The sequence below is a fragment of the Ciconia boyciana genome, chromosome 2 (genome assembly GCF_034638445.1).
Source record: "Ciconia boyciana chromosome 2, ASM3463844v1, whole genome shotgun sequence".
Lineage (NCBI taxonomy): Eukaryota > Metazoa > Chordata > Aves > Ciconiiformes > Ciconiidae > Ciconia > Ciconia boyciana.
Window position 1 is genome coordinate 99,278,112 of NC_132935.1, and position 576,716 is coordinate 99,854,827.

General features: G+C 42.1%; 2 protein-coding genes, 1 long non-coding RNA gene and 1 other non-coding gene across 12 annotated transcripts; 2 read left to right on the forward strand and 2 right to left on the reverse strand.

Annotated features, from left to right (window-relative positions):
• Positions 1–33,994: 33,994 nt before the first annotated feature.
• On the reverse strand, positions 33,995–100,007 carry LOC140648014 (uncharacterized). The gene is made up of 6 exons (XR_012041054.1): positions 99,900–100,007; positions 94,229–94,335; positions 91,671–91,785; positions 69,936–70,174; positions 61,355–61,650; positions 33,995–34,074 (listed from the first exon to the last, which is right to left on the reverse strand). It is a non-coding gene; the product is annotated as an uncharacterized lncRNA (long non-coding RNA).
• Positions 100,008–100,025: 18 nt separating this feature from the next.
• Positions 100,026–172,722, forward strand: DTNBP1 (dystrobrevin binding protein 1). Of its 3 annotated transcripts, none has more exons than XM_072853334.1 (10): positions 100,026–100,139; positions 103,716–103,766; positions 106,854–106,904; positions 107,752–107,812; positions 111,645–111,777; positions 119,705–119,837; positions 132,993–133,015; positions 165,710–165,865; positions 167,826–167,969; positions 171,498–172,722. In XM_072853334.1, exons 1-10 carry the CDS (start codon positions 100,084–100,086, stop codon positions 171,743–171,745), a joined length of 1,056 nt encoding a protein of 351 aa, XP_072709435.1. In that variant the 5' UTR covers positions 100,026–100,083; the 3' UTR covers positions 171,746–172,722. The 3 variants fall into 3 exon arrangements, with proteins under 3 accessions (XP_072709435.1, XP_072709436.1, XP_072709434.1); XM_072853335.1 differs by lacking the exon at positions 100,026–100,139 and adding an exon at positions 100,366–100,520; XM_072853333.1 differs by lacking the exon at positions 100,026–100,139 and adding an exon at positions 100,912–100,930.
• Positions 172,723–174,175: 1,453 nt separating this feature from the next.
• On the reverse strand, positions 174,176–400,919 carry JARID2 (jumonji and AT-rich interaction domain containing 2). 7 transcript variants are annotated; one of them, XM_072853326.1, is made up of 20 exons: positions 400,865–400,919; positions 399,656–400,275; positions 303,921–304,056; positions 287,653–287,724; positions 274,114–274,255; positions 239,028–239,197; positions 224,508–224,684; positions 213,569–213,798; positions 204,807–205,824; positions 200,102–200,601; positions 194,763–194,855; positions 194,204–194,322; positions 193,983–194,053; positions 193,022–193,136; positions 188,618–188,723; positions 187,568–187,750; positions 181,091–181,221; positions 178,852–179,035; positions 177,186–177,293; positions 174,176–175,031 (listed from the first exon to the last, which is right to left on the reverse strand). In XM_072853326.1, exons 2-20 carry the CDS (start codon positions 399,698–399,700, stop codon positions 174,855–174,857), a joined length of 3,777 nt encoding a protein of 1,258 aa, XP_072709427.1. In that variant the 5' UTR covers positions 399,701–400,275; positions 400,865–400,919; the 3' UTR covers positions 174,176–174,854. The 7 variants fall into 7 exon arrangements, with proteins under 7 accessions (XP_072709427.1, XP_072709428.1, XP_072709432.1 ...); XM_072853327.1 differs by having other exon boundaries at positions 399,656–399,859; positions 400,865–400,882; XM_072853331.1 differs by lacking the exon at positions 399,656–400,275 and having other exon boundaries at positions 400,865–400,916.
• Positions 400,920–451,183: 50,264 nt separating this feature from the next.
• TRNAY-GUA (transfer RNA tyrosine (anticodon GUA)) lies at positions 451,184–451,273 on the forward strand. Its single transcript is given in 2 exon segments — positions 451,184–451,220; positions 451,238–451,273. It is a non-coding gene; the product is annotated as a tRNA-Tyr (tRNA).
• Positions 451,274–576,716: the final 125,443 nt, after the last annotated feature.

Consider the following 576,716-nt stretch of genomic DNA (forward strand, 5'->3'; position numbering starts at 1 on the left):
ATTGCAGACCAAAACAAACACTCAAAATGAATATTAATGTCTCCCTATATAAATGACTCTTAGAGAAAGCAACTTTTCTCATGCCACATATTTGAGATGCTCAGGTAAATCTTAGAAATATGCCTCAGAACACTGAAAGTAATGCACAACATGCACAAAGTTGTACTGTTTTCCCTGGCATCAGCTGCATTTGAGATTTTGGGAACAGCTTGTATTACCTCATTCATCAATCTCTTGTCCTGTTCTGTTCCCACATTATGCTAACTTGAAGTATAAAAACCACTCCTGTTTTATTTAATCGTTTATATGCAACAGATATCAGACCACAGGGAGGGCAAATGGAGTGAAAGAGCTAAAGCAGTGCCTATTAGGTATGTGCGAGTCTATGAAATAGCTCACCTGGAGGTACACCAAAATATTGGATACGAAAAGCTTTTGTTTTCGTAGTTCTTCAAGAAATATTTAGACTTCAGAAACTAAATGTGTTAGACATTTCATAAAGAGCTCTCTCTGTGCTCAGACTACTGAACTGACAGGCTAAGATGAAAAGGAGAATTAAAATTAGAATTAGTCTTAGTAGGAATAGGGGAACTGGTCAACTACTGGAAACTGATCAAATTCTTGCAGGAGAAAGGAAGAGGCTGTTTCATTACCTAAAAAAAAGGAAGAGCAAACATTTTTTGATCTTGAAATCAACTGATCCAAAGCAATTTGCACGTGATCAGCTGAGGAGTATTTATTCAACAGCCTGCAATGTAATGTAGAAACACCTAAGCTAACTGGAGTCAAGCTGGGTAAAAGAAAACAGTGTACATTAGCTGGAAGAGAGCTCTGTTCTGACATGATTAGACCGCTTTCAGTACTTAAGATATACATTTTAAGCTATCTATCTCAAACCTTTTCACACTGCACTAGCACAGACTTCTTGTTTCTGCTGCTTTGCTGCAGAAAGCTGTACTGTGGTTGAACAGAAAAGGTGGAAAATAACTGAATTTTAAGTTGATCTGAAAAGTCTTTTTTCTTTTTCCATTCCCCTAAAGAGTGTTTCGTGTTTCAAACCCTTGTATTTGACTTATAATTGTATGTTTTCTATAGATTTGGAGCTTTTTCTTACCATTTTACATGTCTAAGTAAAACATTCTTTTGAAATAGAAAAGGATGCTTTTAAAAATTTAATTTTAACGAGGGGAGGGGCTTGCTAAAACAATTTGAGTTTGGTGGTAATTTGTGCATACTTTTGATCAATCTAATTTTTTGGTAATCAATGGTTTAGTTAAAAATTATTTTCTCTGTGCGCATCAGCATTTTCAGTGTGTTTAACTAAAAAACCCTTAGTTATCCATGTGCATCTGCTTACCTGTGTCATAATGCAGTCTTAACATCAAAAGTGGAATTTGACCATCATGTGGTCCTGGCAGCAGACTTCCGACCGACAAGCATGAGAAAATTACACATTCCTGCCTTGCTCGTTTCCCACTGTGGTGTGCTCAGGGAATGTCATGAGTGACTGCAGACTGTAAGACGTGCATCCACTTAAAAGATTTCCATTCTAAACAGACATACAACAAAATGTAATCTCCATCTGCACTACCAAGGATGTCTTTCGTGTCCTACATTATCTAAGAAACACCCAGTTCATCCATTCTCTTTTGGGGGGGGGGCGGACACAAAAGAAAAAAAGAATTCAAGACCTTGGAAAGTCTTATGACTGCTAGATAGAGGAGCAAATTTGGATAACAGGGCCCATGTGACACAAGCTGACAGTACACGTTCTACCTAAAGAAGAAGAAACAACTATGGGAATCAGGAAAGGTGAACATTGGTGCCTTAGAGCAGTGTCTTCAAAGCAGCAGCCACTGAAAAGGCTATAACCAAACACCTGAAATGTCCTTTCTGGGGTAAAACGACTTATATACTACTAAATCCTCTCCCAAACAGTGCTTTCCAATGTGAAGGTTTAGAAAGCAGAATAGTTTGTTTAATTAATTAGAAAATAGATATTATACCTAGGTGTTATTGTATTTTCATCCCCCTCTTAAAACTATTTTGCTTTCCCCATGTTTAAAGGACAATTTAATCTAATCAAGATAGCTTTTTATGTCTCAAGATACATATTGGGTCTGAGTGTCATTTAATGTGCTCCAAAGAGCTGAGATACCTCTCTGAAGCTGTCTATCGGGCAAAAGTGTATGTTGCCACATGTCTATAGAGGAAAAGAGTTTCAGAAGTGTAGGCAGGGATTTTCAGAGGTAATTAAAGGGAAAGAGCTCAATAGCAAGCACTTCTGGTCATATCACAATTACCCTGGGGACATTTATAGTGCCTTGAAAAACAGCAGAGAGGAACACAAGAAAACCCAACACAGCTCAAGGAGAATGAAGTCATCAGTCTTTCAAAAACAACTCAAACTGCTTTCAGGAACAGTGCAAGGATAAAAGGAGCGCACCAAGTTTGGTTAACAGAATACCCAGGTATTCTGTGCAGATAATTCATGCTTACTGTAATAAACTGCCCCTTCCTTCTCATATTAGCTAGGTTTCAAATGATTGTGAGAAATGAGCCAAGGGAATATGGCTGAAACAAATCAATGAGCACTACCTGTCACCAAGCGAGGCAGACAGTGCCATGTGAGGGCACAGGCTGCATGAAAGTATTTGACAGCTTTTTAGACAGGCAGTTATCACCTCAGTCTTTTGTAGGCCTCTGATGTATAATGTCATATTTGCACAAAAACACATTCTCTCTCACTTCTGCATTTGCCATTTTAACCGCATTTCTCTAATTGAGCTCTTTGGATGGGGATTAGCAAGCTACTTTAACGTGGCAGCTATGGCAGTTCACCTGGAAGAGACGAGGGTCAGTGGGGTCAGAGAAGCAGCCAGACAAGTTAATCATCCTCTGAATATGAACATGACAGAGGAGGGAAGCAGCCTATTCTGTGCAAATAAAGACCTTTCGCAAGAGTAGCCAACTGAGTTCCGTACAGCTTGTTCACCACAGAAAGTGAACAGTAAACGGATTTTGGGGGGCCAAAGGCACATGCTGTACTGCTGACAGCAGTCGGAACTGGATAATTATGTCTTACCAGAAATAAGTACCCCAAAGAGAAAGAAACTTGTTTACATATGGATATCCCTGGAAGAGAACACTCAATGTCTTTTTTCCTTTAACACGCCTAGTAGGCTCTGGAGGAAGCTTTCAAGACTCCATTTCTAGCAAGTGAGGAACCTCTTTTTCCCACCCCCAGGCTCACTTATTTGCATCACAACTTCAATGGCCACAGATGAGCTCAGCAACACCGTCACCGAAGTCACCACAAGTGTTTCATGTGTATGGCTTAAATGGAGAGTGAAGAGAAAGGACTGCCAAATCGGAGCTCAGACTTCTTCAGCCTGTTACAGCTGGGCCTTCTGGAGGCCCAGGTGTAACGGGCTGCAGCTTAACACAGACCCAGTGGATTTTTTCTTAATAATATAGTGTTATCTTAGCCATTGCAATGGAGACTGGACAGCTTTAACCAGCTAGTGAGAAAAGGAAACACAGAGAGTTATGCTCTGGTTTGTAAACACAGCTGATTCCACCTCTGGTGTGTCGCTTGATCTCCAACCAGTCTTCCAGTGGAAGGCAAAACACCTCTAACAAAAGTGCATTTTATCTGGAAGACTGAAAGGCTTCCCATGAAAGATAAAATTGTATGTCTTTGATCCTATCATTTATGTTATTGTTCCAAAAAGCACAAAAGACAGATATGTTTAGACATTAGATTGACAGTCTCTGGAGTAGGGCTGTATTTTCCAAGTATGTATATAGTGCCTAGTGTAATGAATACCTCTGCAAGCTAAATAAGTAGTAACTACTGAGATACTTCTAACATCTACTGAGATGCCCCACAATATGTGAACAAACACTGAATAAAGCATTTTTTAATATCTAAAATGTCACTATCAGGAAGAATTATTTGTTTCTCCACCAGTAACTCCAAGAGTGGATATATAAATTGAAAATCTAGTTATATGTAACTGCTGCCTCATGTTTAAAGATTAAAAACCAGATAAAATCTCACGTGGCTTTCCATCGCTGTAGTCTGCATACACCCGCTATACTTGTGGCCACAGAAAATCAAAACTGTTCTCCTAAGACAGAGCAATTCCCTACCTGAACAGTACTCATCTGCCTGTGTTCATGTTGAAAAATCTCTGAAAATCTCTCTGACACATATCTTCCCGCAGGCACTGAAACATCCAAGTCACTCTGAAGTTAGTAGGTGTTAGGAACCTAAACGACTTTGGAGATCTGAGTCTTCATGTCAGGTGAATTCCTTCTACCTTCTTTAGCACCAAGAGGTCCTTTATGCAGAAGGCTGAATACCGGTTGCAATTACTCTGTGATGACTGCTGAGAATATGGGACCTTTGAAAGGTGGCCTAAAATGAAGCCATGCTGCGCAATACTAATATACCAAATACATTACTCATCACTGCTTCCAGGCTGTTTAATTATGTGGCTGAAGGAGGCTATTGCATGAGTCCTTCATGCAGATCTGCCAGTATCCTTTAAGGATGAAGCTCAACTGTACATGATAGGGTGGATAATACATCTTTTGTTGCTATGTGCGTAAGCACAATAATCAAAACTATTTAGAGGATAATTGGTGTGCTCTATTTTAAAAGGAAATAATCTGGTTTCCAAGGGGACTAACTATGAGGCCTAAAGCCTGTAGTTTTTCTCAGTGTAGGAATGGGATTGTTACGGAGGAAAACAGAGCACCCATCCAATTCAATTACCCCAATTGTATTACAAATGTGAAAGAGGAAATTGTATGTATCCCAAAAAGGAAAGTTTCCCACTCTTCCCCTTCCACCCCACTTGGAACCTACCCTGGAAGCACTTGGTCTCCTGCAGACTACAACAGGGCTTTTGTGCTCAGCAAACTTGTAAGGTTTGTTTCTTGCAGATTACCCAGCTACCTCTTAAACCCTTCTTTGTCCTACATGATCAGCAAGCTGGAGCTTGTCAGGCTGTATTCATCCACCCAGTAAATTGCTGCATCTACAACTCCTTGCTGGTATTTTTGCAATCAACAAAAATGTAATTGAAAAAAACACTGCTTGGAAGGGGCAAAACATTTGCCAAGTATAAGTCAACTATTATAAAATTTGGTCTCTTTTTGGGAAAAACGTTACTTGGAACTTCCAACTAAAAAAATGTTAGGAGTGGGCAGAAGGGAGGAACCATGTTACCCACTCCAGAAGCTTGTATTTGATATGTGGATATTGCTGTGTTGCTCTCTTCTTCCGACTGCACCAACATCCCCAGATGATGAGGAGGTTATGTGATCTGAACAGCTGATCAGCATGTAGATACTGAAAATACTGCAGTGGGAAATGAACTGCTGAGGTTCTGCTCATGAGGGAGCTGGTGCCAGGCTGGGATATTCTGCCTGACCAACAGAGCTACCTGCCCTGCTGCTGGGCTGGTGTTCAATTAACCACTGCAACCATCAGCTCTGTTACACTGGTTTCTAGCATTTTATGGGCCAGGTTGTCTGCTAGTAGAATTCATTGTAAAGTTGTATCTTTCTCCTTAGCAATATTTTTACCTTCTCCCTCCTTGTTAACAGGTTTCCTTTCCTCTTCTTCAGTAATCTGGAGTCTTCAGTAACTTGGATCCCATTTTGGTTCTGTGTGCTGACTGCATATGCCTGTGACCAGATCAAATTAATCAGATGCCATTAAAAATGAATGCATCTGATCCTGTTTTGCTATTCTGTTTCAAATACAATCATATATCCAGGCCCAGCATGCTGGATTATTGAACTTTGATCAGTACGCTCTGGAAATACTTTGGCAGTCCTGTTGTGGCACCCAGAAAGCATGCTCAGAGGGCAGCGCCAGTGCATTTTAGGATAATTTATTGCATGTAGAGAATAGCATGAAGTGTCAGACATCCATCACATTTGTACTGACCTAATTGAGGAAACCAACTTACTTTTTACAGAGGGTTGTGAAGGTCTGACCATAAGAAGAGAAAAAAATATATTCCAGGCTGTTTACTACAATATTTGGTTCTCAGTTATTCAGAGCTTCTAAGTAGTGGCCTAGTAGCACAGGTTTGACATTTAGCTTTTTTTCTTCTGAAAACTTTTGAGTTTGGTGCTGCCTTAATAATCTGTGCCTGCTCACTGGAAAGGAACAGATGGACCAATTCGTCAGAGTAAGTCCATAAGTCAGTACAGTAGCTAGAAAAGCTCTCTGCAAATCCTGTACATTGCTGCAGATGGGACTGATATCCTGATGATCTACTGCCAGTGGCCTTGGTAGGTGATCAAAACGAGCATTCATCAAGAGGGCCCATCTAATTCTGCATACGCTTCCACTGCAGCTCTGGTCCCATACCACCGAGGCTGGACAGCTGTTGCTGTCTGAGCCAGCCAAGGGAACACTACCTTGCACTACAGTCACAGCAGCGACTTCAGTTTTCAGTCTGAAAATAGCTGGAAAAAACAAGAATCCCCTGACCCTCCTGTTTCACAACCCTTTGCAGGTGCAGAATATTGTGAAATAGATATTATAAAGATTATTTTTTTACTTTTTGTGGCTTGCAGTCTGAAAAACATGGATTGGGAGCTGATGAACAAGCACTGCTAGAGCAGCCCCCCCCCGCCAAGCTGTTTCCTCTTCATGCTCTGCCAGTTGGGCCCAGCTCTGTAGGAACATTTAGATCCTCATCCATTATAGATTTTAGCAGGAATTAGGAATTGTGCAGCTGGGCCTCACTATACGTTTGTCTGGTGCAGAGTTCTTTCATAACACAGAGTTTGTTTTAGGAGCATTGTTTTGCTTCCAGGAGACCCTGCAAGCCATCAGAACCAGTTCTTCAAAATGCAGATAACAGCCATTCAACAAACCACCATGCACCATTAGGTGAAAACCGCCTTCGTTTCTCTATACTTTCCATAGAGACTTATGATGTGTGACTGAAAGAGAGCAAGCCCATCACAATACCTGTCTAATACAATGCTTGTTTTTAGTCAGTGCTGTCAGCATCTCACTTCCAGGGGAAATAAGCTCAAATACGAATTAGATTCCCTGGAAAAGAGTTTGCTATTATAAAGGCTTCCAATGCAGTTGTAACAGACCTCAATGAATAGCAGGATTCTTTTATTGCAGGTGAAGCATTGCTTCTTAAGAAAACAGAATTCTTAAACCGTATAGTTCTTGACAGCACCACTTAGAATAGGAAATATCACAATGCAGCCCAACAACAGTTCGGTAAAAGTTGCCTTTTAAATGGCAACTAGTAAATGCCAGGGGCAAGGTTACAAAGCAGCTCGTTAGCAGCTCAAGTGTACTCTAGCCACTTCTTTCTGTCTTTCTCTCTCACAACAGGAGGCAATTTTAGACTGCACAGCACAGATGTGTCTGGCAGATACATCCTTCTTCCTGCATCTTAAATAAGTGTCTCAGAGATTGCGAGCCATTAATCTTATAAAAAACAGGTACTCAAATAGGATTAGAAAAAATGTAACAACGAAAATCACCTAAGAATTGTCACTAGCTGTAAGAACCACATGGACACCTCCTGCAGTGAAAAGAACACCGTCTGCTATTGCTGTTATTACTCAGACTCCTAGAACAAAGGCTGGAGGAATCCATTTATCTATGTATTTCTAACTCGCCCATCCTTTTGGGACCAAATGCCAATGCCAGGTGCATTGCCTTAAATATTTTATTTAACCACTCCACAATGCGTGTTTTGGTACGCTGTCATGGTAGTGACTATTTTGCACACATTGTGGTGGTAATTTTGCACTTTTGTGATTATTTTTGATTGGTGAGTGAAGTGAGCACAGCTTCTTCTCCCTCAGCTCCCCATGCTCAGGCTGGTATCCCACAGCCAGGTCCTTCCTGTCTGCCAAGGCAAAAGCAGGGAAGTATTTCACCCAGGAGGGAGCGAACTGAACCTCATGGCTTCAAAGGCAGGGATTTTACTCCCATCTCTACAGGTCACTTAAAACGAAGTCCAGCAGAAGCAATATGAAAATGTTAATTTTCTCTAAATATCCCAATAAACAATCACTTCAAATGTCATGGAGCCTCTGAGACTGAGAAAAATTATTAACTCGACTGATGTTCTCAGAGACTGGAGCATGGGTTGGTTGTAATGAGACATTTGCACAAGGCTGCACATGAAGGCACTGCCAGGGTGGAAGCTTTCAAGTCCTCTATCTAGGACTCGGAGTTCATTATAAATTACCCTCTGTCTATACTTTTTGTGCATCATACATAGGAGGTAGGCACCAGATAAACTTAAGAGAAACAAACAGTGTTTTCCAATATGACTCCTGAAAAATTAGATTAGCCTTTGAACTGAACCTCTGCACAATGGTTAAAACAAGAGCTTGAAAATGATGAAACCCAGGCTTTATTCCTGACTCTGCCACCGACTGACTGTACAATCCTGAAAAAGTTGTTCATTTGCCCTATGCCTTTCGTTTCCCCATCTGGGAAAGCTGATACTTTATCCTAGGTACATAGGTAGAGCTCAGTTGCTTGCTGTTTATAGTGCACTTTGACATATGCATACAAAAAGAATTTTGAAAGTGGAAGTTATAAGTGCTGACTGTAACATTTTCAATGTTTTCAATTTCAGGTGAGTTTCCTCTCAAGACTAAAATAAAACAAGACTTTTAAAGGATATTTTCCTTGCCTAGCTAGAAAATGATATGTGTCAAGCAGTAAAAATGTTGTAGAAAAGCTTTGGTTACATTGTTTGGAAAAAAAAAATAATTGCATTTTTCAACTACCCTACAATTTATCACTGTTATCAGAGCTAGGGAAAAGGTTTTCTCTGCACTCTGTTCCTGAGAACACATTGAGTCTTTGCCAATCAGGAAAAGCCATATTTTCTTGAGCAGAAATTTATTCTTCCATCTTCCTGCCAAAACAACTTGTGTCCTGGTTTATGACACACAGCAGTCAAATCACATTCTAGACACAGACGTGGATCCATCCACAACGTGAAATGTAGCATTCATACAGCAAAACCAGGTTAACCTCTTGTGCACACTTGCTCAACACAATTCTGAATCACTTTGCTTTCTGAAAACCACCTCTTTGAGAAAAAAAAAGTTATGCTACCAAAATCTATGTTAATTCACTAACTTCTATGCAGAACTTCTCACACAGATCTTTTATCAAAACAGCCCTAGCTGGCTTTAATGCTTTACTTATGCTGCATCAAAGCTCATATGGTATTATTTGATATAGTTTACTTACTGCTTTCAGTGTAAGCTTCTTTCCAACTTGTTTCTTTTAAATGAACTGTTGCTTTAATGCTGTAAATATTCAGCAAACATCAATATTATGGCCAGCACAATGTGGTTCAGTGTACCAGTGCCAGGTTTTCATTGATTGCTGCTTGTATGTGCCAGTTTTAAGACAGGCTTTTAATAAGCTCAAAATATGTTCATGGGATTGGTCTCAAAATGTCTCTAGTGGAATAATCAAGCTTGTAAGAGGCTGCAAAGAAAACCAACAATTTTATTCAAAGAATTCCAGCTCAGACACTCAGTCAAAACAATTCCTGGCTTAGCCTCATTAAGCAGGTCTCAAGCTGAACGTCCAGATGACAAAGGCAGCTCTGAAGGGCTGCTTAGGGCTTCCCCCAGCCCTGGCACCAGGGCCTTTGCAGATATTGCATTGCCACCCCATGGGGAGACTTCAGGCTGCTCCCAAGTCCCGGTCCCCAAGGCCATCAGCGTGTTTGTTGCTCCCTGGGACTCCACTGCAACCAGGGATCCCAGTCTACCTCCATGAACTCTCATCAGCCACATTTCACAGGCTGAGTGCAGTCCACCCTGCCCACCAGCTCCCGATACTATCCCACATGTTAACTACAGATGGTATCTTCATCTTAGGCTTTGGCTGTCCAAAAACCTGAGCTACCCCCAAAACCCTGGGCAACTACCCCCCACTGATGCAGAGCTGAAAAGCACTGGGGCAGGGGAAGGTCACCAGGCACTGAGGTCTGGGGGACACCAGCCTTCAGCCTGAAGGACCCGCGCAGCAGCAGAAGGCCACTGCCTGAGGGAATCATGAAGAGAGAAGGTGACACAGGTAAGGGCAGTATGATCAACAGCAGGATAAGACACCCAATTTTGATGGAAAGTCCTAGAGCAGAATAATGTAGCACTTCAAAGGAGAAGCAGTTTGGGAAGTGGAATGCAAAGGTGAACATGGGTGAGGGCTTTCCCCTGTCTCTTGATGTCAAACATAAAGAGATCCTCTGTACTACCAACCCATTATTTTTGTTACCATATTTCAGCAATTCTAGCAGTTCTGCAAATGAGAATTGAATCAAGCCTGGAGCTTTCTGGGAAGAAAAAAGGGACAGAAATAGAACAAAGAAAGGCACAAGAACAAATGGAGGATACTCTTTTCAACTGGGAGCTGTGATTGTTACAGTTTACTAGGACCTTGCAGATAGTGAGTGAATCTTTAAAGCCAGTTAATTTGACCACATTAATGGTGCATATACTAAAGAGAAGAATCTGAGAAAAACATATTTTGCCAAAATGGAAAGGAAATAACAAGACGGTGGTTGTCATTTCATAGACTTACAAGTTGATTTTAAAGACTTTAGACTAAAACTAAATCTTTAAAGGTTATCTTTCCAGACCTTAAGTCAAGAAAACAGATCAGAATTAAGACCTGAACTCACCTAGGGAGATAAGCTACATTTTCCTTTACAACATTTTGCACACAGACCAGAATAAATACAACAACATGTTCTGGAAACTCCTCTTGCAAAATGTGAGCCCTTGTCTGAAGTTCAAATGCAAGCTATTTCCCTGCCTCATCTTCACCATCCAGCACATTTCAAGAGCAATGATTCTCACTCTCGAATCGGTGCTCTGTCTCCTGTTAGTGACTCGGGCGTGTTCCCAGGGGAACATTAATTTGACCTGTGGCAAAGAGACTTTCCGCAGTGCAGTTCAAGCTGGGATCACTCAAATGTAAATGAATAGAACAAACTTCAGTCTTTCTTTTTTTAATAGAAAGGATACAAACCCAGGAAAAAAACTGCTGTTTATGCAGCCTTTCTATGACATGGTTAGGTTAATTTTAGATTCTGGAGGTGGTGCTGTTTTTGCTCTTCTGTATTTTTAAAGCCCTGTCACCACACAAACATTGCCTTTATCACATATCATACCGTTATGTTACTTCCCCATTGCAAAGTTAAGAATGTGAGTTTGAGAGGGATGTGTACAAGCCCACATAGGCTACAGCAGGCCCTGGAAATGAATCCAGGTCTCCTGAGTCTCAATCAGATACTTTGTCATAAGATTACCTTTCATCTAGGTTAGATTTCTTGCTTTACTTGTGCAGAGACACCAGCACCAGACTTGCACAGAAATAAGACAGAGTTTGAGGGACTGAAACAAGTGTCAGACCATTTTCCACAGTAGTCATTGTCCTTCTTGTCATAGGACAATTAATGTGTAAGCTTGAAGTTCTGGAAGAAGACCTAGTCTGTTCCACTTTCTTCCTCTCCCACCCTTTAAAAAACAAACCGTGTCCTTTAGCCTTGAATGCTCAAGGCTAAACTCCCACTTCAAGCACATACACAGGAACAAGCTCTTGCTTCTGCTTACATCAAAATCCTGAAGCTCCTGCTAAAAATGAGATAACCACTTTAGAGAATGAATCAATCAATTGAATGACCTTCTTTGGGGCTCAAAATATGTAGTTAGAAATTGTTTGTTCAGGTGTTTATTTTTCTCACGTACTTCTGGCTTTGCCTGAGACTAAAACGCACAGTATCAAATATAGATCAGAGACAGTCTTTTTCTGTCTAAAGAGAGCTTGAATTTTTGAATGATTGACAGGCTTTACAAAACTGATCGTGATTTCTCCACAACACTGACTGCTCAGTGAGCTGTCAGATATTATGCAGCTGTAGAACGAAAAAATAAGTGTGTTACTTGCTGGAATCGAAATATCAATTAGATCTTGTGATAAGTTAATTCATATCTTTAATGAAGAGTGATATTTTCCTTTGATGTACAGGAAAGAAAGTGCCCTGAGTATCAAAAATGTTTGCTAAGTTTGCTGCAGAAGGCAATTGCTCTTTCTCTCCTCTTTTTGAAGTATTTTGCTTAAAGGGGGGTGAAGCTTTTGAACTGAAAAATGTTCACTGAGCTTAATGCCTCCTGTCAGACTATATGCATCTGCCTTCCTGAATAACGTAAAATAGAAGTCAAACTGGAAAATACAAAAGTTCTTGCATGGTCTTTGTTTTATTTATTAATCTCAGAGGAAAAGAATGGGCCAAGAAAAAGGATATTAGGTCACTTCTCACTCTTAAATGGATTTCATTTTAAAAACAAGTCTGGGTTGAGGCTTAATTCCTTCTTCCACTTTCCCTGGCAACTTTCAGTGCACCTGTAGCCACTGCAACTGCTTGGGTCTCAGAGCCCAAGGATGGCAGGCTATGGTTGAAACACACAGAGGCAGTGAATAAGTTGAAATATTTCATGATTAGAAAGGACATTGTTTGGCTTAAATGCTGGCCACGCCTGACAAATAACTATGAACAAATAGTTATAACAAATAACTATGAAGGGCTTAAAGTCAAGGTGCAGCTCTGGAATGTGCTCTGGTCTTCTGCTGATAGGTGTCAAAGGAACTAGATATAACATCAGGTATATTAGATTAAGTAGGATTTTGATGGCTATATTTGCCTCATGATCAACTCAGGGTCCTCAGCTGTGGATGAAAACCAAAGCCTAGAGTTAGTTTAACTGGACTGATGAAGACAAATTCCCAACTCCGGATTCTGGAGATCCTCAAGCTCTGATTTAAATTCACATATCTTGATTTAGATGCATGTCAAGAACAGAGCAGGATCAGTTCACAAGGTCTGTGGAGTAGGTCTTCAGCAAGACTAATCAGTGCCTGTGCCAGCAGAGAGCTTAACAAATGACCATTCCCACAACAAGAGGCCATTTGCAGTTCTTTCCAGCTGGCCTTCCAGCTTCTCTCCATTGTCTACTTCTCCAAGTCTGATTAGGCAGAAAAGAAAGGATGGAGCAGCAGTCAGGAGAATAACCTAGAACTCTTCAGACCTGTGTTCAGTTTGTTATTTTACTGCTCCATGAATTCAGGTTAAAAAATGGAAGAAGAAACCTACTAGGATGATTGAATTTAGTCCCAAGCAACTCGGCAATCACATGTGCAATGTTAAGGGCAAATACCACCTCCTTCAAAACATAGCTTAAAACACCTTACAGCAAATGTAAGGTTACTCGTAGAAAAAATGACCCAAAATAGACTGTGCTTCAGGAAGAAGGATCAGGTCTACCCTGGTATGTATCACAGAGATTAAAATGTACTTATTTCACAGAGGTGCATCCAGAAGAAGTAACGAGACGTGACAGTGAAGTCTCAGCAAAAAGAGGTAGCTGAATTAGAGAATGGTGTTTACTCACCAAAAAGTTCTAGCTAAATGATCCCAGCTCTGCACTTAATGCAAATGGTATGTCACTGAAGTAATGAAACCATTCTAGGGATGATTTTGCTTTTAAAATTTAGCTTGTGTTTGGCTAAAAGAATTGAGGCACAAAACTGTTTTGGTTCTTGGCTGTTATTTAATACAATGATCTATGTTTTTTAAGAATTCTTAGTATTAGATTTACAACATGGGCTTAAAACTGGAAGGATCAAGCCAAGATACTTTTTCTGGGACCCTAAAAATCCCTACTCATTTTTTTGGAAGGGTAAGCCATTAACACAGAGCTGCTAACAGTGATTAGTAAACCATCCTTGTACAGAAATAAAAGTATCAATTGTATCAGCTGCTTTCCAGTTCTATTGTAGCACATAAAAAAATAATTTTTAAAATGCTGAAAAATACAGGCCATGCCTAGAGCTGTTTAAATGATTCAAAACAAATGTGTCATAATTTGGCTTCCATAATCTTTTTCTTTGCCTTTTTCTCATGCACAAAAGGCTAAAGCCATTTCCTTCTGTTTGAAGAATTTTGTCCTCTGAAATGCATTTTCCTGCAATGCAGTAGGCCTTTAATGAAGCAAATAGGATTAGGCCACTGGAGGAATAGTTTCTCCTGATTTTTGAAAATCTAAATCCAATATTGTTTGAACGATGCTGGCCCTTCTTTCATTAATCCTAGTCCAAAAGATGTTCTGAACTTTCTGTCAAAGTACATTGTATAACAACAGGACAGTGATATGGGTTAGTAGAATATCTCTGCTCCTTATAACAGAACATTTAATCAGGCCAACACTGTCATTCTGTCCATTGCCACAATATAAATACATACATTAGAGAAACAATATTTTTGACTGTCCCTCTCCAGGAAACTCCCGTCAGGCTAAAACGGCTTCTGTATCCAGACTTAAGAGCCATGGGCAAGTCTGGGTAGGCAGCCTGCAGCACAGCCACAGCATAGAATCAGGGCATTAGAAGCCTCACAAAACAAACCAGGTCATCCAGGAAACTGCATGGTTCTGCCAAGAAAACTGTTTCTGAACTGGAGGCTGCTCCCAGCTCGGTTATGCTGGTCAAGGTCGCATCTCATCTTTTCCCTACTTATGTAAGCAGACAAAACCTGCCAGAATAGCTCTGCTGGCCTGAGCCAGAGTGATTTGATGTGGGAGCCCGTCAGAACTGCCACTGAAGGGATGAACAAAGATGTAATTTCTGTGGCAGTGAGCACGGAAATCTGCCTTTGCTATAGCCAAATTCAGTGTTGCCAATTCTTCTTCTCAACTATGCTAGTTCTGCCTTTGGAACTACTAAAAGATTAAGCCAAAAATTTCCCTGTGTATCCTGTAAACAATACAGTGAAGAAACACTCACGTAACAACTTCCTTCCTGGTTTCTTCTGACCTGAATCGTGCGGTAAATGAGGCTTTTGAACACACTGTGCCCTTCAGTTGATGCCAGGTCCATGGCATAGTCATCTCTCCTGATCTGCACAGGGCAGATTCTGTGCTGCAGTTTAGCGGTTGTCATGAATGTTTGTACTGCTCCCTCAGATGTTCCCGAGCTGCCACATGCAATCCTGGCTGTACTTCTCCCTTCTGCCTCCCAAAGGGGCAGTGTTTGAATAGCCAAAGGATCTGCTCTACCTTTGGCAAAAACTTCAGTTCTTCAACAGTCTTTTTATGGCTTTCTCTATGGAGAAAAAAAGAATCACTGCAATATAGCATGGAGAAGAGATAATGCAGGACTACAGCAATTGTCTCCAGCCTTTCACAGCATCCAGCCTCCCTGCTGTGCCCTATATCTCACATGGCATGCATTTTCCCTTTCTAAGGGTGAGGCATTTAACTCGATGTGTGCAGGTGGGAAACTGCACAACTGTGATACTCTCCCTCAGGGAATCATTGGGTTTAGTGGGTTAAATCCAGCTCTATTACAGCTAAATTCGGATCCAGTTCTGAGCAGGTGTTGCAAGGTGTTGCAAGCAAGGTGCACTCACTTTTGAGAGGTCTTTATACCCTAGTGGACATGAGGTGCACTCAGTGGCCTGTTTGAGGGCAGAGGGTGCAGGATGCAGTGTGGAGGGTGGATTTCTCACTCCTCCCATTAGCTATGGCCGTAGGGATGCTAGCACATTGCATTTCCCTCCCACCCCATGAACTCTACTCATCCCAAGCCAACCCACCCCAAGTGAGCAGTGCCAACCAGCTTGCATAGCTTTCACCATGCCAGGCATTTACTGCACTGGTTGAATATACTCCAAACACTTTTGTCTTTATCCTGCCTCTCTTTTTTGCCCATGCCTTTTGAAGATATTGTATGCTAAGTCAGATTTTCTGCTTAACCAGCTGCATACTATACATGTGTATTACAGTCCACCACCCCTATAACCCAGCTTCCTGTTTTCTTCCAAGCTCACAGTCTTCATGACTTCACTTCCCAGAGACACATAGCTCTGCCTAATCTCACTGTTCTTTCTGTCCTACTCAGTCCTCACCCTTGCCTCTCTTGCTTCGCAGCACTTTGTCTCCACCTAGCAATCCTCTGCCTTTTCTTATGCCATTTTTATGGCCCTGATCAGCATTTGCTTCTTTACCTGAGCTTTGTTTCTCATCTGATTCAGTGCTGCCCTTTCCCATGTTTGCACCTTACAGTTAATCATTGGATTGTGCCTGTCTCACTCTCACCACAAGACTCTCAGGTCACAGAGCTCATCTTCCTACAATACTCGTAGCACCTATGGTGTTATATAAATAATCCAAACGGGCACTGTATCATGTAAGCTATGTCATACAGCCTGGACCATGGCCAGAGCACAGATGGAGATTTCTATTCATGGCATCAGTCCTCTGTCTGTTCCCCTGTTCTTAGCATATTCTTTTTCTGCAGATTCTGAGAATAACCAGTGTTCTTCTAGAGCCCAATTCCTGCATATTTTCCACTGTGACTCAAAAGACAGAGGCATTTTCCTTTTCTTCCCATTTCCTCAATCTTTTGTGCATCAACAAAAAGACTGTAAGGAATACATTGCAATTAGCACTTCCTCAGATGCACTCATCTGTTAAGAGCACTCAGCGCTGAGCCAGTCTTCTGCAGGTGGGTAACTTAATGCCTCCTCTTACCACTTTTATTTATCTCAAGTTAATTGCCAGAAGTGGTAAGCTCTCAGCGCTCTGCATTGAATTAATGATCATACAAATACTTAAGATGATGGATTGTGTGGCTGTGACAGCTACCAGTAAACCAGAGATGGAACAGGGATTCTCAGAGCCAAAAACAAGAGCACTTGAAAAAGCTGGTGCAGACAGGATGTAGAAAAAGACCTGAAGTTGATACACATTCAGCAGCTGGTGACAGAAGATCCTGTTTAGACTTCTCAGATCCATCTTTATGCAATAAGGTCTTTGTTTGTGGATGCAGACATTTCTCCCTGCTCTCATTTTTACACCTAGTAGGAACAATGGCTTACATGTAAAGTGAAGTACACACCACTGCCACTAGCACATCTTCAGCACTGTAGTCACTGGGACCTGAGACCAGGACTGTGAGGTGTCCACATGACAGAGCAGAGTACGACAGCTTTGTATGCCAATTGTTTTCCAACCTGTCTCTAGAGCAGTACAGGGACGGAAACTTTTGCCTTCTCCCAACAGAAGGTCTAATAATTACCGTAATGGCTCTACGAACTACAATGATAGGTGAGTTCATCTTGTGCAACGCACTGTGAAAAGCAATTCCACTTCCAAACAGCCAAGAGTCTGAAGCCTTCGTCCAACAGTCACATTGCCCTTGAAACCAAATGGTTGACTCTGCCTTGCATAAAGGTATATACTGTTGTATATTAGCAGGATGGAGCCCAGAAAAACAGGTGGTTATTTCTGATTAGCGCTCATCACTAATCTGCTAATTCCTTACAGATACTGGGGGACACGTGTGTTGTGAGGAAAGACACAAGTGCTAGAGCAGTGCTGCTGTGACGCACCAACCCATTGGGCTTTGTGCAAGAGGAGCTTTACAGGAGGTGTTGCATCTATGCATGTACTGCGTTGACTTTCTCAGCGAGCTCTTCCTAACAATGTTTCTGGTGCATATACTGTTGTGAGAAGCCAGCTGGCTGCCATCTGAGAGCAGATGCCAAGTGGCTGTCAGATTGTCATCTTGAGTTTTAGTATTCAACTCGTCTTTCTGTGAATTGGCTTTTGGCCTTTTTTTCCCTGGGAAGAGTTGTGCCTGAGCCAAACAACCTCAGATTTATCTCCTGTAAAAGAAATGAAAGTATGAGTCACTATTGCTTCTGGTGAAACAATTTATAAATCAGAATTTCAGTGCTTTAAGTGGTTTTCCCACTTTTTTTTTTTTTTTTTTAGTTACATAACTTTTCTCTTGCAGTTCCTAAAAGAAATCTCAGAAAAACACACACAGCCACTTCAGACAGTTTACTCATTCAATCTGTCCATTATGTAATTAATTAGAAAAGCTGAGAGAAATATAGTTTTTCAGTTTCTGAGTTCCTGATGCTCATATTTTAAGTTTTAATGAAAAGGCTGGTTGCATATGGTTTTCAATATAGTACTGGTCAGTCCTGGAGAAATGTCACCAGTTTATCCAAATATGCAAGACAAAAATAAAGGAAAACTAACTGAAAAATTCTCAACGTTGTACAGCAAAAATCCCTGGAACAATTTTTCCATAAGTAGTGATCCAAAAGATGCAACTTCAAGTATCCTTAAAGGATTGCTACTTTTAAGAGAAGGGCTTCACACGCAGTCTTTGGGAATTGAATAATTTTCAGATGTGTCATGGTAGGCAATTTAACTCACTGGTCTTGTGGGAAAATAATACCCTTAAGAGTTCTGGAGACCAGAATAGAAAGAAGTCGTTATTGCCATTGAAGCAAGAAAGTATCTATCTGCTCGAAAGATACTTACATAAGTAGAAAAAGCATGTTTTCCATAAAAACTACTTGCTAGAAAATATGAAAGGGCCCAGCAAAGAGATAGTTCCAAGTAACTTGTGCCATCATGCAGGATTTCCATTCTGCGTTATTATTTGACCACCTGAAACCAGTCACACTTGTGTTAAATCCCATTAATGCAGAAGTACTATACAGGGTGCATATTTGTTACATTATTTCTATTTCTGCTAAAAAAGTAAAATAGTTGTTTCTTTTTATACTTCAGGCATTCACATTTGACTTCTGACAATAAAATATTATTGAAATTTATCTAATGACACAAACGTAAGCATCTGCTTGTTCACTACCGGACTGAAAGGGCACTAGGATTCTGACTGAAACCAAAGGGCTCTCAAACAGCTACCCCAAAGGATGGGGATCAAATAGTGCATATTCTTACTGCCCCCACTAATGCATGAGCTAGAGCACTAACCAAATGGTAAAGAGCACAATCAATCAGATGCATACTTGCCTGTACATTTTTGTTTAAGAGTTACCTAGGATTAGTTTCACAGGTACACTTGAGTTCTCATGAGTGTAACTGTCAGAATGAGAGTGAGATATTATTTCACATTTCCTGGCTTAGAAATAGATGAGAACCTGTCTGCACCACTCCAGTCTACAGAAGCTCTCAGTTGATACTGCTACAATAAATTGGAACAGTCTCCTTTATTTTTTTCCCAGTGGAAAGAGGATAAGGCCAAGGAAACTGAAAGGAGGAAAGATGCTTCATATACACTCAGAGTTTACAGAAACAGGTTTTAAGCACAAGAATCAGAGCAAAGCGAAATGTACCTTGCAACACCTGACGAAAAGATCACAAAAATGTTAAAGGACTTGAAAGGTCTCATACAGAAAGATCCATTGGTCTGCGCTGCCAGCTCCCATAGAACTAAGCTGGTGATGAGGAAATTAATTTATTTTTAGGTCTTTTCAAGAAGGAGAGGGCTGATGTCCTGACACAGCAAAAAACCTTGGGACACTGCCAGCACTTGGCACAGTAATACTTTCTGTATAGCTCACGTGGTGAGAAATGCTGGCTTGGGTGAAGAACTCTTGATGTCATTTTGGTAACAGCAATGGGAAATTAAAATGTTAAAGTAGAGACAGCAAAGGAGAACAAAACACAACATCCAGTGCAGCAGCATGCTATTTCCTGGGTTGGCCTCCAACCCAGGGCCGGCAAAGGTTGGAGGCTCCTAAAATAGACGTTCAGTATTTGTTGCATATTCTGAAGTGCCACATCAGAATTTTCTTGAGGGGTCTAAGTAAAAATGTTCTCTCATTTGAAAGAGATAAACTGCAGCAAAATCAGGCACCTTTTCCTTTACCACCAAGCTTCTAATAAGTTTGCACTTCCAGGAATTTGTAATAGCACCAAGAAAGAAACCAAAGCTTTTTAAACCACAGTTGGGATTAGAGGTTTTGCTGCAGTGACACCAGAAAGCAGGTGTCTAAATTACTGTGCTCGAGGGCATGAAAAGCCAGGCAGGAGGAAGTGCAAGCACTAGGGGTGTGCCCCTTCCAGTACCCAGCCAAACGGGGTTTTAGGAGAAAGTAGAAGATGAGACCAAAGAAGACATCAATCACTGCAATGGAAAGAAGATACGTGGGAGAGGCAAGGTAGCCCCAAGCACACATCTCACTGGCTCTCGACAGCTCTTCATCTTAATTTTGCATCTTATTACACACCTTTGGCAGGTTAATAAAATGAAAACAAGGTAATTATCAGGGCGCAGAAAGGGCCAGCAATTCCAGGAGTGGCAGCAGCTCCCCATGGAGCTCAGCAGGGCCCATGCCACATCCCAGCCAGGGAGCTGGGCAGGCCAGGGGGCATCAGGGACAGCCCCAGCCCCAGGCATGGAGCACCTTGCCGGGGGCAGGAATGGGCCAAAGCCAGGCTGGGACGTGGCCCATGGCCAGGCAGAGCAGGGCTATGTGGAGCTGGAGACGGGCACTGCTGCAGCATTGCTGGGGCAGGGACTGAGGGCCCTGGGGTGCTGAAATGGGGTCCTCGGCTGTGGCAGGGTAAACTGGGCATGGGGAAACTAGGCAGCGACGTTGGGGCTGATGGTGCCCTTGGGTCTCTCACAGTTAAGGATGTACTTCCAGAGACATCCAGGAAAAACACAAGGTCTTGTTCAGGACAGCATCTACCGGTGTCATGGTAAAATATGATTTCAGTCAGATGTACCAGAAACTCTGAAAAGAGGACAAAAACATATTTGTCATGTGTTCATTTCAAAAAGGGACTAAAACCAAGTATGGATTTCTTAAAAATTAAAAATTGACTGGTTTGAGAAAAATATAATTTTGTGTTTTTCTAATTTATTGTTTCTAATCTTCATGTGTTGCTTTTCTCCAAGTTTCTCTGGCTCGCCTTAAAATCACTGGACTTGATGGGAAGCTTCTGTCATCTGACCCGGCTTGTTGAAATGAACATTTCTCATGAAAATTTTATTTTTGTGAAAATGAGAAATGGAAAAGGGTTTTCAAAAGCAGGCATATTTAAAAAAATAACACAGGAAAAAATCTATTTTAAACAGCAATCTTTGAAATATCATCAATTTTTTAAAATTCTGTTTGGTCTGCAAGGAGGTGCATGGGACAGTTGAAGAGAAAAATTTCCCCATGGTTGATCTCCAGGAGTTACAGCAGTATTCCCATTAAACACTGAAGGAGTACCCAAAAGACGTGAAGCACCGTAAGACTGCCTTAGTCCTGGTCTGGCCAGATCTCTGAAGGTCTTGCAAAGAGGGACAGGGAAAGGGACAGCCCTTTCCCACCGGGATGCTGAGCTGCGAAGGGAAGAAGGACGCTTCTGCCAGCACTGACCAAGTGGTCCTTCATGCAATGGAGGATGCCCCTGGGGCTGTGTCCAGGCTCTTCACCTCACCAATGGCTCTGGCACACAGTTGGGGCCAGCTCAGGGACCTCTGCCAGGCACTCCCTTGCTTGGGTCACTTTGTCTTTGACAGCTTCCCTTGCGTCACTGCCAACCCTGGCTGCCGTGGCCACCAACCCATTTGCTTTCCCACACCATGACACTTGGTCCTCTGCTCCTGCTGTGCTGCCAAAGGCACACACCAACACTGCTTCACTTTGAGGAATACTGCAGCCACATGTGAGTGTTATGACTGTGCTGGCCTAGGAACTGGTAAGAAGAGACCTGGATCTCCCTGGATCCCCCCCAGCTAGAGGCTCTCTGCCCCAGGAGGGCTGGGGCACTACTCTGGCCTCTTCTGCCCCAGGGGTGTGTGTCCATGCTGCTGACCTTCCTGCCTCTCTTTACAGCCCCCAGCATGTGGTTGGAGCCGGCCAGCCCCAGCATCACCAGCCAGGCAGCATCATGCCACAGCTCCTTGGCTCCTGAGAGCAGCGGCTGGTCAGGCCAGGCTGGGACAGGAACTCCCCAGCAGGTCTCTGCACTGGAGAGACACCAGACCAATGCCAGGGCCAACTGGAGACTAGGTCACTGGCTGAAATTCTGGACACTGGCACAACCAAGCGTTTGACTACTTGTCACAAGAGCTCCACAGATGGGTATTTCAAACAATCCTGAAGATTGCCCATAGCATCTCCTGCTTTGCCTAGACTGATCCATAGGCACAATCTCTGTGCATTGCCGTGTTGATTAGCACCCTGGGTGGGGGATTTGGCCATTCAGAAACTCCTTCAGGTGGTTCCTTCTGCAAAACTGACCAAACTGTGCATAGATCAGATGTCTGAAAATAGTCAGTATAAACTGTTCCTGCATATGCAGAAATGATCACATAGGGTAGTCTTCTCTATGTTGTTAAGATAGTTAGGAGATGTTTTGTACATAGTACAAGGAGTGATGGATGCTGCCTGTGCTGGAGTGGACATGTAGGGGCACTGGCCAGCTGGATATGGGAATTCACATCACAAGTAACACAATGGTGAACACTATACTGCTTTACCAGCTTGTTTAAAGGCTGGTTTAAAATTATTTTCCCTGATCAGTCTGTAATTTCTGAGGCATGCACCCCCTCCTAAAAATTGCTTTAAAGTCCCTGGTTATTTCAGAACCCCTTTTGCCTTTTAGACCAACGGCTCAGGCTGGCTTGGATAATATGTCTATCAGTGTTAAGATGTACTTTACACCATCATAGCATTTGGAAAATCGTTGCATATCCAGGAAGCTTGCCATTGTATATCCACCTCTGCTACAATCACTTTGTTCCTTTTGAAATGCTTTCTTGGCACCTTGTGTAAGCTGTAGGCCTCCTGGTTTGCAAGCCAGGTTGCCACTTGGTTTGTGTTCAAACTAGCAATTTGCCTTTTAGCAGCTTCAAAAAGGAGATTTGTATCCAAAAACCTTCTCAAGTCCCTAGGAGCATAATAAAGTCTTTTAACAGAAGCAGTGGTGTAGACATGCCTACTGTCACAGTGCTACTACACACATGTGAGAAGCAAAACTTTGGGCAAATCAGTGTTTCTTTTTGTTGAAAGCCATCTTCTGTGCCCATCCTCCTTTCCTGGGCTGCTGTGGGCCCAGGCAGACCAGGGCACCCTTCTGTCTCCTGCCTCCTCAGTTAGTCACCAGAGCTTTTTGAAACTTTCTATAAGGTCATTGACCCACAGATGAGGAAATACATACAGCACCAGCCACACCCCATGATGGCCCTTACAGGTAGCTGTGATCCCCCCACAGCCTCAGGTAAAGGCAGCAAATGGCCATCCCCGTGTATGCCGCAGCCAGGGCTTCCTGCTCTGACATGCTTCCAAGAAATAAAAAGGCTTTCAATGTATGGAAATACAAAGGTTTGTGTCCAACAAGGCATTTGGGATCCCATCTCCTAATGTAGACTTTTAGCTCCTTCATAGATTCCCAGCTTCACACCGATGCCAGCAGTATCTCATTGAAAACTAATGACCTAAAAGCTTTACTGGATTTGGCCTAGCATTCCTGTTGGTTTCTTATCCTATAGCTATATTTTCCAATTGGTTCTAATTTAAATGAGTTTTTATTATCTTCATGGTAATCACAAGCTGACAATTAAATGCAGCATGTAGTTTGCAAGAAGGAAGAACAAAATATTTCCCAGTAATGGCTACTTGGGGACTATGAGAACAGCCTAAAAATATTCAGAGCATGTAAAAACACAAAGCTGTAAAAGATTTTTTTTTTTTTTAAGTAAAATTAATGGGATGAAGCTGAGCAAAGAAAAAATATAAGTCAGATGCTATCAGGAGGCATGTCCTGGCACTCCATTAAACTGCAAAATAATCTCCTAGTGGAAGCAGTTGGAAGCATCATTAGCCCCAGTTATTTAAAGCAAGACAAGGCAAAGCAATGAATGGAGCAATGATCTTTGTGGCCACAAGAGCACCACACTAAGCAGTTAATGAAATACCCTTGTATTGGTATTTCAGCTGAACTTTTGGAACTGGTGTAGTGGTCTATACTTCACCCATACCACATATGTCCATTATATGCTCACTTGGAAACGGGGAAGCTGGGTTACCTGGAGCAAGAGCAGGAGGACCTGCAAATGCAGGTCTTGAATCATGGAGAACCACAGAGCAGCCACGAGGGGCACTTCTGAGGCTTTTGGCAGACATGAAGTATTTCCTTGTCACTTAGTAGTTTCAAGGGCCAGGGGCCTCTTTCAGGTGTCACAAAGTTCACTTTCCTCAGATGTGGCTGTCAAGCTTGCTGGAAAAGACAGATTCAGAGGATATCAAGCAGAGACACCAGCTGTTAGATAAGATAATGCTTCTGAATTGTCAATGGAAAATCATTTCCTACAACATTGCTCAAGAGCCCTGTCTAGTCACTTCAGGTAGCTGAAGCAATGAGGTTTCCACTGTTTCTCCAGTGAAATTTTTCTACTCAATACATCCCTTGTAAAGAATTGGTCCTAATACTGATCCCAAGTCCTCCTTTGCTCAGATTTATTACTCAACCCCCAATGAAATTTCTTTATGTGACACAGTTGTCTGATTATCACTGTTATGTAATTGGAGTAACCGAAACAACTGATGCAAAGTGGATAAGGACATCATGTTATCCCATTTATGATAGTCATCTCCTGATGCGTCGCAGTGTTGTCAGGCCCCTCCCAGAATGACCGTAGGCAAGAACTACCAGTAAGATTTTATGAGAACGTCTCTCTGGCTGCCACCTCAGCAGCATCTAAGATGCAGATGCATCTCAACATCTGCTCTATGCTATCAGGTGACAAAGACATATGAGATAGATAGCAGGCAATTAAAATTCAAACAGTTTATGAGTGTGAATACTGGTTCAGCTACATAGATCACTTTAGAAAGAAAGTTATTTTTCAAGGGAACAGCAACATCACTGTATAGTTAAGCAAACCATAAACTCTAGGGTTACCTTGAGAAGATGGATTGCTGAAATCAGTGTTTTTCAACATTAACCTTTTCCTTCTGGAAAGGTCAGTTCATGCCTCTATTTCACTGAACATGGAAGCTTAAGTGGTAGAATTAATGCATCTTAGGAGCAACCACCCCAAGAGAGGGCCTGTCAAAGCTGTAACAGCATAAAACAAGGGGATTTGTGTGTTTTTTCAGTCTGCCACATGCAGCTTTTATAGTCACTAGTATAATGCCCTTTTCAAAATCCCTTTGTGATAGCTCACTTCATTTGTTCTACATTTAGGTTACCACTTCTCAACAACTAATATAGGGGCAAAGGGGCTTTGTTTTTTTAGCTACAGAAGTAAGCAGAGGTATTACGGTACTGCAGAGCAGCTCACACGGCACCTCCCCACCTTATTCTTACAGCAGCGTCCTAGATTTCTGGAGATAAACAAAATGATGGCAGATTGGAGGCTTTTATTCCAACATTTTTTCTGAAGTTTTGAAACATATTTTAAACTTTCAATAAGCATTTCCTTATACATATGGCCTACTGGGCAGATAACCTCTTGTTTCCTCATCTAGTGATGGTCTTATTTATGTCACTAGCTTATTGCTCCTATTAACAGCATCAAAATTCAGCAAACATCCCCCAGGTTTTCCAGCAATGATGCAGTCACAAACTGTGCTCTACAGCCATTATGGTTTTGCAGACGTAAGAGGCTATACTTTTAAAATGTACCCTTAGATGGTGATGCTTGAAAACTACTTACCCTAGTATAAAACATTCCATCTGATGATGCAGAGAGACTTTCAGAGAAATGTTCCCCCTATAAAGTGTAAGTTAATCTTACAGGCATAGCGGTCACTGAAATCACTGGTTATGAGTTTCCAAGCTTTCAATTATCCCACCCCCATTGGACTTTTATGGCTTTCTAAGCCAAGCCCTCACTCAGAGACCCTAGGCAGCACAAGAAGTTAAAACAGTATGGGATGTGCAGGTTCAGGAGCACACTGATATCGTCACTGTGCCATTCTCCCCTCTGCTGAGGCAAGTGCTTTCACTCTGTTCTTTTCCATATCCCAGATGGGTGCCTGAGATTTCTTGACACAGAATATATTTTTTTGATTCATCTAAAAGGTTAAATCTTTTGACTTAAAAGAAAAAAATAAACAAAATACCCTTTGAGCTAGCACATATTACCTTTGCTACTTATGGGCTAGGTTACCCTTTCAAAAGTGTGCTTAAGAAACAGGTGTACTTCTAATCAATAGGTATACTTCTAATATGTCACTCATCTCCTAGATTCTGTAAGGGTCCATGTAAATCTCAGCTCTTTCTACAAGTGTCAGAAGCTAGTAGGTGCTGAAGAGAAAAGGACATTCCTAACAACAGGAAGCCTACATGCCAAAGTTCCCATTATCTGCAGATAAAATCCTGGGCTTATTAGAGCTAAAAGTTTGAGGTAAAAGTGACAAAGAGGCTGCTCATCAGGAAGAGCAAGCAATCTGAATACCTTGGGATTTCTCTCCCAAGGAAGACATGGAAAGCAGTCTGCACTCCACCCATGATGCCCTGCAGACAGACGGAAGAATCTCAGCACGCAACAGGAAGCTGCCCTTTGAATTGTGACTGCTTCTCATGAGTGGTGACAACAAGAACAAGAGCTGGATCTTCACCACTATTTGAAATTACAGCAGTGTCTCTCTTTTGATATGACTTGTTTAAGAAAATGCCTTCTCACCAGAGGAAAGCTTAGATGGAGGTACATGAAAGCCTCAGACATTGCAGAACAAGTTAAGTTTTTACTTCTTCTGAGAAGTAAAAAAAATAAGTTACTAAGAGGGAAATTATATTCTCCTTTCTTGAATCTAGCTTGTATTACCACACAGACAAATTCTTAAGATATTTTAAGGTCAGAACAAGCACTAAGATACGATCAAGGCTCTGTCTGAAACTTGGAGGCAAAGTTAGAACAGAGTTATTTGGGGGAAACAGGAGAAAAATTTATAAAAAGAAGAACTCAAAATGAGTCAGAGAGCAGAAAGATGAGTGACCATGTGCGTTTAAAAATATGCCAACTGCACACAAGGAAAAATTTGATGTGAAAAAAAATTGTACATGCAGTAGCTGGCAAAAGTTTAATAATTCTGAGTTCTCACTGGACAAGTGAACTAAATAATTCAAGGCACTTTCACAGCTACTGAACTGAATTTATGAGCCTAGATTGCTGATCTCGCATATGGTTCAGGGAAATCTGCACCAGTCCATATCATTATCACCTTCATTTCTAACTCTCTTGCAGTTACAGCAGTTTGGGAATGTTCACTGTGAAAATTAAGCTCCTTACAAAAGCAGAGCTGGTGAGATTCTGGCTTTACACTTGATTCTTCACTTTTCAGTCATTGCTGCCTTTATTTCTAATTATCTCACACTACAGAACCAGCAAAGGAATCCAGAGGCAACTGGAAATCCACCGTGCTGAGCACTGTACAGACAGCTAGATACAGTCCCTGCCGCAAGCAGCAGGAGAAACAGCAGCAAGCTTCTGAAAGGTAAGAAAATAGCCACTGTTTAAGAATGTTTTTCAGGGCTGGAGTGTTGATAGAGTATGTATTATATCTAATGGGGCTGCATCATCTTCAATTAACAAGGTTACAGTAAAATGAGTCCTAGTACCACCCCTTTTGGGACAATGCAGAGCAAAATCATGGGGGGGGGGAAAGGCAGCAATGCAGTGGCTAACAAACAGCATGTAAGTATTGGAAGATAAGCACAAAATATGAGGGATAATTATCAAAGGTCTATAAATATAACCTAGAGAAAAGAAAACTCAGGAGGCCATAGCTTCAATCTATAAATACCTTCAAAATATAAATATAAATGAAGGAAGGGAATTACTCAATCTCAGCAGATGCTGAGACACAGAAGCAAGCTAACAACGAAAGAGTTGAGACTAAGCACAGAGTGTATTACTGAATGCCAAAACCAGTTGGAGTCTGAAAGAGACTAACTATCAAAGAAGGTATCATGCTGGTAATACTCACAGATGTATTAGGTGAGGCATTAGTGGGAAGAAATGGAGGCAGGGTGCGATCTTGCAAAGAGTAGAAAGACAAGCTGGCTGACGTAGCTCCCACATCTGTTTGGTGTCAGGCATGGCCTGAGTGGGTTCTCGACCCTTGGGACAGGCGTTTACAACTACTTGGGCTCCTGCAATGCAACAGTAATGTAGTAGCTGGAGAGCAAAGAAATACAGTGGTATCAAAATAGACATGAAGCAAGACCCTTTTGAAATCAAAAGACAAACAAAATCCAAATTAACTTGGGGAGTTTATGAGAGTTTTTAGGTCAACTTCACCCCAGAGCATTAAAGCTTTTGTCTTTCCTTTTGTTGAGGGGAAGCTTGTCAAGTACTGATGCGGCCCATAGCTATTCTCATGTGGAGATGCTGTCCTTGAAAAATCTTGGCTCCAAGGATGCACAAATCAAAATGCAACATTGCATGTGGGGCTGGAAGTCTCCTGAGCCTGCCTGCAGGTTATGTCTGAAGGTAGCTTATTTTGTGCACATTACTCAGGGATAGGGGACTCTGGGGGTGCCAATGTAGGATTTGGTGGGGGGAAGAGTGTAAGTATCCTTTGGGTTTCTGTAAACCTTCCCTAGTAATGACAATTGCAGTATGGTCAGAAGGAAGTTCAGGCTTTGGCCTTGTATGGATAAAACTTCATGCAAGAGTGTTGTTAATGCAATATCCCACGTTAGGAAATGACACAGTTGTGGTGCTCTGTAGTATTTCGGCCTCATTCATTGTAATTTTAATTTCTTGTTTAAATGCAAGGCTAAAAATGCCTGTTATTATATATGCAAAAATGGGCACATTAATATTACTATAGGACCACTAATTTGTTCAATTTCTTGGGTTTTTTAACATCTATATTAGCAACTGCAACATTGCAGGAAGAATTGTCACATTTAACACATTTTATTGTCTTGGCTACCGAATCCTGACTAGTGACATTATTTTAGATGTGTTACTGATAAATAATTTTCTTGCAGTGCAAAATGTCAGGCTTGATAGAGAGCAATACAGCAGTTGCTCTCAGTCCTGCCAATTGCCAAGCACTTCAACTTCTAGCATCTTCAATGATTTCCTGAAGACCAAGTCTCTTTTAAAGACTTTGGATCCTTTAAAGCCCAACTAACTATAAACAGCATAAAAGAAGGAATAATTCTCTCAGTTAAGCCTCCCACAGAGACTCTTCTCTGTGCCAGCGTACAGATGAATAGGCTTTGAATGCTAATTGTAACACTGTGTGTACTCTTCCTGAGCTAATCAGCTCACACGGTACAGACAAGCAACTTCTATTATCAATTCCATTCCACCACACAAACCATTCTGAAATGCTTTTCCAATAGCTAATTTAGAGACCTCCCGTTGGCTTAGTTCAGGCTGGGGAAGGTTTGTAAACAAGCTGTGTTATTCAAGAGGAATTTGCTCTCCCTCAGTGTCTCTCTCACTTTCTCTCTCTTGCCTAAAGTATTGGGATCTAATGGAAATAGTTGCCCAAGAGTGGGAAGCAAAGCATGTTAATACCTACTGGCAAAAGCACATGTTCAATGTCTCAAGAGGTTTCACGTGCAGCAGACTAGAAAACTCACTTGCAGACCTAAGTAACAGTGTATTTGCTTTACAAAGTAAAAAATCATTGCAAAAAAAAAAATTTCTCCTTTTGATAGTGGAGTAGTTTTTACCATTAAAAGTAATATACAAATTTGGTTTTGTCCCTCACTTTGGAATGAGATATTGTATATATGATAAAAGCTAGCAGTGGTAACCTTCAGATATAAAACCTCTGCTGGGAACTCTGCCAACATGAACTGCTGACAGCATCAATAAGCTGAATCCTAAGAGCTTTCCCACACCTTGTATGGCTGTTTAGATCTGTATCGAATGGGTAAAGAAGTGCTGCTAAAAATGAGTATTTTCCATTGGTGCAAGTGACCACAACAGCAATGTGGTGAAGACACTTTTGGACTAGGTATTCTCTGCTTTTATATCCCCAGTAAATGTACTCCTAATCTGTTCAGAAGTCTGTTTTGTTAAAAAAAGAGTGCATCTTCACAGGAAGAAGCCTTCTAATGTTTCTGGCACTGCTCTGTTTTAAATCTTTAGGAAAAAAGAATTCAGACTGACTGTGGAGAAACAGGCTTTCTTTATAAGCTAAAATGTGTGAATAGTTGGTAGCAGTCCTCAGGAAAAAAAAAACAACCAACCACCCCCCTCCTGAAAAAAAACCAAACAACCCAAGAGATAACTCCTTATTTGAGATAAAGGTAGTTTTGCAATTTAATAGTATTCTTACTAAAGAACAGAGATTTTAGTGTAGCACAAATGGACTTTCAGAGACCCTTTGTAATTGTTCCCTCCTTGCTGAAAGTTCATTTGATCCTATTGTGTCCATATTCCACTGTAACAGGTTGTATACTATTCTGAACTGCACCAGGGAGCTGCTGCTGTTATATACTACAATCTGGTGTGGGAAGCTATTTGTAAGCCATTAAAAATCCACATTGAGTTGAAGAGCGGGCATACATTTTCCTGCCATGGGATTAAGATGCAAAACAAGGACCTTGTATTCAGATAAGCCATTCACCAAATCCCCAGTTTATGCTGAAAGCTTAAAGAGGAAAACCACTGAATGATCTGGTCTCTCTTACAGCTGAAAACACATTCATGAAAGTGACTTAATTCTTCAGCCACTCTCTGTAACCTATTTTGTTCAGCACTGGAGCCACATTTTTCAAAGAGCTTAATATATTTCTTGACCGACTTTTGAAATGGGAAGTGCAGACCAAACTCGCCTTCTGCTGAAGCTGGTAGCAGAATCCCACTTCTTCAGCCAGCAAGTGAATAACTGTGGTTCCCACTGGCAGTCTCAGTACCTCAGGAAATGGTATTCATGTCCCACATAAGTGACCCCTTTGTTTCTCATCCACACTGACTGTGTATGCCACAGCAGCTTCTTATACAATACAAGCAAAGAGTCTAAAGAGTGTTTTAGAACTGCATGAAAATGGCATCTTGTCTTCACTTCAGACAAGGATCTCTTACATACGTTTCCTTTGGCTTTTTCTCCTTAGCGAGGAGATGAAAATCTCAAGCATCTCATAGCTCATTATTAATACATAGTCATTCTCCGCTGCTCACAAGGGAGATGGAGAGACTGACAGCAGGCCCCTGAGACAGCAGCCTGATTATACAACCCCTACAACACAGACAATTCCTAGTGACTGCACAGAAGAAAGGACCGGTTACAGTTATTACCAATATTTGTTAGGCACCAGTAGTGTTTGTGGTGCTCTACAAGGCAAACGCTGTCCTACTTTATCCTGAAGAACAATGGATGTCAAAAGATGCTTTTGAAGATGCAGAGATAGTGACAACTTACAATGTTCCCGTCCATTTCCTTTTTGCTTTCTACTTTTTCTCCTATCATTAAAGGGCCTGTAAATACTAATAGAATGGTGAGGGCAGGCTAGTAACAACGGCTCTGATGAAACACGCTTTGAGGAAGAATTTGAATGAGAAAAATGAGATACTCACAGGCTGGGAGATAACGTAGCAGCAAGCAAACATGAGGGAGAGCAAGTGAAACTGGCGCTGGCAGTGATGACTATACAAAAGGAACCAAAGTCGGAGATTTGGCTTGGTGAAGTGTTGGGATGAAGCGTTTGATCATGGAAGACAGAGCGGGAAGATTGAGACAAAAACATGACTTGATTGTCAGGCAGGAGAAGGTGGTTGTAGAAACTGTATTTCTGACAGACCAGTAGGGAACAATGAGGATATGTAGAAGGTGGGGGAAGGTTAGAGGTTATCATCTAACGATACTCAAGATGAAAGACAGTAGGATTATTATGGTATTACTCTTATGTATTTAAGGACATGGAACACTAAAATGCATTTAGGACATGAATAGAAGGAGCCACCAGACAAATGAAGGAGAGAAAGAAAGTAGTTCAGTCATGCTGGCACACATCACTGGGGAAGGAAACAGATCAGGAAAAGACCAGGAACAAAAGCTATTAGGAGAAAAGAAGGTAAGTTGATGGAAAAATCTTGTGACAGAGCCTTTCCATCTTCTTCTTGAAGTCAGTAACACTTGTGACATTTGGAGAAATAATGGCAACAAGAAGGCTTAGGGAAGGAAATGAAAGTCTCAAAGAGGGACTTGATGGGAGCAGTGGGATTTCTGCTTAAGAAAGATTTGAAAAGACTCTTGGAAATAATTCAGTAGAGACAGTCTCTCTGGCTCCTGAAATGCCCTTTCAAGACATTCAGTGGTGGAAGAAGCAGAAGCAAGATGTGACCTGTGGTTGAGTGTACTTCACTCAAGCACAAAGAGAGAATTACAAAGTAGAACCTAAAGAATTAACTTGAGCACCTGTGAAAGCAAAAGAAGGAGCAGGTGGTAAGGAGACCTGGAGCTGCAGGGACACTATAGACATGTCAGTAATTTAGAGGGTATAGCAGAACAGACAAGGAAAGGGGAAAGGCACAAGGAGCACTAAAAAAGCAAAGGCTGGTGACCACTAAAAATTTTGACACTGAACAGTCGGAGAAGGGACAACTAGGCATCTATGTGCAGTTCAGTTTCTCAGTACGGAGGACATCTCTGATGTTCAAACATGCTCAGGGTTCTTGGTAGGGAAGAAGATGACACATTGATGTAACTCTGAATTTAAAAAAAAGGAAAGGTAGTGAAAATGAAGGCAGTCTACAAATCTGTATTTTCCCAGAGATAAGGATAAATATAGTGTATTCTGGCATCCTAGCTGAGAGGCTGCATGATTAATCTATTCCTTTCCTTTTTGCAGACTTTGACAAGAGTCAGCGCTTGCTCGAAGTAACGAAGCATCAGTATTAGATGCAATCAAAAGACAAGTTCATGCAGTTGTTTAGATTCATTCTTTATTTGAGCATGCAAAATGCTTCCTTGAAGTAATCTACAGGACAGTACTTAGCGGATGCCACCTTGGCTAAATCAGCAAGTGTGGGATCCACTAATTATAGTATCTCAGCTACTTCAACCTGCGGTTTCTGGACCCCTGAGGAGAGATAGATTACTTCTAAGGAGTCTCCCAAAGCAAGTCTAGAATCAGTAGGTTCAGATCTGCTGTACAGGATCTGTATCTCCACTGAGAAATTTTAAGGAATCTGTAAATTAAAAAGGACTGTCCAACTACATAGTAATTTTCAGTTCCTTCTCTCCCCAGATCTTGTCATTGACCTAGAGAAATATTACAGAAAGGTAATCAAGCATGCAATAACTTCCTCTCTTCTTGAGTTTTATGAAGATTTTCCTTCTTTCCCTTCCACCTCCCAGGGCATTCCATGCTGTTTAGAAAGTGTTTGTTCGAAGATAGATTAATATGTATATAAGATCCTAAGGATGAGATGTATATCTGAGGTCTCTCCATTCTAGAAATAGACCACATGCTGTACTTACACGTAGTCAAGTGACTCAATTTTTAATGAGACTATCACAGTGGAGGATAAAGAAAGGATTTACACTTTACTGCCCAAAGTAATGGGTAATTACTCCTTTTTCTTTCAAAAAGTGCTAGTTTTATCAGCATTTATCCTAGTCCTTTATAGAATTCTCTCACTTCAGTAACTCCAAGGTTGGTTTTGACACGGAATGAACTGAAACAGGACACCGGGATTTGCTTTCAGAAAAGAGGAAGGTTACCTTAACCATACTAATTAGTGTTTTAGTACCTCCTTTATTTTCAAACTATTAGTTTGCCTAATAAGAACAGCAGAGCGAGAAGGTTTGCAGATATATTGTTTCACATCAAAGGATACATTTCAGACCAACTCTACAAGTTACTTTTCTCCACTTACAGTGGCCTTCCCTGTTGGTTCCCTGTTCCCTATGGTAACACTCTGCTGAAGATACTCATTACTTGCTGCAGTCTTTCATTCATACCTGCTATCTTCAGAGACTTGAGTTGGCTATCTGACTCAAAGGATGGGTTTTTAATGTGGGCTGTGAACATCCTTGCAGATGCAGGACTGGACATACCACTGGACATATGTAGGTCCTACCATTTATGTAAATACAGCAGTATATATTTGCTGTCTAATGCAAGAGTGCAATGGAATTTCACCTATATATGACGAACTCCTCCCTTGTTTGGCTTTTCACTCTTGTTCTTCAATGGCAGTGTGGGCAACCAACCTGCAGTACACAATTTCTGCAAAAGGAACAAAAAAAAGTATATTAGTAGTCTGAGAACCATAATAAAACCTGGGGTTTCATTTGACTGTTAATTTCTACCTCGTATTCTGCAAGCAAGCAGGAGCTCACTCTTCTTGCTCTGAGCCAAGTAGAAACTATTAGTTTCGCAGCAGGACATACCCTGAGCTCAGTGTCACACTATTAAATCTATACAACTTCTAGGGACCTTGCAGTTTGAGCAAAGTGAGCTTGCACCTGCCTTCAAAATGCAAGAGGAATACACTCTTTCTGTCCATGGGCAGAACTACTGTATCCTTGTTTCTCTGATTATCAGAAAAGGATATATACTACTTTTCCTCAGAGCCATAAGAGAAGGAAAAAAATATACTGGTAAGTTGCTTAAAAAAATTAATATGTATTTCAAGATTAAGAGTTAGATCTTTTTATTTTGCCATGCAATTTTCCTTTTTATTTCCACAGATAGCATTCTCACTTTATAATCCAAACTTATGTCAGTCTTTGAACATAAACTTATTGCTTTTTCTTCTTAAAATACACTGCAATAGGGGACAGCAAATACAGGTGTATAACCTTTGCTGAGGAACATGCAATTTGCTGTACACTCTTAACAAACAAGAGGGATTTCCCCAAATGTCTAACAAACAACACTGGATTGTACAAAACAATTTTATATCCTCTAATCATGGAGGGCTCTCTGAATCTGCACTTTTGACCTGAAGGCTATTAAGGCACATTTAAAAGAAATATGAAAATGTAGGAGCCAAGATCAAGCAGATGGATCGACATTAAAGGGAAGAAGGGGGTCATATTTAATGTAGTTCACATAAGTTGCTCCAAGTATAACTTCAAACAGTATCACCTTTTTTTATCATCTACGCACTTAGAAGTAAAAATAAAATCCTTCTTTTGATTTTGTATGAAAGACAATACATCTATCATATCTTTGTCATGCAGTACAAACCAGCTTCCCAGTGACACTCTGCAGTAACTTATTTCTGCTTTTTCCATTCAAAGAGAATTAAAATGTCGCATTTAACTTCTTGTAGGTAAAGGTGCATGAGCTATTGGAAAATCAGGGAAGTCTGTTGGTGACTGTAGAAAGTTCTAAAAGTCTTTGCCTATGTTTAAGGGATCCACCATCTTCTACAGATAATGCTAAGACCTTGTAAGAGGACTCTCTACTGTCCTTGTGTTCAAGGATTACTCAGAGCTTTTTCTTCTCCACAGAGGGCACTGCAAGCAATAGCAAAGCATGGCATCTTTGAAAAAGGATGCTCCTCAGAGTCAGATGCAGAGAATGTTCTGTCTGCATGACAATCATACTGCCATTTTCAAAGTCAGAAAAACCTCATATACTTCCTCCAAGCCTTCAATTTCTGCCCTTGGAATCTAACCTGCATACTCTATAATAGGGATGACTATTGGCAGCATGGGGGCTGCATCTGTGTCCTGGGATTAAGGTGGTCAGTAAGGCATCCAAATAGAGGAGACTGCTGTGTACGGCTGGTTACAGATCTAGTTTATGTCTGGCAGGATTTTCTAGGACACAGCTGTACTGATCTGACTGCTAAATGTCTACCCAACTACAGCAAAGTTGCATCAGAGCTCTATAACACAGAAAAATCTTTTCAAAAACAAAGAAAGAAAAAAATCAATTTGAGTAAATCTGAATGCTTCAGACACTTGCCTGTAAGTTGACTGCAAGCAACAAACCAGTTAGATGCAGTCTCCCAACAGAATAAGTCTGTGGAACCAAAGGAAACCAGTACAGCACGGGCCAACCAAAGGTGACACACAGCTGGATCTGCTAGTCACTAACAAGGAAGAACTAGCTGGAGATATGGTAATTAATAGTAGCTTTGGCAGCAGTGGCCATGGAATAGTGAAGTTCAAGATCCTGACTGGTGTGAGGAAGGACAGTAGCAGAGTACTCAGGTGGACCTCAGGTGAGCAGACTTCAGTTTATTCAGGGACTGTAAGTGGCTTCCCACGGGAAACAGCTCTGAAGGGCCAAGGATCTCTGGGAAGCTGGCAGGTCTTCAAGGACAGCATCTTCCAAGTGCAAGAATGATCCACCCTGATATTCAGGAAGACAAGGAGATGCTTCATGAGACTGTCTTGGCTAAGCAGGGAACTTGAGATGAAGCTTCAGTGTGAAAAGGCAGTATACAGGAGGTGGAAGCAGGGACAGGCTGTAAAGAGTGAATATAGAAGTATTCTCTGGGCATGCAGGGACAACACTTGGAAAGTGATTGGAACAGGGACAACACTTGGAAAGACCAATCTGATTGGTAAGTAATGTCTAACAAATCTGATTGCCTTCTGTGCTGCAATGACTGGATCTGTGGACTGGACAAACAGAAGAGGAATGGCTGCCATTTACCTCAACTTTAGCAAGGCTTTTGACACCATCTCCTACAGTATTCTTGCATCCAAGTTAGGATATTATGGTCTGGATGGGTGAACAAGATGGATAAATAACTGGTTGGATGATTAGGGTCAGAGGATAGTGATTAATGGGACGTACACTACCCAGAGGCTGGTGGCTAGTGCAGTACTGTGGGTGTCAGTCCTGGGACCTATTCTGTTTGACATCTTTATGAACGACCTAGAGGAGGTGATGGAGGGCACACTGGCAACTTGGCGGGGGAGGGAAGGAAGACAGTCCTCCCTTAAGCAGGAGAGCCCCGCTTGAGCTGCCATTCATGGGGGCCTACACAGAGTGGAGGATTGAATGGGCTGACAACAACCTTATGAAATTCAAGAGGTACAAATCCAAAGTCCTTCCCTTGGGAAGGAAGAGACCCTGCATCAAGACAAAGCAGGAACTGACTGGCTGGGAAGCAGCTCTGCTGAGAAGAACCTGGGGGCTGTGATGAACAGTGAGCTGAACATGACCCAGCTGTGTGCTTGGCAGCAAGGAAGGCCAACAGCATCCTGGCCTGTACGAAAAGCAGCACATCCAGTCAATTGACATGCTCAGTAGATTGACGTGCCCACTACTCAGTACTCATTAGATCACATCTAGATACTGTGTCCAATTTTAGACCCCTCAATACAGGAAAGACATTGATAACCTGGAGCAAGTTCAGCAGAGAGCCACCAAGATGGCTGGGGGCTGGAACTCTTGCCCTGTGAGGAAAGGCTGAGAGATCAGGTCTTGTTCAGCCTGGAGAAGGTATGACTTCAGGGGGAACCTAACAGCAGCCTGCCAGTACCTACAAGGGGGTTATCAAGAAGATGAAGCCACGCTCTTCACAGTGGTGCACGGTGGGAGGACAAGAGGCAATGGGCATAAATTGAAACAAGAGAGGTTCAGATCGGCTATAAGCAAAAGCTTTTTCCTTCATAAGGACAGTCAAGCAGGGGAACACATTGCTCACAAAGGCTGTGCCATCTCCAGCCTTGGAGATTTCCAACACTCAACTAGTTAAAACCCTGAGCAACCTGGTCTGATCCCATAGCTGGCCCTGCTTTGAGCAGGAGGTTGGACTAGAGACCTCCTGTATTATCATATAATTGTCTGAACATGACAACCAGTCTAGCCTCTGCAGCATCATGAATCCTGAAGAGTGCTGTGACTTCTTTCTTTCCATTGTCTTTTTAGATAATGAGAACACTTTGATAGGACTTGCATGAAACTTAAAAGAAGCCAGATCTCAGTAAGTATCTGATGCCATCCTATGCCCTTTAGAGCCATACAGCCAACTAGTGCCCCAGACACCCAGCTTGCTACATGTGAAAGGAAATGTGAAGTTAAGCATTCCCAACAAAACAACAAATAGATGATGTATCTACAACAAGGAAGGCAAAACAAATAATCTGCAGTTTTTTATTGCAGTGGTTTTAATACTTTTATTTCCACTTGCAAGAAAGTTGCTAATATCAGCAAAATTTATTCTAGATTATAAGACTATGCAAATATGTATATAAATCAAGTGCAGCACTTGGATTCCTGGCAGTTGGCCAGTACAGCCCCCTGTGTAAACAAGTTTGGCTATTTCTATAGTAACCACTCATGGTTATGCCTCTCTTCTGGACTATCAAGCTAGAAGATTAACCTTCACTGTATGTTTCTCTGTGTGGGACAAAGTCTAGCAATGCATTTACAGGCAACAGAACATGTAAATGATATGCACTGCAATTAAATAAATGTCCGTTCTTCTGAGCGAGGTCCATTTAGGAATGCCCTGCTGGCTTTAGAAAAGGATTGTAGTTCATAGGTTCCTGACTGAAACAATAAACAAACCATGTGAGTGGTAAAGTTAGCTGGAGGAACAAACACAGAAGATTTGTTCAGTGACATAAATTAGGACTTAGAATTACCTCAACAGTTTACATAACATTTGCTGTGCATGAATCCATTGCCTGTGGTATTTAATATTGCATGTATGATTTGGCAGATCCAGTGCAATTTTACAGTGAAGCAAGGACACAACAGATGACAACTCTCCATGAAGCAAACAAAGTGATAGCTGTATTCACATACTGCAGCTGTAGTGAAATGGATCTGGGTTTTAGTAATTATTTATTTATCTGCATGTGGGATTGTTTTGTCTGTTTTACAGATTTTGGTTTGGGGTTTTTATCTTGTTTTGTTTTTGCACATAGGTCACTATTGCCTAAGTAAGAACCTAATATTTTTAATGTACTGAGTGCATCACTTCATGTTTTGGAGTACAGTTCCAGTTGCTTCTTGTAACAGTGATAGTAACAAGGAGCAACTTGAGACACTGATACTGTTCAAATCAAAATAGGAAAGATGATAACCTTGCAGATAAAAGAGCAGGCAAAAATGTGTGTGCTCCATCCATGTAATTTTAACTCTCTGCATTCATTATGACAGATTTTAAATACCTGAACTGAGGAACCTAAACATGCCCAATCACTCTACATAGAAACCTGTGGTTAGAAAAGAGCCTTGCCAGGGAGCATTTCATACCACCCTGCTACACTTTTGCCAAGAGGACTCAAGGAAGCACTTCAGCAAGCGAAAGACTTGCAAAGGGTGCCCTTTGAAGATAGGCACATTATAGATACAATTCTTGCTCCATGCAGTCATCAAAAAACATTTCAAGCACTGAGATCTATAGTTCTGCTTTCTGCTACTTTTAGTGCCATCAGCAAAACCCACCCAAAAAAATTAGAAAACAAAACTCCAAACTAAACAACTCCCGCCAGAGGATCTGGGTCAAGAACTTTCTTGTTGCCAAGTAGCAACTTTGTCCTGACTGCAGGGTAGCAGGGGGAAAAAAAGCTCTATATGCAATCTATTCGTCTAATACATAGATGGAAATATGACTTCTGGAAGTCCCAGAAGGTGCAGATATGGCATACGGGCATGTACTGGCCCCTGTGAGCATTGCTTGCCATCAGTGATAACAGGGTTAGTTAAACACGCTCTGCTGAAGAAATAAACAGCATTTTCTATTCAAGTGCCTGGGCAGCAAGCAGCCAGTCATATTAGTGCCGAAGGAAGGAGTCTAAGGTTTAATTTCCAGGAAGATTGTCTGTATACAGCAGCTATGTCAAGGAGCAATATCTAGTTTACACCACAAAATACCCTTGCACTACTATGCTGAAGGCAAAGACTGCAAATCAAAATTAATTACAAGTGTGCCTTGGCTGCATAGAGACAGAAATGCCGCAGCCCAGCAGAGAAGCAAAAAAAGCCAACCAGGGCACTGGTGAACACTTAATAGTTTATACTTTGAAATGCATGGAGTACCTCACTGGGAGGGACAGCATCTAGCAGCTTTCCCCTCAATTTGTGGTACTTTTGTTACTGAGACCAAAATAAATGTTTCACTTCTGTATTTTTTTGAACACAAAACTCTAGGGCATTTTCATAGGTTAGGATGACAACTACCTTTTGGCTTTACCCATCTTATTCCAGGCTACAAATACCTTGTCATTGCGAATACCCTTTGCCCTCCTCCCACCCCCAACTGTTTATTCAACCATGACAACATTTTGGGATAGCATTATCAAATGGCTGGGATAAATTTCACCGTGATTTAACTTACACAGCCTTTTAAGTGAAAGCATTTGCTATTACAGAACCTGATAATGGCACCCCTAGGTACAATACCCTATTGCAGAAGATCTGTGTTAAACATTATGAATTCCAAAATAGTTACCTCCTCTGGAACAAAATCATTAAGCTGAGTAGCCTGAATTAATTAGACTTAAATGTCATCAGTGATTCACTCTGTTTTAATAAACTCATCTGTTTTCATTACTTCTGTAATTTATGCCATAAAAAGCCAGTCATGTTGTTCCAATGCCTCAGGAGCACGGTTAGAAACTACCTGAAAACCTTTCAGGGTTACCTTCTCAAAAGTTTCATGCCACTGTAACAGATGCAAACAGTGTCTGTGAAGGTAAAGCCTTTTCAGGGAAAGGCATCACAAAGAGCTTTGTGGCTACTAGAAAATTTAGAGCAACAACGTAAAAAAAGAGCACAGTGCACTGAAGGAGAAGCTCTGTTGAGAGCTCTGCTACACTATAGAGCTCTGAGAGTGAGTAGAGTAAGAAGCAGAAAACATAAGGAAATGGGTGTTTATGGGAAAACTATTTCAAAATGGTAAGTCTCAAAATTTGCATGGTAGCTTAGCAGTCTTCCCTAATTCTTTTGGAAAGAAGTGCCAGAGGTGTGGGTCACAGCCAAGGGACAGGCTTTCTTCAACACATACACTCTATTCACTGTGACCTTCCATTACACATAGACGTTAAAGTTGCCTCAGGAAATCTGTGTAAAGATATTACATGCATTCAGTCCCCTGGCAATTTAAAAGTCAATATACGCCTTACCAATATACTCTAAGTACACTTTTACCTGTGGGAAGGCAGGAAAGGAGCTGTGGTAAGGATCTCACTTCTGTGCATTGAACTGAGCAGGGCACGGATAACCATCCTAAAGGGAATTTAAGCACTCTGCAGTGGAACTGCATGTGATAACCTCCGACGCACAGCCGCTAGCAACATGCTCTTGAGCTCTCCCCACATTTAGACTAAAATGAGAAAGCATCGGTTTTATGAGAATAGAGTATGAAAAAAAAGAGAAAAAGTATTCTCTAAAGATATTCCCCTTTGATGATGGACAGGGGCCAGAACATATACAAACAACTATAGGTTACCTAAATATCATAAGGTTGGTACTTACTACTATGATGGATCCAGTCTAGGAACAGTTTGCCGGACAGGAAGCCTGCCCCAATCTACTTCAAAGCACAGTTGGGAGTAAACAGGTATGCTGATGAAGAAATTACATATGCTACTCATTTACCAGCTCCCAGAGGAGCCTTAATAGCAGAAGCTGATTACACATGCAACAGCAAGAAGGTCCTATACCTGATTAAACACATTTGTGGGTACAGCACTCCTTTCTGTGCTAGAAGCAAACAGGACAGGCAATATACAGCCAAAATTAATTGTAATGCATCTCCTGGTCAGACGAACAGGGACAAATGCTCACCCTGGTTGGTGGTATTTCTAATTAGAGACTGAAAGACACTACTTGATATCATCTGTGATGAAAGAAAAAAAAACCCAATTAAATGAGTGTACAAATACCCTAGGTACATTTTGTTTGTTCTTTTTCCTCTACAAATAGTGAACAGATTTGTGTGTATGACTTAGTGATGATCAGATATTGCTGAAACTGTGTTTGCTTTCCATTTTGTTTGAAGAAGCTCCACTGGAACCAGGTTTGTTTATTTACCTGGTGTTTGACAAATAGTCTCCGACACTCGGTTATCAGGGATTCATGCTCAAAACTCTTATTGGAAACTCCATTCTCCTAATTGTTGCTGTAAGCAGGACAACACAAGAGGTGGTTTTGCCTCAAGGCTATTTCAGCTGGGTCTGGTATCAGCCATGTTTTATTACAACATGTAAGACTGGGATCTCTTTGATTGTCCTTCCTAAGACTTACGGTTTCTTTTGCTTTTTGCTTTTTTTTCCACTTTCACATACACTCACACACAGAGGGTACATTTAAAGGAATATGTTGATCTTAATGACCTCTCAAAATTTATCCTGGGGCTAATCAGACGCTTGCTGTGTTGTGCTGGCTATATCTATCATGGTATTGAATAATTCACAGCCTGCCTTAAAGGCTCCAGACTAGGTGATTTACCCCATATTAATGTGATGCTTTTGCATTTTAATAGGCTTATGTTAATGTTTTACAAAATGATAAAGCATGCTTCTGAACTCTCCAGTGACAAGGGATGATGGTATGAACCACATAATTCTAGCAAAGGACAGCCAATAACATCAGATTTATGAGTGTCACTACAGCATCTGTTGTAAGCTTGGGCCAGACCAAACCATTCTGTTGAGTCTTACCCCTATTGTGATTGCACAAGTGGCTTTTCCCAACCTGACACTTTAATGAAAGTAGTCAGGCATAAGAGAAAACGTAGGGCGTTCTGAAAGCAGAACTAAGCTTTCCAAAACTGTTTTAGTGCAGAGGTTTTATATCAGTTTCTGAAAATACCCAGAAAAGAACAAAAGGGATTTCATCGCTCCAAGGCTGGAATTTCAGAGAGAAGTGCTCGTGAGTGTGGTCATATTTTTCCATTTGAAAGGGAGACAGCCTGTCAGCAGAGCTCAATGTGTTAGGCGTATGTTGGGTGTTGAGGATGATAAAATGCAGGCCAGGTGATGTGAACACTCACACCCCTTCCCTCCAGCTGTACCTCACCTTTCTATCTCAGCTGCTCAACAGGTCACACATGTGCTTTTACTAGCCTCTCAAGAGAACAAATTAATGGCATTTATATCTTAAAATCTGCTTATGTGCTTGCTGTGAGAAGGGAGTTGGGGGGGGGAAGCTACAATGTCTCTTCAATATCTGCTTTGTGTACTTCACTGGTAATGGTGTCCCTGTACCTACACAGGATGGAAACAAAAGGGCAAATACTTCAGCCCCGGACCTTCTGGCAGATGGCAAGATGGCAAATGAACTTCAGTTCTGCTAAATGCAGCCTAATACACATGGGAGGGAGGGGGAAGCTGAACTGCTTAACCATCTGACATTGGTCAACTCAAGCTTTTGAGAATGGGGCTTGCTGACAGTTTGCATAGAAGATGGTGGTTCTCCATCTTCATACAAGGAAAGGCTAGAGAAAAGAAAAAAAAGACAAAGAAATGGGAATAGGGAATGGACAACAGTACAGAAACATAACATAAAACAGAGTGTGAGGCATTATCTGGATTGCAGTCTGAAGTACCATTTCCTATCACTGACAGGCAAAACAATTGCATTTACTGATTTCAAAAATAAATGTTTGTTCCAAAAGGCAAAAAACCACCCCCACTTTTATTTTCCTCACATGATTTTGTGTTTCATAATTCTGCTGACAGGAAGAAGAGGGCAGCATTTAACAGACTAAGCCATCTAGAAATGCTAAGATCTTGAATGCTCAGGTGTTCACCTAGCAAACAGAAAATTCATTTTTAGCTTGCGTTTCCTGGCTTGCAGCAGAGACTCAAGCCTTCATTTCACATACTCCAACCCAGTTCCTCAAATGCCAAGCTACAGAAGCCATCTCTAGCGTAATGAATATGCAATGCACTATAGAACATCTGCTGTTGGTTTTTAAATGGACTGTGAGCAATTATGGAACTCACCTGGGATATGAGACCCAGGTTTTCATTCAGTGTTAATTTAGATAACCATGGTAGCCTCTGGCTTACTGGCTGTTCTGGAGTGGGGCTGCTTGTTTCCAGAAAATTCATTCTGCACCTGAGAGATTTTCATGACAGCTGGGATGTTTTGCTAAGACATGTCAACATTAACAGCAGCAGCAAAAATGTCCACCAGTTCTTCTGGACACTTCTAAAAAGATATTACAGAATGATTTTTCACACCACATGCAATTTAACTGCAGAGACCATGGCTACAGTTCAAAAACAATGATATAAAAAGTGACCGAACATTTAAAAGGATAACAATACCATCTGGAATTTAAATGATTGCTATTAATACACAAGCTGGAAGAAACACTAAACCGCATGCTTGACAGTTTAAGCCAATCTTTGCTACCATGTATTAGAAGATCTATTGCAGATTATCCTATCACTGCCTGATTTAGGGTTTCATGAACCTGCGTTGGAGCATCTGGTGCAGTCAGACAGGAAACTGGAGTATGAGGGCATGTTGGTATTTATGTTCTATATCTATAGCATGTGCAAAACTTAAAAACAAGCTGTGCACCTTCAGAACTTTAGAGAATTAAGTCATGCATGTGGGTGATTGAGAATGTTGTTACATACATGCCTGAGATTAAATATCTACATTTGAAAATGTTGGCCATAATATGCATCTATCACTGTAATCAAGTGTCCATTGGACCTTTCAGGTTCAATGCTATGCTGAATCATAGAAAAGAACCAAAACCAGCCTCAACAGAGGTGCTATTCCATCTCCCAAGCTCTGAGAAGGATCTGTGTATGACATTCCTGATGGATGTAGTCTAACCAGCTCTTTAAAACTTCCAAAACAAGCAACTCCATAACAATGTTAGGCAGTCCATTTGCAGTGCTTCATAACTTCAGTGCTGGAAAGTTTTACCCAATGCCTAGTTTACATCTCTCTGACTGTAATTCAAGCCTATCAGTTATATTCACAAAAATTATGGAGAGCAGATGATATCCTTCCTCTCTGCAGCAGCCTTTATGTCTCCTCTCCTCTCCTCTCCTCTCCTCTCCTCTCCTCTCCTCTCCTCTCCTCTCCTCTCCTCTCCTCTCCTCTCCTCTCCTCTCCTCTCCTCTCCTCTCCTCTCCTCTCCTCTCCTCTCCTCTCCTCTCCTCTCCTCTCCTCTCCTCTCCTCTCTCCTCTCCTCTCTCCTCTCCTCTCCTCTCCTCTCCTCTCCTCTCTCCTCCCCTCCCCCCTCCCCTCCCCTCTCCCCTCCTCTCCCTCTCCTCCCCTCCCCTCCCCTCTCCTCTCCTCTCCTCTCCTCTCCTCTCCTCTCCTCTCCTCTCCTCTCCTCTCCTCTCCTCTCCTCTCCTCTCCTCTTGTGCTAAAATTTGACACAGTACTCCAGCTTGGATCCAATTAATGTTGAGTAGATCAGAAAGAGAGGCTGATGTGCCTCCCAAGACAGGCTCCTGTCTTACACTGTACTAGAGCATCTTCCTTTTTTGCAACTGTTGCCTTGTGTTCAGCATGTGATCTACTAGATTTGCCAGGTCCTTTCTGCTGAGCTGTTACTAACAATGACATCTATTCTGTGCTTATGTAGCTGATTCTTCTTCTGTCAGAATAGAACCTTTCCTCGTCCTTACTCAGCTGCATCCCACTTTTTCAAGTCTCTCTGCAGTTTGTCAAGATCTTTCCAAATTCTCATCTTTTCTCCAATTTCTTGGTAGTCCCTCTTAGTGCTGCATTATCTTGCAAATGGAATAAATACAGTTTCTATCCTGTTGTGCAGGCCCACAACAAAATCCTCTGTATCAATATGGACACCTTATAAATGCTAGGACAAAATAAAAATCTTCAGAGTTGAGTCAGCACTTTCTTAGAAACTGCAGTCAAACAAGCACAAAATTGAAATCTAGAAACACAGATTTTTTCATTCTTTTGCTCATTAAGTAGTTGTTTGTTACAGTTAACAATCTAAAAAAATCAAGCATTCCTCTCATTCTAAAATCAAACTGAGTTAATATCAGGAGTAGATGACATGTATTTCTGTTTTAGCAGTAGTCAATTTAAACATCAGTCATACAAGAACAGATTTACGGCTGAAATGAGTTGCCTTCTCAGAATAAATGAAGCAGGAAGCCTGTTATTTCCTCACTCAATCTTTTGCATATAGTATATGTATTGTAAATATAACCTATGTATTTCAAGGTCTGCAGAATTTAAATGCATCCATATCTTGCAAAAGGAGTCTTAAAACTTACTCTCAAGACACTGATTATTCTGGAGCATGAGTCATTTGGGAAGGTAATTGATAATAACAACCTGCAGTGGGGAGTAATATTTGGGGAAGAAATTTTATTCCATAGTCCAAAGTCTTTTTTATCTTTTCTAATATCAAACTTTATGGAACTAGCTCTCCTCCTCATGATAAATACAGTTTTATGGTGTTACCTAACAAATCTCTTTGACTTTGGAAAAAATGTCATCTATTTCCCTACACTTAGATAGGAAATTACAGCAGAACCAGTTATTTCCCTGAAAGATTAAACATTTCTGAAGTGCAGCCGTTCCACATCATTGCTATAATTTGGTCACTCACAAATCCTCTCCACCAAGTTGCATAGAAAGAGTGTTATACGTTTCAGATAAAGTTTCATACATTAGTAGAACAGCAACCATCTTTGTGAAAGAAAAATCAGAACAATGGGAGTTCAAGAATATAAGCGAAAATGTTCTTACTGGATCTTGTGCTCCTCATTGATCAGAACATGAGTAAGAACTTCTGTGTGTCTTTACAAGTTCTCTTCAAGGCTAAAAGTATATTTGGTGTCTCCATATTATGGGAGATTCTTAATACTCATCTGCCTTGCAGGACTTCTCAAGTATTTTTTTTCAGCACTTCAAGACTTAAATGAGAGATGCTGTATAAGTGGAAAGCAAGATGATGACAATTTTTTTTAATATCTCAACAATGATGACATTACTACTCTTCACTCAATTTCTTAGCCAAAGCACTTGATAGTCTCATTCAATCATCTATATAGTAAAATTCCTTATTTACAAAAATAAAAGACTTATCCTGATTAAATTGTCTCCCTTTAAAGAAAGATGAACAATTTTCACTGTGGGTCTTCAACACCTAGCTGAAATATAACCGAACAGATGTCAAGAATGGGTAAGAAGCATCTTAAGAAGCTACTTAAATTATGAGTGGCTTTGTGTAGTTTTAAAATTTGCATCTTTTCCATTCTGAGTGGCAACAGAGTGGAGACTTATTCTTTTTGCACGGATATGTTGTAACCAATCTATTTTTCACAGTGCTGTCCAAAGGAAAAATTACAAATTAATTAATTAAAAGCTTTATAGAAGACAATGCCTAAAGTAGGATCACCAATTATTGCAACTACATTGCTCCACATCATGAGCAATGGTTGCTTAAGAACCTGAACAGACCTTGTTCTATACCATTACAGAGCAGAAGGCCTTTTACCTGTAATACCCTTGGATAGTTGTGGTGGTCAGGTATGTATACTCTGTCTTACACAGAGGAGTTGAAGCCATGCCTGGCATTTTTAAGTGCTACCACAAAGCAAAAAATCAATGATAATGGTTTTTAATACTGTCTGAGTTGTCACTTCAGGGCAGGGATTGTTCTTGTGCTTATAGGACACCTAATAAAACAGGGCCATAATTTAATTAAAAAGTCAAAGAGCTTTTAAAATTGAAATAACAAAAAATAGCTGCTATAGTAATGTATCTCACAGAACCAGCCTGCAAACCCTGAAGAACCTGGTTAGAATGGCTGAGACAGTACAGAGCAGGTGATAATTAACTTATGTATGCCAATGTCACATTAGGACTTAGAGCAAATCTTCTTGCTGCGGTTTTAGCTCAGTATTTCTTTACCTGTTCACCATGGACAGAGAGAATGGATCATTCTTTTTGTTTCTGAAGCAGCCTTTTATGTACTTGAGGACTGTTAATTCAACTCTGTTCAGTCTTCTGTTTTTTACTCTCAGTAATACCAATTCATTCAGTCTTTCTTTGAAGGTCATGTGTTGTAGACTTCTGCTCATTCTCATTGCTATCCCCCAATATACATCTAAAGTGTTCATTTTTTCCTCCAAGTGCAATGCTATCTTCTTGACCTAGCAGGAATATTGCAGCATACTGTTAAATATAGAAGGTTTCCAGAAAGCTGATAAAATACATCCTGTTAAAAAGTTGAGCGACAAATAAAAAGCTAAAGGAATGATAGGCCATAGCAATGCCTAGAGCACTGTTTGCTAATGCTAACATAATAATAAGTGCATGCTTGTGTGAGAACTGGCAGGTAAACATACTGTCTGCTATGAACAATTTCAAACCTCCTGGGGGCAGTGGAGATAAGAAACCAACACTCCTATCCCCAAAGCAGACTCTAGACAATTCAGTTTAATAGGTAGATCTCATCTCTCCAGTGCTGCATCAGTTCAGTACCCAGTATAATGAAATGAGTCATCCTGTCACCTCTTCCTACTCCTAATGCTGTCAGAAAATTGCAACAGCTTAAGTAGCTCAGGAAGAAGTCTCCTTCAGCTGTTTTCTAAACTTAACCCACTTAGAATTCATGTGTTACAGAACAAGAGTACAAACTGAAGGCTTCCTAGCAATATTTCAGTTAATAACAGAGAGAATGACTGTTATTTCCCAGAGAAGAAAATGTGAAACAAGTTTAATGAGATAAAATGAGCCTGGAGAGGGTTAATAAAAGCCGTTCCAGAGAGATTGCAAGTAATTTTATACAGAACATTGTTGATTGCATGCCTACTGGACAAGTTAATACAGTGAAAGATATCTGAGGAGAGGAAATGAACTGAAGATTGAGACTGGTTTGTACACATTTGAAAAAAACTGTGTCAGTGAAAAAACAGCATGCCAGTCTGCTTTCAAATATGTAATCAGCACATTTTGGTTTGTTGATGATAGGGAGGTAAGTGAATAGCCATGTTCAGGTTAGCACAAGTGACTGTGAAGTGATTAATACTTAAGATGATACATGAGGCAGAGTAACTAGAAGTGCAAGATGTAATTAAGAAAATAAAGAACATGAATAGCAATGCTCTTCGCACCTGGTGAGAAAGAGCGCATTGTTGACATGGCGTGATAGCTACAGATGGTAACTGAAGTGGGAAAAGCGTGAGAGGTAGTGACAAAATACAAGGATTTGTAGGACTCTTCTGAAGAAGACCTGATTTTCAAAGGTGCTTTCAAGTCAGGAGTATACAACCCTATAAGTCAATTGGAGAAGGTGGGGGATGAAATTTTGTTTGTTAATTGCAAATATGTTAATAGTAGCAAATGGGAACTCGCTAGTTATTTAATCAGAGTGTCATTGCTCTACTATAAGGGTTTACTTTAAGACTATGTTAGGTAGTTCTCTTATCTTAAAAACTCATTAGCAGTAAACTTTAACTTCTCTCATACTTCACAATTTAGGCAGATGTTTATTGAAATACAGGTAAATAAATTGAAATAATGAGCACATTTAATTAGAAACTTAAATTGTCTGAGAAATTATATCCTAAGCTGCATAGAACATGAGCCAAAGACAACGAAACCGTTCATGTGTAACAGTTATCAATGCATGCAATGATGCAATGTATATATCACCATCAAGTAACATTTGAGGTTCCATATTCACCATGTCTCTACGATTCCACTTCAGTTTTGCTTGCCTTGCAGTTAACAAGTTAATATTAAATAACAAACTCAATAATAAAAAATACATAAATGCCTGCTCAGATGTTTATGTTAGAAGAAAAGGCTGTGATCTTTTTGCCATTTATAAAGGATTAAGCAACAACCCCGATAAAGCAGTAGCCACTGCTTTCATGTCTGAGATCCGTGGCATTCAGTAAGGTTGCCAGACAGCAAACAATGCTAAAAAAGAATTGCTGGTATAATGCAGTCACCTTCAGCAGTGCTTCCACCACCATCTCCATTAGCCACCATCTCAATTATCTCCCTCATGTATTCTAGTGTCTGACAAGCAAGCAGCCCTGAAGCACATACCACATACCTCTTTCATTTTCCAAATAACATTTAGATTCAGGTATGACAGAATAGGATGTTGTGGATGTTCTCTTCTCAGGGAAGGGGTTACATGCTCAAAGGAGCAAAAATATCCATGAGAAATCATGAAACTTGAATCAATTTTTTCCTGAAAAGTGAGTATTTTGGTATTTTCATGGACTACCTGCTTCTTCACACAGGATTCTTAATACAGCTTTGACCGTACAGCAAATCATGCTCCTGTTTGCTCCTGGCTGCAGAGCACATATCAGCTCAGGGGCAAGAAACATGTACTTCTTGGAAAAACATCCTTTGGGCATGCAATGGGTGCTCTACTCCCACAGCACTTCTAAGCACCTATGAGAAATGAAGGTCCTGTGTTTGTACCTAGGGGAAGATCTTATCTATACCACATGCTCTACTGTGGAGGCAGAAATTAACCTGTAGGGTCTAACCCTCTTCTCAGTAAATCAAAATGGCAACATTCAGCTCTATTCCTTTTACAACTCAGAATGAAATAAGTTATGCTGCAGCAAAACCAAGAAAAGATGTTGGAGTAAGGAAATTGCATATTACTTTTTGATCTCAAGAGCTGCTATACTATGTGACTGGGGAAAGAGGAGTGGAATTTCAGGAAACAAAGGCTAAGTAAAAAGAAATCACATAGCAAGTGAATGTCAGTATTTTTTGTTTTCTTTCAGTATGGGAATTTAAACTGGTGACTTCCTGGGCTGCAGATTAAAAGGTTACAGAGGATGCAGATAATCTTTCATGCAGAGCATGTTGGAGGCTTGGAATTCACTCTCCAGTATTTGACACAGCAGTTTTAATCCTCATGTTAGCTCCTGGGAACTATCTGACCAAAGGTAAACAGCCAGCTTGTCTCTTAATGAGCATCTGGATAAAAATTTACAGTAACCTTAGGTTTGTGTGGAAGGGATGCTGCTTCAAGTATGTGTGCTATTTACTGGATGGGACACTGGAGCAGATTTAAATAAGTTTTACTGAATGAAATTCAACAAATGTTTTTAGCAAACTATAAAATTAGTTAAACAAGTTCAGCATAATCAGATAACTTTCCTAATCAATCATACACTAGAAATTATTTTTCTGCTTAGCCAAATCTGCATTTATATGTTCCAGGTACCAACCTCAGCAGTAAATAGGTACTATATTCCTATAGTACATAAATGACCATTTTCATTTTGCACATATCAAAATATTTTTTCCAATATTTTTAGAATACCCTAGTGCCAATTTTTCTTAACAGATACTTATTTCATACAAGAAATACTTTTACATGTGAATGTAGCTTACCTTATAACTGCTGTAAACTAGTATGAACATCCTAAAAATATGTAGTCCCCACTTCTTCAAAATCAGCTCTTAAAAATGACACTTTTCATAAGGACCTTCAACATTGGATTTGGGGCTCTATTCACATTCAATAAATAAATTAAAACCTTATTCTCAATCTACCACCATTGCTAGTAATGAAGCATAAACTGCATGGTAAATGAGTGAAGCATATTGGTGTCTTTTCTATAGGAAATACAAAATATATCTTTATTTTGATAAATAAATCACTGTTAGTTACAGTATGGCTGTAGTTGTGTGGCTTGCACTACTAGAGAAATAAAAACTCTAGGCCTTGCCTAACAAGGTGATTTATCCAACAATTGTACATGGGTTAGAAAGGAGAGACCTTGGTTTTCTCCCTTTCCTTGTGGATATATAGATCCTTCCCCTGACACTGCCTGGTTGGTATGCATTGGATTCTAGTGGTCTCCACTCATTTTACCTGGACAGCAGTGGCCCCAAGAACTCACATGCTCATAAACCCTCAGTTATAAGTATATTATACCACTAGATTTTTAAGCAGGACTTGAAACCGTTTTGTAATAAAAAAATGAAGGTACAGAGTAACCACTATTTAGCTGAAACTGGAAGGGCTTTTCACCAAGCAACATTCATAGCAGAATCCCCACTCACTTCAGGAAAATGAAATTCAGCAAGGACATTGTAAGAGTTATCAGAAATCTGTATTTACAGCCAAAACCACTGAAATTACATTCTTGCTGCCTTCATAGTAGGAATCAAGTAACCAAAGGTAGAAACTCTGTGGATAAAAATATTCCTATGAATCCAAAAGTCAGTGACTATGATTCATAATTACTAATCACTTCTTTAACATATGCCTGTATTCTTTTTAAGGACTAAGGTTAACAATAGTTTCTAGCATTTATTGCTTCCTATTCTTTCACCAGATTAGCAACAGCAAGACATCTCTCTCGTTTTAACTGGCCAAAAAGGAAATCATGAACATTGATCACCAAATACTTTTTCCAGACTTTAAGATAAGTAGGGTTAAGAAACAGAAGGAAAATTAAATAAGAGGAGGGGGAATATGAAGCAATGTTTAATGCCTTTGGCATTATTTCTTTTAGCAGTGAATGCTAAGGGATGCTTCAAACTGAGATCACAGTTGAGCAGACAGAAAAGGAAAATATCATTTTGTCTGTGAAGTTCTCAGAAAGACGAACCTGTCAAGAGGTAGAGAAATAGGTCACATGAAAGTTAATGGAAAGTAATAAATGGAATACATTGTGCCACAATGCTTCATCTCAATTAAAAGTTCACATGCTGAATGCCATTTAAATTGACAGATACCCAGCTTTTATCAGCCTGCTTATTTATAGTCTTTGCATTTATAAAGGCTGTTGTTTATTCCACTGGGTAGCCTCTGGAATCCTCCTGTTGCATTTCTTAGTTAAGAATAATTGAAATGTAAAGTAGTGAAATGCCAGGATTTATTGGAAAATGTTTCATGGGAGAATGTTTCTCTATTACAGATGTTCAGGTGCTTCAGAATAAACTGATGTTAGAGAAAGACTGGACTTTTCCTTCTAGCAGTGTCTGGCACTAGACTGACATGAACTAACCATTGCTCTTTGACCATAGCAATGTCATCACTTCAACAGGCAGCTCCAACATCCCTTTTTAGCAGTTCAAGACAAAAAAGAGTGGTTTGGAAAGCAATATAGGGAACATGTCACACCTGCATGACATGCCACACTGCTGCACCCCAGCTTCCCTCACAAAGGTGTGATGAGAATAATGAACTCGCTGAAAGGGCTATAATATGCTAACTGGTGGGTTACAGCTTTATCCTTGCATTACTCTGTTGCAAGAGGTGGATAATAGTTTATAGAGATTACTTGAGCCACTGGTAGATGAGACAAAGCTTTGTAGCTTTTATATGGGAGGGATGACTTAAAGCTGAAGGTGAGACAGAAAGATACCACAGGTGCTACTAAAATTGGGAACATGACTGCAGCATGCTGAGGAGAAAAAAGTTAGGCATCAGAAGGGTGCACTTTTTGAGTTGTATGTGAAATCTCATTCTCTCCAGGTCAGGTGTCTGACTTAGAGCTCCATGCTTAAGTACTTCATCCTTCTTCTTAGGTTAAGTGCTTCACAGAACTCACTTGTCTCAGGGTGATAGTGGGAGACATTGTCTACATAATTGCTTGCTAGTCCTTGAACTTGCTGAGGAAATGAGAGCTCTGGTGTGTAGCCCTCCTTCAGTGCCAGCATCTCAACCATATTTCCTCCACCTCCACAGTAAATGCCTGCATTGTATAAGAGTTGGGGAGCACCTTTCACTTCCCATGTTATAGCTGTGCCACTGAGCTGCCTAGACTGCCGAAGGCAGCTAGCAAGAGGGAGCCTGACATTGCAGGAATGGTCCACCACTACAAGGTAGGAGGGATGAGTATGGATATCTGTTTTGTGATGAACGGATGGATGGCAGAGTGCCACAAGCACACCAAATACAACGAAACACACAGGGTGTTTGGTAGTTTTACTGACTGAGAGCAGAGCTGAGACAGATATTAATCACTTCCTTGCTCAGACTGGGAGACTAGTGTGCATGCACAGAAGTCTAAATGTGAGCACCGAACACTTCCACTGCAAAAGTGTTAATGGGATGCTTCATTTTAGGCAAAGATGTTTCTCAGTTAAACTGATTATGTTTTAGCTCCTTCTACCAGGCCTTTTCTTTTCTTTTTTTTTTTTTTTTTTCCGAATCACAGCCCTAACAGAGTAGTGCTTTTGGAGCAAAGACTGCATCAAATCTACAAGTGCACAGGTGTTCCAGGCATGGTGGGGAGGCTGGACTACATGGGAGACATTCAGTGTAGCCTTATCTGGGGGGACACAGTGCATCTCAGTGGCTAAGAGCAAAACAAAACCCAAGAGATTCATCAGTGAAAGACAAACAACCTCATAGCCCTGTGGCTGCAGTTTACAACAGATCCAAGATCTGTGCTGCTGTGACAGTCAGGCTGGCAAATATCAAAGCCAGGAACAGGGGAAAAAACCTCTTACAACTTGTACAATTGCACAAGTATGCAGACATCTTTTCAGAGAGGTTATAAATGAAAAGGAGAAGAACTGTTCATCCTTAGCTTACAAACACGTGAATGTGCACTGCTACCATGCAAATCAAAATATCTGTGTTTGTGATTGAAAAACATCATACCTGTGTCTGAAGGTCTGATCCTGAATTAGCTGCTTACATTTAATTCTCCCCAGCTGTATGTGTTCTGAGGACCTGAGCACTAAGGATTTTGCACTGAATTCTTGCTGATTCTTACTTGTTCAGCATAGTTGAGAAATTGAGCACTTTGGGTAGCTGTATCCTCTCCTAACCCAAAGCCTTAGGCTTATTCTGCTGTCAAAAGCCTGAAAAAGAATGCATCAAGGATTATTTTTTAAGTGCTTCTAAGTGGAATCTGTACTCAGTTAATATTTAAGTACTGCCTACAATGCACAAAATAAAATGGGAGCATGCTTTGGAAAGCCCTGATTGAATGTCCTTGTCAGCTGGTGCTCTGCTAGCCTGATGCAATTTGATTTTGATATAATGTAATGGAGCACAGTGATGAAAAACAGCAATCCTAATAAGGCTCTTCTTTTCACAGCTTATTTATTTTTGGCCAGTGAAGCAGGTGCCTCTCTATCCCTTTCTCTTTCAGAGCATGTAATCTCAAAATAATTAGCTAAAATGACTTTTCTTTGTGTCATAATTAAATGAAATCCAAGTAATAAACTATTACTTTTATACTGCAAAACCATAGGGGCAAATTTTCAACTAGTATATACTGGCAGCACAGATGTTAGCTGAACAAAGAAAAAACCTACAGCAGCAACAACTTTACTCATTGGAAAGCAATGGACTAACAGGACCCGACTGCCCTGTAGGTGCTCAGAAGAGAGCTGGTTATGTTCCACACTGTTTCAGTCGCCTGCTCTTTAGCATCTAGGCAGATCAGACTGTGCTGTGACTTGTATAAGGTGGATTAATGTTCAACAGAGAATTGTATGAAGCTACCAAATTCATTTCTGTTTGATTCTGGTTTTGAAAGCAGGTTTCCAGGGTGAAAGGCTAATGCATTAACTCATTGCATCAAGCACATCTCATTATGCAGAAGTTAATGTTAATACACTCCATTTCCTACATTTTTAAGGATCTGATGCTTTCAGGGACTTTTTTCCTCCTCATGCTAATTGTACTATCTGCATCTTTTATCTAATTTAACATGTAGTTTGTGTCAAAAAAATCCTTTGAACAAAACAACAATCAGGCTTTCATGAAATCACAGATCATCTAGGAAAGGAAAGTAAGCTGTGGCAGAACAGAAGAGGATGCTATTCTCAGTCCCAGTGGGCAGCAAAGCTAAGCAAATGAGAGTTACCCGCTGAATTGAGTACATTCACTCTTGGAGGAAAAATGCTTTTTCACTTTAGAAGTGTATGCAATTATCCTCTTTCTCTCCCAGCCACATGCATACACATCTGGCACTAATTCTGGCCTTTACAGGATGCTTTTTATGTCACTGTGGGGAAAAAAAAAAGCTAAAAAAAAAAGCTGTAAATATCCCGAACAAGTACTCCTGGCATAAAAGTGCTAAGCCACCAGATAGAGAACAGTGTGTGACACGCCAGCCTCAAAGATTTTAAAGGATGTATCCAAGGCCATGTCTGGAGTATGTTGTACTGAACCAACTGAGAGAGTTGGCAGCAATAACTTCTTTTCCCATCCTGCACAGGCATGTAGGATGAAGTGTAGGGAACCTTGATGAAGTCTGTTGCTGACATTTAAATAAATTAATGATGTACTCTGTATACAAACAAGAGAAGCTGATGTTTCAGCAGTGATGGGCCTGATTAGTTTTTAATGATGATGAAGCCAGCACTTTAATGGTTTGCTTTGAGCTTTTGAAGCCAAATTTTCAGTGAGCCTGTTCATGTGGAAACATAATGCTTTTATTGGTATATTCAGCTATGTAGACACTGGCTAAATCTAAATTGTGCATCAAACACATGCTCCTGATTGTCCCAACAGCAGACTTCATTCGGAGAGCAAATGTGACTCCCTTTAACCCTACACACCTGTTTCCTTCCCAGATAAACCACAAATCTGAAGGTGGAGAGGAAATGGCATGTATGTGAGTCTCTCCCGGACACGTCACAAAATGTCTAGCAGCTTTATACATAGGAGCTGAGAAGTGCCTCCGGCTCAGTTAATTTAGACATAGCCACTGCCATTTTCCTGTCTGCTGCACTTCCAATGAAGGGGAGTTTCTGTCCTTCTGTGATGGTAGCTATGAGGCAGCTTCTATTTTAGGAGAGCAATTGATGCAACATATTAAGAGAGCAATTTTAAGATGGATACATTACTGTTATTCTTTCTTGATTTGTTGCTTTTCTAGATCTTGATATTGTCAGTCTGAAAAAGAGTGGATACTTTTGTGTATAGAAAAAAATTGTATTTCCATATAGTAAAGGGAAAGTGGGAATGTTCAACTCTGCCTGGTAGCTTCAAAAAATTCATTGAAATTCATATTATTTTATGATGCTGTGAAGATGTGGTATTAGGAAAGCATTAGTCTTGACCAAGACTACAGCGAATCGATTCACGTGTCATTCTTAAAGCTTAAGTGACTATTAAAATGCAGATAATTTGTGTGAGTTAGTGAAGTAATCTCAGGTCCTTGAAGGGGAGATGTTAAGCCAGTTAAGGGGACAGGTGTAAGTTGCTCAAAAGCCAACAAAAAGATAAGGTTGTTCCCTTACTTCCTTTGCCACTCAAGTGTTGCTTGCAGCCCCTCAAAACCAGCACAGACGGAAAAAAATTAGATGGTCTGTCATTAATATACTATTTGTGCTTATTTTTATTAAACGGCAGGTAATAATGTGGGATTTTATGGTTTTATTTCTTTATTACATGAATAAGAAAATTGCCAATTTATTTTCTTGTCTGGAGGTAGGTGAGAAATATTTTTTCTTTCCTACTTGAATACAAAAATCTCAAAATTGTTCCCATACCCCAAAAAAGACATCTAAAAACTCACATTAAGACATTGTGACAGGGCAGAGACATGTTACAAGTCCACTGTGATCCACTTTAACTAGGAAGATATTCAGGCTTTCAACATACAGGTTTTCTTAAGCATAACATCCACGAATACTGGCATAAGTTAAGGATATTCAGTGTCGTACTTGGAGACCACTCCCATTGAAGATTTTGGTTAGAAGCTGAGACAAAGTGTATTTTGTAGGTAGTTAAATGTCCCCCTATTTTAAAGGCTGTGATGAAACATTACACCTTTGGAATCAGGAACTTGCGTTTTGTTCAGCTTAGGTGAGGATAGTTGTATTTTGCAAAATCCTAAAGAAACAAGAGCAATGAAACCTGATTTCCTAAGGATGTCTCTTGTGGCTAGATTTGCTGGCACCTCATCAGTGTCAGTTCCAGCTAATGCTCTTTGCATTTGGAGTGCTTGTAACATATAGAGTCTCCCATATAGACTTCCCTGTGCCTCGTAAGGGTAGAGCTCATGCTACAGTGGACACTCCCTCTACAAGGCTGCTGAAGCTGCCTCTTCTCTGCCCCCTGGAAATTGTGTAGAACATAATACCTTTAAGACAGCTACCTCTTTCAAATTTTGAATCATTCAGACAACTTCTGCTAAAGTCATCAGGCACAGATCAGACAGATACAGAGAAGGACACTGTGTAAGTCTTGTTTCCTTCTGAAACTAGTAAAAAGGAGCAGCCATGCTTGCCCCAGTAGGACTGTGACAGGACAGACCCAGCTCCATATCCCTCTGATCAGCTGCAGCATACTTCTCACCGGTTCCTGACAGACGCTAGAGCGGTGCCACAAAACAGTTAATTACAGAGGATGCAAGGCAAAAAAAGAAGGAAAATAAGTACCCTTAGATCTGTTCAGTACTTTTCCCATTTTTCGTCTCCCTAGCAGTAGAAGTGTACATGACTTGGTCTTGCTCTTAAACTCTGCAGGAGAAAACACTGATGTTTTGAACAGTGTTAGCTCATTCTGTTCTTTCCCAGCATATCATGTTACCTTTACAACTGAAAGAAGGATCCTTTTACTTTTCACATTGAGGTACTAGGATATACATAGCATTTAACATTCATGTAATATTAATTTGCATTGGTTGCAGATTGCAGTCTATTTAGTACATGGAGAGAATAGTACCTGTGCGAGTAAATGACAAATGATGTGACAGATATTTTTAAAGAGTACCATGTAACAGTGTGTCAAAGTTTTCTTCTTCTTTTACAGTGCATTAAAAGAAATCTCACCCTTGAACTGCTGAGAAAATAATTTATCCTGATTTTTTTTAAAGCCTGATTCAGTCCTCTTAACATAATTTCCTGAGCTTTGAACTCATTGAGTCTTCTAATAATGTCCTTAAATGAGGGAAGGAGGTAATTTTCTCTCTCACTGCCTTTAGGGGATCATCAATCATGCATCACTCATAAGTGTTAGCATTGCACCATGGCTGCCTTTTTTTTTTTTTTTTTAAGAAGTCTAATCATGCATGGAGAAAGTGCTGTAGAGTAAAAGTTTCCATTTATAAATTGCACAGTCTTTGTGCAGAATTGCTGTACCTCCTGCGAGGCAATTTTAGTATAAAGCCCTACAGTGATTTAGATCCCTAGCTACAATAATTTTTTTGTAACCTTTCCTCCACCCGCTGCCACAACACATTTCTATAACAAGAAAATTCCATGGATGTTATAAGGAAAGATTTATAAATTAGTTGTACTGTGATAGTGTCACAGAAGATGTGCTTATTAAGCCAAGGGATGATGCAAGTATTCAGCTATCTGAAAAGCCAGGCTACTTTTATTTAAATCCCAAGAAATAGGCACCAAGATATTAAGAACTGGTTTGACTGAGCACTTATTCTCAAACATTTGCATATTCAGTTAATTTCAGTATTAAAACACTGTCAAATTAATATACTAGTCTTTTCCACTTGAAAAGTGGATTAGATCACACAAAATGTGATGGTCTTCATCTGAGCCCTCAACTGACTTTTCCCACATTAGAAAAATCAATTTTTCTAATTTGCTTTTCCAAAAAGAATTGCAATTTGCTTTTCCAAAAAGAATTGCAATTGGCAGTAGGAGATTATGAGATTAGGAGAAATGAAGTCTGAATACTAACTGTACCCAATGGCAGTAAATGTACAGGAGGAAAGTACAAAATAATTTCTGAATCTCGCTGTTTGTTGAAAATAAAAAGCATTTCCATATTAGAGATTACTTCTTTCAGGAAAATAAATCAGAGATGGAACAAAATATCCCTGGTGCCTTCCTGCTTATTTACAAAGTTCTGTTTCCTGAATACACCAGTGCACAGCAAGAGATGTCTCTGCTCACCACTCTAAGGCCCCAGAGCACTATGTGCTTGTTTAGGATCACACTCCCAAGGACTGTTCTCTGCTTCTTTCACCCACTCCTTCCACTTTCTTCTTCCGTTACTTTCACATACCTTTCCATTCAAACAACACTCTCTGAACTTAATTCACTCCTGTAATACACATTTCTAAATGGCCTTACATGAACCTTTGCTGTGAGCAGTTGCATGCCCATGTTTTGGCACGGGAGACACTATTGTTTCATAAAGATGCTTATTTGTTTCTAAATGCTTGTGGAAAATGAACACATCTTTTCCCACTATGGTTTCATTACACTTTAAACCAGTCTTTCATGAGGTATATATAGTAGCAGCAGCAGGGAGCAGCCTACACTTGAGGCTAGCAGCCTCACAGAAATACTGTGCAAATATGACTTACCACTTTCTCCTCTTTCATGCAAGACTTGAATAACTAGCACTTCCTCATGTCTGTCAAAAGACTGCTCTGTAAATCCATTCTGAGCAAAAAGGAAAATAAGTAAAATGCACATGTTCACCAAGTCTGTTTTTTCACCTTTTGAACTCTAGAACAGCTTTTTAAAGCAATCAGCTATAAGTGCAAACAATACCCTGCTGCCACTTAGCCTCCTTTCCCAAGAAACCCATTTGCAAAGTATTATTTGTTTATTTCTCTCAGGACAGAAATAAGCATTAAACATGGGAAAGTTAATACACTTCATAATGATAAACCAGGGGTTTAAATGAGCATGAAAACTTGCTGAGGCAAAGCCTTTTAAATTATTTTAAAGCTCTAATAGGATCCCTTGCATGTATTTGAAACATATATGCACACAAAGCACTGACCCAGGACATTGTCACTGCTGTTTCTATTATCATTATGACTTTGCAAGCTCTGTCTTATTAATGAGCATTCAGTGCAGTGCTTTACCTGTTGTGGGAACCACTGTATCTTTGACATGTCCCCCCTTTTTCTGAGAACCATCCCCTAATTAATATGAAACTGCTGTGAAATAAGTAACAGAAGCACATAAGTAACAGAAGCACATAAGAAGAACATAAGTAACTGTGAAACACGTAACAGAAGCCCAGAGTAGAAGATTTGCATATTGACAAGACAGTCCGGCATAACGCAGAGATACCTGTGCTACCTGAATGACCAGCAGCAATCCAGCATGGGCCAAGTGTGGTACCTTCCCATACAAAGAAGGGAGACATTGAATTACCCCTGCCAGCATTACGTAAGAAGACTCACCTCAGTGAGACAGAAAACAAGAGAAATGAAGAATCATTGTTTTTAAGCATGCAAATATTTGGTGTCCTTTTCCTTTGGCAGCCAGCCACCCAATCATGCACATGGAGAGCACACACAAAATTTTTCCTCCTGCCAGAAGAGAATGGAGAAGATACACAGGTCAGTGCACCAGGCTGGCGCTAGAGAAGAACTTAGCCTGTCCGAGAGAGGAAGGGAAAGGAGAGTCAGCAAACAGAGTCTGCTTCTGTAAACAGATGCCACAAAACTGCACATAAACAGAGAAAACCTCATTTAAAGGTTAGATGAAGAAGTACTGCAGCAGGTTTTGCCTCCTACTTAATTCCTGCTGATTCAACTTAATTCCTAGGGTCCCCAAGGACAGTGCAGCTCCCATGGATGTCTTTTCTCATCCCAAAGGCATATATGATGCAAAGCTGTATGCATGAACAGTCTGGGCTGGACTGTGCTTTCAGAGGCACAGGCCTTTGTATCTCCTGCAGCACACTCAGTCTCCCACAGGATGGCAAATGCCACTGGCACTATTAATGCAGTACCTTGCCTGAATATATGCCGCTTCCATGTGAAAGTACAAGTTGGAGAGGTTTCCTGGAAGTCCTAGTGTATCTGTACAGAGACTCACATGCCTGGTCCCATGGAGGGAAGCAATCTATTGCAGTATGCAGACATGACTGGCTCCTTATCATGTACACCTTCTCAGATCCGGATCCTTTTTTCATGTAACTTTCTCAACTCTTCAAATCAAGACTTTGTAATTGACCCTGGCAGCCAGAATTGCAATACTTCAGGTTTCTTTCATGTACCTTCAGGTTTTGTTTGGCTCCAAATTAATCTGTCAGGCAAACAAGGACAAAAAGAAAAATAATGTGAGCTGCTTAGCAGGAAACTTGATCCATTTAAAGTAAATCTTCAAATAGTTATTAAAATGCAAGCTTAGCTTTTCTTCTGCGGCACAGAAGCAGCCTCAGTGAGACAGTCACTATTGACTATTTACAGAGCAGATTTTTCCCATTCTAATGTTTGTTTTAATGGCTGTTTCAAGTGCAGCATATAACCAGTGAGCAGTTAAATTTTGTGCCTGTGAGAGAGCTGTTACGTGTTGAAATCCCACAGCATGTTCACTGCTAAGCAACATTCAGTTTCTAGCCTCTGCTCGAACTCTGATATTCTTTGATTTCCACATCCACATTCTGGTCTCCATCACACATAACTCTTTCAAGTGGTCTACACATATAAATGCTAATTGACTACTGCCTAATCCAAAACTCATTCATTATTTCAGTGCAAAGGCTTCCACTGACCTCATGGATCAGAATGTTGATGAACAAAAAAGCCTCATAACAGTAGACTCACCTGAAGAAAAACTCTTTCTGTTTAAGTTAAGTGAATTTCTTTTTTCCTAAAGCAATTATCTCTAAGTTCAACAAAAAGAATGTTAGACATTTAAAAAACATTTATAAAAAATTAAAGACTCATTCTTTTAAGAGTATTTTCCCTACATCAGAAAACATCTTTAAAGTATAACAATGCTGTTTGGAAGTATCAAATGAAACTTTTTTCTCCTAAGAAAATGGCAATTTTTAAAAATAAATTGAGCCTTTTGAAGGTGGTCGATATTGTTGCAATATCTTCCTATGAATATGATAATCACTGAGCCATCAGGCTAGCCGATTTCACTGAAAAGCTCAAAATGTGCAGGATGATAGCTTTACAGATCTATTTGTTAGCCAGTAGCTTAACAAGGTGTCAGGCTGATAGAGGCCACAACTACTCACTTGCCAATCTAAAAACCATTTCTCCTAAGAAAAGGAAATAAATGAAAAAGACTGATTGCATAGCTAACCAGGTTTTGCAGATACAGAAACCCATAAAAGCATGAATATTTACTAAGGGAACCTGAACAATGGAGTGCTTTTACCATCCAGTAATGCGACAGTACTTGGGAGAACTGTTCTTGCTCCATTTACTAGTTTATAGGCAGACAGAGACTGCTGGCTGTAAAAGGAACTATCAAACAAGACTTGTTTTGCTGTTTTTTTGCTTCTAGGAGTTGTGAAAAGTTTGCAAAAAGAAGTTGGTTTTCTACCTCCATTGTTGCCATGAGTACCTAATGTAGAAGCAGTTCCCAGAAACAATAAATCGTGCATTTTGATTCTTCTGATTGTTACAGGTGAATCTTCTTTTATAGGAATCAGCAAGACCACCACTGACTGAAAAACATTCTAATTGGTCTCTGTTACATTGGCCCTTCTCATTTTTATAAGTTCACTTCACTTTAGGAAAAAAATACTCAGAAATTCAGTAATAAACATTTTCTGAATTAAAATTTAAATAATTATTGAAAAAACGTTGAAAAAAGTGCCACAAATGAGATCTTTAGGAAAAAAGCTAAACTGGGATCAAACTAGGAGTTGTGCTCATGTAGAGCCTCATTCCATAATGAATTAAGAGTTTTTGACCTCCAGAGAGGACATGGCATAAATGACCTCTTATATGTCTACTTTTGTTTATTGGCAAGTGACTGACTGGTTCTGCTTGACCTCCCTTATTCCATTAAAATTTTAGCTACCTATTATTTCAGCTCATTTGTTTTTTGCCAGCTCCGTCTTTCTGGAAATGTGCGTAAGTAGCATACCCATACTGTATTTCAACATCTTATTCAAAGACACAGTACTGACATCCACAAATAACGCACTTCTACAGAAATCTGTTCCACTCCATGTGGCTACACTAGCAGGAGTTTTCTGTTTGCATTTTTTTAAACACAGATCAAGTCATTCTTCTTAAAAGGAATCATAGCCTTCTGTGCTAAATTTTCATAAATACAAAGCCAGGTACAAACAGAACATTTTCAGACAACATTAATTCCTCTACTGCCCTGCAGGAATCAACCTTTGTAAATATATTAATTACCTAGAAATATAGTGAATCTCTGCCTTGCTGAAAGGCAGTGTATTCTGGCATGACTTGGTGTGGTATGCAACTACCATCCTAACCTGTTGGAGAGAGCTTATACTCCCTTGGTGAACAAGCCTGAATCTTGCAATCTACCACTTCCTCTTCCAGGTATCCCACCTCTTAACTCTAGTCCTTTCCCGGGTGAGGTTTTAATAGATAAAAAAGACATTATCTCACCCATCCAGATGCTCATTGAGTCACTTCACTGCACCAGTGGAGGAGGAGTGTTCCACCGCAGACTACGGGTACAGCATGAAATGTGAGGAGGGAACAGCGTGACAGGAGAGCAGGGCTCTGCCTACAGCACGGCTGCAAGCTAGCTACAGCCTGGTTATTACTGACAGACAATTTCACCTTAGATTCGCAATGAATAAGTTCTATGCTGGTCAATCTCCTGAGCCCAGGATGTTTTCTGGGCAATAAGAAAATACTCTCTTCTGTTTCCTACACGGTTGAAACGATATTTGAGAGGATAGGCTGTTGCAGCCTTTTGCTGTTGTGCAATAGCAAAGCACGAGGCAGGATTCAATCTCCAGTGCACAATCTGTGTATCATTACCCTGCAAATACACCTTTGAATGCCATCTCTTTCGCAATAGCCCTTTTACAGTCTTATCACCATCTTCTGTTCTTTTCTTCACAGCTACTTTGATTCTTAAAGTCTTGCTCAGCTCAGCTTTCCACGCAGTACATGATCTAGCTGGAAGCCTTCTCTTGTTCTTGCTTTCCAAACCCATGGATTTTCCCTAGCTCAACACACTTTCTCTTCCTCTTATGTTTCTCCTTTTGCAGTCTAGAGGCAGGCTTCTTTCTGTTCCTTCACATTTACTACTCTTGCTGTAAACACCTTCTCATCTGTAACCTGCCATCTGAAACAGATTGCCTCTTTCTCTCTGCCTCATCAATTCATTCCCTCTTTTCAAATCACAATCAAAAGCATGGATTTTCTCCCCGTCCTGTGTCTTCTAATTTTTTTCTTTGTGTTATCGGCTTTATGCCTGACTGCCTTAATTAACTCACTGTAGAATGTCTTTACACAACTACTTTCTGTAATTTATAGTCTTCTGTATCTGAGGGGCATTTCAGAGTATATTATTTATGACATTTTCTGTAAAACAGAGCACAACTGTATTCCTGTGGTCTGCCAATAAATCAGTCTTACCTATAATGAGGTTACATCCTGAAAAGGAAGATTGTATATCATGCCCGTACAATAGAATTAATTAATTAACTGCTTTAGAGTATACCAAGTTGGCTTGTCTTTTAAAATTTTCAAATAATATTTGGATCATCTGAAGGGTAGAACTCATTTCAGGTAAAAGCAAGGTATTTTGACCAAGTTAAATGAGTAAAACTTGGTCAAGTTATGACCAAGGCTCTCTGCTTACTTTTATGAACTATGGATATGCACTGGAAACTGTATGCATCTACCCCAGTATTTTAAATTTATTGCAGGTGCGACTCCAATTCCTGCTGAACACCTGACAACCTCACAGGTGGTCTCTCTGCAGACACAATCAAAGGACAGAAAGCAAATTACAATCCAAAGCTAATGATGCAAGACATCAGATGTGTCTGACCCTGTCCCTCAAGGAGCCGCTGGTCCTTGCTGCACCCTGACAATTTCATGGTCAATGTCATTATGTCAGTAAGTTGCACAGATTGTAAAAGTATCGTCCCAGGAAAAGTATTGTCCACAGATGGGGGACACAGAGATGTTCACACTGCTCTTGCCCACGCTCAAATTGACATGGGGATAGAATTTTACTCACCAGTTTCTGCATTAATTAATTCAAGTTAATTTTTTCATAGAAAGCTTAAGAATTACAAAAATTTTGGAAAACTGCATTTATATTTTACTGGATTTAAGTATGCCTGTAGCCTAGTAACTGATAAACTAAGTCCTATTCTAGGTCATACTCCCTGGCAGTAATCTTTCAAGAATACATTCTCAGGGAGGGAAGCAGGAGACAGAAGATAAGGAAATCAGTTCAGGAGAAACCAGGCCACAGCATACTTAATTGAGACAATAAGGTCAGATGGCTGGGCAAAAAATTGCATGGGAAAGAAGAAGTAGACATTAATGTATGTGCAATGTGGAGAAAGGATACACAGAAGAAGAAAATCTAATCAAGTCCTGAAGACTGCTGTTAATGTTTCTCAAATGGGAAAAAAAAATCCCTACTTATCTTGCTTTAGACAAATGAGATAGATATGCTTTAGATAATGCTTTTAGATAAGCTTTTTTAGATAAAAGAGATAAATGTATTTATTTGTCTTCTAGTCTTAATTTACCACATCACCCATTGCTGTGGTTAACACATGGATGACATGGGTCTGTGATGGGAAATATACTCTCTATTAACATGTGGTTGATAACCTGAAAATGTGAGAGGCCCTACTTTATGAATACATTCCTACACACCTCTTTTCTGTCTTTCAGAAGACAATGCTGTCTTTCTTAGAATGAAAAGATTTTAAAAGAAGTAAAAAAGTGGTCTAGTTCCCAGTCTGCTGCACTGTTAACTGTAAAGCAGTTTAACACCACCCTGGGAATGGCATGCCCTACCATTCAGGAGAACAGATGTAACCAGTGAAAAGGACAAAGCCGGTTTTGCAGAGCTCTATAAACATACCAATGAGAACCAAAACAGATGCAGAGAGGTTTTCTGGGACAGTGCTTTTACAGCCTATGTGCCTTATGGACATACCTGCACTGACTTTGTCACTGGGGCAGGGACTGGCGGGTCTGGGCTGAAGTGGGACTCCTGGGCCATGGGCAGGGGTTTCCCTCAGGGCCTTCACAGGAATAACACAGTCAACGTAAAGAAGTAACTATACATCAAACTCTCCATTAAAATTTTCTCAGGTAACATAGAAACATACATTGCTTGAGTTTCCATCAAATATATATCACACATCACCAGCATAAAAATTCTGTCATATGTTGTTTTCAGGTAGAAAATATCTAAGCATTTAGTGATGTTTTGTACTATGTAACTCAAAGCACACACAGGGATGATTACAGCAAAAGCACTTGCAGCTGTGGGCTGACAGAAAGCATGCCTATGATTGTGAGAAAAACCTATTTGGCAACTGAAAGGAGCTTGTCTTAACTTGTTTTGCTCATTTTATTTTAAAGACAATGTTTATTGTCATAGAAATGCAGAAGAATTATGTTTCTACAACCTGCGAACGAACAAGCCTCAGGGAAAGAGGGAAAGGAGTCCAGCTTGCACGCATGAGAAGGCAGCTCCCTGTCTTCAGGAGCTCACTGAAGAGCAAGGCAAGTTTGATGGCTCCCAAAGAACAGAAGCTGTTCCAGTCAGTGTCTTGCAAGGCAACCATCCTTAGGAACCACAGCCCTGTCCTTCTCTCTAGCTTTGAGAACAGTTTTTTTCTAAAGACTACTCTGTTCATTAGAAAAAGGAAAATACCGAGCAGCAAGCAATAAATAAATAAATAAATAAATAAATGAAAAAAAAAGGGAAACTCTGTGCTGCAAAAAGTGAAACTCCCTGTCTCTTCATTGTCTTCCTGAGCAGCCATTCCTCAGGATCCAACCCCATCTCCAAAACGCCTTTTCATTCATAAATTTCCTGTCCTTAAATCAGGTAGCATCCCTGACCCCTCCTCGCAGCTTCCATGATGATTCTTGGTCACCAACCTACCTAAAATATGGACTTAAAAACCTGTTTTGCCTGTAGCAATAGTCTGTATTTTGTCTATTCTCATTTGAATAATTAATCGTCAAGGCTTAACAAACTTTCACTGATGGCAAGGCATAAAAATCTCTCTTGGCATTCCCAGCCTACTTCAGTAAAGGTGAAGGTGTAATATACTCACTTAATGCTCAGAATACAAAAGAGAGCTTGCAATTTAATACAGATACATAGAATTCAAAATAGCAAAGAGAATTCACGTTTGTAGATCGAGGTTTCTGGAGCTGCCATAGAAATTCTCACACAGCTTTGCAACAAAGTCCGTATCAGAAACATATTTAGAACCTAAATCCTGTGATTTCAGTTTCATTTTTTATTTTTATAGGAATTATGTGTATTCTCTGAGAGTATCTTTACCCTGAAGTCTTTTCTTTTATGGAAGAAGACTAAGACACTGATAAGGGCCATTAGAATTATCAGAGTTTAACAAGGATCTGTGCATGTTTGCATAAATAATTAGGTTCAGAACAAGTCTTCTAGATGAGGACTCTAAATTAGCACTTGCAAAATACTCACACCATAGTGCTTGTGTTTGGTTCTAATGTAAAGTTGTTTTAATTCCGTGGCACCAATTACCATCTCCAGTGACTTAATTTTTCATTCATGTGTTCAAAATAATTTTTGCTTGTCATTTCAGTTCTGTGCCCCCATCTGCCCACCCTCTCCCCCCTCCAGAGAAGCATGATTCAGCATCACTGATGGGAGAGGTGTGGCTCACAGAGAGTATCTGTGGACATTATGGACGCTGACAAACATGGACGGTTCAGCAGCTGGAAGAGCTCAACAGAGACAGACATACCACTATGCAGGTTCATCTCTATGAAGACCCAGCAGGGGTCATTATCATTCACACCATCATGTGTTTTTCCCTCTGCTTGCCATTTTATCATGTAATAACACAATACATCATATGCCAGCAGGCATTTCAGGGTAGTTTGGTTTATTTGGATGAAATACGTGTTTATGAAGAGAGCTGGAACTCTTTAGGAAGGAACTTGTTTTTCATGGCTTTGTTTCCAGAATGCAAAACAATTACGTGATTCTTGAATTTTCTGCAGGCAACCAGTTATGTATTGCTGACTTTCCCGGCTTTTGGGACCTATAAAAATCCAATGGCTAGAGAGGTTGGAAAATGATGAGACACTTTTCTCTCACTTTTCTCTCCACCCTTCAGAATCGTTCCAAATATATTTTAGATTAGGGAAAGTTGTTGGTCATGGACTACTTTTTGCAAGCACTCTCTTCATCTTGCCTAATGACCTTCTTTCTAATATCCATGTTGTGAATGGCAAGTGAGATGTAAGCTTTCTCTCCATCTCCTTATGGCAGGAACTAGAATTGAGTATAAGAATAGGAAAGCAAGCATATGGACAAAGATGGTAGGGATTTCCACACAGGAAAACAAAACTGATATGGGAGGACATCAGCCCATGGTCCTCCAAATAACCACTCATTGACACAAGGAGGAAGTCAAAAACAGGGAATGCAAACAATCTTCTAATATTTAGACCAGAAGGTACTTGTGAAATGTCATTGCACTTCCTCAGATTTTTTATTGGCTGAGAATTTTCTACTTCACTATTTCTAGCCATTCGTACTTGGGTCATAGGAATAAATGAGTGAATGCAGAGCAGGCAGAGAATGTCCCTGTCCTCAAGATGGATGCATTAAACCACACTCCTAACAGAATGGGGGAAGAAAGCTATGAAACAACAGTAAAAGACAAATAAGAACAACGTGGCCCTAGTCCTGTAGCAATGGGTCATACCAAGTGCATGTATCTATGCATTTTATACGACCACAAGTTCCTAGTCACTGGAAAAAAAACCTAGAGATTCTCAAATACTCTTTCAGAATGGTACAGTATTCCTTTCCTGTATTTTTAGATGGACCTCCAGACTATCCATCTCAGCATGACAATTTCTCAGAAAAAGAGGGAGGAGGGGTGGAAACAGTCTGCAGCACAAAAATGAAATTCTGGAAGTACTACTATTACTGAGATAAAGGGACAGCAATATAATGTAAACAAACAATTTGTAAGAGTTTTGAAAGCAAGCTCCCATCTGTTCTGGATACACAAAAATGCTACAGAAGGGACTATAATTTACAGCATAAATGGTAGTACTGTTAACCTCAATTTAATAGGAGAAGGAAAACTGCTATACATGTCAAACACCATAGTATTATATAAATGATCCACAAAGAGCAGAAAATCAAGACACATAAATAAACTGGTATGAGTTATTCCACAAGGAAGCTGGGGCCAGAAGCCCATGTATACAGGTATGCCCGATATGCTTTGTCAAACCAGTGCTGAAACATACTCTGTGGTAAATAAAATACAATAATTCCCCAAATTCTTCACATCTTCTGGAAAAAAAAAAACCAACTTTAAAATATCTAATATAGTAATGATTCTGACAATAATCCATACTCACTCTATAGCAGCTGCTGTGAATCACCGCGTTTCTCACTCACAAACCCAGAATGGCAAATAAGGCTGTTCAGGAACACAGGTCCTCTCCAGCAGGGCTGTGTGAGTAGTGTGGCATTTGTAACAGCACTTAGATGATTTGGGAGCACAAGTCCCCCTCAAAGTCACGCCACAGACAAAAGAATTTAATCCACCATCACAGATGCAGGATTCTTTTTCTAAATGAATTGGTGATGAGAGCAGCTGGAATTACAGACATCAGAAAGAGTTATTTTGTTCTGCTAGTTGAGCATTTTCCAGTTCTTCCGCAGAAATACACTTGCTGAAGTCATTAGGATGAAAGAGGTTTTACCCTTAGGAAACTAGACTGACTACAGGGATGTGCATTTGGCCTGTTTCATAGAGGTGGCTATTTTCCTTGCAATTACCCAGGAAGGGGAAAAAGAGGCTTTGATGCACTAGGTAGAACCACAAATATCATGTACTGATTTACTGAATGAAGGTTCATATTATACATGAAAAAAATATTTAAAAAAAAAATTATTAAACAATTAGTTTCCTCTTAATGCAACTGTTGCAATTTTTCTGTTGATTTGTGTTACTACAGGGTAACTGTTGTTGAATTTAACAGGTTTGCCCAAAGGATATTCCTTGGGAGGCTATACAAAAACCTTCAAAGGGCACAAAGGGCATTTGTACATGGGGGAAAAATTTGAAACACATTGCTGCTAGAATACAAAGGCTATACTTGCCCATAAATGGCAAGCAGAGGTTTTGTGGCAATATGGCTCATCTGGTAGGACAGAGGTTTAATTGGGTGCCATCTCCACATTGCCAAAAGTTACAAGTCAAAGCTACAAAACTCATGACTTTAAAAAGAGAAATTTTCTCCTGTGTTTCAAGAAAGCATTTGGAACTGTGTCCACAGAGCTGATTTTTTTGTAAGTATTTAAAAGGGTTTTTTAAATGAGACATCCCGATCCCAGAGGCTGGTGATCAGTGGCACAAAGTCCAGTTGCAGGCCAGTAATTAGTGGTGTACCCCAGGGGTCATACAGGGTCCAGTCCTGTTTAATATCTTCATTAATAATTTGGATGATGAGGCAGAGTGTACCCTCAGCAAGCTTGCTGATGGCACCGAAGTGGGAGGAGTGGCTGATACACCAGAGGGTCATGCTGCCATCAGGCGCGACCTTGACAGGCTGGAGAAATGGGCTGACATCAACCTCATGAAGTTCGACAAGCGGAAGTGCCAAGTCCTGCACCGGGGGAGGAACAACCCCATGCACCAGGATATGCTGGGGGCCCACCCAGCTTGGCAGAAAAGGACCTGAAGGGTCCTGGTGGACACCAAGTTGAATGTGAGCCAGCGATGTGCCCTTGTGGCAAAGGCAGCTGATGGTATCGTGGGCTGCATTAGGCAAAGTATTGAAATATTGCCAGCAAATCAAGGGAGGTGATCCTTCCCCTCTGCTCAGCACTGGTGAGTACTGGAGTACTGTGTCCAGTTCTGGGCTCCCCAGTACAAGAGAGATATGGACATACAGGAGAGAGTCCAGTGAAGGGCCACAAAGATGATGGACTGGAGGATCTCTCCTATGAAGAAAGGCTGAGAGAGCTGGGACTGTTTCACGTAGGGAAGAGAAGGTTCATGGGAGATCTTGTCAATGTGTATAAATACCTGAGGGGAGGGTGTAAAGAAGACAGAGCCAGGCTCTTTTCAGTGGTGGCCCGGTGACAGGACCAGAGGCAATGGGCACAAACTGAAACACAGGAGGTTCTCTCTGAACATCAGGAAACACTTTTTCATTGCGCAAGTGACCGAGCACTGGCACAGGTTGCCCAGAGAGGTTGTGGTGTCTCCTTCCTTGGAGATATTCAAAAGCCGTGTGGGCATGGTCCTGGGCAACCAGCTCTGGGCAGTCCTGCTTGAGCAGGGGGTTGGACCAGATGACCTCCAGATGTCCCTGCCAACTTCAATGTTTCTGTATTTATTGCTTGCCAGGCAAGGTTGGTACTATCCTTGTCTCCATAGGTGATTTCCACTCACACCAGAAGACTCTTATCTTTATTATGACAGTGCCATATACAAGACTTCCAATGCCTAAATTACTTCAGTTTCCACGTTTACTGTCAGTACAGAATTTGAATCATTGGCTTTATCAGCAAATTGGCAATACACTTTCAGGACCTTACATATTGAAACACATTGCTTCTAATCCTAATGTGCAAGAATTTGTTGAAAAACAAACACTGCTGCAGTTTCATTAGGTTACTATATTTCATCTTAAATTATGTTTCTTTAGGGAGACACCTCGCATCCCAATGAACAATAACAGATGTGACTGTTTTGGCTCAGTACCAGTCACCAGATACATACAAATTCCTGGAGGATGCTTTCACCATAACAAGTTTTTTGTTGTTTAACAGTAGCTGACAGTAACTGCTGCTGATAACTGCCCATTAAATCTTTTAACATACAGGATACATCCATAGGTGCTGAGTGCTGAATAACTTCATGTGTGGCATCTAATACCTGGAAGTCATAGAAGGAGCATGTTTCTGCCACAACATATACACACACCTGCTGTGTTGAGCATAAGGAGATGCTTGAGATAACTCATAACACGAGACCAAACTTCAACTCGGACTTAAAAAGTTGCTTGTGAAAGCTTACTGGATGTTTTACTTCATGGTTAGAAGGGTCATAGAAGAAAGGTGGGGAAACTGGCTTATAAAGGGTGATGCATAGGGAATGACCAAGGCGTGGTGGTGCTGGGGAAGCCAGGTGACCCCTGCTCCGAGCAGGGAGGGGGGGGAAAGATGCTTGGGGTAGCCTTCATTTACAGGACAGATACAGGACGCTGGAAAGAGGAGGTACAAGAGAACATAGCTTCATGCTCTGACAGAGATGTCAGCAGAGCTGCTAAAAGCTGCCAAAGGTACCACTGGCAACTTTACAAATGGAAACTGGTATATTCACAAGATGCAAGCACATGATTCTTAAAGACCATCGCATATTACTGAGAAATGTAAGAGTTTCTGAAAGACATATTCCCATGCTGTAATAGCTATATCAAGAAATTCACACTAGATACTCCTTTCAATACAAGATGCCATTTCTCCCAGACATCTTGACAGTGAGAAATAATCACCTGACTGTGAAATGGCTAGTGCAGTCCTAGTGCTTTCTTATCAGCATTAAAAGTTCAGGTGCTATGAAGAAAACTGATTCTGAGAAACAGTGATATAAAAGAACCAAAGCAGCAGTTAGATAAAAGACCACTGAAAATTAGGTGCAGATATTTCTCTAGTGTTCCTTTCTTTTAGTGACAAAACAATACAAATTTTTTAGCAGAAGACACATAAGGCTTTATTTTAATAGGCAATGGTGATGACATCAACAAGTGTATTAGGACAGATAATTTATGTGTATAATGGTCACTACACCTGCAGAGACCAGAATTTGCATACTCTAATTTGCTTAAATTATACTAAGACCCTTAACATTGTCAGAGTGGTGTAAGTTGGTGTCTACATAAATAAAGGCTAAGCCCACTGCTACCTAATTTGCTCGTGCAAAGGAGATGTGCTCTCAGCTATTGTCTATGCAATTAAGAAGAGCAATACACATTTTGGTCAAGAAAGACATTTTTTAGATCATATTAACTGAAAATGCAGCAATTGTTTTATCACAAACAAAAAGCAGACATAAAACAAAAAACACATGGAAAGAATATACACCACACTTATTCTGCATTGCAGTTCTATCCTGAAACCTTAGCACTTTGGTGCAGTATTTACTATATATCTTTTATGTTTAATGCAACATAAAGCCATCGTATTTAGAATCAGTCCCTAGCTTCAAGACCTGATTCTCTGCTCTGTGAAATTAGGAATACCTCAACTGAAAGAAAAATCAGTCACATAAAACCTGAATCCAAATTTTCTTGAAACCTTGGAGCTATGCTCTTGGCTCCCCTAAAGTGAACATAAAAATGCATGCTCAGATTTCTGAAAGCACATCAGGAACATTATTTAGGTTACATGGCAAACAAATTACACTGAAGAAAAGACCCACAAGATCCTGGAAATTTTATTGCTGCAGAGCTCAGTCTTGGGGGAAAAAAGAGAGAATTCTACAGACACATGCTGAAAAAAAATAAACACAGTGTTTTATGCAGGGTGTGTGGAAAACGAAGGGAGTAAAGCTCAAGGTGGGAAAAACAAGCGCAATATCGCATAACAAGGGACTTTGTTATTATTACAGCCATGCATAGGCTATTATGTGTGGACATTTAGGATACAAGCAAGCACAGCATTAGAGGGAGCCCATATTGCACGATTATTGTGATATTACCCTAAAAGAACTTCACAACAAAATCTGTAACCATATATAATAAAAGGGTTCAGTGAGCTGCTTGATCACAGGAAATAATAGAACAATTTGCATTTGGACAAAATAATCCATGCCATAATTCACAAAAACAGCAGCTAAGAATAAATGGAGCAAACTAAAAAAAAAAATGCAGTCCAGTTTTTGCATTCACTTCAGTCAGTTGATGTTTCTCTGACACAGTTCCACTGGCAATGTAATACTGGGAAGCCATTATTACAACTCCCGTCCTACAGCACTATGCATGACTGCAGGTTTTCTCTCAGACTGCTGTCCACAAGCCTCTTTCTTCCTAAAGCTGGTACTAAGTGGCTAGTACCCTGCACATTAGCTAGTACATTAGCAAATAGCAAGGCGCAATAGGAGCAGATCTAAACAGCCAAATGGTGGGTGCTGAGACCTGATACCCTGCAGTATCTGGAGTTTACTACTGTGTTTTATCTCTAACCTGGTTCCAAGGACCAATGCTCATTAGTGTCTGGAAGGTGCTAGGTGCATTCCTAGAGTGCATCCTTGGGCTTCCTTACTTACCATTTACTTCTGGAGTATCCGCACATAACTGAATTCCTGAACTCCCTAGAAAGATGTTATTTTTCATAACAATTAGGGTATCTTCATAAAGTGCAATTTTCTGCCATGCATACTCAAGCTATTTCTGAATTAACTAGCTCAGGTACCAGATACTTAGGCCCTTGCTTGGATATACAACAAGTAAACGTGAAAGTGTCTTTCATTCTCTGATTAATTCTTGCACAGACTCCAAGGGAAATCTCTGTCTTAGAGCTCTGGGAGGTGAACCACCAAAGCTGTTTACGTTCTTGAATGGGAGAGAGAACAGGGGAGTGGAAAGGTAAGATTAAGAAAAGTTTGGGAGTCAGAAGACTTAGGCTCCAATGCAAAGCTGTCTCCAGTTCTGTTTGACATTACTATAACTGTGGGGAATTATTTCCTGCATTATTTTGTTGTAAAGTAGTTTGTTGGAGCTATTTTTGACACTGGATAAGTATATTTCACTGTTCATTTGGAAATCTCAAGGAAGCGTGACTCAGAAATGGATCTGTTTGATGCTTTTGGGCAGCTTTCATGTCCCCATGATGAGAATGGTTGGGTCTGGGCAGAGTCTTCAGTAATTTGAATATGATGCTTTATTTGCCTGATTATGTAGGCTCTTCAGAAAAAGCTGCAGTTGTTCAACTTAGTTCCATTCAGTTCCATTCCATTAAAAATCTAATAAATAGATTTTGAAGATAAATAATCCCATGACTATGAGATCAGTCAGCTAGCACAATCTACATCATTCAACAGTATAAGAACTGTGGGCATTCTGAGAACCTGTGATGCAAGCACATAATAGTGCATAATAAAGTTGAAAGAGAAATCTGTGATGCTCTACTACCACATAACCTACACCTCCCTATCCACCTACAAATAACTTGCAAACTTTATGTACAACCTCGAATTTGACCCAGAAAGCAAAGACAGGATTCGGGCTTCCTCTCCATTAATCGCAGCCGATGCAGAAATGTTTTGTAGTTCTGCTCCTTTGTTGATAAGGTCAGAAAATGATCAGACCAACTGGAGTGTGCAAACTGGCACTGAGAAATAATGAAGCAGTTCTTGTGCAATGTGGTATACCTTTGTTCCCAGAGTTTTTCCAAGCTTTTTTCTTCATGGAAACAGACATAAACAACTGTTGCATAATAACATCTCAATAAAGCAGTCCACTTTAATGCCATTATTCTCTCTGGAATGAGGAGTGATATTGTCTTGTGCTACTTAGTTTAGAAAAAACTATACTTGATATTCTTCAAGAAGACATACAACCATGTGACATCTGATCACAGTAACATGTGATACTTTGTGATGCTACAAAGATTATTAGTTATGCATTTATGAGTTCTCTCTATTCCTGTCAGCAAGCAGATACCAGATACCTGACTTAAAGTTCATTTTCTGATTGGTGAACATGTGTTTCCACTATGCCTCATGTTGGCCTAATTATCCTTAATTTTTGCTTAGTTATGTTGTTGAAGAGAGTGGGTATTTGCAGAAACTTTACTTTGTGCTGATTTTAAGGAGAGAGGACAAAAACATTAGGAAGACTTTAAAATAATTTTTCCAGCATAGCTAACTTATGGCTGGTTACTCTGGCAGTTCAGCTAACTGCATTTTAACATTTAACATTTGACATTTGACTAAGTAACAAAGATCTTGTTCAGTCTTTAGGCAAAACTCTACTTTAGTCATTGACACCTAACGAGAACTTCAGAGTTGGGTCATTAATATAATTCTACAGTTGTGGGGAAAACACATACATATCTCCCTGTGCAGCACAAAGCCAAACTTAGAAAAAGCTGCCCTAGCAGGCACTTTGGTAAAGGCCTGCATGTGACACTTTGATTTTGCTTCATTTTTTTTGTGACTCAGATGGACTGCCTCAGACAGACAGACATATAGTGTCTGAAGATGATTATATGCCAGGTGGGAAGCATTGTCTAGAACCCAAAGCAAAAGTCAGCTTATTGATTTAAATATATAATTGTTGGATTGTTGAGATTTATTTGTGGTTTCCAATTATGATGGGCAGAATAGAGAATAATTCTATCTATAAAATATTAATGGCACTTAAGTTCTTCAGGCAAGAACACGGTAATAACTGGCATTTTCTTTTTTGTAGATTGTTATATTTCTAATGCCCTCCAGTTATTTTGCTCTAAGTTGGGACCACCCCCCTGTTATTAACTCACAGCCGGCATTCAAATTGTCATTTGCATAAACTTTGCCTGCCTCTGGCAAGAAGACAGGAGAAATGCCTTTTCTGAAATCATCAAACAAGTACTTTTCCAAAAATAAATTGAGGATTGCAGCCATTTTTTAGTTTCTGAAATAAATGAAGCTTTCAGCCAATGTATCGAATTAGTATACATAGGGAAAACCTCAAAGAGACCAAACTGTCTTATAAATACAGTAAGTGTTGTTAAAGGGCATTTGAATTGGCATGTTAAACTGAATTAAAATGCAACAGCATCCGGACATAGGACTAATTCTTGTAAAGGTATTCTCTAAGGACTGATGTAGGAAGTAAGCTACCAGAATGAACTTGCTGATCGTGATACTGTTTTTAATTCTATCTCCATTTTTTGCTTAATGTTAAATATGCATTCTTGCCAGATGGATCTCTCACTCTAAAAATTATGGATTTCAATGAGGGAAAAGGAAGGTAGAAATACATTAAAACATTGCTTCAGTGTACATGTACTGATAAAACAACTTTGAAAAAGAAATCTATAGTTGTGTTTTTCCCCATACCTTCCTTCCCACACTACTCCTGTATAATACCTTGTACAGTATTTTAAACCTCTAAAAAGCCAATGATGTTTTTCTCCATTCCTCTTCTTGTTTTCCTTTTACTTCATAACAATAATAAGTGCCTTTCACACATTAATAATAGTAATAATAGTAAAAGCTTTTACATGTTCTGGATTAAAATAAAACATTACATGGCCTCTAGATTATGGACCATTTTCATAGGCCAGAGTCTAAACTGAAAAACATTCTCTGGATTTACACTGACATAATTGAGATGGGAATCAGATACTGTTCTATAACTAAAAGCCCAATTATGTCAATCAAATATATCTTCAGGAAGCTAGAAAGCTACATAAAACTTGATCATCCTGCTAATATTAATATATAATTAGTTAATAAGCCCCTACAGAGGGGAAGTAATTTAAAAAATTGTAGTGCTAGCTGTATTGCATTTTAAAGACTAATGTAACTTACAAAAAGGTGCACCTAACAGGGATTTTTTGAATTGACATTGCACTACCACTTTACTTTGCAGCAAGCTTAGTAATTCATTTAGGAGCTGCAAAAAGACAAGTTCAGAGAGAGAAATCACAAGTCCATTATATATATAAAGTCATTTGTCATCATGGATATTTTATGGGAATTTTATGAAGCTGTAACAGATGGTGAAACTTTTACTTGGGCTAAAAAGAATTTATGTTTCAAAAAGTAGCTCTATTTGATTTCATCAAATACATTTTCCACACATGAAGAGATTACAAAACATCTTAGTCTCCTGACTCTTGAAAGTTCTTTGACATGTAATATTTTGTCAGAAAATTCTGACACAGAGTCAAAGCTAGCTGAGTAGAATCAGATTATGCAGAAAATGATGCATGGAATCTTAATCTATAACAAAATCTGGACGATTTTGTAAAATGTAATAAAATAAAAGATGGAATAAAACCATGAAAATCAGGATTTGTATCTTATTATAAAAGAAATGTATTTTTCTTGTAAAAAGGAGAATAATCAGTTCTCAGTAAACACTTTCAGTCTTTGGATGTAGTACTCTATCCCTAGTGATATGGATATTAACAAAACATGATTTAGCTCAATTAACGTAGCTGTTATTCAGCAGCATATTCCATAAAGATGGCTGTGTGCATTCACGAGCTTCCACCAACAGAAATTCTCTTGTCTAAAGAATCCTCTTAAGAGATTTGAGCCATTTTTTTCCTGTGATGCTGTGTTCATTTCAAAACTTTTCCCATGCTTTCCCCAGCTCTAATAGTTAGTAGAATGGCTGGTGAAAGGGAGATTAAATGGGAGACTTAGAAGTGCCAAAATATTCCAACATCACTTCCCCAACTGGTTCTACCATGGGCAGACTTCCTCATATCTACTCCTCTCTAAAAGATGTGCTATGATTTCCCTCATCCTTGTATGTCAAACATCTTGCAGTTTTGAAGACACACAGAATCTTTTGTGCTAAAGGCTTTAATATCATGTTTAACAACAGCCTCTAGTGATGAAACCTGGATAAACGAATGCACCCTCTAGAAAGAAATGTATTAAAACCAGGTCACAATAATTGAAGAAAAAACTAGATGGAGGCAGGGAGGAAGAGGTAGTTAAAAGGAAGGAATCCCTAACATACTGGCAATAGCAAACCCGTCTCCTTTGATGTATTCACGGATAGCTATAATACTGGTTTGTGGCACAAATAGCCCACTGGTATGAAGCCACTCAAAGGTCATTTCTTTGGTGCGCAACCCACAGAAAAGCAAAAACCTGACCTAACTCAAAATACTGTTAAATATACAAAGCAATCCTGAAACTTCTGAACTTTGCAAAGGGGAGGATAACTTTGTATCTGTGACTATTCACTTCTAGAGACTTCAGTGTGCATGTTTTCACTAGAATGAGAAAATGATAATTCTTTTTTTTTCCCTAAAACAAGATTTGTCCTCACTATTTTGGCTTTTCTTAACCCAACTCAGCAGTTAAATTGAAACACAAACATTGACTTCGCAAACACTCGAAGTAAAATCAAGCTGATCGCACACGTTCTTACTACTTCCCCCAAGAGAAATTGCAGTACAGAAAAACTACTCTCCTTAGGATTTGTGTACACACAACATAATGTCATGGCAGAGAAGGATAACCCACTGAGAGGTGAAAGTAGCCACAGTAAAGCCTTCTGAACGCCCAGCTCCACTTGGACCAATGCACACTAGGAATATTCCTGTATTGCTGTTCTCTGCCTGTACTCTGAGGGAACACAGCAGCTGCTCAGAGCCAGGTCAGGTACCTCTGCCTCATGCTGTGCTGTGCAGGATAGGTGTTTCACTATTTTAGCGTTTTGTTTAAAGCTCTTCTTCCTGATGGTTACTGTCACAGCCTCTTTGTAACAGAATTCAGCAGGACATCATATTTCTAATCTCTTTGTAACAGAGTTCAGTAGGACATCATATTTCTAGTCCTTCTGCTTCACAGGGCTGAAAGATCCAAGGAATTATTTTCAGCTCAGCTCAGTTCTCTCATTGCCGTGCAAACCTACACAGCTTGGAATTTTGCATTGCAGCTCACACATCAGTGAAACGCCACAAGCACTGAAGTATTTCCATGAACATGACTCCCTGTTCTTTTTTCAAAACAAATCTGTACAAGATGATAAAATCTTGCAAGAGAAAGAGACCTGAATCCCACCCTGGCAGGTTAAAATATATCCAGCTGTAATTTTAAAACTTTAAAAATCACACTCATTTCAGATCTTTTATTTTTTTTTTCTTTTTTCTATTGATATTAAAAGTAGTGTCCAGTTTACAATAGGCTTTTAAATTTTTTTGTTTTACAAATGGTGTAGTGTAGAGCAAAACATTACTAGCCTAGATTAAATGAGTGGATGGTATCCATGTCTCCACAAACACTTGAAGTACCTCAGGTTAATGGGAAAATTGACTGAAAAAATGAGTTAGAATAAACTCTATATTAGAAGGCTAGTAAAGAAAAAAAAAAATGCATCATTCCCTTGCCTATTCTTGCAAAAACAGACTCTCTGAACTTTCTAAAAGAGAACATTAACATGGGTAAAATTATTCACACTTGAAAGTGTACAGAGCTTCTAGGACATTTTATTTTATGAAATTTGGAGTGCTAAGGGTAAGGCTGTGTTTTCTGTTTTCCCTTGGTAGTCACTTTGCTCTCTTTCTGCAACTCCAACAAAGCAGGGAGAGAAAAATACATGATACAGAATCACAGAATCACAGAATCATATAGGTTGGAAAAGACCTTTAAGATCATGGAGTCCAACCGTAAACCTAACATTACCACGACCACCACTACACCATGTCCCTAAGCACCTCATCCAAACATCTTTTAAATACTTCCACGGATGGTGACTCAAGCACTTCCCTGGGCAGCCTGTTCCAATGCTTGATAACCCTTTCAGTGAAGTAAAATTTCCTAATATCCAGTCTAAACCTCCCCTGGCGCAACTTGAGGCCATTTCCTCTCGTCCTATCGTTTGTTACTTGGGAGAAGAGACCGACCCCCACCTCTCTACAACCTCCTTTCAGGTAGTTGTAGAGAGCAATAAGGTCTCCCCTCAGCCTCCGCTTCTCCAGGCTAAACAACCCCAGTTCCCTCAGCCGCTCCTCACAGGACTTGTGCTCCAGACCCTTCACCAGCTTCGTTGCCCTTCTCTGGACACGCTCCAGCACCTCAATGTCTCTCTTGTAGTGAGGGGCCCAAAACTGAACACAGTATTCGAGGTGCAGCCTCACCAGTGCCGAGTACAGGGGCACGATCACTATGGAACATATCAGTCTAAAGGTCACTATTCACAGTGAGATTTGAAGAAAAGTGTAGTCACCAAACATGCACATGTTCTTGCAGTGCCTAAATTTCAAGTTGGCAAACTCCCTATGAAGGTTACTCTCTAAATACATTGGCCAAGATTTTGAAACGCTGCTATACCTGCCTTTAAATCATGCTTATTCATGGGTTCAGGAAGGATGTCTCATACAAAGAAAAAGTAAGCATCTCTTTAGAAGCTCTTCCAATCCCTACATGAAGTCCTTTTTCAGCTCTTCTCCTAGTTTATCTGTGTTTATTTTGTCTGCGCCTAGTTTTTACTCTACCTCTGTGGATTTTCAAGTGGGTAATCAGAGATGCAATCATATTGCAGCCTTTGCCTCCACATGGGACTAACAGAAAACCACTATAATAACCTTGTTAACTCCTTATGCCTCTGTTAATCTTATACAAAACAGGAAGTACTTTTTAAATTATTTTCCGTCTTATTCCTCTAATTGCTTATGGGACTGAGCTTGTCCTTTTGTTTTGTTTTATGAATGTATTTATAATTCTGGATTATGGTCATGTTCTCTTTTCTGATCCTATCCTCTCTCAAACGTAGCTGTACAAGCTCCTGCTCAGTTGGCAGATGCAAATAGGAAACACCCTCAGGAGATGCTGCAGTAGGGAATTCTGAAAGTCATGTTCTTCACTAGAGTTTCTGCTCTGGATATTGTTACTCCTGTATATTGAATGGTTGAACAAAATCCTTTCTTTGTAATATCCTTACTTCACACACTTCATCTTTTTTCCCCCAACTCCTAATCCTGTTCTCTCTCTTCACTCTCTCATCTTCCTTTTTACAATCATCGTAGGATAATTTAACCTGAAATATTAATTGAAAAATTCCCTCTGTATTGTAAAAATTTCATGTCATCTGCAGCCACATCTTGGCCTATAATAAACTGTACTACTTCCTTCTCATCCTTTATTTTTGTTTCCTGTTTAGAGCGTGAGATCATCAGCTAAAAAGTCTACTATACCACCTTTGCACAATGTCTGGCACAGTGTGGCCCTGCTCTGAACTGTCCCACAAGTCCCACACTAATTGATCCTTTGGTATCTACCTGCTAAGCCCACAGGAATCAATGTCCTATTGATAACACACTTGGGAGAGGAAAGCACTTTACCCTGTGCCTTTAGAACAGAGAGAAGCAATGTCCCAGGTATTTCATTACCACCAATTCCTGAGTTTGCTTGCTTTGAGGCTGCTTTCTTGAAGCTACCTGAGCAGTTGCCTTTAACTTTAGCAGGTAGTGACAGATAAAACATGGAAAGTACATTATATTCCTGTTTTCTTTCATCTGTTACCCTGAGACACAACCTTACCTACTGGGGTTTGATAACACTAACCTCTCCCCAACCTCTCAAAATTCTGCTTATTTAGAAGTCCATTGATTGTGGAGTTTCACATGCTGTGTACTTGGCATCTTCCACTAAGCAAGTACAGCCATCTGTTTTAGTTCGTCATCATACCAGTCAGCCCTTCAAAACGCCATAGACAACTTTTTTAACATTGAATTGCAAAGACGTCCACATAGCAATAAGAAGGAAGAGAGAATAAATTAGGCAATGCTTCAAATAGGAAAGACAGCAACCCTCAGATAAGCTACAGACACATTTTTATTTGAATGTTAGCATGTTGCTAAGGAGATGGGCAGGAAGAGAATTTGGAAGGGGGTATCTACCTTAAGGAGCAGGGTGAGAGAAGCAGGTTGCCAGCTTCCCATCAGCTAGACTTCAGTTCAGAACTGAGGACAATATCCAAAATACAAGATGTTGCTGTTTATCCCAGTCCTCAACTCGAAGCATCTGGGACACATTCTGGGAATCCTAAGTAAGAGAGACTGAAGCTCTGTAACATAATCTCAATTTTACACATAGAGAAATTAAGATAGAGAGAACTGAAAAATTTGCCTCAGGTCACCCACCAGATCAGGAGATGTAGCAATGCCCCTCCTATCCAAATAAACAACCATGTTGAAACAAATCTAAATAGCTGCATTATTAAATTCTTGCAGAATTGGGTCCACAGACTGCAGCCATAGAAGCAGAGTTGTTCCACAGATATTCCACAGTCTCTGTTACTAGATTGTAATACTTCTGCTAGAGGCAGAAATTAATACCAAGAGGAAAACAAACAGCAGCTACAATAAAAGCTGCTGAGCATTCCAAACTAATAATTTAAGCTCCCGCAAACACAATTCCTTCAAAATAAAGATGTTTAGAAATAGCAGTCTAGCAGTCCTAAGCATGCTAGCGCCATCACCAGAGAGCTTCATCCTCCAGGGAATTAGAAGTACTCATCTATGCTCCCTGCATTATAATCAGCAAATCTTGTTATGCCTTCCTGCTTCATAATTATAGATCTTATTAGCAGAGATGAATTTGATAAAAAAAATAGGCATTACAAATTGCACAGTTTTCAAAAGAAGAGGGAATTATTTAGTTTTGGATGCCAGTGAGAATGTTTCTTCATTTACCCCAATCACCAACAACTCCATTATTGTTAATATCATTATATTAGATGATTTAATGAGAATGACATTAGTGCAGACCATTTTTGAGAATTTCCAATGCAGAAAAACTCCAGCTAGCTAGAAATAATCACTGAGATCTTAATCTTTTCTAGACAATGCTGACTTACAGTAGAGCTGTAAAAGTTCATACTGGTTGAGTGTCAGGCACAATCTAATATCCAACAACTTTTGGATAAATTGGAGCCTTTTCTATAAAGTTTTCCATTCTGAAAATGGCTAGTAATAGCAGGCTGCAGCTTTCAGTATTCATTATCTCATAGTTAATCTACTTTAAACAATTGTCATTTACATTGAAAGCTAAAGCTAGTGTGTTTCATTTGTTCAGTATATTTACGATAATCCCAGCATCATATAACATCTGAAAACTATTTCCCTGTAGTGTTTGTAGTTACTACATCACTGGCAGTTCTGATTTTGGCTTATTTTGAAAGTGCCTTAAAAGAAACAGAGGGACAATAGTCACAATTTCCAAACTCTTCATTGAAAGTTCTTTATTTAGTTAGAAAGTTTAGGTTTAGTTAATCACCAGCTACCTAGCCTCAAGTTCCTCTTCAACTGTTCTGTTTGTGTTAAGCAAGACAAGCAGGATGTTAATTGTGACAGAGGTACGCCTGGGTGGCCAGAGCATGTGGCCTGTTAGGTGCTACCACTGCAATGGTACATCAAACAGCCCATCTGTGCCCAGAAAGGCAACAGCATTTGCCTGCAATCTGTAGTGAGCTGGTGTCGTGGTTTAGCCCCAGCCAGCAACTAAGCACCACGCAGCCGCTCGCTCACTCCCCCCTGGTGGGATGGGGGAGAGAATCGGAAGAGCAAAAGTAAGAAAACTCGAGGGTTGAGATAAAGACAGTTTAATAGGGAAAGCAAAAGCCGCGCACGCAAGCAAAGCAAAGCAAGGAATTCCTTCACTACTTCCCATGGGCAGGCAGGTGTTCAGCCATCTCCAGGAAAGCAGGGCTCCATCATGCGTAATGGTTACTTGGGAAGACAAACGCCATCACTCCAAATGTCCCCCCCTTCCTTCTTCTTCCCCAGCTTTATATACTGAGCATGACGTCATGTGGTATGGAATAGCCCTTTGGGCAGTTTGGATCAACTATCCTGGCTGTGTCCCCTCCCAGCTTCTCCCGCACCCGGCAGAGCATGGGAAGCTGAAAAGTCCTTGGCTAGTGCAGCAACAACTAAAACATCTCTGTATTATCAACACTGTTTTCAGCACAAATCCAAAACATAGCCCCACACCAGCCACTCTAAAGAAAATTAACTCAATCTCAGCTGAAACCAGGACAGCTGGGAAGTTTAGAAGTACATAAGCTCCCAGTACATGTACAAAACCAGGATTTGATTAGTGTCCAACAGCAAGGTGGGTTGGAACAGTTTATCAGGTCTATGAAAAGCAGGCCTTGTTCTGCTGGTTTTTTGCAATCATAGCTCCCCTTGAAGATAGTGAGAGCTATGACTGCATCTGTGACAGTATAATCTCCCTGAACTCCTCACAGAATTCCACATTTGAGTCTGTGGGATGAAAAGGGATCATTTACATAGTGACAAACCAGTTGGTTTTAAACCTGCTAAGGAAATGAACTGGTAGAGCTGGGAACTGACCACAACCTGTGGTTGGGTCCCACTTTTGAAAAGGAGTATCATACAAAGTCTTCATCCACAGAGAAAGGGAGAACAGGAACTGGGAAGTCTCTTAATATCAGTTCTGAGTGACTACCTTTATTGTTACAAAGAGTCCTGGCCATGCCATGCATAATATTGAGATTATTATGATATACAATTATTCTTATATACAGTTATGATTACAGGTATTTTAGTATTAAAGGAAGGAAAAGAAGAAGAAACCATATTTGGTGTAAATGCAAGGCTTTGGTAGCAGTGGGAGTTGCAGGGGTGGTCTCTGTGGGAAGAACTGAGAAGCTCTCCTGTGCTAGATGCAGCCTTTTCCAGCTGGCTCAGCAATAAATTCACAACAGGTCAAAGCTGCACCCATCAGCAAAGTTGCTTGTGGTGCCTCAGTGAAAACATAGCTAAAAAAGCACAAAAAATGCTGGAGAGGTACAGGAAGATGGAACAGAACCAGTGATAAACAGCAGAGGGGACACCACAGTCAGAGAAGAAGGAGGATGAGGTGTCCCACAGTGCTGGAGCAGATATTCCTAGCACCCTGTGGAAAAGCCCATGCCGGAGAAGATTTTACTGACAGGAACTGCAGCCTGTGGAGAATTCATGCCAGATCAGAGGAAAAGGGGGAGAAAGAAGGAACGGCAAAGAGAAAATCACTGTATACTGACTGTAACACACATCCCCATCCTCCCCTGCGCCCCTCTGGGACAGGGCAGAGGAGTTGGGTGTAAAGGAGTGAAGTTGAGCATGGGAAAAGGGGGAGGAAAGGTGCTGTAACATTTATCTGTCTTTGTTTCTCACTACCCAAATCTATTTTAATTGGCAATAAATTAAATTAATTTTCACCAAGTTGAGTCTGTTTTGCCCACAACAGTAACTGGTAAGCAACCCCCCTGCCTTTATCTTGACCCATGAGCTTTCTTGTGCCTGTTGTTCTTCCTATTTTCTCCCCTGTCCTGCTGAGGAGGCGGGAGTAAGCGAGTGGCTGGGTAGGAGTTTGGTCCTTAGCTACAGCTAACGCACCTCAGAAACACACGATTAAAACTCTTCAATCCCAGAAATCAGCAGGCACCTGTTACTTCAGCTCCAATCATTTCTGCATGTGTCTCTGAAAAGCTGTCATAATAGTTATTGTACCTTAAACTCAAGATTGCTTTGATGAAAGCAGACTTCTTCAGGTAAGAGTCATAATTTTCCCACTATCAACGAGGAGTCCTGCTTCAGTATACCACAGATAACTGCTACAATTCATAGATGGTAAAGTAGTTTTGTTCAAGTGTTTATGAATCCTGTTTCTTATATCAAATAACTTGAACAGTTGATAAGTGGAATGAACTCAACCAAGCTCTATGCTGTATGAAAAGAAGAAAATGTAACATTCATTTCTCAAAAGAAGGCACCACAAGAACTAAGCAAATTAATGAATTACAAGAGCTGGCTAGAAAATTTCTTGAAAAAAAGGTTTCAAATGATAAATGCCAATTTGACAGAATATAAATGATGGAAGAATGCATCTATTCACTGAAACTGCTCAGTGGGAACCTTGTTCAACTGTCAGACTCTGCAGGCTGATGAATTTCTGCTAGATGGCTCCCCTGCTCCAGGGAAGATGAGGAGGACTTCCGTGTCTGAAGCCTGTGAGCTTTGGACTTCAGGTCACTGAGGCAGAGAGAATTCCTTCTGCAATGTCTGGAATGTAGCACCTTGAAATCAACACAGATACTGTACTGGAAAAATATTAACACCTTATGTATGCAAAGGCACTCTATATGCAAGCTGGCCTTAGACAAAAATGTGTACTGCTTTGACATTTCAGGTCTAAAGGGGTTCCTTAATGAGAAGAGTTTTGTTAAGAAAAATGGGAGAACCTGCCTTGTGCCTGTATATCAGTGGATCTGACCATACACCACCTATGTTTTTAACCTCATGCAACTTCAAAAATCCTTGGAGAGATACAACTGTTATTTTATAATTTGAGTATTTTGCTTTGCTGCATCAGGACTCATCTTTCACTTGCTCTGGAAAAGACAGTATAATAGTATTTTAAAACTATATTTCATTAAGTTACACTTATGTAACCTCACTAACTTCAGTAGGCATCTAAACTTTGCAAATGGTTCTCCCTCTAATGACAGTACAAAATTAAAAGTCATTCTGTTGCCCTTAGTAATTTTAGTTAGAACTAATAGTTCTCATAATTTTATTAACTTTGATGGACTTTCAGATTCTTTTTTTCTGAGATGCAAGTATAATATGACAGTAACTTTGAATCTGATTTCCCAAGGAAGCGAGACTTATGTAACTGTACTGTGAGGCTTCCCCTTCTTCAACCTGTGAGTCCATTGAGCATTTCAGACTTCAGAGAGATATACAGTTCTCAAAATTCCTATATATTTTGTGAAAACTGATTGCTAGAGATGGATCAAAATTAGTGCTACCACTAAGGAAAAGCCAGTTGCAGTTCAGCCAGTTGGCCAGTCACCATGGATATAGTGAACAGGCAATCAGCACACGATTATTTCAGCAACAGCATATGTTGCCACATTCTCAGCCAAACTGGCAAAAGACATGGGAAGGAGCTGGAAGAAGTACTTGAGCACTGAGGATGGGAAGGACTGAGGAATGTGGGAGAAACAAATAATTTTAAAAACTTAATTAGTTCCCCTGTTCACAGAACAACTTACTTTGGTATCTTAAAACCATAGATTTTGCCTTGGATAAAGGAATGTATGAATCTCTTATGCAGAAGATGTTTATGTACTTTAACATAAGTGATTCCCGCCTTTTAGCCTGTACTTCTTTAAGTGATGATTTATTTATAATAAGATGCATTTTACTGGACAGAAAAGAGCCTATGTTTCATTTGTGAATGGAATGAAAAGCAAGTTGTTCTGCTTTATAGTACAGTCAAGGAAATTTAAAGTGAGAGCTGTTGAAAAGGATTTTCAAACAGGAGAATGAATGGAAGTAGGTGATGCGTTCTTATTCTGGCAATGACAGAATGGACTAATGGCATCATCAATATGTGTATGTAAACTCAATTCATATGAATTCAATAGAAACACTAAATTTCAGTAAATAAAGCTGGACTGTTTTTCATCTCCCAATGTCTGTTCTTCAGCCTATCTGACAATTCGAAGACACTGAATGGTCTATTTAAAATCAAATACCTTTTGTGAAAAATAAAATTAAGTGTCTGGTATAAATTAGATAGCTAAAATTTTCCTCTGCTACTGCAAAAATGAAAGTATTACAGTTATGACATTAATTTATACATGCACACACATGTATACCTACATACATAAAATATGATGTATACAACATTATTCTTTTTTTCTTAGTCTTATTTAGGCTCTTCATAGAAAAAAAAGCATGGAATGTCATGCTGAAACAAATCTTTGGACTAACATGAATATTTAAGGCTGAGAACCTTGACAAGACCTGATTTCTAGTTATGCAACAATTCCATCAGTAATTGCTGAATATTTAAAATCTTGTATGTTCGTATGTATTTGAGTCTTCATTTACTGATATTCAGAAAGCATTTTCAGAACCCTCAGTATCAAATGAGCTAATTTGAAATTACTGAATTACTCCTAGAGACGGATGATTTACTGGAAGCAAAAAAACATAGCACTGCCTGATTAAAGCAACATAGTAAAGGTATTACTGTAAGAATGCTATTACAGTAAGAATCAAAGAATCACCATTTTAGCTCAGTCTTCCAGATAAAGTCTGGGGCAACCTCTACTTTCAAAGACCTGTGTCTTCAGTGTACAGGCTACTTCCAAAAGTTATACATATGAGTAAAAAGGAAGTATAAATGAAATTATGGTCATAAAGCTGAAAACTTAATATGGTATTCAAAGCAAATAAGATTATACAGACATCACCAAATCACAGAATGGTTGAGGTTGGCAGGGACATCTGGAGTTATCTGGTCCAGCCCCCCTGCTCAAGCAGGGCCACCTAGAGCCAGTTGCCCTGGACCATGTCCATGTGGCTTTTGAATGTCTCCAAGGAGGGAGACTCCACAACTTCCCTGGCAACCTGTGCCAGCGCTCAGTCACCCTCACAGTAAAGAAGTGTTTCCTGATGTTCAGAGGGAACCTCTAGTATTCCAGTTTGTGCCCATTGCCTCTGGTCCTGTCACCGAGCATCACTGAAAAGAGCCTGGGTCTGTCTTCTTTACACCCTCCCCTCAGGTATTTACACACATTGATAATCTCCTGTGAACCTTCTCTTCCCTAGGTGAAACAGTTCCAGCTCTCTCAGCCTTTCCTCATAGGAGAGATGCTCCAGTCCCTTCATCATCTTTGTGGCCCTTCACTGGACTCTCTCCAGTACATCCATACCTCCCTTGTACTGGAGAGCCCAGAACTGGACACAGCACTCCAGGTGGGGCCTCACCAGTGCTGAGCAGAGGGGAAGGATCACCTCCTTCAACCTGCTGGCAACACTCCTTTAGTGCAGCCCAGGACACCAGCAGCCTCCTTTGCTACAAGGGCACATTGCTGGCTCACATTCAACTTGATGTCCACCAGGACCCATCATATGAAATTATATTAATAAAATATATTTTCTTCCTGTTCAACATATTGTTTAAATACACAGGGTGACTTTGCAACATCAAGGCAGATGTGAGCAAAGTCTTTAATATTACTGCCATGTACAGACAGTGCTAATACAAACAGCAGTGTTTAAGTCTGTTTATTGCTTAGTAAAAAATAATTTCCTAGTTGAAGCTGCTGGTTGAGGATATACCTAAGCAAACAAATAAATAAAAACTTGATAATTTATGAAGCTAACAGAGATTCAGAGATGGAAGAGCAAAGGACTCTAAGCTAGACTTTTAAAGCCAGACCTTGAATACATATCTTTGGACCGAAACAAGTTTCTAGTTTAAAACCTGAGAGCAGTTCATAGTCCTTGTATCTCCCTATCATACTGCTGGAGTCCAGAATGAATCTAAACAATAAAACCATGCTGAAACTCTTAGTTAATCACACAATTGTTGGAGGCATGCTGTGAAAATGGCATGGAACTGCTCTATGATATAAACAAATGGGCATTTGGCTACTAGACATGGATATTATTGCTATGTAAACATACATGTAAGATTGGGGGGTTAAAAGTTGAATGCATGAATAATGGAAGCTATGTTTGAAATACTGCGCTGAAAGAACTTAATTAATTTCTGAAAGAAATAAAATTCCTTGTTGTAAGGGAATGCTGGAAACACTCTGTCTAGGTTTATTTTTGTTGTCCTTTCCCAGGAGAAAGGATGTATGATATTCTTAAAGCATTTGAAAGCCTGGGACTATCTTAGAAAAGTATACATACTAGGAAAGTTTTCTGGTTATGAATAACATTTACAACTCTTCTGAGAGCAAAAATAGTATTTTCAAGCCTTACCTAGTTCTGTTACTCTGCCACAAATGTTTATCTCTGCTACTGGGAAAAGGCAAGGTTTCAGATGCATCTCTAAAGGCAATGTATTTTCTTTTTCTCAGTTTAATACAGACATTTTGCTGAAGGCTCTTTAAGCCTCCCATGCATTCCATGTCAGTTTTGGTCTGAATAACATTACCCTCACTCTCTCTCATTCCTGGAGTCCAGACCATGAAGAGTTCCTACAGAAGCCAATACTGTATCTCGCAGCAGCACATCATCAACAATCAGGTCCGATCCAGTTTTTTCATTTTGTGTACTGGGATATACAGGCCAGAATGAGCAAACATAGTGCCTTAAATTTGGCACTGAAGTGCTCTTATTTTCAGATGTGGCAGAATGGGCACATACCACTTTTAATGACCTCAAAAGCCAGTTCCATAACTGCAGGCACTTAAATATGAGCATTTGGCCTCTCTGTCTCAGTGTTTTTCATATGAACAATATTTGTCTATGCAATGCACCTTGATATCCAGCAATGACAGCTACTTTCCAAATGAAAAGTATTAAAAAAAAAAAAAAAGGAAAATTGAGAGAGAGAGAGAGCGCAGACAACACTTTAATTCAAAACTCACCTATGCAATTCTCAAGTCCACCCTGAAGCTATGTAATTTGAGATATGGAGTACTTCCCAGGAGGATGAGGTACTTTTGCTGTAGCTAGTAAAGCAACTCTGGGTTGTCACAACAACTGTAAATAGACAGATAAAATAAATCAAACTGACAAAATGCACTGTGATAAGAAAGTTCTGCAACAGTACAAGAACCATTACGACTATTTCATTTCATTCAAACTGAATTATGCTCAATAAATAAAACATAACGTGATGATAAAAAAAAAGCTCTGTCTGCAAGCTACTTACAGCATAACTGGATTAGATTCTATGCATAATGGACTAGTAAACAGCAGAACCATATAAATTGAGGAAAGAGAATTCCATTTCAAACACTGAAACAGTATGAAGTTGACAATTGCACAGAATTATTAGCCAAATGCTAGGCAGTCAGCCAGAAGGCTTCAACAAAAACTGCCTTAAGCAAGAGCAGCAAACAAGGGGAGGAGCTAACGGTAAAAAAAAGGCAATTAAATTCACTCATGGGATGATATTTGTCACCAGAAAGGCCAGAATAACAGATGATTAAGATATTGTTAATGGAAAAAAATCCAGAAAACAAAAGCTGATTTAATGTAAGAGGAAGTCAATGAAATTAGCAGTTTAGTACCAAATACAAATCTAGAAAACTCCTCCATTAACAGCAAAGGAACAGCCATTTTATTCTGTTAGTCTGTTGTAATTCCCTTTAGAGTTCACTTGGATAATGAGCGATTAATGTCTGTGTGTATCAAACTAAAACTGTGTCCTAATTGGGTTTGGCTGAGCTAATTGCCTCTGATCAATAAAACTGACACATGGTATGCTTGTCCTTCAAGAATCTCACTCTGGGCCTCATTCCACTTCCCTCAAACCATGCTTCTGACATCCAGGGGAGCAGAAATTGGTCACGTTAATAGAAAACTGAAAGTAATACAGAACTTAAATAGAGCAGTAAGCACTGGGGAAATGTGTATTTTATTCGACTAAAACCCCCTTGTGCTTCATGATACATCCCATCCACTTGCAGCAGTTTTCTAGCATTTTTGCAGTCCCTTCTCTGCAAACAGCATTTCTGCTGCTTCACTTACACCAGCACAGAGACACCAGTAGAGCCTCCTAGTGCTGACACAGCATACAGCAATAGAAGGGGAGTCCCTCCGGGAACACCTCCAAAAGACATAGGCTTTGCTAAAGTTCTCTCCCCCACACACACGCCCTGTAAGTATAGCTACAGTCACACCAGCATTTTTTGGCACTGCAATGACAAAGAAAACACACAATTTTTCAGCAAACAAACCAATTATGCTTTATAGCCTAGGGGAACATCTAATCATATGATACAATGCCTACTCTAGTAAAATTACACACAAGAACAACAAAAAATAGCAGATGCAGACACAACAGAACTACTTAGTACTACTCCAAATATTATTGTACAACATTCATTCATACTTAATACATCTTTTTAATTTCCTTGATAACAGGGTCAAGATTAGATATACAAGCTATGCAGTCTACACAAGTATGTCTTCTAATTAACAGGCTAAACCTGCTTGATATAGGCAGCTGCTGTCTGTAAGACCATGGGATCCTCCTCTCAAAGGCACAGCAGCATGGCTTCTTTTGAAATCAATTGTTACGAGTGCATCCCCTCAGATCATTTCAACAGAAGTGACAATGTAAGAGTCGGAAACAGCATAACCTAGTATTCTGCTAGGATGCAGGGACGTGAGGCTCTTGTCTCTGCTTTTTTTTCCGATGATCACCTGCATTGTCCATAAGAATACAAGCGAAACAGTGTAACACAGATCTCCTCATCCTGCTTAACCAGGAGAAAGGAGCTTATGAAATCAACGCTGTGACTGTCAAATACCAGGTGGCCACTACACACTAAGCTTGATGCCATTCAGACCAGCAGCGGTTTTTAATGTGTCCTTCTGAGACGAAATAAGCCATGAATTGTACTTAATACATTACCAGTAATATTTGGTCCTTTAAGATACATGCACTTCCAGAGAAATGAATACTAGCATATCCCTATTTTGTTTTTCTATACACAGCTGTGCCCTCTAGTGGAACTGGCTAACTCACTACATGTTTTGTCCTTTTCTCAAAATTGGCACACTCTGAACTACATTCAGTAGCTGGAGTTATGATCCTCACTTTCTTTTAGGAAGCTGTTGTATTATCTTTGAAGAATTTAATTGTACAGAAGTTTCAAGATACTGAGAGAATCCAAATTATAAGGTTTTAAGTAATGTCCTCATTTTTGAAGTATCCTTCCTATTAGTTGTTATTTTGATAGAAGAAAATCCTGTTTTGTGGTCTTTTAGATAAGGTCAATTCAACTAATTTGGGAAGAGACAAAAAGAGCTGAAGTAGTCTGGAGCCACTGCTGATCTACTCCAATAATACTTCCTTAGCAAAAGCACATAAAAAAAGACAGAAAACTTCACTAAGTGTAGAAAATACAGTTTCAGTCCCAACTTTCATTTGCAAGCTCACTGGTGGAGAAACAGCCAGAGCACGCGATCTTACCATGCAGTACCACACCTGACAGGCTTCAAGCAGCAGCAGGTTTAACATTTTGTCTTTGCTTGTCTCACTGACAACAGCAGCACTGAGGAAGGGATGGTCTTGACTGACTATTTAAAAAAAAGCAAAAATATAAAAGACTAGGAATAAAGAAAAGGCAGAAAAGAGGATGCAGGAAAAGGAAAGATAGCAGCCCATGTCCTGCATTCTAAGTAGTTTTCAAGCTCTGCCACCTTCAGTGGTGACAGCAAAATTATTGTTCCCATCTCCATGACTGAACACAGCCATGACGGAAGATTAAGAAAATACAAAGTCGTCCCACTGAATCTGGGTAGGTTTCAGGAAAGGAGCAGAACAGCAGCCATGCTGAGATGGTCACTCCTTTCAGGATGTGTTTTCCCACTACATCCAGTCAGGTATAACTACAGGCTGCCCCTGGAAATGTCTGTCCCGAGGTATGTGCTCCCATCCCTTCCCCAATATCAGATTCAGCAATTAAGATCCTGCAGAAGGGATCTGTTTAGCTTTGTAACTCTGCTAAGCCACCAATTCCCCCCACCCCCATTTTTTCCCTACATATCAGAAAGGCAGCAATTCATCATGCGTTCAATCACGAGATACGATGTAAGGAGTGGGAGATGAGGACCACAGAATTTCACCATTACTTATCTCTATCACTATGATGTGCAACCCTCCAAAGTCTCTTTCATAGAAACAGAGAAACTGAAGTAACATATGCTTTGATTATTTTGTACTCCAGTTAAGTCTCACTTACAACACACCTATCTGGGCTCATCAATTCCAACTCCATTCTATTTTTTTAACCATTATCTTAGTGCAGGGTACTATACATACAAACTTTTAGTTTGGACTAAGCCAATCTTCAAATTTTCCATAGAAAAATATTAAATATAGAACTATAAATACCTTTCTTTCATGCTGTCAGAAATGTGGTCCATTAAAAAGTTAACATCTAAAACAGGGCTTTGAATCTATACTAACCTGGAGATTAAGTCCCATACCTGTTCTTGTGTGAACTGAATTAAGAATATTTTTACTTGTGGGACAGAAAGTATTCTTCCAGTTCTCACTAGGATTGGCAGTGATTACTGTTCATATCTTCTTGTGCTAGTTTCCAGGAAAAGCAAAAAAAAAAAAACCAACCCAAAACCAACTTGCTTTATTGAGATAAAAAGACATTCTCTATTCACATAACATAAAAGCTTTGTGTCAGCTGCAGAGACTTTATTACATCACTAAAGCCCCAAGAGTTAGTACAGGTAAGAGCAGAAATTAACTCTTATTAGGAAGCTATAAAGGTTAATTTGAAAAAGGGAGCTCTTAGAACCTGCTAGAAACAGTAATGAGGCCTCAGGATACGTGACACTATGACAGACAGTTCTTATGATGTAATACTCAAATTTAGTTTCCAGTTATGTCATGTGACCCTGCTGAAGCTTTGGGCACATAAAACTCTTCAACAGATACCAACCTTTCTTTTCAGCATGCAGTGGAATTCCTGCAAGAAATGCTGAACCAGACCTTAATACACACTTTCATGTTAGCCTTTATCAATTAAAACAGTAGCAGTAAAGTTTTAGAATTAAAGTTATCTCAGGTATTTCTAACATTTAAGCTCTATATCAGTACAGAACTAGCTAGAAAAATAAACTATGTATAGAGTCCAAGAGCTATAATGTCCACTAGTCAACTTTCAATCATATTCTACAGATCTTTAATAATAAAAAACTATGAAATTTGCACCCCAAACCAAAAAATAGAGATTGTTAAACTATGCTTACAGTTTAACCATAAGCCATCCCTCCCACATTTTTAATTCTCCCCACCTATCCCACTGCATGTGTGATACTGATGTCACAAGATTAAAGCAAGTACTATATCATTTGACACAAGTTGTTTCTAGGGAGCCCCACTGATGAACAAACACTTCTGTGAACTTCCCTTGCCTTGTGTCAGAGCCCTGAGGGCACTTAATGGCCCTCACTAACCTCACCTATGGCTTCCATCCACATCCTCTGACTACGGGCCCAGGAACCCCTCCTAAGCTTAGACCTGGGCCTTCAGTCTCCGCTTGAGCTTTTTCACATTGGTGCTGGTCTCCAGCAGTGCCCTCGCCTGACACCTTAAACCATTTACAATTGCATGCAAAACATTGTTACAAATTTTTGATGTAGGAAGTGGAACTTGGATTCAAATTCATGAGGTGTATTTCTGAAAAAGAAGCTGAGGAGCTGGTACGTGGTTCCAACACAGAAAATCTGAGCTTTGTTCCCTGCTTTAACTGAATGGATGTTGTGTGTTATTTTGCACCACTTGCGTTATTTTGAAAGAAATTGAAAACTGGACCAAGAATGAGGGTAAAAATGTTTAATGAGAGCAGAATTCAGTTCCACTGGACTTTGGAATATTTTCTAAGTTAAAGGAGGCCTGATATAGCACTTCCACTTCAAGCATTCAAAAATTATATGAAGGCCAAAACAGTTTCTATCAGCAAGACTGAGGAAAAGAGGACAAAACTACTTCCACAAACCTGAGAAATTTTGAAGGGCTGCGAGTTTTGTTTACTATTTCTAGTCAGTTTGGAAATGTCATATAGGAGGCTATCAAGCTAACTGCACTCAAAAGCAGAGAACAAGACACAGACCAGATAGCTAAACAAACTACATTTCACATCAGATCAGCAGAATGGGGAAGTATTTAAACCTATCTTTCATTGCAGAGCTGAATGGGGATGAGCTTAGTCTCTCTGCAGTATCACTCCCTCAGAGCAGTCTTAATGTAAAGTCAATCTAAATCGGGGTCACTAAAGCCTACGGAAAGGTAGAATTGTGCCAAGGCAGGACTGGGGATGACTTTGGTCTGCTTAAGCTGTTACAGAAATGTAGCCTAGCTTATGCCTCTAAGGGCTGCTGATCGAGACAAGTAAATAAATATTCATTTGCCACTACGGTTATCCAGTCAGATACATTCCTGTGCTTTTTCCTTTACATATTTATTGCTACCGACTTATACCACTGTTCTTTACAGATGTGCAAAGCATAGAAAGCTTATGCTTTTGCTGTAGAGACCAACATAGCCACTTACAGAATACTTGCAAAAGATTTTACCTGTGCTAGTATCAAAAAAGCAGAAGAATAAACTAGGAAGTCCTGGCTCAAATTCAGGTCATAATTAATATCAAATAACCAGCTGTGAACTAGTTCATTACTCAATGAGCAGAACAGGTCATTGATATTAAAAAGTTATTTAGCATTAATTTTATCTCTAGAAAACCTGATCCAAAGCCCCTGGCAGAATTTTAGGTGCCACTGTGTTGAATTAACACCCGAAGGATTTGTTCCTGTCTCAGACTGGAACAGGATTTATTCCTCCTCTCCTGTCCTCCTTGCCTTGCTGTCCAAAGACGTAATAACCTATGTTGGATCAAGCAGATGAACAGTTGTCATGCTACATAAACGCTGTTAAATTAATTGCTATTGTACATTAATATTAATTAGCATAATTATGTAACTTATGTAGGGCTCAGAATGAAGCTACGTAATTCAGCTTCAGTGATGGAAATGCTATAGCTCTGCACCTTCTGGACAAACTGGGGAATGTCCAGATCAGACCAACAAGAATAAGAAGTTTGGAAAGTGACTACAAGGAAAAAAAAAGGAACTGGGCTTACTCACCCTAGAAACAAAAAAGAAGATCAAGCTAAACATGTGAGCTGATAACTTAAGGAGCTTGCAGAATCTCCTCCATTTTAAGTTCCTAAGAACCAATTAAACAAAACTCTACATAATGTATTTATAATTCACCACGGCCCTTGAGCATAGCATGTGCTTTTAGAAGCCTCTTCCACTCCTGTATTTCTAGGATTACCGTGACTGTTAACACTATCTCAACACATTTCCCAAATTCTACACAGAGATGGCAATGAAATTGTACAAGACAGCAGTCTTTGCATAGTTTCTTTTTAACTGCAAAAGAAGCAAGGGAGTCTAAAAGTGTTTACTCACTGTGAATTATTAGAGCCATCGCTGACAAAAACATTCACAAGAGAATTGAAAATATGTAACACAGAAGAAATTCATGTCTTCGCAAAGGAAAGGTAAAAATTAAAGGTTACAACCCCTGCCTTGTTTTCTGAAAACTTTAATTCCCATAACATATATGTTACTTAAGGCCAGATTGCACAGCTTTTGTCAGCATTTGTAATGCATGTCTGTGAATACATCAGAAAAAACTTGTTGATTCAAGTCCTTCCCCTCCTAGTCTGGAGAGCTAACTATCCAGGGAAGTTGAAAGTCTCTACTTTCAGATACTGTTGTTAGGCCAAGCAAGAGAAAAATACTGTGTAAATGTCATATGCTCTTTTACAGAACTTCATATGCATTCTGCCATATGAAGAAGAAAGGCCTTTCTTACATCAAGATGAGGCAAGCTACAGCAATTTCAATGCTTGGAATGATCAACCCAATCATTTTTCTTTTAGCAGGCATTTAGCTTTTAACTTGTATTAAGGCCACAGAGTAATACTGGTTTTCAACAGGCCACATCAGAAACAACCTACCGATCCCATATTCTTTTAAAAGCACAGAAGCAGAGAGTGAATGGGATTATTCTGTCAATTTTCCAGTTGATTGAATGTACCTCGAACCACTCCGACTATACTTCTGCAGTATCGAATGACACACCCAACAGTCTCCCTCTGCATACATTCTCCTTGTAACAAATTATTTCAGTGCTCTCCACTTAATTTTTTGGGAACTTTTAACCGAAACGGAATTAGTTAACAAATCAAATGTTTTGACTCTGAAATCTCAGCTGCTTTATGTAAAAATTGAAGTCTCAATTAAACGGAAATTTAAGATTTCCCACATTCCTCTAAATCCTTGGGCCATGTTCCTCAAATATTAACTGGAAATGCACAGGGTGGGAGACTGCCTTCCTGTTGCTGTGACTGTAAATATAGTCATCCAGAAAGACCAGCCAACTGTTCTGAAAAGGTCTGATTCCACTTACACTGTCTTAAGATTAGCTGAATGGCTCATAACAGTTATTATTTGAACAGATAGTACCTAGAAGCTCAATTAAAACTTTTCACTGCATTATTTGCTATAACTAACAGGCCCCCCCTTTTTTTTCTGTTTGTCACTCTTTTTAAGAATCACTAATATCTATACAAGCCTGGCAGTCTCCAAAGAAAACAGCAGTGGGCCACACAGACAAACTTACAGTTCAACTGCCTGCTTTGCAAGGACTTTGAAACGTTATCCTCTATCCCTTACTCCAAGAACCCAGCAATCCCAGGGAGACCCAGTGGTTTTGCTTTCCATACTTCTAAGATTTTGCTGCAAAGCCCGATTCCCTGAGTTCACTCCTATGCTACTATTGTTGATCCCAAGATCATTGAGGTGATGGTCCCAACCTGCCAAGGAGCCTACTGTGGTCTTTCAAAAGCCTCTAGCTGCAAGTTCAGGGATCCACATGGTTCTCAAAATCTATCCCTGAAACGGCCCGGGCTTCAAACGCAGTTCTACCCGGCGTTACTCGCACACCGGGAACGCAAAACAAGGGACCTAGCTCTCCTCAGCAGCCACGCGGTGCCCCTAACTTTCTGAGGCGACTTGTGCCGTTACACACCCCCCCCACGCGAGGCCCTCACCGGAAGGGAGAAGGCGGGCCTTCCGCCGGGCGCGAGGGCGGCGATTAACCGTCTGAGGCTCGCGCCGCGCCTGGCACCGCCCGCGGGCTGAGGGGGAGGAGAGAGCTGGGCTCCGCCCCGCCCCGCCCCGCGCCCCGCCCCTCCCGCCCGGCGCTGGCCTCCGCAGCCGGAGAAGGCCGGGACGATGCTGGAGACGCTGCGGGAGCGGCTGCTGAGCGTCCAGCAGGACCTCACCGCCGGGTGGGTAGCACTCCCGGCCCAGCCCCGCGGGGCTGGCGGGGGCGGAGGGAACGGGAGAGGGACCCGCGCCCCACAGCCGGCTGGGGCGGGGGAAGCAAGTGACCGGGGGCCGGAGGGGGGGGGCGGGGACTGGCCCGGCGGGAGGGAGGGAGGAAGAGGAGGAGATTGCGGAGGCGGGACCCCCGAGTGGGGCCCTTCCCTCTCACGGCGGGTGCCCGGCGGTGCCCTCCTCGGTGCCAGAAACGCGGCCCCTGGGTCTGATCCGGTTCTCCGCCTCTCCCTCCCCCCCTTCCCGCCTCGGTTGAGCGGCTCATGGCGGGCTAGCGAGCCCTGGCAGCTGCGTGGTAGCCGGCAGCTGCATTCGGGAGTCGAGAGGAAGAGGTGCCTTGGTGTTTGGCAGCTGCGGTCAGGGGAATGAAAGAGAGACTGCTGTTTTGAGAGAACGGGGAAGATGTGAATGGGGTCAATTAACGCGCTTGAATTTTTTATGAAGTAATTGACCTTCAAGGTTTTATAGATCCATGTAATTGCTTAAAGAGCATCGCTGTACTCTGTTCGGCATATGAACGGCTTTTCTCTCCTTGGAAGATGAGTTACTGTCACTTGGGGAAAAGAAGCACAGGATAAGCGGAAGGAGCAGCCCCTTAGCTTACGTTAAAAAGTAGAAAGACATTCTTCCTACGTTGCCTCACAAGGGTTTTTGGGATGGGCCCTGTGTCAGTGCTATTTTTAGTCCAAGCAGGTGGTCCGAATGAGCATTGCTGGAAGTCAGTGGATGGCCGGAGAACAAGGTCATGCCTTTGCTGCAAAACTGTTGGTTTGTAATGAGCCACAGGAGAGTATCGCGTTGTGATCAATTACTTTTAAAAACTGCATGGTCTTTGGCCGTGATGAGGCTGCCTTGTAATAGCCCTATGGTAAATACTTATATATAGCGATGGATGTCTATGTACTCCAGAAACTTAAGTAGTTTATAATGACTTATTTGCACCAGTCTATGGTGGTCCAGATAAATTGATAGAATAAGCTACCAATCAAGCAGATAATTTGCTTATATGTTATCTGTCTCATCTTAACAAACAGTAAATGAATATTAACATGTCTTAAGAATACAGACTAAGGCATTGCTTTATGGCTGGCTGTCTTTCTGTTTTGCTGTTATTTTTAGAACTTCTCACAGAGTTTGATGCCTCAGTACAGTGTAAGGTTCTTTTGAAAAAGGTGTTTTTCACATGATGAAAGAGGACACAGAAAGGTTATAACATGCTGGATCCAATGGTTCTTTAACTCTGTATCTTCATGCATTGCTGCAGTGGAGTCAATATGTTTCCATATAGTCTCTAATTTGCCTTCTTCCTTGTATTGCAATGTGTTCTGTTTTGAGAACAGTCTCTGATTTCATCATTTCCATCTTTGTGTTTTAGCAGCTCTATTAATGTGCCGGCCTTGGAGTGTCCCTTCTTTAAGTTTTTTTTAATCTGGAATGTATTCTTTGTTGCCATTGGGAACCTGCATCTTGGAGCCATAGTAGCAGAGGCTGTGGAAAGCATCAGGTTTTTTCCTGTAGTGTCCCCATGGATTCAGGCCAGAACACGACTTGTCCTGTTTTGCCCTTTTTCCCTTCCTAGGCAGTGCAACCGTAATGCCATAGTGTTTTGGATTACCCCATTCCCTACCCCACCAAAGTGGTGATAGAAGTCATTTTATGCTGTTAAGACTTGAGCTCAAAATGGTCAAAACCCAGAGAAAGTGTTTCTGGTGTCAAGAATGCTGGGCCAGTTGTGGCCAACTTTTAACTACACATGAATGCTTGCAAAGTGGAACAGTTGGATTTCTTGAAACGTTGAGAGGGAGAAGATTTTCCAGGGCTTCTAAGGAAAGAATATCCCTTCCAAAGGAGTAAGGGAATGCTTATGTGCAGCTGAAAAAGATTAAATCTGGGGTTGTGTGATCTACAGAAATAGCAGTTTAGGGTTCTTAGCCATTTCTGTGTGCAAAGAAATGAGCTCCCCTTTCCCCTGCTCAGCTGTGTCTCCTGTCTACTTCTGTGTATCCTGTGAGGTATCTAGATTTTGACCCATTTACCTGCAAGCAGCCTTTTGCAGGAAGAGGGAAAAAAAACCCCAACAGTGAGCTGTATTGTGCTCAGACAGTAATTTGTGTGCTTCTGCCAACTTGAGTGATGTGGCTTACACTACCTCTACTTTGTACAGAGAACACTGCTGAAAGGAAGCCAATATTGTGTAGTTAATGATAAATCCTTTAACTTCTGACTGCTTGGCAGATATTCTAGTAAGAGAACTGGTAGTTGTGACCCAGCATTGCCTTCTATCCCTGTATGCAGAGGAGTGCTGCTGTTACAGGCTGGGGTGCGTACTGGGGAACGTGACAGAGAAGGGCAAATTGCAGAGCTTTCTGCAACCGTGTTCTTCCTCAGTGGGCTGTGGTTGTTGCTACTTGGCTTGACTATTATGGAGAGCTCTGACAGGGAGTGGAGACCTGCCTTAGCAAGTCTTTTCTCAAACTGTCAACCACCTATTTTGCTGTAGAGCTTTGAGGTTTCTTCTTTGAGTTCCTGGAAATTGGTGGTGGTCAAGACTAGGGGAGTGATTGGCTCACCCTAGAAGCAGCCTGAATATCTATATATTAGGGTGTTTCTCAGTCACTGGTTCACTCAGGATTACATATCTCTCTGCCACGTCTGGAGGATATCATTGGAGCTCATAGCTCATTTCCATCTTGCTCATGTCTGTGTGTCCTTTATTTCTTCCTAACCCTTGCTGTCCTGGACAGCTGGGACTCCAAAGGGCATAGAGGCTGAGGACATCCATCATCTTGGTGGTCAGGGAACAGCAGGAGGTTTTGGTTCTCACTCTGCCATGCCAACTTGACTAGCATATACGGGTTGACTGCAAAAGAGTAAAGTGTGGAAGAGTTGTGTGGTGTGGGGGGAGTCATTTGTTGTTGGTTGGAGTTTGGGAGTTTTTGGTTTGTTTGTTTTGTTTTTTGGGAGCAAGATACCAGTCAGTTTGAAATCGCCATAGATGAAACAAGCCTCAAATATGCTCAGTAGCAGCGCAGTGTGGTGATGCTGCTGGAGGTTCTGATAGTTGGCAGAAGAAAAGTTGTGCTTGTGCTAGTTTTGTGTTGGCAGACTTATGGTAAGTGGGTACAAATGTTTCTATGTGACTGTCGTGCTTTTCCTTGGCACATATGCCTTCTTGTAAAGAGTGTTCTTCAGGATTGGATTGATTATTTCTATGCAGATCTTTAATACCTGTCTGCTAAGGAAACAGTATCAAGAGCTGGATGACTTGGATATATAGCTCCCATTAAACTTTTCGTACCCAATTGCTTGATGCACTTGTAGAAAAATGTCATAATTTAGATGCAGTGTAGGTGGAAATAATTTCATATGACAGTCTTCACAAACTAAGTGAAATTTGATTTATTTATGAAATAAGCTGACACAAAATTAACTATAATAGACTGGAATGAACACATTATGTGTTCAAACAAGTTGTTATCTGTTTTTGGTGTTGGAAATGTCTGATGGTTTTGTGTTTTGATTTATAGGTTGAAGACTTTGGGCGACAAATCAAGAGAAGCAAAAAAAAGCAGGCAGAGGTACTTCTGAACATCTTAATGTATAGCATTGATCTAGAATGTTCTTGTTTAAAGAAAAATTTGAAAGTGGTTCATATATATAAGCCAGTTACAAAAACATTTTCCTGTAATTTTACAGAATATTCTTTTGGTAACAGAAAAGCTTAACTGTAATACTGAGGAAATACTTTGCTTAATAGAACCTTGATTGATAGGCCTAAATAATTTCTGGTGGCCATCAATCAATTTATAAATGACTATTTAAATTATGTGAATTTTCAATGTTATTGTACTACTTTATAAAAGATTCAGGTTGCAGTACACTGAAATGTAATTGTTTACAATTTCAGTGAATCTCATGTACTGAAACTGTAATTCAGTTTTTTTAGTGCAAGAACAGAAATATGAGCCTTTTTATTGTGGAATATGTATAATGGAGTACTTCCATTATCTGTTTTCATCTCTATTGCAAGAAGATTTAAGAATTGTGGTGGGGTTTTTATCCTCTGCATTTTAGTATATTGTTCATTCCTTCAACCTGTGTAAACTATAGGGAAAGACTGCTTAACATCTGTAAATGTTGCTTCTGCAAATAAGCTCAGATGTGCTTAGTGTAAAGCACGTCCTTACTAAAACACAGTATGTAGACACAAATTAGTTTTAAAACAAGCCCTGAACAAAAAATAAGGCATCTGAAATAAACTGTATTAAGTTCTGAAGCTTGACGTTTGGGATGTAAAGGTTTTTTAACAGAAGACTGGTTGTATTGACAAGACACAGAAACTAAACTAAGAATGGGTGAAGTTTTGAATAAAACTATTTTACGCAACTGCTTTCTTTGTATGTTTCCAGTCCATAATATTTTGGTTCATCTGGTGTGCTGTAAATACCCATCACTTTTGAGAAAAGCACTGGGTAAACCAATTGGATCATCACAAATAGGGGAATGCCAGGGTGACTTCTGCTTTGCTGATGAAGTTCTGGGACAAATATAGCTTAGCTTGGTTGTCAGGGTGGCTGAGAGCTTGTCGGTCAGGATCAGAGGAGAGGCCAGTAAGGGTGATGTTGCGATGGGAGTTTATTACTGACCATCTGATCAGGGAGTGAATGATGTCTTCTCTAAAAAACTTGAGGAATTCTCTGTATCATTAAACCCCCATTCTTGTGGGGCCCTTTAACTTCCTTGACATCTGCTGAAAGGACAGCACAGCAGGATGCAGTCAAGAAGAGTTCTGGAGGGTGTCAGAGATAACTTCTTGATACACTCTTCATAACTTCTTTGGCATGCAAGAATAGCCTTAGGGAAGCCAGAGCTCACCTAGAACTGACACTTACAAGAAGACAGCAAGGACAAGAAGAGCTTCTAGCCCTGCATTGGTAATAAAAGGCTGAACAAAGAAAATGCGGGGTTGTTGATGAACGGGGTGGATGATTTAGTGACAGCAAATATAAATGTTGTTGAGGTACTCAATACCTTTGTTGCTTCAGCCCTCACAAACAAGGTCTCCCAGTCCCCTGTGCTTAGTGAAAAGGAAGAGACTGACCAGTAGTGGATGAAGACCAGTTTGGGGAACTCAACCCATAAAAGCTCATAGGACCATATGGGCCAAGAGGTACTTCATGAAGTTCAAGAGGTACAAATCCAAAGTGTTTTCCTGGGAAGAAAGTATCCCCTGCAACAATACAGACTGGGGCTGACTGACTAGTTGGGAAGCAGCTTTGCTGAAAAGACCCTGGGGGTCTCGGGAGAGAGCAAGCTGAATGTGAGCCAGCAACATGCAGCAAGGAAAGCCAACAGCTTCCTGGGCTATATGAACAGGACCAGAGGCAGTGGGATTGAGGGAGGTGATTATCTTCTGCGCTCAGCACTCCTTAGACCACATCTAGCTACTGTTTTGGGGCCCTGATGTAAGAAAGATATTGATAACCTGGAGCAAGTTTAGTGGAGGGCCACCAAGATGGCTGAGGTTGGAACTCTCTGTATATGAGGAAAGGCTGAGACCGGGGCTTGTTCAGCCTGGAGAATAGATGGCTTTGGGGAGACCTAACAGCAGCCCATCATTACCTATGAGGAGGTTATCAAGGAGTTGGAGCAAGGCTCTTGACACTGGTACATGGTGGGAACATGAAAGGCGATACGCATAAGTTGAAACGAGATTTTCAGACAGGAAAAGGCTATAAGTAAAAGCTTTTTCCTCATGAGGACAATCAAACAGTGGAACAGGTTGCTCACAGTTGCACACAAGTTTCTGTTCTCCGAGGTTTTCATGTTGCAACTGGACAGAGCCTTGAGCAAGCTGGTCTGATCCCATAGCTGGTCCTGCTTTGAACAGGAGGTTGCACTAGAGACCGCGTGAGGTCCCTTCCCACTTTGCTGGTTCTATCACTTTTCCCTTGGTTTAAGGGAAAAAAGGTTTTATTTATGGTATTTGGGTTTTTTCCATTCAAATTGTTTGGATGACAGTGCAAAACCGTCTATTCCGGTAATCTTCCAAGAGACGAATCTTGAATGACATCAAGATCTTCACATAATACACCCTTAAAAGTGCTGCATTGTTAATTTTCTTTAACTTATGATAAGTTGCCTTTATATTTCAAGCTGTTATTAATGAAAATGTATGCATCCAATAGGAGATCATTAGAGCCTTAAACTGGCAAAGGTTCTTTAGCTTAGTATTTATTTTTAATGTAGAATACATTAAGTGTGATATCTTTATTGAGGGACATAAAGAACTTGTGTAGTAGTCTTATTTTCAGAATGTTTCTGTCCACTATTTTAAGTTAAAACAATGTTGATCCTGTGTGTTCGTTAACTGTACTAAGAAATTATCTCATAAAAGTTGTTTTTAATGGACATAGTCAAAAAGAGGTAAGAATGGGCTACCATAAAATAACAAGGGGAAAAAAAGTAACGCTAGCTTTAGAATATTCTTGTAAGACACACTGTGTAATGCATTTTAAACCAGAATTAACAAAATGTTCTTGAAAGTGAACAGTAGGGAATGTTTCTGTACTCAGCATATCTGTCAAATGCGGATGTGTGTGCACACATATTTTATATCAGCCTTCTATTCATTAACATTTGTATATTTGCAATTTGTTTTATAGAACTGTTCAGTGTTTGCCAGAGTTTTCTGCTGGACTGGAATTACTGAGCAGGTATGACCTTCCATTTCTTTGTTTGTGTCTGCTTCCTGTAATTTCAGAAATAACTTTATTAGATTAAGAAAATGAGAAGAAAATGAAGGTGTTGCTAATAGTTTTTTTGGATGTTCTGCAGTGAGTGGAGTGGGGGTGGTTACCAAATGATAAATATGTTTAAAGCTTGCCCAATCCTTAAGTGCTGGCATGTTAACGAAACAGAAATTCTGAAGGAAAAGGAACATTTGAAAGATGACTTTAATTCAGGGTCTAATGCACAGGGATGAAGGAGACCAGCACTGAAGCCCAGCATGTGGTTTTAATTTGACTTTTTATAACTTTTACATATTTGATATGGTTTCATTCTGTCATAATAGAGACAGTATGCCTGTCGTTGCCATGAAAAGAAAGTGTATTCAATGTGCATTTAATAACATTTTTTCTGAGTAACAGAAGCTATCTGCATTATAAATTTCCTTTGTATTTTTATCTTTTTTTAAATCTATTTTCTTTTGGGGGGTGGGGTGTGATTACAATCTTGTTAATTTTTTTCATTTTCTTAATGAAGTTGGGTTCCAAGTAGTGCTTAAGGCTTTTATATGTAGTCTTATAAATATTGCTGGGTCCATTTAGCTCTTAATGTAAGCTAGCAGTTTAAAAAACATGAATCACTTTCTTTGAACAAAATTATTTCTTACTGTGTATTTCTTTCTGGTATTTACTGTTCTACCAAGACAACTGCACAGCTTTTTACACTGTTATTTCTGGTAGTCCCTGTAAATATAAGCACAGTGGCATCCATGAAATCCTCTTCCTTTGTAAGGGGAACACAGTAAAAATAGTCATTTATCTTTCTTCTCTTCAGATATGAAGATGCTTGGGCTGCCCTTCACAAAGGAGCCAAAGATTGTGCAAAAGCTGGAGAGGTAAGAAAAAATAACAATGCCACACTTGAAATATTTTAAAATGTGTAACTAATTTTAAACTAAATTTTTAGTACCAGTGTATCGGGTTGACCCTGGGCACTAGGTAAGCACCCACACAGCCTTATTCACTCCTCCACCAGTGGGACATAGGAGAGAACAGGAAGAACAAAAATGAGAAAACTCATGGTTCAAAATAAAGACAGTTTAATAATTGAAGGACAGAGGACAAACAAGTGGTGCAAAAGCAGTCACAACCTCCCACAAGCATACCAATGCCCAGCCAGTCTCAGAGCAATGGTTACCTTGGAAGACCAAACCCTTAGTTTTTATTGTTGAGCATGATGTTATGTGGTATAAAATATCCCTTTGGCCAATGGTCAACTGTTCTGGCTGTGTCCCCTCCCAACTTCTTGCCCACCCCCAGCCTACTTGCTGTAGGGGAAGCAGGGGCAAGTGCGGAAGAGAGAAAGCCTTGACACTGTACAAGCATTGTTCAGCAATATCCAAAACATTGGTGTATTATCAATACTGTTTTGGTCAGAAATCCAAGACAGCACCATATGGGCTGCCCTGAAGAAAGTTAACTCTATCCCAGCTGGATCCAGTCCAACCAGTATAATGAAAAAGTAATGCTCTGTATTGCTACTTGGGAAAAATGCCAAGTTGCATTGTTTTTTACTGTGGTTTTAAGATGGTGTTTGACAGACAGCTGATGGAATGAATCAGAATGTCCAGTTCCTCTTGTTTCTCACAGCTCTTCCAGATTTGATGGTACTCAGCCTACAATTAATATTCTTAAAGTATTAAATATAGATATTGTAAAAATTGAAATTCTCTGTGGTCATGTTTCTTACAAGGTATCATCTAACAAGAATTATCTGAAGTTCATTCTCCTGTTTACTTTCTGATATTTCAATTACTGTAACAAACATCGAGTGTGAGAATTTCCTAGTGCTTTTAAAGTACTTTTCAACTGATACATCGATACCCAGAATTTCTTGTCCTCTGTCCTTTGTTCAGATCACTACTTGCACTTAAGCAAAAAATATTAATTATATCAGCTTACTGTTTTTCTCTGGGATATGTTAGGTTAGAGAAGGATATTGAGAAGTACGACTTCATCAGAGTGTGACAAGAAGGTGATGGTAAAAATAAGACATATCCAGAAGTTCAGGTGGTCAGTTTTTGCACTCTTCCGCCATTATTTGAAAGATTTTAAGTTAGCTGGGAATATTATTTTGACACTGCTTAAGACATCTTAACATTGCCAATAAATAATAATGCAAACAATAATGTAATGTAAACATTAAATAATATGATGCAATGTAAACAATTTCAAAAATGATGTTGCATGTTACTGCTGTAGCTCTTTGGAAGCACTGGGGGGGGGGCTGGGAAAGCATAGAATATATTTGGGGTTGAGGCATATTGGTGGTTAGTATCAGGGTAGGGCTGTTGCCTGACATTGTTTGCTTCCCTCTCCTAGTGGACACCAAATGGCAAGATTCGACTTGTCTGGCTGAAAAGATTGAGGAAGTGTCTGTGCTTTCTCTTAATTTTGTTCAGTTTTCCTGTCCTGGAAATAAAGTGGCAAGTTGTATGGTTTATTGCTGGAATGAAGGGAAAGAAAACTTCCAGTAAGCACTACCAATGCATTGCTCTGCTGTTTTGGAGGTCCACACCAGATTTTCCATTTCAAACCCTGTTTAAGGGGCAGACAGTGTAAGCTGCTGGCCACGATGCAGAGCAGGACTGAACTGTGGGGTTCTCTGTTCTGGCTGAAACCTTTACTTTGGCCAGCTGCATCCTCCCTGACTCTCCTGGTTTCCTTAGGAGTCTTCTCTGTATCTTTTTCCAATGGATAAAAAACTCACTGCTTAATGTATTTTGAAGAGGTGTATTTAGGGTAAGAAAGATACTATGTTCTTCTTTCTCTTGCCTAATAGTATGGCCCACCTTTTCCACATGTTCCAGTGAAAACCTTCAGTTATTAGAGATGAAGTTCTTCCTGCCAGCTTTGTGTGTTTTATTGCTCATGATGATTTTTTTTAGAAGATCTCTTAAATGACTTGCTTACAACTTCGTAATACTTGCAATAGTTTGCTTTAAAAGTTGTAGTTCTGAAAACAATGCGAAGTTTCATATATATAAAACCAATGTAACCTTAATCTCACATATTATGGCTGCTTGGGAAAATTAGAATGGAAAGCTTCCAAAAAGACTTTGAAATTTTCCATGAAATTCAGATGTTTACTTTTGGGAGAATCCAAAATATGTATCACTTGTGGTTTTTTTGTTTGTTTCTTTTTTATAAAAGTAGAAAATACAGGATTCAATAAAATAAGAATTGTTTCAGCACAGAAGATTGACTGTACTATATCAGACCTAAAGGTCTACTTTCCCAGTATCCTATTTCTGGTGCCAGCCAGTAGTGGGTAAATAAGACAGCACGAGTACTTTATAAATGTTGAATAGAAAAAGGAACGTGAAAACGTCAGGCTTTAATTGCTGTCTACAGTCTTGCCATGTTAAATTACAGATGCTAACTACCAGTTCCATCTGTAAAATTGTCCTAAAAATACTGCTTTTAGATTATCGTAATTTTAGCTGCATTTAGTTCTCTCTGAGCTGATGTTTTTCTGGTGTTTGCCCCCATCACATGGGTTTGTTTTGTTTTGGTGTTTTTCTTTACTGTTTAATGGATATAAATCCTGTATCTCATTCTCAAAAATAGACTTGGCTTTAAATAAGGATGTTGGTCTTCTGAAATGTTTCATTACTCACTGGGCTTTGGAATAAGTTTTCAAACCTTATCTGGTAAAACAGGATGGCTTTTTGGCAGTTAGTTGGAGGAATTTGGCAATGGGAGAAGTTGTTGTTCTTCTAAAAGAATCTGTCTGAAGTGGGTAGAATCTACTAAGATTCTGCAGGATCTCTGAGAACTTCCTTTGCCCATTGCTCAGACTTTTTCAGTTTCTGCAGCTAAATTCTACAAAAACTGAGGAGTTCAGAATGCAGATGCAGCCATGGGCTGCAGTTGTGTGCAAGAAGAAGAATGGGAATGGAACTAAGAGCAGGGAAACTATAACTGAATCATCTCAAGAATCATATATAAGGGAAACATTTATTACCCAGGATCTCTTGATCTTGCTGTTTTTCATAGAATCTGACCTATATAAATAAAACTTTTAAGCAGTGTATCCTCTTCTCATTATACTATTGTATAATAAAAGTTAGGAAGAATCAAAGAGCAAAAATTGAACTAATGTAGAAGTGTGTTCATAAACACTTGCAACTACTGCAGTTAAGTTTAGCAAAAGGGCAGAAGAGCAGGACTGTTATAAAGGCAACTTTTTTTAAAACATCATTCCTTTTATTTCATTTTCTAGAGTATTTCGAATGGGCAGAATTTTCAATTTTGTTGTTAAGATTAAATTGGTATGATTAGCAACATTAAACTGTTATTGATCTAAATAAGCCTTACATTACAGCACTGCAATGTTGTTGTTGTGTACCAGTACAATGGTGTAAAATTCCAGATGCATGTTATTTACAGTTAATAAACTCCATAAAATATTTCCTGCATTGATGAGTATATTGAGAAATAACTTTTTATCTTGTTTTGATCAATGCATTTTGATATAAATATTTCATACTACAGGGGCTTTCTTAAGTATGTTATATATTTACTTGAGAAGTACACAAGTGGCAGTGCTATAGGGTTGCTGTGCTGACCTTATGCTTGCAGATGCATGAATTCTAAAAATTAGTCAAGATGCTCATAAATAGGTACATAAATTTGCAAGTGAACTAAAGAACCTGTGTGTTTCAGGTGGTGGATAGTGAAGTTGTGATGCTTTCTGCACATTGGGAGAAGAAAAGGAACAGTCTGGTGGAACTACAGGATCAGCTGCAACAAATACCTGGGTTTTTAGCAGATCTGGAATGCCTCACGGCAAGCCTCGGTAAGGTTTTATAGACCTAACAAGCATTCAAGTCAGTAAAGAGGATTAGACTGAAGTTCAGCTGTTGTGAACTTTGCAATTATAAAATTTAATTTTGCTTCCCAAACACAACCTTTCTATTATAAAACAGTAGTTCTTAAACAAACTGGTTTTGTAAAAGAGCAAAGTTAGTAGTTGTTGCTCTCCCAGCAGTTAAAATATTGTATGTGTCATTATTTGGGAAAAAAAATTGTGTGACCCCTGTGTATCTTGGTGTGAACAGTTGAAAATTATTATTCTTGAAGTCTTTTTAAATTGTTAAAGGTTTGTAAGTAGTGTGAACACTCATATGTAGTTGCTTCTCATTGATTGAGTCTATATAATTTTATATAATAATTTGTTTTAAATCATCATTTGGTTGAGGGGGCAAGAAATTTACCTGGCATGGGACACTTTCAAGGCGGAAACTTTTTGTTGAGAGTAGTTGTTGGTTCCAAAGCTAGCTTCCATAGTTTAAGTTAGTGTACAAGGTTAAGCTATTCTGAAGTGATACCCAGCTGGGTGAAACTAGCAATGCTACGTATTAAGGTTACCAAATACCTCATGTTTGTTAGGTGGGTGCCAATTTTTATAACTTTACCAAATGTTAACCTGTTGATTTAATTTCAAAGATGAAAAGATGAATGCTTTAGTGGACTACTTCTGGAAACCTCTCATACAAAACAGTTGATCCACTGTTGAAAATGAAATTAGGAAAAAATGATCTGGCCTCTTAGTCCCTGAAAAGCTCTAGTGTTACTGAGCCTTGAAATGGGGACACAGCGTTTGACAAGTAGCAAGCCGTTCTGTCAACAGTAGGCCTCTTGCTGCCTCCATGAAAATCTGTTCAAGTTGCTTCAAATTAAAGTTTTGAAAAACTGCTGTCTGTGCATGGATTTTAGTAGCTAAGTTCCCCAGGGACTCTGCCTGCATTATTCTTACACCAGCTGGGAAGCATGCAGAAATTCTTCATGTAATTGCAGCTCTTGTTTTTTGTGTAGTGGGCTGGATTTGTGTGCTGGCATCTGATGTGAAGAGAAGGAGGGTTCTTTTCTGTGTTCAAAGGCTAATTTCTCATTCTTCTATGGTCAGTGGATATGCACAAATCTGCTTTTGTTCCTGGGTAGGCTGGTAATAACTTTGCTATTTCTTTCTGGACCAAGGAATATATTTCACTTTTTATTACCATTTTCTTATACCACTTTATTTAGTAAGTCTTTATCATGTGTGGTAACCTTTTAATGTTGGCTCTTTGAAAAGCTCAATTATTTTCTAAGGAAATACCAATTCAAATAATGATTTATTTAAATACTGATTTTAATATCATCATGCACAAAATGATGCAGTCCACTGGTAGACCAAAGATAAACAATACATAAAAACTTAATGGAATTGTCTTTATAATTCATAACTGCAAATGCTATAAATCCTGATTAATTGGGGTTACCTTCCCATTTCTAATGTTATAGTTTTATGAACTAGAATTAATCTCACCCTGATTGTAGAATTACTTGGAGAAGGCTCAGTGTCTCTAGAATATTTTTGATACTGCAACAAGCGGGATTTAAGGAAGCATTAACCAGTCTGTTTGGGGAAGCGAATTAATTTTTAAGTCTACTGCTAAGGTTGTGAGACTTGAACTAAATCTTCTAGTGTCACCTCGTGTGTCAGATTTCAAGTAATTTACCTAGAGGTTTTTATTAGTTCCTCCTAACCACTGTGAGTTTTTTGGAATTGTTTTTTTCTAATAAGTTTTATAGACTCTATTTGAAGAGAAAGGTATAACTTATATCAAATTCAATATCTACACTTTTGGAAGTGATTTACCAGAAATTTGCTGTGATATTCTGCTCACTGTTTTTAGTTTTTATAACTCTGAACTATCAGCTTTTTATACATGTAAACTATAGCCACTTTTCCAAGAGATGACTAATGCTGTGGCTGTGAATTTTAAACACAAGTGAAACATTCTGTAAAAAATATGTGAATATAGAATTCTGTAAACTGCTGTGTCCTGGGTTTTGCATCCAAGATGTAATGTGGCTAATCTTCCTCATTTCAGAAAAGTAATAGTTCTGTGGTGTGACCTGATACGCTTCTAATAAATCTATTAATGGTTTAATTTTGAAAGTAGATAGGGAACCCTGGCTGCTTTTGATAAAAGAAATTTCAGATAATGGAAATGAGCCTTTTTAGTGACCTACTTAAAATTGGTATGAGTCATGTACAGATTCTTCAGCTTTTGCTGTGTATTACAAGACACGTTTTAATTAGCACTTTTATAAATAAAGCACTTTTATAATAAAGTACCTAAGTCCTTTAACTTAGGTACTCACATGATCAGTCATCCCTCACTTCAAGTAAAAAGTCTGTCTTCATTTGATAAATTTATTGTATTATGCAACCTCTTGTAGCTGCTGTTGAAAACTTTGAAGAAAAAATTACTCTCATGTAAAATGGAAAAGGACAGTTATTACCCTTTCGAAGTCCAGAATTTGAATAATCACTTAAGTTAATTTTTATTTGAGATGTTGTAGAAAATATCTGCTTGCTGATATCTGACATACTTGTCTTAATATGAAATATGCTTCATGTTTGAGCAGGGGCATTTTGCTCTATGCTCAAATATCTGTTTTGATTTCAGCAAATCAATGCATACAAACCTTGAACCAAATCCAATTTTCCCTTTTTTTTTTTTCTCCAAACATCAAATGTTAAGTATCAACTTGATATTGGTTTCAGAAAGGCTGGTCATGAACATAGGTGACAGACCCAATGTAGGGTGAAAATTTAGACTGGTAAGACTGGGAGGAAAATAAGGCTGGGTTTATATTCACAGAGATAAAAGGCATTGCTTCCTACTCTTTAATAAATATTGTTTTCCAAAGTATGGGTTGGATGGGTGTGAGAAACCATTAGGGAAACAGAAACTTTTCGCACTGCTTAGGGGAGGTATCCTTGTTTATATCTTCAGCAGAAGGTCATGCTTTATTTTGAAATTGTGTATCAAGGATGGAAAGCTACCATTTTCTAGCTTTGCAAAATTCAATCCAATTTGTTCAGAATTTGCATTTAAAAAAAAAAAGGCTATGTTCCCTTTGTTTAAGAAGTGGGATTAAAGACTTCTTAATGGCTTCTTCAGAAATTAAGGAAATGTACTAAAACTTGTGAAATATAAGGTCATAGTGATTGTAATATCTTTTTCATTAAATACAGGCTTTTTATTTTGGTAACATTTGAACTACTTTAAGAACTTAATACCCCATATTTTGGCTACTTGTTTTGCAGCAAAAAAGTGTGTTTTAATAAAATATACTTATTTTTTAATTTCTTGATAAAAATGCCAAAGATTTTTCCAGTTTGAATAATACAGTATACTTCCAGCAACATCTTGTATTCTGAGATTATAGAATTTAATTTTTGTTCATTTCATCAGTTTGTAGACAGCCTCTGAAGCAGTACTTTTAGGAGGAAAAAGTGTAGTGAGTAATAGTCCATAGACTTGTCTCTTTGGGGAAGACATGAGTATCTTCGGGGAAGAGAAGTAATTAGTTTACTATTATCTATTTATTAGTTGTGGCTTATGTCAGGATTTAGGTATTAGCAGGTATTGGTCAAGTAAAAGTGAATTTAAGACCTGACAATATATTAATCAAGATTTTTCATAGAGCTGGCATTTTAACTTGGACTTCTGAATTGTGTTTGGTTACTTAAATAACAGTTTCTTTTTTGTTAGCATCTAGCTGTTGATAGCTCTTGAAAAAGAGCTGGATAAATGTTTTGTGATGCAGAAATCTAGAACATGCATTCCATTAGAAGACTCTAGTTTTTAGTGGTTTCTTTTTGATTTTAAAATTATTTTTAAAGTTAGGAGAGCTGTAAAAACTTTTACTGTAAATGAGTAATGATTTGCAGTTGGGAAAATGTTTAAAGAAAATAATATTTTATTATTAATTAAAACAATTTTTCTAACTGGTTGATGGTTGTTTAAAAACTGCTGTTACTTCTCTTGCTTTCATGAGTTTCATTGTCTGAGATGGAAAGGCATTTATCTTTTACTGAGAAAATCAGAGAAAACACTGGGGAGATGTATGTAAAACAAGGGAATTTGAATAATATAGTGTAATGATACCTATGTTCAACAGGAAGTTTTTCTTTCGTAGGCTCCAGGGCAGAATGCTTCAGTGGAGAGGGTTGTTGTATAAGGTGGAGATATATATGTATAAATGGCATATAGTTTGGTGTTGTAAACTTGGAAATGTCTGTGGCTTGAATACAGAAGGAAAAATATCCTAGTATACTTGCTATGTAGTTTCAGCAAAGAAGCTGTTTTAGCTTCATGTAAATGGTATGATACTAGCTGGGTTTAAGATCTTTTCTTTAAAAACAAAGCGAAATTGCGCGCTAGTAGAACCATAATTATGTAAAGAATTTTTTTCTTCCTGTATATATATGTCTTTTACTGCTCATTTTAAGCTTTTGGTAATGTGTCCCTGTCTGACCTAGAGGTAGAGAGCATTTCTTTGATATGATTGTTTCCATCCTTTCTGTTTTCTGCCTTTTCGCCTTTTAATCAGAAAATGAATGAACTTTGTAAAAATGTCTTTAATACTCCTTGATGGTTTCTGTTGTTTTGGTGGCTGGGACAGTGCAGGAAAGCTACACTGAAAGTTATTGTAGGAAAAATTGGAAACTGTAATATTTTCTGATATACAGCTGTGATTTAGCTTTTCTAACAATTTTTGTACTACTGCAGAACTACAGGTAACATAGGTTTCAGTTTAAAAAAAAAATTGTGGTAAATTTAAATTAGCTAAACTTTAGAAAGAAACATTTTCAGGTACAGGTACAGAATTGGTTTTTGTGGTTGTTGAGTTCTAGATAAATACTTTAATACCTGAGTAGCTGGTAAACTAAGAAAAACAGCGTACACTGATGGAAGAAAATTCAACATAATGTCATCTGATCAAACTTTAACATACTTTAAAAAAATTAAAACTAAGAACTAAGAACTTGTAATAGTGTTGTTATACCTGTGATAGTGTAAGAAAGACAGACCAAACTAATATAATCGGAATGATGTGACCTAAAGAACAAGTTTTTTTGTCAGCTATCTAATAAAAAATATTATTTCTACCAAGTGTGGCATATTACTATACAGGAAAATTCTTAATCTAACGGTACAATGAATTTTTTTCCAGCTTCCTTAAAAAGATTAAAAGGAGAGGGTGTTTTTCTCCTTCATAGCAATGCTGTTTCAGAGTGAGATGGTGATTGTTGCCTGACCACTTGGTTGTGGGATTTCTTGAAGAGCTGGAAAAGAAGTAATGTTCTTGCAGGTATTCTTTAGAACATTAGCTGGCTTTCTGGGGCAGATTCATTCTAGCTGCCACTGTGAACCATAAACTGGAAGTGAAGAATTTCTAGATTTCTTATTTTTGCTAAATAACTTTTTTAAAAGTATGAACTTATTTATATGTGGATATAGATGAGAGCTGATCAAAGCATTATGGCTTAAGTTTTGAATTGTTTAGATATGTAGCTTTGTTTGGAACTTTCCTTTGATGCACAGTGCATACGTTCTCATTTGGGTAGGAGAGACGTTAATTCACAACCGTAGCTGGTGCTATGCCTTTGTGATGGAGTTAGTCTTCAACTTTTTTTGTGAAAAGCAACTAAGTTTTCTTTCACTTCAGAAAAGAAAAATTCTGAAACCTATGTTGCAGTAAAGCAGGGTTGTTGTCTTCTGGAGAGATCTTAAATGTTTATTGCTGTTCTTCAGGAGGACAGTGTTTTCTGCAGTTCCCACTAGAGGCTGCTCAAATGCTAGTGCTAGGAATCAGTTGCCCTTTAGAATTCACTTTTCTTCATCCTCTTTATTTTCCTGTTCTTTGTTGTTGTCTTTTAATATTATTTAAATAGGAAGTACAGCAAAGTAGGTGGTCGGTTTTTTAAGTGGAAAAAACAGTGGTTGATGAGTACCTTACTAAATTATCTTGAGCCCTGCTGGGTTTGTGAATTTTGCAAATTAATAAGTGAGCAATCATTCTGAAAAGCAAGTTAGCATAATAGAGACATTTGGATTTTAATGTGCTCAGAAAAGTCCATTTCTTAAGCAAAAAGGGACCACCAGTCATAATTCTTGTCATGGTATTGCCCTTTGAATATGTCTGGATTTTGTGAGAGGAAGTTGAGTATGTGGTAAACAATGCATTTTCCACATCACAATCTTCAGAACTGAAAACTTTTTTTTTTCCCCTCAAACATGTTTCCACATTGTCAACTGCTTCCCCTCCTCGCCCCCTGCCCCCCCCCCCCCCCCAAGTGATCTGTATACAGGTAAATAATTTAAGGAAATCTTTGCTGATTATATGATTCATGTTTCCCTTTCTGACTGTTGTGGAGCAGTACCTTGCTTGTTAGGGACTAAAAAATCTTATGAAGTAATTAGAGCTGAACATGCATGCTAGGAAGTTTGTTTACGAGGTCTTAATTTTTGCTGCTCTAGGGGGACCACTAGGATAGCAATTTCTAATTGAGTAGTGGCTAAGAAAGTTGAAATTTTGCATGCTCCAAGTAGAATGGCCAAACCAGAACTGAAGGTTTGACTGATGCCTTCAGCTTGCCGTTTCCTTCTTTTGAGCATCCAAAACACATTAACTTTAAATCACTTTTTTCTACCTTGAACTGAATAGTTATCATCTTGCTTTATGAAGATTGCTTCTGTCTGTTACAGGCAAAGGTGAAACACAGCCATTTGCCAAAACTCTATCATCTGTGTAGTTCTTCACATCAACAATCAAGTTCATACACTGCAACAGATTAGTGTATCTGTCTCTGAACTGCAAACTCCTTTCTATTCTTTGGCTGCTGTTTTGTGTGTAAAAATGTGATTTAGCCTTCCTCCTGCAATTTACCTTCCCTTTGGTATAGGAGAAGTCCTGGCAAAAGGGTGAATAGTAGTCCTGTATTCACACAGCTCCATCCCAGAGTGACTAGCTGGTTAGAGTTTGGGAAAATAGTTTTTCCACTTTGGGATCCTGAGGAGGGACATGGATTCCATCATTAATCACCTGCAGGGAGAGTGATCCTTTGATACAACATTCACATGGGATAATTCAGGTCAGAAGGGACCTCAGGAGTTCTCTAGTCCAAATTTCTGCTCAAAACAGAGTGAGCTATGAGATCAGATCAGGTTTCTCAGGGCTTTTCACAGGCATGATCTCTTTTAACTTGAGACTCTGAACAATTATGATTAAAGAAGAAATCAGGAAATTTTGCATGTTTTTAGGTGCATGGGTATGTAAAATAGCTAATGGTATGTTTTTTACGTATAAAAAGTTGATTTGACAAATTAACATGTGAAGCTTAAAAGGGCTATATAATAGATTTGCCTATCAGTAAAGGGTCTGTCAACTTTCAAAGTCTGTATTCTTTTATATTATCATGAGGTCATGTAAAAATTAAAACTCTCCCAGTATGCTTTACTTTTGCTTCATTTGAATAATTTAAGATTAGTACTCGTTTTGGTCAGCACAGCTTTATTTCTTAGATGTGTACCAGGCAGGAAGGAGTAAACTGACACTATGTCCAAGAAGCAAAATTAAATTATGAGTTCTGGATGCTTTTTTTCCTGAAGTATAGACCACGAGCCTGTGAGACCAAGATGCTAGGGCAAATATAGTTCTTCAGCATCTTACTGCAAAGGGAACTTCAGATGTCCCTTAACGTGGCTCTGCTGTCTCTCTTTACTATGTGATATGGACTGACATTTGTTTCTCTTTCTGAGCCATTTATATATGTGTAATTATACCATGTTAATTATGTACCTTTATGAATTCCTGTTTCTGTTCAGGTGAGTTGTCCATCTATTAATACAATTTGATATTCATATAAGTATTTCTTATAGCCCAGCTAGAGGCAAACTTTGAGGAAATGGAGAATCATCTATTGTGTCTTGAGGACCTATGTGAACAGTGTGAGTTGGAAAGATACAAATGTATGCAGACATTACAGCTGGAAAACTACAAGAAAACAAAAAGGTAAATAAAACAATTGCTATAAATATAAATTAGCATAAAATATAAACGTTTAGTGATTATTTCTTTTTCTCATATACAATATAATCCCTTTTATTTTCATCTTGTAAAGAAACAGTAATCTTTGACAGGAAGTTGCAAATTTGTAATAAATTCATTGAATGTCAGTTTAACTCTTGGTGAGGAACAAAGAGTGTGTGTGTTTGGAAAATTATCACTACATTGTTGTTAAGATGGAGTCGTGCTTATTATTCTCTACAAACAGTTGGAGTAAGGTCTATTGTTAATAAACACTGATAAATTGTTGTTTCTTTTAATCCCTTGCCCTGTTTTTTTAATTTCTTTTTTTTCCATGTATTGTACCTGTAAAGTTAGGAACTGTATTTTCCTCTTTCTTCCTTTCAGTTCTATCCTGTCCTGTTCTCTGAGTACTTTTTGCTCTGTATGAAAGGTATTAATCTCCTGCCATTCTCTTACTTGCAAAAAGAGGGCATTACTACTTGGAATTGAAGTCCAACATGTAGCAGTATGTGTGAAAAGTCAGAACCTCCAACTCTTGAGCTTCATGTTTACCTGAAAGATATAGTAGCAAGAGATAAACGTTAAGAGCTTAAATAACTTAAACTGTTTAATTTCTTGGTTTTCTTACTGACAGTGCCAAAAATGGCCTTACTGAAGGAGATAAGAAGAGCAGTATTAAGTCCATTATATAAATGAGGAAACGAGGAGTTAAATTGAAGCTGTTTGTCAAAGACAGTCTCTGACAGACCTCTGTTAGGGAGTGGTGGGTAGATGCGGATGCCGAGAGACCTGGAGCCAGCACTGACATGGGGTAACCAGGTTACTTCATCTGTCCAACCATGTGCCCTCTTGTTAGCGAGGGGAAGCACCCTGGCACCCTCCCTGCTTCTCTTGATTGCGGAAGCAAGTTTGATTCGTGTGGTATGGTCAGAACAACTGGTTTTGTTTACGGTCCTAACTAGGATGTGATGATCAAGGGCAGGGCTGCGCCAGACACCACGGGTCACATTTTGTGTAGCTCATCCATTTTCCTATTTCTTGACCCTCCTTTTGCCATCCTTGTACCTCTTTTTTTTTTTTTTTTTTTTTCTGTAATCCCAGTCTCCTCCCAAATAAACAATCCACCCCTAATTATTTTTTCCCTATTGGTCCTGGTTTTGCTAGTCAAACTTGGTATTTCTACCATTATCTAGGGAATCTTGGCCTTTTGTAGTCTTACAGGTATGGTTACCAAAGTACTGCTGGCATTGCAAGTTCTGCCTCCCAGAAGGTCCCCAATACCTTAAAGGTCCCCCTTCAATTTTCTGTGAAGTTTGGCTGTTACTAACTTAACTCCCCTTTAATAATCTGTGAAATCCAGCCATCCCTCATGGTGCTATCTGTAGCTTTTGTCAGCTTCTTCCTATGTTATCTGTCACATCCAGCAATTTCTCATGTCATGTCCTTCAGTTTTTCACATCATGTTCAGTTAGCTTAACCTCAGGCCAGGGCCCCAGCAGTAGTCTTGTCATTTTCCTGCAACCTGGATTTTCTCTTTCCCAAGCCAGGGCGACACCGTTTTCTCTCTCTCCAGGAAGAGTCAACAGTAGTCAGTATGGCTGAATATTCACTTGTTCGGACCTATTTAAGTGATTAAATATTTAATAGTAATAATGTCAAAATTCTAAATATGTTCTATTTAACCAAATAACACACAAATTTAAAATGTGCATAAAGCAACAGATTTGTACCCCCTAAAATACAGTAGTCTTTCTGAAGTTTTCTGAGTTTTGTTTGTTCTCTCTGCCGTCCTCGCTCCCTCTCTCCCTCACCTAGCCTCTGCTTTCAACATCAAAATAAAGTGTTAAACTGTTGCCTGCTCTGCTTAGCAGCATCTAATCAGTTCTATAAATAGAATGCTAAGCAAACTACTTAACGTAATTATAAGCAGATTACATTTGGTCAGATCTAGACAAAACAGGAAAAATGCAGGTAATTTCTGGTTGATCATTACCACTGTATTTATTTAGGTAAGAAATTAACTGCTAGCTCATTAGTAGAAGAATGCTTGCCAATGTAGATACTGGAAGAATGAACAGCCAGTTAATTTAACGTGAGTGTGATTTGTTATGTATGTTTGGAACTCATGATTCTGTCTTCCTCTCTTTAGTGTTTGGGGTTTTTACTGTGATACCAGCTACTGAAAGAATCAAATGGGGGTTCAGGAGTCTATGCTCTCTCTTTAACACAAAAATTATTTTGAGGGAGTGAGTGGTTTTGTGTAAAAAAAAAAAAAAAAAAAAGTATTTCCTGTGTTTTGACAATATAGGGATGAAAACTGAGATGAACGCAAACTCTAGAAACTGTGGTTATTTTCAGCATGTAACAAAAAGTACTTTTATTATAAAGTCACTGTAGAGCTTAGGCTAGAAGCTCATGTATTTCAAGCCTTTTGAAAAATCTTCCTATATGAAAGATTTAGAAGAAAGTGCTTTAGGTCAATATTAAACTTTTGAAATGCAGCTTATGATAAGTATGGGAACTGATTTTCAGAAATAGGTCTCCCTATTAAATAGAACAACTTTATTTCAGTTCAAACAGATCAATTTTTTCCCTTTTGTCGTTGTGTTGAGCACTAGTTTCCAAGTAGATTCATCAATCCAACGTGTTTTCCAAAAGCCTGATGTTTGGAGGGATTGAATGTTTTTCTGTGTGCTTATCTCTGGATTTTTAATATTGTCCTTTTTTGTTGTTTACAGGGTACCAGTATAGTTGTATGAAGTCTAGATTCCACCCTTCTTTTCTCTAGTTAGTCTTGCTGCAATTATTTGCATGTATGTTAGCATTAAACCATGCCGTTTTGTTTCCTGTCCTTTTCTCAATCAAGCACAATTCTTCTTCCCTTCCCTTTACCCTCCTACTGAGGATGTACTGTTTCTGATTGCAGAAAACTTCTTGTATCCCTCCAGTCTCCTATGGCAATCCTTGCATTCCCAAGACAGTGCACTGTCCCCTTTAGGAAGCTCTGTCAGAAGCTCACTTTTGTGCCAAATTTTATGTGCACTGAATTGCAGGCTTATGGCGTAAGATAAAATGGTTCTGTCCTGAAGCTGTATTTCCTATGAAGCTCTTAGAAGCATTTGTACCCATTTCAGACAGATCACCGTTCTTTGAAAAACAGCGACTCCTCGTTATTTTATCAATTAAAAGGAGCTGCCCAACCTCAACATTTTGTAGGAATACATTGGAGATAGCAAAGAGTACTTGTCACTGGACATGAGTGAATACATTTTACTGTGTGTCATTTGACTTTAAACATAAATGTCTGAATTTTATTTTTTTTAGGATTTATTGTTTAAGAATCCTTTCTGTTTTTCAGTACTTGTCTGCTTTGAGAACAGACTTAGAAGAAAAATGAATGAAGAAATCTAAAATCCTGAGTCTGAAGTATACCCAGATGCTAGGGTATACTTCAACAGGTGAATGTTCAGTAATATTACAAACCTTAGTGGGACTACTTTTTTTTTCCTTTGTGGTGAGATTTAAAGAAATGCTTTACCTAAAGAGAAAATACATTCTTAAAATGGACATTTATTCCTGATTTTAAAGGTTTATTTGTTATCAAATAATGTGTAAGCCCATGCATTGGTAATTAGTGCAGTAGTTGAGAAGTTGGACAGATTGTCATAATTCTTCTTAGGTGCATTGCCATGCCATGATGATGGTTTTATGCTTCTGGAGGAGAAAAATGTTTGATTCACTTTCTCATTCACAAGGGTATAAAATTTACAGCAATTGCATTGCGTAGTTTAGAGATGTGTATGTGAGAAATTGTTAAAAAAATTGTTACCATTGTTAAGTTTGTTTATTTTATGGACTTCTGTTGGTTTTGTCTCTCTAATTGATTTGGGAACAGAAGGGATGGTGAGGATTGTTGCAGTTAGATACAGTGACTTATGTTAGGCCTGACCAACATAAACATTCAAAAAGTAAATACAAAAAAGTTCTTTAGACAATTCAGACTAGTCTGCTTTTTGGAAAAGTTCCTTCTAACTTGGCCAGTTAATGATTATTTACTAACATACAAAAATATTTTGTATTATTATTTTTCTGCTGCATGTGGCTTCCAAGTATTATCTTTACCTCCTGCAGTACCACTGTAAAAAGCTGCCATTTGTTTTGTGATCTTGTTTAACCTAAATTATTTTGTTTACCAAGGTCAGGAGAGAGAAGATGGAATGGGTAATACACTGCCATACCTGTTGCCTAAAAGAAGACTTCTGTGTCTGTAGATCTTGTTTAGATCCCATAGCATTCCCCAAGTGATAAGCTAGAACAGTACTCTGTACAGTACATAATTTTCAGTGATGAATACCTCCCATCTGGCATTGATAAATTTAAATTGTGCCTTCATAACCCTTTTAAGCTTTACATGTTAATTTGTCAAATTAACTTTTTATGCATAAAAAATACACCCTTGTTGCAAATGTTTCAAACAAGTATATTTTTGCCTTCCAAAATTAAATGTACTGCGAATTATTTCTAAGACTCTAGCCACATGTTTCGTAGTTCTCATCAAAATTTTCATTAAAGTCAGATTTCAAGCCATATTCTTCTTGATCAGTCTTCTGGAGGTACAGATTTTCAGCTGCTACACCTCCTGGTACCTCGGTACATAAATAATGATTTTGCAAGGGTGAATGCAGAACTTTTATTATCTTCAGGACAGCTTTCATGGTAGATGTGCAGTAGATGACTGGCTTTGAGTTTTCATTAGGCATTAATTGTATGGCTATAAGTTTCTGTGCTCAAAGCAGAGTTCACATTGCAAACATCTTTTCCATCCTGCTGTTCATGAGTTTGCATACAGCACAATCAGTAGCAAGTGTTTTCATGGTGATAACTGGCTGGAATTAATTTTATGGCCGTCAGTTATTGCACTTCTGTCGTGGTTATAAGAAAGGATAAAGAAAGAAATTTTCTTTTTACTGTAATTTTCTTTTTACTGTAATTTTCTTTTTACTGTAATTTTCTTTTTACTATAAAGAAAATTAACTCTGTCTCAGCTGAAACCAGGACAACTTCTTTGGACAGACACATGGAATGAGAAGTCCTACTGATCCTGAAAAACTGGGCTTGCACAAGCTTTGGAAAAGTTCCCTTGATAGTTGTGCTTCCTTTTGTGTAATTTTAGGGCTCTGAACTTTTTTTTGTTTGCAAAAACACTTGCAGTACAGTATTTTGCACACATCAAACCCAAAGGAGCAGGCTGCTTCATTATTAGTGAATTTTGCTCCCGTCAGTGCTCCAAATATTTGAAAACATTGGGCAAGACTGAATAGATAGCAGATCAAAAGATTGTAGGGTTTTTGGCAGTTTATATTATTTGCAAAGTGTGAATGTGCAGTATAATTTCTGTCACTTAAGTTGATTTAATTTTGCCCTTCTTTTGTGGTGGTCTTTGCTTGATGCAGAGAGACAATTACATTTTTATAAAGAGATTTGTTGCGTACCTTCTTCTTATAGTTTTGTTTTCTTTTGAATAGGCATATAAAAGATTTTTTCTTTGTTGGCTTTTGTGACCTGTGATTAAAGATGGAATGTTTGTGTTGGATCCTCTGCATTTTATAGCACCTTTTACTAATGTTTTCTAGAAAATGTTAAACATTATGTCAATCCTGCATAACTTTTCTCTACCTTCATGTAGTGATGGTTACTGGGCATAATCTGCAAATCCTGTCAATCTGTTAGTACTAGGCATTCTTTGTCCAGACTTACTGTACCAATAATAGAAACAGATGGTTTAGGACTGCCTTAATCATTGTTTTGTACTCTCCCTCACCTCAAAACTGCATTATTTATCAAATTCATTCATTCATTGTGGCTAGTGACAGGAGAACAGGGCTTAGGTGTTTGTCATTACCACACTAAAATCCATTCTCTGCTATTGAGCAAGGTGCTGTGCCTCCTGATAAATTCTGTCTGTCTTCACTATGAATTATTTTTCTGAGATCTTTAATAATTCCTTTTCACTTACATCCAAAACCAATTTGTTTAAAAATTGCTCAAAAAAATAGTGTTAACTGCATTTATCGATGACACCTCTGTGAGGGAGATTTTACATTCCTGTGTCAAAGGGATGTGTTGAATATGCCTGAAGTGGTACAAGTTGTAACTTATAACTGCCACAATTGCATTCATGCTGTGTGGAACCACAGCCTGAAAGGTAAAGAATGCATGTGGGGTTACAGGCTTTTTTTACTACTTTGTTTTTGTGGACTTGTGGCATATTGTACGCCACATATATTATATTCACTTAGTGAATAAAGTTTGTCCAGTTTTTGAATACTGTAATTTTTTTTTCTTCTAATGCTTATGGGGAAATTGATGGCCACATTAAAGGAAGGTCTGGATTTTGTTGTGTGGCTGTTTACCAAAAACAGGTTTGCAGGAACCCTTTTTCTTTCTAGGAAAGATTAAAGATGGTGGAGTCGATGGTGGAGGTGGCCTTTGATGGTGGAGTTGTTTGTACCTTCTCTTAAACTTCAGCTTCTCTTAAATTTCTTTGCAGCTTCTCAGATTTCTTTGTAGCTTGTAGTTGTTTGTAGCTTCTCTTAAATTTCTTCTCTCAAATTTCAGCTTTAAACTTTGTTTCCTAAACTTTTGGTTGTATGATAAAAATAAACAAACTGTGCTGATACATGTATCTTTTAGTGATACAACGACATTGCATACTAAAAGTTAAAAATAATGAAATTTAAAAACTGTCCCCTTTTTTTGGATAGCAACAGGATGAAAGCAAAAATGTAAAAACTGGGTCCTGTGCAAAACCTTACATCTGAAGGCATAAGCTTTTAGAGGGAGCAAAGAATTTATTCCACATTTCAGATTCCAGTTTGGAATGGTTCCAATGCTAAATGGCCTGTATCAGTCTCTTAGCAAAGGACAAAACACTTGGTTGCTTTTAATGATTTAATTTCTACCATTTTCTTCTGCTTTTAATGCCATCTGCCTAATTTTTACCATTCTTTTGAATGATAGCACCTGAAAGGTGACCCCCAGTGTTCTTCATCAAGATAAATATTTGGGGGTTTTTTGAAACATCCAAAGAGAAATGCTTTCACTGTACTCTGAAACTGCTGAGTATATTAGGGTAGTTTTAGTTGTATTTATTAGCTTGATTACCAGTTAATGTTTGCAATTTCTGTTATGAAATTTTGCTTTGATCCATTGCATCTTCTGGAATTAAGTTGATGTAGAAGTTTTGCTGGAAGACACAGAAAGACTTCAGCTACTTTTGTAGCTGCATTTTTGAGTATAGATGCAAAAAAATCTCAATTGCAACATTATTTAAATTCCTTAGTTCTTTGCTCTTCTCTTTTACTAGATAAGATTTCACATTTGACGGTGAAGAATCCTTGACCTGTCTTCAGTGTTTCTTCAGATAAATAGAAAACCTTGCCTGCTGCTTAATTCCAATAATATTTTAGTAGTAGTTTTAGTTTTTATTGGTTTTTTGTTACTTAAAGGCTTTTCATTACTTCAGTCTCAAAGGTATTTCAAAGTAGTTGTTGGCCTGAGTGATCTGAAAAGGGTGCTCAAGCAATCTGGGGGAGGGAAAACATTTTTGTGTCATTGTCAAAAGTGCTACTCCTAAGTACACAAAAAAAGTACTTAAACTATTTCTGTGCACCGTGCAAGAGATATAAATTTTGAGTTGTCAGGTTTTTGGCTTTTACTTCTGATGACATCCAGAGGAAAGTCCCTCTCGCAGCTTTTTAGCTTACTAAAGTTTGAATCAGGCTATGGAAGGAAATTTTTTTGTATAATTTTGAAAACTTAACTGTACCAGACATGACAGGTGTAATGCAGTATTTCTCAGGTTTTGGTTTGGATCTTGTTAGGTTCCAGAACTATTTTTAAATTAAATTGCAGATAAGCAGCTATACCTTCTTTAAATGTTAATTTTTGTTTGTAAATAGTATTTACAACTCAACATCTATAAACACATTTTGTTGTAAAATCTTTCAAATTTAGTACTCAATTTTTAACATCCATATGCTGTCTTGAGATTGTCTTTTGTTTATGCATGGGTCTAGTAGTTTGAATTTGTTGGCTGTTACTTTCAGAGCTAGTGTTATAAAATAATTCCTGACATTCATTTATGACTTTGTTACTTTCTTATCTGCCTACTCCTTCCTTGAAGATAAAATATGGAACTGTCAATTCTGGCTGCAGGCATCATTGTAAAGAACTTGGTGTTTCTGTGGTCTCTAGGTATTTAACTGAATTCCCTGGTGTTTTGTTACATTCGGAAAACTGATCTTAGTGTTACAGTCCTTTGCAAGATACAGTAGAACCTGAGAACTTTGTCTTACTTTTGTTGAGCAAACTAAATTCCCATTGATTTCAGTAACTTAAAGCAGGATGGTTTTGACTCCTCCTCGTCCCATATTCCCCTTTCTGGATTTATTTTTGTTTATCACTGATATCCAGTAGAATCTTCTTCCTAGTGTCCATCTCTTCTGCCCAGTGACTAAAGCAGGGTTAATCAACAGTGCAATGAAAAGCCTAAGGGGAATGGGAAGGTAATGGGGAATTTGTATTTGCCTTCTAACTGTTCATGTAAGTTCTGGTTGTGTCAGTTACTCTGTGGGACTAGTTATATATCGTAGACAGTTTGTTTCACTTGTGGTTTCCGAAATTGTATTTTCTCACCACAAATCCTGAAGCTCAACTTTTCTGTAAATGAAGTTGAGACCACTGACAACGTGATCGTCAGAACATTCTAAGTAACTTAAAAATAATAATTCAAAAGACACATCCTGTCTCAGCAGAGCTTCAAGGCACTACAATTTTAGTGAAGTTTTAATTTGCTTCAGAATTCATTGTACTTCTTACAAATAAAAATTTCTATAAAGGGTATACTTCAGACTAAAATGGGGTATTGTATTTTTTCAATGTCTATATATATCCTTTTCCTCTATACCTGTGGCTCAGGTCTTTTTTGGTGAGATGTTTCAGAGAAGTTCTCAGTGGCACCTCTTGTGTTAACAGTGCTTTGATTTAATTTCTTTAGGTTATTTTGAACCATGAGACATTATCAGCTGTGCCTTTTTAGGCATGGTGCATAGAGGGGCTTATAGTCAGATTTACCTATGTCCATCATGCTCAGAAGGGGCCGAGAATCTGATTAGTGTGTCTCCTATGCCGGCATTAAAATATACCTGAATATCGTCTTTGCCCTGACCTAAGTATTATCTTGAAGAAGTAGGCAACCAGGCTTATGCAAATGGGGTTTTGCTGACAATTGTTGCCTGTTACTTGCTGCTAGCCTGTTGGTCATTTTCAACTGAATTTGAGGGGTGTAGAATTTCACAGAGTAATTAAGCTCCCTATCTGTTTTATGAAAACAAGCAACTGGAAAGGAAGAGATGAAAATTACTGCCTATATGTGCGGCCAAATGATTTTCATGGGCATAACTCCAGTGTAGATGGAGCCTGTACAGCCTCTTGCCTCTCAGGAGAGAAGCTGGGCTTCATAAGTTGCACTGCACACACAAAACAAGATTACGTTTAAAGTGCCTCCATGCCTTTATAGTCTGATTATTTTAGCCTTTAGCCTGTTATTTTAGCCTTTTTTTCTTGCTCAGGGGTAATGAACTTCATCTTTCACTGAGAGGAGGTATTTATATTATATTATAATACAACTATTAATTAAGTCCTTTCTTCTGAAAGCTTACTGTTAACTGTAAAAAATCAAAGAACATTCTTATTTGTGTAACTAGCCAGATTTGTTGGCACTAACTGAAAATTTAGTAACTAAAGTAAAAGAGCATCTAGTCAGGTGCCAAATAGTGAGTTGTATTGATTAGTGGTCAGACTCAGCATGGGAGTTCCTTTAATCCTGGATAAATGCTGAGCAGCCCACACTGGGCTTCAAGAGCCTTCATGGGTAGGGAGGCTAGGGGCAAGGTAGGTGTGTGTTTTCTTTCTAACAATAATAGAAAGGATTATCTCCTCTGTCTGTGAAGTGCATTAATTTTTTTTTTTTGGACGAAAAGTCTGTGAAGTCTAGGAGCAGTTCTCTGTGGAAAGCTTTCAATTGCCTTAAACTAGTTACACAAATGGGGTAGAGGGGAAGGCTAGCCTTTTCCTGCGGAAAACATGTATAGGGTAATACACTTTTGAGCTGAAGCAGTTGACGGAACTCTTCTGCTGAGATGACACGTTGTACTGCAGTTTTGTCTTCTAGTAATGATGTTGTAGTAAGCTATCCATCAAAGGCTGGGCTCTGCTGCTGTAGCTTCTGTATAAAACTAATGTGAAAAATGATCTCAAAGAATGAACAATTTAGAGTAAGAGAAAAACAAATACAAAAAAGTAATATATAACATCAAAGCTGGTAATTTAATATGGCAAGATCTGAAATAATAAGAGGCAGCAGTCCTAACTACTCATCCAGGCCTACTTCCAATGCAAGGTTTTCCCCCTGCTTGCCTTTTAACCTTGTTTTGAAGACGACTGTTTTCCAGAACTGTTTTCAGTTTAATCTTTTTCGTTTTAATTACTCAGGCTAACTGCTTTTTCTTTTATAGAGTGTCTGTGTTCCAAATATGTAGTTTCTTTCTTAATGTAAGTTCAATGTATTTACTTCTGCAGATTATTTTTTGTCTCTAGATTCATAGAGATGATGTAGGAGGTATCTTCTTCCTGACAGTTCATCAATAAATACAAAATTATTTATTTACTTACAAAGGGGGCGAGAAATGTAATACTCTGTAATACTTTTTTTTTTCTGTACCTCTGTCTAGAACTCTGTAATTACACATCTAGAAAATGTACTGATTTAATCTTAAGTCATCTGTTTTTCCAGTGTCTTTACAAGTCATAATCTCCTTTCCACTTTAAGTTTAGTGTCTGGTTCTTACCAAAGCTGATGATGAACAAGATTTAGGATTAAAATTTAAAAACGTCAAGTTTTTATTTGGATAATTTGATTTAAAAAAAGAAATCCTCCATGTTGCTGATGCAGAGCATATTTTCAATAAGCATGTTTTTTAGTGTATATTTCTAAATTTATGTTTTATTAAGAGCGTTGAGAAACCACAAGATGCGATTGATTCATTTATGTTGTCTAAAATATAAAGAATCATCAGTCTTTGGATCTGAATTGGTATGAGGATACTAGGAAATGCAGATCCTTAGATTCCAAATCTGTATTTTTACTGTATGCTAATTGTAGATATTTTAAATTTTGCAGAGGTATGTGTTCTAAAAAAAAAGTTTTGTCAAATATTCATTTCTAGCTTTCTTAATGAATGGCAATTATATATATGGATATAGTGACAGCATATTAACGCATCAACTGTAAAAATATTGATGGATTTTGAAAGGGAAAATTCTGGGGTTTTAGACAAAAGCAATGAATACCAACTGTCAGTTGGTTACTGTATTACCATCTTGTTTGCTAATCCGTTTGAACACAATAACAGTAATTGTTTTGTCTTCCTTTTTGGAGACAAGTGGCATAAGACCTCCTGATTTTAGGAGCAACTAGCGTCCTCTTTTTCCTCTTACTTTCACAAGATGTTTCCTCAGTATAGTTTTGCTTCAGTCTGTGGAAAACAAGCATTTCCTGTGATTGTTGTTTTGTCAAATAGTATGCCGTTAGTAAAACATAAGGAGTGCAACTCATGAGAGTGTTATAAATTTTGTAATTCTATTTAGAGTACACAGGGTAGGAAAAATTTGTTAGGGTATGAACCTGCAAATCATAGGTGTTGTGAAGTAGCTTTTTTCTCTGGTAAAAAAGAGAGAAACTAGCTTGGGAAAGGGATAGAGGAGCAGGAAGCAAAATAGATACTCACAGGAAGTTACAACTAATAGGCTTCTGCACTGTAAATCACAGTACAGCTTATTTCCTGGTAAAGCACCCATTCTTTCAAAAACCTGTATTTGACATTTGATGACAAAAGTGGGATGCTCACTGAAAATGTGGAGGTAAATGTATTCTCTCGCTTCTTTTAGAATACTTTGTCCTGCTTAGAAAATAAATTGTTTCAAGCTCAAAACAGTTTTGTCTGTTTTTGATGCAAGAATAAATGCTGAATTGCATCATGTCTTAGGGAGGAGAAGGAGAAGTTATGGTATAGCATATGTATTATGAAACAGTGTATATGGTAGGTGACTCAGTAATGACTGAAGCATGTTTCAGTGTATGGATAGTGAATAGAATCATTTATCTGGACAACTATTAGTTCAGGTTTTTTATTTATTTTTCTTATAATCACTTTTGCTTTCAAAATTCAAAATTTAACTAGGCAGTCTGCAAAGCACAGACTGAAAAGATGTTTGTTGTAAGTGAGTGTTTTGTAAGGAAAAGGCCAGCTTACTTTGATTCTTCTGTAGTCTCTAAATTCATGATAAATCAGTACTTTGTGGCAATGGCAGATGGAGCATTTTGCAATTTCTTGAAAACAAGAGAAAATATTTCTCTTAGTTTTATACCCTTTGCATTCACAATTGAATCCCTACTAAATATGGAAGGTGGCCTGGTGTGAAGGAAAAAAGTTACTATTGCTGTTGACTTCATTTCTTAGCTTTCTGGTGTGTGAGTATTGTGGGTTATCTGTCACTCTCTGTACTTTAAAATCCTCTCCTCTGAGGAATGTCACTACACACCTTTGTTGCCTTTAAAGTGTGTTGTAACTGAGTGAGTGATATAGTGAAATTTTTCTCCTTTGCTGTTGTCAAAAGAATTTTGAATAGCACTGATGAAAATGGAACATTAATTGTTATTCACTATGCTAAAAATTGGCAAAGCTCTGCTAAGCAATGGATGTTTTAGTACCTAAAGCCTTAAGAAGCCTTGGTTATTTTTGCAACAGTGTATCTAGAAATGATGTGACTAGATATAAATGTGCAATATTTGTATAATTGTACATGTTAATAAATAGGTGGTAGCCTAATTTCTAAACAGATTGTTAGTGTTTGCGTTAGATAAACACACTTAGTAATATTACCCTTATAAACAATGATACTCAAATTCTTTGTTTTTCATCTTTTAATGAGCCTTAAATTATGTAAAATATCTCCTGTAGTTCTAGATGTAGCATTTCTAATAATGCTTTTTTTAATTCTGCTTTTCTCCAACAGGAAGGAACTTGAGACCTTCAAAGGTAAATTCTATTTTTAATTTTCTACTTGAATGTTCGCAAGAGTTACAGTAATTCTTGTATTAAGTGAAACTAGTAAGGAACTGTTCCAGTTCTACTTTTTATGTTAGTTTTATGTCGACCCAGCAGGCTGTTTATTTTTCAGTTTACCTGTTCTTGCTACTGGATTCTTTAGGAGAGTCATAAGTGTAGGAAGAACACAGATGGTTCTGTGGTCTTAGCTATGTTTCAGAGATTCTGTATCTAATTCAAGCCTTTCCCTTGGTGTTCAATTTTGGAAGTTAAGGGCTTTGTCTTCAACTAGTTGATGTCTTTTCTAGCATGAATGTGGTTTTGACATGTGTCGCAGGCTGTTACTTGTTAGACTTTTGTCTAGCTATTTCTAGGAAATTTTCACAGTATTATGTTACGTCAGACAAATGCAATTTTTGTAGCTCAGCTTGTTGGATATACATGATCATATACACAAATATCTGTCCTAAATAATCGGCAATGGCTAGAAACTCTGTCATGTGTTATTGCTTTGTCTGTGGTGCGTAGGTGGAACACATTACCTTTGTCAGTAAATCTTAAATTCAGGCTTGCTCTGCCTGCTAATGTTCATGTTTGATCAGCTTGACAATTACTATTATCTTTTGCTTTGAATAAGGTGTGACTGTGGCTTTGTGACTAGTCTTTATTTATGAGAATGAAGTCAAGTACATTGACTTATGTCAATTAATTGTCTCTTGAAATTGAAAGAAGGGATGGAAATTACTATCAACTGCATTCCTCTTTGCCTTTTCAGTTCATTACTATCTGATCTTTACATAATGCTAAAAAAGGAAAATGATAAAGCTAACATTAACAGACAAGCAATACGGATAATGTAAAATGTCACTTTCTCTGTAGCTTACCATAACAACCCTTTTTTTGATTGATTTGACAGCTTTCAACACAGACTAGCTCAATACAAAACCAAAGATAATGCTAAACTCATTCTATTCCAAAGCAAGGCAGCTACTTCGTAGTACCTGATGCCTGTGAGAATGGTGAATCCTGGGGTTTTTGTTTGTATTGATTAGGCATTTTAAGTGAGTTTCTGGAAGCCAGGAGGATGGTTTCCAAAGTTATTTCTCTCTTGGCTTCTTGTTTTTCCAATAGAGATTGTAACTTTATTTGACAGTAAGTATTTTACAAAGACAATTATTTTCATGGAAGAGGAAGGCATTAGCTGTGTGTTGCCCTTGAAATTTATACCAAACTAAGTAACTGGTTTTGTAGTGGATACAGAGGCATACAGATTTCCAATACTAGTTATGAAAGGCTTGTCTTGGTAGCCAAGAGAAGGTTTTTAGTTTGCTATAAAGAGGGAAAATTGCAAACAGATGCCAAGAAAAAAGCCAAAGTCTTTGCATGTTTATTCACTGAAAAGTTCAACTGCAGTCTATGGCTAATGCAGCCGATATCAATGGGAAAGGAGTAGAATCTTGTGCTGTAACAAGGAAGGACCAGGTTAGAGGATAGTATAGGTCTGTTGGACATTTTTGAACCAACTGATCAAATTTATTCTACCATACTCAAAAGAATTGGCAGAAGCTATGGAAGGCTGGAAAAGCACAAATAGAGCAACAGATCTTTAAAAATAGGTATTAAACATCAGTCAGCCTAATTTCTGGGGTTTTTCATACAATGAACTGATGGACAAGCTTGTACCTGGCAGAAGAGAGAAGAGTAATAGCTAACAAACTCTCAAGAATAGTCATATCAAGGAAGTCTAAATTCTTTCTATAAGATGACAACAACATGCTTTAAAACAAACAGTAAGTACTGTATTTTAACTTTGGCAACAACTTTCACTGTCTTGCCTGACATTTTCCCAGGAAACTGAGATTAAACTACTAAAAAGCAGGTGCATGGCTGATTGGAAATACATACTTGGAGGAAATGTTTTTATGATTTCTTGCTTACTAAGTTGTGTTCTTTCTCAGATCTGATGCTACTTGGAATTTTGTTGTTAACCTGGATGGTGAAATAGAGGTGTTCATTAGATTGGCTTCAGTCAGTCTTTTTCTGGCCTTTTGGACCTTCAGCCAATTTCTGAGTATCTAGCATATATTTCATCAGCTGATTAGAAACAGGGAGAGTAAGAGCTTCCTGGTCATGAAGGATTCATGATTATGTAGTGACAGATGTTTCAGTTTTACAGCAGCTTTGCCCAATCTAACCGGTGGCTCCTTCTTGCATTTTTCTGTTTTAAGCTACTTCTAAGGCTCACTAGATTTGTGCAGAAAATGATGTCGTTTGGTTTGGTTTAGTTTCGGTTGATGAAGCATGCTGAAATAACTCAGTAGATGGCCATAGAAATCCTGGCACAGAAGGAGAAGGCAGCAGCAAGAGCAGGAAGCATGTTTAAGTTATCAATGTAACATAGTCATCTAAAAAGCAAATACTTCTAGTGGTACATTACCTAACAGATCTTAAGGTTGAGGTGAGGAAGTATTAGTACCATTATGTAAAGCTTTTATGATAAGATCTTATTTTTATTATAACTCTGGTTTGCTGTATTCAAGAAAGGTTGGTTCCAGCTGAGATATGTTAAGTAAGTAGATGATTCTTTACATTTTATAATGCAAGTATAGACTACAAGCTCAACTACTTCATCCTTGCATAACCATCCAGAGTGTAATGTGTTCATAAACATTCAGTTCATAAAATACCCAGCGCAGGGGCTAGGAAAAAATAACTGTTTGAAGTACCTTTATATATACTTGCATCTTTCAATGCATGTGCAGTTGAAACCATTGTACGTTAAGTTGTATTTTAATGGAAAAGAACGGAAATGCCAGTTTTCATAATAGTAACTTGTTATTTGCGAATTTTGAATACCCATGTGCTAAAAAGTATTGGCTTCCAGATTAAGGATGGTAAATGTCTTGCATAAAAATATATTTCATAAATATGTAAGTTCATTCTATCTGAATCTGCAGAAATTGAAGTACCACAAAAACATTCTTTAAATGTTTGCTAGAGGGGGTAAAAAAGAGGGTTGTATGCACATTTTTCAGTGTCCAACCATAACTCTCACTTTCACCAGTGCCGAGTTTTCGTGCCTTGCTCGGGATAAAAGGAAAGTTTTACTGGAATTAAGACACTGAATGGTATAGTCTGAGGGTCAAAATAGCACAGCACTGGAAACTTGAATTCAGTGATGCATCCCATCAATTTCACAATGAATACAGAAAAAATACTACTTGTATATTGGCACTGACCATGAGAATGCGGGTGTGGCTCACAAGGCAGGTGGGCAGCTTCACAGGTCTCTCAGATCTGTTTTAAAACTTTACTTCCCTGGAGTTTTGTGTTTCTATAAATATAAATAGAAATAGATATAGATACACAGGTGTAGTCTGGATGGGACCGCTGTAAATTTGTGAAATCTTCAAATGTACATAACCTTATAAACATTTTAAGTGCCCTTGTATACCTATTATTTACTAAAGACTTGTTTTAATATTGAAACAAAATCAACCTTCACATAACCAAGAAACAGAATTGTTTCTGGTTTCATTTAGATCTTCCTGTTGTGTGCACCAGGGTACAAAGTGGTAATTCATTGACCTATTAAGTATATTCTTTGAGGATATCAGGGGTCATCAAGAAGGGGCTTAAACAAGGCTCAGTGTATATACCTGTTTGCAGCATTGAAAGGTGTTGAGAATCCACTAACATTCTTGCTCATTGATGTTACTACCTTTAAGTAGCATGAAATAAGTACTATTTTAGGAAATGATTAATTAGTTTTGTATTTATCAATGGAGATACTGTTTTAGAATTTGTTCCTGCCTTTTTCACGTTTGTACTACAGATTGTACTCTCTTTCATCATGAAAAGTAGATTTTATTTTTCTTCCTTTTGTTTTAAGACTGTTTTCAGGGCCAGACATTCTCCTTTGTTTGCAGAACAAACCTCCCCAGTCTCTTTTCTTCTAACCTCAAGGGTTTTCTATTACAATGTAAGCATAAAATTTTATTTAATAATCTGTGATGCTGAGAAAGTGAAGGTTAGAAGCTTTCCTGCTTCTTTATATTAAGCATCCCTCTCAGAAGAAGGCAGAGAGTGAGTGTGTGGTGTCCCTGTTGATACTGCGACAGCACTGGCATTTATGTATCTGAGGTGTGAGTGTACACTAGGACAAAACATCTCAAGGGTTGTCCAGTTTATTTTTTTAGTAATTTATCTTTCAGAGAGCAAAGCTCTCAAAAATGATAGATTTATGGATGAAAACATTAGGTATGTGATATGAAGTATGTTTCTTCCTAGTGGGCATCAATTCCAATGTTTGGAGAACCGCTTTGCAGGAGCTGGCTTGTGCTCTGTGCTGTCCTGCCCTGGCTGAGGCTTATAAAGCTGCTAAAAAAAAATGTTCTGTTGTGGATCTTGGCAATTTCTTGTAATAGTAGAATTTATTTTAGTCGATATTTGTGTAAGTGTGTATTTGTTTTTAGTATTTGATGGATTGTACTCTTCCATGGTTTAGAAAGGGCGTGTATCATTTTCATTTTGACAGCTGAGAAACAAGAAATTAGATAGCAAATATGTGGTTATTTTCCCTTGATACTTGAAACCTAGTGCATTCATGACTGCACTGAGATTTGAAATCATTCCACCATTCTTCTAGGCACATGGTACTTTTTTTTTTTTTTAAGTTAATATTTCTTCTGTTCCAGCACAGCCAGGACTGTGTAGTAAATATTTACAGAATACTGTTAATCTCTTTAGAAGATGGAAGAGTGAAGCAGAGCAGTGAGGTAGATAATGGAAAAAAAATTAAGGTTATAAAAGTAGTAGAATTGCACAGTGGTAATAACATATGCTGCTGAGTTTACTTCAGACTTTGTCCAAATGGGAACCGTATACATGACAGATTTAAAAATTGCTTCTAAAAGTCCCTTTTTATTGGGGGGGGGGAAGTTTAGGATGAAATGTTTTGAGTTTGTTTCTGGAAAGAATATTAAAGCAATAGAGGCCATTTAGAAATCACCAACACAGCACTTTTGGACAATGAAAGGTGGCAGAAACTTTGTAAGGGCAGATACGCACGTGGCTTTGGCTACTGAGTCATGCATATTTCTAAGCTTTAACAGGATTAGTTTCATTCAAGCTCAGGGAAACGAGTCATATGACCATTTTCAGCACTTCTGTTTACAATACAACAAAATATGTTTTCAGCCCTTTGCATCGGAGATCTCTCCCAAACAAGTCCTGATAAGTTTTAAAAGCTTTATCGAAATACTCTTTCTGAGAAGGAGGCTGGTGAAGTAAAGAGGTGTGTTTTCTTGCTTTTCTCTTCTAGGTTAAGTCATTGGGTCACATTTGATGTGCAGATCTTTTGCCATCTATCTTCATGCATCTAAGGTGCTGTTGAAGTTGCAGTTTTCCAGTCCTTTTATCAGTAGCTTAAATATGTTTGTATCTAAACTTTAATTTCCTGGCTTTCACTGTTCCCTTCTCTAAGAGTACACAATATTTGGAACAGTCTGTTGACTCCATCCCCTTGTTCTCCTTTTTTTTGAAATCTACTCGCCTCAACAAATAGTATGTCAAACTGATTTATTTTTTTTTTTCCCCTTCCAGTCTAGGGATCCTCTTTATTGTGCTGTATTCTCGTGGCTGTCAAAATAAACAACTTTTTCCTAATCTTCATATTGTCTTCCAGATGCATGGGTAATATGCAAGGGAGATCATTACAGCTCGTGGTTGACAAAGCTCATACATTCAATGATGTAGCTGTTCTAGAAGTTGTGCTGTAATTTTTAGCACACAATCCTGTATGTTTCTTCTGAGCAAGAGTAGATGACATTGTGGTAGAAAATCATACCAGGCACATGGAGTTCATTTAACATTTCCAAATATGCTACCCCAGAGCCTGTCACATTAGGAACATTCAAGGTGTTTCATTACTGTGAAGAATTCCGTAACCAAGTTGGTTAACAATGAGAGTTCTAATTTAATGCTGTATTTTGTGATTCTGCATTTCAGTGACTTATTTGAATAGGGGAGGGAGGGTGTCTTTGGTTGTTTGGGTGCCTCTTCCAAAACATGCTGTGGGAGATAGGCAATGCTTCTGCTGTGAGTGTTTCCTGATTGTTTTAGAATTTATTTAGGTGACCATGGTCAAAAACTTCAATATTTAAACCTTGTAGCACAGATGTAAAAGAAGACAACTCTTATTTTGGCATGCCAGAAAACAGTTGGGAAACAACTGCTTAATTCTATTGTAATAAAGCTAAGATGTAGTTAAAATGTCAAGGATATTCCAGTTTCAGGGATTTTCCTCATCATTTTGCTATGAGCTGAAAATATTCTGATAGATTTCTAGTTATTAATGTGTGTTACCAGCTTCTTTCCCGTGCAGGCTATGCGAGGAGAACCTTGCAACTTTGGATGTCCTGTATTGTCTATGGCAAGAATTGACCAAGGCTCCCATATGTGATAACCATTCTCTTGAAAATGGAAAGATTTGAGATTTGGGCACTTCTAGTCCAACCTTGAGTGAAAGGCAATTAAATTTAAATACTTAAGTCTTCAATTATAGTGTAATAGGATAAGACAGATGGAGAAGAAAAACAAATGATAAAGTGTCCTTATAGCTACCTTGATTTTGATTTTACTTTTTGTGTTTTCAAGTTTGCAGACTCCCACATTCTTTTAGTTCTCAGGACATGTTTTAAAAGTTTCTAGATCTGCATCCAGCTACCTGCAACTTCTGTCCTCTTTTTTGCCTTCCTTGAAATAGGTATGGACTTCAAGTCAAGCCTTTTAAAAAAATCAAATAATAATAATAATTTTTAAAAATCCTTTTAAATAGAGAAATTTAAGGAAGGTTCACTCTTGGTCTTTCACGGATTTCAATCCTGCCCAGTAGATAATTGAATCTTTATACAGTAGGGCAGATATCACCAGCACTGAGATGTAAAAGCTTTCAAATGTACATTTCTGAAGCCCACAGGTGGGTGGTGCTGAGGTGCACACATCTGATTCTATTTGGCTGAGTTATCAGACTTAATTACATACTTTCAGAACTTGTTCTATATATGAATACATACCAAAGAACAGTGGAAGTTTTCAATTTTCTGTCTTGACAGAGACTGCATGTGATAGTGCACAAAAGCGATTGCTTGCCTCTTGCTGACCCCCTAACGTGACTTTTTTTTTTTTCTATTGGCAACACTATTCTATTGGTCATTACGTGTAATTGAAAATTTATCAGCAACCTTTGACAAGACAACAAAACATTTGCTGGAATAAGCATTATGTCTGGGGTGAAGCAAACTACAATGGGTAGTATCTTGTGTATGCATTTATTTTGCAGATGACTGGAAATAAATTTGTTACCTAATAGGTTAATGTCTACAAGTGTCAAATCTTCAGGACAGACAGTATTTTCTATACAAGAAATAGAATTTACATTTCAGTGGAAGGGGGGGAAAAGGTTTTTTTTTTGTGTATTTAAACTGTAGAAACAAAATTATCTACAATTTTATCATGAATCGCTACATCAGAACACTATTTCCCATTATGCTTTGCCAAAAGGTGGGCTGCACTGTCAACTGGATTAGTAATCTGATATGATGGGAAGTTATTTCCCCTCTGCCCGTTTTTGATTAGTTTTCAACTGGTGAAGGAAAAACAGTGCTTCTTTGATAGTGGCAATACGGGCTTGGGTGGATCTTAGTCACTCATAAAATGGCATCCATTTCTAAGGTGATTATATATATTGGAAATGGGTCTTTTTCAAGCTGTAAATAGGGAGTAGAGTTTCTAAAGGAAATCTAAAGTTTAGAAAGGGATGCTGTAGAGATACCAGATTATTTATGGACAAACTAGATAATCAGATTCCCTTGGGACAAATATTGTATGCCCTTGCAACTCAGCTGATCAAAGACAGTTTTTGGTTTCGTCACTTCTTCCACCCCAAACCACTTCTGGTTTAATGATTTAAATGCTTTTTTTACTTTTTGTTTGTTGTGTGTTTTGGCTGTAATGTAACTTTGTGTGTTACGAATTTGATAGGGCTGTTTGTTTGTAATCTTTTTGCTCAGCTAGATTTCAGGATTTTATGTGATGGCTGTCACCTGAAAGTAGTATTCAGACAATTAGTTAATATAACCCACAGAATGCTAATGTTACAGATACTTCTGAAACCTTGTGTTTGTCAGGTTTTTTTAATGCTAATTCTGGCTGGGCGGGAGTGGAGGGTAGGAACACTTTTTTCTTTTTTTAAAATTCTGCTTCAGCTACATGTATTTTTAGAGCCTCTTGTGTTTTTTTAATGTGGCACCCTTATGCTCTTTCATCCTGTCTTATGTTGCTTTGTATTTTGCGGGAGCTGGTTTATTCTCCTGACAAATTTTAATATTGATGCATTTATGTGGCTCTCTTTTTCCTTGAGTCCTCCTCTCTTTGCATGCTGGTGTTGCACTAAGTCAAGAGCCCTTTCGGAGGTCAGATGTATCACAAGAAATTTGACATCACTGCAGCTAAAAATAAGATGGCTCTTGGATGTGCAGGTACAGCTCCCGTTGGCTGCAGTAGCAGTTGGCCCTATGCTGGAGTCAGCCTTGCAGACTCCTGGGTTTGTAAGGAGTGGAGGAGGCCAGTGTAACAATAGAGATTTTCTGTGGCTATGGCCAGGGTGAATAGCTAACTGTGTAGATAATAGGAAAAAATTTCATGGGAACGTAAGTCCTGTCATACTCAGTTTATGTAGAAAAGAAAACATTTGAAGGTGTAGTATTTTAATTGTCTATAACGCTTAAATGACTGATGTGGAAAAAATAGAAGCCTATTTTTGTCTGCAGCTCTAACTTGAATTCATCCTTTAATTACCGAAGTCCAGACCGAAGGCAGGATTATCTCGTGATTATTATTATTCTTTTAATCTTTCCCATAGATATTTTTGGTGTTATTTTCACCAGTGAAATAAAACCGAGTTTCGTAGGCCCATACGTTCATGGTAATTTTTCCTCTGATGATAATGATGGGAGACGTATTTGTTACACAATTCCCTTTTGTCTGTAGTCTGTATTTTGGTAATTGTCGTCAAGAAGCTTTTCAAAATGTGATCCTTTTAAGTAAAAGAAAGGAATTGTTGTGGCTATCATGGTTTCCGGCAGCACTGCACACCCTCCTAAACTGAAGAGGCAACGCGTGCCAGCGTTCCCAATTCTGAGCAACGCCTTACAGTTTTTGAAACATAAATGCACCGTTGTGTAACTGCAGCATCACCGTAACCAAAGATTCTTGGTCATATGCTGTTTCTGTAATTTTTTTTAACTGCATAACCATTTTTTGAATTTTTGATGAAAATGTAGCCTGGGTATGTAATACAAAAAATTCAGTTTTCAGTAGAGAAGACGGCTCCTAATTTATTTAAAAATCCCATCCAAGATTTTAATATTTTATGTGTGAAGTAAGAATAGTATGTAATCTGGTTTGTGGGGTATCTGAGCTAAGCCATGTTAAGGAGAAATACTTCAGGGGGAGAGCCTTACGAACGTCGCCTAATAAAAAAAAAGACTTCAGAACCCTTCCGTACCTTTTCCTTGTTTCTAAATCCTTTTCAAATGCTTCCAGCTCTCTGCCAAATAAACACATGCTGTAACTGCATGTCATCAGATTATAGCCCGCCGGGAAGCTTTCTCTCTTTCTGGCACCCCTTTATTTAGCAGCATGTGGTACCTTCCCAAATACATGCGTGCATTTCTGCTGTAGCCCAGCTGCTGGTAGCTTGTGTTCAGGTTCTGGAAAGGCGCTGAGTTGAAGTATCCATGTGCATGCATCTGTGTGTGAGTGACCCATTGAAAACTGGCAGTTGCAGTATTACTGCTTTGAAAAAGCAGCCTTCTAGCATCCGTCTTTGTTCTGCATCAATGAAGATGCACAAGAGTGGAGCTGCTTGGTAACTGGAGCTTTCACTTGACCAGTGTTTCTTTTTACTTGCTTATTTCTTACTGCCATGTCATCTCCGGGAGCCACTGAGAATACTCAGAAGAATTCATGTAGGTGGAACTTTATTATCATCTTTATTATTTGTCAGCTTAATGTGCCAAGCTAATGTAAAATGTGAAATGAAATTAAAGTTAGCTTAATTAATTTCCTCAGTTACCACCATTGCCTGATTTGTAAAGGGTGTGCTATAAATGAGAGGTTAATTACCAACTTGATTTAGCAAATTTGAATGAAATAGTGACTTAGTGTCTATTTTGTCAGAGCTTTTGTTTATTGCTTTGCTTTTGTCTGTTGCTTTGCATTATTGTCAAGGTAATATTAATCAGAATTAGTAAAAGAATAAAAATACACAGATACCTTGTTAGTTAAAATTCAAGCAGACTTGTCTAAGGGTGGGGTGATATTAGAGGATGAGGGGAGACAGAATTATTACCTGAAGATAAAAGCTCCATGCAAAAAATTAGAGCAGTGAATTCATTAGTACAGATGCACTCATGCTAATTCTTAGTTTCATTTGGATAAAATAATAAATAAATGATAAAAATGTATATTTTTAAATGAAGCAGTTAGTGTTATTTACATCAGTATGAGCACCCTATGTCATACAAAACAATGTTCTTAATAATGCAATTGATAACATTTTTATGCTGTTAATTTGTAACTAATGATATTTAGAACTGTGCTTTCATTGAAATAGAAATAAGATGTGGATTTCTACTCTGATTCTTTTTATGTTCTTTTATATAACCACTGGAAGAGTTTTATTTCTGTTACCATTCATGTGAAATTTTTTTTCAGTTGATGTCCTGGACCAAAAGATAACAGTAAATTGAACTATTATATTATTTTAATAACCTGTTGGAGCATGCCTTTATCAAGGCTCTACCTATGAGTTGTAATTCTGACCGCTAAATTTGATATTCATGTTAAATAACAATGTAAAGTTCAATATTTTGTTTTAAACAGTTCATCTGGTATGGGAGAATTCTTTACATTTCTATAGATTAGAAATACTTAATTTATGAAAATAGTTGTTTTCCATAAATCTAGACAGAACAGTTGACTGTTTACTTAAAGATGGCAAAATTTACCCTCTGTTCTGCTAAATGTGGTGTGACCACTTTTGCACTCAAAATTGTCAGTTTTGCAAGCAATATATATACTACTGGTGTAATCCATTTTGTATCCTTAACTGCTTTGTACATATTGACAGAAGTTGTCTTTTTTTCTTGTTGTTTTTTCCTGAAATTGAAATGGAAGTATGGTGAATTGGGGGCGCAGCTGTGAATCTTTCTTCTTTTCCTTATTTGCAATCATATCCTGGACAGTAGAATAGCTGTTTTGTGTGTGGGGTGGGGGCCAACCTGGAAATTATATTCTATAAGGATTAGAATATGGAATTGGATAATATTTCTGACGTGAATCCTCCAACTACTGCTGGGAAGAGGTAGCAGTAAGTAGAAGCTTTAGTATCAACATTAATATTGGAAAGGTTAGCACCTCTATGGTAACCAGGATTATTCTAATGGTTTTTAAAATCACATTTTCTTCTATAGGTTGGTGACAGAAAAAAGTAATGCAAAACTAAAGATGGCTTGTTATATTTTTATGATAATCTGTTTGCTCACCATCTGTGTACGCTGAGGTTAATGAGAAATTAAGAAATACTTATCTACCTGTTTTTAAAAAGATTGCTTCTCTCTAACAAGACCAGATGTATGGAGTGCTGAAAGACCAAATGCTGTAGGTTCTTGTGGCCTGTGAATGCATCTTGGTGCAAATGAATTTTTGAACAGTTTTCTAATGACAGTATTCTTTCTTTTGGCATGCTTCTTTTATTTTATTATATGTTAGAAAAGTAAATGTAAGTGCAGGCATTTCATCAGTTTGATTTGTAGTTAAATAAATGTACAGTAATAGATTATATGCTTTTATATTTCTCCACATGGCACTAGTTCTTTCTATACTGGTACTATAAATATGATACTATTCTGGTCCTTATAGCGTTCAGAAATAGTAGAATTGTTTTAAAAGCTGCAGTAGAAATAATTTATTCCTTCTTTATAGCATGTCCTTACATAAATCGCAGTCCAGCCTTACGCAGCAGTGTGTTATTAAACTACTTGTTCTGCTTAGTTTTTAATGATGCACATGGGAAGAGCGGATGGCCGAGGTGTGCATGTGGACATGTAAGAATTCAGAATGTTTTTCTACTCCTGGTCAGTAAATGGAACAAAAATGTGGATATTCTGGTAAACGACTCTGCCAGTTTTATTTACGAGTGTTATGTATGCTGTGTTAAATTGTATCAAGGCATTACAGCTGAAAAGGTACAAACGTAATTCTTCAATATTGTAGCTAGTGTGGCATCCTTTTTATGATTTATTTGTTTTTACTGAACAGGTGAAAGTATTCTTTTGAAAGATGCCTTTGAATGATTAATGAAATCATTAAAAAGTGTGCTATTTTAAAAGTCAGTAAAACACTTTTGTATGTATGTAATATTTCTAAATTGCATATTTTTAACAGAGTGTGTGAGTTAAGGCTGAAAGAGGTCAAGAGGCCGTTTTGACTAACGGAGCTCATTGTTTCATTTTTAATCACTTGGGGTACTCTGTGGATTAAGATGAAATAAAAGTCTTGCAGAGATGTCACTCAGCCCTTTTTTCCTTTTATGTAGAAGCCAGCTAATGCTATTTTGACATTACATAAATGAGACTTGATCAAAATGTAGTTGGCTGTGTCTCATTTTAAATCAAACAGAGATGGTGCCATTTATAGCAATAAGTTTCTGGCTTAATTAGATGATTATGTAATCGCTCCAGACCTCGCGCACCAACGTTTCCATTGGCTCAGAAGGGTTTTAGCTTGGATCATAATCTTAAATCCTCATAGATTTATTATCTCTTCTCTGGTTATCGAACATTAAAGTGAAAAATGCACGCTTCACGGAGAAGATACACTGAAAACCAACCGATGCTTTTTTAGTTATCTTGTGCATTCACAAGGGTAGGAAATGGATCTGGTGGTACTTGATAAGCTCAAGTTTTGTGGCCCACTAGTGATGTGGGAACTACAGTGTTGCAGACTCAACTGTCCTAAGCCTTAATCATAGGTGTAATGTAATATTTTTAAAGTCTGTTTAACCATACAGTGGAATTAGAAGGGTGGGCTTTTTACCTTTGTTTTGAAGAGCACTAGTTAGTTGTCCATGCGATTAGTCTCATGTGCAGGGTAGCTTCTGGCACTTGCTGGAGAGGAGGGTCCTCAGGAAAGGCCTGCAGCTTCAGCTTCTGTCCCACAGACCTATGCGACTGGAGGAAGCCTGTCCATGGTAGGGGTTTGGGTGACACATGTATTTTTCCCTTTTTGCTTGTTGGTACATATTTAGAGGGTTGTGCTGCCAGTCACTTAGTTCTCATTACACCCAAACATGTTTTGGATGCAAAGCTGTAGGAAGGCTGACAGAATAGAAAGCCAAGTCCTTGATTTTCAGCACATTTGGGGAACCGTAACTGGTATGAAAGCTTCTGCTAGTTAGAGGATGGGAAGAAGTCTGCCAGAGATGCTTCTTTCTCCCTCTCTTGCTCTGTCCCTACATAGAGTTCAGGGTGCTTTTGTACCACTGAAGACTTCTCCTGCATATTAGTGATTATTCAGTTTAATTGTCTTAAAATTAATGAAGTGAAAATTGATTTGGTATATGGAAGAATTGTGGACTAACTCTACAAAAGAGAAAACAGAAAAGGTTTTATCTAACACAGAGCAAAGAAAGAACATATGTTAAGTCATACCTCATAGAAATTTGGAAACTTTGAGGATTTCTGAGACAAAATAAATCCATTTGTTTTAGAAGGAAAGTTGGAAAATGCAAGACAATGTCTACAGGTATTTGTAATGCATTATTAAAACCGTCATGAATGAATTTCAGAAAAGCCGGTATTCTTACTGTGTAGCCCTCTTTGCAGTCCTTGAAAGTTCCAGATTTCAACTGAGGAGATAATCAGAAGACATTTTCATTTTAAGATACTTTAAAAATAGATGCTTTTTGAATTGACATTGTGAGTACTATGGCAATTTTAACATGTATACTGCTGCTTTTTGAATTAAAGAAATAGCCCGGTATGCTTCTATAAGCAAAGCATTCTGTAAGTATGATTCTTACGCTTAACTAAGATACACATTGTATATATGACTCTCTAATATTAGCCTTTGAGAAGTATTTACTAGATCTAATTCAGTTTTGACTTGGACATTCTGTATTTTGTTCAGGCAGCAGCACAAGTATGAAGGCTAAGTTTTGAGAACAGGTGACTCTAACAGCAGTAAAACATGCAGAAAATAATAATAATTTTATAGATTTTGTCCTCTGGTAGTTAATAGCAAGCCAAAAAGTTCTGCATGTGACAGGTTATTGAGCGAAAATTATTTAGGAGGAAAACAATCTCTGTCATAAAGTCACACTTGAGAAATGAACTATTGAGATTAATTCAGCTGTGAACAGGGTAAATAACATCCAGGGATGGATCAATCATGAGATTTCCAGTGGACAGCTGCAAATGAGAAGAGGTGTTAGAGAGATGATTGAGTTACGAGAAGAGAACTTATTTCACAAGATGCTAGGAGAGCTCGGCTTGCTTGATTGGGGGGGGGCAAGAAGACTTCTACATGTAAACATGTTGAAGGAATTAGCATCAAGAAAAAGAGAAGAACTCCTGAAAGGCCGGTGTGTGTTCGGGTGGGGTGGTTTGGGGGTTTTGTTTTGTAGTAATTAGTATGCCTTCAGCATTAGCTGTTAATTGTGTTAAACTGTTCTAGTATTAATTCAGCAAAGAGGCTTTCTTAAATCCTATAAGCACTGAAAATACTGTCTGCCTATGTTGTGATACTGTTCAATCTTTTATTTTGTCTAGCGTCAGTTGTTTTCTGACTTACCCTAGTCATCAAATTACTGGGGAGGAGGAACATATGAGTATTTGAACAACTTCTACTGAAATCTGTTGGGCAGAAAAGTTTCTTTCATAAGCTGTAGGTTTTGTGAGTTTCTTGGAAACTACTGCTCTTCTGTCTACAGAGGGTGAGAATTAATAGCTCTGTGGTATAAATTTAGTCATTGATGACTAACCTGAAACTTTGTTATATAAATGTCAATTCTGCCATATTCTGTTAATTGGATCCCTGTTCCAGTGATGTCCTTACCCATCATTCTTAGTTGTTATTTTGATATAGAAGGCAATATGGCATCTGGCTCCTGGCAAAGGCTACTGTAAAGCGTTCCATATAAAGCCACAAGATTGTATATAACCATTTACTTTGTTCAAAAGGACAAGTCTGAGAAAAATGTGGGAAAGCGTTTTGATTTTATCATTGCTAGAAGACTTAACCACATCCCAAGTCCCAAACCCAATTTGGATTCCCTCAAAGATGACAAAAGCTCCAAATATCATTTACTAACTTTAAAATGCTCTGACCTCTAACTCAGTCTGGTCATTTCTGTGATGAACATGCCCTTTCATATTCTAAGCAATAGGGGACAGGATAAAATTTAATAAAATTATGTTTGATTTTTTCATTTCCCTGTTAAAAATTAAAACTTCAATTTAAAAGCATCTCTGTTTGCTAGGAATGCCTATTTGCCATGAACAAAAATACACTGTTTTACCCTTGGTTTTGAATTTCATAATTGATATTTTCTCAATTCTATGTTTTACTAAGCTCTGTGGAAAGTGTTAAATAACCTGCACAAACGTAAGTTTCCGTACAATGTAACATTGTTTTCAGAAGTGCCTGCCTCTTCTGTGAGTAGGAGTTGCTGACTTCCCTCTGCATTTGTAAATGGAGCGTTAGTGGACATCAGTGTGATCCCTTATGTCATGACCTAGAAAGAAAATTTAAAGAGCTGCGTGCCCTCCCTTCCAGGGTCTTGGACAATTGCCAGAACTTTGCATTAAAGCCCACAAGCAGTGGTACTAGGACAGTTTTTGCCTTAAAAGATAGGTGGAGTTATATGCGGATCACCGAGCTAGCATCTCTAGCAGGATAGAGACAGATTTGCTCTGACAATATAATGTGCTTTGCAAGCTTCTATTTTAAGAATTCTTTGCACTGTGACTTTTTAAAGACTATATTGGACAAGTATTTTGTTTCTCTTAGGAGTCTTACACTTCAGGAGGCTCCAAGTTCATACTGACATTGTTAAATTCAAACGTCAAAAAGTGTGTATACCTAGAGAAGTATTTTTAATGACTACTTCTTAACATAGCTCTTTTGTATTTTATAGTTCAGATACTTCCTATTGTTCTTTGGTACTGTTCCTTCTTGGCTAGGTGCAATCCAGTCTGCATAACACCTGAGAAGTGATTTACTGCAGGACTTCCTATTTCATCTCCTTACAAAAATCTTGGAGCGGTCTGAAAAATCTGAGTTTTGCATTCATCTTCAGGATGAGGGCTGCAAGGCCAGTGAAAGTGCAAATGGCATGTCTGTGTGCTGCCTTCCTTGATAAGCCTCAGCTCTGACCTCCAGATCTCTTCTTGAATGAGAAGGTAGCTCAGTGTCTGGGCTCTGACAGTTATTCTTTTTTTTTTTTTTTTTCTCCTAGCATTGAAACAAAAATATAATTTGTAATGACTGAGTAGTTGAGTAGCTTGTATTTTGGGAGGCAGGGAAGGAGGGGTATTATATAATGTCGGTGACTCAGTGGCTGTACATTATGCTTCCAGGACTGCGGATTTGTCTAGTTGGCTGCTGCCTTTCTCTCAAATCTGTTCCTATAGGTGAATAAAGGTGAAGGGTGAAATCTGTTCAACTACCTAGGACTTTTGAAGAATATTTAAAACAAAATTAAATGTTAAATGCCCTGCATTGAAGTCTCACTTTAAATGTGAGCAGAACTCACTGTCTCCTGATCTGATCATGAGGGGCATTTCCAAATAGAGAATCATCAGATGTGACCTATGTTATTATAGGCTGGTTCGCTATAAATATATGTTTTTCATTTTACCTGTGGGTTTAAGAATAGTATTTCTTGTTTTAATTTCTAAATACATTGGTATACGTGCATGCTTATAAAATGCAATCTCTCTTGGGCTTTTTTTCTGATATTTTTTCCCCCCTAGGCTGAGTATCATCACTCAATTTACTATTTAGAAAGCATTAAACTAGTGTTAGAGAAAGCAGGCCATCAGTCTTTAATAGCTGCTGATATGATTACAGTTTTCACTTTAAAAAATGGATTATAATAGCAGTATGGAAGTATATAATTTCTGACCTATTTTGAATGGTAAGTGGAAACTGCTACCTTGCAAACTTCTTCAGCAAAATGCAATTCATTCTAGCCCTCTAATACTTATGGTGTTCATATGTGAAATTATTTGTAATACATTGAGTACAATGCATTTGTACTTAAGGGTGCACTTATACATCTATCTTTATTAAAATCGACTTAGGGGTTTTGCATCTGTGTAAAGGTTTTTAATATATAACATTAATTCATAAAAATAAACAAATATATATACACATATATTTTATTTAAACTAGATTAATGTTGTAAAAAATCCCATGTTCTGAATATATATAGACAAACTAGCATTTTACAGGGAACCTGATTGGATTTTTCAGTGAAAGAAAGGAACTAATTAATGATTCATGAAAATCTATCATTTTGTATGTGTATTATGGTTGGTTGTGAAGAACTTACTGCTTTCTTGAGTAATGCACCAAATTTACCAAATTTATTTTGAAAATACAGTTTTGATGTATTAGCAAGTCTTAGTGATTTTTTTCTTTCTTCTGGACCACAATTTCAGCACTTTATGGTTAGATCCATCTCTGTATGATGCAGCCACTGTTTGATGTTGATACTGTGTTTACTGTACATATAAACACATGTATTGTCAAGGGAACTTGTTTAATAAATGAGACATGCATGAAAAAGAGTTTTAAAGGAATATCAGCAAGCGAGTTTCAAAATAAGGAGGCTTTTTACCAAATGTATACGGTTTTATAGAGCATGAAATGATAATAATGATGCTACTTCGATTCCTTATGCATGCTTCAGTTCTCATTAGCCACGGATAGTCACTATTATAAACAGATTTGATAGTTTGTAAGAGAATCACAACAGGTTAAAGTTCAACACTTGCTGAACACCTTCTTGGTATATCATTCATTCAATCCTAGAGAGAAAATAATTGTACCAACAGAACAGGAATGCCCCCACAGTATTTCTTGGTTGATTCCTACACCCACCTCAAGCCTTGTTCACAATTTCTGGTATATTCAGGAACTGGTATTGAGGGTGATGCATGTACCAGATGCTGTCCCTGGTGTGTTTGTCTTGGAAGACCTCATAGTCATGGTTCTTCGTGTTCCAAAGGTCTGTTGTTAGCCAAGCCCTGGGACAGATCAGGTTGTTTCAGTGTTAGTCTTGCGAGGAGGTTGTTCTTTAACTCTCTTCACTATCTCATCTTACCTGTCTGATTTGTGTTAAGGCATCGCAAAGGCTAAGCATCAAATGTTTAGATCCCATAATATTGTTTGTAACCCACTTCCATCAAATTTAATCTTTTATTTAAAAAATAAATTTTGGTCTTCATGACCAAATTTTCCTTGTATGACGCTGGTGAAATCAAATGTGGTGTCATCTGTTGGAGTCTACAGCAGCAGCTAAGAGATGAGAAATATTCTGCCTCAATCTCTGTTGAAAGCTTAAATCTTAAACTTCATAATTTTATTTCTGTATTAGTATCAAATAAAAATACTGTTGCTTGCTCTAAAAAGGAGGCAACAAATCTCTTTGCCCATGGAAATTGGATGCTGTTGGGGCTGACAAAGCAGATGTATGATGATGGGAAGAAAGAGAAGGAAACAGGGCAGATATAATAGTGGCCTGAAGGCAATGTTTTCCCACTGTCATGCCGAATGTGTTGTGAACAAATAATTCATATTTAATAAAGGCCATATTGTGTTCTAATGATATCCTCCTCTAAAATTAGTGGATGTTCAGCTTTTGAGAGGCATGTTATGCAAGCTTAGATCTGAAAGTGAGGAAAAATTGGCCACTGAGTAGGATCAGTACACCTCTGCTTACAGTTTATCTTAATGCTTTAAATCAGCAGTTCTACTTTCTTTTTCAGAATCACTGTGCAGTTCTGTAGGGGCTCTTTGAATTGTTACAGGTATGGGTGGCTATACCTGTTGTAAAGGTATATCACGTGATTTTCATTGCTACAGAAAATGATACCTCATGTGAAGAAGTGCTGGTTAGAGAAATAGACTAATAGTTAAATTTCTTACCTTTTTCAGAAATCAACTGCATGTTTACACTACACAGGAAATGTGCATGCATTTTATGAGGTTTAAAGTACTTGTGACTAATTACTGCTAAAATATTCTAAAGAATAAAATTAAAAATTAAATTAGTAGGGCCTTATACATATTCAGAAGATAAGGAAAAGATTCTAAATTAAGTATTCTGTATTTTATTTGGCCTACAGATGAATGTTTTTAAAGTGCATACAAATGGCAGAAGTTGATTGATACAGATGTCAGGGGAATTAATTCCTCATTTTATACTGTATTGCAGCACAGGCACAAATAAGTGCTTGCTGTCCCAAGATGCGGCAGGAGATGTTGAAGACTTGTGTAGCATCCATGTGCTGGAAAAAAAGAAGGTGGGGGGAGAGGGGGAGAGACAGATTTCATATAGCTGTGTATGTTGAAAGGAATGATCTCATAGGAAGCATATTTTACAGGTTTCACAGTCCTAATTACATTGACTTCCCTCTTCAGTCAGCCCCCTTCCTTTTTCCCTTCCCCCTTGTAAGTGCTTTTATCAGCTTCCTGAATTTCTGCTTTTTATTCACTCCTCACTGTCACTTTGATGTCTATGCATCCTTTAGGTGGGTTTTCGTTTTTTGCTTGAATAAGATACTGTATCGTAGGTGTCATCTGTCAGTTCATTTTTACTGTAGGCATAGGGTTTTGTCATTGATGGTCACGCAGTACGTGCTTTCTTGCTCGCTTGTAATTGTTCCTACAGTCTCTTGGGTTTTTGTCTGGCAGAGTAGCTTCAGTAGTGCGTATTTCTTTGATAACGGCTGATTTTATTGCAGTGGCTTTTTGTTCTTGGTGTTTGGTTTCAATGTGGCAAAGCCTTCTGTGCCTCCGTTTTAAATTTCTTTCTCCTGGTTAGTATTGTTTGTCTCCTCACAACTTGGTTAATCTCTACCAGACTGGAGAAATCCAGAATAAAGGGTCATATCTTATTTATTAGCTCTGTTTGGCAATCTGAGTTGTCAGTTGCCCTTCCCCTCTGCCCCTGCCCCATCTTCATTTCTCTTACTTTGTATCTTTCCTTTCGTATTGCTCTCTTGTTTAGTGCTCCACTGATGCATTAGTAACATCGCACATCTGCTCCATCCTCTCCCTAGTTTGCTGTGTGGGTGTCTCTTTTTGTTATATATGTGCTGAGGTGTTGGCCTAAGCAACTGATAGACCTAGTAAGTTTTATACTGCTTTAGTGATAATGATTTCTCCTAATAAGAAGCAGGTGTAAAATGTGAACATCAGATAAGGAAGAAGTCTTAGCTGTTAATTACGCTCTTTTTATGAGGATACAGATGACCTGGTTAGTTATGTTAACCAGTGAATCTTGTCTAGCTGTATTTAATCCCAATAAATTAATCTAGTCATCTCAATTAATTAAATTAATCTATTGATCTAAAGGTATTAAGATCTTAGATCTTGCACACATGAGAAAAGACCTGCTAGTTTCTGCACAGTATCTTTAAACCAGCCTAATACAGTACTTGAAAAATTAATGTTACAGTCATTTAAATCAGTTTGATTTGAATAGCAAACTTTAGGAATCAATTTATCTGTTACTGCAAGCTAAACCAATATGAGCACAGGTTAAAATTACGCTGTTATTTCATGCCTGATGCTGCCATTGCTATTTGGCTAAACTGCAAAAACTGTTTTGAGTGAACACAGTTGCCATTACGGCTTTAGCCGGAGCTGACAATATGGTGGCTGTTGGTTTTACACTTGATGTCAGTTCTATGCCAGCTGCAGGAGGACAGATGATGGCTGATCCTCTTTAAAAACAAAGAAACAAACAAACAAACAACACCAGAAGGGTTTCTTCTGCAGAATTGTTTGGTCTAGAAGAGTTATTTTTGTACCCAGCCACTGGTGCTTCCTTGGTGTGGCAGTGCCAATTTGATCTGGTACTATAAAATCAGGTTTCTTGTTTGGGTTAGTGATGGTCTACCTTGACTTTGCCAACATTGATGCACTAGTTTCGTCTGGTTGTCTTTAAAGAATAAGCATGGTAAAAACTTGAATGTCAGAGTAAAAATTTGAAAACTACTGATATGTTGTAACCTGGTAGCTTCCCTTCCTGTTAGTAGCAAATATTGGCTACAGTATAGAATACTGAAATCCTGGAAAATTCAAAGCATGAGACATTCCTCAGGGTTGAACAAAACAAAAAAGTAAACCCAGCCGCACTCTTCTGTCGTAGTTTACAGACGGTAAGGAAGGTAGGGTTTTGATTTCTTCCTATCGGCCGTGTCGTATGGGTCGCTCTTCAAGGTTTGTCCTTCAATACTTTTCAAAAAATAGACGTGTCAAAGTTGCAGAAACTGTTCTGAATTAGCAGTAAAATTGTGGAAGTGCTTTGACACTATATATAAAGACAACCTTGATTCCACCTTGAATATTTAAAGTTGCAAGTTTGAACAATTTAGAACAACTCTGCTAGAAGATGGCACACAAATAAGTCAGCAAGCCAGTGGGAGCAGATAATCTTTCAAGACTCTCTTTTTTTTTTTCCTCCAAAAAGATTTATCTTAAATATTTTTCAAAATCATCAAAATAATTTTATTCTTACAATTGAGCTATTTAAAGACAGCTAGTGTTTTGCAAGTTGGAAGTTTTGTCTGGGCAGCTTTTTTTGTTAAGATCTGTTATTTCTGAGCTATAGACCATTTATTATTCTGTAAAAAATAAAATGAAGAAGCAAGTGGAATGGTTTTGAGTATATCAAAACTAGATGCATGGAAGGAAGCTTAAAATGTTTAATTAAAAATTTAAAACTCGATATCCTTTCTTTAGAATAACATACTGAAAATTGCCTTGCCTCTGAATCACAATCCATGTCCTAACTAAACTGTTTTTCTCTTTCACATTAGCCATTTTGTTTTTAAAAACAAAAATGTTCAGTGGAAAAAACACACTGTATATTTCTGCACTTACCATAAGATGCCCTGTTTCTTGTTATATAATGCCTTTCCATAATAGCAAATTAGGAATTTTAACTGTGAAAATGTAGTTGTATATTCTGAAAATATTGCTTTATGTTCAGCCACATTGTTCTGTTTGAAATGTAGTAAGATTCTTGTTTTGGTTGTCTTCCTTTTGTTGTGCCTGTATAGTTGTTACTGCCCATTTGGCTGAATTTAAAAGCAACCCATTAATTGAACAACACTTTTGTAAGACAATATTATAATGTAACAATGCATGTTCAATTTTTAAAAAGAATGATGGCATCTTTGTTTTGCATTTGAGAATAAATAGGGATTTTTAAAATCAGCTAGGCTATCATAACTGATACTCCATGTGTAATGAATATGCAGGACTGCATGTATTTTAAAATTCCTCAGCTGGTAACGCATCCCTAATAGCTGTCTGTTAGCAAATTAGTTCCCCCTCATATTATTTTGTAGAAACTGTTCAGATGCTCCTGGATGCTGGTTTGTTAGAGTGAATGGTACTTCACATTTCGTTTTGCTAATCATATCAAACAAAAGTGTTCAGTCACCACTAGGATTTCTAAAGATAGTCTGTAGTGTGATTCATTTTGGGACATTAACTGAACAGTGTTGAACTGGACTGGATTTGTAATCTGCTGGCCCTTTTTCTTCTTAACTTCTAAGAATGAAGAAATAAAACCAGCAGTAATAGGATGAATGAATAACAATTTTTTTTGCTTGTATTGGAGAAGTTGTTTTGACAGAAATGGAAGAGGAAATAGACTAAGTTGTCAAGAGAAAATACATACTTGAAGTATTCTGTGTGCGCTACTGATCTAATGATTGGCTTATGGTCTTTTTAAAATACTACTGCATAAGAAATTTTGACATTGTAAACAAACTAAGCTTCTACAGGAGGAAGAGAGTGATTTCACTGGCGGTCCTGTGAAATCACAGGACCTAAACTACTGAACTACTTTAGGTTTAATTTGTAGAATTCTTCCCCTGTTATACTTAACTTAAAATAGAAAGAAATTGCAAAAAAACCCCAATGCTTTCTCCTGTTTATTCCTTTTGTAGTTAATCCCTGGTCCTTTCATATTGATTGAGCCCACTCCAAACAGGTAGACAGGCGTGTTTTAGCATAAGTACCTCATGTGCATCTTTGGACACAGAATCTGTTTTTGTTGAAATAAGGGATATATTTGTTGCTTGTTTAAAGTGTGAAATTTAGGCTCTGTTTAAAGCCCCATTTAAGTTTTAGTAATGAGGCCCTAATGTTCTTAACGCTAACAGAAAACCACTGCTGATAACCGAGAAATACATCTTGCAGTTGATTGCACTAACGCTCACAGACTTTGTGCTTTCAGAACTTTAGTTTGATGACCGATTCAGGTGAGAGAGGACTGATGATTTGGAACGGTTTCCAGCATCAAATACTTCAAGTGTAATTTGAATTTGCAAAATGGTCTCCTTCACTATTGAATAAAAATGCTTTAAGAGTTCTGATGGACATGGAAGTTTCATCATTGTACAGTGTTATTTGCCACACATTTGTAAAGCACATCTGTTACCAAATGTAGTTTACATAATGCATACTGAGTGCCTTACCATGTGTAAGAAATGTGAAAAAATCAAATTCTTTCAACTGGCTGCACTTTTTTTTTTGTGAAAGGTATGTTTTTTCTTTTCTGTTCCTGATTGAGCAATCATTGCTTATGTTAACCTAAGAATTGTATTGAGGTATGTCTTAAAAAAAAAAAAAAAAAGCCCTCTTGAAGTCTAAAATAGTCACTGTCAATGTAAAGTAATTCAGATTAGACTGAACCATACTGCAACTATGAATTCACAGCTCATTCCTTTTGGCTCTGAAGCCTGTAGAACTCTTTGGCAGGCTCTACCCCTCTCTCTGGAGAGGGAGGTATAAACTGCATGTTCAGATCAGAAACTGGTTATTCTGAAAACAATATATGGAGTAAACCCCATGTTTTTAGTTAGTAGGAAAGAAGACAATAATTTGCTCACCTTCATTTTTTTGAGGCAAGCTTTAGTTAAGCACTGAATGGTATTGTTCTGCTAGCCTGTGTGTCCGAAGATAGTTATAGTTTGGGTGAAGAATACTTTCACCAAAGCAAGAGTTCGGGGCTTGGTGTTTTTCTCAAGGACAAGTAAAAGTTGATACCCACTGACTGATTTGCCATGTTGTGGAACCCATATTTTCAACATGTGCACAATGTGTTGTGACAGCAAAACAGTATCTCATAATTTATTTATGTATCTATGCATGCACATAATTTGATCTAGAAGGCAAATATCTCAGAGTTGTGCAAAGGTTAGTATTAGCACTATTCTTGTAGTGGCAGAAGCCATTTGCCTGTCTTTGAGAGCCTTCCCGTTCCAAAGCAAAGCAAAGGTTATCTTTTCGGAATGGAAAATAGTAATTAAATTGTTTGATAGATCAATTTGTACTGGGATGATGGGCTGTTATTCATCTTATTTGGGACAGTTTCATTTACGTTCGCAAACCTGAATTAGAAACCACAGCATTGCAGTATTCTATTTTCAGTAATTTGGGTTTAGATTTGCTATTGATTAGTTTTTGCATTTGAAAATGAGTATTTTGAGATGAGACAGAAGAAACAGTAATTGGAGAGTGTATGCATTGGATACGACTTTTCATGACAGTAGACTAGTGCTGAGTCATTTGAACTGTTTGCAAGTACAATTTCTGTAATAGTGGGATTTTTCTGTAGTGTGTGACTAGATTTTAAAGCCAGATTGTCTTCACAAATAAACCTATATGTACTGAAGATACATGTGACATTGTCAGGTTTATTTTATAGTGAAAATAAATACTTTGCAGCTTACTAACAGAATTATTGTTCTTACAATACCATAAATGGTGGATTTATAGGGAGGCAGGAAACAAGCATGTGAGCTCAGATGCTTGCCAGTTTGTTTATTTTGGACTTACTTTCTGTGCTAGGGAGGTTCAGTTTAATGTTATCCTTCCCTTGTCAGCTTTTCTTCTCTTTCAGTTGGATATAAATCCGACTGAAGGATGAACAGGGGAGTTAAAGACCCTCTTCCTAACAGAGCCTGTCCTGGTGCAAGTTGAGGAGGGTTTGTGGTACTCGCATCCCACCGAAGTCACGTTGCTAAATCCTGTCTTCTAGAAAGACAGATATTGTCACTTAGTGTTCTTGGGACCACGAATGAAATTGAACCAGGAAACTGGAAAATGGTAGATTGTAGATTTGTTAACCCAGTAGTCATCAAGTATGGGCCTAGAGGAGAGAATTCCCCCCTGAAAGCTTTTGCTGTAACATTACCATACTTTGCAAGACATGCATTTGCACATCTGAAGGTAGGAAAATACTGAAGCAAGTGTGGAAAAAAACCTTAATGTGCTGTACAACAGTATATCCATGATGATTTTGACTATAGTAAAAACCAATTAAAACAATTCTAAAATTGTTCATGATTACCATGTTTGCAGGCATGAAAATTTGTCTGCTCTTAATTTAAAAAATTCAAGAACTAGGCAAACACACTCAGGTTTCAGGATGTTGTTTTATGAGAAATAAAATGGACAAAAGTATTCTTACTGTTTCTGAACCACAGGAAATCTGGTTCTAAAACACTAGTCCGTTATGCTGCTGTGGACCGCCTTGCAGAGGAGTCCTCAATCAACCTGGTGTATTTTTCAGCTTGCAGACAATAGAGAAAGGTGAAAGCAATCGAAAGAATATAATGTGCCATATGGCTGCTATGTGGGATGTTCTGTTTGTTTTATTGCAAAAGAAGTACATTTGGGCAAGGCGAGATTTATGCTTTTATATATACCTTCGGATGCTCTAGGCTTGCGTGAACCCCGACGTTAATTACAATGTGTGCCGTAGTCATTGTCTGAAAACCAAACCAAACCCAAACCTTTGTTAATGGGTGCAGTCTGTCCATAGCTCGGGTGTATTCTCATCTGCAGTAGCAAGCCACTGGCCTGTCTTGGAAGGGTCTTGTACTTCACAGGGCTTTAAAAAGCAGGAGAGAGCTGAAGAGAACTCTGAAAGTAAAATAAATGTAAATGCAATAACCTTTTGTTTAGCTGGCCCAAAAGATCCTAATTCAGTCAAGCTCTAATATTCTTTTCACGCGCTGTGAGGCATATGATTATAAAGTTTGTGTGATTATTATTTTAAATCCTGGATGTATTTACATTGTTAGAACCCAATTCATGCATTTGCTGTTTGGTGGAGCGTATTTTTAGCATCTCTTAATTACGATAATTTCCTGGTAGCCAGATAAAGTTTGGAGTTATGTGAAACCTTTTCCCAAGCTGTGTTTCCTGTCGCGTTGGTCGGAAGCTGCTTTTTCCTCCAGGTGCTGCTTTAGTAACTGGAATCTTGGCATACGCAGGCAGTTATTTTCAGTGGTTTATTCTGATATTTATTTAGGCTTATTCTGTATTTTTCAAGAATATCAGGTAAGCAATTTGTTTGTTTAGAGGGTATTTCCAAGGTAAGCCAGCTTGTTGAAACTGCTTATTGGGCAACTTAAAAAATAATTTCTCTGCACGGGTAAAACCTCTGCTTTTCCACTTGACTGGATTATTTCTGGGCTAATTGGAATTTTCATATTCTGATGCAATCTATAAAAACACTAGTTAGAAATTATCAAATAATACATACAGTCATTTTTAATGATTGATTTTTTTAAAAATGCAGAAATATTTTAATAAAAATTATTTTGATAATTTTAGTAAAATACCTCTTCATGAAAATGCAGGTTTTTGAGAGTCGTCAGACAATAAATCTCATTTGGAACGATGTATGTTTTTTCCAACAGAGATGATCTTTCTGTCACTGAAGTCCAGTGAAATCCCGACTTCACGTTCTAGTGAATCAGGACTTAATTTTTTTGATTGTAATTATCTGAATATACTTTTGGTAAAAAAAAATTACTTTGTAAAGAGACTGTTAAACAGAGTTTAAAAACAATTAAATCTTATAGTTTTCACTTGTTTTCTTTTCACTCCTACTTGGAAGAAAGGCTGTGTACCTAATTCAGACATCTTACAATTTTTTTCAAGTTTTGCCAACAGCCTTTCCCAACTTCTCAGCAAAGTATAGTGCAAGAGTGCTCTGAACTTCCTCCCTCATATTATCAAAGTGTATTCTAAATTCTGTCAAGAATAATTTAAACATTTTTGAGAAAAACTGCATTCTTTGAAGCACTCCCCGGCGTCTTTTCTTGCTTTGATATTTTTACTTAAAAGGGTATATAATGAGGCAGTTGCAAGTATAAGTTACTAAGTTATAATGCACTTGAAAAGTTACTTGGCTGTCTGTCTGTCTTCCGTTGTCTGTTTTTATCGTTCTGATTTTTGAAGGCTTTCAGTTGTTTAGCGAATAGCCAGCTTACTAATAGGTTTTGACAGTCTCGCACAATATTCTCGTCGCCAGATTATGATGTTACAGTCTGGATGGACGGGCAACAAGATGGACAAATAACTGGTTGGCTTAGAGGGTAACGGTTCATGGGTCATACTCTACCTGGAGGCTGGTGACAAGCAGCGCACTCGTCTTCCCTGGAGGAGGTGATGGAGGGCACTCTCACCAAGTTTGCAGATGACACCGAATTGGGGGGGATCCGTCGACACAGTGAGGGCAGGGCTGCCATCCAGAGGGACCTAGAGAGGCTGGAGGAGTGGGCTGACAGGAAAATTATGACATTTTTAACAGGCACAAATGCAAAGCCCTGCACCCAGGCAGGAGGGGCCCCTGCAGCAAGACCCGCTGGGGACTGACTGGCCGGGGAGCAGCTCTGGGGCTGCGGTGGGCAGCAAGCTGGGCACGAGCCAGCAGCACGCCTGGCAGCAGGGGAGGCCACAGCATCATGGGCTGTTCCTGTGAACAGGAACATGGCTGGGAGACCAAGGGGAAGGATTATCCTCCCCTACTCAGCACCGCTTAGGCCACGTCTAGGTACTGTGTTGAGTTTTGGGCCCTCCATCCAGGAGAAACATCAAAAACCTGGAGCGAATTCAGTGAAAGGCTGCTGGAAACTTCGGTATCTTTAGTGAAAGCAAAAATCCCGATGAAGAATACTTGCGTACATTTTGTGGTCTGGTTGAATGTGTCTACAGAAAACAGATGAACTATGGGGGGGAAGGGCATTTAGTCTAAGCTGTGTTTTTTTTATTACTCCGTGTCTTTCCCTCTTTAAAACAGATGCATTTATGGATTCTAGTTCACTTGATAACTATAAAGTAACATAATAAATTAATTGATGGAAAGTAAATTGGTTGTATAACAGTATGACAGCACCAGAAAGCCATCTATTTGGACAACTTGACGTCTTTCACTTTAGGTCTAAGGGATGCATTGGCCATCTCAACAACCAGTGTTTTCAGTTGCTGGGGTTTTGTAGTCATTCTTCTAATTAGGTTTTTTGTAGCCATACTTATTCAGGAAATATGTTGTGTATAACTGGAAAACGTTTTAGATTAAGTATAAAATGGTCACTTAGCTTGTTGGTTGGATAGAAACTTTAGCTACGGCGGCAGAAATTTTAATTTGTAGGAAGTGCCAGTCAGTCGTATGAATGATATCAGAAAATGCTGTCCTTTATACTTGAGGTGTGTAGTTATAAGCCATTGTAATTTGTTCCTTTGGAGTTTGGATTCTTCTAGTGTCTAGTTCAAACACTTAAGGTACGATGGGTTTTTATCCCCCAGAAATACAGTTCCTTTGTAAACAAAAATATTTTATAAAGTCATTAAGAAATAATCTGTTTTAAGTTCCTGGTTTTAATAAATTAATCTTGTAATAGGAATACAGTGTCTAGTTAGCACACCTTCTGGCTGCAGAAGGATATCAGAAATGTAAATTAAGATGTGAAAACGTGGACATTGTACCAAATAATATTGCATTCCTAGTCTTGTCTTGATTTCTAAGTCTTTGGCCTCTTTGCACAGCTATATGGTGAATTTTTTCCCCTGAAAAAGGTTGAGGCTGGGAACACCTATTGGGAAAATCAATGGATTAGGGACTACACTCCGGGCACTGATTCCCCCCCTCCCGCCTTGACATTTAAGAGCACAGGGCACTCTTTTTTAATGACTGGAATTAGCTGGTACAGCTTTCCAGGTCCCGTTAGCTGCTATAGGCAGGATCCACAGGGGCAGAAGCAGATGATGACTATAGCTTTTTCTCATGCTGAGGTGTTTGGAGAAGTAGAGTCGTCGCCTGAAACTTCCTGATAAATCCTCACCTGGCTAGAGGAGGCGAGGGCAGCGTAGCATCTCAGGAGGGCTGCACGGACCCAGAGGCTGCTTCAGGCTGGGGTGCCTGCTCCCAAGGTAGAACCGACTTCTATGCTTCAGCGTCTGCACAGTGAGTGCAAGGCTAGGGAGAGCACGTTGTTCACCAGAGCTGGAGAAAATGAGGTTTTGTAGCAAGTGGAAGTTTTGTGGACGAGTGCTGCCTCTTTGCTTGGGCTTCGGAGGAGGCAGGCTGTAAGTTGTACTGGGGCTGCGAGGGAGGTGAGCTGTAGGTTGGCCATGGGGCTGTTCCTGGGGATGGTGCAGAAGGCTGTACGTCAGCACTTGAGTTTCCAATTTTTAAGATATATTTTGCCTCCTTTTAGTTCTGTTCTCTTGAAAGTCATAGCTGGTGTAGAAATGAAGTCGCCTTGTATTTGGGTTATCATGGCAAGTCCTGTAAGTCTGCATCTAATTGTGAATTAGCATTTTCTCTGTAGTCTGGGTTTTTTCTGTGCACAGCAGTGTGATTAAGAAATAGGCGCAGTTACTAATTCAAAGGTACAATTTTATGGTGAAAGGAAAAATGCAATAATATTTTAAGTGTGTCATGTCTCAGTGATGTCTGTAAGAATTTGTATGTGGACATGAACAGCATATGAGGGTATAAGGATGATACTTTTGTCTCTTAGAACTCCTTTGGTGCTGGCTCTATTCCGTGTTGTATAAACATGTAAAACTACACTTGGATTATGGAAAACATAATTCTGCATAGCTTTGTAAAAGAAACAAGATACCCATTTTTCTGTTGTTTCAGGTTTGACCGTTAGCTTCATCTAGCCACCCTTAGCATTTCTGACAACAAACAGAAACCCCACATTTAGCAGTTCGGTTTTGCTTAGCCAAGCAACTTTTATTATACCTGGCAGAGCACGAAATCATGCAGCAAGGTTCTTGATGTTAACTCTCTGTAACTGACTTTGGAGAATAAGCCTATGACAACTCTTCAGCTAGAGTATTTTGAGTTTCTTTAGAGTATGTCAGCACAGCAGGCAGCTGTTACCATTTAGCTTTGGCCAGTGGTGATTTCAATAGTTAACAGGACATTTTAGGCAAAATGAAAAAAAACAGAGGGTGCAGTGCTAAGAAAAAAGTTGTATCAGTCTCGTATGTTGTTTGGATACTGTCTCTGTTCTGGGGTTAAAAATATCCTGAAGTACCAATATAGAGTGCAAAACTGTCAGAATATATTATGAGAAAGACAAGAAATTTCTGTTGTCAGCGAGAGCTGCTGGCTTTTATTATTACCATTGAATATCATTTCTTCATCATACACAATGTTATTAATAATTGCTCGTCATTCAGGACTGTAGGAAAGGAGTTGCTCCAAGGAACGTAGAGTCATCGTACCCCACAGTGTAGCTGATAATAAAGACACGTTGACTTAAAGGAAAATGCTTTCCCTATTATACACTGACGTTTTAATTCTGAAATTTGCTTTAAGAAAAAGATTTCAGCTTATTTACTGATGTTTTAATGGGTATTTGGTGTGTCAGTCCAGTTTCATGGCTCCTCTTGGCAACTATCACAGCTCAGTTGCTTCTGTATATGATCTGTGACCTTCATGCAGGCAACAGAGTGAATTACTGCTCTCTGATGTTTTTGCCTGGTTTAATAAAACATGTTCTGCATTTGGATAATAATCACCATAATGGTAAATGCTTTTAATGAATTTCCTTATTGTAAAATATCACTAACATAACATTTTCCCTGGAAGACTGACATGATGCTTGTCCTAGAAAACCTTACACTCTCTCAGCATTTATCGGTATGGATGCCATATTCGAGCTGTGTCTGCCTGGTGTGTGAAAGCTTGGACATTTTTTAACCAGCAGTATTTGTTGGAGCTTCCCCTAACGGGTAGAACAGCCCAGACCAGCAGCTCTTCTCGCCACCCCCATCCTTTCCATCAGCAGCTCAGCTAGCAAATTCTTTTTTTTTATTGTAAGCAGACAGCTCATGAGACCAGTTTAGAAAAATGAAGAGAGAACTCTGAGAGGAAGGGTTCCAGTTTATATATTCCTCCTAAAAAGTATTTTTTTCTAAAGCATATTCTAATAGTGGTCTGGCTAGCGTTAGCACTTCCATAGCTACCACATCTTTTTATTCTCGAAGATGTTATTCTTCACTAAACAGCATGATTCTTTTCTTTGTACATCCTCTGGCCAGTCAGTGACTCCTGTAGAGCAAAACAGGAGGGAAGGAGTTCTTCTAATGATATTCAGTCTAATACTTCTTTCGCCAAGGACAGAGGAAGTTCCAGAGACCCAGCATAGATGTGTATAAGCAAATTCGGTTGTCACGGTACGTCTGTACAAGCTGGCCCTTTCTGCTTGGTGTCACATTAGTAATTCATGGCAGTTGGCTCTGCTTTTTTTGGTGTCAGTATCATCATCGTCTTCTGGTACATTCTTTGCTTCTGTATACAGAGAAGACCCTGTATATTGATGTTAATGGCTGTGTGGTGGTGTCATTGAAAACGGTACTCCTGTTTACCTACCTCCTGTCGACTCAGGCTGCCTTCACAGCTTCTGTGGATACGTACCTGCACTACATGTAGGATATTCTTCAAGGGATTTTTCCAGTCTATCTGGAGGCTGACGAAAACAGAATCACACACGCATGTGCATGCACACACTTAGGTATGTATGTGTATTTATATGTATGTACATATAAGCATACATACATATATATCTTTCCACTTTTATTGTGGTGGGAATGTGCTGCAGCATTTGAAGTATTACTTTTGTGTGTATTAGGTACATACGATAGCAGAAGCATCACCATCTGATAGCTTTTTTTTGGCAGAATCCTGAAATCCCGGTTATTGATGGACAGTGCTTGCAGGTGTTGCTCTTTATGCAGTTCAAGAAAGCTGCATCTTGCCTCAAGATAAATGGCTATGACATCACTTTAATGTGAAGGTTATGCTGCCTAATATAGTATTCTTATCCTCTCAGTTTTAAAATATCATTGCAAAGCGCAGAAGCCTTCTTTTGTAACAGCCTGTGTTAACAGTCTGTAGCAACAATCTGTCAGTATTGAACTGGTTCAGTAGCTTTCAAATTCTGAGAGTCAGGGGGATATTCATGCAATATTTTATTTGTTTGTTTGTTTTACGCTCAGCTGAGCTAGATGCTGAACATGCACAGAAGGTTTTGGATATGGAGCACACCCAGCAGATGAAGCTAAAGGAACGGCAGAAGTTCTTTGAAGAAGCCTTCCAGCAGGACATGGAGCAATACCTTTCTACAGGATACTTGCAGATAGCAGAGAGGCGAGGCAAGTTTTAAAATACCTTCCGTGTAATCCACAAACTCACAACTTGGAGAACGTTGTTGAGGGGTTGGTTACAGTTACAGCTGACGCATTGCAGCGTCTAAATTCTTCCTTGGTGGAATTGAAACTTCAGATAAGCTCTTTAAACAAACTTTGGGCTCCAGAACTAGACAACTTAGAAAATCAATCAGACTGTCTGCTTGTTGTCTGAGGAAATGCAAAGCACTGAAGTACATCTGCAACAGCACTTTTTTCTGCATCTGATGAGTGCGTCCATATCTATAAAGATATGAATGGAGGTGGCCGCTTCTGTCCACTGGAGTTCCAAAGCCTGGGATTGCCACCTGGCAGCAGGTGCCTCAGAAAAATTTTAAAAAGTGCAGACGAAAGGTCTGTGTTGTATTTCAAAACGGTTCCCAGGTGGTAGCTATTTCCATTGTCTATGTAACATACAGAGTATGTGATTAGGACATGGGAGATCAGATTAAGCTCTCTCCTTATTATGAGATGACTCAAGTCTGGCATCTCCCAACTAGTTAAAGCACAAGAATGCCATAGACTACAGACACTTCTGTGTGGGAGGTATCCATCTGTTGGGCCAAAACTTAGGGACTGTAGGACCAGAAAGAAAGCAAGCAGGAGATTACATCACTCATGTGGCAGGAAAAAATGTAGAGATTCTGTCCCTGCTCCAAGACCAGTTCTGCTGTCATTTGTAATGTTGGAGCAGGGAATACAGTCCAAGATTTCCATTTCCCTGCATGAGTGTTATAAACGCTCATCTGCAAGATTCTCTAGATTGGTTGCTAGGACAGCCTTCTGAGAAGTGGGATATGTAACACTTAAATTCCTTGGGTCTCAGAAGGAATTGAGTTTGGGTCTGCTGCTTTATATATATATATATATATATATATATATATATATATATATATATATATATATAGACCACTTAGGCTAAAAGTGGACATTGTCACTGGCTAGTTAGTACTGGATGCATGGCTCTGTTAGAAGGTTAGAATACCCAACTTTCTGAACTTCAGCTTTGCAGTATAATGCAGAAGCCATGTATATCAAAGAAACTGTTTTCATGAAAGATTTGATCCTGCAGCTATAGTATATTTGGGAAAAAAAACAACAGTCAAATCATAGGATTTCATCTCAGTTCACATATGAAGGCTTTTAAATAGTGTAATTATTAAACTGAGTTAAACCATTAAACTGTTCATTATAACATTTGATGTTATACGTGAAGCAACTGGACTTAAATCTGAGTACCCCTGAACTTACTTGTTCTGTTTATATGCTTTATTGTTCAAGGAAGAAGATGCTCATACAAGTATTTAATTCCCTTGCAAATTGTTGGTATAATATTGACAATAATAAGTAGTTTGCTTGGGTAATTAATAATGTGAAATCTCCGTGCTGAGAGAAGATATTGGGTATCAGCCTTGGTTTTACATACTACTGTCGTTTATTAGACTGTTTGATTGAATGAGGAAGAAGAATGGCTGCTCTCTATTAACATTAATCCTTATTTCTGAATTTTCATGTCCCTTTCTGTGTTGACATTTAGTGATTGTGTGTTTAAATGTGTTTGTATTTCTCTAAAAAGACTTCTAGTTGAGAGAGTTGGAAAGGAGTGTTACAAAATGGAAAGTTTAAATCTTTGCCCCTGAGCCCCATCCTAGCATATTTCTGACAATGCTCTTGCTATAAGTATTGTTGCTAAAAATTATTTGCTTTACAAAAACAGTAATGGACATTAGTTTCACAACAAAGATTGCACAGAGTACTCTTGGATTTGGGCTGAGATTGCTGCTGAGCAGCTCCTGTGGGTGTGCCCCTTCCATATCTAGTTTAATTATTACTAATGCATACAATTATAGCAGCTATTGAAGCCTTTATAGGTAGTAACATCATGTAGCTGACTGTCAGTTTGCTCATTGCGCTATTTTTACTACAGAACCGATTGGAAGTATGTCTTCCATGGAGGTGAATGTGGACATGCTGGAACAGATGGACCTAATGGACATGTCTGACCAAGAAGCTCTTGATGTCTTTTTGAACTCAGGAGGCGAAGACAATAATATGCTTTCTCCCATGCTGGGTATGATACTAGTAATGACAGCGTGCTTAGCCACAAAGTGCTAAATCACCGGAATTGCTCTAATTTGTAATGGACTATGTTATCTCATAAAACATTACACTTTACGTAGATTGAATATTTTTCATTAGCGGTTTTCAAAACATTAACATTTAGCTGCAGTACAAGAGAGCTTGCTGCAAAACTACTTGATATTTCTGGACTGTCTCTTTTTTCATCTAGTACTACAGCTTCATGTTATATTTGTCACGGTATGGATAGGTGATGTGTTACTGCTTTTAGGGTGCATTTTTCTCAATATAAAGTTAATAGAGGACATTTTAACAAACATCAACAGAAAGTTTCCAGTAATTATGTTTTTATTTTTAAGACTGCTCTCTTAGAATTTGTCCAGAATTTTGGCATTTTGAAGTAGATTTGGACTGGTCTATAGTGTAAGATCTTCAGTGAGGGAGATTCAGAGACATGGTTCAACATAGCAGTTCATATATATAAAATATGACAAGGTTCTGGAAGCTTCTAAGTAGTGATTCTGATACTGAAGCTCTTTCATGTAGCCTTCTTACTGCTAGTAATGTTAGTTAAATTGGATTAAATTAATCTTAATCCAAAATTTTGTTTACGTGTTCTGATGAACAAAACTAGATTTACATTTTGGCAAGTTGCAGCATGATGAGGGATCTGCTTAAAGCAGGTAATTAGTAGTACTGGATACTTTATCCTCAAGGGAAGTGTGCTTTCTTAAATAGAAGCTTATTTTAGTACTAAAATGCCTTTTCCCAAAAGAGCCAAAATAAGTTTTCTTGGGGGAGATGATGAAGCTGCTTTAAACGTACTTGGATCTCTCTTGAAAATACAGGTTGAAATATTTTTATAAGGCTACTTACAGTGAAGAAACAGTGTACTTTAAAGTCTATCCTATATTTTGGGATAAGTAAAGAAAAATGTTAATAAGATCCTGGGGTAATTTTCTTCCTCCCTATGTAAAGGCGATTATTACCTGCTGTGAACATGAAAAGCCTATGGTAAGTAGTCAAGGCACACTTGACTACTAAAGGTTTTCGTGTTTTACTGCAAAAACTAAATTCAGATGGCTGGTTTTGGATAAGCATCCAATTCATACGTTATTAAAGTTGATCATTGTTTGAGCATGTGAGTAGTTACAGAATCTAGGACTGTTTTCTCCTTGCTAGGTCTTTGGCAGATGTTGGACCAAGAAGCTTTACGTCTTAACAACAAACAGTGTAACTGGATTATCTAAGGAAGTGTAGAAACTACTAGGTGTGGTTGTTTTTTCCTAAATAGATGTAAAACTTACTAGCCTTTGAAAAAACTATGTAATTTATTTTCTGCTGTGATGTAAGTATTACAGTGTGTATGTGTAGATAATGTATATATATTTATTATATTTACGCACATACACTGTAATATAATGTACCAGCGCTATAATGTTCTAGCACTGTGACCTTAATGCAGAGGTTCGATAGGCAAGACTTACTCCTTTACAGTTACTACTGCTACAGTGTAAGTCTTGTGAATCTTACTGTTGTGGTTCCAGCGGAATCATTTCCCTCTGAATCAGAAGGGATTTTCATGCTTGCTTTAAGGACCGTGCACCCTAGTATCAAGCCAAATATACAATAGTCTTCATTCTCAGGAAAATGAGATGGCTTAAAGATAACTCTTCATTTTGCTGTCAGTGGGGAACTGGTTTGGTCAGGGCAAGATTTGTTTCACAATTTTACTGAACACCACAGAATACAGGTAAGTTATTTTAGTAACTAGTAAAAATGAAAACCAGCTCAAGACAAAATGTGTCCAAATTTGTCTTGCTATAAAAGTTGCCAGCTTATGAGCATTGGTTTTGCAACATTTCATGAGTCAGTAAGTTGAACCGAAAAATTTACTCACCTCTGCCACTCCAGAAAACCCCTCCTCTGTGTGTGTTGTGTAAATTACTGTAATGCATGCTGGTGGGCACAACATAAAGACAGGTGTCTTTAACAACATCTTCCTAGTATCACCCGTGTTCAGTGTAAGTTCACGTACTACCTGTGGAAGCAACTTGGTGGACCTGCCAGACTTCCTGGACTGACGCGGTTGGTTGGAGTGGCAGGGTGCTTTCAGTCCAGGCAGGTTGGTCGGCTGTCAGAGTTGTGAATGTTGTACCAGATGTTTATCAGCTTGTGCTTAAACTGGAGACCTGCTGAGGGCACATTTCCCCCAGGAGTTCCTGGGTCCCAGAGAAGCTAAGACAATGTCACATACAGGACTACTTGCTGTCCAAGTTTAGGTCCAGAGTTTAAGATTGCAGCTAGTTAGGGCAAGAAATGTGCCTGAGCAACAGTGTCAAGTACAAAAAGCTTCTGTTGCCTCCAGAAGCTGTTATGACTGTTTTGTTGTTACAGTTTAACTCAGATACTTGGTAAGCCTGTGGGGACCAGTCATAGGGCAATGTGGTGTGAACTGCTCTGCAAGCAAACAGCCTTAGCAGAGGTAATGTGTAGTGATCAGCTTGTTTCCATCCGACCCTCTGGAAACCTTTTTATATAAAATCCCACAGGATTTTTAAGATTATTTTCTCACTAAGGTTGGTTACTCAGTGCTGAAGCTGGGTGCCCTGTCTATGGAGAAACCCTTGTTAGGTATAGTAGGGAAGGAAAAAAGGGCTTTATCTGGCAAATCACACAGACAGAAAGAGTGTTTAGATGTTTCCCTATTTTTCCTTCTTATTTATTGCCAGGAAGTGTCCAGAGAAGAAGATCTAAGATAACTTTGAAATCTGAACTCTCAAACTGCAAGGAAACACCATTACACTGAACTTGCTTGGAAGAAGTCTTTTTGCATAGGATATGGAGGAACTATAGTCTCAAAATCCCATTCCTGTGGACTTAAGCTATGCTATAACTTTACCAGAGGAATGCTTTCATGCTGTGGGCAAGAATTTGTTTTGCTTCTGCATCTTCTTTTTTACTCAAAACTGGAGAGGAGACTACTATTATTGCCTGTCTCCCAGTTGGTTTTGTTTGTTTGTTTGTTTTAATTTCACCCAGGTTTATTTGTGTCATTCTGTTGGGCAGAGTTTGTCTGGAGGATTTTCCTGTTGGTGATGATTCTCAGCACGTGCTGAAGTCTGAATGGACTTTATCAAAGTCAGAGTTAGTTAGGAGGATTGAGTGGTCTTGGCTAACAGGCAAACTGGACATCAGCTATGTCTCTTAACAGAGTCAGGACTTAATACTCCTGCAATCTTACCTTACTGGATCTCAAGCGTTAGCCATAGTAGAACGAACGAGAGACATACACACCACCAGAAACAGATTAAAGCCAGCCTGTGGCTTGTATTTGAGATCAACTCCAGGAAAGCCAAAAGGCAGCTTTGTGTTTTGGGAGGGTTTTTTAATGGTGTTTTGCAAAACAGCCTGAATGCAACTCATTAAGCAACGTTGAGCTCAGTTAATATACTGATTTCTCAATTCACTGGCTGAGCCACAGCTTGATTTTTGTTGTTGTTTTTTTTCCAACTATAAGGGCCCGACTCCAACACCTACGTCAATGAGATAAGTCTTCAGGTTCCGAGCCAGTCTGAATTACGACAGAAATTGTCTTCACTGTCGTCAACCTGTACCGATTCTGCCAGCCATGATGCAAGTGAAGGAGAGTCTCCAGTTATTCAGTCTGATGAAGAGGAAGTTCAAGTGGACACTGCTCTTGCTGCTGTAACTGAAAGAAAGGGTGCTTCAGATGTTAGTGATGAAAGTGACTCTCAAACTATTTGAATCTTAAAACCATATCCTTTAAGAATGACTTCTGAATGAATGAACACGTGAATGAAGAGCTTGCCTGTGTAACAATTTGCTAACCAAGCGTAACAGTCAGATCTTTTTACTTAGTAATACCGCCTTTTTACAAAATTGCCAGTCATGTGGAGGTTGGTTTTTAAAAAAACAATGCCTAAAGCACACACACTTTAACAGTAGTCTGGGGCTCAGGGGAGCAGTAAAACTGTTGTATATACTATGTATAAGAGAATTAAAGCGGAAAGATACAAGTTACTTTGACCACTAACCTTTAAATGGCTGATTGGAAATACTTAGACTTGATGTGTAATACTGAACCCAAATTGTTCCTTGCATGTTTTCAGCTGCTGCAACTGAAGATTTAGGATCCAAACCAAAATGAAAAGTTATTTTCTACTCGTTACTACCTACTGTCTGCCTACTGCCTTTGTCTCCTAATGCAGCAGTGTCTACTCTCTCACACTTCTTATTCAGGACCAATTTAGTTATCATAGGTGTTAAGGAAAAAAAGAAAAAAGAAACTGAAAAGGAGGAGAGATGCATATTGAAATGTTACACTCCTCGTGGAGCAGATATCTTAGCATTGTATAAACTTACTCCTCTTTCGAGATAAAATAAAGTCTTTCTATCCCGACCATGTCTTTTACTTGATTACCCAAATATTTTATTCATGACAGTGAACAGAGGAGACTAATTCAGAAAAAAAATGGTTATTTATGGTAAGCACCAGTGTAATTTAGTTTTCCATGGTAACATCTGTTTGACTACACTGATGCAAGAGGCCAGCAATTTAAGGGAAATAAAGCTGAATGAATTATAAATTAAGTGCATACATTTTGTAAACCTTAGGACCCATAGTCGTCATCATCTTGCTGCCGGTTTTTTTCTGCAGTCATTTTTCTCTCTAAACCTGAGGTCTGAACATGTCTAACGCCTGTTTCTTGTCAAGTCTCACACTCTATTTGCAGGGATCTGCTCTCCTTTGAGAAGGCTCCTGGCTCCTGCTCTTCATGCATGGAGGGAAAGAATGTAATCAGAAACAGCGTAAGTAGAAGGATGAGCTGTGATGTAGATCCCTTCCAAAGACCTGCCCTGACAAAGCTAATGGTTGGAAATGAGGCATCTCCTGCTGCTCGCTGGCTGGGAAGTGGCCAGTTTCCTTAAGGATTCACTCTGTCTCCTGTTACCTCAACATAGTGTTTCCTGACCCCTCTCTAGAAAATGAATGCTAGAAGCTCACTACCTGCAGTTAGATGTTTACTATTTAACAAGGCATCTGGTTGAAAGAAATTTTTCTTGAAGGAGCTTACTTTACTCACTCACTTTCCAGAAGACAGACAAAATGTCCAAAAAAGTTTTGTTTTTTTTATTAAACCTCGTAGTACAAACCTGGAAAGTAAACAAAAAACTGGCAATAAACAACATGAAGTCTTTCCTTACAAGGAAAGAGAGCAGAGCAGCGCTAATAAATTAAATGTCAAACTGTAAGCCATAGTCAGAAGTTTACTGTCAAGAGGGAAAAGTACACAGCAAGGCCATAAAAACCAGACAACCACATTTGAAAACACTTGACTCTGTTTATGTTATTGTTAAATATTCCAAAACAGTTCAGTCTTCTGCAACAACAACCAACAAATTGTATTATAGGACTTTCCTGACAGTCACCACTGGCAAGCTCAGTGCAATATGGGTAGCTACGGTATTGTTGAATTCAATTACGAATCAAAACAGTTTGTGAAAACATTTTCCCTTTTTTATTCCACACATACTGTACACACAACCAGAAAAGGGCAACAGCTACTCCATTATTATTTTTTGTTGTTGTTCAGTGATGTAAGCAGCACTTATAAATGTTACAAGAAAAACCCTGTAAGCATCCAATCCAACCGATGAAGAAAGTGAAACGTAAGGCTATTCTTCATCTTGTCTCTTCACCATCCCTCCCCCCACCCCAAGAAAAGGCTCAAGTATTTAAAAAATTTACAGGCATATGTACAAAAGGTGTGATTTTTTTTTTTGTTACAACATGAAGAGGAAAAAATAGACAAGATGAAAGCAAATGCATTTTCACATTCAAAAGAAATATGCAGACCTGCTAGTGGCTCTAAATGTGATCATATAATGAAACAAATTCAAAACAAAAATTAATGCTTGACTGTGTAAAGGTGTGAAAAACAGCAGTGGAATGGAAATGGAATGTTAGAAAGATTGCACGTCTATGACAAAAGAAGCACTTATGGCTTCAATCACTTTTTTTTCTTTTTTCTTTCTTTTTTTTTTTAAAGGATGCTATTGAAGGGTTTTTGTTAAAGTAGCCAACAGCACCAAAAAATAACAGAATGGATTTCCTAATGAAATCAGGCACAGTTTTCCCTCACATGACTCCTCAAGGCAGGCAGTCTTTTCTCCTTTTTTTTTTTTTTTTTTTTTTAATTTTTATTTTTCCCCCTCAAAACAGATGCATAGTGATGTGCTGGTAAAAGAGAACATACTCCAAATCTCCTCCTTTTGCCTACGGTTAGGAAACAAAGTCCATCTTCAGCTGCCATAACCTCTCAAAGAAAGTGTGTATTCTCCAATTTAAAAAATTACAAAACTCATCTTGCCGTGACAGAATAAAAGACAGCCAAAGTAAAGCAATTTCTTTCAAGTTTTTGTCTCCTATCCCTTTTCTCTCTAGAAAAATCTGCTCGCATGACTGGAGAACAAATTATAAAACACATCAAACTTTAACCTATTCAAAAAATGGGTTAAAAGCCTTTTTTCACAGTTACCAAAAAGGCTTTTTATTTTTTCAGCCATAGGGACAATACAAATTAATATTTTATCAGCCCCTTGCCTGTTTTAAAACAGTGAACATACGGCAGTTTAAAAAAATCAGACTGCTGTATCTATCTATTCTAAGTACAAAAAAAAATTCAACAGTTTAATGCTAAAACAAAATTAGTTCTCTAAAACCAGAAGAAAATCTTCTTTAGAGCTAGTGCAAAGACAGCTTGTATTCTACAGCAAGTACTCCAAACTATGGTATAATAATTACAAAAAATATATATAAATTGACAAAATGAGAGTGTTGGCATCTTCAGGATTAACTTGAAGCACTTTTGGATGAACTGGAGGATGAAAGCCTAGATGATGGCACGTCAACTGTAGCTCTCTTACGAGGTCCTCTTTTTGGTGTAGGCTTGCTGATACAGTTCTCAATGCTGCCATTTTTACCAGATACTTTTCCACAGATTTGATTGACTAGACTGATTATTTGTTCCTGTTCAGGAAGTGGGAAAAACAAAACACAAATTAGCATCTGCTCTTTCTCCAGTCACTTCTGATGGACAGAGATGTAGTGCTGCCTTTCTGACTGAAAGCGCTTAACTGGGGGGGGGGATCTATATATTCACAAACTGTGCAGAAGCTTGGCTCATACACTACTTACTTACTCACAACCAGAAGTTTTGTAAAAAGTACTGTGCAGACATCCAAATACTGCCCTTCCTGAAGCTTCCCCCCCCTCCAAACTTAAAGGCAGTCATCAGCAGAACTAGAAATGTCTGAGCTCTGGCCACTAAGCAAGAATAAAGCAGCTGGGCTGCAAGGTTACTTCACTAGGGTCAGAAATGTTCTTCAGATACAATTTAAAACCTACTGCTGAACAAAGTTATAAATGCCATAAATTCAAATCCACAGTAACATTGCTTATAATTTACTATTTACTAAATGCTTCCTTAAAGTTTAAGAAAAAGATTCCACTTTTTCCTTGTGACATTGTTGTCATTGCCACAGGATGTTACTTTTGTTTAATGCTTTTTAGGATCTCTGGGTGTCCAGGTGCTCTGAGCCCACGCATAGAGAAAGGGCTACAGGACCATGGCACTATAATGAGCAAGAGCCAGGAGTCCTTGAACTGCACATTGAAGTGTCTTGGCTACACCCCCACTCCTAATGCCATTACATTCAGGGATTTGCTGAAGTAGGGGGGGATTTTTCTGAACTGGCTGTCCCACCCTAGCAAGAATGTAGAGAAGTTGTTTTTGTGCAAAGTTGAAACAGCCTCTTAATTAAGTCTACCTAACAGTTAAATAGATTTAGCAAATGGCATTTGACATGCAGGTTCTCTCTCTCCCCATTCACAGCCCTCAAAAAAAATCCTGTAATACCAACCAGGCATGCAGTTAGTATCTTTCAGAAATGTAGAAACTTTAGGAGAGTTTTTTAAATTTGAAAAAAAATCATCATCCAGTACTGAAGGAGAGGTTTTCTTGCCTTTCCCAACACAGCCTAAAATATCTACTTTGTAATTATAAAACCTAGCAAAAATAATTATTGTATGTGGTTCTGCTGTAAAGAGTGGCTTTGAAAACCTCAATAGTATTAACAGATCTGTGAAAGGATGTAAGGGACTGAATAATCTCAAGAATAAGAGAAATACATTAAAATTTCTGAGTAACTTCCTGAAACACTTCGGTGTTTATCGTATTACAAAGGCAGTTGCACTGTTGTCTTGGCTTCTTAGGTTCTATTGTTTCTTTCTACAGTACCTGATACCAGAACAGAGTCTACAATTAAAAATGAACAAAGCTGCAAGGGCATGATCTGCCCCAGACTTACTTTGACCTTTTGGTTTTTTTCCCCATACCTCTATGCGCATATATCAGAAACTGCTGAGAAGCCCATCGCAAAAAGCTACGTGTACCAGCACTGATCTCTAAGAGCTGATTTTGTAAATTCTCCCACTGCTTCACTATCCACAGCTCATGCTAACAGTAGAATGTTCCCCCACTCTCTATTCCCCACCCATCCCCTCACACACACTGGCATCCACAAACAGAGCTAACTAGACAGGTGAAGAGGCATCGCTTGACTGTACTGCAGTGTAGCATTAGCCCAGAACCCAGGCACAGTCCTAAATCACCAACTTGAGTTCTGTGATTATTCATTGTCACATTGAGCCACTCAGCCGTTACTGGACCTCTCATCTGCAAGTACTCTGCCAGCTTGCCTTAAAGAAGGTTCAGGCTGGACTGGAGTAAGACAGCGTGAACCTTCAGTTAGCAACAGAGAGAAGTTATCCTAAAGCACAGAAGTTATCATAAATTAACAGTCAAAGCATAGCCTCACGTTCTACAGCATCCCAAAGCATTAAACAGCTTCTCTGTTTTGTAACACATATTCATGCAGTTTACGCTTCAGCTTTCATCTTTGTAATCATGTTTCCCTCTATTTCTTTTACTTAGCTCATAATAAAGTGCCTTCTTCCCACACCAAAAAAAAAAAAAACAAACCACAACCAAAACCACAAAACCAGAACCAAACAGCAAAGCACAGTCTCCTGAGGTCTCGGTAGGACAAAGGCAGAGCTAAGTCTAGTCCCAAGTTTTCAGTATCAAAGCTCACCAGCATCACAAAGCTATATCATACAGACCTCATCATAACGGTACATCATTTTCAGTCCCCGACAAGACTTCTGTTTTTCCACATGCCGCAGGGCACACTCCAAGCAGAAGACAACATTTTCATTCTCCTGTACAACCTATAAAAATGTGGGGCAGGGGAGAGAGAAAAGTGCAGTAAGCTCCAAATTGTAGCCATGTTACACACACAGTATTTCCCATTGCAATGTGTGAATTATTAAACCTGTATTTTACTACAAGTTAGTGCAAGGAAGCATAAACAAGAAACATTACACATTGTGAAATGATTCAGAATGTGTAAGAAGAAGAAAGTACATATCCCTTTTTGAGTGCTAATGCTGGCAAATACATACCATTTTTTAAAAAACCACCAACAGTAATGAAGACCAAATCCAAATAATGATATATGCATAAAGCTTTATTGGTATCTAATATGTAGCCTAAAGACTTCCTGAAAGCAGCTGTTTCCCATTACTTTAAATGCTGTCTTGAGTAAGGATAAAATCAGTAGCTTAGCCACAGGATTCCTCAGCTACTGTCTCATTCAGCAGAAGTCACATTTGCTCAGCTGGCTACCTGCCAAGCCTACAATTTCAGCTTGGAATTTGACAACCAAGTTGACTTTTTGTCCCTTATTACTGTTAAGAATGACAGGGAAAAATCCTTCCCTCGATTATACTTACTCCAGAGCAAATGGACCAGAATTAAGAGGTTTTGGCTGGTTGGTTGGTTTTTTAAACAAACTCATTTTAAAGTTACTTCAAACTAGTCCTGCTTAAACATGTCCTAGCTGCTCAGTGGTCTAAAGACATGTATAAACTCCGCATATTCTATCCTAGGGAGGGAAACGGCTACATCTCATCATTTAACAGTTACATTGTACTTCCATCAAAAACCTAACATTTATAACCAAAAAAACCCAAAAGATGACAGAAAAAAGGACTGAATATGCTCTTACACACACTGTATTATGTTTATTTAAATATCTCATCTTGGAATTGGGTGGTACATAGGGTTGTGGGAGGGGCTTTTGGTATTTTTAATGAAATTGCTGAATTTCTAGGTGTTCTGCATACAGCTAAAAACCTGAAAGTGTCACCACAGTAGTTAGCACACCTTCAAAAGCCAGTAGGGAATTACTTCTAAAAAGAGAGGAAGTTTATGTGCATGACTTCTATTTCTGAACAGACAGGTTGGCAAACAGCATCTTGGCTTGATAAATAGGATATATCTACCCTGCAGATTTGACTTGCAGGGAAACTGTCGCAGCACGGGCTGTAGCTGCATGCCTGAGACTCAGGGCATATATTTGAGTTGCTAGCTCATCCCGAGAACGGTTCTGCCATGACTTTCTACTACTGGCAACCCGCAGGTATCTGTGTTACCCCTCCTAGTGCAATGCAGACGTGCCTGTGGGCGTCTAAGAGCGGCTGAGTGACTAGTTTATCCATTCTTTACAGGGGGAGGGAAGCTAGCTAACACTAACCGTTGTCTTCTGTCACCGCTGCCCAAGGCGATAAACATTCTGACACAAACCAAATCAACATCTCTGCATCTTGTGTGGAGTGCATGAGATGACTCTGTCATCACGTGCTGCCTCTCAAATGCTTATAGTCCATTACAGTATGTTAGAACAGGGGGGACAGTACCCCAGCGGTGGCAAAGGATTTTACTCACCATGGAAAGATAGCACAGGTGCTGACAAATCTGACATCTCCTCTCTGACGTTTCTAACTGCAACCACTTTCGAGGCTTTTTCTTTCCATCCATCCCCGTGCTGCTGCTGTCGTGGCTGCCATAGCGCGCTGAAGAATGGAGACCTGCCTCATAAAGCTGCCGCCGCTGCCTCAGCTCCGTGTCCCTGTGAATGTTTTATGCAATTAGCCATCGGCATCGCCTCATACCACCACAAAGCCATGTATAATCACCCTTTTACCACGATCATCACTGAAACCTTAGCTCCACACAGCAAAGCCCTGAGTGTTGTTGGAGGTTGGTGCCATTCCCTACGCATGGTGAGAGACAGCCAGCACCACAGAAACGCTGCCTAATTGCAAAAGCTATCTCCGGATTTTAACAGCGACCACTGTATCAAGCCAGTGGTTCTCAAACTGCTCCACAGAGAACTGGGGACTGCTGAGTACTTCCTGGAGGTCGATGGTTGCTCGGGGCCATGTGGAGAGTCGGGAGATGTGGCTAACATGACTGTCATTCCTGAAGTTGCCAAAAGCCACCTTGAGGAGGAGGAGCCGTTGCTGTCAGAAGTAACATAGCCACCTTCATCAGGAGGCAGAGATGAACCAAGGACCTGCTGCCGTGAGGTGCTTCAGGCAGGAAAGGGGGAGCAGGGCAAGTGATTGTGCCAAAAGACGAAGATCTTGCTGTACACTCAGGGGAAAAAGAAGGAGATGTCAATTAAGAGTAAAGACTAAGCCCTCTAGCCGCCCTTCACCCATGGCGTCCGCAAGGTGGACAATACTTCCTATGCTGAACTATACAGCATTAGGAGAGCAGGTTGGGTTGGAGCTGAGTGGAAGACAGGAAGTGTGGAGTGAGCTTAGCAGATGGAAGGGGAGAATAAAACAGCTCACCACCAGACACAGCCGAAGATGGGTGAAGAGCCAAGCTAAGCAAATGGCATGGGCAAACTGAGCAACCAAGGCAGATCAGGAGAGGAGGCAGCAAGACACAGAACAAACAAGCAAAACAAAACAAAGGAAAAAAAATATGGTACAGTGTTCCACTTTGGTTGGTTTTTTTCAGGTTTTGTTGTTTGGGATTTTGTTTTACATAAGCAGCCACAGGAAGGACCGATATCCTCCAGAGAATTCCAACCTAAGCATAAGAACAAGTTTGAGAACCACTCTGATAGAGGTCGATGTGATGGTCTAACAGCAAGCACCAACATTTCTGTTTCACCTTTTGCACTTGCAGACTTTTCCTCTTCAAGAAAAAAAAAAAAATGCACTTGGAAGTGATTATTCCCACAGGGGAACCAGCTGCAGGTAAAGCAGTCAGCACACCTCTTTGCATTTCTTTCTGAACACTAAAACAACACATGGGCTGTTTTCCCCTTCAATATGTCACTGGAAATTTTCCAAATGAACATGCTAGTTAGTTAAATACAGTTTGTAGATTCCATTCATCAAAACTTTCTTGACATCTCGAGTACCAGTTGTCACAAACTTGAAAGATAGGTAGCAACTACATGGTAGGGAACAAAAGAGAAGATCATTACACAGGAAGCCAGGCAACATTATATTTTCTTTTTTTACCTATCTTAAGAGAAACCCTAAACATGTTTCCTTAATACTGGAAAGAAAAAGGAGCGTGAAGTTTTTCTTCTTTAAAACATTCAAGTTCTAATGCAAGATGCGTTAGCACCCATGCATAAGCTGCTCACTTATTCAGTGGTTTAAATCAAGATGACTTTCTGTATACAAAGTACCTTCTGCAACTGTAGTATAACCATCTTGATGCTGAAGACAAGGGCTCCTGGTGCAAAACCCATTACAGGCATGGATTGACAGTGGCTACTGATGCCAAGAGGTTGAAAAACTGAAGAAAAGTATTTAACCACTTGGCACCATGTAGCTCACCTAACACATCAGGAATCCTTGAGTCTCAGCACCAAGAATCAACAAAATAAAAACCCAAGGCAAACTGTAGTTTTAATTCTTTGATGGTGCCCAAAGTAGGGAATTCTTAGAGTAAGACATCCTAACCACGGGCACTCTCACATCAGATACAGCCAAGGAAACTGCTTCTTCCACATGTGGCTGTCTTCAAGTATGTTTGCTGGGCTTTTGCTTGGTTAAGTAGGTGAAAGACGAGTCTGAAATGGTTACTTACGTCATCCACCTCTGGAGTCTGTCAATGAAAACAAAATAGGTACAACAGGCCCCCAATTCGTTACCTGAGCTCTCCAAGAAGTGATGATATTGTACTCAGAGTCGGTCCATTTTCCTTTTTTGCTTCTGCTGTTGCAATTTGATAAAGCAACTTTTCCATTGAAAATGGTTTGGCTATACGTCGTCTCTTCATTTCCTGGGACAGAAATTGCCAAATTAGTTCGTAAGCAAATTTGAAAATAAAAAGTTATGAAGAATGAATTCAATGTAGCAAAAGGTAGCCTTTTAAAACAACCAAAAGTAAGAGATTTCTATAGTCCAAATTAAACAAAGTATTTATGTTCCTAACTTACATCCAACTAACTTCACACTGAAATAAATGCTGATTATAAATCAGTCCCTTCAGTGGAAAGCCAGGTGCCCAAGTGCTTTGCTGAAATAGGTCTTCCTGTTTCATAGTTCCAAAAGGACTATGAAAGCAGAATTTCTGCATGTGCTTTAGGTGAACCAATGCCACAGAAAAAGACTCAAAAACATAAACCAAACGCATGCTACCAGACAGTCACAATCAACTGTTTTCTCGAAGAATACCCTAGTGCCCGTTATATCTAACATTTTCTTTTCACTTGAAGTCACCAGTAGAGAGGAAACAAGTACCTGCAATGCATGATGGCATATAAGCTACGAAATCAATCTGTATGCTATCTTTTCTTAATATGCTTTACTGTGAAATTTAATGCAGAGAAAAGATAGGCAAAGTCTGCATATACAAAGAGAATGAAGCAAACTGCAAATACTCCCGTGTCACCCACATTTCAGGTATACCCTTTTTTCAAAAAAGAAAATCAAACTTCATCAGTGGAAAAGACAAGGACAAGAGAAATGTCAAGAAAACGAGAAAAATAAAGAGAAGGATGCCCAGGCATAGATTATCATGCAGTTCACTGAAGTGGAGGAACCAACAAACACCTCGAAATTCTCTCCCTAAAAATTCATTTTTCCTGTGGGGGCCAAGAGGAGTAACACAATCACTTAAGCTCAGTATTACACTATTGGCACTCTCAGCTATCCAGTAAGTTCTAGTCTTCTGATCTGCTTGAAGCTCAGGACTGCTGTTATTTTGCATCTTTTAACAGGTCAAAAAGACAACAACTAGCAAAACAGGTAGATGTCACGGAAAAGAGACAAGAGGCAAAAGAGGGGGTTTCAGTTCTGCTAAGTTTTGCCTGTTACCGGTTCCTCTCTGTGTAAGCTTTTAAAGCTACGTCTTTCATTCCTGTCAATACAAGCTGACTGATTTTGGTAGCTTAAACCCTTTTGAGAATTCTTATGTAGGCAAATTCCTTGATTTACCATGCAGTCGGGAAAAGTCTAGAGTTTTCCCAGTGTCTGCAGAGGTATGTTTTGTTTTATATAGAGTCAGAGAGTTTTCAAATGACGCTAACACTGGAGAGTAATGCGAAGGTGCCATTTTGGTTAGGAGTTAAGCCCACCAAATACCTACTCGGCACAAACAAAACTGAAGATTCATCTTTAACCTTAATTTTTTTCACCCTGTTTTGTAACTCTAATGACATGCTTTTGGTATTTCTTTTATCAGAACCAATGTATCATAATCTTCATCATTTTTAATAGCACTGATTGCACGCATTGAAGCGATAACTAATATATATAATAAAATGGATTAGTAACCTTTGCTGACCAAAAAGCATTCAAAAGAGGGTCACAGGTAAGAAAAGCGTTCTTCAGAAGGTTCTGCTAGAGCCTGTCTGGGGTCAGAACAGCTGCACTTTTAGGAGTGGTGGTATGAGAAGTTTTGTTGCACATTAGATTTGCTTTGCCTGTTGTCCGAGGCTGCATAAGAACAGCCACTCCAAGTCAGATCAACAGTCCGCACAGGTGACGCACACAGCCAGGATAAAAGGCCACAGTGGGTGGCTAGAGAAAAAAGCGAGGTACGCTCCTGCTGGCTGGCAGCTCAGGGACCTCCTGAGCCCCAGATGGGTCTCTGCTGTGTTTAGCACAGCTTACTGGATCTGTGCATTTATCTGAATTTCTGAATTCATGTACGTTTTTCTCTTCCATACAGTACTGAAATACACCGATAAGTATTTTAAAACATACTTTTGTTTGCTTTTGACCTACTGCCTAATCATTTCTTTTAATGACACGTTTTTCACTGTCATGAGAGACTGCGAACGTTCATATTACAATTATCATCACTCCGCCACTTGTGATCCGATCTTACTATTGTATACGTGTCTCGGTCATTAATTTTCCGGGCTGAGTAGTCCTCTTGTATTTAATGCAGAAGCTAATTCATACCTTTAATCATCGATCTCTGCTGTGCTTTTTCTAGTTCCTCTCTATTCCTTTTGTAATTAGGGACTCAGAATTGCACAAGTATTCAAGCCATGGCCATACCAAGAGCCTACACAGTCCCATAGCGATGTTTCTGCTTTGTTCTCTATTCTCTCCTTGCAATTCCTAACATTCAAGATTTTTTTTTTTAAAACCTCTCCAGAGCACTTGGCTGGCAGCTCCACAGGAATCCAAAGACCTCTCCTCAGTAGCAAGAGCTCGTTCAGAGCCCATCGCTGTGTCTGTCAAATAAGGATTATTTTTTACTCCCGAGTCATTTATCAACCCATTTTCTCACTGCAATCACTCAGTACCATGAAATCTTTCTGTAACACCTCATAGCTTTAATTTTTGTTGTCATTACCATTAATATCCTCAGTATAAAGGATTAGTTTTGCTAGTCACTTCCCTTTCTAGGTTACTTACGAATATGTTGAACTGTACTGGTCTTAGTACAAATTCCTGAGGAATGCAGAAAGACCTCCCTCCAAGATAAAACCTGACCATTTGTTCCCCATCCTCTGCTTCTCTTTAAATCAGTTCTTTTTTTGATGCGTGAACTTCCCCCCTCAACCCATGGCAGGTTAATTTCTTTAAGAGCCTTTTCCGAGGAACCTCGCCAAAAGTCTTCCACAAATGCTCACAGACTCTGTCAGCTGGATCTCTTTGCCCATACATCCTTCCAAAAGCTTCAAGGCCTGGGGGCCATGACCGCACTGCAAAAGCCATGTTGATTGTCCCAGTCTCATTCTTTTCTACATTTATTTTTTCTTTTGGCCCTTAGAAAGTTATTCTTTGAGATCTCTTTTTGGTCTGTATTTGTGTGTATTTATATGCATCTTGCTAAAGTGGTTGCTTTATTTGCATTTTCATCTTCTGGACACAAAAGGGATTTTTTGGTCTCATTTCAAAACAGACTCCTTTCTCCTAGTGTTTAGCCATGCCAAGTTTAGTGGGGGTTTGCCTTTTGAAATTTTTTTTTTGCTAGGCAACATGCATGTGTTGTGAGCCTCCAGCACGGCATCTTTAAACAATTTCTATGCTGCATGCAAACACTTAGCCCTTCTTTCTGCATTCTCAATTTAACAAGCTTCCTTGGTATTATGTGAGGCTGTCTTTTGAAATGAAACACCACAGTAGTGGATAGTTTGTGTTTTACTGCTCTTTCAAGGTTCTTAATCTCTGCTCACCATCACAACATGGCTATTTGATAGTTATGTTTTGAACTGGGCTCCACCATTGCTGAGAAGCGAGACGACAGTTTCTTCTCATGTGGATTTCCTGACTAGCTGCTCCCTGAAGCTAGTTCGGTTCTGCTGTAACACACCAACACAACCACTGTCCAAGCTAGGGGGAGGAGACCAGCATTTCCCATTATCATCGTACGTCCTGTCCTCACAGCTTCTCTCATCTCCTTTAGTACAACACAGGCTACATCTACACACCATCCAGTATGGCAAAGCAGGAGGAGTGGATGTGCGGAGTGATACAGTAGATGCTGAGGACCCAAACATCCACAGGACGCGTGTGTGTAAAGCTGATGGCTTTACTTCAGAGCAGTCTAGCCTGGTCCTGTGGCCACACCACCACCAGTGTTTGGAGGACATAGATCAGGTGCACTTCTGGAGTGTCTCTTGCCATTTGGTTTCATCTGAAAGCAACCTAGTCTGCTCAGGCTAAGACAGCTCTGTGACAGGAACCAAGGAATTGGAACTGTGTGGCATTTTAAAGGCACCTTCCTCACCCAAACTAAAACTTGGGGGGGATACATATAAAGCCCCTGCCAGCATCTTGGCTGGACACTCAGGAGCAGAGTGCTAATACCATGCTTTTTCTCTTTAGGATGGGAAGATCAATGCACAGGGATTCTGTCACTGGTGACAGAGTTAAACCTGGCTTATTTGACCATAAGCTCTCTTCTGCATGCAGCAGTGCTGCTCCAACTGGATGACTAACTCCATCTTTCCTATGTACTTCTTCCTCTTGTATTGCGGTACCGGCTGAGTCTCTTCTTTCCACCAAGTTTCTGGTAGGCCCTATACCACCAAAGGCCTCCTTTAAAACCAGACATTCCTTCTTATTTCCAAACCTCTAGACCATAGTGCATTCGTTTAGTCCAATATTCTGTTACCCTGTTTCCTAATTGAGTTTTACTGACTTTGCCCAGTGTCTTAATCAAGGATATGGAGTTACCCCTTTGCCGTTCCAAACACAAACTCTTCCACCACACCTGTAAATCTTCTCCGCATCCTTAGTTTAAAATTTGAAGAGCTCTCAAGGTGTTTTTTAGAAGGCAGCAACCTGGTTCCACGTATGGTTTCGGTGAAACCTGTCTGTCCCTCTACACAGGCTTTATACAAACTCCTTTATTCCAACAATTATCCCAAGTCCTTATAAACTGAAATCAATGCAATTTCAGATGCAGAATTTCATTTTTCCATATATTAAAGGAGATTGAGCAGTCATTCAATACATGAAATGAAACAACATTGTTTAGTAATATAAAGAGAGTCACTATAAAAAAATCAGGTCACAGTATCACAGAATGAAAATTAAGTTAATGTATCAAACAGCTGAAAACTGTCAATATTGCTGTCAAGAACAGACAGACAGGAAGGTACAGTTGTTTGTCAGAGATTTCATTAACAGTCCAAAAGGGGAATCTTGCTCGTTACACAGGACTTCTCACAACCTCTGAAAAGCACAATCCCGACCAGCCTTTGAAAATGACAAAGTGCCTTGGTCAAAGTGAAGGAACCAAGGAAGAATTACCAAAATTTAAGGGAGTTAAGAACATAGGATAGTTTGAGGAAAGAAGAGGGGGAAGGAAAAGAAAAGAAGGAAAAGAACAATGCAGTAGGTGTTTCCAGAGTTATTTTGATATAAACACGTCTGTGGTTCTTGTAAAGTTTGTGAGAGCTGTGACTTCACTTTCCAAGGTAGGTTATCATAAATTGGAATCTGCTGGATTTTCGGTCAGCTTGTATTTACCCAGTGCAAAGCTCTTAAAAATTAATCAAAAGAAACTGTTCTTCAGAATTTGAGGCACCAAGAAGAGCTTTTTAATTACTGCATAGTGATTTCTGTCTCTTACAGGAGTGGCATTTTCACAATATCAAACAAGTGTTCAGTAGAGCAATAAATACAGCATATGGAGTCAATATAATTGTGTACCTTCAGACAGAAAAGGTTAGCTCAGGATTCTCATTCCTTACCTACACACATATACAATTCCCATGTTCCCCAAAATAAATCTGTAATAAAATAACCTTTTATTTCAAACTAAGTTAATATACAGTTAGTATAACCAGGCTGGAAGAATTCCATTAACCCTAAAGAACCAAAACCTAACTGTGGACATATTACATTTAATTACTTACTAACCACTTGGTCAGAAGCTGTAGATGATAATTTACTAGTGGCTTAGCTATAAAACACTACCAAAATAGCATCAGTAACCCATAGTGTATTTGAGGAGGTTGGGAACACAATTAGTGACATATATTCTTTGTCCAAGACAGAGAAATGTAGCCAAAATCATGATGACTGGGCAATTCACCTGTTTGTTTCTGCAGACAAGCTGCCTCAGTTGTGTGAAAAGGGAACGGGAAGTTTGTTTTATTTACAGCTTAGTATCGGATGGGCTGGTCAGTGAACCTAAGTATTTTCAAGTTGATTAAAATTAAAATTGCCCTGATCAACAGCTTTTCCTGAATGAAGGGGCAGAGAAAGACAAGCAATACAGCTTTGAGTATTAATTGACTCTGCCTATCATAGGAGCTAACAAGCACAGTTATTCAGATATTTGCACCTGAGATTCTAATGGTTCTAGAAAACATCACTTAAAAAAAAAATTAGTAAGCATAATACAATATATTATCATTAGCTCTGAAGGGATTTTTTTAAAAGCTTCCTTGCAAACTGGTCTGCAGGCATAACAATCTTCTGAATTTTTCAAATATACAGAAGTTTTTAGCTATCAGTTACTACCTCTGTTGCTTTTCTGAAAACACTGGATCATCTTATGCCTTGCAGAACTTTTTCCTTTTTTTATTTAATAGTCCACAAAAATAGACGTAGTTGTACTAGTCTCACAATACTATCAATCCTGGAATGTCTGGTTTGCTGTCGTTTTAGATGACAGGGCCGTGAATCCATTTTAAGTCCTTTTCTCAACTTACCTTGGCTGTTTTAAAACCCATACTTGTCCACTGGGTGGTAGCAAAGTGCACTGTTTCAGAAACACTATAGCCACAACACACTTTAGACACAAAGGATCCAGGAAAACAGACAACAAACTGCCCGCTCTGCTGTACAGTACGGTGCACCCTGATCCCCTCCTTACACAAGATTTCTGGGGAGATCTAGAAAGACATAAAAGCAAAACAAAAAAGAAAAAAAAGAAAGAAAGAAAAAAAAAATCAGAACTTTCTTTTACAGTTAGATCCCCTTTCCTTGCTGGGTACTGCCACATGCTACTTGTTGTGGAGAAAAGCTGTGCTCTGCTAACAGCTCAGCTCTGTTTGCTTTCTCTCTTCCCTTCTGCACATGCTGAAGCTTAGTGTTTGGAGTGAGAATTACAGAAGTGGCTCTTTTGAAACCAACAGTTTAAACTTTCACTTGCCAAACAATCTCAAACACAAAGCCTCAAAACAATACTATCTACTACTACAGAAAGTAACACAGGCCATTCGGTTTTCCATCTAGATCTTTTCAGACTTGGCATTGAATCCACCTTGCTACTGCACTTCTGTTAGAGATGTTAACACGGACAGCTGAGGGAGTTGTTTTTGTTATGCGCTCCCAAATTTATACTTAAATGCAGTAAATGGAAATTGTTATCCACAAAATAAACAAGGGAGCCAAAAATACTTTGAAATCCTTTGAAGTATTAGGCTTCTCATATCCATGCTGGCATCATAAAATGTCAGTCATGGCAGATTAACTGATTACAAAACACTCCCTTTGTGAGGTTAAATACATTACGGACAGTATTAAAAATGGACATGTATTGCACTGTCACATTAATTTTTATTTCAACATTGTAACACGTGAGCCTTGTTAGAAAAATGCCATACGGGTAAACACTGCAAGTAGAAAATAGCCAGATTTTAACAACAGCCTCTGCATCATTGTAGTGTAAGACAAAACCAAAATAAATCCCCAAACAACCAGCCTTCTGATTAGCCTTGGGCTCTCAAATGGGAATACCTCTCCCAGTGTTAACCTACCATTACATTACTTTCAAGCATTTCCAGCCCTGGAGTGCCATTGGCTTGCAGCAGGGTATGTACCACATCATCAAGTTTGTTCTCCTCCGCAGCAGGAATGCAATACCTGTTGTTTTGTCAGAGGAAAAGCAAAAGATTTACTATGGAGTAAATAATGGTCCACAGCTACACAGTAACAGGCAATTCAGACCAGGACATTGATTAAAACAAAGAAATTAAACACAGGCTTTCCCACACAGTTCTTTTCGGTAAAACACAGGATTCATGGAAAGCTGTTTATTTAGACTCAGTCTGACGGTGTTCACTAGATGCCAAAGAACACAAAATCCCCAAAACAGAACTGTGAAAACTCAGTACTCTGTAGAATCAGAGGAGAGAAATCAGCAATAGAATGATGTTCATTTTAGTGGCACCAAACCAGCCAATTATGGGCAGAAGTTTGCATCTTGTGAGCACCAATAAATGTTCTGTTACCTTTACCAAAAATGGCTGTATTTATTACCTGTGCAACCAAAGGATCTTTTTATTTAATAACGTTTTCTGTTCGTAACAATCAAGAAACCACAAATCACCTTTACTGTTAGTACACAAAGTAGCCTAAGCCTCACCTTCTTGCATTGCTTACTAAACAAATCCTACATCCCTCCTCTCCCTCGCAACAAAAGAAAGACCTAAGAGCAGCCAAAGCAACAAGAGAGATTTAAAACTCTGCTGGGTATATGCCGAGTTGCACATCCTCCTCTCCTTTAGAAGCCAAGGAAGCAGCTGTCCTCTCTATGCTCAGTGCCAGCAGTGCTCCCTACGCAGAAGTGACAAGAAATAACGTAGGAGTCTCAGGTCTTAGCTTCACACATCCAGAGAACTGCTATTTTGCTGGATGCAGGGAGATGATATGGTGACAATTAGCCACTACTCTTGCTTGCACCCTGCCAGAAGGGTAATGGTTTATGTCCACCCAGGAGATATCTGCTCCCAAGATCTGCTAGTTGGTACCTGACGACTGCGAACTGAGCAGTGCAGCTTGGTGGGAAACACAGTGCAAATCCTGGGATTCCCAAACCTGCCTTGAGTTGTTGCCATGCTGGGCTTTATCTGTAACATTACTTTATTTGGATTTGTTATGCTCAGGCAAATAAAAAGTATCTCCAGATTTATCATGACTTATCTCAGTTCACTTTAATCAATCTGGAGTCCATCCGCACCCGTGCCAGACACACACACACACATGTACATTTTTCCAATTGGCAACAAGAGAAGAGAAAGAATCTGGAAAGATTTTGGGGAAAGGGTGCAGTTTTCTTGTCATCCATCCAGTCTCTCCAACAATTTTGTAAACCATTCTGCTGGCCTTACAGACCTTGTCAGGATATTTGCTTATAATATGCACTAATATTAACTCCGTATGTGTCATACAGAGTCATCCTGCTTGATTAGTCTGTAGGAGGCTGTACTTCCTATGATTTGAACATCTCATTACTGTTCACTGTACTGATGACGACTTTGATTTGTCTTTGTTGATCTTCAAGCCGAGAACCAAAAAAGATGACAATATCTGCTCGTACAGCTAATTGTAGCCACAATAAGGGCTCTAATGAGCTGGTTGCCTAGATGTACATAGGCTGACTCCTCACGTATATATTGACAATGATTAGGACCTCGCTAAGAAATCCTAGGGTTATAGAGAGGTGAAGTGGAAGAACTTCATCTTGATAAAGATCAAGTCCCAACAGCAATTTTAAATGCATGCTGTGTATCAAAAATACTTTGCAGTACCTGCACTGCTAACAATGACAGCTGCAGAACAGCTGTATGTGTGTAGATTATTACAGTAGTTACACTATAATAACAAATTTTAAATGGTGACAAAAATATTTTAAATTCAAATCCAGAACATGGCAGAGCCCACTCTTTTCTTTTCGAATCAGAAAAATAGAGCTGGAACAGCTGAAATATTCAAGCATGCAGTCCCTCAGAAGATAGGCCCAGGAAAAAACATGGGAAGGATGTGTGAAGAGGAGGGGCAGCACAGAAGTGCATGGGACTATCCGACTACTGGCAGGACTGAGGCGTATGCTGCAATTTCACTCGCTCGCAATTCTTCATGTACCTATGAAAATGGGAAGTGAGCAGCCAGCAGGGACTTCTGAGTGTCTTGGGCAGAACAAGATTTTCTTCTTTTAATGGGCACTGAGGATTCTTCCTGAATAAAAAGGTTAGGTCACTGACCTCTGCCCTGCATGAAAATAGAGTTCTCCTGTGTTTCCTCTTCAGGAGGTAAATCTGAGAGATTAGACAAGTGACCTGAGCAATCTACAGGTAAATGAAGCACCACTGATTTTAGCACCACAGGGATCTGTCCTTTGAAGAGAAGAATTCTGGATGCTGGGTGGACTTGGCAAGACAGAGACGAGCTTTGGTGCCCAGTCGCCTGCTTTGTTATCACCGAAGCAACCACTGAACGTAATGCTGTCAGGGCTACTCCAGATATTACATCAGACCTAAAGTTATTAAATTCATCTTTTCCTCAATAAAGTTGGGTACTTTATTGCAATATTAAAAGTTGTAATGAGTTAATAATGCATATTAGCCTGACACTTCAGCCTGGCAGCCTTGCCAAAGAATAGCTTTTACAGACGAAGGAGTTTCGCCTCTTCCTTCTTATGAGTTATTCCTGCTTACTATCCACGTTTCATCAAGGCAATCATCACAAGTACACCTGAAGCAATGTACTTATGTGTATAAGTAAGCCCATCAAGAAAAAGCAAATAGCTTCTTTGGTTTTATTCTTCATTCTTCTTGGCTTGGAAAAACAGAAAGAGTAGCCTTTCCTAGAACTCTGGCTGGCTGCATTCAAGTCTTTTCAGTCCCGAAAGGCACCTGTTTTGGCGTCCACAGTACGAAGAGTGGCCTCAGAACTTATTTATGGGATTCCTGACTGTCTTCTGTCTGGAATTTAGTGTCATTTAAGACTAGACGAACATCATAGAGAGAAACAGACTCACCTAAAGTTGAGGACAACGTAGCTTGCTTAGCTATTTGTTCTGATAGTAAATTATTATAAAAGATTACAGATTCCTGATTCACAGAAGAGGGGGAAAAGCCATGAAATGCCCATGACAGAAAGTGACAGAAACTCCCAGGTTGGCAGCATAATCCAGTGTTTACCTTTACCCCTTGGTATGATCACATACATTTCTCCAACTTAAAATATTTAGAGAGAGGAGCTCCTGCTTTAATGGTTTCCTCCAAGATTCCAAATCCTTTTTTCTGGACCATATGCTTTCCCAGTGACAGCTGGGTCAACACCGCTGACATCAGCACCAGCTGAGAAACATGGGAGTTAAAGGTAAGGGCTGCAGTACACACTTTGCAGGTGAATGAAGTGCAGTTGACACTGCCACTGCCACCATGGGGACTCCTGGATGCAAAGGGGGGTCCTGCAGGCCTTCTCCTGTCACATAGCTCAGGGTTCAAAAGGGAAACTGCTGAAAGGGAACCAGCTTCTCACCTTTGCAGGGGGGCACCATTTAAACAACTTCTCTTCTCCGTTTATTACATTTTCTCTAATCAAGAAACACGGTTACATTGCTTATCATTCATTGTTCTCACTGATGATCCTCTTGGGTAGTAACACCAATATCATAGGAACCTGGCAGAAAGGCATGTGACATGCCAGCAGCACCTGCTTCCTCTAATCCCTCCATCAGCTGTTGTACTTCCATTGCAATCTAACTCATCATAATCTGTAGTAGTATGTATGCACTGAATTCAGGAAGGATTCACCATGTTCAAAACCATTGGTAAGTTGAGTGTTAAGTCTATTTGCATGAAGTGTCTACAAAATATGAAATGTAGCTAGCAGCTAACTGGTGATGTCCACACTGAGACACCAGAAAGATGTGTGTAATCATATTAAAAATTATTATCATATGATAATGAAAAAAAATCATATGAAAGAAAATACTAGGGATCTGGTAGATAAAGAGTTCAAGATATTTTGTGTAAAATAAGAAAGTGGTGCCTGTTCAGTCAGAGCATGGATTCAATTGTTTTACAAGTGACAATATGGAGCTACTTTGACAAGTGTCTCTCTCTCAGCCTAAGGAAAGCCTACCTTGACCAGCTGTCATTTGACTTCCATGTCATGAAAACTCTCCACTGATTATTGCTAAGTATCTCAGAATAGAGCATGGAAGATAAAGTGAAACTTTTCTCCCAGGAAAGGGTGTTTCATCACTTAAGTTTATACTACATTTTCCCATTAAAACTGTAATCACACACACTGGACCTTCTAGGTGAGATTCATTCATGCAAAAGGTACTACACAAGCTGCTGTTAACACCAGCCTACAGAAAGCCACTGCAGTGAATGTGGTGAAAGGAAACAAAACACAGGAATACCTACCAAATGCAATCAGCACCAGTGTGTAAGTAGTCAATGTATGGAAGGTGATTTTGGTCTCGAGACCAGCATGAGGTAGAAAAGACCATGCCAATATTTAGCCAAGGAATTGTCACTCCTAAAACAAAGAGATTGAAAATGAATTTTGAGTAACTGCAGTTTCTAATTAAAAGACAGTTTGAGAGGGCATTTCAGTTGAAAATCTTGTTCTATCTGCAAGCTGCCCCTTAAGTTTTAAGTCTTCCTACCAGAGTGAATAATTCAGAGAATAATTTAACAAATTCAGCATTTTCCACAACAAAATATCTACCAGCCAGTTACAGTGCCCTTGAACATATTTGTTTTCTAATAGTTGTAAAAAATTTTTATTCTTTAGAGAATTTACAAATACCCATAATTCAAGCTCAAGGCCATCGATGAGGGGAGGTTGCTTCATGTTGTCCAGTGTACATGTACTTGTAAACAAGTATCCTGTTTCCCAACTGGTTTGTTCAGGCTCAACACCTGCACAGGAGACTGAATTATGCTTTCAGCTAGTGTTTCTACCAGTAAATTGCAATGGCACATATACAGCTGGAGCACTCGTGACAATTCATTTAGAAAACTTGTGTGCTGCTTTGCCCAGTGCTACAGACTAGGCTTGCAAGTAAGGAAGTTGCACGGCTCTGCCCTTCATCACCCTGACACAAAGCAAGAACACCAATGTACTGGCAACAACAGAAAGGGATACTTCAAGTACAACTGGTTCCTCACAGGTATACAGTCTCCACTATTCATTAAGTCTTTATCTGCACACCTGCCTTCATCCTTTAAATGCTACCTGCTACATACAACTGCGTGTCTACTGGGTCAGTCAGTGAACAGAGGGGCCAGAAAGAGCCACCAAAGACGACTTTGGTGACTACACCACGACATTTAGAGGACACTTACACCTGCTGGAAACATAGGAAAGAGACTTGCTTACCAGGCACAGCACCAAGATGTCGCAGGATGGATCCTGTATTATTAGGAAGGACTGTGAGGTTCCACCCATGCCTGTTTGAGGGGTGACACACGTCAGTGCACATTCCCAGTGCCAACATCCCCAGTGCCAAGCTGCCCTGCCAGCCTTGTGCCCCCACCTCCACTCAGCATAATAGGGCAGCTGGCACGAGTCGACAAAGCGGGTGGATTTGGTGATCTTACCTTGAAAATGGTTCAGATTTTCCCACGGGAAAGCCGCTCCCGTGGGTGTTGGTATCTACTTTTCCACAATGCACTGCTACGTGGCAATCTTTCTGTTCCACTATCCGCCAATATTCTTGCTGTGGTAAGAGAAAGTGGTAATGCATTTTTAATTCACTGAACAAGGCACCTCTCATTAAAATATAAACACCAGAAATTTGCAGGGCTTTCATGACCTCAATGTAATTCAACATAAAACACTGCTTAAAAATAAGAATATAAATACTTAAAAGTAACAATTAATTGGGAAGACAGAATTTAGATTCTCTTGGCTCCTGCGCTTCAGCAAATGACACATTAAGACTTCTTCCTCTCCCTCAGTTCATCAACAGCTTTATTAAAAATGTCAAAAAAAATTTAAAAGGAAGAATCAGTACTATGTCCATCTAACCATTTATTTTTCTTCCACCCTAGACAGCCTTAAACTGCTCATGGTAATGCCTGAATATCAACTATACTGTATCCGCATACACAATCCCCTGAAATAAAAAACTTTTACCACCCCTTGTGTTGGCCTCACCTCTACTTCAGCTACTGTAGGCTCCTTCGTGAAGCACATGTTCATGATGTTTCTTGCTGTTCGGTAGAAGGTTGTTAAAGAAACAGACCTACCCTGTGGAAAAAGAAAATAAAATTAAAAGTGAAAATAAAAAAACGTGCCTCCATTCCCCCTGGCCTCACTCTTTTCCTTACATGCTCAATCCCAGATCACGATGGGGGAAAGAGGACAATGTCTCCAGAACATGTGTGGGTCTAAAGGTCATTTCTTATCTGAGGGAAAATACTTCAAAAGATACAGAAATTTAATCACATCGAATCACCAAACCAACCATCTTAAAGGCCAACGGAACATTCCCAGAAGGTCATGTACACTGCTTTGTTCAGCACGATGCTCTGTGTTTGATAAATACAGAAGATGGACATGGCCCAGCTTTCTATGACAGGTTGCAAAGGACCCAGTAGGCAACCCTACCTGCATTTTACAATCAAATCCAACACGTGATCAAAGGACCATGTGGCTACGCTCTTTATATACAGAGAAACATGAAAAAGACTTAGGAAATTCACAGAAATGTTCCACATCAAACTGGTATTGTACATGATCGAAGGGGGTCACAAAAAGTAGAGTTTACCAAGATTACTGTAATCACCTGCTTACAAAAACTAGTTAATGCTCAATTCAATAAAAGCAGTTCAAATGCAAGGAACCAGGACCTGTTATTACAAGGTTGAGAAAAGTAAAACACAGTAAAATTGCCAAATGAGTGCACCCTTTCTTGGCACCGCTGCAGGAGCTGTACGAGATGAGGATCTGACTTGGTTTTCTGCTTGAGCTATACCTAAGTTTCTGGATACCTGCTTTCACAAATAACTATAATACCAGATGCTCTGGGAAGCATCCTCTGAAGGTTTTGAAGGCAGGAGCACGAGAACCTGCTTGCTCCTTTCAGCCCAGACATACTGGTATGCCCAAACAGGGACACCCCTATCGCCTTCTCTGCTCCAGGGCAGAAGAAATCCTGGGAAGCTGTGAGTCACGAGAGCTGGCAGGCACCACACTAGCTGCTGTGGCCCTTCTGGTTTGCAGGCATCGTTGCAGGCACAGACTAGCATCGCTCTGCAAACATGAAGTTGAAAATATCTTTGCCCCCTCACCAGATCCACCGCTCCTTCCTCTAACTCCCATTGTGTCCACTGGCTGCCCATCTGAGCAACCACAGACTTAAAAACTCCATGTCAATGAAGGTTTTATTATTCGGACTATTACCTTTCTAGTTTTTTAATTATGAAACAGATCTGCCAAACCACCTCAGCCTTTTCTTCTGTTTAATTTTTATTTAAGAACTACGTCCAAGAGTAAACTAGAAACAACTATACAAGCAGCTTTTCTCCCAGAGGCCAAGTGTACCACTTTGCCGTGCTCCTACAGTTGTAACATTGTCACTTTTTTAATTGAATAAAGCATAATTAGCTGTAACAAAAAAGTTTGTGAAATGCCCAGGGCCTGGGGCCCTCTGATTCCCATAAACCTCAGAGTTGGATGCTCTGCGATACAATAAACAATTTCCTTCATCTTTTAATGCCCTCATGAATCATTTATTGAGGCAGCCTTTTACCACAAAACCTCTCGTAAAATGCAGGGCCCGCAACAACAGTCGTCACACTTGAGCATAGACTTCACCGCTCGCAAACCAACACATGATCTGCAGCACCTTCCTCGTTTCAGTTACTTGCCTCTTCCTCTCATCTTACACAGAAAAACAAGAATAAGGACTCATCTGCCAAGATTGACCATGTCTTTCCATTTTTCAGATAGGCAGCAAGCAAGAAAAAAGAAACTGGAAAACCTGAACAGTTTAGCACTTTAAAATTGCATATATCCATTTCTTCCTCTATCAAGAATTTGGTATTTTTTTAGTCTCCTGAAAGTTGTAACACAAATTAAACAGTTGAGGGGGTTTTGTTGTCTGTTTTTGTTGTTTTGTTTCTTTTTAATCTGAGGGATCTCGTAAAATTTTCTAATGCCAACTCAGAAAATAATTTATAATGCTGTAATGGAGCATTTTAACCTGAACACAAAATGAATTGCTGAAGATTAAAATACCCTTTTCAATGCCCTCACAAAGGTCTCAACAGTTCAACAACTGGGAGCTTCAAGCTACTGAGCAGAGTCTCTGTTGCTGCAATGATATGACAGAGGAAGGTTTAAGGGACAAAATTTCCTATTTCCTCTCCTAATTCTTCTCCATGGCTTCTGTGGCAGCCATGAGAGCCAACCCAGAGCATCACCACCACCACCAAGCCTGGAAGGAAGTCACGGAGAAGGACACTGCAACGCTACGAATGTTAAAGACGTTAAAGCAACCATAAAAATGAATAGAAACCAGAGATTTCACAATAGTCACAAGCGGGAAGGAGGGACTCCTGTTAAGCAGAATCCGAAAATGCTGAGTCCCCGGCTGAAGAAAGCTCAGCATGGGATTGCTGGGACAGTTTCATGTGAGGGCTGGCAAAACTTGCGTTGGTGATTTCTTCTGCATGTCCCTCTAGAGGGTCTGCTAATAAGTCTTCAGTTTGTTCTGTATGGAAACAAATGCTGTTTTCAGTCAGCTCCAGTACAGATTTTTAAAATATTTTCAGAGCTACAACTGGGGAAAGAAGAGAAGAGTGAAAATCTTGCAGCAGATCCTTCTTTGATGATAGTTTACTTCACGTACTTAGAAACGACGACATTTGATTAGTCAGATAGAAAAGCCATACATTTAGGAGTAAAGAAAGCAAGCACAGCAGCCTGCAGCACACACTTAAAAGCACAGCAGGCCTTACAGCCTGGAAAAGAGCAACACTGAAAATAATTTGGGAGCCCTGGCAGAAAGTCAGCCAAACACAAAGGAGATTTACTCTAACCTTGACACGCGATATGGTGGTAACTGCTCCTGGAAGACTGGATGTCTCTTTCTAAAAAGATGTTCCAGCTCAAGCACGTACTGACTGTAGAAATTACTATGCGAAATCCTAAATGTATGGCCTCCTCATGGTCTGAAGCACAGACTTTATGGCCTAAACTGTACTACAGCCATATGATTATGATGTTCTCCTCTAGCCCTCAATCTATTGACCTGGGCATTTATCAAAGGGGTGGGGTTGTTTTGGTTTTGTGTGTATTTTTTATTTTTAACTAGAATTAGCAATGTGCTTTAGAAAGGAACCATTACAATCCCATCATTTGTGGAAACTGTAACATGAGGACATGTTCTGTTAAACAAATTTCAGATTTTCTCAGAAACATGTTAATAGGTAAGGAACAGTCCCCCCTCCACAGACACAGCACAGTAGGGTACCATCATTCAAGAAAAACAGAGAATGCAGGATTAAAAGGCTTGTTTCATAAAATGCCATGAAGTACCCACTGCTTAAATCCATAAGCCAGCACCACCTCACCTCAGTCTTATTAAAAAGCCTAGTGATGAACTATAGTCATCTTACAGGTCTTGTGGGTTACTCTGGTGCATCAAGATTGCTGCATAATTTCTTATTTCTACTTCTTGAGGCTTGCTCTAAGTGACATAACCAGTTCTCATGCATCAGTCGTCCTACAGGACCGTCCCCCATGTGCTGTGAAAATGAAGCTACGCATCTCTCTCTGCACTCAGACTGACCAGGCATCCCACAGGGTGCTCCACAGCAGGGATCTCTCCAGAAACCCACCACAGATTTGCTTCCCCCTGTTGTTTCCCTGGTCCATCGCCTGTGACAGTAGTCCCCAGCCTCTGCACCATAGATGAGCGTGGGATGGGATTCAAACGGGCAAGCCCCAGTGCCTGGGAAGCTGCCAGCACCACAGCGGACAACCCAAGGCATTGCCTGAGTGGCTCTGTGTGCTGCAGCTGCTTTGGTGGGTGGGGAGAGCACTGGCCCGCAGGCTCAGCAATGCTTGTCTCTAACAGCTTTTATGCTCAGAACAAAAGTATTTCTACCGGGTATTGTTGGACTCATATAGGTCTGATGCTGTCAGTACTGCCAGTGCTTTTTGGGCAGCAGCAGCAATTTGGGAGCTCTCAGCCTTTTGGGGTAAAGGCCTGGGGCTCAGCAGACTCAGGCTGGTTATACTAGCTGCGCTTTGCTTGCTCGTCTTTTCTTATTTTCTAAATCTGATTATGACACTTATCACAAATCCCAATCTTGCTTTTTGAGTTACTTTGTATCTTCTAAACTTTAACGTGGGATGTGCACTGGAAAAGAAGATGGAGGCATTTCCCCACTAAGTTTGAGGTTGTTCATACAGCAGTCAGGGTAAGTTGTATCAAATATTTCATTTAACATCATTAAGCACAGGATATGAAGCACAGAAATGCCACTTCACTATTTGCAAACGCTGCTGTCATTAGATAAGCTTCTCTCCAACAGCAGCATGGCAAAGAGATTGCTTTTCAAAGGTGGGATTGAGGCCGGAGTCCCCGAGTAGAAGAATTTTTGGGCTGACAAATCATAACAAGCTGCAAAAGAAACCTGAAGCAAGCTTTTAAAGCTCAAGTCATGAGCTCATGCAGTCCCTAAATAGCTTAACAATAAGCCACTTCGGGCTATCTGGCTTCATTTCCTGGTGATTGAAGCGAGATTGGAAGGGGAGGAACAGCGTATTCCTTTACTAGGCACAGACACTCAACGCTGTATTTCTGTCGGAGCACGGCTACACAATTCAACGCCAACTCAAAACTGCACTGCGAGTTGCAGTGCCAAGTCCTGCTCCAGAGTAGGAGACTGCCAAATAAAATACAGTGAAAGAGTCAGCATTCCTTCGTAAATGGATGTACTTGATATGTGGAGGACTAAGCGCCCATGTGACGGTTATGGCTGAGCAAAACCTGGCATCGTGGATGACAATATTGTTTGCATTTCAATTTCCCCTTTCTAAATGTAGTGGTATTTCTAGTGATGTTAGTTTTGATGTGGAGCGCTACTTATCTCAACAAGAGACTTGCAAGAAGCAGGAATGAGAAAGCAGAACATTACTTTAAATGTCACTAGAAAATGAAAATAAAAACCGTGTCTGCAAGGATAATTGGGCAGAGCTATTCAGGGAACCTCTCACAAGGAGACAAGGAGGGGCAGAGCCCAGCGCATCTTGTTATGACAGTAACACCTTCCAGCTTTTCCAGACATCCAGCGAGAGCCAGGCAGATCAGGATAAAGCCACCAGACCGCCCGGCTGCGATAGCTGCTGGCTGCCCTCCCGCCTTGGGGGTGGCACTGAAGCCCATCGGCTCCCCCCAGCCGGCTGGGTTTGCACCCGGATGCCACCCAGACGACAGCATCATCAGTTCTGCAAAACAAAACTGGCAGAGCCTGCCTCGTTACCTTGTATATACACTTGTGTAAGTCGCTAAGAACTCCCTCCTCCTCCTCCTCGTCCTCCTTCGTGGTCTCCTTTTCCTGAGCGAAGAGCCGCCGCCTGCCCGTCTTCAGTGGGACGTCGACCTCTTTTAACTTGTTGCGGAAGCCATTTTTGTGAACCACGCCATTGATGAGTCCGTTTTTGGGCTCAAACCGGGGCAAGGAATGGAACTTGTAGGCATTCTCCGAATGTCCCTCCAAAGGTCCTTTCCTCTTCTCCAAGATTTCCTTTTCCAGCAAGACCTCCTTCTCCAGTTTCTTGTGCTCCTCAGGGGAGAGGGAGTCGTAGGAGAGCAAGTACTGGCAGTAGGCTTCTTGCAGCTTGGCCAGTCTGTCCTGTGCAGTTTTGGGGATGCGCAGCGTGTCTGCCAGCTTGTTCCATTTCTTGAGGTCAGTCACTTGCTGCATCCCCCCCATCTCGTTGATCAGCTGGACGAAGCAGGCCAGGTCGAGCTCACAGCCTCCTGGGGTCCGCGTGTGCCAGGCAGCAGAGGAGGGGAAAGGGAAACACAGGAGCAGGTTAGGAAAGCTGCGGGTGGCTTGTGTCAAGCATGCTACCAGGCTGTGCACATAGCGGATGTGCCACCCGTACAGCTCCGGTCACCTGGGCACCGGAGCAGGACCGTCCCTATCTTGTACGCCTCCTGCTGAAGACAGACGGGTGCCACTGTTTTGCTACCTTAATTCATTCAACAGATCATATTTTGCTATTTGCAATAGCGTTCCCTATGGTTAAATTTGCTCTCCTCCTCAAGTTTCATTCCTTTCTCTTCTCAGAGCACCCCGAGCTATCTCCTGACATGTGTCATTACCCAGCGCTCAGGGAGATGGGAGTTGCCCAGTTCTTTAAAAGCCCACACACTCCCACCCTCACCTCGCCCTCTACCAGTCCCACATCTGGTTTATACCAGGAAGAAGCAAAACAAGTGTCAGGATGGGTATTGGCAATCAAAAAGACAAGTACTTATCCCTTCTGGAGGTGAAACATCAATTCTGCACAACACTTTGAATACAGTTAGTATTTAAAAGGAGCACAGTAACATCATTAATTTCACTACACGTAGAAAAATCCTTATTAAAAAAACCAAGGGAGGCAGGGGGTTGTTTGGGGTTGGTGTCTGCAACTGCATAAAAAAGTTCCAGACACATTCTTCTTCCAGTTTGAGGCCATCCATATTTTATACTCCATTATGTTTTTGTATGTTTTAAGATGACTAGCACATTTCACACTCCAGTCAAAAAATAAAAATGGGGGATTATACAAACTGCAGCATAAAAAGCAGCCAAATGGACGAGGAACAATAAAAGAAACATCATAAATACTCTCAAAACACAAAAATAAATCATCAGTAGAAAGAGTGAAGAAACGGACCAAGGACCACCTACAATTCAACAGGGCACTGCTGAAGGAAAAAGGAGAATTAATACAAAACTGCACCACATTGTCTCTCCCTCCCCTTCTTCTTTGAGAAAAGTAAAAAATTATTATGCCATAGCCATTTCAGAGCACTTAGAAATGCCATTATACAACAGAGAAGAGCAAGAAGCAGTGTTACGGTAAATATTTACTGTCGGATACACAGCTACAGCATCTTAAGGGCCAGTCATATCTTGCTTGCTGGTGCAAGCAGTATGACTTTCTTCAAACTACCCTGTGCTGCATCTCAGATGCTTCATAGCTGATCCCCATTTTCCTTCTTCCCTCTGCTTTCCCCTCTTCCACCACTTGTGCCAATCCACTGAGGAGGGAGGCTCAGCAACGTAAACCTGCGTGCAACATTCTGGGATGACATTCGGTTGCGACCAAGGCAGAGCAGCGCCAGAGGCTGCTCGCTAATGCTGCCCGCACAGCGCTGGTCAAAGGTGTGAAAAGAGGGGAAAGGATTTTGGCTGCAGCCAAAACCAAGGATAAGGCTTTGAGGAGCATATGACAAGGGTGGAGGCAGGGCCATGGGGCAGCAGATTTACGCAATTTAGTAATTTTTTTTGGGGGGGTCAAAATGGTTAAGTCTTGAAGCTGAGAAAAGGTAAACACCATTGGGGGAAAAAAAAGTTTGAAAGGTTTTCTTTCTTTCCTCTTTAATCTTCCCCATAAAATAACTTTCAAGCTGGCCTCTATTACAGGCTGTTACTTTTTTTGGTCTAGTGTTTTATATGCAGAATTCACAAATAAGCTGAAGGTACAATTCAAGATGGCTTTCCATCCCAATAGATTCAGTGACCTACATAAAGTTGAGTAACATACTCCTAACTTCGAAAGAAGTGCAGTCAGGTTTAAAGTTATACGTGTTCTCCAGTGGGACAAATAGCACACACCCAGCTTAAGGTCCTAGTTTCAACACTGTTCATGAGCTATTTAAGAAATGCAATTTTCTCCCGCATCATGGAATAATCACTCATAGTCACTCCACAATATTAGAGCTCAAGTAGCACATCATTCAACCAGAGCCTCACATATCTGGCAGATCCTTCATAGGGCCAGCTACAGCTAAGGTTTACAAAATGGTCTCAATTGTAATTTCATTTCACACAGTCATAACTTTTGGAAGCATTTATATCTCAGGCTGATGTTTTCCAGGATTGACCTAAGCGTGTTGCTTAACTTTCCTTGAAAGGCTGAAGGGAAAACAAACAAACAAACAACCCCCCCCAAAAAAACACCCAAGGAGTTTTAACCCCATTTATAAGCACCTATAGCAAAATGGCTTAAATAGGAGACCCAGCACATGTTATGCAGAAATAGCATCTGACTTTCTTTTTTTTTTAATTGTCTTAATTTCACTAAGTTAGGAATATTTTTAAATTGCCTAATAAGCAAGTTCAATTAAAAAAAAAATCTTAAATCTTCAGGTATGCATTTAATACCAAATGCTGGCAACTACACAAGTTGTTGGCAAAACTCCCACTTACTTCAACGGAAATGTGATTTGGCCCTGAAAGGAGGGATATGTACGCATGTCTACTTAAGTAAGTGCGCATTTATCAGCACGGATTATTTCATATCTTTCCTGCTGGAACAAACAGATTTCTCATCTTTGTACACTGATGATCTCCAGCTTCTTTTCTCCATTTTGTTTTTAATTTTAAACACAAGATAGGTAGGAAATTAACTGCAGAAAGGATACATAGGATGCAAATTTTCTGAGACACGACTGTTTGCTCCAGTTATATGGCACTCAGCAGAATAGAATCCTTGCCTATTAATTAGGCTCTTAGGTGCTTAAATAATACAAATAATTAACAGTAATGCCATCTTAATGCCGAGTTAAGGTATTTCATTAAAAAGTTAACATTGTTCCAGGAGCGTTAATCGAGCTGTCTTGCACATTTTCTTCTCTCTCTTGCCAATGTAAATTTAATTCATTATTCTTCTCTATTAGCATACAACCATTGCATACATTAGGCATACAAAATGTTCACTTATTGCTGCTTGAGTGATTTTAATTTTCAGATTTCCTTGAATGTTTTTTGCACGGCTACTGCAACAGAGCGCTAACGTTTGTTCCTCCTCCTTAAATTCTGTCATTTCTCTGTTTGTGCCCTGCATCAGTTCACCATAAACTCTGCAATCTCTTTGTGTGCTTTTATGCATTTTCACTCACTTACCATATGGGATATAAAGTTTGGGGGGGGGGTGGTGGGGTGGGGGGGTGGCGGGGGCGGGGAGTGTTGTGAACAGCTTAAACAGAAAAGTGTGTCCTTTAATCCAACTAGCATTGATAGCTGCCTCTGATCGGATAATGCCTCAAAGGCAAAACTCTAGCCTCAAGTTGCAACATGCAGGTCCTGTGAGCTCTAACTTAAAACATTTCAAAAACAAAGGGAACGGCTTACAAAAATTAAAAACATGAGTTTGTTGCTATGTCATGGCTGCAAAGGCAGTAGAGATGGAGGTGGCTCATTCAATAGTTCATTTGTATGCTGCTGTTGTCATGTTTTTACAAACTATTGTCACATTTTTGTCACGTGTCATATTTGACAGCAGACCATAAACCAAGAATTCTGTTAAATAAGTGATTCTCACTCAGGCATTAGCCCTGGCAGACACCTGCTGGGAGAAATAATGAAACCTCCATTTTGCAATCAACCACATTTTACTGCCTATTCTTGACACTTAATGGTTGTTAAATGTCAGCAGGTCACTGCAAATTTGTAATTTTAAGTGTCTGAGTACCCAAATAGAAGTCAGTTCCGAGATATTTTCTTTCCCCCTTGGTTAAATGCTTTTAAAGGAAGGGGGAAAGAAAATATTTGTATTAAAGCTTGGCAGCATTGCAACCTGTTTGGAAAACATCTTTGGAAAGGTCTGAAAAATATTCTTAGGCAACATTTAAACTAAGGCTATCAGCATCTGTAGTTGTACTACCTTTAAAAATAAAACATCAGGGAAAGAAGATCCTGAAATCTGGAGACCAAGACCCCACATAGCTTTTTTTTCCCCTGGGTGAAATAGAGCTGGCAGGAGGAAAGCGGCAATATAAAGTCTCCCTGGAAAGCTCTCTGACAACCTACCTGCATTGTGCCTGACCAATGGATAAGGAGAGAGATCAAGAGCTCTGCAGTGTTAATTGAACAGGGGTTCGGTTAAGCATAAAGGCAAACAGAGCATAAAGTTGTATACGGACACTAACAAGCAGCAGCAAAAGGCCAATGAAACCACAGCCCTTACCTATGAGTGGGAGTTCGTCCATGGTAATGCCCTGAGATTTGAGGTGCTTCTTGATACAGGCCAGCCGCTGCACGTTGGGTCCCCAGCGCCTGCCTAGCTTGTGTATGTGCTGAATCTGTGTCACAAACCGCATTTCATCATTTAGCTTGCACTCAGGTCTCCAGTCTGGAGGAGGAATCACCCTGCACATCCCATACTTCTCTACCTGAGCTCGGACTGACTCAATGTATATCAGTGGGTCATGAAATTCCTTGGTGGAGGGCCTAAGGATAGGAATCTCCCCCAGCATCCCCCACCCAGACTTACTACTGCCCTTTTCGTGCTTTCCCATTGAGTCTTGTGGCTTGTGCAAGGACTCCGCTTGAGAGGTAGAACGATTTTCACAGGAGGCATTTTCAGTTTTGCCATGTGCTTGTTTCCCTGGCATACTCTTTCCAGCAGTGGCTCTTTTCGGCCTATTTCTTTCCAAACTCTTCTCTGGCACTTCCTTTTTAAGGTGTCCATTCAGCAAAGGCTTTTCTATGGCTGCCTTTTTGCTGGCAGCTTCTGCCAAGTTGACTGCCCCTTTCATTCTCTTGGTGGGCGACTGTATTTTATCTATGTGATTCGTCTCTTCCAGCCTCCTCTTCGAATTGCGCAGCCCCTCCCTTAATTGTCTCCCCACCTCCTTAGTGCATGTCTTTTGGTTCAACTTGCCATTGACTTTTACACCATTAACAGCGGTATTGTTAGACTTGGATGCTCCAAGGGATAGCACCTGTTTGCGGGTTTTTGCATTGCTACTTTCTATTTTCCCTGAGATTGTGTGGTTGACAGGTGAACTGGGTTTGTGGTGATTTAGTTTGGTTTCCTTGACCAGTTCTTTCTTGGCTTTGGTGTATGTGACAGTTCCCTTTGTCACTGTTGCAGTGTACTTCACAGTTTTGGACGGTGAAGGTCTGACTTCTCTCATCTTTTTGGCACTGGCTGCATTTGCACTCGGAGATGACATTCGAGTGATCCCGTTGACTTTAGAAACCTGCAATGCCAGGAGTGTTGCAGGGGGAGCAGAAGGAAGGAAATAGAAAACAGAAAAGTAAATTAATAATGTTACCACTCGGCCACAGCATCCCAGTTGCTGGACAACCATATTCTGCAGTCCTGACTCCTGGCCCCTTCGTACAATCTACATAAAACAGTTTTCACCCAGGCAAGAGGAGGGACTGGGCATTTATAATAAACAAATAAAATAGAAGTATTTTTTTAAAAAACAAACCAAAAAGTCCCCAGAAAGCCAATCTTGCTTTTGCAGGGTACGAAGCCTCTGGCGTTAAGAAGGGTGAGGTCCCTTGCCTGCACTACTCCCTTCCTTGTCAACCAGAAAAACTGTTACGGTATCACAAAACACAGGTAGTCTGATTTACAAACTAATACTTTTATTATCTCCTTTTCTGGCCCTCAGACACTATCTCTCTCCCACCCAATTTCCCTTAAGTGCACACACAGTTTGCTGCTACTTAGCAGACAAACTAGCCAGTGTATACTGTCTAGTCTAACTGGAATGGGCATGTTTTGCAAAAAACACACACTGAGATTCAAACCAACCTCCTGTCTATACATACATATATATAAAAAGAGATATTGAACATATTATGCACCCAACAGATCAGGACGGCCGTGAAGGATCCAGTCTGTCATACATATTAAATCTTGGGAGGCATCTTGTTGCTGAAGTCATTATTTGAAATAAAAATGTATACAGTAGTTCAATGCATTTTTTTTTGAAGTTTGATATCTGGGCAGTTTTGCTGACACATGTTATTACATCATATTCATCACTAAGATGAATTGCAACTTAGAATTGCTGGACTCCACTGTTTTCTGTTAGACATTTAAACCCAGCTATGAAATTAATACTTATATTTTAACTATAAGACGTGTTAAGCACCAAAAGAAACCCTCAGCTTCGAAGGGAATTGTGATGGCTCAGCACTGCCAAAGCTAAGCCCTGCTACTAAGAAAATGAAATTCAATTTTAAACCTCAAACAAATTTCAGCCTTTAAACAAGTTTAAACATTGTCTCCCCACCTCCTTAAACTACTGTGAGTGCAGAAAAACACATCAAAAAATCAGGAACATTGGTAAAAGTGCTCCAAGTTGAAAGCATACAATACAATCACCCATTATCAGCGCTCAGGTGAATAACACCATTCCTGCAAAGTTACAATACTTCCCTGTGGGATTTCAAAACACTTGCCAAATTAGTAAGCATGGCAGCTTCTCTCAAATAAATGCAAGAATAGTAGTCACTTATAAAGTAGGGATAAAATGTTATAAAATAGGGATCAGATAGAGACTGAAAAGATCATGCTGTGGTCTTGTATTAAGTGACTTGCAGACGAGGACCTGGAACCTGGGGATTCTGCATACACACACACACACATATGTGTATACATGCATTTACTGTGTGCCTTTTTTCCTCTGTGCTCCAGAAGCTTGAGCAGGAGTAAGGCCCTTTTAAAACCTATCCATATTCTTGTCCTTCCCATGCTTCCAAGGTAGAAACACTTAAGGAAAATCCAGTTAACTGATGACATGAGTTTTTACCTTGAGCTTTCCAAAGACATGAGATCACCTGGAAAGCAAACACTTGCTAACAGAAATGCATTTAGCCATTTCCCTTGAAATTTAGGCAGTACTCTGAATTTGAAATGGAGGCCTGGGTTTGACTTTTATAGCCCTTTTTCACGCCACAAAGCAGACATGGGTAGAGAGCTGTTGAGACATTGCCTCCTGCCTGCAACAGTCAGAACAAGAGTTGAACATCTCTGGCTTTATAAATAGCCAGGAACATCGATTACAGATTTCATCTAGACTAATAGAGAAGAATTGATTGAGAACTGGGAGGGGAAGGTAATCTGGGTGACACTGATCATGAAATGAGTTTTCAATTCTAAGATGTGACAACAGTAGAGAAAGGACAGACTTTAAAAAACAAAACAAAACAAACCCACCCAACAACAACAAAAAAACCCACAAAAAAACCAACAAAAAACCCAAACCAAAACAAAAAAACACCTGCAAAAAAACCAAACCAAAGCAATTCCCACTCAGAGGAAGGGCACAAAGCTCAGGCCATTATGCCTGTTCACAAAGTTCTCTAATGACTGGAAAATTAGAGAAGAAATCACAGTAAAAAGTGAAAACACAATTATGTGACTAAGTGCAACTATATAGGAACAGCAAAAGCATGCATGGGTAAAATCAGAAAGGCCAAGGAGCTGAGGAAACTTCGGTTAGCAAGGGACATAAATGAAACAGAAAAGATTTTATAAATACCTTAAAAATACAATGACAAAAAAGAACAGCAGAGACCAACCACCACACAAGGAAGGAAAACAAATGCAACGGTTTGGCTCAAGTGTTTGTGCTTCTTTTGCATTAGCCTTCACCAGAAGTACCACTGACTGAATACTTACCAGATATATAACATAACCAATTTCAGCAAAAGAGCTAGGAAGGCAACCCCAGCAAGCTAAAGTGTACCTAGATGACTTAGGGCATGGTTCCTGGAAATAAGTTGAGGGTAGGCAGAGCCTACCTAACTTCAAACCCTAAAATCATTCTGGAACAAATCATCAAACAGTTAATTTGTAAACACACAAACGGTAATAAGATAATGTTAAAAACAAAAAAAAAAATAGTAAAAACAAAACAAAAGACTCCCACCCATAGTTTTGCCAAAATAGCACATCAAGCTAATTTAGTCATCTTCTGACAGACAACTGGCTGAGCAGGTAAAGAAGCACCTCCTCTTCAGTAGGGCTCCAGTCACTGTCCCACATGACATTCTATCGAACAAGCTCCTGAGACATATCCTAGACATAATTACTCTAAAGTGGCTTCACAAGGGATTAAATAAAGTCATGCTCAAGAGAAGTTATCGTTGTCACAGTTCACTGCCATCCTGGCACGGCATTTCAGGTGACTTTCTGCAGGGACTTGTCTTGGCCTTGGTTCTACCACGTACTTCCATCAGTAACTTGTATTATCGTAAAATTTGCCAGTGACACACACCTGGAAGGGGCTGTAAGCACTCTGGAGACAAGGTCAAAATCAAAGGTAATCTTGAAGAACTTATTTCAGAAAATTTCTACAATAAGAGGAAGTGCTATTCTTAGGAAGGACAAATCAAATACATGTAGGGGAGGAATAACATTTGGGGACCACAGTGAGCTGCAAAATGCGACGGTAGTACAAAGCATGCGAATCAGTTTCTGAGACCTATTATTAAGGACGCCAAAAGCAAGGGATGGGAGCACAGGCTTTCCTATGCAGGGTTGGACCCAGCATCGGGCCCACACTGCAAGAAAAATGTAGACAGTGGAGCAAGCCTAAAAGAGCACAAAGCACTCAGGTATTTGGAAAATATGATCTTTACTGAAAAGCCAGAGGAACTGGGCTTATTTAGTCTGAAAGAGGTGACTACAGGACAACTCTGTAACAGTCTTCCAATGCATAACGAGCTGCTCTGAAAAGAGATAGTAAATGCTGTTTCCATGCTCACTGGGAAAAGCGGGAGAAAAAAACCCTTTAATTGTCTACAATGATGATCTGACGCACAACTAGGAAAACCTTCTCATTAGTAGAAAAGGAAAACGCTGGAAGAAGCTGTCAATGGCTGTTGTGGAGTCTCCTCTACGGGAGGTTTTCCAGGTTTCAAGGAGGCTATAGCTATATTACTGTGCTGTCAGGTACAGTCAAGACAACACCTCAGAGTGAGCAGTCAGGCTGTATGAAGGTACCTTATCACTCCAGCCTTCCTTTAATTTTTTTTGAAGAAGTTGTGACCAGAAGTCTAAAGGGCCATCCAGGGCACTCCTTCAGCAAGGGGTGGTGACACAGGGCCTGAGGACAAAACACAGTCATGGAGAAAGTGCTCACGGAGAAAGGCAAGATCCTCATAGCTCCTCCTCTTCAAAGGAAAACACACCATCAGCTTTAGGCCAGAATTAAAACTGCCAAGATACAAAACTCTGGAAAACTGAATTAATTAAGAAAACAGCAACTTATCACAACTGTTTAGAGTTGTTAGAAAACCTCCACACAATGAAAGCTTAGATCTCTCAGGGCCAAATCTTGAACTGAACAGGTACATAAGCTTCGGCTATCTAACCTGCAATCCTAGATTATAAGCACACTATTTTGAGTTTTTATTCAAACTTCATGAAGTTATTTCCAATGACAAACAGATCCTGAAGTAGAGAACACTTGGCTTTGAGACTACTATAAGGAATTCACTTATTTATTTCTGATTGCTAACTAAGGAGACCCCACAAGAAAGAAACACTGCTGAAAACCTCCTCAGGACATCATCTTTCTAAAGCTGACACAACATGATGGTTTTCACACGCTTCTCCCTCTTCCCTCCCCAAATGCCCACAGGTATCCTTGAGTGTTTTTCAGAGAGGACAGCATAATGTTTAAGATACAGCGGTACTATATAGACCAGAACAGACCACGCTTCAAACAGGAATAGGCTGCAACAAACATCTTCCAGCTGGAAACAAGTGGAACAAACAACGTGGTCATAGCCCACCATGAAAGCAACAGGTGGATTCAGGATTTCACATCAACAAATGTGAAATTCTGGCTGGTCAGTCATCACCTATATGTTCCTGGTCTGTACTTGTCTCTGAGGACCCATCAGATGATTGGAACCAAAAGAAACAAGAAATTGTGGTAGGCATTTTCTTACCTTTCTACTGTTGATATGTCTCCCCCCAAACCAAACATACACACACAGAGTCAGCCTAAAAAATTGGCCACACTGCCAGGTGCGCAGGTTCACCAAATGGGGGTCTATGCCACAGCTCCATCCCGAGGCAGTGCTTACACTGAGCGCATAAGAAAGAAGTCAATTTAATTCAAATAGTAACAAAGTGATTGACATTAGCCTTACATGACTCAAAGTCTTTTGAGCTAAAGGTGAAACTAGGGATATGAATAATCTTATCTTTGCTTTTCAGCTATCTTCTCAGTTTTGCTGACATATATTTGTCTCCAGACCACTCTTTTCTCCACTTTACTGAACACTTGCCTTGCAGTAAAAGACGGTACGATAGACTTTAAATTTTGTTGCCTTTTAAAAAGCAAATGGGACCAGCACATAGTCTTGCAGCAATTTGTTTGTTGGATTTGAACTGGTTTACATACACACCTCTGCATAGCACCTAGGATCCATCCTCCAGACAGATACACACATACACACACAAAAAAAATAAAGCCAACAAACAACTTGTTAGATAACAACCACAGTAATAACAGCAACATCAGCAATACCAACAACAGGTTTGGTCCCAAACAAACTCAAGTTATGCAACTGATCTCAAATTCATTCATAAAAATACTTCTGTGTTGGTACGAGTTTTGCAGAGCTAAATTACCATATTAGACCGAGAGAGGGCCCCATTGAACTACATTTCCTTTGCCCACCACCCCTTTGAAGTAGGGGATTTGGGAAGGTAGCAAGGGAGGAAGAGAGAGAGACAGGGAACACGTGACAAGTGCAAGTGCACCCCAGAAAAGGAAAGAAAGAATGAGAGGAAAAAAGAAAATCTCGGGTAATTTCTAGTGTTCTGCCTTTATTTGCTGTAAGACTGAACGAACCAAAAACACATACATAAATAAACCATGTAAATGCACGTGAACAAGGAGCAAAAACATAACTGGAAGGAGGAACAACATGTGGCTGGCACCCTGGGAAAACAACTCTCCTTTTGGAAAATACTGAAAATGTCAACAAAGACTCAGGACAAGAGCAGAAAATTTAGGCATGTCACATAACTGGTAAGTCTAAGGTTTTGCACAAAGCTAAGTCTTTCTGTCATGCAAAATGCATAATCCACCTTTAATTAGTTACAGCCACATTTTCATTAAAATTGGTAAGAAAGTACTTATGTTACTGTGGGTTGCAGAAGAAAATTTAAATGCCTAACGTTTTTTTAAAAAAGAAAAAAAAAGAAAAGATCATCATCTCAACTTACAGCCCCCTTATTTTCTGAAGCTTGAGGACAACACTCTGTGAGGTGTCTGTGTGGTGTGACTGTTGGTTGTACTGCATCACTTTAGAATTTCTCTCCATTTTGTGTAGCACAATTGAAAACATCTAATACTCTATGAAGCAAAACTCACTTGGATTGTGGACAAAATTCTTCTACACCTGTCTTTTCCAGTCTCAGAACTACCTTCACAAGTGATGGCAGTTGACTTTCACAAGAATTTTTAACCCTTCATACTTTCATGATACAACTTTAAAGCATTTCACACAAGTGTTTGAGTGAGTTAAAATAATTAAGTATGAAGTGCTTCCTTACGTTTTGGAAAGCTTGTTCAACATGAAGAGTTTATGGCAGAGCATGTTACAGCAAGGACCATAAGATGCTGGTAGTCACAAAAAAGAAAGCCGAAAGGATGCAAGAGAAGGCAGGCATTCAAGCCGATGACTAGATAAGCAAAAACTGACATGGGGGAATAAAGAATGGAAGTCTTACAGAGGTACAGAGAAACATACTGTAGATAGCCTTCAGGATCTCAGATTTGATTTAGAAGGTAATACAAATCCAGTGGAGGCATTTCAGGAGAAGCTAAACATCACTGAAGCGCAGGCCATGGAAGATTTCCTTGGCAGGAGCACCACTGTTTTACTTTTCACCATTTTTAATTTCCAAGCCTATGACTGAGAGGTGCCATTTAAGGCCTTGACGGCCCTACAAGATGGCAATTCCAGCTCCACTGAAGTCCAGTCCCCTGCTTAGAAGAAAACCCTTAGATGCCAGCAAATAAAGACCGTCTCTAATTGGCCTGTTGAGAATTAACCACTGAAAGAAGGGGGCGGGGGGGGAAGGCATAAGTGCAGCAAGTTTTCTGTACTGCATTGCCCTAGCACAGGTACCCTGCTAACCCAGCCCCAGACTGAATAAGGACACTGACCGGGGATTTTGAAAGTCTTTTATAAAAATTTATTTGACAGTTGCTATTTCAGGAGTCCTTTGATCCAACCATCAAAAATAGATGGAGACGCATCCTGCCCAAACACCAGTCACAAGCACCGAACAATTGGTCTACTAAACTTCCACACCCAAATCCAAGTCAGGCTGAGACAAACCTCTTGCTGGATTTTTTTGCTAGTTTTCAATAAAGTAACATGGAAGTCTGAATTTCTCCCCACCTGGTACGTCCACTGTGAAGGAGGCAATATCCTGGAGCACCTTCTTTATGCATTGAGCAAAACATTTTTCCCCAAACTCCAAGGTCTGTGTTGCCCACATGCAATACAAGACACTGAGTGTAACGTCAGCTTCTCTGCAACACCAGTAAGCCTCTAAGATAACCCAAGCAGACCAGCTGTACACAAAAGGAGTCCATTTTTCCACGTGCTGCCAGCCTTGGCACTGTCAGCAGAGGCGCCAACAAGAGTGCTAGTCAGAAAGGTTTAACAAATAGCAATGTGAACTTTACTCTTTCATATGTATACACTGGATAATATAAAGACAGGGCTGTAAAGCATGCTTTATCATACTGACTTCCTATGTATGTATCACTTTTCTTTTTTCCTTCTTTCTCTCTTTCTCTCTCTTTCACTGAAAATTAACTCCCTGCTGTCTCCAGCACACGCTTTTAAGGACTGCCATGTTCCTTGTGTCTCAGGCAGTGGAAAATGCAGCTAGCACCTTAAAAGTCTGCGTTTCCCGTGTGTCCACAGTAGAGTACAATTCATTACCTGTTTCCTTAAGTCCTGAGCCGATCTATGAAGAGTGTGGTGGTTGTTAGCAGTGAGCCCTTTCGTAGAGGAGCCAGTGTTTGTAGTAGGATGGTGATTAGCAGCAGCCTGGTCTTTTCGGCTCTCAGCCTTATGTTCACTGTTCCTCTCCTTCCCTGGTGTGGCCTCTTTGCTTTTGTGTTTCTGAGCAGGTTCTTTCTCCTTTGATGATTTGCTGGACCCATTGAAAACTGAGAAGAGAGAAAATCAGACTATTAAGGAAAAAAAAGAAAAAAAACCATACCACACCAAACTCTTCATTCAAAACAACCCAGCTTTCTCTGCTGTCACTGTTGGATATGTAGTGAGCGTCTTCTTATATCTAAAGTAAAATTAATACAGAAATAGAAGCACTATTTTGCATATTTCTTTATATGAACAGATTTACTAAAGTATTTCCTTTGCTTATTAACACACATTATCTTCAATATCTAAATTAAAACATACAAGGTATATTACTGTTTTGATTGACCTAAATTTAGACTTATCAGTTTGATTTTTATTTATGACAGTTTTAATTAACTTTTTGCTGTTGCAGCAAGGGAATTCTAAACATAACCTAAACAGAAAAAGGATTTATTTTTACATTAATGTAAAAGAAAGGAAACATTCCATGAAAAAGCATGTTTTGTTTTCATCAATATCCAAACTGCTGAACCAAACTCACAGCAGTTTGCCTATAGCAGACAAGCTGCAAATAGAATTTTCCCTTCTGCAAAGAAGGGAAAATACTAAAACCGTTCTGGAACATGTCATATAAAGTAATGCTGGGACCTATGCTGAGCGCCCTAGCTTCTGCTGAAGTGAAGGGATAAGAAAGCACAGAACAGAAATAATATTTTTTGTACAATAAATATTATGCAAACGTATATGAGTCTATCTCAGCAAGTTTTGTTCCTGTCTCTCTGTTGAATTTATTTAAGAATAGTCACTGCTCTTTTGTTGTTGGGGAACATGAAAAGCTGAGGTTAAAACAAAACAAAAAAACCCAACACACGTCACATTTCTCTTTTTGTTTGTTTGTTAATCAAAAACATGGTGAATTTATGTCAGTGCTGCTCCCTCTTCAGTGAAGCACTTGACAGAGGTCTCTGAGGCTTGTGATCCAACACCCACAAGGGCAAGTGCCCTCCTGCCTTCTCTACTCATCTACTCTTGGTTTTCCCCCCTGCCTTTTTTGGCAGGGTTTAGGAAAGGATGTAAATAAGAAAATTCATAAATACTTAATAGCACAAGTATCTAAAAATCATATTTATTACACACACCATCTGTTTGGGAATATTAACCAAATGAATTAAGTTATTGTTTTCTTGTGAAATGAAAGCCTTCTCTTCTCACTAAACATGATCTACCTACCATACATACCTTTTTACCTAAATTGTGAAGCTTAGCTGTCTCTATAGATGTCCTGTAGTATTACGGTAGCAGTAGCAGTAACAGTAATAATAATAATAAACAACCAACAATCCTGCTGGACAGAAGAGGGGCATCTAAGCTGCTTTTGAGTAGACACCTACCTCCAAACCTTCCCAACTAGCTACCGACCTTCCCACCGCATCTCCAAAATCCAAAACTCCAGCAAGCTATTGACAAATTTGTTATTCAGGTCACTTATCATATTCAGTTAGTCATAAGTGTTGAAGCAGATTATGTAAAAAATAAAAAATTGCAATTGCTCCTCCTCCTCTCTTCCTTCCCTCTTGCATAAATTGAGTAAGAACGAGAGAAAAGCCGTCAGCAGCGAAGTCACCACAAATTCCCCTGTGGCTCCATCACTCCTGAGCTCAGGAGCAACTGGCGCTGCCCCAGCCAACCAAGGATTTCTCAGTGATTTCAGTGAAAGTCGTGTAACCTCCGTGTCTCATTTCCAGTGATGGAGCTGATAATAATTGCCAACCCCTCTTGGGGAGTTCACGACAATACATTTATCCTCCTTTGTAAGGAGTTCTCACATCAGATGGAAGGTGCTACAGACGCATGAAGCACGACTATTTATTTTTAATAAGACATGGCACAAACAACCGATGGCAGCTTCGTTAATATGTATTTCATCACTGCGAGTGATACTTTCCTTCAGAGGGAACAAACTGTATATGATCTGCTCATACGGAAACGTTAAGTCAGAGAGATTAGTTTTCTGTATTCAGTTGCCACTTTATAAACCAAAAATTACTAAAACAAAAAACATGGCCAAAAAGCCAAATTGTGCACTTTTATGGTTCACCAAAAAAACCTCAGCGAACATGAGACAAGGTATATTTTATATGCAACAGCTCATTAATTTTAAGTGTCGTGGGAACACTGCCAGTTTTACCCTCTGAGTAATTATCTTTTGTCTTAATTTGTAAGATTCTTGAAAGGGGGAAGAGAGAAATGGGAGAGAAAAAATGTTCAGTCTCACAGGAAAAGCTTAAAAAGCTTAAAGCCTGAAAACACAATAAAAAGGGAGAGATGTAGATGCAAAATAGTCCTAGTCAAGCTGTCTCTAGTTAAACAGTAGATGGTATCAGTTTCTATAAAAATTAATGTTTGTTTCTTCCAACACCAACCAATATTGTTATATCCAGCTAGGTATAAAAGCCTTCTGCAACAATAAGTTCTGCAAAATTCATGAACATATTATGTGAACAAGTATCAAAACGTTAACTTGATTAATTACAAAACACTATCACAAGCCAAGCATTTAAGGGGAAAAAGAAAATCCCCTGGACTATGATGTTGCTCCCATATGAGTAAAAATGTAGAAGTAAGTTATTTAGACTTAGAGAATACAACACAGGATTAAACTCTGGCCCTAATAGCTAGTAAGACAGGTTCAGTGAAAAGATGAAATTGCCAGGAAAGACCAAAAAGCCCCCCAAGAAATCTCATTGTTGAAGAATAACTGATAATAAGACAGAAACACCCACTTCCCAAAGGAAAGAAAAGCAATAACCCCCCCCAAAACCCAAGACTCTGCATTATTAATGAGACCAAATCTGATTTAACAATAAAATGATTACTAATTCTTTTGTGTCTTCTTATGCAGCAAATTGCATTCTCCTTCATGTCTGCCAGCTCCTCAATATTTCTGAGGCATTCAGAAAAGCAGAAAAGGTGTACCTTATGCTTTACTAAGCCCAGGTATAGGTATGTCCCAGCTACAATTTCCAGTCCTAGAGATAACTCTGATACACGCAATATCCAATGTTCTGCTCCTAGTTTGTTGTTTTTTTTTACTTGTGAAAGACTAATCAATAAAGGTTTCACCCTTGAAGCAATAATTTCATTAAAAAACAGAAAGACAGAAAAACATCCCAACCCACACAAGTGATGAAACTCACATTATTAAAGCAGATATCTTTTGTAGTCTTGAATTATGATTATTTTATGCTACCTTAACCAGCTCTGTATTTCCAGAACAGCTTTTAGTTAAAGGTGAGAGCACTACTAACAAATAATTAAAAGTGCAAGTAAGTTATTAGCTCACAGACACTTCAAATAGAACAAATGGCTATCCTTTTATCCATATCTATCTGAATGCTCATTCTCAAAATGATGCGCCCTCCAAAGCAATTACTATTATTATTAAGCTGAAACAATAAGAGTCCCAGAGCGAAATACTTGTGGGTCTTTTGGTTAGCAGTGATGATCAAATGCAAAGAAACTGAACCACTACATTCAAAACTCGCAAGCACTGGGGGTTTTTAAACCACTGATATAATTTATGGCAGCAGAGCAAAACCTTATGGCAGGCGCGATCCCCATGGATGCATCACAGCGCTCTCTGCATCAGGGGAGCTGGACCCTGGGCACCAATATTCACCCAGGATCCCATACAGGGACTTTGGGGTATCTCATTCGAAACTGTGATAAAGAATCCCTACGCAAACCAATGCAAACTGTGCAAATTGTGCATGTACTAGGTGCAGCTAGAATGGCTAAAAAAATTTTTGCTCAAGTAAAGCCACGGATGTGCTCAATTGCTACAGATTAACTAAGCATTTACTACAGGAATTGACACTGTAGTGAGCTATAAACATTTGCTGTGTTTTCAGCAATTTTCTAAAGTATTCCTATGAATTAATTTGCACACAAGTATTTTATAAGATGCATCCAGCCAGCCATTCAGAAGCCAATTTATAATATGTACAATGATCAGGCTTTCACTGGGTAAGCAGCAGAGTCACTGGACTGGGTTCAGCCAACTGCTGTCTCCATGGGAAAAGCTTTCTCTCCCAAGCCCTCCTGGAGATTATTCCTGCACCAGGTATGCTTTATACTTGAGATAACGGGGGAGCCTGTTGCAGGGGCAGCAGAGTACTGATGTATGAACTCTCTTGCTTTATGCCAGCGTCTGGAAGATAAAGGCATGGACCATACATGTATACATATGCCGCATGTTGCAGAGCTTGTGCTGCATAAAGCAAGTGATTGCGTATTCATAAAACTATCCAAAACAAAGAGGGAAGATAAGAGTGAAAGGGAGAAGTTTTGTTTTTAGAAGGAGAAAAGGGAGCCTTGCCAATGTTGTGAACCCGAGACAGCTATTCCAATGCAAACCTCATGTTGTTACATAGATCATGTTTGGGAAGAGATGTAATATTAATCAACTTTCTGGCATTAAGTATCCGTTACTGTACAAAAACATTCTTGCTCTGGCTTTAATTCAGTTTTAAGTCACTGTGAAAACATTTATGTGGCTCTCAAACTGCCTTAAAGGACCCAGGCAATAATTCTCTTCCCCTCCCAGAGGAACTAAAACAATGATCTACTTCCATAAACCAGAGTATTTTAATACTGCCAATTGTTTTCCTTAAGTGTTGGGTATGTTCAGACTTCTATAAACTGTTTCCAGAGATAGAAGCTGTCTTCTGGAGCCCCTCAACATGATCTACCTACTCAGGGTCAGCGGCAAAGGTGTATGTCAGGAGAAAAGGACACCACAACAATGTATGAAAACGTGCAGTACCTCTGTTTCTGCATTTCTCCAGCCCTAACCCAATGCTATGCCATTCGTCAGTGGACAACTCTGCAACAAAATTTCCATAGCTGCATGCTAACAGAAGTCAAACAGGAGAACTGTGGCAGATAACACTGAATTTCTTTTTGACACTATCAATAACACAGCTCAAAACCCTACGCGCACAGGAATATATTGGGCCACTGAGAGGAGCGTTATTGGTATGAGGCACCACGCCACCGTTTGCAAAAATTCAATACCAAGTGTCTTGTCTTAGCACAAATTCATTACTCGCACCTAACCATTACGACACAAACAACATCAAAAGGGTCACTCACTAAACAGCAAGTCCATACAAGAAGTGTCTATCTGTTATCACAAGTCTCTCACCAGGATAACAATTCAATTTTTTGAGCAACTTCCAGCTCCCCTATTCTTCTCCACAGGTCATACATCTAGCTACTGAAAATCCGCAAATCCCTGAATGTGTTGTGTCTGATTTGCATATTTAAATATGTAAATTACTGCAAAACGGGTAATTTTCATGTTACATATTTTTGCAGAAAAATTAAATGTGCAAAAATGTTTATTGCAACAATTACTGGTTCCATGGTATTTCAACAAAAGGCTGTAAATCATCAAAATAATTGCCTACCCATTTACTATTGTAGCACTCTGCCTGAAATTTTCTCATTCTGCATTTTAGCTGGATGCAGAAAATATTTTTCTTCTAAATGTTTACCTCTCCAGGATTAATTTCACTGAAAAAGATGCATGAACCTAAGACTCCATCTCATGTACCCCCCCACAAATATCAAATTTAGTTAAAACCAAAACCAAATGAAGAATTGCAATCACAAATTAGAATTTTCTCACAACACTCTCAAACAGTAATCTATGTAAAAGATATGCCATTTAAACCCAAGATGTACAAACACTGCATTGAACTATATCCTGAAATAAGAAAAAAAATATCTACAATCTTTTCCTGCATTATCTTTGTTACTACACATGTAAGGAAATTACTCTGCTAAATTATCCATTGCAAATTGAGAAGCAAAACATTCTTCTGTATTTCTGGTAAGTGAGGAAGACAGCACTAAAGGAGAGTATAGTATTTCTAGCGATGCCTGCTTACTATGCACTACTGCCAGATCTGTTTTGAAATTTGAGCCCCAAGAAAAAAGGCATCTATACAATTTTCTCCCCTGCTCATTTCAGGCTAACGGCATGCAGAGCAGTTTTTATCTGACCACGTTAACAAAACACAGCATGGACCAGTAACCGTTTCTGACCCAGTAGGTTTTTGGACACACTTGAGCTGGTTTCGGACACACTTTCCAGCTAAGGAAACAAGACTCTCCTTCATGAAGAACTCTAGTTACAAATAATGATGGCTAACTCTGTTTTCCTAAATGTAAATTAGAACTTAATTGTCCGTCTCAGGCATCCGAAGACAAACAGACATTCCCAGGTATGCTGGCCCAGCTGTATACTTCTCTCCCCCTTTGAACTGCTGTGCTGGTGTGTGAAATACCTAATCCTGCAATCATCCTTCTTGAGGAAATTAGCCAACCATTATTAGAGGAATTGTACCCTGCTGCATGCAATTTCAAAGTTGTCTACGCAACTGTTATCTGTGTATGCTGCTCCTCCTGAGGCCCTTTTCCAGTCCACAAGCCCTTTCAAGTAGAGTAATGCCTATCCCCTTTTGCTCTTGTGATGGGACTGATAACCCAACAACTCCCTAACTGCATCTTCCAGCTCCTGATCCCAGCCTGCCTAACAAAACACTTGGCAGCTGCAAACATTTTCCTTCAGGAGCCTGCAGAGAAAACCTTCCATTGTGCCACAGAATGAAATCAAAGTAGGATTTATTTAGTTGTGAGGAATTCAAAGAATTAGTTTTAAAGAAACAGAGACCTAAGCCTACCCTCTTACCTACAACTTGGAATTTCCTCCGAGCAGCAGGGAGATGTAATTTAGACTCGGTACCTCCCTGTCCCTGAGGGAAGTGGAGTACAGCTCGCTTGCAGAGAACCTGCTTTCCCTGCACGTCAGCCTGCAGCAGCTGATGACTGACACCCTCCTCCCTTTGCATAAGGTCAATTTCCTAATAGGTCAATGTCTCTCCATCTCCTCCTCTGTGTTGGCAAGATGTCCTGTCATACAGCCTGTGGTTGAGAAGTTTCTCCCCATACCTGGAAGCTACACTGAAGAAAAAACATATTGTTTAAGCCAGTGTTCCTGCCTGCTTCTTCCACTGAATTCCTTGCATTCAAAGCCATGTAACAGTCTCAGACAGACTGACGGTCATTTGAGATGTGTACAAAATGCAAGCTGGAAAATAAGCATATCCATCTGAGCAGCACGCAGGCGTCCCATGGCTGGGCATTCTGGATCTAAACACTGAGAATTACAGGGTTCCTACACCCACACTTAAAAGGGTCAGTAACAGGGCTGCAATTACAACACATTCATCCAAACCTCTGCTCTATCTGCTGCAATATGCAGCACCATATCATGCCTAATTTTCCATATGTTAATTTTGAAATTCACCACAAACTTACTTAGAAGGTCTGAAGTTAAAAGGGAACTACATGCTTTGAAAAGATGAAACCTTGACTGAAACAGCAAGAGGAATTTCTCTATTCCAACTAAATGTTCATATGGTTTCTTATCTGAGAAAATATCCTTTTGAAGCCAGTAGCTATATGGAGACCAAGTGATTCAGTTGATTAGTTTCTGGCCTTTCACCATTTTAACCCCGCAATAAATCCTAACTCAATTAAAATCATTCTGATTAGGACCAAAATTCCACATCAAGTTTTAGAAAGTTTATAAAATCTCCCCCTCCTCAAAACACATATATAATTAAAAGCACAAACCTCTGCCAATTTTATTGCTGAATTTGTCAGAAAAGTTATCAATGGTATTTTGCAGAAGAGGCAAGACTAGATGACCTCCTGGCGTCTCCTCTGACCTGAATTAATCTGACATGTACTGTGAGGTCATACCTTAATCTATAAACAAGAACCATTCACACATTTTACTCTACATTAAAAGAGAATAGTTCTCTTGCAAACAAAAACTGAAAGTCTTTAGGCAGTATATTCTCTTAGTGAGAACTGTTCATTGTAAGTTTAAGCATGCTGAAAAAGACTGTAATGGGAAGAGTTACATGCAGAACATCCCACACGACGTGTGAGATACCTACCCAGAACTAATACTAGCTTCTAAGCAAGGCACAAAGCACCACCAATGACATCCAAGCCTTTATCTGCTGCTAACCTATCTTAACATATGTCAGACCCAGCCTAATCAGCTGAAGTTTGGCAATGACATGAAACCAATTTTTAAGAGCACGGCTCTACCATTTTCCCTTGTGGCAACCACAGCAATATCTTAGAAAACAGTTTAACCACAAGACTATCAGTGCCTGCACTAAGATAATGTACAAAGGAAAGACTTGCACATATCCCTTTTCCACATTCCCATGAATGTGGGGGATAAACACTTCTCCTGCCAAACATTTTACTTTGCTCTTTAACAGTTGGATACGTGTGCAGCACATCAGAAGTACTAGGAAAGGAGGATGAAAAGGCACAGGTAACAATCTGATGCTTTAAATGTATCTATGTAAGCAGTAAGGTTGGAAGGTGACAGGTCAGTTAAGCTAATTACTTCAATTCATGCAGCAAGCTATGCCACGTGTTGTACATGCTTCTTACTCATACTTCAGTGTTTTTGATCGAGTTAGCTGTCCAAAAGGTGGCTCAACAGACTAGGTTATAACAAATAGTTTGGTGTGCGACCCTAATGACGCCCCATATTGGCTTCATAAGAGGATACTGACAACTGACTTCGCCCAGGAAAGTTGTTCTGGCCCCCATTTAGTAGAAAGCAATCATTTGACACTGTCTAATGACATTAATCAAGCTCTGAACCTTTGTTGTTGTATGTCATAGCAAATGCTTAGCATTTTCAGGTCCAAAGTGCTTGACTACACATTGTATATTAAAAACAAAAGACTTTAATTCATTAAAAATAGACTCTCACGCTAGATTAAGTTCATTTGCTGCACCCGTCCCTGGTCTGCCTTTGTGTGTGGTCTCATTTAAGAGACACACATGAACCAGAACCTACTTTATTCACAGGAAACAAAATACTATTGGCTGTCAACCAAAATAACAGACACTGAAAAATGGGAATACCCCTGGGTAAGAAAATTTTAATTAAAAAAAAAGAAGAAGAAGAAGAAAAAAAGAAATTACAATGATGAAGAAGAAGCAGCTGCCTTCTCTGGGAATTCCTGTTTCATTACCTTTGTCAAAACATCTCACATTGTCTCCTATGTATTTTATAAAGGTCTTTTGCAGATCTATTAAAACAGCAGTTTCATCTATGCTCACTCTGATCTATATTGATAAAGATTATGAAGCCATTAGATGGCTCATTAAGTTTGCCTTTACTTACCCCCAATTAAGATTTCAGGTGTCTCTGGTTTTGAGCTAATTTCAAAGTGGCTGCCATCTGGGACATTCTCAAGGAACACGATCGGCTCCTTTTGTAATGATACATCACATTTAAAACTCCAAGGCAGCAGTTCTGTGACGTGCAATCTCATTTTCCATATGTAGAGTTTTGTGCCTGTTATTTTGGGGGGGGGTTACTCAGAAATCCATCCAAAGTGCCAAGTTTTGATCCATGGCTTTTACAGCATTAAAGCTCCTGCTCACAGCTGACAGTTGAAATGCCATTAGGCATAATGTCCCCTTGCACTTCTCCACAAATGGTTCACAAAAAGAGTTTTTGAGCTTGGGTGTGCAATAAAGAACAGATTCAGACGTAGTCATGAAAAATAGTTTTGGTATAACAAGGGTGTCCCTTATAGAAAACTCCCTTTTGAAAAGCAGAGATGAAGACCAGCACAGTGAAGTAATTGAGATCTACTAATCTCTTCTTCAGAGCAAGAGTAGCACGAAAGGACAAAAAAAAAAAGCAGGCACAGGTCACAACCATCACTCAATAAACATGCTGTAGAGAGACCTTCCTCTCAGTCCTCCTACTAAGAGGAGGAGAGCTGAATGGGCAGTTGCCAGAAGGAAAGATTTTCATGGTAAAGTAATACCGAGGAAAGGAACAGACAGCACAGGCTCCATTTTGAAATTATGTCAGGCAGAGAGGGCACAGAGTTGTTATGATACAAGAGCTCTTGCTGGAGAGAGAACCACATCACCCAGGACTTTGGCAGTGGAGTATTACAGCAGGCTCAGAAAATTTTCAGTGTGGCTTTTAGGTCTTCCATTTTACACTAGGTGATGTTGCAACATACACGGATCCATTTATCAAGACACAGCACAAGAACATTGTGATAGAAATACTGTGTAATGAATGCAGCTTTTGTTGATTTGCAAAGAAACAACTGACTTGAAAAAGCTTCTTCCATAAAATCTTTCAATCAACAACATGAATGCAGTATCTTAACCTACTGCAATTGTGCTATCAATATTGCATGTGAGAAATTAAGCATTGCCCCTGTCACACGTTTTGATAACACTTGTGAATGCTTATATTTAACTTTGATAAATTAAAATCATTCTAGATTAAACATCAGTCTCAAAAAAGACAGAGAGAGAGTGACTGTGTGTGTCTATACATGTGTGTATGTAGGCGTGTGTATAATTCCTCTGTGTGTGTGTGCGTGTGTGCATGTGTGTGTATATATATATATATAATTCCAGCCTTGCAGTTATAGTTCTGCCACAGACAGAGTTCAGATTGTCAGGAGAAACAGGTTAAAGCAGAAGATGCTAACACTACATCTCATTCCATTTTCCCATTATGGCCTGTATCCTTTTTCACTCAGATCCAGAAGGATAGACAAGGATTAAGCATATTCAGCTCATAAATTCCTTTACTAGGCAGTGCAGGAGAACAGCACTACTTACGACCTACCTTGCCCATTTGGTACATGTTTATGCGTTTTTCCTTTCCTGGGGGTTGACTGGCATGATGATGAAGCATTGTTTGTGGCTGTTTTTGTGTCCTCTGTCTCCTCCTCCTCCTCTTCTTCATCCTCGTCATCCTGAGAGCTTCCAAAATATACCATGTTGCTGGGCAGGGCTGGAGAACCTGATCATTATCAAGAAACAGCTCATTAGCATCATTACATTCACTTACTGCACTAACCATATTGATCATAACCTACTTTACTATTATGAATAGCAAGGGAAGAGGGGGACTCTGAGATGGAAGGTCACACTAGTACATGACTAAGTAGAGATTTTTTATTTATTAATTTTTACCAATAGGATACGTATGTGCTTGAAAAGCAGGGTTCCCCCCCCCAAGCACATTCTATTCATACTTTAGACAATCAAAGAGTCTTGCTACAGCCCTAATTAATAGCTTTGTGTATTCAGAAAAGGACTAATGCACATGCTTAATTTCAAATGCGTGCTTAAGTGCCTTACTGAAGTCTTAACACACAACCTAGAAGCTTACAGCTTTTCCAAACAGAAGAAAAAAGAGCATTTACAAACCAATCTGCACCCCGGTAATATTTTTAGGTTATTATTACAATAAAATATTAGTATTTAAACTTCACAATGCTTTGCAGACCTCTACAGTATTGTACACAATGCTTTGCAGTATTCTGGTTCAGTTTTAAACAAAGAGAAAAACTGAGACATTGAGATGCTTAAATTTGCCTAGCAGGCCCCTGCAAAGGAGAGAAAAGAGTAAAGGTGTCCTGTTTTCCCATGTGCTCCTCTTGAGGATGTTGCTTCTCATCTCTTGCTTACTTCCCATGATGCTCCCCTAACCTGCCTTGTTTGTGCAAGGGTAAGATACAACATGCAAGTCAGTGAGAGAGAAGTGAGGATCCACAAGCTTAACAACAATACAGAGTTGTAATTTAAATGTAACTCTTGCACAAAATTTCTTTTACATATGTCATGCAACAGTGTATAGGTTTCCCTGCACTGCATCAGGACACATGACATGACTATAGCAATATAATAACTATTTTTAAATGTACAAATACTGCTGACAACTAATGGCCACTTTCCCTTATGCCCAATATTAGTTTCTACTTTGAAATGAGTCTTCCGTCTATCCCCTGTCTATCCCCTACAGACAGGTGCCCTAGGAGCCTCCTACTTATTCACAAAAAGATTTTTTTGGTGAAGAAAGGGAGAAAATAGAAAGTCAACAGAAGTGGAGAATGGGGACTCATTGCTTCAACTATTTCCCTGTAGCTAAATAAAACAAAGGACAAAGAGAGCTAGGCTACAGACCTACAACACAAGGTAGTGGCTATTTGGCTGATGCTTTCTTAGGAAACGCTTCTGGCTTCAAGCTCTTCAGAACAGCAATTCTGTGTTTTGTTTGGTTTTGAGCTGTTGGTGTTGCCATTGCCAACAACTAACTGAAGCTTATTTTTGGGTTGTGTATTTTCTACTCCCACCAGGTTTGTACAAAACACTGTAAACTACAAAAATTACATTTTAATGAATGGATACCTAAATATGACACAAACACTGGGATAGGCTGTTTCTGCAATGAACTATCCTTTCCTAAGTGTTTTGTCTGGGATGGAGTTAATTTTCTTCATGGCAGTTTGTATGGTGCTATGTTTTGGATTTGTGACCAAAACAGTGTTGATAACACAGGGATGTTTTAGCTATTGCTGAGCAGTGCTTACACAGAGTCAAGGCATTTTTTTTTTCCTGTTTCTCATGCTGCCCCGCCAGCGAGTAGGCTGGGGGTGCACAAGAAGTTGGGAAGGGACACAGCCAGGACAGCTGACCCCAACTGACCAAAGGGGGGGAAAAAGCGGGGGGGGGGAGGGGAGGGCACAGTTCGGAGCGATGGCGTTTGTCTTCCCAAGTAACAGTTACGTGTGATGGAGCCGTGCCTTCCTGGAGATGGCTGAACACCTGCCTGCCGTGGGAAATAGTGAATAAATTCCTTGTTTTGCTTTGCTTGTGCTTGCAGCTTTTGCATTACCTATTAAACTGTCTTTATCTCAACCCATGAGGTTTAACCTCAACCCATGAGGTTTTGCACTTTTACCCTTCCAATTCTCTCCCCCATCCCACTGCAGGGGGAGCAAGTGAGCGACTGTGTGGGGCTTAGCCCCCACCTGTAAAGACCTTTGCCCTTGGTCTCTATAACAGCCCCTTTTGGGACTGCGGCTGCCTTAGGGAGAAACAAAGAGAAACTCCCCTCGGGAACCCCATGCTGTGCATCGGTGGTAGCCCTGGGACAGCTAGGGGAAACACTGCAGCAGCACCTAGGGCTTGACAATTCCTCTCCCCTGAAAATGTATGTATTAATCCATCCAACCTACTCATAAATGTATGGACAGATATGGTTATCCTAGGGGGAAAGCCTTTTGCATGCCACAACTTTAATATTTATATAGACTAATGATCAAATTAAGATTGCTGACATATTTCAAAGCATGGTAGCTGTAGCAACTTACAGAAACCAAAACCTTCGCATTTTTTATGCAAGCCCAGAACTTTCTGGCACACTCTAAGCAATCAACCATAGTAGGTAAGAGGTGCTGAGAGGCACATTAATTCTTCTGCTTGGAGGGGAGCTTTAAGTCTCAACAGCAACTACCTAGAAGACTCCAAAACAGTTACTCTAGGACAGTGCTGCCTGAAAAAGAAATTGTCTTTTTTCTTCCCTCTAGGTACCCAAGTCTGTGGTACGGATTCAGAAGTTATTAGCTCTGCAAGTCTGTACTGTGCATCAGCTCTAATCAGGATCCGAAGTCTGGCACCATCAGTGCATTAATGCATTGACAAATGATGGCAGTAAAAGAAACTTACTGTTAAGAATCCTCAAAATTAGATTCAAACACAGACTGAAATCCCTCTATTATAATTAGAGAAACAGCCAGAAAGTTTATCTTTCTGAGACACTAAAATAGGAGACCAGATATAGCATCTATTCTGTATGCCTCATCTTCCCTAGAGTTCCACATCCCTGAGCTTTTTTGTCAGCTGCTTTCAACAGCAACCAGAAAAAAAACTATCTGCGACGCAAATGTCGTTATTACAATAGCAATCTTTTTTTTTTTTTTTTAGAGCACAGAATAAAATATAGTACTGTGTCATTCTGCTTAGGAAGGAGGGAGGGTCTAACCCAAGTGCAAGAGCAGATACAAACTTCACCTAACTCCTGGTATTCAATCGTTGTAATCTCAGTGCATAAATCTTCAGTCAGAATGACATTTTTTAATCGAGAACTATGAACAACAATGGTTAAACCGCATTCCTGGGACAGCTGGGACTGTTTGCGAAGTACATTTCCAGAGAAATTAGACTAGCAACATCCAATAACACAGGAGAGTCCTGCTAGCCCTCACTTTACTGATCTAAGTGCTCTGCAATATGAGACCTCAGAGAAAAGCTGGTGTTCAGTCTGGATCGCTTCCTCCCCTCCTCCTCCTCCCCAGCTTTTCCTACATATTTATTAAAGTTGAGTTGCAAAACAGAAAGAAAGAAAAACAAGGCTGGACTTGTGCATTTTTGTTCTATTTAAGCATTGTTATGGATGGAAAACACTGAAAGAAATCTAAAAGCTTTGAGTTTTCTTGCTTACTTTTTATATTAGAACTATTTTTATTATCATCTTTTATAATAAGATTTCAGTTCTGGAATAGCCTCAAATACTAAGAATTTGTTCACACCTATGGATTGAGCTGGTTAAAACCACTTTCACTTTAAGTCTATGTAGCTAAACATGTCCAAAAGCCTGAGAAAACACTAGTTTAAAATACTGAAACAGGCTGCTCAAGCTCAAGATACTGCAAATTCTCTTTATGAGCAAACTGAAGGAAAGACAAGCCTGTAAGTACTCTGTGATTTTACTCAAGCTAAAAGAATGACAATTATGTTGATCAGGCAACACCTAATGTGTGTAAGTGTGAGCGGTTGACCTGCACTGGTGGTTTACACCAAACAAAGAGCTAAGAGAACCACCCAAAACTCCTCTTCTGGAAATAAAACTCAGACTTTTCATGACTGAAGAACTAATGAAGCTCATATGAGCAAAGCTGCACCGTTAAGAGTGGAAGGTAGGTGATCACTCACCTTCATTATTATAATAAAGATTCCTGTCCTAAATATCCTTCATCGTCTCTGAGACCAGACAGAGATGAGTATATGGTGCCATAGCCTACCTCTACAGGGGACCCCATTTGTTACTCAAAGCTGCTAATTTATATAAACAATAAGACCATTGGAGATGTGAAGAAGAACGTGCACGCAAGAGCTGGTTTGTTTTTTCCAGCTATATCAGTTGGTCTAACAAAATACATTGCCCTTCCTCATAAATCTGGCCGGTCTTCATCTCAAGTTAAGAACATGGTGGTTTTCCTTACAGATGGACTTTGTTGAGAGTTGTTGCTCTCAGGTTTCTCCATGTATAACAGATATTTATCATGAAAATGATGTATGACAGCACGATGATAAAAAACCCTCCAAAATGGCATGAGAATAAGGAAAACTGCAGGTTCAGCACATGCATACATACACACACGTTCACAGAACATACAGTTGTAGGCACTTGCTTGATTTTTTAATTTACAACATGCTATTCTGCACATTTTTGTCTTTGCCTGGATGCACTCAGCAACATAAACCCACGGGGCAGCTATGCCAGTTCATTCTTGCAAATATTTTGCCAGCCAGGCAGCAGGAGTAAAGATGAGCAATCATCCCTCCTCTTCCTCTTGCCCTCCCCAGCACCAAGGCGTGATTCTCAAAGCCTACCCAGGGCAATCTAAAGAGCAACACCAGAATGTAATTAATAACCAACAGCAAAAGAGAAGAGCTGCAATGCTCTGGATAGAGGGCAACATCTGTGCCTGGGAGATGGTGCATGCCAGGTCTCAGGACTCTAGGTATATAATTCCCCCCTTCCTCGCTTTCTATCCCCAAGAAAACAGCAGAAAAATCTGCGAGAGAGTTACAAGAGCCTGTGGCTGTATTGAATTTTACAAGTCTCCTTCCGTGCCGGGAGACCCCCAAGTTGTGCAGGCAGCTGCTACCACGGGCCCTGCAGCGGATGAAGGGGGAGAGCAGTGGAGCAGCTCTCCAGCGCCTGGGGAAAGCACGCGAGCAGCCCTCCATATTGAGAAACCCACCCTGCTGCGCACCCGATCAGCAGGTGCCGGAAAAACCTGCTCACTCAGCAAATCTGATGGTAATCTAGAAAACAAAATTTGACTTCCCACCACTTATTTAGAAGACATTTCATATAAGGAACCATCTAGACTGTCTGTGGCTGCGTGGACATTTTTCTTGGCATCAAAAATGGTCTACAGAGCATCTACCTTCATCTGGCCTCTTGTTCTTATTCCTGCACCACCACCTCGACTGTGGCAGTATAATTTTTTTGTGGGGCCATGTGGTGAATCGGATCAGGGAACTGATTCAGATTAAAATCCCAGACTAAGGAAATTAAAGTCCATTAATAAATGCTGTAACTGTAATGTAATGTTACAAGCTCTCAAGTAAAGATTTGGAAAATTTCTATGCACACTTTTTCTTATTGAATGTGTAGCTTAATATATCACTTCATGTTATTAAACAAAACATGAAATGCAGTATGTTTCCAATCTTGTGTAGGAGCTGCATGTTTTACATTCTGTCCTGATGATGTCTAGGCACACACTTCCTAAATGCCCTTTTTTTTTTCCCCCTCAAGACAGTTGATTTGTTTTGCATCAATATTTGCATAAAAGCACGTGCCATCACCAGAGAAGTGGACGATGCAATTGCAACATGTTGGGAAGGAAGGAGAAGCCATGCAGAATAAGTAAGCTGAAAGAAAAGGCATGAAGCAGCAGCAGCAGAGCAGAAGAAGGGAGGGGCTCAGATGTGCTGGGGCTGGAGAAAGAGGCGAGCAGCAAGAGATAAGTTAGCAGACGCACACAGGCTGCAGGAGCAACGGAAGAAGGAAGATACTGAAAGAATTACTAGCATTAAATAGTAACAAATACAGTAAAGCGGGAAGGACAACCTTGTATTGAGCAGCTTTAACAGGATTATCTGTCTTATAGTGCTGTCGACCTGCTGCCCTGATCTGGACACGTGCCACTCACCTCTTCTCACTTAACAAGTTGCTGTTAACTCACAGTTGAGAGCAGAAAAGCTATGGCCAAGGCCAGGCAGCAACCTGAAGAGAACTTCCCAGCTCTCTCCCCCTCCTCCAAATCACGGCAGGAAGGCCAAATCGCCAAAGCTGGCCCTCATTGTGCCATTCTAAAAGCCTAACAAATTGCCGTGGGTGACTAAGGGATTGCAATCCATGTGGAAAGCTCAGACAGCTAACAGTACCCCAGGTACCCTCTACTCACCAGTATTAGAGCAGGAGTTACTGCTCCTGCGATCAGATACCGCTGTGCATGGCAAATTTTGAGAAAATCATTAATGGTGAGTTGTCTTTTTTAAATTCACTCATCATGGTTACAATGAGCTATGAATTATTACAAAAAGGGAGGATACTCAGCTCTTTAAAAAATGAGGTTTGAAGTATGTTTGGCAACCATTTCTGTCAGTATCTGCAGTTTCATTATTGAAATTCTCTTGAGTATTTTTGTCTTCCCTCCTATTGTGAGGGCAACACAAAAGAAAATGTAACTATATAGGAAAAACAATTACCACAACTATACACAGAGTGTTGCCTAATGCATATGAAAGGATGACAAGTATATTTTATGTCCTCCGTTACAATAATTCGATGCTTATACAAAAATAAGTACAAAGTAAAATATGTTTTTTTAAGTCATGGTGCTGCTTTTAGCAGTTTTCCCAGAAAGATGTTACCCTCTGCATGTGCAAAATTCAGGCTTGCTACTAACAGTAGGCAGAATTGATGCTTACGCAACCTGTACATACAGATGCGTTGACCTCAGCAGCAAGTGCCTGATTAACAGAATAAACTAAACTCTTTTTCAGCCATTTTATTTGACTAATGAGGTTATTAAATTTTTTTTATTTGACAAATGTGTAATTTTCCCTCCTAAATTACGGTATGTTTTGTTTCTCATTAAATTACATTAACTTTTGTCTTGGACTAGCTAAACATATTAAAAAAACCTCTGAATTTGGATCTGAAGAGTGGAATCAGAAGTATGGAAAGTGCATGTGCTTTGCCAAAAGCACTATTTCATTACTCTTCAGAATTAGCTGGCAGTGTTTCTGCAATATTTACTGAAGTACAAACCAAATGTTTTCATCTGGACAAGATTCAAACCCTAATATGTTACAACCACAACAAAAATCATCTCAATCCAAGAGCCTTCTCTGTAATTTGGGCTGTGGTTTCTGCAAAATTGGAGGATTCTTCTCCTAAATTATTTACACCAACTCCCCCTCTAGCTCCTCTCTTTTTTCTCCCTCCTAACAATTAAACATAACCCAGATGTGCTTTGGAAAAATCTTAAAGCAATTTAAGACATCAGAATGATTTAAGCACAAGGCAGGTCAAGGTATGTGGGACTTAAGCCTGCCCCGATAAACACGCGGCATGCCAAGCCCTACAATGAGCCATGTCCAAAGGTTTGGCTTCTCCTCTAACACACGGCCCCATTTTGGGGCTGTATACAGGTGGAAAAACCTTGCCTCCCAAATGCTCCCGATGTACTGGCATCTCAATGCTTAAAATTTAGGGCCTGCTTCTCATTTATTATATGTCCTACTTACTACGTTTTGGCAGGACAGCGCCATGTCCCTGAAGTGTAAATAAATGTAATTTATGCCCGCACTTTATGGTTGTCTTACGGAGCAAGGCTAAAAGAGAATGAACTGCATAAACTCTATAGGAAAGAGCAATTGTATCTCACTTGCTCTGACTCCACCTGCAGAAACAGTCCCAGAGGGAGCTCCCTGGTGCCTGAGCAAGACGGAGGAAAAGGCCATCCCAAGTACAGAAATAAAACAGAGCTCATAAACACACCAATGCTCAAACTCTCCCTTCCTCTGCTGTTGTATGATTCACAAGATGCCCAGTGTTACAGCTAACTTATTGGCTAGTCTAGTGATATAAGCCCCATTTTCTTCTTGGTCCATTCTTCAAAGCAGTAGAGCTAAAACCAAAAAGCCAAAGAAAATTGAGAAATGGAGTACGGGTGGGGAAATGCATGAATCTGCAGGAAAAAAATAAAAGGTTCGCTTTCCAAAGCTAACAAAACACACCAGAGTAACACACTAATGAATATTAAAAAAACCAAGTAGAGTGCTTCTCACATCTACAATTCGTGTCTGACAATCTCAAAGCAATTTACTTCCGCTGGCCTGGCTAGATTTGGCAGTGAACCTCAAAACCAACCCTTCCCACATACACATCAACCCCCAACTTTATGTTCCCCTCCACCATGAACAAGACAAGTCTGCAAGTCCCAAACCACCACGCTGCCATTCCCAAAAGGCTACCAGGCTATGTTTCATACCCAAGAGATCCTGAGCCTCATCCCTAGCACAAAGTAAGTCTTTTGGGGAGCACTGAATCCATGGTAGGTTCACAGGTTACAGAAGCAGGCTCACAGGTTTCTGGCTGGGAGAAAGGGCAGGAACTGCCTTTGCCAGAATACTTTACATTGCCCACCTGGGCACCAAAAACTGTGGGCAGCAAGGTTTTGAAGTGCTGCTGCTGCCATCGCAGCACTCGGATTTTACACCAGTAGCTCATCCATAATCAACGTCCAGCTACGCCAATACCTATATACAGAGTTAAACATTTATCCTCATTTTACAGAAAAACTAAGCAGCTTGCCAAGGCACTCGGAGTGAGTCTGTGGCAAATACAAAAGCTGAACCACAAGATTAGTCTCCCGTTTCAACGAGTTAATTTCATCCTGTGGCTTTTTGCAGGGGTAGATATTGGAATCATTAACATCAGCAAGGGGCCCCAAAATGGGAAGAGCAGGGAAAAACTTAGATTCAGCTGTAGTACTACACATAGGCTACTCTCTCTTGCACTTAGCGGCTCTTCCCACCTCTTAAATCTCCCAGCAGGCACACACTGATGTGAAGACCCATCCTCTGCTGCATGCCTGGAGGGATGGTCCTCCATAAGCACTCCCATCCCCTGGGAAGGAGTAATGTAATGGTGTTGGTCACCAGGCTCTCTCTGCGTACTTCATACACATGCTGTTCACTGTAAGCCCATATATTCGCTTCTCCCTGCCAACACTGATTAAATTACTCTTGTCCTAAACCACCGTGAGAGTTACTTACCCAGAGTAGCATATTACACAGGTGGACTAAATGGTTGCATATGAGCAGTATCTCATACTTTACAATTCAATGTTACTCCTAACTTTAAAAAAGAACTTCGAAATTGTGAGATTACAGTTACTAAATGCAAACTTATTTTTATTAAATAGTTTGTGCAATTAAGATTCAACACCCCAAAGTTTATTCTTGTGTTTTCAATCCATCCTAAAGTTTTAGTCTCAAATACCTAATGATGTAACAACAAAATCGACAAAAAGCCTTCTTCCATTATTTTAAACAAATTATTGTACGTCTGCATGTTTTAATATTATTTTGGAATTATAAAAACTAACCCAGACTGCAAAGCAGCTCACATTTTTGGACAATGTCAGCATTTCATTGCTTTGCTTCCAGCCTAATCAAGTTGCTGTGCTATTTAATGTGCTTACTCTGATCTGGTGAGCATGTCTCCACGGTGACAACGTACTCCCTTGGAAGGCTGGTGCTTCAAGAATGTGATTGATGCAGTCACCGGCTCTCAAGTCCAGTGTACCTATTGATATTGAACTACCAGGCAAGTGTACCTTCTGCCACATTAAAAGCTAGCCAAATTAACAGTTGTTTTCTAACATGCCCAAAATTAAGAGCTCCCAAGTTTTTTATTTTGGGGGCTCTCCCATTGTAATGGAAAACCTCTGCAGGTATCTACTGGCACAAGCAACCTCTCCTACTAAGACTCAAGAGAGAAGACTAGGATCAAATGTCCCCAAGCCTACCACCCAAACAAGGTATTTAAAAAAATAAAAAGCCTGTTTAAGAGCAAACTGCAAGAGGACTGCGGCACTAAGATTTAGAAGTTACTGAAGTTTGGACAAACGTGCTATAGTGAAATTTTCTATTTTGGTTTTGCCCAATTGTAATAAATCATCAGATCTTTAAGGCATTGCAATACTCAAAGAAAACGAACAGTCACGCATTTTGCAGAACAGTTGTTAGAAGAGCCTGAAAACTCAATTTCTGAGATCTCAATTAAACCATCTTTATTTAGGAATCCCTGAAATTCTCTAGCATGTAACTCCCAGAGGCCTGGCTTAATTAGAAAATTGATCATGGGAAAACTTCTTTAAATGTAGGCTCCTAATCATAGCCTTCCTGTTATCACCTTCTGCCAAAGATCTATTGCTCACAGGGAGTTGCTTCTCCTTCCCCCCTTTAGTTCGATATTATTCCACTCGCAATATTTTTAACCTGTAAATAATTATGGAGGGTAAAGGTAACTTAAATGCACTGTAATGGAAGCTATTAAAAAAATTTGATCAGAGGCAGAAAAGACAGTAGAAGTGAAAGCCGTTGTACAACCGCACCGAGATGACACACTCGTATCTGCGCGCTCTGCTGAAAGATACTAATTATGCCTCTGGCAAAGGGCACACAGGCTCCTTCAAAGAAGCTATTTAAAGATAAGAACGCTGCAGACAAACACTTCAGAGATATCTGCACTATTCCCTTCCTTCTTGTGTTGGAAATTCTAGGTCACAATTTAATAAATTTTTTAAAAAAAATAAATAAATAAAAAGAAGGATTTTAAAATAATAGAAAGCAGGGGAGCCTTGCCAAGTCTGGTCAGTTAGATGTATTCCAGGGTGCTCAGATATTCATCAACTGTTACAGCTTTTTCATTCTGCTCCGCTTACCTTTTAGGAAGTACTTAGTACATTGTGTTATCAAATCAAGAGTTCAAAACACAAACTAATTAAAAATATGTCTAAAGCCCCTAGTATTCTGGATAATGAAACCAAGCAGGTCATCTTGGTTAAATTATCTCACTTTGAAATTACAGGATGCTTAAAAAAAAAAAGTAAATAAAAGTGATTTGAATCTTCGAATCATTAGATTTTCTGACACATAGCAGAAGGCCAGGTAAATGGGACTTCTTTTCCTAAGTATGGGACCTTACGCACATCAAGGGCCTTTCTTCCACATTGTCACATTATAGTACTGCTCCATCACTCACAGAATTCAGCTGCTGCCGCTTAAAATAAACCCCCCAGAGTACTGAAAAGTGAACCTGTAGTGGTGACGGGATTTTTAAATTTCTCTATTTAAAAATAGAAAACGAAAGTACACTCTGACACAGTGCGACAAATTTACACTGTGCTTCTGACACTGCTGCTGGGTGTGGTGGGACAAGGACAGAGACGTGACCGCAGAGCTGTTTTCCCACCAGTCCTGCAGAAGACTCCCTTGCCGAAGAAAAGCTTTGATCATGAATGCAGGGACTATATCATCAGAGCATTTTGAAGGACTAGGACCTAAGAGAGTCCCAACTTTAAAAATAAATAAATAAATAAATAGATAAAAAATTACACAAACATGGGGATTTACTGTCCTGGATCTTATCACTACTACACTTACTACTAAACCATTTTCAAAGTGCTGAACTTACACCCTGTGAGTGTGCTCTTATTTCCATGTAATTGTATGTCGCATTTCATCATGAAAGTGCAAACAGCCAGGGCTGGACAGACATATCTGGACAGAAGTCAGAACCACCACATGTCCCACCATGCAAGCAATTTTGAATTCTTCAACACTTCAATAAATAACAGCACAGAGGTTCAAAACCAAAACAAGCCCCTTCAAAAAAAAAAATCACGTCTTCCCTACGCAGGGTTTAAGTAAGCTGCTGGCTCTTCCCTCTCCAAGCTCGCTGGGTACCACCAGAAGAGCAGCACCAAACTAAGCCTGCCAGTGCCCTGGAAGGCCACTTGTGGGACCTTTCTGGAGTTGGACATACCAGTGAGCTGCTACAGGAACTCCCTGCAAGCATATTAAGAAACAGCTTCCACCTCCTTTTTTCCAATGGGCACATCAAAAGAGACAACCACCTGGAGCTAAACCTCCCAAGGGACCAAACGGGCACAATCTCAGGCAGCCAGGACCTCCTGAAGGACACAGCAGTTCAGACACTGAAGCCAGAACCATGCTAATACCGATCTCAACAACCCCACTCCTTCTCCCTCTAAGCCACAGCCTCTCTCCTGCTCCTCCACAGAAACACATCCAAGTAGCAGATGTCCAAGAAGATTTCCGTCCCTGTTTTTACTGGCTCTTTTCAGGCTTTACACAGGGGTGATGGAGCAATAAGCTTGTGGAGGTGCTGAAACAGTGAGCTGACAGCTTCCCCTTTCTGCTTTTCTTCAGCCTGTTTAAGCAGACCAAGAACATGCCATGTGTGGCACTCAGAGCAGATTTTTCCCTCGTGGTTTTTAATATAATTGTAATTGGGATCTTGCCGTCTGAATGCACGTGTTGTCTGAAATATATGAGTACTCCTACATGCTGAAGAAATTAGAAATGAATTGCAAGTTCTTAATTGACAGTACAAAACATCAATTATTCTACAGATGAATAACAAAGAAGAAAATTACAGGTGCAAGAGCTAAACAGCCACTGATTAAAATAAATAAAAAAAAAAACCCACAACCCAACAAGCCTTCTGAATGAAGCACTGGAATAGGACAAAAGTACCCGTGCTTCCCATGTGCATTGTTAAAGCAGAATGCTAAAAGACAGTAGGAAATAAAAATGGAGATAAGTCACATCCCCACACAGGTTGCCTTTCTTTAAGTGCAAGTGCCTTCAAAGCTATAACTAACACATGCTTAGTTAGCAAGCAGTGGAAACAAGTGTGTGAATGCAGCCATGTGTGCTCACACACATACACACACACACACCCACCATCTGAATTTTCCCACCAACAACTGTGGCAGTTGGCCCAGATCACAGCAGTGACATGCTGCCAACAGACTGATCAACCTCACAGCAGACTAAATTAGAAATACATTTCCACAGATTAAATTTCAGAGGACTGTGATGCCACTTTAAACTCCATTAGATCCTGCTCCTCACAATCCTTTAAACAAACACAAAAGCTAGCAAACCAGCCCCCTCCATCCCCTCCACCCACCTGCTTTACCAGAAGTCCCAACAGGATAGAGGCTCCATATTGGACCAGAGTCAAGACAGATAAATTAGCAACCAGTCTAAAGCTACCACTAGCCTAAAATCTCACAGAAGAGAAGAAAAAAGAAATCAAACCATGCAGCATGGCATTAAGGTGAGAAAGCCTCAGCAGGAAGCTATGGGTGGTGTTGACCAGTGCTGCTCGCAGATGCAACAGAGACCTCAGAACCAGAAAAAGGCAATTCAAACACAAGCTTTGAAGGATTCAATCCACCAGGTAAGACTTTTGCAGACTACCTGTAACAAATGCACACCCTTTCAGCAGGTAATGGGACAAAACAACAGCAAGAGGCATCGTTCCAGCACATCAAAGATGGAGCAGTGACTAGCTAAGGGACAGGGGAGGCACCTGCCAAGAGAAACATACCACAAGAGCTAATATGGCAATTGGGAGATTAAACTGAAAGATGCTATCTTCAGTACATGACTTGGGACACAGGGCCACGGAAGATCCCAAGAAAAATGACCACTCAGGTTAAGGTCTCCTTCTGTAGCTTAATCTGGACAGCCAGCTGTACCTCACACAAAGGTCCCCAAGTCTGACATGCAAGCTCGCAGACACACACCAGTGTATCCCAGACACACACCATAGAGCTCCAGGCCAGGATCAGGCACCTGTTACTGTGAGACAATTCATGTATCTTGCTGTACAACTTCAGATACCTCATCTGCACTTGGGCTGCAGAGTGGAGGAGCTCACCTGTTTTAATTATCACCATGGGAACAATCCAGCTCCTGGGGCAGCTAAGAACAACAGCAACCCCTCCACCCACTGTCAGATGAAGAGCCTCACTCAGATTGCACACTAAAGGACAGTGACTAGGTAAAGAAGGGGAATTTCCAACCGGATTTTTCCTCTTGCAGGAACAAGTACTCAGGCAAGTTAAGCACTTCTTCAGTTTATAGTTAGACAAAACAAAAGGAGGATAGGGAGGACTTAAGAGAGCTAGACAAAAACCCATTCAGGATAACAGAGTGCTAAGCATAAAAGAAATTTCCTTTTGCACTACTACCAGCCTCATTTTATGGTCTTTACAGCCACGAACTCTAACGTTCCTGCTGCAGATACAGTCAAATTGCTGAGAGTTGAAATGCACACAATATATTCAAGTGTAGAACCAGTACATTTGTCTAGCTGCTACTTGGTGTGCAGTGCTACAGCTTGTTCTTTGCATGAGACTGTCCCCCTAGGCTGCTGCGAGACTCCTACCTCGAAGACAGAGGAAAGTGAGAAAATCTTCTGTCTTGGGCTTCCTTTTGGAGAGGTCAGAAATCTGAGTGGCGGGAGGGGGTAACAACGGCTCCACTATCTTTATTGGAGTTGTGCTGGGACTGTTTGGCTGGGACTGAGCAAACTTCCTTTGTGCTTGCAGCCTTGGCCTGTGGAAACAAGAGCATATCAGAAGCACGTTAGGCAGAACTTGCAGGAGAGATGTCAGAACATAAAAATTCACCATTAAAAAAAAGGGGGGGAAAAGGAAAAAATAAAAAAGGAGGAGGAAAAAAGGAGGAGAAGGAGGAAGAAAAAAGGAGGAGGAGAAAAAAAGAGAAAAAGAAGAAAAAAGGGGGGGGGGGGGCCAGGAAGAGATCTGAATCCATCTCCCACCAATATCATATCCCTACCTGGGTCAATTGCGAAGGCAGTATTTTATTCGCTTTAACCTTTGGTATCTTCTGTGACAATTTGGAAAACCAGAAAGGGAACATCTTGACTATAAAATCTGTGACTACTATTTCATATGTTCTGAGTATTTTCTTGCACATCATACAATTACAGTTTACCGTTCACTTATTTGGAAATTAAATCTGTATTTTGCACCATGAAAATGTCTTTTTTTTAATGTGTTAGTGTTCTTTGCTTCTTGTTTTTAATTAATTTACAAATGAGGTTTATTTTAGCCCCATTAAGGTTTTAATTTATTCCAATCTGCTAGAATCTTATTTACATGGTAAAATATATATTAATAGATAAGGTATCTATGTTAGTGCCCAGTTCTAAAAAAACAAATCAAAACCTTTAGGGAAAGATATTTTTGACAGGCAAAATATCAGGTAAAAGCCATTAGATTTTTGTTCCCTTGTCCACAGCCTAGAAGACAGTAAGCAAGGAGGTCTGGGGTGGGGTTAGGTGGTATTTGTGACAAATTTGTAAGAATGAAGGACATGCATGGAGTGAATTTGTCTCAGTCCTGATACTGGGTGATGGACTGACACTCTCTGATAAGTTTTAGAGCATGCCCGGGTACAGCTGTAAGAAATGAATGGATGCAGGTGGTTTTGGCAGTCAGGCTGCGAATTATTTCAAGCCTATCTGAAGGCTCTGATTAACTGCTAGGTGGCAATGAATATGATTTTCTTTAATATGTCTAGAACACAAATTGGTATTAGGGAAAGCGCTTTGGGGCAGGACAGATACCCAGAGGGGGTCTCACTGGGAACCTGGCTCAGCTCAGCATTTAAGAACATGCTAATTTCTCACTTAAGCAACTGGGATTCTAATTATGATCTTTATTACAGCTTCAAAAAAGGAGAGAAGCTACTGAAAGAACTTAAAACCTTATTGAGAAAGGATGCAATTTTATGTCATTTTCTTCTCTAATAGCAGAATATTTACATAATGTCAAGCTGAAACACGTATCAAATAACACTGAAGGAAAAGCCAGGTCTTGTCACTCCACAGCAGGCTTGACTGTTATGACTTAAGGAAAGCACAGTTATCATTCAATGTGGATGAAACACGTAATTGGCAAACCTCTTCTTTTCACGGATATTAAACTTAACAGTTGGGTAAGAAGAGGTTCGTTACTGTATTTTAAAGTTCCACAATTTCGTGGCTAAAATAGAATAAAAAAATTGAAAATCCCAGCAGTGTTTGTATATGTATACACACGTCCCCTAATGACAACAGAGAACAAAAGTAACATTCAGCAATTTTCTCCCTAAACTCTGCATAAAATTGTCCATGTCTTCACCATCCAACCCCCACCTCCCCAAACAACAAAAATCATCAGCCATTCTTACTGCTTATTTTCATCTCCTTATTGGAAAATATAACATGGTGTTGATAATTTTTATTATCATGGTGCTTATAATTTGTGAATTGGAACTAAAAGACTATTGAACACAAATATTTCCTCGTATCTATGAGCAATTATCTTTCCAGAATGAAGGTCTTGTATAGATCTGCCTGTATATCCCCAAAATTACTCAGATTGCCTTGCAAAGCCCATCTGCTTGAAGGAACAGGAGGACTCCCTTGCAGGGTGAATGGGATTTTAATTTCAACCAACTACATTTCTATCACCAAAACCACACATGCGGCCAGAGAAAAACTCTTTGTGTTGGCTTCTGTTCTGCACAAAACGTAGGCTCTGTCATCTGCACAGCGATTTTTTCCCCATCTATGTGCTTCCTCAGCTGTGCTGTTAAAAACATACACTAGCCACTCACCGCATCTCTGAAACTACCTGCTCAAATCTCATGTGATCAAAGCAAGCAACAGGGAGGACTCCACAACCACCACCACGCCAAAAAGTAGAAGGTTAAGCCTGTATCATGGTTCAAAATTAACCCTCTGCAGTAAGGATTGGCCATGGCTGTTTGCAGTATTCCTATTATCGGTCCCTAGAGCATTGAAAGAGGATTAGGGAATGATTTGTAAGTTCAGTATAGACGTGAAATGAATTAGTGAATTGAAAGTACTTTTGGTTCAGTCTGTCTTTGAAAATACACTCTCTGCTAGCTGTCCTTCCCCAGTACAAACAACTCCCCGTTCGTTTTGCTTGCCCAGTTCTCACAGGGCACGTAGCCTGGCCTGGCAGCGTCACCAGCTCTTCACTACCCACCATGCTCCCCGGGGGGCCCTTCGTTTCAGCAAGGACAGTGCAAATGCCAGATCTTCCCTCCATCCAACTTCAAGCTACAACTGTGAACTTTTGCCGCTTCCCCGAGGAGGCTGCAGAGACTTGTTGCTATATGGTCAGATGTGTCTGACATGCTTCTCTTCTCACACCTCTGTTGATGTTTGCTGTACTTCCTCCTGCTTGGTTTGAGCTCACCAGTGCCACAAAAACAGGTCTGCTCCTTATGAAATATCCATTTTTTATTAAAACCCTGAGCAGTTACAGGTCATAAGCATCACCAATTCAATTTATGAAACCTAGTAGATGAAGGCACCCTTTTGTAACTGCAGCATCCTTCAGGTTTCTGCAACAACTACTGTTCTTTGCGTGGATAGGCATGTGCTCCACAGGCTTCTAATTCAAACAATGCCTGAGGGTGTACAGAGTGAGCCATGAACAAGAAACAAGCTATTCTGTAGCTACAACACACTGGGATGAGGCATCAAGGTTAGGAAACAAAAGCCAAGCTTTTAAGCAACCTTTGCTCCAGATTTGTGTAAAGATGACCAGTTTCAAAGGTGGGCCAGCAAAGGAAAAACATACACATTTCAAAACACGGGCAACAACTTAAAACTGTTTCCTCGTGAAGGAGTGTATGCATCTTAATAACCTCATATGTCCCCATGAAAACCCCTAGAAGCATAAAACCAATTATTTCGGGTACGGTTTCACATTACACTTAATCCAATATAAGTGTGAAGCTGCTGCCAAAAAAGGAGGTACCCCCCCTCCACTACGATTACATGAGATGAAGCATAGCAGCCCATCGTACTCACGCACCACTTCTGAGCAAGGCAGAATAGGAAAGGAAGTGATAAAAGTGCTCAGAAAGACATTTTGTGTCTGTGATGTTGTCTACCTAGACTTTAGTAAAGCCTTTGACACCATTTCCCACAGCATTCTCCTGGAGAAACTGGCTGCTCATGGCTTGGACAAGCGTACTCTTCACTGGGTAAAAAACTGGCTGGATGGCCAGGCCCAAAGAGTGGTGGTGAATGGAGTTTACTCCAGTTGGCGGCCAGTCACAAGTGGTGTTCCCCAGGGCTCTGTGTTGGGGCCAGTTCTGTTTAATATCTTTATCAATAATCTGGATGAGGGGATCAAGTGCACCCTCAGTAAGTTTGCAGATGACACCAAGTTGTGAGGGAGTGTTGATCTGCTTGAGGGGAGGAAGGCTCTGCAGAGGCATCTGGACAGGCTGGATTGATGGGCCAAGGCCCATCGTATGAGGTTCAACAAGGCCAAGTGCAAGGTCCTGCACTTGGGTCACAACAACCCCATGCAACGCTACAGGCTTGACGAAGAGTGGCCGGAAAGCTGCCTGGCAGAAAAGGACCTGGGGGTGTTGATCGACAGCCAGCTGAATATGAGCCAGCAGTGTGCCCAGGTGGACAAGAAGACCAATAGCATCCTGGCTTGTATCAAAATAGCGTGGCCAGCAGGACTAGGGAAGTGATTGTCCCCCTGTACTCGGCACTGGTGAGGCTGCACCTCGAATACTGCGTTCAGTTTTGGGCCCCCCACTACAAGAGAGACATTGAGGTGCTGGAGTGTGTCCAGAGAAGGGCAACGAAGCTGGTGAAGGGTCTAGAGCACAACTCTTGTGAGGAGCGGCTGAGGGAACTGGGGTTGTTTAGCCTGGAGAAGTGGAGGCTGAGGGGAGACGTTATCGCTCTCTACAACTACCTGAAAGGAGGTTGTAGAGAGGTGGGTCTTGGTCTCTTTTCCCAAGTAACAAGCCATAGGATGAGAGGAAACAGCCTCAAATTGCACTAGGGGAGGTTTAGATTGGATATTTAGAAAAACTTATTCACCAAAAGGATTGTCAAGCATCGGAACAGGCTGCCCAGGAAGTGGTTGAGTCACCATGCCTGGAGGTATTTAAAAGATGCGTAGATGTGGTGCTTAGGGACATGGTTTAGTGGTGGACTTGGCAGTGTTTGGTTAATGGTTGGACTTGATGATCTTAAAGGTCTTTTCCAACCTAAATGATTCTATGATTCTATAAGCACACAAAGCCACAGTGTGGCTTTGCTCTTTGCTTATTAATGCAATGATTTCTGCTGGAATTATCTATTTAGTGTGCAACAGGTACGAGTGGCAAAAAGAACAACAATAATCCTGCTTGCGTCCTCAAAATAAATTGCTTGCTCCGTCCTCATCAAAAGGGTATACACTATGTAAGACTTGCAAATACGCAAACAGAAAACACTTTGCAAGAAGGAAAAGGATGAGGGAAGAACTCAATACCACATCTAAACATCGTGGAAACACCCAACACAGCCAGAAATATCCAGACTTTTTAAAAATAAATAGTAATTAACCTTCTCTCAACAGAATGTTATTTTCTTTCTACTGCTTTTGAGAGACTTTAAACACCTACCTATGACATGAAGTTCAAAAAAGTCTCAGCCTGAGGAAGCCTCACCTCCTTTTGGTACACTTCTCTTCTACTGAACTGACTGTTTAGGTCTGAGACAGCAAATTACGGCCAGAGACTACAAATCCACAACAAAACTATCCTGAGTGTACAAACTCAGACTAGGCTACAAAACATTTCTCTCCAACGCACAATATACTTTTTTAAGCTTTTCTAGACTGGAATTTATTTTTAGTTGAATATTTTAAGCAAATTGCATTCTTTATAATCAAAACACTACAGTTTGTGTTAGCTAAAAATACTTCAGAAACGTCTTTTAAAATAGAATATCCTAGCACCATTCTTTTAGCTTGTAGAAAAGGACATGTTTAGGAAGAAAACACCTACTACACAAAAGCGGTCTTTGCAAAGCAAAGCAAAGCACAGGCTAGTAATACCAGTCTGTGTTAAATTTAGTAAACGTTAATACTCTAGATAACAGTGCGTGCTGTCTTAGCTACAAACCAAGTATTAAATTATCAGTATGCGAGATTTACTTGTACATCAGTAAAAAAATCTGACTATTTTCAGTTTATTACTCTGTAACTCCTAAGTGAAAGCAAAGCATAAGTACTATAAAACATACACAAAGAACAATACGCACAATTGAATTGATAATATATATGTATTCATACTAATCTATTTATAGTAAATTCTGGGGTTGAGAGGCTGTCCTCATACCTAAGCATCTCAACTGGGAAGAGATCTGCAAAACAAACTTTTTCAAATGTTGTCTAATCTCCAGCAATCTGAAGGTTTTCACAAAACTTCCTGCTTGTTATGTACTACAATGTTTGCTTGCTGTTTGGTCTCACAACCTTTCACTTACTCCTTGAACTTCACTTTTGCCTTCGTTGTTTCCTGCTTTTCTGTAGCCTGATGTTTATGTCCTTTTTCTTTATAATGGCACCACTAGAGTTAGATTTCCAAAATCCATAGGAACCACAGTTTAAGCAGCTGCTTGAGTGTCACAGTTTTGTGATTAATTCCCATTTCCCTTTTCAATGCAGTGTGTTTTTCACTTTCTGAGCTGCTAGTGAGCAGCCTGCAAGCTAAAGTGAGGGAATCTACGCCTCTGTCTTTCTAAAAGCAGCGTCGGTATTTGGTTACTTTGCTTTTGTTGCTTCTCCTCCTGAGAAACTGCAATGTAAGTATTTGTAGATATTTACTTTTATCACATTAAAATTGCTACTACTAACTAGCAGAGATGAGCTGGTATTAGTTTTCACCAACCACTGCATAGATAGTTAGGAATACAGATTCGCTTACTACCTGATCTAAGGCTAGCTGTTGAGGAACCATCCTCTATCAAAACACATCTTTAAAAGGGGAAAGTTTGGGTTTCCTGTTATTGCTCAGTTAGGCTTTGCAGTTCCTGGATCTCTTTCAGTATTATGCCTCTCAGTCTGGGCAGTAGAAATTCAGTGCACCGTATATTTACTTTTTTCCATTCAGGGGTTTGTCCTTGCACGGATACAGCTGAGCTAAGTTCTGCAGGACCTTTCCCATATTGCTCTCTCAACCTGACCATCCCATACAGCTACACATGATCACAGCTGAGCATTACAGCTGTCCTTCCATCAGCCACTAGTACCCATTACAGGGAAGGCTCTGGCACAGATGGGCTCTCTACCTCACCGACTTTTGCTTTTGTGCTGACCATTCTGTGCTAATACCATTATAGTTTCCCCTCTGCCGTGTACCTGGTTTATTTATTTCCTTACTATGACACTTTGCTGGCTTGGCAAAATAGTTATCTCTGAGTTTTACTTGTCCCTACTCCTAATCTAGATCAGTTTTGAAGCACACCATCTTTTGTTCTCATCAGAACCGACACACAATTTACACATTCGGTTTAATTCCACCGTACAACACGACACTCGGTCTAGCACACAACATGCCTGTATGCAAAGATTCGTTAGTGTGTGCAGATTCATTTATTAAGGTAAACGTATCTGAAAGTGATAGGCTGTAGAGATGTTCTAACCTAATTTAAAAAACAAACAAACAAAAAACCCAAACCAAAACAAAAAAAGGCCCCACCAAAAAAAAAGTCATTTAGACTTTAATAGCCAGGCGTCTGCTGCAGATCAGATGATATCAAGTGTGTAATTTAGAGCTCAGAATCAACCATGTGACAGGCACTTCTAGGCAAGCCCAAGGTGAGCATGCAAAACTTGGTGCTGGAGGTATCATTCTTCACGGGACAACCAGGAAATCCTTATCACTATCGCATACACCAGCGGGAAGCATGGCTAAACTACATTTCACCCTTTCACTCCTGAGAACAAGCCCCAGACATTCACTCCAAATAGTAACCTTGTAGAGGATCACCAGTTCATGAGAACAGGGCTCCAGAATTCAAACCAACAAGTTGTCTGCATCAACACTGCCAAAACTTAAATGAAACAAATCTGTTTTTCCCAACTGTGAGAGTAAACATTACTTGGATAAGCAAAAGAAGTGGAGGAAAAAATTGCCCTCAGAATACAAGGAGATCTTGTTGGCCCTCCCTGGAGCACACTTGAGTGCAAGCGTTTGCTCTAGTAGTACTAGGCAGCGTTTCTCTCTGCATGTATTCACATACCACTGCAACTACTGTGTCCCAAGTTACAGCATCAGGTGAATAAACAGCATCACACCAAGAGCAGAAAGCAGGTGTACAAAGGAGTCCTTTGAACTGCATTTCCTCTTCCACATCCCCCTAAGCTTCTGGGGTAGTATTTTCTGCCTCTATCTGTGGTATCTTTTGCCCATTTCAACATCATGCCGGCTCGGTCGCTACTGCCAGCAAGTTTGCAGTAGCGGAAATCGAGATTCAACCATCATCTGTGTCTCCGCACCTGTTTGTACCAGGAAGGAACTAGGGGGTGAGAGACCTGGTCACTCCCATCCATGCAGACACCAAGTGCAGGTAACCAGTGCAAAGCATGTGGTCACTCGTAAGACATGAATCCTTCAAAATTATTTTCAAGATCATGTAATCCAAGACACAACCCAGACCTGTACTACTAGGTAAGAGCATAATTCTTAATCCTGCCATCTGGTTAGAAGAATCTGGGTTAATTTTTGGTAAATTAAACATTCCGAAATGTTTTTACCGAAACATTCGGTAAATGAAACAAGTAAGGTTGAATGCAACAATTTTCAGAAGTTATTTTTACTGAGCCCTTTATTCACTCAATCCTTTTTACCTTCTGTGGTCCAAAAATTTAAAATTGGGCCTAAATGAACAACATTATTTTAAACCAGCCTTAAATTCTCAAGTGAACAAATCAAAGTAAAATACTAAGCTCATCTCCATTCAGTCCTTGATTGTTGAGCCTAACGGGACACGTTTCTATAAATAACACTTCTTGCTCTAAAACTTTAGCCACAATTAATGGATGCACATTTTCCTTTGGGTTTTTTTGGTTTGTGTTTGTTTTAAACGGGAAACAGTCGGTTTCTGAGAACCTCCTCTCCTGCAAATGATGGAAAGGTGCTTGGGAATGACATTTAATGAATGATAATTGAGCTAACTCATATGCTTAATGACTAGTTCAAACTACAGCTGGCAACTTAAACTTGTTTGCTAAAAACTGCTCAAGTTAACATTAATTCTGGAATCACCTATTTTTCCTGACCATGCTCACTGATCACAAGAAGGTATTTGCAGTCTCCAAAACGGCCTCACTTCATGCAGTTCAGCAGAGATCCTTACACCCACTAAGTGAAATAGCTGGCTGTTAACATACAAGAGAGCCTTGGGCAAAGTGGGAGTTCTCAAAAGACGCTGGACACTGTTTACCACCCCCCACCACATTAACTGTGGAGGAACTGGACAACTCCAGCCACCATATACAAGCCTCATATATACTCCACCTCGCATATACAAGCAGCCACAATGCCATAAGGACACAGACCTTGCCTGCTAGACTGAGGCCCCTACTAGATGGTATAGAAGTTGTTGTAGAAAACTAACACTGCATTCAGGTTTCAGCTATGGATCCAGGCAGTTCAGGTGTTTCAGTGGTCTAGATAACCTTGACAGGGATGAATCACACTGGGTACTAAATGCCCTGGGTTTTTGTCTTGAAACTCTCATGGTGGCCAGGAACTTCTGATGCTACGCTGATGTAGCAGTAGGATTTCCCAGTGTGAACTTGAGTTCCCTCCACAGACCTCAGGATACACAGAAGCAAAGAGGAACAAGAAACAACCCCCAAAAATGAAAGCGTAATTAGTCAAGCTTGCAGCCCTTCTCCAGGAGCATGGGTCTCCTCTCATCCTACTGCTGCAACTGATTTTAGTTGGACCGGACACAAGAACAGTCCATGTGTATGCAATTTGCATCACTGCCCTGTACACAGAGTTGCAAGCTCTCTTGTCATGCTCAAACCAAAACAGGACCCTGAGTTACCAAGGTGCAACTCCAGCACAATACAATTATGAAACCACACATCTACCTTCAAGCATCTTAACAATGGGATGCTTCCAGCCCAGCCTCCAGCAGCTGGAGAAAGGTTGATTTAAAGTACATTAATTAGCACCAAATACTCAAACACTTCCACCCATCCCATGTGCTGGTGGCTGTAGCAAGTATAGGAGGGTTTATCAGCTGCTGCCCAGGGAGTAGGAGCAGTGGGAGCATGACCAAATGAGGATATGACAGCTGAATGAAGCTCCCAAGAAGCTGTTTTCCTACAGTTAGCTGCCTTTGTCATCAGATCACACTATAGCAACTGTCCTACAGACTGTCCATAAATCCACGTCCAAAGGCTTACTCCTCTGTAAGTGTAGGATCTGGAGAGTCTATTTCAGGAAGACAAAGGCTCTTTTTTAAATCCACTTTCTCCAGGGTCGTCCCACCTGAGATTGGACAGGAATTTTTTCTCCTCTATACAGGCATGTGGTGAGCCATACATGGCAATAGATGGCAGAAGAGATCCTTCTGAATACTGGATACAGGTGGTGCCACCCTTCCTTTGTCCTGTAATAGTTCTTAAAAATTCCCATTTTGGATTAGCTTCATTTCTAGTCTAAGAACATGAGCACAGGTACTTTAACCTTTGACTGCTATGGGTTGTACTACAGCTGTGTCTACCCTGCAACCACACTGCAGGTTGCATAAAGCTACCCAAGCTAAGCCTTCAAATGCATCAGTCCACATGGGAATCCAACAACAATGGTGCAGACACTTCACTGTGGGTCCTACAAACACTCCTCCCAAGGTCCTGGTTATTGCTGACACCCTTGCCACCACAGCCAACAGCATTCAACTGGGCCAGCTCAGATATGCTCACACAAGCTACAAATGTGCATAGTAATGCAAAGCATCCCTACTGAGAAGGGAAAAGAAATAGGAATGTATTGCAGCAGTCCATTTTGGAGGGGGCTGTGTCCTGGGTACATCTCTTTCCTTGCTATTCTTTGGGCTATGCATGCTGCAGAGATTGTTCACTGGAGACAGTTTATGATAACAGAAAAGACAAGTTGACTTTATGGGACTAAGCTACAGTGGGAGTCACCACATTAGTGCGGATCAGTACTGAGTACCCTTTGATGAGTACTTATTTCAGCAGTACTGTCAGCTTCAAGAGCTTCTGACTCCTCCCCAAATTCCCTCCTGTGCACACCTTGCTTCTGCTCCTGTGTCATGCTCTGGAGCCATTCTTCTTCTGCAGCATTTCTCATCTCCATCTGCTACTTTGTTCTCTTCACCAGAGCACCCCGCAAGCTGCTTACCAAGCGCAGCTAAGCACAGGTACCTACAGAAGCGCTCAGCAAATAGAGACTTGAGTTACCGGTTCCTGCATCCAGAAATGGGGGCTCCCCCTCTTTTTGGGTAGCGTGACCCAAAACTCCTACTTCTCAGCTTGAGCCAAACCCACCACCCCATACTAGCAAGTTTTACAGGAAGAACATCACCAAGGAGTGACTTTAGGCTAGGCCTGCCATTTGATGCCATGCTGTTGCACAGAGAAGAGCATCACCACATGCCAGAAAATTAAAATGCAAAACCACGGCAACAGAAAAAAAAAAAAATTACGGAACTCGTTCACATTTGCTTGTTTTTTAATGATCACTAGCCGATGTCTGAGCGAGTATTACATCCTGACAAACTTTTCTTCAAGGAGAAAACCACAAAAATAAAATTATTTTTTTCACAGGAAACCCTGTCCCACGTGCTGGAAGCAAACAAGGTGAACTCCACGCTAACAAACACCCTCCACACTGGAAGGAGGATGTGATTTCCTGTTCGCTCCCACGGTCTCCACCTACTGGCACAGAACAGGCAACGTCCTGCTGCCTGGACTCGCTGCAGGTGGAAGAATGAAGCAATCCTCCTAGTCTTCTGATATTCAGTAAAGCCAGTGTGGGGAAGCCTAGGGGTGCAAAATGGTCTCCCCTTTCACTTCACCCACTCTGCAACACCATCATTCTGTCTGTGTTGGATTACATGTAACAGGGACCTTGTTATCTACCACAGATGCTTTTTTCAAAAGCCTTTTAGGCCCTACAAAAAGATTTCCCACCCTGTGGAAGAGAGCCTACAGAATGTTAAAACCTGCCCATTTTTGTATGAGCAGTTTTCCCCCCTATTTAACTGCAGAAGTCAAAGCTACTTTTAGCATGACACACCGTGCAACTTCAATATTCTTCTAGTATAATTTTCAGCATTCTCAGACATCTGAGGGACATCTGCAAAACCTGTTTAGTTCCCAGTTCCCAACCAGGAGACATTAAACAAAACCAGCACAGTTCAGATGACAGCGCTTCCCACTGCCTTACTCATGCAATGCCCTCCAACACTACCCGAAACCCCGGTTCCTGATAAATTCAGTGCTGTTCTTTCTTATAATCCTCTTCAAAACAGTTGCAAATTCAGGCAGAATGGTGAATGATACGCCAAATAATACCAAACATATCAGCAGCTCCCTCCCTAGTAATTTGACCAACTGCTAAAACTCAAGAGGATGCAAGATCAAAGCTGTGCAACTGAAGGAAAATTCTCTTTTCGCTTTGAGCAGCCTTTTCTCTGCAACTGTGCTTTAAAAAAAAAAAGTTATTTTACAGATCATTTCATTCTTGTTTTCCAATCTCAGAAAAACATGCATACCTCAACTCTTGCAATCTTTCACCTTTGCCCTAAAAGCAACTTGCGCTACCCAGAAAGCCAGAGATTACTTCTGGCAGAGATGTCTGAACTAACAGTGTATGGATCATTTTAGCCATCATCTGAATGGCTGAAAAACTTCCTGTTCAATTAAGTCCTCCATTAATCCCTACCATTTGAATAAAATTTTCTGTCTGCTGGCAGGAAGTGATAAAAGTCACACAGTCCATAGGTTGTGGGCATTTTAACTTCTTGCCGAGGTTGCAGCTTGCAATTTAACCACACCTGAAACCAGATATCTGCACTTCCCATGGGGCTGGCCTTTCGAAGGCTCCTCTACCATCTGGCTATTACCAGGGACTCAACATTTCTCTTGTAAAACTACAACATTTAGATGCACAGCGAGAAAAAAAATAAAGAAAAGACACAAGACATCCTGTATCTGCTGCACAGACTTTATTCTGATAAGCAGCAAAGTGATCACTTTTGCATAAAACACCCATCAATCACATTCACCATCTTGCCAAAAAGGATTACTAAATAGAAACACACGAATGAGCTATTGAGGGGAAAAAATAAAAGTAAAATCAGTATATTGCATTATGTTAAATCTATACTACTCTCATATAATTCTGAAGACAAAAGACAAACTTTAGCAGGTGCTATCTCCGCTTTTTGGTCTCTTCTCTTTTCCTACATCATTGTAATTTTTTGCATTAAGTTTCTCTTGGAAGCAAACGCTGACCCTCTCCAGGCTTCCTCCCCAGGAGTCAAACAGCCCATTCTTGCAAGTCAATCAGGCAGACGCAGTCAATTGTCCCAGTAACTCTGTTCATGCCTTCTTTCAAGCCATGCCACATCCTGCTACCAGTCAAACTGGCCTGAAAAGGAAAAGGGCCATTCACCCCACACCTCTTCTTTGAGGGACGCTAAATCCTATGAGAGGGGGCTGGCTGGATTGCCAGAGCATGCTGTCTTTCTCTTCCTCCTGAATGCCAGATAAAGTAGTTGGGAACTAATGATATGGATGGAAACTATGGTAACAATTCCTGTGCCACCACAATCTATAGCCTTCCCTGCAGACTTTCTTTCTTTACCTGCAGTAGTAAGTACTGAATACTCTCTTGCTTCTTGCCACATGTGTCGTGCTCTCCCACCCTGGGAGACTCTAGTAAAAAGATAAGGTGCATATCGAACTCACTTTCGTACCAGGTAATCATAGTAAAAACACACACACACAAGCTGTGCATACACACCACAGATTTGTCCGGGAAGTGACAAAAATACAGTCCCTCTGAGAAGACTTTTTTCACAGAAGAGTGAGATTTATCAATGCTTCATCTTCCCTAACACCTTCCTTACTTTTACTCTTAGGATATGGTGGTACGTGCGCAGCAGGATGCCTGACATTTGATGGTACAACCCAGACAAACTAAGAGCTTGCTGACGGTGGAAGGAGAAAGTCATGTTCCTTCTTGTCCTGCATCCCACCATGGACTCAGACCAGGAAGGGATGGGAATGCACCGTCCAGGCGGGAGCAGGGCAAAAGGAGTGGGACCATCCTTTCTGGAGCAGCAAACTACTGCATTGCCTCACCTGCATCTTTCTGCCCTAAATAAGGGGGCTCAGTTTAGTTTAAACTGATCTCAGCAAGGGCTGCTGCAGAAAAAAAGGTATGGTATATGTTCTTCCCGTCATCTCCAGCCACACATTCCTGCTTATGCCAGCACTAGAGCTCCTGAGACCCCATAATCAGCTGGCTGAGGAAGTCAATCTAGCTGAAAATTAATTTATAGGTTGATTTTTTTCTTTGTCGGGTTGGGTTTCATAAGCACAGAAGTGCTGGTGTTGGCACAAAAGAGGTGACAAGAACTCACGGGAGGGAAGAACAGGACTGCCTTTTCCAGTAGCAGCTTGCATTAAGACCACCCTAAGCTGACTGAGAAACACATTAGTTACTGAACTGTAAAATTTTAACAGAAAATGCGTCTGGCAGCAATGCCAGTGTAGTCCCCTTTGCTGTCAACCCTTTTGCAACAAGGAGCCTAGTCTCCATGAAGGCTTTGCAGCACGGAAGACAAATTTGGGTGGGTTTTTTTTACTTGATAACCTTGGGTTTTTTTCTTTTTTTTTTTTTTTTAAGTAATGAAAAGGTCTGATTTCCTGCATTTCTGCCCCCATGAGCAGATCACCCACCATTCTTCCCTGTACCATCATAAGCAAAGCCACAGCTTACAAATGTTTAAAATAGGAAGGAGAGGATGGCATTCCAGATGCTGTCTACACTGACAGTGATGCTGCATGAAAGCTGAGCACCTGCTGATCTAGGTGTCCCATGGGCAAAGCGTCCTGCTCGGTGGTGGCCAGCATGCTGGCTCACACTGGGGTCCTCTGGAAGTGTCCCTGAGGTGTGGCTGCCCTGCCCTGCCACTGATTACCTGTGTCCAGCCAGCACCTCATGCCAGCGCCTAGCCCGAGGGGACGCCTGACAGCAGAGTAAAGGAACGGCCCTGAGAGCAGACCCTGAGAGCAGACCACATGTAATTTCCAGGAACACACGCTTGCAACAACCTTAGGGTCACACTCAGTAGATGTTTCTGTTAGTCTAAACACACTCTGATACTTAATTAATGTCATACTTAGGGAGGAGACCATCTTCAGCCATTTTCACCTGCCAGTAACCTGCTCTGTGACAGGGAGCGAGATGCCTTCCTCTTACTGTGTTGCATTACAAAGTCAGCCTGGCACTTAAGTACTTCCCGCTGTATAGTTACGTATACACCCCGCCAGCCTGCTCTACACCTCTGACACCTAGTCTCAAATGTGAACTGTGACACTGAGCCTCAAATGTGATAGCCCCAGTGCACACCTTGCTCCTCGCTGCATCCTAGTATTATTTTATTTGCAACCTGATCCTCCATAATAGGTTGCATACCTAAGCTTAAACTTCTTCCCAGATCTGCATTTTTCAGAGTCTCTTTGCAAAAGAGAGGCTCCTGCCCATCATTACAGCTGGCCATGCCCATCTTTCAAACCCCATTGGAGTCAAAACTGCCTCTGCCACAGCCCATCGGTAGCATCCACTCAGCCCTGTCACCTGTGCCTCCAGCTCTGGGGGACAGGAGGCCCCTCAGCAAGGAAACCCCACCTCACTAAGCACAGGCTTGTAAATCTGTCCAAAAAGGTTGAAAACCCTGTCGTACTTCCCGATGCCACCTCTCCTCCTCAACAGCACTGAGCCAACATTTGGTCACTGATTTACTGGGAGTCCTCAGGCAAATCACTTTGCTTTTCTGTCCCCTTCCCAGGCTGAAATTAGACAGTGACCAAAGGAGGGCAGGCAGAAGGATTAAAATCCTATGGAAAACAGCGTGTGTGCATGCACCCACGCCTGTTTAAATCGGATGAGGACCTGAGGCTGGTTTGCCACGTGGCCGTGCAATAGGTCGTGGCAGAGTGCTCCCACACAGGAGCGGCAAGAAATTGGCTATTACTTCAGCTGGGACTGCTGGTGAACATTTGATGAACTCTCGGCACCAGTTCATTTAGCTCTCAAAAGCTGTGCATCTGAAATGCAATTGGTGAAAACGCCATGCGAAACCCCACCGAAGAACGAAAAGAAGTTAAATTGGAAAGAGCACTTGAGCAATAAGAGAAAGCAGGCAATAAGGCCAGGAGCAATAAGGAAAGTAAAACATTGCGAGGGAGTGAAAAGAGCTGTTGGTATGTTCAGGAAAGTGGAAGTTACCTGAAAATAAAATGGAAATCCTGCAAGGACCAGACAACTGAGCAGAGAACAGCAATGCAGCTGACAACACACCTGATTAGAAAACTGCAGAAATCTGACAAAATATGCAATCCTTTTCATACCCAGCCAACCACTGAGCCACAGGTAAACAAATATGTGGAGGATTTCATAAAACCCCTGAGTATTTTCTCTATTTAAAATTATATTAATTATGGGTTCAGTAGCTAGGGATACTGTTCAACATAAACAAATGCAACCACAATGGTTTGTGTAAACGACTGCCCTTAGTACTAAAGGAAATCTTAATAGCTTGAAGGTGAGAATTAAGTCAACAAAGTCAACAAATAAAATAAATGCATCTTTTATCACACCATTACCAAGGGAAGAAAATGCCAAAAGGCAGAACTAGAGATGCTTCTCCTGAGGCCTTGCTGGCAACACAAGATTGCCCCAATTTAATTAAATAAGTTTTGTTAAATCAGTTCAAATCCACATGGACTGTTATGGGTTAAGAGTAGGTTAAACCAGAGCCTTGTTGACAGATAAATCAAAAAGACAGCCTGTCCATACAGCCTCTTGTGCCAGTTTAAATTCATTAATTTAAAAGCTACATCTTAAGTTAAATTAACTTAAGCCATCTAGAAACCTCAGCAAAGCACCACCACTCAGACTTGAATGATTCTGGATCAGTAAATCCAAAATCACTTCTAAAGCCATCCCAGATTCCAGACCACCTTCTCCATGACCTGCTGTCTTCTGTGATGGTTTTCTGCTGCAGATGGAGGCAGATTTTGTCTTTGGAATAAATTTAAGCTACAATTCCATCTCTAAATATTCCAATTCTATACTTCGGAAAAGGTACTGAGACTCCAACTTCACATTTTGAATCTATATGGGCAATATTAAAAACACACCAGATGGAGACATCCCCGGTCTCATACAGGGTTCAAAGTCTAGGTATGAGTTTTGCCGAATGTGCTAAACTATGTTTTTGTGCATTCACCAAGGCTCTCCCTATCTACGAGGGACTGCTTGCAGCCAGGCAGCTTTAAAAGTGTTCCAGCTCTTCCGTGTATCACTGTTATATAAATCCGCAAGATCAGAAGCTACACTAGAAATAACTGGGTCACTAACAATATCCCTCTTCATAGCCATTGCATGACCTTAGCCAGCCCGACATGACTGATCTGGTTCACAAAGCTTTAAGCTGAGTAAAATTAAACTATACAGGTAAGTTTTACTTTATTCAATGTTATATACATGCATATACACGCACACACACATGCACATATACATATGTATGGTATCTGCAATAAAAAATAAGAATTGGAGACAAAGATCAGAAATACGAATAGCTGATTTTTAGATTACTATAATAAGCTTTGCAGAAGGTATTTCATAATTTAATGAGATAATAAACCATCATAATTAACTGCATTTTACATACCTCTCCCCTTCCCTGAGGGGAAAGAAAAGCTTTAAAAACAATCAAAACTCAACACTCCTCCAGACTTGGTAAGGAACCCATCCTACCAAAATCGGTGAACCAGACACCGTAATACCTACAAAACATGCCTCTGGGGGAACTGAGAGGTTAAGCCTGTTTCCAGCTCTAGCCCTTTAAAGAAGGTCTTCTAAATCTGAACAAAACCAATTGAGTACCATCACCCTCAAAGTGCAGATGCAAAGCAAAGTAGTTGTTGTCGCTCACGTCTTTTGCCCAGCATTAGGAGTGTCAAATTGAAGACTAGTCAGTTTTACTGAGCAGTTCATTTGGAAGGATTTAGCAGCCATTTATTACATACAATCATTTCCCTGAAGAAAGGAAGTTTCAAGGCGAAAACCAGTGGGGCAGGGGGGAAACAAACCATAGTGAGCTATGTCTTCTTCAACAAGCCAAGAGAAGCGGAAAAGGAGATCTGTGGTGTCAATCCCCACCACAGTGGCCATGAGGTTCCCTGTGTCGTAGGGGACAAGCAACAAGTCAGGGCAGCTCTTACTCGAGCCCCCACCCCCACTCCAGCAGATAGCAGGGAACTCTCTACAAGTGTTTCTTGGCAATGTTTTGATGCTCCCCATTCCACTTAGCGAAGGAAAATCATGCACAAGGCACAGTCTTTGGATCAGCTATAGCAGACCCAGAACATCAATCTCCCTGATCTCGACAGCTGCGATGGAAAGTGAGATGTGTCAAAAGCTAGGGTTCGTCATTATTTAAATGAATCACTACTATAAAACAAAGTGCTACTCTCCCCTTCCTCAACTTGTTACGCTTCTAGACAAGAAATACGAAGAAAAACTACGGCATCTTAATCCATAGAATCTCAGAAACAACTCGGGGGGAGGGGGGGATCGGTCTACAAATACTGTGCAAGTAGCACTAGAAACAGGAAAATTGAATTAATCAGCTTCATAACACAGTAGGTTAACAGCAGCTACAGGAAAAGTGTGGGCATGTGGGCTAAACCCAAGTTTCCCAGTGCTAAGAGCAACTTGATGCAGAAGCTGTGATACTGAAGCAAATCGGCTTGTGAAGCAGAGAACATTCATGACCTGGGGGAAACAAGAGTCATTTCTGCATCAGGCGGTGGGATGCAGTAGAGAGTGGGGACTCCTCAGGAGAAACAGCGAGGGTCTACAGTATGTGAAATGCTATTCCAGAGCAGTGCAGATGGACTGTAACTGTTATCAATGGGGCCTTTAGATGGCTGAAGTAATCAGCTATCCAAACGAAACAGCTATGGCTTGTAATACCATCTCCAAGAAAAGAGCAGCTATTCCCTTATTTCCTATAAGAAATATAAATCTGCAAGAAAAAAAATAAAGGGGGGGGGGTCAGCGGGGGACACAACACCAAAACCCTTCAAAAACTGCAACTTTCACAACAGGAGCTCCAGCAATTCTGCCTAACACATGGCACGGGAGGGCTCTGGGATGCCACCAGTCAGGGGCTGGTTGCTGCAGATGTCAGTAAGCAGTTTGTTTTCATCGATAACACAAGATGCTTGTAGCATCACCAGTTTTACTATGTTCATTGTTTACCAGAAAACACAACTGTCTTATCTTTTATTAGCTGTCATTTCTCAAGGTTCCCTGCCTTTATTTTTCTCTCTCTAGTATAAATGAGCACATTTACAAATAATATAGGCTACAGAGAAAACGAAGCTCACACTGTGGGATGTTCATTGTGTGAGGCTGGAAAATTTAAAGCGATGATAAATGCATTAAGTTACGTTTCGCGTATCATTAAGTAATGCCAAATTCTACCCTTAAAATACCCGACTCGATAATGCAGCCCTCCTAACAGAGGGGCGATCCCCCAGCAGACACGGCAAAGTGCCGCACTGCATTATATAATAACATTTTCCAGAGGAATGAGGAGAGCACTTTCTGCGATGCATGGAGAGTGTACAAGCTGTCACTATGCACTCAGCAGCATCTTCTACAGGGAGTGTGTAGCAGAATCAAGTAACTCGTGGGTGTATTAAAGGAAGAATAAATGACATTCAAGTAACATCCATGTTTTGAAATGCAGGTAGTGCCTAGCATCACTGCATCGCCTAAGTAAAATCCACATGAACTCAAAGCGACACCCATCCAGGGGTAAACAACTCTCATGTATGCACCTCAGCTATTAACTTTGCCTACCTATCAAGCTGGTAGAGTGCAGCTCTGCACTGCAACACGCCCTTTCTGTACCAGCTAAATGCCACTGATTTATATGCGCTGCCAAACACAAAAAGCCATCTCATCTCATCTCATCCCATTGAAGAACTCTCAAGGGCTTGTCAGCTGATGAGGTGTGCTGCTGGTGTTGAGTGTTGCCAGTACTCAGACCTTCTTGCTCTGTGCTTCATCCACCCCAGCAATGTAGCTGAAAATCTTCATAAATCCTCCCTCTGATATTCAATCTGGAAAGTAACCACTGTGACACAATGCTTTGGAGCTTTTCATTTCTACACTCATTAAAATAATTAAGGAACTGAGACTGACATTAGTTTTTTTGTGGGGTTTTCCACATCCTCGTTAAAAGGTTCCATGGCCAACATGACTCAGAAATTTAGAGCTCATTATACAGAACGACCTAAATTAGTATTCTGTTCATGGGCTTAATAGGTATTTAAGCAATGTAAGAGACAGGTTTGGTTTTGTTCTTTTTTAATTGGTAGAATAAACTGTATTCAAATGCTCAGAAAGTCTCACTTGTCTGCAAAGCAGAGAGAGCTGAATGAGCCGAGCACAAACAGTCCTAGGACCCTTTGTTGCCCATAAGGCAAATGAGACCAGTGGGTTTCCTCCTCCATCTCCAAGCCCTTTGTAATTAAAGATAGCAGCTCACCTAATGTTCAGGAAACGCTGTAAACATTTGTTTTCATTAAGTCTCTTATTGGGAAACCACGCAGATTCTGTTGAATAAAACCTAGCAGAAAAACACTTCAGTAGAAAAGGTTGGGATGGTCCAAAGAAACAGCAGAGTAAGGAACAAACAAGGAAGAAAACAAAGCAGAAAAGTCAACAACTAATTCACGCATCCTGGACTGTCTAATGATCACTAAAGAAGTACAGAGAGGAACACAAACAGAAAATGAGAGGAACACAAACAGAAAATGGATTTCTGTTTTAAGGACTAAAGGGTTTGGTGCTTTTCATATAAAATTACAGCAAACCCTCAGAAGAGCAAAACATTCTTCAGACTATGTTAAAAACAAGAACCTGAGTGGAAAAAGCAAAAGAGATTCTGCTACCCTTATTAACTGGGGGGGTGGGAGGGGTGTCCAGGAAGGCAAGAGAAGACTTTCTTCTTCCTACATTTTATTTGGGACCATGAATAACACTGCCTTACATCTTCAAATGCCCTCAAAGTCCTGCGTTCTTGATATCTAAACTAAACACTATAATATTGAAGGGGCAAGCGGGGAAGCAAGATCTCTGCATAGACACTAGCCTTGCACTACTACTTACTGGTAGAAAAATTAATTTTTCTTCTGGAAACACATTGTTAGAAAGCTTCCCATCATTTCCAACCCAAAAAAAAGATGCCCAACTCAACAATGTATTCTATTTTGTAATAGAAAAAAGGATTCCTGAAGGTGTGCATGGCCTCCAGCCTCCACTTAAAGAAGTTTTTGTTGGTTTGCTTTTTAAGTTGGGAACGTCAAGTTCTAAAAGACATGTCCCTGAGCAGTGAGAAAAGTCTTGGGGCAACAAAGCACACCCAGAGGACAGGAGAGATCAGAACAAGTGGATAGTATCACAGTCTGGAAATCTGCCCAGATACTGAAATATTGTTGTCTGTCCTCGTGTCAAAGCCTACTTCAGCCCAAAGAGCCTTTAAAAATTGTTACATGAAAATATGGTATATGAAGATTAAATTCACACTTCCCTTTAGAAGACAGAGTAACAAGAACTTCTAACAAATTCCCTTTTAACTTGCCTTTTTCATGTTAAAAATTAGAAATAATGATGTGACACAGCTGCATTTCTAACAACATCAGAGCTCTGTCTCAGGAAAAGGATCTTCCTCTCCAAGAGCTGAGAAGAAACAAACAGCAACAGGTCTAGACCCTGCCTTTCTCACCCATCCTAGCCCAGAAACTTCCTTCCTCCATGGCAAGCGGACCAAGTATTTTGGCAGTGACCTGTCAGTGTTTTGTAGAAACTGGGAAATTAGCATACAGCTGCATCCCCAGGCTGGCAGAGGGCTTTGAACAGCACGTAAAAACCCGATAGAGAAGTAAATCAATCTGAAGCCTTGAACTGAAGACAGCGTAACACACCAAAGAATGAGACACACATGCACAACAAACAGCTAAAGCAGTTAAATTTCCTGAAGCTGGACAGTTTCAGAGTAGGGGATGGGGAACCAGTGCTCAAGAAGATGCAACTAAGAAGCTGAAAATAAAGACCATAATTTGAAGTAAAGTTCCACATTGGGAAGTTTCTATGACTGAAATAAGAGGAACACAACGTGGTTTAGGAAACATGGGGTACTTTTGTTATCTGAGCTATTTTCATTGAATTACCCTGTAACACCAAATAAAAATGTAAAGGAGAGATTATTCCATTTTTACTATGAATGGCACATACTCTTTGTACTCCCATTGAATTAGTAACCCTGTACATAAGCTATAGCTTCAAAGGAAACAGTGCAATGTAGGACCTTCAACACCAACGCATACTCAGCACAAAACGCTTTGAACAAACAATCCTGTGGGTGAAGAGAACGTCTTTCTCTGCCACTAAAATAATCAAGTACCCAACAAGTGTAAGACCCAGATCAGCAGCCATCCATTCAAGAAACACTAAATTTCTCAGAGTTCACACTGACCAACTTCAACAGAGGCAGTAAGCCAACATGAGCCAGGTAAGAGCCTAGGGAAATACATGGCAGAGAGTATATGGCATCACTGATGGCTCATTCTGTGGTGTAAAACTGCAGCATACATAAAATAACATAACTGAAAAGGAAAATAAACAAGACTTTTTGCTGAAGAATCTGGAAAAACAGAAGGATATTAAGCAGGGCTACTCCAAGTGCAGTCAAAATCAGGGGCACTTAATTTACAGCATTCTTCAGCCTGCAGACATCTTAGGAAAATGTCTGACCCACTGAAATCAGTGACAAATAAGCACTGCCTTTCAGTGGATCCAGGAGTTAACTCTTGTTATTTAAAAATGGATTTGGATGCAGTTGTGCTGATAAAGCACTCTCAAAATCCTCCTTCAGGGAGATAATTTCTTTTTTGTTTATTTATGAATATCTATGTTAATTTAATATCAGAACAAGGAAATGGAGACATAAATACATAAATCCAAAAATAGACACATGTATATAAATAAAACATATAAATAATATAATTTATTTTTACTTTACTCTTCAAAACAATAAACAAATATTACTCTGATCTTAAATCCCTCAAAACTCTGCCAATTGATTTTGAAGATGGGAGAGAGATACAGCGATTAAGTGACATGCAAGGCCACACAGTATGGCAAGAATTTGAACATGCATGTTCCCTACCCTGTACCTACGGTACTAGGCTACTAGGAGATACTGTGATATTGCACAAAGAGGAACAAATGTTTAAATTCATGTTCTAGTAGTGTCCTGCGACTATAAGCTTCAAGGAAGAGACAACCTTTTTTTCACATGTTTCTTTTCTGAATTACTCCAGTTAATTCTCCTGATAAGAATAGTGTGGCCTTTACTCAAACGTTATCTCCCCTGTTTTTCCATTTCTCATCTGATTCACCTTTATTTTGCAGTCCATCTGGAAACTGGAAGCAATTAAATACTCTTAAACTGGTACGGCATGTAGCACATGCACCAAGAGTAAATTTGACGACGAGATTTCTACATAACAGAAATGAAATAAAACTGATAAAAACCAAACCTTGATTGCATGGCAACATTCGCCTAGGTATGACTAAATACTTACAATCTAATTTTCAGGTAATGAGAAGATTTCATAGGCCTAGAGACATAAAAGCAAGGTTCTTGGAAATTGTGCCATACCTGGTTTGTCTTTTTGTTCTCTTATGAATCAACCAGGTAGGATGAACTAGATTTCAAGAAAAATCAATAGCAGTCAATTTTTCCTAGCATAAGACAAACATAAAAAGTCCAAGCACACCGAGATATCACAATTAGCAGGCCAGCTTGGTTTCAGGCTTCTGACCCAAGAGTCAGGGGGGTTGAAAGATTTCTCAATCCCTGTTAAGAAAACTTCATGATTTTCAATGTGCAGGTGTAAGGAAGACGACACTAAAAATAGAAGTAATCAAGAAAGTCCCAGCTGCTCACTTTCACAGCAAACTAGACGTATGCAAAAGAAAAACATGAGACTCCCTTCTAAAAAAAGAGTTGATTAAAATTTTAGAGTAATTTATTTTTAAATACACATTTTGCTTGACAACTTGCAGAACAAATTGTCACAGGGCCAGGAATAATCTAAGGCATAATAAAAGAGCACAGAAGACAAAAAGCAAAGGGTTTCAGAGTCTTTCCCTCACCTCACCAGGAAAGAGGAACGACCAAAAGAGACGAGGTGTTTGCTTGCTTAGAATAAATCCGAGAGCAATGTTACCCCAGAGGGCTGAGCTGATCAGGGCAGCCTGCGATCACCCAGAGAGGTTGATGCTCCTCTTTGTCTTTCTCCCCATGGCCACCTCTGCTGCGCTCACTGAGGTGCCTAGGGGATCTGACTCTCAGACCAGTCCCACTAACGTAGCAGAAAACCATCTGCCTTTGCTTTTGCTAGGTAGCAAACCATGCCAGAGCCAGCACAAATAGGGTCAGGAAGGCACGCTCCTCCTTATCATGTATCCCCTGGCTGCATGGCGGGCCATTAGGCTGTAATTTCAACCCAACACTCTCAACAGGAGGCAAAGTGATTTGTGTTATCTGACCAACAGCCCAAGGTAGGGTATTTATGCAGTTGTAAAACAGAGGGACTTCTCAGTAGGGTCCTGATTGTGGAAAGCCACAGATGACAGTGCTCAGCACACCAAAGGAAAACAGTGCAACATCACAATTCATAATCACCTAAGGAAAGATCTCCCTAAAGAAAGAGGGAATACCTCTGAAGATGCAGCTACCATAAGAAACAAGTGTTCATCAAAACAGCAGTGCAGCTACACGGGCTTTCTGGGTGGGATGTCCCCTCGGCCAGGTAGTTGTGGTAGAACTTTTTGGTTGGAGAGCACATTTCAAATCTCTTTCTAAGTCATTCAACAAACCACTGACACCAAGTGAAACAACACTTCCCCAAGACAAGGGGTTCAGAAATACAATAGCACACATGCAAAGGAAAATATCCTATCTGTTGCAGAATAGACAACTACCCAAGCATCCACATTTCTCTGTTAAAGCTGGAATATATAAAGCTGTATAAAGAGCTATCAAAATTATGATGAGGTGCAAAGAAAAGTCTCTCAGACTTAAAAGGCTAACGATGTGTTGTCTCAAGTTTTCATTTCTTCATCAGAGAAATTTTAACTTGCACCAGAATATGTTTATATTGAATTCCAAAAGCTGCCATTTAAAATAAATAAATTCTAAAAGCTATCCTAGACACTCAGCAAGCATACATACATACACACACGTTACCAGTTAATTCATTTTGCAGAATTATGACTCCAATGAACAGAAAGATCAAATCAGATAATAGCTCAGGAGTGACCCTTTTAACTAGGGATTCTCCTCACTCTCTACTCATACCCCATTTTTTTCATTCATATAAACAAATATCTACAGGATTTCACGAACATGAAAGTGTTACAGGCAAATGACATGTTGCAATAGAAGAGATATTAGAAACAAAGTCTGTACAAAATCTACTTACTTTATTGAAAAGATAAATAACAGCTGCCGGAGCTCCAGGAAAGGAGGAGTGCAAGGGAGGAGAAGAGGAAGAGTGGACAGTCATCTCCATAGTAACTACCAGTATGAAACTCAGGGGAGAACTTGTCTGAAAGCTGAAAGAAGGATGCTACCAGTGGAAATAGACTAATACAACTGGAAAAAAAAAAAACCAACTTGCAAATAATTTGCCACATGGTCAATGATCCCTTAAGCTTTAGTTTATTTAATCAGAGCCAAGAACAAATACCAAGAGAGAAAAGCAAAGAAGGAAAGCATAAAATCAGAATATAAAGATAACATGGCCATTACTGTACAAATTATTTAACAATAAACATACCATTAAAATAGTAAAAATACTAATGTTCAGGTTAAGAAGAAAAAAAAAAAATTAGCTTCCTTCAGGAAATCCTGTGCTACTGGATGCAGCAATGGAAGAAAATAAAGGAAAAGCACTATACCAGCATAAGCTAGGTCATATAGAAAAATCACAGGCCTTTTACGTATCAACACAAGACACCTGAGAAGTTTCCAGAGAAGACGTTTACAGTAAAAAAGATCTATGCTTTTCAAATTCAGTTCAGAGCTAGAAAACTCTTACACTCCCAAGCTTCAATGCTGGTGACAAGGACTGCCCTATTTCTGACCAGTGGCCACACCACCCCACACCTCTCTCATCCATCTGGGAGTCTTGAGACCCACTCCCTACTTGGCATAACATCTGCTTTGATCTGACCCATAACAACACCAACACCTACACTGCAGTCAGTTTTGGTGAATCAGCAGTAGCTGACGCTCACACTGCCATTTGCAAGGAACATGTCAAGAATATATTCCTACCAGTCACACATTGCCCAGATCAGCCACAGGAATAAAGACAGAGTAAGATTTCCTATAGTTTAGTGTATGCCAAACCAGCATACAGTATAAATACAATCTTCAAATACTTATAAAAATACACCCCACCCCACCCCCCAAAATATAGTTAAAACTCAATGTCAGGATACACTTCCACTTTAAAACATTATAATGGTGCCCTGTTTTTTTAATATCATTATCTTTGCAGAGCACATAGGACAACATTATGCCAACCAAGACTGGCTTTTAACTCAGCACGCATACAAAACACTCGGGTCAGAATTACAGCAGAAATTGTTGTATGCAAACAGCCCATGGTAAATCTCCTCTAAGTGTCCATATAAAAGAAACTAGATGCTTCCATCACCAGTTTGGTTAAATATTAGTTAAAACACAAACTAGGAATTACAGCGCTTAGCAGCAAGATCTTCGGAGATCTTGTCTGGAGACTGGAGAAGCTATAGTAATACAGCCTACTAAATCATGTCCAGCCTACCACAAGAAAACGAAAAATTTCTTCTGGCAAATCAGCCTTACATTCCAAATGTTAGACTGAATTAAAAGATTAGGAGCCCACTATTACTACAAAGTAGAAAATATCAAGAATCTTCAGACTGTACTTCTCTTCCCATATCCTTTGTTTCTTAATCCTTCAAAAGACCATTAAAAAGTGGCCTTACTTCATAAAATTGTTACTAAGTTTAACCTCAGCAAACTACTTACTGCCAAATATTACAGCATTTTACATCTTTATTTCAGGAACAGGTTTCTGGTTTTCCATTCTTGGCCTTTTATTCTTGCTAGAATTATTTTTATCTGTTGACATCTTTTTAAGTTCGAATTTTAATTTTATGCAAGAAACTGAATCTGTTTCATTTAATTCTGAAATCTTACCCATACTTGATGGTGCTGAATGTTTTCTCATTAAGTAATCTCTTTTTTTCCAAAATAATAAGACCACTGCAAATGCTAGGATGGCTAATTTCTAGGAAACAAAATTTTAAAATATAATCCCATTCTTTAAAATAACCTAACAGAAAAAAATTATGGCATTGCTGTGATCTTCAAAACACAATTATATGCCTTTTTTTTCTTCCTGTCTTTGATTTTAAATTCATTTTGGGGGAATTATGACTGGAGAAATAAGTGGAAAGACACTCTTTTGTAATACATGTGAATGTTCAGGTTGGGTCCCCCCCCCGCCCCATTCACGCTGCAGGATCATGGAAATTGATTCATGGAGTAAGCAGACAGAGCTGTAGGAGATGTCATGGGCCTCAACGTTTGTCTGGTGAGGATGCAACATTTTACCTATGAGGGTAACATGACCCAAACCAAAAAACATACATATTTCAAGTTATCCATGTTTCTACTATTTAGGATGAGACGGCCTGGCTTTGGAACAGCAGCAACAGCCAGAAACAGCTAAGGGCACAGCAATGAGTCCATCTCTGCTGACATGACAAAATCCCTGGGAATGTCCACCACATGTAACATTTCTTCTGAAATAGCATAGGGCTTTAGGAAGAAAAAACACTCACTGGCTGTCCAGATACAGTCCTTGATGGAAAATGGTTTTAATACCAACCTGTCTTTTTGAAATGCCACCTAAGTAGGTTGTCCATAAATGCCTTACTGTCTGGTCAGGAGAGTAATAGAAAGATAATTTTTGGAGAGGAACGAAGTCAAGGAGGTTCTAAAAAAAGGATCAAATTGGACAGGTGGCTCTTCTCCCCCAGATCTCAGTGGCAGCAGTCTGGGCACTGGGCTGAGCCATCAGTCAGCAGATGAACTGTAGTATCAAGGTAAGAGAAGGCCAAGCAACAACACAGATGCATGTGGAAAATGACAGAAGGAATCAGATGCAGCAAAGAGTTATGTTAACCCAAACATCAGGCTAGAGTCTTATATAGACAGTGACTTATGTGCCACTGTCTATATATCAAAAAACCTCTTTCACATTGACACAAAAATTTGCTTGGAAAAAGTGTCTTTCAGTACAGAATCAATTATTTCCTACATCGGTTCAGAGCAACCTCTCCCTTGTATTTAAGCAATCAACATCTGGCCTGTCATACACAGGGGTGAGACATACGAATAAAGTGACTGACAGTAGGGATGGGTTATCAAGCAGCTGAAAGAGTGTTTGCCATACACAGAACCACAGGAACAACTGTACCCATCCAGTCTGGCTTTGAAAACTCCTCTGGTCCCTCAGGGGATGAGCCCAAGCTCAAGGTCATGAAGACCTCCTCCTGCAACCCTGACTTCTAAAGAGAAGGTGGCAGGTGAAGACAAGCGAGTTTGAATTGGACATTGCTTAACACTTCTCAGCTGCTATAAATCATACCTTCGTCATTATTAAATTACTACTCGAACAAGTTCTTTACATAGCTGTCTACCCACAAAGTTAAAGTGTTTCCAGATTCTTTGTACCTTGTTATATCTTTGGCTGTTGGATAGAAGAATCCATGTCAACAACTTCTGTTTGTTCCTTATGAAAACGCTAAAAAAACATTAATCACCTGATTTTTTCCTTTTCAAAGTACATAGAATTATCTCCTTGACTTGCTTTATAAAGCAGGTAATCTGTCTTTTTACTATTCCTGTGCAAATCCACTGCAATGGACTATTATTGTTTTGTTTATAAGCCTTGTTATTTAAATATAAGTGTGCTGCGCTAAAAATATATTCCACTCATATGAGAATTTCCAGAGGAGGGTAAAAAAAAAAAAAAGTCAAAATTATTATACATAAATCTTACTGCTGTTTTGGTTTTATTGTGGATCAATGTAGTTCTTCATAAGCAAATAACTAGTGCAGATTTGCATAGCCTACTGAAATTAGAAAAAAAAATAATAGAAGCACCTGGTTGATAAGTGGGATTACATTATCTGGTAACAGGCAACAGCTGAACACAAATACATTATATAGTGTTTCAATTAGTGAAAAGACTATTCACTAAAAAGGTCCTGGAAAAACACTTTGATATTACAAGCAGTCTCCCGCTTTCACACCTGAGTCGTAATACACTGCTCGCTCCATCACCTACAATACCGAGTAGAAATCCCTCACAAATTTACATATGTGGGAACAGGACTGACCTTGTTTTACGTCTTGCATGGAAGGTGCTAAGTCTAGTGCTAAAGAGACTGTTCATTATTAACTATAAAAACAATTTGACAAGAAAAAGAAACCAACCCTGAGTCTCTTCAATCTTTTGACAGCTCTGCTGCAAGAAAGTCTTTTGCAGCTCAAGTTGAAAAGGATATATCACTAAAAGAAACCACTTAAATTAGCAGCTTGCCTAATACACAGAAGCTTGTCTACCCTTGACTGGCTTTTTTTGTGCTGGGGGTGCAATGCAGCTCTGCCAGCCTAGCAGCTGTGCGGCCACCAGCCAAAGGAGACCAGCGTACTCACCTCCCCCTCCTTGGCCACATACTCCCACCTTTTCATTTGACAAACTCATCTTGCCCCACAGTGAGACAGCTCAGGGAGTTAAACTGGCATCTAAAAATAAAAATTTTAAAAAAAAAGACAAACAGGAAAATGGAGCAGGCAGCAGGGAGCCAGCACGAGGCAAGGGGCAGGAGCACATCCCACGGATTGGCCTTGCTGTAGCACACAACCACACTTCTGATTGTCACATGCTTGAGACCATTAGCAGAAAGCTGCTGTATTAATTAAAGGCCTCAGAAGATTCCTAATAAGCAATTTCTGGCCAATCTAGCTGTGGCAGCTTAAAACACTTCTGCTCCCCAGTGGGTTGTCCCTTTCTCCTGCTGCCAGCAACCTTCCCTGTAGCAGAACTGGACAAAGTGTCTTCTCCTGGGAGCTGTGCACACCCTCAGTCTGGCAGGGGGGAGGCGCATCCGCTCTGCCACTCCTGCAAGGGGGGGAAATTTCTTCAACCCTACTTTTCTTCTAAACTAAACAAACCTCTTTGTCCCCCTTAATGGAGAAAATATTCTAACATTAAGTAAAACAAACAAACAAACAAATTTAAAGCTTAATGACTATTAAAATCAGTCAACCTCCTCCCACTTCTCACAGCTTTCTATTAACAGAACTTTACAATAAAAGATAAATGCATTTGTGCATTTGGCAATTCCTTGTGTGCATTTCTGGGAAGAGGGCCATGTAAGTGAGTAGCCACCTGATTAGTAACAGGCAGCAAGCACTAGCCTACTATCACCAAAGATTAACATACTGTAACATCAAGTCTGCTCTGCACATGTCTCCTATTGGGTAAGGTAAGCAACTGTTGCTAGAAAACATATAGCTGTCTCTGCACACTATTATTAATTGCCAGTGGTTGTAGTCTTAAGAGTTGCCCATAAAAATGTACGAATATCCAGCACAGTGACTCAAACACCTTTGGCCTGTTACCTATTGACCTTCTCAACTGAAAACCATAGCTGGAAATTAGAGATTCATACTACGAACATACAGCTACACTGACGTTACACTTCTCCTCCTGCAGCAATTACCTTTTTTATGGGTTTTTAAAATGCACTGCCTTTACTCGGTGAAGACCATCCAACCTGATAGCTTATCAAGCCTGTATACCAAGGCTTTTGTTCATCTCTCCCAAAACCATTGAACAAACTAGCAACTGCTCTCACATGGCAGTTAGACAGCAACCCCTCACACAACTGATTCAGTGTAACATTTGAATGCTTAGCTTTTGCCAAATGTTAGAATAACAGACACCTCTTTACTGGCTGAAAGTAGTATTTACTACTCAGGATTAACCCTCTGCTTCCCCCCCAACCTGGTCAACCTGTAATAGACACAGCTCAGACCAAAGCAAGCATTGTCCATTATTAGATTTGTTTGAGTTTCCACTCAAAGTGTTTTGAAGGTCTGAGCTTGCCACTATTGCCACTGCCAATCCTCCTTACACCCCATTTATTCTGTAAGTAGGGCTTACAATTTTTTGACTGATCGGGAGACTTTGCACAGGCAAAGCTGTACATATATTTCTTGTCCTCCTTACTACCACCAAGCTATCACAGCTGAAACCTGCAGCATCACAAAATGGCAGGTTGCACACTTTTAGTACTGTTCCATGGTTTCTGTTACAATGTAAGACCCTCCACTTAAAAAGAAATGGAGATGGGACTTTCCCCATTGGCTGCATATCTGGCTGTGTAGGAAGCTTCCTCCAGCCCCCAGAGAGCAAAGGTGTTAATTACTTACAAAGTACTTACAAAGACTAGCTGGAGCCATTTGCAGCCGGTAACAGCACCAGGCCACAGCATTCAAAAGCCTGGTCCATCAAACAAAGTATCTAAGTGAGTTTCTGAACAAAATCTGCAGCATTGTATTAAATCAGCATACTTTCACCAGAACCTCAATCTCTTTCCTCCCATCACGATGCTCTCTTTACAGCATGTGTGGCTCTTCAGTCAAGTTATGTTACTAGGAAAGGGGTTGAAACTGAAAAAAAAAAAAGATGTGATAAACCTAAAGCAGTGCTTGGTTGGGGGCTCTACTGTTGCGTTACACAGCTTGGCATGTATGTGTGAAATAAGGAATACTCGGCAGTAATCCCTTCACTGGTCAACAGGCAGGCTGGTAGGGATTTACCTCCCCCACAGATGCCTGTCAGCACCTACCTATCTACAACTAAGTCCTCTGACCAGTAACTCTCTGGGAGCATCCACTGCCTAGTTATGACCCAAGGAAAATCTACACCAGAGATGGATGGCATAGTGAGACCACAACGCAACGATAATTGCTAGCAAACTCACCCTCCACTCAGCTTGCTACAAGAATTGGCACTTGCTATTCATCCAGACTCTCGTGCAAATCATTTCTGAAACTGGACGAGTTTGGATCAACTATAAATGCAAATTAAACACACACATGCTGCACACACGCATGAATCTCTCTCCCTATTCCATTTATATAATGTGACCTGCTTAGCAGAGAGGAAAATGCTGCCAGATCAGTCCACGGAACTGGCCATCCTGGGGGCCAGAAGACTGCAAGACACAATGGCTGGGAAGAAGAGGGGAGATGAAACTGGGAAGAGACTGTTTGCCTCCACAGTACCAGTCTGCCCTTACACTGAGGAACTGCAAGGTCAAACCAAAGCCTTAAACTACAACACAAACTGGAGCCCCTTACAACAGCCTCCCTTATTTACTATGCTTACTTGCTTAGCACTCTTTTTGTTTCCATCACTGGTGTGAAATACAGGTGACTTATTCCTCTAGAAGATGATAGGTTCAAGTTTCCAAAAGAAACATTCCTGCCATACACCAAAAAAACCCCCACCAAAACCCCACAACCCATAAAAAACTAGATAGTAACTTACATATATGCAGTTTCGAACACCACAGGAAACCTGGTACTCAAAACTTACTGTATTATATAGAACAAGTTCAAAACACACATGCTTCACTAAGTGCACCAATCCCTAAAATCAGTTCACTGCATATACCACCAGCTATATACCACAGTATTTCGAGAAGACAAATACTTGGTTTGGGGAAGGGAAAAAACTGCATGAAGTATGTGCTAAAGCTACAGTGTTTAAATGTGTATGTTAGTACAAGAGTGACATTAGTTGCACACCCAGCTGAACAGACAATTGAAAAGTTTGATTTTGAGGAAGCCCAGGAGGAAGACAAGGAGGGCACAATTTCTCAAAACTTGATGAGCTGAGGCAGTGAACCCATAAATCCCATTTCAGTCCCATCCCCCTCCTCATCCTCCTGCATATCCTTTGTCCACTCAATATTCCTGACACAACTCTTTGTGGGATCCCAAGATGACCTGGATCGAGGAAACATTACATATTCAGCTAAACAAAACAAAAAACCTCAAAGGAAACAAGAGGAAGACATCAAAACACTAAACATGCTGCAATACAGCTTAAGAGAAGGAGCCCAGAAGAGGTCTGTCTGCAAAGAGGAAGCTGGGGGAGGAAAAAAGTAGACAAAAGTCTGTGTAGGGTGTAAATGGAACCAAAACAGGAACATTCTCCTTCACAGCAACTGCAGCAACAAACGTACTATTATGTCAACAGTTCATGATGCATGAAGAAGAACTGAAATGATGCCTTGTCTTCCACAAAAGCCAGAAAGATATTTTTCATCTTAGCTTCTGTTTTCGGGGTTGTTTTTCTTTGGTTTTTAACCCAAAAAGTACCAAAGGCACTGAGTTCCCTATTATTAGGCATGAACCACCCAGCTGCTTCTCAAGTGTCTGAATTCCCATAGCCAAAAACTAGCAAATATTCCTCAAAAAAAAATTTCCCCTGCAATACTCAAATGCAGTTTCTTGGGATGGTGATGTAGCAATCCCACTGATTTCTGAAGCTGGACTGTGCAGGGCACCAGAAGCAGGGACAGCGTAAGGGACAAGCCCTCCTGCCCCTTACCAGCCCCAAGGGAGGAAGCAGATGCCCCCTCGGTTGCACTGGCAGGTGCTCCTGCAGCCATACTGTGAACAAGAGATGAAAACTCAACGCAGGTTAAAAATAAAGAACCCTGGCAAAAAGTCTCAATCCGTCTTCCTCTCATTATTATTTTTAATCCTAACCAGCTCCTTGAACCTACTTATGGTATGACCCTGCAAGTGGTTGTGTCAGCACAGCTGAGGAACAAGGGAACAAAGCAAGTCCAGAGGGCAGCAAAAATGCCTTAAGATAAAGCGCAAGCAACCGTGGCAATGCTGTGAAACAATGACCACTGTTTCTCAGGATCACACCTACAGTGGATGTCACCTAAATTTCTAAGCAGAAATAATTTTCAAGCATCCGTTATATGTCATAAAGCGAAAAATAAACACACAAATATTTTTTCCCCTGACCAACAGGAGGATGCAATTTTCTACCAGTATAGAAGGTAACACAAATTTTATTCTGATAAACCAGAGGAGCTAAGTGGGCATATTAGCTAGACTGAGTTTGTTGCTCCGAGGATAGAAAAGGTTGTGGGAACCAGGGGTGGGGGACATGGGCACAGGAACAGAGGGGTGTCCAGGAAAGCGCCACTCTCCTTACCCATTGGGCTTCTCAGGGGATCATAAAGTCACGCAGAAAACAGGAATACTACTTTTGTTTGAAAGAGAACTTTATTTTACAGTTCATTTTGGCTTGGGACTAGGATGCAAGGAGAATGGAGGAAAAAGGTTGAGAAAGCATTTTCCATTTCTCTCTTTTAAATGGTATTTTTCAGACAGCCTGTTTTGGTACTTACTTCATACAGAGGACAACTCCCAGCATCCTGCATTCTCAGCATATTTTCTATAATAGATTGGCTTGAGTCCTACGATTTTAACCCACATTTTGCACATTCAGGATAAGAACTTGAAAGAGTTCAACAAGAACCTCATAACTGACTTCTAGGAAAGAGGAGGCAGCTTGCTACAGCAGTATCTCAAAGGAGTCCTTTGCAACCAATAGCCACCATACTGCCTTACCATACAGTTTCTCTTCTCAGAAGCATCTGTTCTAGTCTTTTTTTTTTTTAACTTCACATGGTTTCTTTCACAGAAAATTAAAAATAACAACAGTAACACTAACTGCTTTAGTGACGCTTTCCTCGAAATTACACACACATACGTACTGACATGTCCCTGAGAGGCCAAAGCCAGGGGAGGGGGAGGGAGGGCAGGAGGGGAGAGTCTTAAGACATTTAATTTAGCAATCACCTACTACAAAACAACTGCTTTTCCATGCTTTCCAAAACAACAACAAGAACCATCTATACTGATGGATGAAGCAAAATTTACTATATCCTCACTGTTACTAGAAGGACTCCACACTGGAAAGTCTGTTTATGGTAGGGCAGTATGTGCAAACATACCCTACTGATAACATAATCAGAACCTTATAGCACAAAAGGGACAAAGCAAAAAGGCTGTTCTTTAATTATAATGCACTACTGACCTTTTCCTCGAGGGCCCTTCTTCAAAATCTGAAGAACTAACATCGTTGCTCGTTGAGGACACTTGCGATGCATCGTCCTTCTCATTTTCCAGCTGTTCTGATCCCGGTCCTAATCCTTTAGATTGGCCATTAGTGAGAAGTCCTGTAAACATGACAAAGTAGTACACAGTATTCAAAACCTGCATTACCAGTCCCAAATGGATTTTATAAAAATTCACGCATGACACTAACAGTAGAGGGTTGATGCCCAAAGCAACCACCTGGCAAAGAGGTATGCTGATAACATTGATTTTGCACAGAGGTATCCAATAAGAACCTGCCTGACTGTGTGTTTCCAGTTTGGTTAACTGTAAGCCCCCAGCCCCAAATAAGTACACTATAAATACGATTGCAAACACCCATAATCTTGTCACATCCCTTACTCAAAAAGGGACACAGCTTAAGAGTCATAAACTCATCCCTGTTTTACGGAACTCCTGACTGGCATAGATAAGAGCCTTTTTTATTTCTCTGTAGATCAATATAAAATTAAGCTGCTCTTTGGTCAATTTGTCATCGTCCTGTTCTTTATTCTGCTGCTTTCAACTATTGCAATTTATGATTCTTTTTAAAAAAAACCTCAATCCCAAAGGGGTGAACATCAAATGTCTGTTTCTCAACTCTGATTCGTCTAGCCAAATGTCACTCAACTACAGAAACTCCAGACTGCCAGCAAAGGTACACAGGGCAGGGGAAATGTCTGCCACAGCTGCCTTTCCTTTTGTGCCTTTTCTGTCCTGGAGGAATACTACGGCAAGCAGAGTCACATAGATGGAAGAAAGCATTGGGCCCTATACAACCATAAAGTTTAACAAATTTTGCATATTCTACTCAAATGAGTAATATAATTTGACTCTTACAAACAACAGCAGACAGACAGTGAAGCCGCTCAGACTTAAGGAAGAATTAAAATAGTAACATATTCCTCAGTAGGCTTTGGGATGAGAGGGAGGAAGATTACTAAGAATTTTATCAGCTCAGTATTTACCCGGTGTTTTAAGAGCTTATTACCAGAGGAGCTGCAATTTTATCTAGGAAAATGCTTTCCCATCTCTCCACCAAAATACTTTTGTTTCACAGCTTTATTTCCTCAGAGAAACACTGGTAGGACTCCCCTCCCTTGGTCATTTCAGTCCCCCTTTCTATAATTGCACCTTAGAAAGAAAACAGGAAGGGGGCTGGCCCCTTCCAAGATAAGCCAGGCAGCAAGGCTTAAGAGTACTAAACCAAAAATGCTTACTAATAACAGCAGTTCAAAACTTTCCACTGATGCTATATCAGTGCTAAACCATTTCAGATCTCTGTTTTCAGGAAAATCACTGTTTAGCACCACCAATGCACTTACTCATCGCATAACCAAGCATTCAACAAAGCTCAGTTTCAAAGAGACACTGAAGCATAACCAGAGCAAGAGCAAGGCACCTCCTCCAGCAAGCTGTCTGCTCAAAGTACTGATGCCTCGGCCACAGCCATGGCCAAACATTCCTTTCCCACAAGGCCACTTATTCACTGCTCGCTTGGGCACTACAACTCAGTGTGTCACATCGTCTGCTAGCGGGCTCTCGAACCAATCTAATCGCTCTGATTGCCTATTTTTAAACAGCCTAATCCAAAGTCTGCATCATATCACTACATCATATCACTCTCTTCTTTTTCCAGTCAAAGTTTGCTCTTACTCATTCTGCACTACACCAAATTTCTCTTGATGTGATGGCGTGCTTCCCCAAACCCCCGACCTTTATCTCCTGTAACCCTACTCAGGTGATAACTACCAGTGGCAGTCGGTCAGTCATAATGGATGCATCTGGTCATGATGGCTGTATCAGGCTCCAAGTGGATTTGGGAGACAGATAATAACACAATAGCCTAGGGCTATTGTGCAATGCACCCACCGAAGAAACTAAAATCTGTCATCAGCATGCAAATATGACCAGGAGTCAATCATCCTACCCCCATAAATAGTGAGCAGCCCAAGAGCCCTTGGAGCTCTCCTGCTCGGGCACGGGCTGCACGCCAGGATATCCCCTTGAGTAGGGACACCTCTCAAGGTTACTCCTCGAGGCTGAGAGATTCCTTGCCGCAACAGATCCTCAGTAAGTGACTAATAGCATGCTAAACTTTGAAATCTTAGCTAAGTGATATAAAGGATTGATTGCACATATATAATCCTTCAGACATAAATCATTGACCAAGTCTGGGACTAGGATTGGATGTAGCCGCACCTAGACTCCTCTCTGAGAAGCAGCTTAGAAAGCAAAGGGGTCCTTTTCTGAACCTCATAAGTCAACGGGTGGGTCTCCCTGACAGTTTTGTCTGACCCTGTGCTCTATGCAGTAAATAATCAAGTGTACTTTGCCATCAAATCTTGTTAAATAACTCTCGCATTGAACTTTGTTAACTCCCTATTCTATATCAATAACGTATATTTTTGCTTCTCTCTTATGAGTGAAGTGCACTCTCACTCCATCTGCGACACCTGACTTGGAGTCAGAAGTGAGGCTACGTGGTGGCCACATGCTGCAGGTTTTGTACGCTATTTTTAAAATACTATCTACAAAGCAGAAGCCTGGATTTTTTTTGTGGGGAAGATGCAGTGAACTGGTAGCTCAATTTTTTTCTTCCTAATATGGAGCCCACAAAGCAAAAGTTGAAACTAAGCACCAATTTTTGCATTAAAATGTCTCTTCTAGTCAGCCTGAGACTGGCAGGGAGAAATTAAATGACCCAATTTACATTTTCACTCCCCTTTTGTTAAATTCCTTTCGATACTTCCTTTCCACTAAAGAGATCTCAAACTGTGACCCAACAAATAATACAAATTTCAGTATCAGCACATGATACTACAACAAGATTTGTAATGTAAGACAGTGATATGACGCGGGGTGACAGAATCCCTTCAAAGCATTCCCAAAGAAATGAAGGCGACCTTTTAAAAAACATTCAATAGATTATATTTCTATGCTGAATTCACCCTCACTAGAAGCCCTAGTGCCCAAGTATATTCTTAAAATGTTTCAACTTTTGCTTTACATTTTTCCATTAAACCACTGCTGATAAAATTTACAATTTTTAAACTCCAGAGAAGTCTAAACCAAGCATATCATTTGAGGCCTGATACTCAGTAACTTATGGCAGAATTTGATTAGGTTTTCCAAAAGCAGTATTTGTTCTGGAGACTTGCCATATGTAAAACCCAGCAACCTGAAGTATATGAGTCAAGAAAATCACCTTTTGGGCTGTCAACTTGCACGCAGTTGGAAAGCAATTTTTATTCATCCTTTCACCCTGCCAAACCATCAGTGCACTTGGAAGACAAGTATGATTTGTGTCCCTTAAGGAAAAATATAGGTTTGTCTACTATTATTCATCATAACCAGCACCATCCCAAAACACAATAATATTGCAGATAATTGAATTTAGCTATCGTCAGCTGAAAACAATTAAAACAAGTGCCCTAAAACGGAGTCATAAAACTACAAATGAGAAATACTGATAAAAAATGGGAACGGGTGTCATGTTCTACAGGTTTTCAGGGCCAGCATAATTGCAAAATCCGTTCTGAAGTGATGAAAGGCACAGACAGCCACAGTCCACAGCCTCTTTCCAAGCACTGGAGAGAAAGCACATGCTGAAGTAGGCTGTTATAAAGTTTATTGCCACTCAATCATTTTTATATCAAACGCATTCAGTTTGCCCCCAGACACCTTTTCCTTCAAACACCCTTCCTGCTATCTCTAACTGCGACAAACCACATTCTTTTCTGCTGTGCATCAATTGGGAGCTATAAAGAGTCTGGAGACCCCAGGATGAGGTGGGGACCCCATCGTTGTGACAAGTGACACTTGGGCATGCCCATCACCATTAATGAGTTGGCACTGGTGCAGCTGACGGGACATACAGGTCTGCTGGTGCACTGCAGGAACAGAGTCCAGTGTACACCCATTCACATGGGCTGACTCTCCAAAGTTAACCAAGTTACAGGAAGCAGCAAGCATTCGTATTTCTTAAAAGCAAAGTACTGTAGTTGTGTATGTATGTAAACAGGAAAAAGCAACCGAGCCAGAAAATGGTCTTTTGCACAGTCTGAAGAGCTGAACCACTCTTCAATCCTGGCTACTTCAGAATACCCAGCAGTAGTCAAGGAACCAGCAAGCCATCAAGAGCCAAATAAAATCAAAGGGACAAATAGTTTCTCTACTGCTTTTCCATGGCTGTGCCTTTCAACCTGTAAATCACGATGCCAGTGAGCCCTGGCTCATGGCAAAGCCCGTGACCGGTTACATTCTCAGCTGCTGGAGAGCTGGCAGCGGCTGCCTGCCCCTTGCCCACTGGGCTCATCTCAACCCCAGCTCTCACTGACTCCTCCCCTGGCAGCTGGACTCATGACCAACCACAAGGCCTGAATAACTAGGCAGAATAAGTCAGGGTTGATAAAAATAGACTTTAATCCTGTAATATAAAGTGTTTGTTTTAAAAGTCAAATTAGATTTTTTAATATTTTAAAAAAACCCTAAACCTCATTAAAATTAAATTTGAAAGTACAGCAACTTGGATTATAAGTCAGTGTAGGATTTCATATATTAAAATGACTTACGTGAAATAATAATTTATATATAGAGTGAAGCAGTACATATTTGCTGCCAAAGTTTAAAAGGAACTGAAACACTGAATGGCTCAAAGTCACTGAATAAACACTGCTTTAACTAAGTCACTACTAACGAATTATTTAATTAAGTCAGAAATACAGGAACTCACATATCAAATGACATCTATGGTCCCTTAAATACACTGTCCTGGCTCTAACTGATCAAGACTAGATACTTTAAGAGAAAGGCCAATTCCTAGTAATTAAAAAGGGTAGCTTAAAACTGAAACATGGAAATCTTAACATCCTAAAATGTATCTTAGCCACATAAATGTCAACTTCACAGTTTTGCTGAATTCTTTTTTAAACTTCCGCATAAGCTGTGATAGCAAACTGCAATTTGAGTTACACACTGCTTAAAAAGACACAAACAAAAAAAAAAATCCACTTATCAGCTTCTAACTGCAGTGAGAAAAAGCAGCAACTGTGATTATTACATCCACTCTGTTACAAGCTGGGGAAAGCAGAAAAACCCCTTCTGCCCTCTGCACCACAGTCATGACTAAAGAGACTTCTACCACCTCCTTTTTATTTGCCTTCCCCACTCTGAATGTTTTCATATCTGTCTGTGGTTACAAGTTTGTTTGTTTTTTCACATGCCAGAAGGACTCTGCAATGAGCTGAACTGTACCCTCTAGGGTGATCCAGACAGAATCCGGATATCATGGCTTTACAACCTTTGCAGAGCATGCTCCCTCTTGTTCCCACTGCATCTTACTATCCCCTTTGCTTCTTGACTGTAGTTGTTAACTGAGTGGAGGTCTTGCTGAGCCTTCTCCAGCAATGGCCATGTCCCTTTCACCAGAAACAGTGTGTGTAAAGAACAGTTAAATCTGCTTAAATGAGCTTACTTCAGGGGGCTTGCACTGACTCAAGCAGATCGCTTTTCATAATAGTCTAGCAAGTAAGACTTACTATTCCAGTGGAGGCAGGGCTTAATTTATATTGGTACAAATTCACTACCCTTACCATTTTTGGTGGTACACACACACACTTTTAGCAGAAATCTACAACTCTATTTTCAAGCCATGATCTAACCCATTCTGGTCATCTGGAGAGATGGCTGACACACATACACAGGGCAGGTCTTGGGAGCACCTGAACATATGATGCAAAATCACAGTACCTGGGAACGCACCATACAATAAAACACCGTGTAAGTATAAATACATAGGATGAAAACTGACAAGGAAATGAGAAGCAGAAAGCAACAACATAAGGGAAGATGGAAAAAATGCAAGGGAGGGTTTGAGATTAATTAGTTGGTTTTAAGAATAGATGAGATTAATAATGAAGAACATACCAGTAATTGTAAAGTTACTGAATAATCAGGAAAGCAAAGGGGAACATCTGAACAAACCTCAGTACCACGTGGTTAGTTAAACACAGTGGTTGGGTGAAGGGGCTTTCACAATGTTTCCAAAACACTATTTCTACATCACTTATTCTAATGCCAACAAGGCATCTGAGCATGAACATTTCCATGTCCTTACAACAAGACAGCAACACCTATTTTAGTTTGCCGTTTCCCAGTCCTAAGGCGGCTAGGAAAAGAAATACATTCAATTGTACTTCCAGTCAGTTCTCACAGTCAGAGGCAACCCACAAAGCCATCACATTAGAAAAATCAGCAGTCAACACCACAAACACAAGCCAAAGATATCAAAAGCATTAACTGACCTAAATAAGGGGGATTTCAACATGACCGTATTCACAGCTTTCTATATGGCACGAACACCTAATGTCAGCCAGTCCACACAGCTCAGGGCAGGGGAGCCATACTGCAGATCTCAGCTATACGTGAAATACATAACTCTGCTCCCAGGTGCTTCTTGACCACACAGGGACACCCACTTCCCACTGCAAAGAGATACTGGGTTTGCCTCTCCCGGGCACCCCCCTCCTTGCATTCCTCCCTGATCCCTGCAAGCTGAACCGCTCTGGGCTAGCACAAAGGCCCAGTTTCCAGGGCAATTGGCAAAACAAAGAAACACAAGTTACAAGAAGTTAAAAAAGTGGATCTACTCGAAGCAGCATTCTCACCACACTGGGACGACAGTGTTACTTATGAGAGCATGCAATAGCACGGATTGTAGTTACGTAGGCATGGAGCTAAAGTTTTGTTCACTTAGCGATTAACATACCTGTCCCAGCTTCAGCTGTGCAGTCTTGAGAGTTGCACAGGAAATCTTTGTTTAAAAAAAAAAAAAAAACAAAAAAAAAAAAAACAAAAAACCCCCAAAAACCACACAACAACAACAAACAGGTTGTTTCTTCTTTTTGCACTTTTTCCTTTTAGGAAAGCTGCCACAAATGTAATTGCAACGTAAGAAAGCAAGGGGGTTAACCATCCCACACCATGGTCTGAGAAGTCTGTGCCACCTGAACACACACTCTTCGGTATAACCGCACCATGGAAGACCACCAACACGAGTTCTATGCCTAAAATATAGAGGGAAAAAAGTTACTACCTTCAGCTCTTTAAATACTTACTCTGGCCCTTAGTTTCAAGCAAGTAATATTCTGTATGAAAATCTACATATAATAAACTGATGGCTCTTGTTTTCCTTCAAGAGCTATAACTTTATACACAAGTTTACTTGCAAAGTATCATTAATGTATAGTCCTCATCAATTTTCCAGAAGTAATAGACAAACAGCTGCAATACAATACAAATTCACATCCCATCGTCTGTAACCCTAAATTTATCTTCTACCAAAAACGCCCTTACTTGCCAGAGTACATGCAGAAACACTACCAAAATCTTGGTAGGCATGTTAAATAAAACCATTAATCATTTGATGCCAAGTTAAAACATACTGGTATCCCCAAAACATCTGCAACAGTCTGCATTAATCAGCATACTGTACAGAGTTACTGTATTTAGCTGTTGTACAGCTATGCACAAAAGATAATTTAGTTTTATAGTGCAAATGCCATCTGTCACATTGTCACAGCATGACAAGGTATCACATTACACATTAAACAGACAACACGCCTCGAAAATAAGGCCTATTTTCATGCCATGGTTGTCTTAGAGACTAAAGAACTGGGTTTTCATGGTAGTAACATAATTTAAAAACAAAACAAGCCAAAAAATTTTTCTCTGGGATAAGAGATACCTATTCCCTGTCCATTTTTTTAAGGATAGCTGTCATAAAGAAAATGCTGTTTTGATCTCCTTTGGTAATGCAAAACCACAACAGTTTTCTGTCTCTAAATAAAAAAGCCACAGCATGAAATAGTCGTTTATACCACACAATGCTCTGTGTTGCCACCATGATGGTAATTAACGGTATGTGGGCTTTTCAGATGACAAGCCACCGGACATTAGGTTGATTGTGGTACATAACAGAGTATATGCATAAAGCAGTAGTGTTACACCAAAAACTGTTAGCAAATAGCTTGTACAGTCTTCATAAATGACTAGAAGAGTGCTTTTATATGTAGATATACATCATTACTATGGAAGCCAAGCATGAATGACATTACAGCACAAGATGTGTTTGTCAGCCTGTCAAAAGACAAGATCACCGAAGAGCACTGATTAAATAATACAGGTTGAAAGAAGCTCCTTACTCCCATTACGTCTCCATCAGAAATTGCTATTAAGCAACCAAAGACATTTATGTGACTTTGTTTCCTGCATGTGAGCCCATTATCAAGTACCTGTTAGGAGCATTAATTGAAATTATATTGTTCTGGTGTTTCAACACAACACTTTTAAGGGTGTTTCATTTTGTTTTCATTTGGAGGGTGTTGGTTGGCGGGGGTGGTGGTATTAAACTGATAGAAACAAGAATATAACAGTCAAAAATGAACCTAATTTAATTCTGCCAGGAAACTACCCCAGGCCATAGGACATACTTCACCCCTCAGTTGTATTTATGAAATATGCATCTCGAAGACATTTAAAACAAAAAAATCTACTAATGCCTGCAACATATCGTATACTGAGAAAAACCTCACCTGAAGTCTATACTTGTGTTATTTTAGGTTCATACAAAGAAAAAAAAAATATTCAAAGGGACACACCTCTCTGATTGAAAGATATTTCTGCACTTTTAAGGACACAATGAAAACTGCAACCCCCTGTTTCCCCCAGGCAAGACACACAACCCCGTCTGTCAGCTTATTCTTCATAAGGCAGAAGGAAGGTCATCAGTCTGGGCTCCATGGTGGCATGGGGAGCTCGGGGAACTCCCAAGCTTGGGAACAAATAAATAGCTCGGGGAACAAATAAATATCTCCTAAGACCACTTTCCTAAAAATGCAGAGCTGACCAAGTCAGAGCTTAAAACCACAAACAGCTACCTTGAATTTTCCCAAATTTTTTAAATTTTAAGAGGGGGAAAAAAAGGAAACCCAAGGAATGATTGCCCCAAGGCCCAAAACCTAGGGCTGTCCTGAATGAAGCAGAACAGAGAGGAGGAAAGAGAGCTGATGTCCACCACCCGACCAGCTGCTGCCTCTCTATCAGTACCATGGCGCTATCGAGTTCCTACCAATTGCCCCTGGAGCTGTACGATAAGGGGAGAGCAGCAGCTTTTCTAACAAGTAGGTACCAGGCCATGTAAAGGTCATTAAGTTTTGACAAACAGAAACACAGTTAATTTTATAGTACCATAAGCACTCCCTGTTAGCCCTGAGGAAATGAGGACCACGTACTCTTCCCACATGTTGCCAAATAACAGTATTTGATGTCTGCAGCTTGCATCCACCTCTGTCCCCAACCCTCCTTGACCGCAGTCAGAAAGCTTCCGAGGAACAAGAGGACTCCAGATGCAAGATCCTAGCTATAGACCTTTGCTGTTCAGAGGGACATAGGTAGAGAAGGCATAAAGCCCTTTGCAGAAGCAAGGGAACACCACCACCAGGAAGAGAGCTCGGTTAGGACGCGGGGACCTGGACTCTGTCCAGATGCAGCCACCACCCAGCGGGTGCCCCTGGAGAGGTCACCTCCCCTCCCTGAGCTTGCCCACCTGTAAAATAAAGGTTGTGAGATCAACCACCACAGTGAAGTGCAAGGGAGGGGTACAGACAGTAAGCACGACATGAGATGTGGGATTATTATTAAAATCCCTCAGTGGTGTGTGCCTCATGTTGATTTTGGTGCTGGACAGAGTGGCTTTATTTCTCCCCAAGGAGAATAAGTGCCCTTTGACTTGCAGCTATGCCAAGGACATCTGTCCTGCAGGACATCTTCTCTCGTTTGGTAATAACATATGCAATCTGGAAACAGAGTTAAACGTGCATTTTATTTGAAATTACAGGCACAAGCAGGTCCACAAGTGTAATTTATCTCTATTTAGTTCAACGATATGAGTGACAAAAATGGGCATAACCTCTGAGAGAGAGAAAAGTCTAAGTTCTCAGATATTAACAAAATTATCAGTGACATATGAATAAATTATTCTTTGGTTTTTATGCCAAAACGATCATGTCTTGTTTATCCTGCCTTTACCAGGGAATTATATGGCTGAACAGAGAACCAGTAGGGTAACATCCCATGAGGGAGTCAAGGAAGCCCTCGACATGCCAGGGAAAGAAAGCATTTCATTTTAAAATGTTTTGTTTCTTCAACTTGTATTTGGTTTAAATCTATTTGACAGTTATTTGGAGAAAAATTACTGACTCAGTTTCCAAAGTATTTTTGCCTGTTCTTCACCAATATCCCCTCATGCGAGGGAGCATGCATGGATTATTTTCGTAAGTAAGAATTAAGTAAAGCAAGCTAGTCAGCATTTTAGGTCTATATGTGAGCACCAAGTGAGGGCAATTCCTCTCCCTTCTGAATCACTTTTACAGATCCATCTTAACTGTAATACACCACTATAGCAGTCCCATTTTTTAGTCAATTATTTCCCCCCACCTCGGCATCACTGGGATTTGCTTTTAGACTCTGTAACATACCTTACCCCGTTTCAGAGTTAAGCTTCCACTAGGAATGGATGGACAAAGGAATAATAAATCCACACTTCAAAAATACCCATACCTTGGCACCGAGGAACTAGACAGATTAGTAAAATTGAAAAAAAAAGTTTTAAAAAGGCATTCTGGTATTTTAAGTAACATGAGAAGGAAAACTATGCCAAGAGCATACACTAGAAAGTAAAAATTAGCAATTGCGTCTCCACAGAGTATAAACAAAAGAGAAAGAAAGAAGGTAAAGGCAAACACAGTGAAGCAAGGAAGAGCCTGCTAATTGGAAGAAAACACAACATATGAATGTGCAAATAAAACAACAAGGGAAATAAAGAGGCATGCAATGTCTCACTGCTAGCAATGAATACTTGGGAGCCTGAAAAGGGAGAGGTGTGCAGCTAAAACCCAGAGACTTAGCAAAGCTTGGGTATATTTGTTATGATTTCTAGGAAACCCTTACAGGCTGTATAATTCAAAACCAGCATATCTGCATGAAACCGGACACAACAGCAAAACAGCATCTTGACGAACATTTGCTACACACTTTTCCTCTAACAAAGCATGGTTCCTACTGATCTGTGGTGAGGGATCACACAAACAGGATGGGCTCACAATCTCAGCTGATGGAGGTGATGAAAGGCCCGTTTCTGAAACCGGAGCAACGGTCGGCCAGCACCTCGAGCCCGCAAAGGTGATTACTGGCAGGGACTAGGCCAGCCCTCCGCTGTGCCTGTCTGCGGGAGCCCAGCCCTTTGGAGGAGCAAGAACAGGCAGCCTGAGTTAACTTCTTTCTCACATAAACCAAATTAAATTAAATGACCTGAGGAATAAATGTAGGACTTGACTTCTACATACGCCTCAACAGTGAGCAAAACATCAGACTCTGGAACAGGAGGAGGATTCTAGCACAGCAGCATGCCGTAGGAAAAAGGATGGGGAAAGGACAAGAGAAGTGCCAGAAAGCCCTTTTGAGGAGGTTATCCTCTGCTTAATTGTCTCTAATTCTGCCCCTGTGTGACAAAAGCCATGAAAGGCAAACGCTGAATGACATACTTCTAATTGCATAGTCCCATTTGATATTTTAATGCCTGTCATTGAGGATTTGCCTTTCATGAGTTTTGCCAGGAGCACAGGCAGCCCTCCAGACAGACAGAATAAATATTTTTTCCCCCCGATGTGACACAAGCTACAAAGATCTCGTTTGCTGCAAGAAAACACAGCCCGGTGATGCAGCAGCAGTGACCCTCCCACACAGAGGGCAGACGTTGGTACGGATTCAGCCCTTTCTTCACTGGAGATGCTTTGAGCTTCCAGTCAAAGAAAAGGAGGGAAAAAGTCCTCCTCCTGTCCTGGGAAAAAATAATTGAGCTAAATGCTAGATGTTCTACAAGAACTCAAGTCACATATGACAGATATTTGAATTAAACCGTTTTAATTACTTTCACTCCACATTTTCAGTAACTTTTTAGTGAACATGCCCTCCCTAACTCTGAGATCATCCATCAGCCAGCTCCAGGAGTCAAGCTGTCAACCTCTTTTGCTGACAAGGATTTTTTTTTTTCCCCCCTGGCATGCCACCTCCTTCTACTAAGCGTTTGAATTATGATCTCAGAGATTAGAGCAATTAAATATCCACTGACTTTTAAAAAAAAACAACAGGTCACAGTCACTTCTAAGCTAACACCCTAGCCTCTTCAGCAACATGCCAGACAGCCCTCCCCTGCCCCAGGAGGCCGGGGCAGCCCGCACAGCACGGCAGGGAGGCAGGCTGCCTCCCGCAACGACCGGGATGCTCCGCTGGCACCGCCTGCAGCCAAATTTCCAATTCCCTGCCAGCCTGAGTGCTTGCATATCTGTTGAGAGCCCTAACGTAGGCTTGACAACCACGCCAGCCCTGTGACATCCCAGGAGGAGGGGAGAGAAGAAAGCTGCCTGAGCAATCCTCAAACACTTTTTTTTTTTAAGCCATTGGTTTCCCAAGCTTTTGTCTGTAACCCTAAATTTCATCCACAATGCTCGGCACCTCACTGCTAGTAGGGAAATGCGATTCTCTTTGGGGCAAAACCAGCAGCCGCTTTTCCTGGGAGTGAACCCTTCTCCTTGACACCATCTACCCAGTGCATTGTTTATTTCCTCTCCTTCACAGAAAGCATCTACAAGGCACGGTAAAACAATACAAAAACTCAAACACCTGGAAAGCCCCCAAAACTTGGCCTTTGAACTTTTGGGACACCTTCCTCCTTGTCACTGGTTTTACATCTAGCTTGCTAAATTGATTATAAAAACATATATATATATTTTTAAATACTTGGCATGATTTTAACGTATGAAACAGCAATGTGGCCATAAATACTTGGCATGATTTTAACATATGAAACAGCAATGTGGCCATAAAAAGATTTTTTTTCCATACAGTAAGCAAACATATTTCAAACATATTTTCAAAAACACATTGCTTAAAAAAAAAAAAAAAAAACCCAAACAAACAAAACCAACCAACCAAAAAAACAAAAACCCCACCTATCTTTCTGTGAAATCTGTACTTACAGAACTGTATTCACCCCTTCCCAGGTAGAAGGGATTTTTTTTTTTTTTTTTTTTTTTTTTTGTGGGGGCAGGCAAGTAACATTTCCTCACTTTCTTAAATTAAAGGTCAGAGGAGTACATTTCATGCTCGGGATGAAGAGCTCCTCTGCTGTTTTGATTCAGCCCCCTGTAATTTGTTAGCAGACGTATTGTCAGGGGAGAGGAGGCTCGTGACAGTGACAGTAAAACGTTTAGACCAACCGCCCCAAACTGAAATCACAAGTGCAATATGAAAGCCCAATGTGAATGAACAAATTGTTCTGCCATACGCGTGCACAGGAGCAATGACATTTCACCTCTATTCGAGCATTAAGCCTTTGCCTAAGGTAAGGATCCCAGCCTACCTCCTACATGACGTCGACAGCGGCAGCAGGGGTTGGCAGACGTCTCTCTGATGCACAGCAGCTGTCTACCTGCTGGGCACATGCAGTGGAAAAAAAACACACCGGGAAATAAATCTGTAGCTGGAAGATGCTTAGGAGAAACCCCTGCCCTCCCAGACCAGCTCCAGTGCTGCAGTAACTGGAGAGCAGGTGAGGGGACAAAGCAGGAGGAGCCCATGCTCGACCGTCAGCTGAGCGCCAAGTATCTCGCCACAGGAATGACATACAGGTCAACACAAGAGCAACACAAGCTTAAATGCGTAAGATAACGTAAACTTCAGCCACCTGCCAGAGAGTATGTGGAGACCATTCTCATTTTAATTGGGGGGACAACTGATTCTCACCAGCATTAACGAAGTTCTCCAAAGCATTGGCATATGAAACGTCAGCGCTCTAACAGCCTTTAAAGGAAACGCTCCTCAAATGCCAAGCAATTTCCATCTCTATTTCTAGCTCTTGAGACCAGCAGCTTAACCTTACTTTCACCTCCCTTTTGTGAGCTCTACAGGAGAACCACAGGGAGAAGAGATGAGAGCTGGGGTAGGGGGCCAGACACTTGAAAACCTGAGGCTGGAGAAAGAGCTTCTGAAATGTTAAGGAGACTTCCCGCCACACCGCCCTCCCGGAGGAGTTAAAGAAATTCCACTGCCATTAAATACTCTGCTGCTATTAAACAGCTTTTTTTGCTCACGTTTTGGGGCATCGGAAGGCAAAGTGAAACATTATCTGCTTCCTGACTTAATAGAAACCTTGGAATGACCATCATCACACACTTACACAAGTGTGTAATGATCAATCAACAATCAAGACTATACAGTGATGTGTATTTAACAATTTTGTCTTTCCAAATAAGCAAAGGAGATAAAGTACTATCCTGCAATTTTTAAAGAATACTGATTCCCACCCCACCCCCCCCAAAAACAGGAATTCGTTGCACAGAATTTTCCTTCCATCCATTTGTGTAACTGAAGAGTGATACCCCTTTAGCATATTTCTTGTTTTAAGTACAGCATCAGAGAAATGGAAGTGAGGGGGTGGGAGGTGCATGCAATGGAACAGCATAGAAATGCAGGATGAAAACAGCAAGTGAGCTTTCAAAATATACCCAAGAGGCTGCGTGTATGCTGAAGTTCACCACTGTATTATTACAATCAAAAAAACTGATTTAGGGCCAAAAGTACATTACTGATATTCAAAAAAACACTGCATGACTCTCTTTCAAGATGATGTGACAACACTGAAGGAAAAATAAAAAAAAAGAGACACAAAAATGACAACTGGAATCCCTCTGTACATTCACGCTACCCTATAAAAAGTTAAAGACATATTAAACTGAAGCAGTTCAGACAACAAAAGTCTTCCTGGAGTTAGAGCATTCCCTCCCTACACTGTTTCAAGGCATCTCTACCAAGCTCAACTCAAGCTGCAAAGATGATTAAATAGTATTAATCCTTAGCATGCATTTAGCATTTTGTGTGTTCAAAGTGCTAACACACACACACACACACCCCCAGCCTGCCAAAAAAACACCAAACAAAACCATACTGAACAAATGGGAGAAGAATTCTGCCTGTCCCCACATGGCACAAGGCTATAGCAACATTCATCCTGCAGTGGGAGAAGACATCCTGCTTTATAACCATAGCCCCACGTAGTGGGATGAGGCAGAAAGGACAGCGTCAACCATACCATGGGTATTGGAGCCACCCTCCCAACAAGGGAGGATGGACCAATCTAATGGGAAAGGACAAGGGGCAGTTTTGGGAAAGGGGCAGTACACGGAGTGGGAATCATTGTTGTCAGCAAAGTTGGGACCCCAATTAGCCCGTAACGTGCACCAACTGCTTGATGCACTGACAGCCTTTTGCTTCGTCGCATGCTCAGGCCACCCAGGTCAAGGTTTAACTCCCATGTAAAACTGTTTATTAGTAACACCAAATAGCTACACAGTAAGGGTGAGAATAAATGTGAACAAACCCATCATTGTAAACACCTCTTCCCCACCCCCCTCCCCCAAAAGCCCCCCATCCCATTTAATGGTAAAAATAAATTGTATGACTGGATCCCAAGTGGTGAGCAGGACATGAGAAGGAAGGCGAGTCTAATTTTTTTCTCTACTGGTATGTAAAATCAGGAAAGGCTTTGGCAGAAGCTAGATAGATAAAAGTGGACCACTTGTAAAGGAATGGGGTGGACTTTTTACATTTAATTTCTTTCTGAATTTAAAATCTGCCTCAGAGATATTATGGAAAACACTTTCAAGTTAAAAAAAAAAAAGTCATTGGGGACATGAAGGCCTCATTGTTTTCCCCAAACTTTATATGTCAACACATACACATGCATAAAAAAAATCCTTACCTCCCTTCTGAGACATTAAATCCACACAATGTTTCTTGGAGAGGGTAAAAAGAAAATGTAGGTCAAGATGTTGAGATAGGGATTGCTTCTGAAAGATGAAAGCATAAGAGGACTAAGCTTTCATTCCTTATGTTTCTTTGAGATTTCAAACAGAGTGTTATTTGATAATGGTTCCTTTCAGAAAACTGGAATTTAATATAGCTAATTATAAGTTAGAGAATTAATGTACAGTCAGTACTCCAACTGAGCTGGTATACCATGCTGATGCTTTTTACCAGCATGTCCCCAGTGCTTATTATAGATCTTTTCTCCAAGTACTAAGGCCAATCCGCTCTCACATTAGGCTGGATGGCCCAGGAGTTGGGGGTGGGGGTGGGAAAAGAAATCTATGATCTCCACGGCTGTAACGCTGAGCCTGCAGCAAGCAGCCTGGAGTTGTCCTCATGGCACAGCACAGTGCAGGAACAGACCCTCCCACTTCAAAGAGAGCACAGAAAATAAGAGGACAAAGAATGAAAAACACAAGTTAGCTGGAGAGGAAAAGTACATTGGGAAACAGGAAAACACATTTTCCTCCTTCCGATTAAAAGGGAGGGAAAAGGACGACGACAGACAATGAAGAGTACAGGCAAACAGATGGAATACTTCTAATTCTCTGGTATTAACATGGAAGTATCTGAGAATTATTTGTCCTATGAGCAATCATAAGCTAAAAATCCTGACCTACATTTCACAGAGAGCAAGTGGTATAAATAGGAATATCCCCCATGACAGGCACTGGCAGCAGACGCAGCTAGATTTGGACCAGGAGCAGTTTCTCTGCAATTCAGAAGGAAGTCAGTGTTTCAGGGACCTACACAGGTTTGAGATGGAGATGCTCTGTTTCTAGAGATGGCACAAAATGCGTTCAGCAACATCTGCTGCACATCACTGGTTAGTACGTAAAGTAAAACTGTAGCTTGCATAGTCTTAAACATAGATCATACTTGAATGAATCCTGAGGGGGGAAAACATGCATCATAGGAAGCTCTGCAATCCACAAGGTTCCAGCAGCCTTCCCTTTATTTTTCACTGTAGTTTCCGACTAAATACTAAGCCAGAATATGTCTTTAAGTTCTCTGATGGACGTGTGAGCTCCTGCAATGAAATCCTGTCATTGATCAATGCACAAGCTCTGTGTTAAGGTCTCAATCAGAAGGGCCATACCCAGTTTCTTCCTCAAAATGGTACCTATGTTCAGTTGAGCTACAAGCTTCTGGAGGAAAAAAGGGCACTTTTTTGACATAATCAGTAGAATTTTCTTACACGTTAGCAGATTAACTCCTCAGAAGTCATATTTTCATTTGGCATGTCCCCACCTGAGTTAGAGCAGGACGTTCCCTATGACAGTAGGTGTTGCTTTCCAAAATATTCTTCTGCTCCTAACAGGCCACATCGGGACAAAACCTGCCGCCTTATAGAGGGCACCTGCCCCCTCTTCGTACTGGAAGAATTCCCCAAATCCTTCTGCTGAACTTGGCCCTACCACCCACTTCCAAACCTTGGGGCTGAGGAGTGCTCGCCTTTCCTTAACTTCTTCCTTCAAGCTGCAGAATAGCATTCATTTTTAGAGAAAACAAAAACAAATCAAAAGCTTGGTGAGCACTTCAGGGAACTCAAGTCTTCTCATGACAAGGGGACACCAAAACAATACTTTTCCATCGCTTTCAACCTGAGTAAAGGGAAACAGAGCCAACACGGACCTTCAGTCTACTCTCTGGTTCCTGTTGCCTGAAGAAGAACCTAGTCCACCTAGGTCAGGAAGGAAAGCAGTCACTGGACAAAAGCTGAAAGCTATTTTCCCAAAACCTTGGTAAAGTTTCTGAGTCCTTCATCTGTACTGGCAGAATTTCTCCCAGAAGTAGAAAAGCACAAACTGAAGAGCAGTCTGTCTTTCTCAGCAGAGTCTGTTCCTTTCTAAGTTTTCCTGCAAATTTAGTTTTCATGAGGCTATCCCCACTGAGTCCAAGATTATTTGAGAAGCTTTAAATATAAATTTACTTAGCAGTTATAATTTTGATCCATCCAGATGGTAATCCAGCACCATCTCGACATCCAGCTACACCAGGGAAATCGAAGCACTGCAAAACCATCTTCCCCATAAACCCCAATATTAAAGTTCACAGCCAGTATCTTAAACTCCCTTTTCCAATCAGTCAGCTATTCTAAAAAAGGATCTGCCTTCCAGGCTGTTAATGGCAGACACCTAGATCCATAACAGAAAGGTGTTTTTTTGTACTAAGCAATGCCTTAACTAATGGCCGATTTACTCTACTTTATGAGTAGAGTATTTGTATATAACCTTGTGTTATGCTCTGGATGTTAATCAACCTTCAAGACTTTGCATGTTACTTTTACTGGAGCGCCTTCCATGCTGGCATAAAGGAGACTTTGTACCAAACAGTCTTCCTCCTGCCTAGGAGAGATCAACATCAGCTCATGGCTCAAAAACCTCTCTTTCACAAAGAACTTTTACTCTTCAATTCTGGTCTCTTGTTAATGAGACTTTAAATATTCAAGGACACCATCATACTGTGTGAAGGTAATCTGTGAAAGAGTGCATTTAAATCTACAATTCCAAATGGGCTATGCTTATCTACTTAGCTAAGACAGCCTTGTCCATTCCAATTAGAGAAGGTCATTTTTGGGCAAATGTAAACTGGCATTTGAAGTTCATCCCTGCAGGACAACGAGATGAGGTAAAGCTTCTGGGACAGGTTTCCATCTAAATTAAACTTGACAAGTAGTCACTAATCGCAGACCTCGTTGCTGCACAAAAGACCATCTTCAATTGATTTTGGGGATGGGGGAACAAGAGTAGCAACAACTATGTTTCAAGAAGATTTGGAATTCAAGCCACATTCTGATAACTTCTATCCCTTATTCATGGCTTCCACCTGGAGGTAATCGTTGCTGACCTCCCGAGATGTAAAGAGACAGAACAACTACTGTAGAAAGCACCAGATTTTACTATGTTGCCAAAACAATAAAAGTTCTTTGCTTACTGTCCTGTCAAGTAGATTGTCATGTTGAAGAAGTGTTAGGACTCTTCTCCTTGGAAGAGAAACAGCATGTTCCTGGACAGACACACCACAGGAAGCAACAGGAGAGAAGGGGAATCGAGCCCTTCATGCAAACTGCATAACAGGAATATGCCTGTCCCCAGCCCCAGCCCACTCCTGTATGACGCCTCAGTTTTGAGGCTCTGCGCAACCCTACCGCTTCCTTCTGACATACAGAGCCAGAGGGTGAGAGAGAGCCTGAGGCTCTGAAATGAGATCCCAACATCACAGCAAGGGAGCAGGGGTCAGGAAAAAACAGAAGGGAATGAAATTCCTCTTCAACCCTCTCCATCCAATACACCTGCATCTGTACGCTTCAGTACAACCCAGATGCCTTTCCTCAATGTCCTGTATGAGAAGACAGGCTTCTACCATTGCTCTAGCACCCTCTTGCTAACATTGTGACAGCATTTCTGCCCTGAAGCAGAAAGAAAATTCCCACATTGTGAAGAAAGGGAAAAACTGTACTCCCTCTGTGCCATTTTCATCACTTTTAAGCTTCTTTCAATCTCTCCACATACACAGCAGGCATGACATGAAAACACTGGGGTGCTTTGCAGCCACAGTAAACAGAGCATCTTTAAACACAGTTGGCCATGAAACGCTTTCACCTTTCACAGCACCAGAGGAGACAACCACTGTCTGAGGGAGGTGTTTTAGGAAGAACCTGCTTTTGAGGCAACCTGGCTGAAACAGAACGTGTCAAGGTGCGATTTACCTCTAATACATCCGTTTACACACACAAAGACTAGGAATAGGCTGAACTGAAATATTTTTAAGGTCAACTGCTACTGAAGCTAAGTGAGGGATGAGCGAAGGAGGAGAAAAATGCAATTAAATGCTGGTGCGGTCTTTGGGCATTACTCAGAATGGCTGGCTGAGGCCAAATCTTTTGCAGGAAAAGTGGCTTATCTCCTGGCTTCCCAAATTGCACCAGAGGTCAGCTGAAGAGGTTTCAGGAGTTTGCCAGCTCTGTCCCTCTGTGGAATCCTTGGCAAATTACTCCAGCTGGGCTCCTTCCAGCTCTTCCTTTTTTCCATTTTAGCATATAGCTTGAATAAAGAAAACAAGATGAAGGCTTTCAAAGATAACGCAGTCTTTCACAAACAGATGCAGAACAAAGCACAGGAAATTCTGAGCAAAGTAAAAAATGAATGTTGTCTGTTCAAGGCTTATCTGGAATGAGTTAGCCTCTTAGTGGACAGATCTGAAACATCACACGGTCCCGCCTGCAATTGCAATGCTCACTAACAGTCTTGTGAGGGAAGAAAACAGGATGGATAAAGGTGGAAATTCAGCAGCCTTTAGCTCTCAGAGCTGGAAACTCCTTCAGATGTACCAGAAACAACACTTGCGAGTCAAGCTTGTCATTGTCATCCCCTGTCGCCCGAAGCACAAGGCTTCTACATCTACACCTTTGACTGGACACCCCCTTCACAGTATTAAATTCATTTAAATTGAGAAATAAAGGACATCAAAGGCAGGTTATTGAAAACATGTATTCATCTAATTCTGGATACAACATCACATTAACTGCATGTAATAAATCTGTGCTAGTCAGATACACAGAAAAGATTTAAAAATGCATGCACATTTATTACAATGTAGAGCAATCTGCTATGACTTAACAGTATACGTGCTAAGCTATATTTATTTTCCAGAAAACATTCACCCACAAGCGCTGGGAAGTATCTGCTATGTGATGAACCTCTCATCATCATCAGTTATCAAAAGACAGCAGTTATTTCAGAATTGTTTCTTGGAGATTTTAAATCAAAAAATCCCACCAAAACCAAACCAAAACATGGAGGCATGAGCTCAGAGCACCAACCAATTTCCCAGGCTGTTACGAGCCGTGAAATGAATGTGACTAATTCCTGAAGAGTTTCATTGCTCAAAAAGGCAACTGATTTTCTTGCTTCTCACAGTAGAAATTCTACATTCAAACATGGGTTGATGACACCCAAAAATAACGCTGTACCAATTTACCGATGTTTTCAGTTTACTCCACGTCACTACAAGGATCCTCAAATCCATTTCGACTGGCAACCCACACACTTAACAATTCAAAGCCTGGGAACACAGGTAATGGAGGGTATTTGAAGTAAAGAGTAAGGTGCATTGGCAGCTGTGTCAGGCAACTTGCAGAAGTGGCTGCTGTGCCCATCAGCAGTAACAGCCATCTGTCACTAATCTCTACTTTTTCTTTTAAAACCACTTTACTGCCAGGGTTGACACGATAAGGTTTACAGCACACGACATCTGCTCTGATTAAACACAGCCTAATGGCCTTAAGAATGTCCTGCTGGACCAAATAGTTCTCAAACTCCTTCCACTCTTTGAAAGAGCAAGCCATTTCTAAAATGCCCCCCACGTCAAGGAAAAACTGCTGTGGAGGTCGTAAGACACAAGACAGGCCCTTGAAGACTGAAAATGTGTTCTCTCTAATACTCTGAAAGTGCTCCACAAAATGTAGTCTTGCAGTAACAGCTCAAAGCTATAGCGTAAAAATAATTAGTGAAAGCCTTATTCAAAGCTAAGCACAGACACAGTTTCAGAAAATACAGTTCCCTAGGACTGACTACAGTAAACTATTACGCAGTCTGTGTGTATGACTGAAACTTCTACTTTTACTTGTGCCACTGATTTTATTTCCTGTTGTATTCCTGTTTTCTTAATAAAAGAGTATGCCATTTCAATGACTGACTTTTTCTTTCCCTGCTGCTTTCTGGTTATATCCCTTATTGTCTGTCCTTCAAATTAAAAACATTAGTTATTTAATGCACAGTTTCCTTCTGCCAATCATGGGCAATGGGGGAGCAACAGGAATACTGAAATTTAAACCCTCTTTACAACAGCAGCTATATATTCCAGCCTGCAGACCTTTGGTCCCCACTAGAACATTTTAATAAGCACTGAAATAATAATAATAATGATAAGCATTGGGCATCAGACAGACAGAAAGAGGTTAAGTATCTTTCTCCTCCCTCACCCCATGCCTTCTGAGAACTATTGCTCTTAAACAGAGAAGCACTGCGCTCACTTCTTCTGAGCATACTGATGGATTGCTGCCTTCATCTCCACTTTGTGTCTGCACTTTGTGCAAGTTTTCCATCCCTTTTGACAGCATGATCCACCAGACAAATCATGCTGTAGAACTCCATCATTTACACCCCCTTTAACAGCTGTTTAATTTTGTTTTGATTTCTATGTAAACCACAAGTTATCTCTTTACCTCCTCTTAACACAACTCAACAGCTGAAGAAAGTAACCAGCACCAACCACCAGTTCTCATCTCAGCAGATCACTGGCATGAACTCCATCCATCCCAACCTGTCAGTTTGAATGCCAATGCTTTAAGTAGATCTCTCTGTTTTTTAACATCCCAATAAAAATCTAGTCATTAAAAAAAAAAATTATTAACAAATTTAAACTTCTTTATCTGCCAACCAAAGAAATGGTTGAGTTAGACGCACCACTTTGGATTCTCACTTAATATTATGGTCAAAAAAGCAGCTTTGCATAAGTTACGTCTTACTCTCATTTCTAAAATAAGCAAACTAGAATGGACAAAAGGTACAATTCTCGACAGAGCTGGCAATCCTATGAGGTAAAACCACCACCATCCTTTTGGTTGTACATGCCAGCCAAAAAGATGCCAGGGTGCAAATGTAGGCTGGCTGGCAACTTTATAGCTCCCAAAGACAGAATGAAGCAGTTTGCTTGTCCGCACTCAAGGGTGCCCTCCAGATTGCTCATACAAACAATAAATCCAAGGCAGCAGCTATGCAGAATGACCCTGAGTCAAGGAAAACAGTTGTAGTCCCCCGTTGGGGTTAAGGCAAAGCTTTGTTTCACAGACAGTCTATGCAATGAATTTCACCACTACATCAGCGGTGGGGTTTTGGTTGTGTTTTTTTGGGGGTTTTTGTTTTTTGTTTTTTTAAGAAATACATAAATCTAATACCTACGCTTGTGAAGCACTTTTCAACAAATTTTTAAGCTGCATCTTTTTTTGCTCCTATTTCTGGCAACAGTTGTCCCTTCTAGCATCTGAGGCTGTGGTTAGACAAGACGACTGCGCCAGTCCTAAGGCTGTGGTTAGACAAGATGACTGTGCCAACTGAGCAGCTTGCTACTATCAAAAGGGACAAGTCTGGTCTCCTCCTCCTCCAGCTTTCAGTCAAGGTACTCTGGCCCCTCATTTCCACTAAATGAGCACTCAGTGCTCATCCGACCTCTTGATGAACCTGTGTAGTTCATTAAATGAGAAGAAAAGGACTTATTTTTTTAAATCATTTTTCTGGGCTAGTTTTCTGCCACTTTAGTACACTGAACCAGCTGCACTGCACGGGCAGACAAATGGCAGAGCCAGCACAAGACGGGAGGTGAAAGGAGGGGGACCAGACCCATCAGCCGCTACTGAACTCTTTCTTACCTTCCCTCACCTTATTTATTTTAGACCTACAATAACTCAGCCTCCTACAGATTATGCACACGCCTTTGCAGATTCCTCATTGCTGTTTTCATTTTCCATTACCTACAATTAGCAATATGCAGGGAGGCAAGGTTATTCTTAGAATTACTTTGACTAGAAATGCACTTAGGAGCAATAGCAACTCTTTTTAGATGGCCACGAAATGAAGTTTTAAGAAAATTAATTACACAATTCCTCTGTTGCTCTGGTTAAAAAAATATCCACCTCTGTTATGTTTGAGAGAAAAAGGATGATGGGTGTCCTGCAAGAGAAAATTTTCTGGCAGTCTTGCCGAACACTGAAATTGTATTAAGATAGGAGCACAATTTGGACATAATCGAATTGGGTAGAGATCACTGAGGGCGCAATTTGGCCTGCAGAATTTTTATAACTGGTGATGACGGAAAAGGCAAAAACAGCCTGTGTCAGCCGATGAACATGCAAGTCCCTGGCAGGCTCAAAAATGAATTCTGTTCTACAAAACAAAGAAAGGAAAAGAGATTTGGAAATTTTCAATGGAGGCCAGCCCCAACATCCTGTTATTTATTTGTTAATCTTTAAATTCACTTGACAGCAAGCACCAAAGTGAAAGTGATGTTGAGTGCCATGACAAATCTGCTCAAATGCTTATTTTCTGAACCTTTTAGTTGAAAACATCTATATTTAATCACAGTTTAAAACTAGCCAAAAAGGCTGTTTACGCTGAATGTAAAGGAGAAATATTGCAAAGTTGAAAGATGTATTTCTGTTTCTGTAAATGCATTTTAAAAATCCACTTACACAGACAAGGGTCCTTGGCACACTTACAATCTTCTACTAAAGCTTAGGAGACAGACAGACATTACCCACTGTCAACAAATGCAATTTCACATCACTGATGGAGTGAAAAGCTCCCTAGACAAACGTTAGCATAAAACCTTCTTCCAGTATTTAATTGCAGCCTTCAGAAATAAGAGAGATTAAGTTACCAGTATATTTGAACCATGACAGTGAATGAAGAGGGCTACTTTCTTGTTCAAAATCAAAGGCTGGGTGGTGGTCCAGCCTATGTGTCTGCACCAGGGAGGAAGGAGGTGCACGCTGCTCTGGGCACATAGGGGTGCAGCTGAGACAACAGCACTTCCCTGAGGGCTGCTGTGTTTTCATCTGTGCAAGTGGGAAAAGAAGAGACATGGCCTCAGCCCAGAGAAGGCCTGGTTGCCCTGCTGGCAGCTGCTGCCACCCCCACATAGTTGGCTTTTGGCAAATAATGCACGGCACTGAGCTGAAGCACCCAGCTTAGCTGTGTTTAGGCATTTCTACCATGTCTGTTGCAATTTTTATACCATGCCTGGGATACCATCTACACGGCCAGGGAAAAGAGGTTTCACCAACACCTTGAAGTCAGATGAACCCAGCCCCACGCCACCCTACCACTGGGCACCTTCGTTTTGACATGGCCTGCTGGGGTGTGTCAACAGAAACCCCCATGCAGCAAGCAGGAAACACCTGAAAATCTGTGCAGCAATGACAAAAATAGCTATTTCCAGATCGCACTGCTGTCTGCCCCAGCCGGCCTGGCCAGCCAGTGCGAAGCCAAGGGATAGGCAAACCCAGGTGTCAGAGCAGGCTGTTGCTGCTGGGTCCAGCACCATGGTCCCGCCACAGGCTGCCTCAGAGGCTCCTGCCTCTCTATGCAGAGACATTTCATTTTTGGAAAAAGCAAACCTCCAACAAAAGTCACGTTAGCTTTTCTGCAGCAACAGCTGAGGGCAGAAGCAGACCAGCACAAGGGAGGAAGGGGCACCACAGCCATCCGTGGACCAATCACCACCTCTATCAAAGTGCTGGCATTGTTTCTCTGTTTAAAGAACACACATAAAATGAATACATGACTTTAAGAACCCTAAATGTAAGGTGAAATCTCTCAGAATAGCAAAGTTACATATTTTTACTCATCTCTCTATTTACCAAATGAGCAAGACTTCCACCTTCTGCCTTGAACCAAAACATTCCCTTGCATACATTTGATTTCCCAACTAGATCATGTTTGCCAGAAGCTTAACCTAGCTGGCGTGTTTGGAAATTGCCATGACACCTTTCTAGGACAAAGTATAGCTGGTGAAAATGCACTATCTCCTTGAATAATTCTAACGTCTGGTTTGTCATCTCTGTAGATTAACTAATCACCTTAAACAAACAAGCAAAGTTTGGTGCTTTTTCCATTTACAAAACGGTAGCACTTCTGTATCACAAATTTCTTCATCACAAGTTTTGAGAAATAAAATTTAAAATCTTCTGTCATAAAAATTTGCTTTATGATTTACTCTTTTGAGGGTATTGGATTTATTCTCATAAACAGAACACAAGCAATAATTACATTTTTCATTGCCTTTTTTACAGCCTTGTCTCACATTCTAAGCAACACAAGAAGAAAACGATTTCCCAAGGGAATTAGTTTTCCTTTCAGATGAGGATCTCTGAAAATTGGTATCACTATTCCAAACACCAATCCCTATTCTTAAAATCCTAATGCAAATGACAGGCAGCAGTAATCAAAATCACTAAAGACGTCCCTCTGGGTTTTCCAGCGCACGACCTTGTTTCCATAATCAGAGTTCCAGTATCCCATCTAGGACTGCAGAGGGTTTCTTGACAACCTGCAGAAGCACCTCCTTCAGATTTTATATTCCCACGTGCTGGAGAGGAACACGTAGCAAACAAAGGCATACTGTAGGGTGTCATTCTGTACTCTGCAAATATCTAGAATCAACATAAGCATGCATGAAATATATCCACTGATACAACAGCCATAATACACCTGCTCGCCTTTCTCTGAAATCCTTCTAGCTGGGGGAGGGGGGCAGAAATAAGAGTAAAGAAAGCAGAAAAACAGTCAGGATGAAAAATAACTGGCAGCACAAACAAGCAAAAATTATCAGGTGAAAAAGAGACATTAAAAAAGGCAGGAGTAAGGAGACCTGCAAACACACTGCCACTCCCAAACAAAACCCTGCTACTTTAATCAGAACCACCTAAGTAACAGGGTTTCAGCCACAAACTGAAAATGGCAGGATTGTTTTCAGGATACCAAATATCTTTAATAGTGACACGGAGACAGTCAAGGTATTCTAATACATATAATCTCCAAAAGTAATTTGAATTTTTATTTATTTTAAATTTTATTTTTCTTTTATTATTCAGAGAGGCATGGAAGTTAATTGTCTCTGTGCCACCACCAGCACATCTTGGACCTTACAGAAATTTAGTACAGAAAAGACTCCTGTTAATGGGTTCATCTCTCACATTTGAAATGAACTTGCTTTTTGCACTATCAATCAAAGAGGCACTGTTATTCCAGCTACCCAATCATTAATGATACTACTGTACTCACCAGCTGAAATACCACTGACAACCACTTTCATACAAGTTTAGTTGTAGCTTGGCAAACGCTGGCAAAGCAACTTTTGTAGCATGTTTATGTAACTTCAGCCACTTCAGATCCATAAAAACTTCTTGAAGACACCAGTTGCAAGGGGCTGGTGCGTATTTTACCTTCTTCTATTTCCAAAAGTTAAGTACTTTCTACTGAAACAAATTACAGGTTGCAAGTCTATAAATAAATAAATTTAAGGGATGACAGTTATAAAACCAGAACAAAGAAACTCTCTCTGCACTACAGATGGTGGCACTAAGATCAAATCCTGCTACCTAGTTGTTCGTGGTCCCCTGAGCTCTCAGAAGTACGTGAGACCAATCCTTGCTTCCACATTGAGCAGGGAGCTCAGAGAGCTTGAACCCTGCTCAGACCCCTCCTTCCCACTCCTGGAAATGGTTAAATTTGCCAAGTACTGGAAGGTGACCTATTCGATTTTCAACAGCTGAAGGAGCAATACCCTTTAGAGTTCACCAGGGACAGTGACAGGGTTGTGCAGCACAAACCCTACACTTTGCTTTACGTTTACAAGGCAAAGCACCCTAACCAGAATTCAAGCCGGGGGAGCCCAGATTTACAGAGGCACTGAACACATTTAACTTCAAATTATTTCAGCTAGATTCCCCCCGTCCCCCTCCCCAAGAGCTATGGGTGCTGAATATTAAGAAAGAGATTGCTCACATAAAACCGTATTTAACTGCATGCTACCTTTTGGAGTAACGCACAAGAAACACTGTTTGTGGCCTGCATGCTGGAAAGGACATATGCAAGGAAATATTTTTTACTCCAACAGTATGAAATCATGGATCTAAGGCTCACCCTTAAAATATTATATTTCCCTAAAATCAGAATAGCTCAGTAATTTCTTAGGATGACCTGCTTTTTCCTCAGTCCACAGAGACCTGTGGATTTGAAAATACATGGCTACATTTTTTTAAAAGATGTAAGGAACAAATTGTATATTTGAATAAATTTTGTTAATGTCACTGCACAATATCAATCCTCCTCCCTTTTGCAAATCTTTTTTCTCTGTATAATGGAACATTCTTCCAAATATCAGTGGATTTAAAAAGCTTGTGGACAGTGATGTTGAAATAGAGCAGCGCTGAGACAGGACATTTAAAGAACCATTTAGCAAACAGAAAAAGTAACACAGAATAGCATTCTGGTTAAAAAAAAATAAACAACAAAAAAACTACTAAAAACAACACACAAAAAAACCCACACCAACAAACAAAAACCCCCAAAGAACTGATCACCTACTTCTGTGAAGGAGAAAAAGCACCGAACACTACAGTTCTCAATGCGAGAGGCAAGCTCTGAAGATGCGAGCCATGCTGCTGCCAGAGGAAGCTGGTGGCATACTCCACGTCTGGTACCTGCACCAACACAGCATTCCCAGCCAACTCACTTTTCATCTAAGCTGCCTTTGGAGAAACTAGACACCATAAAAACCTCAGTCATCCTGTAACCTGGCACACCATCAAAGCCTCCTAACACACAATTACTGCGCTTCACGCCTTTAGACTTTTTTCCTTTGACTAAACAAAACCCCTACAATGGAATAAGAAACTTTCCAAGAGAAATTGTGTTTGACAGAAGATCAATGATGCAGAGGTGTTGGAGGGAAAAAAGCCAGCGCTGTTTTGTGTACACCTCCAAGCTTATTAATGGCTTGCTGCTAAAGCTAGATGCCCCTTCCCATCAGATCAGTATTTGATATTACTACTGAACTCAGAAGTCTGAGGTCTTCTTTAATCACATTAAGAAGTTTGCAATTGCTTACACAATACAGTAACTTTATCATACTGCCTGTAGTTATGCAGTCATTCCCCTAGGTTTTTGCCTTGTCGGCAATAACTCTCAGTGAAAAGGCAGTGAAATTTGACTCACCATGTCAAAAACACAAGCTACATATAAATATGAATAACCTACCAAGTAAGCACCCAGCTGCTGCTTTAATGCATTAGCACATGTATAGTTATGCACATGCCTAAAAGGAACTGCCATAAACCTCCATAAAGAAACAAATAAGGTCTTGTGAGTGAAGAGGAAACTGTAAGCCTGCCCAGAAATCTGAATCCTGCTAGTCATCACTTTCAAGGCTCAAGCCAGCATGACAAAGCCTTTTCAAGAAAGGGTCCTGTGTCAGGGCATGAATCTGAAAGAGACACACTTTATATTCACCTCTCACGCTTTTTTAAGCAAGCTGTAAGGGAAGGGGGGGAGCAACAAATAATAATTGGCCAAAGGATTAAATAAATAAAATTAAACTTCTTTCAAGCCCTTGTCATCTAGGTTTGTCTACGTCTCCTTTTAAAACCTTTAAACAACTGCTCTGTGAACTGCTAAACTAGGGGAGTCCAACGTCCCAGCATTCGTCCCCTAAATCTTTATGTAGGTCCTATGCTATTTCACCTCTGGACAATAGACAGCGTGGACCGAGATCACTCTAGAGTTACAGATGCTGGTTAGCTGGTTTCTTGCATCTAAATGACACAGAATTGGTAAATTCTGTTCAGCTGTCCTTCCCCAAGATAACTGAAGCCAATCACCTTTAAATGGATACCTTCTCTGTTGGCATACTCAGCACATCAGGTAGCAGACCGATCAGAGGGGACTTCCTTCTCTACTGAACAGCAGCCTGGCCCTGTCCTCCCACCTGACACCTACCCTCCACCCTGATCCCCATCTCAATTGGTTCACCAGAAACTGAAACGGGCATTTTAAGCACTTCAGAAACAAGTTCTTCTGTGCAGATCAAAAGGGCACAGTGCATGCCAGATGGTGCACTGGTCTCCTTCCTCGCTACAGCGGAAAAACCACATTGAAAAGGACTGAGTCCTTCCAGTGGTACAGTCCTGCAGAGGCAGCTCACCATTCACTGCCTTGAGGCTTCCACTAATGCCATCGCCGTGCTGCCGCTTCTGTGCGTTCTTGAACTCCTTCAGAGATAAATAAAGGACCTTCCGCACCACCCTCTCCTCTGACCAGGGAATCCCATCGCTGTCATCCTGAAGAAGGAGGAAACGGAAAGGAAACATTAGTTGCATGCAGCTGAAACAAAACCAAAACAAACAAAACCCAACAGCCTAGGGCTATGCAGATTATTTGTAATTAAGAAAAAAAAAAGCTGAAGAAAAATACTGTGTAACAAAATGCAACCTAAACTCGACCAGCTCTAACAGAGAACAGAAACATAACTATTATCATCAAATCAGAGCATTTAGTCCATCTAATCCTTTATCCTGCAAACAGCAGTAGCCATGTACCAGGTGTTAGACAGGAGGTGAAACTTATTTGTTAAAATCCTCCTAACAAATCCCTTATAGAGAAATTTATCACAGCCAGAAAGTGCTCTCCCACATAATTAAGAGGAGGGGGGGAAGAAACCCACAAAATTGAATGTTGCAGAAATTTAAGAGGTAAGTTTTGTGAATTCTCTTGTTGCCATTTTGGCCTTGGTTTGTGCCTCTTGGCTCAGGATTTTTTTTTCTCTGGTTTAGCGATTTGCATTTATTGCAGCGTTGCAATGAAGTTGTACATTGATAACAATGAAGTTATTCTGAATTTATCTCAGCGTAAAGCAAAGTGGAATTTGGCCCACGGGGCATGTGTTTCCTACTTTATTTTTAGGAGAAAAGTGCTATATTGTCAAAAGGAATACTAGTGTATGTCATATTTAGTACTTGCTTTAGTTAAAAGATTAATTCCCTGGAAAAGCACTTCCCTAAAGCCTTTAGCATTCAAATAAATTAAGTCAGCAAATTGATACAAAGACATAAGTGAGATCAGGTAAGTCATCATATTTTCATAAGCCCTATAATTGTCTTGGGGTCTTTAAAAATCACTATTTGAGCATTCTTGCCCTTGAATTCCTCAAGGGCTACATCACTGCCAAGCAAAAAGATTAACATTTCTAAGCAGGCCTTATTTAGGTAAGTGTAACACAGCACACTGCCACACTCCACTGGAAACACCAAAAAGCCCTATCAGTGATCCACATCAAGAGGCAGGAGAGTTTATACCATCTCCCGTGTCAAAGAAGTGACCAACAGCACAAATTTAAAAAGTGACCATTGATAGCTTTTTCTTTGCTCCTCTGTGCATGCATGCATGCTCCTCCTCAATGCAATGATATTGGCATTCAGCTGCTGAATTGTGATCAAAAACATTTCCTCCCCCCCAAAAAAAATTGTATGACAAATTACTTGGGGAAAAAGAAAAGGAAAGGAAAAAAAAGGCAACACAATTACTGCAGTGAAGGCAGACGGCATTTTGACAGCAGGATGGGAATTTTGCATGAGGGACAAGCTACTATACTCTGAACAAGGCTGAGCTATGCCAGGGAGCTTTAGAACGCAGGCAGCTCCGGGCCAAGAAAGCAAACTTTGTAACCCAACACCCACAGCAACCAAAAAAAAAAAAAAAAAAAACCAAACAAACCTCCAGGCAAGCATTTTAAAAGGACTAGTACATCCAGTTATTTTGTCAACAGAGGTTTACGCAAACAACTCCGGCTTACCATTTTGCTGCCAACACAACTTCAGCCGTAACCAGAAGCGACAATAAACACGGGAGGGCTGCAGCCTGCTCGATTTTAACAAAGCTTGCCCAAAGATGCTCCATTTACATTCCCACTGACGGGTAGGTATGGAGAGGAAACCCAGACAGCAATCACACTGACAAGGGCCTGGCAGGATGTCACATATTTCTGTTGTCACAGAAACTGCTTATTAAATCCTCAAGGGAATCATGCTCAGTTAAGGAACAGTCGTACGCACCTCTGGCACCCGTCCATATTATGGACACAGGCCTACAGACACCACTTGCTCACTTCATGGGCATTTGTACAAATTCCTAATATAATGGGCAGCAAACGTGAGGAAGAGGACGAAGAGCCCTCTGACCAGGCACACTGCTCCTGACTCTGAAGCCTAGATGAGTTACACAGAAACCCATCAAGAGGCCACAAAACCATCACCCTGTATTTTTATATACTTTAAGCCAGGCACACACAAGACACGTGTAATGATCGAGCCCAGTTAACACAAGCCGTACTCAGAGACATGCCGCTTTCCTTAACCTCTGTCAGCCCAAGGCCTCTCTCCTGTGACCACCCGGCCTGTCCTGAAGCCATGAACAAACCCTTTCCTCCACCAGACCTTGCAATCCCTGAGGAGCTGGAAGTTGCATGAAAACACCCATCGGTTCCTGATCTCACTGGCCCTTTTATCCCTGCTAAAAATGCATCCAAAAAACCTAAAAAACAAATAAATTAATCCCACTTAAACCCACTTTGTCATGACAGCTCACTGCAAGGAGCCCATGGCAGCATTCGCTGTTTCAGTAGCGACAGGGTGAAACCTGCTGACAGGATTGATCTTTAAATCGGCATGTGCCGACCAAGGGTCCGACTGCAGCAGGTAAGTGACCTCTGGCAGGTACAACCCATGCCCTGGGACACGCTGGTTACAGCCCCTCCTGCAGGAGGGAAGGAGATGATCACCACACACCAGAGGCCTCTGGTCTAGGCCACCATCTCAAAGTATTTCTGTCACCTGGCTGAAGTCACCTCCCTCTCCCCAGACAACGTGCTGGACATGCAGAAGGACAGCGTGCAACCCGGCACCCTATCTTCTGAGGGACAAGGCGACCGACATGTCTTCCTGGTGCCAGCTGGAGGCTGCAGCCCTGCTGCAGGAGGTGCTCCCGCCTTCCCACCGGCCCAGGGGCTGCGTGGGCCATAGTGCCACCGGCGAAGAGGCAGGTCCCGAGACAGGAACAGACACCTCCCTCAGCAACCCCTGAAGCAACGTAATAACATTTCACACCACGCTCAATACATGGAGCTGTAAAACTCGAGATGAACCATACTGGCTTCATCTCCCCTCTCTAACAGCAGCGCTGTCAACAGAAACACACTTGAGGGAGCGTCTCCACACCAGAGCTCCTACCAGCCCAGTTGTGCAGAGGCTGCAGCCACTATCCTGCCTACACCGCTCTGTTCTGGGCTTTCCCCACACCCATCACCCGGCTTGAAAAAAGGTCCTCAAGTTCTCCAACACCATGTTATCCAAGGTCAGCAAAATAAGGGGCTGAGCCACTGCCAGCACCCGCATTCACGCGGCTCCATATGCAGGAGCAATACAACGGTTTCACAATCGTCGACGGCATCTTCCCCCGAGCCTGCGGCACAAAAGCAGCCGCAAGCCAGAGAGCAGCTGACTCGGAGCCCAGCTGAGCTGCTGCTCCGCCGGCAACGCAGCTCCAGCTCCCGACACGTTTAACCATAATTACATGGGTCAGATCGTCTCTGCCTCGTCACGCCAGTGGAGGGAGAGCCGCCGTGCGCCCGGCTCTGCACTCACACCACCAACTGGAAGTTATCTCACTTCAGCAGAACAAGATACACACACCCAGAACTGTTTAGAAATATCCTCACGTGAAAGCCTTGAGGAATTTAATCTATGTAACTTCTCAAAACCAACCAACCAAACAAAAAAAAACCCTCAAAGGGACTGACTCGATCGCTGCCTTTAAATATTTCCACAGGGAGTAGAAATTTGATAATAGATGGCTCTCAAGCCTGGCAGAGAGGGGTATAGTATCATCCAACAGCTGGAACTCGAATTCAGAAAAATGTAAGACAGAATTAAAGAACAATTTCTGCAACTGTGCAAGTAATTAGCCATTGAAACGACTTATGGGGAACTAATGGATTGTCCATTATTGACTTAGACCCAAAAAAGGACTGAATAACATCTTAAACTATAGGTTGATCACCGCAAGCCCATAGCCTTCACTGTGCAGGTCAACCAAGATGATTTCTGCCTCCCAATCTGACAATAAGATTAGCTTATAAACGCAGTAAAAAAGTAACAGGTGCAAACAACCAGGGAAGCCCTGAGGCAGAATTAAGAAACAGAACTGCATCATTTCGTTTAAACTGCTAAAAAAATTAATCATGCCACCTTCTTTGTTATGCTGTTTCAGGGAACCACACGTCATAAATTTATATCTGAACTTCAGCTACCAGGACAGCCAAGCAACAGTTCAGCAAGTTCAGTCCGAGGGGATGGGGAAAAGGAGCACAACCTCCTTTTACCTACGCAGTACATGCCTGCACAGGATGCTACCTTGCGGATAGCAGAGCAGCTCTCTTTCGTGCTACCTGGCTGGCAGCTTGCTTTCAGCTCTACAGTTGTAGAGGTGATGTTTGTAGAAAAGTGCAACAGGCTACTGCCACATACTGCTAATTTGGGAAGAAATATATATATGTACACACACGCACGTGTGTGTGTGTGTTTTTGCTATATGCATATTAAATGTATATAATACATTAAATATACGTATATATTTCCAATGAAATCAAAATGTGCACCACTTGTACCTTTCACCATTCACCTACAGCTTAGGTGCTTGTTCACTGCGGTTCAGCTGCCTAGCTTGCACATGTGGCCTGCACGCAGCCTTCCTATTTCTGAAGTTATACTCAAATCCAAAAAAAAAAAAAAAAAAAAAAAAAAAAAAAAAAAAAAGCAGGCAGAATTGAGAGGCAGGCTTCACGCCGCCTCCTGGGTAGGTGAAACGTCAGCCTGAAGCAGCAGCCACTGCTGTATGCTGCTTTGCTCCACGAGAAGCAGCAGAAGCATACGTGTACACATGACTTGAGCTTTTCTCCGTTCATTCATTGCCAGATACGGCATTCTTGCCTTAAGCAAGCAGGAGTCACAGTTCACGGGGTAACACAGAGCTGGAACAAGGGAGAATGCATGCAGCACTCCATGCTATTTGTTTTACTTTTATGTAAATACTTTAACAGCAGTGATGGTTTTATTTGAAAAGTCAGGACTTTGTAAGGTACAAAGATACTTATAAGCATGTGTGTTCTGACTCAGTGTGGCTGGCGTGTTTCCAGCTCTCTCTTTGGGTCTTTCCCAAGCACGCATCTCCTGACCCCATTCTTCATGCCAGGTTGCAGAAAGCAAAACAACAAAACACAAACCCCTTCTTTTTTCTTTTTCCAGCGCTGCAGCCAACACTCGGTTAAAATCACTGTGGCACCCAATGCCCTAAATGAATATGCTTTCATGGTTCAACAGCCCCCAGAGAGTCTTTCCCGCAGATGTAAGAAGGTCATTTTGAAGCAATGGGAAAAATAAACCACAAGCTTCTACCCTTTCCTCAAGGATATTTTTGAAGGAGAACTATTTCAAAGGGTGTTTTTTTCACTGTTTAGTTAGCAACAAAACAAAAATCTGTCTTTTGCATGAAAAACAGACAACACATTTTCAGAGATCATATAAATTACTTTTCAGCTGAAGGACCAAAATGAATCTAGTAAACAAACATTTCCAAGACCTGCAACAGATTTTTGCCTTTTGGCTGTACATTATCAATGGAAAACAGTTATACCTGTTTTTCTCTAAAAGCTAGACCTAAGAGAAATTGGTGGAAAACCTAGATACGCCTTCCAAGGCTGAAAGAGATCTTCTGTGCAGTCTTGGGCGAGTTACCACTGCTAAGTGCAATCAGCAAGCTTGGTCTCCATTGTATCGCGAAGTCCCATCAACCTTCTCACCATGACGAACGCACACCGAACTCGCAGAGGAAAACCCCGCTGTTGGCCCACTGGTGCAAACCCCCTCTCTACATAACTTGCAGCAGCAAGTGGGCTGTTCAACGACCAGACAGCAGAAGCTCTTCTCAGTAGAAACTCCTAGCAAAAGTTTGAACTTCCAGGGTAACGATTTGAAACCAGACTCGAATATATTCAACTGAAGCTACATAAATAAAGATTTTTGGCTCCTTCTGGCAGCTATCATGCTGCTTGGACTTCTTACAGCCAAGCGCAGCATCGTGCAAACTGGATATATCCGTATACACCCACAGTAATATCCTTTCAGTCTTTTGCTTACTATCAAGGTCCTTCCACTCCCTTCTCCTCTCAGAATAAAGTTCACACTTATTTAATATTTAACCTTTTAATCAAGTTTCACTATCCAGAGAGGATGTAGCAGTTTCTCATTTAAAACAAACTGCTTATATTCAGTGAGAAAAAATAAAACCTCATGAATGGCTTAAGTTGATGAAGATTGATACGGCTTGGAGACTTTATAGTACAGTGACTCATGCCTTCTGGAAAATGTAATCTGTTCTGTCTAGTTTAGGAAAATAGGTCATGTTTTAAAAATGTGCTAACTAACATGAAGAAAGGGGAAATTTTCTTTATTAATGGTTCTGTTACAGCATTTAAGTGTATCTGGTAATTATACCAACATTTCCCTCGTACTTCCAGAAAACTTCCCCAAAGAACTCGTGTTACATTATAGCTCCTGACCAGCAGAACCGATGTTAACACGGCAAAGAAACGATGGCGGAAAATAAAAATCTCTCTTCTTCCTGCTTTAGCACTTCTCCTACTGCTTTCATCCCCTGCAATCTCCCGTTGGTTTGCGCTCGTCCGCTGCCTCCTGCTGCACCGGGGATTGTGATTCCTCCTTTCAGACTGAATTCTTCTAAGAGCAGCATGGTAGAGAAACACTCTGGTTTTTGGGTCACTAAAGGCCTCAGGCACTTTTGAGCCCAGTGAGCTTCAACCTGCTCTTGCAAAAATACATCACGGTAGAAGAGTTAGAGTTGAAATTTCCAAACACAAGTCGCTAGTGTCTTCACACAGGCTCCCAGAATTGAGGCATAAAAAATAGTTCCTAACTTTATCTTGGGCCTAATAATGAAATATTTTAAAATAGTAGGTTCGTGTGTTGATTGTTTCTTTTACATAAACACAGAGGCCTCAGCAATGTTTCTGCACCTCTAGAAAGCTACTACTCAATATGAAACTAGTGAAAGCTTACAAGACATCAACTGTTTCCCGTGTTGGTCTGCCAAGATAAACATTAAAAAAAAAAAAAAAAAAAAAAGGGCTAAACCCAAACAAATTCAGAGTAAAGCCAGGTCTAAAGTTTCCTAATTTATCAACTTACAGCAGGACTTCAACTCAAACCATCTCTCACCGATAGCAGTGACTCCACAGCTACAACTTTCTCAGGCCAGACCAGGAATCTAATCAACCATTTTCCAACCACAGTGCCAGAGTTTTGGGCTCTGACGAGAGCCGGCAGCACACAGAAGGAAGCCACAAAAAGCCAAGGGTGGCAGAGTGCTGGAAGAAAGAGGTGTGAAGGTACAAGATAATTATTCAGACTGGGGGAGAGGTTTTCATAACTGGCTTCAGTGAATTCACCCGCCACCACATGGGATGCACCTGCCCCAACCCCGATGCCAGCACTAGCCCTTATGCGGCCATTTGACCAGCTAGATTGGGGAAAAGAGTCCAAATCTCACCCCAAGACAAGAAAAATGATTGTTTTCATCCAGATCAGCTCCCTTATTACTCACCATATGGCCACATGGGAGCTACTGCTGGGGCAGAGAGAAAGGCAGGACTGGCCCTTTTAGCAGCAACCCACGCTTGGAGGGATGCAAGCCCATCACGACACCAAACCATGACAGTCACCGTAAGGAAGGGAAGGCTTCACAGGTGGTATTCAGGAAATTAAAATCACTTTGCTTTAATGCAACTATTTTAAACCCCAAATATCTCACTGCATTCAGATGAACCGTACCCCCTTTTCCCATGATGAATAATTTACTTTAGGGGAGTGACAGGGAAATATACAGGGGGTTTATCTGTTAGAGGGACAGGGCCTGCAACATTTCAGGTAGGTCACAGCCTGACAAGGTACAATCTTCTGTCTGACCATCACTTGTAGCCAATTTATGCCCAAGCAAAAGCTCTGACTTGATAAATAGGTTCCTTATTTGGTGCTCTCTTCAAGAAAAGGGAATGTCTCCTAAAACACACGTTGAATTATCTTTGAAAGGGTATGCTGTATACAGACACATGCCTCCCGGGCAGAAACCAAAATAATTTAAGCATCATTTCCCATGTATGTGAACAGGTCTAAATCCTTCTTAAAAGAAAAACAAACCAACTGATGTGATGGGGGACACTCATACTGCACATTTTCACTTCTCTGAAACACTATGAAATAACATATACTTATCTTTGATTACAGACTACTAAAAAACTACAGCTGAAATTGGATTAGAAACTTCTGCTGAAAAACAATTTATTGCATAACACAACTCTGACAGCCTGGGTTTCTGGCCACCAACTGAGCCTTTATAAAAATCTGCTGGGCAGCTGCCAAATCAGCTCTTTGAGTCTTGGCATGTCCGACATCTGAGACAGTAGTCAAGTCAGCCACATGTCCTGTGCCATCCACAACCCTGCACTTTTATGGTTAAATGATACCATCAAAGAACAGAGTAGTACGAGCCATCAAACACACAAAGGTAAAAATCTCCTGCAGCTGTGGATCTGACAACTCTGATCAAGCTGCAGAAGACCGAGAGCCACAGCAGGATTTTTTTCTTTTTCAGGATCTGGTATTAATTTGAACATAAAAGTAGCTTATTAAGGAGAGTGAAAAAGAGAAATGGTAGCAAGCTCCAAAAAACCTCTGCGCTCCTAGCTGAAAATCACTGCCATTTATAAATTTCACATTCCAAATATTCTTACTCTGTCTCCAGTTCTAATTAAAACTCTCCACCAAGTACACTTCAGATAGACACATAAAACCCACTATGCACAAAGAGTATTCAGCAGCTCAGGATAATTAAATTCAAATATATTCTTTCTAATTAATTTCATTTTGATTCAGTTCATATTTTTATAAGGTGTTCAAGCTCCAGTACGCAACCATAAGAATACAGTCCAATAAAAGCATTTTCTGCAGTTTAAATGCCTGTTAATAAGACCTATAGATGTGAAGTTTAATATGGTTAATCCAATCCTGCTGCATATTACTAATTATCGTAAGACCTTTTTTCACCCTCAAACAGAAAGCCTGATCCTTTACTTGAAAAATACTAACCACTTTTGCATGCCAAAATAGTGTCAAGGTAGTAGGGAAGAGAGAAAGACACAACTGGTGTGTTACAAATTTGCCTTCACTATTTCTATGGGAATTTAAAGATATTTGATTTTTTGGCATCTTACAGCATCTGAAAGGTCAGTAGTATCAATATTTTAGAGAAGCTGGAGTACTGTTGACGTGTTTAGCATCTATCTTCACAAGTACAACAGAAGGTCGTGCTTATGTCATTTCTTTGGTAGGACTTTGGTACCTGGATGATGAAGCCTTGCCTATAATAGGAAAAGATCTGCTCATCTATCTGCTTTCTAGGAGTGTAGCAGTATACACCAGCAAAAACGTGCATCTGCCAATATCATACTTGCATTGCTCCCTCAGTTAAATAAATACACTAGCCCAAAGCCTATATAACTTAGCTACATTGTTTAATATAGCTGTGCCCGTCAGGAACACTATGCCTTCACAGGCTTGAGGCTGGGGATGGAGGTCCCCTTGCAGCCTTGGGAAGGTCACCTTATCCCTGCTGGATGACCCTCCCAGCAGGCTCAGCTGGCTCACTCCCATTTAAACCTTTCCTGTACGAATGGGTTGGGCTGGTTTAAAGAGATGAAACAGGAGGTCTTGGCTCACCTGACTCACTTTGATCGCACTGCAGTAGAGCATGCTTACATGAGTAGTTCCACCGCCAAACCCGTGCAAGAGGGCCACGGCCAGCAACAGGGCAGGCAGCACTGCCAAAGCTGAGGCATGGCAAACTCCACCCATGGGGTAACTTGCACAGTGATGGACCTGCAAGTTTGCATAACTTTGACCCAAAGCAGGTATAGGTGACGCAAGAAGTCCCTTGCTTGGAAATGTTTAACTTGGTTTCCTCCTCTTTCACATCAGTCTACAGGATGCCCCTCATTCAAGCAATCACCAGGTTTAAAAGAAGACTAAAAAAGAAACAAAAAACAAACAAACAAAACCCCCAAAAACCCCAACCAAAAAAAAAAAAAACAACCCCACAAACAAACCAACCAAAAAAACCAACCCATCTTGTCAAACTTTAAACCCAGGAGGGGTAATGACAGAGCCAAACGCGCTGAACCTATCGCTGGGAAATCTCAGGATAGTGGGACCTGAATCAATTTTACTGAACCAGATGGGGAACTAAATCAGTTGTATCGACACAGGCTCCCGGGATGGACACACTGATACTGTGTTAAGAGCATGACATGTTGATTTTGCTTGAGGTACTACCCAAAAAGTGAGATTTTTATCAGACACTTTTTGTCCTTGTTTACATTCCCGACTGGCAGAATATCCTTTAAAGCTGGGGGGGGAAGTATCCATCAAAGCTGGGAGAAGTAAACCAAGCCTGTACTCTTCACTCGTAAGCCAATTAAAGAAGACATATGAGGAGACTCTAAAGCTACTCTAAATGTATTTTCAGGTCAGTTTAGTTACATCAGCAAATTTTCTGCATGAAGATAAGCTATATAATCAGTGAAAACCTATGCTTTAAAGCTTTACCAAGCTCGCCCTTCAGTATTAAATGTATTTGACTTCCAAAATACTACCCAGCAAACAAATGATGGTATTTTAGTAGTGCAGGGAAGCAAATAATAAAACCGGCATTTGCTCCGTGAGGCAATCGCTCAGTAACAAATCAGATGAATGCATCCCAGTAACTTCCCAGAAGGCCCACAAAACCTTTTTCCAAATAACTAGTGTCAGAGGAGGGTAAAGGCCATTACCTGGAATTGAAGTTGCAGCAGATTGCTCAGGGTACCAGAGTCAAGAATTTCAGAGCTAGGCTGAAACACTGCTCTGCCACATGCAAGCTTCAGTTTTTACTACAATTTGAAACATGAGGGAGGAGGAAGAGCTAATGGCTACTGGCAAGTCCAAGTCTAAGATCTGGCCTGATTTGTGAAGCCAAACTATGTCTCCCTTGAACAGTTAAATTAAGAAGGCAACGGGCAGCTGGGAGGTTTTGTGGGGAAAAGGGAAAAAAAACCCCAGTTCTTTCTTATGGAGATAGCAGGCTTTCTTAATTGCACAGAATGATTTTTAACACACAGGTGCTGCACAACAACCGGATCTGTGTTAAACTGATAAGGAAAAAACATAATCAAGTTTCGACCCTTCCATGATCTTTTCCTTTTTTTTTTTTTTTTTTTTAAACCAACAAGTCGGCGTGAGAACTTTCAAAATAACGGCACAATCGTTTTTCCTTCGCTTTTGCGGGTTTCTCGGCAGGCAGTGCTGGGCCGGCGCCAGGCGGCAGAGCACCGGGGCAGGGGCGATGCGCAGGCGGGTGCCAGGTGCCCACGCTGGCACAGCCCGAGCAAGCGGGGGGCTGCAGAGAACAAGCCCCTCCGCTCCTCGAGAACTGTTTGGGTTAGCATTCAATTCCCTCATCCCTCCTCCACTTCCTGATCAATGGCAACATTCAAACTTTACTGAAGATATTAGAAGCACATCAAAGACAACCATTAAGCTTTTAAGTGCACTAATTGACATTTTAGCACTTACAAATCCATCTATGTGTTCTATCACTCAATTTAAGAGACTTGCTTCCCCGCCTGGTAAGAGTTCCCCATGTTTTTAGCGGGCAGAGGGGGATTTTCAAAGCTCTTTTTTTTTCCTCAGACAGGATTTTAGAGAATTCAAATTACAAATATAATGCACTTCAAAAAGTAACACGTTTCACAAATTTAAGAGCTCTTCCATAAAAGCTGTAAATGGCATCACAGCTATAACTCACAGGCTTCTAAGCTCCAATGAATTCTGCAGCTGTTACGGCACGTCGAAGCCAAATCATTGTTACCTTCACACCACCACAACTGAAAACCCCAGCTATGATATTACAAACTGCATGGTGCTACATGAAAAAGGGGAAAAAAAAAAAAAGGGGGGGGGGGGGGGGGGAGAGAGAAACCAAAGGAAAAAAAGAACCCCTGGGTGATTTTGCCGCTCCTTCTTTCTTCCTTCACAAAGCTAGCATAAAACAGACACTAAAACCGTGAGCGACTGCTTTAGGTTTTCCTACAGTGACTATCCCACAACAGGATCCAGGGAAGCATTTCAGAACAACCCCCCCATGGATGCTGTAAAATCAGAGGATACAGCACTCCCCTCCCCAGGTATGGAGACTTACAGCAGACGAGCCGCTACCCAGCGGCCAAGCCCAGCCTCTGATTGCAGAGGAGCATCTCAATGACAGCAGGTCTGGACCCTTCTTCTATTACTGTCACATACCAACATGTTCACCTTCTGTTCTGTTAGAGAAATCCTCATTCAGTCCCAATATTTAAAGCAACAAGAAAGATCAAATTAAATTCTCAGGGTTTTAAGCCGTTCAGTTCATTGCTAGATCTATTTTAGGGTCTGAGGCTGCCAGCCACCCCCACAGAATCTGCGCACTAAACAAGGCTTTTGACAGGCTTGTTTATGCCTTCTGCAGCAATCAAAGGCAAAACATTACAAATCAAAGAACCAGGAGACAAATACAGTACTGTGCATAACAGAAACCTCAAAAAACTAGCCAGCAGCAAACCTGCTGCTCACTGAGCCCCACGGAGCAATACGAGATAACGCAGGAAACAGAAATGGATAGTTCAAGTAAGAGCAGGCTGGTGCTGTACATATGCAAACATCTGCAGGCAGGACCTCTGAAGCACACATCTATCAAAAGAAGCGGATGCAGAATCGCAAGACAAGGAACAGACAAAATTACTCATTTGCTCCAAAAGTACCACAAGGGAAAGGTCACAATTGCAGGGGACTTAAGATTTTTACTGGTGTCAGAAAAACCCAAGAAAACAAGCAGGCATGGACAATGTACTATATTTCCGTGGCTGGGATTTAAATGGAAATGCAAAGACTGCAGTTTGGGGCCTAGGCAGTTACGCTACACAAGGCAGTTACCTCCAGTCCATGCCTTTCCTTAGAGAAGGCAAAATCACATATTTTCTGTTCAATTCATCCCTATTTTGAACATGTGATAAGGATGGAGTCAGTTTTACTCAGTGCCACACACTGTGAACTGCATCGCCCATACTTTAGCAAACCCACCACGTCAGGGAAGCATCCAAGATGTATGTTAAAATTACACCCAGAAGAAATTTAGTGGTACGCCTTTGCTACTGTGTTCCTTTAAACCTTTCACCTCTTAAACTGCGAGTTCAATGTCAGATTATAAACATCATAAAAGCTCATAAAACTGCCAGCTCATTTCAAGATTACTTGCTCTTAGCCTTGCAAAAACATCAGGAGCAGTATGAGAATTGCATCATCGCTCTGCAAACCCCAACCCCTCCTTGTTTGCATCAAGCTAACATCACTGCAATCGTCCTGCTGGTGTCACTGGGACGGGCAGGCATTGCAGCCTTACCTTGGACGTGGGCCTTCGCAGGTGAGCTTCACAGCACATCACCCACCTGCTAAACCATGCTGAGCAACATCCCCGACATCAGCCTCTGACGAAATCACTTGCTACTTCACCTTCCCCTTGCAAAACCTAACTTTGCATGTTACCAGCACAACTGACAAAGACATGAAAACCTCCTGCAACTGCAGCAGAAGCAAACGCCAAGTTAAGATTTCAGGGCATCTCTATGGGCCACTCCATCCCACGCAGCACTATCTACCTCCAGCCTTGCCAGAGGGTAAGCCAGGCAGCATGGCAGCTGCCCAGAGAGCGAGCAGAAGCACAGGCTGATAGACAGATACCTCCCCACACATTATTAGCATCAGGTGCTGGTTGTTCCCATTAGCCTGCAGTAGGAAAAGAGGCAGCATTTTGTTATTTGGGCTGGGTTTCCTGCATGACCAGCCACATCATTTCACCCCTCTCTAGGGAAAAGACTGTGGGCTGGATGGAAGCTGCCTGTTAGCTTCTCTGTGGAAAAAGACGGTTTTAGTTAAATGAAATTGTCATGGGGGTCTAGGCAGAGCGGAGCTTACCAACAACAGGTTTACGCCAAAACATTCCAGGAACTGGCTAAATCATATCTAGCATAATGTCAAGCAATGCTACAGTGAAGTAATGGTTTTGAAGGCAGACTGCGATCAAGTCTGTGACTTGTAGGACAGACCATACCCACCCCACCTACAATAAACTCAACCCGATCCTCACAGTTCAAGCACACACCAAACCACTCTGGTTTTCAGCTTTGCTGTGCACTTGCAGAAGGCAAAACAGGGTAGCCAGAAAAGGGGAAAGAAAAAAAAAAACCAAACCAAACAAACAAACAAAAAACCCAACAGAAAAATACCCAAAGACGGGATTAGAGAGCAGCAGTACGATTTTAGGCATGGATCAGCTCTTGCAGTCTCTTGACAAACGAGGTGGCAGCAGAGAATCATCCAGGCAAGCTTAGGAGCTGTGTTTCTGTTTACTTTAATTTGCAGTCTATTGATTTTACTGTTTTGTGAGCTCACTCATGAGTAATATTGGAACTGGAGGCTGAACGCAATGATGGACTGGGCAAGGCAGATGCTCTCTTTGGGTGGGTGTATCTCCTCTGCTGCCAGCCTCTGCTCCCAGCAAAAGCGGACTGGCTAGAGCCCAGCACCACTCCTGTGATGCTGCATGCAGGCAAAAGATTAACCATCCATCATTACAGTCCATTGCAATTCCTTATCAAATCTCCCTGACAGATACAAGGAGGAGGGACAGACTAGTGATGATTACACTCCCTGTTGTGGGCAGGCACAAACTGGGTAGCTCGATTTTGCTACTGGAGCAGTCTTAGATGCACCAGGCACGTGATTACATCCAGTCACGTTACACGAATGCAACAGCCTCTGAGAGCAGCGGCTCGAACAGGACGCAGGGATGGAGCTACGTATGCCTTGGGAGAGCAGATCGTGCTGAATCCTAATTAAATTTAAAAAAAAAAATGGTGTGACTTGTTTAAATGCCTTTGCATTGCTAGGTGACCTACTCCTCCCTGCGACTCCAGCATCCTAGCCATTGCAAGTTGCTGCATACAGATGTAGCAGCAATGGTACGGCTTAATCAGTCAATGTTTTCACAACACATATTTCAAATATTAAGCACTTATTGAAGACTTAGAATTTACTGTGTAAATATTTGTATTATATTATACTGCTAACGCTTCCTCGCCAACTGTGGAATTTTAAATCTATCTCGTCTGATAAAGCTTTATTTACATATCACTCTGCTCTCGATACTCAACAAAGTGAACTGACTACATTTACACCAACTCCATTCAAGGAGTACATGTCAGCAAAGAGCAATTCAATGATTTTTTGTCTCTGGTATGTGACTAAACTAAACCACAGGCAGTCACAAGGCTTGTTTTGGGTTGATGTTAGCTGTTTTCACTAGGCGACAATGTTCATGGGGAAAGCATTGGAGAAACGCACTTTGCTCTTAAAATATCCCACAACCAGCATGGTCTACACCAGAGTCTTATAGTAAGTCTCTGCTCAAAATTTGGGAAGCCGGTGCTGCCCACAGACCTTACATGCACAGCACTGCTGCAGTCTGCTTTAGCCCCCTGAAGCAATCCCAGGACGCTACGATGCCCCCAGGCAGCGCAATAGCCCCAGGCATACCAGAGCTATTTCCAGAGGGGAAAGGCAGGATTTCATCCACCTGCTCAACATGGAGGCAAGCGGAGTTTGTCACTCGTTTATTTGGGTCAGATTATCACCTCCCACTATTTTACAAGAGGAAGGCCGTGAGAAGCTGCTAATGCTCAGACAAGCAGCTAATGCTTGGGAAAACATGATCAAGACGCAAACAGCAGCAAACGCAAACACCATTATTAGTCCCAGACAAAGTACCTTATGTGGAAAAAATAACAGCCACCAAAACGTGGTGACGTTTTTCACTATTTCTGAAAAAGACGACAGATTTAAATGGGCTGTTTTTCCATGCATGCATTAGGAAATACTCACTGTGCAACCCCCTTTTTCCTCCCCCTCCTCTCCTCCCCCTGAAAAACCCTAAAAAGCAAAAAGGAGACTTATGGGACTCCATATCGACTCCAACAGTTGATACCAAATTGATCATCACATCAGCTTTGAAAAATCTGTGCGTCTAAAGCACCCGCTGTATTGAAGAAAACCCTGTAGTGCGATAATCTGTTTACTCACTGAATCCAACTCGCAGATTTATTCTTTATTTTACATACTGAATGAATATTTACTCTCCGATGAATTTAGTTAGACTTGCACAATCATATGTTGAAAAGGGAAAAAAAATTGAGTTGAAGTCGCATGCTACCTTTCGACAGCTCTGCCAGCTGGAAATATGCCATCAATTGTCTGTTCGGTACGTGACACGAAAGCAGAGGAGCCTGCTTAATAGAAATTCACTCAATTTCACCATGTTTACTTCAGGTTTAAGAAAATGGTCATGAAGAAGATAGATTAAATATTTTTCCTTTTACGAATATCCTCCTGTCTTATTTTGTAACAAGCTTTTAGCCTCATACCAAGTTTATGACATTTCTAATTTAAAATGCTATGGAAATTGGAAGAACAAAGTAGAAATGGAAATATTAGCAGAATTTTCCTTCGTTTCAAAATCTGAACAGTATCATACTGAGAAAAAAGTATGTCCAAGCATTCTGTATGTGTTACTACCAAGCTATGCATTCATTAAATATATGTGCATTTCTGTTCTGGAAAAATATGGCTCGCTTCCACAGAAAGCCAAAGACATGCATAAACAAATAGCAGAAAGCAACAATTTTTGTCAGCTGGCTTATTCAAGAAAACCAAAATTCAGTACATGGCACTTCTGCACAAGTCCTTCCCCTGCCTTTTGCTATGCACAGGAAAGGACAGACAGACGTACACACAAAGAAATACATGACACGTATTGCCCATGAGTTGCCGTGTCTCAAGCTTCAGGCTGCTGAGCTCAAGCTCGCTATCGCTCACAGCCCCATGACAGTGGGCCAATTTACTAGCCCCAGCCTACTACAGATAAATAAACAAGCAGCACGTTGTTCACAGACATCTGTCTTATTTTTTTTCCTCCTTACCACTCAAGAAATGCTACTAATACAACAATTACTTAACCACATAAATCTGAGGTTAATAAAAAGACCATGCTTTGAGTGACAATATCTACTCTGCCATCACAGAACTAACTCTTTATTCCCTATAAATAAATGTTATTATCCGGGAATTGAACTCTGAGTGGTGAACTAGTAGCTTGCTTTCTTAGATGCTTCAATACATTAAGTGCTTTGCATTATGGGCAGATCAACAGCCCATTCACTAAGAAAGGTTACCAAAGTGATGCTGTAATCTCATTTAGCTCCCCCAGTGTTTACCTTCTACGGCCAGTCTTGGATAGCAGGGAAAAAAGATGTGCAAGAATAAAGCTGGGACATTCAAATGTGGAAAGGGAAGAGAAAATATTTACCTCCTAGGTTAGAGACCCTTTTGCTCCAGCTACCTCACCAAAAAGGTATGGTGCCAAAAGTATGAAGAGGCAGAAAGTGATTTACAGATTGGAAACATTTTGAAATGTAGATGAAAAAGAAGGAAAATCAAAACACTGTGAAGCAACTTAATCGTTAATCTAGTGCATTTTACAGCAAATCTCATTGGGTAAAAACTCGGATCCATGACCAAAAATACACACATAAGATCAAGGCAATGAAAAGGAGGACAAAAAGGCATAAACCACAAAGTTTGAAACCAGTCATTCCCTTTGCTCCTTTTTTCTCTGTTTCTGCCCTGTAACTCTCGCCAGGGATGGCAATCGGGGAAGATCCCCACAAAAACCCCTGCTTCCTGTAATAATAATACCCCTGATTCCTGTTGCAGAATGGGCTTCTGACCTGAAAACTGCTGGCACTTGGAACATCGCGAGGGAAAAGAAAAAGCTCAAAATTCACCTCCAGAAGGACAAAGAAGGGAAGGGCGGTAAGAGAAAAACAAACAAACAAACAAGGTTACTGGCACAAAAAGAATCTATTTTGCCTCAGCCAGGTAAGAAACATGAAATACTAATGAAAAAAAAAGGTAAGAGACATAGGACAAAAAAAATTGGCAGTGAGAGAAGGCTGACCAGAGCCTTCGGTTTAGGCAAAACACCAACCCAGGGAACAAATTCTGCCTTTGGACAATAACCAGCCTTTGGTGCACGGTGCGCTGTGGAGACCTGCTGAGTGTGGAGGAGCAGCAGAGTAAGCCTGAGTGAAAGGCCAGCACAGCGCTGGGAAACCCAAGGCATACATCTGAGTCTGCAGACCTAAGTCTAACAAATGAAGCATTCACAGAAGTCAAAGTATTTAATATTACGATGTTGCGTACAGTAAGCCACTGCTGAATGCCATGTCAAATTTCACCCACAAATTAATCATTTTTACATGGACTTTCTGGAAGCTAATGCATGCTTGCCTACCTCTGCTGAAATCACCCCTTTGCTTTGCTTTGCAGACATACATAACTAGAAACTTGGTTGGTCCAGGATAAGCAGTCAAGGACACAGCACCATCTATGACGCAGATGGCACCACAATCAGGTTCTATAATAAATCTTATTTTAATTTAGAAAACAGTTTTTAAGATTCCAGACACATTAATTAACTGCGACTAGGCGATGCTCAGGGAGAGGGACCTGTCCGCTGCAGCTGCAGGCGTTAGCATCTGCACAAGAGCATCCTGCGCACCAGGTGGGGGAACTGTGAATGGGCCAAAGCTCAGGAGAGGATCAGCAGCCACCCAGACAGTGGGATGAGGTTATGACAAGCAACTGGCACAGCTGGAGGTAGTTGGTGTGGGCACTCGTGCTCACGTTGTAGAGCTGCCAACGGACGGGGAAGGAGGAAAGGACAGACATCAAAACGGGAATCCAGAAAAGGGGGCTCCCAAATTGTCCGCAGGACTGTGGATGGAGGGCGGTAGGGCTGCAGCTGGAGCAATGGTCCTGGACCATGATGGGGAGACATCAAGCACAGAGGGATATCAGGAAGAAGGAGACCCATGCGGCTGTAGGAAAGGTTCCCACCATCTTCCCCCATGGCACATCTCAAACACTTCCAACGGGTTAATTCCCTCAAATTTATGCTACAACATTTCTCTACTTACTTGAAAGAGAGGAAAAGACAAAGTGTATTTCCGCTTGAGCTGAAACTCAAGTTGCTAAACCACCTTGGGAGCAGGTCGGCAAGATTCCACTTCTCAGGAACAGAGACTTGCTCATCCCCTCATGCCTTCACACAAATTCCCCAGCAAGCCACAAGCTCCAAGGGCCACTGTGTCCGAAAGGCCACTGCACCCGAGCGCCAGAAACCCACCCCACTACCCAACCCCAACACTGCTCCGCTCCCGAGGCCGGCCGCATGGGGCGAGGAAGAGGCAAGAGGCAGGGCACCCATTCTGCCGGAGCACCCACTGTCAGGGAGGGAGGTGCACACCAACCTGCCCTACACACAGACGAGCCTGCCTACAGGGATGTCCAGCCTGGAAAGGAGGAGACAAAATGGCTTCACTTGCTTTTGCTTTGTTTTCCCCCCTCTCCCTCTTATCTCTATTGCTACATGTAGCTGAAAATAAAACCATTACGGAAGTTCGAAAGTGAAATCAATTAGTAAATGGAACAGGCATCTCTCCATTTTAGCCAAGCATCTTACAGGGCCCAGCTGCTGCATTTGAGCAATAAAAGCGGGGCTGTTTGTTTAATTACTCGTTTATCAGAATCGGGCTTGGGCGCTGCTCTGGAAACATGGGCACTCTCCTGTCCGCTGGCAGGGAACAGGCAGGGCGACGCTCTCGGAGCAGCTTCCCCGGCTGCTGCACCAAGCGAGACACAAGTAAAAGATTTATCTTGCACACCGTGTTCATAGACATAAATTTGACTTAATTAAAACAAGTTGCTCTGTGAGCAGCTGAATTAATGAGACCTGACTGCATGTGGACCCATGTGCTCAGCTCCCCTGGCACCGTGCTTCCCGCTGGCTGGCACGCGGCACCTGGTGGCCAGCTGCTGGCCACTGCTCCTCTGGGAAGGGCCACCAGCTTCCCTCCCGCTCCTCAGTTCAGCCACGCCACTTGCAGGAGTTATCTTTGAGAATCCTACCCCTCTTTCCAATTTCCTCGAGATCTGCCAATGGATTACGAACCTGCCGGCAAAGGGCAGAAGGATGATGGGAGTGCACCAGTCTGCGCCCCATGCCCAGTGCCCTCTTCCCTTCACCACATCCTTGCCTCGCTCCTCCTCACACCAGGTAGCACAAGCATGGCCCAAATTCTCCTGCTGACCGTCAGCTCCCCAGGCCCTCCACCAGCTTTCCTCCTCTCTAAGAGAGCACACTGGATTTCTGCTCATGTACTTCCAGTCTCCACCGAGAACAGCATTCGAGACGGCTGTGAATCAACTTACGCCTTGCCGTAATTTTCCCAGATTTTCTTGCAACAGCTTGGCAGGCATCTACCAGTATTACGCTTTCAGGAAGGAGGAGGAAACAGAGGGAGAAGGGCAAAGCATGTAATTGCTAGAAAACACAAAACCGGTGAAAGGACGTCAGACCCTCTAGTCCATTCTCGGCATTATCTCCCCCCTACAGCACAGATGCTTGGTCCAGCCCAAAATACTCCAACAGCACAACTGCAGACAATATCTGCAACTGCCTACCCTTGCAAATATCTGCAAAGGAAGTCAGAGATCTTATAATTTTATGAATGCAGCCCACAAATTTCCAATAGATTTATCTCCTTTTTGGTGTGTATTTCTCTAAATGCAACTTACGGCTGTCGCTTTTTCACTTTTGGCTCGTATAAGGTCCAGCTTTCTTTTCCTTCTCAACAGAAGGGAAGAATATAACTTTTAAAATATTACACCAAGTTTATGAGCAAGGTAGCCAAATCTTACAAATCAAGTATTTAGAAACAGGTGCTGCTTTCTGAAATGTTTCCTGCATATTCTGATATCGTCTCCCTCGCCTTTACGGACAAAGAGAGCATCTTAGTCCATCTAAGCGGGCACACGCTTAGGTCTGGGTTAGCAAATCTTTCACATGTATTTCTTCATGAACTAGAAACTGGGAAAGTATGCTACCATTCCCATGAGCAACCCAAGACTTCCAATTTATTATTTTTTTTTTTTTCTTCATGTCAGTGAATTCTAAGATTTCATATCAATCAAGACTGCATAACTCAGTTTCTAACATAACACAGTAACTATGAATGAATGAAGACACACAGATAAACCAACACTGGCCTGCTTCTTCTCCATCTCTCTGTCAGAAGAAATTACTTTTTTCTTTAATAAACTGAACAAACAAAAAATCCATCACAACAATGATATCCGCTTTAAAATGCATCACAGTTCTGAGGTCAAAGAAACAGGTCAATTAGAGAGAGGGGCTCTGCAGTTTGTTCTAGAATCTGGATGGAACTGAAGATTAAATCAAAACACCAGAACATCATAAGGTGGAGTTCATAAATACTATACACAAGGGGACTGGTGTCCTCTCTGTTTTGTGACCACTGTCACAGTCAAGTTTCTTCTCATATACTTTTGTTTAAGGTTTCAGAGCTGTTGTGGCAAGACAGCTTCTGGACAGGATTACCTGAGAAAGTCAACTAACACAAAATTCAACAACGTGTATGTGGCGCACACGAAAACACCTTCTGGAAGAAAATATAGACGAAATGGTTTTCATCAAATTGTGGTCTCCAAAAAGGAGGCTGCATGAGGTCACTTTCAGTGCACTGATCAGAAAAGTGACAAGTGACATCAGACTTGGTACGCAAAGCTCATTACCTGCTTTCCAGCACTTGCCGCAAGTCAACTGCATTTATGGGAAGTTTCACTGCACTATGGAAATGCTGAAGGCCTTTGTAACAAAACCAGGATTCATCTTTCAGTTACGACAGGTCCAAACAGATGTCATTTCAGCAACGTCGGAAACGTAAGGGAGGCATATCTCAAGAAGTCATACTAACAATTTGACATTCAGCAACAAACACTGCAAATTCACCAGGAACGATGTACTATAAACTCAAGCAAGCAAACAGCTAGCTACCTAAAAATAAGTATTTTCCATTCTGCACAAATTTTGCTGTTTTCAAATGTACACCTTAAGTACATGAAAAGGATTTTAAAAATTATTGCATGAGAATTTAAATCAAGAACCACCATGTCTAGTGGCACGCACTGAAACGTAAGGTTTTATTTCTGAAAATCAAAGTCTTTTTGCAATCATTTTACCAATAATAAATGACTCAAAACATCTAAAAAATGCTGCTTTTTTTTTGCAATTCAGCATTACAGGTAAATAGGACAGCTTAGGCATCAGCAGTCTTAGAATAAGAGAGCCACATCAATAGCTGGATAGCAAGATCAGGAATCAACTGGGTAGTGTGACTGGAGAGAGAAGTAAAAAATCTGGGGAAGCAAGGGCATCTGTCAAGGCCAGAGAGAAGACATTAACTATTACCTACTTCAAGGTCTCACTCCTTTCCTTCTGTCCCCAATTCCAAACCCTTTGCTTCAGCTGCTCCTAAACAGCAACTGTTTTGGTCTTTTTTAAGAAAGAAGAAAGTACTACAGCTGCTTTCATGCTACTACTTGTGATGGAGCTCAGAGAAGTTCACGGCAAACCTTTTTTTTTTTTCCTTCCATGTTGGAAACATACTTGACTTGTAAGAAAATACAGAACATCATTCTGGTCTAACCTGAGGATCGAGTCCTGCATCCACGCAGAAGCCAAGGTGCTCTGGGGGCCAAGAGCTGAGCCGATTTCTCCTTTAGACACAGACCGAGCTCCCTCCAGACCCAGCTGTATGGAAAACGCTCTTACTGCGAGCAACCAGCAACTTGTTTCTCACACCCTTAGCTGAAGGAACCTTTGAGACAGATCTTCACGTATGTCTGTCTGATTTTGTAAAGGTTTTTAACTAATTTGAGTAAAAGCAGCAGTAAGGATGTGACAGTATAGGCTTCAGCCTCAGCTACCAAACTACCACCACCTATTTTGGGCATCCGCAGAAGGCTCATATTCCAGTTGCTTGCCCAGGCTGAAACCCATGCTGCTGCATCCTCACACGTTTTCTTTTCTTTCACATATTTACATCTCTGCTGCTAGGTTAAAGCCAGAGCAGGCAACGCCTATCCGTGTTGAAATTGCACCTTCGTGTTATTACACAGACACACATCATTACAAACGCAATCAAGTCAGGAAATGCAGGTACAACAGCCCAACCTCTCGTGTAAACAGAACTGTAAATCAGCCCCTGTAATCAACCTTGCATTTAGGAAAACACTTTTTAAGATCCCATCTAGGCTTGCCTGGAACCGTGGTTCCATGCGGAGTGGGGACTCTCCAGCCCTGGCATGAAGGCTGGAGCATGGAGGTTGCCTCTCACAGGCGGATGAAAACCAGACGGGCTACAGAGCCGCTCAGGATGGGCCAAGGTAGGCAAAAGAGGAGCTGGAGCTGCGGGAGCGGCGAGAAAAATGATGGAGGGTAGGCACACGTCTGCGAATCTGATTAACATTCCTGCCCCCGTTAATAGTAATGCAAAGAGATTTCTTACTGTGGAAACAACATGGTTAGAAACAAAGGAGGAGCCTGGGAAGTTAAGAACCAATTTAGGGATTTTGCAGTGTGGTTTTGACAGTCCTCTACTACCTTACCGCTGAATGATCACCAGCACTCCTAGAGTAACAACCAGGCAGATAAAACCAGAAGTCCGCAAGTAGGGTGCAACGAATTCTGTGTTGGTACACTTTAATTCACCTGCAAATCCTTACACATGGTATAAAAATAAAACACTCACAGGCACACCAACTACCACACACACACTCATCACCTTAACAGCTGGGGGGGGGGGGGGAATGTTTCTCAGCCTCTTAAAATTAGGAGGCATATACATCCAAAAAGACACACGGTATAAAATTATAGACTCTTTGGCAGAAGTCAGGGAGATTTTCATCAGTTGAGGATTTCACTGAGAAGCACATATAATACTCCCACGATGTCAGGGGAAGTGGATACGGTGGGTATACTTAAGCATTTCAGCAGAAAGTCAGGCTGAAGGGAAGCAGGCAAAGTTAAAAAATTATACTCCTCTGAATACACACTTGCTACTCCGTAGTAATAGAGCTGAGCTTAAAAAAGAAAAAAAAAAGCCATAATGAATTAAGAGGATATCAAATGCATTTTATCTGCCCAGTAACCAAACTGGGCGCACCCAGGAAGACCCACTGATTGCAACACACCGTATCTTAATTACTCCTGACGATGTCTATCATATGGCTGTACATGTTCACATCCGAGAGCAGCATTTCCTTTAGGTCTGCATGGGAAGCTAGAGGGGCAGAGAAGAGTTCAGCTCAGGCAAAGCTGTTAAAGCTTTTTTGTCTTGGCGAGTATGACTTTATCAAGCGAACTTCGTTACATACGACTACCGCCACTGGAAATCCCGCACGCTTTAGCACTTGTAAGACCTCTAGGTGTTGGCAAGGAAACACAGAAGGATGCACAAGATTAAAACCAGAGCTGGAAGTTGAAAATTGCTTTTTGAGTCCCTTGCATGGTTTTTTTCCTTTGTTTAGCTGATCCAGAGCTGCAGTCTGCAGGGGAAAAAAAAGAAGTGTTGGCATTTTCTTCGCAGGCTTAATTTCCCTTTATGGTATCCTTCCTTTCATTCAGCTGTTCCACAGGAGTTACGTCTGGCAAGCCAAGACCTATAAACTTTGTCCAAAACTATACTTCTAAAGCCGACCGGTGCCAGAATCCAGCTTTATTTCTATGGCAACTTTACTCTTCTTACTTTTTTATTTTAAACCTAGCCTTTACATCGAACTACTTGCTGGAAATAGAAAAGTATTTTCAAAGAGGATACATTTCATCTCGAGGCCTTTCTTCACCAATCCACCAAATTAGGTAACTTATTATGAGGAATTAACCAGAAAAGCATGGTCAGCTAGAGGTCTGAGTTAAAAGGAAAGACATCTGGAATCCGTCTGGTTCTTCTAGAAGTATTCTGAATTTCCCCCCAGGTTTCAGTACCTCCAGGCACTGCTTTATTAAAAATAGTACAAATCAATCCTTAAATTTCTTTACCTTCCATCAAGCGTTTTCTGCGATGGCACAATGCCCCAAGAAGGCCCCCAGGAAGTCCCACTCAAAATGTTTCTGTTGGAAAGTCAGGGGGGCCAGGAACTGTGTAGCATGTGGACATCAGAGATCCCAACGGGTAGGCTGGGAGGTGGTGGCACTGCTAGACATTACAGCAAGAAGGCTGAAACTCATAAGCTGATGTGTAACTGTCCCCCAAGCCAGACCACAACATGTAATGGGGAAAATCCCATTACATACCATATTTCCTCCGGAAAGATTGGTTTGTCTTGATTTTTACAAATACTTTAATAATTGATCCATGAAATAGAAAATACAAAAAAAATATTTTTTGGTATAAGAAATCTAGCTTTGGATGGTGGGAGCATTTAAAAAAACCTGCAGTATTTGCAACCAACACATTGTATTTTTGACACTATAAAGAACAAAATAATCTACCTAACACCATTGCCTAAATTAGTTGGAAAGAGAAAAGGTGATAAATAGATTTTAATTTCAATCTAATGATTCACAGTTTATGGCCCCCAGCCAGATCCAGCCAACCAGAAAGGTTACTCATTTTGGGCACCATAGTACATACCCTCTTTGACAGGGTTAGCTTTACTTAGCAGCCCATGAAACAAGCAGGACAAATCCATGTGGCTTATTACTAGAAAAACCTTGGGGATGCACTGTTTAAGATCACAAATACTTTCAAATTTTAAATATTTTTTTTTGTTTTCTACAAAAACTTGTTTCAAACATTCACATCATTGTATCTATCCATGACACATACACTTGAGATTATTTTTCCATTCCCAAAGAGATAAACTCTGTAGATGACTACTTTTCACTCAACCTGAAAGTGGTGGTCTGCGTCTTTAAGTCCAAAAAAAACCTTCCACCCCAAATAATGAAGCTAAACCTTTCCATCCAATTCTCCTTTCACCACAGCTGCTTCTCTTATCACTCCAGCTGTACTTTCCTCAGAGCTGCAACATGATGCTCAGATCTGGAAGAGCTTAGAAATACTTATTTTTTAACGCAGAGGTTTGTTGGTTTTTGGTTTTTTTTCCAGTAGACGTAAAAATACCAGGCTGGAATGATCCTTTACATCTTTCTTCCAAAACACTAGTTCTAGATGAAACACTGATTGCTGAACAGCTCTTTGTATTTTATAAATTTTAAAGACCAAAATCTCTGCCTCAAGAGGCTAAAAGACTGCAGAACTTTATCAGGCAATTTCTATAGTCACCAAAAACCAGTGAGCTATGGATATTTTTACTATTATTATTTTCAAACAATTTTATCCATTCTCAGTAAGTTTCTGTGATGGAAACTTCACTACAGGCCTTATGTTGCTAAAATGTACTCAGAGTAAATAAAGGCAAAAAGACCACTGCAGCTGAAAGAACTGCCTGAAAAAGCTGGGAAACCAGTCACAATTTCTAGTAGGCTTCAGAGGCTATGGGGCACTTAGCATTTAAGTTGAGACAAATGTTTCAAGAATCCTAAGGAATACAGAACATAATGGCAGTAATTTACATTTTGGAGTTAAAAGAAAGAAGGCATGCATGTTATACAGAGGGAAAACACAAAGAAAGAATTACTTCAACAGCTATGAAACTCCCTTGGGAAAATAGTATTTCAGTTTGAATGTGTTTCTTCCTATTTCTTTCCCCTTCTGGAAAGAATTACTACTTTTTTTTTCCTTTTAACAAGTATACACATATAATATACACGTATGAACTGCGTTTAAAATTGTTCAATAAAATTACTACATTAAAGAAACCACACACATTTCCAAGAGAATCAAGACAGACAGACAGACCGACCCTGTTCTCACAAACCAGAAATACTGCCAGATACACAGGATAGCCCAAAGTCACAGAACAAAGAAAACCCATGCAGATGAGCAACATGTGGCAAACCTTTAATCAGCCATTTTTTCTATGCATGCTAACACCAGCAAAAGCCAGCACCAGGAATGTCAATACTTCATGGAGCAGAACAAAACCAGCCCTGACAGCACGGGGGCATCTCGCAGTGCCAGCAAACTGCAGCACTGCGCAAGCCGAAGAAGAAACACCTTTGCAAATCAAAAACATAAAGCATCTTGGACGATGCGTTCAGATTATCTGGGATTTTAAAGAGAATAAAAAAATCAGTTCTGTTGTAATTCAAACAAACTAATGTCAGGCAGTCATCCCATACACAGCAGAGTGCCTACAGAAGACGTTTATTGAGACACAGAGAGACCTGGCTTGCCAGAAGAATTTCTTTGGCTCTCCTTCTCCCAGAGGAGGAGGACACCAGGAGTCACTCAAGCACAAGTGAGTCACAGGCTGCGGGCAACTCATCCTCTTTCCCAAGGGTCTTGCCATCCCTCACCTGTGCCGTGACGGGACACACACCCACTGTAGGCCAGCACTACTCAGGAAGCCTCTATCTCCAGTGTAAGATCTGGAGAGATGTTGGGGACCGATGTCTTCTCCTTGTCTGTGTGATGGTTTATCTGTCCTGCCATCTGGCTGGATCCACTTACACAAATGCAAAAATGCTGCCCCTCACCTTCTTTATTCCCACTGGACAGGCACCCATTAGACGATGGAGCAGCTACACCTACATTTAGACGTGAGAGATGCAACCCTTACTATACATTGAAAGGCAGGCTGCGGAGGGATGACGGCCACACGTGCCCTCCTAAACCACGCAGTGGCCAGAAGCTCATGAATCACCGATTCAAGTCCCCTGGTCTAGACTTGGCATGCACGCAGTGGCTTCCTGGAGCCACCTCAGAAGAACCAGGTTTGTTTCACTGGGCTCAACAGAGAACAAATCTGCCAGTAGGTTTGCAGCTAGGTTTGCCACCCCTTCGCATCCCAGACCCTCCCCAGTAAGGAGTGGGCAGTATGGCCTCCCCGTCAGCTTCAGGAGAGCAAGACCAGCTCACAGCCCACCGATGTACTGGTCCTCCTCGCTGGAGGCATTCTGCATACCTCCTCCACACCTCAGTCAGCTACACGATGGAGAGCCAAGACGCATGCTTCTAATTCAGGTTACGCAGAGAGGTGGCTTTAGAAAGCACAAATTTCCCTGCCTCCCCAAAGCCCACAGAAAAAATGGGGAGGTGGGGAAAGTACTTCATAGATTAAAAAAAAAAAAAATTACACTGCAATGGAGGGAGGTATCTGTAGCCAAACATGAGTCACACTGGCCATGACGATAGAGAGAAATACTTCATAAAGCCGCTGCTGGAACTTTTATTGTACTTTTAAAAATTCTCCTAAGGGCAAGGCTTTGTTCAGGTTTTGCTCAGTAGATTTCTGCAGTTTCTACCCTATATTGGGCTATTTGACATTATAGGTTGCTCTAACCCACACAGACGCATCAGCCCTGCATCAGAAACCTGAAAGGAGCTGAGAGATCAACAGCCTAAATCATTTCTTGTGCTGCGGCTTTGTTCTCTCCTTTTACCTCTGATCTGGCAAATTAAATTCTGTTTAACCTAAGAGTCGATATTGTTACTGATTTGCATGTACTTATTACAGACACACATGTGGATTGTCTGAGAGTGAACATTTTCCAGAGTGATCTGATGAAGGTTAAGGTAATTTACTTGATAAATGCATAAACATAAACTTTAAAAAATATTTAAAAGCACATTTCACTGTCAAAACCTTCATATTCTTTAGATTCTACTCTATGTATTTAAGCATTAAGTAGATCTGCATTTTCAGACTCATAACGTTTTAATCTTCCTCCTTTCCCCTGCACACTCTCAGCCATACTAAATTTCTCGGTGAGAGCTTCTGCTGCCTATTAACAGCTCAGAGCACAAGATCACAGAGTTACCACAGCCATTTTAGATGGCCCAAAATCCAAAAACAGAGCTTTAAAAAAAAAAAACCAAACCCAAAACAGGGAACCTGATTAAGAAAAAATGGCTTAACCTGCGTTTTGAGCTTTTGTTTGTCTATTTTAATGAACAGTGTGTTGCAGGGGATGAAGACTGATTTATAAAGAGCCACGGATGTTCCTGCACAGAAGGCAATCAGTTCCCAGTTTAATTATTCACCATGAAAATAAGATTCCCTTTAACCATTTCGAACATTGCCTTTTAGTTTGACTTAAATGCCTCCTTGCCTTGGGTTTGCCCCTGCCCTGGTTTAAGGATCGTTGTCAGAAGCCTTGCTGGAGCAGCAAGAGAAGCAGTACGACCTATTGTACAGCAAGGTTAAATACAGCAGCGCTCCACTTACTCCTGCTGTACGGCTTATTATGTTGCATGCTTCTGCCATTTAATTTCTACCCATACGTAAATGGCTTACGCATTCCTTCATTAAACCCACCTGCCTACACCTCGCAAGCATTTACCTTTTCATCTCAATCTCTTCAATTCCACCCCCCCAACTACTGTTTTTTTAAGAGGAAGAAAAAAAAAAAATTTCTAGCCCTCTATTCGTTGCATGATTCATTTCTGGCCAGCTTTTTATTCCGTCAGTATTCTGAGATGAGCAAAATTATACAGTTTTAGAGCTGACGTCGGACCACCAAATTCTATAAGAACAAAGAAGTTTCATAATTATATTTCATTCTGTTCTGCACCATTTTATTTTACTTCTGTTTGACTATTGATGCATGCTATAACAGAACATGAAAAGGTTTGCGAGAGCTGGGCTGGGCGATGCCGGTATCTTTTTTCCTCAGTAGTTACAGTTAATTTATAACCCAGTAACATGCATGTCTCGTTCAGATTATTCCTTCCAACGTGCATTACTCAAAAATTAATTTTATCTTCCAGCAAGCTGCCCACAGAGCCTACCGGGGCTGTATATCACATAATAGAGGAAGGAAGACACTTATTTGGTCTCTGGGCTACAGCTTGTAACTCCATGACCGAGGAATACAGCAATGGCACAGGCTGCCTGCAGATAAGGAGAGCGGGGCGAGCTCCGAAGCCGCTCCGAAACACCCGTACTTTATGGCAGACGGTCCCTCCGCTCCTTTTCGGCGCAAGCAGGGATGGACGGAGGCAGACTGCCTGGAGGGGGCTGCAGGCTGGCAGGGAACGCAGGGATGCAGAGCTCCAGGCCAAAGGGGCCACGAGCTGTTGGGGGCTTGTCAATTTGAGGGGGTCTGAGCCCCATTTATAACCTTAATCCCGCACAACTCTAAAGCAGGCGGGTTTGGTGTGTTGGTTGTGGTGGTTTTTTTTTTTTTTGAAGTAAATGTCTGTGTACACTTGCAGAGCTCTATAAATAAAAAACGTGCATTTATCTCCAATTAAACTCCTATGTAAATTTATATGCAAATTAAGTGCAACCCTCAGGCTCCTGGCGAGGTGCCAGTTCAGCCCCTGGTACCACAAAAGTTATGCACCACCGATGTGAGACCTGCCACCTTCAAGTTCAGCCAGGAGAAAGCACGGATGGTCCCATCCAGGGGTGAACGAAACCAGGGGGGGAGTTTGCAGGTTTTGGAATCTCCGAACATGTCGCATCCACACCATCAGAAAAAGCATGCACGTCACTCAAATGCAAGGGAAAATGCGAATGAATGTGTCATTTTGTGAAGAGCAGATTTCTTTCAAGCTCTTCTCCCCTCCCCCGGTTCTTCAACGCTTCACCCAAGCCTGCACAGTAGGAGCCAAAACCTTTTCATAGGCTCTATATACAGGTGCAGTAACAACACCCCCCCCCCCCAAAAAAAAAAAAAAAACCCAGGAAGACAAGCAGGAGGCTATAGGGGAAGAGAAGGAGGGGGAAAAAAAAAAAAACAACCAACAAAAAAAAATACCAGATTTCAAAAGCACATTAATCTGCTTGACAAGCCATGAACCACATCACCGCTCTAATTAGAAGCAGAATCTGGGGAAGCAGAGGGAACACGGAGGTGCAAGCATTTATAACAAAAAAGGGACTTGTGATTTAATGACCTCCTCTGCTAGTTTAAAAATTAATGGGGCCAAATCAGATTAAAGCATTTTTAATACACACCAGTCTGACATTTATCACTGGTGTCAACTGTAAGGTGGCTCCCCCATCATTTCAGCAGAATAAGAAATTCTGCTCCTTCTTCATCCAGGCCAGCTCCAAAATTAATTCTTAAAGCCGCCTCGTATTTAAGGTATTTCTGCTGTGGTTCAGTGCATACTGCTGACTTTCGGTCTCAAATCCCAGTTATTTAGGATGACTCTTCCCTGTCTCGCTGCTCCAGGCACAACCTGGGAAGGGAGATGGGGAAACCCCAGCCCACCTTCAGACAGCAAGGGCAGTGCAGCTAGCTCTCTGCACACCTGCAGGCCAGAGGGGTTTCTTCCTCCTCCTCGCACCCCAACGACCATCACGACTGCTTCTTGCTCTGACAGTCTTTTTTTTGCATGCTTATTTTTAATCCAGGCCAATGCAATGCTCCATTTTGCAGAGCGGCCCAAAAAGTAACTGTGCTGGCACAAGTGGGAAGCAGCAGCCCTGGGCTGGATGGACGCGGTCAGCTGGAGGGAGGACAACCGGCTGGATGCCATCCACCCAGCCTCAGGGTGACACCAAAGCCCTCGCACGCCGCTGGGCACTTCCTTGCATCAAAACCTGCCTTTGATTTATAGTTTGCAATTTCCCATCGCCACCACGGAGAAAGGGAGGAAGCATAGCAAGCGATATCCTCCTGACGGAAAAAAATCTTTTTGAACATGGCATTTCTGCAGTGCTTTGAAGGCAGAGTCAGCCTAGAGAGCTGCATGTGCCAAGAGCGTGGGCTTCCACATTAAACCTTTGGGGGCGGGGGGGGGAGAACAAAAAAAAACCAACAAAAACAACAAAACCATCTTGCAAACACCGGTGGATGGCGAGGCGATGGCAGAGCCGCAGTCGCAGCGCGCCGGTGCTCTCACTCCTCTCCTCCTGCCCTGTCGCTTTGGTTCAGTTTCAGTGAGAAAAATTACGAAAACAATCATCTGAACATCGCTCTTTCTCGCAAAAGATTATACCCCAGTTATTCCTTAGAAAAGTAATTTACTAAATTGGGAGTACAAAATTCTTGGGTAGTCAATTAAAATACTGAAAAAGTCAGCCAACTGCAAACAAAAGTTAATTTCCTTTGGACAGGTATATAAAACCTTTAAACCCCTATGGTTTAAAGGTTAACATCACAACCTTAAATAACTCTTAAACCAAGTTACCAAGACCATAGAAAGGAACCTAGTTTATAAACTTGGGTGATTTATTTCTCAAGCGCGTGGGACTTATATTTGCTTGCTTACCACTGAGGGTCAAATTTTCTTGAGGGATATGAGCCATTTACAGAGAAATATTCTTAATTCAAAGTGTATCACGACTTGAGTTTTACTTCTTACAGATGCACAGTGCCCATCAAAAAACAAGTTACATAGAGGAGCTTTGAGCCACTGAATGAAAAACAGATTAGATCAGTCCAACACATTCCTGAGGCGTACAAAGACACTGATGAGAAACAAAAATGAATGCAACCCCAAATCTGGTATTTTGCTCTCTCTCCCATCCAAGTATCTCTATGTCTCAAGCCAGAAGAGAAGCCCCTCTCCCTGTCCCAGCTGTGGCATGGGAGGGACTGGGCTTCCCAAAGGGTGACGGACCTAAACCCACCCACCGCTCCCAGCACACCTGGACACCTCTGTGCAACTGCCTGCGCTGCATCTGTAAAGCACCAAAATTAAACCTACAAAAGCCTATTAAACAGCAGCAAGTAGTTAAGCTGCAGAGAAACAGCCCATTATGCCACTCTGCTTAGCAGGTAAATGGCCTCATCTCTGCCACTGCTTCCTTGGAAAAATATGCAAAGCTGGGAGAGGAGGAAGCCCAGGGAGAGCAATTTTTGGCAGTGACAACTGTCAGAAGGAGCTCAGTCTGAAAAGAAAGGTGAAAAGCTTTTCCTCACTTGGACCTTAATGGCATGGAGGGCGCTTCATGGCATATATTAAAGCAACATCTATTTTTAAAAACCTAAGAATATAGTATCAGTACATACTGCCTCGGGGGTTACATCAATTTCCTGCTTATTAATTAATTGCCTTGTTAATACAACAATTTGCAGGCCTGTACTGCCTAGCGAGCTCAAGGAGCCTGTGTTCTCCCTGCCAAGATCAATGTGCATTAGTCTAAACCCTCTGATGTTGAGCAGGCTCTGCTTCTGTCAAAGATAACTGAGAAGCGACATTAACTCTTGGAAACATCTGCTCAATATTGGAGGGACGACGAACTACACGGCATAAAGTTTAACTCCAACATGTCGGATGAAACATCCCTTGCAAGACCAATACAAAAACTAAGCCAAAAAAACTTACTTTGTGTGTCACCAGTGCTATCAATGAAATATAAAAATGAGAGATCTGTAACAATCTCGCAGGTCAGACATAAAAAACCCTATAGCTCCTGCACTCTCTATGGTCTGGACCTCTAGATAACACAAACCTCACGTTACTGAAGTGTATCAGGGGAAAACACTCACCTGGCTGCAGTCTGAATACAAATAAACCATCTTTGAGGCACTTCCCCAACACACCAGCTTTGTTCTTTGGGTCGCGTTAACATTAGCCCAATTAAGTCCTTTCACTGAGCACATATCAATTCCCAAATACTCATGCATAAATTTAAGAGGCATCAGGACACAGCATATTTATGCATTGTTTGCCTCTCTGTTTTACAAGGGCTCACGTAATGAAGACTAAAGGGAAAAATTTAGCCCTGAAACCTCATCTAGTGTAACATGGGACTGCCTGCTAACAGCAGTTATGTGCTTTGGGAGCATGCGGACCACATGCTCCTTGCACTATGCCGGCCTCCACTTTATCCCTGTGTTCAAATCTCAGTGCTGGGCCAACACTGAGGCTTCACGCTTCAAGCCCTGAACACATGCTGGAGATTTCCCACCTCCTTGCTTAACTCGCCCATTGGGCTTGACCCCGAGAAAACCCCCGGCTCTGCACTTGCAAGCACAGTGCCTAGCATCCGCCGTACAGCAGCCTCGTTGCTGCCACACAACCAAGGCATTTCCAGAGGAAGGCTTCTGCTTTCCCAGCAATTTTGAAAACTGAATGGGTGGGCTGAGGAGACACAAATCTGAATACCATCTTCCTACATATACAAAAGTATGCTTGCTCTTAACAGGAGTAATGAGCAGAGTATCAACACTGCCCTACTTGCATCATTTTTCCAGCTCATTCCAGTAATGTACATTAACGTAACTTTCACCACATTGTGATATTTCTTATTTTTTATATATTGCCTCAAAACTTATCACTTCCCTACGTCTTTCGAAAGAGACAAACATTTAAATCAGTGCTTATGCCACCTAAATGAAAGAAGAGAAATAGTTTACTAGAGTGAAGGAAGATGCTAACTAAAAGGTCTATATTTAATACAAGCAGCATGCAGTCCACTGTCATGCTAAAACCACTTTGTTTTGTTTTGTTTTTCTTCCCCCCCTTGGAATTTGAGCTCCAGAGATGGTTCCCCCATGGCATGGCTAAAGTTGAGTATCCTTAGCTTTTACCAACTCCTCTCTATTGATTCAAATTAGCCTCCCCCCACTGACGAACAAAACAAAATACCCAACAGCCTTCCAGAAATAAACATGCTTAAATTCCACTCGTTTTCAATTGTTGCTTGTAGCTGGTTTTTTTTCCCCATGAATTCATTCATTTACATAAATACCTTTGGAAGGAAAGCTTCCAGTGATGATAAAACTTATGGGGATGGTTTCATGCTTGGCTTAAGCTGATCTAAAAGCAGGCTGTTGCTGACAGGGGCACTCCTGCTCTCCGCTGAATTATTCCTACATTTATTTGTAGCCAAATGCTGACTATAAAACAGGAAGGAGGGACAAGCTGCCAGCAAGAAGGGGAGAAGCAGATCTCAGGCTGGCTTATGTCAGCTGGGAAATCGCATCCCAACTCCTACGCTGCAATCTTTGCACTTTTTCACACCATTTATAGTCCGTCCCTTTGGTCCCTGCGCACGGGCAACGACCAGCACGAAACTCCGAACAACTCATACAGCACCTCGACGCGGCCTCTACTCATTTTATCTCCAGCAGCAGCCAGATGTTTTCTAGGTCAAATCCCCAGTACCAAACCGCCGGAAAGGCGACAGTGTTTTTTGCAAGGCCTTGGCTTTCATAACCTGCAATTGCGCAGGGAAAGCAGCACATGGGAAAATCCAGAGCTGGAGTACATGGGGCGGGCAGCCTTCCTCCATCTGACCCATCCTGAAGGGACACCCCGTCAAAAGGAAGAAACTCGGGAGGCTGGATACGGGTTGCACAACCACGTAACTGTTGAGAAAAACCCGACAAAGAAGCAGCACGTGCATGTACGCATTAAAACATCTCTCTATGGATGCCTGCATATACATACAGTTATCTGCTCAATAGGCACATTTTCACATCATGGGGAAAAATAACAACTGCAGCCTGCTATCAACATTTTCACTAAGAGCAGAGCAGGAATTACAGTATCAATTATCTACAAGTCATCCAAACTTCTCAAACTCTGGACAAAAAAATAATAACAAAGAAAAAGCAGAGTTATTTGCTATGAGAATCAAAATTTTAACTGACCATTTAAAAATGACTCAGTGGTGAATAAATTCCTTCTAACTGCGTATCAAACTTTAGTCTCCAAAAGGTAATTTTATGGATGAGGCCAAAAGCCACTTCTAGGAAGAATTTCAAAGGGTGTCACTGCCAAAATTAATTATGAAGTCAACGCACAGAAGCAGACAGGTTTGTTTTTAAAGTACTTCTGTTATCTTCTTCTATATTAAAACGCATAACATTTAAAAAACTGTGCAGATCGTCCTGTCTCTCATTCTCTCTGGGCCAGTGCTCCACCAGACAGCACAGGGACCAAACACAGTCGTTTTACTTTCGCAGCAGCAGAAGACGAGATGCAGGAGCTCCTTCACTACCTAACTGCCAAGGAGGTACTTCATCACAGCTGGGCTTGACCAGGTAACACGCTGCCGGTTAAGTAAACAGAACGGAAAGCATGAAACAAATGTTACTTTCAGATCCCTAATCTCTATCAACATTACACATTTCCTTAAAACTGACCCCAAGATGCAACCAATGACTTGAACCCCATCGCACCGGGCTGCTGCGCAACAAGAGAGCCTTCGTGGTAGGACAAGACAGAGTGAAACCAGGTATACAGAGCTGCAAGGGAGTGCAACAACAACCACCACCAGTGCCAGATGGGAAGGAGAGTTAGTGCAAAGGCATCACATAATAAGACTAGCTATATAAGCATTTTCCCGGGTTTGGTTTGATAAAAATGTCATATATATGTGTGTGTGTGTGTATGTATAATACATGTTCATATTTTATATAAAAATATGTTTTATATATACAAATATATAAATATATAAAAATATGTTTATTATATATACATATATTTGTATATGAAACCTATATAAAATTATAGATATGGTGTATTACGAGTAAGTCCCTATGATATAACGCTGCAATGATGACAGCAAACAGTGTAAGATGGCCAACTGAAGAAAGGGCCTGAGGACATGTGGAGGAGGAGAAGGTTGTCATCTTAGACACTTGCCCAGGGACGACGGTCCATGCACACAGAACCAGGCAGATATGAGGTGCACACACTTGTGCGAGGTGCAAGCTGAGAGGATGGTGACCAGCACTATTAGCAAGGCACGGGAAGGCATCCTGCTGCCTTCCCGTAAAAATTCAGGAGGGAAGAAGCGGGGGAGCACAAACCACCTGCCCTGCAACACAAACTTCATGTCACGGTTCCTTGGGGAAGGACAACAGAATGGAGCAGCATTGTAGTCTGTCTAAAACAAAACACAGTGAGTGAGACTGAGCTGTATGAACTGGGTACCAACCCCAAGGCCATGGCTCTTCAGCATCATCCTGCACTCAGAGGAATGAAGGTCCAGAGTTTCAGCCTCAGGGGTTTAACCCAGTCGGTGAGGAAAGCACCATCCCCTGGCCGCTTCCTCCTCCCCAGCCATCACTACCTCTGATCGGAGCAGTTAACACGACCACTTATTAGCCCATAAAAGCCCAGACCTCTAACACGAAAATGAGTATCCTGAAGAAGACACGTTAATGCAACTGGAGACAAAGTGCTAAATCTCCAAGTCACAGTAAAGACAGAAGAGAAACCACACTGGCAGATGCAGCCACTGCAGCAGCGGAGGAGAGAGGGACAGAAGAAAGAAGCCAAATAGTTTCGTAGTCAGAGGGAATATACCTACAAGGAGATTCACCCTGTTACCAACACGTGAACTGATGCAGGCATTGCTTCAAGGATGTAAAAACCCTACCAAAAGTCATGTGGGCCTCTACAGTAAGGATTACTAGGCATAAATTGCTTGGACAAGTTAGAAGGCAAAATAAAGAAAATCGAAAGATAGGAAACTGACGATGTGTCTAACAGCGGATATTACCAAATGCTCTGCCAATTTTTTTAATTTTTTTTTGCAACCGGTTGGAGACAGTTCTTGCATGACTTGCCCTCTCCAGTACGTACATTGCAATTCCCTTTCCCCCACACCATAAAATAGGAGGGGGAAAAAAAAAAATTCACTCTAGTTGACGGTTGTATCTCAAACAGGGGATCCCAGTAGATTTGTGAAGCTAGCCAAGCTGGCCTTCAAGCACGAAGCAAGGGTTAGCAAGGGTTTAATCAAATACAAGGTGTGCCAGCTTAGCAGAAGCCTCTCTCACAGAGATTACGTAAACTTTTTAAAACACTCATAGGAAAACACCTCAGAAGATTTAGAGGATTTGTAAGTTGAATGCCTGATGATACCCTGAAGGGAAGGAGGACTTAAAGATAAGATGTGGGCTTGACCTTACACCGAAGGCATCCTCTAGCAGAACAGAAAGCACCGTATGCGAGGGAGAGCAAAGGCAACAGGATCGCCAACATTTTGCCATCGACTGCGATGAGTATCACTGAGAATTCAATTTTCTTGTGTCCTTACAACACAAGAGAAATACAGACGTTTTAATTAAATCACGTCCAATAAAGAGCGAAAGACATCACACCAGCTGCCCTGGGAATGAGCCCTTGTTAAACTCTCCCTCTCGAGCAAATTTGCCAACCGATGCCTCCGCACCTTGCGATGCGGGAACTGCCAGGAGAAGTACAGGCAGCCTTTCAGTGGAGCCCGCCACAGCCAAACCATTTCCCAACCTGCCTCCCAGACGGTATTTATAACTAGAACACAGCATCTTAATGAAACATTTTATCTTTCAAAATATGTAATGTTTTCTCAACAGAGATGAACTGAAGTGTCAGGTGTTTCAGTGTCTAGTCTCCTGCCAAGACTGATTTGCAAACGCTCTACTTATTGAAGACACTCCAAAAAAAAGCTCTTTTAGGGCAGTCTTATTAAATATCCGAAATCTCTTTAGACAATCAAAACGATGCAGGCAAACCCAGTATTTCTTATCTCAGACTTAGTCAATGCCCCCCATGTTTTCCTTAAAAGAAAAAAGCCCAAATAAAAGCAGAAGTGCGCACAAATCCAAAAGTCACAAAGGGTCAATCTTCAAGCAAATGAAGCAAAGCTGTATTTACAAAGTAACATGGAAACTAGGGATTTTAAACATTACAGCAGATTGACCGCAAGTATTAATAAAGTTTGTGCTGTGCCAACATTCCCCTTATAAAACTCGTATTTTCAGGGCTCTGTTCCACGCTGAGCACGTCGTTCAAGATTTCAGACCGCAGTGCATCTAGCAATGGTATACTCAACTCCTGGACATCAAAGTATAAAGAATAAATCTTTCCCTCTTTAAAAAATAAAAAATAATCTTTAATTACTTTGTCTAAAGGCCCAAATTTTCACAAATTAACTTAAACTACAGTTGTTAGAGATTTTCAGAGGTGCTTCAGGGCAAATTTGACCTCAAAACTAAGGTTTAAGAAAAGCAAAGACTCTTACTTTTGAAATGTAAGGATTTTTATTGGAGGTTATACCTGCAGACCAACTGTTGTGATACTACGTTACTGGGCCAGCAGTGAACTGCTGACAAGGCGAAAAAATATTTTTAGTTCATCTGAAAAAATCCGTGAGAAGAAACCAGCAACATTACAAGAAATAATAAATGTCTTCTGGTATAATACTATGAGATAATTCTTGTTGTTTTCATAATTTTCTTTTAAAATACCTGAAAAGTGAAAACATCTGCCAGGTTCAGACAAACTTACACGGAGGATTCTTATTGTTAGATACACCAAATACATTCATTTTTAAAGAGGTACTTACTGAGGACACAAAATCTTCCCATTTAACGTTTAATATTTTATCTAGCACCATACATAAGGACATTTCTGAAATACTCAATTGTATTATTTCCAAGTAGTTTTCCTTTCAGCCAGCATGCACTTACACCAGCTATTAAAGTCAGAGAGCTGGAGCCTACACACAAAGACATTAACAAGTTGTTACAGTCCTTTGAAAAGCTCTGTATCAAGCCGAGACATCCTGGTACTTTTAAATCTGGCCTATGCTTCTTCTAAATAACTTACATATTTTGTAGCCTCTTGCAAAGAAAAAAACCAAAAGTTAAAAACTAAGCTGGCAGGAGAAAACCGGAGAAAGAATGGTCGATTATTACACAGCTTCGAAGGGAAATGGCTGGAGGTAGCTTCTGCTGAATTAGTGAAAAATTTCAAGATGCAGTATTAAAAAGGAAAAAAAAACCAAAACAAACCAAACCCAAAACCAAACAAAAGCCCAAAACACACAAAAAAACCCCAAAAAACAGACGAGGACCCTTAACATGAGCATACATACGTGACCTATACCAACTCCAGAAATGCCCCGATAACCCCTTTTTATCCAAAACCACACCTGAATTACTCCGCGGGAAATAACGGTTATTCATAAACCCACGAGGTCCAACCTCCCTACCCGTACTTCCCCCCACGCACAGCCCTCTCCCCCAGCCGTGCCCCGTTTATGAGCGAGGTGGTGCACACATGGACAGAAAGAAGATTAATTCACTGAAACCTGGTTCGCATCACACGGATCTGAAGAGGCGGCGTGAGGGAACTCAGAAACCACAAACACTTTTTGTTGGGTGGGGTTTTTTTTCTGAAACGCATGCTGAAGCCTACACTAAACCTCCCTGTTAATTTACTGAGAACATGTTTTTGGAGTTTCCTTGGAACACAGATTTGCGTGTTATACCATTCACACAGTTCTCACAGTAGTAGCAGCATTAGCACGCTGCACAGCCCAGGCTGCCTAACTCAAATGCAGAAGTCTGAATTTCCTTCATGTCCCACCACCGACCGCAAAATGACCAAGGGCTCTGCAACATGCCGATGACATGGCGCTCACTCTTTTTTTCATGCAAAGATTTTGCATTCTTTTCACTTCTTCCCCCCCCCCCTTCCACATTTCTGAATAATTTGGGGCATATGAACAGCATATGTGAGAGGAACTCTGCTATTAAATAAAAAATGGAAATAAATATAAAACTTTAAGGTCTCTTCATTAAAGAAACCCTAGGAATTTGAGCTGTTTAGCTTCCCGAGAGATAAAAGAAATCGCCACCGTTTCAAATTGCAACTTGACGATACCGAACTCTCGCAGCCATATCTGGGGGATTTATTCCTTTTGAAAGGGCCGTCGCTGAACGTACCATCTGAACACTGACACTCGGAAGCCCCGCAGTGACTTGGAGGCATGTCAGCTTAATCCTGAGCCAACGCAAGCGGCTGTTCTCGCTCTCGAGGTGCAACAAGTCCCTTCTCAATCCCCAGCACGAATGCCCTCGCAGGCACCTGAGAAGGTCCCTGGTAGGGTTTCACGTCTGCGGCAGCTCCAAAGCTACAAACAAGGAGTTGCCACCGCTGCGGCGGCAGCTGGAGGCAGAGACAGCTTCAAAAGTCCCAGCCAAATTCAGCGCACCGTGCCCCTAATTACCACTCTGTTTTCCTCCAGCTATATCCCCTTGGGGTTTGTTTTTCTGAAATCGAGAAGGCCAGTGGAAACCAGTCTGAAACAAAACCCTGTCCTGCCCGCGTTTCTGCACTGTACCAAGCTGCTGCAGTAAAGCACGTATCGATAATTAGACGACGATGGTATTTTTGAAGCTGCCACTTATCTGTTTAGATTTGGAGAGGCAGGAGTTTGCCTGCCTGCGACTGTCTGATGTGTTGCCTTTATCACCGGTCTCCAGGAAGGATGCGTAAAAAACTTAGAAGTCATGCAGAATGTCTCGCAGAGGCGCTTCCAGCTTCAATGTCTCAGCTACAAGCATTTGCTTTGTCTGTTCAAGTGAAAAATGATCCCTTGTCCCACCAGCTGACAAAACTATTTTTCTTATTTGTAGCTGTTGCTCCCTCTTCCCGTCAAGTCTTGCACCTTTTCGTAAGCCCATGGGGTTTTGCAGCCAAAGACTTCTGCAGGATTCCTCCAAACCAGAAAAGAGGCTCTTTAATAAATACCATTTATAAACCTAAATGACCCAAATTTACTTCTGGGTAATGGAATTTTTATGTGTATATTTTTAGTGAGACTTCAGTCCTAGGATTAAGTTGAAATTTATGTAGGTAATTACCATCACTGGAGAAAAATACAGGATAATCCACATACAACAGCTTCCTCTTGTAATTGTAAATACTGGCCACTGTGTCGTATCAAGAGCCGGCCACACAAGTTGATAACTTAACCATTCCTGTACTCGCGCAGGATGCGCGCAAGGTGGTATTAATGAGAGAAAGGGCCTGAAGTAGAGCTCACCAGACCAAATAACCTCCTGACCACACAAGTAGAAAATAATTAAAACAACGCACCGCTCTAATTTGGTTTTTGGGACCAGATGGCGGATGCTCAGGCAGCCAGTGGGCGAGACAGCAGCGATGCTGTGACAGGGGAGGGAAGAGGAAAGGTAGCCTAGGCCAGGCTCGGCATACGTAAATACCCGAAAGGTTGAAGGCAGCAGTGTCCCCCTGAGCACGGGATCTCGGAGCAGGAGGCTGTTTCAGGGCAGCCCATTTCACTTGGGCACACCAGGCGGGAGCTGGCTGCCTGTTGAAGTCAAGCCACAACATCTTAACTGGGGAGAGAAATGCCATGTCCTGCTTCTGAACTGCTGCCTTCAGAGCTGAGTATTTAAACATGCGCACAAGTGCAACGAAGGGGCTGGGGGGTGGTTTGGGGAAAAAAATTCCTCCTTCTGAAAGGCCACGTACAGCGGAAAAGCATCCCTGGAGCAGAGCAGGGGGGAGCGGGGCCAGGCTCAGCCCCTGCGCCGGGGCTGCGTCGCCCTCCCGTACCTCCTGCTGCAGGAGCTCGTAACGCAGGGAGAGGAAATCAAAATGGTAGCGTGACCTTCACAGGCTATAGACAGCCTGAATTCAGTTTAACCCCAGCATTAAGGATGAAAGCCTCTGCTCATGAAAGGCAGGCATTAACTAATCTGCTTACCCGGACGAAAAAAGAAAAAAAAAAAAAAGCCACGTACACACCAAAAAACACACTGTGGTTTACGGTAAGCCTGCCAAGAATGTAGCAGCATAATCATAACAGAGTTTATTTCAACACATCATCGCAATCATGCTCAAACATTGTTCTTTGTACTGGAGCAGGCACACTGTCAGTTATCCCCCTAATGCCTATCTGCAGCGGCTCGGAGGCTCCGACAGCTCCCACGCTCCGTCCTTTGCTGCGCTGTGCCTGGCCGGTGCCAGCCGACGTGCCTCCCGGAACCTGCCCCGGCCCCCCCGCCGCAGTAATTGCAAGCAGCCATGCAGTATAAATCAGAGGCTGGAGCCACATATGACAGAAAGCCGGGGGTGGGGATGAGGAATTACCAAAACAAAAATTAAAGAGCATTTGCTTGCACACGTCTGCCAACCCAGTCAACTGAAGGAGCAGGAGGAAAATAAGGCATGACAGGAGGGGAGACAATTATTCTTCTCCCCTTCGCGAGTATTTTCCTTCCCGTATCGAGCGTGTTCCTTCCCTGCCTTCTGATCCCTTCGCACCCTACATCCCTGACAAGTACACCCCAATCGAAACACAGTTTTACTATAAGTTTTCGGCATATGAATATTTCGACTACGGACATGGCATAAACATATTAAATGATGTTCCCTTATCTTCCTCACATGGAAATCCCTTGCCCTTGGTCTCTTCAGTCTCTAAATGAATTTGCTTTCGTCTAGTCAGCAATGCTTTTTGGCTCGAGTTTAATTAAAATTTCAACCAGCCTATATGAGAGAGATGGTATCTTTCCTTTCAGAGAGAGAAGACAATATCCTCTAAGTATTTCATATCCTCATTTCTTAAAATCAGCTCATCAGAAAACCACACTCCTCAGCAACAAGTGTTAGATTATCTTTAGCCACCAGCATCAGCGCACTGAAAGACTGAAGCCATTTTATTGCCTCACTGAGATTTTATTGTACGTTTCTCTTTTCTGGTGGATTTCTCTGCCTTTCTTTTTCCAATGTTATTTTATTACACTGGTTCCGTCTGGTCAAAGGATTCCTTAATTACGCACAAGGTTCCCGAACTAATACTGTATCTTCAGATTTCATAAAGACTGAAAATATTCTGGGGTCTGCTCCTGTGGGGGGTTTTTTTTGCTGTTTTTTTAACCTTTTGGTTCAGCCACACAGTTGACATTTTTCAAACTTCCCTGTAAACCCATGGGAGCTAGAAACACTGATTTCAAAATGAAATCTGATTTTCTCACAGAGGTGAATAGCATCAGGATCCAAAAGACTTCTAAAAAACCTCCACAAATACCATGCAAGTAGTTGAAACTGGATTTCCACAGACTGATTTTGCTTCTTTCCTCAACTCTGCCCAGAAATACCTTGTTAGGGTGTACTAAGGTGCGTGGGTGGGTGCCAGGTCTGAGGAACTCTCTTAGCTAAGCCCTAGCCACATTTCTGCTTCCTTGCTCCCCTCTCCTGCATCCCAGGGCACATCCCTTGCATGAGAAAGAAACTCCAGGATCCTCTCCCAAGCCACTGCAGCGGGGCACATCTCTCTTTTGGAAGGGAAGGAATAAAGGCAAATAAAACCATCAGTGCAATCCAGCTGGACCTCCAATGGGAATGTACCAACTTACAGGATATGCTGGAGGTCAAATCCAAATGCCTGTCTCCAGCTGCATTTAGAGAAGAGCCCCCCGACCAGGGACTTGGGTGAGCACAGAGCTCTGATTAATACGTCCCAGCTCCAGAAAGAACCACCCAACTAAAAATAAACCCTCTGACTTTTAAAGGAAAACACCCTCAAATCACTTTCATCATTAAATGCACTCAAACATCGTGGGGGGGGAGGACACGACGGATGGACTCACTCAAGTTCAATCAGGATTTTCTACAAAAAAAGTAATAATCCTCAACAAACCAAATTCTTTGTAGTAATACTCATGAAATTCACTGTTTACTATCACATAAAGTATTTGCATATTTGAATATTATTTTTAAAAGCTATTTATTGATAGGACTATTTCCTCACTTGATGAGGCAACTTAATTATACTGCATAGCAGAAACTACATGATAGGTCGCAGGGTTAAAACTGCCACATCAATAGATCATTATCAAATATACAATTTTCTCATTTCTACTGTTTATTCTAGAGAGCTGAAAGTCAATGGATAACGCCACTATTAAAACTGAACACACATGTTTGCCAAAGATGACGCTGGCCCATTCATCTGCTCAGGATCCCTTATCAGGACACGGGCTGGTGCTAAGGGAACTCCCAAGGACACTTCAAGGGCATATTCTACATGCAAATTCACAATTAGTATTACAGCCCTAAATAGTTTTCTTTTGATTCATAGATTTAATGTCGTGGAAATTCATTGTAAGATAGAGGAAAAAAGCCTTATATTTGTATATTTGCACACAGATATATGTGCAGGCGCTGCTTTTAATGCATTCATTTTTTAATCAACATTGAAGCAATTTTCTTTTCCTTAAAATGACGCAGTAAAAATTAAGTTGAATTTCAGATGGTTGGTACTTTCATCATTTTAAAGTGGACAGGTCTCCCACTTACGCAAGTCTTGTTCTTTTACCACCATTGTCACAACCTTCTGAAAGCTATTAATATTTATCTTAATGCAAAGCAATACGGTCAAACTGCTGTTTCCCTCAGAGGCCCCAAAGTCATTTGTCTGCTTTTCCTACCCCTCCCTCCGAGGTTCTAGACTGCATCCCGTGGCCGCTGTCGGGACGGAGACCTGCAGGATGGAGATGTTCGCAATTACCGTCTGCTGCCGCTTCTGAGAAAGACCTCATGCAGGAAGCTCATGCCATTGACCTCATTTGATCCAGGCGAAAGGTAATAATGGAGCTCCTGTGGCTAATTGCCAAGAGAGAAACACTTAAAGGACTTGTTTCCGACATCCTCCTCTCCTCTGATGAAGATCTAAACCAGCAGCTCAAAACAAGCTTCTGATTAGATCAAAGTAGGAATTTCATGTTATTAGCCGCATAGTTTCATCTTGTTTATGAACCGCACCATAATGGACCCCAGACGAGTTAAAATACAGTAGCTTGCAAAAAACATGATTATCAGAACGTGATTATTCACGTCCAATATGTATCTTTCTAGTAAATGCTTGAAAATATTTTCTGTCCCCAACTTCATTGGCATTTAGTGCAGATTAGCATCAGGTTTTCTAGTTTACGACCTCACCGATATTTGAAAAGATTGCTTCTGTAAATAACCAGGAATGTTTAAGAAACCAGTTTACTATATGTGCTATAAAGATGTGATATTATCTCAACAGGAAGCAATTATTTTTCATAAACTAATTCCCCCATATCCAGTTGTCTAAATAACACAGAAAATCTCTTGTATACAAAAAACATCCAAACGCCGTCGCAAAACTAATCCTCCAACTACCGGTGTTCACATCATGCTGTATAAAGCGAGATACAGCAACACTTAAGGATTAAAGGCATCTTCGACCGATCGCAGCGCTGCATTGTCGGAAGCCACTGGCCCCCGGCTGAAGCTGGCTGAAGCAAACCTGGCTGCCTTTGCACCGCAGAGGAGGTGCAGTCGGTCAGCTGTGTTTTCAAACTGCTGTAATGTAAAGGCAAGGTAGCCATCAGGCAGTGAAGGCTGCAAGTCCTTACATTTCTTGATGGTGTAAACCAAAGCTCTTCTCCCTGGTGGGACAGGAGGCTGGAGAAGCAAGTATTTGCCCACGAGAGCAGGGACGCTGCAGTTTCTACGCAGGGTATGACCATGAATGTGGGTGGCATTAAAAAGCCACTTCTGCCTCCCTGATGCACGGCAGGCAGCGGTATGCTGAGACAGGGTGCTCTTTGTTCACCTCTAAATTTCTTCACCAAAAGCCAGAGATTACTCTGTCTCGGGCTTCAGCCTAATTCGCATCCTTGAAATGCTGCCTCCATCTAAATCTTTGTCAAAAAAAAAAAGGTATTGATGAAAAAAGCCACCCCTGTGCATGTATTACATATTGTTATCATTTATATATCAATATGTACACATATACGCAGAGTTCCCTGCTTCAGCTGCACGAGGTCTTTAGGCAAGTTATTTTCTTCTCTGCACAGCGTAGGGGTAATCTCCCGGTATTAACTTTTCATTCAGGCTCTCCAGTTATGCACGAGCTTTCATCTCTTCTTTCCTTCCTAAGCAACAGCCTGACGTTACACCTAATGAGAGCCAGTAGCCAGCCTAAGCACGCAGTGAGCAACAACGGGCTGCCATAAAACATCTGAACAGACCAGAAACAAACACGCTTTCCAATTCTCTAGCGGCAACAGACCCTAAGGGACCCTAAAGGGAAGCCTTGTCTGAGCTGCTTCCTTACACCTCCTTAATAACACCAGCCCTAAGCCAAGTAATGGCAGTGGAAAACAGGATGGAAGGTGGGTGATTTCTTGCCACTTGCCTCCAACATCCTTTGGTCAAAGCAACGGCATCTCCGTGACCCTTCACAAGATCAAAAGGTGGCAGCCCTATTTACAACATCCTGAGCAATTTAGGCATCCCACTCGGCATTGTTTCCTACCTCCCGCCCAGTTCCCTTTTAAATTGGATGGTTTCTAATGAAACCTCTATCCTTTATGAGTTTATAGCCATGACGAGTCAAGGAGTGCCGCGCAGACAATTTTAAAAGAAATAAAGAAAAAATTCTCCGTCTTAACCTTGTTGCACATGAAATGGTAGTGCATGAAAGGAAAAAAAATTGCTCGGTATTTTTAATTACTAACTTGAAGGATTTATGCTGCTGTGTGTTTTATGGTCTGCCTTCATTTCCCAGTAACATGTATGGTACTTGGGAGTGTGCAGCTTCTAAAGCAGTTGCTCTCGCTCTACAGCAGCTTAGCATTTTAGGGGTAAGAAAAAAAACCTTTAAATTAAAGTGTTTGCTAAACGCAGAGGATGTTGCAAGCATCTGCTCTCTTTGCAGCTCCCCCCCCCCTTTTTTGTTTGTTTGTGGGTTTTGTTTTCTTTTTACACAACCGGTATTTACAAATTTAGGGCCACTGTCATACCCCTCAGCAAGTGACAGGACCGCTAAGGGAAGGAAGGAGGACACGCACACCCTAACGAGCCCTGTAGAAGAAACCCCAGAAGAAATTCCCCAAAATATGGCGTGCAGGTGTTAACAAGCTGTGCGCACACCGCCTTCCTCTCCCAGCAAAAGCAGGGGCACAAACCTGCCCAAAGCCAGGGCCAGCCCAACACGGGCTCCTGGCCAAGGGCCGGGACACGGGCACCAAGGGCCAAAGCCACTGCTCCTCCTCCCGGCCCGTGCCCCCCTGCAACGCAGCTACTGAAAAACATTTAAGAGGCTGATGCTCATCTGTCCCCTTTTAACCAGAATGCATCAGGCAGAGGGGATAAGCAATGTCCCCATGGTCCTTCAGAAACACATTTCCCACATCTTAAGTCACGTCTGCTGTGAGCATTGAACACTTTTTAAAGACAATCCTATTTTTCAGGCGTGTAATTTCTTTTTCATATCTCCCTTTCTAGCTAAACCAGTATTTTAATGTGCTTCATATACTGTCAAATAAGATGTGTCTGTGCGTGTAAAAGCAAAGAAAATTAAAAATAAAAAAATATTTTAATTTACATAAGAAAAAGTTATGATTACAGTGTCTTATAAAACTTCTAATTTCATCAACTTCTTATATGTCATTCTTCAATGGAGAGAGCACTCGCAGTATGAAGAGTTCTTAAATCAAAAACACACTGCTGGGGAACAATCTTCATTTTAATGATGCTCAATAACAGGGATTAAAATATTTTATGAGTCACAGTTTCCATTAAAAAAGGCAAAACAAAAAAAGGAGAATGGTGATGACTTTGTTCAAAGTGTGGGACTTGTTCATTAAATACCAAAAAACACCCCCAAAAAACCAAACCAAACCAAAACAACCACAAAACAACAACAACAACAAAAACCCCACAGGTGTGGGGAGGAAGGGAATAGGCATCTGAAAACGTATATACAGCATTGTACTTTAAAGCACTAACTACTTTTCCCTTAATTGGCTTCCCCAGCTCCCAAGGAATCTGCAAACCCACCAGCTCCACAGCACAAGCAGCCGCTGTCCCGGCCGCTCGAGACAGGGGATGAAAGAGCCCTTCAATCTACAGATCTATTTATATTCCCTCACGTGGCGACTATAAAAAGGTTTCCTTTCAGGCTGAGGTTTCTCAGCATTAAAGTCAGCAACTGTTCAAATGTGAAAAACCCTATGTACGCCGATTTTTGAAACGGAGGAGACGCCTTTGTGTTTGGGTAAATTCGGTTTAAAGCAGCAACAAGGGAATCTCGCACGTCTTCAAACTTCCCACGCAGTGCCTTCGCAAAAAGAAAATGGGACCCAAGCCCACCCGAAATAATGCATTAAATAAATGATGCCACTGATTCTAAATGATAAAAATTTTTGACTGAATACTCTCTACCGCAGTCACCTTTGCATTCCCCCCCGTCTGCCCGTGAGGCAGCCAGCCCAGCACGCCGTGCCATTGCCCAGGGCCGGAGAGGGGCACAGGGTGCTGATGTTTCTCATCCGAGCCTGCCCCGGCTTTCCTGGCCGGCCTCACACAGAATGGCTCTGTGCTTCCACTTCCTCCTATGTAAACACCAATAATTATATTTCCATACCTCACAGCGCGTAGAAAGGAATGACAGTTCATACCTTTCCACAAAAAAAAGTCTCCCGCTCTGCCGTGTAAGCTGCTCCAGAAAGAGACTTGTGGTGAAAACAAATTGCTTAAAAATTAAAAGGCATACAATAGAAACTTGGTGCCAATTACTACAAATCCAGCTCTACCATGGGAAAGGAGAGCACCGCTTTTAAAGTCAGCAGAGAAAGAAGTACTGTGAATGGCTAACGTGCGTGGTCCTGGTCTTCTTTTCAAGTTGCTTTAACAATTTATTCTTTCCATTAGCTCAAGAACAACAAATCTAGAAGGCTAATTATTAAGGGTCAGTATTCTAAATTCAAAATAAAAAGTTCTGAGACTGAGACTGTAAGCCAACTCCAGCTCTCAAACCCACACACTCCTTCCTCAACTCCAGCCTCACGAGTGAGATCCTGGGCTTCCTAAAGGCAAATGAAATCACAGCTCTGCCTTGGGAAGACCATGACAACGTCTTGGGATGACAATGACTTTTTTTTTCTTTTACTTTTTCTTTTTTTTTTTAAATTCACAAGGCAGTGAAAAGAGACTGCTGTGAATAGGTCCACAGCTTCGGCACACAAAGCTCTCCGAGACAATACCGCGTGACGGCACTCCTGCTCTGCCCATCGCCCACTGCCACCTCCACAGTCACTCCACACCGTGTCCTGCATCCCCCCTGCGTGCATTACCTACCGCTTTTAATTCGCATCAGCACTGCAAAGCAGCCTTGCCCGGGGCAGTTAATGCCACCCCCAGCACTAGACCTGCACGCGTGGTTGCCCCAGCAAATGCCAAAGCTGGGGGTGTAAGATGTTATTATGGCCACAAAGGTAGCTTTCCCAAAAGATAAGTATTTTCCAGTTTGGGTAGCAGAAGTAAGAGTGGGCTGGCTGGCCAGCCAGACAGCCAAGCAATGGCCAACGCATCTCCTCTGGAGTTCAGTACCAAGCGTAGCAATACCACTGCTGCCCCTGGTTAAAGCAGTGGAAATGCCAAGTATTGGCTTCTAAGGCTTATTCCCAAGTCACAGAAGGGTAACAGCAGCAGTATTTATCTCTGAACTGTTGCAACACACGAGTGTTTCTATTGCAAAGGGATTTTTAAAGGAGTATGTATCCAGTTTGGGTCAGCACAACTAGAAAAAGAGAAAAAAGGAAAAAGGAAAAAGGCTGTCCTAATCCCATTATTTGTACCAGAGGAAAGACAGGTAATTCCTTAATGGTCCGTACAGTTTCTCCTAACGGCAAAAGACGGCTTCTCTATTAGTGCACATTAGTTAACAGAAATTCAGAATCATACAGAAACTGGTAAAAATATTTGTACACAATCAAGTCCTCTGTAATCACACTGCAGTACGAGAGCAGCCTCCCTTTGCAACGACCGCTATTGTAAGAAATCAGGACTCAGAGGACAGAGTTTAAAACCTTTTCCACCTCTCCCACAGTTGTTCTCCCCGCTCTCGCCCACCCTACGCACTGCTACAGGGATGTCTCTAACAGGAGCAGCCGGTAATGAGGAGACATGATGAACAGGCCAGGTGCCTTGTGTACCAACCAGCAACATAAATTATTATGGGGTTTTAAATACATACCCTGTTCCAAGAGCTCTTTTACTCGTTATGCATATTTTAAATAAAATTCTATGGAAAGTAGCTTAAAGGACATTGCAACCGAGAGCCGTGCTGGCCCAATAAAGCACATCAATCTCCCATATTCAGGGAATGAATGGCAGGTAACAGCTGTTATGCTGTACAAAACTCTTTTCTGACCTAGACAGAACATGCATTTGATCAAATTGTCTCCAATAACGCCAGGAGCACCGCTAACCAAAATATTAAATATTCTGATTGCATTTTAAAAAAAAAAAAGGAAACCCCAAGAGGTGATAATTATTTTTAGCTCCAAAATAGAGGAAAGAACATTCTGGTTTTCCCATTCTTTGAAGTTATATTCGAAAAAATTGACATCCATCCTAATAACCAGATTATGTAAATCCTGCACTGCAAAGACACAACGCTCGCCCAGGATTGAAGAAATAAAAACGGAAGAAATGTTCTGGGGTCAGGATGAACCGTCACGTTATCTATAGGGACAAATTAAAGAAGCCAGTTTTGCGTTTTGTCCTGAAGCAACAGAAAACAAAACTCTTCCTCCTGACAGGTTCTTCTAATGACAGAGATAGCGAGGCAGAAACAAATCCACTTTACCAGAGACCTGGTGTGCATCAAAAGCAGTGTCTGAAAAGCAGGTGTTTGTCAGAACTTGTAAACTGATGGAAAAGTTCGCTGACTCACACTGACTGATGCCAAAAATGCCTTCCCTGTAAATCTGCCTTAAAGGTAGCATGTATAGAAAAAGAAAATTGGCAGCGTATATAGAAAAATGAAATTACGTCCTTTGTTTCTTCACAACACACAAAGAAACCTTGTCAAGAAAATTCAGAGGGTGGATTGGCTGGTTTTTGCTTTGCGTGTAAGTACCCACAAAATGTGAGGTCCTGTTCTCCCTGAAAGGGTCCTGGCAATCACAGAGTGCAGAACGGCAGTCTGTCCGGTGGGACGAAAGCTGTAGGAACTAGAAGAGAGGAGTTTATTTGCAGTCTACAGCTGTGCGCTTCTTTTCCCCTCTCCACCAGCGGCTGATGAAGACGTAGGAGTACGAATGCCTTTGCTGAAGGCTCCGCATCCCTCCTGCTATCAGAAAAGGTTTGAGAGGTTTCAATACACATCAAGTTCCTCCCACAATCTTCTGAAGCAAAACTAATGAAGAATCTGTTTGACTTGATGTTTTGGGGACTATTTTTTGTTGTTGTTCATTTGCTTTTTTTCCCTAGGAAAAACAAAAGGGAAAAGACAAATATGACTCCCCTAACATCAGACATTAGGGAGAATGGTGTGCAGAAGATCAAAATATCATCTTCCTACTTACACAGCATAAAGGACAAGTTAGTTTTAATAGCCTATGCATGTGGACCACAAGCTCCAGCCTTTCTGAGCTCTTCAGAGCATTCTTAAAAGAAAAGCTTTCCTGGACTTCAAAAGGAAATCTTTAAAAATTCACAAGCAACAGGGGACAACCACAGACGAGAACTACGAATATGGGAAGAACTGCTGTTACAGATAAATTCAGGCAACGGGACAGGTGTCTTAAAAGCAAGAAAGGCAAATTACTAACACTCGGTACACTCTGAATTTCCCAGCTAACTCTAATAGTAAGATGAGGAGAATCATATACATGTCTCCAGCCTTCCTGCAGGAAAGAAGAATCAATCATTCAGGTTGAAGGATGCCTGAAAACTGGCAGCAGAAAATTTCAGCTCCTAAGGTGTTAAGTAATGATGTGATTCACCTGCTGTTGAAGCCTCCATCGAGACAAAGTTCAGTATCTCCTGGATGAGAGCCTGGGAAAAGTAGGACTGTGCATGTGCTCCCTTCCCTCCCTCTGCTCCCAAGCTCCAACCTGAGGTGCTCCACAGAGAGGATGAAACTCATGGAGTCCTTCCAGGAACAGCATCTCCAACACTGCGTTTGTCCAATGCTCATTAAACAGGCACCGGAAAGACACGGCTGGGGATGAGGGGGAATGGCCTCAGGGGGCTAACGGGAAAGAGCAGAGGGTTAGTTGCAACCTCCTGGAAGGCAGAAGGGAACTGGAAGCAAAATGCAGCCCAATACCCAGCAACCTCTGAGGATCCAGAGTATTTTTCCCTATTTCCCTGCCAACACACGTCTTTCACGCATACCCTCCCTCTTCCTAAACCAGGCTGAGGTGACACCTCTGGTGAGGGGAAGGACTGGACGGGCCATTGGGGTGCTGCAGGAGCCAGGGCCATCTGGCCAGGAGGGCAAGCAGGCTCCGCAGCTCCTCACGGGGCGTCTCGCCAGCCTGCCGCACCACGTACCCTTGGAAAAACCCTGTGCTCGGTTGCACAGCCGGCTGCCACGTAGCCCCCTCCAGTTACTTCTGCATGCGTAAAATGATGGGAGCCAATCCCAAATCTGAGAACCGGAAGTGACGGAGCATCAGGGCAACCCAAAAGTGGCATGTCGCTTGCTCTCATTAAGCACAACACCCCTCCAGCAGCACCCCAAAAGTCTTTTCTACGCATGCTTTCGCTAAACCGATGACACCATGCTATGGAATGGCTGGTCTTTACAGAAAAGGATTGGAGGGGGAGGATGAATTTGAATTAAAAGCAGCATCTTTAGACAGATTCAGCATCATTGTCCAAGCTGCACCCAGACAATATAAACTCTTAATACACCTAATATACCGGAGTGATGGTCCTAACTAAGAAAAAGGCACATGCTGTGCTAAACAAGAGTTACCTTGTTGGTTCTCTTTCACATTAAACCACCCAGTTTTGCACATTCTTAACACGATTATCTAATAACACTTTGGCTGTTATTGCCTAAAATATGTTTGGCTACATATTTTACATATAGCAGTGCAGAACAGAGAGGTACTGAGAAAAAAAAAAGGTATAAATGTGTGAAGCTAAATTATACATATTGAAGCAAGCACATGCCTACCTTAAAATCTTGCACTGTGTTCAAATTCACGTTTTGTAGGAAAGGCCTGGCGATATTTGGTCTGCTTAAATAAATATTTATTAATCTCAATATAAAAGATCAGACACCAAATTTATATGAGCTGAGCACAGTTCGGGCAGAAGCCAATAATAGCTGCTTTCAGACTTTGCAGCGTTGGAGTTTGCCAAATGGAAGTGACAAGTCTGGACCACTAAGAAAAATGAAGCCATTTGGTAAGTTATACACTGCGTAATAAACAGTCTGTCAGTTTGCTTCTAATCCCCCCTCTTCCACAAGGGGTTTTTTTTTTCTTCCTTTCTTTTTTTTTTTTCTCCTCCTTTTTCCTGATGCACTCTGCAGAGCATGTGCGTATTATAAATTAAACAGAAGCTACTTTAGCTCTGTGGACCACACACTGTGGACAACTTAGACAGGTCATTGTTACCTAAACAGAATTTGGTTTTTTGTTTGCATTGTACATTTCCTTTCTGTTTTGACAGTAGGTTTTAAAAAAAGGATGTTACCCTCCTTAGAGCTTTGAATCATTTACGAAGAAAAGAGAAAAAGAAGAAGTTCTGCGACAATAGCACAAAAGTAAAGCCTTGCAATTTTTCGTTTCTTCCCATGACATCTGTGGGTAGTCCTGTTCATAACGCCTTTGTTCGGGGCTGATTTACCGCGGTTTGAGACAAGACACCATTCAGAGTCTATTCCAGGAACTATGGAGGAAGTAGACGGAGGATGCATCTAATTTGTTAGCTATCGTGACATCGCCGCTTATGATTAATACAAGGCCTTGAGAGAGCAGAATGTATTTCCTCCAAGCATCCTCCATCTCAGCCCCTTTTTGTATACGTTGAAGAGGGTGGGGATAGCAAGGCTGCCACGACAGATTTGCTACTTGCAACATGGCTTGCCAACTGCACAAGGAAGGAAAACACCTTATATTTCAAAAACTACACACCCTAGCTTCGCACAGCCAGCCAGCTGGCTCTGCCCGACTCCAGCTCCACAGAAGAGGACTCTGCTGGTGCAAGCGGGATGGCCAAGAGGCACCGCTGGTGAAGACAGTCCTGTGGTAAAAACCCAACTGCAAGGAGCAGGTCTGGGGAAAGTTCCTCCCTTGTTTGCATGTGACTCCCAGCAAATTGCTGTGTACACTGGACTCCTTATTTACAGAAGCATGGTCATACTCCCTCCTGCCTGACAAGATTTGTAGGAGGAGGAATTAATGTCTGCAAAATCCTTGAAGATCTTTTCATGGCAGACATTGCAAAAGTACAAAGTATTAAACACTTTGAAGGGAGAGTGGGCAGAAACCATTCAGTTCAAAATGCTAAACCAAAAAAGAAGTCCCCAGCTAATCCTTACCTCCACCCAGTCCTCCCACCAGCAGGCTACGAGACCTTACTCTGGTGACGGGGGAGGCCACACAGCTCACCCTGCCCACCCACCCCACAAAACCTACACGCATGGATGTGCTGGAACCATCAGACTTAGGTGGCACATAAACCACAGGAGCTTTGCTTGCAGCACACCACACAGGTACCAGAGTAAGTTCCCACCTACTCACAGATCCCTTGGGGTACCAGCCAGCCAAGGGAGGGTCACGCTGCGAGAATAACGCACATCTCCCACTTTTTGGCTGCTCTCTTGTCCCAGGGTATCTCTTGCAAAGGGCTAGGAGCACGCTGCAGGCCAGGTAATTTGCTGTGGTGGTGGGAGCCTGTTCCTGGCGCGGCCTGTTATATGACCACATTCACAACCTGGCACAGCATTACCCAAAAAGCCCTCCAAGACAGCTGGCAGCTGGAGTGAACTGCTGTCTCCATACATCTCGTCTGGCAAAGTCCACTCCTGCTTGGCCCTCAGCACCAAAGCACGGGCGCCTCGGCTCACACGCTCAGGCTCACCTGAATTATTCTGCAATATCCACCTACTGTTGCCGACCCTCCCCAACGAGCAACGTCCCTGCTGCGAATACCGACCTTGGGCCGCCCGGCCGGCAGTTCTGCCTCCTGTAAAATGGGCACCAAAGCACTTACAGTGCCTTTATACCAGGTCTCAAAATCAACGCAACCTTTGTAAAGTAACGAAAAAACGAAATTGCGGAATAAAGTTTCTAGAAGTTCCTCAACATCATGTGAATGGAGTAAAAGTTTCTTCTTTTCTATTAATTTTCCCTTTTTTCCCTTTTCGTGCAGTTACTGCTTCCAGGAGCTTATCAACAAAATGAGCCTGCTCACATTGGCAAAATCCCAGTTCACTCATTTTCTTAAGCAGCGTGTTATCAAAACATACCGACACAAGCTGTACTTTCTGGATACAAAGGAAGCCCTTACAACAACTACAGTAACACCACATTTGCGACCGGTTAGGTCAGTCCTGCAGCCTTCCCTCAGCCTCTTCCCTAGTCTGCACTTAGGTCAACCAATTATTGACACAGGGAGGCTGACAAAGACTCAACAGCACTTTCTCAGGCTCACAGCAGATCAGCTCCATGGACGACCCTGTCTACTCCTATTTGCTGTCACTGAACATAACCCTTGTCAAAAAATCCTCTAGGAAACAACAGGAAATGTTGGTATTTTTTACAGGGTGAACCTACGTTATCCTTCAGACTTTGGCCAGGCATTCTTTCCGTAATATAAAACACTCCAGTTTTGATGGGAAATATACAACTACTTTACCAATTCTATAACAAATTACATTCTCTAGTGCATCATGTTGTTATATTCCCTACTGTATACTTCTCACCTTTGTAACATCTACAGAGCAACTACCAATACGGACAGAAGCCCCAGATTTCGCCTTCACTCCTCCAGCTCATCCAGGATGCTGAGTACGATGCCCAGTCCCCGAAGCTGCAACGCAGCCATGGCTCGTGGAAAGGGGCTGGAAAGGAAAACGGAGTAAAATCATGTTTGCGCGCACAGCCGCGCATCGGCGTCACAGGAAGGCGGAGGTTTCGCTTTGGCATTCCCCGCCATGAGTCAGCCAGCGTGCCCACTGCTTCTCCGGAGGGCTCTGCCGCCTTTCAAACGAAACGCCGAGGGATGATTTATGGCAGTCGGAGAGCCCGTGTTTGTCCAAGGGTGTGGTTAGACAATGTAATTGAGCAAGCTCGCTGCACTCGCAGGCCTGCCCCGCTCCCTCCTCTCCAGCCCCACTCCTCCCTGTTCGCTATTTTTTGGATTGGGTTTCTAACAAGTCAGCAAATTGATCATGTTTACTGTGCAAACAGATGAAGGGCTGAGCCGATACAAGGGGCAGAGCAGAAGCCTGCAGCTGGAAGCTGATGAGGAAGGAGGAGAGAGCAGGACTCGCCCCTTTACGCAGAAGCAAGCCACCAGTCTGGTTCAGACCATACCATTTAATTTCAAAGAGTGTATTCCATATTCTAGTTAACATCTGAATATATGGATTTTGTTTATCTCGTTTCCATCTGCAGTTCCAATTACTAACCCTTTGGAGTTAATAATACAGTATTTGCCCCAGAAGACTGAACTGCTTTAGGCACATATTTTATTTCCTGATCTAAGCTACAAGGTGGCAGCCACAGGTCCACAATGCTCGTGAGCTCCTACTCCAGAAGTGCCTGCCATGCAGCGTAAGCACTGCAGGACCCTTTCACAACAAAGCAGGAAAACCAGTGCCCCACAAAAATCCTCAGAGGTTCTCCTGGTGCTCCCCTGGCAGACAGGGAAGGACTGTGCTCAGGATTACTTTTTTCCTGCACGTTGCAACGCCGAAGCATTTCCTGGTACAACCAGGCCGATGGGACGGGTTGCATTACTCCGAGGCTGAGAAGTGGCTGAAGGCATGGGAGATCAGCATACCCTGCTAGGGCACAGACCGACGAGCGGAGACCATGAACTGCTCCCCATTAAATGTTTATAAAATGTGCCTGTTGTAGCCACCTTCTTAATACACACACAACCACAACTCACAGCGAAACAACCTTCAGCCGAAGCTCTTCCTTTCCCCTCACCAGCCATGCATAACAGCCCATCAGGAGCAAGACCAGAGCTCTTCCTCCCCTCCTTCCCCTGGGGCTGCACCGCAGCCCAGCCTCTCTGACTCAACCAGCCCTTTTACACAGCTGGCACCTTCGACAATTTCCGAGACATTAGCATTTTCCTAAAATAGTCTTAATCTTACATAAAACGACCGGCATTGCAACCACGCTGTACATTTTCAATCCCACCGACTACCACATCTGAATAAAGCGCAGTCGAAGTTTAATAGGGGGGTACAGAAAGGGCACCATGAGCTGGGGCTGCTGGGCGAGAGGAGCAGGGCTCTCCCCTGGCTGCGTGGCCTTTGCTCCCAACCCTCTTCTGCTCCTCTGGTTACAGCAGTGCCACCTCCCTCCGTCCCTGCCAGGTCTCCCGGCTGCCGGGCAGGAAGGACGGACGCATCCCAGCACAGAGACAGCTGCTGAGCTTTGCCTGCCTTTGTGCTCATGGGGCCACCAGTTTGGGATCTCTCCAGGTCACTTCCATCAGAAAACACAGAGAAACAGTGAATTATTTGAAGGACTCCTAATCCTTTTCTGGTTAGGAACTGGAAGACAAGTTCAAAAGCCATTCGGAGCAGGATGACACAGACAAAGCCACCATAAATGCCCTGCTTCCCTAAGACATTAGGCTTCTCCATCCTCAGTGTATCAGCCTGGACTGCTGGACACCTACAGCTTCGTGGGGGACTTTACTGTACTAGATGTCTACTGTACTGACAGCATGCAAAAATAAGGTCCAAGGAGAGCCCTTGTCAAATCCAAAAGTAAACAAGCTTTAATGTTTAAAACTCATGCCAGATCACCAGCACAGCCCCAAGTAGCGACTCTGCGGCTCTGCTCATCCCTGCCAAGAAAGTTCATCTATTTGGATGGAGTAAGTGCTCGAATCCAACAGGAAAAAAAGAGAGAGAGAGAGAGAGAGAGAAACACAGTCACATTTGGGAGCACAAGAGGTGGAAATTAATGCAAAACAAAAGAGCCCAAACCAGGCAGCAAGTTATAAACACCAAATATTGAAATTCCAAAGCTGACCTGCAAATTTCACGGTTAATATGATGCAGATCCCTTTTCTGCAGTTGGGTTAAAAGTGCACAGCCCTCTCCTAGGCAAATCTCCAAGGAATTTTAAAGCTTGAATGAAAATACTAATTACAACGTACTAAAAAACAGAGCGAGGAAGTGTGCGAGATGACTTTCAAGCACCACAAGGAAAAGAGGAGGAGATAGTCCGGCCACTGTCAAAGCACACAGCAAGAGCAGCTTGCGACGACATTAACTCCTTCCTAATGAGACCTGGCAATTCGTAAAGGATCCAAGTGCTCCCAAAGCCTTGCGTCGTACCCGTTACAGCAATGCCCCCGTGCTTATGCAGTTTAGAAAGGCATCCTTAAGAAGAGTGGCTATCCATCCCCGATATTTGGCACGACCAGCACAGCCATCTTTTTTTCGTAATTAGAGGAAGACTGTATCTTAGCAGCTGTTTTTGCAGGAAAAAAAAGCAGATATTTAGTTTTTAACCAACAAAATCCCTCATGAGGTTAACTAAAAGCGTAAACCGAATTCCACGTTAAATTATCCTCTGTATGCCAAAGCCACAACATCTAGTACTCGTTATTACTCTTTCAAAAGAAACAGTCCAGAGTTTACACACACATGTATGTTCTGAGGAGAATATTTTATAAACCCCACAAAAACATTTACACAAAATAACTCAATTTAGGCCAGCAGAGTAAATCTCTCACATACAAAATGTCAGCCAATTAAGCTTTTAGCAGAGCACCAGGGAGACCGATTTTAGAAAGCTAAGCAGGTTTCTCAGTCTAGGAATGCCTGAAATCTGTTTATTCTCAGTTAACAATGACTTTCTGCCTTCTGCCAATTACTAAAGTAGAGAGGGGAAAATGGATTTACTCTCTGCTTTTACAGATCAGTTGGCTTAGCAAAATCTAAACTCGTACACAGGCGCCTCGCAACTCCTCTCATTAATGCGAGCAGGCGACAACAAAAAATTTGCTCTGCTTTCCCCCCCGTCCTCAATCTGCTTATCCTTTCTTGCTGACAACTGGAAATGGCTAGTCCTCCCACGGCGTCCTTTCCCCTCCTGCCCCCCGGGCTGCAGGACGTAGCAGGGATTTCGGGAAGAGCTGGCGTGCAAGGACACAGCAATGGGCTGGCCATCAGGTCCGGGGAGCACCCTCAAACGAATGGACCTGACGAGCCATGCCATGCACTGCAGGCCTGGCAAAAGCCCTAAGATGAAGCTCCTCAAGGCCGTAACACCCTGCTGCCAAATGGGGAGGTTCGCTCCTCTGCTCGCCCTTACCCTTCTCCTCCCCCTGCTTCCCCCTTCCTCCCAGTCCCAGAGTCACCCTGCAGATCCCATCTCCCCTTCTCCACCCCACCTCCTCTTCTCCACAGGCTCTGGTCTCACCAGACGTCCCCATGGGCCAAATCAACTGATTAACCTGACCCGCACCACCCATTTCCGCAGCAGCAAAAATGCCAAATCGTCACATCTTTCCCGACAGCAGCCAAACCCTCCCTCTCACCCGTGCACCCTCCCTGGCTCCTGCCCTCAGCCACTTCAGTCCACTCATCCGGCAGAAAACCATCGCTCTGCCGGTGGGGTTTGTTTCCTGCTGGCCCCATGCCGGGCCCTTCGACGGAGCCAAAAACACCAAATACTGCTGTCGGGGTTGGGACAGTTCATTTACCGATGAACTCGGAGCAGCACTTCGCAGGCATCTTGTACTCATTAAAATTATATTCTTCTTGTCTGTGTTTCTTTCCAGACTGAAGAAAAGGTTTGAACATAACCGTATCTTGGAATGAGTCCCAAATAAATTTCCATTTCCCAAAGGACAGGTTTTCTCCAAGGCAAGTAGTGGAAATTTGCAACAGTTTATTAAAAAGAGGCAGCTTTACCTCTGGCCAATATCATGTATTATCTGGATGTCATCAGAGGTCCTGGAAAGTAGCTTATTCCTAAAATGCCTGGAGGCTCTACAGCACATATGATGCTTAACAAATATTCCAAAACACACTAACTTATTTAACTTTCACTCAATAACATCAGCTTTCTGAATTAAAAAAAAAAAACAACAAAACCTTAAGATACTTTACCTTCTCATAATAACACATTTAGAAAACCCAAGTAAATACTAAAAAGCAAACAAACGGATGTGCACATACAATCCTTCCCTTACCTTCACAAAACATGGCAGAGATGATGCTCGAACAGCTACAACTGCGTCTTGTGTTTTGTTTTCCACCTTCAGTTACTATAGATATCCTTCCCTAGGAGCATTTTTTGACTGACAACATCCCCTAACTACCTAGACCCACAGGAGAAAAACACTGACTACAAAAGTTATCTAGCAACTACCAGCAAAATGCGGCAAGGAAACTCTGGCTGTTATTCCCCCCAGCCAAGCAGTGGCAGAGGAGAAAATGAAAGTTTCTCTGCATGTTCTCCACGTGTAACACAGAGCACTACCATGCCACTGCAACACTGCTGCGGAAACAACAACATAAATGCCCAGCTGGTGAGGATCACAAATACTCGTGATGCATCTATTACCGGGATCTACATCGCTAATGATGAAAAACTCACTCTCTCCCATTGTGAGCCCAATTTAGTTGGCTTATGAAATGCAATCAAGACATAGGCGATATATCATGAATGAGGAAAACAATGAATCATTTTGTTGAAGAACGCGACAACAAAGAACTTCAGCAAAACTGAAAAATAATCTAAAATTCATGTAGATTTCTATGCAAAACTCAGGAAACTTTTATTTAAAAAAAAAAAATAAGGAAGAGGAGATTATTCCACAGTAAGAAGCTAGGGAGCTAAACCCATCCTCCCAGCTCAAGAGGAAGTACGCTGTCACCCTGGGTTTGAAGGGGACAGCTTGTTCTCAGAGCACCTTGGAGTAAGGTCAGGATAAACAGGGTGCTTTGTGCCTCCAGCTCCATGTCCAGGACGCGTGAGGTTGTGGGAATTAAGAGAGTGCTTGCAGGTATTTGCATGGCAGAAGGAACTGCCCAAGGGAAAGCCAGGAAAGAGGATGACTGGCCTACAGTATTTATATTAAATATAACTGAAGAGATTATGAGGCACTGTGCGTACTGGGTATAGTTACCAATACCAGGCATTTTTCCACTTGAACTACTCGGCAGCATGAAAACAATTCATCCTATGGAAATTATTCAGCATTTACGAAATGCTGTAAAAAGCGAAGGGGAAATCCAGTTAGTCATCTGTCAATCCTCCTGTTGTGAAAACATCACAGATTTACAAACTCTGAGGTTGCTTTACAAAAAAAAAAAAAAATCATACCATAAATTTCTTTGCTTTATGAATGAAGACAGTTCTCAGTAAACTCCATCTCAGGGAGGATACTAGATTTTCTTATAAACGCCTCAGGATGAAGGAAACTATCTCATGAAGAAGCGGCAGTATATTTCTATACAAGGGTTTGCTATCCGGATATGATAATTTTTCAAAACCTCAAACAAAATACCACAGCATGCTAATCTGCTCTTTCACAGCAGGTAACCTCAGATGTCCTATAACTCTACGGCATGTTCATTCTTGCCTTGTTTAAAGGCTCTGACGAGTGCAGGATCAGCCCAAGCCCTTCCTCCTGCTCACCAATCCCGTGTCTTAGCATCAACTTTATTTCATGGTCCAGAGTTCAGAAGTTACTCCATTTCTTCCGGGAGCATGCGCAGCATTCCTTAATCTGCCTGAGGTTTTATTTACTTTCTAAATAAAAAATACCATTTTAAAAAAAGGGGGGAAAGAGGGGGGGGCTGTTTTGAGAGGGATTTTAAATTGCACCGGAGTCAGGAAATTAACAATAAGTGTTCCCCAAGCAACTTGGCTCTGCCCAGCCGCCATCACAGCGGGCAGCACAGTCGCCCCTTTCACCGCCAGCTTGAATGACACCGTGCAGCTCAGCTTTATGCTGCAGCCCATCCCTCACCCTGCCAAACCCACGGCTGCCCCAGGAGCAACCCAATTTGGGACTGCTATTTTCCTCATCCTTCTGCAAATGAAGGTTTGGCTCTTACCGCTGTGCTAGTCAGTGCTTACTGCTTCCCCTCTCCTTTCCATGGATGAACCTTTGCCTTCTAACACGGCAGGAAGAAGAGGGTGACGGCGGCCACGCAGTCACTGGTGTACATCACGGAAACATGTTACGGAAGCAAAGGAGATCGGACCGACACTCATCCTTTCGGAGCAGGATTCTCAGTATTTCAAAACATTAAGTAATGGCTCAGTTAAATCTTTCACTACAGCTGAGGCAGAAGCTCCAGATTTCAGTAACGGAAATTGAAAAAATACGCCTCGTTAAGGGACTGATAGAAAGACTTTCCCAGAATGATATTATTCTGGCTCTTACTGCTCAAAAACAAAGCCCATGCTTTCTGTAAAAAAAGAGAAGCCTGAATGCTGCTTTGGACAGGGGCAGGGAAGCCAGAGTTTATGTTTATAGACGCTAATCTAATTTCACGCCTTCCTCTTACTCTCACTACCCTGTCTTAAAAATTCATGTTTTATTAGATTCACGAAACAGCTACAGCTCATAATGAGATAAGTCAGCTGATACTGTCGATGGGGTGTTTTGTACCAAACATTAACGCTAATTATATAAGCCTTCCACTGCACTTTGTTTGCTGAACCCACGCGCTTAAGCTGCTTGCTGTATTACTGCAAACAGTTCATTAGCAATAAGTTTACAGGCCTGGGTGGCATTAACCTTTCCTCAAAACCGTCCCAAGCTGAGAATGTGGACCTTGTGCTGTTAATTACAGGAGGCACGGCCAGACTCCCGGGCGGTGATGTGATGCTGGAGCAGCACCTCTGCCAACAAGAGCTAGGAAAGCCCCGCGTCCCCCATGCCACCCCATCGAGCCCCAGCTGGGACAGAGACAGGGGCAAGCAGGCTCCTCCATCCCGTAAATGGCTCAAATTTTGTTCGTAACTTGAAATGGAAAGGGGTCGAACTGAGCTATCTGTGTTTTTAAATGCTGTCATTACTCTCCTGCCTGTATGCGGTTAAGGAGAGTCTCGTGCTGGGTCTGCGCAACTGGGAGAGTTTATGGCTCCATGCAGGGCAAGCGCAGCCAGCACTTCTTCAAATTGGGTTGTTCAAATCCTGGATCAATCGCTAATTAATCAAAAATGATGCAAGGTGTCCACAGCCCTCGATTTCAATATGCTCCACCGTAACCTCTCTTCACACACACTCTCTGTTCAGCGGGTTGGGAATAAACTTACACCATAGGCAGTGAGTATGCTAAAATAATTTTAAAAGTAACATTAGGTCCATATTTTGTCTTCAAATTGCTTTGCACGTGCAAAAAAGGGATGGTAGATGGGAAATAAGTGTGTAGTGAGGCACTGATAAAACATATTCACTTACTGTCCAACAACACGCACAAAAAAAAGCTTGTTTAAACTATCACAAGACAGACCTGAATATGAAACGATAAGCATTCCTGATCACAGAGTTGCTTTCATAGAGTAGATAGCAGAAACACATTAACAACAAAAAAAAGACCAAAAAAACCCTCATAAACTGTGTTTCAGAGCAAGGTTTCACTGATGTGCTCTGTGGTTTCACTAACATGAAGAATGCTCCAAAAATTATTTACAAAAATAGAAGCAGCAATTATTCTTAAGCTCTGCAGACAATTACAGTGGGTCTGGAAGAAGTGAGAAATCTGCAAATTTAAACCCACCACGAAGATACTGGATTCGGCCAAATTTTGCCACACACCAGCCCGAGCAGGAAGAAGCACGTGGGGAACAGAAAGTGAAGGACAAGGCACAGCAGAACCACGCCAGGCACGCTTTGTTAGAAGCAAGCAGCAGGGGAATTCACTTTGCTGATAATAAAAGAGAAGTATTTTAATCTCTTTCACAAGCATAATCACGGAAACAACTGAAAACCATGACGGACCAATTGATGGTTCGTTACTGGGAACAATGCTTTTTGTTTTCTAAAGCTTGCTTTCTCAGATCTTCTAAGTAAATGGAGACACATCGCAGATTTGAAAGGCAAGGGAGCTGTTTAAAATTAATTTCAGTTCCAGTTGTTGCAGCAAAGGAAGAAAACCCATCTTTTCGTATTCGGCCATTTGCTTCAAGGGCTGCCTCGCAGAAACACGTTCTTTCCCAAGCCACCTTGGGTCCACACGAGTTTGTCCACAGAGTCTGCCTTGCCCATGTTGAGAGCAGTTTTGCTATTAGTATGCTTTAAACCCAGGAAAGACTTCAGAAAGACAGATATATTACACTCAAAGCACACGTTTTGAGATTGAGAAACTATATTCAGCTATTTTGTTGTGCACAAACAGCTATTTTGTCTTTCAAGATCAAAACGCAAGCAAACAAATAAACAGAAGGCGATCCAACTGGAAAGATATTTTTGATGGGAGTAAAAGACTTTGCTAACCAACTATTAGAGAATGCCAAACTGTCTAACACTCAGTTCTAGTATAATACAATAAAATGGTAACTTAAAATTAATATACATGCACTTTACTCACTGATTTTAACTGGTTCAGCACATCTATTCTGCAAAGGTTTACCCAATACCATCCCAACAACATTCATTCTCCTGGTAGGGCTGTCAAACACATCCTATATAACCTCAAGGAATGTATCCATAACCAAAAATGCGGGTGTGAGAGATGTGCTAGTTCAGCAAACACCAGCCTCACTGGGCACTGGTGCACGAACACTCACAGGTCAAACAATTACCATGGTCCTGTCCCACAAGACATGGGGCATCTCCCCAGCCCCACTGAGTCCAAGAACAACCTTGAGGACCACAGACTACTTATTAAGAAGGCAGCACACTGCAAGAGATTGTAGCAGCGCTAAGACAATGCTAACCAAACCTGCACCTCTGCAGAATAAATCAGCAGAGTGCAAATGCTTTCAGTCACGCTTCAAACACACCACAGATCACCCATTTCAATTTCTGGTGCAAGGCGATCAATACAAACCTCCTAAAAAAAATCCTCCTGAAATACACCGGTGTTTTTGCATTTCCCTATTTAGCATTTCACATTCCTTTACAAAAGATTTGCTCGTGGTTTACTTAACAAATAAAAACATAATCATAAATTGCAAGATTATAACAGAGTTTATGGACTGAGACCTGCCAGGATATTTATTGTGCTGCTGCACGGGGGAGGCGGTTTCCTTTTTTACATGCCCTTGTGGGAACGAAGTCAAAAGCACACCTCAATGCTAAGCTGAGGACAGTCCATCTGATGGAGATCAGCAGGAACCGTGCAAGGGCACTGCCGAAAATGTGTTACTTAATTCTGCAGGATTAGGGTGCCGTGACTCACCGCCACCAATGCCAACAGGCTGTGGCTGCTGCCTTCCTCACGCTGTAAAAGGAATTTGCTCACCCATGACACAAAACTGATCTTTTTCAGAGTATTTTAAGGCACCCCACTGTTGTTGAGAATGCCCAAAATTTTGTAGGGCTCAAAACTTAGAAGGTGCTTTCCAAACTAAGGGCAGTGGGAAAGTATCCCTTCACAGAATTTAAGATCTTCTAGCAGGACAAAGATAAAGGCATGAAAATGAGAAAAAAAAAAAACCAGGAATGACTGTAGGAATGCCTATTACCTAATTATTTTTTTAATTACTTAGCAGGTTTTTTTAATATATAAAAGCTCTACATACACTTTTCTAGTTGCTCTTATAAACCCAAATCCATCACTTCTTGCTTGCCCTTTTTTTTTTTTAATTCCTCTAAGTCTCAGAGAAACTTTAAAATTTTGCATGTCCAGGTGAGAACCCTGTTTATTTCGTTTCCATTTTCTTTTTCCCTCAGAAATAGGTTTGCAAAGCATATTTCCAAAATCTTGAGAAACTAGGAGCATGACCAACAGCCTTTTAACCCCAGGTACCCTTCACTCCAGACAGAGTTGGGATACTCAGACTGGAAGGTTCGCTTACAGGGTGTTTAGCTCAAGCATTTGGTATCAGTAGCTTTCACACATGCATTTGTACAGTGCTCCCCTTCCACAGGTATCTGATGGCTCACTCTTTCCAAAATAATCCCACCAAAGAAAAAAAGTCAAGAATCAGAATGACGTGGCTCTACCAAGAGAGGCATTTATCACAAAGTAAAAATTAAAACCTCCAAAGATCACAGGGATCCAATACATTTTAGCATAGGAAAAAAGACACAATAATGGTTAGCTGGCTACCTTCTGTTTCTCTGCCACCCCCATTACTAAACCATGGAACAAAACCTTTTATAGAGGAGAACCTAATGATCACTAAATATACCTTTAGTCTTAAATTTAAGTGAAAACTCTGGCTAAGTGCATAGAATTAGCTGAAAATAGCAATACAGCTGGCCACCTTTGGCAGATTCACAACCAATATGCTTCATCTTTCTGTAGCCACTTCCTTTTGACTGCACCACCTTCATTTAGCTGCCAAGTTGGAAAGAAGAGCAAATGTTGTGCTTCTTTTTAGAGACCAAGAGGAATTAATTCTTTGTATTCAAAGATGAAAAGGCCTCCGTTCAAAAGTGTATAGGGTTTTAGTCCCTTAAATCTATCTATTATTTGCTTAAGGAACTCTCTCTAGACTGAATTTACAGGGTATGACACCAAACAAAATTTTCTCCAAGACAGCTTTGCACTCAAAGTTAGTCTACATTTTGTTGTATGGAGAGAAACAAACAGTGAATGAACAATGTGCAAATATATATATTTTTTTTTTAAATCCAGCTGTTACAATGAAGCACATTTTCCTTTTAAACATTCTTTCTCTAAATCAACGTGGGGTGTTAGTGAAGCCATTGTAACGCAGCTTTTTTTTTTTTAACCCAAATCTGATTTTACAAATGCAATATCCATGAACTCCCAGGCTCCAAGATCTTCTAAGTACAAGCCCTGCAGGGATGGTACTCACTGTCCCGTCAGTAAGGCAACAGATACCCAGCACCACTAGGTGACAACAGGAAAAGTTTTGTTAAGATACGGGTCTCATAGGAAGAAACGTCCCAACTAGCTATCAATTTTGCCAGTAGAAAGTCAACCTGAACAGTAATGCACGCATCAAACGTCGATATAACTTCTCCCACAACTCCAGCTGACTAGTTTTGGCAATTTTTTTGTGCTCTCTTTTTGTCTCTCTTCTCCCTCTCAGCACTTGAGCAAGTGAAAAGTCACATATTAATGTACTCAGCAAAAATTAAGAAATGAGCCATCTTTACCCTCTACCAGCTCATGAGTCACATGGTTCAAAAGCAAAATATCTTCCAAAGGAATCCACAACCAATTTTAAGACATTCATCAGGTCCATCAAGTGAAGCATGTGTAAGCAGTCATCTCCTTTCATAAATACAAGGAGGGACAGAACAACATAATAAATATTTTGCAAACATCATTAAAAGAAAAATACCATGACTGACAGTCCAGCAACATATTTTCTGGCCATAATCACATCCAGCTTCACTCCACACACGATCCAACATTCCCTGAAACTACTTCTGGCGCAGAAAAGCACTGATTATAAAGCTGCATGTGACCTGCACCACGTAATATAGAGGCATCTCTTTTAGGCTACACATGGCTCTTCTTGCACACTGTCCAACAGGAGAACCTCTGCAGACCAAGAACCAGATTGTGTGTCCTAGTCCTCGGGTCACTACCTCAATCCATGTTTTGCAGCTGTGAGAAGCAAGGTGGAAAGAACTAGAAAACCAGACTTTAAGCTAAAAAGATGGACAACAGTCTAGGATTTAACATATTCAGCTGAAGAAAGCATTTCACTCAAGTCTTTGATACCTACCTACCTATGTATCTATCAAGGAAGAAACACAGCCAAGCAACAAGGCTATGCAAACATTTCCAGGTTCTAAAAAGATCGAGCCAGTCAAGCTTCCCCCTTGTGGTTTGCATGTCGTCATCAGCGTTGCTTCATGTTTGTATAGCCTTATAGCTCAAATATGTTTTATATGTCTTTGGAGGACGAGTGCACATATTTATGAGTTACAGTGATTGCTTCTTTGTGAGCAGTGCACAGACATGTGCACAACAGAGGTTCCCAGGACTGTAATCCTGTCTCCAACTAGAACGCTGTAAGAGAAGGAGAGAGGCAGGAAACCAAACTAACATACAATGGTACTGACACGTTTTATTAGGAACCAGCGTATATAAATTAAACAATACCACAACAGCACAGACCCAACAAATCCTCCCTGCTACAGCTGATTCTTAAACAGCAACATTTTGCGATGCTAAGGTAAATGATCTCGTCTTCTATATTTATTTAGTATCCTTCACCTTAAAAGATCCCACGATACTTTTTTTTTTTTTATGCATATATATCTCTCAGCTGCCCTTTCCATTCTCATTCTTCCCCTCCTCCCCCCCCCCCCGCCCCCCAAATTATGTCGCAGCTTTAGGTATACTAGATGGTACACAGGACTGAAAGTAAAGAATTCCATGAGGAGGAATTTACTCAGCAGAGATCCATTAAAATTCAATTGCCAGTTTCCACCAGATGAAGATCTAGCCTCACAATTAACCAAAATTTGAGTGGGATTAATATAGAAAGGTGCACCAAAACTACAATGGAGCAGGAATACCACAATACCCATGGTTCCTACTGCTTTCCTATGCTTAGATACCAGGAAACCACAGCCATCATTTTCAAACATGGACACAAAGATCCAAGATCAAGGGAATCTTTGGAATTTGTGCCGACATTTTGTTTCTAGCCAAGACCACGTCAAGCCCATGCAAGGTCGCGGGTCTATCCTTAGAAGGTCTACTACAATTTTTTCTTTGTTTCTAATCAAAAGCTTGGCTTTGTAACTGGTTGATTTCCAGGTGTCTTTTGGTTTCTTAGTACAACTGAATAGACAACCAGAGCATTTGCTACAACAATCACAATATTTAACCCAAAATCAGGCTGTCTCCCATTTACCTTCATGTCTGATAGCATCTTGAAGAAAGCTTCTCCATTCAACTACACCTTCCTCTCCTACTCAATATGTATGACCTAGAAAAACTAGCGCTAAAAATTTTTAAGACTTGCCCAGAGTCTCTCCTTCAGCCACCAATTTAAAGGAACTGAAAAGCAGCAGCAAACTTCCCACCCGGTAAGGGTAAAGCAATAGCCATCACCATAGCCATTGGCAGAAAGAACATCTTTCCACAGGCTCTGGGACCCTTTGTCTTCATTGCAGACGTTTTTCTCTGTTCAATCCCAAAAGAGACTAAATAAATAAGATTTAAACTCACATCTACACGTGTTTCAAATTAAAATTCTAAAAATGGTCGTTTCCCCACGTATTTCAGAAGCCGCCTATAAACAGCTCCTCTATTTATATAGTCCTAAAAGCAGGAGAGTGTATTAGCTGTAAGACCAGACGAAAGCTGAACTCATGCCCACAAACTCAGAAGTAAAGCCAGATGTCAGATACCAAAGAATCAGACGCCCATGCCAGCCTGCATTCTTCACACCATATATTTTTTTATTTTTTTTTTAATTAAAATGACTATTTTACCACGCTATTAGTAAGCTCCACATTTCAGTGCAAAATCTCGCCTGCTCAGGTACCCGTCCTTCCCTCCACTGTCATGTGCAATATGAACCCCATTGCTGCTGCAGAGCTTGACAGAGCCTCCGACCTGACCCGCTCAGCTCTGCTGTGACCTGAGGAGGGATGGAGAGGACGGGGGAACTGCAGAACCCGGAGCGCCCTGGAAGCAGCAGAGACAGCACTACACAGAAACTAATTTCTCAGCTTGGCCCCGCTCTCGTTTAACTCAAACAGATTTAGAGAAAAAGCTACATTACCACAGTTGCTTCTGAGCCAACATTTACTCTGGCAGGCTATCATCAGAGCTATTGAAGTTTTTCTCTCTCTTTTTATCCTACTGAAGTGTTATAATAGGAGCAATAATACATTTACGTTCGCTTTATTCTTCCTTAGCACACAGTTCAAAATTCTATAAATGACACTGAAGTAGGTAGCAGAGGCGTTTTGGCTGTACTGCTTACATCCTCCAGGCACTCAACCTCTCCTCTGTAGGCTATGGCAAGGACTAATCCTGCCACTTGATAGCAGCTATTGACATTTTGATTAAACAGTGCTGCCTACAGAATGGAAAGGATTGTCCCCAAAATATTTACATGAATCTGATGCACATAGATGGCTTCAGGATCAGTCAGAGATCATGAATTATGCTGTGAAATGAAGGCATTTTCATACTGAATCAGTATGTCAGTCGTAGCAACAAGCTTGGAATTGACAGGCGATCCAGGAGAGCTTCGGGAGTCCCGGAAGCCAGTGTAAAATAGCAGTAGTAATAGCAGTGCAATAGCAGTAATGCACTGAAATGCATCAGCTACGGGGCTTCCAAGTTCCAAGAATTCCCCAAGTCTTTTCCAAAAGTCTGGAGACTCATTTTTACACTGAAACTGTAGAAGAGAATTTCTGTGGAAAGGTGAGGGCAGAAGATGAAAGGAAAGAGGAAGACAAGAGGCAGAAGGAAAGACACAGCTTATTATTTTGAAGAATCAAATGTTTAACCTGTTTGTTTATAGAGTCTTGAACTAGAATTTATGACAAGGCATGCAGCACGACTTACAACCTCTTCTTGTCATATGTATGAGATGGCTAGCATAAGGCCCAGCAATCTAATCCAGCTGGGATCCCATAATCCTGTATTGCTGCCACACAATCTGAAGGATACATGTACAGAAGAGTAACAAGAACATTAGGGACAGAGAAAGAAGGGTAAAAGCCATCTAAAGTAACATGGATGAAGGAAAAGGAAAGACAGACAGAAAAAACATTGCAGCGGCTGCCTTCCCAAAGAGCCTCTCCTGTATCAATCACCAGGAGCTTTCCCACTGGACTCTCAAACTGCTAGAAACCTCTCATCACCTCCCCTGGGTCACATACAGATATATATGTACACACACACATATATGCACACACCCCCATACATACACTCCATTAGTAAAAGAAATAAAGAAGAGGAGAGGCTGACCAGAGAAGATGCATCCTTTCCAGCACAGCTAACTCCAAATTTATGCTGCTCAACTGTAAGATGCTATGCAATCATCTTGACCAACATGTGGCAATTACACAAGTGGCTGATGAGTGGTGTTAAGCAAGAGCACTTGACTGCGTGCTGGCAAGCCAGTCAACGATAGTATCCACCACATGTAAGCCACCAGCTTGCATATAAATGAATCTCAGATTAAAACCAACATGGAAATGATCGCTGAGATGTAGAGTAAGTTGACTGTCTGTTTACCGCAGTAAACATGCTGTTTTCTAGTGTCCCTGAAGATGTTGCCTGCATCATTTCCAAACATTTTCTTTTTGTAGTCAAAATGAAGATAGACGATTTAAGAGTTGACAATCTCTTCCCCTTACTGTTGGGAGACTCATAACAGAACCAGCCCCCACCTTTCTGCACACAACTGCATGAACAGTTTTGTAAAATCCTGCAACTTAACTGATTGACTACCCGTCACTCAATATAATATGGCTATCAAGTGTTTCAAACCCCTCTGCAGGCACTCGTATTCATACCAGGGACAAATCTTGCCAATTCTTTCTGCAAAATGTCGCAGAGACACAAATCTTCCTCACAGCTAAAATGACTTGTGAAAGACTCTCACTCTTTTCTTTCCCCATTACTGCAATACTCTTTCACTCCACATTGATGAACCCCATCAGAATATTTCATAGAAATCATCTTTATAACTACTACGTTGGCTCGGTCACTTCCACCTTTGCATTTCTTGACTGATTCCCTTTTCTCTGCTGTTTCACACTTTAAACCCTCTACAACCTGTCTCCATCTTCCCTGTGATCTTTGCATGAACAGTCCAGATGTTGAATTGCACCTCCGATTAATCTACTGCCTATTTTTCAAACCATAAAACAAGCAAATAGGCCCAATTAGCTTTATTCTTTTTTTAAGCTACATCAACGCTACTCCTAAATTTTCATCTCTACTAAAAAGAGAAGAGGGTTAAGGCAGCAGATCTTCTTAAGGTATGCTTATACTCGGAAGGCGGCTTTGGCAGCAATGTGGAGTCCAGGTTTACCAGCTCTCCATGCCCCTTCATATCAAAACATACTAGTACCAAAAGAGTAAAATTATTTTTCTGCAGTTCTGAGATTGCAAATCAAACTGTTTTTCCTGCAACAACAATTCTAAGATTCAGGTTCGTTCAACATATTTAAATGAGTATGAGTCTAAAATGAATCCTGCTCCTTGCCTCTCATCCGTATGGGAAAATGATATGCTAGTGCATTTTTAAAAATGGACAAGGAACTGTATCCAAAACTAGGTACAGAATTATACTTAAGCTTTCTAAAGTTGCACGTTTTCTTGATACAGGTATGGCCTTACTCATATCTGTACCAAAGCAGGAGCTACATGTAATTTCTGCAGAAGGTGGAAGTTGCACAATGTTAATAATAAAACAGCTAATAAAAGTTAGCTTTGTCAATGCATTAAGAAACTTGATACACATAGAATTAGTGAAGTGACATATTTCACGCAGGTTTAACTGTTGAGTAGTACAGTGCTATTTTTACATAGGCACTCTTTTGACTAAGACTACTTTTTTGCTGAAATTGAGAGTCCCAGCTGTACCAGCTAATGAGGCGTACATGTGCAAAGCACTACTCTGATTACAATTAAACCACTACAGGACCACAGTAAAAATTTTCAAATCCAGAAGTAAACTACGGGTACTTCAGAAATCACTAAGAGGAAGCATTTTCCTGCCACTTACTAACTCAGCCAACAAGGGAAAAAGGCTGTATTTAAGATCCGTTTTGAGATGAGTGCTGCTGAATTCTGGGCTGGGCGCTCCGCATTCCCCTGCATCCATCGTGGCAACAAAACCCAGCTCCAGGGCAGCTGCCCTGAAATGTCTTTTTGGAGAACAGCATCTAAAATGTGCTGTTGAGGCCAGGATACCACACAAGGATGGCAATCCAGAAGTAAAGCAATTTTCTATGAAGTTTATGGATAAAGCATTCAGAAGATAAAGTTTTAATCTGGCTACATGTGGTAGCAGATGTGTTTTTTTAATTGCTGAAAAAGTTTTCTCCCCTATCAGAAGACAGAAAGTTTAGGAAAAAAAAAACAAAAAAAGAAGGGGGGGAGGGGGGATCTTAATTAAAACTGTGACAGAGATACCAACCTGACCAAAGTGAACTGTAAGCATCAAGAAATGAATAAAACTGGTAATCTGTATCACTCATTTTCCCCCGTGGTTAATTATACTCAGTCCCAGTTCCAATGGAAAAAAGAAAGAGAAAAAGGCACAAAAACCTTCTGTCCCATTAGCTCTTTATTTTGCAGCTCCTGTTCCCCAATGCTCTAAAACTGCATTTTCTTTTGAAACAACTTTCCCGGATTTTCAGAAGGGTGCTTCCCTTCTGCAAAATCTTCTTAGTCACAAAAGGAAAAATATTTCTCTCAATAGAATACTTGACTTCAGTCTGATCAGAAAGACAGTTTATTCTGCAAAACTTAAAACCTCATACCATAATGCATAGAAGTGCATTAGTTTGCATCCATGAAGAGAGAGAAAACTGGAGAGATAAAAGAGAAAAGAAGGGAATTTCTATTCCCCTCAAACATAATTGCCAAAACTCCAAACTATGCTCAGTTCCTGATGAAATTTTTCTGCATGATCTCATCCTTATTGCATCTGGTTTTGGAAGAGACTCATTCCAAAAAATCAGATTTTTCAGTCAACAAACTTCAGTTACTATACTCCCTCCCCCCCCCCGCCCCCCTCCAAACTACTGACTTGGGACAGTTTTTTCCTTGCCTGCATGTGCAACATAGACTGAGGGCTGACGAGACAAGTTCCCACACCTGTAGGAAGTGGAGAATTTAGGCTAAAAATTCTGACTGACATTTAACTTAACACAGTAATACTTCTCTGGGGGAGGGGAGTCTCCTATAGCTGCATTAATTCAGGCTAAAAATACCCATGCTGACATGCTGTCATGTGAGAATCTCTTTGATTCCAAGAGTTTATTCAGAGCCTTCGTGTTACTTTGAACTTTTTTGTTGTTTAATATGATCATCGCTCCATTTGTCATCATATGACAAGAGCAGACAATTACACAAGCTGAAGATATGTCTGCCAGTCATAGCATGCCATCCTGCTGCTGTCAAGCAATGAGATGTGCCTCTACACACCTCTAGATTGAGTTCATTAAACCAGCCTGCAGGATATCCCTCGGTAATGACACAGATGAAAGACCAAATTAAAATTGCTTAATCCAGATACACAATCTCTAGCATTTTCCACCTTGCAGTCTAACTGGTTAAGCTGCATGTTTGAATAAGCCGTCCTAGCACAGAAGCTGCTCTAATTCTCCACTTCCATCACTTTTAATTAAAACATCTGAAAGATTTTCAGAGTTTGTTTTGTACTTCCCTCAGCCTCGAACGTCAGCTAAGCTATTTAAAAGAAAAGCAGACTGGGCAGCCACATATTACCGTGCCTTCTGTCAACCGACTCAAGGAAAGCAGCTCTCTCCTACGTTACAATTGCCACAGGAAGAGGTGAGCACACCGGCAATGGTGGGAATCAAGCAGAAAGCCGTGTATCACCTCAGAGAGCATGCATCAGTGTTTTCAGTAGTCACTACCGCTTTCCCAAAGCCTATTTGTTGCCTCCAAAGCCTTGGCTTCGTTAGTGACACCACATTACCTCCATGTTCCTCATCCAGAATCCAGCTTCGCAGTTCAGCGTTTTAAAATACTATTTTTAACCATGTGCTTCTTGAAGTTTTTTCATTTCCTAATATTAAATACAAAGTTCTTGCCACACAATTGTCTGTCTCTCATACAAATAGGACAGAAGAAGTATGCTTAAAAAGCAAATATCCAGCAATTTTGCGCTAACACTGTGAGAAGTCCATGGGGAAGTAGCACCTACCTCAATTAGTAGATTGAGCCATGTTTTCAAACAAAGCCTAATTAAAATAAGCTCTTCTGAATCTCCATCAAGAGCCAATTCACCAGCAAGGGGACAATTGCTTAACACAGCCTCCTATGATGAAATACGTTCCCCACACTGGCACAACAAACATCCGCGTTAACACTGACAAGAGTATTTCCAAAGCCAATGCATGTACAAGTCTAAATATAAAGCTGGAATCCCAACTTCCGTTACTTCCTCATTAGCGGCTTAACATATCGGAGTGGGGGGAGAAATCTTAATAAATAAGAATAATAAATATACCTCAAACATTACTACTGCATTTTTCAGGACAGCTAAATGTGTCTAAGGCTATATGTAACTACTAAAGTGTTTTCTTTACCAACATGATTTGGCATGGTACCAGCACCCCAAAGGGCAACAGGAAACCACAAAGTTGATGTGGCTCAAAATTTGAGTTTTTCCAAAGCCTAGTTATACAACAATGCTTGTTTTTTTAAAAAGAAATTATACTGTAGATAATTTGGTTTCATTTTTAAAATATTCCCATGAAGCAGCTCTAACTCTAAGCTCAAACTCAAGGGTCAGCTGGGACTTGCAGCAGAAGCAAGGATGCTGCGGTGGGCAGGGATGCAGCAGCAGCTGCCCCCCCCTCAGGACAGGCAGTGCAGGCAGCACAGGCAGCTAACCAGCCCGCCCTGGGAGAAAGGGAAAAAGACACGTTCCCTTTCTGCTCCCTCCACCTTTTGGATTTCATAGCTGTCTCTTTGTTTCTGCCACCTGACCTACAGAAGACCAGAGAGCCAGAGGAAAAAATAAAGCTGAGGAAACCTCGGGAGGTGGGCTCGCCTGCTCCCCATCCCCTCAGTGAGCACTCGTGGCATCCGGGACAGAATTTGGCCTCTTATTAGGGTCGTCCCTGCTCAACTTCAGGCCACTCTGTGTGGGGCCAGGGCAGAACACAGATCAGGACACACATCATGGGCAGAAACCTCACCTCCTGGTGCTCTGGCACCCGTGTTCTGCCTGAGAGGACTCCCTGTGTCTCAACAAAAGCATGTTTCCACTGCTGGAGGATGAGCGTAGCAGCCCATCCACCACACCGTGCGCACACCGAGAACGGTGCCTTCCTAGCTACAGCCTTGCCTGTGCAGGCATCCCCAAAACGGTGCTGTTAACTGTACCGTGCCCCCTAAAAACAAATGGCCCACGATGTGCTCAGACACTTTATTTCCATCCGTGCAAAGCCGAATGACTGCACCATAAGGCCGAGCAGAGCCCTAACATTATAAAATGGACAGACCTTTTACCAAGGAGGTTTTGGTTTTTCTTAAAACCACCTCCCTCAAAAACATTCAACCCATTTCCGTCTCTGTCAAGCGAAAGCACTATGCTGCAGCTTCATCAGCTGCAGTTTAAAGCCCACTATGTTTCTTCCCCCAATTTATAGACCGGAGGGATGGACCCAGCACTGACAGCTCAGCTCCTCCAGGTCCTGGCTAAGCGCTGGCTGCTGCTATACCCTGCTCAGCACCCCCAAAGCAGCCCTCCCACACCATTTCCAGCCCCGCAGCAAACAACAAATAATAAAATAGCAACAGAGACTCCAAGGGAATTAAATGGTAGCGCTTACAGCGACTGTAAATGAGGTGCGGGAAAGGGAGGGACAGAGGGCACCAGCTGCCAGGTGGGGATTTCTTTCGGCTGCCGCTGCTTTTCTAGCTGCAAAGCACTGGCAGAGGGAGCGCTGCAAGCAACTTGCTCCCTGGAACAGCAGGAGAAGAGGAGGCTGGAGATAACAGAGGCCACGAAAGCAGCAGCAAGCGCAGGGAGGAGGCGACTCCTTCTCCCACGTCTGCTGGGTTACGGCAGCTCATGTGCCCCAGTGAAGCAGCAAATCTGGAAATGACGCCGAACTCCCTGCCTTCCCACGTCACCTGGCCCGACTCGAGACTATCCTCATCACACATCACACCTGGAGAAGTGCTGCTTCAGCCACAGGCCAACGGTTTAGCCAACAAACATGGATACTACCAGTCGTGCACTGAGCTAAACATCATTTGCTCCAGCACAGGAATCTGCCTGCATTATGGCAGAAGAGCTTAAGGGAGAACACAGCTTTGCCCGGCCATGAAGAGCAGCCAGAATAAATCTCGTAATCTAATTTGTATATGACTGTGCCTAAGCTATCCACTCACGTTGTTCAACCCACCCTGTACGTGCCCACTGAAATGCCTGCCTGCAAGCATGCTTCCAGGCAGGTGTGCCTCCCGACAGACCAAACTCGGCCCCTCTGGTGACAGTACTGCACCCCCAACCAGGAAAGCGAACGCTGCCTGAACATTTCGGCAGCAGCCTACGCGGACACCATTTAGCTCATTTCATTTCCAAATGCAAAAGACATGTCTCCAATATACAGACAACAAATCCCCACTAGCCCATTCTTACATTAAATTTGCATAACAGATCACTCTACAGCATTAGCAAAATTCCACGCTGCAAGCACATTTAATAAAATCATAGCGACAACGGCTTAAACAGCACATTAGTTAAAATTCCTGCAATGCCTATTATCGGTGGAGTTACATGATACAGGGAAGGGTGGCGTGCCCTAATGAAACCTGGCGCACGCAGCCAACAGCCTGCAACAAAGACTGGAAGATCACACGAACGCTCCCAGAGAAAAACAATTTAAGACCTGAACCCCCACTTCTACCCCCCAAAAGCCAGTCTGGCGTCATGTAAGCAAAAGCCCTACTCCATGTTACATTCCTAGAGCCTCAACCAAAGGAAAGGAGAATCGGTGGAGGAACTGTGTGCTCAGCCCCACCACAGAGGCATGCTTTGCATTCTTAAGCAGCACCCTCTGAAACCAATCATCGTTACTCTCTAATTGGCTGGAAGGAACTCGTTCAAGCCTTGACAGCCAAAAGAAGTACTCTGACTTCTGGTGACCATAGGAGACTGCTAGCAGCAACTCCTCCAGTTGGCAGTTTAAGGGGGGGGAAAAACCTGCATTAAAGCTGTGCAATTATTTAATTGTGACGGCTTACAATAATCAAAGTACTTGCAAAAAAGATGCACCAGACAGGAGGAGAACTGAATTACTCACAACCAAGGCAGGTACAGGGCGGTAATTCAGACACACAAGTTTACATGAGTCAGGGCAAACGCTGTTAGAAGAGGGGACTAAATTGAAGAGGATCCTTAAACCGTCTTACTCCTAAAATATTTTGCTCTAAGGCAAAACACGCACCATGTATTTTAAAGCATTAAGACACTAATTCTGTAAACAATAATGCCTCCAGCATGCACACCGCGCACTGGAATGGATTCCTCAACTTGGCCTCATCACTTATGCATCTGATGAAACAAACACTGACAGCTTTTTTGCATTTGTAAAGGCCCCACAGCAGCTGTGGTGATCCCACCATAGAGCAATGAATTAAGCCTGAAACCCAGCTGGGTCTGCACAGAAGCCTTTTTTGCACAATACAGCAAGACTATCATTGTTAACCTAGGCATTATTGTAAAATATTCTGCATTACATTAAGAACAGAGATAGAGATGCCCTGGAAAATTAGCTCTAATAGGCAATTTATAACATTTAAAAATATGGATACCACATTGATTGCTAATTGACAACAGATTTCATAGTTTCATTTACACATAACCACAGTGAATCAGGTAATTACACAATACTGCTTAAGTAGGAAACAAGGCAAAATTAAGAAATAATCCACATTAAAGTTATAAAACATATGTCAAACTTCTATAAAATGAATGTATAAACAGCTAGAATTTAAAATAACTATCACATTATTGATCTTGATATCAGAAGGAATTTGAGACAGACTCTTAGAGGAAATAGATGTATGCATGCTTTTATCTAATACCACTGTTAAGAGTTTCTTTTGGGACTAAAGCAAGCAGCTTAACACATTAAATAGTAATATTTAGGCAGGTATTGATTGTATTATTTTTCCACTTTACAAGTACATAAATACATACTGAAAAGAGGCAGGAATGACTTGGGAAAAGTAATTTGAAAGTAATTAATTGAAAAAGAGTTTTCGTAGAATACATTGGTACAGAACTGAAACTCTATTCTTCCATTGCATTTAACATCATCTTTAAAAGAGAGGGCAGAGAAATCCAAATAAAGTTGTCTACTTTATAAAATAGACTATTCAGCTCATCTTGCTTAGTTATTAAGAACACTTCTTTAAGACTGAACCACAAAAACATGTATTTTTCCAGGAATGCACAGAGACATGCAAAAAAAGCAGCTAAGTTGTGTAAAACACTAGAAGAATTCAAGGTGCTATCCCACTGACACCAAAAAATTTTAAGCCTGTCCTCACAACTTCTCAACGTGAGGAAACCATTTCTCTGGGTACCACAACAGAAATATACATTCTGATCTCAAGCAGTACATAGGCAGATACTGTGCGTGGTTTGTCTTCCCCGTTTGTCCTTCTTCTAGAGGATTACTCAGCTAAGTACGTAGACTTCCCAATGACAACTTCACACAGGCTTCCAAATGGTGACTTCCAAAGTGAAGGTACCAAAAGAGCAGTGGAGAGCACTGATGAAGCAGGAGGAGGAAAACAAAGTCATAAGGAACAACTGGAAATAAGTAGCTAACTTAGAGGCAGGAGTATGGTTAGCAGAAATAGCAAGATGAAAAATATCTTCCATTTACCATTTTTGAAACCCATGCGTTTCTCCACAATGCAGAACTGATCTAGCCAGAGAAACTAAAGTCTTATTAACAGAAACCAAAATTACAGGCAGCAACAACAACAAAAAAATTATTCGTTTTATTTGTGGCATTGCCTCTGTTCCCAGGCCTTTTTTATTTTCAGCAGGAGGAACTGAGGGGAAGGGAAGGGGAAGGAAGGGAGAGAGAGCAGAGGGTAACAAACTTAAGGGGAGAAAAAAGTGATGGGGTGTTAAGGGAGAAAATGAACTCTGTGTCAGAAATGACTCTGTGCCATATTTGGCTACAATGAAGTAAGATCCAATTGGCAGCTTTTGAATATATGACCCTCCAAAGGCAAGCTGTCAGCTCGATAACAGTTGAAGGAAATAAATGGACAACTCTGTACTGTTCTGAAACTCTTGGGTAATGAAGTTAAGTTTCATCCTGGAAGATGGCCAAAAAGCATAAATCAATGAGCAACCAACCTTGTATCATTTTTATCACAACAGTAACAGTCATCCAAAGGTAGGTTGTTTATTAAGCCCTAGTAATATTTGCATTGGTCCTCCACACCAGAAAGTTAAACTGACAATAACAAGGAGACACGCTGTGCCGAGAAAATGTGGGCAGAGGTACTTTTCAGAAGTGACAATAAAGAAGCTCTTCAGCCTCGTCCAGGAAGAGGCAGACACATGAATCTTCTACAGAAAGAACAGTCAGATTACCGACCTCACCAACACAGAAGAGCTGAGAAAGTTTACTTAGATAGGCATTAGACAAGCCAGGCACTGGAAAATATCATTAGATGAGGCTGTATAGCATTACACTTTGCTCCAGAGAACTTTCTCATGCTGCGGCATGAACCAAGTATGAAATAGGTGAATGCAAGAAGAACAACTAAAGTTTTGTTACGGGTAACCCTGAGAGCTGATACTTGCACCTTCATGAACCTAAAGGTTGTGTCATTGTGGAAATATTCTTCGTTTCTCTCTAGGGACTTCCTGCACAACCAACCACCCAAACCAATTAAAAAAAAAAAAAAAAAAGAAAAAAAAGAAGCCATGCAAATGACAGCAACCTGGGAGTGCAGATTTAAAACCCTGGTTTTGACAGTTTTATATTCTCTTATCTATGACAGGATTAGGAGCCCTGATAACCAGTCCACTATAACTGAGATTTCCCTTACTAGATGTTGTCCTAGTTTTTAAGCTGAACAGTAGGTCAGCCAGCCAGTCTTAGAATTGTTCTTACAGTCTTTTGTCTCAAATAAGAAAGAAGATTGAATAGCTGGCATTATGTGCTTAAAAATGTATAAGATATTACTTCTTGTTTCAAGGAGCTGCCTCAAGAGATCACCTATTATTTTGTTCTTTTCCTTAACTAGACTAGTTTATGCATGGGCTTAACATTATTCATGTGTGTTGAAATTAAACTATGTATTAACTCCCTCAGATCAACTGCAGATCCTTGCTTTTATTGAAGAAGGTGACCTAATCACTGAGAAAGTCTAGTGGATTGGGAATTTGGAAACCAGCTGGAACTATCTCAATGGCATTCTTCCACAGAGGAATGCGTTTTCAAAGCTGAAGTGCTATATACTCTGTTGCTTCAGCTTCGTAACACGTGGGCTCCTGATTAAAATACTGGGTTTTCTCTGGTGGGAAAAAAATACCTGGACATTTGGAGAGCATGGAATAAAGGAAGAAGTGAGCAAAAGTATGAAGCCTTTTAACGAAAAAGGATAACCTTTCAGCCCAGATGTGATTTACTGCTCCATAGGAACAGAAGAATAGTGATAAATCATCTACACAGAGGATAGTTCAGAGCAAATTTCAGAACACCTTCAAAAGCATGCCTGAACAAACATCTTTAAAGTCTTCTTCCAAAGACAACAGTATAGTGTGCTCATGTATATTCTTCTATTGTAAAAGATGAAGAAGCACTTCCCTCCTAAGCTATCGTGTCCATCAGCCAAGCTGTAGCTGATCTTCTGAAGGCGTGACCACAACACTATGACTGAGGGAGCACACGAAAGTACAAGCAGCAAAAATATTGCCAAGATGGCTAAAGATAGGGACAGTGGTAGGACCTAAGTGGGAGCTCAGGCCAAGCCATCCTCCACACAAGCAGAACTCCAACCACAGATACATATCCTGGCCATTTTTCTCACATTATACTAACCTTGGTTTCACAAACTGTGCCGGAGGGCAGGTTAGCTCTTCAGAGCTGAGCACACTCATGCTTCCCTGACAAAGCCCCAGATGTAGCTGCAGTCATGCTTGTAGCGTGCAGGCGATAACATGACAATGCTCTGAAGCACCTCTGAACAGAGCTCGTGTGAAGGAGATGGATTTTGCAGAGCTGATAACCAGGCAGTCCCTCAGTCGGTACCACATACCTCCTTGTGGTTATGCAAGGTGAACAGGGACACAAAAAGGATAGAATGAAAAGAAAGAAGCAAAGGCATATCCAGAAAAAATCTTTCAAAAAGCTAAAAAAGCTTCTGACTACTTTGCCAGGGAATCCCTGTGGTCAACTCAACACTATTCCAGAGGGGAAAGCAGGACACGTACGGACAGGCATGCGTGCAGGAACGCTGCTCCTGGTCCCACTTGGGCCAGGAGGGAGAGCCTAGCAGGAATGGCCTCAACAGTCATCAGGCACGAGTAGACCAGGGGTTATAATGCACTAACAGATGGGCTGTCTGTAAGGGGAGAAAACAACAGACTCATCCCTGGCAGGATCTGAGAAAAGCTGGTGAAAAAAAAAGGAAATAATAGTTTATCCCTTCACTCTCCTCCATGCAAATTAGTGAACCAGTGATTTCCAAAATGCCCACAGGGAATTAATTTCACTGCATCCTTAACTGCAAGAGTAATGGGCATAAAATGACACCACAAAAGGAAGAGGAATCAACAAGAATATAAGAAAAGACGCTTGTAAGGGGAAAAACCATGATTACCTACATCATAAACACATTTCCTTCTGCATGATACACCACCAGCTTTCATAGGAGCTAGCTGAAGTAGTATTATAATGAAATACTACGTATGATATAAAGAAATTATATTACCCAGAAGACGTTAAGAGACCATACTTTTCTTAACATATTTATGCTGAAAATTGTATTCCTGCTCTCCAAAGCAACAGGGCCCAGAAATCATTATATCTGGTCTGCCACCCAGCCTGGAAGAAATCTGACCACCTTTAGTTATTTTGGAGGGTCATACTCAAATGGAGACTGCAAAGATCCTTTCAATAATGGAAGCTGTGCACTGTTTTTTACGACTGGTCAGTTGTGTCACATAATGCTGCTCTTCACTGAAAGAGCATTAATATTAACGTTTTATAAATAAAAGCCTTTAATGTATGTGAATTATGAAATTAGCTTTTCCTGAATCAGCAGGATTTGATTTACCAAAAGTTCATAAAAGGACTGTTAAAATGGATGAGCAGGGCCATGTTCTACTTTTCCTCCACAGGATTTGTGCATTAACAGTTTGCTGAGCCTTGCACAACATAAGTACACAGCCAGTATTTTCTATAATCAACTCTCAAATTCTGCACACAGGCTTGAGAGACAAGTAGCAACAGTGCAATCCCTCCCCTTCCAAAGTATTTCCTATGGAGCTGCCTCCGAAATGAACTGCAGGAACCTTTCCTCATCTCCCCCTTTGGCCTTCAGGAAAAGAAGAAAATACTGCAACAATAGTTCATTTTGCTTTCTTGCAAAGAGATGCCAGCAGCTTAGTAAGAGCTAATTTCCTCAGACATGGATAGAGGAGCCCAATCGGAGAAATACACAGAAATGAGAGAAAGAGAAAAGCATGGGACTAGAAGACAAGAGGGTGGGGGGGCAAGGAGGAAGTGAACCATACAAAATGCCAGTACTATGCGCACATGCACACTATAATGAAGAGAAGAGTAAGGAAAGAAAAAAACCCAGGTATTACATTTAAATAAAACATTAAGAGAAGACAAAAGCAAAAAGAAAAAGAAACAGTTCAGAAAAGAAAACAGGCAGGACTACATCTAGTAAAGCCATTAAAACCATTAAATGGCTATCACCATCTTAGAAAACTAACATTCCTGCCTGCAAATACTTGCACACACTCTTACACAGGAATGGCAAAATCTCGAGCCCTGAAAAGCACTTCGGCATGTGCTTAACTCACAAGCTCCAAGTACTTCAATTGACATCAGTAAGAGTATTCATACATTTGAGACCGGCACGTGCTTTGCTGGATTGAAACTGGGGGTGCAGTTCCACATCTCTTTTTAATCTGCAGCAAAGCCAAAGAGGTCCTTCTGCCCCACGGTTCCCTTAACTGTGCCACTAAAAAGTCTTTGCAGGCTTGCACTGAAACCAGACCATTTAAAGATGAGGGGGTGGGGGACAAAAGAAGAGGAGAGCATTGACATAACTACTTTTTAAGCCAGATAATTCCAGTGACCCTATTTCGTATGCAGCCCTGTAGTTATACTGACATGGCCAAAGCACGCTGCGAACTTTCCATGAAGGAAAATTTCCACTTTCCATGAAGGAAAGATCAGCAGGGTCACCAGCGCTGGCTTCAATAGTGCAAAAAAGGCATGTGATGCCACATCCTGATGTTCCTACAATTAAAGGAAACCTTGTGTTTTGTAGCTTCTTGATTTGACATGGTTTGGCCTTCTCACACTACTTAGGAACCTGGGGCAAAAATACATCAGCACTTCAGTTCACTTGCACTTTCAATAAATAAAAGTGGTTTTAACATGACAAACTATCTGAACTTCTTCTTCAGTAGTACAAGATAAACCAAATAAAGCTATGGGAAATTTCTGGAGGAACTCCCTTCTGTAAGCAGGTCCTTGTTGTAGAAAGTAGAATGGTACAGTGGCTTCAATTCCACAGTGGAACTCTTGTATTGTGGGGTGGGTGTCTGTGGGTGTTGAATTAAAAAGAGTACTTCTTCTTCTACCACATTTAGCAGTGGAACCCAGCTTCCAGTAGCACAGCTATCTTAATTTTATTTTCTTCCCCTTTTTTTTTCCTCTTGTTTAAGTTTAAAATTGTTAAAATCCTATCTAAGCAAGCATAACAAGTAACACCAGTAGTACATTTTTAACCCTCTTCTAACATATTTTAGCACTTTGGAAATTATTATGGCACTACCATGACCACAGGCACAAACATCTTCAGCTTCATTTTCATCTATGTGGCCAAACTTCATTTCAACCTTATTTAATATTCACCATGCTTCCAGCAGCAGGACAGTACAGCAAAATCCATGCCTGAACAATCCTTAGAACAGACAAGGACAGCTAATTTTGTTTGCTAGGAAATAAAACATATATCTTGACTCCTATTTAGTCATAATTTCACAGCCCATTTAAGCCCACACTATTGCCAGCAGAAGCAATCAAACCCCTCCCTTGCCACTTCATTTGTGTCCCTGCAACACCTTCCCCAGACCAAGTATTTTTACAGCTACACCACAAACTGCAATATTAAATGAATCCGCATTAAAAATCAAACATATTTTGTCAGTTCAGTTTTAACCCGGAAAGTCCCCAATCTGTGGTGGGAGGTATCACCTGGTACACATGTTGGCCTGCAGAAGAGAGGGGGGAACAGGCAACCAGAGGAAGACTAAACCACTTCTTTCAGTGCAATGCAGGCTTAAAGTGATGATAAAAACATGGCATTAGACAGCTTACTGGTCTCCACATTCACAATGTTGTTACTGGAGGCAAAACGCAAAAGCTACACCCAGGACATTTCCACCACAGATAGGAGGAAGAATGGGACAGTAGAACAGGACAGGACAGCTTCTCTCCACAGCTGCTTCTTGGCTTTGTAGTTTTTATTGGTTCAAGGCATCACAGACAGACTTGAAAAACAAAAGAGCCAGCTTCAAAATTATTTGCCATTAGGACAAACATTATTTCTTCCAAGTTATAAATAATTCAGAAGTTACAGTTACTATAACATGCTGTAACTCCAGCTTTTAAGTAACATGAAGCCTCTTGTCTTACAAAGTGATATTACTGTGTCCCCATTGTAAGCTGAACAACTAGCACAAAAAAATTAACATTGGTAAAAGCTTTTCAAACTTAAGATAAAGGCCTCAGTAGCAGAAAGACCACCTTCTTTTTACAGTCTTACTCAGATGTAGTACAGCTTTTAATATATGATTAGAGGAAATACTATTCCAACACATTAACTTCTACTTTATATCCAAAACTGAAAGGGCTGTTCCTTGGTCTCAGAAAGCCAGCCTGCACGATGGCAACAGGCCATGAGAATTTTCATCATTACCACTATGCTTCGGCGGGGTGGGGGGGAGAAGTGACTATCAATCAGAAAACCATATCTCGGACATCCATTTATGTCATCCTTCTATGAAAAACACTCAGATTATGGCCGGTCATTTGGAACATCACCCAAAAAGGAACTGCATACAACACCAGCTTAGTTATCAGTCAACTTTACAAACAATAACAGAAAACCTTCTTTTCGCTTGGCTTTGCATTTTGTAAACTCAAAGTCTGGACCAAGTTTTGTAGGGCTGAAACCAAAACAGAAGCAGTTCTATTTTTTTTCAGCTTGAGCTGAGTTAAGAAGTTAATTGATCTGGCATACGTGCAGGGTTGGAAATTTGTATTGCGGGGTTTTTAGCATGCACACTGCAGTTGAGAGATTTGGCTTACAACTTTGATGTATGAAAAAGAACTCTGTGGGACAAACTAGCTGAAAGTAAAATCCATGAAATAAAAAAGGCGAGAAAGAAGGAAACATATCCCTTCTCTAAATCACCCTTAGTCTGCCTAACAGGCACCTTATAAAAAGAAAAAAAACTATAAACATATGGTGGTAGCCTGCAGCAACTTAAAACTCTAAATGCAATTTCTAGACTATGTATGTTTTGGGCATAAAGATTCCCAGTTTTAGAACACCATATAAAATTATATATACTAATAAAACTAATGATAAGCATCTCAAAGAGTGAGGCACTGGACAGACTCTTGTCCAAGACTCGTGGTTTCTGTTCATTTTATTAGTAGCAACCTCAAAAAATATTTGTACATTGCAATTCGCTTGACTTGCATGCTTTACATCTTCAAGTTCCTCTTTGTATTTCTTAAAAATGCAGGCCATTCCCAAACATAGCTAGAAAATTGTTATTAGCTGTTTAAATGGAGTTGTCAGGGCCCAGGGGAAACTGAATTCCAGTCACTGAGGAGCCTCAAAAGCTTACTGTCTTGGTTGGACTCCCCAGAATGCAGCGTGACTAGCAGGATGCCTAGCACGAGACTAAAGTTTACCCAAAGCAGTAGCAGATGTTTTATCCAGAAGAAAATAAAGCACAATCCTCAAAGAGAAAAGACAGTCCTTCCCCTAACATACAAATGTGGGAAAGGGCAGTGAAAGACTGTCCTGTTCTTGTGGGCAGTGAAGGAAAAAAACATCCCATCAAAATGCCAGTACACAACATTGTCCAGAAGTATTGGGGAACATGTATCTCTACCCACTCACATAAATCTGTTTTAAAAATAGGTACATAGCTGATTTTCACAGGCATATAGCTGAAAGAGCCAATAGTTTCTCCAAATTCATTCCCATCGTTCTTAACTTAAAAGCCTGCGTTGCTTCAACACTAATCTGCAAGCAAAGCTAAAAATGAATTGCTTGTAATATACAGTTATCCTTACTTGGCTCAGACAACACAGTATCAAAGTGCAAAACTAAGATTAGTAGATTATGTCAGAATGAGCTCCCATGGTTTATTTTTGAACTTTATAAATATCGTTAGCCAGTCATCATAGCGTGCGTGTGCCAAAACACGCTAATCTCCTGCACCATCACGTCATCCAAAAGATGTCAGACCTGCAAGGCAAGCTTGAAGAACTGAAAGCAGAGCACAGGGACGCAAATACCACAAGCTCTCCTGGAGCACAGAAGCAGGCCACAGTTTCTTAACTTGATTCTTATTATTTGCATTTCTTCTAGCTTTTAGGAAGTAAAAGCAATATAGTAACAGCCACAGATGCAAAGCTGCCTTTTTGCAGACCAAATCAAGGGAATAACCTGGCAGAAAAGACCACACAAACCCAAATAGGATAGACCAAGCAGATTACACGTTACAGAAGACAGACATTTAGAAGGGATTAAGTCATTGCCCCTCAACTGATGCAATTATAAACTCTTCTGTGGGCACCGTCACATTTTTGCTAACGCAGATTTTAGCAGTGTCAAAATGTCTGTCTGCAACTGTAGCAATCCTACAGGCACTAAACCGAACCTCACCAGAAACTACTCTTGCTCCACAGGCCTGACCTAGACACAGAAAGTGTACAGAGACCTTAGTAGAGGTTTCTCATTTTGTTTTCAATGCATTTTTTTAATCATACAATCCCACTTTGATGCCCGATTAAAGGAACTTTTGTTCCCCCAGATAAAAATACGGGATATGGTTTATGTTGCATCAGTCCGGGCTGAGAAATTTGCTGCAGAAATGCTGGAGCAGTTTTGGATGCCACTCTTCCCTACATGAACCGGTGGAACGGTGATTTCCACCTGAGCGTTTTTTCCTTGCTTTCATGCTCAGCCAAGCTGGTCACTCCAAACGGCTTTCTGCAGCAGCATAAATTAAGCTGATAAACTTTGCACGGGAGCAGATGGGGTACACTCACCCCATCCGTCTGTTCGCAGACCAGGGAGCCATGATCTCTAGCTGAGAGCCTCGAGACACGGCATTCAGTGTGGCAATGCTCTCAGCCACCGCTCAGCTTTGCCATCGATCGTGGCCACGCTTGCATGGCAAGTCGAAGAGCAGCATTTTACAGCTTCGGACCCTTCATCTGCACAAGGAAGCGACAGACAAAAAGAAAGCACACGTGGAGGGGAAGAGAGCTAGCATATTTTCAAACAAGCCCTTGCTGGTATAATTAAAGGGTTTATTCCTTTCCCACAGCCCACCACTGGAAATACCAGGCCTCTGCCGGATTACCGAAGGAACAACATCAGAACAGGATGTCATTACACGAAGGAAAGTGTGAAATCTGAGTGAGTGAAACGGCAAATGGTTTTAAACCTTCTACCTACTGATTCATTGAGAAAACGTTTTTGTGACCGACCGAAATAAACTCACCCCTACAAATGAAAACCAAGAGCTCCCAAATAAAACCTGCCCGTTAAAAACCAAGAAGGATCACATCCAATATTCCCAGTAGTAATGAGCCAGCAAAATAACCCATCAAAGATCTAAGAGAACACCAAATACATTTTGGCAAGCATATTATTTCCTGTATCTGAATTTCAGCGCCAAGTACTCCTCACATACTAGACCCAAATTTTACAAGCGATTTGCAGCTTTTAAGTTTCCTGGTGGCTTCCTACCACTTAAAAATGCTTTAAATAAAAAGTGGTAGTAAATATAAAAAGTATATGCATACCATACCCCATCATTTACTTGGACATTAAACTCCAGGTATGTTTTACCCTTTTCTCTAAAGTAGTAACAACAGGTTAAGGGGCTTTGTATTGAAGGTGAAGAGCTGGATCATAAAAACTGTCAACTGAAGTTTTGGCCCATAGTGTAGGGACATTTAGGGCCATCAGCATCAGGAAACATTTAGGGGAAGCTCAGGTTTGGCAACACTGAAATTTGCATTATTAGACTTGAAAGCTAATGTCCCGTTAATCTTACACAGAGGCAGTCAAATCCATCAGCACTATTGTTTTCAGACTGTCTGCCCACTAAGGCAAACAATGCATCATTTACACTTGGTTTACATTGATAGTTGGGAAGAAAGCCATGCAAAGGACTAGGGGGAAAAACCAGAATGTTTTAAACGCAAATTTGCATTTCACAGCAATGCATGTATTCCTCTGCAAATTCCACATCTGCTAAATCACACAAAAGCTGGGTGCTTGTAATAAAAAATAATAAACGTGTCTCTGCTTTTCCTTTCCCTACTTCAAAATTACCTTTAAGCCTCCCTTTCACTTGAGTGCTGCAAACTGGAAACTTTAGAAATGAAAGCAGCTGGTGTTTCCCCTCCCTCCCCAAGTTCAAGTTGATTGAATTCAGTCACTATACAATACAAGTGGCCAAAAAAAACCCAAACCAACCCCAAAAAACACTTCCCTCCTCCTCAAGAACTTTCAGTTATGTTCAAGCCAGGAAATATCAGTAATGTGTATAAACAAAATATAAAATTTAAACCTGGAGTCTCTTTCGCTTCAGACTATGAGATTTAAAAATTGACCTACTTTATGTAATACTCCCACAGCTGAGTCATCACAGTATCAACTGGTCTCTATCAGCTGCAGGGTATGATCACTCAAAAAAAATCAAGTATCCATACTGAAATGCATCTTTTATTTTATTATTATGTTAAAAATATACTGTTAATCTAACAGGCCAGACCATAACTGGGGAGGGGGAAAATCTTGAAGAAAGTTTGAACCACGTAAAGTAGTCCCATGTGTAGCAGATGCCATGCCTCGTAGCAAGAGCCTGTAAGCTACAGGACAGAGTATTGGACAAGGCTGCAGAAATACAGATTAGTTCCATCTCTGCCACCGTTACAGTACATAGCTCCAGGCAAGTAATTTAGACTTCTTTCTTTTTCATCAAACAATAAAATGGAGGGAATGCTACTGCCTTACGGAATCAGCTGACGTTTATACCACACTTTAGCATATGCGTAACATTAGCTGTTATTTTACATCTACAGAAAAGGAAGGGGTAATTTATTTTTAATACTAGCTTAGTAGGCCCCATAAGAGAAGGTGAAAGTGCTCAATGAACATGAGAAACTCTTCACAGGGGCCTGGATTCATTGTAATTCACTCTGGGCAGCATCTTACACAGACTTCTGGCTCACAGTCCATCGGAGTGAGTAGGAGTCCATTAGTATCTCAGGGCAAAGCATTTGTTGATAGCAAAAAGTAAATATTCCTTTAAAAAAGGGATTTTAATTACTAGGTTTTAGTTACGTGCCATCCTATAGCCACTTACAACAAAATGTTGTAGTCTCAACAGACCAGGAGGTTAAGAGGAACCCAAACTCAGAGCTCAAGTGCGGCTAGCATCCTTACACTGTTAGCTGAAGTTATACATACAACACAAAAAAAGAAAAGAAAAAAAAAGAAAGAGTTGAGTGTGCTATGCTGCTGGTATCGTTACTGCAAGCCTGAAAAAGACCCAGCATAAGAAAGCTCTAGAAGGTTATTTGAAATAAGATGCAATGTACACTGAATACTACCTCTGCTGCCACCGCTGTATTTACATTATTTCTTGTACGAAGTGGTCAAACTTAAAGCACGCTGTCAGTTGTGGGGCTGGTCAAGGGAAATGAGGAAACTCCTGCATAAAAGAAAGCAGAGCAGGAGGGTTGGGCTGAAGCCCCAGGGTGCCCAGGGCTGAGCCCCTGCACACAAACATCTGTTACGCAGGAGGAGGTGGTGCCGTGTGGTCACTGTCCCCCCCCAAAACTCCCTGAGCCCGCTTGAAGCACGCCCAAGCAGAGAGCATTGTTTCAAAGGCTGCAGCACCCACAGGAACACTCCTTGGATGTCTGCAGCACACTAATCCTGGACAGGCCTTGCTGGCCCTGTGTCCGAGGGGCTTACCAGGCCATCCGTAGGTGAAGCATGTCACCTCATGGCAGGCTGCAGCACTTTTACCTCTGCAAGGACAAGGAAACAAATCACACGAGGTGACAGTAGTGACATTACTCCTTAATTATATTTTGCCATCTGCTACGGTGGCAGAACTGTGCAGGTATTTAAAGACAGTAATCCAGGTCTGATACTCTGAGACCTAAGCCAGCAAGAACAGAAGATTTGCTATTCAGCATCACAAAAACAGGCAGAAAAATGCACCTGTGAAATTACGCTTCAGACTTCAAAGCTTTTCATTTAAGAACTATTAATTCCAAGCGCATACTGAATGCAGTCTGGCTTCTCGGCTGATGCTTTACAAAGCTGTCAGTTTTCTGAGGCTTGAGCCAAAAGGCAGTATTTGATATGTAAAGATGTTTGAGAAGGAGGAGGGTAAAGTGAGAAGAAAGATTTGTATGAGTCAGCCATAGTTCTTTTAAGAATTAAGTGATAGGGTTTTTAAAGCACAGAAAAAAGAGATACATACACGGATTTCCACATTCCTGGGCTATCAGTCGCAAAAGATAACGCTCTCAAAGTTTAAGAGAACTTTTAATTGCGACCACTTAGGAAGCGGGGAGCCAAGCCCTGCAACGGCAGCCTGCAACGCGCAAGGCTTTACTCCATTGTTCTCAACACCTTTTTGTTTTCAGAAATCATTTCGCAGATGCCGAAAAGCAGCAGCCTAAACAGGCTCCGCTCCCGATATGACAACCCGCAGCGATGTGAGGAGCGGGACCACGGAAGCAGCTCTCGGTGCCCGTGCAGCGGAGGGCACTGGGCCAGCCGCCTCGCTCCTCACGGCGGGGCATCACCCCTGGCGGAGCCCTCACCTCCGGGCGGGGAGCACCAGGGCCCGCGGCCAGGCAGCAGGGCCCGACACTCGGCGCACCATTGTTCCGCTGCGGCCCGGCAGCGGGGCAGGAGGCTGGCGGCCGGTCTTGCCGCGCCGCGGGCCGGTGAGGTGAGGCCTGCCTCAGCCGCGGCCAGCTTTCCGCGCCGCCTCTCCCGGGTCACCTGCGGCGGCGCCTGGGTGCCCGGGCCGGAGGCCTGCCTCAGGGGCGCGGGGTGTCACCGGTGGGACCGACTCTGACGGGGGTGGGGCGTGTGTTTAACGGCCCGACCCGGGACAAGCGGCCCCCGCGGAGGCCGGGACGCGGCTGCGGCCCCGACCCGGGGGCGGGCGGTCACACCTGCGGCCGCGCAGGCGGACAACAAAAGGCCCGGCTGGCACCGGCGAGGAGGCTGCGGCGGCCGCGGCCCGGCGTGCTCCGCCGGGCTGCCGCAGCGCCCGAAGGTCACGGGCAGGAGGAAACGTGCCACGCGTGTCGCCACGCCGCGTCCCCACGCCGCCGCCGCCCCCGCGGGGCGACGTGACCGGCCCTCCCCGCCACGCAGGGCGGCGGTTGCCAACCTCCCACCCCGAAACCGGCAGGGCCGGGCCGGGCGGCCCCGCACCTGCTCACCTGGCCCGGGGCCGGGCCGCCCCCTCCCCCGCAGCGCCGCCGAGCGTTGCCCCGGGGCCTCCCCCCGCCCCCGCCCCGCCGGCCCGCCTCGGCTCTGACGTCACGCCAGGGGCGGGGGGGGGCGCGAGGCGGGGGGGGTGGGCCGGAGCGCCGAGGCGACGAAGATTCCACGGCGCGCAGGCCCTTCCCTTTGTGACGTCACGGGAGCAGGGCGAACCTGGCCAGGCGGCGGCGTGGCCGGCGGCCCGCGGGCTCCCGTCACAGCCCCGGCAACCTGTTGCTGCCGCCGCCAGCGCGCCCCGCCGGCACCGCCGCCTGCGCCCCCGCGCACCGGCCCGCGCGCCCCCCCGCCCCCTGCCAAAAATAAAAATGGGGGGGGGGGTAACAAAAAAGCGCCGCCGCGAAGTTGCAGCCGGGGAGCACACGGCACATCGTCCGCCCCGCCGCGCTCGCCCCCGTCCCGCCTCCCTTCCCCCGGGGCGCGGGGCCGGCGGGAGCCGCGCTCACCCCCTGCCCGGCGGTGCGGGAGCGGCGCCGCATTGTTCGCCCCCGCGAGCCCCGGGGCGGCCGCGGGAGCAGCGGTTTGGGGCGATCTCCCCCCCCACCCCCCCTTAATTATTAACACCGCGGTTTCCTCCCTCCCCCCGCCCCGCTTTTGTCTGCCTGCCTGGGAAACGTGGACGCCTCGCGTGTTTCGCCAGACTTTCCACCCGCCGTTCCCGTTTCGATGCAATACTTTAAACTCGCCGGCCCCGGGCTCCCCGCTCCTCTGCAATGCGGATGTATTTTAATTCGGAAATTTCGGGGGGGGGTGGGGGAAGACGGGGGGGACCCAGCTCCGAAATACAGCGCGCCCCCCCCCCCCCGCCCCGAGCTGCGTTTCAGCGGGGCGGGCAACCGATAGCGGCAGTCAGCTGGAGTCAACTGCAGTTTTTACCAAATCTATAGAATAGCGAGGGAAAGTGTCCCGAAGGTCACCCTCCCTGCCAAGAAACACCCCCCGCTGAAAAAAGATCGGCACGGTGGACAGGCGCGATATAAACTACAACTTTTAAAGCCTCGCATCAAACACAACCAAAAGCGAGGATTTATATCCCCACCGCCCCCCCCCAAAATGAAGAATTTTTTTAAAACGTGCAGATAAAAATCATTATTCGCTCCACTGCACATTTGGCTAATCGCCTCAGTTTTTCCAAACGTAAAGAAAAACTCCCCTATGCCAATCAAAACGTAACTGGAGCACGAACAAAAATCCAACTATCCATCCACATTTATATGTTTAAAGGATTAGACAATTACAAGGGATCGGTGAAGCGGTTGAATAAAGAGAGGCAGAAATACAGCCCGGGCTGCACTGGACGAGCCCAAATTTTCGAGCCATCATAATGAATTATTTTAAAACTGTACCGAGCCATTTTCCCCATTATTAAAGCCAGCGCCGAGGAACGCGTTCCCCGTTAAGGCGATCCCCGACTGGTTTGGTTTCTATCGCAAGGCAGAGGAGCAAACGATCACGAGAGAGAGAGGAGATGGGATGTGGTAGTGCCAGAAACGAGCTCGCCATAACCAGACACTCGGTTTCAACTTAAAGGGCTTTCAACAACCACCGCCGCCGCTTCACCAGACGGGGATGTACACACGCAGATCATAAAAAACCCCCCAAAAAACAAAAAACAAAAAAACCCCCAACATACCTCCTTTCGCATGCAAAAGCGCAATATTAATAAAACCGCTTGAAAATGCAGTTTCGTGACATTACCGCGGCAGCCCCCCGAGCTCCCCGCCTTTCATCTAAAACTAGATTATGATTGTGTCATTTGAGGTCAATACATTTATTCACGGGAGGAATCGCTGCACAAATCTGGTTTTATAACCAAACTGGATAGAAGGTTTCCCCGTTAAAACGGGCCTCTGAAACTCCCCCACCACACCACAGAAAAATAAAATTCGGCATTACATTTGTTTCGAAAGCCTTGCCGCTGCAGGATCAGCTATAAACTTGACATTCACTGCCATTTCCTAAAACTGGGAGTCAAATGATATATGTTATGACCACTTACGTATTTCTTTTGAATTATATTCCTCTTGGGTCTTTCTTTGCTCATTCTGGTATCCAAATTCTGATTGCAAAAGGGGACAATTGCTTCATGAATTAAAGCCGCGACAATTAAAAAAAAAAAAAATACCGAAAAAATCCTGGGGGGAGGGGGTTGTTTGTAGTGGTATCTTGTAATCCGACTTTCTTTCCTCACAATGTGATTCTCCTAGCAATAAATCCGAGAAATGGGGGACGAAAAAAAAAAAAAAAAGACGAATGCGAAGGAAACAAAAAAAAAATCACTTTAGTGAAACATTATAATGGAAAATTTCCCCCTAAACACAAAAAACGACGCCCTTGATATCCCCTTTTCTCTTTCTCAAGCCACCTAAGCGATCTGCAGGTCCTTAGTGTCAGAGCTGTAGTTACATCTTGGAGAAGGAAAGGGGGCCGAAAGGAGAAGATAAATAATCAAAACGTTGGAAGTCACGTTTGTGCCGCTGCAGCAGGGAAAGCGGCAGAGACAACTCCAGCAGCGGCGGCGGCGGCGGCGGCTCCGGCAGCGGCGGCAGCAGCAGCGGCGGCGGCGGCGGCAGCGAGGGCTGCACGCACCGTGTGTGTCTCCGCTCCTCCAGCTCCCCCCTAACCAATGAGAACAGCTCTCCGGCAGCAACTTTAAATGGACCTGGCTTCTTTTTTTTTTTTTTTTTTTTTTTTTTAATATATATGTCTGCGTGTGTGTGTGCGCGCGTGTGTGTATATATATATACACACAGGGGCACACGCGCACGCACGCACACACACACACACATACATACACCGCTTAGGGCCTGGCCTTAACTCCCAACCGGGACGGGAGCCGCAACGCCCGGCCCCCGCTGCGTTCAACGCATGCAACAGGCCTCGCTAAACGCTTCATGCGGTCAAGCGTCACACGCTTCCCTTTCCTCCCCCCCACCCCTCCTCCCACCTCTTTTTTTTTGGCATTTAAGCGCGGCCACCCGGCAGCCAAGGTCCCCCCTGCCCCTGCGCCACAACCCGAGCGGGGAGTTTGGCGACGGTCCCTCACCGCGCAGCACGCTCGGTCGCCCTGCCCTGCCCCCCTCCCCTCCCCGCCCCGCAGCAGCCTCTCTCCTCCCGTCTGCCAAGGGCTCTCTTTCCGCTCCGTCCCTGCGCCCACCGCGCCTCCCCCGGCTCGGGCATGCACCGGGGCCCGCCGCGCCGGCAGCACCTGGCCTCGCCGGCGGGGCTCCGCGCAGGACCCGAGAATTGTCCTTGCTCGCGGGAAAGTTGTAGTTCCCTCGCCACAAAATGGCGACGGCGGGGAACTACAGCTCCCGGCGTGCCGCGCGCGCCCGCCCGTGCCCGCCGCCGATTGGCTGCTGCGCGAGGAACCCCCTTCGCGACGCTCGTCCTTTCCTCCCCCCGCCTCTCTCCGTTGGTTTCCCCCTCCTTCTTGTCGTGTGTTCCCCCCTACCCCGGGGCGCTCGGTGGTAGGGGCGGGGTCTGTGTGAGGGACGGTTGGGCCTTGCGGGCTGCCGGTGCGGAGCTGGCGGCGAGGCGGCCGCCGCTGCCCCGGGCAGGGGACGGCACGGCACGGCAGGGCAGGGCAGGGCGGGCGGCGGAGGAGGGAGGAGGAGGAGGAGGAGGAGGAGAGAGGGGGAAGTTTATTGGGAATCGCTGACAGGGAGTGGGGAGGCAGGCAGGCGCCGCGGGAGGCAGCCGGGAGAGCGCGGGGATTAATGCGTCTGGGTTGGGCTGGGAAGCGGCGGCACGAAACTTCGTGTCTGTGGGCTGCGCCGCCGAGGAGGCGGCCGGTGGCGGGCTCGGCCGTGGGGCCGCCCGCCCGCCTGCCCGCCCGCCTGCCTGCCTGCCCGCCTGCCTGCCTGCCTGCCGGGCGGGCGGTGTCAGTTCAGGACAGGCCGCCGGGCTGTGCTGTGCGAGGCTCGCTCGGCTCGGTGCGTCTCAAAGGTATCCTGAGGTCGCGCCTCCTCACTCCGAAACGCCTCTGCCACCGCGCTCGGCTGCCCCGCGGGACCCAGGCCCCCGGGCGGCGGCGGGGCCGGGCCGGTGGTCCGGCGCGCCGGAGAATAACCTTTTTGTGTGGATGCATGCTTTTAAATCCCCGGCTCTGCTGGAGCTAGGGCGCGCTGCGGAGAGTCCAGCAGTTTCCCAGGAGCAGCGGGCGTCCTCCCCGAGAGGCTGAAGCGCCGCGGGGAGCTGGGTCCGGGGTTGGGTCAGCGCCGTCCTGCCCGACCCCAGCGGGCTGTCCCGTTGAACCAGCTGGGCGTTCATGGGGCTTGGGAACGTGATGTCAGTGCGAAGCCCTGAAGTTCACATAGTCCTTTTTTTTTTCAGTAAAAAAAAAAGAACGAGAAAACTGGGTGCGAAGTGGAAGGTGCATCTTTGGAGAAAACACAACAGTTCTTTAATGGTGAATTACATCTCTTCCAGAGACAGGGAGGAAGGAGAGTAATTGATGATCTCCTTGGTGAGGTATCACCGTACTCAGTGGCCGTTTGTGCTTTTCTGTACAGCTCACCGCAAACTATGAGGTGACATACCTCTGTACTAATGCCTACATTTGTGTAACGCTTTAGGGACTTTACACTGTCTTTCAGAGGCAGTTTATATGTTCACGTCCCTTCTGGAGAGTATTACCCCTGCTCCGTAGGGGCGAAAATTTCTTCGTAAGGCTGTTGAGTGGCTGTGCTCAAAGTCGGGAGAGCAGGAGACCCAGGACTCACCAGAACCTCAGTCACTGGTTGCTAGTGTTTTGTCTTAACCACGGGGCCGTCCTTCCTCACTTACATAGATAAGTGGCATAGTGTTCTCCCTTTACCTTAGAAATAGGATGCAAATAATGTTTAAGACATTAAATGGAAAAAATCAAGTTATAATTTCTTAGTTTTCCCTTCACTTCTTCATGCTTACTACTAATTATTTTAGGGCTTTTTTTCCCAAGTCTTGTTTAATAAAAAACTGAAAAAAAATTATCTGTGCTTGGCCTCATTCAACATCAAGCTTTTATGGTAATACTACTTGTGATCAAGTTAATCTTTTTAAGCTTTTTCTTTAGGCTTCTTGTAGGAAAATATATGTTATTTCTAAGTGTACGTCTGAAGAGAGATTTTTGTTCCTTTAAGTTGGAAATATGCACGTTTTATGTAGGACTGTTTAACTTTCTGCCCTCATTTTTTTTTAAGGTGTTTATGTAGCTTGAAGGTCTAGGACATACTTGAAAGAAAACACTTTTGTCTCAGGTTTTCTTCAATTAATAATGATGAGTCTGTGACTCTGTCTCTCCAGGAGGCGTCTTGGAAAACCACAAAGAAAAGACAAAGATAGTCATTCATGTATTTCTGAGTCAACAATTGAGCAAAAAGTTCTTGTAGCAAACCTACCTGGCTTTTCTCAAATAACATAGGGTAGCAAAACCAACTATTTCCCCCCCCCTCGATTTGGAGATTACTTCCTGAGTGTTCTTAAGTCTCAGTGTTGCTATGTTTGCTACTGGCTTTTGTGCCATGTGTTGAACAAGAGCTTACTGTCAGTGCAAACTAATGAATTTTCTTCTCGAGGCTGGGTGGCAGAAACCTTTTCCATAGATCCGTGTCTCTATTTACATTTGTGTCCTGTTATACAGAGCATCGTATTATGTACATCCTAAGTATCATGTAGCTGCGGCGGATCTTGCCTTTCAGTTTTGGCTTGTGTGCGTTTTGGAGACTGACCTTTTAAATACTGAAGATAAACTGGTTTACAAAATTAATTAAATGCTGATACAATAGCAGTTAGTCTAACAACAGGTTAACTGCTACTGATGTCAGTCTTTGCCATTACATTTGATCGTGTTTTTTTCTAATTTGAGAGTGAGTTTCATCCTGGCCACTTCCAACTACATCATGCCTTGAAAATGTTTGAGAAATTACTAATGTTAGCATGGTAGAGTTTCCTTGTTTGCATCTCATTCATTTTTTCATTATATGTAATCCTTTTACAAGGAACTGTACAGATTTATAAAGGAGCCCTAAAACTGGATTTATGTGTTTTACAGGTAGTTTTTATCAGTGTCCAGGGTCAACCTTGCCAACAACTTGCAAAAGCCAGAAGAGGCTCAGTGGTCTAATATATGATACTATTGTTCAAAAAGCTTTGGTGGGGGTTTTTTTTGGGGGGTGATGGTATTACGGATTATTTCTTTGCATGAGAATAACACATTTTATGCATTGTGCATTTGGACTTGTGTATACTAAACATCCTAGGTGCAGTTATGTCTGAGCAAGAGATGAAATATGGTCACATCGTAGCACATAAGATAATCTTCTAGTACATGATTCCAGTGAAAAGTGGGAGGAGGCTTCATTAAGAAGGAACTTTGGTGATACCTTTCCAGCTACTAGAGCTTTCATAATACTTGCCTACTTCACATCTCAACACAGATAAAATCTCTTTGAGGTTATAGGAAAAGAACATTCATCATAGCTGACTTACGTATGACTGCACTTCTTTTTTTAATCAGGGACTACTGCTTTTGACACTTTCAAAACTTGGAAGGCAGATGCATGTGCAAAATGGTTTGTTGTGTCCTCAGAGTTCTGGGGCAAGATTTTCAGTAAGCTAATGGGGAAGGTCCTGGTATGGTTGCTGGTCAAAACAAAGAAATAAAAAAGAATATTTAGTTCATAAGGAAAATGAGGATCTACTATAAACCAAAGCACAACCATTTCTTTTTGTTGTTGTTGTTTCTTTGCTTTGGTCAAACAGATAAAACAATAGGCACAAGCAGTACAGGGAAGGCAGAAAGAACATGGGGTGAATTCGTGAGCCATAATTCACCAGTCAGCAAACAAAGGGCATGATGCCAGACAAGTTCAGCCATAAAGGAGCCTTGTCTTGGGGGCAGGCTGTGATTGTTTGTGGACAGATGGCTGCTTACCAGTTCATAAAAATAACTTCTGGATACCTTTTCCTCAACTGTGGCGTATTTACCTGAATTACGCCTGCCTTAGAAAAGACAAGATTAAGTTCTCTAGCGTTCAACAGCGTTTCTGCATCTGAAAGGGATGCAACTTTGAATTCTGAGATCTAATCTCTTGTGTGGATAAAAGCAAAACTTTTTGTACACTGAGAAGGATGAGGGTGGGAGAGGGTTGGTAGCTTTGTGCTGCAGGATACCGAACTTGCTTCTAGCCCTAAAATCAGGCTGGCGATCTGTGGAGATACAGTAACACATAGGGAATTCACATTTTCAGAGGTTTGAATGGCTTCCTAGAAGCTTGACATAGTAGGTAAAGAGTCTCTAAAAGTAGACCCTCAGGTTTGTAAAATCCAGTCACGTTCCTACTCAGTAGCTTTTTGTGCCACAAATGACGACACCATTTATGTACAGCGTGTTTTGTTTCGTATTTGAGAAGACAGAACATTACCACAGGCAGCTGACTCGTTCTTGCAGCAGATAAGAAAGATGTGGAGACCATCAGAGAGCGGCCTCTGCCTATAGGTACCTTGCCACTGACTTGAATTGATGTCTAGACCTGACATTCTGGTTTCCACATCTGATAATTTGAGTTCCCCTCCTCTTTCTGTCACATTTTACATCCTGTCTTTCCTGTATTCATATTCTGCCTTATTGTTTTGCATTGGTCTTAAAAATCGTATAGCATGTTACTGTAATATTGGAGTAGAATATTACAGTTAAAATACATATCTAAGAAAAAAAACCGGCTACTGTTGTGAATGAATCCCTTGCAGAAGAGGGAAGTAGAACTTCCTTTTATTTGTTCCCTTGGGGAAATAGAGATATGAGTAGCCAGTTGCTGGCAGTCAGTTTGGCCACTTCCCCACAACCTTTTTTCCTTGTTAAATATATGCATAAATGTACACGTGTTTGTTATATATATAAAAGGCAAACATAATGACCACGCAACATAGTAAGCTGGTGTACACACAAGGTGGTATCTCTGCATCTGGGCCTAAGGTTTTCCCAACAGGCAGCTTCCATCATGCAGTTAAGCTCTACATGTGTAGCGGATTCTGTATCACATGCACAAAGAGGCTGTATTCATGCAATGCAGGTTTATGCCTGTGATTTAAAGTCCTCTGGGCAACTGAGACATGGTGCCTAGCATCTCCAGGATCCTTGAGGCAGCCTTGCGTACACGTGCAGACAGACACTACACAGATGGTCAGAGTGAAAGGATATTAAAGTGGCTAAGTTAAGCACTCAAAAGTTACAAAATGCCAGAATTAGGAAATGCTTATGCAATCTTAATTCCATCCATACATCTATATATTGCTTTGTAATAATCTTAAAATAGATTGCATACCTCCCCCCCCCCCCCCCCTCCCCGAATAGGATGATTGTTTTTTATTCAGTGTATTAAACGAGTCTGCTCTGGGGATGAATTAGAGTGCATGCTGAAGGAGAGTGTTGTCTGTTGAACTCTTACCCTCCTGTGTTCCTGTGAATGCAAGAAGGGAAGACATAATGTCATTGTAAAGGCAGCTGAATGTTGCTTTGGAGAAGTTGATTCTCTGCCAAGGAGTGTGATGCTGGATAAGCCATTTACATCAATCTTTTAATAGTGGCCAGGTCAGCACTACTAATTTGTACGTAAATAGCTACAGTTGTCAGGTGGGTGATGAGCTGTGACTTGTGACTATCATAGCTCTTTGATCCAAATCTCCTAGTGTGCAGGATACTTTGTTCCTGCACTTGAAAATGTAGAAGAGGAGATGGGGAAATAAATGTGTCTGTGGTTGCTAAAGTGTTCCTGTTGTAGCTCTTGCATTGTGTTCCTCATTTTATGAGTTCTCTTAGGACTACACGTGCATCTGCACCAAAGGCTGCTGGAAGCTGTATCCTTTAAACACTCAAAGAATATGTGATGCTTAGTACTAGCAAGAATCAGGTTTTAGTACTTTGAGATTCTTCAGATCTTAATTTCCAACTGCCTCAGTTTCCAGTCTGTAAAATGGGGCTAATATTCCTTCAGCTCACAGAACTGATGAAAACATAGCACTTGTGGACAGTCATGATGTTCACGGTGCAAGCACCGCAGAAAAAGCAGTATCTCTTCATTTGGCTCTTTGTCTGCCTTTTCTCTGCTGAATTTAGTACTATGTCAGCTTTTCTTTTCTTCTCATTTTATTTCACTGCTTTTTACAGCTGGCAATGTAAGGGTGCTTGTCCTTGCCACATTGTTCAGCATTTACTGCAGTTAGTTGCCCTGCATCTGTTGAGAAATAGGACTGTGGGACAGTAACCCTTGAGGCACGCAGGCTTGAACGAAATCTTCAAAAGCACACGAGCTTGAACGAAAATGATCAAATTGGTATCAACTTCTGTTTTTTGTTTAAGTGCAAGTTGCTGCACAAACTGTTACTTTGCATAAATGTGAACTATTTTAGTTGAGTTAGTAATTTTAACCAGTTCATTAAATTGAAGTAAGATGCTTTTACAATGAAATAAGAGGTCTACGTGGAAGAAGGGGAACAGGAGTGTCTTAGTGGGTGGAAGAGGAGCTTGAGAGAAATACTCCATCCCGCCTTTCTTCCTCCTCTCCTTCCTTCCCTGTGCCCATTTGAAAGTTTGTGTTTCTTCCTCCCTTCCCTCCCCCCAGCCTTATGAAGAGTATAATGTTTATTTTGAGCCACGGGGAAGGTCAGGCTCATGGGGCCAGCACAGTCTAGGTTGTGATCGGAGGACAATGTTGGCTAGATGGGCAAGGGGAGGATCTCCTCATGGCCACCTCTGGCCTTCCCTTTATGCAATGGTAGGCCTGCCCAAACTGGCATGATATGCTGCAGTGTGTGTGTAAGTGGCCGGGACCTGGCACCCAAGGGAGACCAAGATGGTCAAAAGAGGCATGGGGCAGTGCTGGAGCAGGGGAGGAAAAGATGATTGCCTTGCCAGCATTTCATTTTTGGCAAGTGGCATGGGAAATGGGGGGAGAATTGCGAGGGGAGGGGGGAGGGTGGGACTGGAGTGAGTGCAGAGAGCCAGGTGGGTTGTGAGAAGGGAGAAGGGCTGGGGAAAGGGGCAGTGAATAGGTAGCTGGAATGGGGCAAGGGCTAGCTTTGCTGTAGAAGTTGAGTCTGGTGATTTTGGGGGTGGAGGGGAAGAGGCAGCACAGGTTTTTGTGCTCCAGGGTGGACCGGAGGCTCCAGAGACTCCCAGTTCAGCCAGTGCCACCGCACAAACCTGTCATTTGCATGTCTACCTTTCCTGTCTGCACATCAACTGTCTGGGCAGAGCCTCTCTTCCAGGGCCATTTGCCTTAGCAGCAGGCAACATCAAGGCCTTTCTAGGAAAAAAATAAGGTTGTCTTATTTGAGGTGGCTTGATTTGCAACGAGCAAGAGTACATACAACTCTGAGATAAGATGTAGCACACTGGAGCCCATCTTTATAGGCAGTAATGATGCTCCTCTCAAGCATAAGACACACGCAGTTTTCCTGTTGGAAAAAAAACCCAGCTCAGTTGCCCAGAGCTGGTTCCAGCCGATGAGTAGTGCGGAAAAGTGGTGAATCAGGCCTCGAGCTCGGCTCCAGCGCTGGCAGGGTCAGCGCTGTTGGCGTCCAATTTGCTAGCCAAAGTTTAGCCATCATTTTGCCTTGTAACTGACCATAAATTTCACACATTTGAAACATCATTTGTATTACAGCCAAGTAGAATTAATTTTGAGCATAGTGGAGGCTGTGTTTTTAATAAAAGGCCATGTCTATAAATAATCAAGTAACACACACATAGTAGGGGCTCCTACTGGAAGGACAGGAACAGCAAATTATCGTTGTAGTCATAAGGAAGGTTATCAGACAATTCAGTGTTTAATAACAGCATAGAAAAGGCCTGATCCTGTAGAGTGCTGGATGCTCTCGGTTCCTCTTGATTTTTGACCAGTTTTTGAGGTACCCCAGCACTGCACAGAGTCGAGACCCGTAAATCATTAAGCAAAGAGCAGAGTGTAAGAAATAAAGTACAAGAACAACTTGCTTGTTCTTAGTAATAGCCTTTGTTGCCCAAAAACTTGGCTATGTTTATTTCTTGTTTGTGATAGCCAGTTATAACAACTCCCCTCGTGGTCTCTGTTGTTTTTATCGAATTTGTAATATGTGCTGGCTTTGGATGCACAGTTTCAAAGCATCACTTCTGCTGATGTGAGCCGGAATTTGTGCTCTGTTTGGTTCATGCTATGTCTTCCGTCACTGCAATGCCTATACAAACACAGTTGATGGTATGTAGTAGCTTGGTGTGAGAGGCTAAGATAAAACCCCAGCTGTTTCTGAAGATATCGCCTGCTGCTATCAAGAGGTTCAGGTTAGCAATTCTAAGCATTACAAGGACCTGTAGGACCTATGGTTTTGAACTGCTTTCCTGAAGAGAGGGTGGAAATGTACATGCCTGGCTATTTTAGGAATCGTTCTTTCTTGAGTGTGCTTATACTTTATGAAATGCGAGCTCAGGGAATGTGGGTAATAAAGCTGAATTACCGTCCTTGAGTGTTTGTAGATTAAGGATATTGGGCATGAGTGAGTTGTGGCAAAAGCTGAATTAGGTTTAAAATATCAGCAACAACAACAGAGAAAGAATGGCCCAACCAAGTGTCGGTCATGTCATTATAATTCTTAAGGGATTCGGGTACAGCTTCAGATTTGCCTTCTTCACTGATGCGGACGCAACACACCAGGAAGGCAGTGGGCTTGCTCGAGTCACCAGCCAGCCAGCTTCCACAATGCCTCCTGCTGACCAGTCCATGAAGAAATAGCTATCTGCTGTTTGTTTTATTTCAAAGCCCCAGTGGGCCCAGCCCTTCCTGCCCAGCAGCTGTGGCAGGCTCTGTTCCTGCTCGGTGCCTGGCCTGGGAAGAGATTGCTTGCTGGCCCACGAGAGTGGTTCTCCGTAATTGGCTTGCGGGGAATGCTGTGCAAGAGGATCTGGCTTTTTTTTAATTGTTTGTTTTATTAAAGTTTGTTTATTAAAGCGAATATCTGGTCACAATGGAAACATGTTTTTTGAAGCCTGTGTATTGCCAAGAGAGCAGGGTAGAGCACTGATCAGGTTATTGCTTCCCCAGGATCAGAAGTACACACGCAGCTCTGCAGGCCCCATGGGCAGCATCCTGGCATCTCCTCTCTTCCCTCTTCCAGTTGGGCTCTGCCAGATCTGCTGTAGTGATGGTTCCCCCCGTCTCTACAGGCAGGACGGTGAGGTGGGAGTCACTCCGCCTGTGGCATTTCCAAAAAACAAAGGTTAGATCTATATTGCAGATTACAGGGGCACCAAAGCTAGCTTTGAACAAGCCAATTTGGGTACCTCTGGCAGTCTAGCTGATGAAGGAGAGGGGTCTGGATGTGCTGATTTTTCCCACTGAAAAGAATGATTGTTTGCCCTTAGATTACTTCTCTGTGATGGTAAATTAGTGCAGAAAGCCAAGCCTGCCTCTAGTACCCAAGGTGGTTTAGCCAGCTTTGCAGCATACATGTACCTAGTCAGTTGTGTTCATTAATTAAAGTTTTCAAACTGCCAGTTTGTTACTGCCTGTAAATTAAAAATATGCTTGTCATATTGAGTTCCTATACCATTCTCCCATCGGCTGACAGGAGAACATGACGCCTGCAGCTGTCATGAAAAGTGCGGGCAACAGCCCTAGTAGGCCTTTCTAGTAAGTGTGTGCCTGGTAATTTCTGTAATTGTAGCATAAACCATAATACGTCATCTTGCCTATCTGGGCCATGAGATGGGCTCATCTTGTGAACCAGGGAAGATGAGTTTTAAAACCAAGATAATCTTGTTGAGAATTTATGTCTTTTGGAACTGGAGCATCTAATCACTACATAATTATATGTTTGTATGTTGTAGTTTCTCTGCATGGAGCATAACACAAATAATCTCAGGCTTTCTTAGGAAACAGTTCAGGACAAGGGAATTGTGTGGATGAGGAAATGGCGTGGGAACACACTTACCAGTGAGTCAAAGACTGGAATTCCCTCTATAACCAGTAAAACTGTCTGGCACGTTACGTGCTCAGAGCTGCAGCGGTTTGGGTTTGTTGAAACACTTCTCAGTGAGACTGGTGTTATTCAGTCTCATGGCTAGGACTGGCTTTGGACAGCTGAGTGAAACAAATGTTCCTAGGGAGAGGCATGAACTGAAGGCGTGAGGTTAAAACAAAATATCCTTTGCTGGCCTGGGGAGAGAGTAGCAGAGTGGTGATTTTTTAAATCCTGCCTGTGAGATCAGTGTTATAAGCCTTGAGCAATGTGTAGTTAGGTCTGTGTCTACAGGGACAAGTATGTGTAGGTGCCAGTGTCCTTGCAGCCATAGCAGGGATTTCTGGTTGGTTCGTGGCTTGGCTCAGTCTTGGACACCCTTTGAACTGTTCTTTCTTCTGTAGCTATCTGTATTCCACCCTTGCTGGAGACCCAGACTTGGCACCTCGCTGTGATCCAGTAACCCAGCTGGATGAACTGAGATTTCTGAGGGGAGGATTTAGGATGGAATTCTCTACTTAGGAGAATTCATCAGTGTCCCATTGCTCATTGTCCCGCATGCTGCAGGTTGCTATGCTGCAGAAATGTTCTTGGAAGGCTCTTCCACTGGCAGTCCTCAGACTGCAAGTGGGGGTCCCTGCCAACTGCGGGGCCCACCAGCAGCCAGGGATTTTGCAGTACCCAGGGCTCAGGTGTTTCCCCCTCAGCCTTTTATGTTGCCAGTGGGAAGACGATTCCTCACCCCGATCTGTGACAGATGTGTTTTGGAACAGTAAGGATGCGTGAGGTAAACAGGATGAGTTGCTGCCCTGTTGGGTGCTTGTCACCACATCAGCTGACCCAGAATGGCCAGTGGCTGAAGACTGCTGTCTGTCACCACCCATGCGTTTCTGGCTTGCCTTCTCCTATCTTGCTTCTGGTCTAGCCACTTAAAAAAAAAGCTAGCTGAAGAGACCTGCACTACTGGTTATTTGATGCAGATTTTGCTAAAATGCACTGACACATACATATAGTTCTGGCTGGTGGGAGCTGTGCATGAATAAACATAACTACCCATGGCGGTGATGTGGTATCAAGCTACTGTAGATGCTAAGCATGCTTTTTAATAACTGTGTATGGTGAAATGGTTATAAATGCATGACTATGCAGCGTAGACAGGGTCTGATATATCACTCATTTGTACATTTGTAATTAATTGTAAGAACAAGATTGTTCTTTGCATGTGTTCTTTGCTGCCAAGCACGACAGAGAGCTAGAACAATCTTATACCTTAAGCTTGTAATAAAATATTGTTGGTAACCTAGCAAAGAAATTTCTTAATTAAGTTTGCTACACAAAATCCCATAATGCTTTCTAAGGTTTTGTTTGTTTTTGTTTTTTTCCTAGGACTCCTTAATGACTTTTACCTCTGAATATAATAAAAAACAAAATTTCTGATGTTTAAGAAACATTTCTGCATATTTTTTCCATCTGGATATAATGGAGCATAATTTAAGACTATGGGCAGAGGAGGGGGTAAATGATGCATGTAATGATTGTTTTAACATTTACAAGAAAATAATTTATTTAAATTGGATTAAGCCTTAATATTATCACACTTTTCTACCTGATTTAACATGGGGGGGGAAGGGGGAAAAGGCGATTTCATGGTAAAGTATTTTAAGTATTTAATATTTTCTTTTCTTTTTGATCATCCAGGCATCCTGCCCCACAGCCATGTAAATTTGCCTACATACAAATGTTCATTGCCATCTTTTACATTCCTCTGCTGACAGTGAAGAGGTCATGCTAAATCAAACTGATGGAGAAACTGGACATCATCTTTACCCAGGATACCCAAATTAATTCTACCAAAACAAGAGGTAGGGGAACAGCAAAGAATAATTTGCTTTTGTGTATTACTGCTTTTAAGTACTCCATTCATCATGTTGGTATCTCTGGCATACATATTCAGAGTAAGCCAAAGAAATAAGTACCTGCTTAGGACATGAGACCTCAGGGGCTTGTGGCTTTTTTCTGTCCCCAGCAGTGTTCCTACCAGCCTAATTATTTCTGCTGAGAACGGGTCTCCAAGTCCAAGGCCAAACTTTATCATCTTCATCTAATTCTTTTCCCCGCCCCAGGAGAGGAATCAAGTGGGATAAATTCTGTATCCACATGCTCCTCCAGCTTTGAGTCTACTGATTGAAGTGTTTTGTTTATAATAGATGCTGTTTTGTTGAGGAAAAAAACCCTCCTACAGCCAAAGGAGCTCCATTAGTGGCAGAACCAGCAAAGCCTGGTTTTCCATAGGTCGGTGTCTCATGGTTTCATAGTGAATTACAATTGTCTCTTTTTTCCTATGGTGGAGTCATTTGTTAGGTCTCTCTCCCATGTGGATTCTTTAATGTTTCATAAGGTTTAAGTTCATGTTACAGCTTTTTTTCAGTTAGGACACTTTTAGAATCTCTTTCTTCTCCTAGCTATTTATTTTTTACAAAGAGTGCAGGAATTTGAGACCTCTGTATCTCTACTGCATTTTGTTGAAATAGAAAGAAATTAACTGGAAACTCTGTTTGTGACTACACAAACTTAGTATCCTAGCAAACCAAGCAAAAATGGTAGTATCTTGCTAAGTACATTGCCTGGTTTGGGTCTCTATTTAAGTTCATACCTTCTGGGAGAAGTAAGTTTGGATTACTAGTTAGTCCCATTCATCCAGTAGAGCTACTGTCACCAATGGAAGATGTTCTGGCTTTACAAAGCATCAAAGAACGATTATGTAAATTCCTATTAAAATGACAAATTTCCTTCCAGTCCCATTTCCATTAGAGTCAATTGTAAGTTGCTCTTCAAGAGGGGCTAGATTTGCTTTTACAACTGTAATCAGTATTCAGAGGTTGGGGTAGGCTTATTGTCACCAACATACTGTTAATGACTGCTATGTAAACCAGAAAAGATTTCTTCCCAATTCCAGTTTCAGTTCACAAAGCTGGGGGGGGTGGTGTTTGAAATCTCATATTTGTAAATTGAGCAATTTACCTCTATGTATTATGGTGATATAATACACATGGAATTCCATGATATCTTTTTTCTGTAATAGATTCACTTCTAAAACTTAAAAGTACACTTCAGATAAATGGAAGGTTAAATTCTAAACACAGTCTTAGTGTGTGCATAAGCTTCTGTTTACTTGGGAAGTATAATATCAGTAGAGTACTTCTCACTTTAAAGTTTATGAATTTCTTTCTTCTCCTCCTTAATTCTTTGAGGTGTCAGTACTGAGAAAGATGAATCATTTATTAGTGGGAGGCCTGACACATGATGAAATCACTATCTGACACTTCAGTGACTTCCAGTGTTGTTCTGTGAACATTCAGCAAAGCGCAGATGATGTGATGTTGCACTTCTGTGGGTAGTGTTTTCGTCTTCTTTTTTTTTTTTTTTTTTGCAAATGGATGAAATGCTTTATCATCATAGTGTGTGAGAACTTCCCCATTTGGGATGAACAGCCTTTGCCTATTATTAAGAGTGATTCAGAAGCTCTGATGTAGGGAAAAAATAGAACACATCTGCAACTGGCAGAGAAGATCTTTATATTTCTCCTGAGAATCAGTGAAAAAGCAGAACTCAATCCACTTTTTTTTGGGGGGGGGGGGAAACAGGTAACATTCTTGGCTTGAGTGTTAATACAGTTTGGAGCCTTCCCCTTATGACAGAGCATGCAAATCTCCATTATGTTACAAATGAAGTGCACCTAAGGGGCAGTTCTGTGCTGGCCACTGGACTACCCCCTGAACAGGGCAGTGGTCTCAACCCAAAGACATTTAGGGTGTAAATTGGCATCTGACAATAAAGCAATTGGCAATAAACAACTGGCTGTTTGACAATAAGCTGAACAGTTTTACTTCTTTAAAAAAAAGTAATTTTAGTTCTAGTGTCTTCACTCCAGTAAGCAGTTCTGCAGCCATATAGGTTAGACTTTTTGCTTTACTGAACTTACCCCTGACTACATCTTTCTCTCTTTCTCCTGGTTCCCTTCCCAGTATAAATGTTTTCGATTTGCTTCCCTCCCCCCCAGCAAACGTTGCAGTAGTTTCAGGCTATTAAGATATTTTCCTGCCTCACACAATTTGAAATCTGAGCAACGTTACTCCCGCTCCTTTCCCAAACCACATCACTGAACCATTCAGATGTGCTGCTGTGAGTGAAATGTCACAGGCTGGGAACTTGTAGGTATAGACTTGCCTCCCAGTACCAAGTCTGGCATCTAAAAGGTGGCTTCAGGGTTTTCTTCTAACTTAACTGGTTTCTCCCTTTGTTTCCTCAGAAGCTCAAGTGCTTTTCCCAGTGAATCCAGTCTTTCCTCTCTCATTCCTTGAACTTACGATTTTTTTCTCTCTTGATCACTCTATATAGTCCTCATCACTCTGCTGTCTGAGCATTTCCAGTTCCCAATGTGCCTATTATCACAATACTATGCAGAATGTACTCTTCACAGATGTATGTGGGTCCAGCAGAACTAAATACTTGTGAAACTAAGGTGATGAGGGAAGACTGTGGAAGAGGTGGCAATTAAACCCACCTTTCAAGTAAAGACACAAGGTATATCTTGTGGGCTATTCTCCCTCTCTCGTGGCTAATTTGGGTATCCTTGATTTTGCCCTCCAGAGTGTTGGCTCTAAACTATTCCACAGCTACTCCTGGAAAGAAGCAGGTGACCTTTGGAGGTAGTAAAACTGTCTTAATTACGTTTGCTGTTTGATATTGTGTGTTCCTCCTCATCTCTGTGCCAGTATGCACACATCAGATGTGATGATGCATGCAAACAAGTCAGCAAATACCAAACCACTTTGCTTACTGCCTTACTACTCAGGATCTGATGAAAAACCTGGTAAACTTCAGAAAGGGGGAGAAATTTTTTCAATTTCCAGTCCAGATAGACTTTGATGTGTTCCTTCCTTTACCATCTTTCCTTGGCATCTCTTTACATTCAAATAATCTGTCACATTGGGCTTGGATCCTGGTAGTTCATCACAACTTCCCAGAGTGCCCTGGCTGTTGTGGGATGCTTGGGAGCTTGGCTTTGCCCCTGAGAGGGAGCTTCCCCCAGCTCAACACGGAGGACTGCTCATCAATGCCTGTCCTGCCACAAGAGTGCAGAAACTCCCTGTAGGCTTCATGGATCACATGAGGCCATTTCCACAAAACCCTGTGTACAGGTGTGGATGAGAAAAGGGCTACTGATAGCAAGGGGAGGCTGCCCACCCCTTCTGATCTGATGAGGAAGTTCTTTTTAGGACTGCTCCCACACTTGAGCCAGGCAGAAGGAGCTAGATCAGCACAAGCAGTTTAAATAGCAGGCGTTGGCTAGCCCAGCCTGGAGTGTGGTTCCAAGATGGTTTAAGCTGATCCAAAGCAGAGCTGTTGCAGCCTGGCTTTACATCATGTATATCCCCACCCCATCTCTTGCACCAGCGCTGGTGCTTGTTTAACTCCACAGGAAGCTGAACTGGCAGGGAAGTGTTATGATTTTTTGAGTTAGTTCTGTCTTTTCTGAACCAGTTTAGTGTGGGACCAGACAAGCATCCTTGCTGGCACAGGAAAGGGCAGCAGCTGGAGATGGAGGGACTGCGGCTGCCCCAGCTTAGATCGGATTAGACTGTCATGGAACCACGGTCTCATTTGGAGAATGCACATGAGCATCTCCGGGAGATTTGAGGGGACAATACCCCCAGGCAGGAGGAGGGGCATTGCAATAGTAATCTTCCCAGTAGCGCAGCTGATCCAGAGAGAATATTCATCTACAGTCTAAAATAAATTATAGAAGAACTCTCTGAACACATTTAAAAGACCTGAAAGTTTGCTGTCAGTGTTCTGTAAAACAAGTTAATTCAACATAGGCTTAAATGATGTTTCTTTTGTTTCCATCCCTCCCCCTGGCAGCCCACCCCATCCTCTTTTTTGCAAGCTATAAGATATCCTCCTGCCCTGGCCCTCTTATGTCATGGTATGATGGGCATCCTGCCAAACGAAGCTGATCTTATAAGCTGCTACTGCCCTGGTTGTTGCTGGGACTGTTTGCATGATTTTTAATTCACTTTTGTGATGCCCTCATTTTTTTTCCTGCCTGAGCTTGAAGTGGGAGTGTGTTTAGCTGTGAACTACACTGCTGCAAATTCATGGTCTATTAGCACCTTTTCAAAGCTCCCCTCTCGGTTTTCTGAAGAATTAGAACACAGCTATAAAAAAATCACTCAAGGCTATTGCACAGTGTCATTGTTTTGGGCTTTGTTTTTAAAATTATTGCTAAGATAGGTTTGTTTGTGTGCTTGCTTGCTTTCCCCATACTGTATTTAGATTTGAAAACAACAGCATCAGTAATAAGATACTGATGAACCTAAGGTAGATGTGACAGCATAATGTGGATAGTGCATATACAATTTGTCAAAGGAGACGAAATAACCCCACCTTGGGCAATTTTTAAAAGAAATACGCTACAGTACTTGTCAGGTCTGGGTGACTACTCCATAAACATATTACCTGCTGGCATACAAATATCACTTTGTATAAGGCAGTTACACAGTAAAAGAAAAGGGAGAGGCAGGGCAAAAACACTGATCTTGCAGAGTCTTACAAAAAGCCAAGAGCTCAGATAGAAAAATGCTAAAATGAAAATCACCCTGATTCAGGGATAACTACATTTATGTGTAAACTATCCACACGTTTGATTTGTTTTTCTATTCTGATAAAATAAGCGATGTTGTAATTTTTATCAATATATTTCTGAGAATATATCTACTGTCATCGGTAGGGATACAAAATTAGGCTAGAAATAGACTCTTTTTCATTAGCGCATTACTAAAAATTTCAGAATTACTGCCACAGTTGGGATACGCACTTCGGCAGGAATATCCTGCAGTATGAAATGACTAAGAACTTCAGAATCAAAATTGAAAGCCTGAGTTACCACACAGAATCATTGTAGGTATAATTTTTATTTTAAATATTTATATATTTTTTTTTCAAGATACATCCATGGATCTCTTAATTTATCTTTCATTGAAACAAGTAAGTGAAGGAATGAAAGAGAGCAGGTGAATTGTGCTAAGATTCCACAATGCTTACCCATATATGTATGTATATTTTTTTTCATAGGATGTGAAAAAGAAAACAATGGCTTTCATAATATACTCTTACAAAAACACTATGACAGCTTTCAACACAACTTCTGTGTGTTTGTAATACCAATTTGCACACACATTTGTATACAGAGCTATGAAAATCAAGCTCTTAGAAATCAAAGGGGGCAGATGGAGTCAAAATTATTAAAACCATAGCCAAAGCATGCAGTAAACTGTAAACCACAGTTTGTTTCCCTCTGTGATCTTAAGTGGTTTTCTTTCTTTGCTATTTCACTGGTGGTTCCCAGGCACATAGGTGTGCTTAGTCTACCACCTCCATCATTTATACTGTAGGAGTCTGGTTTTTGACTACAGAAAGCAGAATCATCTACTGAAGTGTGGGAATAATGTAGGAACACCTTATGTTGCTATAGATTTTATATGTTAATTCTAGGAATATGTTGATTTAACTTGAGGCCTCCTGGAAGAGGAGCCATCCATACAGCCAACCCTCCCAGAAAAAAGGCATAGGAAAGGATGACTTAAGATAAGGCGTTCATTTGTCACCTGAGAGTTGTTAACACAATGGCAGCATGCTTGGCCATGAGCACCTTGCCTTTGTCTCCTGCTGAGCCTTTGGGACTCCCTTAGCCAGAGGGATAAAAGCCCAGGAACTCACAAAAACAATTGAATTTGGCAGGGTTGGAAATGTTCCCTTTCACAACATGAAGGAAAACCAGGTTCAGGAGTATGCTCTGGGTATATGAGGAAGTTCAGCAACACCGGTTAGCCATCAAAGGATTTTACAGAGAGGGGGCTTTGTGTAGGCTGTGATTTAAAATGTTACTTGTGTAATTTCCAATTGTTGCAGTCAATGAAGCTTTTCTTTTAAGAAGGCTATGCACCGGTGTATACTATAACTGAGTAAGGAAAAGAAAAAGCTTGACTTTGGTAAAGGTTTTCATTCTGAGTTGGGGAAAAACACACTCTGGAATATCTTTATCTATTGTATGTTCTGTAACACTGCACCTGCTAAATATGGAACCATTTCCACACCTGGCATGCCTCATCGTTTTAATAAATGAAATACAGCCTCCAGTTGCCCGCCTGGCAAGATGATGTGGAGCCAGAAGAACCAGGAAGCCTGGCATTCTTAGTCTCTGGCTAGAGTGTTTTGATGGGAGATCATTCTGTTAGAAAATTTGTATCAGTGCTTCTGGTTACAGAATCCAGAAACAGGACTGTAGGCTGACCAGTCAAGTTTGCTTTGCAGGACAAGAATGGCTAATGCACTGGACCTCTCTGTATGTTACTTTTTGTTGAGTAAAAGTTGAGAATTGGATTGAAAGCAGACGTGTCATCCAGCAATTCTAACCAAAGTACTTTTCTTTTAATAAATAAAATAACATCCAAGTATATTCCAGAAGACTTTCCTTCTCCTCCTTTTCATGGAGATACCTGCTTCTGAAAAGATGTATACCTTTTCCCCCACTTCTAATCGATTTCTGGGGTGTAATTCCATATTATGGTATGCACAAGCATATAGAGAATGTTAGAAATTAGTAAGAGAAATTCCCATCACTTTTGATCAGACTTACAAAGAAGCTTTTTTTTTCCTTAATAGCTTCTTATGTTTGTAATCTGAAAGGCTTCTTATGTTTGTAATCTGAAAGTCATGGTTCAGGGAAAGGTGCAGAGGCTCGTGTTACAAAGCATCCCCTTTTTGCTGAGTAGTGTTAGCAGACCTTTTTGCTACCCAGCACAAACTGACTACAGGAGTTCTCCAGTGTTCCCATATTCCCACATTATGGTCTCTGCCTTCTTTACTGTCAATGCATCTAGAAATTTCTAACAGGTCACTAATCCCTGAAAGAGAACATCCATTTGGTTAAAATGAGGACTCACTGCCATGAAACACTGGCTTTTCTTTGTACTACAAAAGCAAATATGATTCTTTCTAAACAAAGTAACTTCCAGTTGCCAGAGAAGTTCTTCCATCTCCACCTCAATGTTGAAACATGCCATTAAAACAAAGAGATGTGGTTGATATCCCCAGAAAATATTTATACTGACAGAGATAGGTGAGATTGAAAAGAGTCAATGTCTTTCAGTTTAGGTTCTGCAAGCTGTTGTTGGCCATAAATACGCTGTTTATTCTAGAACAGTACAGAGAAAATCTGCCCTGTGAGACTTCCTCTATAGTGGGCAAAAGACATTTTTAAGAACCCCTTAGGAAGCTTAGGATCAATAGTACATAGCATAAGCATAATGTGCTGCAGGAAGGCAACAAGGAAGGTCAGGGCATGACTAAGTTTCTTCAGTAGCCAAAGTTCAATAAAATTCTCCAGATGGTCTTAGACAGCAGCCTGTTCTGTGCCACAGAGGAAGGAAAAATGGGGTTGTGCATTGTGGCAATCTAAAGTGAGGGATAGTTTGTTGGTGATCCCAACAGTATGCGAACACTCTCTTAAGCCAAGTTCTTCTTTGTGCCTGCATCTTCATTGGCCTGGACAATGTTGCACCCCTTTTTTCATGGGAGTAGTGGAACGGATATATTTCTGGAAAAAGTTCATCTGCGATCAGAGTTGCTGATGCCAATGCCTATGTGAGGATGGGAGTACATGCAATAACAACCATTTCGGAAAATGAGGAGATATCAGAGAGATATGCAGACAAGAAGAGATTCTTGTTCTAAAAGACAAAGTTTTATACACAGGGAGTAAATAAATGACTGGATGCAAAGCCTAAGCACAAAGCCACTCTTGTCACATTAATTTAAGTTGATTTCATTTAATGTCTTCGATCTAGCTATTGCTGGGCTCCATACAGAATGTAGGCAGGATCTGGAATGTTGATCAAGTCTGAGGATAAAGTGACAAAGAAAATGTCCACCAGTTTAAATGCCATAGTTCAAATAAATGTCAGTGAAGTGCTCTGTATCTGAGACTTTCTGCCATGGTGATTAGCAGTTGTCTGTTCTTTGCTATTTGAAATGTTTCTGTCCAAATTAATGATAGATAATTGTTTGTGGTCACACGATTGTAGTCATGATTTAGCAGCATTGTGTTGGTATCAAGAAAAAGTGCAAGGTGATTTGACTACTCTTGAATGAAAGTACTCTGGAAAATTGGGATGCTTTTTAAGTTTCTAAGATACTATTTCTTTTTAATTAATTACAACAGCATTTCTGACAGAAGTTTACTTGCAGAAGGCATCAACACTTGCATGACCTTATTGACAAATACAAGGATTCTGTTAATTCTTAGTGCCACTGGGTTCAATGCATTTTCCATGAAAAAAATCAGCTCCAGGGTGAAATGAATTTGCCTCCCAAACAACAAAATAGCTCAATCCAGGGCCTGGCTAACATAATTCTATATAGCAATTTACAGTCCATTGAATGTTGGGCTGTAAATTTACTAGGAACCAGGAAGTGATTGGCTTGTAAACCTTAATAAAACAATAAAGCTTGGCTTTCTGCTAATGAGAGTTTAAAACTCTGCCCAGCTAAGCTTAGGACATACCTAAATGGGGAAGCTAACTGACACAACTATTATGGGACAAACTACTTTACAAGACAGTCTCCTGTACGGATGCTTTGCTTGAGAATAAAGATTATGTTTAAATCCTATAACAGTTACTCTGTTTTATGAAGTGGGTAGTGATTCCAGAATAAATGCATGTTCAGAGAAACTGTAGAAGCCTGTATGGTGAAGAATTTGGTAATGCTAGAGAACAGATTATATCCTGTGAGAAAGCTTAACCAGAGTTCAGGCTAATTTTCAGTAATGCATAGTGTAAATTAGGTTAAAAACAAAACCCCAAACCAACACCAAAACAGGTGTAGTAGAAAGTTATCTTTATTTTGCATGATTTTTAGCAAGATAATTCCTTGTATACTTCCCATTATTGTTTAATGGGAATTTCCTATGTGCATCAAAGGAAGAATATCCCTTTAAATGCTCGCTATTGATTTGCACTCAGAAGTCCAATTGACTGCTTTGGTGGGAGTTCCCTATGCTGATCAATGAGAGTATCAAGCTAATAAATAATTCACTCAACAAAACTGCATTAAGATAATGCTAAAGATTTGCAAAAATCCTGTAAAGGAAAGATTTCTCACATTCCTAACTAACTACTTGGAGTCAGGTTTAACTTGGTGAAAGTGAATGGAGCTCCAGAAACATTGCTGCATCATCTTCAACAAAAGTTACACACTTATTTCCTGTCTTAACTTCCCAGTGAGGTAGGTGACTAGGTGTTAATAGTTGGAATATCACCTTGGAGATATTTTTTTTCTTCTTCTTTCTTTTCATGGTTGGAAGATTGGGGTTGGAAGTGATCTCTAATAGTCATCTTGTCTAAACCACCTGTTCAAGCAGGGTCACCTAGAGCAGGTTGCCCAGGACTATGTCCAGATGGCTTTTAATCTTTTTTACCCTGGAGATAGGCACTGGCACTGACCCTCTGGCAAGAAAACTTTAACATATCAATCTTTGAAGCTTATGTCCCCTGCTCCCATTTTACCAGAAGAGTGTTTAAGCATTGCACAGATTTCTGGAGTATGCTTTTTTTCATAACGCTCTTTTGTCCTCCCAGGTTCTGGCTCTTATAGGTGTTGGCAGAAGTACTATCACATCTGACTACAGCTTTGGGGCCAACGTTCACATTGTTAGTAATGTCACATTTTGCTAGCTGATTGTACCTCCATTCACAGACTCCAGAAGGAAATGAAGTGGGCAGTTAACCTAGATGCATTTTACCTCTTAACCAAAATATCCTTGGGGATTCCTTTGAGTACTGAAGTGCTTAAATTTTGTCTTTTACCTGTATTCCTTTTAGTATATTAGGACCTTTGGAGAGCCAAACACTTTTCTGAAAACCAAACACTTCTAAAGAATAAGCCATAATTTGTGAGTATGATCTTAACTAAGACTTTCCAGCTGAACTAGTTATAAATTTTATACCTGAAATCTGTATGCAGGGGGTTAAGAATTTATCCCTTAATAGCCTGATAAATGTATATATAAAATTTATTTAAACTCTCTAGAGATAGAAAGATTAAAAAATAAAATCCTGCTAACCTATCTAGGAGACTTAATTGTGCTGCTTCACTTAAACCACTCTAGTCTTGGACAATCATCTGAATGACATGTAAATAACTGTCACCTCAGGACCTTTAGCAAGGCTCAGTGCTTTGTATTTGACTTATTAGAAGCTTTTAATGACTAGTATGAAGTCACAGGACAGAGCCACAGATATATAGTTACACATTCAGAAGACTCTATTAAAGGCCTTTTTAGCTTTGCTGTGAATTTACAATTTGAGAATTTCCAAGAGAGTATATTTTCTGAGACAAATTTCATTGCCTTAGGATAATTTTAGGGTTTTTTTTCTTTAATGTGATTTGTCATGGTAGAACCTAGACATTTTCCATGTGGGTTTACTCTGTGCTTTCTGTGGCCTGCAAGGAATTAGTTTTAATTAATATGACTGGCAAATGCATTGTTGAAATAGTCGTTGTGGCAGGCATGCCTTTGTGTTAACAGTTGGGTTAAACAGCCCCTTTATCAGAGCTATTAGCACCTAATATTACTGTCTGATTAAAGATCATTCAGCGGATTATCCAGTCCCAATGCTTCCACAGACCCCTAGACAGGTGCTCAAATAAGAAATTATGTTAAGTAAATTAGCACTAGTATCGCATTGTTCATGACTTTGTCTTGGCTGCAGAAAAGGAAAAAGTTATTGGGCTGTTTGGGTACTTTTTTGTCCCTCTTAAGCAGCAGGTTAACTTGTACAATCCCTGTAGATTTACATTGCAAAAAAGGCAACATCAGCACTAAGGCCTTTGTCCTATAGCTGACCTGGCCTTCCTGTCTCATCAAAGAGTACTGTGCCTTTCCTCCACCCAGGTTGGTTAGGAGGATAGGTGTGCTTTTACACTAAAAACATTGTATTTCCGGTTTTTTTTGACAGTGGAAGCAGCATGTAACGTAGACAGTCTATCCTGTGTCTCTAGAAATGCATTTTATTTTAAATTCATGCATTTAGACGGGGCTCATAGGTAAACTGGAAATGCGTAACTTAAGAAGGCAGGAAATCCCACAAGAGTTCACAGAGCATAGCTTAGCTGACAGTTCACTTTTTAACGGGTGAAATGAAGCCTTGACATTAATGAGCACAGGCCCCCTGACTTCAGTGGAATTTTGCATCCTTATACCAGTCAGATTTCTGGCTCAATTGTGTCGGATGGCAATTTATAGTACCTTTCAAGTCCCCCTGAAAAGCTATGTGTCCTGTGTAGCCTGGGGACTGTTTCTGACAACAAGGCTGCAGAGCAGAAAATAGTGGGCTGATGACAGACAAGACCCCAAAGTTTTTGTGTGCCTTGAAAAAGGAGCAGTGTGTCTTGTCCCTGTTGATTTCTGTTAATTTTGAAAGGGCCAAGAGTTTAATACAAGTAACTGGAATGAGAACTAGCCCATGGGTAGGGCTAGCATTACCGTAAGAACCATCTGAGCAGTGCTCGTTGTAGGATAAGGAATTTTCGTGGGTGTCTATGAAAGAAACATAATAAAATAAGCACTATTTATTGTTGAAGTGTTATTCTTTCTTTGCTGCTCTCTTCAGAGAGGGTGTCAAAAGGACACGCTGGTGCTGGTGTCAAGTGGATTTGGATGTGTGCTACCTCATGTTGCTTAAAAACAGGCACTAAAAAAAGATCTCAGACTGTGTCTGGTTAGATGGAGGTGAGTGTCTAAGATGCTTAGGGACTCTGACAAAAAAAGGGAGCTAGCTTGGAGCGTCTAGTTCAGTCTTGCTCTAAATGGACTGCCTCTTAGGTTAGAAAGTGGTGACATGTAAAGGGAGCTTTAGAGATGCAGCACAACATTATGAGACAAACCCCTTCTCCCCCCACCGCCAAACCCCTGAAGCATCTCAGTCTGTAAAAGATGCATTAGATTTATCAATAGAGCTTTCTTTACTCAACTGTGCTGCAATTCCTTTTGGGAAAAATTGGATTTTCATCAAAGACAGAGAAGACTATAAAAGTGGAAGCAGATGTGAGGTTGGATTGGATAGCTCTATGGCTGTTTCTTTTGTGGAAGCACTTTTGAACAAACCCAGCCTTATGTGCTCCTGGCTGTCTTGCCCCATGTAACTCTCTTGCCTGCTTTTTACATTTTCCAGAGAACCAGGAGGTGCAGTGTGACTAACTGATCTAAATGTAAACTTCTTCCCTATCACGTCATCTATCTCTTGATTTTCCAACTGTTCCTGTATTCTTTGGAATATATGTTTAAACAATAACCTCAATATTTTGCATTGTTAACAAAATAAAAAAAAATACAGGCAGTGGTCTGCACATAGAGGCTGAATGTAGTCATAGTTACTTGCACTTTTGCTGGTCTGGATGAAGTTTATACCTGGCCTATATATGATACCTTAATTTATTGGCATGTTTTAATTTGTTGAAAACAAGCTTAGATCTCATTTACGTAGAGAAAGGTCTGTCTTCTGGCATATTGATGGTGTTATTAATGTAATTGATGAACGGGGAACTGGGAGGAGGAGTACAATTTTAAAGATTATTAAATTTTTTTTGGTGCATTTTTATTCAGTGTTTTTGGTGCCACATGCAGTGTGCTGCAATGAAAAGAGGAGCCAAGCAACAGGATTTATGATGTTGTTTATCTGTTAGTGATGTTTCCTCAGTTCTGATTTACAGCAGAACTGAGCCTGGGCCCAGTGAAGTACGGTTTCAAATCCACAGCTTGCCCAGAATTCATGAGGGCTTACCCAGCTTGATCCAAGACTTTATAATGCTTAGCTCTGCATTTTGTACCTGCTGTATGTGGACATTCAGTCTCTTAGGAGCTAATTTTTTCCCAGCGCAGGGCTAGTACCAGATGAAGAGAGTCCCTGGTGAAGTTGCATTCGCTCTTGAGGGCAGCACGGCAGCTGCTCCATTGCGAGCCTTCGATGCTCTGTTGTGAGCCTTCGAAGCACTGATAACTTGGCGCAGAAATGCTACGCTCTTGCAGGACAGAGGGAATAGCCACGAGCCTGGAGGACCAGTCTGTGTCACTCAAGGGTTAGCACAGGGCAGCTTCTCTGCTTCAGTTGCTCCAAGAATTGACATTTTGGCTCATCCTTTCACTTTGGCCTCCCATTACACAGCTATGCATGCTTTCACTTCCTAGGTCTTGTCCCCATACTGCGCACTACATGCTCCCTCCCAACTGTCCCCCAAGTCATCAGACACCTGCTCAACCCGTCCTCAATCCATCTATCCTCTACATGCTGTGCCTGCCCCTTCTGTGTCTTTTAGGAGCTCCACTTCTTCCACAGGGTCAGCCTCACTTTGGCTGGCTTGTCTTCTTGATTTCCTCACTCCTGGTGCTAAGCAGAGTTGATGAGACAGGAAGAAAGAAAGTGGCAGGGACTGCTATATCTGAACATCTCTTCTGCTAAGCTTGGAGCAGTGTTGAAGTTATTTTAAACAAGAGAAGTAATTAATGTGCCTTTTTTTAATGGTGAAATAGCCTGTTGGAGATACCAAAGTGTGGAATTCAGACCCTGAGATTTAACTATGGAAAATCACAGGGGGGAGAGTGAAGTGGCAAGTTTTCAATAAAAAAGTTACTTAAAACATTCCTTGTGCAAACACAAATCAATACTTTTCTGAAATAGGTGCACATGAAATGTGATTGTTGTGTGAAGAGTAATTGTGTCAAACCAGGAGATCAGAATTCAGCCATTACAGTGCAAAAGAGAAGGGATTCAGTTCAGCCCATGGATGAAGCTACTTGTGTAAGGCTGAGCCCACCATTGAAAAGTGCTCAGTTCATGCCAGATCTTCCTAACTGTGGGGTCATTTCTTGAATCTCCACAGCTCACCATACATAAATACTGCACAGATTAACTGTGGATTTAAGTGACACTCCCCAGAATTTTGTACAACAGATCTGGATCCAGATTCTGTTCTCAACCTCACCTTCAGTTTCTGTCTCATAAAACAGATGAAAATTGGGCTGCAGATATACTTTTCCAGAAATACAAGGTTACCATGCATCTCTGGCTCTTTTCTGAACGATTAACAATGAATCACTGTTTTTTTACAAGTCTCAATGCATTCACCATATGCCAGGTGTCGCAAGAGCATGAGAACATGTACCAGTTTGAAACTGGCTAAACAGCTTCACAATGGAATATCCACTTGGTAGTAGGAGTCTTGAGAAGGAACTACTTGGGTTTAACCTTCCTAGTATGGATAAGACACTGTCATCTTCTTGAGCATAATTAGCTTTCCACCCCCGCCATCTCATCCTTTCTATTTTCCCAGTAGGAGGATCAAAAGGAAGTTAGTTAAGTGCAGTGTTCATCAGATAATCCAAAGGAGACATTAATCTGGAAGACAGTATTACTAAATAATTAACTCATGGGTTAATTCCATCCTTATTTATCTGATTTTCTTATGATTGTGAGTGTGGGTTTCTCAGCCTAAGTCCTAGTACAAAGGACTCTCTGCTTGAGGAGAGTGGTCCTGGAGGGGAATGAAGAGAGAGGAAGCAAATGTGCGTCTTCTTCAGGACATTTGCTAGCTACTGATAAGTTTTAAGGGAAATTATTATTCTCGGCATTAAGATAATACTCAATGAGTTGCTGAAAAGCTGAAAAAACAGTAAGCAGAAAACTATCCTAATTTTGTATGTACATGCATAGTTACTTAGGAAGGATTTGCACTGAGGCTTACTTCCTTATTTTGGAATTATTAAATTCTCATGTCATCTATTCTATTTCTCATGTCATCTCCATCTTTTGGTTGTTCCAGGTGACCACTGATAGGTCATTAGCAAAGCAAGTCTGTCTTTTCATCAGTGCATTTTCCCCTGTGCTGCTCTGACAGTACCAGTGCTATCAGTGGGTATGTACCGAATGCAAACAGATCATATAGGGTAGAATCACCATGGAAAGAAGTCCAGCTCTGAGCAGTGGGGCTAACAAAACATGGTTTCTGTTGGCTTGGTGTCCTTTGTCCCTTCCCCTTCACAGTGCACTATGTTGACCTTTCTGCATTTCTTTTATGGCATGCTGTTCTGTAAAGAGCAGCGTGCACGTTGTCTAGCCCAGCACTGTGCATGCCCAGTACTAGCTGGGCAATTGGTTGCTGCCAACTGCAGCAGCTGAGCTCTGCCTGCTTTTCCTTCAGAGCAATCGCTAATTTGGGTTGGCCAACAGCTCAGAAAGTTTTCTGAGAGGGAGGTTGGGGAGAGGGAGGGAGCAGTAAGAGGCAAACAGATGGAAAGAGGCAGATAGCACAATCATTTAAGCCTCATTACGTACAAAACTAAGCTGAAAATAGCTGCCGGTGATTACCATTAATGAAAGTTTATCTAGAATGCAGCAATGAGATGTCAAAGGTGCAACAGCACCAGCGATGCATTTGGGCTGTGCGGCAGTGGCCTCTCCCTCTCACCCCCATGCTTTAATTACAGTTCCAATAACTTTCAGGATCTTTTTGTCAACTATCGTAATCGCTGGCCGAGCTGGGTTCACCATCCAAAGTCCATTTAATTCCTGGCAAGAGGTGGAGATTGATGTGTGTAGAAAACCAGCTCTCTTCCTGCATCTTTACAAATGTGGGCATCATATGCTTTCCCTGGAGATGCTTCTTTCATACAGGTTTCCACAGGCTATTCACCCTATCTGGGAGATTACATGAGGTTATAATGAGAGATGACATAATAGTTGTACTCTGGTAGCCAGTTTCCAAACATTTTGCAACTGACAGTTTTATCTTTAAAAATATACCGTCTTTTTTTATTAGAAATTATAAGGATATGTCTTATTTTGTATGTGGTATCTAGATAGGCTCTAGGTAGGTCAGAGATACACACATCTGAGTTTATGGCCATTCAAGTAGATGTTTGCTGTAAGTTGTGGTATGGATTAGGTGTCTAGAAAGGAAATGGTGCCTCATTACCCCTGAGGACCTTAGCCCAGAATTACATTTTATTTACATTTTGTTGAGATCTATGTTGAAATCTAAGTTGTGATATACTGTGCAGTAAAATGGAAGATACTCAGTAAATAAGGAGAAATTTCATTCTGAACGAGGGCAACATTTTAAAATTTGTACCTAAGATTAGGCCGATAAATCATACTCTTCTGGGCAGCTGAGCACCTGCCAGTCATTTCAAGTCAATTGGACCTGCAGATGCTGCTCCCGGAGGAAAGTTGGCCAATGGTTGTTACTGTTGTGAAAATAACCTTAAGCACCCAAGTTTGAAAATGTTTATTAACATTTTTATCCTTTAGCTGGATATTGTTTTAATCCAATATATTGATCACAGATTCAGGAGTTTTGCAAAGGTGCCTCGAAAAGCTTATTTAAACATTTATTTAGGTTCAAAGAAGTGGATTCCAAATGGTGTGTAGTTTCTGTGTAGAGACATGTCAAATGAAATACTGTATTTTTGCAAGTGTTAGTCAAATCCCTAGTGACCTTTAGCTCACATAATAAGGTTGCTATCCAAGTGTCTCTGCTTAAAAGAACTCAGCATTTAAACGTCCATTTAAAAATTGATTTGGTTGAATGATACTGTTCATCTTGTCTGAGGCCCAACATGTCCTAGAGGAGAGTAAAAGGAGTGTTTCCCTTCTAAGTGTTGTCAAACCAGAAAGAATGATTGTTCCTCAGTTTTGCATATGTCGGCGTAATAGAAGTTTAGTCATGCAAATCCTTATTACTTGGCAGTTCTGCAGCAGGGAAAAACAGAGCATTACCGTATTTTATCAGTGTTTGTAGTTAAAAGTATGCCTTTCATTGTGCTTTTTAAGAACAGATGTCAAGACGTCTTAAAAACATAAATAAGTGCTAAAAAATATTTTTCTGACTTAAAAAAGGGGGAAGCCACCCCCTACCTAGTTGAATGTGTTGGTCTTCATTTCCATAAAAAGACATGAGCTGTTTATATGTTTCCTTCCACTTCCATGGGGGGAAATAAAACAATTATTCAGTTAATGACAGATTTTATTTTGCTATTATTTAGTGATTCTGCTAAGTGCAGTAGTATACTATGGAGTTTCAAATCATCAAGGATTTCTTAGCCCTTTATGGGACTACAATACATTGTAGTATGTTGACTAAATGAGTTGTGATAAAGCAATGATTTACTCATGTAGTCCATAGACACACATAAGAACCAAGCTGGAGAAAAGCTGGCTTTAGAAACGTTAGCAGGGTAAGACGAAGAGGAATGCAGACATCAGTCACATTTTAAGGTGCTCTTTACAGTGACACAGAGCCAGGTTTATTAGGGACAAGGCCTTTTCCTTTCTTTTATTTTCCTTTATGGAATAGTGTCAACCATGAGAAGAAGTGTCTGGTAATTACTGTTGGCCATATCAGGATGGATCTAGCTGTGACTCACCAGGGCAAAAACTGGCTGGGTCGAAGTCACGTATTTCTTCTGAGCTAGCTAGAAGTGGTTTGTCTGCAAGTGAAGTTACCCTCTCTGGCTTCTTTATCGTTCACTGACTTACTGGTTCGTATGTAGGAATGTCAAGAAGGGGGTTTAGATGCTTATTTTTGCTTCTGCGCTCTATTCAGGTACTCTGCTGAGGTTGTGCACGCTGATTATATGGTATAAATCATTTGATGCCTGTTTGTTTCAGATCATCAGAGGAATGAATGAGACCTCTTAACACAGGCTTGCTCTTTTGTGTAGGTATGCAGAGTCATTGCGTGCCTGCCTCATCTGGATTACCGGCAGATTCCTCATAGGAGATATTAATTATAGGCGAAGCTGTGAATGCCACCTATAGTTAAGCTTGCTTGACGCTTTTCATCACAAGACCCTGTTTTCAGTTGCTTATAAATTTGTCAAATATATATTATTTGGACTGAAAATGTACAGACTGGGAGACAGCATCTGGCTGAATACCTAAAGCTTCCGAAAAAATGGCTGGGTTTTTTTTTTTCCTGATAAAAAGTTTAAGAGAAATGTGTTGCTTTTTCGCTTGTCTTAAAAATAAATGTGTCTATCCATTTTGTTGAGAAGCTCCAATGATTTGGAGAAAGAATTCAATAATTGGGAGGTAGAAGCAATGTGTCCCAGTGTTGCCAGAGTCCAGGGTTTACAAATGTCCTACTGCACATGCAAGAAGAACTCAATAACTGTTAAAACATAGAAGGGATGTGGTGGAAAGTAAATTAATTGTGGAGATTTAAGTGAAGCTACTTTATAAGTACTATTTTCCAGGTTATCATTATATGATCTTTTCACCTGTGGAAGTGAGGGGAAGTTCATCCCATTCACAAAATCACACGGGTGATTTCTTGCTTGGAAAGCACTCGAGTAGTACAAGGATGGCAGGACAGAAAAGTCAACAGACATTCATAATCCTGTCTTCGTAGCAAGTCTTGAGTACAGGTCAGTAAATAAGATCTGGTGCCTCATGGAGAGCAGTAAGAATTAAAAAAAAATGTTGAACATTGATGTGTGTAATAATTAGCATCTAGTCTGTCCACTGAATGAGGAAGTGGCTTTAGGAAAAAATAGTCATGTCATCCATAGTCCTGCATGCAACATGTACGCCAAGGAGCCTGAAATGCAGTTGTCTGGGAAATCTGGAAAAACTTGTAAGTTTTGAGAGATTGACTTTGTATCTGTAATGTTCTTTTAATGTGATTTTTGGCATATAATTTGCTACTTGGTATTATCTGTAGAGGAGGTAGACAAATGCATGAAAATAAAGTAATTCTACACTGAAGGAAAGAAACAGCAAATTCTTTTCTTAAACCCTTGGATAACTTCCTGTTTTGTCTGCAAAATAATATTTTTCCTTGGAGAGGAAAAAGGTGTTAGACATAGCAATTTCACTTGGATAGAAACGTCATCACATAAATAGCCTGCTGTGAATGACATTTTAGGCAGCTCAATCAATATCCTGCCAGGAGAAAAAACAGAAAAAATCCCTCAAAAACAGTTGTAAATTCAATGCATCCCTTAATTGGAGATGTATTGTTATTTACTGATAGATACATATTACTTATAAAACAGTGAGAAAATAAACCTTGCATTATTCTAAAGACATAACCATTCATATACCAATACTAATTATCTGTTGATGAAATATTTGTATGATGCATTTTATTTATTTATTTTTTTTAACTTGCCAAGGAATAGTGGATCTATATTCTTGATAACAATTATCATACACAAACACATAGCACTTTTCACTCAGATTTCAAAGAACTCTGCAAAAGTTTCACTATTTTGTAGGTGGGAAAATAGCAGAGAAAAGTGAGGAGCTTGTCCAGAGCATCACAGCATGTCTAAAGTACTGTATTCTGCCCATAGCCTGGTGCCTCCCAACATCAGAGCTGCACCAGAGCTGCATTTTGTGCATGTTGTGTCCTTAGATGTGTCACAGGTCTGCGGGATGCCCTTGCACAGTGAAATAACACAGATTTTGATTGTTGTTTCTAAAACCATGAGCTTGGTGGAAAAGTGGTTTGAAAGCTAATCAAAGCAGAAAGTTAGAGTTGAAACAGGACTGTAGTTTGCTAGCACATTTAACACAATTGTCAGTGTTTAATTAGGAGGCATTTAAGGCTAAATATTCAAGGGTGGCATTTGGGATTTCATCTCTGGTGCTACACAAAAAGGTGAGAAAAGCTTCTGCCCTGACAAGCAGTTGTGAAAACTTGCAGTCTTGTGAACAGTGGAAGTTTAAAGGTACAGACAGGCACGAACTCTTCCAGCAGCTGTGCTAGTTAGCTGAAGCTGTCTAAATAGTAACGCCACTCACTTTAACTTCAAGTGGCTTCGGGAGTGTTTCTGTAAGCAAGCTCTGCCAACAAATGTGAGGGAGCAGTAACCTCTGCAAAGAAGTGATGATCAACAGCTGGGGCTATAACCTTGCCCTGGCATGTCTGCATCCAGCAGGGAACATCTGTCCAAAGCCTAACTTCCAAAATTTACAAAACAAAGGTATAGTTTGTTTAACAAAATTGCTCGTATTAGCTAAATAATGGAATGTGCTTTGATTCTGCTGATGCCAGAACCACCCAACTTTTACTTTCCTTACTTAATTAGGATTAATTTATTCAGAAAGCTCAAGGTTTGGGGTTTCAGTTTGTTTGGTTGGTTGGTTGCTCGGTTTGTTTTGTTTAAGTAAATAAAATAGAGCTTAGGTCATGTAAGGCTCTCTTAGCTTAGGAAAAAACTTTAATGTTACTGAGATTATTTATTTTCATCAAGCTGCGTAAGGGTCAAGATGATGCATGCAAAATATTTAATGATAAAATTCTCCCAAAGCATGTCAAGATTTATTTGGTATGATTTAGATATGCCAAGCAGATGGGAGCATACACTGCTCTCATTAAGTGTTTGAGGTTTAAACACATGCTCTTGAAAAATGAGCAGTGGTAGAGAAAGTTGCTTCTTACATTTCAAGTCTTACTGGTATCCATTAGTTTCTTTATTGCCAAGACGGCATAATGAACTTCAGGTAGACAGATTGCTCTTTTGATTTAAGAATGACCAAAACAGCACCCAGAACATGCACAGTACTATATGAAACTTCAGTGTATCAAGGTTTTCTATGTCAGTAATTTTAATTCAGATACTGTTTTGTAATTGTTTTCGTAAGTAAATAGGAACCAAATTTGGAAAGTTAGGGCAAATTATGCATGAAAATAATTTCCTTCTTTTTTTTTTTCCCCTGAGAGTTGTTCTAGTGGTATTCGTGTCTGTGAAAGTACAGCACCTGCTGAAGGAGTATAAGGTCAAGTTGAGTGTTGATTCCTACACTTACGTCTTCTGGGCATTCCTTGGTTAAATAATGCATTTGTTAGCCATAGAACAATTGAACAGCATTTGAACAATCCTTGAAATAGCCCAAACCTTGAGTAAGAGCATTTTGTTATACAAAAGGAGATAGGCAGAAGAGCCCTTGTAAATATATCATCTACCGCCAGAACATAAATATGTAATTTGATAGTATGTTTTTGTGGACAAAAGGAATGAAAGTTATGTTAAAATTCTCTCTTCTTCCTCCTACTTTTGAGGTTATAGCTGTAATGAAGTACCCCAAATGTCATTTATTCCTCTCTGCCCTTCTTTCAATATGAGTCTCCAAAGCAACAAGCAACATCTCTTGTGGAAAAAAGGGTGTCTGAAAACTGTTCTGAATACCACAGATGGTGAAATAAGAATGAAAGTAAAAGAAATACGATAAACAGTGTCTACCAAGAAAGCTCCCATGGAACTGCTGAGTGAGGATGGCTGACGCTCGGAGTCAAGTAATTATGAAACATAGTGAAGATGAGCTGTCAGAGATCTCTAATTAGATAGTGCAGCCAACCCCGACAGATAATGTTTACTGCGTGCACCACTAAGGGGTGTTACGTCAGAGAAGTTGGTGTGTTGTGCTCCCAGTGAAATGGCCGAGAAAAGATACAGACTGGTAAAAATATATGGAAAGTTTTTTGGGGTGGGTCTTTCTGTGTGTGACCTATCCAATTCCAGGTTATGCATCACAGCCGTGAAGGAAAACAAAGGTTTGGTGCTATCTAGAAAGCTGAGAGATGGGTAGAAACCCAGTAGATAGGGGTTTCATCACCATTTCCATTTGCCTTGATTCTGCCATTTGGAAGATGGTAAAATTAACACCTCGTCCTAACTGTTCTGCTTTGCACACATCACAGAAATGAGAGTGAAAAAATATCATTCATTATTTGTAACTTATCGTTTTTAAAAAAACTCCTTTTGCACTTGGGGCAGCAAGTTGTGTTGTTTTATGGAAGAATTCTCTATTTACTTTGCATGTAGCTGTTCGTTTAGAAATATGTTTTTTATACAGGAAGGTGTTAGTGGCTGCCATCAGATGGTTCTTACATCTGTAGAAAGTCTCAGATCTGGATAAAGATGTTAAATGTGCTAAGCAGCTTTCCTTCAGGCTAAATGATAGGAATATTTAAACATGTTTTTAGCTGCTTGTAGGAAGGCAGTAATCAAGCAAAGCAAAGGCTGAGCAGAATTAGGCCACACAGTCTGAGAGACTGGTTCCAAATACAGCAGAAGAAATAAGTCAGGTAAGAAACTGTGAGCATGGCTTAGGAGTAAGCGGAGAGTCAAGGCCCTTTGGGGCTTATGACTCACTGGCCAGGGAGGCTTGGGCATGCTGAGCAGTGAAAGTGGCTGTTATTGTTCATTTTTTTTTACTTTGGGTGATCATATACTTTGCAAACAGCATTGCACAAAATACAACTGCAATGAACACCTGTTCGTATCATCAGTTGCTTCTTTCTTATGGATGTAGCCCATGGCTAGTGCTGCACATACAGCTGTGCAGGGTACATATCTGGACATCAGGTCATGGCAAGAAACAGTAATTAAATATTCTGCTTCTGAAAGAATTTGTGATACAATGGCCAGAGAAGCAACAGTAATAACTTTCTCATCCTTGGCACAGAAATGAAAATTGTACAGGCCACTCTTCACTCTTTAAAGAAACACTTGAGCACTGCTTTAAAGAAAGCATATCTGTTACTTAGCAAAAGTACCAGATGGCTTGAAGATAAGGTACGTGGAGAATGGAGCAGTATTTACACTTCTAAAGACTGTCCAAATAGGCCCTTCATATTGGTGCAATTCTTTCCAGGTATTTACCTGAGAACTAATTTGTGCTGTAATAAAGCCCAAGAACTCAGCTGCAAACAGGATCTGTTGAAAATGCATGATCCAGCAAAATTCTGGGTGGGTGCACTCAAAAGTTGATAGCTGCTTGTAAGCTTGGACCAGTAATTAATCATGAGGAAGTTAAAAAGGAAAAAAAACGAGCAGAACATGAGTGCCAAGAATATTATCAAAACACACCTAGAGAAAACAGTGCTCTTTTATAATTATTTTTGAATAATAATATTGATTTTTTTTGTTACAGCTGGGGTAATAGCTGGGGTTTCCAGAGAAGTCAGTAGGAGCTGTGCATGATTCTGAGGTCTGGTAGTAGTATCTTAAATGAAAAATGCACTGTATTGTAACAACAGTGAGCATCATGAATGCAGGAATGAAAAACAGTTGCAAGCTATAACCCGTCTGCATCAAAGTCAGCAGGGAAAAGGCGTGTTGTACCCTGTATTATTTGTAAACTAGAACATGATCGTACGATTAAAGGCTTGTGTCATAGTGGGTACATGTAGGGAAAGCATTGCAACCTTGATATTCTCTTCACATACTAGGCACAATGAACTACTTTTTTTGTGTGTGTATCTTGCTGTGCTCGCAGCCACATTGAAATTATGGAATAAAATGGGTAGGCATGGTATCACCTGTTCTTTAATAAATGCAAAACATTCTAGGATCTTCAGAAGAAGGATGCTCAAGAACTGTGAAATAGCTTTTATTAGACCAGGGCGGGGGGGTGGTGAGAGGATGGAGAATGATATCATGGGCCCCAGTTCAGATGATGCTTGTTTAAATCTATCACATCTAAGTGGGGCACTTAAAGGAATGTTTAATACCAGTGTCTGAAACCTTGTTGAATAAGTTAAGCATCAGCTGAGTCAGGTGTATGCTTGTATGCAGCTTGCCCCCTTCTCAGCTCTATTAGTCTACAGCCTGGGAGACTGACTGTGAACAGAGAAAACTTGGCAATGGAGCTGGTTTCTTACCCTGATAAGTTGTAACAGACGCATGGGTAATGTTGTCTGTTAATTTAGAAGGCATTTAACACTTAATCATGCTTGTCTAGTACAAGCCAGGAAGGACACTGCTTTCTGCAACCTCTAATTGGGTGCCATCAGTAATATAAGCCTAAGATTGTCCCAGTCAGCAACTGTATTGCCTAATCAGCACAAGCGCGTATGCCCATTGGGGATCAGACATAGATAAGCAGGAGAGAGGGGAGAGAGATCTGATGAGATGAGCGGCATGTCAGGAGCATAGAGGATGTCTAGATTTATGTGCTTTTTGGCAGCGTTAGTGAGCTATTAATCATTTCTCATGAATAGGGCTCTTGTAAATCAGAGGTAGGAAACACATTTTGTGGATAATCACGGCAAAAATGTCAGCTTTGCTATTTGGTCATATGCTGATAGGATGCTTAGCACTGGAGCGGACTCAATCACACACATAAAATCAAAATAGTACTCTCCTTACATGATGAGTGGAAAGCAGGGAGGCACTGGATAGGTGAACTTTTCATCAGTATTTGAAAAGTAGGGAGCTAACATGTAATAACAGAAAGGGAAACCTACAGATTTTTAAGGTGAAACTTTACTGAAGGAGCCAGGATTGAGTTCTAGTCAGCATCTGGATATAACACAATATATTTAAAAATACACACTTCGCATCATTTTAACAGCTGGCTGATCAGTTCATGGTTTTCCTTTACTTTTATTGCCCTGCAATTTACTGTATATGGCCCTTACGTGCAAATACCTCATTAGTCACAGGGTTGCATATTTCATGAAGTATACTGAGTGCACTGTCAGAATTAAATATTGTCAGGATAACAAGCAAGGGTGGGGTTTTTTAGCTTTATCACTGAAGGCAACGTTCAGGGTGAATAGAACAGTAAAAATAGCTGGAAAGCAAAACACGGAAGGTCTCCCTTCAAATTGTGCAAGGCTCTTGTGTATTAAACCCGTTGCTCAAGGACTGACATTTAAAGAGCTCTTGGAACTGAGTCCTGTGTGAGGGAGGTGAGGGAGAAAGTCTCACCCAGGGCTTTCTGGTGCATTACTTGCTGTAACCAGTTGGAGCTGAAAATCTCAGTGGCTAAATCGGGATTAATGCAAAATCGTTCTTAGGTTAAATATAATTATGTCCTCAGTGTCCTTTTGGCTTAAGAAGTTTCCTAATGTTCATTTTCTTTGAGGGAGCATCCCCTCCACCCCCCCACTTCGTTCCATTGGCCTCCAGTCCTACGCTGTTTCTCTATAAATTAGCAACATACAGAAAAGGAAGTAACATGTAACTATTGTCCAAGTTAACGCTGGTTGCGTCTACACTGGGGAATGGTTTTCACACAAGTCCCCCAGTTTTGGGCGCAGCCTTGGATAGCATCCGTAGGGGTCCTGCCCCTCGCAGGCGCTGGGATGGAGGCTGCTGGGTGACTGTCCTGCACCACCGGTCCGAACATGCTGAAGTAACAACCTGTGGGAGACTTTTAACTGCATTTCCTGGGAGTTGTGGGAAGAAAGTCCAGGCTTTTGAAACTCCCTGGGAAACGTCCATAAATCCCCATGAATCACAACCACTTTTAAATCCCCTTTCAAATTAGAAGTCATGGCTTTTGCTCATGAAAAAAAATATACAGAAATAGTGCTTTGAAAAGCACTCATGAGTTATCTTGTAAACAAAAGCATCCTGACAGTGACCGGTGCCAGTGTTTTTCTGTATTTGGGTCAGCCCAAGACAAATTGGGTCAGAGCCAGGCTTGAGGTAGGGCTGTGCTGGCTCCATAGACATTGCTGTGTTTGCTGCCATTGGTGTGTTGAACGCTGCAGACTCACCCTGAGATTCCTCATCTCTCCCCTTAAATGACATCAACTGAGTTATACTCCATCAACTGAGAGTATTTCCTTACACAGGGCTAGAATACTGGCTTGTGATTTTAGGGGGATTTTATTATTACTTTAATTCTTGCCATTTTCAGGGTTGTGAAGCTTACGGTAACTGTATTATAGCCGTGGGGATGAATTTGTCCTCAGATAACTTTTATCCACCAGAAAGGGTGATTTCAGCATGCTGGGTTTCTCAGGCCGTCTTAATTCTCTGTTGCCTGGCAGTGGGGAATTAGAGGAGAGGGAGTGATTCCCCTCTCCTTCTCCCTCTTACTTGAAAGTCAACGTGTCCCATCTATACTTCTTCAGATTTATGATGTTCCTGTGGTGGCTACAATTCAGGACAATTAAACAAACAATCCAGAGAACATACTTCTTCCAAACAGGTATTTCAGCATCTTTTTTCCTTCTAGGTCCCATTGTGTGTGTGTCCCCCCCAGCTTTCCCAGTAAGTGTTACTTCATTCATTGTTGTGAAATTAACGTGAAATTGTCTGTTTCATATTCCCAGACCTCAGTCACAGACTTAGAAGTTCTGTAGTTACTCTTATCCCAGGAGTGAGGTCTTAACACCAATTAATTTCTGGAGATGTTGAGAAAGGAGTAGGGTGAGAGTCAGGCTGTGGTCCTCATCCCTTTTTTTTTATTTTTTGGCTTAGATGAAAGCTAACACTTTTCAGCTGTCCTTTCCTTTTGCTAATTTAACAAACCTGATGTCTTCCAGGGTGTGGGTCTATGAAGCAGATTGCTTACTGTTGCTACAATTCAGTCCTGCTTCCTTCTGCTCCTGGCTTCACAGTCCTACCTCCTTTGCACTGTCATCCTTCTTGCTTGTTGTATGAGGCTCTGTTAAAGTGTTTGCTTTTGCTGAGTTGTTCCTCTGCCTGTTCAGTGAGGTGAAGTGGCTCTGGGCTGGTACAGAGGGAGCAGCAAGAGCACACGTTTAGGAGAAGGGACTAGGGGAGGGAGGGAAGGAGTAGGGATGGGAGAAACAGCTGCTTGTGTCATTGCAATAACCTAAACTGTGCCCTCGCCAATGGGTTTGTACAAAGCCAGCTGAAAGGATTTGCTGCATTTGCCACAGGGGCATGAGAAGGAGGCAAAGTCCATGCCTCAATCGCTGTGGTTTGCCTGGTGTCCTAGTGCCCTGATGGACCTACAGCGGTGGTGCAAAGTCCATCAGCAGATAGTGGTACCTTGCTCCCTCTGCACCTGAGGGATGTTGCCCCACCACGGCAAAGGCATTGGATCTGCACAGGAATCAGCTGCTGAGCCCATATGGCTTGGAGCTGTGCTCGGCATGGTCCTGATTAGCCACGAAGGACGCCTGCTACTTTCTGTTTCAATTTCACATGCCTAGGGAATGCGTGTGTGTCTGCCTCTCAGACCCATTATCTTTAGAAAATATTACTCCACAGCACTTTTAAAAATGATTCAGATACTTCTAATGACTTGTTACTTGGGTGCCAAATAGAATAGGTAGAGCAGGATATTTTTCATCAAGTTCTTATTAAAAAGAATGTAAAAAACATTAATTGATACAAAGTCATAAAGATCTGGGCCTCTAGTTATTCTCAAAGCCCTTAGGGTGAAATTAACCCTCAAGTAGAGGCTTTTTTTAAGGCTTTTACAGCATGCCAGTCCCATGGGGGGTCTGAATAAAGATGTATTATGGAACAATTTTACTGTATAATTTTCAAGTTCAGTATCTGCCTGGATCTTTTCAGTGTTCAACTGACTTATGGTCTTGCACTACATATATTAATCCCTAATCTTAGACAGATTGAAAGTTCCAATATAAAGCCACATTAATAAATTTGTCAACTTGATAAAAACCTGACCCACAATAAAGCAATACTTAATGTTAAGTATATATAGTCTATAAATGTTTATTATCTACTTACTATATATGAACTTGAGATTATTCTGGTACCTATATGTGATATAATATAATTATACATGCACACATTATATATGCACATCATATTATGTGTATATATGCAAATATAAATTATTTTTAGCCATTTTGGGGAAGTCAGAGGAGAGAATGGGGTGGTGAATGCCACCAGTTTTACTTTGTGATACACTGAATAAAGCCTGCTTCCAGTCCAGACTAAAGAAAATATGCCATGATTTAATATGACATTTCTAACTGAAGAATGTAACTTCAGAACAAGAGTAACTGGTTGTACTTTCTTATAATGCTCCCTGTGATTTGATGCAACTTTTCCTCTGTATGTTTTCTTTAATTTTTATGTTTTATGTGAAAGCTGAACAGACTGAATTTGTTTGTAATTTGGAATTTAAAGCAAGGCTCTTTGTTAAAAGCCCAGAGGAAGTTTCCATATGACTTATGGGCCATTTGGGCTCAATTGAATTTAATGGATTTCAGCTGCACCTCCACAATGGCTTTGAAGGAAGTGAAGGGAGATCTATAGGTCTTAATTGCTCAGGACTGGCTTGTTTCTCTTGAAAAGGCTGTTTGCAAGAAGCAGGTTGAGAGTATTAAAGTATATATCCTGCAAGGGATGAAGGAACTGCCGTTTGAGGAAGGGGCTAGGATGAAAATAGCTTTAAGATGTTACTCAGCAGCTGAACTAGTCAATCTGAACTGGTCCATGCTAAGTTCTTGTTTGTTTGCTTAAAAATAATCAAATAATTGGAGGGCATGGCTAAGCCAAACTTCCTTTATTGTCCTTTCAAGAAAGGAATGGAGATCTTGGAACTGACAAGATAAATTAGGCTGAGACCAAAAGAGAAACCCAAACAGATAGTCCCCTTGGCCTCTCTCACGCTGGTTGATAGACATGAGTTTTTGAGTCAGCAGGTGAACCATGACTTCTAAGAGCAGTGGTTTGTTTATACTTCCACTGTACAAAGCATTGCAGTGCAACAGAACAAATCTAACTGGGCAAATTTCCATTTCTATTTCATATTTCCTTCTGTGTGTGCATCGCCAACTGGCCGTATAGATTGTTGTTACTAAGTTTGCTAGCATTATCCCTGGCTTCGCATTAGGAGGTGCCTGACCCATAAGAATCTCTTATGACCCTGTTTTCCAGGCAGGCAGGAGAACATGTGAAATGCAAAGTTAAGAATATAAAGGAACTATTGTCTTACTCAAGATAAGCCAAGAGACCATATTACAGGAAGTTAACCTTTGGTGTACTCTATCATTTTGGCCAGCATCATACAGGCAAGTAGGAAGGGGACATTCTCCTGAGGTACCCGGCAGATGAATGCCAGATGGTACTGTCATAATACACAAAAAATAGCTAATTACCTACCGGTTGTGTTCAGTACAAAAGGAACATTTTTCTTTTTCCGAATCCTGCAGGGCAGAACTCAGACAAGCATCTTAATGCAAACATCGCAGTAACTGAAATGTGAAGCTGGAAATCCAAAGAATTCTCCAAAAGCTTTAAGTAGCTTTTTAGGCTCGATTCATGTTGGGCCTAATGGATCCTCAAAGGGGAGAATGGTTTATCAAAGACAAGCATTTTAAGTACAGCATGTTTACATGGTAGGTAAATGGGAGTTTGTTACATCAAATAGGGAGGCTTGATGAAGAACAAAATGATGGAGCTTTGCTGATGAGGCCAGTGCTGCCTATATTGTCTGGCTAAGTAGATCCAATCCCCAGCCTAGCGCCTAGGTCAAATTGAGGGGTTTAGTTTTCTGTGGGGAACTTTCTTCCTTGGTGGTTTCTGAGTCTCGGTCAGGAATGTGTAGAGAAAAATCTCAGGCCACCGTCATCACCAGCACAGTGATGCAGCAGCGCCTAGCTGAGGGGAAACGTGTTTACTTTTCCCATGTTAAAATATGTCCATTTCAATTTCCGTGCAAGATTATAAGAACAAAAATATGCTGCCCTTTAGGGAAATGGCATTTGGCTAAATACCATGCATTGCTACAAACCTTAGATGTGAAGGGCTGCATGCAAACATTTACATAGAAGAACATTATGGATGTGGAGCTGGGTCTCGGTCCTATAGGAAAAATATTTCTGACTGCCTGGCTCTTTCAGGCTATGAAATTTATTGCATGCAGATAGAGGCCAAGTAGGTAGGTGTGGTGCTGTGACAGAAGCTGAATGGTTTGCTCTGCCCTTCATCTCTTGTCCTTAAATCCTCTCCACCAGGCTTTATACAGCCTATTTTCCTAATAGCTGAGCTTACCTAGTTTGCTAAAGCAATACGCTTGTATATGCATGCCTCAGTCATTATTGTGCTGTATTCTGGCCTATTCAAGATTAGAAAAGTCTTCCTCAAAGCTTCGCAGAAATGCTGCTAACGTTTATCTGTTCATTGTCTTCAGTGGCTGCATCTTCTTTCATTAACTAGGATAGCTGGTGTTGAAAACCAAACAGAAGGTAATGACAGACCACAGCGAACTGTCTGTTGCTGCAGATGGAGGATACCTCTAGGATTTGGGTCAGAAAACACTTGGCAAGCATCCCTCTGAATTCTTCTTGTCACATGTTGAGGAAGCCTGCTTAGTGGCAGGGGTGAAGAAGGAAGCTGAAATCTTAAAATGGCTGCAATACGATTTTTTTTGGTTTATTTTTGTTTAGCATCAAAGCTATTTACAGCGTATCTTGCCAATTTATTCATACTGTTGCTGTCATGGGTTTTTCCTGATTCTTCGCTTTCAGAACAGGAAAAAGACCCCACACGATCCCATTTAAGTTTGCAATGGCAGGAAAAACAAGGCTTACTTATGCCCCCTTTAGAACCGGACCTTGTGGAGGTACTATAAGAAGCCATTTGTTTTCTTTAAACACAGTTCAGCTTCACACGGGTGCGCACACACATTCAGATGGTTTCCACTTGAAATTCCTCATCTAATCCAAATAGCTCTCAGCCTTGACCGCGAGCTGTGAAGAGGCTCCCCCCAGCCCGCACCTCCCCAAGCGTGCAGCGCTCCGGGCCAGGGAAGGCAGTACGCTCACCAACTTTGCACGCTTTCGCTTGCTCGCAGATACGCCTTCAAAAGCTTTGATCCCCCCTTTGTCTGCTGCTCGTGAAAAGCAGCAGAGCGATATTTGAGGGAGTCCTTCGTTTCTTTGGAGACCCTCTTTATCACGCACTCTGCTGTCTTGGGCAGAGTAAGTTTGAGGTTTGCAAGCCTGCAGAAAGAGTAGCTGTATTTAAAGCTGCCAATCCGCGTGGCCTGGAGGGGAAACAGAAGTGAATTGCACCATTACGCTGTCTGTACCCTCCCTACTCTGTCTGTATAAACTAACATCCCGTATTGTTTATAGTTCTTCAGTACAGTCTTTTAAACAAATACCTCTTTTTTTTTCCCTCTTCTAGAGCATGAATGGGTTACATAAGATTCGGGATGGATGGATGGTGGCAGAGCTGTTGGACCCTACTGCACTACTCTAACTATTGGCTTACAGACTCTTCTGTCCAGGTAGTCCCTTTTCCGTACGAAAGGTTAGAAACTGCCAATGCTCCAACACCCTCCTTTGCCAATAAATGGTCCCGTGACGCAACCGAAGCTGGTGTGGCTGCAGGCAGGGGAAGAGGATGCTGCAGGCATGAGGCTGGCCTGGAAGGAATGACTGTAGACAAGGGAGAATGCCCACGTTTAATTCCAGGTCCTGGAGATGCCAAGAGTGTATTGCCCTGACTTTGTCACATTCCTTTATATTTATGGGGACCTGCAAATCCAATTTCTCAATCACAATGCAGTATACCAGCAGCTTTTTTAGTATTTAACCAGTAGGAATTATTTTGCAGATATGTCTCCTTTGTCTGCATATCATCTGGAGAAGTACTTGGTGCGTATATACATGTTGACCAGACTTCTTTATTTATATTGCCATACCAGATGTGTTGCTCATTGATCCACAGGATTACATTAGGCTCTATAGAGGTACAAAATCATAACACTTCAAGATGCACATTTAAATACATCATATCCAGTTTTTCTTAGAGAGGGAAGGAAGTTATTTTGTTTCATGTTTTCAATAATGTATATTATTTTTTGTGGCTCAAAACCATGCAAAATGAAAAACCAGAACAAATGAAAAGACACAAAGACTTTTGTCCAAAAAGCTCACAAACTAAATTTAGACTGAGGTGATGAGTTAGGTTAACAAACAGAAGTGAGGCAGTAGGTTAAGGAAGGACAAGGGTTATAGAAATAAGATTAAATGCAGTCTATGCAGTACACCCTAATAGGCTTCCTTATGCCCTGCTCTAGCCAGATGCTGCAGAGAAATGGCCAAAGATTAGCTCTCAGGGACAGGGAACTGTCTTTGTGGTGTTTGTTTTTATAGTACCTAGGGACACTAATCCCCTTTTGAGGTCCCTGAGTACTATAGCAATACAAATAATACACACAAAATAGTAGCAATAAGATTCCTTGGCCCAGCTCCTTTCTGAGTGCTGTGCCCCTTTTTTTGGCTGAGCCTAACCTAAGAAGAAGGAAGGACTGTACAGCTCGTAGGGATGCAGCCATTATTTTGGGTGTTTGCTTTTACCTTTTGAAGTTTGCTCATCCCTTTCAGAAAGGATGTTTCAACCTGCAACTAAATTTGATATTAGCCCTGCCCTTCCTGTTCGATACTTAATGGTATCTGAAATGTTTGGATCTGAGTATGTAGAGGCAGGAATACCAGAAAAGAGGACCATATAATATCTGGGCATAGTTTGGAGCCCAACTTCTGATAAGGAAGTGTGAACAGGACAGATGGTTTTTTATAAGAAGACAGTAGTTCTCAAGAGTCATTTCCCAGAAACTCAGATGCTTGCAAAAGAGGCATCGGGAAACACTCATGCCTGACCAAAGGTTTTTGCTTCCGATGGCTGAAGTGAAGCCCAGGTTTGAAACCATTGTTCTCTGGCCTGTTGAGCCACGGTAGGTCCAGTTCTATCACCGCCCAGCAAAACTTGCCAGAGTCAAAAAGGTCAGTAGCTTCGTGGGCTATGAAATGTATGGTCTGCTCCATCAAGATTAGCGTGTGCAGTTGGCTCCAATATGCTGGTCTTTGGAATTTAAGAATAACCTGGAAAAGTCAAACTGTGTTTCAGGCTTAGTTTTACATGTGGTCTGAGCCCAGCATTCATGCCTCAGACATGCTTCTAACATATTTTGGCCACATTGTGAGGTGTTAAAAGTTTAGCTGGAAAAGAGTTTAAACACTGCTGCTTTACTGGTTTGGGCCCCACAGTGGCCATCGTTCTCCGCTCCTTTACCTGTTATTTCATCCTTTAAGTCCAGCTCCCTCCAGAAGCACGAGCTCTCACACAGCTGGTAATTCTTAAGTGTCCAAGTAATGTGGATTTGGGTCCAGAAGACATGGTCAGAATTTGTCTAATTAGCTTCCTGTCACTATAGCCAAGGCAGAAATTTAAGGTACAGTAACTCATTTTATAGTCACTCTATCTGGCACTGAATATAGATTGGAAAAATTCTTTGCTTGAGCAAGATGTGTGGTAATATTGTTATGCTATATTAAAGTGCTCTTTAAAAGTAAATTAGATTCTCATGAGTGTGAGAGACTAGTATCCCCTCCCACAGCCAGACCCAACACAGGCAAGTCCCTTCCTTACCCAGGACTGCTAAATTCTTCTGTGGAGAGGAAAGCCAACCAAAAGGTTGCACCCTACTCTTTTTTTTTTTTTTTTTTGTGACCCCTGTTCGGTCTTCAGAAAGGCTAGATAAAGCATTAGCTGTGGGCAGAAGAACACATTAGGAACCACACCTGTTCATCAGGGCTGTTCATGCACATCTCCCCATGCCAAACCAAGCTGGTGTATCAGAACAGGGACCCAAATATTTAGGGCAGAAATACTTGTTCTGCTTGTAAGTGCTATTTTTCTTCTGGGTCTTCCTCTCAGCTTCCAAAAGCTGCCCCTTAAACTCTGCTTGTGAATGGAAAAAATTATGCACTTTCAAATTCTCTCCTGGGGAATGAGGGTTCATATCTCTCCCTCTCACACTGATACTGTAATTTCACACTTTTTTTTTTTGCCAGCAGTTGAGCGTCTCCTTGTTATATATGACATGCATGTTTCATTTTCATTAGGGCTTTTATAGGCTGAGAGGCCTGATGAGCAAGGGAAAGGGAAGTGGCTGGGTAGAAGGGCTGCCTCCTGAGGGGAAGCCATTGCAGGAGGCAGCGGGGTCTCTCATGTCCCAAGGAGTGCCGCTTTTGTCCTCCACGCTGCTGCCCTCCCCCAGATGATGCAGGGTTTTGCTGACACTGAAGCCTATAGTGAGACCACAGCCTTTACAACTGCTATTGCAAAGCAATATTTAGTTAGGGGGAAGAAACAGGGCTGGAAAGTGGAAAGGCATCAATCAGAAATACCTTCCTTTGCCTCACCGTCGGGATGAGACCAGGGCATAGAGAGCCTATGGGTGATTAGCTGAGCTTTTGCTTAAACAAAAGAAGTCCAACGTGGTACTTGTTGAATGGAAGCTTAAGCTAAACTAGATAGTGGTCAGGGTCTCTGATGACTTATGCTTCACAGCAGCTAGGAGCTAGTCCATTGTATCCGAATAATGTCATGTCCTGACTGTGGCTAATTGCCACCCAATTATCAAAACTTTCTGGACTGATCATCATCTCAGAAGAGCTCACACATTACTAGTCTTGTCTTTCACCAGGATAAGGGCAAGACTTGGAACCCTGCGTGGGAGAGAAGACAGGGGAGAAGATGGGAATGCTACTCACTGCATTTCTCATCTTGACTTAACACGGCCAAATGTTTAACTCGTTGAAGAATAGTTTGACAATTACATGGAGGCTATTCCTTTCCATGCCCACCGATGGGGTGAGCTCTCAGGCACTTGTATAATCGCTGCTGGCTGCTGGTGCTAAACTGTTTGCTTGAAGAGGGTTGCGCAGTCTGAATCTGATGTCTGAGCACTGCCATGGGTCTTCAGTGTCTGTTTTAATTGCTTATGGAACTGGTCATATATATGAAGAAAACGGAATTAAAATAATTTAGCTGTAAAGAAAAATATTTTTGTATTAGAAGCCACCCCAGACCTGTAAGGTTGTTATGTATATCTGTGGATAAGCACATACAGCTTAGGTTTTGAATACCCAAAGGATACTTTCCTCTGGATGTCTATTACTGATAACGGTGCGGCATCAGAAGTGTTAAGTGGGTTCTCTGAGTACGACAAAAACTGATAGTTGTAAGTAATGGCCTATAAAGTCTGTGTTTCCTGAAATGCAGCCCACACTGTGCCATGCAATCAAACTTCCTTTATATGAAACCTTCATGTACTCTCCCAATTCTTTTCCTTCTGCATTCCCACCTTCCTGCCCTTTGGCATTCATTCACGCTGACATGTTATTAAAGTTGTCTCTGAAGCTGGCCCAAGGAGTCGTACATATTATTTACATCACAACAGAGCCGGGGGGCATCAGACAGGGCTGGGGGTCTGTTGTGCCAGCTGCTATTCAGCCTTTAAGTACAAAGATAGTCTGGCCCAAAGAGATTTCTATCTTGAATTTTAACAGGTAGACAGAGGGAGATGATTGTTTCGCTGATGCTTCAGACTCTCCATTCAAGTTGCTGTGAGTAGTAGTCTTTAGGAAAACCTCCTCCTCTGTTGCAGGGGTATCACACAAGACTCCAAAATTGAGATATCCTGACTTCATCACTAGCTGGTGGTGCAGAAGCCACAGCAGCCAACCAGTGGCGTGTAACACACGCTGGGCAGAATTAAAGTGAACACAAAGATTTCACAAATTCATGGCGGAGTCCAGTCTGATGCTCGTATTCAGAGCATGTGCGTATTTCCACCTCAAAAGAAAAGAAAACAATCCCCCCAAGTCCCTCAGAATCAACCAGATTTTTTAAAGCTTTTCACTGGAAAAAGACCCTTTAAACCATTTAAAGCTGTGTTAGAAAGTCAGCCTGTAAGTATACAAAACACTGGAGACCATCATATGCTAATCTGAGCTTAACAAAACACATAGCATTACCAAGTGTAATTATACAGTCCAGCTATTAGTAGCTTTACCTCTGGCTGTTCTCCATCCTGCTTTCAAGCTACATCCTTTCCTTTCATCTTATTCTACACCACATGAAACAGGTGAGCTGTTCCCTTTATATAGCTCAGGGCTCTAGTCACATGGCTCTCAAAGCTTGGTATCTTCATTTAATCAGTTAAAAGAATCGAAATAATCAGAGATCTTTCATGAACTCCATGCCAAAATTTAATTCTGCTAAGCATTCAAAGCTTACCAAGTTCAAAAAATCAAGAAAAAAATTAATTGATTTTTCCTAGCAATATCTACTTTGAAAAGCTGCCCTGGGGGGTACATTTGTAGTTTAGGAGAATATCTCACAAATCACCCATACATCACTGCTAGCAAGTTCCACAAAAAGAGAACTCCAATGCTTTTTATTGTCAAGGCAACACTGTGGCTTCTGCATCCCATTTGTTCATGCATAGATAGTAACAGCATCCACTTTTTATCTGATTCCATTTGAATTTTTATCTTGACTTAACTGCTACTGATTTCTTACAGGAAAGTACAAGTTGTTTAGGGTTATCTTCACCAGTAGCAACTTTTGACAGCAAAGAGATGGTGATACTTCCCCTAAAGTCTGTATTTGGTACCTCACCACTGGATTAGTTGATAATGCCAATGAGTTAAACTGGATAGAGCAGTGATTTTCAGCAGTGATTTTGGGGTCCTTGAATGCATGGGTGGGACTAACGAATTATTTTTAAGGAGTCTGTGAAAGGTAACTCAGATAAGGCAGACTCATGACAATAGACTTAAATTGGCTTGAAAGGAGCCTGAAGTGCCCCTGGAAAATGCTGTGGGGTCTGCAAACTGGAAAAGATTAGAGCCCTGGGGCTACGCTATCTGCTGTGATTTAGGAGCTTGGGTCCATGTTATCTGTTGTGCCATTCTTCCTCCAGCACAAGATTAACCTCACATTCTCGCATATGGGTGTCTCGGGGACCTTCTCCCACCAAGACCATCTGACCCCAGAGAGTGCAGATATTGCCCTGACAAGCATACAGCAGTTCTGTTTCTCTCCATCGTATGTTTTTCTTTACAGCATCAGCTGACTTGATAGTTGTTGGTGGGTACGTGAATGTCATGACAGGTCCCAGGATTAGGCCTCTGAGAAGCTGCAACAGTAGCTTGTAGGTAAGTCAAATATTTCCTGACCTTCCTATATTCCCATGAACAAAAACAGGGAGACATCTTATTGAGTTTCTATCAAGATCTGTGCTGCTTTTAGCAGTAGAGGAGGCTTAAGATGCCTGTTAGTATGAAAATAAATAAAATGTGTGTGTGGGAGTTTGATTGTAAGACGAAGAGCTGCATTTTCCAAACAGAGAAGTACGTGGTGATAGTTTTGCTGTGAGTTCATCTGCTCTGTGAAGTCACCTTCCTGACATGGGGGTCACTTTTGTGCATGTTTGCTAAAGACCTCTGGAGATCATGTGGTCCAACCTCTTGCACTGGGCAGGGTAGACTTTAAAGTTAGGTCAGGTTGCTCAGGGCTGTGTCCAGTCAAGCTTTGAGTGTTTCCATGGGTGGAGATTCCACCCTCTGAGCAACCTTTGCAGTGGTGAAAATTTTTACTCATGGTATTTTTCTCCCCTTATATGTCATCAAAATTTCTCTGGTGGCAGCTTGTGCCTGTTGCCTCCCATCCTCTCACTGTGTACCTCCAAGCAGAGCCTGGCCCTGCCTTCCCCATAGTCTCCCATTTGGTAGTTGCAGACTGCAGTACGATCCCCCTTTATCCGTCTCTTCTTAAGGCTGGACAAGCCCAGCTCTCTCTGCCTCCCCTCCTACGTTGTGTGCTCCAGCCCCCTGACCATCTTGGTCATCCTCCACTGGACTTGCTCCTGAATGTCCTCATCTGTCTTGTACCAGGGAGCCAAGGGAGGACACAGCATTCCCAATGCAAGCTCATAAGTGCTGAATATGGAGGAATAATCACTTCGCTCAACCTGCTGGCTACATGCTTGCTGAAACAGCCCAGTGTTTGGGGTTGAGTCACAAGGAGGAGGTGGAGGTAAGCATGGGTTAAGGATGGGTATGCTGTAGGGCTCTGAGGTAACACTGCTACACACACTCCCATCACAAGTAGGATGGCATGGTTTTGGCAAACAGGGTGTCTGCTCACAGCTTTCCGCCCCACCCTGCTGCTCAGACAGAGGAGATGCTCGTGAATCACTGTAATTCAAAAAGAGTGTAGTTTGCTTTCAATTGCCACAGCTGTGAGCTGCGGCACTCACACAGATGATTCACAAAGGGCTCAGCCTCCCGGGCCCAGGGGTTGGGGAGGCCACTGGTTGCAATGCCAGACATTGCAGCCTCATCTGTGTATGAAGGATCTTACATGCACTGTGGGAGTTCGTGGGATTTGAATTAAAACCTCAATGGTTATTCCTTTCCATCCTTTTCCTCTGTTCCTCTGCATTCATTGTGGAAGCTGTCAGGGAGCGTGTTAACTGATTTGTTTTTTATTTTGTTACTGGATTTGGCTGGAGAACTGTTGTGGGGAATTGTGTGGAGGGGAGTTCTCCCTCTTCTCCTAGCTCAGCTTAGGAAATGTGGCAAGGTCACCAAAGAGTGGGCAAATTTCTTTGTCAAGCCGTAGACAGATTTCATATGGGTCATGACAGGAACTCCAACCTTAACGCTACCACCACCAGCAGTCTTACAAGAGCTGTGAACTATTTGGCAGAAAACTGGCAGTTTTGTAACCAAAATCCAATTTTGCAGGAAAGTTATCTTTGTGCCTTTTGTTTGGATACTGTTTTGCTGTTGTGAAAAGCAATACATATGGAAGCCCATTAGAGCCTAAGGCTATTGTTGATATAGTCTTGACTCATTCTTGGCACCCCTTCTTCATCTTCCTTCGATAGCTCAGCTGGTAGAGCGGAGGACTGTAGGCTGTCACTAGAAAGTAATCCTTAGGTCGCTGGTTCAATTCCGGCTCGAAGGAAAGGTTTTGGGCTTTTGTTTTGGTTTTTGTCTTTCACTTATTTCTGGAATTTACAACTTTGCAGAACTGCCCTTTCCAACCATATGCCACTCTATGCCCCATGAGAAATTTAGTCTGTTTCAAACATACCGCTTTCAAGGATTTAATTTTCACTACCCTCCTTGTCTGCTTCAGCTGGTTCTTAACAGCTATGGTGCTTTGACCGTTGCCACCCCTCTACCTAATCAGTTGATACCCATCATACGAGCTTCTCTTCTGTAGGGGCTCAACACCTTCCACAGACCCTTGTTAGCTAGAGCAGACCCACAGTGCAGAGCTTGCAGAGCCTCTTTTAGCTGAGTTGGGTGTGGAAAATTGGGGGAGGTCCAATTACTGGGTCCTCCTTGTTGCTGGTTTCACCCCTTTTCCTATCCTGTTCTTGCATTTTGGAGTTCTGAGGTTTTGAGCAGGGGCGTGGGGGGGGAGACTAAGAGAGATGGGGAAGAAAAATGTTTTTGTGAGGACAGGAACACCATGATCGTTCAGGTCCAGATATTTGTCTGAGACAGCCACTACGTGCAACTATAATCACTGGCTTCATGAGAGGGTTGTGAATACCACTGTGCACACTGCTCTGAGGTGTATCATTTCCACGCACTGTCCATTTCGGTGAAGAATTGTAAAGGTTGGGGCTGGTTACAAAGGAAATGGGTAAGAAAAAGGCAGTAGAACCGTATGAAAGAAGACCACAGGCCAGGTTAATGAGACATTCTAAGAACTCATTCATATAGAAACCAACATCAGAAACTTTCAGAGAGTAGAAAATAGGGCACTGTGATCTGTTAAAGAAAATTTTGTTTCACACAGGAAACTGACTCATGGAACTCACCTTCACAAGACACAGTCAGCTCTGAGAGATCTGTAAGAAGCTTTATTAAAGAAAAGATTAGAGGTTTTTAGATGTTTACATTAGATGAGACGACATTAGGGATCCAAATCCTAAAGCTCATAAAAAGCTTCTCATGCAAAGCATCTCCTCATGCAAAGCACAGTGCTTAAGCTGAACAAAGATGGGAGAAGGAGGTGGCAACTGTGTTTGGTTGCTTACCTTTCACTGTGTTATAAATTTATTAGTATTGCTTAATGAGAAATATTTGCTAGAAGTTGGAGTCAAATGCATCCAGGAACTAACCTAGAATGAATAATCAAGTGATTATATGTAATTCCAGTATTTTAAAAGATTTTTTTTTTTTTTTACTAATTAGCATCAGATCAATGACCATCGATCATAGTAGAACACCAGTTTTCTTTGTCCTTCCAAATCCAGCTGCATTAATTCCTCTTCAGCCTGCATAGCAGTACACACTTACAACCTCATAACCATAATGGGTTTTCAGCACAGGGAGGCACAGTACAGGAAGGAGGCAGTTCTGCCTCTCCTCTCCACAGTACAACCAGCTCTCCAGGCCCTGGAGGGCAGGCAGGCCATGCATTTATTGCTCCATAGGTCCTCCCACAGCGGGATGGGGTTGTAAAAGCAAGGGTGGGAAAGACAAGCAGCCTCCTTCGCAGTCCTGCTAGGACTCCCAGGGAGGAGGATGCACAGCAGCAGCGTCTCCGGTGGGAATCTGGCAGTTGCTTTAGACGAGGAGGAGAGGGGTATGAGCCTGGGTGATGCCACAGGAGGAACTCAGGTGTATTTGTAACCAGTCCGGGTTACAAATCTGTCCCATGGCGCCTGGGACAGATTTCCTCCTTGCAATGTGCCTTTTACGGTCTTGGTGAGCAATAAGACAAAGTAGGAACCTTTCCAAATGAGTGAATACGTGACTCATGCATTTAATTGCTGCAATAAGCCTGAAGCTTTAGATTCAAAATCTGCCAATAATCGTGAAAAGTAAATCCTTGTGCTCATATCAGAGAAGGGACCGATGCTTTCCCTGAGACTGGGGAATGGTGGTGACTGATGAACAGACTGACTGCCTCACAGGTATTTTGTTGATGTGCAGATCTTTGCTGACTTAATATTTCAGTCTGGGTTGCACAAGGTGTCTCTGAATAGAGGGGGAAAGGATTAATTAAAAGTAGGTTCTCACCCCAAGTGATGTTCTTTCTCTGGTTGAAAAGGCCGAGTTGTTACAGCATGTATTCACCCTCATATTACTGCACACCAGTGGGCAACTGGCTCCTGGTGGAGAAGACCACCGGATGTGGTTAGCTTCTGTTATCCCGTGGCTGTTTCATGTCATGCTATTTCAGACACCAAGACACTGACTCTGTCTTTCTCCACAATGACATCTGCACAAGGTAATTTTATAAAAGTTCCAGTGAATGTAGCCATTAGGCCAGAAATGTGAATTTAAATAAAGTTCTGGTGTTTTTCTCACACGTATGAGTTGAACTTCAGATAGCAAAGGTAGGAAGCATTTAAAAATGTTGTTGTCTTCTGTGTTTAGGAGCTTCAGCCTTCTCTTTAATCTTGAATAAGCTTTCTCTCACAGCCAAACTTCTCTGGCTCATCAGATGTTGTGAAGGTCACTGTGTCCTTGCCTGAGGAGTGATACCCCATGGACCAAACCTCTGAAACAAAGATGTAACCAGCTGGGGACAGGATAGGCCAGCAGTAGTAAGCTCCTATTAGACAAGATAATGTTTGTTATCAGTGGGATGAGTGGGATGTTCCTTCCCTTTCCGAAATACTTTTTTCATCTTCTTGTCTCAGCTCTTGTCCCAAAACAACCTTTTAACCTATCCCCTAGCTTAGAAGCAGAATACTGCGTGGTGAAGAAACTGAAGCTCATACAGTTGGTGTAAACATATTGCAAAATATCTCTACTTTCTCCCTAAAGGGAAGAGCAGTGCTCGCGTTCCTGTAGGACAGCTTGGTGAGTTGGATCCAGTTGCCTGTGCTTGCAGCACTACTTACATGGTTATTTTGCACCTTCGCTAAGCAGCGTTACGTGGTTTGTGACTGGTCTTGTCTGTGCTCATTCTGAAAGTAACTTTTCATTAAAAATTAAAAGTGCAATTTTGGCACTGGCATAACTCCGAGTTCTCAGTTGTACTTGCTTTGAATGACTTCGTATATCTTGAGCTGTGTTTTGATTTTCCAATATAAATGAATCCCAGCCTTGCTCTAGACACCTGATTTCACCTGGTTTCATCAAAGCCATATTGCAGGGAATGCTTCTTCAGATACAATGTGAAAAAACTGAGCAATGCAGGGCCTGCCTAAGGAAATTTGGTTAACCTTAAGGAAACTTCAGAAAAGCTGGGTCATTTCCAAATTTTGAATGATGTGAGCTGCATGCTCTGGTATTGGGTTTCAGCCCAGAAATGTAGCGCTGCAGCAGTGATAGGACTGAAGACCTGACTTTGTACTGAGCCCACTGCTTTCCTTTGAGTCCTGTGAATTTTTTCTGCTGCCGTTGCTCTCTTGTAGCCACCTGTTGCCTCTGGTCATGCATATTTAGGCAAAGCTCTTTGAGCAGGGTCATATCTTTGTGAAGTTTTTCATGATGGCAAGGAAAACATGGTCCTGCTTCCTGCCTGGAGTAATAATACAAATAAATAGTAACAACTGCACGGTTTCCTTACAGCTCTAGAGGTAGAATCATGGCAATTAAAATAACGTGTAATTAAGGAGAGCTTGAAAAGGCTTTTAAAACCAGGAAGCAAGTCAAGATGCTTTGCTGATGATTTGCTAGTTTGTAGAAATTGCAAGTGGTTGCAAACTGGTTTGCTTTTACCATGAAGTAAAAACTATTCTCCAGTGTGTGTTTGGCTGAATTTATGAAAAGCATCTCAGCATGGCTGGAAATGACCAACAGCAGTTGCTGCCTTTTCTTGCAATGGATCAGGTAGGTTTACGCCAAACCAAGCAACTGTTTGCACATTTAGGCCTTCTTAACCGCCCTCTACCAACCAATTTTTCTTCTTCCTATTGTAGTTGTTATAATCAGGCCTTGATAAGAATTGCTGCCAGAGACATCCAATCAGTCCCATGTTATCATCTGGAAATGATTAGACTCCTCAGGACAGATTGAAGCCATTTTGATAGCATTGATTAGTTCCTTATTTCAAGTTGTGCCATTTCACCATTCACTGTTTTAAAATTATTGCCTTACTTTTTTTTACACTGTAAATAACAAAATGTATTTTGTTGTGTGAATCCAAATAAGCTTTGAAGTTTGTGGCTTTGTAATTGGAAAGTCATCTGGAGAGTGTATGCTCTCTTGTCAGCTTTAATCAATGCACAATAATCAATTATCATATCAAAGTGTTCAATTACTCCTTAGTGATGAGGAGCTGTAGCTGTTTGGCTTAATTTCCTAGAAGATTCTCAGCACTCTCACTGCAGCATTGGGGTTACTTAGCTGACTGCTTAAAGGTGTCTGCTCTGAAAATGAATCTGGTACTATTTGAACACCAGCCTCCTCACAGAAAGCAGTGTCAGATGCTTCTTCGACACTGCAAACCACTTCTTTCTATCTAATTTGCGAGCTGGACGTACCGTGTTGCTGTCAGTTCCTAAGAAGGGAGTCTGTCCGTCTGCCCGTCTGTGCTTTTACGCTTAGGAGGGATGCTAAGAATCCTGGTTCCTTCTTTGTGGAGTCTGGAGAGGTTTCAGTGTTCCCCTTTCCTGCAGTACACTACCCTTCCGTTTCCCAGGGGTTATGGGAGGAAAATTACCGCTGACTCTTGGGTCAGTATGTTTCATGTTTATTTGAAGGCTGAGGAAAAGAAATGTAAACTGATGAAGCATGATTCCAGCTTAAGTCCCCCAAACCTTATAGAAGCCTGAGAAGATCTGTATTTGTCAATTAAGGGTCTCTTCTAAATTCAGAATTGAATTGTTGGTACTCCATATTGCCCTTTGTGGAGTGTGTGGAGCTAAAAAAAACCCCTAATAATGTTAATGTTGATATAAAGTTCTTTTGCCATCGTTATGTTTTGAATGCCACACCATCTTTAGTGTATCCATCCTCATGTCCCTGTGACATGGAGAGGTACCAATGTCCCTATTTCACAGAACATTGTTAGCCCCTAAGACTGCTGCTGTTGAGTGATGGGTCCTAAAAGGCTGTAACAGAGCAGGAAAAGTCACCTGAGACTTCAGAGGCTCTGACTGCTGTGTGTCCTGACCACCATTCCTCGCTTCTGGAGTTCCTCACTTTTAGTAAACCGTTAACTTAACCCTCCAAGAAACCAGCAACAAGTTTTCCCTTGATTTCAGTTTGCATCAGCTTTGCAGCCTGAATAATCTCCTTGGTTCCTTCTCCCAGAAAAATATCAAACTACCAGTGGATAAAACTCTAGGTGGGTATTGCTGTTTTAAGTCTCGGAGCATTGCCACAACCAGTTTTCCAGCACTGACTCCATGCCAGGAGAGCCGAGTGGTGTGCACTGGAAGGGAGAGCTCCTTCTGCTGCTCCTTCTGCTGTGGTCAAGACAGAGAAGAAGGACAGTGGTGGCAATCAGGCAGGGCTGCTGGCGCAGGAGAACCGCTTGGAGGTGCGTCCACCCACCCACCCATCCACCAGCTGTGGTGTGCGGGTGCTTTCCTGCAGCAAACCACTTGCATGTGAACGGGCCAGTGCTCAGTCCTTCATGAGAAGTGAAACAGCATATGCATCTAGGAAAGGAGAGTGGAAAAACGGAGAGGACACGGAGCTGTGTTTGAGCCACGTTTCATCAGGCTGAAAGAAACGAGAGCATGAGGGGCTCTGCAGTGAGAAGGTCTGTAAAAACATAGCAATTATCCTCATCTCAGCTTGCCTATTGAGAAATAATCAAACTTGTGATGAGTCTTGTGACCTGTCAGACCTCTTAACTGAACTCCAGCTGAAGAGATTCACTATAAAAGGGTATAGGCTGCTTCTTATTGTTGATTTTTAACCATGAGAGTTCCTAAGGGAAATAGTATATAGTAATAACATTTAATGGTCTTCTGATGAGCATCTGGTGTTGGGTGTTTTTTTCTTTTAAATTGCATTAAAATTAAAACTGCAGTATTGCACTGAGTCCTCATTTCCTGTTAGGAGAGGAATTATGATGCTCTATTGATTGGCAAAGCTGTTTCCCATCCTGCATAAGTGTGGTTAGTGGACAGAACTTCTCTTGCAGACACAGACGTGCCCTACCACCCCCCTCAGTTCTGAAGGTTTTTCCCTCTAAATTATTCATAGTGAAACTACTGATACTCAAAATTTAAAACAGAGGAGAGAAGGTATAAAATACTCTCAGATATGCCTTTGCATTAATTTATGTGCTATCACATTGAATAAAAGGAAATAGCAAGTTAAGCATGTTCAAGAAGCCACATGATGAATATAATTGATGCATTCAGCCTATAGAACATACATATAATAGTCCATTGTAGTTACGGGATTGGCCAGCCAATATTTTTGCCTTGGAGATCATTACTTAAGGAGATGACTCTTGACCCTTTTCTTTTAGTGCTTCAAGAAGTTTGCCAGAAAGTACCCTTTTGTGCCAGTCAGCCTTTACCATCTCCCTCTGAGCAGCCTCGATTTTTCATTTAACTTACTTCTGAACATTAATCTGCTTTTTATCCCAAGGATCTTTATAAGAAATAAATTGGAGCCTTTTCAGAAACACAATTGTAAAAGCTTTGTCCTTACTAGTTAAAAGCTTGTCACAACGTAGCAACAATGTATGTGTTGTAAAATGGTGTATTTAACAAAAAATAAAAAGACAACGGAGCAATGCTGAAGCAACATGCTGGGTGTTTCTATATGGAAACTCGCTTACCTGCGCAGTCCTTGGAAGCGTAGGAAATGTGATTCATAGCAGCGGATAGGAGAGCAAAGAAACTTATTCCCAGAAAGACAAAGATCTACTTTGACATAACTCTGCAGTTACCATTGGTCCTCATCCCCCGGAGGGGGCCGATGGGCAGAACAAAGAGAAAGGCTCACAGCCTAAATGGCAAATTGCATTAAAGCATCTGGTTTAAATAGGTGCTGACTAAGGAAAGGAAGAGACCTTGAAGACTCAAGTAGTGCATAAAACTGGGTGGTTACTTCTCAGTGTTGTTGGGAAAAAAGCCAAGGGGATACCAATGAAAAGAGCCGGCTCCACTGTGGAGAGCCTGCACTGATCGATGCATGCTTCCCCTGGCAGCGGTCATCATCTGAATGCGTATTGGTACCCAGGTCTCCTCCACGAGATGTACTGGTGTATGCAGGAATAGGGAAAGAAAAATCCAGGTTTTAATCCGAGTTGGATTGCTCTTTTAGGGCTGCAGATACTGCAGTTTCGGTGTAGCTGAGCGAAGAGGCATTTTTCTCATCAGCTCCCCTGCTACAGGGGGAGTGCAGGTAGACTTCTGGAATGAATTATAAAGAAATCCCATATCCTCCTATAAAACAGAATAAAAAAGCCCAATGTCAAGGCGAGTGATAAGGGATCATCTGTGATTTGAGAAAGAACGTGACTTGGAGCCCCTCTCCCCTCACCCCAGTAATGACTGGTGAAAAGTCCTCTGAAATATGGCTTCACTGAAGCCAAGGTGCCAACAGATTCCTTCTCATTTGTTTTCTTTCTGATGAGGCCTTCCTCTGCCTAGTGCACATGACGATACCCACTTTATTAAAAAAACCCACACAGATAGTGGCTACCCTTTCTTTGCTAGGAAAGACAGATCTTGGCAAATAATTACTTCTAGTTCTTACTCCTAACATATGTATGACTTACTATTTATAGAGACTTGTAATAAAAATGGGAATGATTTTCTTGACCCAGTAAGTTACAGCTTAAACCAATAAAAGAACAAAGGAGGGGGACATAAGAAGAGGACGTAGGAAAGGGTTTTGTTTAAAGAGTCACATGCACAGCTAATAGATGTATCCAGAGAAAAGAGAGAAAATACCCCAGATTAATAACTGTGACGTTCTGCTGGCTTATTGCTTTCTAAAGGCTTTACCCTCTGTGGACACAGAGCTGTATAAAAGATGAACTAGTTGCACTCTGCATTTTAGTCATCCCAGTAATGATGGCAACATCTCCGTTACAAACGCATGTTCTCCAAGGAAAGCAATCCTTTCTCTAGTATTTCCAAGGGAAAAATTAATCAGATTCACTTCTCTGTGTTGCCTCTGGACTTGCTCCTCCATTCTTTGCTTCTTGCTGCTTGACCTTTGTTGCGTTAGTCATATTAAGCAACAAAATGCTGCTTTAACTTAATAAATCTTGGTCCTCCTATTTCCTGTGAACAGGTCCAGCTGAGAAAGTGAAGAAGAAACCTGTCAGGATGCCATAACAAGCACCGTATATCAGAAACCCACTGGACAGAAAACCTAGCTCAAACACTAACTTTGTTTTTGCAAAGCAGGAAACGTTGCTTAAATTCATATAGTAAATATTTCTTTGTGTATCATGGGGAGCTTTCATGTAAACTCAGATTAGCTGGAAATCAGGACAAGGCCTGAACTTTGCTCCCTCATCACTATAAAAGCAATTTTCTGGGGTATTTTTCAAGGAAGCCCCTCAGCTTTTGAGCTAGGCAGAAGTGCATTGCAGTTGATCTTGATACTGCGTTCTACAGAGATTAGAGAGAAAGACTTTTAGGCTGATATTTAAAAATAAGGAAATGGCTCAGAAGGAGAGAGAGAGATGGACAAAGATCCCGAAGTGGAGAGAACCAGCAAAGGGAAAAGGTCCGTTACACATATGGGAAAGCAGACGAGGGACAAGGATGAGAGTGGTGTTTATTTCAAAGGGGTGAAATCAGAGTCAGGTTAAAAGAAACCCACTAAAGGTTTTTTAATTGTAGAGAAGTTTGAAACTGGTGTAAAATTAGTTGATTCTACCTCTTTTTCTTGCTTTATACCAGTGCTGGTCCAGAAAATACCATTGCACGTGGCATCAACTGAAAGATGAGAATCCAGAGAGTCGCAGAGACATCTTTAGCGCTGATGTCTCTGAGGGATGAGGGCTGGGGAGACTCCAGGAGGGTGGGGGTACTTTGGGCATTAATCACTTGGGTAGATACAGGGGAATGTGCTAGCATTCACCCATGGCTTTTTCCAGGGCCCTGCAATCACAACACTCCTCCCAAATATTTTGCAAGTGTACAGAACCAGCTTTCCCAGCAATAACCTGGCGTGGGGTTGTGTTGTCCCCCTCTTCCTCCTGCCACATACCTGGCAGCTCTGCCTTATCCATGGAGGACCTAGAGCCCAGGGGGGAAATGTCTCACCCGTGGTGGTGGATTGCTTCAGCCAACAAGCCTGGCAATCTTGTACTTTTATGAACACTGAGCTCACCTTGGATATTAAAAGAAAGAAATGTATTAGCTGGTAAGCGTGTTGGGTCTCTTCCAAGGCACACTAGCGTGTTGCTCTGCACACCAGCATGGAAACAATTTGCAGGCAGGAGAGCCGGTAAGCGCGCTCTCAAGGAGCTGTGCCACATGCTCTTCCTTCCCTTTGCCTTCAGAGTCGTTCTTTATTCAACCTCTTTTGCTCCAGTTTCACCATCTGAGCTTAAACGTGGCCTTCTGACATGGAGAATCTGGGTGAGTAGAGCCACATTAGTTGTAAAATCCCTAGCCAATCTTATTTTTTGGCATGAAGATGGCTGTTACGGCATTGTTTTTATTATTCATCAAAGGGAAACTTTTCAAAGTAAATACATCAAATACCACATAACATAAGCTCTTCCCAACCACTGCTTCCTCTCCCTCTTTCTTTTCCCCTACCTCCTATTTTTATAAGTAATCAAGTTGTTACTCCAGAGTCAATTCCAGGTCATCTTTCATTTGCTCAAAATATATCCTTATTGGCAAGCTATTTTCCCATTATTCAGGAACACGCATATTGTTTTACTTACAGCTGTGTGCTGTATTTTATGTTCTCATATAAATGTTATGCCTGGATTATCATAACTAGAGCAAACTGGTTTTAGGGTTTGTTGTTGTTGTTATTTTTAGGTCCCCCCCCCCCCAACAGGAGAGAAATATTATTATATCTATTTTTTGGTATCTTTTCTAGTTCTTAAAGTGACTCAAGTTTTCACATTTCTCTCTCGTAACGTAGATTTCCCCTCTGCTGTGCAAGTTTCCCTAGTTTGAGGAATGATGATAGCTGAGGTTTGGGAAAGATTAAGGGGTAAGCAGCATTGCTTCCATCCCACAAGAGGCAGCAAAGAAGACAAGGCAGGGACAGATTCCAGAAATTAATTACCTGCTGTGTAAAAACAGTAGTTTTTGTTATCTGTTTTAAACTGTCACTAGTTTCAAGGAGTGTTCCTGTTTCTAGTGTTGCGGGATCTGGCAAGATGTGGTGAGTTCTTCATTCACTTACTATTTTCTTGATTTTGGGAGCTGATCAAATAGATGCTCATATTTATGTATTGAGGGCTCAGTGAGGGAAAGCACCTAAGTCCCAAAGACGAGCCGGCAGGGAAGAAGACCGGGCTGGCTGAATAGAGAGCTCTGGCTTGAACTCAGGAAAAAGGAGAGTCTCAACCTTTGGAAGAAGGGGCAGGCAAGTCAGGAGGACTACAAAGGTGTAGCGAGGCTGTGCAGGGAGAAAATTAGAAGGGCCAAAGCTGAGCTAGAGCTCAATCTGGCTGCTGCTCTAAAAGACAACAAAAAATACTTCTTCAAATACATTAGCGGCAAAAGGAGAGCTAAGGAGAATCTCCAGCCCCTAGTAGATGGGGGAGGGAACACAGTGACCAAGGATGAGGAAAAGGCTGAGGTACTTAATGCCTTCTTTGCCTCAGTCTTTAATAGCAGGGCCAATTGTTCTCTGGGTACCCAGCCCCCCAAGTTGGAAGACAGGGACGGGGACCAGAATGGAGCCCCCATAATCCAGGGGGAAATGGTTAGTGACCTGCTGCACCACTTAGACACTCACAAGTCTATGGGGCCTGATGAGATCCACCCAAGAGTACTGAAGGAACTGGCAGATGTGCTCACCAAGCCCCTTTCCATCATTTACCAGCAGTCCTGGCTAACTGGGGAGGTCCCAGTTGACTGGAGATTAGCAAATGTGACACCCATCTTCAAGAAGGGCTGGAAGGAGGACCTGGGGAACTACAGGACTGTCAGCCTGACCTCAGTACCGGGGAAGCTGATGGAGCAGATCATCCTGAGTGCCATCACACAGTATGTAGAGGATAACCAAGGGATCAGGCCCAGCCAGCGTGGGTTCAGGAAAGGCAGGTCCTGCTTGACCAACCTGATCTCCTTCTACGACAAGGTGACCCACCTAGGAGATGAGGGAAAGGCTGTGGATGTTGTCTATCTAGACTTCAGTAAAGCCTTTGACACCGTTTCCCATAGCATTCTCCTGGAGAAACTGGCTGCTCATAGCTTGGACGGGTGCACTCTTCACTGGGTAAAGAACTGGCTGGATGGCTGGGCCCAAAGAGTGGTGGTGAATGGAGTTTACTCCAGTTGGCGGCCGGTCACAGGTGGTGTTCCCCAGGGCTCTGTGTTGGGGCCAGTTCTGTTTAATATCTTTATCGATGATCTGGATGAAGGGATCGAGTGCACCCTCAGTAAGTTTGCAGATGACACCAAGTTGTGCGGGAGTGTTGATCTGCTTGAGGGTAGGAAGGCTCTACAGAGGGACCTGGACAGGCTGGATTGATGGGCTGAGGTCAATTGTATGAGGTTCAACAAGGCCAAGTGCAAGGTCCTGCACTTGGGTCACAACAACCCCATGCAACGCTGCAGGCTTGGGGAAGAGCGGCTGGAAAGATGCCTGGTGGAAAAGGACCTGGGGGTGTTGGTTGACAGCCACCTGAATATGAGCCAGCAGTGTGCCCAGGTGGCCAAGAAAGCCAATGGCATCCTGGCTTGTATCAGCAATAGTGTGGCCAGCAGGACTAGGGGAGTGATTGTCCCCCTGTACTCGGCACTGGTGAGGCCACACCTCGAATACTGTGTTCAGTTTTGGGCCCCTCACTACAAGAGAGACATTGAGGTGCTGGAGCGTGTCCAGAGAAGGGCAACGAAGCTGGTGAAGGGTCTGGAGCACAAGTCCTGTGAGGAGCGGCTGAGGGAACTGGGGTTGTTTAGCCTGGAGAGGAGGAGGCTGAGGGGAGACGTTATCGCTCTCTACAGCTACCTGAAAGGAGGTTGTAGAGAGGTGGGGGTCGGTCTCTTCTCCCAGGTAACAAGTGATAGGACAAGAGGAAATGACCTCAAGTTGTGCCAGGGGAGGTTTAGACTGGATATTAGGAAATTTTACTTCACTGAAAGGGTTGTCAAGCATTGGAAGAGGCTGCCCAGGGAAGTGGTTGAGTCGCCATCCCTGGAGGTATTTAAAAGATGTTTGGATGAGGTGCTTAGGGTCATGGTATAGTGGTGGTCTTGGTAGTGTTAGGTTTATGGTTGGACTTGATAATCTTAAAGGTCTTTTCCAACCTATACAATTCTGTGATTCTGTAAATATTTACTGAAGTTATTAACTTACTTGAGGTCTTGATGCAAAAGAATGCATTTGTAGCAACAAATACATATTGTTATTATTAATCTTATCACTGTATTTCATGCCTGTGTGTGCTAACACTTCATGCACTACAGAGACATACAGCATGCAGAAGAGATGGATTTTCTTCTGTACAGATGACAAAAGACAAAACAGAATTTCCTGCTTATTTTTAGGGTGTCTGTGGCAGTGGAAGACCACTGGAGGAAAGTGTGCTGCTGAATTCCCTGCAGCCTTGCGGTTTTTGGGGTTTTTTTGGTATGGTCTTCTAAAGCAGAAAGACATGGTTCTGCCTCCCCCCCCGCCATGAGAGTAAGACCACATGCACATCTTAAGCTACTCAGTTTATTAATACTCTGTGCTTGTTAATTTGTGAATGACTTGAAGGCACTCAGAGCATTAAAGGAAGTCTCCTCCTGGAGGTTTTTAAAAGAGACTCTCCTGGATTATTTGAAGTTGAGATATTCATAGTTTGCATGGGCTTGTTTCTTCTGAGTAAATGTGTGCTAAATGCTAATGCTTACATTATAACTGGGTGTCTTACAGTAGGGATGATGTTTAACTGGCGCCCAAGATTCAAGAACAGAGATGATACATGAACATTTGGGCCATATTAGGTGAATTGTTCAAAAAATTCTGGTCTCTTTCATTATTTTAACCTCCAAAGAAGAAATCCCCTATAGGATAAATGTTTAATCATGAAAGCAAACAGACAAACAAACTAACCTTTTATCATTGTTGGTGGGAAAAGTATGCCTTACACTTTGCAAAACTCACGAGGAACAGCAGCACACTTCTGGTTGCAAGTAATATTCTGGTTATTTGATGTTTTCAGGAGGAGAGAGAAGAGCTTGTAGCTGAATGGTTTCTCTGGCAGCTTCCTGGCTTGAACTTCAGGATGAACGTCAAGCAAAAAGCCAGAGTGAATGAAGCCGACCAGGACATGTTTGTGTGACCCTTCTCTTCCCCAGACTAATTTAGTTATTCCCTGTTCCACAACAGTTCGCAAGTTGTTCTTGAAACAGTAGGGGATCCCAGAGAGACAAGGTTTGCTCTCTGCCCACCTTGCCCTATTCACCTTCCCCATCGCCCCAGGAGCGTTTACTGCCGTGCCAATTACAGCCTTGATCGGGGCTGTCTTTAGTGGATGTTGATATCCGAACAAACAAACCAAGAGTCTGGTCTTGATTGCTGATGTCTTTACAATTTGGTTTCCTGTGGCGTGTTTGTACAGATGTAATGGTTGGTATTCCCCTGCTTTTAAATAATCACGACCATATTGGGGGGCGGGAGGACAGGACTAATTTGCCAGGAGTTTGCTGCAGGAGCCCCCACCCCATTCCTGTGGCTTAGCTTCTGTTCAAGCCTCGCTGCCTAACCCACTGCTTGGGGTGGTGACTTCTGTTTCCATCTGTCCCCCTTCAGAAAGGGCTTGTGATCTTTCACTCCTTTCAGCCTAGGAGAACTGTCATTAGAGCAACTATCGCATGTAATCACATCTTGTCTGCAGATTGAACGAACACTGAACGGCACGCAGAAAACACCTCCAAGGACAAGGGCAATGTGGAGAGCGTGAATAAATGACCACCATCTCGGTGGATCCTTTGTACAGGAGTATATGTGTCCTGGATTTCTGTCATTTCCTGTAGCCAAAGAAATGTTCTTTTTTGCTTCTTTATATCCTGCTCACCACTTGCTGCTCTGTTTGTCCAGAGCTGGTGTAGGACAGCTCAGCCATTGCCCTCCTCTGAGCTGCACCAGAGGAGCAGCGAACAAGCAGCTCCTAGTCAAAGGAGCTGGAAGGACAGATTTGAGCTCTTTTCTGACCCTGCTGTGAACTTGGTCATAGCCAGTGATTTGGGTCACGCCTTGATCCCTGCTAGACCAAGCTGCATGAGCTATGTAAAGCAAGCTGCTTTACAGTCAAATGATACCGGGAGTTCCTCTATCGCTCCATCCTTTCTGCCCCAGGCAATGCCCTCACTCTTATTTCAAGCTCTTTCCCCCTGCATGTGTTTGACATGTTCGGGAGTGGAGTCAGGAACGTTTAAATCCCTCATCGTTACGTGGCCAGCAGGACTGGAGGAGCAGTCTGCTCCAAGCAGAGCTCCTCCCCAGACTACTTGCAGTCATATCCAAATGGCAGTGGGGAAAAAAAAAAGGCTAATTGTACGCTCTCCAATTTTCTCTATTAGGAAGATCAAAAGAATTGCTGCCTTTACTGGCAAATCTCAAGGATGAATTGTGGCAGCCAGACCAGTACTGGTCTGTGTTGAACTGTAGTCACCCAGAATAAATCAGCGCTAATTGCAGTCTAGGGCTGTGATTCTAGAGGGGCTGCTTAAGCACCGCACAGTGACCCCGACTGCCCAGCTGTTAAATCCAGTGGCAAAACTCCCAGGGACCTCAGGAGGCGCAGGGCTGAGGCTGCACCTTGCCTGCTTTAAAGCCAACTATCTTGCTACCTCTCAGAGGAAACAGGACGGATACAGCAATGTGGTGAGCGCTGTGATCCCACCTTAGATGGTGTGTAGCTGCCCCCGTGTTGCGGGATCCAGAGAGAAGGTGGTACCTTGGCTTTCCGGCCACAGGAGACCTGCACAAAGTTGCTCTGGTGGCCTTGGAGAAGATGGGGTGTCTGCCGGTTCAGGTTCTTGTCCTTTCCCAGCTTCACCCATGGTAAGGTCTGCCACCTACCACAACAGGGACCATCTCCTGGCCCCACGGCTGGCTGTGGCACCAGACCGACTGACTGCTTCCACCATGGCCAAGCAAATTGTTCTTCTGTTGCTGTCACCTGAGATGATTCCTTCCCTTCTGCACTTCTCTCCAGAGGTGGCGGGTGCTGCCATGTGGGTGAGCGGATTAGTTACCTTTGTCGCAGGAATGCAGAAGGATCAGCAAAACATGGTGTTCACAATGCAAAAAGATTTATATTATATCAAATTTTATTTTAATTTCATTCTCACTGAAACTATATTTGAAACTAATGCAGCTTTAAATATAAATTAAATATGTATATATAAATTTGGGATTTTCCTTATGAAGGGCAGGCAGGAAAAGGAATTCAAGTCAGTTGAAAGGCCTGACTAGTCCAAAGATTCAAGTGCCGGACAATTTTGAAGAAAGTTTCTTTACTGCCATAAAGGCAATCACTTTTTCTTCAGGAAAACAAGGCAAATATTGGGAAAAACATTGGCGCAAAGGCACAAATGTGCTCTGTGGGAAAGCGAAGGGGACCAGCCACCTTCCTGCCCCTTGCCTGTGGGGACACGCTGACAAGAACTGCAGCCGTGAGTTGAACCAAAACAGCTGTGGTGGGTACGATGTCTGAGCCGCAGGAGGCAGCGAGGACCTGAGAGAGCAAGCCCAACTGCTCCTTCCCCTGCTCACACCACTACCACCAGGCTCAGGGGGTAAGATGTCCCCCTGCATTAAAATAAGTGGCTGGAAAGCCGAGCAAGCAGGGTGCCTGGGTGGGGGGCAAGGTGGGGGGCAGCAGGGCTGGGCTGGAAGTGGGTGCTCCCCATGGGGAGCTGCAAGGAGGGCGGCCAGTGCTGCTCTGCCTCTTCCCCGGACTGTGTGAGGGCCAGGCGGTGCCTCCTGTGCCATAAGGGACAGCAGCGTGGGGCCAAGGTTTGCCCTTGCAAGCCAAAGGCTGGGCAGTGTGTGCCATTTGCTCTTATTAAGAGAAATTAAAAGCAACCCTTGGTCAGCTGTTAAACATGATGCTGAGAAGCTGACACCAATCACTCCCGCACTTGACCCCTTCAGAGCGATTTATAAACACTGGCTAACTAATCCTCCCCACACGGCTGGAGAAGGAGCAGGCAGGGATTTCCGCTCCTCTCTCCCACCTCCATTTTGTAAGAGGAGATGGGAGGTAGGATCCTGCACCTATTTTCTCCAGGTGACAGCAGCTAGGAGGCCTGGCTGTATCCATCGTATGGCATGGGGCAATATGGCCAAACAGGGCACAGGTGAGGACCACAGCCTTGGCTTGGGAGAGAGATTTATAAGTAGCACACCATGTTGCTGTTCTTTTTATATACGATCGGAAATGTCTTGAAGCCAGATGCTCAGCTGGTGTAAATCAGTGGAGCACCACAGATTTATACCAGCTGGAGAGCTGGCCCCTGTGCCCCAGTGGGAAGGGGATGGGGGAAAGGGAGAGAGGCTGTTTCTGGTAACCTCTCCACCAACCTTCCTTCTGGGTAAATATCTCCATATGTTAACAAATGCTAATTAAAACCAAAAGCACAGAGGAGCTCTCAGGATGTGTGTGTAACAGGAGCACCCCAGGATCCTGCACTGCTGTAATCTTTCTCCTCCCCCTGGATCTCACCTTTTATTTGGTGTTGCACCTCCCTGACTGATATTTAACCTTGCTCCTGGTGCTCTTTGTTGGAGTTTTGCCATGCATGCAATATTGCTCTGATGGGTGTAGGACTGGTGTCTACAGACACCTGGGGGCAACCCCAGATGTTTCACTGGTCAAGGGGGAAAATATGTTTTGTTGCAGCATGCCTTGCAGTCATGTAAGTAACTGTGCTCATCAATCAGGAACTTTACAGGAAGGGACTCTGGAAATGCCACTTCTTTTTTGGCCTCCAGGTGACCACTGCCTTCTCTGTGGACTGGAATAGCTCTGAGTGTGATGGTTTCTGGGGGACAAAGGCATTATGCTTAAAAAAAAAAGAAAAGCATGAATACCTGTGATGCTCTATAGATAATAATAAATAAGCACAAGTTTGCCCTTGAGATGAAGAGAAAGTTTCAGAAGTGGATGTTCAAAATACCTGTTTGTACAAGGGCTAGAATATCTCCAGGGGAGGCTGTGCATTGGAGCTGTCCGGTTGGTATTAAAGAGTGACATTTTCAAAGTGATGGATAGGATTTAGGATCTGATTCCTGCACTGCCAATAATGGTAGTTGCACTGTTGTGAAGATGTAGGGATAAATATATTACATAGTCTCAATACATCATTTCATAGCCAAAACTTTCTGGGGAAAATTCAAGTATACATGATGTGTTTCCACAGAGACCCTAGCACTTCACAAAGGGGTCTATGCCTTGATTAGCAAGTCACTGATGTGCTCTTCTTTACTCAAAAGCCCAAGGATTTATTAATTTTTTAAAAAGTTGTCATTATTTGCATTTGATTGAGCTGGCTTCTGTGTTTGTATTAGAAATGGACCCAAGAGAATTGCAGCAAATCACGATGGCGGTGTAACAGAGGTACTTGTGTTCAAACATAACAAACGGCCTCTCTTTATTTCTCAGTAAAAGAGTGTTCCAGCTGTCTTTAAGTCAGTGGCAAAAATCCTGTTGACCTCTTGTGGGTCAGAGGCAGGTACAAAATACTATTTCCCACCCCACCAAGTCAGCCTAATATTTTTGCAGTAATAGAAAGCCAGTATATGCAAGAAAATAGGGGTGAGTTGTAAAGCGCCAGTCTAGCATTTGGGCTGAACACAAAATTAATGTAATGTAGGTACCCCAAAGAATGGGAAGAGGGAAGGTCCTGCATATACCTAGACTTGCCCAGAAATGCCCAAAAGATGATACTACTTTAACTTCGGTATGTTTTCTCATTAGTTTTCGCAGCCTTCATGTTACTGAAGTCTTTGGCTTGGATATGTTTATGGAGATGGCTATCTATTACTCCAGGTCTGTCTTTTGCCTCAAGTGACACTTATGGTGAGCAAATTAGCACTGAAGCCAGATTTGTTTTGTTGTGATGGCTCCGCAGCAGGTACAGCTTTTGTAAACAGATGCTGCAAGAGAGGTAGGTTTTTTGCATCACTCCAGATCTCTTGAGAACTAAAGTGTTCAGGTAAATAACTGGTTGAGAGACAAAAGAAATACTGTTAACTGAGAAGCATTCTCAGACTATCTCTTCTTAAAAATTCATTACTTATAATCTCTGTCCCCTTCTAGAATTTTTGGCTGAAAGTATACCACAGTAATTCCTTGTCTTTATGCTTAGTTGAAATCCATTTCATCCACACCATGTGTAACTCAAGTGGCTAACAAATACTGCACAACCAACTTTGGAATTTTTATATTCATAGACAAGTGTCAGCCAAATTTTCAAAATGGATTTTGTTTGTTTGTTTTTAATGCTCTTCTCCCAAAATTTATGTAGTGTATGTTTAATTTTTGAAAATACTGCGAGCCTGATCTACAGCCCTGGCAAACCCCTTAGTATTATGTGGCTCTTCTAGGAGCTGAAAGACCCGCTGAAGATGCACGCTGGCTGGAGCTTCCTTACCCTCTGCAAGAGTAGCATAGCCCCTTTTCTTTTGTCTTGCTAACCTTTCTCCTGTTGCTGAAGGGCTGGCCAACCTCCTTCATCACCTGCTGGTAGGTATTTAGTAATATGGGCGTTCATTTTCAAATCTCTGTGAAATACAATGATTTATGAATACTCTGTCCTCCTAAAAGGTTCTCATGAGCTGTTTTCAGCTGGGAAATGGCAGTAGTATATATGCAGTGGATGCCTAACTTTTTTGGGCTGTTGTATATAGCCTGTCTCCTGTTGTCTGCTGAATGGTTCAGAGCACACACATATTACTTCCCTGGGTTGGTCAAAGCCTCCCAGAAGTGTATTTCACTCTACAGTGTCTCACTTTGCCACAGACATTTATTTTTCCTACCATATTTTTTTGCTGGTGTGGGTCACAGGGATGTGGACCAGCCAAGAATCAGTGAAATCTGCGAGTGTGTTATTCCACATACCAACAGTACGGTTTCCACCCAGGCCTTGATGAACGGCATGTGGAGCAGTGTCGCTGTAAGGTGGGCTGGGGTCTGACAGTAGGCAGATTGTACCTTTTTTTGGATTCTGTCCAGTTTTGTTGGCCTCATGTTTCTGGAGGTGAAGGAGCCTGTGTTGCCAATTCAGCTGAAACACGTGTTACTGCTTTTTAGCTGTAGTTGCTCTGAAGGCCTGGAAAGCAGCGATGTTGGCGAAGGGGAAGTGTTCACATCACCGTCACTGTCAGGCTCTACAAGTCTAAGCACCTAGGAATTAAAAACACACCTACAACCACAATGGAAGTGATGCCGAAGTCAAACCAGTCGTGGGTACCATGCAGCTCTGGACTGGCACCAACTGCGCTATTCACACACAACACTGTGATCTCTGGTATGGAGAAAGAAATCGCCACCAAACTGTATGCTCTGTATTACTACAAAGTGTTATGCTTGCAGGAGATAAGTGGTCTCCGAGATGCACCATGAGCAGTGCAGCAGCGTCGAGCATTGAGCCCCATCTTAGCATCGATACCGCATCAATGTTGAAATACTGATGTGCAAACATATGCATTATTTCCACACTGTGGTTCTCCAAGCTGTGTGCAAGGTCCTGTTTCGGGATCCTACCTGCTCCTGATTACTTCAGCAGCCACAGTGCTGGCACAAGTGATGAAGAAATGGGATTATTTGAAGCAAATCACCTCAACCTGATCTACGGCTGAAATCTTCTTACTGCGTTGAGCTGTGGCTGATGGAAGAGGGCAACAAGCACTGACCTAGTGTTCATCAGCAACATTTCGGTGGACAAGTGGTAATGGACTTCACCCTAGGCTTGCATCTTAAGCCAATTGCTGTGCAGATAAAAGCAGCTCTTTCAAGCTGTTCCATTGGGTTTTAAAAGCAAAACTGAGAAGGCTTCACTAGGGAACTTGATCTCTTGTAGTGTTTATTCTCACCAACCAAGAGCAGCAATTAATATCTCTTTCAGATGGTGAGAATCTCTTTCAGATGGTGAGAATAAACAGTCTTGTAGACATGCAGAGGAAATGGAAATGACATACGAATTTTAATTAACCTACTTCTCCTCGGCTTTGCTGTATAGTGCCAAAATATAGCGATATGGATCCCTCAGTTATGTACCCTGGCATCTTCCTGGGCTGCTGGCTTTAGTTGAAAGCAGGCAAGTTTCACGTGTGTACCTGAGATCCACATGTTTCTTGTGGGTTGATTACCAGAAAGGTGCCTGAACCCTTGGTGCTTTTGCTCCATCTGCATATACCCCGATATTTTGAAGACATCCCTGTTTTTAAACACAACCATATGATGGAGAAATCTCTAAATGATATCATTTATTGAGATACCTCTGACCATCGTTCTCATTACAGTCTCAAGCAGTGCTTGGTCTTCCCTGGATGCTTCGTGTGCTTTGATATAAAACAGTATGGCAGAAAATCTGATGTCATCTGCAGCTGCTGCGCCGTATTTCAAAGGAGAAGGCATTAACCCTTTCTAGCAAAACCTCTCCCGCGAAGCACAAATGTCTTCTTGTCCGAACAGCGTACTCAGCCTAATTAATTATGTCTGTACCTGCTTGCTGGCCCCAGTTCTCACTGGGGTAAACTGGCACTGCTCCATGGAAGTCAGAGAAGCTGTAATTCTCACTGCTGGCAGCAGATAATTTTGACCCTTTTCCTTGGACTATGCTTTATTTTATCAACTTCATGTCCTCCGACATCTGGTACCATAAAAGCATTCAGCCACAGAGATGGGGTTTCTATAAATATATTTCTCCAATAAGGAGATTGACAGCATTCAAGTCTCAAAGTGTTTCGGAGCCGTGTGGGAGGAACAAGGTGGGGGGGGGAGGCAAGGTGTCTTAGTTCCCCTCTCACCTCCTTCATCTCAAGTGCCGGTGTCCTCCAGGATGTGTTTTTTAGTGTTAATGGCAAAGGTGCTCCAAAGCAGCGGTAAATGTGGTCCCCAGATGTGCTAATTCAAGCCTGGGCCAGGCAGGGGAATGCATGCATTATCTCACTCACCGGGGCGTAGCTCTGACAGCTTCAGTTTAGGCTAAATCTCTGCTGCCGCATTTCTGCCCTCGCCCCCATCCGCTGGTCCTGGCTGGGCGTCTCCTGCACCGGTGCTGTGGCATGGGCACAGCCAGCCCCTCCTGGCTCTAAACTGGGGGAGCATCAGTTTGCAATGGCTCGGCTGCCCCCGAGCACTCCGAGCAGCCTCTTGCCAAGTCTGACCGCTGCTGCTGCAAGGGGAGGAGGTCGGGGGAGCCGTAAAACGAAACAAGACAGCATGCTGGGGTGGGCAGCCAGTCAGCAGTGGTGGATCCTGCCTTTAACCTGCTTTAAAGGTTGCGTAAATCGAAGGAAAAAAAATTACTATCCCTTTCCGTATACCCCTTACCATGCAGACAGATGGCCTCAGGGGTGACTAGAGGTACCAAAAATGTCTTTGTGTGAAAGGTGTAGGTATACACAACATGTATCACTGTCATAAAAGATGAGGTTAGCCTTTCTTTTGTTGCTCAAAATATAGCCCTTGCGATCTGCAGCATGTGCTACTGTATTATTGATTTATTGCTTGTTTATAATGACATTTCAAAACACAAGTGTTATTAAAGACTTGTTAATCTTGCTTAAGGATCATATTCCTCAAAATGTTTGAGCAAAATGCTTTGCGTTTATCTTTAAGTACATATTTAAATAAACTCAAATGAGTTGCTGTATCAAGGTTTTAATTACCAGTTGCTCTCCTTAGCGCAGAGCCTGTGGCTTCTTTCATGTTCTTACAGGATTTCTGAAGTTTTACTAAAGCCCTACTACACTTCCAGTATTTCTCTCTCACCCTTCTCTCTCTCTGTCTATCTCAATCCCAATGCAAAGAGGACAAATACTTTCTGAAGTGCGCCTGACTCAAAGCTAAGTGGATTTTGCCGAGGTTTGTAAGGGAGCTATTCTATGGCGGATTAACAGCCGTCCTTGCCAATTAGCACAGAAAATATTTTTCAGCATACGGGACATTGATGAGTGAGGGCTGTGTGCACCGGGCATGTGGTCCTTTGTTATTAAACATCTACGTTGTGCCAGTGTCTAGAGGTGGCAAGAAGCTTAGAGTCCTGTTGTCCAGGGGACTTTGCAAACATAGAGGACATCCCCAGTCCAGAGCAGGCATTACACGGTATCTTCGGTTGTACATGCAACAGCAATATCTTCAACAGCATTATCTACTTAATTTTTTGTGTTGTTATTTACTTGACGTGTATTAGGGGAGTTGTTTTTAAGTACTTTGAGATACTTATGAGGGTATGCAATTATTTCTGGTATTACCATCCGTGAATGCTTATGTGCAGAAGGAGGTGCTGAACTCAGGTTTTCTACTTGTTGTGCCCTAACTGTGAGCAAAAGTGTGTCCTAAAGGCCTTATTCAAAATTCTTTAATTTGAATAGAAAGATTCCTACAACCTAGTACTCTAGGGTTCCCATTAAATACTTGCACTGAGGCCTTGACTGTGTATCTAATCTTTGCAGTTTAACTCAGTTGAAAATCTGATTTTAGCTCAACAAGTGCAAACAGCCTTGTAGGTGACCTTTTCTGTTAAATCTAGTCTTATGTTTAGCTTAAATTTGCAGTGGTCCAGACACAGAGCATGTATCCTTTAACTGGGACTTTGCCATTTTTAAGAGCCACAGAAAATTGAATTAGAAACCCGGAAAGTGTCTGAAGCCCTTCCTTCCCTTGTAACTTTTGAAATGGGCTTTCTGTCTTTCTTGCAGTGTTCACAAAGTCTTCTCCTGCTGGGATCACATACTTCTCACAGAACATTAGGAAATGTTAAGGAAAAGCAGTTGATGAAAGGCATCCAGGCATCTCTTATTTTTCTGTGGCCCTCTATTTCTTACGATGGTTAAAGAGAAAGTGATTGGCTTTTTTAGAATCCTTAGGCAGCTGGTGTGTCTGTTTTCCCCTAGAGAGGTGAAAGACGGTGTAAGAAGGAAAAACTACCTTATGTCTACCAGGGTGAGAGCCTGCACGCCAGCCACCACTGCAGAGCAGCCGATATGCTCCAAGTTTACACCTTTGTGTGGAAAATTCACAAGCTGCTTTGTGGTATCTTGTTTCTTTCTGTCCATAACCCAACTGTGATTTTTTTAAAATTATTTTTCATTTTAGTTACAGTGGTATGAAAATGTATGTTGATTTTTGGTCAAGGTGGGGTGGAACTGGTTCTATTAAACCAGAACAAACCAGTCGGCTGTACATACACAGGATTGCCTGCAACCTGATGTTGGACTGATTTAACCTTCAGTGTAGGTTTTCTCAGGCTTAGTTAGGCTGGAGTAGCTTTACAAACAGAGACCCTGTGCTGCCTTAAACCTGCCATAGGCAAGACTGGTTTTGCAAAAGGTGTAGTGATCCTCCTTACCCCGTGCCTAACAGTTCCCCCTCAGTGGCTTTCGCTGACTTACAGCAAAACGGCCCAATTAAACTAGGACCAGTTGTGAATAGAAAAGGCCTGGGAAAGACGGGAACTAGGAGGATGGCGAGAGACTATTCATGGCACTAAAATGAAGTTGAAGCCCCTTGGGTTCGGCAGTAAATTGTGAAGGCAGTAGTGGGTATCGGAGAACCTGCAGGTACGGGCAGCGGTGACTCGCATCGCTATGTTTTATTAGTACTCTGACTCGCCATTCATTTAGCAGGGCAGTCAGAATAACCACAGGTGGTTTTTACTGCTTCTGGGTAGGAGAGGTATGAACATCTGTCATATTTAAGCTAGGGAATTCCTCCTGTCAGCTTGCCACTGGTGGAAACTTCCCGATGAGCGAATTCCCCCTTCGCACGCTGGACCTCCAGGGTCTGGAAACCAAACACTCTCTTTTCTCTGAGTTTTTTCTCTCTCACAGTGCCAACATTGAAATATTTTTTTTTCCCACCACAGGGTGGTTTTTGATGTTGTTGTTGATGATTGTTTTCATTTTTGGTGTTTTCTTTTATGGCTTTGAGTCAGCTGTCTTAAAAGAGGAAGGTTTGACCATCTGGTTCTGGGAACAATCAGCATCTAAGAGGCATGGCTGGTTTGCACATCATTCCAGGCCTGGTTAAAATAAACAGAACCATCGTCCATAGAAAATAAGATGCACCAGATGTAAAACAACCCCGAGCTCTGTGAAGAGAGGGTGAAATTTATGCACTTGAGAGAGATCTAGGGATTAACGGAGGGGTGTTACAACATGAAATTCTAGTTTCAGTTACTTCTGATGCCTTATCTTGAAAGGGGAAGGGTGGAGAAAAAAAGCCCAGCTAAGAACCCAAGGGAAAACAGAACCCTGCAATTGCGGGCTCCTCATCAGAGGCGTTTGCTTTCTTTTTTTTTTTTTTTTTTAAATATTTTTTTCCCCCCAATATGTTGACTCTGTAGGTGTGGTATACAAATCACCCCTCCGACAGGGAACATTCTTTGAGCTGGCCATGAATTGCCATGCAGAAGAAAGCGTAATTAGGGGGAGCCATCAGAAAGACCTGCGCAGCCCCTTTCTGAGGGGGCGCAGGGACAGGAATGCCGCGCTTTCAGCCGGCATTGTTCCCCTCCCCATTCAACTGGAGTGGCAGACTGTTAAAATTTCCCCCAGTCCCCAGCCTGCTGGTGCTGCTCATTCCTGCTCTATGTGGGGATGTCATTGTTTCTGCTTTCTTTTTTCTCTCCCTTCTTTTTTTTTTTAATATTTTTTTTTTAGGGTCAACATATCTCCCAGAGTCTCCTGTGAACCTGCGGGCTTGCGCACGCTTTGTCTGTCTGTCTTTCTCTCTTTCTTTCTTCCTTTCTTTCTTTCTTTCTTTCTTTTTCTTCCTGCAACAAACTTTAACCCTTCTTTTTACCCTCTCTCTTTCCTTCCAAGTAGCCTTTACCCTGCTTGTGTGAGCAGCTGACAAAGAGAATAAGTAATTTCTTAGCCTTTCAATGTTGAACTGCTTCTGGTTTTGTGAGTGGCCTTTGCACCTGTTGTGATAAGCAGAGCTCCCTTCACAGCAGCACTGAAAGGGTGGCAATCTCTTCCCCCCCTTTAAACTTACCCTTTCTTTCAGTGAATACCAATAATTAAGGAAAAGGCTTGAGTCTGCAGTGGATTCTTTAGCCTGACAAAACCGAGTATTTATATAGATTAAAATGAACAGGGAGACCGAGGCACCTTTCTCGTCGGCTTGGTGAGAACCTTCTGGAGCAGGCTTGTCGCGTGAACAAAACAGGATGGCCAGTTCACTTAACTGAATTTGGCTTTACCCCACCCAGTCTTGTCTGTCCTGTTTATACCTCCAAACCGTGTTCTCCTTGGGTGAACTTGCCTCATCATGTGCGACAAAGCGTACAAAATGACGTGCGCCGTTGAGGGGGAAAAAAAAAATCACTGCTATTTCGCATTTATTTAAAACAATGTGCATTTTGATGTGCTTTTTAATATGTCCCTTCTCTCTCTAATTTGTGAGATATTTGTAGCTGTGGAGCTTTATTGGCTGAGGTTTGGTCTGCTGGGGGCTGCACTCACACGCTTCAGTGGGAGGGCTTCCCCCTTCACCTGTGGTCGGTGTGCCAGCTCCAAGCCAAGGGACCCTTAGCGCTTGCGGAAGGGTGACACCAGTACCTTCAGTGACCGACCCTCAGCACAGGCCTGAAAAAAGGCACCGTGGACCCAAAAAAAAAAAAAAAAGAGTGGAACAGCTACCCAGCTGCTCACACAATGCAAGAGAAGGCCTTGGCTGCTGTTCAAAGCTGCTCTGAGTGAGTGTTTCAATTTAATTCTAAATTAAAAGCAGCCAGTGTTGTATAGCACAGGGAAAAGATTATGTATTAATGCTTTTTCCCCCTGACATAATCCTAATGATCGCACTAAAATAAATAAAAGTTAAGCCTTCTTCCTCTCTTTCCCCCGTTGCTATATTATGCTGTGGCAAGCAGCCAGGTTTTCGTAGGTGAAAAGAAGAGGGGAGAGGTCCCAAAACTACAAGGCTGAGAGGGGGATCGTGCACTGCCGAGCTGCGCTTCGACCTCCTCCCTCCTCCTTCGCTGTTGACGTCCTTTGCTTCAGGCCCCCGTTGAACGATAAGTAAGAGAAGAAGCAAAAAGTCTCAGTAAAAGTGAAGTTGCTAACAGGAGGAAGGGGAGGGCCGCGAGGTGGTGACTTACTAACACGCGTATGGTGAGACACGTCTGACCGCTCCTCCAGAAACCCTGGTGTTTGCTTCCGCGGGAGCCGGTGAGCGATACTGCGCTGTGCTCTCGCTGGAAAAGGTCTGTTTTCTCAAAAGCTGGTGGTGATGAATGATACCTCTCGGGACGCTATGTGGTCACCTTTCGGGGAGCTGGGGAGAATTGCTGTCTTGGGTGGAGGGGTCTGGGCTGCGGCTGCGGAGCTGGGCCCAGCCCCTGCTAGCCTGGCAGGAGGGCAGACAGCTCTCGGTCAGCCCACCTGGTACCCAAAAAGCACCCAAAACACCCATGCGGTGCGAATTCACGCTCCGGGTGCGATGCCGTTTAGGATGTGGAAGTCAGGAGGATCAAAGTCAGAGACCAGATACCGCAGTGCTGTGGGTTAGCACTTGCCGAGTGACTGCACTTCCTTGGTGTGTGCCTACAGCATCCCCAATTCCCACGACTCTCATCCAACATCCCGAGTCCCTCTCCTGATGGCCAGGTAGGAAGAGCTCAGCGCGGGGGGACCCGCTGTCCTGGTTTCAGCTGAGATTGAGTTAATTTTCTTTAGAGTGGCTGGTATGGGGCTATGTTTTGGATTTGTGCTGAAAACAGTGTTGATAATACAGAGATGTTTTAGTTGTTGCTGCACTAGCCAAGGACTTTTCAGCTTCCCATGCTCTGCCAGGTGCAGAAGAAGCTGGGAGGGGACACAGCCAGGATAGTTGATCCAGACTGACCAAAGGGCTATTCCATACCACATGACATCATGCTCAGTATATAAAGCTGGGGAAGAAGAAGGAAGGGGGGACATTTGGAGTGATGGTGTTTGTCTTCCCAAGTAACCATTACGCGTGATGGAGCCCTGCTTTCCTGGAGATGGCTGAACACCTGCCTGCCCATGGGAAGTAGTGAAGGAATTCCTTGCTTTGCTTTGCTTGCGTGCGCGGCTTTTGCTTTCCCTATTAAACTGTCTTTATCTCAACCCTCGAGTTTTCTTACTTTTGCTCTTCCGATTCTCTCCCCCATCCCACCAGGGGGGAGTGAGCGAGCGGCTGCGTGGTGCTTAGTTGCTGGCTGGGGCTAAACCACGACACCCGCTCAGGCTGGGAGGTCCCCGCTGACAGGGCAGAGCGCTTGCTGGCGTGCCCCATGCCCGGGGTGAGGGATGCTCCTCTCTGCTCTGGCAACCCCGGTGGCGCTTCTGGTGCGGGCTCCTCAGCTGCTGTGAAGCTGGAACACCCCGGCGTCAATGCACAGGCTCAGAGGACCTGAGCAAGCAGGGAAATGGGAAACATAACGCTTAAGCCGGTGCTTGGGTTGTGTCCCTCCTGCTCGTCTTGCAGAGTTATAAGTAGGGAGAAGAATTTAACTTCGGTGGTTATTTCACAAACTTCTGTTGTCCCCGCTCTTCCCCCTTTCCTGGTTTGATGTGGCAGGGCTCGACATTGTGTCCTTGTCCATCTCTGCCTGCCCTGCCCTTTCCTCGGGATACAGGAGGTCTGGTTGAATTATTTTAATTGGCAAATGCTTTGTTCCAATAGTAGCTGTGGTGGAAACGCCTCTGGATGGGAAGCCCTCCTCGTGCCCCCCCTGCCAGAACCAGCCTCTCCCGGGCACCCAGCCCCTGTCCCAAACCGCAGCCCCATATAGCTCCCACCCCGCGTGTCTGAGCACCTCCTCCCTGCCGCTGGCGGTATTCTTCTGGAATATACTGAAATATGGATCATGCTGGGAAATCACATACGAAGGTTATGGCAGAAACAGAAAACTGTATTTCCTAGCTCCTGATAGTACCCCATAAGTCACAAGCTTTCACTCTTTTAAATGTATGTCAATAGTGATCTTCATTAATTGCTCATGCATTTTCTGCCTACTGGTCAGGGAGAAATAAGTATTAGTTACTGGCTCTGGAGACACCAGCTTAAAAGCGTTTTCTTTGGGAGAAACTGCCTGCCAGGCCTAAACACTAGGGCAAATCCTGCAAAGAAAACCACATGCACAGCCATGCTTGGCCGAATGTATGGGAAAGGGGTGTCCAACCGTGCAGCTCTCTTTGGAGGATCCGGGCCTTAAAATAGAAACTTCATCCTAGAAAACTTAATGAGGCTTCATAAAACCTGGGTATATATTTAGAAAATGTAGTGAACTTGCCTTCAGCTTGAAACAAGGAGATACCGTATAAAACCCAGAATATTTCTGTAGCTTGTCCTAGAATGAGAAAGCGAGGGCCAAAATGATACAAAAGAGGAAAAATGCTTGTATCGCAGATGAGGCTATTCTTGGCAGGTCTGTGGATTGGCGGCTCTGCTTTCTGTCACGCAGGACTATCTGTGATGTGCGTTTGATTAAAGCTCAGCGAGCATTTACACGCAGACTCCACTCCTACAAGCGTATTCCTGAAGCTGCTGAGCCTTGATTGCTGTTGAGTGAAATACGCTGCAGAATCAGGGTAACCAGGACTCTAAATTCCTCGGGCAGCCTCCAAAGAGACCTGCTCGTGGTGGCATGGCGAGGCATGGGAAGGTGACCGCTTCGGTTGAGAAGGGGGAGATGGCAGACCCTAACTCTGACAACGCAGAGATGGACACACACAAACAGATTTAGTTTGATGGTGGGGGGTGGGGGGATGGGGAGGAGGGAATAAACTGTGTCCCTTCCTTCCTGCCCACCTTATCTTTAATTTAAGGCTGATGGATTGATTACCATTTGTTATGGTAAGTCCATATGTGTACAGATCCAACGGTAGGATTAGGTTCCTCCTCCTTTGTTATTCGAAGTCAATCGCAGTTCATTAAATCTCCCTCATCAGTTCCACCACCTGCTCCTCTTCCTTCCCTGACCCGAAGTCGCATGCCCATTTACCCTCTTCCCTTTGTTTTCCGTTTGTTTCTCTTTTAATTACATCTCTTGATCTTTTCCCCATCAATTATTTTGAGGAGAGAATTGGTCAGGAAACATCAATGCAAATGAAATTGTGGTTATGAATAGAAACAAAGAAATGTTCGAGGGATCTTTGTTTTTCATTTTCTGAACAGCTCTGGACTTGTGCTCGAGATCCCAGCACACCTTTTCCCAGGGTGTGAAGCAGGGAGTCCGCAGCACGGGAAGAGGGTCCATCCTCCCTTACTCGCCCCTGCAAATGTTCAGTGAAGGATTTAACAGGCTCCTTCAGGGCTTGGTGGAAGTTTTCGGTTTCTCCTGTCATCCTGACAAATCTCACACTTGGCGATGTCAGACCTTGGCTGCATGCAGGTGCAAAACCCTGGTCCCGCAGCAAATTCAACGTAGATGAAGACCCAGTCCTTCCCTTGGCTCTGTGTGCACAGCCGGGCAGCTGGATCGCAGGACAGAGCAGTTTGCAGGACAGCCTTTGCCCCTGGTTGTAGCTGAGTGAAATAGCTAGATGGATTTAATCAACAGGGTTTATGATTAATAGCTATCGCAGTCTCTCCTCGGGAGCCCAGCCAAGACGAAGGCAGTGCTGGGTTGGCGCCGGGCCGAGGTGGGCTCGCAACCCCGCCGCAGGTTGCCCTGCGATGGGTTAGCACTGTGTACGGGCTCTGATGCCGAGGCCCAGGGGGATGGGAGTAGCCAGTAACAGCTGAAGGAAGGAGTGGTAACACATTAAAAGCGTTTGAGCACTAGTCTGACCAGACTCCTGTACCTCTCGTGGAAAACAATGTTTAAAAACACACTGCTTTTTCACTCAGGTGAGGAGACAAGTCTTGATCTTGCTGCATGGAGCACCCTCCGGCGTGTTGGGGTTGGGGGAGCGGTGCAAAAACAAAGGCAGGCAGAGGAGAAGGTGCTTTTTCTGCTGTTAGTAGACAAACCTCAGAACAGCATTAGACCGAGCTCTGAAGTTTAACCAGCTGTTTGGCAGGCCCGGACTCATCCCTTTATTTTTTTTTCCCCTGGGTCACTAGAAATCCTCTTTCTCACACCCATCTCCTTGCTTTGCAATTGTCTCTGCTGCCTATTTGCAATAGAAAAACATGCACACGTGGGTTTAGATGTTGTTTAATCCCTAAATAGAAAAATAACTGCAGAAACCAGGTGGCAATTTTCAAGTTTTATGCCTGTTCTCTGGGATCAAGATGTAAAGAAATCCATATGTTCATGTTCATAGGTGCACACGGGCAAGTAAACCTTGTGTCTCACTTAACTACCCGCTTCCGCTTCCCTTAAGTGCCGCCCTTGACTTGTCACAGGGCTGTAACACATCCATGTGCTGGGGTCACTGTAGTGCCTCGATCTGTGTGTTTTTATCGTGTTTTTAAAAGTTTTTTGAAAAGTTCATCCTGCATTGCAGTGCCAACAGATGGGTTAATGTTATTTGAGGTATTTAGGATACTGACGGGGCTTAACCGAGGCAGTGTGGAGCACGGTCAGGTGACTCTTAAATGGACACAAGTCCAGCAGTTGAGTCCATTTTGGATAAGCAGTCGTTGGCCTGGATGCTTTAGCTGAATTTCATTCGAACCTCATAAATTTGCACGTGGCTGGGAAGCCAGGAGACAGTCTGTTTTCCAGAGGCCTTGGTGTGTGTTGTCTTTCCCTGATGCGTCATGTGGGATCAGCTTTCTCCTGCCATTCCAGTGCTCTTGATTTTGTCCCTGACGGCAACTTGGCAGCAGCGTGACAGGCCAAGGGAAGCAGGCTTGAAGCCCAAGCGTGCACTCCATCCAGAGGGGAGGGAAGGAGAGGAGGCGCAGGTCTGACAGCCTGTTTCCCCACACTGACCAAGATATGAAGGTGGGCAAACTAGAAGGTGACTTGTTTGGCTTTTTCTAAACAGATCCTGGAAAAACAGTTGACGACAGGGGAAGAGAGCCCAGCTGATGAATCTCAAAACAAGCACCCTCTTTCTGGGCTAAGCTGCTGGGGCTGGGTAATGCTCCCTTGCGGTATGGCAGGCAGGTCAGGACTGCTGGATCAGATCATTTATAAGTGACTTTTTGTTCTTTTCCTTTCAGTTTGGGTCTCAAAATAAATTTCTGATCATTGTCATGAGCGGAGTTCAGATTTGGGTTGGGCTTGTTTTCAAAGCACTCCTCTGGGGTGCAACAGAAAATCACTGCAAAGGGTGCAGCAGCTGACAGGCAATGGGATTAGCCTGTCGTGTGACCCCTGCTGAGTAAACAGGATCGGGAGAGGGCTTTGTATCCCTGCCCTGGCACCAAAGCTTTTCTGCACTTTGTGTGCTGAAAGGGCTTCACCTCATGTCATGGCTTACGATTTAGTGAACACTCAAAGTTACTAGTCCAGCCAGAGCTCCCGAAAAGCCAGACGGCTGTCCTCCTCCTGCTTGGGCGCTGCTGTCATCAGGTTTCATGCTTCCCAGGCACAGATTAGGTGCAACTATGCAGTACCTTGGTTTTCATACTAAGCTAATAACTTAGTAGGCTTTAATTTAAAAAGCCTGTTTGTTTCCAGAACCTCGTTATTTCTTTCCTTTTTTGCCCAAAGATGGGAGAGAGGCTTTTTCAGGGGTCCAAGAGGTAGTAAAATAATAAGGGAGTGTGCATAAAATGCCCAGAAAGTCGCTAGCTGTTTTCAGAGCCTTCCTGCGTTCCCTGCTGGGGGAAAGCCAGAAAAATACCTTCATTCAGCTGCAGAGGCATTGCAAAGTGACACAAGTTTTTATTTAGGGATTCACAGTGGTCCATATGCCCTCTCTGTTTGTCTGTGCTTTGGTTCTGGAAAAAGGATGGCTGCAATGGTTTAAAAATATTTCTTTTAAATGAATCCAAATCTGAAATTCAGATCCAAAGATCCACCTGTGCCTTTTCCCTCCTGCCCGGCTGTTTTGGGATATTCTGGGAGAGCAGCAGTGGGTTTCACCAGATGCGAGGACGCCAATGCACCTGGGACAAGCCTGCCTGTAGGCTCAGATCTGAATCAAAACTTGAAAAGCTGGTTTTACGACCGGTCAACCCCAAACCAGGCTTTGTAACAAAGATCTTCAGCTCCCAATCTAGCTTTGGGTCAGGCTCGCCTCTTGCTGGAGTCGAGCAAAACATCCCCGTGAGCGTGTAGATGTGTTGGGTGAGCGGGGAACAGGATGTGCACAGCTTGTAAGATACTGGCGTGTGAGCATTTTGCATGCTTATCAGTTTGAAGGAAGCATATGACTGTGACATACTTTGCAGGTAATATTAAAAAAAAAACATTTGGGCAATCCCCCTCATGCCTGAAATACACCACTTTTTAAAGTGAGTCATGAATTCTTGAAAAAAATCCCCGCTTCAAGCCTTTAATCGGTCTCAGGAAACCGCACTAAGATACAAGCTGGCAAAAGCAATATGTCTTTTAGTCTGTGACAAAACACAAACTCTTACTTCTTTCCATTCCCAGCCAAACGTAACTGCCACAACAGTGTTCTTGTAGTTTCTTTAAATCCTAGGTGAAGGTGTCAATGCACAAAATAAATGTGAATGAGTTTTAAGGGTCTTTTTGTTTCATTATTAATTCCATCAAAATGCCAAAAGGGGAATACGGAAGGGGAAAAAAAATTACTTTTGTAGCAGTAGGAACCCAGTCCTGCCTGCTTTGGGTACATGAGTAGAGGCATTGAACATAACGAGATTATTCATGTGCATAAAGGTTGTCAGATCAGACCCTAGCTTTGTAAAATATTTAATTACATACCATCAGAATCATGTCAGCTATGAAAAAGCAATAAAAATACTAAAGTGTGTCAGTGAGCAGTAGTAGTAACTGTAGTGATAGGAATCCATTAAGCCTTTAGGTATATCTCACATACACCAAAGTCTATGCTGGTTAATAATTTGCAAACAGTACACCAGCATCATAGCGCACGTTCAAGCAAATTATTATGCCTGTTTTGCCAATTAGTACTCAAATTATGCTACGTGATGCCTTACTCCATGCTTTGGGTGGGGAAGGGGAGCCACAGGTCTGTCATCTGCTACTTGGTTCTCCAGTCGACGCTCAGGCGTTGTCTCCCTTGCTACAAAGGTGAAAGTTTTATTGCTTTGCTTTGATTGATTGGTAAGAAGCGGAAACGATCCCAATGGTAAAAACATGACCAAGGCAATGCACTTCAGTTTGACCGTGAAGTCACACACTTGACGAAGGAAAAGCACGTTGTCTGCATAATGCTTCTACCCAGAAATAGTGGGAGGGTAAAACCAGAGCTTTTCCGAGCCACAGACCGGGAAGACGTGGGTTTTGTCAGTTTTTGTGCTGGCAGGCAAAGGCGAAAGCAAGAGTCAAGCTGCAAGCAAGCAGGGCATCCTCGTCCTACATGCTCTGGGGGAGTAATCACGGCTTTCGTGCGGGGGGGTTGCATCAGTGTTTGAGAGTTGCATCAGCTTGTACCTAGTTTGTTTGCGTTGTCAGTAGAGACTGGAGTATTAATAACTGGCTCCATGGGGAAGGTCAGGCAACCCACAGTGGAAAGCAGAAACTGAGATAGGAAATACCCAGAACATCTTGGAGCAAATGTAAATTGTGGCGAGCGAGGGTGACGAGTGCGGTTACTCGCCCTTCTGTAGCTGGCTCTGCCTGCGTGGGTGGGGTTGAGTGGGTGTGGAGCAGGTTGTGATTTTACTCGAGGTCTGTAAATATAGAGTTAATAGGAACAGGTAGCTAGAATAGTACTTTCTGCATTTGAATGGTGATATTGCACACAAGTGAAGCTGGCAATCGGAGATCATGACTGAGTTGCAGTTCCACAGCAGATTTATCTTGCGCTGCCCTTCTATATAACCTGTGTTAGGCTCTGTGCAATTGGTCAAAAGCAAAATATGATTTTCTATGCATGTGTGCACAAGCATGTTGCACTTCAAGTTCTTTATTTGAATCTTTGTTCAGCACACCATGCTGGCCTTCAATTGCTTTCCTGATCTTTCTTTCCTTTTCTTTTTTATTACTTCTTGTTCCCTTCCCCCCCCCCCTTCAGCTGAGTGACTGTAATCTGTACCTCGTACGTGCTGTAAATAACAGATTATATTTGGTGGACAGCAGGGTGCAGGATTCAAGAGGCATTTCAAGAACCAGCAAAAGTGCCGTGGCTGGCCTGGTAGCTCTTAGGTTATATCTATCATCCATCTCCTCCTTCTCCCCCTTCCCCTCCCCCATGATTTCCTGATGGCTGCTGTTAGATGGATTTTTGTCAGGGGGGAAAAGCACTGATGCAAAGTGGATGACAGCAGATGTGTTCCCTTAACAGGGTCTTTCACTGAATGGCTCTGCTAATCATTATGTTTTGCTCCGTAGGACTTTTTATTCATTTAACAGATTTATTTCCAGATTACAGATTTGTTTTTATACTGTTTCCTCATAAATACAGGCACTGTAGAAAGAGCAGGCCCCACCATATTTCATGCAGTATTTGTTTATAGTAAGTGGGCCTCACTGAACCTGCATATACAATAAATACCCTTTCAGGATTCCTAGGCAGGAGTGGAGGGAACAGATGGCAAAACAGACCCAGGATTCCCGTTTACAAGGGGATCTTCAAATAACACAGGAGGAATGATAGCCATTAAAAAGCCTGCCTTCCAGTCCCTTTATTTTTGGCCATAAAAATTGGATACATTAGTTGCTTTTTATTACTGTTTTTGTTTTTTATTCCTCTTTTCCATTCAATAACAGGCTTTCAAGGACTTGAAGCGAATCAAGGTGCAGGCACCTCCTTTCCCAACGTCATCTGTGTGATCCACCTCTTCCCCCACCCTTCTTCATAGCAAGTCAGGGGTAAGAGGTAACTACACAAGAATCAAACATGTCTCAGATCCGTGGCCTCTGAGAGATACTTGAAAGGCGAACCTGGGTCCGGGGGGAAATTTTGCAAACAGCTGCTACAGCTCACACCCAGGTTGCAGGGCTCTGCCTCACGGATACCAGAAGGTTGGGAGAAACACTTTGCAGCGGGGATCTCTCTCTCGTCCTTTGGTGAGGGAGACTAATTTGTGATTTGTCACTAATGTGTGTTTTAAGCATCGGGAATGAGAATGAGAGGAGGCTGGTCACATCTTGTTCTTCTGTGCTGTGAGAAGGCTGTGTCTGTGTGTAGCAAGTGGAGAAAGAGGTATGAGAAAGTTGCAAGTTAGGATATGTCTATAGTACAGGACTCTTAATTATCCTAGGGCTGAAACTCTGCCTGGTTATTTGGTAATGCCTCTGCTTATGCCTGCTGTGACACACATCTGCCTGCTTGGCCAAGTGCTTCTCCCAGGTGAGTTCTGAGCCATCAAAACTTCCCAGAGAAGTGCCTCCGAAGTGAAGGTCCTGAGTGGGTGTTTTGAGGGACCTCCGGGACACCTCACAGCTCTTCCCATCCAGGGCCTCCTGCCTCCCCCCTGCTCTGGGACAGGGAAAGGGAATTGCCAGTATGGATGCATCTGCTTGGCCTGGCCAAACAGCCGTAGAAGATACCAGCCCCGTGTCTTTCTCGCCAGCCAAACCCACCACTTGTGCAGTGTCTTCACAGACTATCTTCAGCGGTGAGCAGAGCAAGGAGCACCGTGTTGGGAAAAGTGTTTGCAGTCTGCAATCGGTGTTTAAAATAAAAGAAAAGCCTTGAAGAAGCCAACGGACGTGGGATAAGGCGGATGGCTGTCAGGTTAGTGCAGCGCATTAGAAACTAATGAGGGTATTTCCAGTAACAAAAGATGGCAACCACAAGCCTGGAAAACAGCCAGGTGCTTGGAGCCCACAGGCTGCCTTGCAGGCTTCCACTTGGGTGGTCAGGGTGTCCTAAAAGTCATGGGCAAAAGTAAAGTTGAGGGCGTTGGAAGAGACTGCAATGGCTAGAAGAGGAACCAGCTCCCACATACACAAGAGCACTGGCACGAAGCCTCACAAAAGCCCCCGAGCCAGATGGCTAAGGAAACCTTGGGTTCATATGTCAAACCTGGGTTGGAATGGCTTGGGTGAGCAGCTTGGGCTGGATGTGGGAACACAGCAGGAGTCACTTGCATGTGGCTAAGTGGTGGCTGTCATCTTTTTGTTGTTGTGGGGAAAATCGTAGCTGAAGTGGACTAGGACCTATCCAATAATTCTTTTGGAGGCTCATGTAGGGAGATGGCCATGAAGGCCACTGTACAGCTGTGAGTTGAGCGCAGCGTGGCAGTATGGAAACCACTGACAAGGCACCTCCTGCGACACAGGCACGCTTTGCAGGGTGCTCTCCTGTTGTACACCTTAAGTTTGTGGGTCCTGTGATCCTCTCCTTCTCAGTAACTGAACAGCCCCATACCTGCTGATGTCAGGATCCCTCTTCTGATAGGGAGAAGCTTATTTCTTCCTCAAATTGCATCAGCCAGGTGCTTTGCAGCCAGGGGTTTTCCCTCAAAATCTCAAATCCTGTTCCAGCTAAACATAGCCACCAGCCTCTTAGCCGCTGCCTCTTTTTTTTAGTGTTTTATTTTGAGGGAGGAGGTGGGAGAGGTGATGATAAAGTGAACTCTCCATATTAAACTATTAAATTCCTGGATTCTGGCTAGCCCAATTGTAGGTGGGGTCTTGGGTCTTTACCAAAGTGCAGAAAGTTTGCTGATCTGGTTTGCTGGGACGTGATACGTGCTGCTTTAGAAGGGCAGAGACCTATGCAAGGAAAAAGCCAAGGTGAGAAGCTGTGATTCATGGCTAGAGCTACCTAAGACAACCTAAGCAGTGCTACTGAAGGCAACGCTGAAGGTGAGCAGGAGAGCTCTGCAGAGCAGGATCCCTGCTGGGGCTGGGGATGCGGAGCTCGCTCTCCCTCACCCTGCCAGGCTGTGCCTTGGCAGCGTCCAGGGAAACAGGGATCCATGGAGCCCCCTGTGTTTCCATATACTGGCAGCAGAGCACTTGCTGTTTTGTTCCCACAGCAAATGGCTTCAATTAACGTCCCATCATCAGGGCAGAAAATGCTCCAAGGGCAGAGGCTGCAGCTTTTCTTAGCCGTCGCCTTTATGTTCTGCTGGCAAAGGTGCTAATTCTGAAATGGGAAATAATGGGCCTACCGGGGCAGGAGTGGGAAGAAAACCAAGGAGAAAATTGAGATATGTCCTTATGCCTAAACAAATCTGATGCCTCCCCCTTCCCCCCTGCCTCCAAGCAATATTCAAGCTCAATTCGCAGCAAGCGTGCATTCTGCATAGCCAGATGATGCCAAGTTTTATCCTCCCCTGTCTCCTGCCTGGGGGGCAGCAGTTGCCTGGATGAATCCTGCAAGATCGCACAGGATGTCAGCGAGCGCTGAATTTCACTCTGTAGGTCCCTGTCTGGGGAACGCACCTAAATGCATGCAAATACTGGTATATCAGCCAAGCTCTCCCAGTGCAGACCAGCATGATTTGCACATTCTGGATCATCTGAATTTATTGCAGGGAGGTGCCAGCCTGCTCTGGGCTGGTGTGGTCGCAGTTCACGTAATACGTGAGTTTATAAAAGTGGTTACACCGATGTGCGAAGTGGGCAAGGTCTGAATAGATTCATGAAGGTCTCTGCAGGATAAGGAAAGGTTTTGCAGCCTGCTGTTACCTGATCTAGTCAATCTGACATGGCCCCTCATCATGGCAGATCTGAGCAATGCTCAGTATTTGAAAACAGAAATAGCAACAAACCTCTTCCTCTTCTTCCTTCTCAGTTCACAGGAAAAATATTTTGACTAGTTTGAAGGCTAGGATATATTTTTTTACTGTGTCTGTTTAGATAAGTGAATGAATGAGAGTGTGTGTGTGTATATGAGAGAGAGAGAGAGTGAGAAGTTGCTGAAAGTTAATTTGAAGAAATTAGCCTTGCACTTGATTCATTCATTTGAGGCTAAATTCTATTATTAGTTCCACAAGTTTCATGTGCAACATTTCCACTGGCTTCAGTGAATCATGTACTTTCAACCTGGAAGTCCAAGACTGTAGCCACTACTTTTAATGAAAACAATTATTTTTTAATGTAAAAATCTTGCATTGGAAATTCAACACAAGCCACTCCAGTTGCCCGGCCTTCGCCTCACTGGCCACCAGCTGAAGTGACCATGTGCTGTAGTTTGCTTTGATAGCCAGGATCCACCCGCAGCAGGCTGCCCTTGTGCCAAATCCTTCTGGACGCTCTATGCTCTGTGGAAACGGAGGCCTTGCATCATGAGCACCGGTGTGCGCTGGCTGTTGCCATGAAGTCTGGTTATTCTGAAGGCTTAAAGCTGTACGTATGAAGCAAGTTAGTACTAAATTGACTACTATACCTTTCATTAGATCTATTATCCACCTAGAGGCTATTTTCACTTTGAAGTGGCATTTGCTCCATAGTAAGTAAAGTCTCAAAATGCTGTTAATTAAAGTTTCATCTGTTTAGAGGATTTTCTTTTCCCCCTTCCCCCCCTTTTTTCTTTTCTTTTCAGAAGCTAGTAATTAGTCCAATAATGTGGAGACATTGTTACTGCAGCTCATTAAATTTGGCAATGCTCACTTGGACCTTTGAGTGCTGGCGATGTCAAGTTGACCTGAAATGCAAGGATTCCATCTATCAGGAGTTAGTGATGAATTAGAAATTAAATATAAATATATATATTTAACTCATTACTTGTGCTGGATTGACGGTCCTGCAGGCGCTATCATTTTATGTTCATTGACAGACTAATAAAGCTTCCCCTGGGCTCCCTTCCTCATGTGGAGGGACCGGCAGCAGGGATGAGAGGAGAATCAGATGCCGCAGGGATTTAATTTTTGTTCTGTCTGTAGACTACACTGACAAGAGTGTCAGTCTGGGGTGGGGTGAAGTGAATATCTGGGCTAACAGAGACAACTGATGCCATGTAGATAACCAGACAGCCCTGAGACGATGCTGGCTCTCGGCTGTTATTGCCTGGTGTTGAACCGGTGGCTGAGAAATGGATCTCTGTCCTATTTCCCAGCAACATCCAGTCATGGACAGGGGAATTTATGGGAATTTGTTCACCACTGCTTAAGATTGTCTTCTTTTCTATCAGAAAGTGGCGAGAGGCCAGAAGCCCTGCACCATGCCATACGGAGGCAGAGGTAGCTACCCCTTGCATTCTCCGGGGGTTCCTGGGGAAGTGGCACCTGGGAAGCAATGCAGAGGAGGTGAGAAGCACAGGATCTCTCAGTCCTGGATTACGCTGCCAGAGTAACACCGAGGTGCCAGAACATCGTTCACTGGTGATGCCTCACATCATAGGCATGGTGTTGAGATGTGCCGTCCCATTTCTGTCTGAGTGAGTTGCTCTTGCAGCAGGGAAGGCGTAACAGGGAAACTTTAGAACATGTTGACTCCCACAGACATCAGGTTAATTTGGGATCTTAGTGTTACGCTCCCCCACCTGCATCCTCAGCAAGTGCCAGGCATCAGTGCTGTGGAGCACCAACCCTACATGTTAGCATGCGTTGGCCTGAGACCTCCTCTCTCCTCCTCTTGCTTTTGGAGGAAAGGCAGGGCCACCTGATGGCTCAAAATTAAAAGGTTCAGCCTGTACCAATAGCTTACATTCTAGCATCACTGGTAATTTGTTATGGCAAGCGGAGTCTGAGGAAAACAAAAGAAAAAAAACCAAAACTGTGAAGGGAGAGAGAAAGAACTGAGATTCCAGATCCAAGGCTGTCCAAGCTGCTCCTGAGCCATCCCGGAGCAGATGGGCTGCTGTGAGCACAAAGCCACCAAAGTCTAGGATCTCTCTAAAGCATCCTCTCCTCAGATGGTGTCCTCTTGCCACATCTTTTGCAGACTTGATCATTTTACCCACCAGCCAAATAGGGTCTTCCTGCCCCAGAAAGAGAGATCTCTGGACAGTCGCCTCTTAAATATAGAGCTGCAAGGTTTGCCAAAAGCAGTCTTTAAATCCTGGGTCTTCAGATGCTTACTGTTGCATCAAAGCCCTGCTGACTATCTGGGCCTAGATCCACCTTTAGAAGCAGGAATTACTGGATCTATGCATAGGGCGGCACACCAGAGCAGATGAAATGGCTAAATATTTAATAATAAAGATTGTTCACACATTTCCAGCTTAATGTTACTGGCCAAGGAAAGCTGGATGTTTCACATCAGGTTAGCAGGATATTGCAATATTTTGGCTGCTTATCTGAAGTGGAATGAATGGAACTGCCAAAGCTTTTGAAGTTCAGTCATGAGATAATATTTTATTAATTTTCTGAGCTGAGGGCACTTTAGCATCTCCTGTGAGTCTTCTGAATATTAAATGCATGTAGCTCTATAGGCAGGACTCTTTCAACATTCGCTTATTCACTGTTTAAAAGCGTCCGCTTCCCATAAATTGAGAGCAGTCTCCTTGGTTTTCTGAGAGTTATCTTCCCTCCAATAAATTAGAAAGTATATCAATTTCCTACTTATGCCCTTTGAATTCAAAGCAGGAGCTACTTCTACTTAAGCGCAAGGGAAGATGCAGTCTGTGTTTGTCTTGTTTGTCTGTCTGGTCCACAGAAAATGCGATTTAAGTCAGAGTGAGCTACTGTGCTTCAACTCCAGCTGCGAAAATAATTTTATTTGATGAAAGCACCCAGTCTTTTAGTCCTGCTCCGAGCTATCCTGGCCTTCAACTGGAGTCCAGCCTGCAGAGCAGAGCGGAGGAGGGAGGTGTAAGACATGACCGCTGCTGTGCATGGTACCAGCAGGACCAGCCAGCCTGGTCGCTCCCCAGCTCTCACGCCTGCTAAGCTGAGGCTCGACTCCTCCAGCTCAGACCCAGCAGCAAGAGAGCTGCCCACCTAGTTGCATCGCTCTGGGGAGAGCAGGCTTGCTCCAAACGTGGCAACAGGTACCAGCGGGACGATTTCGATCTTTGGATGCATCGGTTTAACGTTGAAGAGCGCTAACTCAGTGGAGATGGTGAGTTCTTATCAGCCAGGGTCTGCCCATGGTTTCCTACCTCCAGCCACAGCTGGGTGAGAGCCCGGGAACTCGGGAGAGCGTGTGCCAGCCAGAAAAGCACTTGCTGTGCTAGACTCAGGAAACCCTCCCAAGTGTGCAGGGCTAGGCAGAGCTGCCAGCATGGACTTCTACATCAGAAAGGACAGGCAGTTCCTAGATCTAAAGTCTGGCGCTTTATAAATAGGGTTAGATGACAGGGAAAAGTACAAAGAATACAGAAAAAGAAATAAAATGACAGGCTTTGTCCAAAAATATGCCAGTTACATTGTTTCTTTTCCTAAAAAAAGAAAAAAAAAAGGTTGCTTTTTCTGCATTAAGCTTGTCATAACCGGATGATTATAGTAACACTGTGAAAAGAGCCAGCCAGGATGTGACACTTTAGCTTTCAAAATAGCTCTTCCTAAAATAAACCTTTCCCTCACAGACTGCTACTGTGATACTTATGGGAAAATGTGAACAGACCACTCGTTCTCCCATCTTTCCTTGGAGATTGAGGAACTTTCCATCCGTTTATCTGCTCTAAACTCCCGTCCCTCAGACGGGGAGGTCAAAACCGCAGGAAAATGGTGGGAGTGTAATTTAATATGTTTCACAAATTTGCCTTAATGGCACTTTGGAAGCCTTCTGATTTAATTAGATTTACTCTGTGCCCACAGAGAATAAACACATAAACCTGCCATTTACATAAAGATCGTGCTATTTGCAGAGAATCTGCAACGCAAAGCAGGACTGAAGTGGACCCTGTTGCCCTAAGGCAGCACACGAGCCCTGTGGCCTCGAGCACTTGCCGTCTTCAAGCACTCACATCCTGAAGCACAAAATGAGATTGCACGCGCTGTGGGCATTTGTCCTCTTTGGGTGCCGTGGAGGCTGCGTTGCCCACCCACACCGCCCTGTGCTGCCCATCCTTCCACCACCCTGTGCTGCCTGTCCAGAGGTTACCCCCTCTCGGCTCTACCCCCCCCCGCCAAATGCACATCAAGAAAAATCAGCTGGGCTGGTAAAAACCTCCCCCTGGGAAGGAGAGCCGTAGCCTCTTTGGCCGGCACGGCTGGACCAGGAGGAAGCTACAGCCCCCACGGCTGCAGATGCACGGGGCTCGTGCTGACTTTCCGTGCTGAGGGGAACACCACGCAAATGACTGATCTGCTGGGCCACACGCATGTGACACCTCACGCAGCACGGCTGGTATCGCTGAAACATTTATTTCCCTAATTTAATCTTTTTATAAATTTGCAGATGCTTTCCCCCATCTCAGCAGTAAAGGGGAAGCAGCGATAGCTGTGTTCCCACACGTGCTGCATGGGAGCTCGGCTTAAGCAAGAAGAAGGATGTGTGTCCCCACGTGGTGGGGACATTCCAGTTCAGATCAGAAAAACGTGCCTTCTGCTCAGTTGTTTTCCAGTGCTGTGAGTTCCTCAAATGAAGCCAGCAAAGAGCAGGGGCTGGTCAGGTTCTAACGATGTTTACTTGATCTTTCACTAACAAAGTTAAGTGACTTGTGTAAATTATTACACCAGCTACTCCCCTCACGGTATCGCTTTCAGGGAGCACACGGACCAGTTTCCAATTCTCTCCTATTGTCTTGGTAGGCGATTTCTTGCTCCACTACCCATCACATCCTTGCAAAATGAAATGTATCACCACTGCAGGTCTGTCGCATTTGCCTTCTCCTAGCAGGTATTGGACAGGTTCATTGTGAGCTACAGACCTAACACCGAAACCAAGTAAGTGGGCATGTTGTAACATGGAGCTTCTTGAAAGGAGGGGTAAAACAAAGCTGCTAAGAGAAAGACTAAAATGATAGGGAGGAGGTTTTTACTTGGGTTAGACTGGCTTTCTCCTCACTGAGTCAACTAGTAGGGTTTTTTTAATCAGGAAATAACTCTGGTGATCTCTGAACCAGGGAAGTTCAGGTTTCAAGTCACTCCCTACAGAATGACCCATCATGAGTTACATTGTGAAATCCATGGGAACAGACTGCATTCGTGCCATGCAGCAGAGCATCCCGAACAGGACACTTGCAATTTGGGGTAAGCTTCCATATCTGATGAGATGATATGGCTTTACGTTCTCAAGAGTGCTTTGTCTTAACAGGGCAGGAGAGGAGATTCCTCTGTTCTCTTCCACATACCAGGAAAACAAGCCTCATTTTCCAGTGGTTTAGTATAGTAGGTGTCCTGAATATATGAATACATTTATTACAGAAGGAAGTGTTCACCTACGCAAAGGTTTTTGCTTGCTCTTTTAGCCTGCACTCTCCCCTGCTCGACCCTCTGTTGTGCAGCCATGGCCGCAGCATTCAGCTTGGCATTTGGAAGCCAGGCTCGGTCGGCCATTCCCTCCCCTGCTGCGTGTCTGGATGCACCAGAGTCCTCTGGAGCCTCGTCCTTCTCAAAGGGTGGCTGCACACCCCTCTGCCGCTCTGCATATCGTAGCCTGCCTCAGAGCGTAAAAGTCAGGTTGATCCTGGGCTAAAGGATGACAGGCATGGCACGCAATCTGTGGAAGGGAGATAGTTAACATCCTCCCCCTCTGCAGGGAGAGGTTGCAGCTGCCTATCCAGCCTGCCAAACTGAAAGGGGATCCAGCCCTTGGGGAAATGTGTCTGGAGTGATTTAATCCCAAAAGGATTATAAAGAGAGTGCGCTCTAGGGAATCTCTCCAGGCCTATCCCTGTTAAAGAAAAATGAAACCAAACCCCAAAACCAACAACCCCTTTCCCCCCGCTGGTTTGCAGCAATGGATACTCCTGAACTTTCACCGAAAAACATTGAAAGGGGCAGCAGGGACATGGTCAAACCACCATTCTCGCTGTGCTCTCCTCTCAGCCCGCCAGCCCCCATCGAGGCAGTCGGTGCTGCTGTTCTGGAAATCTTCTTCTGCTTTGGCTTCCATGGTGCTATCATTTCCTACCTCTCCTCCCACCTCTTTAATCTCCTTCAGCACGTCCTTTGGAGAACCTTCTTATCTCCCTCCAACTTTTGTATGGGTTTCATCGGGCTGAGTCTTTTATCCCCACCTCTTCCTCCTCTGTGTCTTATCCCTGGTTAATCTCAGCCATGCTCCCCACTTGGCCTGTTCATCTGTTCTCTTTTGGACTTGTGTTTAGACTGTAAGCTTCTTGAGATAGGGCCTGTCTTTTTATTTTATACTTTTACAGTACCTCCAGGAACATGAAATCACAGACTGGATTTAAGTCATCGAACACAATAAAAACATTAAAAGAAAACTACTCTAAAACGTTGCATGGAAATCATAGAATCGTTTAGGTTGGAAAAGACCTTTACGATCCTCAAGTCCAACTGTTAACCTAGCACTGCCAAGTCCACCACTAAACCATGTCCCCAAGCACCACATCTACAAGTCTTTTAAATACCTCCAGGGATAGTGACTCAACCATTTCCCTGGGCAGCCTCTTCCAATGCTTGGTAACCCTTTCAGTGAAGTAAAATTTCCTAATATCCAGTCTAAATCTCCCCTGGTGCAACTTGAGGCCATTTCCTCTCGTCCTATCACTTGTTACCTGGGAGAAGAGACCGACCCCCACCTCTCTACAACCTCCTTTCAGGTAGCTGTAGAGAGCGATAACGTCTCCCCTCAGCCTCCTCCTCTCCAGGCTAAACAACTCCCCAGTTCCCTCAGCCGCTCCTCACAAGAGTTGTGCTCCAGACCCTTCACCAGCTTTGTTGCCCTTTTCTGGACACGCTCCAGCACCTCAATGTCTCTCTTGTAGTGAGGGGCCCAAAACTGAACACAGTATTCGAGGTGCGGCCTCACCAGTGTCGAGTACAGGGGAACAATCACTTCCCTACTCCTGCTGGCCACACTATTGCTGATACAAGCCAGGATGCCATTGGCTTTCTTGGCCACCTGGGCACACTGCTGGCTCATATTCAGGCGGCTGTCAACCAACACCCCCAGGTCCTTTTCTGCCAGGCAGCTTTCCAGACGCTCTTCCCCAAGCCTGTAGCGTTGCATGGGGTTGTTGTGACCCAAGTGCAGGACCTGGCACTTGGCTTTGTTGAACTCCATACAATTGACCTCAGCCCATTGATCCAGCCTGTCCAGGTCCCTCTGCAGAGCCTTCCTACCCTCAAGCAGATCAACACTCCCGCACAACTTGGTGTCATCTGCAAACTTACTGAGGGTGCACTTGATCCCTTCATCCACATCATTGATAAAGATATTAAACAGAACTGGCCCCAACACAGAGCCCTGGGGAACACCACTTGTGACCGGCCGCCAACTGGATTTAACTCCATTCACCACCACTCTTTGGGCCCAGCCATCCAGCCAGTTCTTTACCCAGTGAAGAGTACACTTGTCCAAGCCATGAGCAGCCAGTTTCTCCAGGAGAATGCTGTGGGAAACAGTGCAAAGGCTTTACTAAAGTCTAGGTATGAATGAGAAAATATCTTTCTAATTTTCATCAGCAGTCTAAGGCAGTGAAGCTTTCATTTGTATAAACACGCGAGCACCATTCTCCTGCACCGCACAGCAGGATTGAGCAAAACCACTGGTTCACCCCCTAGCAAGTCACCCGTTGCCTTGCCAACAGCAGGCATCAATTTATTGGTGAGGAGGAAGAAGAGGTTCTATTCCTTTCATGAGAAGCACCAAGAAGTCTTGGTTACCCTGGCTACATGGGAGATCAGTGTGGTTATGATGATGTCCAACTGCTGCCATGCACATCACAGGTAGTTCACATCATGCAAGGGATGCTGTTTAAGGAGCTGTGACAGTAGGGGTTTTGTCTCTTTTTTTTTCTACTTTCCTCTTTGGAGGGTCCTAAGAAGTACTAAATGTTCTGTAAAAGAAGAACAATCTGGGTGTCTTGACTTACACGCATTTTATATGTCAGTGGGCTCTGGCCAGCACTTTTTTCTTGAGTCCATTGAGACCTTCAGTGAAGTTTCTTGTTATTCCCAGGCTGATATCTGTTCCTGCCTGCTTTACAGATCTCATTCAGAAGACAAATCAATATTTTGATTTGTTTCATTTTTTTTGAGGAGCTTCCGTCCTTTTCCACAACCTGTTCTCTAAAGAGCTATAGAAGCTAACAACTGCCTCGTTAATTTTAAACAGGCATGTCCATGTAACCACTCATCTCTGACGGCCGCAATTAACCTCCAGACAGTGTGCGCTCGTTTTGGCGCGTTTAGCTCCTTGATTCCTGCGGTGTCTCCCAACGATGCAGGAGGGTGCCAGGACCTTCATGGCGCTGGGTCATGCCGTGCAGGTGTCTTTCTCTCCCCTCACCTCCTCCCAGCAGCCTGGAGCACCCACATGGCAGGCGCCCACCTGCGCTCTCCTGAGTTTTGAATACAGCTGACCATAGGCAGTAACCCAACCTTGCCATTTCCTCCTCTGCTTCCCAGGCCTTCAACTGTAAGTAGTTTTCTTTGCGGTCTTTGCCACCGATGAGGGAATCTGGCCCTCTAGGCATCTTTGAAGCTTTTCCCATGACATACATGAGGAAGTAGCATATGATTTATTAAGATCTAGTAAACCATTAATTCACTCATTCAGGACCCAATTAATTCCTTTTGCTGCATCTTTTATCGAGCCACCTCTGCTCTATTGACAGGATGATTACCTGTTCTAAAAGTAACTGCAAATTACCCAGCCACCTGATATTTGCCTGAAGAAAGACAAATGATAAATTGATCGATGGCAGAAAAGTACTTTTAGGGTGAATGACACGTGACTGTGTTTTTGCAGGAAATATCTAGAGAAAGGCAACAAGCTCAATGGGAAATACTGGACCAGAATCTCTGGTCTGGTATGGAGATGTGACTCTACTCATTGCACGCTCTTAGCAAATTTGTCTTGCTGCCTCTTGATGTTGCACTCGGGGCCACTGCTGTTACTTACCCATGGCAGTAAAAAAGTTTCCATAATAATGATAACAATAGCAGCCGATCGTTAAAATTCTGAAATAATTCATATGAATAATTTTTATGAGCCTTGTGTCCGCTAGGACTGGAAATGTTCCATCTATTCTTTGCAGTGAAGTCTTGGAGGTCGGGCAAGGCTCTTTTTTCCTTTCTTTGTCTTTCCAAACCTCAGTTTCCCCTTCTGTAACAAAATGGGAATAATTTTGCAGCAAAACAAGAGTTAGAGAATTAGCCAGAGTATGGGTTAATTGGCATATAACAGGCCCGTTGTGGGGGAATGTATGGAGACTTATGTACGGACTACTGAGAATTAGGAAATGGAGCCCCACCTTGCCCTTTATTTCCTGTTTTGTTCTGCGGGAGTTTTTCCTCACTCCGTTAGTGATGCTGTTAAATGAAGCTTGCAATGCTATGAGTAGTGACTTTGTTTTCACTGACTTGAGCTATGTTAACTTTGCAAAAAGTAGTGACACCTGCCTGTTAAGTGTAATGAAGAACTCCGACAGTTCATGGTACTGTGACGCTGTATTACACTATGGGAAGCATATAGGATGATTGGTTTTATCATTAAAGTCCTATATAGGCATTATTTATCCCATGCACATGCTGCTTGCAAACACTTGCAAGCAAAAGAGGTATTTCAGGAATAGTAGATGTATTTGGATTTGAACTGTACAAATCCACACAGTCCTGACCTTTGAGCGAGGGGATATGGTTTTTTGGTTCCTGGGAATTATTTTGTGCTTTAGAGCCACAGGAACTGGCCCGAGGAACTTGCTGTCTGGAGACCTGAGCCTTCAGCTGGAGGGGCACAGGGAGATGCCTGTGCTGCCGCAGAGCCAGCACTTACGGGTTTGCTTATGTAGGTCCAGAGAGAGCACTAGGGCCCAGAAAAGACACACAGGGACATGGCGATGCAGAAGGTAGCTTCTGCTAGGGTGCCAGAAGGCAGGATATAGGAAAAAGAGACTATTTTATACAATAACTGTGATGCCACTGGGGCCATTTTGTAGATCCAAATTCAGACATTGTATGAGCTATCACAACTATGTTGAAATGTATAGGCTTGCACGCAGGAGCATTGATGCCGAATTTATCCACCACCTTTTAAAACTGTAGGAATATTTCTTCACAGCACAGACCTTTCTTCCTGGACTCTTTTTTAAGCTTTTCATGTGTTGTATCCCTCCTCAAGATACCCACCTTTATACCTTTGGTATTTAAATTTGAAAGATGACTTTAGACATCTCACGTCTTCAGCAGCAGATTGAACCCTGAGCCTGGCATGTCTTGTTCAATTTAGAAGTAATGATAATGTTAGCAATCATCAGAATAGATGGCAGTCTATTTAACTAGTTTATTCTCCAACAGCTGAAGCAAACCTCTATGCGAGTTCAATTTAAACCGATATATGCCCCATTTTAAATGAGTTAGCAAATAGTTGTGGTGCAAATTTCAGTGTTAATTTAAACTGATTTTGGTAAAATCTGAGCTCCTCTGATACACACCACCTATACTTTCCATTTGCCTCTCTTGGGGATGAGTGATTTAAAGCTGATTTTCCTTAACCAAGGAAACAGAGCTAATGTAATAAGCCTCTTAAGATTTCTGTAAAGCAGAAACGTTAACTGGAATATCTCAAACGCTAAGACTATTTCAGCGCACTGGTCTTCATTGCTGTTATCATAATTGCATTGGTGTTTTAACAGGATGCATTTTGAAATGTTGTGGCTGCACAGTGTCAGGTTAGCGGAGGAGAAAGCACCCCTCTTTCTGCGAGACACCCCTCCGACCTGCGCGCGGTCCCATCGCTGCAGCCCTGAGCCGACGTGCCCGGCGTTCCTGACTGCCGAGAGCCCTTGTGCTGGGAAGGGAACCGCGCTGTAAATCACTCTCACACGTTAGCAAGGAGTGCTTTTTCTCACCGATGATTACGGTTGTGCCTTTAGCCGAGGAGGTTGTTTTGGGGCAGTAAATTGTGCTGTGGGTTATCTCTGTCTCCCTCCCTCTCTGGCTCTCTTTTTCTCACTGGGTAGGAAATGGCTGTTCTGAACGGCTGAGCCCCGACGGCCTCCCAGGCTTTGCGGTCATCTTTTATTTCTGTTTTTGCGAGAGGAGTATCTGAAAGGGGGATTGAGAGGAGCTGGCTCTTTGTATCAGAAGTACATAAATTACTATGTCCCAGGTGTCATCAGAGCTCTGCATCTCACAGATGAAGCTACAGCAGCGGCCGCCGTAGTGGAGGTGGGATTGCTGACAGCCGCCCTGCGCGGTGCCAGGCAGCACCACTTCATCGCCTGATGCGTGCGAAGAGCATCTGTGCTCCAAAAACAGGAACCAGCATGGGATGGGGAAACTCAGGGGACCACTGGTGGGGGACAATTTTGCTCAGGACTCTACAGATGATAAAAAAAGAAATATCTTGGCAGATTATTTGCTTTCGCTGCTGTAGCCTTTAAACAGTGCATGAAGTTGGACGATGTGAGCGCTACCAGCCTCGTGACCTGGCGGTGCATAAATCTCTGCCCTGTTCCCATCCCCTTTGCATCTTGTCATCTCCTCCAGGACCGGGCCCAGCCCAATGTGAGCAGGGGTATAAACACCTCCTGGTATTGCACTCGGCGTCTCACCCGGGGCACTTTGCCCTGGATGGAGGCAAAGCCTTTGTGGAGGCCAGCCTCCACATCTGAAATGTCACCCTGGGTGCTGGTGCAAAGTAGCTCTCACATAAATGGTCATGCTTCGTGTGAGGGATAGGCTTTTTCGATAGACTAAGCTGGACCCATGGTTAATACAGGATAAATAGATGGTTTAGTATATGGTTAATGGATTACTATAGAGGACAGGAGGTCAATGGGCTTCTCTCAATTTCTGTAACATTTGTATGCTTATAAGCATTTATAATACATAATATTAATGTCTGTAGCGAGTCCATAGTATCTGTTGGTCATTTATTAACTCTTTATAAATGTTCCCTTAATGCAAGTTGTGAGTTAGTAGAGATGGTTAGAACTACTCAAAAACTTCCTTTTTTCACTATCAGAGAATGAAAAATCAATGCATTCTGGATTTCAGTTACAAAAAAGAAAACAGAATGAAAAGTTTACAATGTGGTCCAGACATTCCTTACAGACCTTGTCAGACTGGACCGTTCTGGTGTCTCATTTAACTAAAACATCACTGAAATACTTATTTTGCATGCTCTATGACAAAGCATAATCTCTTACGAGGCAGATATCCAAACCAAAAAACCATGTTTTGATCTTACTGGAAAACAAGGTTTTCATTGATCCAAACTGTGCCTTGCGGTTTTTGGAATTTTCTTTTTGCAGAAGATTAAAAAAAGATCCTAGTTTTCATTCTCATTCTGCTTAGGAACACAATTAACTGGAAAAAAAATGGAATTCCCTTAGCAGCTAGCAAGTCTAGTGTTTCTGCATGCTTCTCTGAAAAATAAATGGGATTACTTTGTTTAAAAACTGCTTTTAGCAACCTCTGTTAGAGCCCTAAAATGCACAGGAGGGCATGATCCTTCTTCCTTTGAAGTCCCTGGCACAGTATCCATTGACTTCACAGGGAGCAGGATTGACTGAATAATTGTATTGCAGTATGAATGTCTACCCTGACACTGCACAAAGTCACGCTGAAAGCCACTTGATGTCATTCTAATCCTGTCTCCTCACAGTGGTGTTCTGGAGAATAGGGTTGGGTTTTTTTTTTCCCCTCCGTATTTATTATTTGCAGAATGAACTAGTTAACAAATAGAAAGGACAAAGCTGAACGACTGTGTCATTAATCTCCAAAGTAACTTGGGCTGCTGCTGAAGTGATCAACTGCTCTGTGCAGCAAGCGCTAACAAGGGGTTTTAGCCGGCGGTGCTTTAATGTGCTAACGAGAAACCCTGTAGCTGGAGGTATCACCCAGACCTGCGGTTGAGCCTTGGAATGCCAGTCCTGTGAGGCTGGCAGAAGCCCCCGTGGTCGCCAGGGTTTTGATCAGAAAGACCCCCAGTGCTTTGCATCTGAGCAATCAGAGGAGCAGACGCCTGCCAGGGGGGAAGAAGGGACTGCGATACGCAGGCACGGGTGCTGGCAACGCTAGCGGCTTCACCGGTGTAACGCCGGACCCCCGATACAGGATTGCCAAACGCAGCTTTCACCCAACCCCGCCAGATAAACCACGGAGGTGCGAACGGTGTTTCGGCATGACTGTGTCTGTCTGCGCTGGGAGACCTCTGCCGCTGGCGAGATCATCGCTGGCTGCGACCGAGGCAGATGCCCGGGATAGATGAGGCCCTTATGGATTGTCTCCTGGGAATAATTACAGCTAAACCATGACACTTAGCTGCAGCCTTTTGTGCTTGCGGTGCCCGCAGGAACGCCTGGGAAGCACAGCTGCTCCGAATGCAGGGGTAACGTGCTCCTCCTTGGCTTGGCAAGTGGAGATGAGGGATGAAATGTTGCCTCCCCTCCGCTGGGCACCCTGAGGGAGGGCAATGCTGGCCACAGCCATCCTTGTGAGTGCTGGCCCTGAGGGTGTAAATAGGGGAAGACGGAGGGTCACTGCCCAGGGAACCTCTGAAGGTGCCAGGTTGTCCTAGGGATGCTGGCTCTAGACTACCTGAGGTATCACGTAGGCATTTTGCCCTTCACTGGACCGCTCGCATGAACTCAAACGTACCAGATAACAAGCTTTAGAAAGATAGCACTGTTGCAGTGGAAAACACAGGAATCATTTCATACTGACTACAGAAAATGTGGCCTTTGTCTATACCTTGGCCTGGAGGAGAAAAAACCCCGCACAACCCTTTTTAACACGCACACACTGGCTGCCCTGCTGCAGGCTGGGAGAGGACTCAAAAACAGAGGGATAAGCTGCCTATGTTAGATATCATGGTCGATCACAGAGACAGGACTGGAGACTGATTTGAGGTCAAACCGTAGCATAGCCTGTGAGGAACACAAAGGCAAAAGTGGCTTTAAAGCTTTCCTGATTTCCCACATGAAGACGCGCCCTGCTTCTGCAGCCCTCCGGAGCAGCTCAGAAATGCCGGTGTCTGCCCAAGGTGGGCAGCAAGCAGCCCCTCTGCCTCCGCCACAGGCACAAAGCAACTCCCACGCAAGGACTGTGCTGGAGGGCTCACGGCTCGTCCACACAAGGACTGTGCTGGTACAGCTCGCAGCTTGCTCTTTCCAAGCTGTTCACAGATCCTGTGTCCTCCAGAGAGTAGCTAGGAATGGTAGGGAAGACATCCTCTGAACTTCTGGTTGCTTTTCCACAACAATCTGAATCTCTCCACCTTATTAAGCTCCTCTGTCACTAAGTAAACTAGGAGATGCCAAATGTCCTTCTGTCTTATATACCTAAAACTGAAAGATGCCAAACCAGCAAAATACAGGTTGGTGGCAACGGGACGAAGCCAAGGGTCACTCTGGCATTGTTTTTGTGTTCAGCTATCCCAGAACACAGAAAATGTCCAGGCAAGTCCTGGGCTTTTATTTCTTTGATAGTTAATTTGACTTGGCTAGGGCAAGGTTGTCAGATGCTCAGAATGGCCTGTTTGACCGGCTAAAGGGTAAAGTTTCAAGAAGTGAGTTGTGAAAAGAAATACCAAGCCTGTAGTTTGCTGATGTATGTTAAGTAGGACTTTCTTTTGCTCTAAAATACACTGGAAGGTTGCAGCACGTCACATTTCACTTTCAGCTGGCTGAGAGCAAGCTTTGAAAAACCAAAACCCCTGATGTACTCCTGTTAATCATTGATATGGTCTTTGATCTGTCTTCAGTTCTGTGTGGCTGATTGACTCTTCCCTTTTTTACCAGCTTTCCATTTGTGCCTTTCTTCTCAATGTATCTGTTCTCCGTCACAGTTTGAGCAAGTAGGAGAAGCCATAACAGTACGTGTATTTTTATTGTATTTTCTGATCAAATGGTAAATGTATCTTTGTGCAAAATTTCTAGTACCGTTCCAAAGGACAAAAAGGATTTGGGATAATATCTGAACTGCCCAAACTCTCCTTCTCTGCAGTTATTTCCAGCTCCTCTGCGACGTAGACAACATCTTGCGGGAGAAGCATCTTACAGTTACCCAATATGGGATTCCTTAAACGCATCCCTCTGAAGGCTGGCAGAAAAGCACCATGGCTTTAGGGCTGAAACATGTGGCTTTAGTGCGACTGAACATGCTTCAGGCACGCGTTCCTCCGTCTCTTCCACCATGCAGCTTTTAGCCAAGCCTGCTTGGATGGCTCTGCAGACTCTCAGTTCATGGTGCAATAAGCTGGGCCAGCTGCAGTTGCCCCAGGAGTGGGTATCTCTAAGAGGGGATACCTGAAGATGATGCCACCCTGCCAGATTTGGGGTGGCTGGAGAGGTTTGCTGCTGTGGTCAATAGCCTCTGAGGGCAGTAGCAAGGGTGTCAGCTCCTGTGAAACCCAGCTAGTGGAAACATGCAAAAATGCATCATGTCCTGGTTTTACTGGTGATTTTGGTGATTGTCTCAAGTGTCCACCCTAGGTCCAATTTCTCTGATTTTTTCATAAAACTCGGAAGTAGCTTTTGGTTTGTGCTGAATGGGTACTGACCGGCTGGTCACCATGCCATCAGGCTCGCTATCTTTTCACTACATTGGCACTGCAGACTGCCCTCGCGTACTCTGCTGTGTCCCTTAGCTGTGATACTCCAGACGAATTACCACCCCACCCCACCCCACCCGCTTGACTGCGTGGGTGTATGTACACCCCTTTGCTCCTGTCCTCTGCTCTCACATGGGCTTTCCACAAACATTTCTGTTTGGTGAAACACGCTTAAGTGCACGTGATGCCAAATTAATATAAAAGATGGTACAAAAAAATTCAAAGCAAATAACTGGGCGAAACACTCCCTCCTGGGCCACGCTTCTTGCTTGCTTCTGACACTATGGCACGAAGAAGGGTAACGAGTAAAGTCGGCCTGCTTGGCTTCTTCAGCCACAGGAATTAGCTGTATTTTGCTGTTCTCCGTATGAGCAAGCTGGAGAATAAGTTAGTGGTTCAGGTTCATCACCATTTATGCAGAGGGCAGTCAAAACACTAAACAAACCTCAGCATGGAAAGAGCATCACGGAGGCTGAGCAGTCCATTGCTTTAAACACCCTAAATCCACCTCAGATTCTCTCTGGCTGCAGTTAAAGTGAGACAGGGCTGTTAGAGGCACTCTTACATTCCCTGATAAAGCAAATGTTTACCAGATACAGGAACCAGTCTTCCTCCTGTCCTCTTTAAATTAAATTGCCTGATAGAGCAGAAGACAGAGTTAACTCTTTGCGCTACACCCAGGGCAGAAAGCCCACCACAAAATAAAATTACTGAATTCACTCCTGAGAAAACTGCTTGATCATTTTGTGTGTATGAGAGGCACAAACCTCAAATTGCATGTTTGGCAACATATGAGGGCTATATACATATATAGTCAGTCGATGTTGTTATTTCCATTAAATGAGGTCTCTTCTTTTTCTCTATTTTCGATGCAGTTCTCCAGGGAGATTAATTTGTATGAAAGTAGAGCGCTAATTGCACAAAACAAGCTGGGGTACTGCAGAAGCATAATTAAATTTAAAAAAATGTGGTGTTAATACAATTGTGGTGCTAATTAAATAAAATTGGTGACAAGTGTCTAAGGCAGAGCAAGTGTAAGGAGAAAAACTGACAAAATGATCCATTTAAAAATTCTCGCAGATATTATAGTTCACTGGTAACTGAGCCGAATTAAAAGTAATTGTACGTGAAGTGCTGCACGAGCGCCTGATCTTGCTCTCAGTAAAGTGGGACTTTTGCCAATTCAGACTCTAACGTTCCATAAATTGCTGATAGGAAAGCGATAGGCTCATTTTATTTCTGCATGTGTTTAAGTGGGGACTAATTCAGGACCAAACAGACTCGGGCAACAGCCCTCTCAGCAACGTTCGCAGTCACAGCCGAGGCAGACTGACCGGTCCCTGCTTCGATAGGAATTGCTGGTGGTCCATGTGCCGAGGGGACCTGGAGATGGCATGGAGCTGGCTGTGCCGGTGGCACACCATGGCTTCAACCTCCGCAGCAGCCGGCTTTCTAGACCCGTGCAGACCAAGAGCATATCATCGGAAGCTCTCCTCCACCCTCTGCAGAGCAGGGGGGCCCTTAATCAGCATCCCGGCTCAACTCCCTTCCTCTTTGTCATTTATTAGTGGCTCACAGGAATCGCACGACGCCGACCAAAGCCCCAGCTTCCTCTTCGAGCTTGGCTGTCCCCAGCATTTTCCTGCGCGGCACCCTCTGATCTGGTTTCCACCTTCTCCAGAAGGTCGCTCCCCCCGCCTGGCTGCCCCGAGGGCACTCTGCCAGCCATGCTTGCCACCCTGGCACCGCGGTTTCCAGCATGGGCACCCATGGGGAGCCCTGAAGAGAGACCTGCCGGCCTCCCACCGTCCTGGGGCACCAGAAAGCTGCTTCTCACAAACCCTGAGTTTCCTCACAATTTGTGTTGATGGAGGAAACCTCCCACCCCCCCTTCCACCCACAAATCAACAACCCCAAGCCGTTTCTAGCCTGTGTGGTCCCGAAATAAATAAAAAAGCCCTTTCAGATGTGAAACAAGGCAGCCCTGTCTTCCTGAGTCAGCAGCCTAAAACAATAGCTAGGAAGACTTACCTTGCAGCAATTTTTACCCTCTCTGGGGTGACATTATAATACAGTAGACCCCCAGCCGTGGTTTTAAAAATGCATTGGCTTGTTTTGGGAAGCCGGCTGGAAAAACTTCACCGAGCTTCCAGGAAATTAGTTGTGATCCTTCATACAACGGGAATTTTGCCTTTGACTTTGCTGAGAGCAAGATCAGGACCTTAACGCCGACAGAAGAATTGCAAGCTCTGTCGCTTGCTGGGGGGGGGGGGGGGGGCAGATGCGATAGGAGATTTCACCGTGTAGGTGGCTCAGCCGAGAAAAAAGCAGAAAAGAAAAAAGTTCCCTTTCGGGCCAGCTCGTATTTTATGGCTGGGGTTGCCGGTCACTGCCCTACAATATTGCTGGCCAGAACGAATAGCTGAATGCACAAATCGCTGTCCTTGTTTTTATTCTTTTTACGTTTTATGGACGATAAGCCTCGGGGAGAGCGCTCCTCCTGGGACATGATGCCTCTGCCCTTTCTTGAGGGGGTTTGCCCCGAGCAGGGGCTGTGGGGCTCCACCACCCGTCGCAGCTCCTTCCCTTGCTGGTGACTAATCCTGCCCTGCTGTCTGTTCTCCACATGAATGCTGCTGGGCTGCAGGGGGGGGTGTCATTCATTATAAATATGTTTTTAATCCCAATTTCAGTTTCAGAAGATAGCTGCTAGGATAAAATTGCTGCTGTGTTTCAGCCTGATGCTTTTATTCACTTTCCTGAGCCTGAGTTCACCATCCTTCCTGTCTTCATTAGTGTGACTCTTGCTTCGTCTCTGTGGTCTCTGCATAATAGCCAGCGTGTTTCCTCACCTTCTTCTCAAAAGCAGAGCTCGATGCCGTGTGTTAATTACGGCTGGGTTCTGCTCAGCTCAGTCCTTCTTCATATGGAAAGGCAAGATATGACTGAAGGAAAAGCAAAACATAAGAACCCAGAAAAATAGGAATTGGCACAAAGTTGTCATCTTCCTAAGAGTGCTCGTCTCAGTGATAATATCATCCACAGCAAGGGTGTGTGTTCCTCCTTCACGGGAACAGTGCTGGCCTTGCCTGGCTTAGTTTACAGTAAGACTAAAGCCTTTTCTTTTCTGTTTTCTTGCCTTAGGATGCATCGTGCCCATTAATTGCCCCGAGGTAGAACATGCCACTAAGATTGGGCCGGAGAGTTAATAACTAGCCTCAACTCGGTGTCGGGGATAGATGCTCTCTAAACTTGACTTTGGGGCTTGTCCCCGTAGCACGGGAACACATTGAGAGCATATACCTGGGCTCAGCTTGTTTCCCTGTGCACCTCACACATAGACAAATGCAGCCCTAAACCAGCCTCTGTAGCTGGAGTGATTTGTCTAAGTCAGAAGCAATATCCACAGACATCCTTTTCTACTGTCGCCATGCAGAACAACCATAAACACATGGGATGCAGGTTGTGCCTTAGGGTACAGGTGCAAATTTACCAGAGAGAGAAGCTTTTCCCCATGGCCCTGGTCTGCACGTGACACCCGCTGTGGCCCTTGCCCGTGCTGCATGATGGCAGCGTGGCTGCACGGTCCCTGCCCAAGTTTTGGGCTTGCGGAGGGGTGATTTTGGTAGCACTGGTGCCCCGGGAGGTGCTTTGCAGCCCAGTACAAGCAGGGAGTGGGGGGGATCATGGGGCAATGGATGCTGGTGAAGATCATGGGTGATCAGGGGTGGGGGCCGAGGTGGCTGGAGGAGCCGCGCCAGCAGATGGGGCTTCCCAGGTGAGGATGTGTTGGTCCTGCATTGTTTGTACTGGTTTCCTAAGGCATCCTCTGGGCTCAGCCAGTGTCCTGGGCACTATGAGCTACTTTTGTAGAGTGAAAAAATTCCAGCCCTCTTGTTCAGATCCTGACCACTAAATTTCTGAGCATTCAAGGCAAGAGCAAGCATAAGAGAAGTCTATGTATACAGCAGGAACTTTGTGAATTCACACTAACAGCTGAGGATGCTTTACAGCCTTTCTGACACTGTGAGTTACTGGATAAACAGGAAAAAATAAGTGATGACACATCATAAAATGGACTTTTATTCCTCTTATTTTTACAGCTGCAGTTCAGTGTACTCACATATGACCAAAGCAGCAAAACGATGTAATATATATGTTACCTTTCTAAACAAACCAACATTTATGTATAGTATGCGAATATAGATAGTAAATATATACATGGTATAACATAGATAGACTAGATACATATCCTGCATTATAATATATATATGATTGCAATATATCTATATGGGGAAAAAAGTAATGAATGCGTATCTAAGTGGGACAGGACTGCAGGATGGCTGTTGTTCTAAAACTTTGGGGAAAGATAAAGAGCTTCTGGTACAGCAAAATTTCTGGTATAGCTGTGATATTTATGGCCAGATTCTGACTGCTGAACTCAAGCAGTAACAAGCACTGAGTACCTACTATGTCCAGGCTCACTTATTATGGCTATAAAGTATGCAAATGTTATTAATCTATAGATTAATTCTCTGAAGTAAAATTCTAGCTACTTCCTTGCTACAGGGACTGTCCCAGGACTCAGAGGTGATTTGCTGTTTTGGGGTTAATGTGATAATTTCTGTCTGGTAGATGGAGGGAGAAGGAGAGATGAAAACCCTGGAAATGACTTACATAACTGACCCCTCAATTCTTTATTTTCAGTTTATTTTCCTAAGGTGAAGGCTTGCCCCAGAGCTGAAACATCTGATAGAAATCTGGATGGGGGACATCACAGAAGATAAGGTGATGTGAGTCTGAAGCTTACTTCACTTGCATCTCTAGTGACAAAACATACTAACTTCCACTTTTACCAGAGCAAGGCTCCTTTGAGGAGTAGCCTTCCAGTATTGCTCGGGAAGGGGCTGCAGAAAAGCTGGCTTGCTTAACTATAAAAGAAGTACTAGCTGTCCTCTTCTGTAGCAAGAATTTGCTGCTCGAAGTCCTCAATTTGAATATTTTCACATATCCCCTCTCATATGATATATTTTCTTAAATATACGTTTTTCTAAATAGTGAGATAAATCAAGCTGCTGGCAGTTCAGAGGATGTTAGCTAATTGTTTTCTGGGGATTCTTTACCATTTAAACAAATATTTCCCTGAGACTGATCACTGATGCATTGCTTTCACCACTCTGGTGACTAAACTCTCTAGATGCGGAGCAGGGCGGCAGCAGCTTTTCCATCAATATGCCTTAGGCCTGGTCGGGGCGGCTCATCTAGACTGACAAAAGGAGAATATTTATGGTGTCCTTTCCAATTAAATCCTCAGTGTCTCTGCTAAGATGGCCAGACTTGCCGGTGGTATTTTTAATGATGTGAACAGCTGCTGCCTAAGAAGCCTAATGATCAACTCATGGCCATGAAATAGGTGCTGTGTCGTAACGATGCTTGATAAGGTCCGTCGACTGGGCCAGATTCAGAACAATAACCACGCAATGAAAGGCTCTCCAGGCTATTTCCATCGCCCCCGTAGACCTCTTTCCTGACTCGCCTCGTGCTGCTCCTGCTCCTGCTCCTCTGCCAGGGAGGACACAGGATCTTTCAGCACAAGTTGCTTGATAAATGGTGTTTGCTACCTGCGTGCCTTTTCCCTTGGGGGTAGGAGGGGAAGCAAGAGCCTTTGCTCGTGCTGCCGATGTTCCCGGGCCATCCAGCCTGCAATTCGCTTTTGTCCGCTGCATAGGAAATGCACATCTGTGCAAAACGCTGCCAGGTCCCTTTGGTCCAGGCTTCGGTGAGTGTGTGACCGGGGAGGCTCCCTGTTGTCCGATGAGCGCTGGGTGGGCTGGTCTGTGTGTGCTGGCAGGGTGGAGCTGCTGGGGCAGCTGTGGGGAGTGTTTCCTATCAGTTGTTGGTGTGATGTCATGGTCAGTCTCCAGTGTGGGAACACGCCGTTTCCTGCCTTTCAGGGTTATTGCAAACAACTAGTCAGAAGATCCTGTTCAGAAGTGGGACAGGCAAGTAAATAAGTAGCCAAAATTTAAAAAAAAAAAAAAAAAAAAAAAATAAATGCACTGGCACTGTGCTTGCTGCCAGGTCAGAAAACTGCTCTATATGTCTCTAGCATAGCCTATATGTGCCACACGGGCTCTTTCCAAATGCTGCGGTGTTTACTGTGCTCGGCAGTGACTAGAGAGAAAGCTATCTGGGAGGAATGAGCCTATTCTCCATGGTTCTTTCCAACTCTGACCCCGTGCCAGCAGCCCAGGACCGCGTCTTGGATCGGGCTGACTCTGCTTCGTAAAACATCCCAACGGCTGGTGTGAATCCTGAAGCCTCCAAACGTGCCTAATCCTGCTGGGCAGCGAGGTGCCCTGTGAGAGCCAGTGGTGTGAAGCGAAGGGAGGTCGCCTGGATCACAGAAGCCTGTGCACACGCAGAGTTGTGTCATTGCCTTGCTTTTCTCTCTCGGATGAAGCTCTATTTCAAAGTTTGGGTCAGGCCCTAAATTTGGTGATCTAATGTCTCCAGTCTCTCTTTTGTCTTCACAGGGCATGAGCTGCCACAAAAGAGCTTTGATAAATTGCCCCGGCCAGCCATTAGTGTTATGCAGCCACATTATCCTCCCGCCAGCAGGCAGCGGGGTCCCAGGAGCCGCATCCCTGCCCGCCCCGGGGGAGCCGGCGGCACGGCCCAGCGGCAACGCGTGTGCAGGGGCACGCTCTCCCCCATCTCGTGCTGGCACGACCGGTCCCCTGGCAGGACTACAAAGTTACCCTGCTTCCCAGGGCCCCCACGGGATAAGACACCTGCCTGCAACAACAAGAGACTGGGAAAACGCTGGCCCCACTCCCTCCTTCCTCACTGAGAGCAGTGGTCCACCTAGCTCAGCGTCCGATCTCTGCACGGCTAGCACAGATGCAGCCGGAGGACTTGGCAAGCAGATCATGTCACTGGTGCATGGCTTTCGTCTGGTCCCCAGCGATTTGTAACTCAGAAACTACCTAACCTAGGATTGACGTCGTCGTAGTTATTAGCCTTCCATGCACATCTTTGCTATGAATTTCCCTGGTTGCCTTTTGAACCCATGCCAACTCCCGGTGCCCACAGCATCCCATGACAAGGAGTTCCCCTGCTCCGACACTAATGGATGATCTGCATGCCCTGTACTGCCCAGCATGTGTTAGTGCCGCCTCCACCCTCTGCGGAGAAGGACCCAAGCATCCAAAATGATGCTACAGAGGAGAAAGCAACCTCCCTCCCAAGGCTCCCCCTCCTCAGCTGACACCAAACACAACAGCTCACTATCATGCACCTGCAGGAGAACCTGCAGGAGAACCTGCAGGTAGATTTTAGGCACGGAAGAGCTCCATAACACAATTAAAACTGGACTATGGTGCATAACAGTAAAATAGCAGAAAGTGGGCCAGTCCATGGGATGCATTTCTGTTCAGAAGTTGTGAAGGCATCTCAGCCAGTGCAACTCCGAGAGGGTCAGGTCACGTTCGGGATGACTTGGCTCGTTCCTGGCCCGCTGGAGTGACAGTCCTCCAAGGGTATCTGCAGCACCTCCTTTGGGCATCCAACTCGGTTACCTGTATTCAGAACAGAAAAGAGTAGGCTGCTGACTTAAGCGCAGTAAAAATACCCTCCTTGTGCTTCTGCGGGTCTAACGTGCCCCCAGCGTGCACAGCTGCTGGGCTGCTCTGCCCAGACCTTCTCCCTTCCGCAACCACCTCGCTGCTGCGGCAGGTGTCAGCCCGCAGACCACACTCACCCCTCTGCCTGCCCAGCCATCCCGAGGGTCCTGACGCCTTCTTGTGCACTTTTGCAAGGGGCTGGGCAGTTGTTCCAGCTTGCAGCTGAGGATGGCGAGTGTTATTTGGGTCTCTGCCCTGGCTGAAATGCTGCATCGGCCAGGTTTCCCTGGCCGCTCACCTGCACCCTTGCCCCAGCCCTTTGCTCACCACCCGGGAGCCTTCTGCAGGGAGCTGCGGGGGCACGCAGCGCCTGTGCCAGCCCCACCACCCCCAGCAGCCCTGTGCAAACAGCCCCCCTCTGCAAGGTTTAGGAGCCATGTGAAAGAGCAAAAAGCTTTTTTCCCTGCCTCCTGTCCAGAAGGAGCATATCGTGTTGCTCTGCATATGCGTGTGTGTGCGTGTGCATACGTGCACAGGATCAGGGAGAAGCAAAGTTTTGGCCTGATAAGTCGCAGAGGGTGTAGGGACCATTTGCCGTGTACGTGGGCTCACGGGAGGCAGTTTGTTAGCGCAAGCAGCGCACCTCAGGTTTGTTGGCTGGGAGGTGGACGAGGTGAGCGAAATACTTCATGCAATGTGTCATGAAGTCCGCTTCCCAAAAAAAAGTAAAAAAAAAGGAAAGAATAATGAGAATAATGGTTGCAGGAAGCCACTCTGGGCTGATGAGTGCCCCTTTGATGTTGGCGTGCCTTTTGCTGCTTCTAAACCATGCTGCAGCCAGCACTACACATTGCATCCCAATAAAAGAAGGAGTCCGCTTCCCGGAAGGGCTCGCTCTGCCACTCCAACCCTGCTTTTTTTCCCTTCGTGCTTGCCGCAAGCCCACCACTGCTTGCTGCTTGTGCCGCGCGACAGACAGCACTGATGGCAGCAGCTTCTGCAGCAGCGGGACGCGACGAGCCTGGCATTCTGGCACAGAGGGTTTTGCAAGGCAGCAGGCAACGGAGGGCACAGGGCCTGCTGAGCAGCGATACTGCATTTTGGAAGCCAGGGCCCTTTCTTACAATGAGGATGACAGGAAGCAAGCTGGGGAAAGGCACGCTATGGCCACAGGGGCTGTTTTGTGTAGGGGCGAGGAGAGGGGACTCAAAACCAGGAGACTTATGTCCCTTCCGTCATGTTAATCCCGGGTCCTTCTTCAGGTACCCGACTGTGCCACCAACTCGCCGTGTGTCCTTGGCCAAGCTGCCCGACTCCTCACGCCCCAGCCTCCTTGCCCATGTCGGTCTGTCCTCTGGCAGGCGTTGTGCGTGCAGGCGCGGATTTAACCGGCTCAGTGGCCTCCATTCATCCCTGTCTCTTGCTCTCCCGCTGCGGTGCTGACAACTCATATATTCCCAGCACTGTGCTGTGGTTTCTCTCCGGCTTTGGGAGCCCGTGTGCCAAATACTGCTGATCAGCCTGCTGACCAGCTGCATCTGGTGCATCCAAAGCCAGCCAGAAGCTGTGGAGCGTATGCTCCTCCGTGATGGCTGCCCGGTGCTGGTCGCAGCACACGGGTCAGGCTGGCAGTGCCGGGGCAGGGCAGAGACCCGCTCCGCTGCTCACATCCTGCATCCCATCCTGTGCCCAGTGAGCAAACTGCCAGCTCCTGACACCAATGCGGAGATCGGCCCTGAAACTGGGGGGTTTATGCTGCTCTCTGTCCGTCCCCGGCACAGCAAAAACTCCCTAAAGTGGGAGGGTATATCTAGACCCTCCTCAGCAGACTTCTGTTCTGTCCTGAACACGGTGGCAAATTGGGGAATTGCTCTGGGGAGTTTGATATTGAACCGGGTGTATCCATGTCAGATTACAAATTCTGGGTTTCTTTGCCTCTTTGCTTTTTGCCTCTGTGCTCATCTAAACCCCATAGCAAACAGCAGGAGAAATTCCTGCACCTGGCCTGGAGCCCACAGCGATGGTAACAACGTTTGGACCGTACACCAGGGCAGAGAATGCTTGGGCAAAGGGATGGCTTCCTAACCTGTTTTCCCAGTCTGAGCTGGTGGTAATTAAGCAATGGATGATGTGCCTGGGACTTTGATCACCTCTTAATGCTGATCGGGTGGGTCTGCAGAGAGGCTGTGATGTTTTAAAAGAGGCTCCTCAGCAGTTGTTTCAGGAAAGGGGATGCAGTGACTGTGGGGGTTGGAGCCACACTGGGTGACTTAGCAGGAGGATTGAAGCGGTGTAGTGTAGAAAAGGTCTCCGATGCTGTGGAAGACTGATGTTAGCCTCAGAAATGTCTCATGGTCTTGAAGGAATGGCAGCAGGTAAATAGGTATTGGTATTTTATTGCTGTTTTGACAGGTATATTTCTTGATCTGCTGCAAGTCAAGAGTATTACCTGCTTCAGTTTTCCTGTGTTTCTGAGACCAGCTGTAATCCTCTGCGTGTGTGTATGTAATGTCTAAATTCTGAGGAAAAGTCTGTTTAAGCAACTGGAGGGCTGGCACTTGTCCTGGGAGCCCAGGGCAGCGGGGCTGGGCAGTCCCCTTTCCGTGAAGGGGTCTGCAGGCAGAGAGCCTGTCCCTTGGGTGTGTTTGAGAGGGTCCCAGGAAGGACACCATGCTGGAGCTTATCCTGGGAAGCCGGAGATGTGGATGTGTCTAAATGCAGCAGCAGCAGCAGCCCTACTGGGGCTCTGGTGCATGTAAATCGCTTCAGCGGCAGTAATGCCGTCCCTGCTCATGTGCATGCTATGCCTTATATACATAGGCACTTGGCATACATCTGAAGGAACACTTTTTTTAATGTGTTGACTCCCTGGAGTTGTACCTTGAGTTCAGTAGAGGAAAATTTGAGGAAATAACATATCCCTCCTCATACCTCAGAGCCCTGCACTCCTTAGCCTGACAACCCACACGTTTACCAGATTTAGTTACTGTGGAGAGGGCAGAGCAGCTGTGGTGAATTAATTAGTAACTTCCAGAGCTGTCGCAGCCTCTGGAGCTGCGTTATTACCTGTAAAGCCTTAGGACAGTCACGTGCAGCTCTGTGAGCACAAGGACACCAGTGTTATCTGTTGCAAAGGGGAAAGCCAGCACAGATGCGTGGCCTGCTGTTTCTGCTGCTCTTTGAGATGGCAAAGAGGAGGGGAGATGTCCGGAGGGGATGGCTCCCACTGCTGCCCCGGGGTCCTGCGGGGACTTGCAGCCTTCTGGCATGGGGGCAGTGGGATGCAGCTGCCCTGGGGTGGGGTGAGCTGAGCTGGAGCTGCTGAAGCCCTGCATTGCCTTGGAGGGCTGCAGTTACTTGTATTCTCTTTGAATTCTTATTGTTGTCGATTTTAGCTTTTGGCACTGAAAAAAGTGGTGTCAGTCCAGTTTAGAGGGTCACCTTCCATAGCCAGCTATGACTGTAATGCATTAAAAGTGCAGTAGGAGCACTGATTAAAAAAAAAAACTAAGAGTCTTTTGGTTCAAGTCATCTTAATTGTTAAACTTCTCATTGATCTTACAGAGTTGGAGTGACATCTGGAGATGATTCCCTTTCCTCCTCTCCTGTGTAACATAGGAGTGTGCAAAATTCATCAAATGTAGACGTACCGGCTATTCACGTGTCAGTAATACTGAGCAAGCCTGGGAAGGAGGGTAAGTGATGTACATGATAAACTTGCCTGGAAATCATAATGTGTTTCTTTAAATATGGCCAATACAGGGATTTATCTTCACTGTTAAGTTATCTTAAGAGTACCCAGAGAAATGTCTGACAGTCTACAGGACCCTTTATCAGTCAATGAGAGTTGGGAGCTTAAACCCTTTAAGCTCTATTGATGGCTCCTCATATTTTTCTCATAAACTGCTACCGCAAAAATAATTTTGGAAGGGGTTGGAGGCTCTTACATATACTCTTTGGTTTCATTTTTTGGACCCACAATTACTTCTCTGGCCTGCACTGCTACTTACTCAGTTTTCTGCGTGAAGTCACAACCTAGCTCTGAAATGGGCTGGAACTCATTAAATCTGAGCAGGATGTTCAATTCTGTAGATCTCACTTGAAAGTCAGTTGGTGATTCTGATATATTATTACAAATTTACAGTTGTCCTTGGTTGATAATTATGTTCTAAGTCTGTTCTTCAAATTAATCTGAGTGCATACGCTAAACAGCTCTGCCATGGCTTTGGTTAAAGTAAATTACTTACAGGAATGACACATTTGTTACTAATCCTCCAGCCTCTTATAGCCAAATTCTGTAATTCTCTCCCAGACTGGTAATTCTTTCTTATGCAAGCAGACCTACTGACTTCACATTTATTCACCCAGTTCAGACCACCATTTAAGCACATGGTTAATTGTAAACATGTGTTTAGGTCCCATTGACTTCCGTGAGGCTTAAGTGCTGTCGTGAATAGGCATTCTTTTCCAAATCGGAGCCGGAAAATTAAATTTGTCCCCCTGTATAAAAGATCAATTCAACTGTTATGCCTCCAAAAGAAAGCTGAAAGTTCTGTTGGATTAAGGCAGGATATACACCTCAAGTGTAATAACTGTTGCTGAATACCTTGTCAAGTAAACTCTTATTCTGGAAGGAGAACCCACATTCAGAGATGTTAAGGGATAGCTATTTTTGACACTGTCTGTATATAGATACAAAAGGCATCTCAACTATATCTGGAAGATAAAATTTTGATTTATGTGATTATTTAGTGAAAAACCTGAAGTGATGTATAACCAGGACCACACCAAGGAATTTATAGAATTTGAAATTAATGCCTAGCAGAAGCAACACTTTCTTATATTAAGTTTTATTTGGAGTGAGTCATTGTTACACATTCTATATTCCTGGTGCAAGCCGCACTAATAGAGGCACTGGCCTGTCAATTCTCATTAAAAGAAGGAATATAAAGAGGACTGAGTTCTGGCTGCCCATGTGCATGGACATATGCCACAGATCCTGGGGGAGCAGCATGCTTTTACCTTTGTTTTGGCTCTATGGAGGTCTGACACAGGAGGCAGAGGTGGGCAAAGCTGAACGTGGGCAAGATTACTTCAAACCTGCCTTCGCATCCCTCCCTCCATGTGCATCTTGTGCAACACAAGTGGGCTGCAAGCAACATTAGAGGGTAACCAGATGGAGGGCAGTTGCAACACCAGCACGTGTCCCATCTGCTTTTCAAGCATGTTCATGTTGGGGCCAAACAGTGCAATACCCACATGCTTCTGGTTTAATTTAGCTCCATGACAGCAGCTTGAGCAAATAGCACTCACATGGAACGAACAAGAGTGACCATACCCCATGCACATCTGCAACCTTGGCCACTAGGGATCCCTCAGCGGTTAGTGTGAACTGGAAGGCTCTTGGTGGCTTTGCAATAGCCAATGCTCAGTGGGGAGGGCAGGTCTTGCTGACGTGTTGCTGTATTCAGGCTGCTGGATAGACCGCTGCAGGTACCAGCTTTATATCAATATATAAAATGGGGCTGAGAAACTTTAAGTAGGAAAACAAGCTCACTGCAAGTGATAAGCCCAAGGAATCATACTTCTGGCACAAAACAAGCAGGAAGGAAATCTTGTCAAGTCTCTTTACAGTTCTTCAAAAGCAGTAAAAGAAAGGGTTAACCTTTAAAAACATTTTCACCAATTACTTGGCTTTCCCATGACATCAGTCCTCTCAGTTTCTATAGTCCTTTGAAGAACAACATTACTAATAACTAACCTCATGTCTTTCATATAATCCTGAATTTTCCTTTGAGCCTTCAAGGAAAATCACAATTTCCCCTGTGCTAAGCTTCACTTTGAATTTGCAGTCTGAAATTTTATATGTAGGACACTGTGAAGGAGTCCTGGGAGAGCAAAAAGATTTTCACTTCTCACGTTTGCAAAACAGTTGGCATTAGTTGTATGATAGCATTTTAATTCTTTACCAACGTTGCAGACCTACTCATGCATATGTAATGCATATCATATGCACAATGTATGAAATATACCTAAATACTCAGGTGTATTATTTTTAACGCACAAACCAAATGCATATACATAGGCTTTATGGCAGATTCACATAGTTTGAAGGTGCTGGGGAATATGATGATTATACACAGGTTGGCCCTTCTTCCAGCAGCATCCCTTCTGATATCAGTCATATCCCCACATTTTTAAAACATGCAGAGTTTTAAGAACACTTCCATGAGTAGCTGCAAAATGTTGTTGCACTACACGGAAAAAACCTTGGTAAGAGAAGAGGGGCCATGTCTGTGGAAGGACAACACACTCCTTACTTATGAGTAGGCTTCAATCCAGTGGTATTTCCACCAGAGCACAGCTCTCTCTTTATGGTGCCGGGTAAATGCCAAGATGTAGATGGTGACTAGACTAGAGCATCCCAGAGTGCTCCAGATGTACCTGAAGAAGGGCCTAATCATGTAAACACCAGGTGTGGTGCTTTGGATAGGGCCCGAAGGGCTGGCTTGTCACAGCAGTGGCCTGGCCAGGGATGTACGGAGAGGTTGGCTGTTTCCATAGGTTGGCCATGCTCTTCCTTGCCAATCCATTGGGATGCTCTGTGCACCCTGAACACAGGAAAGGTGCTGAACAAACGCAGTTGCAAACCCCTCAGACCTGTGCTCCTGCTTGATCTTTTTTTTTAATCCTAACAGTTTGTCTTCTTGCTTGTGTGATTTTTTTTTTTCTTGTTTTTTATTTCTGTTTTTTTTTCTGTGTGCACTTTGAGGCTTCTGTTTAACTCCCTCAAAGAGCAAACAAAAGAGTTGAATAAACTTGCTGATGTTCCCCATTTCATGGCCTGTTGATAACTACACGATAACCCTCTCCATTGGATTCTTCATTTAAAAAAAAGTAAGAGGAGGGAAAAAAGAGCCTTTGTCAGCTTCGATAGCACTATTCACTGTTTTACCAGCAAGTTACAGTGAGAACATCAGCTTCCTGTCCTTTCATTTAAGCCCATTGATCTTTCTCCCTAGTAAACAGCGCGGCTGTAGCTTTTGTTTGACTTGTGCTCCCCATTTGTGTGGTGCATTTCAGGGATGAAAAGTGCTGTAGCGGCCGTTCTGCAGAAGGAGAACGCCGACAATGGCAGTGGGACAAAGAATGGGAAATGTGAGGGGGCTGTTGGAGGGGGACACTGGGCAGTCAGGCCACCGCCATAAACAGTGGCCTTTGGGGAGGGGGCTTGGAACGGCTGTGGCCAAGCCGCCTGGAGCTGAGCAGCAATGGGATTTCAGGGTGGGCATTGCTCACCTCTCCCTTTAAATCAGCCCTGTGCAGAGCAATGCAGGTTGGAGGATGGATGGCAGGACACGTTTGTCCTAATGAGAAACAAACCCCCTCAACGGTGGGCAGGAGGGAGGAGGGATGTGACAGCAGATCTGAGATCTCACTCTGGCATTGTCATTCAGTTACCGGTTAATTACAACAAAAATGATTGCAATTAGGTGTACGTCTCCAAGCTGGGGAAGTGTGCTGGAGCTGCAAGACCAGCTATGGTCCTTCAGGAGGACCTTAACTAGCGAGGTCCCTCTGCTGTAAGAAGCTGAGTATGGGAGAAGACCTTTTTGGGTAGGTAAGGTACCAACCATGGGGCAGGATTGAGGCTGAACTGGCAGAGCTTATGCCAGGGGAGCATGCAACTGGGGTGGTGGGGTGGGGACCCAGCAAAGAAATAAGCCTTTTTCTTTTTTCCTTGGGTTTTGTTTTTCCCAGTCACTGAAGTGAGTGATGCTTTAGAAAACAGAGCAGAGATCTGGGATTTCCCTTGATGACGGTAAGATGGTCCAAAAAGGTGTGACTGCTGGCAGAAACCAAATGTATGCTTTGTCTGATCTGAAGTAGCAAGAAACAAAGAGTTTACTTGCCCTCTCCTGCCTTTCAAGGTTTATTTAAGCAAGGAAACATTTCCTTGTTGACTTTCATTGTATGCAGGTATTTTTCTTGGCCATGCTGTCCCTAGAATTTGGTAAGCTTAAGTAAAAGAGAGAAAGCTTAAGTAAAAGAGAAATAATATAGCAAGTCTCAGGGAAATACTTCCTGGGAAATCCCAGATCCACTGAAATGGAGATTTGTTGATTTTTCTTTTGTTTTGTTTCAATAGCAAGACTTGATTTCAGTGGGATTCTGGTCTTTCTTAATTGCTACTTATCTATCTTGCAGTGATGTCTAGGAGGCTTGGCTACCAACCACAACTTTACGATACCAGGCACTTGGCTCCTACAGAACAAAAACTTGAGCCTTCCCCCTGAAAGCCTGCCGTTACGGCTATTCACATTAAGATTTCCCAGTTTGGTGTTGTCTACTAATAGCCAAGCAGAAATCCTCTTTAGCAGCTGAGCTCTGAGTGTGGGTTGTGCTACTCTTTCTCCAAAAGTATGTGAAAAGAACTAAAGCAAGTAGGTGCAAGGGTGCACATCTGCCAATACTGGTATCTCTGCAGATACTGTTGAGCTGCACTAATGGATTTGGGTGATTCTTGTTACCATATAGAGGCTTAAGCAGGCCTTCACAGCACTGTGAGTTTGAACAACAACTTCTTTTTCTTCCCCTTTTATGACTGTTGATGAACTTCTGGCTTCTCAGGCATAGTCCTTGCATGTGATTAGCCAATATCTTCTCCCTGAAACTTGCAGCAGGAAACCTTTACAACCTAATTTGTCTAGACTGCTTCAGAGTCCCATAGCTTGTTTTTGTGCAGAGCATGCAAAATGTAGGAAGTCTCAGAAGAGATTAGAATAAAACTGGACTGGTCCTCAGCTACAATGTCAAACGGGGTTAAAATGTTGTGGTGACTAAAATCTTGTTTCAAAATCATTTTTAAAAAAGCAAAATGTGAAATGCAGAAATTTTCAGAGATTTGACACAATTCTGTCACATGCTAACCCTTTCTTCACTACTCTTATTGTAGGTAAATGTACACAGAAATGTAGCTTTCATTATGGGCAGTGTACAGTTGACCAAGATAGTTTTTGCGAGAAGCTTGTGTGATGAGCCCTGGGCTCTTTTAAAGTGTTATGTTACAGTAGAAAATTGATTTTAAAATCAGAGACAGACACCTGTCTGTGCAATCTGATAAATAATTGTCCAAACATTTTAAATTTGGAAACAGTTATTTCATAGTCTTTTAAAAATATGCGGAATGCACACCTGTTAGTAAGAACAAAGTTGTAGAATTTTGTATGGAACATAAAAGTCTCTGTGCATCTACTAAAGTAATTTGATTGGTCATATAACACCAATATGCACCCCTGTCCTTGTGGAGGCTGTGAACCTAAACCATATTTTTGCAATGATAGTGCTTGTTTTCAAGTTCATCCACTGCTGCTGCACGGCTGAAGCTTCTGGACCTGTGAGTGCTTTGCCTTGGCCTGTATGAGTTGCCCCATTGATTTCACAGGGCAAATCAATGTTGGAAAATTATAGGCAGGCAAAAGCCTCTGAATCTGGCCCTAAGCAAAGGGGAGGCCTAGGGGAATGCTGATGACTTATTTCAACAGCTTTTGGGTGGTGTTCTTAGTGTTTTGCTTGCGTTGTGTAAGTTATGCTGGCAGAAATAGATATATAAACCTTACCTCCAGGTAAGGAGGCTCACTACCACAGTGTAGGTTAAGCTTAAAGAATACCAGTAACACAAAGCTGATGGGCTAGTCAAGTGACATAAACCCTTTTTATGACTGAAAAGACACTTTTCATCCTCACCATGTTATGGAAAAGAGCAGAGCCTTATGGTGTCAAGCTCCAAACACATATAGCCAAGCAGCCTCCTAGCCCTTGAGAGTTTTGCAAGGAACGTAAAGAAGACTTCTGATCATGTGTGATCTGAAAATGCATTTTTTTTTTTTTTCCTAGCAGCTACCAAGACAGCCCTGTCCTGGGAGGCAGGAGTGGGTTGATGCTGACACCTGGGTGGGACAGTAGTGCTCAGCTGTCACTCATTTGCTTTTCACTCCTGGCACCCTTCCCTTGCTTGGCTGATAACTTTCAGGTACACTGATAATATTCATGAGTAGCTGTGAAGCCACTGGGAGGTTACATGTGTTTTCTTTGCTGCACCTGAGGTGCTGGGGAGGTGATGCTGGTGCTGACCACATCTGCTCTCCGGGGAAGGCAGGGTGCTGGGAGGCAGCTACTGGAAAAGGCAGGGAGGAGAGGCTTGCCTGTGGTGGGGGGGCAGGAGTGCTTGGGCTGCTGGGTCCAATTAATCAAAGCAGATTTTGGCTGAGGTAAAAGGGTGAACACCCTTCCTCCTCTTCAGTGTGTGCTGCAGGAGGTTTCCACCTTGTAGATAGTCAGGCTCTTGGTTCCCTGCCCTGTGAAATGGCCCAGTACCCCAGCAGGTGATGGAGAAGTGGGGCCAGGTGGGGTTTTGGGGGAGACAGGGTACCTGCTGGGGACCTCCCTCCTGAGCTCTACCCCATCACTGCAGCAAGGGCTTCCTTCTCCTGCCCATCCCTCACTTCTTGATTTTATTTGCGGACCCCAGGCTGGAGCCTTGTGGTGAGCACCACGGGCTGGTTTTGGCATGGGCAGATCCCCATGTTTTACAGTGGCACCATGTTCTACTTACCGGCCACTTGTGCACAGCCCAGAGTCCCTTCTTCTGTTGTTCTTCCTTTCTCTAATTTTTTTGTTAATTTTTATAATAGTGTGATTAAAAATGGGCATGCTTTGCCAAGGCTTATTAAAACAATCCTGCTTTCTGTCAGGAGGTTTGCACTAGAATTAGGGAAGGAGGACTTTTAATTATTTTGTTTTCCTAGTGTAAAGAAAATGAGGCTGAGGGATGGGGTAGGGATAAGGAAAGGAAAAGGATGACAGGTGGTCTAAATCCAACCCTGAGTTCTTCTCTTCAAAGGCAGGCTATTTCTTAGGTGCTTACATTCTCCCACAGAATTTGGGGGATTAGCACAAATTGTGGCCTAATGATGCAATTAAGCTTTTCATGTTGGTGTTCTCCTCATGGGCAGTTTGTGCTGTAGCCCTTAGGTATGCTCCAGGCTAAAACACTGTCAGGTGGAGCAGAGGGCTGGGGTGATGGAGAGAAGCAGGAGCTTTCCTGGCTGCCCTGCCATCCTGCACACACAGTGTGTGCTCACAATTTGATTGTGATGGAATTTGCATTTTTTTTTTGCCTCTGTTGTTAAAAATTCTGGGAACAAAGTGGGGGTGGCTGCTGTTGCTAATGCATGTTCACATGCCTTGGTGTTTTGAGAGGCCATATCCGAAGGGCCTTCTGTTTTAAGTTGATATGTATTTTCTAGCGCCTTGCTCTTAAAAATATCCATTGCATATTTGTGCTGGAAAGCCAATACTGGCCGAAGGGCTGGATTGCAGGGAAGTGGGATGCACTTTAGGGGTTTGGTGGGGAGGAAGGTGTCAGCAGGGTGATGGAGCTGGGAGAGGAGGATGCATGCAGTGGCAAAAAGCCACCGAATATTTATTAGGACTGCAGCCTTCCTTCTATGGAAGGCCAAGCCTGCCCTGCAAGGAAAAATTCACACAATTGGAAAGCAGGACCCCAGCAGAATTTCCTGCAAATACCACAGGTGGAGGATGATAGGGCCTTTGTTTTAAACCACTTCTGTATTAGTGAACAGATCTTCCACTTAATTAACCTGGCTGTGAGTTTATGCTGATGCAAGTGCATAAAGCTTGACCCAATAAGTAAATCCCTGTGTATGTATAAATCCATCGATGAAAGGCAAGACTTTCAGGTTTCCATTTGTTTTGCACAGGAATCTAGTCCAGGAGTGCTCTGGTCCAATATACTGCCTTTGCCTGTACCTCTGTAATGAAACTAATCAGTATGCAAGGACTTGCACAGGTGCATAGAAGTACATGCAACGTACTGCACTAAGCTAAATTGTTTTGATTAGACTTTAAAACCAATTCCATATTTTTTCCATAAGGGGTTTACTTCAGAGTCACTAGAGCAATTCTGAATCTATTTAAAGATACTAGTCAAGACCTCTGTTCAAACTGCTGTCTTGGGAAAGATGCAGTGGTTGAAGCTGGTTACAGATTGCTAAAAAGTGTAACTTTTTAAAAGATTTTTTTAAAAACTGAAACTTTTCATGCAAAACCAGGCTTGTGTTTCTTGAACTGTGCACCTCTCCTTCTAGCTCTGTTTTCCTTACCTTTTTTTTCCTGCAGGGAAGTCATGTTGCGAGGAAGAAATTTATACGAGGCAAGCTGAAAATAATGTAGGCTTCTAACAACAGCTTGAAGAACTGCAGAAATTTTCATGACACTTGAGACGTAAAATATTTGCTTTTCACTAATCTAACTTTACTGCCTTGTTGGACTCTGTTGTTGGTATTGCAGAAGCAGAGAGCATCATTTATGCTGAAAGTTTTAGGAAAAGTGTCCTGTTGTGAAGCTGGATACCATGGAGTTAAAAATGCAAGTGGGTAGCCCATCTTAGTGCTTTGGATTGTAAGGGAATGGCAACAGACCTCCTCGTACTGGTGTTGGAGAGAAGGCTTCAAAGTGGCGTAGGGAGAGATGTTCCTTAGGCAAAGATGATTTATTCTCCTCTTCAAGATTTTGCAAAGTGAACTGATGCTTCCTGAATAAGCACAGGTCTGAATTCAGGTCACTTTGGGCTGTTAGGTTTCTTAAAGTATATAAAGCATAAACTTAAGACCTTAAAAGAAAGAAGGCTGGTATGTTATATATATATAGATATATCTCTTAATTTGGCGTCTTTACCATTGAACGAGTCCTGTGATGCTTGTGATGGAATGAAACGCAGAGAGTGATAAGGCTGTGATTATATTTAGCAGCAGCGCAGTGGGAAGGAGCGGCTGCTCGGACGCGGCGACAGAATCGAAGCCAGCTGTAGCAGTGAAAGTCTCACAGGGTTAACCACAAAGTCTGCCTGCAGCTGCTGCAGCTCAATACCCAGCATTCACATGCGGCCTCACCAAACTGCCTTGTGACATTTTTGATTCATGTCAGGGACAGAGTACCATTGTTGGGGGGAAAAATAACTGTTTTATAAAATGTTCTGCAGGCTTTCAGTCATTTCAGTCTCTATTCTCTCCTCTGTGCAACTCTCTAGGATGGAAAAAAGTTCTTCTCGCTTTGCTTTTCCACTCGCTGCTTTAAAAAAAAGTTTCTGGCTTGATTTCTTTTATTAAAGAGCACGAGCTTCTCCTTAAAGCTCAGGAAGAGGCTAATAGTGGGCCCTATTCTGCCTTTGTCATGTTGCTGTGACCCTAGAGGGGTTTGAGGGAGCCGTGCCTCTTGATGGTGTGACTAGCAGGAGAAGCAGCAGCATGCTTTTACCAGCAGGAAGGATACTGGGGTTCAGGGGGAAGGGCCTCCCCTTTTGTAGCAGGCAACTGGGAAGGATTTCTTGAGCGATTTCTCTTTGCTGCACGAACAGGGCTGCCTGCTGCAGGTCTGCTGTCAGACCATCAGCTTGATTGCTCTCATCATGCTGGTGCAGCAGGGTCTGGGGATGGAGGCTCTGCTAGTTTACTCTTTTCAGTGCAGAGATAAAAAGCCTCTTTGTTTTTCAGATTTATGGAAAAGTTTTAAATTGTTTGTCGCTCATTGCCCTGGGTAACCCCATACTGTGCTGCTAGTTGGAGCTCCAGGGCCCAACACCTAGCCGCTGGCTGGGACAATGGGACAGTATGAAAAGGGCCTTTCCCATTCTCATTCCTCTGAAGGAAGTGCTGCTGAAGGGCCTCAATGCATTTTCTCAGCTTTAATGCCTCATTTGCTTCAAGCATGTATGAGGGTTTGCAGTTTCAGAAAACAAATTAAATGAACGCTGTTTCTTTTTTTGGTTCAGCTTGTTCCTAAAGGAGTCATTCCCCCACGTCCATGTTGTAGCAGATGCTCAGATGGGGACAGCTTGAAAAAATGTCCTAGTGAAAGGATAGGTTTTTTTTTTTAAAAAAAAGTTAGTGCCAAAGTGATCCTGAGTACAATTTCCCTGAAGCCAAGGTGTGCTGCAAAAGGGGGGATCATTTGACCCCTTGCATCTGCCCATTCAGGGCTTCAGGCAGAAAGGTCGCCAAGTTTGCCTTAAAATGTTACAGGAATCTTGCTGCCTCTCCACAAAGCAGAGCCTGCCTGGACCGGGATGCTGGGTCCAGGTTCTCCAGACACAGCAACTGCAGCTCTGTTTCAGGCCTGATTTGAGCGTTGAGGTCAGGCTCTCCATCAGGACCGACCTTATTTCTGTCACTCAGTTGGGTATAATACAGACTGCAGCACAAACCTCTCGGGGCACAGGTGATGGCCGTCTTGGCAGCTGTAGCTATTTCATTGCTGTTCTGGACACCCTGGACGGTAGGGAAGTTACTGGGCACTTTTGCAACACACAGAGGGACGCAGTGCCCTGGGTGGGGTGCAAGGGTCCGCGCTTGGTGGGTTGTACTCTCCATCCCTGTGCCTGAGTAACAAGCCCTCCTGGGACAAACAGCCCCGGGGAAGTCACTGCTCCAGTCCCCTGATCTGCTCACAGCATTTGGGAGCCTGAGGTGGTGGCGGGTGCCCCTGTGCTGTGCTCCCCTGGTGCTCCCAGCTCTGCAGCAGAGCTGCAGTGTCCAGGCCAGCTCCTCAGAGTCTGTTCAGGCCTGGCAAAGCTTATTAACTCAGGCTCTGTGCTGTTTGAAACAGGCTAAGCTGTTCCAGGACTAGGAGGAGCAGGATAGCAGTGTCTGTGCAGCATTGCACCCATACAGAGCTGGCCTGGGAGTCTCTGCATCATGCCAGGCTTCATCTACAACCTGGGTAAAGCAGCTGCAGGTAATAGGGAGCTGGCTGTGCCTGACCGGAGGGCAGTGTCAGGTTAATTAGGCATCTGCAGGCTATTCTTAAACCCTTTTTTCTTTGCAGTCCCAAAACGGGGAGCTGTTTAAAATTTAAAAAAAAGTCCTTCTGCCCAGATTGGCACAGAACACAATTTTTACTTAATTGAAGATGGTGCGGACTGATTTAATCTCTTAATTTCCCTTTCTCAGGTACTAAAACCTGTGTCTCAGCATGGCTTTTCTGATTTTCCTGTTCTTTGGTTTACTTTCCATATTTTGCATTCATGTATTTTCTTCCCTGATTCTTAATGTGCTTAGCCTGTTAAGATGAATATAAGATCTTTTTATAGTAGCATCTGAGATCATAATCTGTCTATATCAAAGGCCAGAATTATTCCTTGTTGTTTGTAAAGGAATTATTTAATAAGTAATCCTTGTAAGTGTCAACATTACACATGAGATGACATAACACTTGGGGAAAGTAAGGACTAAGCCAATATTCCCACACCAGCTTCAAAGCTAAATATGCTTTCACATACAGATGCTTCCTATTTCTCATCTGTGGCTTCTATTTCCTCTTAATTGGAGTTGACACTGGAAGTACCAGTTCTCCTTTTCCTCCTCCTGGATGTTTTGATTGGAATGTTAATACCGTCCTCCTTCATTACTGGGCTCTGTGAAGTGGCATGCCACGTGGTTTAAGGTATAGGATCAGTTCTCCTGTAGAAGCTTAGCCTGCCCCACTGTCAGGGGAGTGTTAATTCACAGCTGGCTACTGGCTGCAGAGCAGTCTGAGTCCTTGTGTGTCTGCGCTTTTGGGAGCAATTGAAATCTGGACCCAGATTTTGCCTTTCTGGCGTATCCTGCCCAAAAGCAAACTTCTCGTTGAATGAGCACAGAGACAATCAGTCTGTTCTGCAAGTAAAATAGTGAAATCTTGGATGCTGAACACACACAAAATATTTTTCCCTCAGAGTGTTTCTACATGTTGAAAACATCAATCTCTGCAAAAATCTGAAAGTGTTGGCCCCTGGGTGGCAAATAACTCCTCCAAGGCTAGAGAAGCCTTCTGTTTCCTGCAAAACCCCTCCCCATCCCCGCCCCTGCACTGTGCATCCCTCCCAGACAAATTCAACCCCCCAAGAAACATTAATAAATTTCTGTGGTGTGAATTCAAAGCATCAAAATGTCATGGAGAGTTTATCCTTTCTGTTAACAAGGCAAGTCTGATCAAAACATCTCTAATCCTTGCCTTCCTAAAGCAACCTCTGAGGTGGGGCAGTAGGGAAAAGGGGGAAAAAAAAACAGGAAAATGTGTTGTGTCAGTGTACGTGCTTCTGTCCCCAGCTGGGGGTCTGCAGGTCCCAGGGTGCCTGCAGCCTCCTCGCAGTTGTGTAGCTGCCAGGGAGTTGTAGTGATTTCTTGAGAGCTTACAAACATGTTTATCTCTTCTCTGAAATCACTATGAAGGGATTTTAAACCACTAGTTTCCAACCATGCTTATCCCAAGGGAAAAGGTTTGAGATTTCCCCGCAAAGATGTATCTTGCTGTCTGTTAGGGTTGAGCGTGAAGCCACCCATCATGCTGCTGAGGCCCAGGTCCTAAGCAAGTATCCCTGCACCCAGTGCCTGACTGCCCAGTGCCTGGCTCAGAGCTGACTCCTGGCCCGTGGGCTCCCTGTGTGGGTGGAGGCAGCCCTTCATCCGCTGGCAAAAGTAATGCCCGCATGTAATTCCTCAGAGCTGATCGTTGCACCCAGCTCAGAAAACTAGTGTCCTCTACTGAGGGGCTGTTGGAGTATTTGCAAGTCTTGTGGGGCAAGGGCTCCCTTTCCTGGTGCTATGTTTGCACAGCTGATGTGGCTGAGGCTCTGCTGTGATGTGGCACTGCAAATAACGCTAATAAAGTAAGAATGCCTGAATCCAGGGGGGCTTTCAACATCTTTTCCCTACAAGAGCATGTAATGTTACAATGACACGTGGATCTCTGCTTCCCCAGTGCTGCCAAATATGAAACCCTGCCTCATTCCTTGTACTTATTTTCGAGATCCCTTTGGCTCTGCTGTCAGCATCTGTCCCTAGGCATATCCAGGTGCCATAAAGCCTAGACTGTAATGGAGCTGTTTTGTATTGTTGCTGTGCAAGTAATAACTCTCTGAATTCTTAGCACTTCCACAAAAGTGGAGGTTTATTGTTATTGCGCTTTACAAACTGCTGGAAAACAGTGATCCGGTATGGATCACCGCAGAGGATCCTGAGGATCTGTTGCATAGTGTCTGTCCTGTTTTCCGTGTAAGACGTGTGGAGGTGCCTCGGGGCCTCTCATGACCAGGAGGAGTGGGAAACATGCTTTTCTTTACCCTACATAAGGCAAGTGCCTTCAACACTGGTTCACCCGGAAAGCCTGGTTTTGCCGTGGGCCCCCCATGTCATGCAATGGCCCTGCATGAAGCCTCCCTGTCTCCTGCCAGGTGCTAGGCAGGTATAAAAGGACAAGGTGTCTCACAGGGCTGGGACTTTGTTGGCATAGTAAGAGGAGAGCAACAGCTGTTCTTCAGCCACTTTTCACTTTTGTTACTGGGTTCGTGGGCTCTCCGCCTCTTTTTAGACATAGCTAACCTGTGATCTTTTGATGCAAGTGATACTGAGGCAAAATGATTGCTCTAAGTGTTCATTTTAGCTAGAGTGAATGACACAGGGCTAATTTTCAGCTTTATTATTTAGGTTTCAGACTTGTAAAATGGCTATTTTTAGAAAGTAGTGAGGAATCCTGTATACATTGCAGTGCCTTTTCTCGATTTCTTGTTAAAATTCAGTGATTTTTACTTTGGTGGAAATGAGGGAAAGACAGCCAGCATAGGTACAGGAAGATTTATGCAAGCTTTCTTCACATCCCAAAAGCTTAATCTGAAACTGTGTGAGGTCTCCTGTGGTCCAGATCTGTGCTTCCCTTTAACAGACACTCTGGTGCTAATTGTGTTACGGCTTTGCACGAAGGACAAGTGGTCCCCAGGGACTGTGATTACTCCATCAAAATAATTTCCATCATTGATCTAAATGGCATTTGATCTAAATATATTTTTAGAGGCAAAATACAATGGCATCAGCCCAGAAAGCTCGGGACGGACACCATCTTCCAACGTGTTTTGTACACTGCCTTGTGTGTCTGTGGCACTGCTGCAATATAATTATGCCAACTACCTCCTCTAAATTTCCTGTCTCCTTCTGTTATCACAATGTACTTTCTGGAAATCCATGCAAAATATCATGGAGCTATGTCAAACATTTTTCCTTGTCTTCAATTCCTGAGTCCTCAATAGTAGTTTCCTAGAAAAGTGATACCCTCCTTATCTGTTAACTCTTACCATGTATCGCAAGGCAGTCCTGCAAATTCCCATCAGCCGTGACAAACTTATCTTGTAGACTTATGTAGCGATTTTGATGGCTGTACAGACCTGTTTGTTTTGTTCTGAACTAAATTAATAACACTGAGATAGCACCCGCTCCAGCACTGAACTTCTAAAACTCTCCTAATATACTAATCAGCACGTCAGTGGAATATTCTTTCTGGATAGAGACAAGCCTGGTGAAACGGATTAGACATTCACATGGCATTGCATAATTCAGAGAGCAGGCATGGTGCATATGATTTGCATTAATAGCCTCTACTGCAGCAGCTTCTCACAGGTCTCTCTCATTAGATCGTATGTGGAAGCTTCCAGACTGTCAATCAATTACAGTAATTTCCTTTTCCATATTTATTCCATCACCATCATTGACAGTTACCATTAAGTGACATTAATACAATACAATACCATCTTGCATTTTCCAGTGCTCCTCTTACAGGGTGCTTAATCTGAGAGGCTCCATTATACAGGAAAAAGGTGTCTGCTCTTCCTAGCTCAGCGTAGTGTGGCTCATCCGTGGTGGGGAGGAGGACAGAGCACTTCGTGTCACGGTGTCTAGCAAAGCTCTGGGCTGCCTAGGAGCAGAGTCTGCTGGATCAGAATGGAGGTGGCTCCTGCCCAGTGGTGAGCATGGGGTCCTGTGAGGGCTTGGCAGACTCGTCAGGAGAGAAGATGCTTTTATTAACTGCAACAGCTCAGTGCAGCTTGTGTGGCATGCTCATGTGCATCAGCCCGGGCATTTTAGTATGGCTGTGTTTATAGATTCCTTACCTCATTTGATGCCCATGGACCTTCCCAGGGGAGTAATATGAGCCACGTTTTCAGATGTAGCAGCTAACACTTAGGCATTCTTGTTAGAGAAACCAGAGCTCTTTTCTTCCTTCCCCCCTGCCCTTCCTGGCTCACTGGCTGTGCTTAAGACCTCGTGCCCTGCCCTAGGTAAACAAGGCTCAGAATTACTGACTCCGGTAGCAGTAGTATCCCCTATTGAATAGGTGCGGGCCCAGCAGCACCACCGCTACAGAGCAGGGAAGTCTTTACGCGCTTTAAAAATAACAAGGTGTTGGAGTTGTCACACTGGGCTCCTCCTGGCTCTTCCTCTGCAAAGCGTGTTACAGTACCTGTGGTGAAAACTGAGACTAGTAGTCTCAGCCCTCCTATTTGGCATCCATCTTCTGAGGGTCACTTTGAAATTACTCTGAGGGGACAAACAGTGGGTGTGAAACCTGTTATCAAATGTTATCTGAGAAATATAACAACACAGCAAACACTGTGTAGTGGGTCAACTGCAGCACTGCTTATGCTTCTGACCATTGCTAGTCATCACTGGTCCTTTGATGGCTGATGTTCACCGAGACCTCTCCTGTGGAGTTAGAAAGGTTTTTAGCCACAGCTCACAAGTTTTCTTAGGTCCTCTTATCCCTTAGATCCCTGATGTCCTCCCCAAATATTTAGAGGCTTAATTTTAAACTTAGAAGGTGATCTTGTTCTTTGGGATGGGTGGGAGAAGAAAAGTATCTCTTGCAGACCAGGAAAGAAGGAATTGGTTCCATAACCCCCATGGACTCTGCTGCAACGTTCCCCCTCGGCTTCCCCATACGGTACTAAAAATGATCTCTTAAGAATGTATTGAGCTCCCTTTGCATTTCTGCTGCCCTTGTTCTAGGGATTGTTTCTGCCCTTTTTCAGTCTTGAGGTGCTTTTCCCAGCTTGCTGAGCTGACATGATGAGATTCTTTCACCACTCATCAGTAAACACTTCATCAGCAATTCTGCACATGCCCAAGGGTTTTTCCTCTCTTGTCTTTGCTGAATTTTCTGGTGCTTCTTTCTTCTTCATCTCTCCTCCTAGGTTGGACACTTTTCCACTTATCCCCATCTCCCTCTTCTTTGACACATGTCAGAGACTAAGCAGGATCAGTTGCCACTGTGTCCCTGTTCAAGACCCTCCTAAAGCTATTGCTGCCAAATATGCTCGATGTCTTCTTTCTCACAGTGCTCCACATCCATCCTTGTCATTCATGGGTAACAGTTCAATGATCTTTCCCCTTCTCTGTCCACTGAGCTCATTTAAAATCCAAACAGTTTCTGGCTGTCAGCTCTCCTGTTTGTGACTTCCACTCTGTTTACTTCTCTCTTCAAAATCTTTCCTGTCACCTCTCATCTTCAGAATTGTGAGAGCCTCTCTTAGACATTCATTTCCCCATCCCTCTTTTGTTCTCATCTTTGGCTTCTTGTTCCTGTACATAAGTCTGCAATTGAGAGGGTCCCCACAGTTTGTTGTACAGCCACCATGTTATTTTAGGTATGCTTGTTGCTTAAGCTTTCCCCAGGACAGGAGTGGTCTTGGCTTCTGGTATTCACCGCTCAGGCTGTACCTCAAAGTTCTGCTTTGTTGCTCTATAATCAGTTCTGTAGCTACATTAAGTTCACATAGTGCCTCTTCACTGTTTTCGGATCCTGAGTTTTGCTCACAATTTTAAACAATTTTCCCTCTAGATAGGGATGGTCTGAAATTTGAAGTTCTGTTGCATTTCAGTTGTTACCTCCAGATTTTACGGTTCTGCCTTACATAAGCATGTGCTAGGCATGGACTTTGGACGCACTGCCAGACTTTCCCCAAAGGTTTGGGTGGCAATCATATCACGGTTCTTGCTTTAGCTCAAGCTGCTTTTCCCCCAAGGTAGAATAATGTTCTCAACCTGAGTGCTGGCTAAATAATATTCAGGCATCTAAGTAAATGTGATTTGATTTTTACAGCTAGCAGGTGATTTATTTGGGAGTTTTGAGCACTTTCCATTAAGCTTTATTGAGTTATCGTTGCTAACTAGTTACAATTAATGGTGTGCGTTTTTTTTCTGATCATGCAATCATTTCAGAATTTGGCAGCATGCATTCAAAATGTAAGCAGCATAGTATTTTTTCTTCTGTATAGAATGGATCATATTGCTTTCTGACATTCATTGTTTCAAGAAATGTTTCAGTGAATTTCAGTATTTGAACCAGAATTATGTACTTGTCTACTCAAGAAATAAAACAGCGTTTCATGTCATTCTAATCACTTAATCTAGATACTAATAAATCAAGCTTGATGTGCTAACAGTGATTTTGGAATAAAAACATACAAAACTTCAAAGGCTAAACTAAATCTGGGAATAATGGCTATGACTGCTCTATATTCTGTGAGTTGAAAAAGACTCAAGTAAACTGTGTCCTGTGAATTATTCCCTCCCTTTCAACAATAATTATGTGACGGATTTTTGTCTATTGGTAACTTAAAAATGATATTCACAGGAATCACTACATCTCCATTTACACAGGACTGATATGCATTGCTTTAGTGGAATATATCTCCACAGCCCAACAATACGACAGATGCTAAGCACTTTCCTTGCAGGTGAGGGTCTGAAGGGAAGAGCCACGGAAGAATATTGCACCCCTTTGTACAGTGTTAGTGACCTCCTTTAAGATCTGATGAGGAAAAGTACTAAAATGCTATATTAGAGTTGGATGTTGTTATTATTATCATCAATATTATCTGGTTTTGTCAAGCTTGATCTAATGATGCCGCAGCCTGGGGTGGATTTGTGTTGATCGACAGAAGAGATATAGGAAAACAGCCCCCAACAGTTGTTAACTGGCGTGCCACCCTCTGAAAGCAGAATTTGTACTGAAGACCTTTAAATGGCATGGGGAACGCGTGCGCCGAGCGAAGTCCCATAGGATAATAACAGGGAGTGGGACGCATGGAGCAATTGGGTGAGAGCTTTCACGTCCTCTTGGAGAAATTGTGTAATGAGATATACGGGAGGGCTCAGCGATTTGTTAATGACTTGAGTGCTGCTCCAGGAGAACATTTGTGTAAGCTGTGGAACAACACGTAGTATTTGCGGGTGATTAATGAGAATTTGTCATCTGAAATACAGTCAGCGCTGTGCCTTCGTAGCTGTGTGCCTCAAACTCTCAGAGCCAACCCACAGTGGAATATTAGAGGAATTACTCAGCAGATTACTTCCATGTTGTTTTTGTCAGCTTATTCATCCTAACGCCCATTTGATAAAAGGAAGGGGGTGTGAGAGTTTGCGTTATGCATTTTTGTTAGTGTCTAACTTGTGGCTCTCCAAAAGGTCATGGGTACTTGAAGCTGTTCCAGACTGGTCAGACCACGGCTATTAGTCACGGAGCATTATTAACCCAGTCCCTTTCTTTCTTTCCTCTTCCCCATCCTTTTAGTTGAAGAAGTGATCTTTGGAGAGGAAACAATAGCTGAAGGAAACTTTTTTCCCCCGGATGTTGAGTTTTTCCACCAGAATTTAATAGAAGTTATTGGCACGCTGTCGGCTACAGGATGACCCGACCTCCCCTGTGACAGTTCATCAGAGCTGGATGCAGGAGATGTCTTAGTAGTTTTGTCTGCATGTTTTCCTGTCATGTCAAGTGCGGCAGTTTTGCTGTACTCCTAGTCCTTACTAGGAGACCTTCCAGGGTTTAGCTGGTTTCTGTTACAAGCTGTTTGTTCTGTGAGAATTATTTAACACCATTCCTCAAAGTTTCTCTTTCAGTTACTTCTTGGGTAAAATAGCTGGGTTTTCGATAAATAGGTGAAAATCTGGCAATTTTTCCCTGGGTGAGGACACTGACTGATACTTGTTAGTATGACATATCTCCTTTTTGTAAGCAAAAACTGGTAGAGGTTTATGCTGTTCATATTGCCATAGAGCTTAGTGAATCCTCCCACCTTGAGCCTTGGTTCTGTATGGATACTAAGAGGTGTTCCTTGCCCCAAAAGTCTGTGTAACAGACAACTGAGTGGAAATGAGAAGTGTCAAAAACACAGGATATTTTAGGAAACTAGTTGCTGTGCATAATTCTTAGTCAATCAGTAGCTGTAATGCTTTCATAAGTCATTTGATATGTGAGTGTGAAGACTGGCAAAAAAGAATAAAGGATACTTTCTCCAGAGAAAACAAATGGAAACTATTTTAATTTATATACTGTTATGGTCCAAGATGCAATGGGTGAACTGTGACCTGTATGTTTTTGGAATATGTCTCTCTTGTTTTCAAACGAAAGGTGTATTTCTCTTCAGGTGATGAACAGAAAGGCCATTCAGACAATCGACTGAATATAAATTCATGCTAGATTAATGTTTTATTTAGGTTGGCATCTACATTTTAAATATCTAGAAGCCAAAGCTTATTTGAGTAAAGTCTAAGCATTTATTTTTATGTGCCCACGAACAGTAACGTGTAAATCACAGACTACCCAGCAGCAGAGAGTTACTGTGGTCTGATCAGACCTTGATGTACAGAATGGCTCCAACAGCATAATGTACTTATGTAAACTGAAGTTCTATACAGTTTCTAATCCAGTTCATGGCTTCGTGGAGAGTACTAGTTTTGTTGGTTTCACAGGAGGGCTACAGCAATTTTGTTGTTGAAATGTTTTTATGAGGGGGAAAACCCCTGTGTTTTCAGTATAAGTAACGGTGCAAAACACTTGCTTTCTGCATACAGTTTAAATGTGCTGTCAAAATATCACCCGCCTGAAAATGAGAGCTTTCCCTGGGGGAGCAGGGCTGTGGGGACAGCTGTGGCCGGGGCCCTGCGCGCCCCAAGTCTTGTCCGAGGGCTGGGTCCTGGCCAGGCAGTGCCTCCGCCGTGTGTTCCAGCCACCCACAGCAGAGGGGATCTTGGCTGGGGGATGTAGCCCTCGGGGAAATTTGAGGGATGTGAAAGGCTGTTGCTGATGGATCCTAAATTAGCATTTTTATTCCATCGATATCTTCTTCTCTGTTTACTTGTCTTGGTGGTGTTGTGTCTTGACATGCTGGTGAGGGTCTGCAGAAGGGCCTGAGACTTGAACTTTCCTAGAGTTTAAGGTACTCATGTTTCAGGATTTTCATTACTTTGTTTCCCTAAGTGCAGTCTTTACTGATTTCACAACTGAGCAAATAATTCTCATAGTAATAGCGTTGTTGCTGGGATGGAGGTAAGGCCATAAATGAGCGAGGTGAGGCGTATGTCCTTGCAGGAGGAGGCCATGCAGCTGTGCAGATGAGCGGGTGTGCTCTGGAGCCCCTGGGCGCTTCTCCAGGCACGGAAGAGGCAGAGCCAACTTCAGGCAATGCTGCGGCCCGTCTCTGGGAGGAGGGGGCGAAGCCTCCTGCAGCTTTAGCTATCACAATTCTCATTTTTCTGCTTGGAGAGGTGGTTAAACACTGTTTGCCGACAATGGCTTTCTGACACATCTCCCTGTATTTCCCTCCCCATCTCCAAAGCTATATTTCACTCTTCTTTACCAGGTGCTGACCCAGCGGGCAGGCACGGCTCAGGCTACGCCTGCCAGGTATGGTGAGGCTGAGGTCTAGTTTGTGGTGCTTGAGCACGCTGGGGTATGTATCTACTACCCCTAAATACCTCTATGCTCAGGTGGGTGAGTTAAGAGTGTCGCAAAAGCGTGCATAAGCGCAGGGCCAAGCAGCGCTCGCTGCCCCACAGGCCATAGGTACCCAGGCAGGCAGCTCCGCCTCATGACAGGGCGTAAATGGCTCCCTGTGCAGTTAGAGGCCGAGCGCCCACCAGGGAGGGGGTCCTCACTGAAAGCTGCACCTGACCACAGCTTTCCCTACCCCTATGGCAAATAAATGATAGAAACAGTAATAAAAAGGGAAGTGTGGGTGTTTTAAAGCAGGCCTTCTGGCCACGAGAAGGCGACAGGCGCACTGCTGCCAAGCCCGGGTGACCCCTGTACCGGGGGAGGGCTGCTCCCCGCCGAACTTGCCTAATCCCCCGTGTCACCTGCTCCTCTCCCCTTTCCAAGCCCCGCATGGCAGGTTGGCTGAGCTCTGGGCAGCAGACCTGGTCTGTTCGCCCGAGGAAAAGGTGGCTTGGGAGGTGCCCGCTGCCCCTTTGCCGGGGAGAGGGACAAGGCCCATGGCCCAGGTGCCCTCCCACGGCTGGTCTTTGATGGCCTGAAGTCGCTGCAGGCCATGCTTTCTCGCTGGAAGCTTTGCCTTGATAAAGGCACAGCCAAAAATGGAGGGAGGGCCTTGGAGCATCACTCCCAAATCCTCCTTATGCGTCTCCATCATGCCCACTTGCTCCACTTCAGTGCATCAGGAGCTAGTACCTCGTCAGGTCTTGTGTCCTTGAAAACAGGTTTGCCTTCTCTTTTCGGGTGGGTAAGTTGCCCTTGTGCTGGTTGGTCCCTGAATGGCAGGTTTGGGTTATATGGTCCTTACTGTGTTTCATACTGCTGGTGTTCTGTGCCTCCAGTTAGTGTAGATGCAGGTCCCAAAATAACCTTGAGGCTCGCTGGCTTGGTGGGGAGCAGATGTGCTGGCAACAAGGCGCACTTGGCTGCGGAGAAGGGGGATGTTCTGGCTCCGCTTTCCTTGGAGTGTGTCTCTTCCAGCTAGTCTCTTATGTGACGTTAATGGCAGCCTAAACATATGGGCAGGGGTACGAGGATCAAGCAGTGGCTCGTGTGTGTCAGCCCACAGGGAATGGACGTAAAGCAGAAGGACCAGGTGGACAAAGGGCAACCTGAGATGCACCAGACCTTGTGTGATTGAAAGGAATTACTTTTTTTTTAATCATCTTTGGTTTAGGGAGTTTCCATTCTTCTCTTGGCTACAGATTTGCAGTTGAATAATGCCAGCTTTGCACGTAATCATAAATATATGCATCATTTTGATATTGTCTCCAGAAGTATTAGAACCTCTGATAGAAAAATTGCCAAGGGGGATTACATAGCTAAACCTCAAAAAGACACACAAATCACATGACTGTTTAAAGCAAAATCCTGAAAACCTGGTATGTTTTATTCAGCAAAGACTATTAAAATAGTTGATATGAAAACCAGATTATCCAAGAGCAAGAGAAGGGAGATAGTGCAAGCTAAGTTAGCTGATCGCCTCCTCACCACACCATGAGACTTGATTGCTTCAGTGCTTCCTGCAAGGTTTCAAGACCCAGTGGCTTCTGTAAATCTGCTGTATGCTTGTTATCTAGGTGTCTGCATTTTTGCTTCCCTTGAATAACTTATGCTAGATAATCATCATTCTAGCTACAGGCAGGACAATACAGCCAGGTGTTATCTGAACTTTGGGTGCAGATACCTGCCAAGCACCTGAGTCCTGATTTGCAGCAACTCGTATTGCACCTTTACAGAGAATCTTCCCATTGTGCCAAATTGGAAAGGATGGATTTGGGGATGGAAACTCAAATTAACTGTTTCAAAGAGTGTGCCAGGCTCCTTTCATTTGGAGCTTTAAGCAGATAGAAGCATAACTCATAAGAGGTGAATCAGTCCTCATTTTAGCTTACCTTTACTCTCTCAGCATGTTAATAATTGGTGGATCCTGGCAGAAAATATTTTTCCTTGACTTGTGGATAGTATCCATAAAATACAGATGTAACAAGCAGCTGCATTGTGATGCTGTTCTTAGAAGATGATGTAATGCGGCAATAATCACTTCTGAATTGTTACTGATTTATGAATTGAGAATGTTTGCAAATTATGGTAATTTTAGCTAGCTCAAGTGAAATTCATGTCAGCTTGGTCAGGTGGTACTTCTGGGACTGTTGGCCAGTGCTCCAGTTGGGGCTTTTGCTCCATTGGCATGGTCTTTTACATTGGTTTTCCAGAAATACTTCTCATTTTGGTGTGCTGTCGTGGAGGGAGTGGGGAAGGAAAGGCAAAATGCTGACAGCTCTGGCGTGTTGTGCTGGCAGTATTTGGAACTGTTGGTGGACGAATGACTTGACTCCATCCATTCCTTGTTATAGACACATTTTAGATGTTGGGGCTTTTGAAGAATGAGGCGGTAGGTTGAGAGATGAAGCACTTGGGATCCACAAAACCAGGATGCTGGTTCTGAAAGGGGCCCTTTCTTCTCTGCATTAATGCTCGCCATGTGGTCAGAGAGTCCTCCCTTGTCTGCTGTTTCCTCAGCCTCCAGTTAATTTCCTCATGTCTCTGGCAGGCGATGGGCAGCTTGGAGCAGGAAGCTGGTAGAACCAGGTTTTAAATTCATGCTTTCAGTGAGGAGCTGTTAGTAGATGGACACCTAATTAAAGTAATAATAACATATCTAACATTCACCTTGCACCTTTTCTTAATCCTCAAAGACCTCAGCTGCCTTCGAGATGGAGCACAATATGCTGATTGTGCATAATAACATCACAGAATGGTTTGAGAGGTGAGGAGGGATATCTGGTCCATGGAAACTGCAAGAGGGCATAGTAGAATTACAGTTATTTCAATGAGACAGAATAATGCTCCAGAAAGGAGAAACTGCCCTGCTGACAGGGTGCCTGAAGAGAGAAGCACAGAAGATGACTGCTATACAGGACCTGGTCTTTGTAATTGCAGGAAGTTTTTTTGCTATATAAACCCAAACTGAACCTCTTTAGCCTCAATTTAGCAGATGTGTCTGCTGGATGTGTTTAAAACAAAATAAATGCAAGATAGAATTCCTTTTTCTTTCTATTTTTAATTAGTCTTGTTTGTTTTTAATGAGATGGTTGGGTCCTGAATTATTTTCAGGCTGGATCACCCAGGTAAATTCTGGGAAGAATGGCCTTTTGTCAAAGAGGCTGTGGAAAAAGTAGAAAACATCCAGACTCATGCCAGGTTAAAGCAGTCTTATAGATCGTGCTATAGAAATATTGACTGTGATCAACAGGGGTACGGGGAAGCCAACTGATTACGAAGACCAGCTGAAAAAAGAAACTGCAGATGGAAGATAACCGTTTTCCCAGAACGTCCATAGTAAAGGCTTTCTGGAAATTAGCAATGGGTGCGCAAACGTGTGCCTTGGTGTAAGATGAGACTAGTTTGCGTGACTGGGTGGGGATCCAAGTTTTGAGAAGTGGGGTGTTGCACCCTGGGAGGCCTCTTGCTGATTGCTTTATTACAGAATAGTCTATAGTCTGGGAGGATTAGCTAAAATCAAGAACAAGCCATCCTGAAGGAGTTGGCTTTTCTGCATCTGGAATCATGCCATGATCATTTAATATGAGAGAATCAGCCCTATAGTCATGGAGGGAATTTTTTAAAGATCTCTTGTTCCCAGTATAGCTATTGTACTCAGTTGATGGCCATTAAACCAGAGGCTTATTTCATTTTTATAAGAATTTTCTTGCTTGAAAAAAATGAAAGTTATGAGCTGAGTGCCCTATATTTGCTACTCCCTAAGTGGAATACAGAGATGAAGGAGGGAATTTTGGTGATAGCCAACTGCTGATTGAGTGAATTGCTTTTAGCAGCATGGAAAAAAAAGTGTGAGAACACTATGAGCTATTATTTTACAATTATCCTATTTTTGCCACTGTGGGCCTCGTCAGGAATCAGAATCTGGGTAAAATACTATTTTTTTTTTTGTTCCTGTAGCTGCTGGATATAAATACACACCCACTCTCATTCTTTTCCAAAATGTGGCTTTCCCCTTGTAGCCAGTCAAGAGAATTGTATTAATCTCTGGTTTTGGTTACACCTTTGTTAGATTTGGGGGGGAAATATCCCACTGTTTTGGCTTCCCTGGTTGGACTGAGACTATGCCCCTTATTACTTTGTTTAAACTGGCCCTGAGATTTATAGATGCCAGTCCCTCTTTGATCTTTGAGAGTACATGGGTTCCCACCAACCTTTGCTAGAGCTACCTTGCCAATAGTGTAACAGGCAGAGGATTTCTTCTTGTAGAAATGTCAGCAATCTAAGTGTTACCTTGCTATCAAACAGTGGTCTGCCATTGGACTGGGCTAACTTTTTGACGAAGGGAAGAGACAGTTTTGCCATGTGATGCATTTATTTTTGAAACAAGCGAAACCTCAATGCCTAGAAGCTAGGCTTTAAAGCATATGGTAAGGTTAAGCCATCACATAGATCAAGATTACTGGGTCTGTGCTCAAAAATATTAGAGGGTTTGTCATCAGAAAGAAGTTAAAGTAATTTATATGTCTAATAAATTCAGATAATATATTGAAATCCGTCTTCTCGCTCTGTTTTTTTGGCTGTGTTTGGAATCAGAAATACCAAAATACCACGAGGGAGTCTGCTCTCATGTTACTTCTTGCCAAGCCAGGGTTGGAAATACTCAAAATTTCATGAGAAAGGGCTTTCTCTAGGGAGTTCAGTCCATTTGTGTGGTGCTCAGATGGTTTGAATCATTTAGATAAGGATCAAATCTTTCAGATGTTTGACTGTCTCCCAAATCTGAACCTGTTTGAAGGGTGGATCCTCCATTTGTGGTCTTCCTAAAATTGAATACCAAGTTTATCAATGCTGCTATGTACCTTGAACCCAGTGCTGCTCGTAGCAGAGACAAGTGAAAGCAATTTTAGCCTTGAAGGCAGTGGGAGAGGACTCTTATGCTCTGCAGACTGTGGTGGGACTTTGAGGATGTTTAGCCATCCCGGTTGTAGCCGCTGTGCTGACTCTTCAACTCTTACTCGGCTAGCAGCACGTTTGCCTTCAGCTAGGCTGACACGAATCTGGAAGCGTATGCAATGGCTGCTACTTCATGGAGTATTTGAGTCAGGCCAGCACGCATCTGTTGTGGGAACAAATGAAAAGCAAGTACAAAATCTTTTCTCAGTTTGTGTCACGCTCTGTGGTATTTTCTGCCTCCTCTGCCAACTGATCCTGAGAACACATGCTTTGCCTCTTTCCTCTAAACACTTCTTTTCCCAGGTACCAAAGTACTCTTCTATTCCTCCTCTTCCTGCATTGAAACAATTTACAAAACCTAAAATCAGGAAGGTAAAGAAAGAGTTGTCGTGGTTGGCAGAAAATGGAAGCAGCACCATAATGTTTCTAGACGTGTCAAGCATATGTTATGTTGTGCTGGCACAGAAATGTGCAAATACAATGCTCAGTTTCTGAGTCTTTCAGATTTTAGGAAGTACTTTATGTAAGTGGAAATGAACGATTCTGAGATTTAGGGTCCTGATTGCTCTGTTAGGGCCTGATCCTTATAGCAGATGCCCATGCAGGATCCACCAAAAGGAGTCCTCCATGACTGCTCCCTGGCATAAAGCTCAAAGCTGCCATAACACAGTCTCCACAAACTTCTGACAGTCCGCTTCCATTTTAGAGTACATCACGCAGGGGAAACAAAGTGTTGTTTTTTTTTTTAAATCAGGACTTACCAGGACATTCGTAGTGCCACCAAAGACTAAAATGAGGATCTTCCCACAAGTTCCTCTGCTACTTTCAGAGGAACTTTCGTATGGCTTTAACATTGCTCCCCCTTTGGGAAACAATCAGTTGTTGATACTTTCCAAGCTGGTGTGATATTTCCACTGGGTCTGTGCAGCGTGGGGTTTCTCCAGCTGCAGGGGTGACCCTGTCTTGTACAGAAACTTGCTCATTGGAGTCCCGGTACCAAACAGATCAATATCACAAGAGATTTAGCTGATAAAGTAAGGCCAGTCACCTTTGACATGCCTGCTCAGTCATCTGGATCCAAGGTATCTATGAGAACAGATGGGTGGCTCAGAGCTTCCTTCCCCCATTTCCAAAATCTTAGTCTTTAAAACCTTGAAATTACTTGAATTGGGAACTCAATAAAAGTTACATGAAGCAAAAAACTGAACTGAAGCTTCCCAGCGTACAATGGGAGCATAAAGGCTTTCTATCTCCCTTATAGACCTTTAACTCATTGATCTGACTGCCTGGACAAAGCAGAGAGCAAATCCCCTACGAGCGAACTCCCTTCACTTGGGATCACACTTCTGTTGCAGTTCACCCTCTTTGTGCTTTAATTTTGCCTTTGGTTGTGCACTCTGATTTGGGGGAACACTTCAATCAAAAGATAAATTAAGTGCTTGCCTAAGTTTCATTAAGGTCAAGGGGACTTACTTAAGCATAGTTTGTGCCAACTAGGACAAGAATTAAACATATTTGATTAGGACTTTTTAGTAAGAACTGAAGGGAAAAAAAAAACTAGCTAATTCTTTTTCCATGCTTCTGATTATCTTCAATATTCACACACACTTTAGAAATAAACAATTGAGCAGTTATGATTTTCTTTTTGGTTGTTGTTTTAAAGATAGTGCTAGCACTTCTGCTTATCCTTCTTGGTGGAAGATAAAAATATTTAAATCTGAAGTAATTTTATAAAGCAGCTTCATCAGAGCTTATTTGTTTATTACAGTGTTCATGATTGTTGTGTAAATAAGATGAGGAAGCTATTTTTGGCTTCTGCCTGCTTGTCCTCAGAAGGAGTCATAAGATGTGTACACCAAGACGGTGACTGAATGCAGCTGGAGCTCCTGATATGTCTCATTTGATGTGGGCTGTATGAGGGGATAATTACCAAGAAGAGGGTCAAACATGAGGCCTCTTGCAGAGTGACGGACCAAACAGCATACTTGTGATTGCAGCAGCCAGCTCTGCGATAAAGTGATGAAAACTGCCTCATCCTTTTCAGTTGCATTGATCACCAAGGTGCACTTCTGTCTTACTAGGGCTTCTGCTTGTGCTTTTCTCCTTCCTCTATTTTGCCATAGCCTAGAAAGGAGAAGCTGCTCTGAGGCAGGCTCTTTGCTCTTAACTCAGGCATGCTCTTTGCTCTTAACCAAGACACACAGGATATTTTTTTTTTTAACCCCAAGGTAACTGGTGCATATGACCTGTCCTGTGACACAGGGACAACAGAGCTCTCTAGTTTTACAGTGAGGTCATGCTGCTTGTCTGCGGCCAACCTCAATGAAGTGACCACACAGAAAATGATGCAAAGCGAGTCCTGTGGTTCTGGGGTAATGAATGCGAGCAGGTGGGAGCCCTCTGCTAGAGTCAATGGCATGTGGATGCTGGTGAAGGCCTCAGTTTGCCTTTCTGCTTTGTATGTTCAGATCAGGGTAACACAAGTGTGTTATTTACCCTGAGATAAGAAAAATTTGTACACCTGTTTCCTAGCAATGAAGGAAATACCTGACTGCAAACAGGGTGAACAGCAGGAGAATTGCTAGATAGAGGGAGCAGGAGCAGGTGAATTTGAGGTGGATTTTCTCTCTACTTTGCTTAGGTCATCAATTAGTTAAGTGCCTAGTAAGAAGACAGATGGGAGAAAAAAAATTACCCCTAAGAGCTATAGTCCATTCATATCAGTCCTGAGTGAAACATCTTGATTTTGTTAGCTGTAGTTCTTAACTTCGTGCTCCAAGTTGGATTTGTTCACAGCTTTTTAGGTCCCTCAGCATGGCTGTGAGTTTGTGGTGTTTGCTGAAGCCGTGATTGCAGCAGGGGAGGCTGGAAGGGGAGGGGTGGACCAGTGTTGGTGGCCTGTAAGCAGAGTCATCTATGGAAATGCTACTGATTTCATTGACCTAGTGCTGTGAACCCAGTGCAGTGGAGATGCATGAGGACCTGTGGTTCTGGGGTAACAAACGTAAGCAGGTGGGAGCCCTCTGCTAGAGACACTGACGTGTGGATGTTGCCAAAGGCCTTGACTTTCATCTTTCGTTTTGTGCCGTTGATGTTGGGTGCCTATTCCAGCTGAAGCTTGAAATCAACACTTTGGGTTTATTTTCCTGCCTCTAAGGATGTTAGCAGACTATTTTATTACTGATATGAATGTTACATGCTGCATGGGCACAGCTGACTAACGTAGGCAGTAAAAATCAAAAAGAAAGGGAGACTGAAAATCTGTCACTTCCTCTTACTGTCCAAACCCCTTGTCTTTGAGGACTGAAGCATCCCAGAATAGTTGAGGGAGCAGAGCCCTTCTTTGTAGGAGAAGGTTTACATGAGTGCAGAGCTGTGAAAAAGACAGGCCTTTCCTATAAAGGCAGAAGGTCTGCTGCTAGGAGAAGCAAGTGATCAGCGCGGAAAGATTTGAATGTGTTCATCTGTGCAGATATTAAGCCTGTGATAACAGTGGCATATATAGCTCCCCCTCTGTCTGTTCCTAAGTTTACCCTCTTTGGTGATAATAGAAATATTTGGAAGGGGGGGAAAGAGTCAATTATTTTCACTATATTACCCTCAATATTCTTATTTTATCTGTATCTTTCCTGGCTCCACTTAAAGGAGTTAACCTCCCAATAAGAAGTAGATTTTTTAGACCACATTGAGGTCACAGTATGTATCTTTGTTTTGGTTTTTTCTGCAGCTATGGGAGCAAATAATAGCTGCAAATATTCACAAAACATTCATGTTTAATTTTTATTTTGAAGATGAGGTACTGTTACCAAGGTTGATTAAATATTAAAGGATCATATCTTTTTTTCAGTATTTTTTAAATCTTTTACTGAAAATTCAAAGCCTCTGTACCTGAAGTGCTCTTCTGAGTGCTGTGTTTTCAGTATTAGCTCCATGGGATTTGTCCCATGCTTCCCTTGCAGCCAAGGTGATTCAGGGATTTGGGTGAGCCAGGATTTCTCTGGGCTGCATCAAAGGAAGGGACCAGACACGGAAATCTCTGTTTTCTGCAGGAAGGTACAGTCAGTCAACTAGGTAGGTTAGTTAAATACATAAATAATAAGTGTTGAGGTGGAGAAAGGAAGACAAACAGACTTCTGTTTTGACTCCAGTAGCAGAGTGACAAACGTATCATTGTAAGCTTCCTGTTAACTTGTCTGAAGACTTGGCAGGGCTTCCTAACTTACCTGTTGAAGGAAGGTGGTAATGACAACGTGAAAGACAGATCGTGGAAAGTATTGTAATAGGTGTAGACATCCAATCTTTAAGTCTTTATCTCCCATCTTAAGCACCTGAATTGAAGGATAAGAGAAATTAGAAGTCTTAAATGACCTGTGAACAAAGTGTCGTTGGTGGGGATCGAAGGGGAAACATAACTGCAGATGAAACTGTAGATACAAAAACTTTCAAGTGAAATGCTAAACACAGCTGTGTTCATGTGATCTCTTGTTTGTGATAGGATAGTAGTCTTTACAAGTTCAGCTGCCTTTCACCTTTTTTCCCCAATTTTCTTACTGAGAAAGAAAGTATCTTGCATAAAAAATTCATTGGTGGGGGTGGGCGAAGGGAAAGAAAAGCAAACATTCGGGATGTGGGAGTATGCCGTGTGGCTCACTGCCTCTGTCTTATCAGTCTTCTGCTGTGATACTGGAAATAAGTCAGCTCGGGACCCTTGACTTGAGATGGGGTGTAAGAGAATTCATTACTCTGGGATACCATTTCACCTTGGATTTTTCTTCCTGAAGACCAGCTATCGTCATCAGAACAGTCACTGTGTTTTGAGGTTGTCCCAGATAACCCAGGGTTATCATGTTGAGGTTGTCCCAGACGTCCCAGGACATCTATTATTTGCTCTCTGCATGTAGATATCTCCCACTCCTTTTCAAAACTTCTGGAGACATGAAGGAAGAAGCTGCTTTCTAAAGCGACTCACCCCAGCTTATTTAAAAGTTAGCTTGATAGAGCTGCTAGGCACTCTGCTCCCATCCTTTAAGTTTAAGGAATGTTTCAAGAAAGCTTTTGTAGCTCTAATACCTGAAAGACGCTTTGTTTTTTAAGTGCTTCCTTTATTACATTCTGAATGGGATGCCCTTCTGTGGTACACAACTGGACTGCTGTTTTTCTGATCCAGATTCAAACCCAGATTTTTTTTCCCAGAGTTTTTCCCCCATGATGAATGAGGCTTGGGAAGTTGGCTACATCCGAGCCTGCTTATGCAACCAAAGTCAGCTGGTGAGAGCTCTGTTTTGGGAAACCCTTGGTACGGACTCCAATTTGTTTCTTTTTTAATAGGAGAATTATATCTGCTGAAGGGCCCAAACTCTCTTCTCATCTGCTCTGCCGTAACCCCTGTGCCACAGAGAAGAGCTCGCTCCAAGGAGGAATAAACCCTCCACTCTGCCCTATTCAAACCCAAGGGCCGCCTTTGTGCTGCAGCTTTCAGATTCCAAAGGCATTTTTTGGTTAGCAGCTCTGTTGGATGCACAAAGGGTCAGTGCACTAATAGGATACAGCACTGGGAAAGGACAGGGCTTTAAGGGACTCTTTGGAGATTTGATGCCCTGTGTGAAAGAGGTCAGCAATACTGCAGCAACAATTTTAATTTACTTGTGAAAAAAAAAAAAAGGGCACCATAAAAAGGAGAAGGACAGTGGAAATAAGGGACCCTTTAAATCCTCCTATCCTGATGATCCTAACCTCAAATCCATCTATTGCTGATAAATCTAACCAATACCTTTATAGGACTTAACAACATGGAATAAATGTCCTCCTGCCTTTCCCCACCCCCTACCAATGCATAGCAGCCCCTTATTGTGTGCATTTACTTTAGAGATGCTGGGGGGTGGTGGTAACTTCTTTACAAGAGACATTGGTCTGCACCTGCTCAAGGGCTCTCTCATGTTGATGCTCTGCATAGCAGAAAAAAAGCCAGCCCTTTGCAGAGAGTGTTAACAGCAACTTTCTGGCACACTGATGGTTTATGCTGTCCTAGAAAGAAAAAGGAATTGATGACAGGTACACACAGAGACTGAGCAGCCCTCAAAATTCATGTTGGATTTGGGGAAATCCTCTCTCCCCAAGCTGTCTTGTCACAAGGATTGTTCAGCTCTGTAAGAGGCTCTTTGATGCTTGGGAATTGGGGAGATGCTGGTCATCTATGCTAGGGTGAACGACATTGGTGCTGTGGGAAACTGAAAAGAGCTATTTTGACTCTGGCTTTGTCAATCTGTGGATGGCTGAAAGCTAAGAGGCATTGGAGCCTGTATCCAAACATAACTCGCACATCTGCAATAGATATCAACAATGCTTACATGACTTTGTGCAGGAAACAAGTTTGAAATATTCTTGGTCCATTTTCTTTCTTCCCAGCATATCAAAAAGCAAAGGGCAATATTGAACATCACGCTTCAGTGACAGGGAAAGGCTTTGGGGGAATCTATTTCTGAGTGGATGATGTGATTTACTTATTTATTAAACAAGATTTGTTTTTAATTGGGAAGTACGTTTTTAGAGTTATATATACAGAAAACCCAACCAAATAAAGTCATATTGAGCATCAACAGCATCATGATAATGTATGGTTTAAAACCTTTAAAAAGAAGAATAGGTCTGCCCATTATCTCTAATACTCCAACAATGTGGGCTAGGTGAAATCCTCATGGAAGCAGTGGGCAGCAGTGTTCACTGAAGAGAAAGGTAAGTAGTAGTTAATTTAAGCTGAGTTAGTCTGACAGATGACACTGCCCAGTGCACAGGATACTAGTTTTGAAGTAGGTGGGCAGAAGTTCAGCGGTCTCCAGCCCAGTGGGATGGGTGTGTGTTTGTGTTTTTTGAGTGTGAGAGAGAGGAGTGAAGTGTCAGGAATCACCAGGAGCGTGGTCCTGAACAAAAACATGGAGTGCTTTTTGGGCAAAAAAAACTGGGCAAAGAAGCCATCTCTTCATATTTTTCTACAATGGCAAGGGAAAGGAGACTGCACACTTTCTTTAATAGATATATAGGTTGACCTCGGAGACCAGTTGACTCTACCACTGGTACCTCCTCCTTCTGGAACCACAACTGAAGTATTGACCAGTTAACTTCTAACTTAATGCCCAAACTGTTGCTCCTGTAATTGTGGAGTGAGCTGCTTCAGGGAGCAAATCTTTCTGCTGCTGGTGGCAAGCCAGCTCGCCACATAACTGGATAACCCCCAGCACTGGTGAAGCACAGGCAGGAGGAGGACTGGCATGCCACAACCCTGGCATAGACTAATTAAGGTCTCCATGCACCTGCAGTCTCAATCCCACTGTTGTACAGTTCTCCAGGAATGTCATACACCATTGCTGGATAGGAGGAGGAGACTAGCTCTTTCAGCTGTGAAGCTGGAGTTGGAATAAAATGCAACCAAATCAAAATATAATGAAGCATCAGGAATTACCTGAGACTGATTTGTCTCTGGACTTGTAAAAATATGATCTTCAAATACAATGTCTTGATTAGCACAGCACTTCCAAGAACAGTGCTGTGGCATTTACCTAATGGAGAGTTAGTAAGGATGTTGTAAACCTCCTCTCTTTTCAGTTTGGAAGCCTTGATAACCTAGATGTAAAGGCAGAGCATTACTATAGGTTTGGATGTAAACGCATTTTTTTGTCTCCTATCCCATTTTCTTACGTCCTTGATGTGCCTAGTGATACCATGCCCAATTTATTTACTGACAATCTCCCTATAGTCATGGCAAGACTCTTTCAAAATGCAAGAAAGTCAGTGCTGTGCTGTTTCTAAGCTTTCCAAGTTCTCAGTCCCTTTGGTAATATGGCTATGGTGTTAAATAAAATTGTATTGTAGACACAACAGTCTTAGAATTGAAAAAGAACGAAGGACTTTTCCTGTCCATGCACTCCCCTTTCCATGGCACATCCTGTAATTAGCATAAATTATTTTCTGCTGTCCATATTCTCCAAACCATGCACTTTGCTCTGCCCTACATCCATTGGCTGGTACGAATTTTTGCTCTCTGGCCTGCAGCAGTAACTTCCTTGCTCGTTACCACAAAATCTCTGTTTCCATTGTATTTGATAGAGATTCCACTCTGCTTTCTCACCCACACTCAACAGAAAGCAATGGGCACTGTGTTGTGTGCTCCTCAGCAAAACTATGCGTACTTGGCATACTTTCAACTTAGCAAACTCAGCTTCCATCCAGCATTGTGGCTATTGAGCCTGTACCTTCATTTCTAGTGTAAGATGCAAAGCTGGGTCAAGGAAGACTGGAGTTGGGCATACACTTTGGTAACTGCACTGGGAAAGCTCCAGTTAGAAGTCTTCTCAGCAAAGGCAGGGCTGTAACAACTATCCGACTTGGAGGGGAGCATAAATTCAGCCTTTGCTAGTGTAGGCTTTGTGAACAAGAGGTCCTTAAGCCTCCATGAAGATGGGTACAGCTGGAAAATCATATGTTTCTCTTACGATAAACTGTCTTGTGCAAATGTTTTCAGACCCTTTGAGCTCTCCCTCTGTGGGCTTGGAATACACCCATGAGCTCTGCTTGGCTCCTTTGGTTTGGCTTCACTTTGAAGCCTAGGCCCTTTGTAGATGGGCTCAGATGGCCTGCCTTGGGGTTCAGCTTCTTGAAGGCACGGAAAAAGTGGTGGGTGCACAGCCTATTCACTGGTGGTGCCAAAATGAGCTGTGACTCACGCTGATTGTGCAGACTTTCCTAATCCATCCCTTCCCAGTCTTTCTTGCATGTTTTGCTGAGCTGTGAGTTAACAATAGTGACATTTAAAGTTTTAGCATCTGAGTGAATCATCTTGAGACGAGGGCAGCAGTTCATAGCTCACAGAGGTTTGGTTTCTGAGTGCATCTACAACGCAGCTGGATGTGCTGATACATGCCATACCAATACCGGGCACCATCACTACCACTAGAACCACAAATTTGTGGGACTCCTGGTACCCATAGTGCTCAGTACTGTCATGGTTTCACCTCCTTAAATCACAGTGTCTCCCTCCTGTCTCCTGTGTGCCAAGAAGGTGTCAACTTTGTTCTGGTGGTGAAGATGTGGAAGGGCTAATGGCTGGCTGATCTGCCTGCTGGGGAGAGGTGGTCCACTCAAAGCTGAGCTTTGGGGCTCAAAGGCTGTCAGGGGAGTCTGCTGATCCTGGAAGTGGAAGAGGGAGTGAGTTGGCTGGTAGGGTGCTGAACCTCTGGGGGACATTGAACCTAGTGGGACCTCCTGTTGCTGCTCTACTGTGAGATGAAGTCCCATGGAAACAGGTTGCACCTCACTGCAAGGTGAGGTCCCATGGGGGTCTTGTAAGGGAAGAGCTTCTTCATGCAGCGGTCACCTTCATTTGCTATATAATATATTTGGCTTTTGCCAACAATGGTGGGCATCACTCCCTCTTCTGGGGAGCAAGGGTCTTCTCTCATGAACCCAGGTCCCTCGCTCAGAGTTATCTCAGTAGCCATGGTGGCAAGAGATTGCTGGATTTTTATGCTGTTTCATTTTTTCAGTGGTGAGGAAGGCAGTGGGAGGTGTCCTGGGGAAAACTTCCACTAGATGTAGAAGAAGAAAGAGGAGTCCAAGTGCTAGTTTAAGTATAGCAAGCCCACAGTAGTCTTGTGGTAGGCTGTGGGAGGAGATGAATTATAACGGTGCTTTTGAGGGCTGCCTGCATCTCAGCCTGCTAGCATTTTTTTTTAAGGATTTAGTAGTTGAGATAGATGGCCAGTCCAAGCAATGTCTGTTGGACATTTGTTATTGTTGGGGAGGTTTCCTTATGAATCATCTGTCTAGTTTGTGTGTTTTAATTAAAATAGAGTGTCACAATAAAGACTGAGAGCCAATTCTGTAGAAGTATCTGCACAGGGAGAGGGGATGGAAGGGATAGCTGAGTGGGAGATATATATCCTTAGGGCCCTTTGGGCAGCTTCGGTCACTCTAGCATATCCTGTAGTCTAAATACAGGTCTGGGGACTGCACTGTGTGCCTCAGGGCACATATGCTGCCTGGGGCTGTGCTGATGGGGTGGTATACAGCCCCTGTTCTCTTCTCTCTTCCTCTCCTCCTGCCCCCAAAATACATTTCTTAGGAAACAGCAGGACTGAAATTTATGGAGACACTCTACATGTTTGGAGAGGGAGAGAGAGGACAACCCCACCCAAATGCACTGTTAGTTAAGGTTTGTTCTTTAAATATCTTGTGTTTATGCTAGAACAGTTACAACAAAGCAGGCAACATGTTTTGTCTACAGACTAACCCATGCACCAAGTTTAGTATTAGCTGCCTTTCATTCCTTTTAGATAATCTGTTACTGCTATTAATAGAAACATATGCAAGCTTCCTGGTGTCCTGGAGATAAGAAGAGGTTTTGTCTTTGTGCATGAAGCTTTTTGGCTGTGTATTTTTGGGCATTGTGTTGGAAACAGCAGAGCAATGGCCTCTTGCAACGGTCGAAGACTTGCTCTGTTGGATGGAGCACCTGGAAACCTTCAAGAGGAGAGCCCTCTCCTTTCAGGTCTTCCTGAAACAGGACCCACCACTGAGTTCCTTGTTGCCCCCAAAGCTTGCCTGGTCCCTGAGCTTGCTGCAGCTCGCAGCCTCCCCAGCCTGCCCGCCTCGCAGTTGCCCTTATCCTGCGCCTGGCCGTATGACCTCGGTTAGCTGAAGCATTTCTAATTGCGGTATTTTTCAACCTGGCTTGTATGAACACAGCTGGCTGAGAGGGTGATTGCATGTGAAGCTGCACTGTCAGATATAAGGGGGTGGTAAATTTTGGCAGGAAGGTGGTGACAAGCTAGGGGAGAGCTGGGGGGGCACACCTCTTAGCCTGCATCAGCTGCAGCCAGAACAGCATGTCTAACTGAAGCCAGAGCAGTTTGGCAATGCTTACAAATTCTGCTAGTGAGGCTGACCACTAATAGAGCTTATAAAGTCAGTCAGATTTTTGGCAGACTTTCAGACCACTGTGTTCCTGATGGAGCTTTTAAATGTCTCCTAAAAAAGTATCCAGCATTATCAGAGAGAGCCCTGTCCTCTGGAGCTGGGCCAGGACCCATGAATGAAACAAAGCTGATAGCTCTGAACTGCAGCAGCTTTGCAGGGAGGGGAAAGCAGGATTTAAGAAAATAGAATATATTTCTCTGTTTTGAAGTCTCACATCACAGAAGCAATGTTTCCTGCCTACCTCAACGTACTTCTGGTAACATGGTCTCTGCAGAAACCGTCAAAAGGAAAGCGTGTTTTTTTTTTTCTGATGAAGTTGTGCACCGGGGTTGTCTTTTTATTTTTGAAACATGCATGAACTCAGGAGGGATGAATCCCTAAGTGTTTTTCATACCTGAGGATTTACATTTGTTGAGATATGGAAAGAATAACCACAAGAAGATGAAAGTGGTAAAATAGAGGGGGAGAACCCATGTGTCATGGTCCCAAGCCTCTGGGATAATCAGCGCAATAGTTTTATATGACAGGGCTGTATTATAGTAGGAAAACTGATCTTTTCAGCATTTTCCCTTATGTGACAGGTCCAGTTGACTGGTTATGATACATGCGCGGTGCCTGCTGACAAACTGAGAAGCTGTTTTGATGACCTGTTGTACAAAGAAAAATGGGAACTCTCAGCACGGCTGTGTGCAGCCTGTCTACAGGGAAACAGCATAAAAGGGGCTGGAATAAATCGGTTCCAGTGCAGGCTTGCTCAGGATAACTAACGGGGAAGTGGTTGAATGCTAGCGCACGCTTTCATGGGTGCAGGAAGCTGTAAAAGTTTAGTACGGCTAGCACATGAAGGAGCAATATAACCTCCGTCAGTGCCTAGGATCCTGTGATAAATAAGCAGATAAGAGAAAATGCTAACCAGTGGGTTTTTAGGTCTATGTGTATCTTCTGTCCTTTGGTATTAGCACAGAGCATTACTAGCAGTCCGTCACTGGAGTTTAAATAGGATGTGAGTGCTGTTTGATTGCTTGAGTGAAAACATTTTGCCTTTTTTTTTTTTTTGGCAGCTACAAAAAATCTTGGAGCCAAAAGCCTTAAAGGACTGCACAGTGTTCAACCATTTTATTTGCATGTGTGTGTTCTCCCCCTTCCCCCGTCTGTTTATGTGAAAACTGGCAGAAAAGAGTAAATACAGAGAAATGTACATATATTCTTTTTATTAATTCTTGGCAGGCTGCTTACAGTATAAAGCACTTTTGAGGTGAATTTAGATGAGTATGTATATATAAACAGTATCTCAATAAATTCCTGAAGTCCAGTTCTGATTTTGTAAGAGTGCATTAACTTTTCTTGTGCCTTTATCTCTTTCATTGCTTACATCCATTGCAAAGCCTATTTTCCTTTCTTTAGTTACGTCCTGTCTGCAGGGAATTTGTGCCTTCATGTTGATGCCATTACCTGCCACCTTTTCTGTTTTAGCAATTTCTGTAATAACCTCACCTTTCTCAATATATTATCCAGGGCAAGATATTACTTACTTACTTCTGGACTCAGAGAATAAAATTGCCAAAGTGCAAAAATTGCCAATTGTGAAAAGTGCTCAAACAGCACCAATTACTTGCTCTTCTCAAGGTGAAAAGTTTTTTTTTGTGTAAGGCCCTGGGTGCAGGGTTTTATTACAGACATGAGAGTGATAGCTGCACATTCCCATAAGGAGTGAGGGAAGGTCGGTGGCCTACAAACCAGGAAGAATCTCCATCAAGGGGAACAGCAGCAAAGAACATCAAACTGCAATTACATCCTAAATACCCCTCCATTTCGCTGCTGTGATAAAACCCTCTAATTTCAGCAGCCTGCTCGGTCATCTTTGACTCTCAGGTGTTATTATCGTAAAATAATTAATGACTTGTCCCAGATTCAGAAAGTGGGTTTAGTAGGAGTTCCAAAGAGCAATTTCTCTTCCTCCCAGCACGAAGCCCAGCCTCTGTGGGCTGGGAGGCAGCCCCAAAGCGTGGTGCAGTGCTAGCAGTGAGAAATAGCGTTTCCCATTATAGGGAGGACGGGGGCTGGCGTGGTGTGGTTACCCAAGCCAGGAAGGTGCCTCTGGCCAGTGCTTCTGTAGGGCAGCGCTGCAAACTCTCCCCTCATACCTGAAGCACCATGGTCCCCCACCACTGTGCAAGGCCACCGCTTCAATACCAGCACAAGGGGATGGGGCGTGCCTGTGCCCAAGTTGGGATGGTGGAGCTGGAGGAGCCCAGGGGCTGCCTCCAAGTGGCAAAGCCCCCAGGCCCTGCTAACCCTGCATGAGCTGGGTGATGAGCCTGGGGTAGCACCACGCTTATACTGATGGAGCAGCATGTAACGCTGCTCATCAGGCACTCCCTGGCAGGGACGAACTTAAATTTGGTCCCTTTCTGTCAGGCAAAGTGTTATGTGCATATTACAGATGGGCTAACTTTCAGTACACCATGTTTAGCACATTTAGTCCGTACCCAGCAGTAGTGAGTGCTTGTGGCAGACCTCACTAAGTTCACTTGGGATTTCACTGTTTCTTCTGACTTCCATGTGAAAGGTGCTTAGCAAATGGAAGTTGCTAAAAAAAAAAAAAAAATTAAACATCCCTGCCCCAGCCCCAATAAAATCATCAAAATGGAGTTTTGACTTCGAAGTCCCTGCTCTGATCTTTGCTACTCACTTTTTCTGATGTGCAGGCATCTTCCTTCTAAAAATAGGAAATCTCATTGTGTGGGAGGTGTATTTAAACAGTGTTCTTTAGAATATAAATATTATTATTACTTAAACTAACCCTGCTGTAGAGAAGTTCACAAACAGCCACTTGTGCTAGGCGGTGGCTGCCTGCTGTCTATAGGAAGCATCAAATGCTTTGGGACATGGGCTTTCTGGGGACATTTCTGTAATGGGACGCAGGGTTGTAGCTCGCAGCTTTCTGTAGGAGGCTGTATGACATCTTGATGTCTGTGAATTACAATGGCCTTCAAGGACTCTGCGCCTTACAGACTCTAGCCATTACAATGTTGAGTTAATAATTAGTTTTTAAATACCACTGTAACTTTCATTTGTGATATAGATAATTTGCAATCATACGCTGCTTTGGATCGGATGGAGCTTAAATTGAATCTAAAATGAGGAACATCACTCAAAACAGACTGAAGGAGCTAATTATTTTATTAAAAATACAGCTGTGCTTGCCATTTTAATAACCTTAACTGATCAAGGCGTATATGCGTGGGGAGGCCTATAACTAGAACTTGTATTACCATGAGACTGTAGCCTTTGATGTGTTATTTCTAGTTTATCAAATGCCTTGGTACTGCTGCTCAGTTTATTTAATGCCTTGTTTGCTAGCACTTGATTATGAAGTCAATAATTAATAAATGGGTGGTAAAATTAAGTTTAGAGTTAAGAAAATGTGTTTGACAAGGTGAGAAACAAGTAACAGGGCTCTGCAAAACCTTGTTTGTTTGTTCCCTGTTTAGCTGCCCAGCTGAAGCAGGGGGCCTATTTTGGGTGGTTCATGCCAAATTTGAATCCTTGAATACTCACCATCTTACTGGGCATTCTGGAATGGGGGTCATCTATGGTGACCCCCCCTCCCACCTATTTCACATTGGGTGAAATAACTAAACGTACCCGAGTCAAAATGCCTACCCACATCACTGTGCAGCTCTGGTGAATATTTGTGCCTGGTGGGATTAACATCAACAGGAGAGCTGGAAAGGGAGGCCAGGCTACCACGGGACTGGGGTGTGGGTTCAGGCTCTGAGGCAGAGGAGGGAACTGAAGGTGGGTTTCCTGCCTCCTGGGAAGTTGCTTGAGTCGCTGGACTGTGGGATGAGAGAGGCACAATATCATTCCTGTTTTTCAGATGTGTTTTCCGTCCCTGTTCATCCTCAAAAAGAGGGCTGAGGTGTGCAGGGTGGGGTGGGCTTGGGGAATCCAGCAGGAGCTGTTCCTCAAGCAGAGGTCAGCATCGCAAGTGAGCTGAAACTGCATCTTTCAGATCACTTCACTAATATCCAAAATTTAAAGAAATGCGCCTGGTACTAGTAAACCATGCAAGCGCCTAGGTTACAATATAGCTCTGTGACTAATGTGCATGTGCATACTTTGCATACAAACAGTGAAACGTTAGCAACAGAGCTGCTTTGCTGTTGGGTGTCTTTTCGTTAACTGTGCCAACATGCTTGGGACTGAAGTGATACAGACTGAAATCAGCTCAGGAATCACAATTTGTCTTTTGATATATGGATAAACTCTCCAGAGATTCATCCTCCTATGAGGACATAGGATGGAAAAGATCAACAAGTCCAGCTTGCCTTTTGCCCTTTTGAAGCATTTCTGTGGAATACGAACCCCCTTATTTAGTGAACTGCTTTAAATAGAGTAAAACACAGGCCTGGGCTGCAAACACAGAGTGAACAAGGTATTTCCGTAGTCTGAAAAAGTTTTGGCTGCTTCTCAAACACTACATCTCATATTTGCCTTTGTGGTACCTTTTTCCAGATAAGGTCAGGACCTGAAAGCTAAGCTGTGCTTGAAGAAGTTGAGTGAGTTATGTAGAGCTCCCCAGCTTGAAGAAATCTCGTGAGACAGAAGTTTCTCACCAGATTTTGAGTGTTTCTGACATCTGCCAGTCCTGGAGAAGCCGGTGTTAGCCTTGCTTGTGGTATTCTGTCAGCTGTGATTCCAGAAGCTAATAAATAATGGTTTTAAATGGATCCAGGATACTGCATAAGAGGTGTAAGGAACTGCAGGTTTGGTCAAAGACCTCAGCCCTTGGGGGTTTCAGTACGACTCCCAAACCATAAAGCCAGGCTAACAAGATTAGAAACATCTAATGCAGCTCCAGTGCCCCTGAAAGCCACTTTACTGTCCTCTGTATTCACCTCTTGCCTGAGCTAATATTGTATGAGAACTGGGAAGCTACCTGACCTGTCCAGGAATCAGCTTTTGCAATAACCTGTGGGAACAGCACAGCTTTTAAGGGTGCTGCTTTGTCACCTGAATGAAAATCTCTGTCCGAGGCAGGCGGGGGAAGGAGTTCACACCTGCAGCAGTGAAACTGGGCATCAAGGGTTGCAGCTCCCTTAAGGACATGCTTGGCACTACTGATTTTTAAACTCAACGCTGCCCACCCAATTGTCCATCAAAAGAAATGCATGATGTGCTTTACTGCACATTAATTCAGGCTGGAGCGGGGGGTGAAGGGAGGGTGAAAATGTCACATTAGTGTGTACTTCGGTGTCACTCTTCTGCTCCTTCCATACGATATTCCACACCCTGTTTACAGATCTTCTCTGATAGATACCCAGCTCTGCTCTTCTACTGCGCAAAGGCATCCATAGCCATAACAGTTTTCCTGTGTCTAAAATGGTGATGATAATGCCTGATGCATGCATGGGAGGGGACAGGGAAGGGCTAAGTATTACTAATGCTTGATGCTGTAGTCTTCATTTTCCAGTTGCACCATGGATCTGGGAACTGAAGGCAAGTGTTTGCCCTGTAGTTGCAGGGGAACAGAGATCCTTACGGGACACTGCTGAGGCATTTAGCACCCATGAAGTTGTGAAAGTTGGCTGAGATTTCTTGTTTGTGTGGCAGTGGAGATTTTAAATAATGGGGAAGGGATGCTTTTCCTTCCTTTGGGGTTGGAACAAATGTGACTTTAACTTTGGGAAAAATCTATGAGAGCAATTGAGTTTCCCTGAAGCATCTATCCCGGTAATTGATGTGACACCCTGCGCTAATGGATAAATGGATTGTCTTTGTATTTCTGCAAAGAGAGTGTGTCACATATTGAATAGTGACATTGATATTCTTATCAGATGTAAGAGTTAACACTTCTTTCGGGTAAATGGAGTAGTTTGACCTCTGAGAGCTATTATCTGCCAGGTTTGCAGGTAACTTGTCACAACATCTTTCTGCATTATATTTGTTTTGAAAGTTTCACTGTAACCATATAGGCTGGAGAATTACTTTTCTTACACGAAATCCAAGGTGGATAGGAAGAATTATGCATCATTTAAAAGTGGGCTGTCGGTGTGGGTGGGAAATTGTCACACCATCGGTATGGCTCCATAACTATATCACACAAAAGGCTCCTGAAGTTCTGTAGTAGGTCCCCCATGTGCTAGGTCCTCTATGGAGACAGGACACAACTACTGCTTCGCTGAGCTTAACTTTTAAAAGGATGAGCTAGACAAAGTGCGAGAGGAAGGAGGGCAGACACGGGGAGTAAGTCTCTCAAACTCCATTTTGCGGGGCCGTGTTGCTTTTCTTGTGTCTATTGTTTCTAAATTAAAGGATATCTAATGTTAGCAGTTGTGATCCCCTCCCAATAACCACTGTTACAAATGTTGCTGGGGTCTTGCAGGGTATTTATGGCTCTCCTGAGAAAGACCGTGGAGAATTACAAAGCCATTGTGGAACAGAGTGATAAGAAAAATTCTGAATGCGGATGCGGCCTGCATTCAGAAAAATTAAAAATAATATAACCTCAAAAGTAGCACGCTACTAGTGCCGATCTCGCCTTTTATTTAAGCAAGAAAAAACACATTGAAGAACTTTGGTAAAAAATAAGGTGCTGGGTCCTACTATGACTCTATGCTGGAAGCTGTGGGCTCTGTTTTGAGTTAATGGTTGTGAGTCAACTTTCAACCAAAACAAAGGTTTCAGCTGGTTGGGCCCTGTATATCTTTACCAGGACAGGACGTTGGCCAGCAAGGTATAGTTGCTGGTGGCCCATCTCATTTCTCAGTCAGTGGAGATGTGTGAGGCTGAGACCAATTCCAGGAGAAGAATTTGGGCCCATCCCCAAAGACAGCATGTCAGATGCTTTGCAGAGAAAGAGGAGCAGTCAGAGAGGGGCTTCCCACCAACCCACCTTCCAGGAGGGATCCTGGAGAGTGGTGTGCTTTGCTCTTGCAGTAAGCATGCAGTGGAGAAGGATGGATGGGTCCAGTGTTACAAGCTCATAGGGTATGCCACACAGCGTAACATTACTTGTAGGTACACACGTGTATTAATGCATGCATGCATAAAAGAATAATATGTAAATATCCAGCAAGGTGGCTAACAGAGTGGGACAAATCATAGACTATGTAGGAAGCTGCTGCTGCCCCTGGGATCTGCCATTCAGGGACAGTGCCCTCTCCATCTTCTGCTTGAATCATTCCACTTTGTGTCTATTTTGAGGCAAATTCTCAAGTAGAGCCAGGATGATGAAAATCATGTTATTTGACATAGTAGCTAATCATCAAAATATTCCCATCATCCTAATAGGGAATAGGAGGCAGTTCTTGGGATATAGAGTCCTTGTCACCCACTTTAAGCAAGCTATCACTCAGTAAAAACACACCTTTTCTTTTTTTCCTTTGAAGACACAGTCCAGATTTTATATTGCCTTGCAAGAGGCAAGCTAAAGGTCCATGACACTTCTCAAAACAAAAAGGCAGAGAATAACCCGTCTGCCCTGCCCATCAGCTTCTCAATAAAATTGATTCTAGATGTGCAAGGTTGTCTGTGCGCTATTGCTAAGTGCATAATAGCTGTAGTATGCTAACTCATTATTCTGTAAAGTGCTGTGAAATACCACGATTATGAAAGATGCTACATAAAACCAGCTTCCAATCTAGCCAAGTGACAGTCAGATGGCCAGACAGACTGCTGTAGTACGGCTACATGATCTGCAGTCCAGTGATTTTATGGCTACGAATGTCCCTTAGACTTCTTTGCACGTGCCAGAAATTACAAGTGCCCTTTTAGTTGTTTTTTTTTTTTTTCAGGCTATCTCCTCTTGACTCCCCCCTTTGTTCTTGTATTTTGGGGCACTGAAATTTCAGATGGTTCCTGCTCTAAATACTCAGCTTTATCCATGTGGGTGCCTGTCACTTCTCAATGAGTCAGTTATAATGTAATTTATTTTGTAAAGTATACCGGCTATTGGCCACTGGGTAACCAAAGGTGAAAGGGAGCAAATGAAAAGCAGATTAGAAAGCATGTTGTGGGCTGTGGGAAGGGAGGCTCTAGTGTGAGGGAAAGTGAATAGAGACGGTTCAGAGAAGCGAAAACCAAAAAAATAAGGCATGCACATGTAGCTCAAAGGACTTCATTACAGCTAATTTAGGAAGATAACAAAGGAGTGATGTCAACACAATCCAAATGGGGAAGAAGCACAATGGGAAGAACAGAGAGAGCAAGAACAAATAAGAGTCATAAAATGGACAAATGTCTTCAAGTCTTTAGAGAGTGAGTATGTTTTAGTGCCTCTTCCCCTCCTCCTTTCCTGTTCTCCAGGAAATGTCTTACTAATAAGAGGAGCAAAAGGGTTGGCAAGTTTAATAATGCCCTCAAGGTGATGAAATGCTGGTGCTTGACAGAACAAAAACTTGGCCATCCAGTTCTCCAGCTTTGCTTAACTGTGAGCCACTCTTTCTTTTCAGTGTCATATCAAACCTGGTGACCCACATAGAGTATTCACTGTGCACAAGATAAGATACCATAAATTCACCATTAGGAATGTAATTACACTGAGTGCTCAGAAGAAAGAAAGGGTCCCTTCCCAATCCCCACCTCTTTTTTCCCTGGGGGACTTTCACTGTAGAAACGTAAATATTGCAGCTGGGCTTTTGCGGTTTACTCTGCAGAGTCCATTTCAGATGGTGATGATTAAGACATGCGTGTTTGTAGCACTAGTCAAGAGGCTGGGCAGCTTTCAGCAAGAGGGAGCTGCGGAGTGATGGCACCAGGACAGGAGACTGACAATTAACTTGCACACAAAGATGAAAGCCATTAAGACCCTGCGTAGCTCTAAACACTGAGCTCTTTTTCCAGTTATGTCATCTTGTCTGAGGCGTTGCCTCAAACCAGACTGCTAATTTAACATGGGCTTTTTCCCCCATCACAACAAGGTCCTGTTCTTCGGCACGCAGAGCCTCAAATATACGTGTCCAAATTTAACATGTAGGAAATGGAGACGCAAAGACTTCTGAAGCGACCTGTGGAGGCATGCCATAGTGGGTTGTGGTGTTTGTCATCTCCTGACCTTCCTGAATGGGGACCTGGCTGCAACATGCAGGGGTCTCTGGTGCTTGTATTCCCTTCACATGAAAACGGGAGCAGAGAAAGGGAGAGAAGGGCTGTGTGGTGCTGTGGTGTCAGTGCGGAGCTGGAGGGTGCATCTGGGCACAGCCAACAGCCAAAACTCTCGTCTTTGTAGATCAGAGAAATGTGCAGAGCTCTGCACTAATATCCTGCAATTTTGGCCACTCTTTGTATTGATGGGACTGCTGTTTTGAGGACAAAAATAAGCTATAATGAATGAGCAAAGCCAATGATAACCTCTGATTAAACCCTAGTTTGGTAAGCAGCAATATGACTGATGTCAAGGATAGGTTTTCCACTGATATAGAGCACATGCCTCCTCTGATTTCAGTGGGGAAATGTTGATGTAAGGCGGGCTGGAGTCTCTGGCCTTTTATGTGTACGTTCAGAGGGCCAAGGATTCAGCTGGTAGGAGCTTCCTTGTGTCGGTGAACCTAGGAGTGCCTCATTGATGTCGACGATACCCTATGCGAGAGCGCTTAATAGCGGATGCATGTTGGAAAGATTGTGGATTACTTTGTTAAGCAAGCGTGGCTTGTAAGTAATGTGGAGCTGACCCTTCGTGACACTTACATGACCCAGAAACAAAGCAGCAGGCAGGAGAGCCCTGCAGTAAATGAACAGTGTTTTGATATTTTCTAATAATAAAACCTATGAAGTTAACCTTTGCGAAGTATAGTTAAACTTAATTTATTTTCAAATGTGCAATGTTTTCAGTATGTTTGTTTGCACTGTAACCTAATTTTCCACTTCCTTTCCCTTGTCATACAGTTTTTAGGCCAGGAATGTGGTAATGAATAGAGAGAAGAATGTCAGTTTAGACCGTAAAAAGCCTCTGTGAAAAAGCCTAGTAGAATTAAATAGGGAATGATCGTCTGTCTGTAGGATTTCAAAGCCCATGTCTCCTCTGGTTTAAAGCCACAGGATCACTAATAAAGAATCATTTTATACATGTGGCCTACTGTGCTCTGTGGCTGAGTGTAGTTTGAATAATACCTCTTTTTTTTTTACTTTTTTTTTTTTAATCTTGCATGGAGGTGTTTGCATTTGTCCCACTCTGGTTGATTTAGCCTGTGGGACTACTGCGTTATTGGGGTGCAGGCAGCCTGGCCCCGGGGTTTTACTGTGTAAACAGATCTTCTTCTTCACGAGGGTCCTCGTTGGGCTAAAGCTGGGTCCAAATTAATGTGCTGGATTATGTTACCTTCAAAATGGGAGCAAGCATTAAGTGGCCAACTGGATCAGCATCAGAATTTGGCAAGGGACGTCTGTCTTTCTCATAGGTTGAATCCAGCCACTGGGTCTGCTTGTAGGTAACCCTTGAGTGGATTTAAAACTCATGCCTGGAGGCCAAGGCTTGTGGTCTTCCATAGATTTCTTTTTTTTTTTGCTTCCGTACAGTCTATACACATGTGTGATTACCAAAGTGGAAACATCGGAAGTTGACTGTACAGTGTTTCTTTTTTATCCCCGGTGTTGAGTGGACCCAGTCTAGCTGAGCGGAGTGGAAATGCAGCAAATAGAGCTGGGCCCTTTACCGGCTGTGTGTGGGTAGTAGGTGTACACTGGAGATGAATCGGGGTCAGTACACTGTGCTATGTTAATTTGCCAATAATCATTATAAGTAATAGCTTTACTGATTCATGAGTTCCATAAATTGATTAGTCCCTCTGTTAATGAAGAGCTCTAATGCACTACATATGTGATAGATCATTCCTTTACTTTATGACTTTATCTGGCCCAGGGAACTTGAGCACACTGGTCTGTGCTGGTAGCTACCATTTCCATTTTCCAATGTGCTACAGCACATATGTGAGCATAGAGCATTGCACACATCCCATACTGGTTTCTGCATAGAATTAGCTGAGTACTTCTTTGAGCTTCCCGGTGCATCACGGTGCAAAGTCAGCTTGGTTCCTATGGGATCATCTTCAGCAAAAATTGGGCTGACTCTGCACTCAACTATGGAGACCCATGCAAGACAAAGTCTTGCTTGTGAAGCAGCAGCCTCTGCTTGGAAGAAGGACCAGTAGCTTCTTAAATCACTTCTCTACTCTTATATGCCCTCTCTTCCAGTGAAGAAGCAGTGTCCCATGTGCTAGCTGAGTTTGGGGCTGGAACTCAGAATGAGCTGGGCTGCTCATCCATGTGGGTGAAATGGGGACTGTTGCTGGTGGGGCCGTGGGAGGAGCGGCCTGAATCTGTACAGGCTCTGTTACATGAAGGAGCAACCACCTTTCCCTCTAACACATGTGAACTGCTTCAGTGTGTTAGATTGAAGGATGCTCCAGGATGCCTGAACAGTGGCCGTGCCCTTTTCAAAATGCCTTTATCTCCAGTGAGAACAGAGTTACTTTTTCTTTTTCAAATGGACTTTGCTTCAGTTATCCATGCCTTTGTCCCTTTGAGATGTCATTGCCATAATACACTCTACATGGGGCTATACGTTAAAGCCCACTCAGAAACTGAAGCTAATGCAGAATGCAGTGACCCGCTTATTAAGTAGTGTTTCACACTGGGAACACATCCCACTAATGTGCCAGGATCTGCACGAGCTGCCAATAAGTTTTTGGATGTTGGTGTTAACCTATAAAGCTATAAATGGTTTGGTACCTAGCCACTTGGGTCAGGGAGAGAAGGCACAGTACCTTTATTAATTATACAAGCCTCCAGCTGAGAATGAATCTGCTTAGGCTTCTGGAAACGGTTCACACTGGGCATGTTCAGAGGCTTAATGCAGGCATTAACATACCCTTACATTGCATCATTTAATTTGCATAGCAACTCCTAGGCTCCTAGCAATACCTTCCCTTGCACCTACCTTTGATGTTGCTGTTGCCACCTCTGAGGCTCTTTGTAGGCTTGGCAATCTGTGCTCCGGGCTTGGGACCGAAGGGCAGTTTTACCCATCTGCCAGATCAGGAGAAAGCCCCTGTGCGGGCCTAGCAGAAAGCTCATAAACTGGGACACATCAGTGTTTGCAGAACTAGCGAACAGGAAAATAGATCATGCTTAGTCAGAGGTACTTTCTGAATATGTCTGAGTCTGGGGAAAAAGCTGCAAATTTGGGGTTGGTTTTAGATTTTGATCAAAGTGGTTTACGGTTTACAAAATGCCCTTCCTTTCCACAGCAGAACAAGAAACCTGCACTATTCCACCATTACGTCTGCAGACAGATCTGCAGCTACTTCCTGCATTTGTCCGTGGTGTTTCTCATTGGTAATTACAGTAATATTTACGTCTCTTTGCATTTTTATATGTCCTTTGTCAAGCTGATTAGAGGAGGCACAAAGCTGCCCTTTCCTAAAAAAAAAAAATTTAGAAAATAAAGAGGCCTCATTACGAAGCTTGCTGACATCAACTAAATTGTGTTTCACCTCATATCAAAATTTCAATAAATAAGCGGTGATGCTCAGTACGTTGCTCTAACATACACACTCCACTCACACAGCTTGCTGCATGCTTTGTACAATGTGGCTTTTTCCTTTTTAATGGAAAACAATACTAAGTGAGTCATGGGGAAATAGTATTTCATATTCAAGCCTTTCTTTTTCCCCAAGCAGACCTTAAAAAAAAATATAAAATCATTTGTCTGGTACCCAATCACTCTGACTATGCTTTTTGATTCTGCTGTTGTACATATCAGAGCCTTAAATCTAACATTTTCTTTTGCAGTACTGCAAATGTGAGGTGTGATTTACATTTGTTTTTCTTGCAAATTAGGAAGAGCATAAAACACAGGCAGCTTTCCTTTCAGATGCCATCAACTCTATATAAACTCGGGCTGGAAAAAGCCACGGGAGCAAAGAATGGGCAGGGAAAGAGGGTGACAGGGGATGTTTTGGAAATGTAAAAGGCATCTTTACAGCCAACAGACCAAAGGACTCTTGTTCCAGTCTATATCTCACTCAAATATTTATGACAGCAGTTCACACTCTTTTAAGTTCTGGTTTCTCTCTTAGAAATCCATATTTAGGTAGATAATTTTAAAAGCCTGCCCCTGCCAATTGCTTCTAGGACTGTGCCAGGTCCGTGCTCTTGATCTCAGGCTGTTTTAGTAACTAGCTTGGGGTTTTAAGGGGAGCTATAATTTGGCTGGTTTTTATAGATACCAGCAACAGCCAAGCGGCAATCAAAGCAGCCCAGTTAGGATGTCCCGGCAGAGCTGTGGGTGCTGGGGGCCAACAGAAACAGGCGAGGGTTGGTGGCAGCACCCCAGCCACCGGTGGCTGCTGCTGCTGTCTGCCCGCACCGGCGACAAGCGCTGCTCAGTGGCCAGTGCTCCCCGTCAAACCCGTGCAGCGACTGGGCTGCCCGGGAGCTGCCTGCCTGGCAGTGCTGCTCTACAGACCTGTCTCCTTGGTGCCCTCCATGGCTGGGATTTTTTTCTCAATTCATTTGATTTGTGCCTTTTCCTCTAGTTTTGAGATGGTTGCTTCTGGCGTGTGAGCAATATCATCAAAACGGGTGAGGAGGCACAGCAGCCGTCCTCTCCACCTTTGTGGTGCTGACCTCGGACCCCCGGCAGGGACTTGCTCCATCGCGTGCTAAAATAAATGTGACAAGACGATGCTGCCAGGCCGGAGGTGCTGCTGAGGTTCAATAGCCTTGAGGAAGCAGCAGTGCTCCATCGCCATCTCTGGCTTCCCGCCTTGCGGGGCTGAAATACTCCCAATTGTCCAAACTTTGAGCCAGGCGGGCCCACTTGAGATCAAATCCTTACGAGCTTGTCTAATCGGCCCTTTCCCCTCCCTCTTTCTCAGCGTTTTCTATCACCGCCTCTTTACCGCGGCGCTGGGACACGCTCCCCGTGGAAGCTGAGTGCAAAACCTGCTTTAGGGACTTTAGGGCGTTTCTGGCTGTAAGCTCAAGGTCTGAACAGATTTGCAGCTTCAAGCACTTGTGCCAAGAATTGGGTTGCTTTGATCAATTAAATTCCCTGGCAGTGAAAGAATAATAATAAAGGTTAGGGGGGCCATGCTCTGAAGCTCCGTCTGCAGACGAGTGTATCTTCCCAGTGCCCTTGAATAGCACCAGCAGGCCCTCCTCTACCTCTTTTATGGATTTAATTCTCTTTGGGAAGCTAATCTCACCCCCGCTGCCCCGGCACAAAACCCAAAGTGGCAGTCTTGTGAAGCACAGAAAAGCAATTGGGGGAAACCCAGCTTTTTATGATACTATCCAGGGAAAGTGACTTGCACCACTGCTCTTAAGAATGCAAACACGCTCCCACACAAACGCGGGATAAACAGCACGGCTTGTACCTTTCAGCAAAACAGAAACGCACCATCGCCGGGGCCGAGGGACGCTCCTGGGGAATTGTTAGCTTGCCAGCAAGCATGGCTTTGGCTATACCAAATGCCTTGGAGGTGTGGAGACGGTTTTGCTGGAGGGTAGGGGATGCTAAAGAGGAGCAGGAGGAGCGAGGAGGGAAACATGAGTGGTGGGTTTATGAAAGTGATGGGGGATGACCCTGCCTCCTGCCCAGTGCCTTGGTGGTGGTTCGTGGCATGGTGTGTGTACGTAATACTGTCAGCTTGCTTGAGCGGGAACTCCAAGCCCAGCAGCTTTCAGTCTGAGTAGCCTTTGCTACCGGGTCAGGGATTTGCCCATTTTCTCGCTCAGTTTCAGTGCCTATTTATACAAAAAAGATGAACTTGAAGCCACTCCCAGATGAAAGGACAGTGTTTGTATTTCTCCCCTAGCCTCGGCGCTAGCAACGTCACGGCTGCATGGTGAGCAGAGGACATCTCCAGTGGAAAGCCAAGGGGTCTGGTTTATGTTGCAGATGCCTTCATCCGATGGCAGGCTGCTCTCAGGGGGACCTCCCAGCCCCATCGCTGTGCGGCTCTCCTGCTGCGTCCTTTGTTCAGGGGGCTGTGTTGACCGAGACACGCTTTCCCCTTCCTTGTAGGGTCAGTTTTCTGTGCTCTGTGCTCCTTGACATGGCCTCTGTAGGGTCGGGCAAGCCCTGGTGCTAAGGAGCTGCAGTGAGGAGGAGGCGATGGGGGGAGAAGCAGACGGGGAGGAAGAGTGAGGGACCAGCTTGCTCTTCAGCACTCCATCCAAGGTGGACGTAGACAGATTGTGACACTGCATCCCAAGCTGCTTTTAAGCAATTCAGCCCTTCCCACCGGCCCCAAATCTGGGAGGTGGGCTGGGGTGGAGGGGACAGCGAGCAGGAGGCAGGGCAGGGCAGCCCCAGTGGTGGCTCATCCTCATGGTGTCTCCAGCTGAGGTGGCAGAGCCAGGAGGTGCCAGCGACAGCTCCTGAGCCAAGGCTCGTCTCCCTTGCCCGTTCCCCAGCACAGAGCGGTCTCCTCACCCAAGGTAGCTGGATATCATTTCTGTGCGCTGGCTGCCAGAGTCGCTTCAGTTTAGCTTGGTCTATTAATTCACCTGTCTCGATGCTGTTTGTCTGGAGATCAAATTTGGAAAGGCAGCAGCTGGAGGAAAATTAGAGCAGACAAATGTGTGTAAAAATGTTTCCCTCCAACTGCTTTCATCACAGGCAATTCTTGACTAAATGATGAGGCTTAGGGCTATAAGTATCTCAGTTGTTTCAACTGGAGTAAACTGAAACCAAGGTCAAGTCATAGCTGGTTTGTGTCCTTTTCCCTTCTAATCTTCTAGATTTCACTATGGTTATTCTATTTGAGTGTCTGCCACTTGCTATTTCAAGCTTCTTGTGGTATGTCTGCTCTGCACCCCTGTTTGCCAGCTAAAATGTTTCCACCCCACTAGTGGACACGATTACATAATTTTAGATACACTAAGGCCTGAAATTATTGGATTTTTTTCCCTGCTACAAATGAATGCATGTAAGCAGTTTATTTTTAACTTCCCCTCCTGCCCATGAACTCCAGTAAAGGGAAATTAATTTTTCATGATGGATGCGGAGGTGGAGGAGAGGGAGGGAAATGTGTCTGAGTGTGAGGGCAGCAGAAAAATAAGCGTGCTAAGTTCCAGGGTGATAGTGCGATGTTGTTCCACCTGTTTCTTTAATTACTAGAAGTTGCTGAGCCTCATCAGCTGCCTCCACAGCCCTGGCTGGAGAGGAAGTGCTGATGGGGTCCCAGCCAGACGGCTTTCCAGGCTCGTGCCAAGTCTGCGCGCGGAGTCAGGTTCCTCCCAGGACCGATCATCCACAAACGCATAGGCCATCTGAGCTCCAAACTTACTTTGAAGATCAGAAGTAACCTGTGTGGTCTCTTTTAATCTACAAAACCCTTTCTCTGAATCATTGCTTTAAGAGCAGAGTTTACTGAATTCATAGCAGTGTCTTGTTTTCCTGACATCTAGTAAATAGGCATACTGAATACTGCATTATATGGGGATTAATTTACCTCAGCCTCCCCCCCACCGCCAGGAATCCTATATTTTGTCTCCCATACTACCAGTTAGCTCAGCAAGGTTATTTCCCAAAAAACTTTGTAAGATAAAACTCATTTGCCAAAAGGGCTCCCTTATATTTGCCCACATTTGTATACAGAGTGGAAACGTGTTTTCTCTGCAGCTTTTGTGGGGCATCCAGAACTAAGGGCATTTGAGCCCGAGGTGTGTCTCTGAGCCTCCAGAGTCAAATATAATTGAAAGGGTTCAGGTTTCTGATTCCTGCTTTAGTCCAACTTCAGTGTTAACGCACAGGATGTGTAATGATGGCCCTCAAAGGCCTCTTTGCATTCACACTTGCAATCTTGATGTCGTGTTAGCGCAGGCATTTCCCAGTATTTTATTTCATGCTTCCTTCGCTGCAAACATTTGCTTCTTGTGGAAAACCAGCTGGTGTGTCTCTCTCTCTTTCCTCTTTAATAATCTCTAGCTTGGGACCACTGATCCTTCAACAACCTCTTCCCTTTTTGATGTGCCCTCTGTTTTCTCTTATTTACAGCAACTGCCATGCTTGGGATTCTCTTGTTCATCCTCTCCCTCCTCTCAATTTCTCAGGACAAGCTGAAAATGAGATTTAATGGGCCTCCCACTGTTGTTGCTCTTTTGAGATTACTGGGATCAGATGTTCTTCTCTTGAGAACTAGATCAAAGAAAATGAGAGAGGGTAAAGACCAGGACGCTCAGGAAGGCGACGGAGAGCGGGGATAAGGCAGGAGAAAAGTGGTTCTTAGTGTGTAATGCGGCGGTGCAGGGCATTTTTGGCTTTGCCGGCTCCTTGCTAGGGTTTTGCAGAAGCATCAGTGCCACTATGGTGTGAAAAGCTTAATAATTTTGTTACAAAACCTTTCAGCAAGCCCAGTGCCACCTGAATGTTTGTATTTTTTATCAGAATTGTCTTGGGCTACTAGCTAGAAACAACCCACAAGTTTTAACGTGGGATTGTTTGGCTGACCTATCCATCCCCATGTTCCCAGAAATCCTCTTCATATTAATTGCATTTCACTGCTGGGGACACCTGCTAGCCAAGGGCACAGCTGAACAGGCTCTTAATACTTCCAAATCTCTGATAATACTCTAGTTAAACCTCTCTCTCTTGCTTTTTTTTTCTTCTTTTTTTCTTTTTCTTTTTTTTTTAAATAAGAGAGCAACTGGTTGGACTTTCTCCTTAGCAGCAGACTGAAGCTACAATTTCTGCTCCTCTGTCTAGCGTGAGGTGACTTGGCAGCAGAGGAGCCGATGGTTTTTGAAGGCTGTCACTGCACTCCCCCTTTCCTCCTCTTCTGCACTGATGGGGAAGGGTCACCCAGGGACTAGGACGTCACTTCGGGATTCAAAGGCCTGTTTTAAATTCCCTGTGACACCATAGCTTCTGTATGACCATTTGCAAGCTGCATCCTTGCACCTGTGCTGTAAAATGCTGATGCAGGTCTCCAGGAGAGACAAGGAAGAGCTCAGACACCGCCGTGACAAGGATTTCAGTTCCTGACTGGAGTTGGGTCGTGCAGCTCCACGTGTCCCAGACGCTGGTCCTGCCACCGCAGGCAGTAACGGGGCCCAAGGGGTAGGGAGGAGAAGCCCCACTGCTGGCAGCGGACGGGACAGTGGCTGGGCAGGCGGCTGCAGGGCTGATGGAGGAGAGGGCTGGAGGAGCCGGAGAAAACCCCCTTTGTGGCTCAGGCTCTCAGCGCAGGAGGGTTGTGTTTTTGTTGGTAAAAATAATTGACGTGATCTGTGTGGTTTTCTTGTTGGTCATGAAGCTCAAAGCAAACAAATACAGCATGGCAAGGACTTTCTTGTTTTGTTTTTTAAGTGCTGCATTTGATCCCCTTATAAAGGTGATGGAGATCCCACAAAATTAAAAGTGTCTGAAGAAGGAGATAAGCCCTTCATGCTGTTCAGTTCTCCAGTGTTTATTCCTTTCCCCCTCTATTTTCTTATCATTATCAGAGAGGGGTGGAAAGGTTTTGTTAGAGTTCTTCTTTAAAGAAAAAAGATGCTGTTTGAATGTAACTAAGTCTGAGCACATGGTGTGACCCAGGGAACGAGCCGTATCTTTAATTTCTGAATTTTCTAGCTCTTGTGAATGGTGTCAGGATCTAAACATGACTCTTAGACTGCTCTGAGAACAGGATGGCTTCTACAGCCGCCCCCCAGACAAGTGATTCAAAAAACATCTTTTCAGAAAATTACTTCATCGTATATGAGATTTCTTTTTAAAACTAACTACATGGGAGTTCTTGGCAATGATGGTCTCCACATCTGATGGTCTAACTAGCATGAAATAGAGCTGCTGCTCTCATTTATATACATTACGCTATCTGGTTCCTCACTTGCGGTTTGGGAAAAGCATGAATTTTCAAGTTTTCCTGATGGGACTTCTTTGGCTTCTTTCAATTTACCTTTGATTTTCTTCCCTGCTATGTAGAAATACAGGATGATTATAAAACGGCTTTAGGAATTTTGCTGTAAGAGGGAAGAGAACATGCAGCATCATAATTTTCATTGCTATCATCATAGTTTCTTATTCTCTTTTCAAGAAAGCACAACAATAGTGAAGCTTTCTGGGGGAGATCATAAGACACATGCAGTTTAGCTGGGAGAATTAAGTATAGATTTTTTTTTTTTGGTGTAATAATTGTCAGGCAAATCATAGGGTATAAATACCTTTTCATGTGCACAGTTAGCAAGAGCTGTTTGATCCATGTACCACTGCAAGACTGTAATCTCAGGGTAAAATCCCATGACAAACGTCCGGGAGCCTTAGAGCATCCCAGTCGCAGGGAGGATGCAAGATGACTGTGGTGGGAGAGGGGATTGTCCTGACTGGGAAATGGCGTAAAGTGGGTACCAGCTGTGTTTGCTTCAGTGAGTTTTTTGCACGCAGGAGAGCTCTTTGTCACTCAGCTTCAGCCAAGCTCAGCAGCTCCATCCCCCTCCCCGCCAGCCCCTTCGGGGGAGAGCAGAGTCGCTAAGGCTGATCACAGCTCCAGAGGCTCCTTGTGCTGTCCCTGGCCCCAAAGACACATAGCCAAATTACTGCAGGCAGCCGACTGCAAGAGAAATTAGGGAGTGACCTGGAGAAGATAAGAGACACATCAGGAAAGGATGGAGGAAGGATGTTGCCCTGGGCACAGAGGCTGGGGAATGTGCCCAAGGCCGTGTAGCTATCAGTGGCAGAGATGGGCATAGAAAGCAGCAATGTCCTGCGACCGTGCCTGTTTCATTGGGCCTTTAATTAGCAGTCACATGTACAGATGGGACCAAACGGCTTCTCACAGAGTGCAGTTTGCCCTGTCCATGTCCCCCGCTGCCAGAGCAAACACCATTTGGCCCCGTGTCTGGCCACACCACCCTGGCCCCTTCCCAGCCCCTCACCCACCAACAAGGACATGGCCTGAGGCGCAACCTCGCTCCTTTGCTTGGAGATTGGTGGGGCGGTTTTTGGTGGCACTGCCACTGTCCATTTTACCTTGTTCTATTCAGGGTTGTTTTTTAGTTAAAAATTCCCAGCTGACTATTTTTATACAAAAGTACACATGCCTTTCCTTCCTCCCTCTTCTAATTATTAAGTGCCTAAACCATATTATGGGCTATTTGTTTTTATTCTGTGATATTTTTAAATCAAAGATGGTTTCTGAGGGAGGCAAGCAACCAAAAATATTTATAGGTTATATTCCAGCTTGGTAGGCTCATTTAATTTAAGTAGCTGTAATATGGGAGTTCAATTCTTGTCATCAGGATAGAAATAAGTTTACTACTTTGTATTCTTTTTAATTTTTTTTAAAGTATTGTTTCTGTTTTTCTTTCCTCTCTCTTTCCATAGTAAATATATTATTTATGCTGTTCCTATGCTGAGATTTCATTCCCTAAGTGCTAAATAACCCTCCCCCACCTTCTTTTTCTAGTTGGGATTTATAATACACCCCAGAAAAAAATAGGTGCTGACTGTGCTGTGAACAGTGCCCCTTCATTATAAAGCAGCCCTTGCAAACTTTTGGAAAATGGACCTACTGTGATAATAAATCTTCTCCCTTGACGTACAGCACTGAATGTGGCTCTGACCACATAAACTGCTCTCCCCATGATTCTGGGGCTGTTCACAATGCCAACCATTTATAAGCCAGTTGGCTTTACATTAATTAATTCCCAAGTCATTCACAAATAGCAACAATCACCTCAAAGTGCAGGCCTAGGATAGGGCTGGCATTTTTGAAAAGAGATCTGTATATAAAAATTTACCATGCTCACAATAGGGAACAAACCCAGCCCTTGAAACAACAATGGCCTTCTGCTTTTGGGCTCGGGGTCACGGCTTCTTTCGGTTCAGCTCATGGTGGTTTATTTACGACGGGTGCTAATTTCTGATGTTTCACTTCTTTCGTGGAAAGCATCGGCTGGGCGTCCCGCTCCAAGTGCAAGGTAGGGCTCCCTGCACTACTGCCTGCAGGGCGAGGCTGAGGAAAGCCATATTGCCGTGGAGAGGAGCTCAAGGATCCCAGGAATGCCAGGGAAGGATTTGGTTTCGTGACAACCTCTGCCAGATTGCTAGCTACTTCTCACCTGGATTTCAGCGCCTGCCTGGACGAGCTCTGCTCATCGCCTTTCCGTACAGGGTTTTAACATCAGCCAATAGAGTTTCATGGCTGAGACATTTCTGGGAGTAATTTTAAGAAGCTGTACAGGAGAGGTCTCGCTCTCCCTTCCCGTCATAGCTTTTAGGCTTTTAAGAGAAGTTTTTTTTCAGGCGTGATTTAATTGCATACCTTGTTTCCCATGGGATGCAGTTTCCTCTGGCCGCTGTCAGCTACCCGTCCTGCCATCTCCTTCCCCCAGCGCTAGTCCACGAGCCTGCCCTCGTCTCTGCTTCAGCTCCCCTCCCCGTGCACCGCTGAGCTTCCCCGCCTGTGCCCCGGGGTTGTTCCCCTCGGCTTTGCTTCCCGGGGTTCCCCTCTGGCCAGGTGAGTTGCCTGTTGCCACTCAGCCCCTTCCATCTCCGTTGCCTTATCTTGTCCTTTCCAGAGGTTCTTGTGTTCTGTGTGGTGGGTGTTTTGCCTTGCCTAGGCTGTAAAGTTGTAAGGATGATACACTTTTTGGTGGAAGTCAACCCAGAGAATGAAATCCTGCTGTGTTGGAGACGGGAGCATTTTTTCGTGGTTGGTCATCCAGTGCTGTGCACGTGGACCTTCACAGCCCTCCCTGCCAGCCCCTGCTGAAGCCGCAGCCAGAGCTGAGCTTCCCGTGTGACTTTAACTTGTCTGCCTTGAGGAGGTGCATTACGGTACAGGCTTTAAGGACACAATTACAAATGAGCTTCACAGGACGGTGCCTCATCCAGTCCGTGGGATTGACAGTCCTCATTCACTAAGCAGCTATTCAGTAGTTTTTCTTCATCATTTTCTAACGGGGGAGGGAGGAGCTGATCCCTTAATTCCAACATCCTATTCAGATACTGTACTGAAGACAGAGTTATTAATTTCCTCAGAGGGTTTTTGCTGTCTTTCAGCATGACAGTATTCTGAATGCTTTAAAAATATTAATGGGCTTATTTTCATAGTAGAACCATGAGATCGAAGAGCATCGCTTTCATGTCATAGGTGGGAGCAGCAGCAGAGTGCAGGATCAAGGTCAAATGCAAGGTTTAGACATCTAATCTGAAGCATCCATGATTTTTTTGCCCAGACTGCTTTCTCTTTATCACCTTACTCCTATGTATGCATTTTATACAGCCCACTGACTTCCATTTCAGCTGCTGTTGCTCAGCAAATGGTTCTGCCAAGTTCAGGGGAAGTACTCTGACTTCTGCATTGGTGAAATCCTAGAAGACACTTGGTTGAAGACACCCACCTAGTCTCACAGCAGGCAGATGTAGCTCCCCAGGTCAGCGTTTGTCTGCTCTTCTTTCTGCTGCAGTCTCCAGTCTCAGTCCCCACCTTTGTGACAGGCAAGACAGGAGCGATACAAGGAGCAGCCACCTTCGCCACTCCGTCTTGATCCGCGCTCGGTGCCTCCAAGCCGGCTGAGGCAGAAATCCTGTGGAGAGAGCGTGGTAGGTGTTCATGAAATTAGGGACCTCCTGCTCTGCCTAATGAAGTCCCAGTTCAGTCCATTTTCCTGATACTGTTCAGGCTTCTCTATAGCTATGATCCACGAGCTCTTTGTACAAACATATTGTTTACCTGCTCCTTTTCTTTTCCCCGTCTGGTTTCTTGTCCCAGCCTTCTGACCGGCCAGCACTCCTATTTGATGCGATGGCAACTTCAGGAAGTGGCAGTCCTGCTGCCACGTTTGGTTATAATATTGACATTCAACTCTATAGGTACTGTGGGACCTACAGTCTGCTAATATATAAATTAATTCCAATGTAAAATTAAGGTTCCCTGCTTTTTACATGGGTGGGTTAGCCACTCAACACAACAGAGCTTATCATGGTAATGGTATTTCTGCTGGATTCAGCAAAGATAGTACCATAAAAATAAAACACATTGAGATTCATGAAAATCTGTCTGCATTCTGCTTCCAGTGAAGCTATTCGGGGCCAAATTTTCAAACATCAGCTTCTAGTTGCACCAACATGATGAGCCCATGCAAAATACAAATACGTGCACGTTAGGTTCTTACACATGCGGGCAATGCCCATTCTTGCTGAAATGTGACATTTTGAGAACAGATGTTGCAAAATACTTGCACATATTTTGTGGGAGCAACAGTGACATCTATCTTGCTGGAAACACAGCTCCCATTTTTACTTTTCTTTGCTTGGTAGGCCATTTATCTTGTTTCCTTTGGCGCTGGAAGTCTTTCTCATGCTGCTTTCTGTGTCTGGAAAATCTGCCCACCTTCTGCATGCCAATCACACTGCTGTTTCAAACCTCTCCTTCAAAATTCTCCTAATCCGTTTTATGCTGATCTTCTTACTGTCGTT

Bases quoted from the DNA above. Each gene is read 5' to 3' on its own strand.
- DTNBP1 (XM_072853334.1), top strand. From the start codon at position 100,084: ATGCTGGAGACGCTGCGGGAGCGGCTGCTGAGCGTCCAGCAGGACCTC. The intron at 133,016-165,709 runs GTAAATTCTATT...TTTTACGCTCAG, and splicing joins GGAACTTGAGACCTTCAAAG to CTGAGCTAGATGCTGAACAT. The intron at 165,866-167,825 runs GCAAGTTTTAAA...TTTTTACTACAG, and splicing joins GCAGATAGCAGAGAGGCGAG to AACCGATTGGAAGTATGTCT.
- JARID2 (XM_072853326.1), bottom strand. From the start codon at position 399,700: ATGAGCAAAGAAAGACCCAAGAGGAATATAATTCAAAAGAAATAC. The intron at 213,799-224,507 runs GTAGGTCGTAAG...CTCTCTTCTCAG, and splicing joins ACATGTACCAAATGGGCAAG to TTTTCAATGGGTCCAGCAAA. The intron at 179,036-181,090 runs GTAACGAATTGG...AAACATTCACAG, and splicing joins TCACTTCTTGGAGAGCTCAG to GGACACGGAGCTGAGGCAGC.